The 576,716-nt window shown below is 41.9% G+C and overlaps 6 protein-coding genes across 15 annotated transcripts; all 6 read right to left on the bottom strand.

Moving 5' to 3' along the window:
* Nucleotides 1–85,882: 85,882 nt before the first annotated feature.
* LOC149310521 (solute carrier family 22 member 7-like) lies at nucleotides 85,883–108,936 on the bottom strand. The gene is made up of 10 exons (XM_089528303.1): nucleotides 108,547–108,936; nucleotides 104,087–104,190; nucleotides 103,162–103,316; nucleotides 100,428–100,596; nucleotides 97,012–97,135; nucleotides 96,409–96,524; nucleotides 96,059–96,273; nucleotides 92,102–92,210; nucleotides 91,035–91,241; nucleotides 85,883–85,946 (listed from the first exon to the last, which is right to left on the bottom strand). Exons 1-10 carry the CDS (start codon nucleotides 108,934–108,936, stop codon nucleotides 85,883–85,885), a joined length of 1,653 nt encoding a protein of 550 aa, XP_089384429.1.
* Nucleotides 108,937–115,874: 6,938 nt separating this feature from the next.
* LOC149310520 (solute carrier family 22 member 7-like) lies at nucleotides 115,875–151,614 on the bottom strand. Its single transcript, XM_089528301.1, has 10 exons — nucleotides 151,237–151,614; nucleotides 146,314–146,417; nucleotides 132,276–132,430; nucleotides 129,190–129,358; nucleotides 128,437–128,560; nucleotides 125,628–125,734; nucleotides 122,804–123,018; nucleotides 120,621–120,729; nucleotides 119,741–119,947; nucleotides 115,875–116,037 (listed from the first exon to the last, which is right to left on the bottom strand). Exons 1-10 carry the CDS (start codon nucleotides 151,612–151,614, stop codon nucleotides 115,875–115,877), a joined length of 1,731 nt encoding a protein of 576 aa, XP_089384427.1.
* A 22,867-nt stretch (nucleotides 151,615–174,481) lies between these two features.
* Nucleotides 174,482–331,758, bottom strand: TTBK1 (tau tubulin kinase 1). Of its 6 annotated transcripts, XM_089529127.1 has the most exons (15): nucleotides 331,696–331,758; nucleotides 311,598–311,759; nucleotides 275,816–275,963; nucleotides 273,712–273,785; nucleotides 265,817–265,957; nucleotides 263,715–263,819; nucleotides 251,549–251,614; nucleotides 249,255–249,347; nucleotides 248,997–249,122; nucleotides 242,124–242,278; nucleotides 240,354–240,573; nucleotides 239,409–239,581; nucleotides 232,930–233,488; nucleotides 181,728–183,319; nucleotides 174,482–175,529 (listed from the first exon to the last, which is right to left on the bottom strand). In XM_089529127.1, the coding sequence occupies exons 2-15, from the start codon at nucleotides 311,703–311,705 to the stop codon at nucleotides 175,130–175,132; spliced, it is 3,960 nt and encodes a 1,319-aa protein (XP_089385253.1). In that variant the 5' UTR covers nucleotides 311,706–311,759; nucleotides 331,696–331,758; the 3' UTR covers nucleotides 174,482–175,129. The 6 variants fall into 6 exon arrangements, with proteins under 6 accessions (XP_089385253.1, XP_089385254.1, XP_089385255.1 ...); XM_089529128.1 differs by lacking the exons at nucleotides 273,712–273,785; nucleotides 275,816–275,963; XM_089529129.1 differs by lacking the exons at nucleotides 273,712–273,785; nucleotides 275,816–275,963; nucleotides 311,598–311,759; nucleotides 331,696–331,758 and adding an exon at nucleotides 271,026–271,084.
* Nucleotides 331,759–343,785: 12,027 nt separating this feature from the next.
* Nucleotides 343,786–425,368, bottom strand: LOC149310518 (cullin-9-like). The gene is made up of 41 exons (XM_089529126.1): nucleotides 425,223–425,368; nucleotides 408,930–409,540; nucleotides 398,687–398,841; nucleotides 397,230–397,763; nucleotides 385,282–385,420; nucleotides 381,966–382,159; nucleotides 381,306–381,681; nucleotides 380,886–381,078; nucleotides 378,238–378,445; nucleotides 377,213–377,406; nucleotides 376,385–376,593; nucleotides 375,533–375,770; nucleotides 374,519–374,624; nucleotides 372,662–372,889; nucleotides 371,044–371,134; nucleotides 370,767–370,938; nucleotides 370,354–370,459; nucleotides 368,620–368,715; nucleotides 367,740–367,915; nucleotides 367,279–367,412; nucleotides 366,988–367,173; nucleotides 366,600–366,715; nucleotides 365,510–365,692; nucleotides 364,959–365,116; nucleotides 364,467–364,701; nucleotides 364,181–364,355; nucleotides 362,900–363,045; nucleotides 360,750–360,858; nucleotides 360,100–360,296; nucleotides 359,694–359,968; nucleotides 358,889–359,252; nucleotides 356,008–356,148; nucleotides 353,505–353,669; nucleotides 353,236–353,399; nucleotides 351,923–352,016; nucleotides 351,059–351,133; nucleotides 349,745–349,855; nucleotides 348,376–348,493; nucleotides 346,123–346,256; nucleotides 345,888–345,979; nucleotides 343,786–345,175 (listed from the first exon to the last, which is right to left on the bottom strand). Exons 2-41 carry the CDS (start codon nucleotides 409,525–409,527, stop codon nucleotides 344,968–344,970), a joined length of 7,593 nt encoding a protein of 2,530 aa, XP_089385252.1. The 5' UTR covers nucleotides 409,528–409,540; nucleotides 425,223–425,368; the 3' UTR covers nucleotides 343,786–344,967.
* A 7,853-nt stretch (nucleotides 425,369–433,221) lies between these two features.
* On the bottom strand, nucleotides 433,222–550,575 carry SRF (serum response factor). Of its 5 annotated transcripts, XM_089529120.1 has the most exons (9): nucleotides 549,934–550,575; nucleotides 517,835–518,101; nucleotides 469,813–469,899; nucleotides 468,555–468,816; nucleotides 467,830–468,012; nucleotides 444,313–444,432; nucleotides 439,333–439,524; nucleotides 435,693–435,769; nucleotides 433,222–433,692 (listed from the first exon to the last, which is right to left on the bottom strand). In XM_089529120.1, exons 1-9 carry the CDS (start codon nucleotides 550,519–550,521, stop codon nucleotides 433,597–433,599), a joined length of 1,872 nt encoding a protein of 623 aa, XP_089385246.1. In that variant the 5' UTR covers nucleotides 550,522–550,575; the 3' UTR covers nucleotides 433,222–433,596. The 5 variants fall into 5 exon arrangements, with proteins under 5 accessions (XP_089385246.1, XP_089385248.1, XP_089385247.1 ...); XM_089529122.1 differs by lacking the exon at nucleotides 467,830–468,012; XM_089529121.1 differs by lacking the exon at nucleotides 469,813–469,899.
* Nucleotides 550,576–573,187: 22,612 nt separating this feature from the next.
* LOC149310516 (tektin-2-like) lies at nucleotides 573,188–574,948 on the bottom strand. Its single transcript, XM_089528300.1, has one exon. The coding sequence runs from the start codon at nucleotides 574,860–574,862 to the stop codon at nucleotides 573,570–573,572; it is 1,293 nt and encodes a 430-aa protein (XP_089384426.1). The 5' UTR covers nucleotides 574,863–574,948; the 3' UTR covers nucleotides 573,188–573,569.
* Between the last annotated feature and the right edge of the window lie 1,768 nt (nucleotides 574,949–576,716).

The following is a 576,716-nucleotide window of genomic DNA, read 5'->3' as shown; positions in this document are numbered from 1 at the left end:
GAATTTTGATCTCTCTTTTTCTTCCATTCTAGGAGAAAGAACCGAGTTATAAGTTCTAAAGGCTGGACAAAGGATTCAATGCAGAAAACATGAAAAATAAAACAAATTGCTAACAGCACTCTGTGGACTGAGGCCAGTAGTAAAAGCCATTCTCAAATGGTGCTCTAATCTAGCAAAGCTAAAAAGGCTTATCATCTAGATGTAAATGTTTATCAGACCTCAGGAAGTTCATTCTTGGACTACAGTCCTCAAGATACCACAGCCAGCAGGATTGGCAATGCTGACTGGAAAATTCTGGATGCTATAGTCCAGTAACATAGCTTTTTCAAGTTCTGTGTTTAGTGCAATCTGAACATTGGTCTCAACAAGGAGTTTGACCTCACTAGTGCTTATCAGTCAATTCCACACCTTTTCAGAGTAGTAGGCAAAAGCAAAGATATGTGTAATTGAATTGCTGCATTTCACACACAAGTAATTTCACTTCTAACCACAAGAAACAGACCCTGTGTTGGTAAAGAGAGTTTATGGATAAAACCTTCAATCCACTTTCCTCATCTTCCTGCCAACTTCCCTGTCCTCTCAGATCTACAGATAATTCCATCTCTTGCCAAAGGAAAGGCAGGAGGGTATTTGAAGGTCTCATATACCAGATCAGATTGTGTACATTTCAGGGATAGGAAAGTAATTTTTAAACCCCTTGATTTCCTAGCAGATGTGACATTTGGTTGTAGAATTCACATTAAACTATAGCTTCAAGATGGTCAGTTTTCAACATTATCATCTTGATTTTTAAACAGCGTTCTCTCAGTTTTCAACCACCATGCATATATAAGTACATTATTTTTTCTTATTACAAACAAAAATACCTAGGTCCAAAATTGACCTGAATAATAATGTATATCCCATCACTGGGGTACTTTTTTGTTCCACACAGTGTTTTATTGGAACAAAATAATGTTGCATGCAATGTATGGATACGGCTGCCATACCTCTGGAATGTCCAGGTCTTACTTGTGCTCTAGACATGCCATCCAGTGCCCATTTGAACCATCACCTGGTATAGATAGTAAACTTTCTTTTCTTTTCTTTTCAAGTCCCTACCCCTTGTAGGAGCCAAGATCATTCTGTGATTGTCAAGTCCACCCCTGCCTTTCAACTGCAAGAGAAGTTGAAGAGAGTGTGGAGTTTATCAAACGGGACGGGAGGCTCTCAATTTCGAAAGAGAAGATAGCGAGGTCAATTCGAAAATTCATGCAATTACGTGATTACTTATCACACCTTAAATTCGCTGCAATGGCCTCCCCAAATGTGACCCAGATTCTGTGCTAAGTAAGCCATCATATCGGTGGGTTCTCAATTGCAAATTGGCACCCTTGTACATGTTCAGTGAGACTCCAGATGACTAAAGCATAGCATATTTAGGCAAGTGAGAGAGAGGAACCAAGGAACCCCACAATTTACAAAAGAGGTTGGGGGGAGACAGGGGTTTTTGTGGGTTTTTCAGGCTATGTGGCCGTGTTCTGGAAGAGTTTATTCCTGGCATTTCGCCTTCATTTGTGGCTGGCATCTTCAGAGAAAGGGAGACAGGCATTGTGAAGGTGCAAAATGAGGCAAGGGAGGAATTAGAAGGGAAGGGAAATGTTATAGAATGCAAAAAAAAAAAAAAAGCAAGGAAGAAAGGCATTGTGAAGGTGCAAGGTGAGGCAAGAGAGGGAATGAGAGAGAAGGACGACTGAAATGTCTGAGCAGTAGAATACAAGACTCAAGAGGGCTGTATGACAGGTTTGGTGAGTAGTAGTGGCCCAAGGTAATGTGGTAAATTCCATGAGCAAGCCAAGATTGGAACCTAGGTCACCCTGTTTGAACTCCAGCATTTGAAACATTACATTGCATAATTAGAATGATTTGCACAATATGCACATTAGATATCTGGATTTGAGGAGGTAGAATACCGTGATGGAGACTTGAGTTGACTGTCTTGGACTCAAGCCATTTCAATGACTCAACTTGGACTCAACTGGGTAATCAGTGACACACTGACTTGACTTGCAACTTGTGTATTTTAAGCAACTGATTTGCTGGCTTCCTTCACTTCAAGCAGCAGGCAAAACTCACCCCCAAGAGCAAGGAGAATGGGGAGAGCAAGAGAGACCCTTCCCAATATGAGCAGCTTGTCCTGCTGGAGTAGGAAGCAGGGATGTCACCACAGGAATTGTCCCCTCCTGGAGTCAAGGAAGACTTGAAAATATCTTCCAAGGACTTGAGACTAGACTTGAGATTTCAAGGTAGAGACTTGAGGATAGACTTGTGACTTGGAGTAAGCAACATGACTATATCACTGGTAGAATATGACAAACCATATGTGGATCAAATATGATACTGAGAAGCTGGTGTGGGTGTGGAGATGAGAAACAAAACTTCTGACACTACTCAGAGGTTGGAGGCCAGCAAGTGTATGCTTGCTACTTTAAAATTACTTTTTAAAGATTAAAATTATAATGTAAACAGAACAAAGGAAGAAACAAAGCATTAGGTCATTGAGATAAATGCAACATACAAAGTATATAATTGGTTACTTCATTTTAACAAACAAGTCATATAGACAAAGAGTTTATCATGATACTTTCTTTTAGGAAGAAAAATTGTTGCTTTTGGTAATTATAAATTCTCCCATAAAGCTGATCATGTAGTTTTAAACTCATCTCTGTTACTGGCTCCATTGGGTATCCTTAATTGATGAGTCAATTTCTCTAGAACAACCTCTGACCAGACCCTATTTAACCAAGACCTGAGATAAATCCTTTCCACACCCCTCCAGTTTTTAGCAATTTAAATTTGTGCCACCTCAAGAAGCAATGAAATTAAATCTTTGTGCAAAAGAGAATTATTATCACTTTTAAATGATGACAGAAGCAAAAGGCTCCACAATAATATGCACCGGTGGTTAGACAAGTGCGTGCTTATTTGATCCTGTCCAGCAAGCACAAGTCCTGATGTCATGAGAAGCACAGATGAAAATATATGGCGGTAACATCCACAGAGAGGTCACCATGTCAAAGACATCTCTAAGACATGCCTAGGGCCAAAGAAGGATCCAAACAGAGAGTGCTAGAAAACTTGTGATTGTGCAGATTTACTGGTAAACCATCTGCTCCCCAGTTAGTTTGTTGAGCAGCTTTGTTGAGAACACTGGGAACAGGTCTGAACACTGATGAATATCTTGTTGCGTTCAGATGTAGATGCCTATCCTGGCAATGCAAGCAATTAGGGAAACATGGCATAAAAGTGTAATGATCCCAAGAATCTAAGACGTAATAGCTTCTGAAGATAGACATTTCTGTGCAAGTAGCAGGGAAGCCCAGGGTGGTCACAGTGTGGTGATGTGGACAAGGTCCTTGGTAGGATGAAAAAGACGACTTGCTCACTCGACCCTTGTCTGTCTTGGCTGGCCATCCAGGGGGTAGATACCATCAAGATGCTGTTAAAAAACATAATCAATGCATCTTTTAGGGAAGGCTGTCTTCCATCCTGCCTTAAATAGGCTGTGGTTAAACCACTGCTAAAAAAGCCTTCCCTTGACCCCCTGGATAGAAACAATTACAGACCAGTCTCGCTTTTACCATCCTTAGGCAAGGTAATCAAGAGGGCAATTGCCATTCAACTCCAAGCAGTCTTGGAAGAAACAAATTTTCTAGATTTAGGATGGGCTACAAAGTTGAGACTGCCATGGTCGCTTTAGTTGATGATCTATGTCTGGGCACTGACAGGGGAAGTGTGACCCTGCTGGTGTTCTTGGGCCTCTTAGCGGCCTTCTATACCATTGACCACGGTATCCTTCTGGAACACCTGGGAGAGTTGGGAATCAGGGGCACTGTATTCCAGTGGTTCCGATCCTACCTCTCAGGCAGATTCCAGATGTGTCGCTTGAGGACAGTTGTTCGGCCAAGAGGGAGCTCAAGTTGGGTGTCCCTCAAAGTGCTATTATGTCCCCAATGCTGTTTAACATTTACATGAAGCCACTGGGTGAGATCATCCGGAGACATGGGGCGGGGTGTTATCAGTACGCTGATGACACCAAAATATATTTCTCTGTGTCTCAGACTGAGGCAGTGACTAAGGATGTCATCTCTCCTCTGAATGCCTGTCTTAATTCGGTAATGGACTGGATGAGGGAAAACAAACTCAAGTTGAATCCTGGTAAGACAGAGGCACTTGTAATAGGGACCCCTAATCCAGGAATGGAGTTATGCCAGTCAGTTCTCACTTCCCCTGAAGGATTCTGTCCACAACTTGGGGGTTGCTCCTGGACTCATCTCTTCAGCTGACAGCTCAGGTGGATGCGACGGTCAGGAGCACTTGCTATCAGCTTCAACTGATATGCCAACTGCACCCCTTCCTGGAGCAGGGAGAACTTGAAATAGTAGTGCATGCGCTGGTAACCTCTCGGCTTGATTTCTGTAATGTGCTCTACTTGGGGTTACCCTTGTGCCAAGTTCAGAAACTTCAATTGGTACAAAATATGGCAGCCAGGTTGGTCACAGGCTTACCCAGAACCACATTACACTGGTTCTAAAATCTCTCCACTGGCTACCTACTAGTTTCCGGGCAAGATACCAGGTGTTGGTTTTAACCTTTAAAGCCCTACATGGCTTGGGTCCTGGCTACTTGCGGGAGTGTCTCCTTCCATATAATCCACTCCGTACGCTTTGGTCCTCTGGGAAGACTCTGCTACAACCTAAGAAGACTAGACTTTCAGCAGTGACTCAGAGGTCCTTCTCATAAGCCGCTCCCAGGCTCGAATGACCTGCTGGATGAGATCCACCAGATTACCACCTTGGAAGCCTCTAAGAAGGCTATTAAAATGGATCTCTTCCAGCAGGCCTTTCCGGACTAGACCAGATCTACTGACTTGCCTCCCCCCTACTTTCACCTTTAAGCCATCTTTGTGACACTGGAAGTGTCATTGATACCATTGCTTCCAACCTCCCCTCCTCTAGAAGATGACTCATTTCCTGCCCAAATCTGCCTGAATTTTTTTACTTTATTAGTCCTGGAATGTTTTAAATTTTTCCTGTTTAATTTCTTTTTAGGGATTGATTAATGATTTTATGGGGGGGGGGGGGTTGGAGTTTTTAATTGCATTTAAAAATTGTGTGTGGTCTTATCCTGATATCCCTGTAATCTGCTTTGATCCTTTGAGAAAAATTGGAATATAAATAAATACAATTAAAAATACTATTATAAACACTAGCTTAAGACCACCATAATCTTTGCTGTCATTTCATTGACAACTTTTATACCTCACTTTTTTTTCAAAACTGGGGCTCAGAGCAGCTTACAAATTTTAAAAAATACAATTAAAACATATCAAAATTGACATTAACATGGAATTAAAATATCATGCCCTCCAACTGTCCTGATTTAGCAGGGACGGCTCTGATTAATTCTTTGTCATTCCACTTTTTTAGCTGCTTTTAAAATGTCCCAGTGTCTCTCTTCTTCTTTTTCCCTTTGTCCTCAACTTGCTTCAGTTGTAGCAAACAGAGTTCAAAGTGCAAAAGAAGTTTGCATTCAATTAATTCAATTTAGGCGTGATGAAAAGGAGGTAAAGTCTTGCTCTTCATAGTAGACTCAAGCAAAAGCAAACTGCTACAACCTCGCTTAGCTGCAGTAATAATGCAATAATGCAGCTTTTAATCATGTTTGCCAGCTTGACCGCACTCTGCTGTTGTTTGGCTATATGTTTCAATTTTCATATGTTAAATACTGAAGGGTATGAAATACCAATTACCATTCTTCCTTAGCCTATAGGGAGAAAAAGAAGTGCGAGGTTCATTTCTGAAGGTATATATAACCTAGAAGGCAGAGGGAAAAGGGAAGCAAAAATATTTCTTTTATACTGTTACAGATAGATAGAAGCTATACAAGGAGAGTGGCTTCTTCATTTAAAGTAGTATGCCTGAATGGCTGCTTAATATTTTATTCCGGCTCACAGCATGTGCAAATGAACTTCCCACTATTAAGCCTCTTCAGGTAGGAGGCATTTTGCCAGAGTTATTATCCGTGCATATGAGCTGAGAATCCAAGGCTTGTTGTTTTCCTTCTCCTTGCACCGTCTTACCATACATATAAAGACAACAAGAATGCTCTAGAATGACAAGAAAGCTCTATTAATTTCCCATAATTAGATTCACCAGATGTCACACATTTCCCATAATGAAAGCCCACTGGAGAGAGAGACCACTTTTTTAGATCTAGCACCATCTGGAAAATTTACAAAAATCACCAGATCTTGCTAGGCCTTTAAAAGTGGCCATGCTGCCTAGGAGATTCTGGGAATCCTAAATAGTAACTGACCAACAAGAAAGCTTCACAAGAAGTTATTAGATAAACTGAAATAGGTGTCAAGCTTTATGTCTGCATCACGTCCTGTTGAAATGTTGAGAACTTAGAGGAAAAGGAAGGTAGTAGTAAAAGGGGATAGTAAAAGATGTGGGGGTGCTTATGGGGGACAATCAAGTCACACTCTCACAGCCTCAGGGGAAGGCAATGGAAAACCTCCGTCTGAACAATTCTTGACAAGAAAGCCCCAGGATAGGTTTGCCTTAGGTCGCATAAGTCAGACATGACCTGAAAACACACAACAACAACATGGATGGGGATAGGGTACTTTCATGTATTTTCGTTCTGTGTGATTTGGGGGCAAAATCCCCCCCCCAATTCAAACCATGTTTGGGAAGTGAGGGATTTTGGAGGATTGGTGGGAAACTTCATGGGCCATAGAAGTGGAGTCTAGGAGCCCCACTGACTACACTATGCCTACACTTTTGATTTAGCAATAGCACTTACTTTTCTATACTGCATCATAGGAGTTTATCACACATGAAATTTGAACTAAAATCCAAAGCAAATCCAAAGGGAAGGGGAAGCAGAGTCAATTCAAATCCAAGGCAATTCACATGATGAATTATCTCACGTGAAGAGCAAAATTGTGGTCATTCATGAGTCAAAGCGGAGCGAGTGCACATTAAATTATCACAGCGGTACGTACCATGCAGTTTCAACTATTCGTATTGGCACCCTTGCGCATGCTCAGTGGGGCTCTGAACGTATCATGAACCTTTGCACTTCCGGGGTGAAGAAGGGGGCCACTTCCTGGTTCCTGTTTCACATGAATGAAACCCTCACATGAATTGTTCCTGTTACCTCTCCCTCCAGCCTCCAATTTCCCACTCCGTTGCTCCCCATCTCAAGGCTATGGAATTCTAGGAGTTGGAGTATGTTGTGGGGTTCTTGGCTCAAGGCTATGGATTTCTGGGAGTTGGAGTATGTTGTGGGTCCCAGAGCAGAGCAACAAACTCCAAATCCCAGAATTCCATAGCCTTGAGCCAAAGAAAGAGTTAAAGCGGTGCCAAACCGGGTTATCCCTCTCCCTGTCACCTCTCCCCTCAGCCTCCGATCACCCCTCCATTGTTCTCATCTCTCGCCCCAGCCTCCGATCGCCCCCTCCGTTGCTCCCATCTCTGTGCCCTCCGTTCTTGAAGGAGCACCAGAAGCAAATGGAGCAAAATTGCAGCGCTGCATCATGGGAAATTTGCCACCTTGTAGGTTTGGGGGGAGGGGGGTGTACCAGGGCTGAAGCAAATTTGCATTCCACACCAGAACAATTTGGATTGAAAACGAAGTGAGCTTGGAAACCATTTTTGTGAATTCGCTTGCTTCCGAATTCACCAAAATCAGGAGTCACTTTGGATTGACTTTTGATCTGCCTCAGAACGAAAGCAATCACGTGTGATAATACATCACATTTTAATGTGAATTTGCATGGTTTGACCAGAAGTGACTTCGGATTGGAGCTGCAAAACCCATCGTGTGATGTGGTCCATAGTGAACTAAGCACTCTCTAAGCGGTTGACAATGTATAAACCAATTGCCCCCAACAAGCTGGGTACTCATTTTACTGACCTACAAAAAGATGGAAGGCTGACTCAGCCTGGGAGCCACATTGTGGCTGCAGTACTGGCATTTAACCACTGCACCACCAGGGCTCACCACCTTTAGAAAAGTGGAACTCCAATTTCCTCATACAATTGTACAAAGGAGACTGTAGTCTGAAATATCTGGTCAGGAAGGCATTGCTAGGAAAGAATTGTTTTGTAATGCCTTTTGCATTTTTCTCAGAATTCCAAAAATGCATATCTGAACTCACTATTTGGGTGAAAGAGAGAACATTTTCATTTGTTTTACAACACGGTAATAGCAACAGTAAGAGCAGCATATTTGTAATGAGTAATTCTATGAGTTCTCTTTCTAGACCTCAGTAACAGTAACACGTAATGATGACCTGATGGATGAGGAGAGTAATGACTAAAGTAACTAGCTCTTTTTAAAAACTGTCATCCAAAATTCTGCAACCATTTCCTGGATTAGGAACCACAGACATACATAAAACAGAGGAAACTACTTTATACCATAAGTCAGATCTGACTCATCTAGCCCAGAGATGGACAAAGTGCAGTCCTTCCAATGTTGGTGGAGAGCACAATGATGAGGGGTGTCAGAGTCCAATACCATCTGGAAGACTGCAAGTTGCACACCAGCTTTCTAATCTAGCCCATCAGTCTCTCCCATATATGTGTGTGTATTAGTGAGAGCCAGTGTGGTGTGGTGGTTTAAGTGTTGGAATACAACTCTGTGGAGTCCAGGGTTCGAATCCCAGCGGGGCCATGAAAACCCATTGGGTGACCTTGGGCAAGTCACACTCTCTCAGCATCAGGGGGAGGCAATGGCCAACCTCCTCTGAACAAAACTTGCCAAGAAAATGCCATCATAGGGTTGTCATAAGTCGGAAATGACTTGAAAGCACACAGCAACAATATATATTAGTATATTGGGGAAGTTTAGTACACTTTGTTTTAAACAGAGTGGGAGGTTGAGAAGCTAGTTTTAGTTTGGTTGTTGTATGTAATTAGTTTAGTTTAGTTTGGTCTAATTTATGTAAATGTTTGGTTTAGGGTTTTTAAGTGGAGGGGATAGAGGGGGGCATTACATTTTTAGATTATTAGCTTTATTTGTTGTTTTATATGGCATTGTGTCTTGGTGTTGTGTATTTTGTAGTTTTGTATGTTATGATTTAAAATGCAATAAATATATAATACATATGTATATTGAGAGAGAGAAATAGAAAATGGCAAAGATAGCTTGTATAAAAAACTAAAAGCACAAGAGTATAACTATTCATTTGCTGATTATTATTTTCCCCAGTGACTCAGCCAACGCAAATATTAAGTGATATTCAGGCATCAGATTCTTTTAGCTGGAGAGCTGTTTGTTTGTTTGTTACACTAAGATCCTGTCTCTCCTCTTTCCTACTTCATCCTGACAACAGCCCTATGAAGTAGGTCAGGCTAAGAGAGATTGATTGTACTAAAGTTACTTGCAAATTTCTTGGATCAATGAGGAGCAGAATGTGGACTTCCTAAATCCAGTACTCTAACCACTGAAGCATAGGCCAAGGAGTAGGGTTGCCATAAGTCAGGACCTCCAAACCGGGACAAATGTAGGACAAATGTTTTTTTAAAAATGGAGGACACGCGAAAAAAATTGATGCTTTTTTAAAAATGTTAATATAAATGCATGTTTCTTAGGCCTGTTACAGACAGCCAAAATAAAGCTGCTTCGAGTCACACTGGAGGTATTGTGTTTCAATGATGCATGCGTCCTAAGAGTCCAGAAGTCGCACCAAAGCCACGCTCCAGCCCTAAGGACTGGAGCGTGGCTTTGGTGTGGCTTCTGGATTCATAGGACACATGCATCATTGAAACACAATACCTCCAGTGTGACTCGAAGCAGCTTTATTTTGGCTGTCTGTAACAGGCCTTTGGCATGATCAAAATGGAGGACATTTTGGCATTATTCCTAGACAGATGGCAGAAATGGACTTCCCTTTCTGGCCAACCCCCCCCCCCCCCCAATTCCAAACAGCACATTTGGGCATTGAACATGGCTTTACTTAACATGGCCTCTTGCATATTTCAGAGGCTTATTCCATAACCAAACCCCTTGGGTTTAACACTTAGCATGGTTTAACATGGCTATGCATATTGAACATGTCAAGGTGGTTTCACAGTTCTTGCACCAAGTGTACTTCTCAGAAGTGTGTACTTGGTCAAGGGACTTTGGTTTTTCTTCACTATGCATGAGTTTGTAAAACTCAGAGCAACTTACATTGGCCATGCCACAGAGGCTTGCTGATATCAATATCACCATTGTCATCATCACCATCACTATCATTGTCCAAGCAAGGCAAGCTTGTTAGCATTCAAAGCACCAAAATGCACTATGGAAAGTCACACCATCTCGGCTTCAGAAATAGTGCACGCATGCCTCAGAAGCTGACTGATATCAATATGATCATCATCACTATCATTGTCAAAACAAGCAGACTTGTTAGCATTAAAAGCACAAAAAATACACCAATCTGGATTAGATATCATTCATTGGAAATAAAAAGTCCACAGAACATTAGCATTGAACCAAAAGCATTCTCTTGTGCTGGCAAACTACATGTCCCACTCACAAGTATGCTTAGCATTTGAAACAGAGCAGGCATTCTCTTGGAGGGGGAGGACTTAGAGAGAGGGGGTAAATAAAGGGTTAGATAGAAGGTGGGTTAAATAAGGGGGTTAGACAAAGGGGGCTAGATAGACCAGTTATGGCCTTTTCTAGCAGTCAGTCCTGATCTGCTGGAATTTCTCAAGAGTGGCCTCTTCCACAGGGTTGCCATAAGCCAGAAATTCTGACATACTCCAGCTCCCAGAATTCCATAGCCTTGAGTCAGAAAAGATTTAAAGCACTGCCAGCAAAACTGGGCTACTTCTCCAGTGTGGATGCAGCGTGATGGGCTCCCTCCTGGGCTCCCTTTTGTCTTTTGCCTGGTGCCTCCCCCTCAACTCCCCCCATGGCCCCCACAAATCCTGGCTTCCCTCTTGTTGGGAAATGCAGGCCTGGCCAAGGAGGGAGTTGGGCACACAACAACAACAGCAACAGCAGCAGCAGAGGCAGAAGGGGGGAGGAAGAGGAAAAAAAAAAGGAAGTAGAAAGAAGAAGAGGAGGAGAAAGAAGATTAGGAAAAAGATAAAAAGAAGAGGAGGAGGAAGAGAGGAAGAAAAAGAGGGTTAGATAGAAGGGGGTTTAATTAAGGGAGTTAGAGAAAGGTTGGCTAGAGGCAGGGTTGCCATAAGTCAGAAAGGAGTTGGGCACACAACAACAACAGAGGAGGAGGGGGAGGAAGAGTAAAAAGAAGGGAAAGGAGAAAGAAGAAAAGGACAAGAAAGAAGACGAATAGGAAAAAAGATAAAAAGAAGAGGAGGAGGAGGAGGAACAGGGGAAGAAAAATAAGAGGAGGAGAGGAAGAGAAAGGGGGAAGAAAAATAGGAGGAAGAGGAGGGGGAAGAGAAAGAGGGGAAGAAAAAGGAGAAGAGGAGGAGGAGGGAAAGAGGAACAGGAGGAAAAAAGAGGAAGCAGCTTGCCTGCAAAGCCCTCTCCAGGCTCCAGCCTTGGGCCTGCGCAAGGCTCGAAAGAGAGGAAGCTCCTCCTCCTCAGGCTGGCTGGCCAATGAGAAAGACTGGAGCTGGGGCAGGCTCCTGCAGCAGGGGCAGGCTGTCTGGCCATTGGCCAGGCAACCTGAACAGGAAGAGCTTCTGCTCAGCCCTGCGCGCAGCCGCGCAAGAGCGCGCAAGGCAGCCCAAAGAGGGCACAATGAAGAAACACCAGCAGGGGCTGGGCGGCACGCGCAAAGGCTGCGCCGCCGCACCTCTGCACCTCTGCGCGCATACAAGGGCCAGGCCAGCGGGCGGGCACATGTAAGGGCCCCGCTGGTGGGTGGGTGGGTGCACGCGCGAGAGGGCTGCGTTGGCAGCCGCGGCAGCAGCCATGTCAGTAGCTACAGCTGCAGAGCGGCTGTGGTTGCTGCTGCTGTGGCGGCTGCAGCAACAACGGCCAAGTCCCGAACAAGGGCCAAAAGCAGGACGGGATGTTCCCAACCCACCAAAAAGCGGGAAAGTCCTGCCCCCAGGCGGGATATGGCATCCCTACCCAAGAGAGCTCTTTTTAACATCAGGAATTGAACAGATATGACTTCTGTTTCAGCAAAGGCCTTTCCTGGACATAAATTGGTCTGGGAGAGACCCCCTAAAACATGATGGAAATGTTTCCCACACCTCCTAGAAGCCATTTTGGAGCAAATATATAAAATGAATTCTGGGGAGCCCTGCAAACCACAAAAACAGTATTTTGCCCACTCCTCACTGAACTGTAGAGCCAGATATTGAACTTGGGACCTTATACTAGAAAAGCACATACTTTACCACTAGTCTATCAGCAAATCATAATTCTATCTTATTTACACTGCATTGTTTTCAGTGGCATGAGTATTCCCCTCCACATTCTCGTCATATGTAAATACTTTTTTAAAAATTGCAGTTAGTATTAGATCCTGGAGACACCTTTTCGTCAATTTAGAAAGGTGCTTAAATACCTGAAAGTTCTTTCTTTATCTCTCCTACCTCTCCAGCCATAAGCATTTTCCTCTAAGATGAATTCCTAATGCTGAAAAAGCTCATTCACAGCCAGATGTCATTGTGCATTGGCTCATTTGACATCCCTTACTTGTATCTCAATTCCACATTTTTACTTGCTTGCATATTTCTGCACAGTTCAGGCCAAGTTCTATTTCTCTGCCTTTGGCAATATTCCCTTTTTAGCTGCGAGGCTCTTGTCCAATTAATTACAGAGTCCCTGTCAGCATTGTGAGCTTGTGCTTTTGGTCCTGTGCAAGCATCATTAGTGGTCACATTTTCCTCTCGTATGATTTGTACAGAATCAAGATGGATTTTTTTAAAGGTGTCAGATCCTAAGCCTTTCAAAGACAGCCTGCAGGACTATAGGGATTTCATTTAGACAGGAAGCAACCTATTCAGATTCTCCTCCAGTGGAAGGAGATTATCGCACTGCATTTTCCTACTGGGCTAGGCCCAGGATGTAACCTGAATGGAACACATATTATTGCACAGCCCTGTTCTCATTCAGTCCTCACCCCGCACCCAATCCAGCCTTCTCCCATTCCTGGTCAAAAATGAGAAAATTCTGTTCATAGCTGACATGATCACTTTCGGGCCATTCCAGGTGATGTGTGTGGAATAATCCTATCTGTCTCAATCATCCTTGTGTTCTGATTGGCCGGGACTACCTTCTCCCCAGTCCTAGAACATCCCCAAACTCTACTCTTCTTTCGGTGGTGATACAAGGAGGGTGACACAAGTAATTTTCTTTTTCCCCATTATTTAAATTTGTTAAAACACATTTATAGCCATTATCATGCTATGTTAACAAGAAAAAACAATGCATGCTCCAGACCAAAACATTTTGTCGGCATTCCTTCAAATGCCAACATTGGGGAGGGGTTGCAGTACGCATGCGCAACAGTACACATGCACAAAAAAGAGACGTGTTACAAATGACCTGAGCTCCATTACCACTACAACAGCAAAGGATGTGCGATAGTATTCATTGTCATCACATTAACTTTGTACTATTACGAGCCAAATGTGGTAACATCCGTTCCTATATCATTAGTTTACAGAGCGTTTCTGGGATGCAGTCGCAACGTTATGGACACTAGTGTAATAATCTCCGAAATCATACATTTTCTAAATAGCTTTGCAGACCTGCCAAACACCTTCTTCTTCTTTTGAGACCTGTCTTCAGTTTGCTTCTTTTTCCTGTATGTGGTCACTTTCTCAAAGGCTGGGTGGGACAATTTGTGGCACAAGAATTGTATACAGCTGACAAAGGAATTTTGGTCAGTCCTCTGCCAAATTTAATGGAATCTGGATGGAGAAGAATGAAGGGGAGAAATGGGAGGGAGGTGAAACGGACAAAGCACTGGTAAGAGGAGAAAAGCCTTCTGAAAATGGCCAATGATGACCTCTCTGACAAAGAAGAGAAGAAATGGAAAAGAGAGACAAAGCGCACAGAGCAATGCAAGAAGAGAAGAAAGCTATAAAGCTATAAATGAATGACTAAATAATCCCTAGCCATCATAGCTGGGTGGAAAATTTTGGGAGCTGTAGTCCCCAAAAACTAAAGTAACCTTTCGGGGTTCTGAAGAAAGATTCCCCAACTCTTCTCTAGACAATGTTATTTGGCAATGAAAACTGAAAGCCTTCTAAAACAGCACATTACAAAATAGTGTGCAGCTGGGTTAAAAAAAATGAAAGAAAACCAGTCACACCAAGAAATCTTGAACATACAGATCAAAAGCCTATTTGAATAAATAAAAAATGCCTTTGCCAGCTTCTGCTAATGAACTAGCCTGATAGATCTTCCCTGGTAAATAATTCCAATACGGAGGTTCAAACAGCTGGAAAAAAATTAGTTTACATTTGTAATGGTAAGCCACTCTTATTTTCCAATTGCAAGCAAGGAAGAGGCATATGGTACATCACTTGGCCACAAAGATGTTTTTGTAGTGACCACGATTGCAAGCTGTATGCCAAGGAGCTGAGAGTCAGGTCTCTTTTCATTAGGAAATGCACTAGATAGACTGTGTTGGGCACAAAATGAAGCTTTTAACTTGCTGGTGGGTGCCTTCTTATGCAATCAAATAAACACCACCACATTTGTTTCTTGGTGGCTTTTCGGCTTAATTTCAACAATCATCTTCAAGTAATCAGTTCACAGAGCCAGCATAGTATAGTGGTTTGAGCACAGGACTATGATTTCTGCTCGATCACAGTACCCACTGGGTGACATTGGGCAAATCACACTCTCTCAGCCTCAGAGGAAGGCAAAGACAAACCTTCTGAACAAATTTTGCCAAGAAAATCCTGTGATAGTTTCACTTTAGGGTTGCCATAAGTCTTGAAGGCACACAACAACTACAGTTCACACCTCTCCCCACACACACCTGAAGCCACTTCAGTGGGATGGAAAGAGGGGAGGAGAGACGTGGGTGGCAGGAAAAGAGGATGGTGTGGCAGAGAGAAAGCAAGGGAAAGAAGAAAGTGGCAGAGCTAAAGAAGGGTAGTAGAGGAAGAGAGAGCAAAGAAAAATAATATATGTGTGTGAGAAAAATAGAAACAGGTGGAAAGAGGGAGAAAAGGAAGGGTTGTCAGCAAAGGTGAGAAAGAAGGAGATGTGCAAAGAGCAGAAGATGGCACAGAGAGAGAAGGGTGGTGGACAGAGAAGGGAAAAATAGAGAGGTTTGAAAAGAATGTGTATTACAAGGACAGAGAGCAAAGGGATCTTGTAGCACTTTTATGATTCTTTAGCACTGATAACACAGCTATGTCTTTGGAAAATACAGAGATAAAGCGGAAAAGAAGGGCTGGGGAACATATAGCAAAGGGGTGAAACAGATGGGCAGGAAAAAGTGGCTTGAAGCTGCCTTTTGTGAAGCCACATTGAAACCCCACCAACTGCACCGCCGGCTCCCAAGGCAGCTGGAGTCTCATGTCATGGCCATATGATATGGCTTCAAGCCAAGAAGAAGCGGAAAAAAGCTGCTTCTCTTTGAAACTGCTTTTCTCTGCATAAGGTGCCTAGAGGGCACTTTCCTGCTGGCTTCAAGGCATGTGTCATCTAAATGCCAGACCTTCAAGTTAGCCTGAAAGCACCTCTTTTTGCCTGTCTGTTTAGCCCCAAAGTTTCAAATTATCCTGATTTGGTAAGGAGAGTCCCAGTTAATCCTCTGCCTCCTCATTTTTTTCACTTTAAAATGCCCCATTTTCTCTCTCCTCTTTGAATTGCTGAAAACAAAGTTCAAGGTGCACAAATACAGTAGTTTGCATTCAGGTAACTCTGCAGGGAAGAATAGCATTGTCTAGCACACAGTTTATGAGCTTGTCTGCACGGTCCAAATAAAATATCCTCCTCCCATTCCAATGGCAAGGAGTCTGGATGGCACAGGGACCAATCCTCAGTTCTGGTACAAACTGTCTGGATGACTTCAACACCAAACCCACTGTATACCTTTTTAAAAACATTTAAAAAAAAAAAACCATTGTGCAATACAGGGCAGCTGTTTACAACACATCCCACTGTGATGACTGGCATCACTGACTCCATGGCAGATCATCCTGTCAGGGATTTGAAGGGTTAAAACACAGCACACAGGGAAATGCTTGATGTGTGTGTGTTTGGCCATGAGCATTCAGCAGAGTGGCAAGGCTGATCAAGCTCAGCTGAAGCTCATTGTCTCAAGGACACTTCAGTGCCCAAGTGCACGTAGCCATGGATGATGAAACCATGTGTCTAGATTGCACAGGAGACACATGACATGGTTACACACCTAAACTCACTGGGTTTGGGGGACCACATGGTCTGGAGACTATATAAGCCCAGGGGTTGCAAGGGTGTGGTGTGGGTTTGTAGTAGGAGTTGGATTGGTATGGTTTGGAGTTTTAGAGATCTGGATTTGTATTATAGCACTGTGAATAAAGAGCACTTCAGGAGACTTAGTTTCTCTGGTGGTTTGTCAGTAGAAGCTATAGCATCGGTTTGCTGTGTGTCCCCGGAGGTTCCTGCATTGCTGCAGTTCCTGGAAGACATCCAGTTGCTGTCATCCCAAATTGGACTTTGGAGCCACACTTCTGCTTCTGGAAATTTCCCAGCTCTGCTCCAAGGGTCTGATTTAACCCCAGGACTCGTTTGAGTTGCTGATAGTGGTTGTTGGACCCCAGCAGTTGCGCTGACACATCCTGTGATTGATCATTGGGCACCTCATGTGAGTGACTCACTGAGGTGACAGTCCACACGGGGGCCACCATTTTGACGTTGCGGACGCATAGCATCCAGACATCACGCAGTGGAAGTGACGGCGCGAAGTGCGCGACTAAGCACCTCGCGGCACCACTTCCAGGGCCCAGAAAGAAGCGCCATTTTAGCGCTTCTTTCTTGTTGCGCCCAGGAACCGCGCGGTTTGGCTGCTGCTGTTCCCGGACGTAGCAACCGGAGGCGGTGGCAGAGCGCCCTTCTTGGGAGCTCTGTAACACGTCTTAGTCTTTGAAGTATTCTTATGGACATGAACAAAGTGTCTTGTAGCATCTTAAAAACTAACAAATGTTTTTATAGCACAGTCTTTAGCAGAGTAGCACCTATTTCATTAAATGGATGGAGTATGATCCTCAGTTATCAGGATACATGGTTGTAAAGGGTGAGAAGGTGAGGAAATGGGAAAACTAGAGATAAGTAGTAATGGAGTTTGAAAATTGCCATCTGTGACAAGTCAATTAGAGAAAGGGTGGGCAGCTTCTCTGGGTGGAAGGCCACAGTTGTCTCTGCCTGAAGCCCTGGGAATGGTACTGACCTTTACACTACACAATTATAGTGTATATTTCCACTTTAACTGTCATGGCTCCATCCTAGGGAATGCATGGGTTTGTAGTTTAGAGAGCCATTACAGCTCTCTGGCTGATAATTCTGAATATTTGTGCCAAAACTGCATCATAATACATTGGCATGGCAGTTAAAGTGGCATCATGATTACGATAACTGGGTAGTGTCACTGCCATGCTATTGTTGGCTTTAAAAAGCCACACTTTAAAAACAAAGAATATAGGGTCACTTTGTTGTTAACTGCCCTCAGGTCAACTTCAGTGTCTGAGGACCCTAAGAAGAAGGCATCTCCAAGACACCCTATACTTAATGGACCTGCTCAGTTCTTGCGAACTTAGGGCCTGTCCTCCTTGAATGAGTCTACCCTTCTGGTGTGTGGTCTTCCTCTCTTTCTGCTGCCCTCTATCTTTCAAAGCATTATCATCTTCTCTAGGGAGTCATGTCTTCTCATGATGTAGTCAAAGTATGACAGCCTCTGATTAATCATTTTGGCTTCTAGGGAGAGTTCAGATCTGATTTGCTCTTATAGTCATTTGTTTCTCTTCTTGGCCATCCACGGCATTCTCAGCTCTCTTCTCCAGCACCACATCTTAATTTTCTTTCTATCAGCTTCCTTCACTGTCCAGCTCTCACATCCCGTACATAGTGATGGGAAATATGATGGCACGAACAGTGCTCATTTTATTGTTCAATTGTATATCTTTGCACTTTAGGATCTTGTCTAGTTCTTTCATAGTTGCCGTTCCTAGTCCTAGTCTACTACAAATTTCTTGAGTGTAATTTCTGTTCCGGCCAATGATCGATCTAAGATATGGAGAATCTTTCACTAGTTCAGTTTCCTCATCATCTATATTTAATGGGGACACTTATCTCGTTTTAAATCACAGTCACACTTCTGTAAGGCTTTTTGGACTCTTGTTTCTGGGAGGGTTTTCTAAGAGGAAAATAAGGCTCCCCCCACTCTGTTGTGTGACATTCAGTGACAGCCACCACAATAAATTTGGCAGTGACATGGAGGGACAAATACAGGCAAGAACTATATGCCAGCTCCTGACCACTGTCGCTCATTCCTAGAATTATAGTGGGACTGTTTTCAAAATATGCACAGTAACCTTTCATAACAGAGGTAACTGATAATCACACAACACTCTCTCCATTGTGGAATTGTTGAATCTCCAACATGTTGGGAAACAATCAATTCTATTCAGACCCAAATCAGATATAACTGAATTTTTTGATAAGCTGCTGTCCATCAGTTTCACACTGGAGTCTCCCTTTAACAGTTGCTATTGCATTTAAGCCTGTAGGCACAGGAAATGGTGTGGGAAAGAGTTTTTAACACTTCCCAAAACAACCCAGAAATATATACTGTGAATGAGCTAGATTGCCTATTTTACTTCTGGTTGCTAGGGCCAGCCATGTTGCTAGGGTGGTTAAAAGATTCAGGTCCCAGATTCATGGGACACAAATATGCATAAAATTTGCATATGCTAATTTATAAGTGTGCGTGCAAATTTAAAAATAATTACTAGGCTGTGTTTAAATTTCACAGGGGGCAAAGTCAACCAATTAATTTCATTTCCAAATCATCTCATTTAAAATAAAATCTTCAATTAATTTCCATCCTGCCCTAAATCGCCAGTTCCTTTCAATTACAATTAATCTGCAACCTCTTTCTGTCCCTTCCCCCACCTAACCTTCTCTTTCTCTCTAGAAAACTGTAAGCACATGAGGAGCCTAGTCCAAGCTGCAGTCTTCATTACTGTCAGGGAAAATATGAAAATAAATACAGATCATGCCTGAAGATACAGTGGACCCTTGGTATCCACTGGGGTTTGGTTCCAGGACACCTCCCATGGATACCAAAAGCCATGGATGCTCAAGTCCCATTACATACAATGGCAGAGTAAAATGGTGTCCCTTCTATAAAATGACAAAATCAAGGTTTGCTTTTTGGAATTTTTAAAATATATTTTCAAGCAGTGGATGGTCGAATCTGTGATAGAGTGGGCTTACTGTATCTACAGAAGCTTTCTCCCTTCTGTCTATATATTCTCCAGATCTTGTGAGGTTTGCTAGACCCAATTAGAGGCAGTGTTAAGAGCAATTTCAGACAACTTTCTGAATCACTCAACTTCCCAGCCTGGTCCCAGCCTAGCATCATCCCCTAGAGTAGAGTTTAAACTAGGGCTCTTGTAACACTTTTCATACTAAGGAATTATCCCATTACAACAACAAAAAAAGCAACTTGTCCCTGCCATTTTCAAGTGGATTACGGTATGTAGTTTGGTATTATCACAGGGAAAATGCCACTGATGCCTCCATCTGACTACATCCCACCTAAATCTCAGCTAAAAGCTGTGCTCAGCCAGCTGATTTGTACACACGGGAAGCTCCCAACTTCCCGTGTGTACAAATTAGTGTCATTTTTCCTGCAATAATACCTGACTGCATCCCATAATTGACTTGAAAACGGCAGGGATAAATTGCTTTTTTTTTGTAATGGGATAATCTCTTAACTGAGCAGAAGAAGTTGTAGCATAAGCTTTCATAGACTTGGTCTACTTCTTCAGATGCATGGAATGAAGTGGTGCCCATAAAGACCTTTATAATCAGACTGTATGAATAACCACAGAAATGCTAAACTTGTGGGTATGGCGATGAGATGAGAAGTTCACTTTTAAGGGACAAAGGCAGGAGAAAAGATGTTGCCTAAGGCCAGGGTGAATGGACCATATGAATGGTGAAGGGAGTTTTGGAGTGTGGTGGGTGCAGGCTTGGAACCAGGAAAGAGATGTGATAAACTGGCTAAGGAGTTTATCAGACAAGGGAAATTGGAAGTATAATCCAATGGCAATCTGAACGCAATCATGGGGTTTAACGTTATTGCGTGATAGATTACCACATGCAAATTCAGGCAATGGGAAATCAGTTCAAATGCAATTTGAATTCACGTAAATTCGCTGAACTAGCGAATTCATGTGAATGTGTTCTGGCCCCACTTTCTTTTCATTCAAAATTAAGAGAAATTCCTCCCGTGTGATAAACCCCTAAGAGTGTCCTCATGAGACAGAGGTGTTTACCAGGGTTATAATATGTAGTGTGCCAGGAGGTCATTTTCTCTGGTCAACCCACTATTGATGGATTGGAGTTTGTGGATATATATTCTGATTCAACATTCTATTGCAGACTTCAGCATAGCAATCCTTGAACATTAACAACAACACACTACAAAGGAAAACTGGAAAGAGAAACAGCTGAATTAGAATATTGCATTATTTTATAATGGGAGGCAAAAGAAAGAAAAGGGAAAAAAGGCATGGTACAGACCACTCCAAAGGGGCAGCCTGCACCCACCCCTTTTCCCGCTGGATTGGGGCCAGGGCAGCCCCACTGGCAGCCCTGCAGCCCCAATCCGGCATTTTTCCAGGCCAAAGAGAAGCGGCAAAATGCCGCTTCTCTATGGCCTGGAAAAGGGGTGTCTGTGAGGCTTCACTCCCCTGGACACCCCAGGAGCCATGAGGAGAAAGGGGCGGCCCCTTTCTCCTCAGGATCATTCCCTCGGCCATGTGGTTGCCACAGGAATGATCCACTCACAAAAAGGAGCTCTGTTTCAGAGCACCTTTCCACACCTCAGCCAGGCGGCCTGGCTGCGGCACAGAGATGTCATGCCTGTGCCATGCTGGTTGAATGTGTTGCGTGCGTGACATCATCAGGGGGCACCCGTGTGGACAGGACTCTGCCACGATGCCACCGACGGCAGGTTTTAGGGTTAGGGACCGTGCAGTTGGCGCACGGTCTCTAACCCTAAAATCGCCGTGGCTATGCCCCTTTATGCCCATTTGTCTCGGGCCAACGATTCAAGAAAATAAGAGCTGGATCTTCTCACTCAGATCTAGAAAAGCATTTTGCAATTTTTGAAGGACTTTACAATAATATTAAGTAGAAGGCAGCATATTGTAATGGTTTGAGTGCTGGACTAGGATTCTGAAGATCAGGTTTCAAAACACCATGGAAACCCACTGGCTGACCCTGGGCAAGGCACACTCTCTGAGCCTCAGAGAAAGGCAATGGCAAGCCAACTTTGAAGAAATTTTGCCAATAAAACCAAATGATACAAGTCAGAAACAATTCGAAGGCAATGTTAAGTATTTTAGATAACCAGGGATTCACACAATAAATGCCAGCATTTACCCAATAACAACAACCTGCTCTCCAAAATCATGCCTCATGGTGGCTTTTCTGAAGTAAACCATTTCTGGCATGCACATGTCATGTTTTGCTCATGATTTTTTGATAGATGAGAGACTGAGGAAGGCCTCTGGGGTGGCACTAATGCAAAGTAAGAGTGAGGGGGAGAGGACACAATGCTTTATTAATTATGCATGGGCATAGAATGTCTTGATTGTGAGAATTATCTGCAAAATATCTAATGCAACACACAGTTCAGAAGGACTGATTAAAAGTGAAATTGATTAAACATCTGCCAGCGCGTATACATTTGGACTTTACAAATGAATGCATCCAACTCTATATTCTGGATTATGAGGGTTAATCTATAAACATTAAAGATGCAAACCTATACAGAGGTACCATTGAAGCATATCCCATAGAAGACCTGTAAAGGGCTGTAGTATAAGGGTCTTGTATTGAACCCAGTGACCAGTTAGTCCCATCAAACACCTTGATTTCCTGAAAAGAATTGTGGCAAAAGTAGTTGGCATGCAATTAACCCAATAGGAAGAGAGGAGATGACAGAGTGGAGTTTTGCCCTTCTCCACAAGCTGAGGCAAAAGTAAACTGCTGCAGGCTCTTCTAATGAATGGGAGAGGGGTGTCCTTGTTAATAACTTTGGCCTTCTGGATCCCACTTTAGCGTTTTTGGCTACATGTCCTCTGTGAAAGGTTGGTGAGTACATTCATACATGGATGTCAGGAGCAAAGTAATAGAAAGCAGCACAGCATCCAGACCAAGGAACATTACACGGCCTCACCCTTTCATCACATGAAGAGCCCTTCCAGAGCTTGTAAAAGTTACTTTTTCAGAATATAGCTCCCAACTTCTATATATATAAGGGTGGAAGTTATAAAGACAGGATTATAAGGGGACACAACGTACCCTGAGTGAGCAGAAAATTTCTACTTTGCAGCACAACGTAATCATGAGAGGCAAAGCTATTTGCTCCATGAGATACAGCTCGGTCTTTTGAAAACTTCCCTTGGTAAAAGTTCCTAGGACTGTTTCCAGCTCTTTCCTTTATGATCTAAGTGGGGTCTTAAATCAGCATGGACTATCCATAGCAAGGAGAAGTGATGGTCAGCACTAGCAAGTCTGACTCCTGCACTTCTCTGAAGGAGGTTTTCTCATGCTTCCCTTTTTTATGTTTTTGTCATGCACAAAAGAATGACAGAGCTATTGACAGTACATCTCTCTTCTGTGCAGCAGACTCCTGAACAGACTGCACCAGCCCACACCTTTGAGTTGCAATGTCCAGCTGCCATAAGGAGATTTGCACAGCATGTTGGGAATGAGCTTATGCAACAGTACCATCAAAAAGAACATCACTCCTGTATTGGGGAGGAAGGCATACCCTGGGCAGGCTGAGTTCAAGGGAAACTATTTAAAGCATCAGTTTAAACAATGAGGTAGTCCACACAGGCCAAATAAAATGTCCTCCCCTCTCAGTGGGGCATCTGGACAATGCGTGGCCTGATTCCCAGTTCTGGTGTAAACTATCTGGACAATGTCCAGCCAGTTCAGCAACGAACCCGCTGTCTACCACATCTTTAAATACGTTTTTAAAACTCACAGTTTGGTTTAGATCTTTCTGGAAGATCCAGAGCCCTCCTTTGTGATGCCGGGAGGCCATTTACATTGCATCCCAATGTGGCATCAGTGTCAGTGCTTCCGCCATAGCAAGGCACTTGCTTTGAGGTAAGAATGAAGTGCCCAGGCATGTAATCAACACATCTTGTTCTGACCTCACAGCAAATGACTAGTTGCTGCTGCCATGGTGCCAGATGCCACAGCAGGACATCCATGCAAACAGTCACCCGGCATTGGATGGTCCCAGGTAATAGGGGGATGTCGAGGTAGCGCTGGGCCAGAATATTCTGAGCTCCCGTGACCCCATATTGTGGGGCTTAAAAGCAACAACAACTCTTCCTAGAGCTTGGAAAAGTTATTTTGGGAGCTTTCACTCCCAGAATGCCCCAGCCAGCTGTTGGGATTCCAGGAGTGGTAGCCCAAAAAGTAACTTTTTCAAGCTCTGATTTAAAGGAAAGGTGGCTAACCTTTTCAGATCCAAGGCCCCCATCCAATCTTTCCTGGAGGCATGTGTGCCACAGTGTAGAAGATGGGCGTTCCTTTCTTAGGAATAGAGCCACATTGGGGTGTGGGTGTGTGTGTGTCTGCTTGACCCAGGTAGCTGGTTCCATCTGTCCAGATGTGATTGGATTGCAACTCCTATCAGCCCTAACCAGCATAGCCAATGGAGAGAAATGCTGGGAGTTACAGTTCATTTGCAGGGGACACATTATTCCCACTCACAAGCCACAGAGAAACCTGTAATAGTCAATAGACTGTTAAGGAGTAAAGTCAAGGGCTATATCCACACTGTAGAATTGACACAGCTTTAACAGCAATAGCTCGGTGCTATGGAATTCTGGGATTTGTAGTTTTGTGAGTTTGGGGTGGAACGTTTCCAGGCAGCTTCCGGGTGGCTTGAGAGCACATAGTGTGTAAACTTGCCAGTCTGTTCTTCTCTGTCAGAATCATCTGGTGCCAAAACAAACTACAGATTTCAGGAGTCCAGAGCATGGTAGTTAAAGCAGTGTCAAACTGCATTAATTCTGCAGTGTGACAGCAGCCTAGGTAGGTGTTATGCATTGCCAAAGAAAGAGGAGTTATGCATAGATGATCAGCCTGACTTTATTCCATAGCAGCCTTTTTTTGTCAGAAAGAAAGTGGGCATCATGAGATGACATGACTCATGAGAAAAGATGATAATATAAAGTAGGAGGCATTAGGAAAATAGAGAGATGTATGGATAGATTCCAACAAGGAAGTCATGGCCCTACATTTGCAAGCCCAGAGCAGGGCTGTTGATGACAAGATGTCTTGGATGTCCCTCTTTTAAAGCTTTATCATGAATTGAAACCAAAGGAAACGTATTACCTGTAAAAGAGGACCTAATCAGGGGGTAAAATCATAAACTGTGCTTGTGTGGTGTAAAATCTACACTCATGCAGTTACAGTAGTTGTACTACATCACCCTTCTACTGAATACCAACATTATGTTGCAGGGGAGTGGACTCTGCAGTAGGGCTATTTCTTGTGCCATGAAGAAATGGGAAATGCACCGTGGCTGTAGCTGCAATCCCAGTGAACAAAATGGTACATTGAAGACCCATACAGTTATGCACCTTCCAAGAATGTACAACTGCAAGGCTGTTGATTTATCGCAAAGAGAGTAGACCCAATGAATCTATTGTTCAATGGTGAATCAGGACATAAGTAAATCAAGTAGACTCAATGATGAAGAAATAAAGAGCTGGCTGATTAAATTTGCAGATGATACCAAACTGGGAGGGGCTGCTAATTTCCCAGAGGATAGGATTAAAATGCAAAATGACCTTGATAGATTAGAGGGCTGGGCTAAAGCTAACACAATTAATTTCAACAGGGAGAAATGTAAGGTCCTACACTTGGGCAAAAAAAAAAAAAAATGAAATGCAGAGATATAGGATGGGAAACACCTGGCTAGGCAATAGTTCATGTGAACGAAATCTAAGGCGCTGTACAGACCGGCGCTTTGCGCTGGCCTGCACGCATACTAGGGTTCCAGATGCCCCACAACCCTAGTACGTTGTAATGGCGGTGCCCATTCTGCATGGGCGCCACCATTACAACATCACGGCCGCACCGCCCCATTTGGACTTGATGCCTGTGGCGCCCTTTCAGCAGCACCAGAAGGAGCTCCAAAACAGAGCTCCTTCCTTTGTTTTGTGTCGCTGGCGCAGCATCTACATGGCTGCACCAGCAACACAAAGGAGTTTCTCCCTTCCCCACCACTGCTGGGGTGTCCTTGGGGCATGAAGCCCCAAGGACACCCCTTTCCAGGCTGCGGGGAAGCGGCCTTTTGCCGCTTCCCCATGGCCTGGATAAGCGGCGGATTGGGGCCTCAGGGCTGCTGCTGTGGCAGCAGAGGCCCCAATCCATTGGGGAAAGGGGCGGGTGCAGGCCGCCCCAAAGAAGCGGTCTGTACACCACCTAAGAATCTTAGTAGACCACATGAGTCAGCAGCCAAAAAAGCCGATTCTTGGTTGCATCAACAGGAGTATAGTGTCTAGATTAAGGGAAGTCACAATACCACTGTATTTTGCTTCGGTCAGGCCTCACCTGGAATACTGTATCCAGTTCTGGGCACCACAATTCAAGAAGGATGTTGACAAGCTGAAACAGTCCATAGGAAGGCGACCAAAATGCTGAAAGGTCTGGAAGCCATGCCATATGAGGAGCGGCTTAGGGAGCTGGGAATGTTTAGCCTGATGAAAAGAAGGTTAAGAGGAGACATGATAGACATGTTTAAATATCTGAAGGGATATCATATCGAAGAAGGAATAGGCTTGTTTTCCACGGCTCCAGAGGCTAGGACAAGGGGCAATGCATTCAAACTACAAGAAAAGGGATTCCACCTAAATCTCAGGAGGAACTTTCTGATATTCAGAGGTGTTCAACAGTGGAATACATTGCCTTGAAGAGTGATGGAGTCTCCTTCTTTGGAGGTCTTTAAGCAGAGACTGGATGGCCAACTGTTGGGGGTGCTTTGATTGGTGTTCCTGCTTGGCAGAGGTTTGGATTCAAAGGCCCCTGTGGTCTTTTCCACCTGTATGAGTCTATAATTTTATGAAATGTGGAGGGTTGACTGTAACAGCTATTTAGAAACTGTACATCTCCCCTGAGTGCAGAAAACTGCAACCAGATGACAACTCAGCCTGCTGTTCAAAATCTTTGTTATTGTTGTTAGCTGCCCTTGAGTTGTCCCCAACTCATGGTGAACCTGTGGACGAGACATCTCCCCCTATTCTCTACCTTCGTGCTCAGGTCCTGCAGACTCAGGCCCATGATCTCTTGAAAGAAGTCTAGCTATCTCATTTGTGGTCTTCCTCTCTTTCTGCTGTCTTCCACGTTTCCCAGCACCATTGCTTTCTCTAATGAGTCTTTCTTTCTATGGTATTTCCGAAGTACAACAGCCTCAGTTTAGTCATCCCAGTTTCCAGGGAGAGTTTGGGTTCTAGAACCCAGTTTTTTGTCTTTTGGGCCATCCACAGTAACCTCCGCACTCTTCTCCAGTACCACATTTTAAATGAGTTGATTCTCTTTCTGTCTGCTTTCTTCGCTCTCCAGCTCTCACATCCACACATTGTGATAAGGAATACAACAGCTTGGATGATCCTGACTTTAGTATTCAGTATGTCATTGCACTTTAGGATCTTTTCTAGTTCTTTCATAGCTGCCCTTCCCAGTCCCAGTTTTCTTCTGATTTCTTGACTGCAGTCTCCACTCTGATCAGTGTTTGGTAATAGGCAAAGTCAAGGGCCTTACTGCTCTCCCTTCTTCTTACAGGTTTTTAATCTTTAATCTGATTAGTCAGTTTAAACAGCCATTTAAATCAGGGGTTCAAATAGCACCTGGCAATCATTGCTCGTGCTGGGTGGTGCTGATGGGAGTTGTAGTTAAAGACATTCCAGTTTGACAAAGGCTGTTTCAGAGGATAGGTTTTCTTTAAAGCTGCAGTGAGTGGTTTTGTGTAGTTTAATGCCTGCAAGCAACTGCATGTTATAATCAGGTTAAACTGAGTGGGCTGATATTCTGGGTATATTTGTTCATGTATGCCATGGATATGAGCTAATGTCTAGAGAATCCCTGTCTGACTGAGTGAACTAGACTAAATGCTTCTCAGGCCCACTGTCTTTCTGTGATGACTACTCCTGCCACTCCCTATCTAACAACACTCAGACAGGCTGTTCATGAACCTGTTATGGAGTCTGGATTTATTGTGTAATCTTGGTTCAGAAACACTGAGCAAGGTTTTAATGAAGGATAATACAGAACATGAGAAAGTTACATTTCTGGACTACAGTTCCCCCATATCCCCCAAGCTGGAGGATTTAGGGAGTTGTAGTCTAAAAAAGTATTATTATTATTATTATTATTATTATGGTTTATTTATATAGCGCTGTAGATTTGCACAGCGCTATACATACAAATAATAAAATCGATAAAAATGAAACCTGCCAATGGCGTACATTCTACAAAATAAATATAAAACAATAGGTAATAATACAGGATAGAATTAGATAAAATAAGCAGGCAACAATTAAAAACATCAAATATCAGATAAATAAATACGTAATGCCCCCCAAGTGTTCTGATTATGGTAGATTGAGGAAAAGGATAGTACATTGTCTCTATTTATTCTGGCCCTTACTAATGGTAAAGGCGGGAAGAAGCAAGGGATGGGATGGACTGCAACCTGGATCCCTTATAGGTAGGATTGCTAGAGTGAAAACTTGAGAGAGCTCCCATGCCTTTAACGGCTGTGTAGAAGAGAGTGAATTTCAGCAGGTGTTGTTTGTCAGGTAACCAGCAGCACCTGCTGAAATTCCCTATTCTGCAAAGGTATAGAAGCTCTCTCCAGCTTTCATTCTAGCATCCCTACAAATAAGATACCAGTATCAAAGTCCACAAACCCCATTTCTACCTTGAGAGTCTTTCCTTCAGATTCAGAGCAACAATATGAGGGCTGAGAATGTGTATAGATTTATAAATGTGTATAGATTTATAAATGTGTGTGTGAGAGAGACGTTCCGAATCATGGCAAGGTTGCTAAGAATTCTAGTCTGACCTCTTATGACAAACAACCTCAGGTATCTAATATCTATTTTCCAGTATGATCTGTCACCTCAAAAGCTGTGAGCACCCTGGGAGGCAGGGAGGGAGGAGAGCTCCTGTCACTGCAGTGTATTTCAGCCTAATTGCTGGGGGGGGGGGGGGACAAGCAGATCGGAGAGGTGGATTAGAAGAACATCCTGATGAGGGTAATGCTTTCCCTCACTCAGTGGTGCAATGCAGTAAGCTGGGTGGGAAAGATGCTCTTTCTGGATTTAAGCTGCGAAAGAATGAGGGCTGTCAGAAATAGCTGCATACAAATGCTGGGAGAGGAAGGAAGAAAGCAAGAGCTTGACAAGGGGAAACTTTGCTGGGTAGAAATAGCCTGCCACCCCCGCAGAGTAATGCCTGTGATATTGTAGTCCTATCTGTTGTTACCTCTCATTGTCATAACTTTCATTTTTCTTTCCCATGGTGGTGGTGGTAGGGGGGAGGTAACACCCTCCCAGATATTTTTTTTCTACATTGACACACATCTCTTTACTCTTTGCTACCATCACTGCAGAGAATGTTTCCCTTTGCTTCAGACCTCTTCCCTTTCATAGTGTCTCTTCCAGCCTCCACAACTCGGGCTGCCTTGTGCAGATCACAATTAAATATTAGAGTTTTGCTGTATGCAGTAAATGTGCGCACACGTAAAACACATACACACACATTTTCCCCAGGGTGTGGACTATTAAGTGGCTGGAAGTACACTTTTGACTGCATGACATCATTTCTAATGCTAATGAGAAATGGTGGCTCCCTTTCAAAGAGTGTGTTCTTTGTTTGTACCCTTATTCTATAGCTGAATATAAATGCAATTTTCTACCAATGGAATACCACCCCCCTTCACCCTTTACTAGATTTTTTTTTTTTTTTTGCATTAGGAGTAGGAGGGAAGTGCTCAGAAATAGAACTGTTTTAACTGTTCAAATTAGTTCATAAACATCCACTCATCATTGCCATACTTCAGATTTGCAGTCCTGTCAACGCCACTTCACAGAATAACTGAGGGAAAAGCATGAAGGACATGCTGGGATTCAATGTCAGGGAACTCATAGAATCAGTAAAGCTGGGAGAGACCTCAAGGGCCATCCAGTCCAACCCCCTGACATGCAGGAGCTCACAATCAAAGCACCCCCCCCCCCCAGAAATGGCCATCCAGCCTCTGTTTAAAGACCTCCATCAAAGGAGATTCCACCACTCTCCAAGGGAATGTGTTCCACTGTCAAACAGCTCTTACTGTTAGAATTTTTTTTCTAATGTTGTGATGGAATCTCTTTTCCTGTTTGCATCCATTGCTCCAGGTCCTATTCTCTGGAGCAGCAGAAAACAAACTTGCTCCCTCCTCAACATGACATCCCTTCAAATATTTAAACAGGGCTATCATATCACCTCTTAACACTCTCATCCGCAGATTAAACATACCCAACTCCCTAAATAGCTTCAACTGAAAGCCAGAATTCAGGGTTCACTCTTAAGTGATGTTCAGAGTGCATTTTGCCTTGATATCCAACTTTGCTGGCCCAAGATATTTCACTGCCTGGGACAGAGTACAAATGTCTCCCCCTTTCCTGAAAATACAGGCCAAGATCATGCATTGCTTTCATAGCTGTGTTAATTTGACTACAGATGGCCTAAGGACCTGACCCTCCAAAACCCATCTTAAACTCCAGGGACCCACTCCAAGTGACAAAGGTTTGTGGTGCAGTCAAGTGGAGCACTTCAGGTTGGCACAACCAGTGGGAGAAGGATGGTTACACCATTTGGCCATGCTGCTGATTTCCATCACTCAGAGCTGCTTCCTAGAATTTCAGGTAGGTCTCTGGGGGCATTTATGTTTGTGGCAATAGTACCATGATCATGAATATATCACATAGCTACCTGTAATCCTAAATCATGAATCTGTGACTGCAGTGCAGGATGCAAGCAACAGTATTTAGTACCTGCTCAAGGCAAATAAAATATTTTGGCACCTGGGGCAGAAAATCCCAGCAATACTTCTTCCTGACAGTAAAAATACAATAATAATCAGATTGGAGTCCTATGGGTAATACAAACATATGTAAGTCCCCTTACATATGTAACTGTATTTTCCTGGCCCTGGGGCAATGAATGCATTTCATTCATCATTGTGTAACCGGAGTTCTACCACTGTCACCATTTCTCATGGGTCTAAATGGTCAGTGATTTCATGTACCTTTTTATTCCCTGGGATTGTATACTGCAGTTTTAAATCATTTAAACTGCTTTTAATCTGTCTTGTTTCAAGTTTTAAAGGGCTTAATATGCCTTTACTCTTTACTTTTTGTTTTCATGTGTTCAAGCTGATTTTATGGTACGCTAGCCAGAGATCCTCATATATAGGGTCAGATTTAATTATTCAAATAAATAAATAATGAAATAATATATTAGCTCAAGCCCTCCACAGTGTTGGGGACTGTACAGGTCAACGAAGTGTATAGGTCTTTTGTGTTTAGGGTCTGAAGGAATCTCACTCCTCAAGTCAACACACCTGACCCAAATTTGACTAGTCTTGATGGGTAATGCTGAAAAGAAAACACATTGCAACTGATTGGAGGTCAACCTGACAAGGAAGAGTACAGTTGTTCATAGCCCACATTATTAATATTGCTCATAGGCTTTCTGGAACATTGCCCTGCCTTAGGAAAACTGGAGAGGACCAAGGGCAAAACCTAGAGGACAAATAAATGTTCCAGAAGAAACCTCTGCCTCTCAAGGTTCAGCTGTCAGTTTTAAGGACCATTCTGCTAGTGTGATCTGTCCTCTGATCACAGAAGAAACAAATCTTGTCTCTGGGACTTGCTGCTGACAAAATTGCCCTTTTCATCAGGAATGGTCTTACAGGCCATTACATTTTGAAAAGATGAGCAGTGCAAGCAGAAAAAGTCTTGGTCCTTCAAATAGGTGCACAGGGCAGAGCAGAAAGTTTAGGGTGCAGTGTTGAAAAGATACAGCACACAATGGTTTCTCCAAACACAGCTTAGAAATAGCACAGCTTGGAAAATTTAACCTTTTTTGGGAAAACTATTCCCATAATCCCATAGTAAATATGATCGTTGTTGGCTGGACGATTATAGAATTTGTAATTCCCCCAAAATTAACTTTTCCAAGTTCTGCAGAATGTCTCAGATTCAGTTCCTGTCATCTCTAACTGAAAGCATCCCTACAAAGTGGATTTGAAAAACACCCTTACCTGAAACCTTGGAGAGGCACTGTCAGTTGCATAGAGCAGGACTTAGAAACATTTATTTTGGGAGGACTGCTTCCTGAAACTCCTAGCCAGCATGGCCAATTCTTTGCACTGCAGTCAAAAAAAGTGACTTTTTTGGGACGTAATTATCTACTCAGATCTACTGCTGGATTTCCATTTGATGTGTGGTGGATCAGCAAGGATTTCTGACTCCCAGTTGTTCAACATGATCAGCAAAAAATGACTCTGCTGTCATAAATAATGCTTCTGATGAGAAATGTTTTGAAAAGATGAATGCTGCTAGCATAAAAAGGCCTCCTCCCACAAATAGGTACCAGGACAGAGGTTAACCAGGAATAAAAGTGTATGGATGGACTATGACTTTTGTTCAAATCAAATTCCTGTGCTCAAAATTCTTTAATTCTAACTGTAAGTCTTTTGAACCATCTTCTAGTTGATTCTAATTTTAAAGCAAAAAAAATAAATTAAATAAAATAAACACAGAATTAAAACTTAACAACAGTTTTAAAATAATCAGTTAAAAACACAGCACCCATTTTTGATTGTTCAGGGCCCAACAACACTTTTTACAGAAGCCACCCAAATTCAATGACAAGGGCTAGTCTGATTAAACTGTCTATGCCTGTCAATGTCTGTAGAAGGACAACAGAAAGTGAACCATTGCTTGCAGGGAATTTCAGAACCTGGGATCACCACAAAGAAACCCCTTTCTTGCTTCTCTATCCTATGTAACTTTTGATAGCAATGCGGCTGTGAGAAAGGCCTTTTCTGAAGATCCTAAACCCCCTGCATGTTCACATGAGAGAATGTGGTCTTTTAGATAGACTGGTTCCAAAGCTGTAGGGTAATATTGGTCATAACTGGCCGCTAAAGTTTTTCTAATAAGAGTCTCATGCTCCCTATAAGCAACCCAATCAACATGCCTGGCAGGGCAGGTTGTTATTAATTTTGCCTACTATTTGCAGGAGGAGGACAAGTTACTGTTTGCATCCATTTTCATTCAAACACATTTAAATATGAAGACTCTTAAAAATACAATGGGAACTTAGAAGTACCTCCGTGTGTTCAGTGTAGCTTACTCCCACATGCATAGGGCAGATTGCATGCAGCCTTTATTATTCCTGGGGGTCAGGAGCTCAATAAAAACAATGGTCTTAACATTTCTTAATTCTTGATTACTTAGTACACTTCTGGTTGGTAATTTTTGAGAAGACTCTACTTCAGAGAAGTCTTAGCGGTTCAATTTTGCCAGTTTGATTCAGAGGGAGGGTATCTGCCAAATTTACATCCTCTCACTAGTGTCACTAGGATTGGCATCACCTGGTGTAGTAACTCATGGTGTCACCCCTCTCATACCACAATATAAAGAATCCTTACTAATGTCTTTTGTACTAATGTTACTTATAAATTGTAATTCCTGTATATCACTGAATGTAACAGTTGTGGTAACGGTTGTGACATAAACAACTAACAAAATTTAAATTATACCTTTAAATTACAATATCATATGCACAGCCTAAATGTATTTACATGTATGTAGTTTCAATTGGTTAAAGTGAAAAATTGGTAAGATGTGTTTTTATATATATATATATATATATATAGAGAGAGAGAGAGAGAGAGAGAGAGAGAGAGAGAGAATTTTGAAAATATTTCTTTAAAATTTAAAAGTTTAAAATTTTATTTTTTAAAAAAACCAAACCAAACCTAAGACTTCTCCTTTCTCTTCTCACTGAGCCACATTCCCTGAACCCCTGAGTGATGCCTCTATATCCACCTGACCTGTACCAATTACGTAGAGGACACATTTATATCCTCTGAACTTGTAGCAACTATGGCAACCAAATCAGACGGTGAGAGATTTCATCCTCAGGCATCATGCAGTTGATCAGAGTAGGCTACTAAGTACTCTACTCCAAGTCTAGAACTGGCCTTTGACCATCCAAAAGATCTCCATTGGCCAACTCTGTGCAGACACAACACTTGCTACCATCACCACTCTGGATGGTACTGCCCCATGTGAGTGTTTGCTTGGGCTCACTCCATGTTTTCCACCAGTATCACCCTAGTTACTATCCTTAGAATAATCGTTGAAGAATAAAATAGGATAAATCGAATTGCTTTTAAGAAGGGAGGGTGTTAAAATTAGGTGCTACAAATTGTAACTCAGAGAGAAAGCACATATTTTTGTATGCAAAAAAACTAAGATTTAGTCACCAGCATCTGCAGTTTAAAGGATCAAAGGTAGCAAGGCTGGAAAAGAGACCTCTGTCTTAGGCCATGGGACTCAGTACCTCTCAGAGCAGATGATGTTGTGCTAGATACTTAAATAGTCTGAATTTCCATCAGGCAGCTTCATATGTTCTACTAGTTGACCTTAATGGATAGTGATAGTAATGCAATTATTTATTCTCACAGTAAATAGAAAGGGAGGAGGAGGTAAATAAATTAACATCTGGCAGATAACACAATAACAAAGTATAAATCAAGCAAAAGAATCTATGAGAAAAGGGCATGCCATGCACTAAGTTAATACATTATTAAACAGGAAGATCCATAATAAAAGGACAACACTGAAAACACACCATACACTGAGTATCTCTTATCCAGAATTCCAAAATCCAAAATCGTCTACATGGATGACTGAGACAGTGACACCTTTGCTTTCTGATGGTTCAGTGTACACAAACTTTGCTTCACACACAAAATTAGATAAAATATTATGTATAAAATTACCTTCAGGCTATGTTTATAAGGTGTATATGAAACTTAATTGAATTTCACATTTAGTCTTGAATCCCATCTCCAAGATACCTCATTATGTAGATGCAAATATTCCAAAATCTGAAAAAAAAAATCTGAAATCCAAAACACTCCTGGAGCCAAGTATTTCAGATAAGGGAAGCTCAACCTATACTGTGTTATCTGTGTGATGATCACCCATGTATAATAGAATATGAGGCATAAGAGACAATGGAATATATAACACAAGAGACAGTGTGGTTGTCTAAAAGACAGGTATAAAGAAAAATGGGATCAAAATTAGAGTTTCAAAAGGTGGATGACCTATCAAACAAGAGCTCGTTTTACTTTCTGGAACTGTTAAATTATACATTGTTAAATTATAGAATCTGTCACCACAAGATGGTGTTTGATCTCCTCAAACAATGTTCTTCTTACGATCTCTGAAAGATGAGAGGGCATACACACATTCTCCGCTTCTAAAGCAGTTCTAATGTTACCCAAACATAACTCAGTCCCTCCTATTGAAGGTAGTTCTGCAAAGAAATCAGGAAGCTGTTTTGTGAACAGTAAATATGCCACAAGTCCCTTAATTTAAAAGAAGCACCTTAATTTAAAGAGTAGCATCGTTTCTAAAAACATGACAATCACACAAAATATAATTGGTAGTTCTTCTTTCAGTTCATTGTTGATTCAGAGAATGCCATTTTAGAGAAATCTGAAGCAACTGCAAGTAAACAGCTTCCCATAGCTTTACGGGCAACTTGATTAAGAATGTAAGAAGAGTTATGCTGGACTGCACCAAAGCCCTGTTTGATGTCCCCTTTTGGCCAGCCTGACCACAAGTAGGACATGGGCCAATAGACCTCTCTCAGTCATGTTCTTGAGCATTTATGATCTGGAACAATTATGGTTTGGAAGCCATGCCCTCTGGGGAGCAGCTTAGAAAGCTGGGTATGTTTAACCTGGAGAAGAGAAGAGGTGGCATGATATTCCTGTTTAAATAGTTGAAGGGAAGTCATGTTGAGGATGGAGCAAGTTTGTTTTCTGCAGTACCAGAAAATAGGACCTGGTGCAATGGGTTCTAACTACAGGAAAGGAGATTCCACCTCAACATTAGGAAGAACTTCCTGACAGTATGAGCTCTTCAGCAGTGGAACACACTCCCTCAGAGTGTGGTGGGGTCTCTTTCTCTGGAGGTTTTTTAAACAGAGTCTGGGTGGCCATTTGTTGGGACTACTTTGTGTATTTTTGCACAGCAAGGTTTGAACTGGATGGTCCTCAAAGTCTTTTCTAACTCTATGGTTCAGTTTGTTACATGTTTCTTCTAATACTGTAGGCAAAATATAGCCATGATACCTATTAACTATGGGTAGCATCATTGCCTTGAACCTGATTAATCCATTTTTTAAAAAGATATACATGTCAATGTAATCTAGAAATAATGAAGAACCTGTCACAATCAATAAAGAATAAAGCACTGGGCATAGCAAAAATACCAGGATGAAAGATTATATGGCTATAATAAATAAAGGCAATTGACTAACATAGTGGAACAGCAATAAGCAATGTAATACATCATTCTGTTAATTAGCCTGTGTATTTGGAAGGTGTGGCCCATAAATGCATCGATCTATATGCTGAATAAAAGATGAAACCACTTTTAAAGCTGCTCAAGTTGTGGCCATGACTCCTTTCTATGGTAGCAAACTCCTAGTTCAACAATGCATTGTGCACAGAAGTACTTTCTCTTATCACTCCCATATCTCCCATTGTTCAACTTTAATGGATCATCCTGAGTTTTAGTACAGTGGCATCTGCTGGGATTTGGTTCCAGGACCACCCCAATGGATACCAAAATCTGTGGATGCTCAAGTCCCATTAAATACAGTGGCATAGTAAAATAGTGTACCTTATATAAAATGACAAAATCAAGGTTTATTTGGGGGGGGGGGGGGGTTATATATTTTTTTGAATATTTTTAAGATGTGAATGCTTGAATTCATAGATAAACAATCCATGGATACAGAAGGCTGACTGTATTATGAAAGAGGGAGAAAAGCTCAGTTAGATCAACACTGTTGACAGTGTATGTGAAAGCAGGCAAACACATTGTTTGCTTGTTTTTCACATTTTATTTCTTTCCTGCCTCTTCTCAAGGCTTAAGGCAGGGGACAGCATATTAAAATACATACAATTAAAAAGAAAACACATAAAACCAAGAGTTACAATACTATAAAAAGATTGTGGTACACTCATATGGGTACGTTCTTTAAAATACTCAAATTAAAAAGTCATGTTTTTAAATTGACTGGGTCATCCTGTACAGTAGCAGCAAACTCAGGAAAAATGGGGAAGTTCCTTTACATCCCTCCACTCCGAATGTCTCAAACAGGTGTCATGTATCTGTGCAGACCAGACCAGTGAGCTGTCACTTAATTTCCATTTACTGTAAAGACAAGCTCTGATCTCTCAGGACATCTTGGGTTACCCAGGCTAGGCCTTTTATAATGCAGCTCTAGATGAGGGGTTAATCCACCCTGTGGCTAGTTAGCATAAGCAAGTTGGCAGCATCCCTGTCCTGAATTTCCCAACCCACCTAGCAGAGGTTCAAGCAACAATGGAGCCAGCCTGAACCCCAGTCTTAAGGATTCTATTATTCAGGCTGCATCCACACTGCAGAAATAATCCAGGTTGACACCACCCCAACTGCCATGGCTCAATGCTATGGAATCCTGGAAAATGTAGTTTTGTGAGCCATTTAGCCTTCTCTGTCAGAGAGCTCTGGTGCCACAGTAAACTCTCACAAAATCCCAGAATTCCATAGCATTGGGCCCTGGCAGTTAAAGTGGTGTCAATGTGGATAATTTCTGCAATTTCTTTGGCAAGATTTGTTTGCCTTTGCCTTCCTCTGAGGCTGAGAGAGTGTTACTTGCCCAAGGTCACCCAGTGGGTTTACATGGCTGAGTGAGGATTTGAACCCTGGTCTCTCAGTGTCCTAGTTCAGCAAATCAGTACACCACACTGACACTCTTATGATCAGTGTGCCAACAACAACAACAAATGCATGAGGAGAACAGAAAGAGAAAGCTGTGAGATCTGCAGCTTTTTTTATTTTGTACATAGTTCATATATTGCTTGACATTTTGAAAATAAATAAGTGCTTTGCTCCACTTAATATTGCACAGAAGGAGGTACTGATGTGTCGCTGCAAAATTGGCAGTGTACCTGAAGGAGGCCTCCTCCGCATTTAGAGGTCACAGCTACTACTGCTGCTCTTTCAAACAATATGAGATGCTTTGTTATTCATGTCAGTATTATGCGTTGTTGTTGTATGCCTTCAAGTCATTTCTGACTTGTGGCAACCCAATGGCAGCCCTATCATGGGTTGTTGTTTTTTTTTTAAAGCAAGATTTTTTGCATGGTGCCTTTGCCTTCCTCTGAGGTTGAGAGAATGTGACATGTTCAAGGTCACTCAATGGGTTGCCATGGCTTAGCGGGGATTCGAACCCTGGTCTCCAGAGTGATACTCAAATCACTACGTCATGCTGTGTTCAGCAGTATAGTATAAATATTTCCATTAGCTATAGAAGCCTGGTGCCTCTGATGTTAGAAAGGCAGTGTGGAAATGGCCCTGGGTTTTAATTGGGAATTTAAGGGGCCACTCAGACTACCTTTTACCCTGGATCAGGAACCGAATTATCCATGTGAAGTTCATATTCACCCCAAAACATTTACAATCGAATCAGAGGCATGCACAACCGTTTCGGGGCAAATGCCCCTTAGCACGGATCTTTTCAACTCAGAGAAAAGCCGTCTCTTTTTTAAAAACCCAGGTTCAGCGAATATGAACTTGCCCCCGATCATGATCGGGTCAAGTTCATGGGAGGGGTTTAGGGAGGGCATAGAGGGAGGGCAGTGGGTGAGCATTCCCTCCCCTTCATCGAAGAAGGAGGAGGAGGAAGGAGCCAAAGGGTCCCAAGAGATGGAGGAGGATCAGGAGGAGAAGGAGGATGAAGGAGCTGGAGGAAAGCAGGGGGCCATGGAGGCCATTCGGAGCAGAACCAAGGAGGAGAAGGAAGGAGCCAAAGGGTGCCAGGAGAATCAGGGACAGAGGAGGACCAGGAGGAGGAGGAAGATGAAGAGCTGAGGGAGAGAAGGGGGCCATGGAGGGCAATCGGGGTAACGGAGCAGGAGGAGGTTCAGGGCAGGTCAGCTGCGATTGCACCAAATGGAGCAAACCTCCGCTCTCCCACCAGGGAGATTTCTCGTTTTAAAAAAAAATTAAAATTAATTTTGGCAAACTATGCACATGGTTTTAGCTTCAGGTAGATCAGGGGTAGGCAACCTTTTTGAGCCGGGGGCTGGGTTGGTGTCCCCCAGACAACTGGGGGGCCGAAGCCAGGGGGTGGAGCTTCCACCCTCTGGGGGCGAGGCTGCGTGCCGGGGACGGAGCTTCCACCCCCAGGGGGCGGAGCTTCCACCCCCCAGGGGCGAAGCTTCCACCCCCAGGGGTGGAGTTTCCACCCCCAGGGGCCAGGCCACCTCCTCTTTGCCGGCCCCTGACGGGGCCCCAGGCCCTGTCAGAGGCCAGGAAAGAGCCAGCGGGGACCGCCAGCGCTGGAGGCCTCCCCGTCTTTGCTGGCCCCTGACGCCAGGGCCCCGCTGCCGCCATCGGAGCCCTCCTGGAGGGCCCCAGCGACGGCAACGAGCCTCCCAGGGGCCCGCTCCCGTCGCAGCAGCCCTCCTGGAGGACCCCGGCGAAGGCAACGAGCCTCCCAGGGGCCCGCTGCTGTCGCAGGAGCCCTCCTGGAGGGCCCCAGCGACGGCAACGAGCCTCCCAGGGGCCCGCTGCCGCCATCAGAACCCTCCTGGAGGACCCCGGCGAAGGCAACGGACCTCTGGGAGGCCCGCTGCCGTCGCAGGAGCCCTCCTGGAGGGACCCAGCGACGGCAACGAGCCTCCCAGGGGCCCGCTGCCGCCGTTGGAGCCCTCCTGGAGGACCCTGGCGAAGGCAACGGGCCTCTGGGAGGCCCACTGCCATCACAGGAGCCCTCCTGGAGGACCCCAGCGACGGCAACTGGCCTCCCAGGGGCCCGCTGCCGCCGTCAGAGCCCTCCTGGAGGGCCCCAGTGACGGCAACGGGCCTCCCAGAGGCCTGTTGCGGCTGCTGGAGCCCCGTTTCAGGGCTCCGGAGGCCGCAGCGGGCCTCTTAATGGGCGCCGCCATTTTGAAGGACAAAATGGCGGCCGAAGCCGCCGAAATCGGCAGCGATTTCGGCGGCGGGAGGGACTGGGGGCCGGCGGAAAGGCGCCCGCAGGCCGGATCCGGCCCGCGGGCCGGAGGTTGCCGACCCCTGAGGTAGATATATAGATAGATAGAATGTTGCTGGCTGCCTGTTTCCCTTTCCCTTTCATTTCCGCTCACAGCAGCAAGGCACTTTGCAAAAGGCATTTGCAAGAGGCTTTTTTCCTTTGCGAATGCTACAATGTGAATGTTACAAATGTTTCTCTTTCCAGTTTGGCAAATTGATACAGAATGCTTTTGCTACTGTCTCTAAGGAATTCAGGGGTAGCTGAGGGAAAGCAATGGATGCATGGCATTTCTGGCATTCCAAGGTGAGGAATTTATTATTATTATTATTATTATTATTATTATTATTATTATTAGGCATCCTGGGGTGGCAAGGAGGGAGGATACAGGATGCAGAGATCGCATTAGATTGCATTTTGGGGCAAATGAGGCCAAGGGAAGATCCATGACCTGCAGTGACCTAAATCCCTACAACACAAACACACACACAGGAGGTTTTTAGGTTTGACAAAATGTGCGCATACTGGGCGCCTGTTTTTTTTAAGGAGGGGGGTAAAGGGGGAAATCACACATCTGGTTGGCCAATCACTGTAAGAAACATCACCTTTATCAAAGCAGAAAAGAATATGATTGACAGCAAAGGAGGGTTTTTTAAAACCGGTTACTGCAAATGTGAACTCTCTTCAAGGAGCTGCAATGGTGTCCAGGGATAAATAACCCCAATTAAGGTATTTCGTAGTCAGCACTTGCTTCCGGAGAGTTTCGGGGGGAGGGGGCCTGATTCTGCCCAGTTCCATCCAGGGCAAATAGCTCAGTCTGAATGGTCTCTAAAAGAACTATCCAAGGTTCTGAATCTGTTTTGGAGAAAGAGTTTAGCATCTTTTGCATTTGGAGTAAAACCCCAAGCTGTTTTACTACCCCAGTTACATAAGAACTACAAGCTTGCAGGAATAGGGGAGTTTAATTAATTAATTAATATCCTGCCCTCTATCATGGTATCTCATGGCATATTAAGTAAAATAAGTTTTAAATGGTTAAAATAATTCAGATTGCAAAACAATAAAAATAATCTATACATTGAGCATGTGTGTTGTTTCCCTTTGAGTTGTGTCTGACATAGCAACCCTAAGGCAAACCTACCATGTGGGTTTCGTGGCAAGATTTGTTCAGAGGGGATTTGCCATCCCCTTCACTTGAGGCCAAGAGCATTTGGCTTGCCCAAGGTCAGCCAGTGGGTTTCATGGCTGAGCTGGGAATCAAACCCTGGTCTCCAGGGTTGTAGTCCAATGCTCAAACCACTATGCCACAGATTAGAAACATATTTTAAAATGTAGCAAGTTAAAACAGCTGAAAGGTTAAAACAATTTAAAACCATGTACATGTATGAGACAGCACAGGCCCTGAGATCATCAGGAGAGACCTTTCTCTCCCATCTCTTTTACAGGTATTGTTGGTGGGGATGAGAGAGAGGGCCTTCATCAGGATCATTCAGCCATTGAAGTTTTTAGCAGAATGATGCATTCCAGGTTTGTTATTCATACTATGGATCCACATCTATCTGCATCTCTTGGAGTTCAGTTGCTCACACGTGTCAGCATTTGAATAAACATGGAGTTGATGAAGTGAATGTATCTGAAAGTTTCTGAAGGCATGCAGAGCTTAATACTGAATTATCTTGGGTCTATATGGATCAGTTATTCAGACTGCCAACAATGTGAATCTTTTTTAAAAACTTGGAGGGGGGGGCGATATTGATTATTCTGGGTTAAACGGTTTTTTTGGCAGCCCCCCAAACACTGAACCAGGTGCATTCGGGTTGCATGTGAACAACGGAGATTCAACCTGGGTTCATCCTGTATTATTTTCACTGTCTGAATAGCTCCTTTGTGGCTGCCTCTGGACTCTGGATCTCCATTCCCAGGCAGCCCTGAATGGCCACTTCCTAGCTATTCTTCTGTCAGCAAGAATTTCCATTCCTACACACTTTTAAAATAGAGTTTTTAAGTTAGTGAATGCTGTATTCTTTCAAACCAAACTGTTTTAATTGTTTATTATCTTTTAAAATTGCATGCTATTCTTTTAACTGGAGATTTGAATAGTTTTAATACTGTGAATAGTTTCATTCTAGTTTAATGTTCCCTTCTTGCATAGTTTTAATTGTGCTACACTTTTTAATTATAAGCAGTGTTGAGTCCTGATTTTGGGGGGAAAGTAGGACACAAATAAATATAATAATAATGTTCTTGGTGATGTACTTTTTGAGGAGAGGAAACCTGTTTAGGCCCCAAAGACCTCAATAAAAAGCCATGTTTCACTTGGGGTCAAAATGGAACCAAGTTTGATGCCAATCAGCTTCGTAGGGGAGAGAGTTGCACAAACAAGGCATCACAAGAGAGAAGGCTCTTTCCCTTTGTTGTTGTTGTGTGTCTTCAAGTCATTTCTGACCTATGGCAACCCTATCATGGGGGTTTCTTGACAGTCACCTTTCCCTTCCTCTGAGTATGAAAGAATATGACTTGCCCAGGGTCACCTAATGAGTTTCCGTGGCTGAATGGAAATTAAAATCCAGATCTCAGAGTTGTAGACCAACATTCAAAATACTATTATTCTGGCTTCCCCATATCCTTCTGCAATGCATTCTTTCTACTGGGGGGATACAGAGGAGGGTTTCTCAGTGGCCACCCATCAATTGCCCCTCAATTGTCCTTGCTTAGTTTTATAATTAAAATGTACTTTTATTATGGATGGGAGGTTTCATGGGATATGATGTTTTACTGTGTTTTAATGTTATTTTATTATTGTAAGCTGCTCCGATCTGCTTAGAGAGGTGGAAGATAAATAACAATAATAATAATAATAATTTATCCAGCAGAGCTCAGTACTTGAGTGGGAATATATAGGGAGTGGAGCATCTTCAAGTATCCAAGTCTTTAGGACTCTGAATTGTCATCACCAACACCTTGAGTTCAGAGTGGAAGTGCACTGGCAGCCAAGGCAATTTCTTTTAAATCAGTGTTATCTGGTGTCTGTCTGAAACCATTACATCACACTATCTCTCTGTAGATTGCATTACAGTAGTCTAATTGGGAAGGTGAGAGCCAGCATGATGTAGTGGTTTAAATACATAAGTTTAAGCCCTCCATAACTGCCATCCGCCGGCCTGAGAGGAAGGAGACTCCGCCCTCCATAACTGCCATCTGCCGGCCTGAGAGGAAGGAGACTCCGCCCTCCATAAGTGCCATCCGCCGGCCTGAGAGGAGGGAGACTCCGCCCTCCATAACTGCCATCTGCCGGCCTGAGAGGAAGGAGACTCCGCCCTCCATAACTGCCATCCGCTGGCCTGAGAGGAAGGAGACTCCGCCCTCCACAACTGCCATCCGCCGGCCTGAGAGGAAGGAGACTCCGCCCTCCATAACTGCCATCTGCCAGCCTGAGAGGAAGGAGACTCCGCCCTCCATAAGTGCCATCCGCCGGCCTGAGAGGAGGGAGACTCCGCCCTCCATAACTGCCATCTGCCGGCCTGAGAGGAAGGAGACTCCGCCCTCCATAACTGCCATCCGCTGGCCTGAGAGGAAGGAGACTCCGCCCTCCACAACTGCCATCCGCCGGCCTGAGAGGAAGGAGACTCCGCCCTCCATAACTGCCATCTGCCAGCCTGAGAGGAAGGAGACTCCGCCCTCCACAACTGCCATCCGCCGGCCTGAGAGGAAGGAGACTCCGCCCTCCATAACTGCCATCTGCCGGCCTGAGAGGAAGGAGACTCCGTCCTCCACAACTGCCATCCGCCGGCCTGAGAGGAAGGAGACTCCGCCCTCCATAACTGCCATCTGCCGGCCTGAGAGGAAGGAGACTCCGCCCTCCACAACTGCCATCCGCCGGCCTGAGAGGAAGGAGACTCCGCCCTCCACAACTGCCATCCGCCGGCCTGAGAGGAAGGAGACTCCGCCCTCCATAACTGCCATCCGCTGGCCTGAGAGGAGGGAGACTCCGCCCTCCATAACTGCCATCTGCTGGCCTGAGAGGAAGGAGACTCCGCCCTCCATAACTGCCATCCGCTGGCCTGAGAGGAAGGAGACTCCGCCCTCCATAACTGCCATCCCCCGGCCTGAGAGGGAGTTCACCAGGCAGGTCCAGCTCCATCAGGTCTAGCCTGGAAGAAGGAAGAGCCTTTCCTCCAGTCCATCTGCCTTGGTCCAGGCCTCAGAGGGAGAGAAGAACCACTGGACCTCATCTCCTTTCCCTCCACCATTCCCTTCTCCTTTTATGTCGTGTCTTTTAGATTGTAGGCCTGAGGGCAGGGAACTGTCTGATTAAAAATAATAATTGTAAGCCACCCTGAGAGCCATTAGGGCTGAAGGGTGGGCTATAAATACCTAAATAAATAAATATTGGACTACAACTCTGGAGACCAGGGTTCGATTCCCCACTCAGCCATGAAACCCACCAGGTGACCTTGGGTAAGTGACATGATCTCAGCCTCAGGGGAAGGCAATGGCAAACTTCCACTGAACAAATCTTGCCAAGTAAACCTGATGATTGGTTCACCTTAAGGTTGCCATAAGTTGGAAATGATTTGAATGTACACAACAATAATAACAATTGGGAAATTGCCAATGGATGGATTACTATGGCTAGGTGGATCCAGGTGTATTCCCAAGTTGTGCTCCTCCTGCTTCAGAGTGAGTGCAACCTCATCCAGAATAGATAATTTATCCAGTTTCTGGACTGGAGTACCACCAATCCACAGGGTCTACATCTTATTGAGATTTAGCTTCAGTTTTCTGGCTCTTGTCCATCCTATTACAGCATCCAGGCACAGTTCCAGCATCTGCTCTGTTCTAACTGTCTATGATGACAGGGAGAAATAGATTTGCATTTGTTCTCAAATTTTATCCAGTAGTGGCCTTCTGGATGGTTTCTCTTCGAAATGTTGGTGAGGGATTCATGTCCAGGTAGTTTCTAATGTAATAAAGTCAAATAAACACACTCTGTACATACAGCATTGTTACACACCTCTAAGGAACCACCTTTCCAAGAGAAGAAAAATTAACTCATACAGTCAGCCCTATCTTCATTTTCAGGTGGTACAGTCCCAGGAACACTGTCTGTACCACATGTTTTCCCTGAATATGTAGAGCAGCAGTGCAAAACCATTTTGCTGATCTTTTTGGTTCCAAAGAGGATGGGTTAATTTCATGCAACATTTGGGCAAACTTCAAAAGCCCTCTGCAAGGATCAGGCCCCTGAAAAGAGTAGTCTGTTCCAAAGAGTAGTGTGCTGAGTTAACTGAGTGCAACTGAAGAAGGCTAAGGACAAAGAAGGAAAAGAGAGGAAGGCGAGGACATTTTATATGCAGCTGTAAAAGTGGAATGACAGAGGACTAATTGGGACTGTCCCTGCCAAATTGAGACTACTGGACAGTATAGAAACTCAATGTTTCACTCTGGGGAATGAGGGTTAGAGGTTGGGTGTGCATTTTACAGAGAAAAGGAACCCTAAGACATTCATTCTCTCTGTGGTTTAAGGAGGTAATTAATTGGGATCAGAGGCAGGAATTAATCCAAGAGGTAGAGGAAGGGTACAGTTAAATCCAGCTTCCAAGAATCAGGGAAGTGGGTTTGGAATAGATTTTTCAAGACCTCAGAATTGCATTCAGCCTCAATAGTAGCAAATTCCACATTGAACTATGTGCTATGTGAAGAAGTGCTTCTTTTATCTGTCCTAAATACAGTGGGCCCTTGGTATACACTGGGGTTTGGCTCCAGGATCCCCCGTGGATACCAAAATCCTTGGATGCTCAAGTCCCATTAAATATAATGGCATAGTAAACTGGGGTCCCTTACATAAAATGGCAATCAGTATGGAGAGAGATCTTGTAGCAACTTTTAAACTAACTGAAAGAAAGAAGTTGGCATCATGAGCTTTCGTAGACTTAAGTCTACTTCCTCATAAACATTTGGTGGAGTAGATAAATGTGTTTATATATACATAATTTCCTGTGGTTAAAGTGAAAATTTGGTAAAATGTGATGTTTTGAAAGAGAATTTATTTTATTTATTTTTTTTTAAAAAAAAACTTCTTTACAGCTAATATGGCTATACCTTTGCATAAAATGGCAAAATCAAGATTTTGTTTTTGGAATTTATATAATTTTTGACTATTTTCAACATGTGTATACTTGAATCCGTGGATAGAAATCCATGGATACAGAGGGTCGACTGTATTCCATCCTTCCGCAGCAGTAGATGGCCCTTGGTTCTAGTATTATGCAATATTTCTGCCTGTCTGCTGCAACAGACATAGTTTTATATGTTAATCCTTTCTCTCCAAGACCTGTTGTGTAGTGGTCTGTGTTGGACTAGGATTATGGAAAACCAGGGTTTGAATCTTCCCTAAGTAGCTGATCTTGGGCAAGTCATACACTCTCAGCCTCAGAGGAAGTCAATGACAAACTTCGGTTGAATAAATCTTGTAAAGAAAACCATATGATATGCCACAGATCAGGCTTTACTTGAAGGCACATAACATCAGCATCTCTCCTCACTTGCTTTTCTCCCCTAAGCTAAAGCACCCCAAACTGCATCTACCGTTCCTTATACGGCAGTTTCTCTACCCTTTTAATCACTGCATGTTATTCTTGCTTCTTTGATTGCAGGAAGAGTTGATCACATACTCAAGAGCAGAATTGTGCTCATCCTGCCATCTCTTTAGAAAGCAAGTCATGAACTGGAGCCTTCAGGCTAAAACAGCAACATGTAACGGTAGCTAAAGATAGATCAATCATGGCTAATTGGTAGGAGGTCAGACTTGAGCTAAAAACAGGGTTTAACTTCTCCTTTTTGTAATACAGATGAAAATTTATGTACTATTTTTCTTTATTTTGGATAAACTCACCCAGTTCCAGGTACTGAAAAGGAGTTAGAAAACAAAACCATGGCTCTCAAGAGGAAAGTTGGGTGATTTTTTTTAATTTATTCGTTTATTTACGTTATTTGACAAGGCTAAGAAGGCACACAACAACAACAAGGTATAACAGCAAACCTATCACAGGGTTTTCTTGGTGAGATTTGTTCAGAGGGGAGTTGCCTTTGCCTTCCTCTGAGGCCAAGAGAGTGTGACTTGCCCACAGTCACCATGGCTGAACAGGGGTTAATGCCCTGTCTCCAGAGTGCTCAAACCACTATGCCATGAAGGCACCAGACCGTCTGCTCTTGGAAGCTAAGAAAGCTCAGCCCAGGTTAGGTCTTGGATGGGAGGCTGCCAACAAATATGAGGTGCTGTGGGCTATATTTCAGAGGAAGGAACTAGCAAAACCACCTCTGAGTATTCATTGCCTTAAAAAAAACATGGGGTCACCATGAACCAACAGGCAACCTGGAGGCACACGCACACAAGTAAATGTTATATATGTGTTGTTTATGTGCCTTCAAGTTGACTCAAATTTACAGCAACCATTTCATAAGGGTTTTGGGCAAGATCTATCCAACAGAGGTTTGTCATTGTCTTGCTCTTAGGCTGAGAACATGTGACTTGCTGAAGTTCACCCAGTGGATTTCCATCACTGAATGGGGATCTGAACCCTGTTCTTCCAGAACCCTAGTCCAACACTCAGATTGCTACACCACAACGGCTTGCCTGGCTTATATATTCCACCATATAAAATTGCCACTCACAAAACATCCAGCCACATTTTTGTATAGAAATGAAGAGGGATCCAGAAATACAGAATCCTAAAAGCTGAACACTACATTCTTCAGGATTTCTGTAGTACCTTTCAGGCTAATGGAGAAAAAAGAATTTCTAACATAAGCTTTTGTGTATTCTACTCTTTTGTGGACTAGGGTTCATGGAGTCACTGCTGAACTGATACGGAAGCCTTCAACTGACACTGAATAGAACAAAAGAGACCTGCCATTGTGGAACTCCTAATGCCTGGATATGGATTAGCAAAACAGTTGAGGTTCCTGTTCTGTGAATGTATCTCCCTTCTTCTATGTTTGCAAAGGGCCACCAGGCAAGACTTTTCTTTTGTGAGTAGCCAGGGAAAAGAAGCAGTATTTCCTGCTGCATTAAGAGAAAATATAAAAACAAAAGAAAACGTTTGTGACTCCTGTAATTATCAATCTCTGAAAAACAAGTTGAAAAGAAAAGAAAATACAGAGAAATCACAGAAATAGGAATAAAGAAGTAACCCACAGCAGCAGGAAATGAACATAAATTGGAAATCAGCAAATCAGCCTTATCAAGGAACATTACAAGCCAGTGCTGACTGCAGCAACAGCCTTCTTCTGTGTAGTTCCTGAAATAACATATCAGTAGGGAACTACTAGTATACGTCATGGCAGCTTTTATTGTCTTTCTTATTGGGTAAGTCAGCCTCTGTAGAGGCCTACAGAAGACAAAAAAAATAAAATACCCAACAATATATCAGCACAACCCATGGACAACTTTTCAAAAAGGATCAGTGATTGCACCACACATATACATTGCATAGAAATTTCCCCACTGTGACTACACAATCCAACAAAAGCCTGTAAAGGAATATACAAGTTCTCTATGAATACAGAATCCATCAGAAGCCTTTAAACAAGCATGAAATTTCCCCATGACTCCACAATCCATCTGCAACATGAATTACTCCAAATTTTTCCAACTTCTGAAATTTTGCATTGCTGGGGAACCCCAACAGAGCTTTGGCACTTCCTGCTACATAATCTAGAGTCACCTCTGGGAAACCATGCTCAATCTGTTATGTTCTCTATCAACCCTAAATGTTACGTTTTCTATCAACCCTAAATGTTGTCTATGCTGCATATAATTATTTTAGCACCCTGGTTATTTGCTTCCCCTTTTTACATCCAATGCATCCATGGCCTAAAATGCTTAATGGCAGCATGAGGTCAAGAACAGGAACAGTAGCATATCACTGAGTAAAGGCTGTTGTGCTTCATGTGACAGACCGTGCCAAAATGAATTTGGAGAGCAAGTGAGGCAAAGAGAAAGGCGGCATTTATGTCTATGGATGCTTTTTACATCCACGGGTATTAATCCAGGCAGATTAAACACCCACTGTCAGGCTGAACAGGAGCCAGCATTGAATATTTCTCCACATAGATGCTTTGCTAGTGACTAAAGGCATTAAACTGGGAACAACGTCTATTAAGTTGCAATTTCCCTAACTGGGCTGAAATTTAACTTTCCTGAGGGCAAGGCCACTATGAACTAAAACTGCTGTTCACAGAAATAAAAGAGTTGTGCTAGATCAGACAGAAGGCTTATTTAGAACAATGCTATTTTCCATAGTGGCCTATGGGAAGCCTACAATTAAGACACAAGTGCAAATGTATCCTCCAGTTCATGTTTCCCAGCATACTGCCTCTGATACTGATGAATATTTAGCTATCACGTGAAGATGCTAGCCACAGCTGCTGGCAAAACATCAAGAATAAACTCTTCTAGAACATGGCCTCATAGCCCAAAAAACCCACAAAAAACTATGGATGCTGGCCGTGAAAGCCTTTGACTCCACAATCTTCATGTATTATTATCACTATCATTGTCATAATCATCATTTCTTCTAGTGAGCTCAAGACAGTTTATAGGGCTTTCCTCATTACATCCTCTCAACAATCCTGTGAGATAGGTCAGGCCTAGAGAGAGAGAGAGAGAGAGAGAGAGAAACAGACAGACTGTGCCAAGGTCACTCTGTGAGATTCACGGTTCAGTGAGGACTTCAACCTGGATCTACCAAGTTCCTGTCTCTTGTTCTTTCCCACTGTACCACACTGGGGAAATCTGCAAAAATACATGTTGCTGCTGCAACTGTTGTTGTTGTTGTTGTTGTTGTTGTTGTGTGCCTTCAAGTCATTTCTGACTTATGGAGACCCTAAGGTGAACCTATCATAGGATTTTCTGGACCTAAGTGTGTATGACCTATCCAGGGTCACCACATGGGTCTCCATAGCTGAGTAGAAACTCAAACCCTGGTCTATAAAGTCATAGTCCAATGCTCAAACCACTACATACACTATGATTATTATTATTAACCTTTATTTATAAAGCGCTGTAAATTTACACAGCACTGTACATACAATCTTTTTAATTGGACGGTTTCCTGCCCTCAGGCTTACAATCTAAAAAGACACAACACAAAAGGAGTGGTGGTGGGGAAGGGGCCTCTCTAGTAGGATAATACATATAAAATACATAGCAATACAGGAAATGATTCAATAAAACAGACAACAAAAGAACATCAAATAGCAAGTGACAATACACCCCATGAAAAGAATTGGTTTTCTCATTCTCTATTTCCACAAAGATACACACAGACCAAAAATGCAACTTCTGCCTCTGCCTGATTCTTATTGCTGCCTTTCACAGAACATGGGGGAAGGTACTGCTGTTTGAGTGCCTTTTCAAAGGCATTGGACTTTCTCAGCCTCCAGCTGTGGAAGTGCCATCTTTTGTCCCTGTAGTTTGTCCTTAGGATCACAAGCATTTACTGTCTACATGTAAAGGAGACCTTGATATCAGGGGGCCAAATGAATCATTCCTGTAAATCCACAGAAGTTAAAACAAGAAATGCCACCAAGGGGTGACTTGCCCTTCTTTAGTGGCTCTTCTCTACTTCCACTTTTGTCTGAAACGGCTGAACGGCAAATTAGCTGTCACTGCGTTGCTAAATTTAAAGTGTTTCCTTCAGCTCTGAGAGTTCCTTTCTGCGCCTGCGTTTGTTTCACTTGGTAATTCGGCCTTTTTAATCACATTGTGTGATAAGATGAAAATTACAGGCAGGGATCCAGAACCTGCTGCGATTGCTGACTCACCCTGAAATTATTACAGTTTTAGGACCTGCTTTTGCTACTGGCCTTAATCTTCCTTCTTAATTTTCTGATTCTTGCTTATATGGATAATAATAATAAAACAACTCTTATTATAGTGGTGTGTCTGTGGCTCTGTAGTTAAGGCTGAGTCAATTTTTATTTTAGCTAGTCTTGTATGTGTGTGTGTCTGTGGGTTTTTTTAAGTGACATAATTTGAGGATTTTCAAGGTTAAGGGGGGGGGGGGGGACCACCCAATGATGCTGCAATCCTGCAGGATGTGGAGGATTCTTCTTCGCTGGTGCTATTAAATGGAGGCTAGATAGCCATCTGTCAAGGATGGTACAATTATGCTGAGCAGGGGATTGGGCTAGATCAGGGATGGGGGATCTATGTTCCTTCATGTGTTTGGAACTCCAGGTCCCGTCAGATCTGTCCAGCATTGCTGTTGTAAGAGATTGTAGGAATTGTAGTCCAAAACATCTGGAGGGTCAAAGATGTCTCATCCCTAGACTAGATAGCCATCAAAGATTAATGGGTGTTAGTGCAAGCATGGGAAGGTTATTTTTGGTTTTGAAAAAGCATTTAACCCAGATTGCAAGAAGCTCTACTTGCTGATTTCTGCTGCTATTAGAAGCAGAGGTACTAAGATGTTGTTATGTGCTTGTATGTTGACTCTGACTTAATGTGACCCTGTCATGGGGTTTTCTTGGCAGACGTATTCTGAGGAGGTTTGCCATTTCCTTCCTCTAAGGCTGAAAGAGTCTGACTTGCCAAAGGTCACCCAGTGGGTTTACGTGGCTGAGCAGGGATTATACCCCTGGTCTCTCAAAGTCCTGGTCCAGCACTTGAACTACTATACAATGCTGGTGCTCAGGTACAAAGGCCATTAATTAAAAAAAAAACCTTTCACTTTCTTTTTTTCTTCCCCCAAATCCCACCCCTGAGCATATGGCAAATCCTAACCTCGGGTAGTATTTCTGGAAAGAAAAAAGTGTTTTTGATGGTTTCGCTTTAGGCTGTGAAGGTGGGTGTTATTACAGGTCTGGATTCCTTCTTTCTCTCAAATAAAAATATGGTGTCTCCAAACAAACCAAGGCTGTTGCAGGTGCATCTACACTGCAGAGTCAATGCAGTTTGATACCACTTTAACCACCATGGCTCAATGCTATGGAGTTCTGGGATTTGTAGCTTTGTCAGATATTTAACCTTCTCTGTCAGAGAGTTCTGATACCACAGAAAAACTACAAGTCCAGATTAATCCTCTGTCGTTCCACTTTTTAAGCCACTTTTACAATGTTTCAGTTTCGTTTTTCTCCTCCTGCTTTCCCCCTTTGTCATGGAATCATAGAATTGGAAGAGATCTCAGGGGTCATCCAGTCCAACCCCATTCTGCCATGCAGGAATACACAATCAAAGCACCCCTAACAGATGGCTCAGCAGCCTCTGTTTCAAAACCTCCAAAGAGGGAGGCTCCACCATACTCTGAGGCAGCATAATCCATTGTTGAACAGCTCTTACTATCAAGAGGTTCTTCCAGATGTTTGGATGGAATCTCTTTTCCTGTATTCTGAATGCATTGTTCCGGGTCCTAGTCTCTGGAGCAGCAGAAAACAAATTGCTCCATCCTCAATATTATATCCCTTCAAATATCCCTTGAAAAACATGGTTATCACATTACCTCTTCACCTTCTCTTCTCTAGGCTAAACATACCCATTTCCCTAAGTTACTCCTCATTGGAATTGGTGGTTACCAGACGTCTCATCATTTTGGTCACCCTCCTCTGGACACGCTACAGGTTGTCCATATCCTTCTCAAACTGTGCTGTCCAGAAATGGGCACAATATTCCAGGTGAGGTCTTACCAAAACACACCCCTGATGTAGAAATCACCAGCAACCACTGGTTCAGCCTGGGTCCAATTTTGATAAGAAAGAGACAGAAGAATCAGGAAAAATAGTAGGGTGTTTGAGGTTTCTATGGATAATTAACTGCTAGACAGCAGACTAAATGAGTACACAGGTTATCTGATCACTCGTGCCCATCAGGGAATACAGATCTGTATTTCTAAAGAATAGTCTTTTTTTTCTTTATTTGCATTTATACAGTACATATAAATCAGTATATGCGAATTTTATCCAGATCTGTCCATCTTTTGTCCTGTGTTATGATGATTCATTTCTCCTTTGCTGTTGCTTTTCCCTCCTTTTTGGCAAGATCTCAGTGAGTCCTTTTTACCACCACATCTGCTCCTTGTGTAGGCGAGGCTTCAGCTCTGCAGAAACACCAGACTGCTATAATATTTGTGTAGCCTATTTTCATTGTTTATACAGAATTTCCATTAACTTCATTTCAAATGTTTCTCCAGCCATTCATACTGTATTCATCTGAGCATGGTTTGCTGTTGTGTGTGTGTGTGTGTGTGTGCATTTCCCCCCAAAATAAGGGTTTTATTTTATCTCAGAAGTACTCCTCCACCCTTCTCCCAACTCCAGAAATATTCAGTACTCTGGAAATCTGTACTCACTGCTCTCATATTTGCTTTTGAGATGCTGAGTCATGTAGCTGACAATCATACATACAAAGATTTTTTTTTACCTCATATATTTTAAAAACTGCACAACATTATGGATGGGCACCTTCTTTGAGATGAAGGGGTGCTGTTCATGTTGGCCAACTGGCCAGAGTGGCTACACTCACAAGAGGTTTGATTATTTATTTTGAATAGTATAGTGCAGGACTGGAACTAGTGTTTGAGAAAATGAGGAGATTCATTGCTCCAGCTGGTAGATGCTTGAGGGACCACTACTGAAGGACAGAGATGTGTGTGCAACACTCTTTAGGGTGGTGGTGTGAAGGCTAAACTAGGCCACTGCCTCATCTCTGGTACTGTTCAATGACAGTGATGTATTCAAATCTTTTACTCAGTGTCACAAGGTGTTACCCATGCTGTTTCATATAAATTTTGGAATCAATGATAACCCTTGGATGACCCCTGGCCAGACTCCAAGCCTGTCCGCCATTACTGGCAAAGCGAGAGGACATGTGCACCTCCCCTGAGGGGAACAGCCACATTAACATCTTAGAAGGTCTGAGAAGTCACATGAAGGGATTATCTTGAGTCAGAAAGAGTGAAATGTTTGCCTTCCCTGAAGCTATCACCCCCTCCTCAAGTCTGTTGTCCGAACAACTTAAGTCAGTGATATTATCAGTTCCAGACATCCAGGTGAAAGAAAGCAATTAAACGCCTTTGTTCCAATCACCAAAACTCTCTGCCCTCAGGCGAGATTTCGCCCTTAAAAGGTCCCAACTTTGGCTGCTCAGCGCACCATCCCAAGGTCTACTTACTCCACGTCAGTCAGACCTCTGTTCTGGTAGCCGGCATTTCTGCTCAAACCCAGGTTGCAGAGCAGACTTGTCTCACTGTCCCACATCCCATTCGCTTCCTGGAGGAAGACTACATCTTGGTGAGTATACCATTAGCAAAGCCTAAACATCTTTTCCACATTTCCAACCTACCTTCCTGAGCCTTGAATGTGTGTGTGCATTGTGTGTGTTCCCCCCATTTTCAATAAAGTAGACATTTAGTTATTGCAATCTGTCTCAGCTTCAGTTATTGGGAGGCCCTGGTCTACTCCGTATACATATCGGGAGACAATCTCAGTGGGCTCTTGTAGCCAGCCCCCTCTTGCAATATTTGGACTAATAACAACATAATAAAATTCCCCTACGGACCCTTGGCTACAAAGGCAAGTCTCAAGTTGAATCTCAAGTCCTTGCAAGATACTTTCAAGTCAAGTCTCAAGTCTTTTCAAAAGTTTTAGAAGTCTCCTCCAATGTGGCACAAGGACAGGCTGATGTGTAGACCTCAACCCCCATCTCAAGTCAATTGCCTAACACATTTGCTGTTTCTGGATGAAGTGAAGATAGCAAGTTGGTTGCTAAAAATATACAAGTTCGTGTTGAGTCGAATTGGATAAGCTTATCACATGGACAAAAAATCCGACTGCACCCCAAAGTGATGCAGCTGGGTTGCGGGATGCAGGCAGGAATTATCGCACGTAATTTGCCGCTGATTCTGCTGGGTGACTGCAGCCCAGCTGCATCCCAGGTCCAAGGTGTGTTTCGGAGGCCACTTTTCATAGTCAAAAAGCTCCTGGGACCCGGGATGCAGCTAGGCTGCACTCCCTGGTGGAATTGGTGGCAAACTAAGTGTGATAATTCCTGCCTGCATCCCACGATCCGGCTCCATCCCATTGGATATTTTGTCCATGCAATAAGCTCTTAAATTGAGTTATTGCAGTTACCTCAGTATGATTTAAATCCAAGTCAACTGACTTGAGTCAACATCACTGGTCACTGTTATCAGTCTGAATTCAAGGTGTTTGCGATGACATTTAAAGCCTTAAACAGCTTAGTACCTTAAAATTTGAATGAGCATGTGTGTGTTGTGTGCCTGCATGTCGTTTCCAACTTATGATGACCGTAAGGCAAACCTACGTTGGGTTTTTTTAGGCAATGTTTGTTTGGAGGTTTGTCATTGCCTTTCTTTGAGCCTCAAAGCATATGACTTTCCTAAGGCCACCCCAGTAGGTTTCATGGCTGAGCAGGGAATGAAACCTAGGGTCTCCAGAGTTGTAGTCCAATGCTCAAACCACTACACCACACTGGAGTGTCTCTCCCGAAATGTACCTGTCCGAGAAGTGAGGATTGCAGGAGGGGCTCTCCTCTGTTTCCCACCAGTGGGGGCAATTTAAGGTGGAAGGACATGGGAAAAGGCCTTGGATACAATGTCCAAATGTGGAATGTCCTCCCCTGAGAAGTCTGACTGATGCTAGTGTTGTTGTTTTTTCTGGTGTCAAGCCAAAACATAGCTTTTTTTAATTAAAGCTTTTGAGGATATGTGTACATATCTGTGGCTTCTAATTGTTGCTATTGTTGCTATTTGGGGGGGGGGGGAGGTGGAGGTTGGAAAAAAGTGGTTTTAATACCTTTTTAATCTGGAAATGTTTTAAACTGTTTGTGTTGTAGGCTGCCCTGAGGTCCAGGAAGGAAGGAAGGAAAGAAGGAAGGATATTGGACACTGGTGGCTCATGGCTTCCATTCCAATGGCATGGTAATCTATTCTGGGTTTATTGTTTGAATTTAAAAGGAACTATCCAAGGTGATGAATCCATTTTACTGTTACATACAATTATCATCATCATCATCATCATCATCATCATCATCATTTATAGCCCACCTCTCCCCAGAGGATCAGGGCAGGTTACAATAAAAAATAAAACATAGTAAAATAATAACACGATCCCTAACCCACAATTTAAAATACAACTGCATAAAAATCAGTTATTAAAATCGCAATTAAAATTACAATAAATTTAATCCCCATTACAATGAGGTGGTTTAAGGGGAAACAAGACATAGCTGTGGGACAGTGGAGAGGGCCCATGTATTAGTCTGGGAATGCCCACCGGAAGAGATCCATCTTGATGGCTTTTTTAAAGGCCTCAAGAGATGTCATGTGACAGATCTCCTGCGGTAGGTCATTCCAAAGTTTAGGAGCGACCAATGAGAAGGTCCTCAGGGTAACCACAGCAAGTCTGGTCTTCTTAGTCTGTAGTAAATTTGTCCCAGAAGACCTGAGTGTGCGAGGTGGATTGTATGGAAGGAGACGTTCCTTTAAGTAAGCTGGACCTAAGCCATGTAGGGCTTTAAAGGTGATTACCAACACCTTGTACTGTGCCCGGAAATTAACTGGCGATATGGCTGCCAGTCCAATCATCTTCCCAATAAGAGGCAGGGGATAGGATGCCATCTTGCTTTTAAGAAGAATGACCATCATATTTGTTTTCAGTATCATTAGACGCAGATCCTGTCCTGAAGCTGACCATTCCTTATCTATTCTTTGAACAGAATCTTTAGCTGAATAAATGAGAGCATATATAAATGCAGGGGAAATGGCAGATTTATTGATTTAAATAAAAATAAATAAAAACTTGGCTTGGTTTTTTCCAAATATGTAGATGGACTCATTTGCATGACTGCAGCTGGCTGCAGTGATCTATCCATCTCAGAAGACAACTAGCCAGCCAAATAATGAGATCCTCTCTATTGAAATTAACTCCCAGCTATTCCCTTTGTCCAGCTTTTGACTCATGAATGCTATGGTACTAGTTTCAGAGAGGGCAGTAAAACCCCACTGGGGCAAAGTTGCTAATGAGCAACATTAGTCCTCTCATTGAAACACACACACACACACACACACACACACACACACACACACACACTGCTTCAAGAGTTCCTTTTAAGACCAATTTATATAATGATGTAGTGAAATCATCCATAACTGAGCAATGGTAGGATGGTGCCTTCAGTCCCAGAGCATCACCCTGTCACTTCTGAGTAGTGGCTGGCTTAAGTTTTTCCTTGTGTTTATTCTTCCCAAAAGAAACATTTCCTCTGCCCCTCTTCTTCTCTCTCTCTAGCCATACTAAGGCTGCATCTGCACTGCAGAAATAAGTAGTTTCACACCATTTTAACTGTCATGACTCAATACTACATAATCCTTGGATTTCTTTTTTGTTGTAGTACCAGAGCTATCTGAAGGAGAAGGCTACATATCTCACAAAACTACCATTCCCAGAATTTCATAGCACTGAGCCATGGCAGTTAAAGCAGTGTCAAACTGCATTATTTCTGTAGTGAAAATGAGGCCCGGGGGGGGGGGGGGGGGGGAGAATGCTAGAAAATATCAGTGCATCAAAGTTCCTGTTCCATTCATCCAAAAATATTAAGGGAAGCAAACTTTTAGGAGAGATAAATACATTTTAGGATGATCTTTTCCCTTGCTGGTCCCATACGCCTTTAACAGCAGGCCAGACCAGGGCTGAGGAGAGAAGTCTGGATGGGACCAAAAGGACCCTACACAATGGCCACATTGTTAGGAAGGATCAAATTAGGGGAATTTAATTAGCTCAAATATTATGAGAGGCGTGTCCTAACAACGCACGCAGCGGGGTTGCGTCCCTATGTGTATACCAGAGGTCATCTAGTCCAACCCCCAAGAGACAGAGACTCGGATGCCAATGAGATACAATTAAAATATAAACATTTATTAGAGTCACACAACAAAAGGGATCACATACACACACACACATTCAATGCTAAAGCAAGGGAGGGGTAAGTTCGGGAGTAAAGGAGAAAGTATAGAGGCACCGTTGGGAATATTTACCTTCGAAGTCTACTCCAAGACATCTGATGTGAGGGATGGTGGATGGTGAGACACGGCTGCAGGAACGGGAAAGCAAGCGGCGACCGCGGTGGCTTAAGAGCTGAGTTCCGGTGGGCAAAGCTAACCAGAGGCCCGGTGACAGTGAGCTTGGCTTTGCTCAAGTGATTTCAGCAGAGCAAAATGCTCAGGGAATGCAAGCTCAGAGCAGGATGCTCTACAAGCAAGGAATTCAAGCTCGAAACTGAATCTACAAGCCCAAGGAAGGGCTGGAAGTGGGGTTCTTATATACCCCTAAACATAATCTCAGGCTATGGCAGCCTGGTGAACAAAGGCTTGATGACTTTATCTTTGTCTAAGTCTAAAGTTACACAATGGATACACAAAGCATAGGTCTGCCACTTATTCAGGAGGGGACAAATATCTAGATGGCTGAGCCATTAAGCTAATCACTGGCTCATTAAGGAGGGAGCCATAGCTATTGTCCTCCTTGTCTTCAGGTAGCTTGCGAATCCGGTATAGCAACTCCCACAACTGTTGCTGAAAGGTTTAAATCTACCTTTTTTCCTGTGACCAAGCCTAGCAAGGCAGCTAGCTACGTGATCTGCTCGCTTTTGGGTTAATGGCGGCTAGCGATGGGGTCAGTCAGGGGTCATGGCTTCAGATCGCATGGCACCCAAAATTTATATAAAACCAAACTTGATAACAACATGCATCTGAGGAAGTAGGTTCAAGTCAAAACTCATGCTACCAACTTCTTTCAGTTAGTCTCAATACCCTTTGCATACATATAGAACTATGCTTTCACTTCCACTACAATGGCAATGTTCTCTGGAAACCTAAGACTCACAGTTTAGGGAGGCTCTAGCTGAGAATTCTAAAGACATTGTCCTCAACAGCCAGAGAGCTCTAGTGCCTCCTTAAACTGCAGATCCCAAGATTCCACAAGATACAGCCATGACAATTAATGTGAAATCACAGTGCTGCCTTTTGTGTAACGTGAAAGGGCTCCTGAACAGCGAAAAACAAATACAACATATTACAAAATAAATGTAAGTGCTGAACAACAGCTCTGGAGGCCAGGGTTAGAATCCCAGCTCAGCCATGAAAACCCACTGGCTGACCTTGGGCAAGTCACACACTTCGGCCTCAGAGGAAGGCAATGGCAAACCCGCTCTGAACAAATCTTGCTAAGAAAAACCTGTGATAGGTTTGCCTTAGGGCCGTCATAAATCTGAGATTACTTGAAGGCACACAGCAGCAGCAGCAGCAGCTCAACAGATTATAGTGCAGCTATAATGCAAATTCCTCAATCTCAACATAGCCAAGTCTTCTCTAAATTTATAGAAGGATATAAGGAAGGAGTCTTCGAGTGTATCCACACTGCAGAGTTAAAGGAGTTTGACACCACCTTAACTGCCATGACTCTATCCTTTGGAATCCTGGGGTTTGTAGTTTGGTGAGTCACCAGAGCTTTCTGATATATCAAGCTGGATACCTCATCAAACTGCAAATCCCATGATTCTGAAGGATAGCGTCACAGCAGTTAATGTGGCTTTTTTTTAATAACTCTATTGTAACTTGATGTCTCTTATTGTTGTAACTTGCCCAAATTCTTTGTGATTGGATGGGCTAGAAATAAATCTTTATTATTATTATTATTATTATTATTATTATTATTATTAAATCACTTTAATTCTGCAGCGTGACCACACAAGGGACTCCTTTTACAGGACATGTCCTCCATGTCAACCTTCTGTCCAGGGAAAGTTTCAAAACATCCTTCATTTGGAGCATGAAGAAGAAGTATGGATTTACATTTATATTAGTGTTTTTACCTTTTATTTTGTAATGACCTACATTTTACAGTGCCTTGTCCTCCTTTGTGGTTGTGACATCTAGTCACCCTGGGCTACACCCCAGGAAAGCTGCAGCCAGCTAGAGGAGACAATGCTGGACAAAAACAACCAATGACTTAGTTAGTATAAGGCTGTGTTGCAATGCTCCCATGTACTCACAAGGCTTCTGTCTCCAGAAAGCCCTCCTTGCTAGCAAGACAGTACAATCAGCACTCTGTATCCACCGGATTTTGTACCCACGGATTCAGCCAATTTGCTGTTAGACATTTGAAAATATTCTCCATTTAAAAAATTCCAAAACCCAAACCTTGATTTTGCCAATTTGTATAAGGGACACCATTTTACTACACCACTGCATATAATGGGACTTGAACATCTACAGAGTTTGGTATCCATGGGGGTTCCTGGAACCAAACCCCAGTGGATCCCAAGGGCCCACGGTATACATTATTAGCTACATCCATCTATTCATTAATTCCCTTCAGCACTTGAAAAGAAAACAAATGCTACATAACTGAACTCCTAATTAAGATGCCTAACAGCAAATTGGTGCTTGAGGGCAAGCCCAGTGAAGGAGAAGGAAGTTGAGGCACCGTGTGAGCTGCTCCCTTCTTTATGTTGCCAATTTGAGCCTGTCCTCAGGCTTCCTTTTGAGGTATCACTGGGTTAAAAATATTCTCCCCTGAAGGTATCATCACCACTCAACCACAGATGTCACTGACTTAGCACTTTCTGGAGGATCTATTAAAAGTAATGTCATTAATTACTTAACATGTCATCACAGGACTGCTTTCCAGGGCTTTCAAATGGCTTTATTATTTTGCTGTCCAATATTCATCACTCTGCCGGGTGAAACTGACAGGGATTGAGACCTTTCTGCAGCTTTTTTTCCCCTTAATCTCTTTCTTTCTTTCGTTCATTCGTTCGTTCTTTCTTCTTCTTTTTTAAATGTATTGAGCAGTTTGAAATGTATTGAGTGATCCTGAAAGCAAGTTGCCAGGCTTTTTGGGTCTATTTCAGAGCTTGAGACTTGGTAGTGGGAGGCATGTTGTTGTTGGGGATTCTGGGAACTGTAGTGCAAAAGCTACAATCAGCTTATAACTGGAGCCCTGAGGTCCACCAATTGGACCTGGTGCAAAATACTGACTCACACAGGAAGACATGATCTAACCATCTAGAAACTAGATATTTCTGAGCATATCTCAGCCAAGGATCCATCACAGAAGCAAATTCACAGTTCTCCCACAAACATTAAGGACAATATCATGCTATGCTATTATAGCACTATTAGTCCATTTTAAGTGCAATGGCTAGAATTCTGAGGTTTGTAAGTTTAGTGAAACCCAAGAGGTTTCTGGCTGACAATTCTAAATGCCTCTTGTTATTGCACCCTGCATACCCTGCATTATTTGGGCGTACAAATATTTTGTTTTATTATAAAAGTTACAGAGAGACCGTAAACATGAACCTGGACAGGTCAGATGATCTTTAAGTGAACTTCTCACTGGTCACAGACCTGAGGGCATGTGGCAAGGACCCCAGTAACTTTATGACTGTGAATGACTGTGAATATTGCTGCTTGTCCCACCCCCTGCTGTGTGCATTTCCTTACAGACAAAGGTTTGTCAGCCTAAAGCATTAAGCCAATCTTTCTGCTAGCCCCCGTTGTACCTTACCACATCCTATCCTATTCCAAACTCCATGGGAGGTTGTCCTAATCTGCTTAATTAAATCAATGTCACTGCCATGGACCAAAATAGTCCTTTTGTAACTCTGAAGTTATAACCATCAATCATCTGGGAATCCAATTGTTTCTAGGAATCCTAGACTCTGTAATAGACAGTCTGGAATAAGGTAGGGATGCAGCTGGATTTCATATTGACCCCTCAGCACAGGCTGCTCCCCCCCCCCTACACACACACACATACACACATTTCAGGAAGCCTTATTGAGCTTTATCACTTCCATCATCCTCTAATTGGAACTCCACTTCTGGAATTGGTAAGCATTGTCTATTGCAATCCTTTAATATTCTGTCCAATACCACCTTTTCTATATCTTAGTTTGTGTGTGTGTATGCTATGTGCGAATGGTGATTTTCCCCTTTGCTGTTAGTCAATAAAACTAAGTTGTCCTTTGCACTCTGAGAGTTCTAGTTCTTAAACCTGTTATACAAAAGCCTGTATTGCAGTCAGAAGTTACCCTGGCCCTTTCATTGCTATTAATGAAGCTATTAAAATTCCCCTTCTATATATTAATTTATAGGTGCCATCTGAGTAGTCTAGAAATTTGAGTAACACTCTCCCTAAATTGCAAATCCCAGGATTCCACAAGAGGCAGCTATTCTCTAAGAGCTTCTACAGACAAGTTTTTCCCATCCTGAAGTATTTCCATGGAATCCCAGACATTGCCAAGGACTTTTTATTCCCACTCCCCAGGTCAGTTTAAATTAATCTAGTATTTCCAGAAATGATGTCTATGTTATGCTGGAACTAGCTAAAATGGCTCTGCCAAGAAATACAGCAATTGTTTCTGACACCCAGATTCAACAGAGATGATGTAAGAAAAAGCAGAATGCTAGCAAAAAAAGATCCTAGTGTAATATTACTAAAGCCATTTAACACTTTGACTATAACTTCTGAATAATAATTACAAAGGACTCAGTGGAAATTGGCAAGTGTCAATTTCTGAATCATTCCCTGCTTTCTTTGGTCTACACTTTGAAGTTTGTAGCCAGTGCTACGTTTTGTGATTGTACTACACTCCTACAGAAATTCATCACAAGTACAAAATTTGTTCATTTTTTGTTTAAAATAGTTGGCATTTGCAATGCTTTGTAATTTGGAACACGTCATACTCTGAGGACTTGGAAAGGTGACTCATCAGTGTTAAAAATAAGTAACATGTTTCAAAAGGTTTGCATGAAGGGCATCTACATCAGTTAGAGACACAGGCAGAAGAAGTAGAGGTTTCTTTTTATTAGCATGTTAATTATATGGCAGCTACACCATTGTAACCTCCTGCATTCTGTTCACTTGATTTTTGCAATGTTTAATCAATTAAACTGGTTGGCCTAAATCAATTTTAGAACTTTTGATCAACTAAAACGCCTACCCACTTAATCAGGGCATTGATTTTGTTAAATTTACATTTAATAAATGTACTTTTGAGAACATGGAATTGGCAAGTACAATATTAGAAAAATCCTCTTCCCTTCTGTTGAGGAAAATTACTTTTTTAAAAAAAAAAAATGAACATTTATACACATACCCAAAAAACTCTCACACAGTATTTATACACTGATAGTGATGCACCACTAGACTCCAGCCCCACACATCTACTAACATACTTCCACCTCTGCATCCTAATTCCATTTCTTTCTTTTTTTTGTAATTCAAACCTAGGAAAGTTACTTTTAGAACTACAGTGCTCAGAAACCTCCAGCCAGGATGACCATTGGTCAAGCTTCCAGAGGCATACTTGGTGTTAAAATCCCAACCAGTAATTTTTCTAGGCTATATATGTAAAAGAGAAATTACTAGGAGCCACAACAAATGTTGTATCAGGTGTGTACCTGTACAAGAAACCAGCCACCCAGGGATGTTCTTCCTTCAGGTATTCCATTTTCCTTCCTCCCCAATTTTTCATTCCCTCCCCGATACTCAGCCAGTATAGCTGTCCTGCTAGAGCATCGTGGAAGTTATAGTAAAAAAATAACCCCTCTAACCTTTGTCCATGTGCGCCTCATTTAAAGATGAAAATTTTGCTTTCAGCTTTACAGCAACAGTTTTCAATCATATGCAGATTTAATAATTGGATGAATCACCTCTGGCCCTGTTTGCATGGGCCAGAATACTCTGGAGACAGCTCCAAGAATTGTAGCTGCAGAGCTGCCCTGAAATCCCTCCCATTGTGACACCAGGCAGCTGTTCTCATGCATGTCCCAGTGTGCTGCCTGGCACTGCCACATGCCTAGGCTCTTCATTCTGACCTCAGAGTAAATGACGTGTGGTGGCTATGCCACATGGCACAACAGGATACATTGTATACAGCTGCCCTGCATTGCAGTGGTGTGCTCAGGGACTTTTAAAAATTCACTATGGGGGGGTGGGGTGGGAGAGCCATTGTGGCATAGAGCATTGGACTGCAACTAAAGACCAAGGATCAAATCCTGGCTCAGCCATGGAAACCCACTGGGTGGCCTTGGGCAAGTCTCTCTCTCTCTCTGTCATCTTCAGAGGAAGGCAAAGGCAAACCTCTGAATAGATCTTGCCAAGAAAACCATATGAGATGTTTGCTTTAGGGTCGCCATAAGTTGGAAATGACTTGAAGGCACACAACAACAAATCCCCTGATTTTGGTGCTGAATGGGTCAGACATTGGCCAGACTGTTTGCACTAGAACCAGGGCTTGGGTGCCCAGGCTGCCTGCCAAGAGAACAGGCGGAAGAGGTTTTATTTGGCCTGTGCAAACAGGGGCTCTGGCTGCCATCACCTTCTTGAGGAGAGCCAATGTGGTATAGTGATTCAAGTACTGGATTAGGATGCCTTGAGACCAGGGTTGAGATCCCTGCTCAGCCATGTGAACCTATTTGGTCATCTTGGGCAAGCCACATTCTTCCCTTCAACCTAAGAGAAAGGCAATGGAAAATCTCCTCTGAAGAAAAGTTGCCAAGAAAGCCCTAAGATAACACTCTCTCACCTTCAGAGGATGGCGATTGCAAACCCACCCAGATGAAACTTGCCAACAAAACCCATTGATAGAATCACTTTAGGTTGCTTTAAGTCAAAAATTACTTAGAGGCACACAACAACAACAAAACGGTGCCATATGCCACAGCCAAAACAACCACAACAGACCTTACTGAATAAATTGAGGTTTGATTCTGAACAGTTGCATGAGTTGAGCGTGAGATTAATTTTAATTGGATGGCAGCCCTAATTTTAATGTTAAATTCTGATCAGAGAGAACGCAATGGTAGAAGAAAAGGGCACTGCTGTAGGATAGTATTAGGCAGTAGGAAAAGAGGGAGTCCCCACTAAAGTGTAGAGACTCAGGCTGGATCCACACTAGAGTTTGGCACCGCTTTAACTTCCCTGGCTCAAGGCTATGGAATTGTGGGAGTTGGAGTTTGTTGTGGGCCCAGTGCCAAACCGGGTTATTTCTCCAGTGTGGATCTAGCCTTAATCAAGAGAGAAAAAGCCCTGAGTTCACAAGACCTGAGCAGTGCTGCTGATGACTGCAGCTCTCTCATTCATAGTACCAACGTTACTCAAAGTTGAGCTGATGACAGTTAACAACAAATTAGGAAGGAAGAGTACCTCTGTGTTTTTTTTAAAAAAATGCCTTACATGTTCAAATGTCTACAACATGCTGGAGGTCAGGCGTCCATGTACACCTTCCTGCAGGGCTGTCCGAAGACATTTTTCTGCCTTAGATAAGGCACATGACAGTGTCCCACCATCTGTCATCCCACTTTTACATCTGCTTTTAAAATGTCCCAGTTTCCCTCTCCTCCTCCCACATTCCCCCTTTGTCTCTGTCTTACTTTAGTTGCTTCAAACTGAGTTCGAAGTGCAGAAGTAGTTTTCACTCTAACTCAGTGGGGGCAAAAGAGAGGAAGAGTGGAGTCTTGCCCTTGCCTGTAGATTGAGGCAATATATATATATATCTCCTAGCTAATGAGCATTTCTTCATTAATACTTTTTGCCACTTTGACCACACTCTGCTGTTATTTGGCCATGTGTGCCAGTTTTCATCTGTGAAATGTTGGAGGCTATGCATTCCACAATCTGGGAACAATAGAGGAAGAAATCCTCTATCCGCTGGTCTTCTGAAAGTGATAACATTCTGCAGAAGCCTTTTTCTGAAGCGGTTAGGGTCCAAACAGGTTCATACTAAGACAGGTAATACTTTACATAGTCAAATTCCAAGCTGTTATAAGGCTTTAAAGTTTATAATTAGGACTTGAATTGGGGCTGGAAAGCAACTGGCATTGAGAGTAGACATTTTAGTATTGGACTTATAAATTCTTGATGTCATGAGTCAGTTAGCAGCTTAGATAGTGCATTTTACACCACTGGAAACCTAAATGTTCCTCAAAAGTAGCCCCACAAAGAGTCAGGCCAGATTATCAATGATTCTATTGGTGCATTTACTCCAGGGTCCTCAATGGCCAGCAATTCAGTTCTAGGGGGACGCAGTTTGGTTCCTCTCCCTCCCCAGGCACTTCCTAAATCTCCTGATACCATCAGTACTTTTCTGTGTTACTTGAAGAACTGAATAAAAATGTGTGGAGTAGGTTATTAATCTCACTGACGTTTCAGGGCTGAAAATGGATTTATACAAGAAGATCTTTTATGCTGCTGTCTGCTGTCTTATATGCATTATTTATTCATTTATTTTATTTCTTTGCCACCATTCCTAGAATTGCGCACACATGCTGACAAGGAGGGTTCTATTTCTGGAACTGCTCCAGGGTCCCAGCCACCTCAATCTGGCCTTCCATGGAGCACATTGCAGCTAAGGCATGGATAGGGTTGCCAGTTCTAAGGGCCTGGCCTTGAGTTTCCAGCTTTTGTGCATCATTTCTAGAGAAGGGGTGATGGCATAAATTCTCCAGCTTTGATGGACTGAGCTCCAAGCAAGATGAAAGATTTCCAGCTCAGCTTGTAGAGCATCAGCTTGCTATGATATGCAAGGCTCCATTGATTTCTTGCAGCAACTAGGAAAGACTCTCCAGAGGGCCTATGTACTTAGGGCCTGAACAGACCGGATAAAATAAAGCTGCTTCGGATCACTTTGGAGGTGTGCTGTTTAAATGACACACACATCTTAAAAGGCCAGAAGCTGTGCCAAAGCTGTGCTCCAGTCCTTAGGACTGGAGTATGGCTTTGGTGCGGCTTCCAGCCTCTTAGGACGCATGCAGCCTTTAAACAGCATACCTCCAAAGTGACCCAAAGCAGCTTTATTTTGGCCTGTCTGTTCAGGTCCTTAGTTAGTTGGCTTCTTCCTTCCTTCCCAGTCATTGCAGTAACTGGTATATTCCTGCAGGGGGTTGGAATGGATGGCCCTTGTAGTCTCTTCTGACTCTAAGATTCTATGATTCCATGATTCTAAGGTCTTACCCTCTGTTCTGCTCTGCATCCATCTTCAGGTCAGAAGCAAGGAGACTAAATTAAAGATTCCTTCCAGGAATCTAATCTCCACTGAATGAATTTGGGCAAGTCACACTCTTTTAAGAGGAAGGCAATGGCAACCCCCCTTCTGAACAAATCTTGCCAAGAAAATCTCATGATAGGGTTGCCTTAGGGTCACCATAAGTCAAAAATGACTTGAAGGCACACAACACCAATGATCCCATCTTTTTAAGTAGGTGAGAAGTGATAATCCATTCATCTCATCTCTGGGAACAGCTCCTTCATCTAAGATTTCTGTCTTAATTTTAAAACAGGAAAATATGTTCTGCTTATTTATTATATACATATGCATGTTTTGATGACAGCTGTAAGCAACTGTGGTGACTACTTAATGTCTAACACTTAATGACATCTCCAAGGACCTAAGACCCTTAGATCTCAGATTTGGGCCTGGAAACCTCAGGTGCTGGTATGATCCTGAACTAGCAATTCTAGGCATGCAGAAGGATCTTGTAGCATCTTTAAGAATAACTGAAAGAAAGAGGTTGGTAGCGTGAGCTTTTGTAGACTTCATCCTACTTCTTCAAATGCATGTTCAGATGCAAGAAGAAGTAGGATGAAGTTTACAAAAGCTCATGCTACCAACGTCTTTCTTTCAGCTAGTCTCAAAGGTGCTACAAGATCCTTTTGCAAACTGATTTTCCAGACTAACACAGCTATATCTTTGAATCTTAGGCATGGATGAGCATTGCCAAGTCAGGACCAGTTGTTGCCTTGTTCATTAAGTGAAATTGTATAAAAGCACTCCTTGCCATCACTGTTCCCAATCGCCTATACTAATATGGTGATGGGTTTTCTTTTATTTATTTATTTTTATTTTTTTCTTCTTTTTGGGGGGGGGGGGGTATTTCACTGATTTGCAAGTTTTATACCCCTGCAGACATATCTGATGGGTCGTATAAAATGGGATATAAAACAAAACAATTACACAAAGTACTTTTAATGCAATTTCCAGTTAAACAAGTCTCCAGTTCTCCAAAGGCATTTGGCGTTCTCTCAGCCAATCAGATAAATAACAAATCAGATTTTTGTAACTAACTAGGCAATTAAGTAAATGTTAAAAGATGAAACCAAACTCCTCTATTAATCTAAAGAAACATCTGAGTAGGTGGCTGGAGTTTTTTAAGATTTGTTTTTAGATTTGGCTCTGACAGCTCTTGGCACACAGACTACAGTCCCTGCAATTGGCTGACAGTCCTCATTATTATTTACTGTTTGTTATTACTGCAGCATCTAAAAGCTATGAAAAGCCATTTATCTGTGATGTAACCAGGTGTCAACTCCAATGTGAGTGTGTTTCTAGGGAACTAGAAGCATTTATCCTTGCCTGCAAATAAAATTTATTGGATGCTTCTCACGGTAGTGGAGGACACAGTATTCTGCATTTTCAAATGCTGCTGATGTTGCAGATGAACGCAGCCATTCTGCCAGAACCTCCACACTTGATTTTTAAAAGAAAAAGGTCCAGGCATCAGGCTACCAGATTCTCCCACTTAACCTCGAAAAGCCACCCTATACCATACTCTCTAACTCAGTGATTTTCAGATTGGAAGTGGGGCCTGCAGAAGGTTACAAGACTTTGAAGCCCTGATCTCTCCCCCCCCCCCGCCTTGTCCCAAACTTTATCTGTTCTGGAAGGGAAGAAAAAGATGCGCACTTGGACCCTCTGCCTAAGAGAGGAGGAGGAAGCGAGCTATTTCCTTATAAAATGTTAAAATGAGAAAATATATGAATGTGTGAATGAAAATACTCACACTAAACAAACAACATATTTTATTCCTATATATGTCAAATGGGGGAAGACATCTGCATGTAAATGTAAAGGTGGTCACAAGGGTAAAAAGTTAGAGAACTACTGCTCTAACTGTCCTGATTTAGCAAGGGGAGTCCCGGTTAATCCTCTGACATCCCACTTTTTCAGTTGCACTTAAAATGTCCCAGTTTCTTTCTGCTCCTCCCAGTTTCCCCTTTGTCGCAGAATCATAGAGAGGGGAAAAATCATGAGGGCCATCCAGTTCAACCCAGCAGTACTATATGGATCAAGAAGAAATAAAAAGATGTTGAATGCAATACACAGAAGAGCTATATAAAGGAGATTAAAAAAATGAATGATACATGGAACAAAGAGCCATATGAAAATGAACTCCAAATTCTTAAAAACAAGGTGGAAGCAGCAATAAGAGAAATTTGTAAAAAATAAATCTCCAGGAACAGATGATATTCCAACTGAATTGCTACAATCCACACAGACAGAATCAAACCTAGCGTTAACCAATATATGTCAACAAATATGAGAAACAAAACAATGGCCAACAGACTGGAAATGATCAATATACATCCCATCCACAAAAAGGAGACACAAAAACCTGTCGCAACTATAGACCATACATTAATCCACCATGAAAGCAAAATTATGCTCAAAAGCGAAATCCCAGAGGTGCAAGTGGGGTTCAGAAAAGGAAGAGGCACTATGGACCACATAGCAAATATATAAAGGTTAATGGAGTGTACCAAGAAATTCCTGGGGGGGGGGGGGGATCTTCATGTGCTTTATAGACTATAGCAAAGCATTTGACTGCACAGATCACAAAAAACGATGGAAGGCTCTTAAAGACATGGGAGTGTCAATACATCTGATAGATCTGCTGAGAAAACAGTACTTAGGACAAGAGCTACTGCGAGAACAAAATATGGAGCAACAGAATGGTTCCCAATTGGCAAAGGGGTCAGGCAAGGTTGCATATTGTCTCCCTACTTGTTCAGCTCGTATGCAGGAAATATGAAGAGGAGACTTGGACACAGAGAGAAGAGGAGTGAAGAATATTATTATTATTATTTGTATCCTGCCCCTCTGAGAACAATCGGGGCGGCTAACAAAGTTAAAAATACAAAACATGTAAAATCCCTGGTACCCTCCCCTCCTTAAAAAAGTATTAAATCCAATGCAATATTTAAGAAACAGAACAAAAAACAACAAACAAACAAACATACAAGTTAAAAACTGACCAGAAGGTCAACAACATCATACCAACAAGCAACCAGTGGGAGCAGCAGTATCTTTCCCAGATGTTTTTCTAAGGTCGGGTTCTCTATTCTGGGAAGGCCTGCCGGAAGAGATCCGTCTTAACAGCCTTTTTAAAGCTGTCTAAGGATGTAAGTAGACGGATCTAATCCGGCAGGCTATTCCACAGTCTGGGGGAAAGATAGGTGGAGGAATATCAACAATCTAAGATAATGCAGATGACAGCATACTATTAACAGAATTTATTACTATTAACATATTACCCTGGTTCTAAAGTCCCTCCACTGACTGCCCATTAGCTTCCGGACCCAGTACAAGGTGTTGGTTATCACCTTTAAAGCCCTAAATGGCTTGAGTCCAAACTATCTGTCAGACCGCCTTCTCCCCTACAATCTTCCCTGCGCACTCTGCTCCTCTGGGAGAGGCCTACTTCAGCCACAAAAATCTAGGCTCTCAGCTACCTCCCAGAGGGCATTTTCCATCATCGCCCCCCAGACTGTGGAACGGCCTGCCGGATGAGATCCGTCTGCTTACATCCTTAGACAGCTTTAAAAAGGCTGTTAAGACGAATCTCTTCCGGCAGGCCTTCCCAGAATAGAGAACCTGGCCTCAGAAAAACGTCTGGAAATAAGATACTGCCGCTCCCATTGATGGTTTGCTGAGTGATGTTGTTGACCTTCTGGTCAGTTTTTAACTTGTATGTTTTTTTGTTTTTTGTTTTTTTTTGTTTTTGTTTTTTGTTTGTTTTTGTTTTAATTCTGCATTGGATTTAATACTTTTTAAGGAGGGGAAGGCACCAGGGATTTTATATGTGCTGTATTTTTAACTTTGTTAGCCGCCCCGATAGTTCTCAGAGGGGCAGGATACAAATACATTTTATTATTATTATTATTATTATTATAACAGAAATCATCACAGACTTGGAACAATGACTAAGGAAGGTCAAGGAAGAAAGTGCAAAGGCAGGCTTAATGTTGAACATAAAGAAAACCAAAATAATGACTACTGAACACAAGTTCAACCTAGACAATGAAGAAATAGAAATCGTAGTAAAAGAATTCCCATACCAGGGATCAAGCATTGATAGAAATGGGGACTGCAGCCAGGAAATCAGAAGAAGATTAAGAATGGGGAGGGTGGCTATGAAAGAACTAGAAAAGATTTTAAAATGCAAAGATATACAACTCAGTACAAAAGGTAGAATTGTACAAGCCATCGCATTCCCTTTTACCATGTATGGATGTGAGAGCTGGACAGTTGTGAAAGATGATAGGAAGAAAATCCATTCATTTAAGATGTGGTGCTGGAGAAGAGCGCTGAGAATCCCATGGACAGCCAAAAAGGCAAACAAATGAGTCCTAGAGCAGATCAAGCCGGAAACCTCCCTGGAAGCCAAGATGACCAAACAGAGGCTGTCATACTTCGGACACTGGAAAAGACAATAATTCTGGGAAAGACGGAGAGAAGTAGGAAGAGAGGAAGGCCACATGCCAGAAGGATGGACTCTATTAAGGAGGTCACATGTTTTATGGGGTTGCAGGACCTAAACAGAGCAGTGGACAACAGGGGGTCTTGGAGATGTCTCATCCGTAGGGTTGTCATGAGTCGAGATCAACTCAAAGGCAGTTAACAACAACAAACAGGGATTAGCTTGACTGGTGTACAAAGCCCCTTCTGTCTCTATGACTCTTAGGAATATTTCATTTATTTTTTTTTATTTTTTTTGGGTCTCCTGCCTGTGACATTGTATGGAGCTAGACCTCAACCATGTTAAGAGATCCAGACCTGGGGTGCAGAGGTAAGACCTCCAAGGGGGAAAGGGAAACCAGAAGATGGGGCAATTCAGTGCACACAAAGAGGAGCGGGAAGGATGTATAGTGTAACCACATTCCACTTCTTCAAATCTGGGAATCTAATTTGCATATTATGGAAATTATTCTACTTTGCATTTGAATTGTGCAAATTCAGCACATTGATTGTTGCAGTTTTTTTGTTCCGCTATGTTTCAAACTGCATACCATTTTTTAAAATAATTACAACCAATATAGAGAAGCAATACAGAATAATGAATGTTTAAAGTGTAGGACATGGAACAGTGAGACCAAGATTCAAATCTCTGCTTGGTCCAGGGTGACCAGATGTCCTCCTTTCCTAGGTCACATCCTACATTCCAACCTTCTGTCTAGGAGCAATTCAAACATCCTCCGTTTTGAGCATGGCTAAGAAACATGAATTTATATTTATGTCAGTAACGTCTCACTATACAATGCTAGAGGTTTGGTGGCTGAATGAAAAATTAGTTGGGAGGGCAGAATTCTTATGTTGCAGAAGGGAATACCCTCATTTTGTGCCCCCCACAGCTACAACTAAAGGGAGGAGAGAAGCACAAAGAAGCAAACAAAAAGCACAAGAGAGAAGCCCTTGGCATCATGTGGAAGAAGGCAGCACTTGCATTTTAAGGCTTTTGGCTGAACATTAATACCATCCTATTCTTCTTCTTTTCCTTTTAAAAATGTGCCCTAATGTTCTGTGCCTGAACTGAATAGATAATCGGTTAATGGATATTGCACTGGGAAAATCTCCTTGTATTAGAGGATTAAGAGGCTACTGTGACCACTGGAACATTATCCTTAGAAAGTGCCTCCCACATCATCTTGCTTGCTGAAATAGAGTGAACACTTCGCAGATATGAGTTTGGTTTCTGGCTTACAGAAAAGTCAGTTGGGAAGACTGTAAATGTCCAAATGCTCCAGCAAGGGAGGAGAGAGGGGAAATGTGTATCATCATCATCATCATCATCATCATCAAAAAGGACAATAGAGGAAGCAATTTTGATCACAATTTATATATGCTAAAACCTATGCCTACAAGCAAATTTAGAAAGAATTCATGCACATTGAGAGAATTATTAAACAGAAGGTAAATGCACTAAATATCAGATGCCATCTGATCATGGAAACCAAGCAGGGTCAGCCCTGGATAGTATTTGAATGGGAGACTGCCAATGAGTACCAGATGCCATAGGCTATATTTCAGAGGAAGGAACTGGCAATACCATCTCAGACACTGCAGAGATAAAACTGTTTCACACTACTTTAACTGCCCTGACTCAGGACCTTATCGCACTCACAATTTTCAACATTTTGGGGACGGAAGGAGGATGCTTGTGTGCGCGCGCGTCCTGCAAAAAACGGAGTTTATCGCACATGAAGACGTCCTCCAAGAGGCCCCATTCTGCCCCCTGGCGTGCACCCATTCGCGTCCAGGCCTGACGGGCGCCATTTTACTGATGGAAGGTAATCCGTCAGGCAAAAATCACGCCCGTCAGGACTGGACGCGAACAGGTGCGTGCCGGGGGGGGGCAGAACAGGGCCTCTTGGAGGACGTCTTCATGTGCGATAAACTCCGTTTTTTGCAGGATGCGCACGCACATGAGCGTCCTCCTTCCGTTCCCAAAATGTTGAAAATTGTGAGTGCGATAAGGTCCCTAGTCTTACAGAAGAGTGGGATTTGTAGTTTGGTGAATCACGAGAGCTCTCTGACAGACCAGGCTGAATACCTTGCCAAACTACAATTCCAGGATTCTACAGGATGGAGCCGTGATATTTAAAATGGTGTCAAACTGCTTTATTTATGCAATGTGTAACACCAGTCAGAAAACCCTATAAAATTCACGGGTTTGTTGTAAGTCGATGGGTGACTTGAAGGTGCTTCAACAGACATGAATGCATCTCACATAGAGTTGGGGGGATTCTGGGAGTCGTAGTCCAAAAAAGCATCACCTTAGTTGGTAGGATTGTGGCCAGGTAATCTGTGCACCTGGTCATTCCAGGGGCTACCTCCAGATGACAGAAAATTTCAAGGGCCCTGATACACATAGTTGTTTCTTTTTAATCCAGGCTGCAGCTGGACAGCCTTTCAAACAGATAACAAAGAGAGGGCTGTCCTCAGAGAGCCCTTCAAAAAGAAGACCACCTTCTGTAAAGAAGGCCACATATGGCAATGCTTTGTGCACCTTTCAAAATGGGTACTGTATCCTTTTTTCCATTCTGTATACAAGTTGCACTGGTTTTCTGGCTGATATTTGCACTACCTTTCTGCCAGTTTACACCCACACGTACACACCACATTTGCCGCTTGAAGGGTGTGTATGTGATATTATAAGGAAGATAAGGAGACCTACATATAATGCTATAGTTGCAAATTATAGCAACTATAATGCTATAGTTGCAAATCCAAATGCAGGTTTTTGCTGCCCTCTGCCAGGCAACCTAGGTATAAATGTAATAGAAAAAGCAATTGCTAGGCAGACTGGAGAAAATTACCACAGAAGTGCTTTTTAATTACAGCAAAGAATATAGTAGGGTATATGAGAAACAGCATGGCGTAATGGTTTGAGCACTGGACTGCGACTATGGAGACCAGGGTTTGATTCCCAGCTTGGTCATGAAACCCATTGGTTGACCTTGGGCGGAAGCAGTAACATCTACTGAGATCTGTCAACAAGCAAAACCAAATGTTTCTCCATACTATCTACTACCCACGGAATGACAATTCAGGAGGGCTTTCATGGCAAAACTGTAAATCCCAGTGCACGAGGATGGCAACCTCCACAACAACCCCCAAAAAGACATCATCATCATCATCATCATCATCATCATCATCATCATCATCCTGCCTTCCTTCCTTCCTTCCAGTACAGGGATTCAAGGCAGCTATGATGGACTTTCACTGTGCACATGTCACTAACAAGATGCCAGGCTGTGTGTGTGCACATATATATATATATATATATATATATATATATATATATATATAACACACACACACACACACACACACATGCAGCTGAGAAACTGTGGCACTGTGGGTATGTTATTGATCTATTGAGGAGTGAAAGCCCATTGGCATCAGTGAAAACAGTGAAACATAACTCTAATCCTGCCGAGGAGACTCAATGTTCTGGCTAATCCACTTTGTCATACTCTGAAATTCAAAGGCATATTATGGGCCAGAGGTGACAAGTATGTGAGAGGGAGCTGTTAAACAGTCTGCAGATTTGCATACATCACAAAGCAGCCACTTTTGTTGTACAGCATTTTGCAAGTTGTATCATGAAAGGTGAGCATCAATTTAGCATATCCTCCAACTGTCCTAGTTAGTCAGGAATGGTCCTGCTTAATACTCTGTTTTCCCACTTACACAGATGCTTTAAAAATGTCCCAATTTATCTCCTCTCCCTTTCAACCTTTGCGCTGCCTTACGTCACTTGCTGCAAAACAGGTAGCTCAGCAGAAGGGAAAGGAGAGGGAGTGAGTGGATTCTTAGGCTCCCCACTATGCTCAAGGTTTAATAGAACCAATATATAAATTCTAGGGTTTCTCTTTTTTATAATAGTAGTTTTGTGTGTCCTTCCTCATTAGTACCGTTTACCATCTTTTTGCCTGGCCACACCCTTTTGACCCGATGATGCTCGGGCATAAGTATCCTAATTTTCATCTGAGACATATTGGAATATCTGGCTCATTTATTACACAGTTGGCCCTCCACATTCGTAGCTTTGATTTTTGCAGATTTGATTATTCACAGCGTTGATTTGTATGTTCTCTCTAGGAATCTCTAGGTCCTCCAGCATGACTCTGTGGTCAACTTCTGCCCAAGGTCACACTGGAGAACCTAGAGATTGCTAGAGAGAACACTTCTCTAGGTATTTGTAGGTCCTCCAGCAAAATTTCATGGTAAACTTCTGGCAGATCTTGACCAACGAATTGCCCTCAAGGACAGAGATTCCTAGGGGCCATTCAGACTACAAAAAAACCTGGGTTTCAAACCGATTCTTGCATGTGAAGTTCATATTGGATCCGAATCCTTCACAATCCATGTCAGGGCTTTCACAAGGAAATGCGCCTTACCCCGGGGTATCCAGATTCGGGCTAAAATCCGTCTTTTCCCCAAAGACTCGAGTTGCCCGAAATTTGAACTTTCCCTCAATCATGATCGGGGCAAATTAGAGAGGGATTAGGGTCAGGGGGCGGGCAGAGGTCAGAGCATTCCCTCCCATCATCAGAAGGGAGGGGGGAGGGGGAGGAGGAGGAGGAGGAAAGAGCTGAAAAAAGGGGAATTGCTGGATGCAAAGGGTGACAGGAGAAAGGGGGAAATCAGGGATGACTTTTGGGCTGCAGAAGGCTGGAGAGAGGTGGGGGGTGGAGAAAGTGATGAAGGAGGAGGAGGAAGAGGAGGAGGAGGAGGAGGAGGAGAAAGGGGCCGTGGGAGGAAGGGAGCCATGGAGGGGATCCTAAAATGGAGCAGGAGGAGGAGGAGGATGAAGGAGCTGGGGGAAAGGGTCAGTGGGCATCTCTGAGGAAGGAGAGGGTCTGAAGGGAGGAGGAGGAGGAGGAAGATTTCCAGGGGGAATTGGGTTGTGGGGCTGCGCTGGGGCATGTAGGGAAATCAGGCTGCTTGTTCTTATTTCATTCCCTCTTGCACCTGGATTATTGTCAGAGGGAGGTGGGGGGGGTGGAGAAAGCTGAAAGGGAGGTGAGGGTCGGAAGGAAGGAGGATTGCCCAGGGAAGTAGGGCTGTGGGTCCAAGCTGGGGCATGTAGGGAAATCAGCCTCTTTTGACAACTTATGCGCATTATTTTTTGGGTGCTTGCTTGTTCTACTTTCCTCTTGCTCCTGGATTATTATTATTATTATTATTATTTGTGTTATATGAGGATGCTACAGGAATGCCTGCGCTGCATTTCCATTTTATTCCCAATTGATTCCATGGGTATACTTTAGTTGGAGCTGAACAGGTCACACTCTCTCAGCCTCAGCGGAAGGCAATGGCAAAGCTCCTCTAGCAGGAGGAAAAGGGTCAGGTCAGGTCAGGTCAAAGGCAGGGCACGAACGGAGCTCACATCAGGCACCTCCCCACTTTTCATATTTTTTAAAAATTATTTTTGACCAAATATGCGCATGGTTTTTTCTTGAGGCAGATAGAGCAGCACTAGCAGCTTGTGCAAGGGGTTTCTCTGCTCGCTTCAAGCAAAGGGGAAATGTTGCGAATGCAAATATTACAATCCTACAATGCAAATGTTACATTTTTTGCTCTTGTCAATTAGATAATGATACATGCTTTTGCTATTGAATCAGAGGCAGCCCTGAATTGCCTTTAAAAGCAAAAAAAAAAAAAAAAAAAAGGAATGCATGGCAATTGCATCCTTTACTGGCATTTCTGAGGGGAGGAATTTATTATTATTATTATTATTATTATTATTATTATTATTATCATTATTATTATTTCATGTGTAAGAGGCATTCTGGGGGGCAAGGAGTGGGGGATGCATTAGCTTGCATGGGATTGAAAACGGGGACAGGGGCAGATCTGACCCAAATGCCCACATATACACACAACACACAAAAAGAGGTTTTTAAAAAATTGACACTTTGGGGCATTTTGTGCATGGCTCTTTAAAAAAAAGGAGGGGGGAGGACACTTCCCATGCCCCTGCAAAAACGTCACCATGACGATCGCTTGATTGACAGCAGGCACCTTCACAGCAGGCACAGAATGCATTCGATTTAAAATGCCCCTCTTTTTGTAGTGGGCACTTGCTAACGGAGAGATTCAGGGGAGGGGCATCCGAATCAGCCCAGTTCCTTCCAGATTTTTGATGTCAGTCTGAATGGGGCCCTGGAGAGATGTTCTCTCAGGTAAAAGAAAAAAGCAGTTTTCTTGTGGTTCTTCCACTCTCACAGGGATCCTCTGCCCCTAACCCCAGCACATGTGGAGGGACCACTGCAAATGGTTACTTTGTTGTTGTTGTTGTTGTTGTTGTTTTCCTGCTAGGGATAGGAAAATGTACTTGTGGGATTTCCTTATGCTTCACATATGCGTATCTGACCATCCATCTCTTCTCCAAGAATAACCTGAGACCTTGAGGTAGTGAAGGGTGAATGCAGGGCAGAAGGGGCACCATTAGGCAGGTGCAGGGGGTTCAGACCACACTTGATGACACCCTAGAAGGGGTGTGGTACTTGGTGGTACTAGCATAGTTGCTGTGCAAGCGGGAAAGGGTGTCACCTCCCTTTCTCAGGGGTTCAACAGACCATCACTAAGGGGTGGCCTGCAGCTGCCCCTTTTAGCTCCGGATTGGGGCCACAACAACTACATGCCGCGGCCCCAATCTCTGCTTTCCATGGCACAAAAAGGAGCCGCAAAAAATGTCTCCTTTTTGCACCCTGGAAAGTGTGCCATAGCCGCCAGCACACGGCTTTTCCATGCGCCTTTGGTGTTGTGTCATGTAGATGCAGCGCCAGAGGAGTGCTATGACATCACGCACCATGTGATACAATGCAAAGTGTCACACTGGCCTGGGGGTGGAGTCAGGGCATGCAACATGTGGACTGCTGCAATGCATGTGGGTGCTGCAATGTATGCCAAGACTGGAGATTGGTCCTGGTTAGTACTTAGATGGGAGACCACCAGTGAATACTAGGTGCTGTAGGTTATATTCACAGAAAGGAACTGGCAAAACCACCTCTGTGGCTGCATCTGCACTACACAAATAATTCAGTTTGACACTGCTTTAGCTGCCATGGCTCAATCCTATGGAATCCTGGGATTTGTAGTGGATCCAGAGCTCTTTGACAGAGAAGGCTAAATATCTCACAAAACTACCAAATCCCATAATTCCACAGTATTGAGCCATGGCAGTTAAACAGTGTCAAACTACATTATTTCTACAGTGCAGATGCAGCCTAAAACCTTGTCTGCATGGGCCAAAATATCTGTTTCCCCCCCCCCACCACCACCACCACCAGTTCTGGCATTGTTGTGAAAAGACAGTGCATGACCCAAACTCTGGTTCTGGTGCAAGCAATCCCTCACCAGAACCAGGGCAAAACAAAATTAAAATGCATTTTTTAAAACTTACTTGTTACTCTGGATCTTCTGGGATGATCAGAGTTCTAAGTTTTCATGGCACAGTGACTTTCTGAATGGGCGTACCAAAGGGCCGGCTGGTGCATCCACTGCCATCACTGGGCACCTCATTCAGACCTCAGAAGTCTACTATTCATGGCAGACATGGTGGGTGGTACAGTGGGATGCCCATGCAAACAGCCACTTTGCCATAGAAATGGAGGGGCAGGTAAAGGCAGCAAATAGGAGCATTTGTAGGGCCAAGACACTCCAGGCTGCCCCTGGGGTATCCTGGCCATTGTAGACAATGCATGAGCATTCCTTGTTTAAGAGGGACCTTGAAACGGTAGTACATGCTCTGGTAACCTCTCGATTGGATTTCTGCAATGCGCTCTACATGGGGCAACCCTTGTACCACACCCGGAAGCTGCAGATGGTACAGAATATGGCAGCCAGACTGGTCACTGGTACTTCCAGGGCCAGTCATATTACACCTGTACTTAAAGATCTACATTGGCTGCCCATCCGCTTCCGGGCACAATACAAGGTGTTGGTGATAACCTATAAAGCCCTATATGGCTTGGGCCCAGGATACCTGGAGGACCGCCTCTCCCCATACATTCTGCCCCGCACCCTCAGAACATCCGGGCAGCAACTATTGAGGGTCCCAGGGGCTAGACTAGCCTCTACAGCAAAGAGGTCATATACCATCGTCGCCCCGGCCCTCTGGAATGCGCTGCCCATGGAGCTCCGCTTGGCCACCTCCCTGGCCCAGTTCAGGAGGGAGCTAAAAACCCTCCTGTTTCGGCAAGCGTTCCCTGAATTAAGCTCCAGTTAGTCTTCCCCTACCCTTCGACAGCGATGGCAGCTGGCTGATGGGGTTTTAATATTGGTTTTAATTATTGCTGTTTGTAATATGTATGAGTATTTTTTATTGTATTGTATTGAAATGTGCTGTTCACCGCCCTGATCACTGGAAGGGCGGTATATAAATAAAAGTTTTATTATTATTTATTATTATTATTATAAGAAAACCCTATGAAGTTCACGATATTGCCATAAGTTGACAGATGACTTGAAGGCACATGCACATACATTGTTTGGCAGAGTAAGGTTGATCTCAGGGAGAAGGTGCTGGGATATAGAGATAATCAGAAATAATGATGGAGGATAGATAGTTGTCCCCTGCAATTTTTAGGTGATGCTGTGGAAATCCTGCCAGCAGCTTACGTTGTTGTTGTTGTTGTTGTTGTTGTTGCAGTAAAATTCAGCCACCAATCAAGTCAGTTTTTACACACGGAATTGGAAATTCCATCTTATCTTTTGGCTCACTCTACAAAATGTTTTAGGCTAGTCCAAAACTGAGAGGAGGGAGCTTCACTGAGTCCCTCATTCACCAATATGTGCAGGGAACATTGTGCCCATGAAAGGTGGCAGAGCTTTGGTGTTCTAGGTACTGTAGTCCAAAAGAGTTATTTTCTCAAGTTCTGTGATGGATGAAGTTCTTTCTTCCATTCAGAATTGCACATCTGCCAACTGTGTAGCAGAGACAGCCTCTGCTTATTCTCTGCTGTCCAACTTTTTGGGGTGCTTTTAAAATGTCTCAGTTTCTCTCTCCTCCTCCCACTTTCCTCCTTCATCCTTGGCTTACTTCAGTGTCTGCAAACTGAGTTCAAAATGCAGAGGTAGTTTGCACTCAGGTAACTCTGCAAGGACAAGAGGAGAGGAGGGGGCAATGTTTTGGTCTTCTTAAACTCAATACTATACATACATTCCAGGGGTTCTCAGCTTAAAATAATGTTTTTGTTTGTTCTGCCCCATTAACAACTTTTGACCTCTTTGTTGCCTTTTGGCCACACTGTGATGTAGCACAGCCACATATTAATGCCATTCTTTTCTGCTTTGGTCAGGCCTCACCTGGAATACTGTGACTAGTTCTGGCCAGTACAATTCAAAAAGGATGTTGAGAAGCTGGAGTGTGTCCAGAGAAGGACAATCAAAATGGTGAAGGGTCTTACCATCAAGCCCTATGAGGAGCGATGGAGGGAGCTAGATATGTTTAGCCTGGAGAAGAGAAGGTTAAGAAGTGATATGATGGCCCTGTTTAAATATTTCAAGTGATGTCATATTGAGGATGGAACAAGCTTGTTTTCTGCTGCTCCAGAGACTAGGACACAGAGCAATGAATGCAAACTACAGGAAAAGAGATTCCACCTAAACATTAGAAGGAACGTCCTGATGGTAAGAGCTATTCAAAAGTGGAACACACTCCCTCGCATAGTGATGGAGTCTCTTTCTTTGGAAGTTTTTCAGCAGAGGCTGGATGGCCATCTGTTGCGAGCGTTTTGACTGGTGTTCCTGCATGGCAGGGGGTTTGACTAATGGCCCTTGAGGCCTCTTCCAGATTTAAGATTCTATGACTCTACATCCCGTTTTTCACCTGTAAAATGTTGGAGGTGTGGAAAAGATGCTCCTGTCCATTATATGTCACCTAAAAGGCCAATTAAGAATATTCTAAAAGAACCATCTGAAGAAGTTAAGAGCTATAGAGTCCCCTCCCTAGTTTAAATATGGTTTCCTCTAATGGTTTTTTAGGAGGAATGGGCAATTTTGGCAAGTGGAGGTCCAGGTTTTGCCGCCAAGATCCCCAAGATCACATGAGGCTCTCTGCCAACATTCAAAGTGAGCAATCAGAGGTGACTGGATGTCAACATTAGTTTTTATTTGGGAGGCTTTGAGTAGTTGGGGCAAAAAAACACTGCAAAAAATCATTTTTTAACTTTTTTTAAACTTTTTTTTTTTTACTGCTAGTCTCAGGGAGTCCAAAATGGCCTTATTGTTACAGGACACATTTTGCCTGGCCCAAATAAATACTGGATGACATTTCTACCAAAATAAGAATGTAATTTTATTCATATCATCTGATAAATAAGCCTCATTGCAACCCCAGCCCACACATGTGGGGTGTTCATGACAACTTCTCGGTTGCTTCCAGTTTTATCCTAAAATGTGACTTTAGGAGACTGAATCATTTAGAAATCCCATTATGGGAAAGTGGCTTCACTTCTCATTTTCTGCTGTGTGATGAAAGGGAAAGACATTGTCTCTGATTTGCCACCTTTCACCTTACATCTGGAAAAAAATGCTTTAGTTTTCTAATAACCATCCTGGCATTTCTTCATTCTTGGTTTAATTTACAGGAAAGGAAATGGACCCGAAGGGCGGATGGAAATTCCTGAACAAATGGTTTCCCTTAAGTAATCTGTGCAATCACATTAACTTTTCATTGAATGATAGATGGTTCAAGGCTAATTGTATTAATTCATAATGAGGCATTGCAGTGGAATGAGGGCGTGCCAGTGCGGCATAACCAGAGCAGATAAGGCCTGTTCCAAATCAATACAGTTCTAAAAATATTGATTTATCCTCCCTTTTCCCCAACAGTGTCCTTGACTATAAGGATATCCGAGGCTCTTCTTGCAAGGTTATTTTCCTTTGGATGACAGAGAGAGTATTAACATAAGGGAAGATCTAAGTACTTCATCGTTTATGGGTTTCCTCAAAGGTCATCACAATAATTTAATGAAAATAAAATGCAATCAAGACTGAGGTGAAACTCAGCCATCATGTGGTACAGATTAGATCTCATCTGTCTCCCTGGCAATTCGCAGTAATTTATTTTATAAAGCCTTCTTTTAATTTTTGTGCAGCAATGGCAAGTTCTTCTGTCAGTGAATTATGAGCTTGCATATGTATACATGTATTTAAAGGAGGGCTGGAGAAAACAGTGATTCATGCAAGACTTTTGAAATTGACCCAGTAATTTCAGGAGAAACATTTTTGTAAAATGGCCACTCCCTCCGCTTTGGTTCTGCTCCATCTGAATCATTCTGATTTTTTTTTTATTGCTTAGGAGAGAGTCATACTGAATTCAATGGAGGTTACTTCTAGTTAGACAGGATTGCAGTGTTCATCTGCGATTTCCTCTCCTCAAAGAGACATACAATGCTTTTAAAATTTTGGCTATGCTATCAAATCGAGCAACTTGGTTTTTGTTTGGTTTTTTGCAAGATGCAAGATGATGGTGAAGATGAAGAAATGCAAACATTTTCCCACTGTCACTACAGATCAAGTATTAAGATCTGAGAGGGAGGGTTTTCTCTCCATCCTACTACCAGGGCCGGCTCTAGGTATTTGGCCGCTCTAGGTGAGAAATATTTTGGCACACCCCCCCCCCCCCGGTAGTCCCTCAAAGTGTAGGAAAAATGTAGGACCTGATGTAGGACAAAATGTAGGACGTTCAAGAAAAATGGAGGTCACGACTAAAAGTCAAAGACATTAATAAAAAACAATATAAATTCACGTTTCTCAGTGATGCTCAAAATGGAGGACATTTTGACATTCTGTCTGGATAGAAGGTTGGGATGTAGCTTTGTGTGGTTTGTGTGTTGGACTAGGACTTTGGAGACAAGTATTTGATTCCCTGCCTATTGGGTAACCTCAAGCAAGTCACACTCTCTCAGCCTCCTCAGCTGAAAGCCATGCCAAACCTCTTCTGAACAAATCTTGCCAAGAAAACCCCAGGATAGGTTTTCTTTAGGGTCTCCACAAGGTGGAAAACAACTTGAAGGTACACAACAACAATAATAACTGAATACTGTACCTTTAAGTCCAGTGGAGGATCCAGCATGATGTAGTGGCCTGAGTCTTGGACTAGGACAATGGGAGACCAGGGTCCAAATCCCAGCTCGGCTATGCAAACCCATTGGGTGACTTTGAGCAAGTCACACTCTCTCAGCCTTTCAGGGCTTCCCTTTCCTCCCTTTCTCCTTCTCTCTCTCTTCTCCTTCACCTTGCCTTTTTCTTTCCTCCCACCTTCTTCCCGTCCCTTCTTCCTTCCTTCCTTTCTCTTCCTTCATTCTTTAGTTCTCCTTGCCTTCTTCACCTTCCCCTCTTCCTCCCCCCTTCCTTCCTTCCTCCTCTTTTTCCTGCCTTCCTGCTTTGGTCCACAGCTGCCTACGCGCCACATTGCCCAGTGGGAGTCGGGCGTTGCTCTCCACATGCTCAGAAGCCCTCTTGCTCGCTCCTTCCACAGTCGAGGTGGAGGGGAGGAGAAGGGAGGGGAGGGGGACCACAGAGGAGGTGCCTGTGGCAACATGGCGGGTGGGCAGCCCTGAACCAAGGCAGGAAGGAAGGAATGAAAAAGAGGAGGAGGGAAGGAAGGAAGGAGAGGAGGCAGGGAGGAAGGAAAGGAAAGGAAAGGAAAGGAAAGGAAAGGAAAGGAAAGGAAAGGAAGACAGAAGAAATAAGGAAAGAGAGGAGGGAAGTAAATAGAGAGGAAAGGGCTACTGCTCTGCTTGCCTCGTCCTCCAGGCTCCGGCCACTCACTCTCTCTCTCTCTCTCTCTCTCTCTCTCTCTGGCCTCCCAGCTCCCTTGCCACCCTGCCATGGTGGTGCCCCCTACATTTTGCTGCCCTAGGCGGCTGCCTAGCTCACCTATATGGAAGAACCAGCCCTGTGTACTACCTTTACAGGTATTGAGGACTTGAGGAAGAGCCCCTCAGTGGCTGCACCCAAATTGTGGATTTCCTTTCCACTTCAGGTCCGTTTGGCCCCCTCTCTATCAGCAGGTGAAAAGCTTTTTATTCATGCAGGTCATTGAGATTTAAGTTATATAGCAGTGACATGTGTGGTGTGCTGGGGATTTTTTTTATCTTTTATTTTATATTTATGTTTTAAATCTTTTAAAAACTGTTGTTAGCCATATTTAAAAATATTGTCTAATTCTTTTTTTAATATAAGAATTTAACTGATGGGAAGATGGGAGACTCCATAGACTTGCCCTGGGGTGTAGATTGGACCTGTGTTTCACCTATTTTGGCCTTGTGCATTATTTAAATAGGTTAGTGTGGGAATGTTTCTTTTCCTCTGAGCAAACACCACCCTAGAATATGATCGATTCATATTTTGATCCCTGCCATAGGCACTGTGAAAGTCATGCAATCCCCAGTTACTGGGCAGCAGCTGCTGCAAGTGACAGGGGTCTGTATCCCTAGTAATCAAGAAGCAGCTGACTTAACATTTACATCACACACAACCCTTGTGTGAGCAATCTCTGATGTCTTTTCAAATATAACTGGGAAAAAGGAAAATAGATTGGATGCCTTGGAAATCCCAGATAGCTTGTACTTAGTGGCATCACTAGGGTTGGTGTCACCTAGTATGGTAACTCATGGTGTCACTGCCCACCACTGACCTCCTTCCAGACCACACCAATACAGAATCCAATACCTTTAAATTTACAATATCATATGCACAGAATTCAAACATATAGACATGTTTGTCTATAGAATCAGTATGTACAGAGATCACCTTTGAGACTAACTGAAAGAAAGAAGTTGGCAACATGAGCTTTTATAGACTTAAGTCTACTTCCTCAGATGCATTTGGTGGAATAAATAAATGTGTTTACATATACATAATTTCATGTGGTTAAAGTGAAAATTTGGTAAAAGGTGATGTTTTGAAAGAAAAATGTAAAAATTCATTTTTAAAAAATAAAAATAAAATGTTGATTTATTTAAAAACCTGGGGCCTCTCCTTTCTCCTCCCACTGAGCCTCACCCCACTCATGCCATCTTGTCAGTGTTCTAAAGGGACACAGGTGAATGCCACAGCCCGTTCTTGCCAAAATGCCGATGTTTCCGAAACAGTGGTGTTACCTGATGTGGTCTGCATGCCTCACACCATGCAATGACACCACTGCTTGTACGATACAATAAATTGTGGCTTATGCCATCAGAGCTGGCCTTGCTGTTAGGCAAAATGAGGCAATGAGTTCTGGCAGGGAATACCTGGTGGCAGATAGGAGCCTCAACCACCTCTAGGGAACTGCCTTGGAGAATCATGAGAGTTGTATGATCCCCACCTCCAAGGCTACCTAGTCCTGCCAACTATCAGTAGGGAATGCCCTATTGAGCATTACTTGTAACTGCTGACACTCTTGATGGAGCTATTAGCAACTCACATGGCAAAGAACCAGGTCCAGGAAGCAGGGATCCCGCCAACTCCTCACCACCGTGCTGTGAAATGACACCAGAGGGGTTTGCACTGCTCACTTTATTGTAGTGTAAAATCAGAGTCTTACATGTTCCTTGATCATCCCTTCCGCAGCCCTCACTCCCCTGTTGCTAGTTGCATCTACCACACAGCAGGTCACTTCTATAATGACTGCAGAGGCATGGCTTCAGAGATATGCCCGCGCAGCTGTTTCTTCTTTCCTGAGCTGCAATTAAAGAGCAAAGAGAAAGATTGGGATCATTGATAGATGTGCTGGCACTTTCTACCCTGGAAACTACACTGCAGGAAAATTCAATAAGGATAGAGTCCCATGTGTATTTATTTTCTCCTGTTCCTTTCCAGAACAAGGAGGACCCCCTCCCCGTTAAGATCATTACATCCTAAATCTAAAATACAGTGCCCACATGTCTTGCTTTACAAACTACTAAGTTGAGGGTTATGAGAGGACAGTTCTCTATTTCAGGGGTTCCCAACCTGGGGGTCACGTGACCCTTTCGTGGGGGTCGCCAGGTTGGGAATCCCCCCGCCTCCCCCCAGGGACGTAGCTAGGATTTTAGGAAGGGGGGTCCAGACTAAGTGCCACCATTATAATGGGGCTTGGGTGCAGCGGTGCAGCAGCACACACCATTCATTTTTCTAATGGAAGGGGGGTCCAGACCCCAAGAACCCCCCCCCCCTTGGCTACGTCCCTGCTCCCCCTCCCCTTTTCTCTGCGCGGTGCCGGCACTAGAGCAGGCACTGCGTGGGGAAAAGGGGAGGGGACAGGGCTCCCTCTTTCCTTCTCCTTGCGAGGGCTGGCCCTGGCACAGGCACTCGCAAGGAGAAGGGGATGGGGCAGAGTCGCCTCCTCCCCTCCCTTCCCGCGGCTGCCAGACAGCCGCGGGGAGGAAGGAAAAGGGGTGGGGGTTGCCTCCTCCTCCTCCCCTCCCTTCCCACGGCTGCCAGACAGCCGTGGGGAGGAAGGGACAGTCGGGGCTGCCTCCTCCTTTTCTCCCTGCGGCTGCCAGGCAACCACGGGGAGAAGGGGACAGGACTGCAAGCCCCAGAGGCCTTTGCAGCCGGAGGTCCCGCCCCTTCTCCCCTGGTGGCCTCCCTAATTGGTTGGGAGGCTGGGAAGGGGTGGGACATCCGGACGCAAAGCCTGCTGGGGCTTGTAGGTGGCTGGAAGTCCCACCCCTTCCTGGCCTCCCAACCTATCAGGGGGGCCACGGGCGGGACTTTCCTCCCCAATGGGGGTCGCGGCCCAACAAAGGTTGGGAACCGCTGCTCTATTTGAAGGCAGCCTGTGTTTCAGTACTGGGGAAAATACTCTCTCCCGCATAATGTCAGATGTTGAACTACAATCTCCATCATCCACTACCACCATCCCTTTCCACTAGCTAGAGCTGATGGAAGTTGCACACTAGCAAAACCTGGAGAGCTACATATTTCGCATTCATGGTTTCTTTGGAGGGCTGTCCAGTCCCAGTCTGGAGGGAAGAGAAAGAGGAAGAAGAAGGAGAGTAACAGAGTTGCCCATTATTTGAAGTTGCCCATTATTTATAGTTAACACATGGGAGGCTCAGGGTGACAGGGTCACAAATCACAATTACAGCACTATGATTCCATTTTAACTGACATGGCTGCATCCTGGTTTCTGTAGTCTGGTGAGATACTACAGCTCTCTAGTTGAGCATTATAAATACCCCTTTCTTGAACTGCAAATCCCAGGATTCTATAGGATATTTTCATTTCTCATCATCATAGTACTATGACTGCACAGCATGAAAGACCGTCCTGGTCACCATCTTTCCCATTAAGTCAATATGACACAACACTGTTATAGCGCTATTACTCCACTTTAATTGCTATGATTGCCTCTTGTAGAGTTCTGGGGGTTGTAGTTTAGTGAGGCCTAAGAGCTCACTGGCTGAATATTCTAAGTGCCCCACCCACTAAACTGCAAATCCCAGCAGTCCACAGGAAGCAGCCATAGCACTTAAAGTGGAATAGTAGCACTATAACAGTGCAGTGTGATATTGTGGTGAGGTCAAAGTTTTGAAACATTACTTGTTGGGACTACAACTCCCAGACTCCCCCAGCACTGGTGGTGTGACACATTTTATTTCTGTTTAAATAATCCATTCCTAAGGCCACAATTCTGTAGTTTACTGCAATATACCTTTTCCAGGAGTAGCTCCTCTCTCCTTCCTGCTTTCCCCATGAGTGCACAGCTTAGCTTTCTGCAACCAGGGCATCTTCCATGGTCATTTGGTGACCAGGGAAGAGCAGGGATGGCCAGGCACTGACCTGTTGTGTTCCTCCAGCCAGATGTACAATGAAAGCATTGTTCCCCAGATGTTAAGAGGTTCTAGTGTTTCATTTGTGATCATTCCCAATAAATACATTTTTGGGTCTGATCCTCAAAATTCAAAAATTCCCTTACTTTAGCATGAATAGCATTCTAATATCTTTTTTGCATTTTTGCAGGTCCACCATAAGTGAAAGAAGGTACCCATTTCTTTTTCACATTTCCAACATATATTATTTAAATTTAAATTCATTTTCGCTAATTTACACAGAGTGAGATACCAACAAAACTGAATTTTGTAAAAGTTTTCTTTCAAGTCAGAATTTAAAGTAAATTTTACTGCAAGTTTTTTCCCACTGATCAAGATTTATATTTTGTTCAATATGTTGAACCCATTTAACCATAGATGGTTTTATTATTTCATTTATTATTTCATATTTTTGAGGCGTAGTGGTGTCACACACACACACACACACACACACACAATCTGTTGACTCTAACCATCTTGGTCAGACCCTGGACTCATCTCTCTCTTCCCTAAATCTTGGGGATTCTGCTGACTCAGCAATGTCTCTATTTAACTCCACTCTTTCCTCGACTCTTGACCATTTTGCCCCTGTCTCTGTCCGCACTTCTTCCTCTAAGACTAGGCCTCAGCCCCGGCTTACCCCATCATCAAGTTTCTCCGGTCCTGCTCTAGAGTGGCTGAACGTCTTTGGAGAAAGTCCAAAGAGTGGGCTGATTTTATTCATTTCAAATTTGTTCTTTCTTCCTTCTCACGTGCCCTGTCTATGGCTAAACAAACTTATTACAAATCATTGATCTCCGCCAATGAGAGGCGCCCACAGCGTTTGTTCTCCATCTTCAACTCGTTGCTTAAACCTCCCTCTCCTCCTGTCTCTTCATCATTCTCTCCTAATGACTTTGCTAATTATTTCGTCTCTAAGATTACCACCATTCGCTCTGAGATTGTCCCTCCTGATTCCTCTTCTGCTCATAATCTTCTTTCGCCCTCCCCTAAAAAATTTTCTGTTTCCTCCTGCTTCTTTGGATGAACTCTCTTCACTTCTGAACTCTTGCAAACCTGCAACCTGTTCTCTTGATCCAATTCCTACTCGTCTTCTAATCTCTATAGCTCCCTCCTTTCTGCCCTCGCTTCTCCATATCTTCAATCTCGCTCTCTCTACAGGCTCCTTCCCTTCGGACTTCAAACATGCTCTCATTTCCCCAATTCTGAAAAAACCTTCTCTCGACCCCTCCTCTTTGTCTAGCTATCGTCCGATTTCTCTTCTTCCCTTTCTTTCTAAAGTTTTGGAACAGGTTGTTTATTCTCGCTGTCTTGAGTTTCTCGAAGCCAACTCCATCCTCAATCCCTTCCAGTCTGGTTTCCGCCCAAGGCATTCTACAGAGACAGCTCTCACTAAGATCTTGAATGACCTTTTACAGGCCAAGGCTAATGGCCTTTACTCTGTTCTCATCCTTCTTGATTTGTCTGCAGCCTTTGACACCGTTGATCACTCTCTTCTAGTTGATATACTTTCTGACCTTGGTTTCTCAGACTCCATTCTCGACTGGTTTAGATCTTATTTGTCAGACAGATCTTTTGCCGTGGTTGCAGGTGGTCAAACTTCATCTCCTGTTCCCTTATCTGTTGGAGTTCCCCAGGGCTCTGTTTTGGGTCCCCTTCTGTTTTCTCTCTATACACTGTCCTTAGGAAAACTCATCAGCTCTTTTGGTTTTTCCTACCATCTGTATGCCGATGACACCCAGCTGTATCTTTCCGCCCCTGACCTTTCTCCAAGGCTTGAACAGCAAGTTTCGTCTTGCCTCACAGCTGTCTCACAGTGGATGCGCCATCGGCGTTTGAAGCTCAACATGTCCAAGACGGAGCTTCTTGTCTTTCCTCCTAAGCCCACCCTTCAACACTCCTTTTCTGTCTCTGTGGACAACATTTCTATTCAACCAGTCCAGCAAGTCCGCAGTCTTGGTTTTATCTTTGACTCTTCTCTGTCGTGTATCCCTCAGATCCAGACCACAGCCAAGGCTTGTAGATTCTTTTTGTACAATATTGCTAAAATCCGACCATATCTCTCTGCCTCTACTGCCAAGATCCTGGTCCATGCCCTAGTGATCTCACGACTTGATTACTGTAACATCCTTCTGGCAGGGCTTCCTCTTTCTCACCTCCGTCCTTTAATTTCTGTCCAGCATTCAGCTGCACGCATTATCACATCCGCCCACCGCTGTGACCAGATCTCTCCTGTGTTGGCATCCCTTCACTGGCTCCCCCTCCCTTTCCGCATTCAGTATAAGCTCCTTCTGTGGACATTTAAAGCCCTCCATGGACTGGCCCCTCCTTACTTATCAGACCTTATTTCTCCTCACCTTCCCACTCGGGCCCTCCGTTCTGGTAGTCAAGGTCTGCTGTCCCAGCCCAGGATTTCCTCTGCCCCATCTCGGATTCACCCCTTTTCACTCTCTGCCCCTCACTCCTGGAACCTTCTTCCCCGCGAACAAGAGCCATCACTTCTTTAACCAGCTTCAAAACGGAGTTGAAGACCATCCTGTTCAGGGCAGCGTTCCCAGGCATTGCATAATTGTCACTTGCTATTTGATGTTCTTTTGTTGCCTGTTTTATTGAATCATTTCCTATATTGCTATGTATTTTATATGTATTATCCTACTAGAGAGGCCCCTTCCCCACCACCACTCCCTTTGTGTCGTGTCTTTTTAGATTGTAAGCCTGAGGGCAGGGAACTGTCCAATTAAAAAGATTGTATGTACAGCGCTGTGTAAATTTACAGCGCTTTATAAATAAAGGTTAATAATAATGATGATGATGATGATGATAATAATAATAATAATAATAATAATAAAAAACACTTAGGGCATTACCTGGTGCGGTCCACATGCCCTGCACACTCCTAGTGACCCATTGCCATGGCAATTAAGATGGTATCAAACCGCATTATTTTTGCATTGCACATGCAGCCCTAATCTCACCTTTGTTTTTCAGTGTCCTCGACTGTTTCTGGCAGCTGGACATTTAATGTCTCAGGGAGGAAGAAGGCTGATGAACCACAAAGCACAGCCACAGCACAGTATGTGACTTGGGGCAGAGGCTTCCAAAGGCCATCCAGCAGGAAGATGAGAGGCGCCACTGACCCACCTAGACGTGCCATGAAGGAACAGTATCCTTGCCCTTTCTGTCTAGAAAGCAAGCAAAGAGGCATCATGAAAAGGAAACAGGGTAACATAGCCAGCTCAGGCAGATCTGGAGTGTCATGAAAGAGCGGCAAAATGGATAATTATTTAATTTATTATGATTTCATATTTATTGCCAAAATTGGAGGGGTGTGCTTGTGGGATTTATTTCCTCGGGTGCCAAAGTAACTGTTACTAGTACTATGACATGTTGTTACTGTGCGCCTTAAAATCATTTTCAACTTATGGCAGCCCTAAGGCAAACCTATGGTGGGGTTTTCTTGGCAGGTTTCTTCAGAGGGGCTTTGCCATTGCCGTCTTCTGAGGGCAAGAGATTGTGACTTGCCCAAGGTCACCCAGTGGGTGTCCATCTCTCAGCAGAGATTCGAACCCTGGTCTCCAGAACCATAGTCCAATTTTCAAACCATTACACCATGCTGGAACACTTTACAGATGAAAACTGGAACGCATATATGGCCAGACAACATTATAATGTGGTCAAGATGGCAAAAGATTATTTTTCACCATTGCAATTTGAAGGGCAATTTACAATTTACAACTCACTAAGTAGTACAACTCACTAGGTAGTAGTAACATACTACTCACTACTCCAGGGGCTTTGAACCTAAAACTAATTAATTGCTTTTTAAAAGGAACATCCCAATCTGCTTATGTTATAGTAGACTTCATCGAAATGCACATTCCCAGAATATATTTATTTGGGATTGTACGTAATCCCTCCTTGAACCTAAAATAAAGTAGTAAACAGCCCCACTGGATTACAACAAATGATTCCACAGTAGCAAAGCACAAGCTACCAGTTACCAGTTGAGTTTCTTATCAGACCAAAGGAACCTTTCTCTTACCTGAGAACAGTGGGATAAAGTTCTGATGCATACAAGAAGACTGTGGTGAAAGCTGCTTCAGAGAATCCTTTGCCAGTAATGGCAACCACTGAGCGTAAAGTCTCCAGAGCTAAGAAAAGGAAAAAGAAAAAGCACAGTTCAGGAAGTTAACAGAATTTCAGCCTTTTATATCTTGATGTTCTTGGATTACAGCTCCCATAATCCCTAGTCAGATATGCTACAGGGAAATCATCCAGTTCCCAATCCACAGCAATGCACTGTAAAAGTATTTGCATAAACTAGTGTGATGTAGTGGTTTGAGCAATGGACTACGACTCTGGAGACCAGAGTTTGAATCCTGGCTCAGCCATGCAAATCCACTGGGGATGACCTTGGGCAAGTCACACTCTCACAGCCTCAGAGGATGGCAATGGCAATGGCAAACCCCCTCCGAAAAAATCTGCCAAGAAAACCCCATTATAGGTTCACCTTGGATTGCCTTAAATCAGAAACAACTTGAAGGCACACAACAACAATACAATCAATCAGAGGTTCTCAACCTTTATTCCTCCATATATTTTGGACTTCACCTCCCAATAGTCAATTATTCTAGGAGGAGGTGAAGTCCAAAAATATCTTCAGGGGAAAAGGTTGAAAATCATAGCTATAGGTATAATCAATGTTAATTGCATTTACCATTGGCCACCAAAAATATAGCTGCTGGGGTTCCTTCTAATTCAACGTTGTTGTTTTTTAAACAGCCATGTGGTTAGTATTGAATATCTCCCCTGTTGCCAGGAGTTGTATATGTAAGCTAATTCGGGGTCAGCCCAATTCATTTTGTGGCTGCGGGCAAAAAACAAAATGGTGCCTCCTCCTATCCTATGTACAAAAGCTGATTGGAGTGGCAGATAAATCTTTCTTCATCATGAATTATAGGATAGCATCTTCTTCCATACTTGAAGGCAGCAAGCTAGCCTAGAGGGCACAGAGCAGGTCTTGTGATGACACACAGCTCCCACACCAACACCTTGTAAATTGCTTGGACTGCCAGATCTCAGGGTCTGGCCCAAAATCTCAGGGTTTGGTATTTCTCTGGTGCTCATGATGAGGAGAATGAATCTAAGGGCACAAGTACTGCCTTGAAAATGTGTGTAGAGGTTGAGTCTCCCTTATCTAGATTTCCAAAGTCCAAAATACTCCAAAATTGTCCACATGGCTGGCTGAAAAAAGTGACATCTTTGCTTTCTGATGTTTCAGTGTACACAACCTTGTTTCATGATCAAAATTATTTAAAACATTATGTATAAAATTATCTCCAGGCTATGTGTACAAGGTATAGTGTTGTCATTGCTGCTGTTGTTGCTGCTGCTGCTGTTGTGTGCCTTCAAGTCTTTTCTGATGTATGTCGCCCCAAGGTGAACCTATAAAAGGATTTTCTGAGAGTGTGTGACTCGCCTATGGTCAACCAGTGGGTTTACATGCCAAATGGGAAATCAAATCCTGATCTCCAGAGTCCTAGTCTTCATTCACTAGACTTTGTATATTTTTATTTGAGTGGCATACTCTGTGCTACTGGGGTTGATGCTTAATATAACATTGTTATTCTGTGCCTTCAAGTCATTCCCAACCTATGATGACCCATAGCAACATATGGTTTTCTTGGCAGAATTTGTTCAGAGAGGACTTGCCCTTATCTTCCTCTGGGATTGAAAGAGGATGATTTGTCCAATGTCACCCAGTGAATTTCTATGGCTGAGTGGGGATTTGAAACCTGGTCCCTAGAGTCATAGTCCAATGATCAAACCAATACATATACTGACTCTCTTAATATAACATGCTGAGTGATATTACCACCACTGTCCCTTGTAACAGCACCAGGTCAAGCCCAGAATATGGGGTTGTCCCTAGGTTTCAGTGCTGGAATCTCTGGGCCTGGCATAGTCTGACCTGACAGCCCTAAGGACTGCTGTCTTGTGTCTGTTTCCAGAGACAACCATCTCATTTTCTGTCTAATGGCAGGGCCAGCCCTACGCCTATCCAAGAGAAAGCACTATATTTGGAGTCTCAGATACCAGGCATTGTTTTTAAAATTTATATCTACCTAGATTTGGGTTTAACATAAAGACTGCAATGGTTGGAGCTGGATGCTAGTTTGTGCTTCCCAAAGTAAGCCACTCAAATAAAGATCTGTTAAGAAGAAACTTTTTTTTAAATGTATAAGATGTGTGGGTTATTTTTTTTTTCCCAACAGGTGTTTGTTAAAATTTTGACCCAGTTACTGAAAGCATCATTTTGGTCTAGCCTGGTAATAATCCACATGAAGAATGACTCAGAGTATAAGCAATATATTAGGTATGCTTCACAGTAAAGGTGAACAGTTCTTTTCAAAGTCACTTAGACATTATGTTTAAGAACTCCTTTTGACAAATATTCTTGATATTCCCTCTGGATCCCAACTGACTAAATACTGACCTGGAATCGAAATGTTTTTTATCTAAGATATAAATTGTAATCAAGAAGTTAAATCTTTGTTCTTTGAAATGACTGAATTCTGGTGAACAACTTCTAGAACTGAAATACATTGGCTACTCCAAATTCTCCTCTGTGAATTCTAATGCTAAATATGTTCTCCGAATCTATATGAAGGCATCACTAAAGAGCCCAATGACAATTTATTTCAATATCTCACAGATAATATTTGGTTTTTAAAAATTGATTAATACTTGCCTCTACTGTTTAGCATACAAATAGTATTTTGTCATTGACATGCAAAGGTTTTTATTTGACATTTGATAAATTATATGTACTGGTATTTAGTATCTGACTATTGACAGCTGGTGAGATTTCATGTTTAATGTTTTATAGGCAGTGACTGCCAAAATCAAAACAGTAAAGACCTATTCACATTAGCCTTTTTTGCTTTTAATATTTTTCATAGCAAAAGAAAAAAATATTAAAAAAAGTTTATAATATAATTGTTATAAAATATCAGTTATAATATAATTTACCAGGCACCAGCTGCATTAGGAGAAGGAGGTCCATTCTGCCACCAGTTGGTACATGGATGAATGATATTTTTGTCAGGTTTGTGGAAGTTGAACTGAGAGGGGTTATACTTAACTAAGGGCATGTGTACACAGACTATTTGCATCAGTTTTCCCTTGTCTTCATGTCACTCAGTCCAATTGTACTGCAGACTGTCTTGAGGTGGGAAGGCCAGTTCCTCAGCTAATCTGAGCCATCTCTTTTTTACAGTTATTATTATTATTAACCTTTATTTATGAAGCGCTGTAAATTTATACAGTGCTGTACATGCAATCTTTTTAGTTAGACGGTGAATTTAAAAAGTCACCATTTACTCCAGATCTTCCCAGAAAATCCATAGCACTCTAGAGCCACACTGGGATGCTATTTACACAGAGTCCCACTGTGCGACCTGTCATCATCATCATCATCATCATTATTTGTACTCCACTTTGCCCGAAAATTGGGATTTAAAGTGGCTTACAGTCTAAAAACACAGTACCTTTAAAAACTTACAAAAGTGTCAAAACAGAATTAAACTATTACAATATTAAAGCATCATTTGTTTAAAACTATAATTCAATTTAAAAATATAAAAGCACTTATAGAACCATTCACTGCTACTGCTGTTGGTACAGGTCCCACTGAGATCACAGCAAGGTGCCCAGCAACGGGATCAGTGCTGCACACCTCATATTTGGCCTCAGAAGGACCAGCTTTCCCAGCATCAGTGACTCTGGACACCACCTGGTATTGCTCCAGAAGCACAGATAATGGGGGGAATTTGTGGCAGCTTGAGAGCCAGAATACTCTGGGGGCTTCCCGGAGTATTCTGGCCAGTGTAGACCTGCCCTAAATATCTGATACATGATCCCACCCAACATTTAAAATATTAATATAATATAACCTAAGTATAGCATATTATATTGTATATATAATAAAACTACTTACACTTTGGGATGACAATGTTGGCTCCTATAGATAAGCCAGCAAGGATGAGAGACCAGGCCTGGCATTGCCTTCGTCCAGCGCGGTTCACCACAATAAATACAATGATCTTGGCTGGAATCTCAATGATCCCAAAGACAAACTGGGTCATGTACATGCCCAGGCCAAAGCCAGTGATGTTCATGCTCATGCCGTAGTAAGAAAAGGCCACCCCGAACCTGAAGGAGAAGGAGATAAAGGGTTGGGCAGAGGAATTCCAGATTCTGACCTGGGTTAGGAAAGAAGTCCATGGGTTGGGGAAAAGATGAAGGGAAGGGAGGGGAGGGGAAGGGAAGGATGGTATGCCTCCTCACCACACGGCCCCCATACAAAATGAGATTCTTCTCAGCATCAGTGTTTGGAAAAGGCTGGTGTAGGAATAATTCTCATTTGTCTTCTGTGCTACTGTTGCGGCTGTCTTTCTTAAGATCTGAAGAAGGGACACTGAGTTTTAGGATGAACACTTATTGCAAAATTGTGCATTCAGTCTTTTATATCAACTCAAATATCAAATAATAAAATGTTTATATGTTCACACACATACATGCACACACATATTTACTGTTGTCTGCCTTCAAGTCATTCCTGACTTACGACAACCCTAAGGCAAACTTATCATAGGGTTTTCTTGACCACATTTTTTTCTGAAGCTGAGAATGTTCGACTTGCCAAAGGTCACCCAGTGGGTTTCCGTGAGCCTGAAAGCATGTGACTAGGCCAAGGTCACCCAGTCAGTTGCACGGTCCAGCGAAAATATAACCCCCTGTCTTCAGAGACATAGTCCAACCCTCAAACCACTACGCCACACTGGTTCTCTGCTGTATGCTGTAGTCAATGGCATTTTCATGGTGGTGTATGTGAGAGAGGGATTAGATCAGTCTCTTTGTTTCAATCTAAACCCTGATGCCTTGACTCACCTCAAGGTTTATCTTGGCAGGAAACTCTTTCCTTCCATTCATTTCGGCACATCTTTGCAGATGTCTGTGAGCTTGCTTTAACTTTCCTTTGGTCAATAACCACCTGGCAGATTCTGGAAGCCACCTATTAAATAGAAGGAGGTCCATAAGTTTTGTAGATAGTCAATGAAATCTCTTTGAGATCAACCCTACCACTCAATGTTGATTATAATGGTCATGAAGATTATTTATATAGCATACATTTAATCCACATGTACCATGTGCTACAGACTATATTTCAGAGGAGGGAACTGACAAAACCATCTCTTGAGTTTTCATTACTTAAGAAAATCCTATGACATTCATGTGGTCACCATAAGTCAACAGTGACCTGAAGGCACATACCTCCCACATACCAGGATAAGATGGTTTAGTTCACCACAGTCATGTTATGTTGTGGACAGAATAAAAAGGCCCTATATGAAGCTGGTGGAAATAACAGTGGCATAATTGTGGACAGAAAACTGACCATTGTAGAAAACATGCAGAAAGCTTAAACACTTTTTCCAACCCACTGTCCTTAGTTCAAGTTTTCAGCCTCCCAAAAGTGCTTTCCATTTCTGAGAAAGGGAGATGTGGAGAAAACCTTTACAAATGTACATGTAACACATTATCTGGCCAGGCAAGTGATCCAAAGGGTCTTGCTTATCCAGAAGCCAACAATGGATGAAAATATGTTTGGAGAGATATTAAAATGGGGAGTTTCTGAGTTCCAAAAACAAGCAGTTTCTTGAAACCCCTTTTACTGCAGAAAAGAGATGGTAAGTAATATCTCTCTCCCTGTATAGGTTTAAGTACAACCTTGCATTTGTTTAGCTCTTGGTGAACCATTACTATGGTATGATTTATACAAGAGGCCAGACTGTGCATGGCCAACATTTGACACAAGCTACTGAATCACTAATTTTAGTTTATACGCAACTTCTGGACACAGATTAACACCTTTCCCTTAATGTGTACTAATTTTCTTGGCCCTTGGTCCAGAATGCAAGCTGTGAGCTGTGAGAGTTGTATAATGTTGTTTGGAGAGTAGGGATAATTTCTTGTTCCGCCAAAATCATGGGTGTTCCTACATCTACACAGATGTTTGTTTAAATGTGTGTATTCCACATGCAAGGAGAGGGAGTGTGCTGGTTTTGACCTCCTCCAAAATTATTTCCCATACATCAGAATAATGGCTGTGAAGGGGAGAATCTGTTGTATTCATAGAGACTCCCCATATGAGTCAGAACATTGGGGATAAATAAGGAAATTCTATGGAGTGTCCCCAGGGGTAAAACAGACTCACTTGCCTCTCACTGCTGTTAGGATTGCCCAACTACAAATTGGATTTTTATGGATTATCTTGGCCATCTCTCAAAGCTCGTAATGGAAAATTTAAATTTGTTATATAACATGTTACAGTGACCAAATAAAGGTAATTTGCTATCACCATTCTTGCATTGCTTACTTGCTTTTCCATTGTTTTCAATTACTTTTTAAAAAACACCTTAGGATTGATAGGAAAATAGCATAAAACTTTGTTTTTTAAAATCCAGTAAAAGCATTTTAAAAATAACTTGGTAATGTAACTGCAATACATGATGACATTACTCCAAATGCCATCATAACAACATAATACTTCATTTTCGAAACATGTTTTCACACCCCTGTTGCCTCCCCCCCCCCCAAAAAAAAAAAGCTAATATCTTTAGGAATGGAAAGAATATTTGCTGTCATTTCTTCTCCATCTGGAAAAGTGGATTTCACTCAGTATTTGCACATGCCAAAGTGTTTCAGGAAATTATTCTGTGTAGAAATACACAGGGATGGGGTGTTTTGTTTTTGTTTTTTTGTACATATGAAAACATTTTTGTGCAAAATTTTGTGGTTTGTACAAAACAACAACAACCCTGTCCTGTTATACATCTTCATAATTCTGTAAAGGGGTTTTCTTGCACCTCTGCTACATAGCTAGGCATACGTAAAGTTAGAATTCTATATGACCTAGAATTCTATATGACCTGTTACATTACGGGCCTGAACTGACAGGCCAAAATAAAGCTGCTTTGGGTCACTTTGGAGGTATGCTATTTAATTGATACATGTGTCCTAAGAGGCCGGAAGCCACACCAAAGCCACACTCCAGTCCTAAGGACTGGAGCGCAGCTTTGATGCAGCTTCTGGCCTCTTAAGATGTGTGTGTCATTTAAACAGCATACCTCCAAAGTGACCCGAAGCAGCTTTATTTTGACCTGTCTGTTTGGGCCCATAATGTAACAGGTCATATAGAATTCTAGCAATAATTTCTCAGTGCTCCAGTCTCCATGAACTTGGAAACATTTTGGCCGGGGTGCTGCCAGACCAAAAAGATAGGGTTCCCCCCCCCCCCCCCCGGAGTTGCATCATTAGACATAGCTACAGTGACAGAGTTCCATCATCATAGTTATGCTGATGATGCAGAATATTGGTTGTTATTTCCTGAAAGAAACATGTACAAGAAGCCCCTGATTATCTGATGGGTTAGGGAATGGAGGACAGTCAAAATGTGAAATCTGTTGAATAGAGAACTGTCTCTTTTTTAAGCTGGCAAACATAACACTGAACATTAGATGGTATCAAGTTGTTGGAGGGGATCAGCAGTTGGTCCCTAGGAGACGGTTCTGTGCCGCCCCTGGAAGCACTGGGTTGGGGACGCAGCAACCACACGCTAATGCCCCAACCCACTGCAAAAAGAAGCCACAAAAAGTGGCTCCTTATTGTACTGCTGAAACAGCACCCTTTTTGCTGCCGCCACAGCTCTTCCATAGCTTTTTGGCACAGCGCATATACAATCTGCACCAAAGACATGGCATGACACCACCCATCATGCAGTGGGGTACACAGCCTGATGCCAGTGTTGGGCCAGAGTTGGGGGGCTGGCATGCAGTCACCTCATCCCCACTCTGCTCCAATGCTGGCATTTATCGCTGGTCTGTTGAGGGCCTGTGAGGGGGGGCGGAACTGGACACAAGTAATGTTCGAAAGAGAAAACCAGGGAATGTTAAAACAGTGGAATGTCCAAAAATGAGCCAGGGGATGTTCGTTTCAAAAATTGTAAACTTTGCACCAGAACACTTAAGGAAGTGCATATACTAGGGAGAAACTATTTGTTTTCTAGCGCAGTGAGGAGAAAGCTTTATACATTTTTCATCATTGCATGCAAGGATAAAATAATCAAAGGTTTGCATCCCTACATTTGTTATAGATCAGTACATTTCCTATCATCTATTACATTCCAAGCTCTCCTCCTGATGGGATGAAATAGCCAGAATTAAGTGCAACTGTGTATATCCTCACAACTAAGATGGTTCTCTGAGCTCAGTAACACATAGGCATGCAGTGTTCATTTCACCCACCACACAGAGACAATGCCCACAACACAAGGTAGAGTGACAGCAAACAGCAGCCAACGCCAATCCCGCACCAGGTAGGCAATCAGAGCAAGAAGCATGTTTCCAAAACTCCAGAAGATGCTGGTTATAACCCCAGATATGGTGCGATGGTGTATATCCACCCATTCTAAGCCTGGAATATAGAAGCAAAACTTAATAATTAGTGTGTATTTAAACTTAGTGTGAGTTCCTGCATGGCAGGGGGTTAAACTGGATGGCACTTGTGATCACTTCCAACTCTATGATTCTATGTCCATGTGGAGACACATACATGCAAACACAATATGAAAAAACAGAGGTGGCTGAAGCCGCATCCTCTGCCCAGATACTTTCCCCAGCATATAGCAGCTAGGCACCTTCTGTGGCCACAGTTTTGCCTCCCCAGTTGCTGACTAGCTGCATGGATGCACATAGACTCTTTCTAACGTATTGAGAATGGAGAGAAGAAACAACCATCTTCACCTCCATTGTAAAGCTGTTTCTTCCACCCTCGCTTCTTCCAGCTGACACAAGCACCCCCACAGCTGGCTAGGGAAACAGACTTGCATTGGCAGTTACCTCACTCTTTGATGCACATTGGAGTGGGAGCCTTGTCACAGGAGGTAATTGAAAACTCGTTCCTCAAGGTATGAAAAAGTACATAGACATATGCCATTGTTGTGTGCCTTCCAATCATTTCCAACTCATGGTGACCCTAAGGTGAACCTATCAGAAGTTTTTCTGGGTCTGAGAGTAGGATTTCCATGATTGAGCAGAAAATCAAACCCTAGTTTCCAGAGTTGTAGTCCAACATTCAAACCATTATGCCATGCTGGCTCATATATATATATATATATATATATATATATATATATATATATATGCGCGTGCCATTACACCTGTTACAAACAGGTTACAAACAGGATTCCACTCTATAATTATTACAAGTAGCTAAAACTTTATCTTAATATTTTATGTACCTGTTTCGTTCCATGCTGACCTCTTCCATATATTTGTAATTGCTGAATTGGCTTGTAATGGCGCTACCCCACACTGAGATTGTGTTTCAGTATGTCTTTGTTCCACTCACTTTTCAGAGCTATTTCAAGATATGTGGCGAGGAACATCAGGTATTAAATCCTCCCCCACTGGCTCCTATTCAGCCTGACATGGTTTCCCTGTTTGTTCTTGTTGCTTTTGTTCATATTCTGGCATTAAAATTCCATAAGGAGTGGAGCCAACCTTCCTTCCTCCCTTTTTGGTGAGATAAAAAGACAGTAACCAAAAGCTTTCATCAAAGCATGTTTCATGTAATGCTCCACATATATGGCTCTACTCCTCTATGTCTCTCATTTCAGCACTCAATTTCTTGGTGATGCTGCTTCAGCAGTTTACTAGCTAGGGGCAGGAGGCAACCAGCAGCAGCTGGCTATAGCCAGAGGAACAGAAATTAAGGCCTTCTTCCAGATCTCTAGCAAGCAGTAATGTATTCAAGTCTTTTAGTCCAAGTCTCAAGGCAAGCCTCAAGTTTCTACCTTAAGTCTCAAGCTGAGTCTCAAATCCTTGTAAGATATTTTCAAGTTGAGTCTCAAGTGTGGGAGCCAAGTTTTAATGTGGGGCATGTTTCTCAGAGAGGAACAGCAAACACGTTAGGCAATGGGCTTGAGGTGAGGGTTGAGGCAGCCTGTCCCTGCTACACATCAAAGGATCCTTCTAAAGCTTTTTGAAAGCTTCAGAAAGATCCTTCCACCTCAAGTCCATTGCCTAACACATATGCTGTTCCATTTCGACAAATGCATCCTGTGTTCTGGAGCCGGTCTTGGCTGCTGCTTGAATTGAATGCCATCAGCATGTCAGTCACTAAAAATATACAATCAGTCCTCAGTATCCATGGACTTATCATCCATGGATATAAGCATCCGCAGACAGCAAACCAACATTGTCCTCAGTGGTGGCATGTGCACATGGCCACACCGTCATTAGGGACAACTGAAGTTCTGTTGTCCCCAATGGTAGTGCAGCCATATGCATGTGCCACCACTGGGAAAAATGGGGGCTGTCCCTAATGGTGGCGCAGCTGTGTGCACACACCACAATTGGGGACAACAGAACTTGCACATCCACAGATTTTGGTTTCCATGGGGAGTCCACAATGGACCCCCACAGATACCAAAGGCTGACTGTACAAGTCTCAAGTCAAGTCAAGACAGTGTGTCATTTTTCCAAGTCGAGTCACTGAAGCCACTTGAGTCCAACGTACATTTGAGTCAATTGACTCAAGTCTACATCATTGCCAGCAAGTCTCTGCAAATCTGGGAGAGTGACCTGATTCTTCTTACTGTCAGCTGCAGCCAGGTGCTCATGGTTGCTTCTCTTCTCTCTCCGACTGTCAATAGTGGCCACAGCCATGGCATCAGGGCTTAATAAATGCCAGGAGACTATTGCACAAAGCACTAATGAATTGCTCTTTGCAGAACATCTAAAACGAGGCATACTTGCACGTAATCCTATGTTATGCACATTATTGTCAACAACAAGATTGCAGCTATAGACTGATGACAAGACCAGTTCTTTACTAGATTCCAAGTGCCATTTTGCAAGGGGAGTCTTCCTGAACATGTGGAAAGCACTTTGATCCAGAACATCAATTCTGTAAAAAAAAAATGTCTCTATACCATAGCCTTTTGAAAGGCATATCTTGGAACTCCACGGTGCTTACCCAGAGGCAGTACGATGAGGGAGAGCCCACAGATGGCCATCCCTGTCAGGGCCCGTGTGACTGCTAGCATACTGTATGTAACTGAGACAGCACTCAGGAGGCCAAAGATGAGGGTGAATATATACGACACAAGAAGCATGGATTTCCGGCCAAACCTGCAACACCACAAAGAAAATGTTACTTGCATGACAAATATTGTTATTAGCTGTTCCCATCCCATTGCTACAATGGTTCTCATAGCATCCATATATATAACAACATATCAATTAAAATTGAAATCATAGGACTTATGTAAATTAAAACTGAGATAGTACAGTACCATTTGTTTTAGGACCCACTTCCATTTATTATTCCCTTTTTCTTTGTTTACTGGGGTGTTGCATCTATGCTGTTTCTTTGTACAAACCAACTAGCCCAATATGTTGGTTGGCAAAGGGAGGGCAAGAGCTTTAAGAAACTCCTTGATTTCAGCAATAGCTACCAGAATCCCCCAGCTAGCATGGTTAATAGACATAATGGCTATGATATTGTGGGAGTGGTCTACAGAGTGTGGAGAGCATTTTCACCATGTCTTTTCCCTTGGACCATTTTTAGGCCTAGGGAGGACCTTTTTTGAAGCAGGAACTGAAAATGAAGTGACTTTGCTTAAACTAAGAGTGGGCATAAAAAGGATGGAAATGCTCCCCATGCCCCCCCAGGAGTTTTGAGGGTATTTGGAGGCAAAAATGATTTTTGTGAAGGAGTGCCATGGAGGAATGTGTCCCTCCAAAGTCTCCTGGGGCGTTAATGCAGCCCCTTAGCTCCCATCACCACCACCACAGTTTCCTCTCCCTGCTTTAGAAGGAAAGCAAAGGAACAGAAAAGAAAGGGGCAAACTGCCTGTTCTGTAAAGATAGCAGAAAACAAAGAAGTGCAGTCAAATTACCTATCCGAGAGGTAGCCAAAGACCACAGCTCCAAGCATGACACCAATGAAGAAGAAAGTAGCAGTTGCTTGGTTCATTCCTCTTTGTTCGCAAACCAAGTCCCACTGGAACCAAAGAGTCAGATTAATATTTCAAAGAATCATAGAATCATAGAATCAATTGGAAGGATCCATGAGGGTCATCTGGTCCAAAGCCCTGCCATGCAAGAAAACAACTAAATCACTCCAGAAAGATGCCAATTCAATCTGCAAGAATGGACAATCCACCACTTTCCAAGGCAATCAATTGAACAGTCTAATAGCTCTCACAGTAAAGGAGTTCTTTCTCATGTTTAGGTGAAATCTCTTTTCTTGTAATTTGAATCTGCTGCTTCTTGTTCCATTTTCTGGAGCAGCAGGAAACAAGTTGGCTCCATCTCTCTTCAGATATATAAAGATTGTTACCTTGTCATCTCTGTCTTCTCCAAGCTAAACATAACCAGCTCATATGTTCCTCATAAGCTTGACTTCCAGGCCCTTTATCATCTTTGTCACCCATTTCAGGACATTTTCCAACTTGTCAATATCCTTCTTGAACTGTGGTGCCCAGAACTGAGCCATTTTCAAAGCATCCAAAAAGTGGGACAGCAGAGGATTAATCCAGACACTCTCTGCCAAATCAGGGCAGTCAGAGGTCATTAACCCCCCCCCCCCCCCCGCCGCCTTGTGGTGGAACCTCCATTTGAAGAGGGGACTCTAATAATAAAATCAGGATTTGGAAAAACTTTTGCAAAGATGCTTTCAGACATTCCATTCTTTCAGTGTTACATAACCACTTAGCTTGCCTCCAGGGCTGATGCCCATTAAATAACTCCTATGTCTTTAATGATTTCCTGAGAGCAAAATTCAAGAGTCATTGATTGACCTGTCTTCCAAGAATGTCTAATTTACAGAGGCAGTGGCCATTGCTATACATGAAACATGATCAGTGCTCACACTTCCTCTCAACACCCTTTGCATTAACTTAGGGCTTATCGCACAGCTAAATAAATTGCCTTAATGCTGCCAAATTCAATTCGAATTTAGGATACATCCAGATTTTATTACATGTCTTTTTGCTGCTGATGCCACTGGGCGGCAAAAACATGTGCGATAAAATCTGGAAGTATCCTGAATTCAAACTGAATTCAGCAGTGGTAAGGCAATTTATTTAGCTGTGCGATAAGCCCCTTATTTAGTGTTATGCCACCCCAGATTTCAGCCAATTTCCTAAAAGTAACAGCCTGATTATGGGCCATACACATGCATATGTATGTGTGGAGAAATAGAGAGAGGAGAAAAGACTCTGTCAGGGACATAAAGCACTGAAAAGGAAATGTAACCCTGTTCTATCCTCAGAGCCTATGAGAAAATTTCTCTGGTGAAATGAGAATTTGTTTTGAGGACTGGCCCCTTTACATGTTTGAAGCATATACATTTCTTGATCCAGGCTGGGTTTCTTAGAATGGCCTGATCTAGGTATAGGGAGTCCATCCCAGTTTTAATGCTGCATTTCTGGGAAGGCTAAGAACAGTTGGCTTGTTGTCTTGGACAGAAAGGAAACTGCAGAAGAATAGAACTATATCTTTTAGGTATCTGAAGAGTCTGAACACTTTTTTCTAGAATTGAGGGTATTGATCACAAAGACCATCAAGCCTACCTTGTCTTATAACCCAAATACTGTCTTCGGTATCCTTGCATCCCTCAGGAACATCTCAAAAATGGGTTGACTTATCAGTCATCCACCCCCATCCAATCCTATTTACTTGTTTTTAAAAACCAAACCTGTGCGTGTCATTTTCTTCACAGATAAAGTGCATACTCGTATTTCCAATTGGCAGATCTGTCCATGTATAATATTGATTTCCCCCCGCAAAACTACAATTGGAAATGTAATTTGCAGGTATTTCTTTTAAGTCCCATTAATACAAGACAAGACGAAGATTGGATCCTGCTAACATAATACAAAATATGAGTTAAATACAGATATTGGTTAAATTCAAATCAGCTTTAATCTCATTCATTATACCCAAGAAGCATACCCTGGAAAATTTACTTTTTGGCCATGATGGCCAAACTCTGGTAGTTGTATTCAAGAAGAAGAAGAAGAAGAAGAAATGTTTTCTGCTCTACTAAGAAGTAAGCCAGAGCAGGATCTGCTCACATATTAATTGCCTATCTTTTATTAATTGTAAACTCAGTTTTCAATATTTCAAGGATTTTTTTGTCTCCAGAGATGCAAACATGAGGATTTTCAACTAGAGAGAACTATCTGGTTGCTTTGTTCACTCAAAACTACCTGGCAGGTCATCAAATGATGAAACATTTACTTTTAAACAGCTTGAGCAGAGCGTCTGGGGTGAGCCAGGAAGTGTGAGCCTTGATAATATGTGATATGGTAATGCCCACTGTCTTACAGATATTAGTTCAACCACTGGACAGGATGAGGCAATTGCCAGTTATTCTTCTGCATATCCCACAAAGTCTATTCTGAAACTGCTAGTCTAGCCTGCTGCCCTTAGCTATGCGGGCAGATCCTATCCTTTCTGTGAGTATTGAAGCATGAGTTAACTGCTGATCCAACTGCGTCACATCTTATCCATCTAGGATTGTTATTTAAACCATGGATTGTAGAACCTTGTTAAAAACCTTCCCCATGAGAGGACAACTATAGGATGGGGAACACCTGGCTTGACAACAGTACATGTGAAGGAGATCTGGGAGTCTTAGTAGACCCCAAGTTGAACATCAGTCAACCATGTGATGCAGCAGCTAAAAGAGCCAATGCAATTCTAGGCTGCATCAATAGAAGTATAGTATCTAGAGATCAAGAGAAGTAATAGTACCACTCTATTCTGCTTAGGTCAGGCTTTACTTGGAATACAGTGTCCAGCTCTGGGCACCACAATTCAAAAAAGATGTTGACAAGCTGAAATGTGTCCAGAGGAGGGCAACCAAAATGGTGAAAGGTCTGGAAACTGCCCTTTGAGGAGAGGCTTAGGGCACTTTTAGTCTGGGAAAGAGAAGATTAAGAGGTGATATGATGGCCCTATTTAAATATTTGAAAGGATGTCTTATGGAAGATGGAACAAGTTTGTTTTCTGGTTCCATAGAATAGGACCTGGAGCAATGGATTCAAACTACAGGAAAAGAGATTCCACCTCAACCTTAGGAAGAACTTCCTGACAGTAAGAGCTATTTGACAGTGGAACATTGCTCTATATTGGTAAATTATTAGGAGAAGTTTATGTATTAGCGAGATAAAGGTTTTCTCTCAGAACTAGTTGCTGTAAATATTCTTTATACTTTGAAAAAGACTCTTTTGGTCAAAATGAATATTATCTGGAAATTCATTTTATTATATATATGTTTTGGTTATAGCATTCTATATGTTGTATATGTTTTGAATATATTATTCATATAATCTCACTTGTCTTTGGTTTTGGCACCTCTGTGTTTTCTCTATTGTGATCCTTCCTCAACACCTGCCTTTTTTTGTTGTTGTCCCTTGGGTTTTGCCAAGTTTGGTTGATTTTATGTCCACTTGTTCTGTTCTTTCAGGATATATATATTGTTATTTAATTCTTTTTTAACATTTGTAAAATAAGATTTTAATTTAACCCTTTTCAAACTTCTGGAAGCTGCCTTAGATCCCAGTCCAGCAGAAGGTAGACATTAAATTTCATAAATCCAATAAATAAATAAATAAATAAATAAATAAATAAATAAATAAATAGTTGTAGCAATTTCTAGGATCTGTACTAGGACTGTTCCAAAGGTTTTGTATAAAAAAAATGCGAGCAGGGTTTGCTGATGTTATGCTATGGTTTAAAGGGCAAAGTATCTCATTTTAAAAAATTCCTTAGAGTTACAGTGTTGTAGTGCAAAAGAGCCATTTCACTGATGCTGTATGGTACTATAACATTATAACTATAAGGAAAGGAGGAATTAAGAAAAAAAGGAAGAGAAGTGAAAGTGACTTTTTATTCCACTATTTTTTAGAATTAAACAGAAAGAAACCTACTCTAGGATGGGAATAAAATGTTGCAGCTGGTGCCAGGAATTGCCTGAAATATCAGCCAAGATCCTCCATCAGAGGTATAGCTATCATATCATACCACTATCTTAAATATAAATAGGGAACAGTTACATGGTTGTAAGTCTAATTTACATTGTAATTTACTAATATAGCAACAAATACCATAGTCCCCTATATCAGAGGTTCACAACCTTTGATCCTCCAGCTATTTTGGACTTCAGCACCCAGAAGCCTTTGCCAGCATGGCCAATGATGAGCGAATCTGGGAGATGAATTGAAAAATATCTGGAGGACCAGAGGCTGAGAACCACTGCCCTATACCATCTGGAAGGGCCAATGGATAAGTACACACACCTGGATTACCTGGATAAGTAAACACACCTTATGGAAGATGGAACATTTACCTGGGTGGCTATCGTGGAAGTGAACTGGGATTGATCATAGACCCATCCATGCTGGCAGCTCTGGATGGTGGTGATGTTAGCTGTTGTGTCAGCAGCTTCCTGGGTGGAGTTAACCAGTAAGTGAAACTGAGGTTCAGAGAACATCTTGCAGGAGCTGAAGACACCTTCAGAGTCTCTGGGGATGCTTATGAGCCACACCTCTTCCTTGGTGAGGTTGGCCAGCCAGTTCTGGTGTGAGATGGCACAGTGATGAGGCGGAATGGCTGCCAAGAAGTTGTGCAGTAGGAAATGCAAGGGGAGGAAAAGCCTTGGAAGACAGAGCAGAAGCAGTGTCAGGAGCTGGAATTTGCCAAAACCACCAGCCTCCTGAAGGAGATCTTCAAAGTTCATTTTAGTCACGCTGTTGGCTTGCTCATAGGGCCAGAGACCTACTGAAAGAGGGAACCCTTGCAGGCCTTGTGTTCCATGAGGACAGAAGGCCTGTGACTTTTAACAGCCTTTGGGTTTGTGGACTTTGACATCTAGATTAAACATCTTCCCCACAGCACCAGCGAGTGCAGAGCCAAAGGATCCTTTGCAGTTAGACCTGGATGGAGGTCAGGGTCAACAAAATCACAATGATTGAGGCTGGTGCAAAAAGATAAAAGTGTCTGGAATTAAAAGTTGTGGGCACCGTGTTATGAGATGGGAGAATATTTAACACAGTTGGTCTTACTGGTTGACTAAATGACCTTTGCTGCTTTCAGGAATCTGGCTGGAAATGAATACTGTATATGCAAGGGACTCATGTCCCCAAAGTTAAACACTAGCCCATGTAAATTAACAACATTTGGTGCTATAAACTAAAATTAGGTACTGTGAATAGGTGCTTTCTTGCCACCAATATTTTGTTTCTAGAATATGAGTAGGCAACTATGTCTCTCTGGGTGCTTTTTAGCTCTAGCCTTCACAGCTATTGTTGTGGTTAGTTGGCATTATGTCTAGTTCAATTTATGGTGACCCTAAGAATGAGAACTTTCCAAGTCACTTTGTCATCAACAGCCTTACTCAGGTCTTGCAAATTCAGGGCCATGGCTTCCTTGATTAAATCCATCCATTTGTAATGTGTTCTTTCTATTTTCCTACTGCCTTCTACCTTTCCAAGCATTATTGTCTTTTCCATTCATGTCTTCCTGTGATATGTCTAATGTATGACAGTCTCAGTTTAGTCATCTTGGCTTCTGGGGAGAATTCATGCTTGATTTGCTCTAGGACCCATTGATTGATTTTTTTAGCAGTCTAAAGTATCCATGGAATTATTTTCCAGTACCACATTTCAAAAGAGTTGATTTCTTCTTATTAGCTTTTTTCACTGTCCAGCTTCCACAACCAGACATAGAAATTGGAAATGTGATGGCATGGACAACCCTAATTGAAGTATTCAATTATATATCTTGACATTCAGGATCTTGTCTAGTTCCTTCATAGTTGCCTTTCCAAATCAAAGCCTTCTTCTGATTTTGACTATAGTCTCCATTTTGATTGGTGACTGAACCAAATCTTGAACTATTTAAATGTCTTCATCATCTCTTTTAAAGTTATCTAAATCATCTATGGTCATTATTTTTGTTTTTCAATGTTCAACTGTAAACCTGTGGTTATACTTTTTTCCTTGACTTTCTTCAGTCATCAGTCTGTGGAGTTTTATTGCACTTGGAAAAAAGACGGGAGCATAGCAGGGTGCTCCTGTCAATATAGCACAATTTGGCAGAGATTATCACATGACGTCACACAATGTCACAAATATTCTGCTGTTATCCCATGAATAAAGAGGAATTATAGCACTGCTTTTTATTTATGGGAAAATGCTGTGAAAAAAAAGTGGTACTATAATTTCTCTTTATTCATGGGATAACTGTGGGATATGTATCCTGCTTTGCTCCTGTCTTTTTTTCACGTGTTATAAACTTCCATGTCTTTGCTATTTTCTGCTGGTAGTATGGTGTCATCTGTATTGTTCTTTCCATCAGTTTTGATGCCTCCTCTTTCAGAGTTTAAACCTGCTTTATGCATGATATGCTCAGTGTACAAGTTAACCCTTCTTAGCTTCCAAGATCAGACAGGATCTGGAGCCTTAGGGTATTTGAGCAAGGGGCTCATGGCCCAAAGTATTTAAGTCAGGAGGCTCATAGCCCAGGTCAAAAGCTTTGATGGGATGTAAGATTATGACCTATTTTTAATGTTGCAGAAAAAAGGGATTCCCTTTCTTCCAAATTGTACTCCAATTTGCAACATAGGATTATTGTAAGAGTGTACGGTTGCCAGTTTTTCAAATGATCACTGCTTCTAAGCACAGCTTGGTCTATATAAGATACCGTATCACCTCCATCAAGCCAAGGAAAAATCTTAATTCATTGATTTCTGCAGAATTTTTGTTTGATTATTTGCTGTTGTTGTTTTGTTGTTTGTTTGGGGGGGGTTATGCCTTCAGGTTGTTTCTGATTTATGGCAACCCTCAGATGAACCTATCACAGGGTTTTCTTGGAAAGGGGTTGTTTTTTTCAGAAGGAAGCCTTTGCCTTCCCCTGAGACTGAGAAAGTGTGACGTGCCCAAAGTAACACAGAATGCACTGTGGTTTTAAAAAAAATAGAAATATGAGCTACTTTGTCCTGATCATTTGACAATCTTGTGTGTAGACTTCCTATGTGTTTTATAGCCACTGTCTTTTGCCCTCAAAGTTCTCTTTTCAACTGGCCACTGTAAGCGGTTTCTGAAAAAGTGGCTTCATCTGCACCATCTGGAGGTCATCTTTCTCCTTCTTGCTGTGAAGAGCTTCACCTGCTAGCCAACAACCTACTGTTCAAGACAATAGAGCAGACCACACTATTTTCCCTTGGGTCAATTAGCAGCCTTGTTCAGCCTCATAAAAAATCAATGAGCTAGGCCGTTATTTATTATTAATCCCATCTCACAAATTAGGGAATTGCAAAGCAGACAAATGGCCCTCACTAGAGTCTGAAAGTCTTTAATCTGGGTCTCACATGTCTAATGCCAGAACCCTGAATAGCCTGATGCATAGCTTGCGCAAGACATTGTCACTGTTTCAACTATTTGGATGTGAATAAGCTTCTCAGGTTTAACTATTTTGTACTCTTAGTTCTACAGATCTGTGTGAACCCTCAACATTCTTAGGTGACTCTTGGGTGACTTTGACCTTTATCAGTGTGTAGCTGTTGCGGGGGGAGGGGAGGCATTGCCCCCAAATAGGATTGTGTTACACACACACACACACACACACAGTGATTTTGTTCTTCAATCCCCAGATTTATAGCATTGCAGTAACTGACAGCTTCAGTTGAGCATTTGAAAATAGAGTTTAGGCATCCAAAGAAAGGGGTAGCCAAAACTACCTGGAAATGCTAACATAGCAAATAGAAGTGTTCTATATGTGAACTATGTTCACTGTCTTACTTTGGGGACTAAAGGAAAAGTTCACTTAAATGGACAGAATTCATATAGGGGAACTGCCTTCATTTCACTCCATTCCCAAAGCTATACTCCTGGTTTTTATTCTAGCACCAAGAGTGACTGCATTTGTCCCAGCAATATGTCTTCACATTATAAATTAATATCAGTCAGGTTCTACTTGGAGAATCAAAAACAGCACATAGTATCATACCAATGGTCCTTGATTGTTGATTTATTTCCTTACAAAGATCCCAGAGTAGATAACAACATGCCTAAAACAAAACCCAGTACAATACACAGACCCCATTAAAACCATACTTCTGTGATGACAGATAGATACTAAAAAAGTAAAAAGAACAATCACAAAAACTTATCAGCAAGGATCAAAAACTAAACAAATGGAGCATTTCCCTATTCCCCCACCCACCTAAAGCTTGCATTAAAAAAATTCCAACTGGTGCCTAATGACAACAATCGGAGGAAATCTGATCCCCACCAGAATGAGAGTGACAACCAGGTGCCACCACCAAGAAGCCACTGTTGCATGTCTTTTCTCTAATAAGGGCACTACAAAAATGCCACTGTTTCTTGAAGAAGCAGTTTCCTGATGGTACATTGGGTTCACATGGTTCCTCAGCAACCTGAGAGCTACAGACCTGCCTTACTATATCTTGTGGTGGTGATGATGGTGATGGTGTGCCTTCAAATCATTTCCTTCTGGCAACCCTAAGGCAAATGGATCATGGGGCTTTCTTGGCAAGATTTGTTCAGAGGAGGTTTGCCATTGCCTTCTCCTGAAGCTGAGAGGTTGTGACTTGCCCAAGGTCACCCAGTGGGTTTGCATGGCAGAGCTGGTATTCAAACCCTGGTCTCCAGAGTCACAGTCCAACATTCAAACCACTATATACCACATCTTCCTCTTTCTTTTATATGCTCACTGAAGTCTCATGTGTGATGATTGTTGTGGGAAGCCAGTATAATTAGCAATGCCCATACCCTTCGTTTTATTTCCTTATAGTCAAAAAAGTTTAAAACAAGTTTTTGACTTGCCACTCCTAAGTATAAGCTCCCCGTAATAATAATACACTAGAAGGGTAATTCATGCCACAGAGGGTAGGTTTGCACCCCACTGCAGACCAAAGGCAAAGAAAAGAACAGAAGAACCTGTGCTAAACGGAGGGTGGGTGGGTTGGGGTGTTGGGGGGGGGGGTTAGACTGCACCTTCAAGAATCTCCAAGCAATGTGGCTAGTCATCACGGTGGCAAAAGGATCCAGAGAGATGTAGTCCAAAAGAGTAATTTTTCCAAGCACTGCCACTAAACTATTCTGAGCGGGTGGTACTTTTTCAGGGACTTGGCCAGAGGCCTTTCCTATCATTTGCCAACTGATCCTTTTACAGGGAGAAGTCAGGACTGAACCCAGGACCTTTGGCATCCAGTGCATGTGCTCATCCAATGAGCTGCAGCTCCGTTCTGCAGCACCATCCCTGCAATTTTCAAATCTATCAATGTGCAAAGTGAATATACCACATGCCTTCTTGCTCCAAAGGCATAAGCCTGCAAGTATGTTCCTGCATGGCAGGGGGTCAAATGTGATGACCCTAGAGGTCTCTTCCAACTCTATGATTCTATGCTTTAATAAGAGGGTGATCATTATCCTTTGCTCCCTTTGATTTTTCCCTCACTTCAGCACCAATTAAATCAGTTAATTTACACTGATCTCTTAAATGGATGGAAGATAGACATGCTTCGTCTGTAGTCTTCAAGGCAGATGACTTCCAAAATTAAACACAAAAAAATGACCAAACATGAGAAAAACAGCATTAATGAAAGATAAACTCCATTAAGTATTCCATAATTATGGTATTCTACAAAAGTTTGCGGGAAATGAATAATATTGTTTATTATTCAGATCTTAATCAGCCACTACCATCGAGACGTTGAGGGCCTCAGAGGTGGTAGCTCCTCTCTCCTGCAAGGTAGGTTAGGCTGAGAGATAGTGACTGACCTAATACCACCCAGTAAAGTTGAGTGGCAATTTGAAGCTGGGTTTCATTCCACCTAGTCCAGCACTCACTACAGTACACCAAGCAGCATAGCAAGGTGGGCACTGGATGAATATGTTCCTGGAAACCATTCTATAACAGTGGGGCTACAACACATCCTGGCTAGTAGGGACACCAGGAGAAAGTTCCCGTTGGTGATCTCAATGCACAGGTAAGTTTATCTCTGGGAAGGGACCTTTGCTTATGCTGGTCCCAGGTCATATGTGGCTTTACAGATCAAAAACAGCACACATGATTTGAATAGTTCTGAACCATGGGACAGTACCATTGATAGTGTCTGTGACTCCATTTAGAGTAGTCACAGACTACTATACATTTATAGTATATATAAATACATTTATGTCTGCATTTATAGTGTCTATGAGTGAGAATGTGTATATGTGAAGAGAGAGAGAGAATATGTGTACTACAAATGAATGGTGTGGCTCCAGGTGTGTGTAGGTGTGTCTTGGTATGTGTATGTGTATAGAAAAATAGAGGGATAGTGTGTGAGAGAAAGAAAAATTGTGTACATGTGTGTGAGACAGTGTGAGCGGGGTACATATGGAAAGTGAGTGTATGTGTATGTGTATAAAAAGAGTGAACGAGATTGTGTGGTGCATATGAATAGTGTGTATGCATTTGTGAGAGAAAGAAAAAATATTGTGTGTATGTGTGAGGCAGAGACAAATTGTGTCCATGTGCATACATGTGTACATGCATAAGAGAGAGTGAAAGGTACATATGGAGAGAGTGTGTGTGTGTGTGTGTGTGTGTGTGTGTGTGTGTGTGTAGAGAGAGAGAGAATGTGTAGTGCATATGAATATGGTGTGGTCAAATATCTTGTGCTTGAATGCATTCAGAAAGATAGAGACTTTGGAGATTATCACATGGAGGATAAGGACAGGAACAAAGCAGATTTCACCCATCCTTATCCTGTCCTATTTGTGCAATCAGGGGAAAGATTATCACACGCCATGCACTTATCCCATTCTTTCCCACTCCATGAAGTGTAATGGACCCATCATTTGGTCTTAACAGGAGTTTCTGTTAATATGGATATGGATACGGATATGAATAGGATAGGATAAGGACAGGAGCAATCCACTTTGCTCCCATCCTTATCTTCCGTGTGATCATCTCCTCTGTGTGTGTGTGTAAGAGAGAGAGAGAGAGAGCATGAAAGAGAGGTATATATACATGGGTAGTGTGTGGAAAAAGAGAAAGTGTGTGTAAAACATGAATGTTGGGAGTGTGTAACGTAGAGGGAGAAGAGATACATATGGATGGTGTTTGTGTGTGTGGAGAGGAGGAGGGAGAGAAAGTAGTGCATATAAATTGGGTGTCTGAGTGTGCATGAGAGAGAAAGTGTGTGTGTTAATAAGCAATAGAGAACAAGAGGGAGGAAGTATAGCTGGTATGAATTATGGGGTAGGAGAGACAGCAAATATTGTGAGTGGGGGTTGTGTGGAGAAAAGGGTAGCTCTTTCACTTTGGACCAAGCCCCCTTACCCCACATCTGGCAATGGGGAGACTTGTGACTTTTGTGTCCTTGCTGTCCTCCCACATGGCCACAGGACTGGCTGCCAGACATGACATCATGCAAGTACTTTATTCCATATCACACACCAGACAGTAAGGTCAGTACTGGTAATTTCCACTGCTCTAATGACTGAGGATATAATAAAATGTCATACAGTGGCATTTAATTTGAAAGAAACATCATCCTGTTATTGCATGTCAGCTCCAATTAGCACCTAGTTTTATTTTACCAGACTTCTTGTTTCTTTTTGTAACTAACATCCAGATGTGTCCGTTCCTTTGGCGAACAATGTGCTATGAGGATGCTGCTTCCTTATCGCAGTCATGATGGTTGGCTTCTTCTTGCTTGGGGAAAGGAGCATCGGGGCTCAATGGACTTAGCAGCCCTAGAGCGATGCCTTCACCATCAGCTATGACACTTTGCTCATGGGCTTGAATTCCCAAAAGATTCTTGTTTCTGGAAAATGAGAAAGAGGGGGAATGAAAAATCCAAGACTGGACATCTGGCAGAGCTCAGAAAGCACAATTACAGTACGCTCTTAGTATACGCAGGGGATCCGTTCCAGACCCACCCACCCCACATAAGGGAAAAAATCCGGGATCTCAAGTCCTGTTTGTTTCAATTTCCTGTGCGCTCCTGCACATACACCATTTTAACATCTGGGACTTACCATCCGTGTATGCTTAAAACCGCAGATGGCAAGCCTGCATATAGGGTAGGCACATCATACATCTGCCAAAGGTGTTATTTCCACTTTCAGAGGTCCTATTCAGATATTGTGTTTTTTTTAGCACAACTATTCAAATAATCTCACTAACACATTCTGGTTTTGTTGTTCACACTATTCTTTTTATCAGAGCTGCATCTCTGCGCATCTCTGCACATCTCTGCAAAGTCCGTTGCCCACAAATGTCAACAATGTGAATAAAGATGGAGTTGATGATGTATTCAAAGCACATTCAAGGTATGCAGAGTTTTATCCCAGTTTTTCCTGGGTCTGTTCTCATCGGTTATTCATACAGCCAACAATGCAAATCTTTCAGAAAAACTAACGGGAAAAAACTGAGATTGATTATCTTGGTTTAAACGGGGTTTTTGTCAGGGAATAGGTAGGGCTTTCATTGATTGATTTTAAGTCCATGGGTGTATCCACACCAGAAATAAAGCAGTTTGACACCACTTTAACTGCCATGTCTTTATTCTGGGATTTGATGTTTGGTGACGCACCAGAGTTCTCAGACAGACCAGGTTGAAAAAATCCATGGGACCTCAAGTCCTGTGGTTTTCAATGGCAGGTCACACACATGTGCAGCCTTTAGCAGCAATGGAGCTTGCCATTCACTGATGCTTAAATCTGTAGGTGGCAAGCCCACAGTTGGGAAGGCCAGGCTGCAGTTTGGATATGCAGTTTGGCTACATCCTATGAGAGGGTTCTTTTCTCCCCAATAATAAGTGGCCCAGAAGTCAACATGGCTTTAGTGCATCCAGACTGATTGAAAAGTCTGATTTTGTTCAGATTTTGCTCCAATTGTTTTTGATTTCATAAACCAACCTGTGAAGCTGGTATAAAAAGTCTCTGATTGTACTGGTTGCTGACAGACAATTTTCTGGGATAAATAAAATATGTATGGATCTCCCAAATAAAATCAGAAAGAAGAGGAACAAAATCTGAGATTTTCTGCTCTTTTAAATCAATCTGGATGCACCCTTTCTTGGACTTAAGACAGCCCAGAGAGGGCACAACATGGCAAAGTGTCCTTCCACAACCCCCACAGACTGTTTGGCATAGGGAAAAATGATGCTCTCAGAGACTCAGGGGTGACAGAACAGTGCTAGGGGCTGCATACCCTCCAAAATTTCACAGATGAAAACTGCAATATGTGTGCCCAAACAGCATTGGACTGTGGTCAAGATGGCAAAAGTTATTACTGAGGAATAAAATGCAAGCTAAGAGATTATGCAGTGGTTTCATTTTTCCTAAATCCACAGGGAAGGGAAAGATTTCACCTCCTCCCCTTCTTCCTGTTGAGTTAACTGAGTGCAAACTACTTTTGCACTTTCAACTCATTTTGCAGCAACTGAAGTAAATGGAGGATGAAAGAAGAAAGTGGGAGGAGAAAAGAGAAACTAGGACATTTGAACAAAAATTGCGAACAAAGAATTAGGAGTGTCCCTTTCAAATGGGTACAGTTGGAGGGTGTGCATGATCCCTTCCCATGACCTAACCATGTGACTAGGTATGCAGAGGTTGCAGAAATTGTCCAGTCTGCCCAATATTGTTGAATTATAAGTGTCAGCAACCCCAGCCAGTACGGTGAAGAATGATAGGAGTTGCAGTCCAACAGAAACTGGAAAGCTATATACACTAGTATATCCAGTCAGTCCTCTATGTCCATGGATTATCTATCCACAGATTCAACCATCCATGGCTTGAAAAAAAATTATGAGGAAATGTTTGTCAAAAATAAATTCCAAAATGCAAACCTTGATTTTGGCCTGTTTTATATAAGGGATACTATTTTATTATGGCAATATATAGAATGGGACTGAAGCATCCATGAATTTTGGTATTCATGGGGGTCCTGGAACCAAGCCTCAGTGGATACCAAGGGCCCGCTTTGTCTTACTGTAGTCATAGGCTTCTGGCTTAAACAATGTGAGAGCAACTGTGATTTGACAGCTACACCAGTTCCTTAGTAGGGAAATACAGAGAGAGAGAGAGAGAGAGAGAGAGAGAGATGCACTGATCCCAGCTGATCACAGAGTAAGTAATTCTTACCTACCAGGGAGTTGGCCTCACTGAAAATTATATCTGAGTAAACATGTATAAATTGTACTGGTACTTACTGTGATCTACACAGAAACACTTTAGACACAAAGCTTAGTGTTAAGATTGCTCTTTGCTTCCCAACGTCCAGGGACGTAGCTAGGATTTTAGGAAGGAGGGGGGGTCCAGACTAAGTGCCACCATTATAATGGGCCTTGGGAGCAGTGGCGCAGCAGCACACACCATTCATTTTTCTAATGGAAGGGGAGAGGCCCAGACCCCAAGAACCCACCCCCCTTGGCTACGTCCCTGCAACGTCTATTAGTCATTTTTTAGGTTGGAGCAAAAACATGACTTGGGGGCAGGGACATGATAGAAGTCTATAAAATGAGAAATGGTTAGAGAGAACCAGGAGATGGATAGAGAGACAGGGAGAGCTCCCACCACCAGACCCTAGGGACAGAGCCTGATTTACGTATAACAGGAATTAATTCTTTATGCTATAAGTGCATAAGTAATTTATGGAGCCCCAAGGTGAGGTAGATGGCTGTTAGCCATGATATTTTTTTAGTATGGGAAAAATATGGCTAGATCTATTCCCCATAAATATTAGCCATGACAATGGAATAGAAACTCCATCTCCAGAGGTCATGTAAAGTAATGGTTTCCCATTTTGTTTCTCTAGATGGGAACATGATGGATTACAATACCCATCATTCCCAATCATTATTAGGGATTATAGGACAACATCTGGAGAACTTTGGTTGAGAACCACTGATATAAAGCTTAGGAATTCTTTCACATTAAACAAATATAGTGCAATGATTCCTCATTAATGGCCATTGTTCTAGCCTATGGAATCCTGGGATTTACAGTTTAGGGAGAGGGTTTGAGTGCTGAGCTAGGATTCTCAAGACCAGAGTTTGATTCCCAGCTTCACTATGCCAACCCACTGAGTGACCTTGGGCAAGTCACACTTTCTCAGCCTCAAAGGATGGCAAACCACCTTTGAAAAAACTTACCAGGAAAACCCAATCTTAGAGTCGTCATAAACTACTTGAAGGGACACAACAACAACATTTAGAATTCTAAGCCAGAACTCCCTAGTGCCTGATCAAAGTACAAACCCCAGAAATCCATAGGGTTTCTGCCACCTTTCCCTAAACTGCAAATTCTAGGATTCTACAGGATGGAACCATGGCAATTTAACCAGGTCTTTAGTCTTCTCTGCCAAAGAGTGTTGCTGCCTCACAAAAGTACAAATCCCAGTATTCTGTTGGATGGAGCCATGACAGTTAAAGTGGTATCAAATTGCATTATTTCTGCAATGTAGATGCACCCAAAGACATCTAGATTACTTACCAGGAATCTCTGTAAATTTAGATCACTCACCTGTCACCTTCCACATCTTGAATAGTCTCTGGCAACTGGATGTTGGTGGTCTCTGTTAACAGAAAAGCCACAGTCCCAGACAAGCCAGCCACTATACTGAATATCATGGGTGGAAGGTATTTCCATGTGTCATCCAGCAACATAATCAGAGGAGCAAGAGAGCTGGCAATCCGTGCCACAAATGAACAACAGCCAAGACCACTTTGCCTGAAAAAGTAGCAAGAACCAGCTTTATAGCATGGGCAAATCTCCTCTCTTCAAGTTATATGAGGTTATAATCTGAAATTGCTTAGGTTTAGGATTCCTGTCTCATATTTTGACTCTGATTCTCCATTCTGGCACAACACTGAGTAGGAAATATGGCAGCTTCAGAAAGCATCAGGATCTCTCACTTTCTTCAAATGTCTTTCCAAAAACTTTGCTTTAATCCCCATATCCCCCACTATTAAGTGAAAGAAGGATGGTATATGGGCATCATCATTTATGGAAAACCACTTGTAAGAACAGCTTTCCTATTTATCAGAGGCTGCTGCCACATTGCAGAATTAATGCTGTTTGAAAATGTTTTAAATGTCATGGATCCATCCTATGGAATCCTAAAAATACTGGGATTTATAATTTATTGTGGCATGAGAGCTCTCTGACAGAGAAGGCTAAATAGCTCACAGAACTGCAAATCTCAGAATTCCATAGCATTGAGCCACAGCAGTTAAGGTGATACCAAATTGCATTCATTCTGTAGTGTAGATACAGCCAGAGATTTGCAGCAGATACTGCTCCTAAGATTTTGCCCAGTGAAGAAAGAGGGCTTGGCTTCCTTCCACGCTACAGCTCTGCAACTATGTGGTCTGTGGGCTCAGTTAGTGGGTAAGCCCCTTACCTGAGTACAGTGGGGTAAAGCTCAGCAGTATATAGGAAGACAGTGGTGAAAGAGGCTTCTGAGAAACCTTTCCCCAAGATGGCCACAGCTGATCTGACATGTCCATGTTCTGAGGAAAGAAGCAGCAAGAGATGTGAATCACTTAATGTAACCAGTCATACAAAGGATTGGGAAAAGTAGAAACTACAGAAAATGGTCCCTCCTGTTGCCCAAATTGCTGGGGTCTGGGAAGGATGCCTAAAAATTAATATATCTTAGGGAGATTTGATATTAGCTCAAGAATTTAGGAATTTAAGAATTTAATATCAGCTCAAATGAGAGTTGTAGTATGGCTGGGTCAACATGCAGCCTAGGATAGCAACCCAAATGTATACAAGGTCCAAATCACACAGAATTCCAGAGGCAAATCCAAACAGGTTTTGTAATTTTATTAGGAGAATAGTCACAACACACACACACAACACATACACTCACGCGCACACACAAGAGCTATGAAGCAAAGGTGAGAGCAGTGGAATAGTTTAAGGCCTTGCTAATGGAAATATGTTACTGACTGTAGATCTTGGTTCCAATCTATAGGAGTCTGGAATGGAGAAGACTCAATAGCCACTGCAGCAAGGGGGGTATTGAGGAGCCTAGTCTAGCCAGACCAACAGAGTGTCTGTCTGCTTCCAAACTAGACCATGGAATGGCTGTTTCACCATCTGAATATATACCCAGAGTTGTGTCTTGGAGGCAGAAACCAAGGCTTGAAAGATTAGATGCTTGCTCAGTAGTTTTCCAGGGGAAAACCAATAGTCCAAGATAGAAGGGGATAGTCAGGTGATTGGTGTGAACACATTAGACAAAGGAATTTGCCAGTACATCCCTGTCCTAGATAATCACAATCACCTTCTTTTTGGTCATGATCCCCTCACTGTCCTCTGTATACAAAAGGGATTATGTTGGAGCCTTGGGGGAATCCCATCATGGTAGGTGCCCTTTAGACCCTGGCTAGCCCTAACTGGTTTGTCAAAGAGTGAAAAGGTTGGGCATCCACAGCAGGATCATTCCTAAGTTCCCTCCCTCCCATCTTCCCTTTTAGTATTAATTTGATATTAAATATGAGGGGCAATCAGAGGCCTGGTCTTGGGGTATCAGTCCTATAACTCAGTATCATTTGGCTCTATACATTATGTGGGACCACTTATAGTTTGGGCTCCATCTATCTGTAGTCATGGGCCTCCATTTAATTGTTCATAGTTTAAGAAGGTAGATTAGAGTTGGGAAACTGCTCTGAAGACCAGTTTTTTGGCCCTGCATTGGAGTCAGCATGGTGTAGTGGTTTGAGTGTTGAACTATGACTTTGGAGAACAGAGTTCGATTCCCACCTTGGCCATGAAACCAATTGGGTGACCTTGGGTAAGCCACATGCTTCCAGCCTCAGGCGAAGGCAATGGCAACCCCCTCTGAAGAAACTTGCCAAAAAAGTCCCTTAGGGTTGCCATAAATTGGAAATGACTTGAAGGCACACAACATGCACACACACATACAGCAGTAGGCCACATCTCAGGATTTTCAAATGAAAAATCACCAAAAATCCTGCCCAGAAGTTACTAGAACTCTATTTTCAGTCTTCATGTCTAGATGCTCTGGATGCGTTTTAGCAAATATCAAGATATTGGTTTTGGGAAGGGTCAAGGAGTATTAGGAGTGGAAACACTATGTCAAGCAGTATATGTGGAGGATCTCCCAAAAAAAAAAAAATGAATTGGGGAGTTTTGGTGGGCTCAGGAGAAACTTGTTAGCTGCAAAAGGGGGAGAGACTGGGACTTTTCCCTTGGGGGGTCTCATTCAACTCTATGATTCTATGTAGCAGAGCCAGCAAAGTCCCCAATGCACAAAGGAGCCAGATGCACAATGAGACCAATGCACATCAATTCCAATGTGCATTCCATCAGTCCTGATGTGCCTTGGGCACCAATGAACATTGAGCACTCTAGTTGGTGTCCTGTTATACATCTTCTCAATTCAGTAAAGGGGTTTCTTCGCATCAGTGCTACACAGCTAGGAATATGTAAAGATACATAACGTAACAGGTCATACTGGATTCCAGAAATTACTTTTTTTGGAGTACAGCTCCCAGAATCCCCCAGCCAGCACGGCCACTTGTGGCTGCAAAATTGGCAAGATGAATTTCTCACCTGCTGGGATGACTGTGTTCAGTGCGATCAGGGCTCCGGTTGCAATCAGAGACCATGCCTGGCAATGTCTGCGGCCGATGTGATCCAAGACAAAATACACACCCAGTTTGGCAGGGATCTCAATGGCCCCAAACATTAACTGGGTCAGATATGGATCCAAGCTAAAACCTCCAATGTTTAAACTGATGCCGTAATAGGTGAAGGAGACACCAAACCTACAAGGCAAACAGGAGACCTGTGATGCTGATTTACCAACAACAACCATAGTAATGGTAATATTATTGTATAGAATCAAACAAAAAAATGTGAAGTCGAAGGCTTTCACGGCTGGCATCCATAGTTTTTTGTGGGTTTTTCAGACTATGTGGACATGTTCTGGAAGAGTTTATTTTTCATGTTTCGCCAGCATCTATGGCTGGCATCTTCAGAGAAAGCTGGCATGGAAGTGAATGGGGTATATATACTGTGTGACCCTTGGTTGAGAGGAAGTGATTTCCATGTGTTGATCTGTTGTTGAATAGCAAGACCTCAGGCTGTCCATTTAATTAGTGATCCATTGTCTGCTGGGAAAACCCCTCACCCTGGGTGGTTTTTATTTGCATTTGCTGGGTGTTGATTTTGAGGGTTTTCAGGACTGGTAGCCAAACTTTGGCCCATTCCGGACGGGCGTATAGTACGTCCCCAGGACGTACTAGGGTTAGGAAGGGGCGTCACATCCTGATGCCCCTAACCCTAGTACGTACTGGGTATGTACAAAATGGCAGCACCCGTTCCATACGGGCACCGCCATCTTGACATAGTGGATGCATAGCATCTGCATGTCGCATCCCGGAAGTGACACCGCGAGTGTGCGACTAGCACCTCGCGGCGCCACTTCTGGGGCACAAAAAGAAGCGCCATTTTCAGGCTTCTTTTTGCCGTGTCTGGGAACCGTGTGGTTTGGCCACTGTGGTTCCCGAACACGGCAACCGGCAGCACCGGCAGACCACAGCTTTCAGGCGATCTGTAGCGCGCCGAAGTTTACTTTAAAGATTTCTTATTTCCTGTTTAAGTTGTCTAGGTGCTTGTGGATGACATCTAGAGTGCTCTCTTGGTTACAGAGCAGCTGTTTTTGGTATGAACAGGCAGCTGGAGAGACTCTTCAGGGCCTGCTGTAGCTGCTTGTCTCAATGTACCTCATGACTGGGAGAGCACTGCAGACACCATTTCCCAGTACAACAATCCACAGCACGTTGGAAACCCTTCAGCTGAAGCACTGCCAGGCTGCAGAAATAGGTTTTTGCAGTCACATTTGGTTATTAATGAATGAATAAACATGAATCCCACTAGTTACAAAATCATAAGTCCAGCTTATGATCTCATAAACACTGAACAAGATACCAACATATCTATTCTAGATGGCATTTTTTGCATCTGATGAAATGGGTTCTTATCCACAAAAACTTACAGCATAATAAATTTGGTGACCTTTAAGGTGCAAAAAGACTCTGTGACCTTTTTTTAATGCCACTTTCAATATGATCAAAAAAGATGTGTAAAATGAAGGAAATGCAGAATTTAAAAAAAAAACAACAACAAGATAAGTGTAAACAAAGTTGCTTCATTGACAGAACAAATAATATTTTTAGAGATAATATTTTTTAAAGAGCAACTGAAGATGACTTGACTGGGATTTTCTAAATTTTATGTCATCCATATATACATCCCAAGGGTTTCTTCTTTAAATTAAAAATAATGAGCAACACAACAAGGGATGCAATAAGTTACTTTCACAACACTGAAATAAATAATGAGAAGGGTCTATTTTCAAACACTATGGCTGACAACAGTGAGTTATAAAGGTATAAATCCAAGTGATATCTGTATAGCTCACTTATTTCATGATATTGGGTACTGACCATGCAATGACCACTCTCCCCACAAGCCATCTTTAAGATGTCACAGCCCTTCCTCACATCACCATATATTTGCTGGTTGTTGGAGGAACCCCAGGAGATCCTAGGGGTTGTCTGCACAGGCCAAAAGGCCCGTGTTCCTCCCAGCCTTTCGTTGTCTAGTTCAGACAATGCAGGCCAAAACTCCAGGGCCAAGATCAAGCCCGATCCTGGTAGACCAGACACTGAGCCAATGGATCTGATCCCAAGGTAAACAGCTGTTACTCAGGGGCAATTTCACCGCTGGTTTGCTGTGAAGTTTCCTGGAAACTCTGCAGCAAGCCCTGGATGTTTACGCAGCTCCCATGCTCCTTACCTTGCACTATCGTCACTGGTACTGAGAAGCCCTCTGTCTCCACATCTGACATGGAAACAGGGCACCTAGCCATCTGAGTGCAGCCAGACACCTGGTTTTCAGACAGGTGCAGTGACGGGTGGCTTCTCAGTACCAGCAATGATGCGGCAAAGTAAGGAGTACATGCCGGTAGTGGGTCCTAGGTCAGCACGGGATGGGTATGTAAAGATCTAACCATCCCCATGCTGACCTGGGTACCAATCTGGGTGAGCACTGAGGCCAGAATAGCATAGGTTGAGCCTATGCTCAGTCTTATAACATAGCCTGTCACATAAAAACATAGCTGGATGTTTCTCCACTGTTCCCACACACACTCCACCAGCCATTAAGTTGCTCTATGGAGAGGCTGCAGCAGTTTACAAGATAGATTTGGGGTGAGGAGGAATTGTGTTATAATTCTTTTTAATGAGAAACCTTGTAATACTTTTCCCAGTCAAGGATCTCAACCTATAGGGAGTAACAGGAATAAATAACTTGTTTACAGCAACTTCCCTACCAACAGACAACAGCTCATACTTATAGAGGCATGTCTTACCATACAATGGTGAAACACAGTGTGATCTTTCTCAGCTTGGGAGTCTTGACCAAGTGCCAGTAGAAATAGGTCCTTGATTCTTCTACAGTCACAGCCTTTCTCAAGACCTACATTCACCACCAAGGAACAGATAAAGTACATATCAGGAGGTCTTGTGGTCTGTTTTCCAGGTACTGGATTCTGTTGTGGTTTATCTGCACAGCACATCATATAGCTAGGTCAGTGATGGCGAACCTATGGCACGTGTGCCAGAGGTGGCACTCAGATCCCTTTCTGTGGACACACATGCTCTCTCCCTAGCACAAAGTTTGCCAGTTTCATATTAGAAAGCCAGAGGGACGTGGCACTTTGCAATAAATAAGTGGGGCCTGGGTTGCAGTTTGGGCACTAGTTCTGTAAAAGGTTCACCATCACTGAGCTAGGTCCTTGACACACTCCTACACACTTCCCCCTGTATGTACACCCTACACACTGCTCACACATAATGCTCATATGCATGTTCTGTTTACATATAACATGCATTTTTTTTATGATCAAGGAATCTTTTTTTGTACAGTTACCAGATCTCAGAGTCTAATCCTAAATTTCAGAACCTGGCCTTGCATGGGTCTCAGGGTGAGGGAAGGAATTTGAGGATGAGAGCGATACCATGAAAAGAAATTGCTATACATATATGCCCTGTTGTTCCAGGCAGCTTTAGAGTGGCTACTGTAAACTATCCAGAGATTTCGCCTTTGAACTTGCTTCTTTTGTCTATTTGCTAGGCTTTTACATTTTTTTTTAAATGGCATGCTCTGAGCAGCTGTGATTAATGCTTAATGTGCCATGCTAATATCATCACCAGTCCCTTCTCTACATGACTAACCATTGGTCCCACACATTACAGATTTTGGTAAGAAATCTCTGGTCCTTGGTTGCTCCTCAGGTGGTAACCCTCTGGAGATGAACCTTGGAAGATTGCACAGCCCTGACACTCCCATGACTCCAAATATTTGTGGCCTAAAATCATACACACATAGAGACACACACAAAAGCCTTTGGGGTATGTGATTTACTATTCTAAAATAATTTCATCTCACAGGGCCTGTTAAAAGTCTTTAAAAACCTCCAATAATAATAATAATAATAATAATAATAATAATAATAAAGCAATAGGGTATTATTGGCCAATCATCTTCCATTTATAAAGAAGGCCTTTTAAATCCCCAAACTAGTCTGATAGGGAGCAGTATTCAGCTTCTCCAGCACCACCTCATAAATGAGTTGCATTTCTTCCTAGCAGCTTTCTTTACTGGCCAGCTTTCACAACTATATATATGGGCCCTACAGGTTGTCTTTTGATGGCCTTCCAAAAAGTGACAAAGAGAGAAGCTGCATGCTTTCTTTACTGCTTTACCAATAATCTTCTTTGTCCCTATGTTGTATAGGGTTACCAAGTCTCACCTGCTTTGTAACTTTGGTAAAACTAACTCAAGGGCATTAAATATGAAAATGCATCTAATGATAGCCCAGTGGGTGTTCTCCTTTATTGAAAAGGCAATGATAGAAGGGATGATTGAAAGAAAAGGAGCTGTAAGGAGAGATGGGTTTAATCCTTTCTCCACCTGCTGTTTCTATACCTTCAATCACCCAGAGAGTGGATATTTTCCCTTCACCCTGACAAAAAGAATTGATATCCTCCAACTGTCGCAATTTGCCAGTGACGATACTAATTAGTCCTCTGTTATCCCACTATTTCACTCTTTCAAATACCCCAGTTTCTCTGTCTTCCTTCCATTTCACCCCTTTATCCTCAGATTACTTCAGCTGGTGCAGACTAGGTTTGAAGCACAAAGTTTACACTCAGCTCAGCAGGAAGGAGAGACATGGGAGGAAACCCAAGGAAAAGCAATCGGCTATAGCCTCTCCTAACTTGTCTGTATTCATCAATAACTGTTGTCATCTTGATCACCCTCTGATGTTCTTTGCCCACATGTATCTCAGTTTGCCACTTTCATTGACAGACTGGTGCCCCAGCTCTGCAGAACAAACTCATTCTATCATCCTTATGCAGTCAAGATGGCATCATCTATGGAGAAGAGGGTGATATCATCAGCAGGACTTCAAAGTTTGCGAAATTGCAAAAGGATGGGTGGAGGGGGACTATACTGAAAGTCACTCCCTTAAAAACAATTATGTGAGACTTGAGCACAGACCACACCATTGGAGTGGGGAAGGAAATCCAGTGTGTGAAGGGGGGAGGGACTTAGCTAGGGGTGGGGGGTGCCTACCCCCCTAGGTGACATCTCAAAGAGGGGTGTCATCCTGCACACTAGTGGGAAGGGGCTGCCTTCCAGGTCTGGCAGCTCTGCTGACCAGGCAGAAAACAAGTCTCTGCCATTTTCTGCCCAGCCAACAGTTCTGCCAGACTTGGAAAGGCTGCAGAGTGGTGGTGGCAGCCCACTCCACCAGTGGCCACTGCTGAGGCTGGGCTGCCTTCTGGGTCTGGTAGCTCTGCTGGCCAGGTGGAAAAGAGAGTGTCTTCCCTTTGCCACCTGACCAGCAGCTCTGCCAGACGCGAGGAGAAGGGTATTCATAAAATGATCCATACTTGGTGTCAAACATACTAGGTATACCACTGGGAGGAGAAGTGGAATGGAGTATCCCACAAAGGGGCACAGCTGGCTGATCAATACCCTGAACAAAAGCACTCCACTCTGTAACATATTTGAAAGCCCCATTTTTTCATTATTTTGTTACCGCTATTTAAAATCACACCCTCTATGTAGCTAAGTTATTCTTCACAAGCCAGTTAGTGCTCTGCACTCACTTCTGGAGTTATTTTGGAAGGGAAGTCTTGTTTGCCATTGACCTTGGCACATTTGGAAAGGTAACTGTGTGCAGTGTCTACTTCCTTCTTAGTCAGAAGCCACCGGGCAGATTCTGGGAGCCACCTGGAAAGGAATGGAGAAGACATTTTACACAGTGAAGGGGAATGATTACCAGTTGAGACAGATGTAGATGAGTGTGTAGGAAGAGACCCTTCTCTTCCATTCATATACACCTAAAGATGTTTGGAAAGGAATTAGTAATTTCCCTTGGAGCTCTTCCCAATATAAAGGTGTTTCAATACTGACATCACTTGCATGTGCTAGCAAGACACAGAAAGACACACTTGCACATTAATCACTGGGAGGGTATTATTATTAAGATGGGAAGGTGGGAAGCAGACAGGTAGATGGAGAATTAGATCAAAGTGGGCAACATTTGCAAATTAGCGGCTGCAGTTCTCTTTCTCTTGCTGTACCCTTCCAAAAAAAAAAAAAAAATTCTGAAAGTTTTCCCCGCCCAAAAGTGGGGGCCCTGGAAGCCACATGTGGGATCATGAAATATGGTCATGCTTACTGAGGATTTCAAGGAATTATAATCCAAAAAATGAACTTTTGCAAGCTCTTGGCTAATGGTAGAGTCTATCAACTGAAAGCTTGAGAAAAGAAATAATTGACAAGATGTGGTGTGTATGGGAAATATTTTGAAGCTCATAGTGTATTTCAGGGCTTGGAGGAGCTCCAGAGTCACTCACCACCAAATGACAATGCTGAGGAGGCAGGGACTTGTGACAGCAAGCAAGAGCCATCGCCAGGTCCGAATCAGATAAGCTACCAGCGCCAGGAGCATGTACCCAAAAGACCAGGAAATACCACTGATGGTGCCACAGAAAGTACGATGCTTTATATCTGTCCATTCCACAGCTGGAAGTTAAAGTAGAAAATTAAAATTAAAATACTGTACAGCAACTGTTTAGCATTCAGTTTACTCTCTGTGAGACACAACACAGTCAAAGCCATCAGTCCATTTTCCTAGCCATAGCAATGACATAATAAAGTAGCAGGAGCCATCCAACCTTGTTCCCTACAAGTCCATGCAATTTGTCAAAGTGTGCCCAAATCCACTAAGGGATACTGTCTCAAATTCTTGGGCTCCAGAGTCATAGTCCAATGCTCAAATCACTACACCATGCTGACTCTTTTTCAGTGATAACATGGTGATAGCCTATTGCCATGTATGCAGTGGAAGAACAAGGGTATGTCTGATGTACCAACTAAGCCTTATGGAAACTGAATGTCAACATAATTGTACACTCCTTTTTAAAAGAAAGAAAGAAAGAAAGAAAGAAAGAAAGAAAGAAAGAAAGAAAGAAAGAGGGGCTGGCAAAATGTGCATACCAAAACAGGAGATGGAGAACTCACAGCTTATTCTGCCCAGAATAAATATTAATGGCATGGAACAGGTGGGCCATTCATGACGCCCTCGTCACATGCTAGGGTTGCCTCGGGGTGGCATGCCCACACACCCCTCAACCCTAGCACATGACAAGGGTGTAACAATGGCAGCTCCCTGTATACATGGGTGCCGCCATTATTACGTAAGTGCTGTGTGGCATCCGCACGGCACCACGTGGCACTTACGTAATGAGTGTGGCAGTGGAACACTTGTAACGCCACCACCATGGCATAAAAAGGACCTGCTTTTCTATTGTTCTTTTTACGCCGGCGGGAAGCCGTGCAGTTTGAAGGCTGCAGCTTCCCTCCTGCAGAAAAACAGGCACCAGCAGGCCGCCCTTTTTGGGTGGTCTGTACAACGCCAATGCTAAATGAAAAGATCAAGCAATCCAATTCACCGCTGCAAGGAGGGTATAATAAAATAGGGACGCTAGAAGCTGCTCTCTGAGGCCAAAGTATTGATCATATGTCCAATACAGTATTTGCTGTTCTGATTATACTGGTTCCTCATGATTTCTGGTAACAGGTCTTTCCTATCATTGCAACAACCTTTTGAACTGGCAGTGACAGGGACTGAAACCTGGCTCTTCTGCATTATAGCCTCCAACATTTCACGGATGAAAACCAAGACATGTGTGAACATGCAACATCAGAGTGTGTTCAAGATGGCAAAAGAGGTTAATTTTGAATGAGCACACTAGCTAGGAGAGGTGGCAGAAATCAACTGGGAAGGGCAAGATTCAGCCCCATCCTCACCTCTCCACCCTGCTAAGGAAAAGAAGAGAGAAACCAGGAAATTTCAAAAGCAACTGAAAAATTGGGAAGACAAAAGATTAATCAGGCATTTCTCTGTCAAATCAGAACAGGGAGGGTATGTTGTATGTAAACAGGGAGGGGTAATTTGAGGGGGCTGTATCCCATGAGAAGTGGGTTCAAAAAAGGTGGTAGATGGAGCTCATTACTGCTCTCTCTCTCTCTCCCTCCCCACAGAGCAAGTGAGTGGAGGACGGATAGATAACTTCTGCTTTGACCGGCTGTTTGAACTCATTGCTCACAGAGGGCTTTGGAAAATAATCCAAGGATTGCTTCTAGCCCAAGTGCCTCCAGTTGCCCACTTCCATTCTACATAGCCCTGCTTAGATAGCTCACTAAAGAGCGTTCCAATGATTTATGTGAAAGTACAGTCGGCCCTTCTTATACACAGATTTTTTATACACGGATTTAAGCATACACGGTTTGAAAATGTTCCAAAAAAGTATAAATTTACTTTGATTTTCCATTTTTTATAAGGGACACCATTTTGCTATGTCATTATATTCAATGGGACTTGAGCATACACGGATTTTGTTATACACGGGAGATCTTGGAACCAAACCCCAGTGTATAACAAGGGTCCACTGTACATGACTTGTCCCTGGTCCTAGAGACAAAAGGGGATGCCAAGAGTTCTATGGAAGTCATCTCCATATTACCCTCCCCCAAACACAAATGAAGCCAGTAGCATCACTAACATTGGTGTCACCACCATGGCTGCACCCTTCACTAGCCAGAAGGTGGGGAGGGGGGGCAGCTGTTGTAGGAATTGGGAAACCAACAAGCACATGCATGATACCACACAACTCCCCCCTTGTCAATGCTCAGATTGTCCATGCACATGAGCATGTGCCGGGCCTCAGAGAAGCCCCTCCAAATCACCTCCTCCCACATTCTTGGCTTGCCAGGGGACTGCTACTCACTAGGTGCTGGCCTTGGTAACACACAGCAGCCTGGACAGGGTGAGGAGGGTGAGCACAGTGTATCCTCCACCTCCTTCTCCTATTCCCAAGCAAGGACAGCCATGTCAGGTGGGGGGGGGGGTGGCAGGACAAAGGGGTGGAGGCCAGAACAACGATGCCTCATTGTTTGCTGCCTGCTCAGTGGCCACTTCCCCCAATGACCAAGATGAAGTCTCTTCAGAGTGCCTGGAGCACCATTTCCACCTCTTCATCGGTAGTGTCATCCCTTCTGATGGATGTCACCCAGTGCAGTGCACATTCCCTGCACCCTGAAACAGGTGGGTAGACTGGCAAGTGGAGAGGAATCATTCCAGTCATAAATGCTATAGGGTGTTTGAATCAAATCACACAAAGGCAGATAACAGTCAGTTTGGGAAATGATTCACCAGACAGCTAATGAAATGGTTTACCAGTTGACAAGGTATGGAAGGAACACTGAGAAATTGCAATGAGAGTGGGATATCTTCTCTTTCCCAATGACAGACAAAAATTATGTGAAGAAGTATTGGTTGTGGGTGTTTTGGGATGTAAACAGGCAGTTACTGAAGAAACAGGGTGGGTCCATTAGGTTCTTAAAGAGAAAGATGTGTCATAGTCTTCCTCACACTCACCTAATATCAAGGAGATGATGGATATGCCAGTGAGCCCAACTCCAGACAGTGTCCTCATAATGACAAACATCCAGTAGGACACTGAAAATGCAGACATGGCCCCAAAAAACAGTGTGATGAAAAAAGAGACAAGAAGCATCCTCCGCCGGCCAAATCTGGATATAGGGGGAAGTTAAAAGAACGTATGAGGTGGGTTTTTTCCCCAGAAAGAGAAAACAGAAGAATGACACAAAAATTAGTTTGTGAATACAATCAATATTTTTTTGTGGGTTTTTCGAGCTATGTGGCCATGTTCTAGAAGATTTTCTTCCTGACGTTTCGCCAGCATCTGTGGCTGTCATCTTCAGAGAATGCTTGCCTGGAAAAACATGGGTATGTATACAATACAATCAATATTTTTATATTTCCTGTGTCATACTACACTTTTCTTCTAAGTGTGCTTGGGAAATGGAAGGGAGACAGCATGAGAACCAATATACTCCCAACAGATGGACTGTTGGATCCCTATTCAGAAGAAAATCTGCTGTAGACAGCTTGCAGAGCCCATGAGCAAAAGGAATACATCTCAGATTTGCTACTCCATGTAGTTTCATGGGACCTAAATTGCAAGGTTCATTGTTATCCTGGCAAGCATAAGTAAAAGATGGCTTGAAAAGCAATTTGCAAATACAGGCTAGAATCCTCTGGGTGACATGTGTTGACGTAAGTACCCTTACACCAACAGCTGCACTTTTTAGGATTTTGCACAAGAGCCATATCTTGATTATGACTGTGTGATTATGATTAAAGTTCAAATAGTGCAACCATAGCATGAGTTGTTGTGCTCTTCAAGACAGATGAGAGGCCCTCTCTTCATTCCAACTGCCACTGCTTTGGCCTTGAAGGGGAAAGAAACTTGATCTGATTGAAGGACTTGGTCCACTTCCCCATTGCTATTCCTTTCTCCTTTTGTGTCATGTCTTTTTAAAATTATAAGCCTGAGGGCAGAGAACTGTCTAATTAACCGTTTATAAGGTGCTCTGAGAACCTTTGTAACAGGAAAGTGGTCTATAAATACAATGGATGGATGGATGGATGGATTTCATAAATTTGTTCCTTGACATTCTTTGACTGCAAACCTATCAAGTATTGCACAACAGAATGCTGCATCAGTATGATGAGAATTGTGCAACTGATTGAACAAGAGTGTGATCCAGAATATAAATGACAGCACATACATGGCTGGAATAACTTTATACAAACCAGTTATTGGATCATAACCTGAAAGTGCTAGATCAGCTATACTGTAGGTAGCAGGAATTAGAAAAAGATTTTCCAGCGTCCAATCCCTCTTGTCATGCCTTTTTATAATATTTCATTGGTTTGTGTTCTTGATCCCATTTCACATTTTACCCAATGTATAACAGGGCTGAAAGTTCTGAATCACAGGCTATCTTGTTTGGGGAAGACATCTTTCTAATCTTGCCTCCTTCCCTACTTAAAAGGCTGAATGTACCAGATTTGGGGATCTTTGCCTAGAGTAACAATAGCCAGTGCAGACGCTAAAACTGACTTGTGTGGGAAAGGCTCATATCAGGTTCCTATTTCCAGCAAATTTAGCTAAAATCCAAAAGCAAAGTCTAATGCATGAAATTCCTCTGAGCCTTTCTTCTTTGGATATTAAAGGTCTAATGTGCCACAGGATGGGAGACCTTGTGCTACTCATTGATGTAAGAGTTTATCAAACGGGAGGAATTTCTCTTAAATTAGAATGAAAAGAAAGTGGGGCCAGAACGCATTCACTTAAAGTCGCAAGTTTCGCGCAATTACGTGAATACGCATTGCATTTGAACTGGCTCCCCATTGCCTGAAAATAGCATGCCACTGCCCAAATTTGTGTGTGGCAGTCTATCATGCAATAATGTGAAGCCAGATGATTGTGTTCGGACTGACTTCCCATTGCCCGAATTTGTGTGTAGTGGGTTATCACGCAATAATGTTAAACCCCATGATTGCGTTCAGATTGCCATTGGATTATACTTCCAATTCCCCTTGTCTGATCAATGAGTGTTTGTCTGTATATGGGGAGAGCTTGGTGATCTTTTTTGGAATCTCATGTCCAGATGGTCGAGCCAGCCTGACCAAAAGACAGAAAGATTGACTCTAGAATTGCAGGGAAATTTGGCAAGATGTGATCTAATGGGGACCTAAAAAGGCACATATTAGAAAAACTGAAAAATGGTGGCACAAATGAGTTTGTACTTGTTTCTCTTTTCCCCTTGGAAATGGATGGAAAAGAGCAGGAAGAATCCTTGTAGGTCTAGATATAACAGTGGGCAATGGGAAGAAAGGAAGACACTAATGGTTTTCTACTCATCAGAGCTATTTAGAAAGAGACATGAGCAGCTGTAGATATGTTGCCCAGGGAACAGCAAGTCCATTCTTGGTTTTATTACCACACCTTCCACAGCTGCTCCAGGTTGTACCAGAGCCATATTGCTGCTGGACATTATTCCTGACAAAGCTTCGGCACCATTACACAGTTATGGCATTGTGGCTCCACTTTCAGTGTTGTGGCTGCATCCTATGGAATCCTGGGATTTGTAGAGGAGGCGCTGGAGCTCTCTTGCTGAGAATCCTGAATGTGCCTCCCTAAATTGCAAATCCTTGAGTTCCATATGATCTTGCCATGGTGCTTAGTGGAATCATAGCACTATAACTGTTCAGTGTGAAAGGACAAAAGGAGAGTTCCTGTATAGTTCAGAGCGACTGTTTCAGGACCACCTGTAAAACTGAGAGCAGATTTAATTGACAATGGCCACTCTTGGAGAGAGAACAAGCAGCAGTGACTGTTCCTCAGCAGTGGAGGATCAGGAGTTCAATGCAGACCCTGCCCAGGTCTTTATAGCCTCCATAGCTGCTCAAGAAAGCCAGGCCCTGATCAGAACTTGGGAAAGCATGGATTCCTGAGGGTGACTTGTGCATGTATAAGTTCCCCTACAGAAGTACTTGGAATTTTGCTTCAATTTTTGCAGACCATCCACATTCACTTCAAGGTTGTGGATGCAAACTTGTATATATGGACTTGTACATGCAGGTGTGCATACAACGTGCATTTGCAATACACAGTTGTGCATGTACATTGGTTGCACATTTGGTGCCTTGGTTCATTTGTGCAACCTTGTCATTTAACATAAGGGTTGCACAGCCAATTAATGATGTCTTTGCATACAACCACAAAGGGCCATGCTGGCTGGTGTATTCTGGGACTTGTAGTCCAAAACATAGCTTTTTGAAGCTCTGTGCTTGATAGCTTGATGCCTGCCCTATTATGACCCAAAAGGTAGGCTTATACTAATCACCAGCACATTGAATTGTTCTCTTCCCACTAACCTGGGAAAGAATTTCCCCAACAGCAGTCTATTATTGTTTAGCTGCTGAAGAACTGAGAGAAATGAAATGTTTGGAATGGAAAAGCTTCATTGCACTGGATCCTGAACTACACCTGATTATTTGTTCTGCAGTTAGGTAATAAAGGGTTGTCATTTTCTAGAACTAGGTAATTGTGGTTTTAAAGGTGTTTATTGATTGTAGCTCCCTAATCCTTTATTATTAGTGATGCTGATTATGGATGATGTGACTTGTACACCAGAAACATCTAGAGCCACCATTGCTCGATTCTGTCCTGAAGGAATGTCATAGTATGGGGTGAAAAACTAAGCAGAGGAGAGAAGGATTTCCTTGTTGGATTTGAGCTTCAATAGCCTATACTTTATCTGTATGAAGATAAGCCAACAGTGACTTCTTGTGGATAAATGAATACATCACAAGTCAGGCAAATCTACCATTTCTATTAGAAGAAAGATTCTTGTGCATGTGTGTGTGGGGGGATGCAGGGATGGAGCATAGGAATACACACATAGGAGGTGGAGAGGTAGAGAGAAAGGATATCATATTGACCTCAGTGCTAAAGATTATTACAGCTCACTAATGGAATCTATCATTCTTGCACAGAAATGAAGAACTTGGTTGAAAGCACTTATCTTGCACAGAACTACTGCCTAAGAGACATATAGATATAGGAGGCATCAAGGCATGCAGGGACACTGGTTGCCTGTGGTCTACACAGATTTTATGTGGCCCTCTTTTGCCTCTGGATAAACAGGTTTTGAGCTTACGGATGCAGTTCAGAACCCTGTCAAATCTGTAAAGAAAGATGCCAGTGAGATGAAAGCGTTCTTTTGGGGCTGCATTTCCTCTCTCACACCATTCTCGGCTCTCTGGAGACAGCAAGAGCTGTCTTCAGTCTGTTTCAGCTATTTATTCAGGACGAGGTAGATTGCACATTGAACCACTGTAAAAAAAATCAATGCACATTGATTTTCACCCACATGCCCCCACCCAAGGTGGTTGTCATGACCTAATCAAGAGGTTTCAAGACTCTGTCCAGCCTCAGTACTGATGCACAAATGAGATTTTCAAGAGGTTTTCACAAATGACGTTTGCCCTCCCAGTAATGATACTAGAGCACCACATTTTCCATTATGGAAGAAGGGAAGGGACCTCAACAGTCTGGGTCCCAAAGAACAATGGCACCTTATTAAAAAGCTGCTGCACCTTAATGTTTCATCGCCATGTACTTTCTTTTTACTGAGTCCTATCTTTTTTGGTAGCAGTGATGGGCCACTTCCATTTCAGTGGGCTGGTGAATCTAGTACACGGTTTAAGCTGAGATTTAAAGGAACTGTCCATGGTGCCGAATGATATCTCTACATAGAGATTAAGTATGTGACTCTGGCCCTGTACAAACGGGCACCCAAGTACGTACTCTGTACGTATTTGGGTTGCCTGGGGGCGTCTCTTTTAGATACCCGCAACCCTAGTACGTGCAGAGTACATACAAAATGGTGGCACTCTGTTCACATGGGCGCCACCATTTTGATGTAACGGATGCCTAGCGTCTGCACATGATGGCGCCCAGGTGACGTCGTGAGTGCGCCAATGGCGCACTGTGGCGTCACTTGCGTGCTGCAAAAAGAAGCCACTTTTTGCAGCTTCTTTTTCCACCTCTGGCATGCCTCACTGTTTGGAGGCTGAGGCTTCCCACCGGCGGAAATTGAGGCAGCGGCAGACCGCCCTTTTTGAGCAGTCTGTACACTGCCATGTGTTCAAAGATAAGCTCCCAATAATATCTCTGCCTGCTCCATGCAAGAGAAAAGTCCAGTGTTTGCAGAACCAGATGAAGGTCCGTTAGGATAGCACAGCAAGGTCCTACATTGGGGTGGATGAGTGTGGCCAGGTTTTCAATACAGTAATAAGGGAAAGTCGAAATTCTTGACAATCGGGGTTGACAATCTAAAAGTCGTTACTGACAAGTTTGTGTACTGCCTAAATACCAAAATGGAAGTATCGGTGTTGGTAAGCCTCACCATGTGTTTCTCTGTAAAATTAACCAATTGTCCACATTTATAAAATTACATGATGCACATATCTTGTCCTTATGAAGGAACTATAACCCAAAATATAGGATATCTGGGGGGGGGGGGGGCGACATCTTGTTCAGTCTATATAAAAATAAATGCTTTCCCATTCTTACATAGCAGACATCTTTTATAATAAGGAATACATGTCAGTCTGATAAGGGACAACTCTCATATAAGGGACATCCCTTTAATAAGGGACACCTTGCCAAACCATACAAGGTGTCAGATTTCTGTTGAGGACACATCCTTCTAGAGCTGGAGTATGAAGCACACAACCTTCCAAATGATGTTGGAGCACAGCTCCCAGCAGCCCTAGCCACAGCACAGTCGATGGTGAAGAGTTATGGGAGCTGCAGTCCAAAAGCAACTGGAGGGCTGTATCTTGTTAAGGAAAAAGCAACATGGGATATACAGTAAGAGAAATAAAACATGTATGTGAGAGTCAGAGTGACTCAGCAGAAGCCAATGGAGAACCACACAGGTGTACATGGTAATACAATTAACAAGTACTGAGTGCCAAGGACAAGAAATGCATAGTGAATAATTGGACACACCTGACAATTGTAAAGTGGTCAAGGATGAGATGATGAAATCATCTAATCTGGATAGAAACAAGAGAACCAATGGGAATGACGTACACGCCTACTGGGTGGAAACAGATCACAGTAGGTGGTACCTTGGTTTGACTATAATAATGACTATGAATCCCAGTATGTTTTGTGGGTAGTAGCAGTGGGTAGTAGTAGTGGATTGGAGAGTGAGGAGTTGAGTATTGTTGGATAGTTTGGAGCTGTGTATATAGTAGAATAAAGTAGATCTTTTATATAAGACTACTGAGTTGTCTGGTGTCTTGGGTGAAGCTACAAGAACCAGCAGGACCCTGGTGAAGAAGGGTGAAGACTTCTGTGGAAGCAAGAGTGAGAAGGCTTGGAGAGTTTGTCGGGGTCTTCAGCCTGTTCTCTGCAACTCTTGCAAAGCTTTAACAACTGGCCAAAACTGGTCAGCGTGGTGCACAACCAGGTGGTGAGTTCCAGGCCAGAGGTGAAGAGCCACAACTCCCATCATCCCTGACAAGGGTTATGGGCCCAGTTACTGCAGCACCCATCGTCCACAGAAGCTGAAAGTTCCAGAGAGTGGAAGACAGATCAGAGCAAGCTGATTACGCTGCACTGAAAAGCTCCGTGAGTAACTCCTCCTGTGTTTTAATTAAGCCCGAAAGGGGTCAGCTGTGCATACTCAGAAGGACTGTGTCAATTGAGTCACTGCACAAATTAAAATGGAGATTTTGAAGTTTAGCAAATTGAATAGAAGCAACTACTCCACCTGGAAGATTTATGCCCAGTCTCTGCTTGTAAAAGAAAGTTTGTGGGACACTGTTCAAGCCGGGCTGCCTGCCGCTGCAAACGCAGCTACAAAAGAGAAAGATAGTAAAGCAAAGGCTTGTCTTTTCCTAATGCTGGAAGAAGACTTGATTAACGACGTTAGAGATAAGGAAACCGCCAAAGATGTGTGGGACACTCTGCAGAGATTACACACTCCTTCTACTGCCTTTGCAAAAATGCTATGGTCAAAGAGAATTTATAGGCAGAAGATGGAAAAGGGGCAATGTGTAATACAGCATTTGAAAACGATGCAAGATTTATTTGTGCAAGCTGAGCTAAGAGGTGTGGATATTAGCAGAGAACAACAGTGTTACATCTTGATTGAGTCCCTAGACTCTATTTGGGGCAACATTACTAATGCATTACAAAACTTACCAACTAAAGAACTAACGAGAGACTTAGTTGTGGCCAGAATTCTGGAAGAGAATCAAAGGAGACAGTCAGAGAGAAAAGACGCAGCAACTTCCAAGAGCGTGCCAAGGGAGCAAGCCAAGCCTGATGTGCGTGGGCTGGACCAGGCAGCTTCTTCAAGGGAGCAACGGAGGTGCTTTTACTGTAAAAAGATTGGACACCTGCAGAGGCACTGTAATCTTTTGGCTGCTGATAGAAGCAAGCAACAGAGCAGGTGGCAACCTCGACATGACCAGAGGGAGAAGCAGTTCAAGCCGCCATTTTTGAAGGACAATAAGAATAATAATAAGGGGTTTGCAACAATGATAAAGGAAAAACAAAAAGCAAACTCTAAATGGCTAGTAGATTCTGGAGCTTCGTCCTCTATGTGTAACAACATTAACTTAATTAGTGAGAGAAAGCCAGCCAATGTTAATGCTGTAGTTTTGGCAGATGGGAATGAGCTTAATACTGTGAATCAAATGGGAACAGTTTACATTCCAGGGCTGAAAGAAAACTTTAATGATGTTTTGCATGTTAAGGAATTAGAAAACAATTTGTTATCAGTAAGCAAATTAACAGACAGAGACTATATAGTAACTTTTGAAAAGAACTTGTGTAAAATAACATTGAATGGGGAACTGCGTGGCATAGGCTTAAAGAAAGATAAGCTTTATTTTCTAGAAGAGAATGTTGATAAGTACAAGACAGAGAATGCTAATACTATAGATAATGTGCCGTTACACAAAGACTGCATACATGAACTGCACAGAAAATTTGGCCATGCAAGTTTTAAGTGTTTGAAGAATTTAATAAGCATGTGTCCAGATTTGAAAGTAGCAGAATGTAAAAATCATTTAGATTGTACTGTATGTAACCAAGTGAAGGTCAGAGCATATCCAGTTGCTAAGAAGTCTAAAAGGATTGCTCAGAGACCATTTCAATATGTACATGCGGATGTAGCCCAAGCCAATTGTTTGTCACTAGGGGGAAGCAAATATTTTCTGGTAATTGTTGATAGATTTTCAAGATTTGCATATGTAAGAATATTGAAAAATAAGTCTGACGCTGGGCAAAGTTTAAAAGCATGGGTCAGGATGATAGAAAGAAGGTTTGATAGTCAAGTTGGGACTATTGTCACAGATAGAGGTGGCGAATTTTTAAATAACCAACTGTACAATTGGTTTCAGAAAGTGGGGATAAGGCATGAAACCACAAACCCTGCTTGTCCAAGTGAGGATGGTTTAGCAGAAAGAAAAATTCAAGACATTAAAAGGATTTCTGCTTGTTTGATGGCAGATGCAGGCGTAGGAGAAAGCTTCTGGGGAGAAGCTACGCTGACTGCATTACATATAAGTAATAGGATGTACCACTCTGAGATTGAAGACATTCCCTACAGGGTTTTGTATGGGAGAGTGCCAAATTTTAAATATTTAAGAGTGTTTGGTCAATTTGCACATGTGTACATACCTGCCTGTTTCAGAAGGAAAGGAGAACCCAAAAGCAAAAGGCTAATGTTCCTAGGTTATTCAGGGAACAGTTACAAGTTTCTAATGAGAGGAAAAGAGATACAGTACTCCAGGTCTGCAAATTTTGAGAGACATGCTGGCTGGGACAAGCTGCATGCCAATAAGGAAGTGTTTTTGAGATTAGGTAGCTCAAGTGAGCAGCAAGCACAGACTGAACCAACTTCTGGAAACGGAGGGGTATCAGTCAAGCCAGAAGCCTCTACTAGCAGTAGTGGTAGTACCTCTGATGAGGAGACACAAACAAGACCAGTAACCACTAGAATGACAGAGGACAAGAGATTTAGCAAAAAGACAACATCCACTAGTGCAGACAGTGATGAGGAAAGAGGCAGAACGACAGAATTCATACCCAGGCGAAGTCACAGAGTTAGAAAGTCACCAGATAGGTTTGTTGTGACACAGGCAAGAGCTTGTACAGTTATAGAAGAGCCTGAAAGTTTTGAAGAATTGGAAACCTTTTCTAGGGAAGAACAGGAAAGATGGTGTGAAGCAATGGATAGTGAGTTTAGTTGTTTGGTGAACAAAGATGTTTTTGAAGTTGTGGATAGACCCAAAGATAAGGAAGTGATTGGTTGTAAATGGGTATATAAGAGAAAGGAAATGCCTGATGGTAGCATTAAGTATAAGGCTAGATTAGTAGCTAAGGGTTTTGCACAACAGCAATATGAGAATTATGACAAGACTTATTCTCCAACAGCAAAGCCAGAAAGTTTGAGAATGGTGTTAGCTGTAGCAGCAAGAAGGAATTTAGTAGTAGAGCATTTTGATTTTGAAACGGCTTATTTAAATGCAAATTTGGATGAAGAAATTTTTATGGAACAGCCACAAGGTTTTGAAGAGAATGGAAGTCAGAAAGTTTATAGATTGAAGAAGGCATTGTATGGTTTGAAACAAAGTGCCAGAGCATGGAATTTGTGCATCAATGATGAGCTAGTGAAGCTAGGTTACAAGAGAAGCGTGGCAGATGCTTGTGTATATACAAAAGGAGACATAGTGCTTGTGATTTATGTTGATGACTTGTGCGTGGCAGCAAAGTCAAAACAGGACATAGAGTCAGTCAAGAGAGAATTGTCAGAAAAGTTTGTTTTGAAGGATTTAGGTTTGTTGAAGTCATATTTAGGCATTAATGTTGAGTGGACACAAGAAGGACATTGTTTGTTAAGCCAGAGAAAGAAGATAGAGAACTTGATAAAAAAGTGTGGACTACAGAATGCTAAGACAGTTAGAGCTCCAATGACAACTGGTTTCGTTTCTGAGCCAACAACCAGAGATTTTGAGGACAAAACATTTTTCAGGAGCGTAATAGGATCTTTACAATTCATTTCTTGCCACACTAGACCAGACATTGCGTATTCTGTGAACATTTTATCTAGAAGAGTTTCTAATCCTAAAATTGAGGATTGGACAGCCGTGAAACATTTGTTGAGATACTTGAAAGGGACTTTAGACAAGAAGTTGATCATAAGAAGCAGCAACGCTGATCTAGATTGTTTTGTTGACAGTTCGTTTGCATCAGAATCAGGAGACAAGAAGTCAGTCACAGGAATGATAATCAAGTATAGTGAAAGTCCCATAGTTTGGAGAAGTAGAAAACAAACAAACGTAGCGTTAAGTACAACTGAGGCAGAATTTGCAGCACTGAACGAAATAGTGAACGAGGTACAGTGGATTGAACAATTGTTAATTGACCTGAATGAAAATTTCAGAGTACCAGTGGAAATTCAAGAAGATTCACAATCATGCATAGCAATGGCTGAAACAGAAAGTTTGAAAAACAGAACCAAATATGTGGGTGTAAGATACCAAAATGTAAGAGACATGGTACAAAAAGGAGAAATAGAGTTAAGGTACATAGAGACACAATATAACATTGCAGATTTGTTCACGAAAGCACTAACAGTGGAGAAACATGAAAGGTTAACACAAATGGTTGGAATGACATTTTAAGTCACATACAATATTTTATTTCGGAGGGGATTGTTAAGGAAAAAGCAACATGGGACATACAGTGATTGAAATAAAACATGTATGTGAGAGTCAGAGTGACTCAGCAGAAGCCAATGGAGAACCACACAGGTGTACATGGTAATACAATTAACAAGTACTGAGTGCCAAGGACAAGAAATGCATAGTGAATAATTGGACACACCTGACAATTGTAAAGTGGTCAAGGATGAGATGATGAAATCATCTAATCTGGATAGAAACAAGAGAACCAATGGGAATGACATACACGCCTACTGGGTGGAAACAGATCACAGTAGGTGGTACCTTGGTTTGACTATAATAATGACTATGAATCCCAGTATGTTTTGTGGGTAGTAGCAGTGGGTAGTAGTAGTGGATTGGAGAGTGAGGAGTTGAGTATTGTTGGATAGTTTGGAGCTGTGTATATAATAGAATAAAGTAGATCTTTTATATAAGACTACTGAGTTGTCTGGTGTCTTGGGTGAAGCTACAAGAACCAGCAGGACCCTGGTGAAGAAGGGTGAAGACTTCTGTGGAAGCAAGAGTGAGAAGGCTTGGAGAGTTTGTCGGGGTCTTCAGCCTGTTCTCTGCAACTCTTGCAAAGCTTTAACAACTGGCCAAAACTGGTCAGCGTGGTGCACAACCAGGTGGTGAGTTCCAGGCCAGAGGTGAAGAGCCACAACTCCCATCATCCCTGACATATCATACCTACCCTTGCTTTAGAGCAGGGGTGGGCAACTTTAGTGTTACTCCCTGGGATTTTCTGGGGGTTCTGCAGACCCTCAGAAAATCCAGAGAAGTGACAGAGAAAGGGGAGGTAAGACTGGAAGCTGCTCAAAGAGGAGGGGGTTCTCATGTCAAAGGGAAGTGGGGGACCCTGAAACCCATTTGAAAGGTGAATTGTTTCTCCTGGTACATCCATTTAGTCTTATCTTGGCCAGAAAAATGTCTGGGAAACTGGAAGCAGGAGTCAGAGGGCTCCAAAAAGCAGCCTTGGGAAACCCTATGCATCTCCATAGCTTCATTTGCCCACCCTTTCTATAGAGTTCTCCCTGAACACAATTAGAACACAATGATTCCAGTTTAACTGCAATTGCAGTCTAACCCCCGGTCAGATTGCACAGGTAACATCCTAAAGGGCGGTGGCACCACTAAGCTTCAGACATCTGTGTTTTGGCAGAAATGGGCTGTGGCTTTTGCCTGTATCCCTTTAAAATGCTGAAGAGATGGTATGAGTGGGGTGAGGCTCAGTCAGAGGAGAAAGGAAAGTCTGTAAGGTTTTTTTTAAATAATTTTTTTTTAAAAAAATAAAATTTTAATATTTTTTTTTAAAAATCGCATATTACCACATTTTCGCTTTAACCACATGAAACTATGGGGCTTTCTAAACAGCCCTTTGGGACGTCCTCCGGACGTCCCATTTTAAAAAAGGGGCGTCTCTTTTAGACGCCCCATGGTCTAGTACGGACTCCGTCCGTACAAGATGGCGGCGCCCCTTCTACATGGGCGCCGCCATCTTTACGCATCGGACGCACAGCGTCCAGACGCGTCGCGCCGCTGCTGACGTAGCGAGCGCGCCCCTGGCGCCTCGCTACGTCGCAAACGCGACGCAAAAAGAAGCTCCATTTTGGAGCTTCTTTTTTCGGTCCGCGCGGGAGTCGGGCCGTTTGAAGGCTCCGGCTCCCCCGCGGACCTTCTGGCGGCGGTGCCAGACCGCTGCAAAGCGGCGGTCTGTACCCCGCCTATGTGTATGTAAGCACATTTATTCTTGGTGTATGATATTGTAATCTAAAGGTGTAATTTTAATTTTGCTAGTTAATAAATAATATAAATAATAAAAATTTTATTTGTATACCGCTTTTCCATCTGATCAAAGCGGTTCACGGTACCATACAGTGCAATACAAAGCAGTACAATAATCAAACAATACAATATAACATCAGTTACATCAACAATATTACACAGTTCAATAAAAGTCTCATATCAAATACAAAACAATTTAAAAGCAATCGGTTGAGGTTGGATATCCGGAACTTAATTAGGGTATTCTATCTCTAAAGAGAATCAGGTGGGTATGCTATTTGAAAAATATGTGTTTTCAAAGCCTTCTTGAAGGCTTCCGGCGTGGAACATAGCCGGATCTTTTCAGGGAGAGCATTCCAATGAGCAGGAGCTGTCGCCGTGTAGGCTCTCTGATAAGTTTTTACTAATTTTACCCTGGGGTATTCAAGTAAATATGTTCCAGATGTTCTGAGGGTGCGGGGGGGGGGGGGGATTATGTAGGGAGAGGCGCTCCCTCAAGTAACTCGGACCCAAGCCATGTAGGGCTTTAAAGGTAACGACCAACACTTTCTATTGCGCCCGGAAGCTAATAGGCAGCCAGTGGAGAGATTTTAATATCGGTGTTATATGGTCCGATCTTCGAGTGCCTGTGACCAATCTGGCTGCGGCGTTCTGGATTAACTGAAGCTTCCGAACCTGGTACAAAGGTAGCCCCATGTAGAGCGCATTATAGAAATCCAAGCGAGAGGTTACCTGTTTATCAAACCATTTCCTGTATTGCTATGTACTGTATATGCATTATCCTACTTGAGAGTATGTATTTTCCCTGGAAAATGATTAACCATCCATTATGAAGCCAAGCCCTCCCTCCAGTCCATCTGCCTTGGTCCAGGCCTTGGAGGTAGAGAGGAACTGCTGGACCTCTTACCCTTTCCCTCCACCACTCCCTTCTCCTTTTGTGTCGTGTCTTTTTAGATTGTAAGCCCGAGGGCAGGGAACCGTCTAACTAAAAAGATTGTATGTACAGCGCTGTGTAAATTTACAGCGCTTCATAAATAAAGGTTAATAATGATAATAATAATAATACCAGTGCAACTGGTACCCCCGATAGTTGTTTATGCCACAACTGTTGCCGCCACATTCAGTGATATATGAGAATTATAATTTATGAGTAAATTGGTACAAAAGGCATTACTAAGGATTCTATATGGCATGGGATGGGAGGAGGTCAATGAAGAGGGTGACACCATGAGTTACCTTACTGGGTGACACCAACCCTAGTGATGCCACTGGTGTCAAGCAGCCAGGGAGCGACAGCATGAGTCTGAGTGTGCACCATTCTAGTGACACCCCTGATAGTGGGAATCATGCAGCTAATTGCCAAATATTGCTATTATTCCACCACCACCCCAATGTTCCTCCCCATTATTTTTGTTGGCTAAGGCTGGTGGGATATGTAGTGCAACAACATCAAAAAAGCTGCACAGTTCCTATTTCCAGATTAGGAATGGAAGTAAATGCTTACCTGTCAGACATGTAGCCAAAAAGGACAGACCCAAGTGTGACCCCAACAAAGAAGAAAGTAGCAATGGCTTGGTTCAGGCCTTTCTTCTCACATACCAGGTCCCACTGGAAGGTTAGAAACAGTAAAATAAGAGAGACAAAGAAAACCTAACATGGAAAAGGTTCTTAGTTGAACTTTAACTCTTCAAATTCTATACCAAGTGAAAGTAATTTGGGTATTTACTCGGAACCTCATTTAATTTTGTCCCCAGAAAGAACTCTGTCCCCAGAAAGTTGGGTTTACTCTGTTCTGCCCCTCTTTTGTAATCCTGCAGTATAACATCCATCCTGAATATACATATGGAGACCAGTTTATTTAAATAATTGTACAAGACTGCCATTGGGGGGGGGGGGGGGGAATCAAAGAGGTATATGAAAAATAATGGGAGTTGGAGACCAGAGTTTGAATCCCCAATTGGCCATGGAAACCTCCTTAGTGATCTTGGGCAAGTCACACTTTCTCAGCCTCTGAGGAAGGTAAAGGAAAAACCCCTCTGAAAAAAATATTTTGACGAAAATCCGATGATAGGTTCACCTTAGGGTTGCCATAAATCAGAAAGTACTTAAAGGCACACAACAAGAGCAAATTAGCATACTCATCCCTTTTTAAAAAATATTTTTTATTGAAACTAAAGTTCATACATATAAATTTTATACAATACATAAGTCCATATACATATTTTCTACATCTGTTATAACTTGGCTAAGTATATTTTATATCCTGCCTCAGTGCTCCCCTTCTTCAGAAACATTTTCACCCCTATATTCCACCCAAAATCTCAATTCCTCTCCTGGAGTTAATTTTCCATCTTCTTTTCTCAATACTTTCTCAATGAATTCTTTCCAAATTCCATCAAAGTCACTTTTTCCCCATAATCCCTTTTTTACTTTCAGTCTGCATGTCAATTTATCATTAATCACTAATTTCCGTGCCTCTTTATACCACTCCTCCAGTTGTACAGTTATTTTGGTTTTCCAACATCTTGCTATGATTAATCACTCTGCTGTAAGCAAGTTTGTTATCAAATCTTTTACTTCTTTTTTCCATTTCTCTGAATTGTATAGTGATAACAATACTATATTCGGACTTCTATCTATTTTTATATCCATAATACTTTCTTTTATCATTACTATTGCTGAATTGCTGTAATATAGTTGGTCTATTAATTGCCTTACTTTATCCCCTACTCCAAATCATTTCATAATTATTTTTAATGTTGGCCATTCCACACAAACGCTTTGAATATATCCAATGCCAAGATCCCTGCTCTTATCCCCCCTTTACATGTATTTTATCCAATACTCTTCCTAATAGGCTTGACATTTGTCTTCCTTTCACAAATCCACATTGATCCTTTCCTATATATTTATACATACATTTATTCATTCTATTTGCCATAATAGCTGATAAAATCTCTGCGTCTTGGTTTTTAATGATAGGTCTATACTATCCTAAGTCAGTTAAAACTTTATCTACCTCTGGTAATAAAATTACTAGTGATTGGAGCAATGATGCTGGTATCGTCTCCCCATTTATTATACCATTATATAATTCTAGTAATTTTGGGATTAACTCATTCCAAAGGAAAAAGGACTCAGTGGCTCTCGGCCATTTTACATTTATTTTACTGGAGCTGAAGTCACAGGGTGGGCAACATTAGGGTATCACTCCTTCAAATAAAACATTTGTCCCCACAATTAATTTGTCCTTCAGCCCCCAAATTTCTAGCATTCCAGAGAGTGAGACATTAAAAATCCATCCCTAGTATTTGCTGTATTCACACTCCTTTGGCCCCTTTTCCTTGGATGCCTAAGCTGTATTTCTAAAGGCTTGACTGAAATTATAAGTTACTGTAATGCTACAAATTTGGGGACCGAAGGAAAATTTCATGGGGGGGTAGAATTCATATTTGGGGCAATGCTCTCATTTGCCCCCTTCACCTATAGCTGTGTAAATTTACAGCGCTTCATAAATAAAGGTTAATAATAATAATAATAAATAGCTGAAGTGTTCCACAATTACCAAAAAGAAAGCATCCCATTGGAAGTGACATTAATATAAGATGCTGAGCTGATAGTCACAGAAATATGTAACACTCTATCCCATTCAGCACTTTGCTAAACATTTGTTTTAAATTGGGATGGCCTTTTTGCACGCATATCCTCCATTCTTTCTGCCAGGTCCATGCGGCTGAAATTTGGCAGTGGAATGACTGAATAAAGCGGTTGCTGTTTCTCTTTTCTTTTTTCTGATGTGCTGCTGAATCTAGACAAAGGGCCCTTTCAAACTGAGTAATTATAGCAGTATGATCCCACATTAAGCCCTATGGTTCCATGCCATGGACTCCTGGAGTTTGTAGTCTGGTGGGGTAACTACAGCCCTCCCAAACTGCAAATCCTAGGATTCCATAGGAAGTTGCCATCGCAGTTAAAATGGAAACATAACTATGGTTGCATCTGTACTACCGAAATAATGCAGTTTGACGCCACTTTATCTGCCATGGCTCAGTTCTATGGAATTCTGGAGTTTGAATGTTGGGACACCAGAGCTCTCTGACAGGGAAGGCTAAATATCTCACAAAACTACAAGCCTCAGAATTTCATGGCATTCAACCATGGCAAATAAAGCAGTGTCAAGCTGCCTTATTTCTGCAGTGCAGATGCAGCCTGTATAGTATAAAAAGGCCCAGAGTGGTACCCAAAAAGGCCAACAAGAAAACAACAACCTCCTGTCACTATTTGGTTTGCGGCCAAAAGCACAGGTTTTCAGAAGTGGGTTGAGCATTGAGGAAGAAACCTGCTGTGTGTGTGTACAGTTTTTATATATTGGGGGCATTTTTCAGGTTTAAAAAATCACCCCCAATTTAAGGGGGGTCTTTGTTGCTGTTGTTGTGTGTTTTCAAGCCATTTATAAAAGATACGAATATTACATATTACCCATAAAAATTAAAATATATTAAAAACTCTATACAAACCTTAAGATCTGAATGGTAGAATTCTAAGATATATCCATGTTAGTCTATAGAATCAGTATGTAGAGAGATCTTGTTGCGCCTTTGAGACTAACTGAAAGAAAGAAGTTGGCAGCATGAGCTTTTGTAGGCTTCAGTCTAGTTCCTCAGATGCATTTCAATGCATTTAAATTTAAATGCATCTGAAGAAGTAGACCGATGTCTTAGAAAGCTCATGCTGCCAACTTCTTTATTCCAGTTAGTCTCAAAAGTGCTACAAGATCTCTCTACATACTAAACATTTGAATTACACAGCATTTAAAAGCCCAACTCTCACAAATTATAAGCGATTATTGAAAAGATTTAAAGTAAATTTAAAAACTTTGTGGGTTTCATAAAGGAAAAAAATGAGTTTGAATTTATGTACCAATGATGAACATTTAATTGGGGAAATTATTGAATTTAGAAATGAAAGAAGAACAGATGTAAGACTGTATGGTTAAATGGGCCCATAAATTGTGTTATAACATTGAGATGGAACACTGGAAGAAAGTGTGAACAGTAGGCTTGAAAGAGCTATGGTCATATGAGAGAGAAAAAATATATTATGATGTGTCAAAGGTACTTGAAGCCACAGAGATTGTCTAAAATGTATAATATGATTTTTTAAAATATTGTACTAGTTTAATTGTATTTTGATGTGCACTTTTGTATGTTTTTAATTGTACTGTTTTAATTTGTAAGCCACTTTGTGCCCCAATTCTGGGAGGAAAGCAGGATATGAAACAACAAGAACAACAATAATAAAAATAAAAATATAAAGGATATGTTGGAAATGTGAGGTACAAGAAGGTACTTTTTTATCATATGTGGTGATAGTGTGATAAAGTGCAAAGTTACTGGAGACTAATAGAGAAGTTAACGCAATCTATTTTCAAGTGTAGAACTGAATAAAGATCCAAATTATTTTTGTTGGGAGAAATGTAAAGATGCTGACTATAAAGTGATGCATTAGATGATCAATGCAGCAAGTTTCTTGTTTGCCCAGAACTGGAAAATGGTTCACTTTCCTACCGAAGAAGAGTGGACTGTTTAAATTTGTGAGCTGGTTGAGATGGACAAAATGGCAACTGTGATCAAAGAAAAATCAATGGATAACGTTTTTAAAAGACTGGGAACTGTTTTTGTCTTACATGAAGAAGAAGGAAGGGAAGATTTTGGTTGCAGTTATTGAGATGTGAAGCAATCTCATTTAACTATTACGGGTTGATGTAACATAAAAAGTAGAAAGCATTACTGTGAAAACATATTTACTGCTTTTTCAGGCTTGGCAAGTGGGAAGTCAAGTATAGTTTGTGTTAGTTGTGATAAGTGAGGTTATGCTTAAGGTGTTCTGTGTGTTTTAATTTTATATAAGGGAAGGGAAGGGTTGGGATAGGGGTTGGGGTTAATGTAGTCTAGAGGGGCCTAAGGTTTATTTGTTTTTAGTTTGGTGTAGGATTGTTTCAAGTTTGTATTTGAGTGGTTTTGGTTTTTAGTTATGCATGTTTTATGCTCTGAAAAAATATTTTTTTAAGAAGACGGGGGAAACCTCTTTTAAAAACTCTTATAACATTTCCATTTACTGCTAAGTAGATACATAAACCCAGTGTTATTCTTTGTACCTAAAATCAAAGTGTGACATTTGCCTTAACCTTGCCTATTTTTGCTCCACAACAATATCCTCACTCACACCTCTGCTTCACAACGCAGCCTGTCCCAACTGTGTGCTCTGCAAATGTTAGACTACAACATCCATTATTCCCAAACTCATGACCACATTGGTCAGGGATGGTGGAATTTGCTGCAAGATCCATCAGGAGGATCCCTAGTTTGTAGAAGAACAGCTCAACAAAAATTACACAGACATCCGCCAAAGCATCGCAAATTCTTACCTCAGTGGCCGTGGTGGAGACATACTGCTCAGAATTGTAAATCCGTCCCTGCTGGCAGTTCTGGACAGATGTAGTATTATCCAGCTTCAAGGAAGAATTGGCCAAAAGGTGAAGCTGTGGCCTAGAGAACATCTTACAAGGACTCCATGTCCCATCAGGCTCTCTTGGGATGCTGACACGGAAAACCTCCTCTTGGCTTAAATTGGAAATACTGGCAAAGGCTGGAATGGCACAGTGGTGAGATGGAACTGCAGAAATGAAATTGTGAAGCAAGAAGTGCATGGGAATGACCAACCTGGGTAGACAAAGCATCAAGAAGACCAGAATCTGGTATTTCCCAAACCCATCCACTTCCTCAAGGAGCTCCTCAAATTTCATTGTTCCTTTGAGGGAAATTTGTGACAAAGATGATGAATTTGCTGGGTGAAGAGGCAGAGGAACTGGAAGATATCTGACCAAATAGCGATTAAAGTACCTTAATGAAGCAAGTTTAATGCATCAGTTTCACAGTGGTCTTTCAGACCCAGCAGGCATCCAGTCATGCGGTCGAAGGAGAAAAAAACCTTAATGGCAAGCTTACAAGAGTGGTATTGTATTCTGTATTCTTTTTGAGCTGCTGTGAAAAGTTGTAAAATGAAATGTACAGATATATATATTGTATTTCTATTATTTTTTGGAACCCACCTCAATCTGAAGGGAGAGGCCAGCTAATAATAATAATAATAATAATAATAATAATAATAATAATAATAATAATAATAATATTGTATATATTAAAAGGAGCCCAAGGCAGAAAGGAATGTGCACTCTGACTCACTGAAATGATAAACAATCTTGGAAATAACTGGATCCAGTGGTCAAGAGAAGGGCAACAACATAGGGGTGGTAAGATGGCAAAGATGTTCAGATGAAGGAATGCAAATATTTGAGTGAGCCTTTCTGCTAGGTCAAGAGTCACCATCATCTGAGGTGCCAGATTCTGGAGAAGGTAGCAGTGGAATGTACAAACAGAGAGCTGTTCCTCTGTGCTTCTGAGTGACCTTGTTGAAGGTGTTTCTTCCTTTAGAATCTTGTGACCATACTTAAAAACAGAAGTTGTGTTTTAAATTTATTAGGAAATTAGATGCTTGCATGATGTGTAGTGGTTTGAGTGTTGGACTATGCCTCTGGAGACCAGGGTTTGAATCCCAGCTGGGAAAGAAAACTCACTGGGTGACCTTGGGAATATCACATGCTATCAGCCTCAAGGAAAGGCAATGACAAACCTTCTCTGAACAAGTCTTGCCATGAAAACCCCATGATAGGGTCACTTTAGGGTTGCCATAAGTTGGAAACACCTTGAAGGCAGAGAAAAAAGAACAACCATCCAGAATACTGGGCATTATTTTGTTATGTTGCCTTAAGCCTTCAGAAATGGTCATTCTCCTGAAGGCTCCAGAAACTAGTCATAGAAGAACCTGTGCAATGCAGACTGTCTCGGATGAGTGTGTTGGACTAGACTTCTCATCCCCTCTGTCCAAATGGGTGAAGTTGGAGTGTCATGTTGTCTACTGCATGTGTCCGTTGAGGGTGGAAGACTGCATGAGGATCTCATGAGCACATTGAAACATGGCAACTAGTTGTTATGAAATATCCCTGCCAGTGACCCACCTGTTAGCAACAAATCACATCATCTCTCCTAGGGAAAGGCGCCATCTGACAGCCTTGAGTTCTACCAGACGTGTGAGACTGGATTTTCTGTGACTGAACCCAGTGCTGGCAGTCCAGATCTTGAAAACAGAAGAATCTGAGCCAACCACACTCCAGGAGGAATTTCCCCTTGGAATGGCTGTGATGAAAAATGCAGAATGACCAAACGGGGATTCTTCAGTGGTGCCAAAACACACAGTTCTCAGCCAGAGGATTTCCACTTGCAACTTCCTGCTTACAATTATGCCAGAGAGGCAGGACTCTGACCTTTACTGGGTTTCCATGGGAATGTAAGAGATTAATTGGGAATTTGAAGACCTGGCCAACTGTACAAGATGCAGAACTTGCACAATGGAACTTCCTAAAGCCTTTTTCTCTCAACAATAAGATAACCCAGAGGGTGTTCCAGGTTGGACTGGAGCACTGATGTAGGAGGAGAGGTGTCTAACTCTTTCTCATGTGCCATTTCCCAGACTGAAATATCCTTCCTCCCCACCACATAAAGCTTTGTTGACATCTCTGATGGAAACTTGTATTCAGTGTGGAGAAAATCATTGACCTCTTCTGTCCAGTTTGGCACGTATTTCAGTCTGGGAAATGGTAAGTGGGAAAGAATTAAACACACTGAATCTTGTGTCATATTCTGTGAGAACAACACCTATAATCTGCAGGAACTCTCCAAAGTTCTGAAAAAGCAGACTCTGGCCTGATATTTGGAAAGTTGCTGAAATTCAAGAGCAGGTTTTTGCTGTCTTCACTTGCTCTCAGTCCTGCCCTGTTCCTGGGTCTTGCTCCATAAGATTTTAGTTTGGACAAAACTAGTCCACCGGAAGCTTCTCCCTCCACTCTGTTCCCATCTAACAGACTACAACTCTATCCAAGAAGCAAATATTAATCATTATAAAATAATAATAAATACTAAAACTTTTATTTATATACCGCTTTTCCTTCAGATCAAAGCAGTTCACACACAATAAAACTATATGACCCATGTCATAGTACAATATGTCATCAGTTACAAATAATACAGTCAAGAATTTTAAAAACAACATACTGACTCCCCTCTTTTCTCTCATCCATCCAGCCTTCATTGTGAGCACAGTTATGTCTGCTTGAATTATGTAAGTTCTTTGGCACTGTTTTCCTGTGCTTTGTCCTTTACATCTTTTGTTATATGTCCCTAAATTTTACTCTTGACTTATCCACTGGTCATATCAAAATCCATAATTTTGGCCCCAAAACCTGCCATCAACTAATAATGTACTAACATACATTAGGTAGGTCAGTACATTATAATCACATGGGTTTGTATAATTTTGATGTTTACAGCATTTTATAGTATTGCTCTTTTTCTGATTAGATTTCATGACAGCATACAAGCGTAAAGCTTTCTGTCATTGGGCAGAGCTTGTGGTTCATTTACAAGAAAGACAAGCCTGTTCTGTACTTTATCTCCCTACAGGAAACTGGCAGTGGGATACAGAGGAAGCCCATTGACCAAATCATCTGCCTTGACCAAAAGAAAATTCTTCGGACAGAAGCAGGCAGTAGACTGGAACGAAGGGCAGAGAATCCCAAGCTCTTTGAGATGTGTACTACTATTGTTGCTAGACTTACACATAAAATTCTCCAGATCCCTATAGACCCAATCATAATGCTACCATTCATGGATTAGCAACAGAATGTGATTTCCCCCAAAAAATCAATAAATAATCATAATAATGACCTGAATCCTATTGGTTAATCCCAACTAGAGAAGATCTAATGACTCACTTCTTCACTTGTAAGACAACACATTGCTAATTCCCATTGATTCAATGGATCTATTCTAGTTAGGGAGGCCAGTGTGGCATAGTGGATTGAGTATTGCACTACAAATCTGGAGACCAGGCTTTGATTCTCAGCTCACCCACTGGGTGACCTTGGGCAAGACACATGCTCTCAGCCAATCTTGCCAAGAAAACCTCATGATAGGGTCATCTTAGGTTGCTATAAGCTGGAAACAACTTGAAGGTACACAACATACACACATTCTAGTTAGGACTAACCATAGGATTTAGGTCATTCTGTACAGAAGTGTGCAAAATAGGCAGCATGTGTTGGCAAGTGGAAAGAAAACTAGCTTTAAATCAAGTGTAGTGTACTGGACCAGGATTTGAAAGATCCAGGTGTTAGTCCTCAGTCATGAAACTCACTGGGTGACCTTGGTCAAGTCACTCTTTCTCAGCCTGACTTATGTCTCAGCCTTGTTGTGAAGAGGAAGGGGGGAAGCAGGAGGGCTGTGTACTGGGGCACATTATAAGAAAGGTGGAATTTTTTTAAAAAGCCAACAAGGTGCAGTGGTTTGACCACTGGAATTTAAACCCAGATCTGCCTGTATCACATCAAAAACAGTGATAGGATCAAAAGATAGTAGGAACAGGAATTTTTTTTCTGGATTCAAGGTTCAAGACATCTCCCTTGACCAATTGCAAAAGAAAGTAAGCTTTGCATCAAAAATTCACATGTTTGTGTGGCTTTCAGTGCATTTCAGAGACATAAAATATTCACAAGGCTTCCAAAATGCTGCATACAATAATAAATGAGAATATCTAAAAACATACAGTTGAAACAGACACACACACTTGCTTTAGTCATGAAGGAAATGTATAAAAATGTGCAAATTAGCAAAAAATGTGCAAAAATGTGTAAATTAGCAAAATTATATACAAAAATAGGTACATAGGAAAACTTATTTGGATTTGACATTTGACATTGACAACACACCCTCTTGATCCTTGCCCTTCATGGCTGGCTGTCCAAGGGTGAGATGCCTTGAAGATGTTTCTGAGAGACATTATCAATGCATCCCTTAGGGAAGGTCAAGTTCCATCTTGTTTGAAGGAAGCAGGAGTTAGACCGCTTCTGAAAAAAAACTTTCCTTGACCCTCTGGACATGAACAACTATCAGCCAGTATCCCATCTACCTTTTCTGAACAAAGCAATCAAGAGGGCTATTGCCCTTCAGTTCCAGGTTGTCTGGGATGAAACTGATTATCTGGATCCAATTCAAACCTGCTTTAGGACAGAATATGGAGTTGAGATTGCCCTGGTTGCCTTAGCTGATGACCTTTGTCTGGGCATCGACAGGGGTAGTGTGACCTTCTGGACCTCTGAGCGGCTTTCGACACAAATGACCATGACATCCTCTTGGTAAGCTTGAGAGAGTTAGGAATTGGAGGCATTGCATCACAATGGTTCTGTTCCTTCCTCTCAGGCAGATCTCAGAGGGTGATGCTTGGGGACAGTAGCTCAGCAAAAAAAGAGCTTAATTGTGGCATCCCCCTCAAGGCGCCATCCAGTCCCTGATGCTATTCAATATATATATAAAGCCGCTGGGAGAAATCATCCAGAGACCCGGGGCGGAATGTTATCAGTGCGCTAATGACACCCAGATATATTTCTCCATGTCTCGGTCTACAGCTCTGACTTCAGATGGTGTCTAACCTCTCAATGAAGCAGTAATGGACTGGATGAGGAAAAACAGATTGAAACTGAATCCAGACAAAACGGAAGTACTTACAGTAGGGCCCCCTAACCCAGGTATTGGGATACAACCTCCAGTCCTGGATGGGGTCACACTCTCCTCAAAGGATTGTGTTCACAGTCTGGGGGTGCTCCTAGACCCATCGCTCCAGATGTCAAATCAGGTAACTGCAGCAATCAGGAGCGCCTGCTATCAGCTTCGGCTGATACACCAACTGCGCCCTTTCCTGGAAGTGAGGGACCTAGAGACTGTTTCTGGGCGCAGTACAAGGTGTTGGTCATGACCTTTAAAGCCCTAAATGGCTTGGGTCCAACCTATCTTCAGGACCACCTCCTTCCATATAATGCACCCCACACACTTAGGTCCTCAGGGAGGAATTTGTTGCAGCCCATGAAAACTAGGCTGACTGCAACCACCCACAGAGCCTTCTTGGCAACCAGACTCAGATTATGGAACAGCCTGCCGGAGGAGATCCGTCGTCACATTGCCATCTTAAACAGCTTTTAAAAGGCTGTTAAGATGGATCTCTTCCGGCAGGCCTTTCCCAAATAGAAAACAGGCCACGAAATCGGAACCCATCACCCCTCTGAATCTGCTATGATCACTGCTTGACTTGTTTATTTTAAAGTATGTTTTAAAACTGTTAATTGTTTAATTGTTATTTTAGGGGAGGATGAGATACTGGGATTGGGATTGTACAATTTTAATTTGTAAACCACCCCGGTAATCTTGACAGAGAGGCGGGATATAAATTAAAACTTTATTTATTTATTTATTATTTTAAAGCACACAAAAAAAATCACCAAATATACAAACAAAGGACAGGACAAGAATGCAGTTGGAATTCAGAAATGGAAAAGAATTTAGAGTGAGAATTTTTTCATCCCTAAATGAGACAACCTCTTGTAGCAGAACTCCAACTAGAAAATAATATTTGAGGAGAAGGCCTGAAGTGATGAGTCCTTTGCTCAAAAGGGAATGCTTCACCCATGTGTTCCTTTTGCTTTTAATGTTAGATTGTCTCTTCATTAAAGTGTGGCTCTTCATGCTCCTCAAGAGCAAGCCACGTAATTCCTCACTAAAGGCTATGTGGGCTAGGTCTGATGGGGGTGAAATCCTGTTACACATTGCACAGGTTCCCCGAATGAATGAATGAATGAATGAATGAATGAATGAATATTATTTTTACCCCACCTCTCCTATAAGATCAAGGCAACATTACAACAGTAAAAACCATACAATACAACAAAATAAACCCCATTCAGTCACGGATGCCCATAGCCTTCTATTTGCAAAACCTGACCAGGGCAACTGATCATTGAGGCTGCTGGATTTCTCTCACTCATAGGGTTGCCATTAGTGTAAAAATATATCCATTTTTGCAATGTACTAATTTGGAATTGAGAGCACCTCTGAAAATTCCCACAATGGGTATTTCAAACTGAAGTGAGAATGCAAAGATATAGCCATGGTAGTCTGTAGAATCAGGTATGGAGAGAGGTCTAGTAGCACCTTTGAAACTAACTGAAAGAAGTTGGAAGAAAGTAAGAAGCATATACTTCTGAGGAAGTAGACTTAAGTCTACGAAAGCTCGTGCTGCCAACAAGATCTCTCAACCTACTGGAGTGAGAATGCTTTGGCACTACAAGAGTCATCCCAAATTCTTACTTAACCATAGAGAAAGAATCAGCTGTTCAGCTTCCCAAGGCCAGGATCCCCTCGCCAAATAAATTTAGCCCTATGACCTTGCAGAAAATGTTTGCCAAGAGGTGTTTTTTTCACCCTAATACCATAAAATGTGGTGTGTCTTTCCTTCCTGAAATCCAGCATTACAGTCAATAGGAAAAGTATAATCCATGACATTTGCTGGGATATTCTCTCCAGCATGATGGGCACATGATTCCAGCATGTGTTGCTGCTCAAAGAAAAAAAAGAAGCACCAATGGCTGGTAATGCTGACATGCTCCTTCATTATCTTCCTGAGACAGTGTTCCTCGGTAAAACCAGGGCCAGTGATATCATTAGGTGTGCATCTGCACTGTAGAAATAATGACACCACTTTAAGTGCTCTGACTCCATCCTATGGATTTGTCGTTTTACAGGGTCTTTTGCCTTATCTGCATTAATTTTGCAGTGTAGATGCAGCCAGAGTTGCCAAGCCAACTAGTCTGTCTTACAACATTGTTGAGCATTGTATAGAAACTTAAACAATCTTCAAAAATATTGCAAGAGAGACTAGTTGGTTTGGCAACTCTGGCATCTACACTGCAAAATTAATGCAGTTTGGCACTGCGTTAACTCTCATAGCTCAATGTTATGAGATTCTGGGATTTTTAGTTTTGTGAGATCTTTAACCTTCACTGTCAGAGAGCTCTGGTGCCATCCCAGGATTCCACAGGATGGGGCCATGACAGCTAAAGCAGTGTCAAAGTGCATTCATTCTGATGTGCGGCATTAGCCTGTATCAATTGAGCATGCCCAAGTGTTAGCACTTGACCTGAAGGAATTGATGACTAAATTTGCAAAGGAAAAGACACACAAAGTGAGATTTTGATGTGCCTGGAACTGAATATTTGAATAAAGTTAAATTTTAACATCACAAGATTATTTGAAATTCTGTAGAGTTTTTGTTTGTTTGTTTGTTTGTTTTTGCATTTGAGAAAAATAAACAAATATTGTTGTATTCTTGCATAAATTTCCCAGTTTCGCATCTTGTGCTTTTCAGTTTTTCTGCAAGATATCTGTTTCTGAAAACTGAAGTTAGCAATGGTGGTGGGACGGGTTTGCTAGTAGTAAGCCTTGCCTAGGGTACAAAATAGCCTTGCCCTGGAACTGAATAAACATGACCAATTTGTTGACATTTCCCTTTCCTATTTTCACTGTGCGCTGAGAGGGGGAAGCATTTGTACATAGAATCATATACTCATTGAGTTGGAAGAGACCACAAGGGCCATCCAGTCCAACCCCCTGCCATGCAGAAAATCTAAATCAAAGCACCCCCGACAGATGGCCATCCAGCCTCTGTTTAAAGACCTCTAAGATGCATGACTACAAAAGAGGACCCATAATTTAGAGATACAGATAATTTATCGGTACTTAGAAAGAGTAGCTGTAATTTAAATATAAATCTATCTCACCATATAAGGAACTTCGAAGTAATTCTTCTTTCTTCTTATGATTATTTCTCTGTAAAATGGGCTTAGGTAGGAGAGCCCTTAAAATATACAATGGTCTTCTGTTGGCTTTCAATCAGAAAACTAAATGAGAACAGATGACCATCCTAGCATATTAATTCTTTCCTGACAGCTCAAGAAGGTAGGCACAAATCCTAGCTTTACACAATTTGGCTTTGATGGGACAATCATTCAGTTGAAGGGCAACTCCAGAAAGTACTGGATATACTCATGTATATGTCTAGAAATTTTAGTCAAAAATTGAACCAAAAAACCTGAGTTCACTTATCCACAGGTCAGTCTAGGGCACATTACAAACGGCGTAATAGTACGGACTGGGTCCGTATTAGGGTTAGAAAGGGGCGTCCCTTCTGGACGCCCCTAACCCTAATACGGACCCAGTCCATACAAAATGGTGGCGCCCGTTCCACACGGGGGCTGCCATGTTTACGTAGCGGACACGCTCCGTCCGCATGTTGCACATATGACGCTGCGAGTGCGCCATTGGTGCCTTGAGGTGTCATATCCGCGCCGTGGAAAGAAGCACCATCTTGGGGCTTCTTTTTGCTCCGCGATGGAGCCGCGTGGTTTGGCTGCTGCGGCTCCCTCGCAGAGCAACCAGCAGCAGCGTGAGACTGCCTGTTTTGGGCGGTCTGTAACGCACCTAAGTAACTCTTATTTAAAAAGAAAACATTCCTTGGTGAAAGGCAAGAGCATAATCTGTCCTAGAAGCACTAACACTCCTCTATTCCCTAATCCCTCCAGGCTTTAGTGTGAGCACAAACAGTTATACCTGCAGGAATGTTGTAAGTTCTTTGGCATCTTCCTGTGCTTCCTCTTTTAGCTCCTTTGTTAGATGTATCTAGGTTTTACCCTTGACTTAACCACAGGTCATTGAAATCCATAATTTCAGCCTCAAAACGTGCCCTCAATTTACACTTATAGGTCTACTTATAGTTGAGCGTATACCATACTTTCCTCCAACAGCCCTTGAAACAGAGAATGCTTTCAAAGAGAAGACTGTCTTTCATAAAGTAAGGCACGTGATCATCCTGCACAAGGCCAGCTTGTATGGTGTATTCTATTCACTGTAATAATTAGGAATGGCAGACAAGGATATTAGTTTCCCCGGTTCTGTTATACACAAAGACTTAGGGAGCTGCGTATGTTTAGCCTGAAAGAGAGAGTTAAGAAGTGATATGATAGCCCTGTTCAAGTATTTGAAGGGGTGTCACATTGAGGATGGAGCAAGCTTGTTTTTTGCTGCTTTGGAGCTCATTCCCATTGCTGTTTGCTCCAAAGCAGAATTCGGGGCAAATGACTCTCGTTCCCATTTGAACCCACTTCTGATCCTCACTGGATCGATTCCAGGAGGAAAGAATTGGGGCAAACACAGATAACCCGGGGTTACTTGATACTGTTTTTTTTTTTTGTTTGTTTTGTTTTGTTTTTTTGTGGTTCTTTTCACAGGAATTGATCCTGAAGCAAGTCAAATAAGTGGGAACGACAGATTGGAATCACAGCATTCAGGAGGGGAGGGACAAATGGCAGATATGTGTTTACCATCCCTCCTCAGTTTATGACAGATCCACCATTCCCTCCCCCTGTCAGTGCTGCCTTTGTGCTTGTTTTTTTTAAACTGAGTGCATATTCGATTGCTTTTGCAACTACTTTCAAAGGAATATAGTTGCTAAAGTAATCAATTGCATATGTGCTCAGTTTAATTTTAAAAGAACCCACTGTCCTTCATTTCTCCCTTCCCAGGATGCCCCAGAACTCCTGCGTTTCTCTCCCTCTCTGCTCCACAAAGTCCCCCGTTTGCCTTGCCTTTGCCAGAGTCAAAGGCAAGGAAGGAAGGAAGGAAGGAAGGAAGGAAGGAAGGAAGATCCATGTTCCTCACTGCAGTGTCAGACATATACATTATGGGGGGTTTGTTAAGACTGAGTAAAATTTATATGTTCTTTTTCAAAGCTTCTCCACTCCATTTCATTGGCTGCCATTTGTTGTAAGAAATGCAAGTGAGTACAGTCAGGTTTTTTCTTTCTTTCTTTTTACTGGATATTAACCACAGAGGGGTCCTTTTACACTACACAGTTATAGCTATGATTCCACGTTAACTGCCATGTAGAATCTTAGGGTTTGTAATTGGTGAGGCATTGGAGCTCTGGGGCACAGTTCTACACAAATTTGTTGTTTATTGCTGTTGTGTGCCATCAAGTCATTTCCAACTTATGACAACCTTAAAGGAAATCTATCCTGGGTTTTCTTGGCAAATTTCTTCAGAGGGGGGTTGTCATTGCCATCCTCTGAGGCTGAGAGAGTGTAACTTGCCCAAGGTCACCCAGTGGATTTACATGGCCAAGCTGGGATTCAAACCTTGATCTCCAGTTTTACTCCAATACTCTTCAATACTGTTCTCCCTCCCTAAATGGCAAATCCCAGAACTTCATACCATATTGACATGGCAGTTAAAGTGGTACCAAAGCCCTATAAATGTGTAGTATGAAAGGGCCCAAGAAGAGAGGCCGTTGCTGCTTAAGGAAGCAATCAGACATCTCTCAGAAGTGTCTCATTCAGCCCTTCAGTGTCTACTGTCTGAGAGCTATATTAACCATCATGAATAAAGAAAACAGAAAAATAGGTTGGTATCTATATTGCTTGAGATGGTTTGGTAAGAACAGCTAGAATTTACCAAACAAGTAAAATATTCTGCCAGTTGTATATCCCACTCCTCCCAGAGCATGGGGAAGTTCCTTTGGGGGCTACAACTCCCAGAATCCCCACACAGTTGTAGCCCCAGAAGGAATTTTTACAAGTTCTAACATGGAAGCCTCTGAGAAGCTCAGAGCATAGAGTACAGATGCCCTCTCACCAAGCATACTTAATAAGCCTGTGGCCGTCTAGATTTGTTGGACACCAGTTCCCATCATCCCCATCTAGCATGGCTCCTGGCAAATAATCAAGGCCCCCACAACAAACTCCAGCTCCCAGAATTCCATAGCCTTGAGCCAGGGCAGTTAAAGTGGTGCCAAACTGAGTTGTTTCTCCAATGTGGATGCAGCCTGACTTTCCTGGCCTGGGTCATTAGATCATGTCCTGAGCTCTGTAGTTCCTTACATGGACAATTCCCCCAAACTAGCTGTTTTCCAACCGTTTGCCATGTTAGTCTGTTTCATTATAAAAAGAGGGAAGGAAAAATAATCTTGTTGTTTCTTTAATAGTAACACATTTATTTCAGCATCAGCTTTCATGCACTATAGCCTGCAAGTCTCCAGAGAAGGAAGGTTTAGTCTACAAAACCTTGTGCTGAAATAAACCAGATGAAGATATGACTAGAGTTCCTGTTCTTTCTTTCTTTTTGATCCCAGAACATGGCTTGTTCTCTCCACAGAGTTGGGGGGGGGGGGGGAGGTATCAGACTGACCCCAATTTCAGCACTTCATGTTCTAACCCTGAGAAATCATTGACAACAACGCCAGTCTTTCCCAGTGTAGCTTTCATTCATTAGCAGCCAGTTCAACAAATGTGAAAAGACACAGTGGAAAAAAGGTAGGCGAGCTTTTTAATGGCAGGATCAAGAATTCCCTTTGAATAACAAATCTAATAATGACTGCTGCTTCTCATACAAACAAGAAATGACATCCTTTTGTGTTTTTTTATTATTTTTTTTAAAGTCATCATCCGGAGTTAGGAAAATGCCATGTGGATCTGTACACAGTTCAGCTTCTTTGTGATGCATGCCAGACTTTTGTGGCTGAGAAATTTGCCATGCATTTGAAACCAGATTTTTTTTAATTTCCTTGTTTGCAATTGTACATTCTAGCTGCAATGTGTAAAACATTCTAGAGCTGCTTTCTAAAGAATGCAAGAAAATTATAGGTTGAGGGAGGGTTTACACCTTGGAGCCTGGTATTGTTTTAAGCATACGCTACCAGACAACAGAAGTCCTGTCTCCAGACCAAAACAGTCTGCTCAACGGAGTGGGAGACATTCTTAACACACAGTTGCTCCTTAACAGAGCATTTAACCATTTTAAAAGCAACTCCTACTGTCCATTACCAATGCAAAGATACCTGCATTCCAGATCCATATTCAGTCCAAAGAAATAGCCACGTCACTTACATTGCACACAGCACAGTGCCCTTTACATGTAACATATAATCACATTATGTTCTTGCATCTTTCAAGAAGGGTGATTCATGCCATCTTTTCACATCTTGATTGACAATGCATCATGGAGTTTCTTCCAATCATTCTACAGCTCAAGCCTAGCCCAAGTAGGAAAGTAGCAAAGGTGCACACACATGCTCCCAAGTGACCAAAAGGATGAGAACATCCTAAGAGGAAAAAATAAAAACAAGTCCACAGATTCTCCTAGGAAGCACATTGTTACCCACACCACTGAAATCTCCTCCGTCTCCAGGTACTCAGCCATTTAGATCAGCAAGCTCACTCTGGTCCTGGCACTAAGTACATATGGGGACATGTGAAATATCTTACTTTGAAGGGCTTGTGTCATCGGTGCATAGTAGAATTACAAATACAGCAACATCAGTGTAAGTGTGGGAATGAGTTTGTTTCAACATTTAATGGATCTAAAATAGTTTCCTCCTATTTACAACTCCCTCGGCATGTTGCCTAGGAATGTATGTTCTGCTGGATTCTCAGGACCAAACTAGGCATCACGGTAAACAGCACTCCCCAAAAACAGTCCCGCTCCCAAATTCTTCTTCAAAAATCCCAGCAACACTTCTAACCAAGAGCTATAATGTCACAGTTCCCGGCATTCCTCCATTAACTGATTATTGACTCTCTGTGGTTCGGGGAAGGGGAGGGTGACATCCATGAGAAAAGATTAACTAGATCGGTAGTGATCATTTTCAAGACTATCACTAAAAAAAATAAGGAAATAAAACATGGAGAAAACAGAATCATAAGTAGTCCTAACCTGTGCTCAGTGAAGGAAATCTAGAGCTAGAGAATCCTCAACTGAAGCTTCTCTGGCCTCTCCTTGAAGACTTCCAACAAAGAAGAAACCAGCTCCCCAGTTAATGGTTGCATTCTCAAAGTGCTCTTAACTGTGAAGAAGCATCTACTAAATGTTCAGTTGAAATCTTTCCTCTGGCACTTTACACCATTGTCAATAAGGGTAGAAGAGACCCAGTCTTTGCCTATCTTTGTGGCATATCTTCTGGTACTTGAAGGGTGTTACTGTCATGTTCCCTCTTCCCTAGGCCCACCTACACTGTTCCCCCCCCCCCCCCAACTCTATGCTACCAGTATCCAATTCTTTCAAACATTCTTCATGGGACTCTTTTTTAGGCCAACTGACTATCTTTCACCTCTCCTGGCAAATATGTGTCATTTGACCCTTTATATCTTTTAATTTTTTAGCTTATGTCATTATAGCTTCTTTTAAAAAACAAAAACAACCCCCCCCCCAAAAAAAAAAAAAACCTCAGACTCTGCTCCTTTTGGCTCTACCCACTCCACATCATCTCCTTTCTTCACCATCTCTCTGATTACTTCTATCAGCCAATTTTAGATGGTGAACCTGCGGGAAGGACTCAAAGGCTTCAGTTTTGCTTGCTTGCTTTATAAACAACAGCACATGGCACACATGTTGTACACTATATTGTGACCTAGGTTTGTTGTAATAAAAGATAATCATTAAGAAGAATACACAATGGGATAATGGGTGCCACTCATAAGATTTCACACTACAGTGGGCCTTGATATCCACTGGTGTTTGCATCTAGGCTCCTCCATGAATACCAAAATCTGTGAATGCTCAAGTTCCATTAAATACAGTGGCATAGTAAAATGGTGTCCCCTGTAGAAAATGGCAAAATCATGGTGTGGTTTTCAGAACATTTATATTTTTGAATATTTTCAAGCCATGGATGCTTGGCTATCTGTGGATCTGTAGATACGGAGGGCCAACTGTACTAACCCCATTCAGCTGATGACAGTTACAGGATTCTTTCCCTAAGAAAACTCTGTGGAATTCATTGTACTGCCATAAGTAGACAGATTACTTAAAGGTACATACACATTTATAGTGCAGGAATCTTGACTATTAGCGGAGGCTTCTCCAGAGAAATGATAGCAGCTAGAAGAACTGATCAAGGCTTGACCCAGTCATAGCAGGCAATAAAAAACTGAACGATGCTAAATCATTCCCTCTGTTCCAACAGTCAGAGGCTTAGATGGCTCTTGCTCTTGCAGGTAAAAGACTCTCCGCCAATACAGAAGATGGATGTATCAACAGCTGCAGGAAATCTAAGGTTTACAGAAGATATATATGTAGAGAAAAAACTCAAAGAGAGTGGAAGATACCTTGAAACAGCTCATTGTAGGCTCTTTTAAAATGTCCCAGTGTCTCATCCTCTCACTTTCCCCCTTTGTCCTTGGCTTACTTGATTTGCTATTATTGTTGTTGTTTATTAGGGCCATGAATTTGCTTGGCCCTTTACAGAAACAATCAATTCAAAATTGCTGCCAATTGAGTTCAAAGTGCAAAAGCAGTTTGCACACAATTAGCTCAACAGGGGAAGGGATGGAGCTTCCTTCCCCTGGGGCTCAGGCAAAAGCAAACTGCTGCAGCCTCTCCTAGTTCGTGTCTTATTCCTCATTAATAGCTTTTTGCCCTCTTGACCACGCTCTGATATTGCTTGGCCACTTTTGTCTTGGTTTTCATCTGTGAAATGTCAGAGGATAGGGGCTGTGGCAGGAAAGAAATGGAGAGAAGGTGCACTCCATGAAACGTATTGCTATTAGATCTACACAGAGTGTATCTGTGTACACTGCATTTGCCTCTTTGTATTGGTTTTAACATGATTAGAGTGCCATGGGGAGTTCCCAATAGCCATCCAGCTGTTTGAATCAGAGGTTAATTCTGGCCAGGCTGTGCAATGGTAGGTGTGCTCTTAGTTTTTAATTTCCTTCTGGGGTTTTATTTCACTATCACCTGGATAGAGTAGGAAATGAAAATCTATGGTTCCATAAGCAGAGGCCTTAGGGCCTTAAGGCAAATTGTAAATTATTCTGATACCCTGATGGAATATGCTGGGTTTAGCAGAATATTATTATCTACCCCTTACATTCTTTGAAGATGTCCCAACTTAATCTGGCCTCAAACCACTTTTCATCCTGGAGAACTGGCCTCCATTTCACCCCTACAGCAAAGCAGAGCTGGAGTGTGAGAATCCTACAGATGCTGTCTGTATCAAGTTGGACCGGATGGCTCTTGTGGTCTCTTCCAACTCTACAATTCTATGATTCTATAAGAGAATAGTTTTCAAAGCCCCTAAACTCATCTCGCTCTCAGAACAAAATTGGAACAGAATAATTTCTGGTCATCTGACAATCTTGTCTCTGGCATCCTCTCCCATTGCCAAAAGCTACATTTGTCATCCACACAGCTCACAATACATCTTCCTTTTAATCTACAACAGCATCAGTGGAGATGTGGTGCCGGGGGAGGGGGGGATAAGGTTTCTTCTAGTGTTTTTATAAATATCTGCTTCTGGAAGGGAGGGAATGGGAGGTAGTGTCTGCTGTTGTTTTCAGAGCTTGGGATAGCTTTAGGAACCAGGGAGAATAGTAGAAATGACATGATTTTTCTGAGCCCTCAGTATAGGCAGGGGGCGGGGGGAGCTTAATGAAATCATTTTATTCTATTTGCAAGAAGTGGGAACACAGTTCAGGTTAAGCACAGCAGAGCTCACCCTTCTCTAGATAAGTCTATCCAGAATTTCTGCAAAGTGATCACTCCTTATGTGCACCACTACAATGAAAAGCTCAGTGTGAACAGACAGGGGTGTTGTATTGTTAGTGTTCTGTTTTAAACACTTTTTTTCTTTTTAAACTGTATTTTATTGTTTTAACGAGTAATCCGCTTTAATATTGTAATAAGTTAATTCCATTTTAAGGCATCACTTTTGCATGTTTTTAATTGTACTGCTCTTTTAAACTGTAAGCTACTCTGAGTCCCAGTTTGATGAAAAAGCTAGCTACAAATATAATAATAATAATAATAATGTGTCCCTCATTTGTGAGGACAATTTGTATCATTAAAAGTCTATCTGTCTCCTGGTCTTTAAATGGTGACCATACTTTGCTAAACTACTTATCTGTCTCTTTGCTAGATTTCTATAAGTTTTTAAAACTGATGGTGCATTTATTGCATTTGTTCATTTTTAGAGTATGAGTATACAAGTATGGAGACTATCAACAAGTACAGTTGGTCCTCGCTATCCACTGGGGTTTGGTCCTATGACCTCTCCCTCGATACCAAACTCCTTGGATACCCAGGTCTTTACTACAATGGTGTAGTAAAATGATGTAATTTATACAAAATGGAAAAACCTAGGTTTGCTTTTTGGATTTTCTTAATGTGTGTGTGTATATTTTCAAAACATGGTTGGCTGAATCCATGGATACGGAGGGCCAACTGCACTTTTGTATCACCCCTAGTAAATATACCAACAAATTATTTGCAACAAATTTAACAGAAAGGCATAGCCTTCTGGACAGAATGGACAACAAGACTGAGTGTGCCATTCATACTTCACCATGATAAATGAACAAATATCTCAGCTATGGCTCACATGCTCAGAGCCTGGGCAAAGGACTACAACCATGGCTGTTCATCAATTATAGGCAAAGGAACATGAAGAAGGAAAGGGGACATGTGACAAGAAGCTATGAAGTCTAGATGAGGAGACAAAATCAATGAGCGATCTTCAGGAAAGGGAGGAATAATGAAGTAAAGCTGAAACATCTGCAGAAGGAAGAATAATCTAAGCGTTCTTTGACCCTATATTAATGCTTGTTTTAAAACATGAATAATATACACGTTGTTGGCCTTGCATTCAAGAAATACCATCTTTGACATGGAATTTTGGAGACTATTTACAGCCATAGAGCAAACTAGTGTACTCCTTTAGAGCTGTAGAACAAACTAATAAATCAACAGCTGCCTTTGCCATCATCAAAGACAAATTGTGAATGCAGCCCTGCTCCAGACTACTACTACTTGTGTGTGTGCGCTCAAACTTCAATTAAACACTGTTCCTTAATGCATATCATTTAAGGATATATGGAGACAAGAAATACCATTTAAACCTCTTGTATCCTACAGCCCTATGTTGTTGAATTTAACCTTTTTACTAAATACTATATTTGTACCCAACACTGATATTATTTGGATAATGGATTAGAGGTGCTCTTGTTTTCCAGCACTGCTAAAATATCTATACTCATTTGGAGTAACAGTATTTAGGACTAAAGTGTGGTATAATAACAGAAAAGATAGGCATATATGAACAGCATAAATATGCAAAGTGATCTTGTAGCACTTTTGAGACTGAGAGAAATAGGTTGTAGCATAAGCTTTTGTAGACAAAGGGCTAAGCTACATACAAGTGTATTATGCAAATTGGTGAGCATTTTTACACATTCACTTTGACAGTTAGTTGCCTTCACTTTCCTGTGCAAATTCACATGTATTCACATGTATTCACCCTCCCTCCACTGAAAAACACAGCCATCTGAGTGCATTTGAAGCAGACAGACAGCCACACATGCGATAATGCACACATTTCAGCTTGTAAGCATGTAAAAACCACATGGCAGGGAGTTGGGCTGGATGGCCCTTGTGGTCTCTTCCAACTCTTTGATTCTATTATTCTATCTGAGAGTAAGCTCTTAGTCAGCATTAAAGCAGTGTTTTGAGCTATCAGAGGGCCATCTGTCGGGAGTACTTTGTGTATTTCTGGATGGCCCTTGAGGTCTCTTCCAACTCTATGATTCTATGTGTAGACTAGCCCTAAGCCTACTTTCTCAGATGAATGGATTCCAGGTTTGAACTAATTTGACTAGCCACACTGCAGAACCAAAACATTTTGACACCACTTTAATGACCATAAGCATGGTGTTGTGGTTTGAGCATTGGCCTATGATTGGAAAACAGGATTTGAATTCCGGCTCAGCCATGAAACCCAATGGGTAAACCTGGGCAAGTCACACACTCTCAGCCTCAGAGGATCGCAATGGCCCTCTGAAGAAATTTGCCAAGAAAACCCTGTGATAGGTGCCTTAGGTTCCATGTAAGTCGAAATGACTTGAAGGCACACAACAACAAAGAACAAAATCCTACATAGTCCTGGGATTTGTACTTTGGTGAAGTATCCAGCCTGGTCTGTCAGAGAGCTCTGGTGTCTCACCAAACAACAAATCCCAGGCCTCTGGCAGGTAAAGTGGTATCAAACTGTTTTAATTTTACAGTGTGGGCACACTCTAAATCTTGAGAGATCATGAAATGAGAATTGCATAATTCACAGCCGTGCATAATCCACAGTTTTTGTTAGACTCATCCACTTTTAGCTGAGTAAGCATTACATTTCACGGGGCTTTCAAAGGTCTCCAAGGTCTCAACCAAGGAATACAGTAGTGTGATGTGACTTCCTCAAATGCTGAGAACCAAGGGAAGGCCTGTTCTAAAGGCCAGTGCTAATACAATGCTATGAGCACAGAGTCAATATATGTGTCCAGGCGCAATTCAAGTCACCATTCTACATTCTAATGTTAGAATTCTGTTCCCACAGAATAGTCTCAAATGGTTGTTTAAAGCCTCATTTGAACAGAATTATATGAGTGAGGGTTGGGGGCATGGCAGTTGCCCTGCCGCTTCTATCATTTCCAACACCACCTTTTTGCACATGTTGGAAAAACTCTGCAATGAAGAGTTTGCCAAACCTGCAATGGCTTCCCACCTGGTCTGGATACTTGATCATGTAAGGATCATATGGCTCTCCAGATATTGCTGGGCTACAATTCCCATCTGCTTCAACTGGTACAACCAATGATGAGATGTTGGAACTGCAAACCATCAACATTTGGAGGACTGAAAAATACCAACTCCAGCTATGAGAGTTCTAAATTGTACCAGGGGTGTACCCGGACCTTGAAAATATTGCATGCACTCTTGGGGATTCAGAGGGCTTTCCCACCATGTTTGGAGGCTCCTTAGGCTTCCCAGGGGTCAAAAACATTTTACAAAATTCTTCCAAATCTTTTTTTGCCCCCAGCTCTCAAAATGTCCATCAAGGGGCATGGTGTGAGTTTTCACTACATTATTGGGGGGGGGGGGAGCCAATTTAGGCCCAGAAGAACTCTTTTATGAAACTCAAACATAGTAGAAATGCCTCCATATCCCCTAGAGACATTTGGGGGCATTTATTTATTTATTTATTTATTTATTTATTTGCAGGAGCAGGTATGGGGGGGCTAATGCGGCCTACTTCCACAGGGTCTCAGAAAGAGAGTTTTTTTAAAACAAAATCTATCTATTCTCATCAATAGGAGATGTTTGTAACTCAACCTTGGATCATTTGAATGCAAACCATGTGCTCTACCACTGCTCCTTTTACAGTGTTGGCTACCACTGGCACCCTGCCCCTTCCGATAACTCATAACATTGCATTAACACTGACTAAGAGCTTGCTCTCAGATAATGTCAACCTCTAGAGTAATCTCAATCTGTATGTTTCTCACTCAGGCCTTGCCTATTAGAAACACACATTACAGATATGACAGCAGAAATGACCACACTTTCTCTAGAAGGATCTTTAAGAAAACCTCCAGCATCAGATGTTCTATGACAGCACCTGAAAGATGAAACAGGCACAGTTCAGGAATGGATAGTCAGGCAAACTATGGAAGGAAAGAGAGGAAGGACAAAGAGGAGGCAAAAGAATAGATGGTAGCAGGAATTGATGCCTTGGTGGTGCAACAAATTTTTTTAAAGGATTGACCCAGAATGCTAGAAAATACTATTTGGTGTTTAGCTTCAGGTAGCAAACTGACCTGGGTTGGCACTGATACTAATGAGACAGAGCTGTAGTTAAGCCATTCTTTCATACTCCTTACTTTTGTGATGTTGCTGCTTGACTCCAGAAATAAGGAAGCCTTTCCAGATACAGTGGAACCTTCACATCAGTTCTGCTCTCCCCATGGATGGCAAATATTATTATTCAATAGTGGCAGCATTCACACAAATGCATCAGCACATCTGCATGCATGCACCGTTGAATAATATGGGGCATGGCAATCTGTGGGTCATCAAAGCCAGCCTGTCAATATGAAAGGTCCACTGTATCCCTCCAGTCCATCTGCCTTGGTCCAGGCCTTGGAGGTAGAGAGGAACTGCTGGACCTCTTACCCTTTCCCTCCACCACTCCCTTCTCCTTCTGTGTCATGTCTTTATAGATTGTAAGCCCAAGGGCAGAGATCCGTCTAACTAAAAAGATTGCATGTACAGCGCTGTGTAAATTTACAGTGCTTCATAAATAAAGGTTAATAATAATAATAATAATAATAATGTATTGGTCAATTGTAACCCATTTCATGAAGACATTTCTGACATGACGGCTACATGAAGGAGCCACCATCCCCAGCCATTCTTGAGAATGACATGATTCCATGGGAAATCCTCTGGGATTTCCCACCAAGTTGAGCATCCGTCTCAATGGACAAGGAATGTGCATAGGCCAGCCAGTCACACCAAACTTGCAATTTATGCCTAAATATCATTGAACAATATAAACAATATATTGAACAATATAAAAACAGGTGAGGAACATGTAGCCCTCTAAATGCTGTTGGAGTTTTATTCCCACAAATCCCAGCCAGCAGAGTAAATCATCAAGACAGATGGCACTTGTAGCCCAAAAACATTCAAAGGGTTACAGGTTCTCCAACCCTGAGCTGGAAGGTGATAACATAGGCAAGTCAACATGAGATGAGGTAGATGGGGAAAGAATGGGGTATGAATGATGTGTGTTTTTATTGTTTCCACTGTTCTTTAAAAGTGGGATATTTTACCCAAGGACGTACAGAACTTTCTGCTAGCTATAGAACCATCTTATATCAGGGATCTTTAACACACTCTAGAGATTCCTGCAACTCTAAATGGGTAAATCTGGGAATTAAGGTGTTGTGTTGTGTTGTGTTGTGTTGTGTTGTGTTGGGGGGGGGGGAGGCAAATACAGTATTTAAAAAATACTGTGAAAATGTAAGGTGTCTGCTCTCAAAACTCCACTGCCATTTTATCTCTCCTAGAAGTCCCACTTGCATAAACACAGTCAGGGTTGTTATTGCTGGGCTTCAGGGTTCTTGGTTTTTTTCCAACTAAAACCATGCCTACAATACAAAACAAAGAGACCTGTCTGTTGTGTCTCCCATAATTCTTATACCACTCTTTATAGCCTTCTCAAAGGAATATAATTCCCATAATTTCTTGGGTGTGAGCTACAACAGCCACATGGTTATAGTCTCTCAGCCTCCCTCTGCTGGACAGAGTGGGAAGGGATTCACGCTGTTTTAGCTGCAAAGTCCACATTCTTGTGTATGTGCCTTCAAGTCCCAAAAAAGAGGGACATCATTCTGCCAGTGATGTGGACATGCACAGATACTCTTCAGCTTTAAGCATATCTTGAAAAAATAGTTACCAAAGATTTGCCTGGAACAAGCAAGTCCTTGATACCCACTGAATACTGGTGTGACCAGGTCATGTCTCCGCCTAGAAAAGTAGGCCTAGCACAAGGATTTTGTCCTGTCAAATTTGTAAGGGGGTGATGTTAGCTTTAAGGAACTAACAGTAAGCAAAACACATCAGCCTAAATATACAAGTGGGTCAGGCTCTTTTTTTTATCCTCCTCATATGGTCTGCTTCTTAGTTATGGAGGAAAAACATAGCTAGGGTGAGGAACCCTAGAACCAGAATCTGAAAAGCTTTTGGACTAAAAATCCCAGATTCCTCCCACCCTCCCCCAATAATCATGGGCAGTTGGCAAGCTGGCTGAAAGGTTCTGAGAGTTATAGTTTAAAAAGGAACCTTGTGATCCCTTCCAACTCTAAGATTCTGATTCTATGAAAAGCAGTTTTTCCAAACTCAGAGCCAATGCTCAATCAATTCCTCCCTTCAGGCTTCCCATATGCTGTGTTTCCTATCATGCTGCCTTTAGACTCGGACAGATGTTGTCACATCTGGCTCAGCATCCTTTATTGTTTCAGGCTTCTCAGTACAATGATAAGTTCTTGTTTTGCTAAAGCCCTGCGTGTCTAACAGTTGACTCCTTTGATGTACTATAAGCCCTTTTATATAAAATGCACTTCCCTGGCCATGACAGCAAGTTTTTGCAACTCCCATTTATCTGTCCAGCTCATGGAAACAGGATTCTGCGAAACCAAATCCTTCCCAAATTCTACAGGTTCAATAGTCTACATCAAAAACCCTCACCATTTTGCCAACGAACATGACCATGAACACCAGCTATGCTGACATGTACTAAATACAGTAAATGACAACAGGTCCCGCAGCTGGATTTCTAAAGCAAGCAGATATGACCACTGGAGACAGGAAGCCTATTGCAAAGTGTATGCGGCTATTTGCATTTCCGCTGGCAGCAGACAGACTGGATCCCAGCAGGAGAGGCAGTTAACTAGGTCAGTGAGCCTTGTATTTGGATGCAGGGGAAAACTCTGCACACTGGAAGTCTGTCGCCTCCACAGACCATACTGTGAGGTTAGAGGCTATTCTATTTATTATTCCCATTTTTACCAAGAAAGAACCCACTGCCATGGTCCCCTATGGACTCTTTCCTTGCTGGCTTTGCATGAAATGCTACCTCTTTAGTGTGTAGTTAATCTACAGGTGCACTGCTGAACAAACAAAACTCATGTCCCTCTTCTTCAGAATACACTAGGACCAGTGGAACCCCTTTACATAACAGATATATAATTTCTCTTAGAACAAGCCCCTTAGATCAGCTGACTGAGAAATTTTACAGGTCCAGAAGATGTGGCTGCTCTTCTGGTGTCTAGCAGTTATAGAGGAACATCCCATTACTCAATATTTTAGACACCAAGGAATCTGTTTGACTTTTGTTCTGTCAGGTGGGGGGAGTGGACAGGTGGCATTATGAGACCCACACTAAAGAACAGCCGATGGGGGAGGCTATGGGAGACGGGGACACTGGGCTGTCTGGGTTAATCTAGAAGTTCACACCAAGTCTCCTCTTTCAGGGTCAAGCACTGCCCTTTGACCTCTCCACCCTGTTACAAAAAGCTATTTCCCTTACCAAACTGTCAGGGCTCTGTGGAGGAGACTGTAGTATTGCTAACTGAGAAACCAAAAAGACAGTGTGAAGGGAAGGAGAGTCAGGCACTAGGCAGGCTGCCCGAGTCGCTGCTTGGTGGCTGGCAATAGCAAGCAAGCATGAGGCTGACCAGCAAGGCCTCAGCCAGGTTAGGAGCTGGACTGAGAGAGCATGGGCATATGGGCAAGTGAAGCACTGAAGTAGAGCTAGCTGCTATACGCTTGTATTTCCGACACAGTAAGGCTGCGCTGCGGCGACTTGAGTGTATGCTATACGCAGAGGTTTCTCCAGCCTGGTGAGATGGTAGGTCGGTAGGTCTAAAGGTTGGCAGCAGCAGATCATTATCTTGCAGTAGCCTTGCCTTCCTGGGATACTTGTCTTCCTTTGGTTGCTGGAGTTTGAGTTTGGGCTTGGGCCTTCCCTCTTTGTCCTTTTCGGAGCACACCTGGTGACACCAGGGTATCTCCCAGCTGCACTCTGGAAGGAGCTTTGGAAGAAGGCTGGACCAGCGGTGAGCATGTAGTCCCTGGCCTGTGCTGTCGGGAGGGTGAAGCACTTTCCTTTCTGGACAGTGGCAGGCTTTTTGGGGAAGCACTGAGGTTTCGTGGAGCGAGAACAGGACTCCTAGCTGGAGGACGGAGGAGTTTTCTTGGACTGCTCCGCAAGGAAGGGGCACCAGGGATTGGGGCTGGTTTTATTCGGGAGTCACCGGATACATTCCCAGATCTTTGCACCTGGAGTCTGCAGAAGGAGAACAGAGAGAAAGGGAATTAATTGCTAGAACTTAGTAGTTTATATTCCCAGTCTCACAACAAGGCCATAGGGAAACAATTGTCCACACCTACAAAGTTAATACCATTCACATCATAGCAGTGGCAGGAAAAGCCAGATATCGCGCACGCACGCATGCGCGCACACACACACACACACACACAACCAAAACATTAAGTCCCAATTCACATATTTTTTGCAAGATCAGCACTTTCCTTAAAAGACACAGAAGCAAGCCTAGCCCCTATTTCATACATTTTGTGCCAGTCTTGCTCATGCCAGACAAATCTAATCTCTTTTTTTGATAAATTACCAGCTTGTTAGATGAAGGGAATGCTGTAGACATAGTATATCTTGATTTCGGTAAGGCTTTTGACAGGGTTCCTCATGACATTCTTGCAAACAAGCTGGCTGACCAGCCAAACCCAAAGAGTGCTCAATAATGGCCCCTTTTCATCCTGGAGAGAAGTGACCCGTGAGGTCCCACAAGGGTCTGTCCTGGCCCAGTGTTATTCAACATCTTTATCAAAGACTTGGATTACAGAATTGGGAGCAATCAAATTTGCAGATGACATCAAATTAGGAGGAGTAGCTAATACCCCTGAGGACAGGATCAAACTTCAGAATGACCTTAATAAATTAGAAAGCTGGGCCAAAGCTAGCAAAATGAATTTCAACACAGAGAAATTAAGGTACTGCACTTAGGGCAGAAAAAATGAAATGAACAGATATAGGATGGGTAACACCTGGCTGAATGAAACTATGTGTGAAAGGGATTTGGGAGTCCAAGTAGACCACAAATTAAACATGAGTCAACAGTGCGATGCGGCAGCTAACAAAGCCAATGTGATTTTAGGCTATATTAATAGAAGTATAATGTCTAGATCAAAGGAAGTAATAGTCCCATTCTATTCTGCTCTGGTCAGGCCCCACCTGGAATATTGTGTCCAGTTCTGGGCGCCACAATTTAAAAAGGATGTTGAGAAACTGGAGCGTATCCAAAGGAGGGCAACCAAAATAGTGAAGGGTCTGGAAACCATGCCCTATGAAGAATGACTTAGGGAACTAGGGATGTTTATCCTGGAAAAGAGAAGGTTAAGAGGTGATATGATAGCCCTGTTTAAATACTTGAAGGGATGTCATATTGAGGACGGAGATAGCTTTTTTTCTGCTGCTCCAGAGACTAGGACCCGGAGCAATGGATGCAAGCTACAGGAAAACATTAGGAGGAACTTCCTGACAGTAAGGGCTGTTTGACAGTGGAACAAACTCCCTCGGAGTGTAGTGGAATCTCCTTCCTTGGAGGTGTTTAAGCAGAGGCTGGATGGCCATCTGTCGGGGATGCTTTGATTTAGATTTCCTGTATGGCAGGGGGTTGGACTGGATGGCCCTTGCGGTCTCTTCCAATTCTATGATTCTATGTACAAATAGCTGGTTACATAGAGGCCTAGTAGACCTGATTCTTTCCTCTTCAAAAAAAAAAAAAAAAAAAGGATGGGAGATTACATCAGCTGGGTATACCGTTAAAGAGCAGGTTAGGGAAAGTGGGCGAGGGGGGGGAGTAGCCTTGGTCCATAAAAGCACCTTCACTTTGACCAGGAAACCTATTCAGAAAACAGACCATATTGAGTGTGTTTACTTGGTCCTGAAGGCTAGGGACAGTCTGGGGATTTTGTTGGTCTACCGTCCACCCCATGGCCTAACAGACTCTCTGGCCGAGCTGACACAACTGGTCTTGGAGCTGGTGTTGGAGTCTCCCAGGCTTCTGGTCCTGGGGGACCTCAACATCCCCTTCGAGGCTGGCTTATCAAATCTGACAGGTGCAGCTTGGGAGTTCATGACTTCCATGACAGCCATGGGCCTGTCCCAATTAGTCTCGGGCCCTACACATCATGCAGGTAACACACTCGATGTGGTCTTTAGTACGGATTGGGAATATCTGTGGGCAGAGGTCATATCAACCACTGCTATGTCATGGACGGACCACCTTCTGGTCAGATCCCCCTCGGGGGTGGAGGGCCTATTAGAATGGTCCGCCCTCGAAAGCTAATGGAACCCAAAAGGTTCCAAGAGGCTCTAGAGGGTTATATGGTTGGGAATGACAGCGATTCAGTCGAAGCCCTGGTTGATACCTGGGATAACGATCTTACCAGGGCTATAGACTCTACCGCTCCCAAGCGTCCTTTCCAGTCCACTCCTAATAGGAAACCATGGTACACTCAAGATCTTCGGAATATGAAGCGGACTGCACAACGACTAGAGCGCTACTGGCGGAAGCATCAGTCATTACCTGACAAGACACGCCATAGTGCCTATTTGAAGGCCTATGGAGTGGCAATAGACACAGCAAAGAACTAGTTCTATGCTGTGCATATTGCATCTGCTCAGTCTCGCCCGGCAGAGCTGTTCAGGGTGGTGAGAGAATTGACTCAATTACCTCCCACCCAGAACCCTCTTTTAGAACCAACAAAAGCCTGCTGTGACGCTTTCAATGACTTTTTTGCAGACAAAATCTCTCAGATAAGGACTGATCTGGACGTGGGTATTGTAAGAGAAACAATCAGAGAGGTATCCAGTGACTCCACAGACTATATTAAACTGGATCAATTTGAGTTTGTAAATACCGATGAAGTGGACAAGCTTCTTGGCAGTGTAAAGAAGACTACTTGCCCCCTCGACCCTTGCCCTTCATGGTTGATCGTTCAAGGAGGTGATGCAATAAAAATATTATTACAACATATAATTAATGCATCCTTCAGGGAGGGTAAATTTCCAGGAAAACTCAAACAAGCAGTGGTTAAATCACTTCTGAAAAAAACGTCCCTTGATCCCTTAATTTGAAATAACTACAGACCAGTCTCCCTTTTACCATTCTTGGGCAAGGTGATCGAGAGGGCAGTTGCCTTGCAACTCCAAACTGTCTTGGATGAAGCCGATTATCTAGACCCATTTCAAACTGGCTTTAGGGCAGGATACGGAGTCGAGACAGCCATGGTCGCCTTGGTTGATGATCTCCGTCTGAGCACTGACAGGAGTAGTGTGGCCCTGCTGGTGCTTTTGGACATCTCAGTGGCTTTTGATACCATTGACCATGGTATCCTTTTGGATTGCCTGAGGGAGTTAGGTATTGGGGGCACTGCACTCCAGTGGCTCCGTTCCTACCTCTTGTGCAGGTCCCAGATGGTGGTGCTGGAGGACAGTAGCTCTTCAATAAGAGAGCTGACATCTGGTGTTCCTCAAGGCGCCATCCTGTCCCCCATGCAGTTTAATATCTACATGAAGCCACTGGGAGAGATCATCCGGAGACATGGGGCATGGTGTTATCAATATGCAGATGACACTCAAATCCATTTCTCTATGTCTCTGACTGTTGCAGTAACGGAGGATGGTATCTCTCCTCTGAATGCCTGCCTTAATTCAGCAATGGGCTGGATGAGGGAAAACAAACTCAGGCCGAATCCAGAGAAAACGGAGGTGCTAGCGATAGGTCCCCCTGGACCGGGAAGGGAAATCTGTCCACCTGTCCTGGATGGGGTCACACTCCCCCTAAAGGACAAAGTCCGCAGCTTGGGAGTACTCCTGGATTCATCATTACAGCTGTCATCGCATATTGATGCAACAGCCAGGAGTGCCTGTTATCACCTTCGGTTGATACGCAAGCTGCGTCCCTGTCTGGAACAGAGGGACCTTGAAGCAGTGGTACACGCACTGGTAACCTCTCGTCTTGATTTCTGTAATGCGCTCTACATGGGGCTACCCTTGTACCAAGTTTGGAAACTTCAATTAGTTCAAAATATGGCAGCCAGATTGGTCACTAATACATCTAGATTTGACCACATTACACCGGTATTAAAATCACGTCACTGGCTACCAATTAGCTTCCGGGCACAGTACAAGGTGTTGGTTATTACCTTTAAAGCCCTATATGGCTTGGGCCCGAGTTACTTGTGGGAACGCCTCTCCCTACACAATCTGCCCCGCACTCTGAGAGTTTCAGGAAAAAACTTTCTGGAAATACAAGCCACCAGATTATGAATAACCTCTCAAAGATCTTTCACTGCTGTTGCCCCTAAATTGTGCAATAGCTTGCCGGAAGAGATCCGTCTAACTACCATCTTGGACACTTTCAAGAAGGCTGTCAAGACGGAGCTCTTCCGGTGGGCATACCCTCCTAATCCTGATTAAGACACAATGTTATCTGCCAGATTGATTCCCTGTAATTGACCATTGTAGCATGTTTTGAATTTTTACTGTTCCTGGATTGTGATTGTATTTTAAGTATTGTATTTTACTGTATTGTATCTTATGATTGTATTTATGGTTTTTTATCAGGTTGTAACCCCGTCTCGATCCGAAGGGAGAGGCGGGGCAATATAAATAAAACTATTATTATTATTATTATTATTATTATTATTATTATATGAGCAAAAGGTCTTTGCATTCCTGATTGTGTGAAGGCAGTGCTTGGCTCACACAAAGCACTATCTGGACAGTAGAACTGAACTGGATGAACTTCCTCCACTGCTACCATGCAGAAACTGCACCAGTTTTGCTAAAAGAAGTATAAACTGTAGCTAAGAGCCTACTGCAGGTCAATGTCAAGGGGCTCCAAGTGTAGAGAGATATTGTAGCACCTTTGAGAATAACTGAAAGAAAAAAAGTTGGCAGCATGAACTTTCATAGACTAAAGTTTTCTTCCTCAGATGCATTTCTATCAAACTTTTTTCTTTCATTTAGTCTCAAAGATGTTACAAGATCTCTCTACATACTGATTCTACAGACTAACACGGCTATATCTTTCCATCCTACCAAAAGACTCCAAGGACTATGATCACCATGCCATGCTGGCTGAAAGTCCCCAAGGCATTCCCATCACCGTTGAAAGGGCATCCCAATAAGCTATCTGTGCATTTTGGTTGCCCCAATAAAAGTATCATTGTTTTGTGGATTTTGGATGTTATTGTACATGTAATACTGTACAAGTATTGCTGTCTCTTAAGTGCAGCAATCATTAAAACCTTAAGAATGTGAAATCCCAGTAAATGTTAGCACATGTAACTGTGTAACATAGATGGTAAGTTTCAGCAAGGAAGCAGGTATCTTAACATGTGGCTGGCGTTTTCCCAGTCTAAGGCCAGCATTTTCTCATGGCTAATATTCTGGGGACTATGTTCCAGTGGTGGAAAGGCTCATTCCTATTCTATCATTTATATGTATGCAAGAACCCATATATGATTCCACCATGCAACAAGAAGGTTTTCAAAAAAGCCTTCCACTGGAGGCAAAAGGCAGGCTTTATAAACGGGTTAATTTATAGGTGGGAAATTTCACAATGCTCAAAAGTCTAACTTCTCCAGCTATGACACCATCCAGAAATCCACCATGTGTAGTATGCTTAAACAATTGTCATCCTTTAAAACAACAACAACTTCCCATTGGCTCCTATGGTAGACTTCTCTGATGCTCAGAGAAGATTATCAAGGGATGGGTTGTAGCACAACTGTGACCAGCTTCTCTGAAAATACACCCACTCATGCTGCAAAGAGGCTTTAAAACACTTTCCATTGGCACCAAATGTTTTGAAAGCCAAATTGCTGATGGGAGGACATGGCCAAGGAGAGGAGGCTGCAGAAGGTCCAAGCCACTAATTTCTTGGCCATGGTCTGACAAAAAAGGGACCAGCTTAGTATTGAATATGGGCTGTATATATAGGTAAAAGGAGGAACTGAGGACTCAGCAACAGCAAAATGAACTATCAAAAACAGCTCATACAGACTATACTCTAATGGCACCAGATCCTATCTGATCTTGGAAGCTAAGTAAAATCAGACCTAGTTAGCACTTGGACAAGGGTACACTGGGTAATACCAAGTGCTCTAGACTATCTTTCAGAGCAAGACAGTGGTAAACCACCTCCATGTATTCCCAAAACATTTGGTGCCAATGGAAAGTGTTTAAAGCCTCTAAGAAAACCCTATGAAATTCATGGGGTCACTATAAGTAGGCATCTTGAAGCACATACACAGAGACAGCTTCAAAAAACTACTTTTTTAGACTGCAAGTAAGTTTTAGACTACAAATAAGTCCCAGAGTTTTGACTCTGAGACTTATTGTTCCAAAAAATAACTTTGCCAAGTTCTGGGACTAGAACCACCAATACAGATGTACCTGTTGGTCGCATCCATTCCACCTGGACTGCTACTTGGTGCTGGTGGTGGAAGTGTTGAAGGGCTCACACATTTCAGTTCTATCACGGGTGGCTTTACAGGCACAATGGGACGAGGGATCCTGCTCTTTGAATTTAGGCTTCTCTCATCTGTTTTAACCAGTGAAAATTTCTCCTGAATCCCCATTTTCCTTGGAGTAAAGTCATCTGAGTCATGGGTGTCCTCTTCAGACCCAGTGGCTGACAAGGTTTCTGAAGCTCGTCGCCTCTCATCACTGGAAGAAGCAGAAGATGAAGCTCCTGAAGCTAACCTGAGCAGTCGGTTTTGCCTTTTCTCCATCACCAGGCGGGCCAAATCCTGCTGTTTCAGTCGCTTGTACAGCCTCTCTTTGCCAGAGTGTGAAGCTGAAAGGTCTGAACCAGTGTCCTCTTCAGAGAGTAAGATGGGAATCCTGCTTCTGTATCTGATATTCAAAGGCTTCTTGGGACTTTCCTTTGGAACGTCTGGAAGCGTTTCTCTTTGTTTTAGGGATTCAGTTGCAAGAATTTTATTTTCAAGGTCAGCCTCTTCTGAAATCGGCTTATCAGATTCTTCCAAATCTAACTGAGGGACAAGTTTGCCCTTAAGTTCTAGCTCTTCCTCTTCCATTTTGCTAACACCATTGAGAAGCAAGGGCTGTTCCCCTCCAGTATCAGAGGTGGTTTCGATATGGTTGACTGAGAGAGCACAGCTTTCCATCTCTCCCCCTTCTAGAGCTGAATTCACACTTCCATTTTCTACCAAGACCTGATTTTCTTCTTCAACTATGATCTCTTCAAACTGTCCTGGAGTAGGGTAATCTTCGTGCCTCATCAGCTGGCCACTGGAAGACATGATATTCAAATGGGTCTTTTCAGCAATATGAACAAATGTGCGTTCAACTTTGGTAAAAGGAGAGGAGGTTGTGGCCACAGCAACTGGAGGCTTTGGTTCTGACTTGAGGATGGAGGACAATGTTCCTGGCTCAGATACATCCAGCTGGCTTCCCATAGGCTGAGGTTTCTCATTTTGAGGTGTCAAAGCAGCAAGAGTTCCAAGATCAACATCAGGAGCCAGGTCTGTGTTCACAGGAGACTTCTTTATGTCCCCTGGTGAAAAGAGAACCAATGTCTTTGAGCCTTCCTCAAGTTCCAAGTCTCCTTCTGCAGCTGAAGCTCGCCCCTTGGACTCCTTTTGGTCATCAGCCAAGAGGGTGGATGGGGCACCTTCCTGACTGCGCTCAGTACTTTTCTGGCTCACATCGCTGCTTGAGTCACTGTGCATGTCAAGCTCTTCTCCTAACTCACCAACATCCTCCTCCTCTTCTTCCTCCTCCTCTTCTGCTTCTTCCTCTTCCTCCTGTTCATATTTGCCATTTGCCATTTCCAAATGGGTTGCAGGTGTTTTGCATGGGGCAGTTAAGACAACATTTGAGAAATCCACCTTCTTTACACGCTGCAAGATTCTGGATCTTTCTCGGTTTTCTGACACATCCCTTTTGAAATCTTGATAAGGCAAACTTAAAGGCACCACCTTGGGGAGACCATTCATTTCTAAAGGCTTCAGTGTGAACACCTGGAACAAGACACACAAAAATATTTAGTTATCCAGGAGAATATTAAAACAACATTTTAAAAAGAGAAATGGTATGGCACCTGGCATTGGTCTGGTCACCATATTTTCAGAAGAAGTAATAAGAATGGGAGACTCTCAACTGGAGAGCTGGGGAATCTTTATTCTGTGAAGGGCCACATTTCTTCAGGGATATTCTGTTGGAGGATCTCATGCCAGTATTGAGTGGGGCTAAAACTAGTGGTAGGCAAAGCCAAAGTCAAAAGTAGATGAGGCAAATTCTTCCTTCTCCCGAGACAAGCCCTTCTCGCTTCCCTTTCCCTCACTACCCAGCACCTTTTTGGGGGAGAAGCCAATTGCTCTTGTCAAAAGGTATTGTTTAAAGAGGTATTTTTCTTTTTAAAAAAGAAGATGCCAAGAAGCCATGATCCACATTCTCTGGAAATGATGGTTGTACTCCCCTGGATCTAGACAAAGCATGATAGGCTAAAAATACAATAAGAAGTATTATTATAATGTATTATAATTTCATCTATCTATCTATCTGAAGTAAGAAAACTGTTTCCTATGAGTATGAATACTGCAATTCAGACATCTTGGAAGGTACTTTACCACATCATATTAAAATCCCGTTTTCAAAGCCCCAAAATGTCTTCTGAGATGTGTGAGGAACAATTGAACACTGAATTTCCCCCTCATTCTTTTTCAGTTCTTCATCTTGAATATCCAGATCTAATACTAATAGGAAGGACTGAGAGGCAAGGGCCTCTGATTGGTATCAGGCCACTGTTGCTAAAGACAAGTAAGGGACAGTATCTCTCCTTCACCTCCTACTAGTGTGATGTCTGATGAACACACCTAAGAGGTAACAATGCAAAAGCTCATTATGCATCTAAGGCATCAGCAGGCTCATAGGACATGAAGCAAACCAAAATAATCATCTGGAAAAGTTGCAAGGCCAACATTTGTAAAAGGGGATGGTATATAACAAAACCTATGGCTTATAGCACCTTGCATTATCATGAACAGGAGATCCCTAAAGTTAAAAATAGAAAGATGTAGAACAAATTGTTCTATAGGTAAGCATTTCTTCCATCAAAGTTGAAATAGCCAGAGACAGGACAGAAACATACAAGATTATTGTGAAGTATAAAAAAGCTTTTCTTTTTGAAAGCTTTTCTTAAAAGTGTAGATCTTTTCAGGAAATGAAAGGGAAGCTATTTTAATGTGCAATAAGAAATACATTACCACACAGTGCTTCTAAAGGGTTTTGTTTTGTGGGTTTTTTTGGAAGGGAGTACTGTAGTTCCCAGAATGACAGCCAGTGTATAGTGGTTTGAGTGTGGGACTAGGACTCCTGGAGACCAGGATTCAAACCTCTGCTCTGCCATAGAAATCCACTGTCATATGCATGTTGATCTCACACAGTTAAATTTTCTGGGAATTAGGAGATTATGGGTCTTTCCTCACTCAGCAGCAGCCTGTGGCCCAAGTAGAAGGCACTTCACCCCCAAATGGTAGGGAAAACCTGCCCTCCTTTAATGTCCATCAACCACCCTTGGCACCACTGTGCATGTCCGTTGTGTGTGTGTGCTATTCTGTAGCACTTTATTATTTGTTGTTAAACCAGGACGGGGGGAGTGGGCCATTTCTCCACACTCCTAAAGCTTTTCTCAAAGTCATGGAAAATAAAGGATACTGGATCCATCCAAGTCTGCCTATTTCTTTCTTGCATAGATGAGAAGATATTCTTGTTCACTAACATTTATGCACCTTTTTTCTTCTGCAGAACTCACAATAGTTCTTCCATCTTGGCAATTACTAGAACCAGACCTGTATCGCATACTGAAGACAAGAATACTGAATCATGCACCTGCGCACCATGCCTATCAATACTTATAGAAAATCCTTTGATTGGATGTCTCTTGATCATAGAGCACCTTGGTTTTCTGAGGTTTTTCTACAGGCCAGCTATTGTAAGAATGTGTCCATATAGCAAGCTGCCTGTGAGCAACTTCAGGAAGAAATCAAGGACATTAGGGACAGAACAAGGATCAAACCTGGTATATGTTGACATGTTGGTGAAGCCTTCTCTGGTTGATTCTTTTGGGAGGAATGGTAATGAGTCTTAAGAAAAACCCAGTATACTTCCAGAAATAAAATGTCTAAATAGTCTTCTGAAACCCAGGTAGAACTACACAAGGACAGAATGCTGCATAAATGTAGAAAGGGGCTATCAGCCGTATGGTATAGCCAATCACATCAGCCAGAAACAGAAGAGAGCCAGGGTATAGCTCAGATGCAAGGCAAATTGTTTATACAAATCTAGTAAAAACATTGTACTAGGGTAGTTTATAGAACAAATACGTATGCCCCACACATTTGAAGCACACATGAGAAATTAAGAGCTTGTCTTGGCTACCTTGACTCTCACATTGCTGATGAATTGTGCTATGCATTCACTTGGATATTTATGCCCTGGACCTATCAGGAGTCTTCTTTGCATAGAGGATCAGTATGTGCATAGAACCCCTTTACATCACCTCCAAATATATGGCAAGGAGAATGGGTGGCTGCTGAATGCATTGTGGAAACAGGGACGATACCCAACACGACTTCTCACCCACCCACTCTTTGCATGTGCTTTCAGTGAACGCATGTGTTGCATGAAACCATTTCCCCTCACTGCTCTGCAAACTGCAATGAAAAAAGCAGAAACTAGGCTTGATAGAGTCATAAGTAAGGATATTTATTTAGTTGTTTCCTATTTTGTAATCTTAAAAACATTTCAAGGCAGCAACAATTAAAATAACAAGGGAGATTTTTTTTAAATGAACTATCAATATATACAAATTGAATGTGGTGAAGAGTAGTAAAAAGCAGCATACATCAATTAAATAGGAAAATCTTAAGCAAATAGAAACAGTCTAATGCCAATGATTCTGTAAACTCAAAGTCAGGGGAATAGTCCAAAAGACTGTGGGATACAGTAGCAGCAACAACAACAACAGCAAAACTAAAAGAAAAACCCTGATTTTTGGTTATGGAGAATATCTACAAAAGGGTCTCAAGATGAATTTAACAGAAAAGTAGGTTCAGGTAAGAAAAACTGATCCTTTAAGCCACACAGATCTTTAAAGATTTTAACTGTTCACAGAAATGGAGTGGAAGGGAGGATATCTACAAAAGGGTCTCTCAAGATGTAGGGTCTCGCAAGATGAATTTAATAGAAAACTAGGTTCAGGTAAGAAAAACCGATCCTTTAAGCCGTGCAGATCTTTAAAGATTTTAACTGTTCACAGAAATGAAGAGGAAGGGGGGATACAGATGGGGAAAAAGAAGTGCTGAGATGCTGCCCCTTTCTGCCCCACACAGAGGCCACAGCAACCAAACTGTGCGGCTTCCAGGAGCCCTAAAAAGAATTTGCATTGATTTAAGTTATTTTAGAACAGATTTGTCAATGGCTACAGTCCTACAAAAGCTCATGCAGTGGGGTAAAGGCTCCCTGTTGTTTGGCAACTTTGAGGCTCTTGTCTTCCTTTCTTAAATTTCTTTAGCTTACAACTAAACTTTATCAGAACAGCCCTTAACAGATACCAAATGACATGAATATGTGGCCAAGTCAATATCATAGGCTTATATCGAAGAATGTTTTATGTATGCAATAATAAGGGTAAAGATTGGATTCCCCTTTCCTCTGGTTGGTAGGTCAACACAGCTAAAAGAGGCTGGAAACATGTTGTGTTGCTTATGTTAGCATAGCAATGGTGTATAGAGTGGGGTAGGAGAAAGTGGAAGAATACAGAGCTATATTAGATCTCCAGAAGACCTTGAGGATCCACACTTGCACTTGCAAAATGAAATTGCCCCTAAATACCCTCTATGTGGGTATGAGGCAGTTTGAGAGCCTTTCTAGGCACTACAGAACATTTTGGGACATTTTGGGACAAAATAAAATTGTTTGGAAAATTTCACAAAATTTCATTTTGCCTCCTGAGGGAATCTGGGGAGGAATACAAACATGAAGAAATGCCCTCTAAACCCCTTAAAAGTCATTTTTGGACATTTTGTAGTATCCCCCCCCCAAAAAAAAAAAAAAACAATCAAGTTGGCCCTCCATATACAAGGATTCTCTATCCACGGAGTCAGTCATCCACAACTTGAAAATATTTCCCAAAAATAAAAATTCCAAAAAGCAAACCTTGGTTTTGCCATTTTATATAACTACCACACCATTGTATTTAATGGTACCTGAGCATCCTTGGACCAAACCCCAGTGGATTCCAAGGTTTGTATTCAAACCACTGTACTCAAAAAGGTTTCTTTTTTTTTTTTTTTTTACTCCTGGAGAAGCCAAGGGCATCCACAAAAATGGCCCAGGAACTCCATAAAGCCCACAGGCTGCACTTTTTCCACCCCTGGTACAGAGCCACATCTTTCAGAGTGTCCACATATAAGTCATTATAAAAGGAAGTAAGAGATTATTTGCATTTGTCTAAGCATGAACATGGTAATTTATGGGTATACCGTATATACTCAACTATAGATCGAGAAATGTATGCCCCATAATTGACTCTAAAATCCTGGGTTGACTTATATATGGGTCAGTACACTAACACTGCTTAGAAAGGTCCTGAAACAAGCACTGTCATGCCTCTGTGTGTGTGTGTGTGTGTGTGTGTGTGTAAGTTTTCCAATCTGATTTTAAAGCCTTCTCTTCCCATCAAAGAAACACTCCTTCTAACACCATTTCTTTCCCTTCCCAGTCCAATTTTAATTTTTTAAAAAATTAGTGAGCTTTATTGAGAAAATTTTGAACATAGAATCAATTATACATATAAGTTTCTTACATTTTTCAAAAGTTACATATTTCTCTAACCAAATTATTAACTACAGTTTACTATCTTTTCTGTTGTTCTTTTACCCATGTTATTTGTGCTCTTACCTATTTGTTATATTAGTTAATACTCCTCCCCTCCAAAATTCTAAAATTCTTGATTGTTTCTTTCATCTGTTTCTTTCATCTTTTCATCTGTTTGTTTCTTTCATTACCTTCAGCTTGATAATATTATTCTTACTTACATTGTCTAATCTAACATCTTTTATGTCAATTCAACAAAATCCGTATATAGCTTTACATATTCTTATCGATTGTTATATATACCTCTCTTTAAATTTATAATCTTTTAAACTATTATATAATAAGCATGGATCTGATCATACAAAAAATTGTGACATCAAAATGTATTAAATAGCGTAATTAGTGTGTAAATGCTGAACCAGTTAATCAATACCCTCCTTATGGAACTGTAATCATATCTACCTAAGCTCAGTTATAAATAGCAGTGATAGGTCATTCATTGTACTTTTTTTTTTCTTTTTCAGTTATTTTAAACTCTATTAGTCCTTATTCTTGTAAAAATTCATTAATAATATCCAGTCCTTGTTCCATCCTTCTTTCCATGTTCCTTTTATTAACAATGGCGGGATACAGACCACCCCTTTGGGGCGGCCTGCACCTGCCCCTTTCCCCAACGGATCAGGGCCTCAGCAGCCACAGCGGCAGCCCTGGAGGCCCCGATCCACCGCTTTTCCAAACTTCGGGGAAGTGGCAAAATGCTGCTTCCCCGCAATCTGGAAAGGGGTGTCCTTGGGGCTCCAAGCTTACAACGCATCTTGCAGCTTGCACTCCTCGTGGCTTGCACAGCTTAAATCATCTTTGCTTTAGTTCTTAAATGCAGAAGATGCTTTTGTATTTGGGGTAGTTTAAGTAGAGCACCAAAAAAATTGCCTCCTATACTGCTTCTCAGATGCTCTTCTCCTCTGTTGTTAATTAGGGTGTGGGCTGTGCAGATGCTGCTGAATAAACAAACAGCTGCAGCTGTGGGCGCCAACAGCTCTCCGACTCTCTCGGCTATGGCAAAAGCAAACGGGAGGAAAAAAGCATCTCCCTGATGCCAGCAGCAGCAAGAAAGTCCCCAACGAGCCAACACGGTTACCCTCTCGTCTCCAAGATGGGTACAGATGGACAAAGAGTCGGCCCTGTTCCATCAGGAACCACAGCCACGGAGGAACAGTCAGGAGACCTCCTAACCCACATCCTCCTCACAGCGCCTCACACCAGAAGTCTCGGATGACTATCCTATTTCCATTGCTTCCATCGCTTTTGAAATCAGCCACAAAGAGCTTTTTTCGTCAATATTTTTAAATCAAGCTTACAGGTCAGTGGTGACTCTTTCCCCATTTATGGCTGATCTGGAGAATTCCAGTCATCTGCTGCTGTTGCAAACTATTCCTTTTTTTCTTTATGAGAAGATCTGTGGTTTTACAGATTCATCACCAGCTGAGATGGGTACAGAAAAATAATGTTCCTCCTCTCCCTGGATTTAGAGGCATTTGTTGGGGTTTCCATCAGTTATTTCTCCCAGTTTGGTATATCCAGCCAGCCATATGGCAGCTGTCACTAAGAATGACTGAGGGCTTGTCTTCATTTGACAGAATACTCCAGGTGCCAAAGCTGAAAACCCCCCTAAAAGGTGAGTTATTGAAATGTGGGATGGGGGTGAAGCTTTGAATTGGGTGCAGGTGTTGTGAAAACAGTCCACACCTGATTTGGGATTTTGGCCTTGCGTCATATAAACAGGACACAGTAAGCTCAGAAGGAATTCAGGGTAATTTGTCCATGAAGACAAGCCCAGAGTATGATTGGCTGGAAGACAGAAAGCGTTTGTTCCTCTTTGACCATATGGGTGTGGGCTAGCATATACAGTAAGCTGACTATCTTTCCAAAAATACATTTTCTTGAAGCTGGCATCTGTCAAATACACATTCATTAGTAGCTAAAGCAATGTGAGTTCCTGACTGTTGAACCAAAGATGGAGAATGTTTATCTTTCCACTCTTGGAGTACAAGTCTTTTGGCAATAGGAAGAGCACACAGGATGGAACCACACTGGCCACTGGATAAATTCCACATCTCAGAGATAGAGTTTAAAAGAATATTTTTGTCTACAAATATCTAAGATTCTTCTAATAGAAAGCTAATACACCCAACTAAAATGGGATAACCACTGACACTGCCCACATTATAAGACATAGAAAGCACTATCACTATTACATCACCAGCCTTTATCTTAGGTAAGCAATTTCTTCCTAAACAGAGGTAATGTTGTTTGTCTGTTAAGTGTTGTTGTTCCCCACTTTAATCCATGGGGAGAGGCACATAAGAAATTATTATTATTATTATTATTATTATTATTATTATTATTATTACCACCACTGGTGGCATTTTGGCCATAGTTTTCACCATAATGAGCGTTGTTGTTGTTGTTGTTGTTGTTCCCATTATGTCCAAAATATCAATTTTTGCTGAACTAAATTAAGTTTTAAATCAGGGAGGAGAAAGTGTGGCTCACAGCCATTTTCGTGGCTTTCAGGGCTCCCCAGTGGTAAAAGAAACCCCAAAAAAACTTTGTGAAGTTGAAGGCTTTCATGGCTGGCATCCATAGTTTTTTGTGGGTTTTTCAGGCTATGTGGCCATGTTCTAGAAACTTTATTTGATTCAGCAAAAAAATGATACCTTAACTATAATGGGCACCACTACCTCTATTTAAGAAGATATTGTTTACTTAAGCTAAAGATTGCTGGGAATGTTGTTTTTGGTAACACTTGTGTTAATATTTTTCAAAATGTAGAGTGCTTTGGATGCCTTGAAAGAAAGGCAGTATTATAAACACACGAAGCAAAGAAAATATAACTAGTATGGCTGACATGTACTTCTGGAACAGTGCAAGAGCCTCAGGATTAAGCAAAATGTCACCAAAAAGTTTGTCTCTTTCCTATCTCTTTCTCAATCCACTGGTAGGATACAGGCAGGAGAAAGCATATGTTGCTATGTATCAGTAGCTGTGAATTCCAAATAGATACTGCGTCTATGGCTGTGAATTTTATTTTGAGGCTGTAAAGTCCTCAGGTTCATACTCAGAAAAATAATAATAAAAAAATAAAAATAATAAAAATATATATGCAAGAATATATTTCTGTCTTTTTTTAAAAAAAAACATCCATTTTAAAAATAAGGGTGGGGAGATGGAGGTGGAAAGAATTGACTTGTCATGGATACAGGGACGTAGCCAGGATTTTGGAAAAGGAGGGGGGGTCCAGACTAAGTGCCACCACTATAATAGGCCTTGGGTGTAGCGGCGCGGCAGCACACACCATTCGTTTTATCTAACGGAAGGGGGGGTCTGGACCCCAAGGACCCCCCCCCCCTTGGCTATGTCCCTGATGGATATGGTAACGCTGACATGGCTAGAGCAGAGGACAGTGCTTCACTTTTGGGAAAGCATCTTTCCTTGATGGAAAATAGTGTCAACTGGGGAAGAAGCATCTTCTATCTCATCTAGAATCACAGAATCATAGCACTGAAAGGGCCCACAAGGGCCATCTACTCCAATTCTCTGCCATGCGGAAACGCACAACTAAAGCTGTCCAGCTAGATGTCCATCCAACCTCTGTTTAAAACTTCCAAAGAAGAAGAGCCCACCACCCTCCAAGGCAGTCTGCTCCACTGCTGAACAGCTCTTACAGTCAATATATTCCTGCTAATATTCAAATGGAATCTCTTTAATTGTTCTAGGCTCTAGAGCAGTGGTTCCCAAACTTTGGCCTTCCAGGTGTTTTGGACTTCAACTCCCAGATGCCTCAGCCAGCTTGGCCAACAATTAGGAATTCTGGGAACTGGTGCCCAAAGCATCTGGAGAACCAAAGTTTGGGAACCACTGCTCTAGGGCATCAGGAACCAAGCTTGCTCCATCTTCTACATGACATCCCTTCAGGTATTTAAATATATTCTGTCCTCCATATCCACAATTTCAACTATCCACAGTTTGAAAATATTCAAAAAATTTAAAATCCAAAAAGCAAACCTTGATTTTTGCCATTTCATATAGGAAACACTATTTTACTATGCCATTGCATTTAATGGGACTTGAGCATCCACAGATTTTGGTTCCTACTGGGGATCCTGGAACCAAACCCCAGCAGATACAAAGGGCCCACTGTATAGCTATTGTTACCTGTTAGGCTGCATTCACACTGCAGAAATAATCCAGTTTGACACCTCTTTAACTACCATGGGTCAATGCTATGGAATTCTGGGAATTGTAGGTTGTTGTGGCACTGGAGCTCTCTGACAGAGAAGGTTAAAAGTCTCACAAAAGTGACACTTCCCAGAATTCTATAGGATTAAGTCATGAGAGTAAAAGTCGTGTCACACTGGATTATTTCTGTAGTGCGAATGCAGCCTCATTTTCTGTTCTCCAAGCTAAGCATATCCAGTTCCCTAAATAATTCCTCATAGGGCTTGGTTTCCAGACCTTTTACCAACTTGGTCACCTTTCTCTGGATATATTCCAGCTTGTCAATATCCTTCTTAAACTGTGGTGCCTAAAAGTGTTCCAACAGAACAGAACTATTATGATCACAATCTTGAGCAGCAGTCACGATTCTAACACTGAGTAGACACCTCAAGCTGGTTTAGCAATAGTCTGGTACCACTGACAGAGGTTGGAAAAATGTTTTTCAGACTTCAAGCCTCATATTCCCCCAGCAAGCACAGCCAGACAGCTCTGTCAGTAGCACCAGACTCAGATCTGTCCTCTCAAAACCAGGCACTCCAGAAATAATGTTCAGCTAATTTTCCTGAGGGACCACCTCCCTTTTTACCATGAGTCCTGCATTTCGGAGTAGCTACTTGCCAAGCAAGCAACTCAAAAAGAAGTTGATTGTGAAGCTGTTGAGTAATAGAAAGAGCCTGAAAGAAACAGTTGAAACCTATGTTCCCCGAACTGTGTCCTTTAAGAGATATTGGACATCAGCTCCCAGAAGTCTCAGCCATGTTGGCCAATAGTCTGGGATTTGGGGAGCTAAAGTCCAAAATCCCTTAAAGGGCACAGTTTGTGTTAAAACGCTTTTGTTGTTGCGCAGCGCCTGAGGAAACATGTCAATGTTTGGCACCAGATTTCCCAACTTTGTGACTGTAGTCAGCAGCTTGTGAGCTGGAGAAACGCCTCTCCCTTTCTCAATGAGCAAAGAGACACTGTAAACTTCTCTCAGACGAGGCTTTTATTCTTAGAAAAAGTTCCACTGTGTACAACAATATATACACTGACACCATCTACCATCCACACTAGTAACAACCCACTCGTCACTACTCTATCAAAGACTCCGTGAGGCCTACTAGGCCTTCCTCTCCCTCTGGTGTCATAAAGGATCCAGCCACCCTCCTGAGTGGCTTTTCAGACTGGTGGCATTCTATTCTACAGTACTTTACAGCACTTGTTGACTATCTTTTTATGTCACTTCCTGTTTAAATGCCTAATCATTATGGCTCACAGTAACCCTTGTATGCCTGGTTACTGTTAAAACCCACAATGTATCTTTTCCTTGTGACTCTATATACCAACAGTTTGGGGACCACTGGTCTAGACCAATCATCTCAAGTGATTTCTGCATTTTGTTGATGTTTTGTGACTAGAGGAGGAGGGAATGCAGAGTGCAGGCTGTAGGCCACATGTGCCCCTCCCCACCAACTATTTTTGTGTTCCTGCCCTCCCCATGTTTTCCTCACTGGGGGGAAATAGCAAAAAAAAATCATTTTCCCTCTCTTGGGCTATTTCAGTAATGGCAGGTTTGCAACAGAATGCTGCCATGTTTCCTTATTAGTGCAAGACTAGCAGCAATGAAGCAGATGGACATGCTCACATTGTCTGCCTCTCCATGTTATTCTTTTAGGTTTCATTCTATCTAGCCAAAAGTTGCACTGCAGCTACATAATTCTCAAGGCAGTGTACCATTATTTATTTATTTGAATATTATATCTCACCTGATATCCAAGGATCTCAGAACAGCATACAATAAAATCAATTTGAAACAATAAAAATAATTTAGAAAGCTAGAAACATATTAAACTATTTGACACTTAGAATTCAAAGACAAGCCCATGTTAGTCTGGAAAATCAGCATGCCAAGGGATCTTGTTGCACCTTTGAGAATAACTGAAAGAAAAAAGCTGGTAGCATGAACATTCATAGACATGAGCCCTACTTCCTCAGATGGATGAGGTGGAGTGGAGAGTCCAGAAACAGACCTATATCAGCTGGTTGCGTATGAGAATGTCAATTGAAATTCAAAATATTGTGGATATGGAGAAGATGTGAGAAGTTCACATTTAATCATAGCCGTTGGGGGACAAAGGCAGGAGGAAAGATGTGTCCTAAGCCAAGAAGAGTAGAGAACCTTATGAATGAGTATTGGAATGTAGTGTGGGAACCAGAGACGAGATCTGGTGAACTGGTCAAGGGTGCCCTCATGAGGATGAGGGATTAGATAGTGTTGAAATGTGTGTCATCTGCCAGGAAACCATTCTCTCTTTTCAACCCACTGCTGATGGACTAGAATCTGTGGACATATTCCAATTCTGCTATTTCTTTTTCCAATCTTCCTTTGTAATTATTTTGTTCAAGGATCACTGTTCCGAGGTCTGACATAGAATGCCCATTCCAGGAAGGTGGAAGTTTTCCACAACCAGTTTTTGTGTATTTCCATTCCTAATGTCTAATTTATGTCCATTTTTCCTGTGGCGCAGGGATTGGCCCGTTTGGCAGACCAGTTAACACTGAGTCTTCTAGAAAAGGTGGAGTTGGTTTGCACAACTTTTCCCAGATGGCAGCTTGCTTGTCCACCACTAAAATGTTAATTGGTTTGCCTAATCTCTTAATACTGCCAAGAAGAAAATCTGAAGGCTCTTTGGACATCTAAATTGCATCATTCCTTTTCCATTAAGCAGGTTGGTTTGGGACAAAGACTAAACAACACGAATCTGAAACCCAGAAAATTGGGATTTATCCTTTGGAATGGATGGGGTGTGTTGCATATTCTGATGAAAAATTGGCCTCCCAACTTCAAAACCTTGAAGGTTATCGCATGGGGGCAAAACCGTCCCCCGATTTGTTCTAATGAGCACGAGCGCGGGCGCGCACGGAGCGTGATGGGAACCCGATGGGAACCAGAACGCTAGTTTACCGCACGGTGGAATGCCGCCGCTGCCGCCGGCGTTCCCATCGGGTTCCCGATGTGTTCCAGGAGGCGCCATTTCTGGGAACGCTTTTGAAACTGTTCCCAGAAATGGCGCCTCCTGGAACACATCAGGAACCCAATGGGAACGCCGGCGGCAGCGGCGCCGTTCCACCGTGCGGTAAACTAGCGTTCTGGTTCCCATCGGGTTCCCATCACGCTCCGTGCGCGCCCGCGCTCGTGCTCATTAGAACACATCGGGGGACGGTTTTGCCCCCATGTGATAACCTTCCTTATGTCCTGGTGCAATAGCAACCAAGAATATTATTTGGAAGAAAAGTTGTTTGAAGAAGAACTGTAACTCTGGCCTGTTACAGTCTGCCAAAATAAAGCTGCTTCAGGTCTCTTTGGAGGTATGCTGTTTAAATGATGCATGCATCCTAAGAATCCGGAAGCTGCACCAAAGCTGCACTCCAATCCTTTGGCGCGACCTCTGGACTCTTAGGACCCATGCATCATTTAAACAGCATACCTCCAAAGAGACTTGAAGCAGCTTTATTTTGGCAGTCTGTAACAGGCCTCAGTGTGCAAAAATGTGTTGAATGTTGAATCATGGCCATCAGCACTCTGTTTAGGTTCTGTTCACTCAGGGAGTATCTGAACTGGAAGTGGAATTTTCCAGCGAATGCTGTTACATATGCTGGTTTCAAATGATAGAGATCACATCCAAACATGGGTCTTTTAGAAGCAGTCAACTCTTTCATTTTAGTTTCAAGACACAAATGGAACAACTCCCATGCTTTCATAGCAGGTGGACAGCCTTTCTGACCTCTAAATGTATAATGGAGATCTAAGTCAAAACTTAGTGTAGTGTAATGTATAGTGAATACATTACAAGTTTCAGCCTCACAACAGCAATTTAGTCCTGTTCAGAGACTGGTAGGTTTGCTATTTAGAAAAAATGATAAGGTGGAAAATCAAGGCTATATTAATAGTAAAAAATTTAATGTAAATAGAAGATACAAGAAATTATTAAAGCAACCCAAAATATCCATTTAGACAGTACTGTCTTACCCAGCCTCTGCAAAAGCTTCCACAAGAATCTATGGGACAGCTGTGCTATAGTCTCTCTCTCACTGTGCGAGTGCATGCCTTCAAGTCAGTTCTGACTTATGGCAAGCCTAAGGCAACCCTAGCCTATTAACACCTACAAGAGTGCCAGCTGCCCAACTGTCATTGTTTGGTTGTTGTTGTTTTTTAATGGATTTTCTGGGTGCTGAAAAGCAGCAGAAAGAAACATACAAAGCACAAGAGAAGGAGGCTTTGTACATAACATCAGGTAGGTGTTTGTAAACAGTGAATAAATGGAGAATGGCAATTCCACAGGAAATACTCACTGTGGAAACACTTAGAACCTTCTTGCCTCCCAATTCTATCCAGTGTTGAAACTTGTAATGTATTCACTATAAAGGCCCGGCTTATGGTTCTCTAGTTTGGGCATCCTTTGGTTACAGTCCATTTCAGAACACTAACCTATAGGATGCTTCCCATGACCTACCCTTGTAGTGGAGCTAGGGAGGGTGAAAAAAAAGTTCTGTAAATAGGAACTTTATGCTGTTAACTGGATCTGGATGTAGAGGGCACCCTGGGATCACTGTAAAAGTTGGTCAGTAGTAGTTTCCAGCACTTCTGGGATGATCAGCAACAGATGCTGTGGAAATCAAGAGTTTCGTGGCCAACACTGAATTATCAGAATGACTTCTTCCTGGTACTCTAATCCACTAAATGCAGTGAGGTCACTGCCCACAAGGCATTCTGTTTTCTGCAGTTGCTAATATGCTTATCATCTATTTTTGTATTATTATTATAATGCACTCTAATCAGAACTTGGAGATGCATTGCTTGTATTCCCTGTTATGACTGGTTTGTGAATTCAGCTAGCCAGCTACAGCACTGGACTATATAGTCTGACTAGATGGTGTTTCACCTAGGCCAGAACCAGAATCCTTTCCTATATACAGAGGATAAGTGCATTCCACCATGCCTGTTCAGATACGCCTCTACTGTCACATCTGTTTATTAGGTCTTGATAGCATGTCAGAAACACTAGATGAGCATTTGAGTTTATTTATACTCATGTACGTTTCATGTTATGACAAGACTGCATGAACTACAGCTCCCATCTGAAGAGAGTTATATCTAATGTATTTAGAATGCTGGGTGAATCATGCCTTCAGAGACACCTTCATGGATGCAGTCATTAATCAGTTTAGGGTACTCAACTGTCATCAGAGAGCCAAGAGCAGGTGCTTGCTTCTGGGAAAAGACAATGGGAAATTATGACAAAATCTGAAATGAAACCTGAACATATCAGAGGCCAGTTCTGGGTGGGGTGGGGGGGAGGCAGTAGCAGCAAGATGATGCATGGTGCATTGGACCATGGGGCACTGGTACCTGGATCATGCCATCATTTTCTTGCATAATGCCAGCAATTGTTTTAGCTGTGTTGCTATCCCACTCTCTAGTGGCAGAAACAAGGACATGTTCTGTTGTTTTTCTTTGGATAAAAAAACATCCCTTCCTATCTACAGTATCACCCCTCTCAATCAAACTGCATAACAGGAAATTGCCTTATACCAAGTCAGACTTATTTGTGCATGTAGTCCAACACTGTGTATCTTAATAGTTCTTAAAGCACAGAGACACATAAGACAGGCACATGATGATCCAGTAGTGGAACTTCGGGAAGAAATTCAAGGAGAAAGAAATCAATGCCGCTTCAGTTATGAGCAGCCATGAGCATAGCTCCTGCACTTGTTCTTGGACTCTTCCTTGCACTGTAGAAATGCTGACATTTGTCTAGCAAATCTGATTTGCTCCTCCACCCTTCACTTCAATAACACTAAGGTCTTTCAATCTGGCTACTTCCATAAGATGGGAACCTTTTACTTCTTTGTCGTACAATACAGGATTGGGTTATACTTTGCAAACACATAGTTCTGGGGAACTAGTGGGACTCTGGAGGGGGCATGCCTTGGGAAGCAATAATGCAAGTGATGCTCTTTTTGTGGTTGTTGTGTGCCTTCAAATCATTTCCACCTTTTACTCTACAGTTAATTGTGCTCCCACAAAATGAGTCTCCCTGCCACATTTGTTCTTCACAAGCGATGTGCTTATGGATGTGCTTCACAAGCGATGAGTCACTATCAGAGCTGTCCTGTATCACTACATAGGAAGGAGAAGGAATACCCAGCCACTATATAGACTCATATCACCTGCCCTTGCCCAATGTGAGGAACAGTCTATCCACAGAATACCTAGTTGCAAACTGCTGGCTTTATCCCAGTTCTCAGAGAAAGATGACTATCTTTCTGTGCCCTGCTCAGTCCCACTAAGTAAGCATGGAGAGGAGGGAGAACAGGTGTATGCAAAATCACAATATGGAGTCAATACATGCTCCAAAGAAACTCTATTGTCTGGGTTAGCATGGAATAGCACAGCTTGCAGTCACAGACATGTACTACTGGAAGGGGCCCAAGAGTCAACTGGTCTGACCTGACAATGCCAGAAATCTATGTCTAAAATACGTTGGACAAACTTCCAATGAAAAAGAACCCATTACCTCCAATGGTTGTGAATCAATTGGTTCAGTCTCACCCTATCAAGTAGCATAAAATGTGACCTGATCCAGTGGGTTCAAATTACAATTTGAATTACAAAGAAGATTTTGACTGAAGATGTATTAACAATTTACTCATAGTTAATAGCTGTGTGATGCTGGACAAGACTATTCTGAGGGTAAGGGATTCATCTTCTGTTGAAGTTAAAGGTTAACCCTGTCTTCACCCAGGAAGAGATACTGTCTCAGAAGGGAAAGACTGCCTTTTGAACATCAATGGGGGAAAAGGTCTTTCACGTGTACTCATGTATAGGCCCTGCCCAACAGCTGAATTCTTGCATGTGAATCTGAAGGCTGAATAATTACAAAAATTTATCTAAGCTCCAGTGAAGGTCCAATGCAAAGAAAACCACCATCAAAAAGTTCTGCCTTTGAGTCTTTAATAAGGTTTTGGTAGTATACAAGCTTTTTTTCCGATTGTCTGGATTAACATACATGGATTTAAAAAAGGCACAAAATCCATTGCACAGCTTCGGTTTAATTTTTTGTTTCTCCTTTTTTTAAAAGATAAAGTTGCTTGTCAATTGTGATTTCAAGTGTAGGATCTTACAGTACTCTGCAGCATTTACAGCGTGATCTACATACAAGTAATTCAGTGCATGCTTTTATACAGGAGACAGAATTCAAATTCTCTCTCACCATTAGTCTCTCTATATACACAAATAATACAGTGCTTTTATTTTGAATTTAAAAAAAGCTTCAGTTTTTCCCCCCTTCTTGCATGCTTGGTGTGCCCAGGAGAATAGTGCAAGCATATTATACAATGTTATTGCAGTACAAAAAGGTGAAGGGGTGGGGAGGGGAGTTCAAAGTGTTACCTTAGGTTTGAACAGGGAATACACACAAAGAATAAAAAGGCTCAGGGAAAACAAACTTTTGAACCTCTTCTGGCAACTTGGTCCTTCCAGGCTAATTTCTCCTTTCCCCTCAAAGTTACAGCTAGCTGTTCTCCCAGTAAAAAGCACTTCCAAGCTTTCCTCAGTTTTGAGGTGTGCACTACTGCTAAGTGTATTTGTGCCTACCTGCAATGACTCCAAGATGACTCCAATTCCTGAGGTTTTCACTAAAAGGAACTTCTTAATGTTATGTTATGAACTGGTTCCATGTGCAAAAACATCCACAGATCATCTATAAAGTGATATTTTGAAAAAGAGACTAAGGTGCACTGCCACAACAAGACAAGAACCAAGTACAAATTCAGTATAGCTGGTCTCTTAACTGCTGGATTGCAAAATCACTTTTACAGAGCAAATATCAGTCTGGCCTTGAAATCACAGAGTTAAAAGCAACCAGTCTTAACTGTAAAAACTGTAAAGCCAACATAAGGGGGTGGCTAGAGACAAGTGGAAGAATTTCCTCTTCTAGGGAAAGAGTGTATAATCTCACATTCTGCTCTCAGTCTCTCCAATGCAGTTAAATAGGCTGACTCTATTGTATGCAGACTAGCTCATTCAGTGACTACGGCTGCAGTTCTGTGCACACTGACTAGGAAGTAAGTTCCATTGAACTCACTAAGATTTACTTCTAAGTAAATTTGGATGCATTATTCTGCATAAACAGGACAGAAATAAAAGCAATCCACTTTCTGTGCTCTTACTACCAACTGATGAAATCATATTTCATCCAGCAGTGGGACAGAAGCAGCAAGCCTGTAGCTTCATGAGATAAGGCAAAGGAAGGATATGCTGGTCCCTGAGGATTATTTAACTTTTAAAATTATGATTTTTATATTTAGTAGTAGTAGTATTAGATGTGGAAGTTGGTAGGCCTGAGGAAGAGAGAACTAGTCATACAAGTGTCTTCAGGCATCAGAAACTGGAAGAGGCCTTAGCCCTGAGAAATGCAGCTGGCAAACCAGCAAATAAAAAATTACCTTTCTCTAGAATGTATTTGTCTATTCAGGGCCTTAGCATATCCTGGAAGGAATATTCTCCTCTACTGGAAGAATAAGATATTTATTTAAATAAAACAAAGCATGGCAATTCAGCAAATATTAGGATTCGGAAATTTTTGGAACCAAGGATCTTGTATGAGAGCTTCTTTGAGGACTATAAAGGCACAAATACCCTTCCTAAGAAGCAGTTGCATGGTTTCAATTGTCGTTCCCATCTTAATACAGTTGGCCCTTCGTATCTGTGAGGTTTCCATTCTGGCCCCCACCCCACCCTCCCGGATGCCAAAAACCACAGGACCTCAAGTCCCATTGTTTACAATGGTGGTATGTCATGGGTGCACACCTGCATGCACGCACTGCCATTGGAAAGAATAGGCAGGGGCATCCCTACGTATTGTAAGGGCCGACTGTATTTTAAATGTAGTTGTTGTGGCAGACACATTATTAGTAATTCCCTATTCATCCCTTTATTGTTCTTTAAGGTGGGCTAAGACAGTTCAACATCCTGGTTCAAACCTGTGAAAACAGGAAATGCTCTGTCAAAAGCATTTATGTCTGTTGAAGAGACCCTCTGTGTTCAATAGGGAACAGCAGCTCTGCAGACTGCACACATTTATGCTGGCAATTCTTTACTATCTTGTAACTCATACATAGATCAACAAGTGATCAGCAAAGGCTTAAACCCTTCACAGTGCTGAAATTAACCCTAGTTGGATTTGCCCATACTGAATAATAGGTCTCAATTCAGAGCACTTTTAACATGCTGCTGTATTTTTACCAGAGCAAAAATGAAATTGAAACATTGCTTTTGAAGACTAGAATTCCCAAAATTTCCCAGCCAGGACAGCTACTTTTTCAAGCTCAGATGTTTATCTCCCAGAGACTGGGGGGGGGGGGGGGGAATGGGGAGAATAAGCAGATATGGAACGGCGTAGCCACATTAACAATTCTTCGTGTTCCTATCTTAGCAAGAAAAAGGAAGCAGTAAAACAGTCTGAAAATGTTAATATTCTCCTGACTATGATTTGACCTTGCTTTTCTCAGGAAGGACCAAAGTGAAGGAGGAAGTAAGTCTCCCATGAGCACCCTTCTTATTCCACTGGTAGCATGAAGCAGCTCTTTCAATGTGTATGCATTTTATGTTGGCAGATCATCGGTCTGCAATTGCAATGAAGTGTTTATAAGGAAGCTCTGTGATTTCTTATAAAGAAGATATAATTATGCCAGGTGCATTGAGGTGACAAGACCCCACAGAAAACATACCATATAATAAAAAAATAAAACATAGCGCAGATTTGTATCTGAATGTTAAGTTGCATGCATGTGACTGCCAAATGGAGATCAACTTTCAACCCCCAGGTTACATGGTTTAGCAGCTAGTTTTTTTAAAAAAAAGTACATTCATTAGAAGATCATTTTTTCAATGGTTGTAGTACAAAGAAGGAGTTTCCACACATCAAATGAAGAGTTAGAAATATTTCCTATAAATGTCATCTTTGTGCTGTCTTGTGGAACTGCTAGTGCAGATCTAGTCAAAGTGATCCAGACAGAGAATAAATGAGCGAAGGAGTCTAACAGGAAAAGGAACTAGAACCTTGTTATGCAGTGTTACAGGAAATACACTCTACCAGTTCCGTACTGTTGTGGGGAAATACAACATCCAATAAATCACAAATCACAGTATCATTCAGCTTCAATCACACATTCTCGTACAGTGAGATAGCTGAGTGGGGCATAGGATGCAAGTGATACAAGACAGTGTAAGACCTATGATGCCCTAGATCCTAGGAAGTCTTCCAAACTTCGGTGTAACCTGCAGCTACAAAAGACTTTATCACACCGAGGAGGGGGGATTGAGAGTTTAAACCGTGATTATCCTATGAAAATCGCTCAATCACAATTAAGATCATGATTAAGATTTTCACACACAGCACGAGTAAAGAGTTATTATCCCAATTGATAATGTCCAGAACCAATTGAATTCCCCTCCTTTTCTTATTTTTCTTATTTGTGATTTGTTTTTTAACTTTGATGTATTGTTATGTACTTTTAAAACATTTTTTACTGTTTAATTTTATAGTTGGGAGGGAGGGTTGGGTCGGGGTCTTGTGGGGCTTGTTGTTTTTATTGTTGTATATTGTATTCACTTTGCTGTTACCCGCCTCGATCCTCAAAGCGGAAGAGGCAGGATATAAATAAATATTTATTATTATTATTATCCTGGGATTAACCAAGCAATAAACAACAACAAATCATTCACAGGATTTCCTGGGATTGCTGTTATTTCTTGCCTGGTTATTCCTGGGATAATGGCAATAATGGTGCTTTAATCACAACATCGTGTGAAAACCTTTATTGCAAATGCGGAATTTTCACAGGATATTCCCAGGATAATGGTGCTTTAATTGCGACGTCATGTGAAAACTTTTATCACAAATGTGTGATTTTCACGGGATAATGACAGTTTTAACTTCCATTTTCCCCTAGGTCCTAAGATGAATCCACTTGACTTGAAGCCAAATCCAGTGAGAAGCTGCTCTGCAGCAGCAGCAACTCAGATGATCAGGTTTAAAGGTTCCTGCACCAGTGGAAAGGTATATTTTGTCCTCTCCTTTTAGCACTAAGATGAGGCAGCAGCAGAATCACACTTCAATAAATCATACAGATAATTCTAGTCTGCTTGCCACAATGCAATTCCCCTTTGTGGCTTCAAGAATACTGGCAAAGTAGCTTCTTATCTATATGACTGAACTTTCAAAATTCAAAAGGGGGGCTCACATGTAAAGACATTTTCTCCTCAATGCACACAAAAATGGCTTGCAACACACTCCTGTAATAAAGCCCAGGCCATTAATTGCTGTTTGTGGATCTCAGTCACAACATACATCCTATCAGGAAACAGAAGATCTGAAAGTACAGCAAAATATCACGGGGATAACAGGAGAAAGGGAGACATTATTTGGCTTTTAAAATGGCCAACATTTCCATAATGCACCAGTGGCCACATATCACTCACAAGATAATTATGGAGGGGAAGATTAAAGGGAAAGCAGCCAATTTAGGCAAGAGGCAGCCATATATATATATATGCGCTCAAGTAAAGGAAAAGTTTGCATCAGAGGTCTTCTGCTGCCATTCTTTCATTTTAATCTGGCACTATTCTTTTACATTTGCAGTACATACCCACAAAAGTCAAGAGAGGATGAGGGCAGAGATAAATGGGTCAGCTCAAGCACCAAGCTGTGGGACCTGCTATTTACTCATAGGTGGTAAATGTGCAAACTTGCTATGAAAGCTATCCCAACCTGCGGTAGAAGCCAAAAGAACACTGCAGGAAAGCTGGTATTTCATTAATGAGGTACTAATTTTGCTGCAATAAAATATGGAAGTATAGCCCTCATCTGGAACACCATCTAGGATGAGGGATGGACTATACCAAAGGAATGCACTGTGTCCAAGGACAGGCATGCAAAAGAGCTGGTGTATTGCATGTGCTGCATATTTGTGAGTACATACATTCTTAGGGGATCAACAATTATATTTAACAGAAACAGAATATTATGAAATTCACTCCTTTGGTGGGAGGTAATATTTTGTTGTTGCTGTTTTAAGACTTCGAATGCACAAGACAACAATCCACTCTTACAAGCTGGTTTCTTTAAAACAACTTCATAAACAACCTACATGAATGAACAAAAGAAAATCAAGAGCAACAAACAATAATGGCACACGAAAGAAGCACCATTAAAATTTAGTGAGGGAAGAATGAAGCAGCATTGACTGTAATGCCAACTTCAGACTCTCACACAAAAAGGTGCATCATTAGGAAGCTCAGACTCTTTCACATCAAAGGAGCAAATATAGAAGCCATTTCACAGAATCAGGATAGCAGATTCACAGTAGTAGTTCCATGGTGCAGTTTCATAGACACAAAAAACAGAAATCCTGACCTTCTTTGGCCTTTAATGGACCTGGGATGCTTCTCCCTACCCCATCACAATAGCATCCCCGGGGTCCTTCATGCACACCACCTTGCATTCTTCTTCCTTACATCCTCATTAGAGATTCAAATTTACTTTCATTCCACAGCTTATTATGAACTGGTGAATAGCAGCATAGGGGCTGTTGAATTAACCTGCCTTACACTTTTATATTGTGGAGGCACTTCAACAGCAGAATAAGAGTTGTTTTTTTAAAAAATAACAGAGCAGCTATGTTAAATAAAGTAAATAAATACTATGCAAATATATATACAGGTGTGTACATGTCTTTTTAAAGCACTTTAGAACACTTGGGATGAAAGATGCCCTAGAAAGCTAATATATTATCATATATACACTGTATTTAGGAACTTCCTGCCTGTTGTGTGCAAACCATCCCAATCCATAGAATGTGTTGTTGTGAAATCAAGGAATATTCACAAACATTGCAATTTCTAAGAAGCAAGTGTAGCTCAAATAATACAGTCAGAGCAATGAGGGAAACCTAAGATTTGCCTAGAAACAGAAACTCAATGATGACCTACAGCAGGATTGACGTAAGTCCTACTGATAGAAAGGAAATCAAAAGAAACACTTAAAGTTTGTGTACAAGGGGCCCTGAAGGCAGGATTGTTGGAGGAACAGAGAGAAAGTATGCTACATACCAAGAAAACAGGGCAAAGATGGATCTGTGTGCTGTTGGAGAAAAGGAGATGGGTGGAAAGGCAATAGGCTAGGCTAGTTGGGCAACTGTTATCTAATTGTAAAGACAGGAAGACGAAGAAGGTGGTGAGGCCAATGTCTCATACCAATTCAATAAAGATCAGTAAGGTAGTGAGACTAATTTCTCATACTAATTCAATAAATTACTGGTGGCCTTCCATTAAGTGGTGGTCTCTCATAAAATTTGTGCCATTTTTGTATGAAAATTCCATATGAGGAGCAACACCTGTTTATTGCCCTCAGCAGTTTTGAGAAACAAAAAATACAACAGGACAACCTGATCTGTGTGTGGATGAAGAGACTTGGTATTTACGATGCACACAGTAAAAACCAATTCAAAGAGTTTTTGTCTGTTACATGTATATAATATGGACTTTTTTGAAATGTTACTGAAGGGTAACATTTCCCATAACTGCAGATGAGACAGGGTTCTTGTAAATCTCATTAATCACAAATCAAGTTTGTATCAGTGAGGTATTTTGACATCAAACTCCTTGGTAGGCAGGGACGTAGTGAAGGAAGGGGTCCGTGGGGTCCGAACCCCCCCCCCTTCCATTAGATATAATGAATGGTGTGCACTGCTGTGCCACCGCACCCAAGCCCCATTATAATGGTGGCACTTAGTCTGGAGCCCCCCTTCCCAAAATCCTGGCTACGTCCCTGTGGTAGGCAAAAGATATTACCTTGCACCGAGGCTTTTAGAAACAAAAGCTGCTGCCTTTGACTGAGTCAGACCACAAGTTCATCTAGCCTAGGCCATGGATGTCAACACCAACAGGCAGCAATTTTCTGTGGATTCAGGTACGATTTCTTCATAACCCTACCTGGAGATACTAAGATACTATCTGAAAATACCTTGTGGCCTTCTTCGTGCAAAGCATCTTCTCTGCCACTGAGCAAAAGCAACTTTGCAAAGGATTTGTTGCAATGCATGTTATATAACTAAATTGCAACCACTAGAAGTGATTTTATTTTCTTTTTAGGTCAGCTTAATGATTATAAATATGTCATAGTTGTACAACTGTACTACAATGCTATATTGAAACTGTGAAAATTGAAAGGGTTTTATTAATCAGCCTCTTTAAATTGTGCATTTCATTGCTGCTTGCTACTGAAAGTTGTTTCTGACTGGGTGGCGCTGCAACCGAATTCTGTCTACCTCAAGCTTGTGCCCTCCAGATATGCTAGACTACAACTCTAATAATTTGTGCCAGTTGGGAGATGATGGGCATTGTAATCTAACATATTTTAGGTGGGAGGAGGCAGAGTTAAATGAGAATTACTTTAAAGGAAATATACACATGACTTCAATGCACTAATGCAAAATCATCTTTTAAATCTGTTATTTCTGCATATGAATGCATACACTCACAGACGGATTCTAACTTCTAAAAGAGATTCATTTATTTGCCTTGTTCTGTTTCATGGCCTCTCACCTAATCTTTTAGAATAGCAAGATATGCTCTACAAAAGGGCTCTATTTAAGATATGCAAAATACAATGACAGATAGTATTGAAATTAAGGGAAAATCTAGAGAAAAAACACACTGGAAAATTCTGCTATCAATCAAGCAGAATTAATCGGAGAAGGGTTTTTGTTTGTTTTTGCAGTTCAAAGCATCACTTAACTACATATTTAATAATGAAAATCATATTTGTTTGTTTCTTAGAAAAATAGCAAGTTTAAGCACATGAGAGCATCTCACAACAGATGTGCTTTGAAATGCTAATAAAGTCATAAACTTTAGGACAGGCTTGTTAATAGGTTTTCTGTTTTAAAATTACACACCTGTTGTTTGGCCACATCATGAGAAAACATGACTCATTAGAAAAGACAAGAATGCTAGGAAAGGTAGAAGGTAGTAAAAAGAGAGAAAGACCCCATGCCAGATGGCTAGACTCAGTTAGGGAGGTCACAGGCCTGAACCTGCAGGTCTTTAGGAGAGAGGTTGAGGATAGGGAGTCTTGGAGATGTCTCACCCACAGGGTTGCCATGAGTTAGAACTGACTTGAGGGCAGTTAATAACAAGAAGTGTTGTCTTATTTAGAATTATCTCATGGCTCAAAACTTGGTGTACATCTAAAAGGTTCAGCAGCAGCTTTCCTAAGGATTTTTTTAGAAATCACATTATATAACAAATCAATGTGAAAAACAGAGCCCCTCACTTTTGCTAAGTCTAACGTAACTACTCCAATGAAGAGAGTTAATGGACAGGAAAATGCTGAACCCCACATCGGGTGTGCTGCTTTGCTGATCTTTAGTCACAAAAAGTGACAGGGAGAAAGCTCTTCCCCTTGTGTTATAGGCCATGCACGATTTATTTCTCAAAAGTACTTACATCTCTGGTCAATCAATGTATCTTGATTCTATATACTGTGTGTGCATTGCCAGATTGTGCAATAATATGTGTGTACCTCAAAGACACCAATCACTTTGCTTAAAACAGAAAGAGACTGACTTTTATTGATAAATTTGCAACTGTCATTATGGATATAGAACAGTGTAACCACAACAAACTGTTGAAATGCGCTGCTTTGTCACTACCAAATTGTGAGTAAACTTAACAACAAATACTTAAACCTAGCTAAGAATCTTATGTGTCCCACTCTCAGATGCACTGATGCTCAAAATGGTGACCACTATTGGCCTACATTTCAACTAACTGGAGAAAAGCACTTAAATCAGTCTCTGAAATCAAGAAGGGACAGGAATGGCTCCTGTGCAGTGATTGGGCCACTTTGAATTTTTTGCTCTAGATGTGATTCCTAATACTTGGGAGAGTTTTGCAAAATCCGTTCCTTTCAGGAAGAACAGGGCTAGAAAATCGTGCCAAAATACTATGAATCTAGTTTAGTGCCAAAATTTCTTTATGAACTGCTTGAGAGTGAAACAAGATCCCAATGGGGGTGGAGACTTTGGTTGGAAAGTCATTAGCCCCACAGTCTTTCTAGATTTCTGGGGAGGTCTCTCATTTTAAGAGAATATACTGTTCTTAACTATGCAACATGATATCGTCTTTGGATTAATTCTGAGGTACTCCCCCCCCCCCCCCTCACAGAGTACTGCACAAAATCATGAATAAGATCTGCAGAGAAGTATCGACAGAAATGTAGTTTCCATTCCACATGGGAACTATTAAAATCCACATGGCCTTTGTAATCTGCCCCAAAATCTTTAAAGTTATTTATTTATGGAGAACAGGTGGTGCATGGGAAACAAATCTTTCTTTGCCCCTCCCCCTTGAAAAAAGGACAGCAGCTTATACACAGCCAAAAGAAGAAAAAAGTAGAGGACACAGATCTGAATAAACATGAATGTGACTACAGTATGTATATGTGTTGTTGTTGTTGTTGTTGCTATTGTTGTGTGCCTTCATGTCATTTCTGACTTATGGCAACTATCAATAGAAATTCAGAAATACCTGTAATTTAAATAGAAATAAAATACATCTCACCACATTGGACAAGGTAACAACCAGCTGGCCTGTGTGTCTGCTGTTGAAAGACAATTTCAAGGCCCTCCTTTTTGTGATCTTTTATCTTCAAATGGGACTTGGGCTAGATGGAGGATGAGGATTCAACAGAGGATTGCCCTCTGAAAATCTGGGTACATGGCCACCCTATTACAGACTAGAGCACAGGGTTTTTCTGAATGGACGTATGATGGCTCACATTTCCATGCCACTTATTTTATTTTACACTTTACTGACCCTGACACAGCAAATACAGAAGGCCTGCATTAATGGTGAAATTATAGCTGCCAGCCATCTCATAGTGCTATGGATAAAATTTTGTGACTGTAAACAGAACTGGAAGCAGGGGTGGGGAAATCCTTTTGCATTAGTGAAAAGAAATATCTGTACCCTCCCAGCTGCATAAAAACACTGAGAACATAATTGTACAAAAGAGCCAATTAATGAACAAGGAAAAAAGGAAGATTTTTTGAATACACTGTGTTTAAAAATATTCAAGATTATCATGATTTGTAAGGTCAGTGTTGGGCAGCCTAAGCTTAAGGGATGATCCCCATTTACCCTGGCCCTAACAATAAATGAGTTATGCATTCTCACAAAGGGAACAGGAGAATGTTCTGCACTAAATCAACAGTCAAAGCAGAACTTTCAGTACTTCATTTCCCACCACTCTAGGTTAAATTCTGTTGATTTTTTTAAAAAAAATCTATGATTAACCTCTTCTAAGCATCTGAGCATCATCATGCCCCACTTCTTTTCAAAAGACCTACATCCATTTGATTCAGAGTAACCCTATTTCAATGAAATCAGAATTACACAAGGTTGCTGTTTTTCCTGTTTAGCATTATATGTCTCATTCAGTGCAGAAAGAGATTTTATCCATCCTACTGTTTCACACCAATGAACATCACATTTTGTAGTGGGGTCAGTAGAGATCTGTAGGCTTATTTACCATTTAGGCTGCCATTGAGACACGAGAGCTCTTATAAAAACTATTTTAAATATTTAAAGTATAGGTGAGCAAAGTGTGCTATTGGGCTGCCTGTGGCCTTCAAAATTGTTTTTGTAACCCTCACCACATCCAGGCTACTTGGATTATCTTTTTCTGGCCAAAAAAAGGGTGTTATGTCTGTCCCAGAAGCCTGCATGAATGAAAATTCATCATTTTAAACAGGTTGCTGGAGCCTTATGCACTGTTTAATATCAATACCCACCCATTTTTATTAAACCAGAAGTGGAATTGTGGACACCTCTGATTTTGTTTCAATTTTATGGTAATCTCTGTGGCCCTCACTTAGTCCCAGGACAAAAAAACCTGCCCCACTCACACGCACCACAGTTGCCTATTTCTCATTTTAAAAGACCAAGACTTCTTTCTGGCTCTAAATAGATAACAAAGGCCTGGGCAAAATTTCAAAGAAATTCAGAATATCTGACTAAACGCTGTGATAGTCAAAAGTGATAGTCAAAACCCTGCTTTTTTTATACTGTCCTAACAGTCTGACTGCTGAGGTTCCTCTTTGTTATCAACTGAAACAGTCTTACTAAATACAGGCAAAAAAGGAGTTAAAAAATAACTCGAAATAAAAGAAACCAATAACTAAAAAATTGGACAGTTCCTTCCTAACAATAACCTTAGGCATGCACAAAGCCAGAGACAGAGGTGGGTAAGAATAACTGCAGGCAGATCTATGTAGGCTGAACAGACAAAAACAGTTGAGGAGTAAAGGCAAAATCACAGGGGGGGCAGTAAAGGGAGGCAGTTTGTACATGATACAAAACCCGCAGCAAAAGTAATGTGATTTTGGCTGCCAGGATGATTCGTACAATATGCAAGTGTGAATCCCTCTCAGCTCCTGAGCTCTTGACCCAAATTCCTCAAGCATAATCATCTGAATCAAGGGCTGGGTACAATTTGAATGGAAGGTCTCCATATGTGGTCTGACACTGCTGCAGATCAACAAACAGAAAATGTATACATACGGTATTTTATATTACTGGGAAGACAGCTCTCCCCAGTATCTACACTGTCTCTGCCCTCGAATCATCTTGCTGTCACTGAGGCAGTGGCATCCTACACTCACCACCTCACTGCTGCAGATCACCACCACAAAGTGTTGATGCAAACCCCTTACTATGCTACATGTCTATACTATCTGCATTCTTATCTGGAATTATGATGCAGCCTCTGGCTCAACATATTGGAGAATGAGGGAAAGAGATGGAGTGGTGGGAGGCTGGGGCGTTTTTGAGTCTGTATTTTTCTTTTGCAGGGGAGTTTACAGTACCTTTAGGCCAAAGTAGTCTGGGATTCAGTATTGCATTAAATGGTGACACACAGGGCAGGTGGGCTCTATTATTGCATTACAAAGGCTGCTGCTTTCCCCAGTACAGGCTATGTTTTGTGTGTGAAGCGGGCCCACACCTGCTGGAGCTGGGATCTGGAAATGCGGAGGACAGAAGGCATGAGTCTGTGGTTTCCTGCTGTGAGGGGCATGTGCCTGCGGTGGGGCATGCGCACGGGGCTGCTCTCCGCCGAACGGCTGCGCTGTATGAAAGTGCCGCCAAGGTGAGGGTACTGTTCTGTCTCCAAGGTTGAGGAGGAGAAAACGGAGGACGCCAGTCTTCTGAGGGGGCTGTACCTCGGGAGGGAGTGCTGAGAATGCCTGTCCTCCTCCAACTGCAAAAGACCAAGAAGAGTGGAGGAAAAGGTGTCAGGCAAAGACTTGACTCGCCCCTGGTTTGTGCTGCACATGCTGCAGAAATCTTCACTGGCGGGTGGCAAACATTTTCGCTTTACAGGGATTTAATATACACCTATGGGTTTGCTCCTTACTACTAACACCCACATTGTTACTTGGAGGAGCCTTTTAGAGAGGCACAACTAGGCTCTACCATTAAACTGTTTCAAAAGGGGAGTATTGATCCTGTATTTTTTATAGTAAGCTTACAAACTAATGGGAAAAGATCCCCACATTTAGACAGAGGCCTGCTGTCAAACTATAGCAAAATCAAATGAAGGTGGGAGACCAAGGTTATCTGACATAAGTTCTCACCTCTCTTCCCCACATTAGGCCACTCTCCCTCCCTCCTTCAGATGGCTAAAGTATCTATTTAGGTAGAAGTGTACATTTAATTTCAATGCATCTGCTAGAGTAAAGGCTAGAGTAAAAGCTGCCTTTAAAAATAAAGATGGTATCTTGCAACAGGGAAAGGCATTCTTTCAACCTATTAAATATACTACTTCAAATATTTTTCTAAGGGAAGCCACTCACACCTTGATTGATTTGCAGCTTCACACAACTACTCAGCTAACATGCTGTGTGCTTCAGGAGAGCAAAGCAATGGGCACAGCATGATCTGAAAAGGTGTCCATTTGTCATGCATGTACATTCATCTTGATGCTAATTTTACTAATCTCTTAAAAAGGCAGAAATATTATCATGAGCAAATGTGAAGGGAGTTAGCATTCTCCCAGCAGAGACCTGCTCAGCAGCCCTCACCTTGCTTCCTAACCTCTCTCCATTGCTCAAAGATACATATACATATATCAAGCCATGCCATTTTAGAAATCCCTGATGTAGTATTTTTACATCCTGTACTGCTGACATGAAAGCAGACCTCATAGCTTTTCCTCTCCCACCCACAAATTGTCTAACCAGGTCAATTTGAAGTCCAACAGAAAATTCATGATAAATGGGGGAGAGGGATATTTTCATACAATCATAAAGTTGGATGAGATATAAAGTCCAATCCCCTGCCTTGCAGGAAGACACAGTCAAATGAACACACGCGCGCACGCGCGCACACACCCCACCAGATGGCCATGCAGCTTGTTTAAAAACCTCCAAAGGAGAGTAAGGTGCAGCATTGCTTGAAATCAGTATGCAGTAGCCATTTCCCATATTAACTGATTGTTTTAGTAATAATTTATGTAAACCCCAATGTTCTACTCAGTCAATAGAAAGGAAAGAAAACTGCAAGTCATAGAGACTAGCTGTCAAATAGCTGGGTTTTCTACAATTAAACTATTCATAGAATCACAGAGTTGGAAGAGACCACAAGGGCCACCCAGTCCAACCCCATTCTGCCATGCAGGAACTCTCAATCAAAGCATCCCCGACAGATGGCCATCCAGCCTCTGTTAAAATACTTCCAGGAGACTCCACCACTCTCTGAGGGAGTGTGTTCCACTGTCAAACAGCTCTTATTGTCAGGAAGTTCCTACTAATGCTTAGGTGGAATCTCTTATCTTGTAGCTTGCATCCATTCCTCCATGTCCTATTCTCTGGAGTAGCAGAAAACAAGCTTGCTCCATCCTCGGTATGACATCCCTTCAGATATTATTCTGCTGTGTTTAAGAGGCTAATCTTGTCTTCTATCCTGTGAATTAATTGTTAAACCAAAGGTTTTCTGGCAGAAAATCTTATTTTGCTTTTTTAATCTCTCTTCAAAGATCTAGTAGCCTTCCTAGGAAATCTATGCTAGTGCCCCGCAATTCATACCAACTGTTTCTGTGATTAGCCTCCAAGCTATGCTTTCTACAGTCTAAATCCATTGCTGCTTACCCTTAGTAAAAAGAACAACTGTTCCTCTGTACAACATCCTTCTACTTAACCATGGGTAGGCAACCTTTTTGAGATGAGGGCCGGGTTGCTGTCCCTCAGACAACTGGGGGGGCCGAAGCCAAAAAATAAATAATTAAATAATTTTTGAAAAAATTAAATAAATAAATAAACCGGGACAAATATAGGACAACATTTTCAAATGGTGGACACTTTTTTAAAAAAAGTGGAGGACACGCAAAAAAATTTGCTGATTTTTAAAAAAATGTTAATATAAATGCATGTTTCTTAGGCGTCTATAGACAATTGCCCCCCTTTGCTCCTGCACGCGGGAGGCAAAAGACCCCGGCGGCAATCGGCGGCAGGACCGGGCTGGGGCCGGTCCCAAGGCCTTGCCGGGCTGCATCCGGCCCGCGGGCCTCAGGTTGCCTACCCCTGTACTTAACTGTTACTGTGTATTTCTCTCTTCTTTTCAATAAGTATATTTAATTTCTTGAACAATTGCAAACAGATATATCTAATAATCTTAATTGCTTTCTTCTAGATCTTCTCCAATCCATCTACACATTTCTTAAAATCTAGATATACTTTTGTCCCTCCTGATTAACAGTCTTGCCATTTGCATCCCTCAGTCTTTTGCAGACGGCAAGCTGGGAGGGACATAATGGCACATGTGCATCAGGCATGCACACAGGAGCACGCCCCCATTGTAATCAATGGGGTTCCAATATTGCCGATTTTCTTGATTCGCAGGTGGGTCTGGAACCTGCGAATCGGAAGCGACTACTGTAGTATCTAACCAGGGGCAGCTACAGAGAAATAATTGCTCCTGCATTAGGTAATCTATTTCTGCTAAGTACTCCAAGTAACCTTCCTCCCCCCCTTACAACAACATGCTGTGATATTATGTTTAATCTATATTCTATATTATGTCACATTCTCATTTAATTTGAGACATTAAAGTCACTGTGAAAGAGACAATGGAGATTATCAGATGGGAAGGGGAAGCCGGGAATAGTCGCACAATCACACTGAAGATTTTCAGATACATTGCATGTATCCAAACCAGGTATTGGGCTACAACCTCCAGTCCTAGAGGGGCTCACGCTCCCCTCGAAGGACTGTGTTCGCAGTCTGGGGGTGCTTCTTGACCCGTCGCTTCAGATGAGGAATCAGGTGAATGTGATGGTCAAGAGCGCCTGTCATCAGCTTCGGCTGATATGCCAGCTGCGACCTCGAAACCGTAGTACACGCGCTGGTAAGCTCAAGACTTGAATTTTGCAACGCGCTCTTGTGCCTAGTCCAGAAACTCCAATTGGTACAGAATATGGCAGCCAGGTTGGTCACAGGAACAGTAAGGAGTGACCATATAACACCAATACTGAAGTCACTCTACTGGCTGTCTATCAGTTTCCAGGCACAGTACAAGGTGTTGGTTATCACCTTTAAAGCCCTACATGGCTTGGGTCCAACCTATCTAAGGGATCGCCTCCTTCCATATAATCTGCCCTGTACACTCAGGTCATCTGGGAGGAATTTACTACAGCTCTTAAAGACCAGATTGAAGGTGACCTTTTCTGCCAGCCGCTCCCAACTTATGGAATGGCCTGCCAGACGAGATCTGTCAAATTACCAATCTATAGAGCTTCAAAAAAAGCCATTAAGATGGATCTCTTCCAGCATTCCTTCACGGAATAAAATACTCGGCCACAAATAAGACTTCCCTATTTATCGAACTCTGCCCATGGTTATTGTTTGGATTTTAAAAGGTTAGTTTTAATTTTATACTGTTTAATCTTGTTTTAAGGGGGGGTACTATGTATATATGTATATACTTTAGTTTGTTGTACGCCACTTTGATTGCTTGGCAAAAAGCGGGATAAAAATAAAAAAATTATTTTTTATTTATTATTTATTATCCAGGAATTAGCCCATGAAGATCTAGGAATTAAGTCCTAAATAAGTATGACATCATCTGAAAATCTTGAGCGCAATCGCACGATTTTGCTGGGAGTATGTCCTTTCTTCCCTGATTTCCCCCATCTGATAATCTCCAGTGACCAAAGGTCATTTAGTCATATCTGTCTCAAAGCTTTGACCCCAAACAGTAATCCACAGTAAATATATTTTATCGAACAACAGCTCCACAGATGATTCATTTTACCAGGAGCACTGTGGTCTCACGTTGGATGCATAATAATAAAAAATAATAAAAATTTATTTATATCCCACCTCTCCCTACAGATTAAGATGGGTTACAGAAATACAATTAATACAATAAAATACATAGTAAAAGCAAATATGAAAAAAAGGCTAATCTCTCCCACCAAAGGAAAAATAGTAACTAATAATAATACAATTTAAAATAGTTAAAAAGGCGAGTTGACGAGAGACAATTTAGGGTAGGGAGGACAATTGGTGTCAAAATAAGGGAGGTCAGTCTGGGAAGAGATCTGTCTTGACAGCCTTTCTGAAGTCGTCTAGAGTAGTAATGTGACAGATCTCCTATGGCAGGTCATTCTGCGCTTTAGGAGCAGCAGATGAAAAGGTCCTCTTGGAAGCCGCAGCCAGCCTGGTCTTCACTGGCTGCAGTAGACAAACCCAGATATGTAGTCCCTGGGCACTAAGTATATAATACTCCCATACAAGGGGTTTAAACAATGTCCCCATTAAATCAAAGCAAGAGTAAGATCCCTGCCACTTTCCTTACTGATCAATGTTGATTTTCTCATAAACATCAGACTAAGCCTCTTTGAACCTTGAAGAAAACACAATATAGGTTCAAGATTATTTTTCTACTATGCTTATTATTATTATTATTATTATTATTATTATTTCAAAATGTCACATTTGAGAGGAGAAGGACAGTTCTGGCAATATGGAAACAAAGCAGAAATTGGCAATGTTCTTTGATAACAAGTAAGGAAAGCAGGGGCAATTCTGTTCGTAGCATTTTTAGCAAAAGATTGTTGGATATTTTCATTTTGGCAATTAACGTTTGTCTGGGCTATTGTACTAAAACTGAGTTCAACAGCCAAATTATCATTTGGCAAATAGGTTGGCCAATGAATTGTAAAGACAGAATAGCCTGTGCCAAGACAATGGTATCATAACTTAGATATCTGAAACAAATCCAAACTAAGCTCAGGATATGGGAAAGAGCCAGGAAAAAGGAGATTAACAGGAAAAGATACTCTTATGACCTAAAGGGCCTGTCTACTGCATGCCTCAGTTTACCAGATTTTGGCCAATTCTCTGGTATCCAAAGCAGATACTAGGAGGCAAGGTCACAAGAATTTTTAAAAACAATAGAGCAAAGCCTAGGTCTAATAAATCTTTTCCTGAAAAGTATGAACAGACTTATTTGTAGCTTACTAGGTAATACCTCTACCCTTCCTTATAATATTTTTCACCAGTCCCCACTTACAGTTTAACACTACAATGATGAGTCAGCCATGCAGGAAACTTTCTTCTGAATATAATCAGGACACATAGGAATTCAATTGCTTCGTATCACCTTATCACCTCTGTACTTTAAATAACAGCCACCTACCTGGTTTGCCTTTTTTGACTAATGAAGATGCTGAAGAATATTTAAACAGTGGTCATAGGACACTTCCGGGAAAATGGCGGAGTAAGAAGTCGCAAGTCACAAAGGCAGGTGACAAGCGGCACCACTCGCGGGCTTATTAGCCAGTTTAAACAACAACTTTTGGCAGCAAAAGGCGGCTAGAATATCCCCCCGATAAAGGGGATCCGGACGGAGCCCGCCGGGGTCCCTATTGCAGAGGATTTCTTGGGATTCTCCCTGGCCACAGACGGGGGACCGAAGAGACTCTGGGGGACGGAGGGCGAACCGCGGCCGCGAGCGGTGGCTGAAACCACATTAGAAGGACCGCAGCAGCAGACTCCGCTTTTGAGACTCCCGTAAGGGAAGAAAAGAAGGACTGGTAAAGCATAATTTGGAATTGGAATAAAGATTCTCGGGTGTAATACTTCATCAGAGGATTGTAGAGCCCCATGAAGGAGCCCACAGGGAGAGAGAAAGATTAATGGAATTGGGACTATGTGGTGTTAAACACTGACGGGATAAGGAGTTGTAATTGGGGAAGCTTATCAAGTATCAGCTAAGAGGATATAGAAGGAGAAGAGAACGGTCCGGGAAAGAAAACAAGAAAGCCGCTGAAGAAGTAGATGAAAAAAGAGAAAGGGACCGGAGGAGAAACGGATTAGCCCAGAGGGAAAAAAGAGGACAAGAAGCTGACGAAACGAGGACGAGAAGCAGTCGAAAGAGAGGACGAGAAGCAGACGAAAGCGAGGATGAGAAGCAGATGAAATCGAGGACGAGAAGCAGACGAAAGCGAGGACGAGAAGCAGACGAAAGCGAGGACGAGAAGCAGACGAAAGCGAGGAAGAGAAGCGGAGAAGGAGGATAAACTGAGGAAAGCTGAGAGACTTTACTAATTGGGAAAAAGAAGCGGGCACCAAGACGTAGAAGGGGGAGAGAAAACACGAAGAAGTGGGTAAAAGATTGAGCAGGCAGACTAAGAGGGAAAAACAGAGGGGACTAGTTATAATCGCGGGGTGTGGGAAGTAAATAAGCATCTAGAAGAGGTGTACTTGCGTCCTGTTGAGTAAAGCTCGGCGTTTTCAAGGACACGGGCCGCATGGAATACAGGAAATAAGGGAACGGAAGTGAGGAAGCAAGTGAAAGGAGAAGGAGGCCCAAGGAAATAAGCAGTAACAGAGGATACAGCGACCCCCAAAGGGGAGGAGGGTTATAGCGATTAACGTGGAGTGATAAAGAAATAAGACAGAAAGGAGACAGCGACACACTGAGGTTAGGAGGGAAATTGCAACGTCTTTAAGAAAGTTGAAATATAGAAGGAGGTGCCCCGAATTTAAGTTTACTAGAAATATAATAAAACACAGAAAGGGGACAGAGACCCACAGGAAAAAGAAGAGAGGTACTGGGTTGACAAATAATTAAATACCCAATAATAATTATTAATTAAAGAACGATATTAGGTTAATAATTAATAATTAAAATAAATCCAGTTTGAGATAAATTGTTCTGATTTAGTAGTAAAATTGAGATTCAGTAGCGATTTGTGGAACTGAGATAGTGCGCTTGAAGGAGAGAGGAAAGAAAAGATATGAGTAAAGTTTATACAACATCAATGGTGACAACAAGAGAAATGGCAGCAAGAGAGAGGGAAAGAGAAAAAAAGATGCAAGGGCAAGGAGAACAAAAACAAACAGTAGTAAGAAGGGCATCAATTGAATTGAAAACACCAGACCCGAATCTTAAAGTATTGGAAGCAATACAAAGAATTGAGATGAACATAAGACAAGAGATTAAAGACTCAAGGGATGAATTAAGAAGAGATTTTAAGAGAGATATTGATGACTTGAAAGACACAATGAAAGGAATGATGGCAGATATAAGGACAATGAATAAAAGAATGGGAGAGTTAGAAGTAAGGACGGAAAAGGTAGAAAAAATTACTAAGGATCTAGAACATGTACAAAAACAGGAAGTAAACCAACAAAGACTGAAAGAAGTCAAAGAAAGAAAAAAATGTATAAAAATTCGAGGAGTAAAGGAACAATACAATGAAAATTTGTATGATAAAATTATCCCAGTCCTGGCGGAACTACTAGAAACTTCAACAGATTATGTGGATACGGAGGTGGACAAAATCTTTCGAATAAACTCAACGGTAGCGAGGAATCGAAACTTACCCAGGGACATTGTTGTATATTTTATACGGGAAAGAATAAAGGATAAGATTATACAAGAAAGTTACGAAAAAAGAATAAATATAGATGGAACAGAGATCAAAATTTTTAAAGACGTCCCTGCTGAGACGCTGAGAAGAAGAAGAGATTACACACTGTTAACAAGAATGTTACAAGAGAGATCAATTAGGTATAAATGGGAACCCTTGGAAGGGATATCATTTACATGGAGACAAAAGCAAGTGAAGATAGACACTCCGGAAAAAGCAAGGATATTTTATAACAGATGGTTCAAGGACGAGGAATCAAGAGATAGAGAAAGGAAAGAAAAAGAAAGATCAAAATTAGAAGGAAGCGCCAAAGAAAGATCAACGTTAGGAGAGAAAAGTGAACATACGGGAGTAACAGAAGGAAAGGAATTATATGATGAAGAAAAAGGGGCGGTTGGAGGAGTTACAGATAAAGAACTTGAATTGGAAATTATCAGAGCGGCACTAGAGGAAGAAAGGCAAAGAGAAGAAGAAGAGAGAGAGGACGAAGAAGAAGGAGAAGAAGAAGGGGGAGCGGAAGTATAGAATAATAGAGAATAAGTGAAACACAATGAAATTCCTTTCATGGAATGTGAAGGGAATAAACTCAAAATTTAAGAGAAAAAAGATCTTTCATGAACTAGAAAAGGAAAAATTTGATATTATTAGTATCCAAGAAACCAGGATAAGAATACAAGATGTCAAATATATTAGAAATCCTAGATTAGGACAAACGTTTATAAGTGCAGACAAGAAAAAGAAAAATGGAGTAGCCATTTATGTGAAGAATAATATTCCGGCTAAGGAAAAGATAAATGATGAAAACGGAAGATACATCGGAATTGAAATGGAATGGAATGGAAAGAAGACTTTGATACTGAATGTTTATGGACCACTACAAAATAAAGGAAAATTCTATAAGAAACTGCTTAGACGATTAGAAAATCTGGAGAACTTTGATCAACATATATACATGGGAGATTGGAATGGTGTCCTGGAACCTAAACTAGACAGACAATCTAAAAAGAAAATCCATGATCAACAAGGGAAACTCCCCAACAAATTTTTTGAACTACAAGAACATTTTTCTTTAATTGACCCCTGGAGACATAAATTTCATAATTTAAGGGATTATACATTTTACTCAAACCCACATAATTCGGCCTCGAGAATAGATATGTTTTTCATATCGAAAAAGGTAATTCATGAGATAAAAGAAGTTAAAATAAGGATTAACAAGATGTCGGATCATAACCAAATTATATTAGAACTAAAACAAAGAAGGACGGAATTTGCGTGGAAACTGGACGAGAATCTATTAAAAGATGAAGGAATTAAGAACCAGATTAGAGAGCAGATTAAATTGTACATAAAAGAGAACCTAGACCCAAATATGAAAACAAAGGTAATATGGGACGCGATGAAGGCGGTGATAAGAGGATTTATAATAAAGAAAAGCTCAGAAAAGAAAAGAGAGAAGAAAAATGAAATCAACGCAATATCAGAAAAGATACAAGAACTCGAGAAAGAATTGATAGAATCTAAGGGCGAAAATAAAAAGCTGACGAAAAGACTGACAATTTTGAAAAAACAATTGGATAGCAAATCTAATGAAGAAATAAGTAAGAATATGAAATTCTTAAAACAGAGACATTTTGAATACGGAAATAAAATAGGTAGATATTTGGCTAAGAAAGTAAGAAAGAAAAAGGAAAAAAGCATGATATGTGAAATAAAAGAAGATCATGGGATATATACAGAGCAAAAGGAAATTAAAAGAATTTTTTTGAAGTATTTTCAACAGTTATATAAAAAGCAACCAGAAAGTAAAGAGATAGAGAAAAAGATTCAGGCATACCTGGAAGACATCGAAAAATTAAACATAACGGAAGAAATGAGAAAACAGTTAGATAATAATATAACTAAGATTGAAATTAAACAGGCAATCAATAGAATGAAAAATGGGAAATCGCCCGGCCCAGATGGCTTCACAGCTGGGTTTTATAAAACTTTTAGTCAAGATTTAGAGGATCTTCTTCAAAAAACCCTAAATAAGATATCAGAGGAAGGAATCCCAGATACCTGGAAGGAGACTAATATAGTGTTAATCCCGAAAGAAGACAAGGATAAGACAAATAAACAAAACTACAGGCCGATATCCTTGTTGAACTGCGACTACAAGATCTTTGCAAGCATAATAGCGGAACGAATCAAAAATATACTCAGAAATTGGATACACCAAAATCAATGTGGATTTCTTCCAAAAAGACATACAAAACAACATATGAGAACAATTATTAATTTGATTGAATTTTATGAAAAAAACCCAGGGAAAGAAGCGACGATTTTGTTTGCAGACGCCGAAAAGGCCTTTGATAATCTAAATTGGATATTTCTATTAGAACTTTTCAAAAAATTAGACTGGGGAAAGAATATCTTTTCATGGATAAAACAAATATACAAGGATCAAAGAGCAAAAATAATAATAAATGGAAGTAAAACAGCGGAATTTAAAATTGAAAAGGGCACAAGACAAGGATGCCCCCTTTCCCCCCTCCTCTTTATTACATGCTTGGAGATTTTATGCAAAAAAATAAGGGCGGATAACCAAATAAGAGGTATGCGGATAAAAGGAAATGAAATTAAGATCTTGGCATATGCAGATGACATCGCTTTAGTTGTAGAAGACCCATTAAAGAACATACCGAAAGTATTAGAGATCATCGAACAATATGGAAGGTGGGCGGGCTTAAAGTTGAATAAAAGCAAATCGGCTATGTTAGTATTAAATATGGAGGAAAGGAAAAAGAAGAAACTTCAAGAAGAGACCAACATACAAATACAGAAAAAGATAAAATACTTAGGTATTGAATTGACTAGCAGAAATTCGGAACTTTTTGACAATAATTATAAAAAAACATGGCAACAGATCAGAACGAAACTCGCAAGTTGGACCAAACTAAAATTGTCATTAATGGGGAAAATTTCACTAATTAAGATGAACGTATTACCAAAAATGATGTTTTATTTCCAGAATTTACCCATTATATTAAACGAAAAAACCTTCAATCAATGGAAAAAGGATATTCAAAAATTTATCTGGAGTGGAAGAAAATCGAGGATAAAATGGAAGAATTTGATTGATTCGAGAGAGAGGGGTGGATTAGCTGTACCTGATTTAAAATTATATTTCCACGCAAATTGCTTGGAATGGGTATTAGAATGGATTAAACTCAAAAATGAAGACTTGCTAAATTTAGAGGGATTTAATACCGAATTCGGATGGCATGCATATCTATGTTACGGTAAACTAAAGCAAAATAGAATTTTTAATGACCATATAATTAGAAGAACATTATTAAAAATTTGGGTAAAATACAAAGGAAAATTATACAGGCAATTACCAATATGGACCTCACCGCAGGAAGCCTTCATGAAAAGAAGTAAATTAGGAGGAAAGGGATGGTTGAGATATGAGGAATTAACGAAAAACCGAAATGGGAAGATTGTTATGAAAAGCAAGGAACAACTAGAACAGGAGGATATAAACCTAGGGTGGTTCACATATAGACAACTCTGGGAGAAATTTAACAAGGATATGAGAGACACAGGAATATCAAGGGAAAGAACGGAATTGGACACAATAATACTAAAAAGTGATAAGGATAATAGGGGGCTTATCTCAGAATTATATAAATTATGTTTAAAGATAGAGCTTGAGGAAGAAGTGATTAAAACAAACATGGTTGAATGGGCAAGGAATATTGGAAGAAATATAGAACTGGAAAATTGGGAAAGAGCGTGGGGGAAGGATCTGGATTTTACAGTGTGTAATGATATAAGAGAGAATTTTATTAAGATGTTACATAGATGGTACCTCCCACCAGCAAGAATAGCGAAAATATATAATACGAATGAGATAATGTGTTGGAGATGTAAAAAGGAATATGGGTCCCTGTTTCACATGTGGTGGACGTGCCCTATAATTAAGAAATTTTGGTGGGAAGTATATAAAGCTATAAGAGAAATATATCATATAAAGGTTACATTAACACCGGAAACCTACCTCTTGAACATAATTGAAGATAAAGAGATAAGGAAATACTTAAAACCAGTATTATATCTTATCACGACGGCAAGGATAATAATCGCCAAAAATTGGAAGAAGCAGGGGAATATTGAGGTTGATGAATGGTTAATAAAGACTGTAGATGTAATTGAGATGGATATGATCACAATGAGATTAAGAGATGAAGATGATTATGAAAATAGTATTGAAAAAACGTGGAAACCATTGCTAAAGTTCTGTGAAAAAAGATGGTTTTAGTTAAACACTTGTAAGAGCAATAAGCTGGTGTATATATATATATATATATATATATATATATATATATATATTGCTTTTTTCTTTCTTTTATTGTGTGTATAAATTGAAATAGCGGTTTAAAAGAGTAAACTGGGCAAGGGGAAAAACGAAAAGAAAAGAAAGAAAATAAAAGAAGTATAGGGTGAGGACAACTCTGTTATTAAATAGAAGAAAAGAGCAAGATAATATTCGATAATAGAGATTTAACACATAGCCTGGAATAAGCAAGCAAAAAGCCTAGGGAAACATTGTAGAGAGATGAAGTCGGATAAACGGACATATGAAACGAGGAATGTATATAGAAGAGCCGAAAATGGAATAATCCGAATTGATTGAATAGTGGGAGGTAGACCGGAAGATAAAGACTGTAGAAAAGATATACGTGTAAGATATTATTACATACAGTCCAATAATGTTGTTTTAAGAAGAAATATAGTATAGCATAAGATATAAGATGATACTAGGGGGGAGGGGAAAGAAGAATATAAGTATATGTATAAGTCTCTTAAAAAAAAAAAAAATTAAAAAAAAAAAAAATAAACAGTGGTCATAAACTGAATCTAGCAGGCTTTTAACACTATTTTCTAGATGAGAAGGGTTACAATCTCTGAACATTAACCTTTAGCTCACACTTGAATGGAAGCCTAAGCCTTGCTTCTGCCACCCCTGTTTCCCAGCTGCCTCCCCATCCCCCCCCCCCCCCATCCCTCTAAGCATCTCCAGATACTTCAGGGGCAACAGGGGAACAAAATATCATCTGATTCCCATTCCACTGCCTGATACTTGCCATACTGGTATGGCTGTGTGCTAGGTGCAAATACTAGAAATAGTAGCTTTTCTGATGCTACTAAACCTTATCAGTAGTATCAAGAAAATGCAGTTCCAAGAACACTTTCACCTGGCATGCAATCAAAGCTAGGCATCAAAGAAGAGGAAATAGAGAAACTGCCCTTCATTTGAATTAAAGCAGCAATAAATGAAAGGGGGCAAGGGGACACAAGGGGAGAATGTTGGACTTTTATGGGAGTGGGGGAGGGGGAAATGTCCCCATTCTGCTCCCAATGACATTAAAAGCATGAGAGGATCTGAAGTATATTATGAATTTAAGTGTATCTGCCTTTAAGTTGCCTGTTGACTTATGGCAAGGCCATGAATATCATATGGTTTGCATAGAATTCGGGGGGGAAAGGTAACTTTTAGCTTTACAAACAAGAGTGAGGTAGGAGAAAGTTTTTATTCATCAATTTTGGGGGCAAAATATTTGAATACAGAGCAGTAGAGAAAGGGAATGCAGCATGGAATGAGAACCCAAAACAAAAGACCTGAAATGGCCAGAAGCCACTCTGAGGCCACTTAAGACGGTCCAAAGCCTCCAGTGAAAGGAGCTGATTTAATCTGCTCCTGCTGGCAACCTGTTTGGGACCGCCGCGGTGGCCTGCTTTGAGAACAGGCCATGTGGTCACCACATTCCCCAGCCGATCGGGGTTTGATTGCAGCTATCAACCGCCTGTCTGTTTTGGGCCAAAGATAAATGAAAAAAAAAAAGGCTTAAAAGAAGTAAAGTAAAATGAAAGCAGAGGAAATGAGGCAAAAACCAGCTAAGAAACATGAGCCTCTAAAGAAAAAACACAGAGCTTAAGGTCAAGTGGAACTGTATATTATGCCAGGGGAGGGGTGTGATGGAGTGGAAACTGGAGTACCAAAGATACTAAAGGAAGCAGCCAAAAAGGTCTCTAGATACAATAGGTTGAGAAGACATAAAGATGGAGAAAAATGGATCCAAATATATATATAAGATAACCAGGCCAAAGCCAATGGATTGGAACAATTGCACACTTTCAGAATGAGGAAAGTGGAATGGAAAAGGAGATTTAGAAGTTTGGGGACTTGAACAAGGAGTACTAAGCATTTTTAGTTGGGAGTTAAGATACTAGAAAGGATGATGCATAATTTCTGAATGAATGAATGAATGAGTTATACAGAAAGGAAATTCTTTCAGTTGTATATTCTACTGTCATTGTGACATTGTTACTGAACTGGCAATTCTAAGTACATAAGGCAACAAGGACTGAGAGCAGACTCAAAATTTCACATATCAACCAGCCAATTCTTTAGCTACACAGCTGCCTTCAGATCACTTGTTCACTAAGCTTCCTCTGTGACTGATAGATAGGACAGATAGTTATAGAAAAGAATTTGATGAGTTGTACAGACTGCAAGCAAGATTGTATATTATGTGTCATTATAAAATAAGAAGGTTGTAGTCTACTTAAAATGAAAAGAAAGAAATGCAGCTGCAATACAGAATATTGATGTAAGTACCACTGACAGTTATGTTGTTATAAAATGGAGCCTGATTTCTGATTTTTAAACATGTGGGACCAATAACTATACTGGACCCAACAAATGAACAGAGCAGGAGTGGGGAAAGTGTGACCCATAGGCTAGATGTGTCCCCCAGGGGCTTTGTGTGTCCTCAGACTTCTCCCCAAATTTAAAAAATGAGGCAATTTTTCAGCCCGGAAATAGCATATCCTTCTATATACACTTCAAGCTCTCCCCACACACAAACACACACACAAAAAGGTGAGTATATGAAATTGGAAGTCACCGCCATTTTCGTTTTCAGCTACACATTTGTCAAAATGAGCGATGCAGCATAAACTTAATGAGGTCAGTAACCTGAGTGTACAGTGTTCACATACTAGTTATATATCCAGACTCTTTTATGTATTAATCTGACCTGGGTTTTTTGTTTTTTTAGTAAACCTGCACTTTACTATAGTACAGAGATTATCTGAGAGCCACTATGGTGCAGTGGTTTGAATGCTGGGCTAGGCCTCTGGGAGTTGTTGTTATTGTTACTGAGTCAATCTCAATCCATAGTGATCCTGTAGATGAGACATCTCCAAGATTCCCTGTCCTCCACTCCTCTGCTTAGTTCCTGCAAATTCATACCTGTGACTTATTTTACAGAGTCCATCCATCTAGCGAGTGGCCTTCCTCTCCACCTTTCCTAGCATTATTGTTTTTTTCAATGAGGCATTCCTTCTCATGATGTGGCCAAAGTATGACACCTTTAGTTTACTCATCTTGGCTTCCAGAGAGATTTCTGGTTTGATCTGTTCTAGGACCCATTTGTTTGACTTCTTGGTTGTCAGTGGTATCCTCAGCACTCTTCTCCAGCACTGCATCACAAAGGAATTTATTTTATTCTTATCTGCTTTCTTAACTATCCAGCTCTCACATCCATAGGGCATACAACAGCTTGTATGATTCTAACTTTTGTGCTCAGTTGTATGTCTTTACATTTTAGGATCTTATCTAGTTCGTTCATAGCTGCCCTCCCCATTCTTAGTCTTTTTATGATTTCTTGACTGAAGTCCCTGCTCTAATCAATTTTGATTCTAGGTATGAGAACTCTTTTACTATTTCTATTCCCCCATTGTCTAGGTTGAATTTGTGTAAATTCTCCATGATCATTATCTTTGTTTTCTTTATGTTCAACAATAAGCCTGCCTTTGCACTTTCTCCCTTGATCTTTCTTAGTAGTTACTCTAGATCTGTGATGTTTTCTGCTAGTAGTATTGTATCATCTGCATATCTTAGATTGTTGATATTCCTTCCTCCTATTTTCACTCCTTCTGTGTTCAAGCCTACTTTTCGTATAATATGTTCTGCATACAAGTTGAACAGATAGCATGATAGGATGCAGTCTTGTCTGACCCCTTTGCCAACTGGGAACTATTCTTTTTCTCCATGTTCTGTTCTGACAGCGGCTTCTTGTCCTAAATATGGATTCCTCATCAGGACTATCAGATGTATTGGTACTCTCATGTCTTTAAGGGCGTTCCATAGCCTTTCATGATCAATGCAGTCAAAGGCTTTGCTATAGTCAATAAAGCACGTACTGGTTTCCTTTTGGAATTCCTTGGTGTGCTCCATAAGCCCCCATAGGTTTGCAATAGGGTCTCTAGTGCATCTTCCTTTCCCGAACCCCACTTCCTCTTCTGAACCAGGAGTTCAAATCCCTGCACGGCAATGGAAAATCACTGAGTGACCCTGGGTGAGTCACAGTCCCTCAGTGTGACAGGAATATATTGGCAAATCCCCTCTGAACAAACCTTGCCAAGAAAATCCCAGCACAGGTTTGCCTTAGGGTAGTCTTAAACTGGAAATTACCTGAAAGCACACAGCAATAGAAATTATCTGTACTACACAGATTATCTATATTATATAGAGATTATCTGTTCTGCCTTTACTATAATGCCCTGTCAAAAAGACACATATACAAATGGGGGATTGCCATAAACCAAAGATGACTTGCAGGAAAATAACAACAAAGATTATAGTATAACTGCATGCTGAACATACTGACCACATTTCTACATAACAATAAGCTAATGTTCATGGTTTATTCTTACTAATTGTGAGCAACCAGCATGCTGGTGTATATTTGTCCCTCAAATACCCCCCTCCCTGTGGCATGTTAATACAAACAGAAATATTTAGTAGCTATAGTTCAAAATATTTTTAAATTAATAATTTAAGACATAGATATAGGGAAACAGGTAATTACCTCAAAACATTGTGTACTCTTGATGTGATCCAGTGACTATAACAAATACATCTCACATTTATGAATTAATTAAAATATTTCTCTACTATCTTCATCAAAATGTGTATATGGCTACCTTACAGTATGGAAACTATAGGATTTACTATAAAAATAATATATACAGTAAATGCCTAATGGCATATGTGGAGAGACCATTTCCTCAGAGAGATTAGAATCATAGAATCATAGAATCATAGAGTTGGAAGAGACCACAAGGGCCATCCAGTCCAACACCCTGCCATGCAAGAAATCCAGATCAAAGCATCGCCGACAGATGGCCATCCAGCCTCCATTTGAAGACCTCCAAGGAGGGAGCCTCCACTACACTTCGAGGGAGTTTGTTCCACTGTCGAACAGCCCTTACTGTTAGGAAATTCCTCCTAATGTTGAGGTGGAATCTCTTTTCCTGCAGCTTGCATCCATTGCTCCGGGTCCTAGTCTCTGGAGCAGCAGAAAACAAGCTTGCTCCCTCCTCAATATGACATCCCTTCAAGTATTTAAATAGGGCTATCATATCACCTCTTAACCTTCTCTTCTCCAGGCTAAACATCCCCAGCTCCCTGAGTTGTTCCTCATAGGACATGGTTTCCAGACCTTTCACCATTTTAGTCACCCTCCTTTGGACACGCTCCAGTTTCTCAATGTCCTTTTTGAATTGTGGCGCCCAGAACTGGACACAATATTCCAGGTGGGGCCTGACCAGAGCAGAATATAGTGGCACTATTACTTCCCTGGATCTAGATACGATACTTCTATTGATGCAGCCTAAAATCGCATTTGCCTTGTTAGCTGCCGCATTGCACTGTTGACTCATGTTCAGCTTGTGGTCTACTTGGACTCCTAGATCCCTTTCACATGTTGTCTCCTTAAGCCAGGTGTCCCCCATCCTATATCTGTGCTTTTCATTTTTTCGCCCTAAGTGCAGTACCTTACATTTCTTCCTGTTGAAGTTCATTCTGTTAGCTGTGGCCCAGCTTTCTAGTCTATTCAGGTCATTTTGAATTTTGATCCTATCCTCTGGAGCATTAGCTATTCCTCCTAATTTGGTGTCATCTGCAAATTTGATAAGTATTCCCCCAATTTTTTCCTCCAAGTCATTGATAAAGATGTTGAACAGTACTGGGCCCAGGACAGAGCCCTGTGGAACACCACTGGTTACTTCTCTCCAGGATGAAAAGGTGCCATTGTTGAGCACCCTTTAGGTGTTGCCACATATGCCATTAGACTTTTTTTTTCATCTATGTGGCAAAGATGTTTTTATGAACTTGTAGGTTTCCTGTACAATTTACTTTGTACCAAATTAAAAAATTAAAAAAATATCTAAGACAGACAGGTGGCACAGTGGTTAAATGCCTGTACTGCAGCCATTCACTCAAAACCACAAGGTTGCAAGTTCAAGACCATCAAAAGGGCCCAAGCTCGACTCAGGCTTGCATCCTTCCGAGGTCGCTAAAATGAGTACCGAGACTGTTGGGGGCAAATTAGCTTACTTGCTAATTAGCTTACTTGCTGTTCACCGCTATGATCTTTGGAATAGCGGTATATAAATAAAACAAATTATTATTATTATTATTATTATTATTATTATTATTATTATTAAATTAATTAAGATGAAAGTTCCCAGCATGGTCTTTAATCAAATTTACAATAAGCAGGATTCAAGCCTCAGATTGCATAGGTGTGCATATATATGCATTCCAGCTAGCCAAAATCTCATACAGGTTTAGTCTCATTTATCCAAAATGCTTGGGACTAGAAGCGTTTTGGATTCTGGATTTTTTGTTTGTTTGTTTTTGTTGGTTTTTTTATTTTGGAATATTTGCATATACATAATGAAATATTTTGGAGATGGAACCCGATTCTAAAAATGATATTAATTTATGTTTTGTATACACCTTATCCACATAGCCTGAAAATAATTTTATACGTAATAAGTTTTGTGTACACTAAACCATCAGAAAGCAAAACTGTCACTATCTCAGCTTACCCTTGTGGACAATTTTGAATTTGGGGGTATTTTGGAATTCGGAATTCTGGATAAGGGGCACTCAGCCTGTTTTAGTCTAGCATTCTCTCAACTTTAACTTTGTCTCTGATCAGCTTCCTTCGCCCTTCACCACAAAAATAGCATACTGACCCTCTGGGCCACTTCATAATGCAAACATCCTTTGGCGGGATATAGACGGGCAGGGGAAGACGTCTTGGAGGTCTATTCTGCTGAATATGGAGCCTCCAGACCACCCGCCCCGGGGGCGTGGCTCAGGTGATGGGGCTTCCACATGGGGGGCAGTGAAGACGCCTCACCTGGGGCCGTTTCTGACCCGCAGTTTCCAAACCGCCGCCTCGCAGGACGCTGCAAAGAGAGAGGCAGCTTCCTCATGGGCAGCCAAAAACGGGGCTTTTTTTTTCTTTTGCCGGCTGGCGGATGCGCAGCTGCGGCAGAAAGCTTATGTGCACATTTAAAGCTCCCAAGCCCCTTTAAAACTTTTTCCCTCGCCCTGCCCAAGAACAATAGTGGTCTCCTGCTAGCTGGTGATCAGCTGGTGTTGGCATCCTTGTCCGCTTGCACGTTGCCAATGTCACCAGCATCATGGATGCCTCCTCTCCTTTGGTCCCCGCGCTCTTGCTGAATCTGCAATGCACAGCCACAGCTGTCGCCGCTGCCACCGCTGTCCCCCTGCCATCCCCCATCACCTCCCTTGTACATATGTAAATATTTAAAGTTTTAGGGGTTTTTATTGTTAGGTGAAAATGGCACAGGAATGTGTGTAGGGGTTCACTTTAAATTCCAAACTTTCCCCGATTCTAGCAGCGCATGCGTACATGTTGCTCTAGGGCTAGGGCTAGGGTTAGGGTTAGGGTTACGAGTCTTAAAATGCGCTGCAGCTGTGCTGCAGCTTCCACACCTGCATGGCAGCTGAAGCTGCAATTAAAGCCTGACTGCAAACTGCGCATGTTCCAGGACCCCGACTCATTATGCGACGCAGCAGACACGGAGCTTTTAAATGGGCAACTTAAATTAGCGGCGTAGCAATTCTGGCGTACCGGTGCAGCAGCTTACAGACGGAGCTGCGCAGCTGCGCATCATACAGAAAAGAAGCGGGGAAAAGCAGCACCTTTTTAATGCCGCTTCTTTCCGCTTGGGGCGTGCGGGCGGCGTGTTCATGGCGGCATTCAGGTAAGGGCCGTCTGAAGGCTCTACCTTCATGACATCATGAACACACCCCTTTTTGCCCGTCTGTATCCCGCCTTTGATTCTTTTTCCACAGTTCTTGCATATTTGGTACTCTCCAGCTATGGTGCAAGAATTAGATTTGTGGCTTCACAGGACATTAATGGAATATGATAAATTTTTCAGAGCTCTCTGATTCTTTAAATAAAATATTGAATTTAATTAATGAGAGATTGAGAACACAGATAATTCAACCACTCCAGCAATGGGTTTTTCAATACTTATTTTATTTATTCAGTAGTTAGGCCTAGTTATTGAATAAATAAAATAAGGAATAGTGAAAACAATTAGAAAAATAGAGTTAGGAACAAAAGAAAAGAGAGGCAAGTATAGCTGACATTTTGGTAAAGAAGCACAGCCCACTTGTTTGTATTAGAAGGGTTCCTGAGTAATTTACTATGTTCTTGTCTCTCATGTCTAATAGATGCCATCTTTCTTCTAACTCTTAGCATTTATACAGTACTTTGCATAATCTAAAATGTTTCTAATACAGTAATAATTCATTTTTAAAGACCACCCGAAGGGAATATTTCTGCGGTATGAAGTTCTATTAATTTTCTAGTACTTTACAGCCTAGGGATTCTAAATCGAAGCACTAGAAGGAAACTAAAGATAGTTTAACCAAAGTTACTATGCCAATCAATTCCATTTCTCCCTATAAACAGGTTGTGTGAACCATGGCTCTACTTAGTGAGACAGATTCACTTATGATTCCCCCAACTGCCTGCAAAGTGGCATTAAAGCACAACCCTATGTACACACATTCTAACATAATGTATTGGTGCAAAAATATATATCATTTCATTTATTTATTAAGTGTACAAGACTTGCTCAAAGTGGTTTACAGTATGAAAACAACCATCTGTTTTGCAGTCAACTCTGCTATTTAGCTAATGGAGCTCTATTTCCAACAAACTATGCTCTGTCCCAGTTAAATTCCTCCCAATCTACCTCATCCTACAAGGTTATAAGTCAACTAAATATCTGTGCTGAGATTCATTGGCACTAAAATGGATTCATATGTTCCTATGGTGGTGTTAACTGAACATTCTTATCCTGGTGCAACAATTCTAATACTGATAAAATACCACGAGAATTGGATGCAGAAGCAAAAGATTTGCATTTACTATTACAATTGGCCTGGGTGGGGAGCTTAGATGAGGTGCCTTTACTAGACACACATCAAAGAGATGAAAACTACAACAAAATGGATGTGTTGCGTCTTTTGCAAATCTTACCTGTCTCTCAGGACCAGTAGGCTCAGATTCCCGTCTTCGCTGTCGGATGGCTGGTGCTGAATATAAGGGGGACTGTGCAGGACTTCCTGGTTGCTGTTCATGTTTGCTGTCAGAAACTGACTGACAATGCCCTTCATGTCTATGGGAACTATCCTCCTCAGCCACAGTCTGCATACCCCGTGTTCTCCCATCATGTATTTTTGGCCTGACTGCCGCTTCTGCCCCGAATCGCCTTCTCTCCTCACCCTCTTCAATGGGTCTCAGTTCCTCGGGCTCTTCATCTGTTGTCCCGGATGTACTTGGTTCAGCACCAGGATGGAAGTCCTTCAGCTCTGTTTCTTTATCAATTATAACCCACTCTTTGCTGTCAAAGTCCTCCTCCTCAGCCAGGGGCACAGATCGGAAAGCATTGCTGAGGGCTTCATGCTCCACTGAAGCAGATACGTCCATCCTGCCACTCGCCTGCCTGTCCACTTGACCAGTGTCAATGGAGAGCATCTGTGCTGGCTGGGAGGAGCATACAAGCCGAGAAGGAGAACAAGGCAAATCTACTCGTGACCTGGAAATAAAAAGGAAAGCTTAAGGGATCTCAGAACTTAGCTCTGATGAATACTAATGTCTTAATACAGATGGAAGCACACAAGCACACTGTATATACTCATGTATACATCTTGAAATTTAGGTTAAAAAATTGACCCAAAAAATCTGACTTGATTTATCCATGGGTTAATGTAAGTACTGTACTTTACATCATATATATATACATATATGTATATGTATATGTACACACACACACACACAAAACACTCATCCCTCCACATTCACTGGGGTTAGGGGCACAGGATTCCTGTGAATGTGGAAAAACCACAAATAACAAAAACACTATGTTTTTACCTGAGAGAACACATCTCTAGAAATCTTTAGGTCCTCCAGTTCAACTCTGTGGTCAGCCACTGACCACAGAATTGCATTGGAGGAGCTACAAATGCCTAGTGGAGTATTCTATGAATCTCTAGGTCCTTCAGTGCAAGTTTTGGTTAAAGTTGACGATAGAGTTGCACTGGATCACCTAGATATTCCTAAGAGATAACATATTAATAAAATCCGTGAATAATCAAATCCGCATAAGTCAAAGCCGTAACTGTAGAGGGGTGTGTGTGTGTGTGTGTGTGTGTGTGTGTGTGTAGTTCCTAGACTGCTCTGAGCCTGGGATGATTTTAATTACTTGAGTCCAACCAACATCTATTGCCTTTTTGTTAGTAATTTTCACCCCTTGTAAACCATCCCTTGTCGCCAAAAGGAGAGGGCACAATCTTACTTGGAATCACAGTTTATGCAGAACATCTTGCTTTCAGGTTCTGCCATTCTCTCAGAAGCCTCCTGGTGACATAACTGGGATCGAAAACAAACCCCGTACTCCCACCTGGTCTCATTTTAAATTTGAAATGCATCTTCCCCCCTGCCCCCCCCCCATGCTGTAAATTAGGTGGTGAAGTAGTGGAAGCAGCCCATGGCACTTCTAGGGATCTGGGGGACCAACTTGGCTCCCAAGCCATGGAGGTTGCTCTCTCCTTTTCTTAAACGTTTTCCAGTCACAGGCATCTAACAATTAGTAGCTGGATACAAGACTTCAACTGAGCAATTGTTCACCTGATGTAAAACCCTAATTCCAGATCACAGATATGAAAGTGCATGCTAATCATACAGAGTGCTTCTGGCTGATTAGAAAGTAGTCACAACCCACTCTTCAGAGCTGTCATAGCAAAACCCATGGGTTCTAGCTTTGACAGGTCTTGCAGAAATTCAAAGAGTGACTGAATGTAAACACAGTCACAGCAGACAGGATCTACAAGCCGACTTTTTAGACCTTCAGATGTGCAGATTGTTTCAGTCTACTAATAGCCACTTCTGCCTATCATCACTGCTTCCTTGGGCTTCATTTTATTAGTCTCCCATACCTATCTTTTCAGCTCTATTTCAAGACCTTCTGCTTGCCTATATTTTTATGGTGGAAACACACATGGACTTTGACAAGAAAAAAGTGCTTGAACCAGGAAAATTGTTTCTGGCAAGAGATCTGGCTTTATGATGATATGCAAGTTTTGCCTGATTCCATCAGCTCTTCCATACTGAATCTTTCAGACACTCCAGGCTATGATATCTGTTCAGCAGTTATCTACTGCCTGTAGTGAAGAGAATGACAAGGGAGTAGGTCTTCTCAGTACTGTGGCACCACATATGGAATGCTATCTTCTGTAAGTATTCACTAGTACTGAAGTCCTTTGGTAGCAGGTAAAGAGTTTAAATTTATTTTTCTTTTATCTCAGTGAGATTTTTGTGCTTCTTTTAAAAATTGTTGTTGTTATTGTGTGCCTTCAAGTAATTTCCGACTTATGTCGAACCTAAAGTGAACCTAACACATGGTTTTCTTGGCAAGACTGAATCAGAGAGGATTTGCCCTTCCCTTTCTCTGAGGCTTCAAGAGTGTGATTTTTTTCAAGAGTGCCCAGAGGGTTCCCATGGCTGAGTGGAGATTTGAACCTTGATCTCCAGAGTCGTAGTCCAACACTCAACCCACTACACCATGCTGGTTTTCTCTTTTAAAATTACAATTATTTTTGCCAGAATCCTTTACGGCCTGTTATGTTGTGTAACTTTACATATACCTAGCTACACAGCAGAGATACCCCTTTACTGAATTATGAAAGTGTGTAATGGGACATCAGCAAGAGCATGTGATGTGCACTGGTACAAGTGCATATTGGTGCACAATACACACTTCAGTGCAATGCCCATTTGTGTAATCTGCCCCATACATCAGTGTGCATCCTGTACTGAAGTGCCTTGTGCACTGATGCAAATTGCGTATTTATTGCATTATGTACCAATAAGTACTGGGCACTTTGCCAATTCTGCTATGTAATAATATAACAACAGCCCTCTACTAGATACAGACATTACACAACTACACAATTCTAATTTTCTCAAACATAAGTCTACTTAGAAAGACATAAGCCCCCAACAGGATTCCGGCAGTTATTTTTGTATTAGTTTAGATCTTTTTATGTTTAAAAAAACCCAACAGGAATAACCTACTGAAAGATACTATATCAGTCAAAATAAATACATTATCACAAATAATTTCTTGAACCTCTTGCCTGACATTGAACAGTTTTGCACTGGCAAGCTTTGACATATTTGATGGGCAGGTAAAGGATTTTAAAGTGGAGATGTCCATTCCAATCATAAATAAGGAGTGATTTAATCTACTTCAACCTGCCACTTTTTAGCCATGTGCAAGTATCTTGCCCAAAAGTGCTGTCACTAGGAAGGTACAGGAAATGCAGAGCACACCAAGTGACACCTCAGAGGAGGGGTGACATCTGATCAGGCCTTCCTCTCGCCTTCTCCAGTGCCGTGGCTCAATCAAGTAGGATAGCCAATGCAGCAGAGAAGGAGGGGCAGCACATACCTCTTCCGTCCCCTCCTGCCCTAGCCCTAGGTGAGCATCTGGGCAGATGGCAGTCAGGCAGCCAGGAAGGGGGACAGGCAAGCAAGACAACAGTAAGGGAAGGGAGCAGGAACAGGGCAGTCCACCACTGCCCCACAATCCCCTTCCACGCACAAGGTGAAACCAATGCTAGGGACACCACTGTGTCAAATGACTTCATTGTTTAACATGATTTTCTAAAAGCATGATTTCAGACATCCAAAAAATATTCTGATGAATCACAAGGGCAATCTTCCCATTCTGTCTACAGAATTGCCGAAAGCCCTCAAGTTTCACTCAGAATCACCTGCAATACATATTTACATGCAAACCATTATTCTTCTAAGAGCAAAATCATTATTTTTCTTAACTCTTCCCCCCAATTGGCTGAACAAATCTGAACAATCTAATTCAAACTGATGATTCATCAAAGTTACAGACTGAATGAAATCTTACAACAGGTAGGTTTTTTTCTTAAGAAACAAGACTGGGTAAAGTGTGGTCAGTGGACTCCACCAATTAAAAAAAAAATGGGTGGAAAAAATCACCTCAAAATTGCACAAAGAGCACAAAATGGCACAGTATTGTTACCACGTGTGGTGCACTCTATCTGGCGCTGTTCCTGAACTTGGTAGAAGCAGAAGCTAGTGCAGAAGGTAGCAGCTAGTGTGCTTAATGACACATTCAGCTATATAAATATTGCACCTCTGGCAAAAGAATTAACTGGCTGCCTATTAGGTACCAAGCCATGTTCAATATTCTGTTGCAGATGTATAAAGTCTAAACAACTTGGGATCAGAATAACTGGCAGACTTCCTTCCCTTATATACAACCAGACAATATCTGAAATCTTCAGATGAGGTGTTCTTGGAAATTTCACAACCAACAGGAAATCACCATTTTGAAAACTGGCCTTCTTAATAGTGGCGCCCTTTGGAATACCTTACCAAGTACTGCATGAGAGGTGGATACTGGTGGGTTTCAAATGTCTTCTGAAAACATATTTGTTCACACAAATTTCCCTTGTCATTCCACTGCTTTATTGATTTCAGGTAAAGTGTTTGTTTATACCGTTTAGCATATGCATTTTAATTGTGATTTTATAGTATACTGTGTGTAAACAGTCTACAAATTTTCTTTGATAAAGTGATATTAAAGTATTGTAAGTAAATAAATAAGGAATTAATAAGATTTATTCCTCTGGAACACATTATCCTGAAACAGGGTATGTCCAGCCATCTGAAATACTGAAGATATTTCATACTGTAACGTTCTCTTGAAGTTCCAATTTATTGAGGTCATACTTACCAATTACTACCAATAATGTAGTATTTTTAAAGGGATAGATGTAATATGCCACCTTTGTCTCACACACCAATGGCTAATTTAGTGGAACAATCAAAAGCCATCCTTAATTAGCCTGAGCAATATCACAGACCCAGAATCAGTAATCTACTATTGTATTTTCCTATGATCTTGCTTTATGGTATGCTTTAGGACAGGGTGGGCAATTGCGGGGTGTTATGGGGCTGCATTACCTCTTTTTGGAGACCTTGAGTGGCTGCAGACCCCAAACAAGACACCCACCACAAAAAAATAAAAAAGATGATATATCCCCCAAATGTCCTCTAGGGACTGTGGTGGTGATTTTCAACGTGTTTTAAGGCAATGGTTCTCAACCTTCCTAATGCCGCGAATCTTTAAAATAGTTCCTCATGTTGTGGTGACTCCAAACCATGTCTCGGTTCCTAAGACCATTGGAAATATGTGTTTTCCAATAGTCTTAGGCGACCCCTGTGAAAGGGTCATTCGACCCTCAAAGGGGCCGTGACCCACAAATTGAGAACCACTGTTTTTAGGGACTCCTGGGCACTTTAGGCCCATGAGAGGCTTTTTTTTTAAAAAAACAGGAAGAGACCAATTTATAAATGGCCCAGGGGACCAAAAATGGTCTGAGCAGGGCTAAAACAAAAACAAAAACACATACTAGAGGACATTTGGGGGCATTTTGGTGCAAAATGTTTATTTGAAAAACATTTTTTAATTTTTAAAAAATTGATTTTTGGGTGGCCCTGAGGATCACAAAAACAGCTCTGGGGGGCACGCTTTGCCCAGCCATGTTTCATGAGAGTGCTACTATACAATAAAATGTCTTATAAATCCAGTACAGTTATATTGTAAATTTGATATATTGTTTCTAAAATAGTGAATATGTAATTGCTATGTTCCAAACGGTTTCAGTGGCACTGCCAACTCAGACATCATTTTTGCTGAAAGTTAATGAAAACTATCAGTACTTCAGGCTTAATCAAATCAAATTAAAATAATACAATAAAATAATTAAAATAATATGTAATTCCTCTCCTTTTGGGGTTAAGGAACTGTAGTGATATTACAGGTTCTTTTGATTTCTAAAATCCTCTTTTGTTTTGAATTTATAAACTTTCTGGATCTTTGTAAAATGTTATCAGCACACCTTTAACAAAAACTACTATGGTTAGTGAAGCTTCGAAAGCTTACATGGTGTATTTTGTGTATTTTGGTTGGCCAGGCAAGGTATTGCTATTTTGTGGGTTTTACATTTTGCTGTATGGAGAAAACAGCAACTTCTGAATAGGTTTCGCAGATTAAAAAAAAAATACATTGTGCTGCCCTGTTCCATAACTGCCTGAATAAACAAGAATATTCAAAGGATGTTGAATCAGCTTAATTAATTTTCATCACCAACCAGGGGCATATCTTGAGAATTTGAAAAAAATGTTTCTTTTAGGAAAGACATTATCAGCAGATAGGTGCTGAGCACCCAGACCAGCCTTCATTTTAGATGCAGGAGTTTCCAAATGGCTCCTGAAAATGTGCATGCTTGTTTTTCAAAATAAAGTTTTGCATTCTTTTCAGAATTCCTATTTAAAAGGCCAATTCCTTAATTTTGCTTCCTGTCCTAAACACAAGAAATCATAGCAGCTACTCCTGATAACAATAAACAAACCTTCGCTCAAGTTGATCTCCTTTATCTGCAGTGGAGAGGCGTTCTGACTCAGGGCTATTCACACGGCGGTATCTCAGAGAGCGCCCCTGAGTTGTAGGTGAGTCTGGTGCAGCTCGCACTGGGGAGCTGGGGCACACCCCACTTTTCTGATCTTCCTCTGCCAAACATTGTGTCTGAGACAAAGAGAGAGGAAACCAAAAATGAATAGCACATATTTGGCTATAAAACATTGTAGTGAACATGGCATAGCTCACCATGGGTTTAATGATAACCTCAAGTACACCAAGGAAGACAAGCTGAGCATGGCTATACTGCTTTGTCTAGCTCTATAATCAGAGAGAGAAAAGTGGCAAACAAAAGGGATTCAGACATGGGCTTTTATGATAGAGTCTTCATCTTACTAGCCACATGCAGAAATTGAGAATACATTCACACAGTGATGGACCAGGGTTGTGATAATCTGCTGGCAGCATTCACATTCTGCGTTTCAAAGAGTTCAATTAAATTAAAGTGCATGCTTTAGAGAGGACTATGATGTTGGTGTCCTAAGTTTACTCTTGCATGATTTGCTCATGTTAACAGGAAGTTAATAAAAGAAAACTCTAGTTGTTTCTATGAAAAGGATTTTGTACTTTATCATGCAGACAGCCACTGTTATTTTTCATGGGATCTTTTTCAATGTTATGTTTCTCATGCAAGTGAGTACAGTATATCAAAATCAGAAGACATTGTTAGTTCAACATGTTGTTAGGAAGGACACTTCTTTTCCATGAGTTACTATCTTTACAGGAAGCAAAGCAGCACCCAGACATTTAGATTCTAGGCAATCCAGGTACTGAGAGTAATATTCTTATTAAGAGCTGTGACTGAAAGTTTTACAATCTCTTAAGTTCAAAAACAGGAGGAAAAGTACAATGCACTTTCAAAAAGGTCAAAGGGCTTTACTTTGCTGATGCTGATCCTGAGTTTGTTGCGGTTCACATCTGTCTCTTCCCAAACCTCTCCTTCATTGAAGGCAACGTTAGGAGTCTGACCCAAGCTTTCCGTTGGCCGGCCAGGCAAGATCGGGGGAGCATTCTCCTGGTCACTCAGGTGCTCTCCTTGCAAAACATCCTCCGTATTCTCACGAAGCAAATCTCCAGGAACTGGGGTGACATTAACCACACTAGAAAGGATAGAACATGCAAAATTATCATATAAAAAGGCCCTTGTTGCACAGCAACCTTTGGAAACATTATACTCAGGCAGTTCCATACAAAGAGCTGGCCAATACCATCAATGCGTTATTCATTTGCACAGATAACATCTTGGAATGGAGCAACAAAGATTTTAAATATGTTTGGATAACAGGAACCCACACAAATAATTATCTCTTAGTACTCACCTGATTCCAGTCTGTGGCCAAAAATTAAAACTGGCTTAAATCTTTGGGTTTAACTGAGAATAGCACCTACTACTCACAGCCTGTATATCGTAGAATCATATACATCAAGGGCCATCCAGTCAGGAGTGTTTTGATGGTGTATTCCAGCATGGCAGAGGGAAGGACTGGATGGTCCTTGTGGTCTCTTTCAACTCTATGATTCTACTGATGTAGCCTAGAATTACATTGGCTTTTTTAGCTGCTGCATCACACTGTTGACTCATGTTCAATTTGTGGTCTACTAGGACTCCTAGATCCCTTTCCCGTGTACTGTTGTCCAGCCAGGTGTCCACCACCCTATATCTATGTATTTCATTTTTTCTGCCTAAGTGCAGTACCTTACATTTCTCCTTGTTGAAATTCGTTTTGTTAGTTTTGGCCCAGCTTTCTAATGTTCTTGCTTGCTTCTTGGTCCAGTTTCTAATCTTCATGCTTCTTGTTTGCCTTAACATATTTGTCAGTTGTGATGTATCCATACCAAATTAATATGCAGAATAAGACTGATCTTTTAAGAGATTTACCAGTAAGGGCAGAACAATGTAACCAGAACTGAATGTTATCTAATTCCAGAGAGTTGTTCACATATTTATGTTTTCTAATATATTTCTGCATTCAGCGATTGTGTTGTCTTTTCCTATATTGCATTACAAGATAACACTAGTATTTTATCTATCTAACAGTCTCATTTTATTCGTGTTATTCATGGTAAGCTAATTTTCACTGATTTCCCTTCTTGTAGTGTGTGACATACTGACAGAGAAGGCTAAATATCACACAAAACTACAAATCCCAGAATTCCATAGCATTGAACCATAGCAGTTAAAGGGGTGTCAAAGGGTATTAATACTGCAGCCTTGGCGTAGCCTTTGGAATAGACTTTGTTACCTCTGGAGCTAACAAAGGCATAATGACGTTAGTCATTTGGAATAGAGGAGTAACTGATCTAAGGATAAGCAAAAACTGCATTTTCTCCTCGTCTCTAGTGCCCATCAACCTTTGCTGGTTAATGCCCCTCGTGTTCACAGAAGGTCACCTTCAATGAATAGGAAGGCATCTTTGGATTCAATCTATTGTAGTTTACATGTAAAATACACAAGTATGAACATTTTTATCTTAATTGTAACCTAAACAATTGGTTATACATATGGGCATGTCTGTAGTTCTAAGACACAGAGCTTTGCTTTTCATTTACACACTCCTTCATTTATACAGAGCCTACAGTTAAAAATGGGCCTTGAAGAATAAGATTAGGTAAATGTTGACTATGTAATGGCAGTGACTGTGTCACTCACCCAAACATGGCTGCTGTCTGTCTTGTGTTCTGCTGAGGTGGAGTTGAGGTACTTGTAGATAATAAAATATCTGTACCGGCTTTCTCCCAATCAAAGGCCTCATTTTCAGTGATCCCCCTTTCCTTCATGCTGTTTTCAAACACAGTCATGATCAGCTAGAATAAAAGCAAATTGCAATAATAAGGATTAAATGTTCATCCAAAATCAGAAAGAAAAGGAACAAAGGAAGCTACTTTATATCAGACAATGACTATGTTTGTATGTCATTATAAGCCTTGGTTTGATTTGTTGTGATAGCTAAACCTGCCTCCACTTACAAGCCAAAGGTTGTTACCCAGTCAGAACCCACAATGAGCTCAAGATATATTACTGGCTTCTCGCTTGTTTAAAACATGTCACGTCATGCTGTCCAAACCAGCAACCATGTCATGCCCCTGACTTGTTTCCTCTGCTGCTCATAGTGAAATAATAGCAGAAAAAAGAAGCATGAGAAAAACAAACCAAATGGGGGAAAACAAAACAGTTTCATTTCTACTCCACCTGGTTCATTTAGTAGTCTTTGTTGGAGAAGGTGACAAGTACTAGAGCTAACATATAACAGTGTGTTCATTCAATTTCAAGGGAGAAAGTCCCTTTCTTCTTTCCTTGCTATGGTTTAACTTTATTGTCAAACATGCTCTGATTTTTTGTATATGATACATGAAGACAAGCAAGTTCTCTTCAAGTATTTAATATTCAAATTGTGAAGGAGAGATAAGGCTGCACTAGCTGCATCATCATCATCATCACTGACTTTACTGTGCTGATGGCAAAACTTTGAAGAGAAATTATAACTGCATGGAAGTGATAAAGAAGTTGTGATCCTCTGCATGACCAGAAACATGCACTATGCAAAGTTCTTGATTACATGGAGGACTAGAACTCAATTCAGCCAAATGTGGTTACAGCTTCTCTTAAGACTTTTCTAGTCAATACAGCAGGGTCAAGGGTGCTGTGGGTGGGAATACAGCATGTCTCTTCTTCAATTGGAATGTTGAACTGAAGCAATTTATAATATACACAGATATGTGAATGATGCCACAACCATCACACACACACACAACAAGAAATTAGGAAGGATTCTATTAATCCATTTCTACAGCCCTCAAGTAATATAATTATTCTTAGCAAATGATCAATTTCGATTTTATCTTGGTTTATCCTAACCACCTGTAGGGACAGTAAGATACCATTTTAACTTCTGATGTCATCAGAAAAAGTATTACTATTTTTAATTAAATTTTTATTAAATCAGTTTACACAAATATCATATTACATCAGCATACAAAATCACATTCTAATTTCCCTCATATTCCCTTCATTTACCAAATATTGGAATGTCTTCATTATTATGTTTGCATTTTCTACTTCCTTTCCCCCCAACTACTAGAAATATTGAATAATCATATTCCCATAGTCTTTTCTTGTGACACTAAAACTAACCAAAAGAATTGTTTTTCCCTTACCTCTCATGCATCAATCTTAAATCTAACCACGTAATATTCTTCTTATGCTTCTAATGAATACTAAATCAAAACATAGCTGTGCAAAATAATATTCTTAGAATTTAGTATAACAGTAAACTTAATATGATTTCAACTGAGAGGGTTCCCCCTCTACTATACAAGTTAATATCTCTTGTATTTTATATCTCCGTTTTCCTTGATCTCCCTTTTATCTCCCTAAGAATTTGTAGACTCTCTGTTTTTATATCCATTTACCATAGTTCTGTACAAATTCTAACTTTATCAATGTCATATAATTTCATTTACATTTGTCACCAAATTTGCCACTTTCCCCCACTTCTTTTCCATATATATCAATGCCTTTTCCCAGCTTTCCCTCCATTTGGGCTTATTTTCCTTTTTCAATTTAGATGATAATAAATCTAATTCCATCATTTCATACATACTAGCCATTCGTCCATATCTATTATTTTATCGACCTTCCGCTATCTCGCAAACACAAGCCTAGCAGCTGTTAACATATAAAGACAGTCTAACCATAATTTGATTCATCCTTATCTTCCAACATATTTAATAACATAACATCCACTTTCAGCTTTAACTTTATTCCTAGAATATTATAAATTTCACTGTGTATTTGTTTCCAAAATATTTTAGCCCTATCCCAAGACCACCATAGATGATAATAGGTTCCTATTTCTTTTTAACATTTCCAACAGGTTCTCTTACCCGTCTTATAAATCTTAGCTATTTTGTCTCGCAAGAGATGCCATCTATACAGTATTTTATAGTAATTCTCTTTAACGTTTTGGGAGAGGGAGTATTTCAGTCTTTTATTCCAAGCTATCTCCCAATGTTACAATTCTATCACCCTCCCATAATTTTGTGCCCATTTAATCATGGCTTCCTTTTATTAGTTCATCTTCAGTGTACCATTCCAGAAGCTTTTTATAGGTTTTAGCTAGTGTCTTCTGGCATATGATGTCTTCAATATCAGTATTAGAGTTAGCAAAGCCTCTTTGTTTATTATCTAGATGATACTTTCGTGTAACTGTTTATAAAGGAACCAGTTTATATTCCTTTTTTAAATATATTTTTATTTAAAAAATGTATTGAATTTATCACATTCAGACAAACATAATAAACATACAAACAAACATACATACACATTTTCAACAGTACATTAACACCCATTACTTTCACAACAATGAGTACATAAATCATCTCCCATCTTTCTAACTTTCTAATTCCTTCTCTTCTTCCTATACTATTTTCCTTCCTTTATCTTCCATCCTCCTTCTTTATTCATCTATTACCAAACCTGATCTTCCACCACTACAATTATCTCCTGCCAATTCCCTTCTCTATCAGCTATTCCTACCATTCACTCTGCCAACTTTCTTCACTTACTCAAACCTTCTACGACATACTAGAACTTTCTTTCTTCTATCCAGTCAAACAGCTTTCTTCTCCCCTAAATGCTGGTTGTTTTATTCTTCTTAATTCTTAGACTTTCATCCACCATCTCTTCGTGCCACCACTTGCTTGTTACAAACTTACATCATATTAATCTATCTTGTGGAGCTTGCGCAATCCGAATTCTGCTTAGTGAAACTTATTTGATTCCACTATTTCTCACATGATACCAGGTTTATACTCCAATTGTCATATAGTTTCAAATATCTATATTGTTAAATCTGTTGAGTATGCCAGGTCTTTTCTAAATATTCCAGTACTTTTCCTCATGTTTGGTCAATTTTATTTAATGCCTCTCCTCTTAATATTGAAGTTAATTTGTCTATCTCCATTGCTTCATACAAACTCATTAACCATTCTTTCCTGCCAGGAATTTCTTCTGTCTTCCACTTTCTTGTTAGGGATATTCTTGCTAGAGTGATTGCATAAAACAGAATTTTACCATATTTGTTCTCTATCTCATCGTTCATCATATTCAGTAAGTACAGTTCTGGTAGTTTTTGTAAAGTAATATCTAGCATTTCTGATAACGATTTATTTACCATATCCCAAAACTTCAATATTTCCTTACAAGACCACCAGCAGTGGAAGAAAGTGCCCCATTCCTTTTTGCATTTCCAACAAAGAGATGAATTGTTTTTGTATATTTTAGAAATTTTTTCAGGTGTTAGGTACCAGCGAAAATATACTTTGTAGTAGTTTTCTCTCATCCTTTGCGAAGCTGAATATCTAGAAATATTATGCCATGATTTTTCCCATTTTGCTAATTCCAAATTATGTCCAATGTTTTTTGCCCATTTTATCATCGTATCTTTAACCACCTCTGTTTCCAATCTTTCTTGTAATAGTAATTTATAAAACTTCCCAATTGTACCTTTTGTATATGATGTAATGATCTTAAAATTTCAAGTTCCTTATTCTTTTTTACAAATCCAGTATTTCTCTTATCCACATGCCATCTCTCCATAGTTTGTCTATAGGGGAACCAATTAATTTCATATCCTTCTTTTACTAATTCTTCTTGAGATTTCAGTTTTGTCTCTTCACCATATGTTTTTAATAGAATTTTATACGTAAGCCAATTTTCATCTTGTATCATTTCCCTCCTTTGAAATGCCTCTTGTGGAGAGACCCAATTTGGTAGTTTCATCATTTATCTTTTTTTAATATCTTTTCCATACATTTAGTAGTGATTTTCTGATACAATGATTATTAAAGATTTTATTCATTTTCTCTTTTCCATAAGCAAGATAAGCATGCCAGCCGTATCATAAACCGTCACCTTCTAACGCCAATAATCTGTTATCTTTCAATGTTATCCATTCCCTTATCCAGGTAAAACAGCATGCATCATAGTATAGTTCTAAATTCAGGACCCCTAAACCCCCTCTCTGTTTAGAATCTTGTAAGATCTTTAAACGGACACGAGGCTTTTTCCCTTCCCACAGAAAAGATGTTATTTCTTTGCTCCAGTTCTTAAATGTTTTTTTTTTTTTTTTTTTTGGAAAACAAAATAAAGACATATGAAACTTTAAAAGAGGAAAATTGGAACCAGTTTATATTCCAATTTTCCTCTTTTAAAGTTTCATATGTCTTTATTTTGTTTTCCTTATCTATTAGATCTTTGTATCTTATCCAAGTTGCTTCTCTTTTAGGATCAACACTATATAAGGCCTCGTGAGGTGAGAGCCACAAAGGGATTTTTGATGATATTCTTTTTTATATATTTATTCCATATTCGGAAAATCGAGGCTCGGATGTAATGGTTGTTGAAATTTTAATTTGCTTTCAATTTGTCATAAAATAAAAAAACCATGCCATCCGCACCTGATGTCCATGCTTTCCAACTTTAATAGTCTTTTGTCTTGTAGTGTTATCTAATCTTTCAGACAATGATAGCACTAGCTTTTCAATTTCAGAAAAGCAAATCTCCCTCTTTCTTTTGCATCATGAAGTATTTTTAATTTGATTCTTGGCTTTTTGCCTGCCCAAACAAAGTCTGCCAATTGTTTCTGCCACTCTCTGAATTTTTTTTCCTTCTTTATAATAGGGATACCTTGACACAAAAATAATAGTTTTGGTATGACCATCATCTTCACAGCTGCTATTCTCCCCAGTAGTGAAAGTTTGAGATCTTGCCAATACTTTATTTCATTCTTAATTTCTAACCATTTCTTTTGATAATGTTTTTAAACAAATTTGAGTTTTTGTTTGTCAAGATAATACCCAGATATTTTACTTTGTTGCTAATATTAACTCCTGTGCTGTTTGTCAAGCTCTTTTGCTCCATGTAGTCCATGATTTTGTGATAGCTGCTGATTTTTCAAAATTTATTTTTAATCCTGAAATTTGTTCGAAATCTTTTAGGTGTTTTATTAGATTTTTGACACTCGTTAATGGGTCTTCCAATGTAATCACAATCTCATCTGCATATGCCCTAATTTTCAGACATTCTCCCTTAAATTTAACACCCTTTATGTCATTTTCATTTCTTAAGTTGATTAAAACAATTTCCAAGACCAAACTAAAAAAAAGAGGCGATAGGGGACAGCCCTGTCTGGTACCTCTAAATAAAGAAATAGATTTTGTTCTTTGTTCATTTACACTTGCCGATTGTTTAGTATAAATCAATTTTATCCAATCTATGAATCTTTGACCTGCTTTTATATCTATCAGTGTTCTTATTATAGTGTACCAGTCAAGGCTGTCAAATGCCTTTTCAAGATCCAGAAGGATCAGTGCAAGCTTCCTTTCACTATGTAGATCGAAATGTTCAATAACATTTAATATATATCGTAGGTTTTCTTTTAGATGTCTATTAGGAAGGAAGCCGCACTGATATCTCTGGATTATTAATTGTAAAACTTTTTTCAATCTATTAGCCATAATATCTGCAAACAATTTGTAGTCTGTATTAAGCAGAGATATCAGTCTGTAGTTCTTAAGAAACTTCTTTCAGTATCAGTATGATGTTAGCTTATTTCCAAATTGGTGGCAGCTCTTCCCCGTTAAGAGAATTCATGACTTCCAACAGAGGTTGATTGATTGATTTCATTCTGAAAGATCTTATAGTAGCTAGCTGTAAAGCCACCCAGTCCCGGTGCTTTGCCACTTTTGGCTTGCTGAATTGCATCATTTAATTCTGTAATAGATATCTGTCTGTTTAGATCAGCTATTTGTTCCTCATTCAAAGTAGGGATTGAGCATTTTTGTAAATAAGTCTCTAAATCCCGTTTTTAAATTTCTTTTGATTGAAAGAGCTAGTTGAAATATTTGTATGTTGCTTGTTTCATTCCTTTCAAGTCGGTTTAAGTTTTCAGGCCATCATTTATCTTAGTGATTGTTTTTTTCTCTTTACCCTTGCATAATTTTTGAGCAAGCCATCTTCTGGTTTGTTTGCCTGCTGGAATTATTTAACTTTCATGTTTTCCATCATATTGGCCAAATCTTCCACATTCTCCATATTATATTGGTTCTGTAAAAGTTTTATTTCCCTTATGGTCTTTTCACTGTTCGGATTTTGTCTTAATTCTTCTTCTTTCTTAGTTATTTCATCTGTAATCTGTGTTATTCTAGTCCTTTTTCTGGTTAGTAAAAAGTATTACTATTTTAAGATGAAGAAGCACAAACATGTTATCAGAGAGGACACTGGTTCCCTTTGGATCATGGTTTTAAAGATTGCTTTAACTACAGCAGCCAAAAACAAGTTCAGTTCAAAAATTAATAGAGATTTCCAAAATAACATTCCATCTCATTTTTCACATAAAAAGAATATACACAACATGCTTGTGAAAAATCTGTTTAAAGGTTTTAAATCATTTTACTGAGGGAGAAGGGGATAATGAAAAGGACAGTCTTCTCTGTAATCAGACTTTAAAACAATCTTCTTTACCTGATAATCTGGTTTGGTGAAATAGTCCAGATTTGCAATGTGATCCAAAAAAAGATGGAACTCTGAAGGCATATGTTTCAGTAGCATTCGATGTTCATATTTCTCCTTAATCATACCCACTTGCTCCTAGAGAGAAAAAGATAGTAGATTTCAGCAGCACACTACATAGTACTAAACTTTAGGCATACTGAATGGTTGTTGCTTTATTGCAGATCATAGTTAAAGGATCTTATTCTTTCACTGACAAGCATTTCCTACCTTATCTTTGATCTTGCGCCATGGAAGTTGGCCAACTGCAAATTCTACCAACATGTAAAAAAGCGACCACAGATCATCATGTCTACCCATCTCCTGGAGAAAAATTTAAAAAAACAAAACACACAGCTAAAAATATTGAAGCTGCTTGCTCTATAACAGTGTTATAGCTATGTGTAAGACTGCTGCCCTGAGACACAGTCAGAGGCAAAATTACCTCACATATGCATAAAGAAAACTAATCCCTCATCCAACCTGGAACAATACTTTCTAAAACATTCAGTCTTCATGGAAATATTTCTGCACAGTCCTGACTACCAAGGAATTCCTGCACACCAACCATGCAACCTCTTTTGGATTTAGAGACTACAGCTATGCTGTGAATTACTTAGGCCAGAAAGCAACAGCCCACTTCTCTATTTGTTTCTTAGGGCCACAAGCGTTTGGCTCAAATTGAGGCATAAGAGATTAGGTTTAGGGGCATCATGGTGCACATTCCCATCTTTCCTCCATAATTCAAGCACTCTACTGCAGTCTAGGAACACTACTTGAAGTATGTGTGTTGTGGAATGTTACAAGGACAATGCTTAGCAACATACGCATTTGATGTGTGTACTTCAGTATATTTAAAGAAATGGACTCAGAGGAAGAGAAGGGTCAGGCATAGCTCCACCAGGCCTAGCCCAGAGAAAGAAAATGGGCTCTTCCTCCATTCATCTGTTGTTGCCCTGGCCTCAGAGGGAGAGAAAGGGCAGGCCCAGCTCCACCAGGCCTAGCTCTGAGAAAGAAGAAGGGCCCTTCCTTCAGTCCATCTGCTAGCACCATGGCCTACGAGGGAGAGAAGAACTGTTGGATCTCCTTCCCCACCTCATTTCTTAGAAGATGAAATGAAGCACCTGGAAGATGAAATGAAGACCTTGCTTGTCTTCACTCCTCTAGGGTTTTCTGGGTCTGGCAGCTCTTCTGATGTCTGAGCTGGAATAACCATTCGCCTGTAGAGACAGAGGCTCTACAGGCGAATGGTTATTCCAGCTCAGACATCAGAAGAGCTGCCAGACCCAGAAAACCCTAGAGGAGTGAAGACAAGCAACCACCCAAAGGGAAGGTATTTCTACCATACATCAAAGGAGTCACAGACAGAATAGGTAAAATGGTGAAGAAGCACAACCTCCATAAACCGACCAAGAAAATCCAGCAAATGCTACACTCAGCAAAGAACAAGAGGGACCCTCTCACAGCCGCAGGAGTTTACCGCATACCATGCAGCTGCTGACAAGTCTACATAGGGACCACTAAATACAGTGTCCAAACATGAATCAAGGAACATGAGAGACACTGCAAACTGGATCAGCCAGAAAAATCAGCAGTAGCATAACACATTATAAACCATCTTGGGCACAAAATGCTGTTTGAAAACACTGAAATTCTGGACCATGCCAACAACTATCAGGTCAGAATGCACAGGGAAACCACTGAAATCCACAAACACTTGGAAAACTTCAACAGGAAAGAAGAAACCCTCAAAGTAAATAAAGTTGGGCTACCAGTCCTGAAGAACACCAGAACCAGGACTCAGCAAATGCAAATGAGAAACCTCTCAGGGTCAGAGGCTCTCCCAGCAGACGATGAGCACTAAACAAGCAGACATTAATCCTCTTTTGCATATCCTCCTACCCTGAGGAGGCCATCAACAATAGAACAATCCACAGATTAACATGGGAATCACTCCTCCTCGCCCAGGGTCACACAGTATGTATGTATGTGTGTGTATGTGTGTGTGTGTGTGTGTGTGTGTATATACAGTGTTACCTCGGGATACGAAATACCCAGGTTACGAAATTTTCGGGATACGAAAAAATCCCATAGGGAATTATTGTTCCGGGTTACGAATGTTTTTTCGGGTTACGAAAAAACTTTTGGTGCTTTTTTCGGCTTTTTCGCACGGAATCGCGGCTTTTCCCCATTAGCGCCTATGGCAATTCGGCTTACGAAGGCTTTTCGGGTTACGAAAGCGGCCGCGGAACGAATTACTTTCGTAACCCGAGGCACCACTGTATATATATATATATATGTGTGTGTGTGTGTGTGTGTGTGTGTATGTGTGTGTGTATATATATATATACCTACCTACCTACCTACCTACCTACTCTCTTCCAGGTCAACATTCTCTGAAGATGCCAACCACAGATGCTGGCGAAACGTCAGAAATAAACTCTTCTAGAACATGGCCACATAGCCCAAAAAAAACACAAAAAACTAGGGAGTTAAATTGTTCCCTGCAAAAGAGGGATACTCACTCTATTTTTATGTGCATTCACAGAAGCATAACGGACTGTTCCCCGGAAACCAGCAACATTACGAGGCTAATGGGAAAGAGAAAAATTAAACTTAGAACATCAAAGTAGAAAATTATCAGAGCTACTATTTTTCCCTTTATCACACTGGGCCATAAATAATTTCAATTGCAATTGCAGCCCTAGGCAGGTTTATAACTATAGATTAAAACTTTAGACAAATCCCTGAGGAATAATTAAACTTCATGGTGCAAAAGTCCCTTGTACCTAACAATGACAGAACTTACAGGAGATGTCACTACCGGTTAAGGTTTACAACATCTTTAAGAATAAACACCTCCTGCCTGCAGAGAACAATCATTGTGTGGAGAGAACACAGCAGCCCCACAATTCTATTTCTCTGTATAAAACCCCAAAACCTTCTGACTGCACATAAATTAACTTTAACTGCAGGTGAAAGGTCCAAAATAAGTTATGTGTCCTATCAGTTGATGGTAGAAACCAATTGTGACAGCATCATTCTTCTTAACAAAGTTTAATCCTTTAAGTTGTATAACCCAGGATGCTTCTGTACACTGCTCCAGTTGATTATCTTAATTAACATTGTCAGGGCTCTCTTCTTTCCAAAGACTAATAACTCTTCATAAGGGGTGGCTCTCAGATTACATTATTTAAAGTTGTAAAACCTACAATATTTTAAAGCTGGGTTTTAAAATGTATGAAAATCAACAAGTTGTGTTTGAAAGTGAATATATCACATACATACACTCTTTAATAAGGTAAGATTCACTATGTTTCCTAGTTGAGTGTATATATAGTGACAAATTTGGGGTTATTGCTGTTAAAAGTGTCAAGGAATGGAAAATAAAAGGCAATCCAGGACACACTATTTTCCACTGACTCTGGCATATAAAGATAGTGTATCAGACCACCCACAGAACAGACTCTCTTTTCTCCCTTCCCCTGAAGTTACCCCATCCCCCCGCAGACTGGCTCCAGGATATTGGAGGATCCTCTAGATTTGAGAGGTGTGGGGAGTACAGAAATAAAAAAGAATATATTCCCACGTCACCCATTTACATTGTATTAGATCAAATGTTATGCAGTGCCAAGATGAGGACACACACATCTCTATCTCCTGAGCTTTAATTCCATTGCACAGAATCACAAGCTCCACTGTCTGGAGCAATACTTCTTCAAACTAGGAAAGGATTCCTTAATAGTTTATTTAAAATGATAACCCCTCTTTGGGCAGTTTTCAAATATTTTTTTTTAAAAAAATCATAATTCACCTGCAACCAAACTAAGCTGGAAAATGTGTCTCTTTGGAGGCTAAGAGCAGGGAAACATAAAATTAAAAATTAAAAACCAACAATGACACTTTGCCTAATCCGCTGATTCATTCTTTGATGTTATCACTAGGATTCTGTCACTAAAATGGTTGTAGTTTTGGTACATATTTCATGCTGTCTGTTTAGAAGGAAATATTTTTGATGGCTATAAGCAGGTGTTGACATATTCCATTCTTGCATAAAAAGGAAAATTAAAATGCAACACTAGGGAGAGCTGCTATGAAGTCCAAAGGGATCCCCCATGCAGCACAACCTTGAGTCACTAAAATCCCAACACTGCTTGAATTCAGAATTCAGAAGACTCTTCACCTAAGAATTAGGAGGTAAGATCTGTCCTGGTCCTGGAAAGCAAATATTATATCATGAAAAGCAAAAACAAAAATAAAAACAAAATGCAGAACTATAACAATAATTAAAACAAGCAAGCACAAAATAAAATAAAATAAACCAAGAAGCATTGTGATGGCTCACTCACAACTCATGGCTCAGATGATTACAAGCAGCAGGTGGGAAGCCAACGCATCAAATACAGTCTCAAAAAAGGAGCCCAAAAGAACTGTAAAACAAAGAGACACCCAAAGAAAACCATGACAATAAAAATGTAAATGGAGGAAATCAAAACAGAAATGAATTTAAAAATAAGAACATTATAATCATAATCATATCGTGCTCTCTCGTTCTCTTGCTTAATTACCTAGGACTTGTTGATGTTACAGTGGGCCTGTGGTATCCGCTGGGGTTTAGTTCGAGGACACACACACACACCTCATGGATACCAAAATTTGTGGATGCTCAAGACCCATTAAATACAGTGGCATAGTAAAATGGTGTCCCTTATATAAAATGGCAAAATGGAGCTTTGCTTGTGGAATGTATGTATTATTACATTCAGCCCTCCATATTGGCAGGCTAGCTATACATGATCTGGAACATCCATGGCTAGCCCTGCCCAGTGTAAGTCAATGGTGGTGCATGTAGGTCACCATCTATAGACTTACAGTATAAGGATTGGTGATTCCTTGATATTTCTTAGGGGAGGGATGAACCAAACTCTTGCTGATACAGAGGGCTGACTGTATTACTATTATCCTGCCTTTTTCTCCAGTCTTGGTCTCAAAGTGGCTTACAAAGGTTAAAACAGATGCAGCTATAAACATGTATATCATACAAAAGTTCAAAATGCATTAAACTATCAGTAAAATTTAAAGTAATTAAAAGATAACTATTAAAAAGAAGAACACTAGACATATAAATATCACACATGAAAGGCCCTTTCCCCCTGAAGGTCTGCTCAAAATCCCATCAAAACAGAAAGGTCTTTACCTGCCTATGAAAGGATAGCAAAGAGGGCACCTGTCTACCGTCCTGAGGAAGGGAGTTCCAGAGCCTGGGAATAGCCATCGAGAACCAGGCATTCCCACAATATTCCCACTGTGAGAGGATGGGACAGAAAGAAGGGTCTCCCCAGAAGATCTCAAAACATGAGCAAATTTGTAGGGAAGAATATGGTCCTTTCAATTACCCGGACCTGAGCTATATAGAGTCGTAACCAACATTTTGAACTGTGTTTGGAAACAGATTAGAAAACAATGGAGCTGTTGGGAACCCTAGTTAACTGACTGTAGTCCTTTGGACCAGCTGAAGTTTCCAAACACTTTTCAAAGGTAGTGTCATGTAGAATGTGCTATAGTAATCTAAACAGGATGCAATTAAGGCATGTGTCACTATGCCAAGATGCAACATTTCCAGGAATAGGAGCATCTGGCATGCAAGTCTTAACTGTGTGAAAATGCTCCTGGTCACTGTCAGCACCTGGGCTTCCAGGTTCAGGATGAGTCCAGGAGTACAACCAAGCTATGAAACTGCATTTTCAAGGGGGATGCAACCCCATTCAGGGAAAATAGGGTTAGGTGCAGATCTCAAAAAACATTAATCTAATCCAAGCTGTTTATTTACCACACATTTTATAAAATTGGTTGGGTCTTGTGAGTTTTCTGCCTGCCTGCCTGCCTGCCTGCATATTTGCTTACTGCAAATATCTCCTTCACCCCCTTTGTTGCAGCTGCTATACATATATGCAACACTTGGCTAGGCTTAGGTCCTCAGGAACAGTTAAGCTATGCCTCCTCATATTGCAGGAATTGGTGTCTGGCTAGGACACAATGGCATGAAAAAGGGGAGGGAGGGAAAATAAGTGGTTGAATGAGGGAATTTCTGCCCCAGCCAAATACCGACTCTTGCAATGTGGGGAGATGTGGCTTCACTGTTGCTGCTCCTTAGAGACTAAGCCTAGTTAGTATTATGTTTCTGCACAATGGCGGCAACAGTGGTGGAGGGAACTGGATGGTCTCAACAAAAAGGGTGTGGTTGTGTGGTGGATGGTGACAGTGAGGGGGAGAGAAAAGAAGCTGGATTTAGATGGGAGATGATGAGGGCAAAATAAAAGAGAGGAAGCAAAGGTATAGAGAGGTGATGAGCATTTGCCTGAGAAGTTGCCTGTGGAAGGGCCAGTTTGGGATAATGGAGCTGGAAGGGCTGGTCAACTATGATGAAGGGAGAGGCAGGCAGGTTTGCCACTTAACAGCAGAGATACAGAGAGGCACTGATTTCACCAGTTTTGAATGTTTAAATGAGAATTGCACTATAATCAATTAAAAGTTTCATGTACTGTGGATAGTGTTCATCTATCACGTTATAGTCAATTCACTTTGTAAAATCATGTGTTATAACAAAGCTTGCTGTACTTAATTTAAGGTGTGTAATAGTTCATGTTATAGAGAGTGATTTGGAGAAGGTCAGTGGGGTGTGCCTGTTAGGCAGGGAATTGTGCTTGGTCAATGCTGCTCTTGTCTTGTAGACCATTTCCCAATTCCAGATTTATTGCCACCGTGTTTTCTGCCTGTGCAGGCATCTCTCTTTCTCACTCTCTCCCTCTTTCTAGTTTCTTTGAACATTGTTTCTAGGCTGTCCTTTGTCACCTTTTTAAACTTGAGATGGCCAACCTTTGCATTCTCAGAACTACAGTATTCTATTCCAATGGTTCCTAATGTCCAAGTCCTTGCTTTCAGTTAAGTGCTCCAATCTCATCATTATCCCTATTTGCTCTTTTAGCCAAGAAGGGTTTTTTGGGATGCCTTCTTAAGAGTTGTGTTAGCATGCATTACTACAATTTCCAGTCTTTGAAATTCATCACACATTTATGCCCCCCAACATCTAGACAGAAAGACAAATATAATAGCCAAAGGGAACTCATGACAGCCTCATGCAGTGTGAGCCTAAGTTCTACTCAGCTTTGCAATTTGAAAGAGAAATGTATAAATGGGTGAACTGGCTCACCTAATAGCTTTCCCCTTCCCTTTGTCCCTCTGGCAGACATCCTATGTTTTTTTTAAATACAATGTTAAAGTGACAAATGTACATTTATCAATTTATCCTTTAAGTATTTCTTATGGCCTAATGAGGGTGGTGTCCTGGTGACATACGGTGTTGTCTGCACTGAAGAAATAAAGCAGTTTCACAAAACTTCAATTGGCATGACAATGCTATGGAATTCTGGGATTTGTAGGTTTGTGAGCTTTGTTTTGTCAGAGAGCAATGGTGCACCACCAAACTACATATCCCAGAATTCCATAGCATTGAGTCATGGAAAGTGGTGTCAGATTGCTTTATTTTTGCAGTGTGGCAGTAGCCTCAGATACACTGTTATACGTAAGTAGGCAACATCTGCTAAAAATTTGCAGACCAAATTCTCCTGCAATTGACCCTGGAGATGCAAATGTATGTTCGAACTAATCACAGGTGAAGCTATTTGCATACTGGCCCCATTTCATAAACCTTACGTTGGTCTTCAACCAAGAAATCTGACATTGAAACTCTATTTCTTTTTTTCAGATTATTTGAATGGCTGGTTCTCTTAAATACAAATGCAATTAAAATTAAATACAAAATACCAGTCTTTCTTCTATCAGCAACATTCCCACCTACCAAGAGACTATGCAAAGGGATCTTACAGCACTTTTGAGACCAATTGAAAGAAAGATGCTCGTTTTGTAGACTTGAGTCTACTTCCTTACATATCTGAAGAAGCAGCCTCAAGTTTATGAAAGCTCTTGCTACCATCTTCTTTTTTTTCAGTTAGTCTCAAAGGTGCTACAAGATCCCTTTACATACTGATTATCCAGACTAATATGGCTATGTCTTTGAATTCTACTACCAAGATACTAATAAGCTTTTCACATGACACTGTTGTACTGCAATTGCACTGTGTTAGTCCTGTTTGCCAGGATCTTATTGCACACCAGTGCTATATCATGTATGCTGGCCTTCGGGTCATTTGGAAATTAATCCTCTCACTGAAAATAAACGGTTAATGACACACTCTCCTACTAGGGTTTAGTAACTACTTTGGGTGTGAAAATTCTTGTTCTGCTTTGTTGAGATATTGAGAGCATAGAGGGCACAATATGGGTATTGTTTCCTTGCTCCCACGCCCCAGGGATCTCAGACTACCAGTGGTTGAGCTAGGACACTGGAATTAAAAACAGTTCCCAAAAACAGTTCCCAAAAACTATTCCCCAAACAGTTCCCATGTACATTCATACTCCATTCTCCAGCATGGTTTGCACATTATTTTAAAATCTGTTTTTAATATAGGGGAGAAAGTGCAATTTCAATGTAATCTTATTAAGGATAAATGCTCATAGAAATCATGAGGTTCAAGAAAACTGTAAAGAGTAAATGAAGACTAAATATACAAATATTTAAAGAGTAATGTACAAAAGAAGAAACAATCAAGTGGTGGCTCATGTGAAAAAGCATAGGGGGGGGGAATGGCAGACATGGTGTGCTATGTGTTCATCTTCCTGAGCTGTGGGGTTTCATAGGAATGTCATTGCATTATGCATTACTACGGCTTCCTTAAAAAAAAAAGTCATGGAGCAGGAAGCAAAGCAAACAAGGTGGTGTAAATGATATTGTCATATTTCAGGCGCAAGAAAGCAAATGTGGAAACTAATGCAACTGCATGGCATAGTGGTTTGAGTGTTGGACTACAACTCTGGAGACCAGAGTTCGATTCCCAGCTCGCCCATGAAACCCATTAACTTTGGGCAAGTCACACACTCTCAGCCTCATGGGAAGACAATGGTAAAGGTCCTCTGAATCAATCTTGCCAAGGGTTGCCCTAAGTTGGAAATGACTTGAAGGCACACAACAGCAATGCCACTAAAATCCAAATATAGAGATGGTGCAAAAGGGCATTTTGACTTTCTGCTACCTTACAAGTATGGGAGAAATGGTTTTCAAGAAGAATGTACCAAATCAACTAACTTGGTGTGGTAAGCACCTAGTGCGGTCAACTATGCACAAGTTGCACCTAGTCTATATTAAATGCAACCATATTCATTAGGAAATTAAGTATTTTAAAAATGGTGTTCTTTCAGGAAATTCTTATGGTCAGTTCATCAATACATTCAGCTGAGAAGCCAGTTTAGGACAGGGCACATGAATTCAGAGTATACAAGCTGTGTCTCTTTATCTGGAATTCCAAAATACAAAATATTCCGAAATCCCAAATTGTCCATATGAGTGGCTGAGATAGTGACACTTTTGCTTTCTGATGGTTCAACAAACAGAAACATTTCATGCACAAAAGTATTAATAAGATTGTATATAGAATTACTTTCAGGCTATGTGTATAAGGTATACAAATCATAAATGAATTGCATGTTTAGGCTTGGGTTCCAACTTCAAGATATCTCATTATGTATATGCAAATATTCCAAAACCAGAAAAACTCCAAAATCCCAAACACTGCTGGTCTCAGGCATTTTGAATAAGGGAAATTCAATCTATCTATCTAGCTAGCTAGCTATCTAGTTATCTCCCCTATACCAGGCTAATTTTCTGAAATATGTCATAGCTGCTGAAGAGAAGCAAAGTGGACAAAGTAATATTTCCTGATGTGAGAATATCAGTATCACAAGTACCTAAACGTACCCACAATTTCATCTGTGTAAAGTTCAACCTATACTTTTCATAAGGGAACTGTAAATATATTTTGTCACAGTAACTCACTTCCTCATAACTGATCAAAATATATAGTGAAGTTTAAGTCCACCATCTTACAGTATTATGTTCGTGTGCTTAAGGACCACAGGGTCACTGCACACAAAACAAAAGAAAGATCCAATATAAAAAGTACATCTTTTACACCTTGACTTGTCTATCACCAACAAAGCTTATGAAACACATTGTGGGGGGAAAATTCTGCCTCATCTTGATTAAATTTTAGTCAGGCTGCTTCAGACTAGATAAAATTGAATCAAAGTTGGCCATCCTCGTTGTAAACAATGGGCAGTTAAGTGTGGTGATCAGAATGTGATGAATCACTCAGTTAATTTATTTACAGTATGCAATGACAATAATGTCTAATTTAGCACACTTGAGTAGCCCCAATCCAATATATAATTCAAAGACCTTCTTTTAAAAAAAAACATTTTTACTACAAAACATTCTCCCCAAAATAGTAATGTTTGCATCAGCATTAGAAAAATACCCAGATTGGCAATTTTATTTTTTATTTGTGCTGAGGTAACAAATTTAAGCTGAATCTGACAGGACAGATAGCTAAAAATATATATACCGGTAATCATTTCTAATTAAATTTTTTTTGTTCATTGGTTCCTGCAATTTTCCAGTTAAACCAGCATTGTCTTTTAATATTCTGCCTCAACCATACAGCCACCACAGCCACAGAATAATCTGCACTTACATATACATACAATATCCTCAGTTAAGTATTGCAAACTACTGCAGTGCAGTCTGAATCACGAGGAGAAAGAGCTCTAATCAATGATCTAGGGCTGAATCAGCAGAAACAGAGGCATGCACAGTACAACTGCCAATCCATGCAAACAGGAGAAGCCTGTCATGACAAAAATGCTGCTATTCACTAGCAGTGTCATAAACAATAACCAGGAAGACATGTGTTTTAGCAGAGAGCTTCAAGAGACTTAAAACAACTGAGGCTGTGTGAGGCTGTACACTAAAAAAGGAAGGGTACAGAAAAGTGTCCAACCTGAGAATTGAAATTTGTATTGTGAAATAAGATTAGGAACTACAATGGTGTGGAATTCAGTGATGTGGCCTGACAGTTGTTGAAATTAAAATCCCATTAGTCCTATGCCAACATAGCCAATGGTAAATGCAAGCAACAGAACTAATCTTACTGAATTGTTTGAATCTTGTTAATCTGAAACTGAAAAGCATATAAAGGTTGAAGGACACATTTCTAAACTTGCACTGATAAATAAAAATGGTAAATACTGGAAAACGTTCTACACAGAGGCTACATGGGAGATTGAATATGATAAATAATAAATGTACAACAGATAATATAGATATCATCTACTGAACCAAACTTGCATGTTATTTGGTTTGATAATAGCAAAACAGTATTCTATGACTGTAACACAACTGATTGATTTAGGCCCCATTCCCACTGGCTTATAAAGCGGATCAAGACATGGATTATGGGGGCATCGTTCCCATTTGAGCAAGCATTCAATCCTCATTGCGTAAATTTCGTTCCCATTGGAATTCGGATCTGATCCCCATGTAATCGTTTTTTCCTAGGAAAACCCAAATCAGTGGTGAATAATCCAGGTTAATTTGACTGTACTTTTTTGGAGGTTTTTCCTGCACCTCCTGAGTATGATTTGGGGAAAATGAATGGGAACGACAAGGGTGTCCGATTCAGGAACTTGGGGATGAGAGTAGCAGTGCTCAAGGGGCTGGCCTGGGGGTGTCACCCGCTTGTTCCTGCATTACCAGTGCCATTTCCCCCTGTTCGCATAGCCTTTCTCCTGGTGGAGTGGGAAGCATGTGTAGACAAATTTATTTTTTTTTTAAATTAAGCTTTCAATCGCCTAGGCGCTCTGTGGGGTGTCCAAACACAGCAAATGGCTATATTGACCTCCAAACGCAGTAACCACATTACGCCCCCCTGCAACCTCCCCCCTGCTCCACATGCATAGATCAACGTGTGAGGAGCCATTGAACACCATTTTTAACTATTATTTTTTTCTTCTTTTTACATGCCTGCTTGATTGGCCCCCAAACAGCCCAGGCAGCAATGGGGGAGGCAAAGGGACTTGGGGGATGGAGGCTCCTTCTCCCTTTCCCAGAGGGACTCTGGGAAGACACAGGAGAGCCTGGGAGGCAAAGGGACTTGGGGAAATAGAGGCTCCTTCTCCCTTTCCCAGAGGGGAAAAGCACCTAAGTGTTTGATTGGCTATGACGTCAAGTGCCTAGACGCTTGATTGACAGCTGCTTTTAAAAAAAGAGGTTCCAAAAGGGCAATGGAAATGGGGAGCAAAAAAGTCCACTTCAAGTTACATCCGAGAAAATTTCAATTGGAACGAGAACATGGGTCAAAAAACCCGAGTCCGTTTGCATCCTTTCGTAATGGGAACAAGGGACCAGATTCGAATATGCCTCGGGGAAAAAATCTGAGTCAGAATCGCAGCAATATAAGCCACTTTTTTTACCCAGTGGGAATGGGGCCGTAAACTAGTTCCTTAACCAGTTCTCTTAACTGGCAAACCACACTGTTTATGTATTGCCAGGAGGGAAATACTACTGGGCCAGAAGCCACTTTTCAAGTTGACCAAGTGTTTGTGGAATCATATTTTAAAAAAAAAAAAAAAAAAAAGCTGGGGGTTGGGGTTAGTTTAAAAGGTGTAAATACTAGTTAAATATATATGTAAAGTAGATTAAAATTACATAAAATTAAATAAAATGTATGTCTAAAGTAAACTGAAATAGTGGCATAAAAGTTGGCATAGGTGCAATTGGAGGAGATACTGTGAAGAACCTGAACTTTAAAAGTCTCTGCAGGAGTTAGATTTCCATTATGACTTTCTTCAGAGCTCACCGCTGTTATGACTTCCTTATTCTCTCTTCTAACAGCAAAGTTGGGTAGAAAGCAGTCTATAAATCTGGAGGCAAAACAGGGCCACTCAAACCACCCTGGGCCACAAAAAAAAATGTCTAAAGGAATCAAACCAGGCAGTCTGTATACTTTTCAGTTTCAAATTAACCAGATTCATGCAACCCAGCCAGATCTGTTAAGGGCAATTCCACTCAACTGCCCTCTCCTGGAACAGACATGTTACAGGAGAGGGCAGTTGAGTGACAATTGCCCTTAGCAGGTCTGGCTGGGTTTTTAAACTAAATTTGTTTTTGTTCTTTCACTTACAAAGCGCCATGTACACTGGGGGTAGAATATAAATAAATGCTAATATTTACTATAATGACAACCTATTGAAGGTATCTTTTTTTTAAGGACAAGGAAAAAGAGGAGGGAAATGGTTTGTTTGAAGCCCTACCACCTTACAGCATCCTAGATGCAAATCCTGAATTTGGATGTATGTCATGACGTTAAAAATAACCTGACCTCTCCAGTTTATATAGCAATAATCAAGCAAGTTAAGTTCTGAGAACCAAGTCCCGATCCTAAATCCTTTCATAACTCAGATGTGAAAATTTGGAAAGTGGGAGAGATCAGCGGACAACAGTCTTCCTAGTCTATAAGGCTTCTGTTCTAGGTGGAAACTTTGAAAGTAGCATTCCTGGTATGGATACACTGGAAAATTGCTGCAGCCTTCGACAGCACATTTAACCACACATGGTGTTCTTTATCAATAAATCAGCAGATCTATGACAAAACTGCCACATTTCTTACTTTCTGCTGATGCAACTATTATGTTAATATCCTTGAAGCAAACCCAGAACAAAGACATAAGACAACTTAAGAGCCCAAAAACACAATATTGCAAAGAACAACAAAAGTTTACAAAATTGCAGGATGAGTTAATAAGAGCGTTGATGCATACAGTATATGCTTGTTAGATTCTAAGCTGCATTTAGTATAATGCTTGCATATTGAAAAAAGAATGGCCTTTATCCTGAGTACACTTCTATGTTTGCACTTTAATAGAGTAAACAGCCTAGCATGATACCACACCAAAAATGAGAGTAGAAATGGAAATAAGCTTTTTTTAAAAAAATCTCAAAAGTATTAATGAAAAATATTCAAAGGAAAAAAATATCTGGAGGTTGTATACCATGGTTATGTAAGTGGAACACAGCACAGACAACTGGCTTGCTGTTCCCTATTCCCAGATAAGCCCTGTGAATGTTCCCCACAAAAGTCCTCCAAGTATTTATAATGCTCTTTTAAATAGAATGGGCTGTGCCACAGAGGACTATGATAGGAGGGAGGAATCACTCAAAACTTAGCACAGGAATATTTTGCTAGCAGGGTCATCAGCTGAAAATTTTCCCCTGAATTTAGGACAGGTAGAAGTTTTTTTTTAAATGGGAGGGGGGATTAGAGAGCTGTAGCGGGAAGGAGATGAAAAGCAATTTTGTGAACAGCTTTGGGAGAAAGGCATGGTATAAATCCAATAAAATAAATACAGATTAATTCAACTAGTTGCCTCCTGCTCAGATTTACTGTATAAAACCCAGTGTCATAAGATGCATTAAAAAGAGAGATAGAGAGAGCTCCAGCAAAAGTAAACCAATGGAACATTGTGAACAACTTAAAATGGCCTTGTCCTCTTCTTAGGTTCTGACTAATAAGCATAGGCATATTCAAAGAAAACCTCTGATTTGAAATCATAGATAGTCTGGCAACAAGAAGATTTTGACAAGTTCAATTTCCATCCCACCAACCAGCAGCAGAATAGTTTATTGTGGTTTTTAATCCCCATTATTTAAAAAGCAGAAGAAATAGAAAAGATATAACTTACTGGTCGAACTTCACCATTGGTATTGGTATACTGCCGGGCAAGACCAAAGTCTAACATATAACATTTCCTGTAAGTAGAGGGCAGGCGTCCCATAGCAAAGTTGGACTAGACAAAAACAACCGGATAAGAAGAATTCAGTACATCATTATCTTTTCATGTTTATTAACAAGAGAATCATAGTTCACGATCAATACTATCATGCTTACAAGTATTTGCCACTTGGTACAAGGGCTTTCAACTACAATTTTAAGATCTACTGATCTGCCCCTTCAATACACTGCAGCTCATCAAAAACAATATTTCCCCTGCAGCTAACATCCCCCTTGAAAACGTGTAAGACACAATTTATTCCATTTGTACAACACAGTAATACTAATTATTACAACATTTTAAAGGATTATTATTATTATTATTATTATTATAAGTTAGTTTTTAAAAAGATCTATATTGCTATGTGCTGAGATGTACTGTCTAATGGACTCATGCTCACCCTTCCCTCAGTCCAAATGAACTGAAATTTACTCAGCACAACCACTGATGGAAATCCAGCAAAAAATTCAAAGCTAATCCATCTCAAAAACAGTCTAAAATGGGGCAGGTAACCATATGGGGGTCAGGGGTCAGTATTCATCAATTAAATTAGTTACTGAGCCATAGGCTGTGCCCACCCATCCGAGTCCCAAATTGTCTTTCTATGGCAGGGTACAGACTGCCCAAAAACGGCGGCCTGCTGGAGCCTAGTTTTGATCCACAGGGAAGCTGCAGCCTCCAGACCGCGGGACTTCCCCACAGAGCAAAAAGAACCCACAAAAAGCAGGTTCTTCCTGTGGCGCAATTATGACGCCGCAGTGCACCAATGGTGCACTCGCGATGTCATAATGGTGCCACAATGTGCGGACGCTAGGCATCCGGCACGTAACAATGGTGGCGCCCATCTGTACAGGGTGCCGCCATCGTTACGCCCTTATCACGTGCTAGGGTTGAGGCACCTGTGGGCAGAGCGCCCTCGGCCAACCCCTAGCACATGACGAGGGCGCCCAATAGTCCCGTCTGTACTGGGCTTTTCTTTTCTTTCTTTCTTTTCTTTTGCAATTGTTGCATGCTTTCAAGTCATTTCCATCTTACGGAGACTCTAAAGGAAACCTATCACAGGGTTTTCTTGGCAAGATTTGTTTGGAGGAGGTTTGCCTTTACGTTCCTCTGCGCTTGAAAGAATTAGGGTGGGTTTCCATGACTGAGCTGAGATTTGAACCCTGGTCTCTAGAATTCTAATCCAATGCTCAGACCACTGAATCATGCTGATTCCTGCCCATTTTTGCCATATACAAGCCAATATGGCAACTAGAGCTTTAAGAACTTTAGAAATGTTAAACAAACCTAACTGTTATTAATTTTCTGTTGTAAAAATAGCCAAGTATTCATTTGTGTACCGTTACAATATGAGAATTATCATGTAGTCTTTTGTTAAAGGGTAGGCTTGAGGCTCTTCAGATGTTTTGGACTTAACTTTCAAAAACTCCAGTCAGCATTGCTAATAGTAAGGAAGTTCTAGTACAAAACATCTGGTACAGCAGATGTTCCCCACCCTACTTTATATGAAACAGAGACAAGAGCACCAATACCAGCAGCCAGCAAGCATACTCTCCCACCACAATACTTTGGGATATTCCTGATTCCCTCTCCTGCTACAGCTGTTGTTATGATGTACAAATACCGTGATGTTAGATCACAATAAAAGAGTCTAAAGAGATTTTCTACTCTCATATCCATCTCCAAGTTTTTTTTTTAAAAAAAGGAGGTGGAATTAGGTTCAAGGGGAGCAGCCTTAGGAAACACTAGCTGAAATATCTCCTCTTTCAGAACAAACCTTATTCTTTTGGACCATTTCCTTACTTTCTGCTAATAATTTTTAAAAAATTGAATGAGAGGGAACAAACATCACTAAGTAAAAGCAATGTATCCTCCGTATTACTATTTTTTTCCAATTGTAGGGATAGCTGTATTTTCTTATTAGAGCTTATTAGTACTGGATAAAGTGAAAGCAACTACAGGGAAAGGAAACTAATTGTACAGAGGAAGAAGAGTCAGCAGAAACTACTTACAGGCTTGATGTCTCGATGCAAGAATCCCACTGAGTGAATGGCTTCTATGGATTCTAGGATCTGTTTGCCTAACCGGAGGGTTGTGCTCAGCGTAAAGGTTCCCCGGGGCTGGCTTCTTCTGAGGTCGGCAAGATTCCGGCCCTGAAATAGTTGCAAACTGATTTTATAACACTAAATTTTCACCAACAGATTAAATGTTATAGTATAATGTATTCCACAGCAAAGAAGGAAAAACCCCACCCTCTATTCAGCCCTGCCATTTTTAGCAGCCCACATTCCAGTACACTCATTACACAAACAGTCACCTGGTAACCTATATAAACTCACTGGGTGACCTTGAGCAACTCACACTCTCTCAGCATCAGAGGATGGCAACTGTAACCTCCCTATGAAAAAACTTGCTAAGAAAACCCCATGATAGGGTTGCCTTAGGGTCACCATAAGTCAGAAATGGCTTGAAGGCATATATCAACAAAGCCCAATAGGCATGTTGTGATCAGATCACCTACTCTTGCTTTTTAAAATTCAGTGCTACCTGAACTGGTGGTAGGTACGACTGGCATTTAGGGAGAAGGGGTTTCCTCTCTCCCTATTTCCTTCACACCATACCATTTTTCTGATGAAAAACATACAGTAATTCTAATCTGGTAGTTGCTCTCACAGGTGAAAATATATAGGACATGCATAGGTACTTCTTTAAAGGGAGGGGACACAAATGAAGAAGATCCTACCCTCAGACCTCTCACATTATCTCTACTTTGGCACTGAAGAAATCTGGAAAAACTGTTTTGGCTTCAGCATACCAACATCAAGGATAAGAAAAGAAAAGAAAAGAAAAAGCTGTAAAAAAATCCCTGTAAAAAATTTTTCAGAGATAATTTACAGGTGAACTTTCTGTAGAAATACATAGTATGAAAGGGAACTTCGCGTCCTCAAACATCTGGGACATGTCCCAAGGAGCTGTGGATGGCCACGGTTCATGTCCACTGTGTGCATGGAGATGTGCATGTGCCCTTCACTTTTTGCATAATATCTCATAAGGACTACCAATATGCAAAGAGATCTTGTAGCAATTTTGAGACTGACTGAAAGAAACGAGCTGGTAGCATGAGCTTTCATACACTTGAGCCTACTTGCTCAGATATTAAAGCGGCAAAGATGAAACTGTGAATTTCTCCTGAGGTGTCTGTGCCACTTTTACACTGATAATTCCAAAACAACACACTCAAGTATCAAATTGTTTGGCTCTTAGTACCTGAACAGAGCTGGCTAAAGTATGAGCCTTCACCTATTTGAGTGCAGTCACCAGCATTTAGCAAAACAGAAACTCAAGACAAGAAATGTGTCCTTCCCCTGACATATCTCTGACCCTTGCTGGGAAAGGGAGCACTTAGGAGAGGCAGGTAGCAACTGCTCTATTTACAGTTTTGAAAGTGTAAGGAACAGAAGTGAAACCTGGGGGAGTCTGTGGGAGAAAGAGAAGGTTGTGGGGAAAGAAGAAAAGTGCTGGTAATAGTATTGATACAGATTATTAGGATGAAGAAAGCAATGGGTTCTTCTACTTGGCTATGCAACACAAAGAAGATAGCAATGTACTGTATCTCTTCAATATAGGCCATGTGAGATGGGATATACCTTACAGTGGACCCTTGGTATCTAAGAGGGTTTGGTTCCAGCACACACACACCCCACAGGTCCCTTAAAATGATACTCAAGTCTGTATTTAAAATTTAAAATTACCTGAAATCAACTGCAGCCAGGCCAAGAAGCAGTCCCAGAGCAGTGAGAGGCTGTGGCACTAAGGCCCAGAAAGCAGGCATGCATTCTTCCTGCTTTGGCTGTGGCAATTCTGCACTTTCAGTCAAAAGGTGGAAGTGGCAGCTGGCATGCTCCCAGTAGGAAGCTGGAACTGGAGGCAGGAAGAATGTGCGCCTGGGGCTTGCTACTACCACTCCTTCTCCTACTTTGGTGATGGAAGTCAATCCCAGAATGCAGTTAAGAGAGGAGGCAGAAGCAGTAAGCATCTGGCACTTGGGCATACCACTACTGACGCCTTACCTCCTGAAGCTTTAGCCTGTTGCAAACAGGAGGTTTTTCAACTAAGACTTTTGGACTCTTTGGCATAGCAGATATAGTATTTGCCAGCATCATCTTGGCATTGACTTCCATCAGCCTGGGGCAGGGAGCAGAGTGGCAGCAGCAAGCCCTAAGTACCAGGCACACATTCTTCCTGCTGCCTGCTTGGAGCAAGCCAGCCACCACTTCAGCCTTTTCAAGGAAAAAGCATACTTGTCGCAGTCAAACCAGGAAGAATAAATGCCTGACTCTTGGACCTCGTCACCACAGCCTCCGCTACTATGCTAGGACCACTACTCAGCTAGCTGCAGTCCACCACAGGTAAAATAAATAAATAAATAAAAATTTCTTCATTTCAACCTGCGGTTGCCCAAATCCATGCTACTGAACCAGTCGATGCCTAGGGCCCACAATATAAGCTATGGCTGGGTATTGCTGTTGTTGTTTTGCACTTTCCACATCTACAAATTTATTTTTTTCAAAAAATCCAGAACATACTTTTGTTTTCAACACTTTCTGACCTACATTGACTATATTTACAGGTGGTGCCAACCAACAATTCATAGGGGATTCACACCGAAGGCATTGTTTTACCATTTTTTATGAAGACATCTCTTGAAAGTGATACCTCTAGTGCTACAGAAGTGGAAAATGAGTTGAGAGAGGGAAACAACAACCTTTTCCTGCTCCTGTTTACTGTTTATTATCTTTTGTGCCTTTGTATGTACCATTGTGTTGTTTCTCCACTTATAGCAACCTCATTTATTTATTTATTTATTTATTTATTTATTTATTTATTTATTTATATTTTTCTATGAATTTCATAGGGTTTTCACAGAATGATATGAGTTGGAAGAGACTACAAAGGCAATGCAGAAACTCACAATCAAAGCATTCCCAACAGAAGGCCATGCAACCTCTGTTTAAAGACCTCCAAAGAAGGAAATACTACCACTCTCTGAGGGAGTGCATTCCACTGTCAAATAGCACTTAATATCAGGAGGTTCTGCCTAATGTTGAGGTGGAATCTCTTTTCCCATAACTTGAATGCATTGCTCTGTGTCCTAGTCTCTGGAGCAGCAGAAAACAAGCTTGTTCCCTCCTCAATATGACATCCCTTCAAATATTTAAACAGGGCTATCATATCACATCTTACCCATCTCTTCTCCAGGCTAAACATACCCAGCTCCCTAAGTCTCTCCTCATTCATGGTTTCCAGACCTTTCACTATTTTGGTCACCCACCTCTGGACACGCTCCAGCTTGTCCACATCCTTCTTGAATTTTGGTGCCCAGACCCGGCCACAATATTCAAGGTGAAGTCTGACCAAAACAGAATAGTGTAGCACTATTATTTTCCTTGATCTAGACGCTATACTCCTATTCAGTATTAGTGTTTTATTGATTGTATTTTGTATTATTGTATCATTTTTACTGATGTAATCCCACCTCGATCCTTGGGAGAGGTGAGAAATATAAATAAACATTATTATTATTATTATTATTATTATTATTATTATTATTGATGCAGCCTATAATTGCATTGGCTTTCTTAGCTGCTGCATCACATTACTGGCTCATGTTCAGCCCGTGATCCACCAAGACTTCTAGATCCCTTTCACATGCACTACCATCAAGCCAGGTGTCACCCATTCAGTATCTGTGCATTTCATTTTTATTGCTCCTGTTGAAATTCATGTTGTTGGTTTTAGCCAAACTTTCTAATATGTTAAGATCATTTTGAATTATGAATCTGTCCTCTGGGGCATTAGTAACCCCTCCTAATTTAATGTCATCTGCAAATTTGATAAAGCATGCTCTCTATTCCATTATCCAAGTCATTGTAGAATAGCACTGGGCCCAGGACAGAACCCTGTGGCACTCCACTTCTAACTTCTGTCCAGGATGAAGAGGAACTTTAGGTGAGTACCCTTTGGCTTCGGTTGGTCAACCAAGTACAAATCCACCTAATGGTCACATTGTCTAGCTCACATTTTACTAGGTTTTTTGAAAGGATATCACAGGGACTTATTACTACTACTACTACTACTACTAATTTCATTTGTACAGTCATCCCTCTGGATTCGCGGGGGCTAAGGGCGGAGTACCATCATGAATATGAAAATTCATTAATAATGAGGAGGGGGACTGGTGCGCGCACATGTCTCCCTTCCGAAGTCTCAAACAGCTCTAGAAAGCTGTCTGAGGTGCTGAAAGGGCAGGGCAATGCATGTTGACCACTGCCTCCTTCTTTCCCAAGGCTTGACAGAGTTCTGGAGACTTCTCTCATGCCTTGGGAGGGAAGGAAGGAGGGAGGGTGGGCTGGCTGGCTGGCTGGCTGCTTCTTCCTTCTTTCCCCAGGCTTGAGATGGGTTCGGACACACACACACCCCTCATGCCTTGGGGACGAAGGAAGGAAGGCGCAACAGCAGCTTCAGGGAGCTGTATTATTCCCGAGTCCATAGCTGTACACGCGTATCCTCTCGACTGTTCTTTCTGTCCTTGGCTTTTCTGTCACTCACAGGGGAAAAGCCTGGGAGGGACAGAAGGGAAGGACTACACATGCACACAGCTAGGGACTTGTGAATAATCAAAGCCACGAATCCCAAAGCCGCAAATCTGGAGGGACGACTGTATACCGCCTTTCTCCCAGAAGGGCTCCAAGGTGGCTCACAGATAAAAACATTAATTTCTTACTTTCTTAGAAGACACAATGCTGCAAAAAAGAAAGGGAAGGTGAGGGAAGGGAAGGGAACTCAACTTGGTGCTGCCTAAAATTATTACACCTTTACCAGACTCTACCACTTTTGTAGCTAGTTAACAAAAGCCTCATCTTCACAAGTGAGGTGGAAAGGACAAAACAAATAAACAGGTTAGCAAGCCTTATTCTGGAAACATCTTCTGTAGTCAGTTTGTTCACTATACAGCCCATTTACAGAGTCTTCAAATTTTCATTAATCAAAGACATGAAAGACTTAACCATGAACCTGGACCTCATATAGTCAAAATGCATTTGAGCTAGCAGTGTATCTGTTTTGGATTTTTTAAAGGCACACTTATCCAGTTTAGTACAATATTATAATTATTCCCTTGGGAACAAATATTATGTGTGCCTGTGAAAAAATAATTCTCACCATTCTTCCTTCTCTTCGAGCTTTGGCAAAGGACATGTATCAGCAATTTTATGTTTTACGTTCATGCATCTGTTTTATTTCATCAGGAGCTCTTGAACTAGAAAACAGTGGATCTTGAGCTGATTAGCAGAGCAGTTACAATCAGGGGTAGCCACAGTGACGGTACAAAACATCAAGACTCCAGAAGTCAGAAGGACTCAGGTAAGAGAGGGAGGAGGAACTGCTGCTGCTCCCAGAATTTGATTTGCGTAAGCATTACTTTTGGCTCTGGGGTGTCTATCACCCTTCTCTACCTTCCTGTGTACCCAACCACTTATTCAGGGATATCAAAACAGCCATTGATTTGTGCTACCCTTCTCATTTTCTCCTTCAGTGCAGATTCTCAGTGGAAGAAGCCCCATTTTTATTTCACCTTCCCCCTGTTCTTTATTACTCTGAGTGAAAATGACCAAGCACAGCCTGTCTTCATTGAAACTACACTACACCAGCTTTCAACAACCAGCCCTCCAGTCTGCTCACTCCACTCCACCCATGTTTAAGGAAGCAGAGGCCATAATTCTGGGTCAGAAAAAAAGCTTTAAAGTTTTCTTGCACAGTCTAGTAAAGGTATATTAATTCTCCTTCCAAAATTGCTATTACTGTAATATTGTTATTAGGCCAATCAAAAAGTTACAAAAAATGTGGCAAGCTTTTAAGATATTAAGGGTGGTGTACAGACCGCCCCTTTGGGGTGGCCTGCACCCGTCCCTTTCCCCGACAGATCGGGGCCTCAGCTGCCACAGCAGCAGCCCCGAGGCTCCAATCTACTGCTTTTCCCCGCAGCCTGGAAAGGGGTGTCCTTGGGGCTTCATGCCCCACAGACACCCCGACAGCAGCAGGGAAAAAGAGAAAGGGGCCGCTTGGCCCCTTTCTCTTTTGTGTCGCTGGCGTAGCCGTGTAAAGGCTGCACCAGCAACACAAACAAAGGAAGGAGCTCCGTTTTGGAGCTCCTTCTGGCGCTGCTGAAAGGACGCCACAGGTGCCCTTCAGCGGTGCCAAGATGACACGTCCACGACGCCCCATTTGGAGGCGGTGCAGCCGTGACATCATAATGGCAGCGCCCATGTAGAAAGGACAACGTACTAGGGTTGCAGGGCATCTGGAAAGGATGCCCCAAGGCAACCCTAGTATGCTTTCCGCTGGTCTGTACAGCACCAAGATCTCTTCAAAAAGCACAATACAAGGCAGTTTAAAAAAGAAGAAAAATGGGGCTGTTCTTGCTGTTCAGAGTTCAACTATGTACGGGAGAATCCAGAATGACTGAAAAGTCCTAGGTTTTGTTCCTGTTGTTGCTGATTTTTATACTGGGTTAAAATAAACTGACCTGGGGAGCTGATATAAAAACTCTCTGGCAATACCAGGAGCTCACAGAAAATATTATGTGATAAACAAAATGTATGTGAATAAAAGATATATAAAATCACAAGTAGCAAACAAAATTGGGACTTTCTTGTCTTTTTAATCTGTCTGGATGTGTTCTAAGAGTTCTTTCTGACTTTCTTCCTGCTTCTTTGCCTGCCCTATTATTCCTGGCCTAAACAGCAGTGGCTTTGCTTAAAGCAGAGAAAAGAAACCTCTAGCCTGGAACAGATACAATCTGGCATCCAAAATTAAGTTAAGCTATAGAAAAAGTGGGTGCTGCTCCCAGGAGCAAGTACAAATAGAGAGGAGGGGCCATGTTTGGGAGGAGTATGTCATTTTACCCTGTGGGGTTAGCAGCCAAGAAGGCTGAGTGGGACTGTTGTGAGGTACAGTTTGAGGGATTTTAGTTACCCCATTTAGGGACAAGAGAAGTCCAGAATTAAAGTGTGTGTTGATATCCTGCAGGATTACAACTAGGAAAGCTGTGGAAAATATTAGGAGCCACCTGAGGAGCTGATGAGGTTAAGAGTAGTTAAGCAGATGAAGTTCAGCTAAATTCAACTTGAATTAACAGCTAAAGAAACTGGCTATAGGTTCTTTGTGGACCAAGAGTGAAAGGAAATGTACATAGTATCAAGTGAGAGAAAGTGATAAGATTTGTAACTACTAAAGCAATTTGAACACTGTAACAAGCTTGAATAATATCCACTAAGAAAGATACAACAATAAGCTTTGTTTGTAAATAAAGTTCTTTCCATTGTTTTCAACAAGAAGTTGCCTGAAGTGTTGTTAAAGATAACATCATACATGCTACCAAACATATTTAAAATGCTACCAAGAAAGAAAATACTCTTTATTATTTAGAACACTTCAGATAGTGGGTGTGTAGTTATAAATTCACAACTGGTGCCAAGTTGTTTTAAAACCCCAGAGTGCTGGCATTAGAAGAGAGTACTGGTGTGGTAGTCATAAGTGAGAGATCCAAGTTCGAGGGTCTCCACACATATTGGTAGCAGCCAGAGACATACAGTGTAAAAAGGTTTAAGAGATTTGGAAGTATCATGTTGTTGCATCTGTCATAGTCTCTCCTAACCAAATTTAAATAAACTCCCTTCCCTTCCAAATGCTTTGTGATGTACTGAGAGAAAGGGAAAAAAATTTTTACATAGTATTTGTCCAAAAATGTGTTCATCTCAAAAAGATGCCTGGCTCGCAATAATGACCCTGGCAGTAACATTTATGGAACCCTTCCCCCCTCAAAAAAATAGAATGCGTAAAAACTCACCTGAAGCTGCATAACAACGTAGTTAAACTTCTCATTCCTGCCACAACCAATAAATCTACAAACATGATCTTTCCCTGCAATCAATAAAGACAAACATCATAATATGTAATCAGTCAACATTTTGACAATTTGTGGCTACTGTTCAATCAGGAAAGCCGTTTTCACACTGTCTTCCCAGGATCCGTGGGGTCCTTCTTTGGACAACTCAAAAATAGTAGACAAACGTATTAAAAAGATAGCTTGTCGGCCCCTTGCAATGTTAAGTGGCAAGAGAGTGTATTTTACTCTCTATTCTCAGTTAACATGAGGCAATGGTGATGCCCCAAAAAATTGGGAAGGATTTCCTGTGAACATACTATATCCTGCCCGAAAAACATGCTCCTGAATTTTCTACAATGCACAAAGATTCTTCGTGGAAAAGACTGTATGGAGCATATTCCCTGCAGGTACAAAAACTAGATATGATCTGACCACAACTCTCACAGTATGGACTGAGGCTACATGTTGTAGCCACTATGCTGAAAATAAACAGATCTGGTAAGGACCACAATGGAATGGTCTTGTATTCCATGATGGAAGAAAAGTGAAACAAAAATGTACTAAGTAATATAGACTAAAGCAGTACAACAAAACAAGGCAAGCCTGAGAAGGTGAGATTTGCTAACAGCATAACAAAGAAACATAACACAGTCTTTTTTCCATTAATGCTTCAACATTTATATCACTCAGCATTTTCTGATATATATAAAGAACCTTCAAATAGCTTGGGTTCTGTAATCTAACAGATCATCTCTGTATTAATCTCCCATTACAGTTACTATTAAGGTGCTTATCAAACTACACAGTTATAGCATTATATTCCACTTTAATTGCATTGGCAGCATCTTATTGTATCCTGGGATTTGTAATTTAGGGGGCATTTAAAATTCTCAGCCAGAAACCCTTGGGTCTCACTAAATTACAAACTTCAGAATTCTACAGGATCTTGCCATGACAGTTAAAGTGGAATATAGCACTGTAAATGTGTACTATAATAAGGATCTCAGTCACAAGCACCTTCTTAAATGAACCATCTATTCATGAAGGCATGTAGACTCCACCTTAGTAATTGGCCCCAACTCTAAATTCTGCTTCTACTGGGGTTCGCCAATGCCTGAGTTTCTTTGCAAAGTAACATATAAGGAAGAGATATCAGATGTGATTTCACTACAACTCTCCTCATTTCTAACAAGTAGTCAGTAGTGATGGGGGCTGTAGTGTAACAACATTTGTGAAGCCAAGGTTGGGAACTAGTCAACTATATAAAACATCCTCTTAGCTGAGAAAACAATTTATGTATCAGTAGGGACTACTGAGTGCTGCAGTACTGTATCTGGGCTGCAATGACTAAGAACATTTAAAAAGCAATCCCAGTCCACAAGTAAAAGCAATCTGAATTGCTCTTTAGTTTTCCTTAAGTGTCCTTGGTGTTATCAGTTTTTCCTGTACTTGTGCATACATGTCTAGCAAAATAATATTAGTTATATTTCTCACATGTCCGATGCCACTGCAGGCCAGGAAACATACTTTGGTGGGTTATAGACCGCCCATTTGGGGCGGTCTGGACCCGCCCCTTTCCCCGGAATATCGGGACCTCAGTGGCCAGAAAGGCAAAACGCCGCTTCCCCGCAGCCTGAAAAGGGGTGTCCCTGGGGCTTCAAGCCCCAAGGACACCCCGCGGTGGCGAGGAGAAGAGAAAGGGGCCGCTTGGCCCCTTTCTCTTTTAGTCCGCTGGGCGTAGCCATCTGAAGGCTGCACCCAGCGGACTAAACCAGGAAGGAGCACCGAAACAGAGCTCCTTCCTGCTCCATGTTCAGGACGCACTAAGCGCCCTGGCGCGGAGCAAGGACGTCACATCCGCGCCGCCCCGTCTAGAGGCGGTGCGGCCGTGACGTCCTCACGGCGGCGGCCGTATGGAAGGGCCGCCGCCGTTTAGTGCGTGACGAGCACGCACTAGGGTTAGGGCGGTGCGGAAGCACTGCCCTTTTGTAACCCTAGTGCGTGCTCGTCACACACTAAAGTGCCGGTCTGTAACCGGCCTTTGTAAAACGATGTTATCTCCTACCTTGTAGCTTTTTTAGGACGGCCACCTCCATCTTAAGGACTTGCTTTGGCTGCTGGGCTGACTCCACCTTCAGAGCCACATTCTCACGGGTCAAGAGATCCATTGCTTCATAAATCTCCCCAAAGCCACCACCACCAATCTTCTTCAGCTGAACAAAAAGCAAATCATTACCACACATATCTCCCAAAGAAAGCCCACATTTAGTTTGTTCACAGTGTCAATCCACACAATCACTGTGGCAGAGATATTTGAAGAATAATATCAAAGCATACAATTATTATCATTATTATTATTTGCAAAATAATAAGAAGATTATTTTGTGGAAGATTATCTTCATGTTCAAACAAGTGCTTTCACAAAAGCTAACACCACAACAAAGGGTCACACACTCAAAGATACAATGTAGAAAAATGAAAAGTACTTGTGATCTCAATCATTTAATTACTGTACTTGTTTCACTGAAACTTTTTTATGCAAAAGCACCATGCAGGGTAGCTTAAACATTAAAAAATTATAAAAGAAATAATTTAAAATACATAATTGGCAGTGTGAACCAAAACTTAACATACACATGCTCTCTATCTCTCTTATATACACACACATAGCCTGTGATAATAAAACGGTGTTCAGTAATATTGTAGTAGGGCTGTGGGAATATTTAACCTGCCCTTCAATTTCAACTCCTGATATACCCACTTGCTTTGATTACTAAGCCACAGTATGTCTACTGCTACAATTCCCATCTTACTGTATATACTCATTTATAAGCCTAGACATTTTAGTCAAAAAATTATTCAAAAAAACTGAGTTGACTCAGTCAATGTAAGTCAATGGATCCATGTAAGTACTTCAACTTTTATTAAAAGAAAAAAGGAATCATCCCCTGGAAGAAGGCAAGAGCATAATCTGTCCTGGAAGCACTGACTCTCCTGCCCTCTACTCTCTCATCCATCCGGGCTTTAGTATGACCACAAACAGTTATGCCTGTTGGTATTTTGTAAGTTCTTTGGCATTTTTTCCTTTATTTCATCCTTTAGATCCTTTGTTACATGCCCCTAGATTTTACCCTTGACTTACCAACAGGTCGTATCAAAATTCATAATTTTGGGTCCAAAACCTGACATCAGCTTATACAATAGATTGATTTATAGTCAAGTATATATAGTAGTCTCTTCCTCTTCTGCTGCCTCTGCCTCCTCCTCCTCCTCCTGAACTTTTTGAGTTCTGGAAGAACCGTGGATTTTAGGACTAACAGTAAGCATGCATGCTGGAGACACATATTCAACCCCTCCCGTGTTCTCTTCCATGAGCCACTCAAACTCTATGGCTTCCTGGATTGATATTAAGCATATGCATTGCCTGAGATTGGTGTTTAAGGGTGTATATCTCCATATATGACAAGCACATCACAAACATCATAATCTCCAGCCAGAATAGCAGGAAGAGGATTCTGGACAGTCTATGTAGCCAGGTCGCATCTCCCATAACTTCAGGTTAACAGCTCCTGCAGCAAACACTGTCCTTGCACCCCTACCATCTTAACCATCTGTTGCATTAGCTTCCCAATGATATGCTTGCTCTTGCTAATCTCCCCATAGCTGCCTTTGAAGCCACCAGTGAGAAATTTCTGAAGCTGCCCACAGTCATGCCCGGCCCATACATCTGCATATCCAGGCCCCCCCATAACCTCAAGCACAGCAGTCTGGGTCACCTGTGCTAACTTCATAGCTTCCGTCCAAAGCTGAGAGCCATTCAAACAGGTTTGCTGCATCTTCGTGTAAAGGGAAGCCATAGCATTTAGCAGATGCTGTGCCCCTACCAAAAGTTCTTGTCACTACCCCTGTTGTTATTGGTGAGAACAGGGTCTCCTGCAACCCTGTGAGTCATACAGTCTCACTCCTTCTGTGTGAAGGGGCAAACCTTGATGGGAACTCAGTAACAGTGGAAGGCTCCAGAAGGCAAGCTGTTTCACAATCTGGATATACACAAGTCCATTAGCTGCCAGTCAGTTTCTGGCTACAATTCAAAGTGCTGGTTATGACCTATAAAGCCCAATATGGTTTCGTTCCAGGCTATATGACTGACCTGACCATATTCCCATATGATTCTAGACATACCTTGAGATCCTTCTTTCAATCCTACCACTTTCACAGGTATGGTTGGTGGTGACATGAATTAGGGCTTTCTTGATAGCTGCTTCTAGACTCTGGAATGCCCTTCCTAGAGAGGCTTCTTGCTATCCTTCTGAGAGCAGGCAAAAATATTTTTCATTCTAACATTTTTATAACTAAAGATTTTTAGAAAAGAGGGAGAGTGTTGTTTTAAATCAGGGGTCGGCAACCCCTGGCCCGCGGGCTGGATGCGGCCCGCGGAGGTGGCAGGACTGGCCCCAGCCCAGGCCTGCCGCCGCCACTGCCACTGCCGCGCGACCGCGCTGCCCTCCTTCTCCACCACTGCGCGGAGGAGGAAGAGGAGGGCCACGCGGCCTGGGGCAGAGGAGGCAAAGGGGGAAGCCCCACGCCGCCCTCCCCGCAGCCCCGTGCTGCCCTCCCTGCCTCCCCGCGCTGCCCACCTCCTTCTCCTCTGCCTCCTCCGCCCCGCCCCCAGACCGCGTGGCGCATGGAGGAGAAGAAGGAGAAAGAGGAGGAGGGGGGAGCAGAAGGAGGAGGAGGAGGAAGAGGAGGAGGGGGGAGGAGAAGAAGGAAGAGGAGGAGGGGGAGGAGAAGGAGGAGGAGGAGGAAGAGGAGGAGGGGAGGAGAAGGAGGAGGAGGAGGAGGAAGAGGAGGAGGAGAAGAAGGAGGAGGAGGAGGAAGAGGAGGAGGAGGAGGGGGAGGAGAAGAAGGAAGAGGAGGAGGGGGAGGAGAAGAAGGAGGAGGAGGAAGAGGAGGAGGGGGCGGAGAAGAAGGAGGAAGAAGAGGAGGAAGAGGAGGAGGAGGGAGGAGAAGAAGGAGGAGGGGGAGGGGAAGGGGGAGGAGGAGGAGGAGGAGGAGGAGGGGGAGCAGAAGGAGGAGGAGGAAGAGGAGGATGGGGAGCAAAAGGAGGAGGTGGTGAGTGTCCAGAGGCCTCAAGGTTTTTTTAAATTTTATTTTGTGTGCTTTAAGTGCTAACAAGTCTCCCTTGCTTTGACAATGATAGGGGGGTGGTGGTGGTGGTGGTGATGGTGATGGTGATGATGATGATGATGATATGAGTCAGCTTAAGAGGCATGCAGGCACTGTTTCTGAAGCCAAGAGAGTGTGACTTTCCAAAGTGCCTTTTCTGTGTGTTTTTGGTTCTTTAATGGTGATATTGATATCAGAAAGCCTCTGAGGCAAGGCCAATGTAAATTGCTGTGATTTTTACAAACTCATGCGCAGTGAAGAAAAACTTGGTCCCTTGACCAAGTACACACTTCTGAGAAGTACACTTGGTGCAAGAACTGTGAAACCACCTTGACATGTTCAGTATGCATAGCCATGTGAACCCATGTTCAGTGTGAAACCCAAAGAGTTTGGTTATGCAATAAGCCTCTGAAATATGCAAGAGGCCATCTTAAGTAAAGCCATGTTCAATGCCCAAATGTGCTGTTTGGAATGGGGGGAAGGGGGGATTGGCCAGAAAGGGAAGTCCATTTCTGCCATCTGTCTAGGAATAATGCCCAAATGTCCTCCATTTTGATCATGCCTAAGAAACATGCATTTATATTAACATTTTTTAAAAACCATCAATTTTTTTTGCATGTCCTCCATTTTTTAAAAATGTGTCCTACATTTGAAAATGTTGCCCTATATTATTTAATTATTTAATTATTTATTTTTTGGATTCGGCACACACACACACACACACACACACACCCCGTTGTCTTGGGGACACCAACCCAGCCCCCGGCTCAAAAAGGTTGCCACCCCTGTTTTAAATTGTACTATTTAAAACTGCTTTTTTCAAGCATATGTTTTAAGTGGTTTTAATACTGATAATATTTCAATTCTATTTTAATGTTAATCTTTGCTATGTCTTTAACTATAACTGGTAGTTTTCAAAGAAATAGCCATGTTAAGTCTCTTGCAGCATAAAAAGGAGGAAGGGATGGAGGGGGGGAAATGTGGCAGCGCCTCTAAGACTAACTACTTTGTGTTTTAGCAAGAGCGTTCGTGGATATAAACCCACTTCTTTGGATGCAGTGCCAAGTGATATTAAGGCCTCAGGTATAAAGCACATTTATAGAGTTGTAGGAGTGGGACAGAATGTAGTGGGATCCAGAAAGATGCAAATTATGTCTTTTGCCCTAAATTTTGAAAGGGCTGGACAAGACAATGCAGGTCTTTCAGATCTTTACAGTGTCCTGTTAGTGTTGATGTGTGAAAGCAATAAATCTGCTTACCAAAAATCAGTTTTCTTGGGTTCAAAATCTTCGCTGAGAAGATTCCTTTGTTTAAATGTGTGGTAGTGAGGACTCATGTATTAAGATATGAAACCATTGTCTTTGTTCATACCCCTGCTAATGGACTGGAATTTGTGAATATAATTTAATTCAGCTGTTTCTCATTCTAGTTTTCTTTTGTAATTTCCTTGTGCAAGGATCAAAGCTAATTCCAAGAAGGTTGAAATGTACTGCAAATAGTTTTTGTGTAAAATGTCAGATTTGTGTCCATTAATCCTCTTGCCTAAAGACTGTCCTGTTTTTCTAATATAGAGTGTAGAGGAGCATTGCTAGCATAGGATGGCATATATCACATAAGAGGAAGAACAAGTAAATGTTTCTCTGATGTTGTGCATTGTGTTATAGGCCCCTGTAATATTGCTCCTAAAGTAGATGTGGGGACAGATTTGGCATCTGGGTTTGTGGCAGAGTATTGTTCCCATATTACATGTTATGTATCCTATTGTAAGTTAGTGGTTAAGATTTGGAAACTAACTGTAGGCCAATAAAGACCTGTCTCCCAAAACTTATGAGGGAGCCATGTCAATATCCAGAATTGGTTGTAGCTCACTGATTATGTATTTGAGTGGTCTCAGCTGGCCATTCTAGATGACCACTGGAGTTCTTCTATATTTTTGTTTTGGTTTGTTTTGTAGTACAGGTTTTGTACTACACAACCTTTTGTTTTGTAGAACAGGTTGAGTGTCCCTTATCCGAAATGTTTGGGACCATAGGTTTTCCCGGTTTTTTCCGTTTTTTAATTTTATTTATTTATTTTGGAATATCTAGTAGCGATCTAGTGTAACAAAGCTAAGAAATGGTCCCAGTGCAGCAGCTGAGGCAAAAGCAAGCTCTGGCCACCAGGTGAACATTCTTTGGGCTTCCTCACCTTTGGTGAGGCACCATCCACTTGCTTCTGCCTTATGAAGAAGCAAACAAGAACATTGCAGTCTCTACCTCAGAGGCAGAAGAAGGTGGCTGGCAGGCTCCCCAGGGCCTGAAGAATACATGCATGGTAGCTGGAGCTTATCACTGCCTTCACTGCTGCCCTATGGCATTTTACATATAACTGTCTCTTGTGAGCCTGCATTTTGACTGCAACATGTCATATGAGGTCAGGAAAACAAAAAGTTTCAGATTTTGAAGTATTTTGGATTTTCATTGTTAGAAATCAAAGATATAGCCATGTTAGTCTGTATGTAGTGAGTCAATATGTAGAGCGATCTAGTAGCACCTTTGTAACTAACTGAAAGAAGTTAGTAGCATAAGCTTTTGTAGTCTTAAGTCTACTTCTAAATGCATCTGAAGAAGTAGACTTAGGCCTGTTACAGACTGCCAAAATAAAGCTGCTTCGGGTCTCTTTGAAGGTATGCTATTTAAATGATGCATGGGTCCTAAGATTCCGGAGGTCGCGCCAAAGCCACACTCCATTCCTAAGCACACGAGTGCAGCTTTGGTGCAGCTTCTGGATTCTTAGGGTGCATGCATCATCTAAACAGCATACGTCCAAAGAGACCCGAAGCAGCTTTATTTTGGCAGTCTGTAACAGGCCATTAGTCTGCGAACGCTCATGCTGCCAACTTCTTTCTTCCAGTTAGTCTCAAAGGTCTACAAGATCTCTCTACATTCGGATTTTCATATAAGGGATACTCAGCTTGTACATGGTTCCTTGGTACTAATCTTGCCTTGTTGATTTGTTCTTCACCTGCTTAGGTGGGGATTGTAGTTTGAGAAATGCCTACGGTATTGTAAATCTAAGGGTCTTGTGTGTGTGTCTCTCTCTCTCTTTCAGCGTCAGACTCACCCAAAGTCAACCCAGAGGGTTTCTGTGGCTGAGCGGGAATTGGAAGCCTGCAAACCCAGAGTGGGAGTCCAGTGCTCAAACCACTGAACCAGCCTCCTCTCTCCACTCATTCCGATCTGCAGACCAGGTGCCAGCCAAGGACAGGTCCAACTCCCCTACCTGAATCTCCCCAGGCAAAAAGGGGAAAACGAACCCCAGATTGGACCAGGACACCCACTCAAAGGCAGAGAGAGCCTCTCAGCATGGGCCTTTCCCTTCTTCCTTCCGCTTCCTCACCTTCTTCCTTCTCTTCCTACACTCCCCTTTTCCTCCTCTTCACCCCCTTCCATTTCTTCTTCCTCCCCTTCCTCCTCCTCCACCCTTCCTTCCTCCTCACAGTAAGGGCTATCATGATGATTGACACATGAGCAGCATAAATGGGGATGGCAATCATGGCAAAATAAAGCAATTTCACTGCCAATAAGGAAAAGATCTGCTTTATGATGGGAACAGGGGACCTTTTGAAATCAATTACCAACGTGGGCAGAGCCGAATCAGAAATTGGACTATACTGTAAGTGGGAATGAGCCCTAAGAATAAAGCTAAAGAAGAACACTAAACCAACCACTATGACAAATTACAACATGAAGAACTTCCCTGTAGAATTCAGATAATGTTTTAAAAAAATAGATCTGCACTATTAAGCCTAATTGACTGGGAGCCCAAAGAACTCTGCACTGAAGCAAGGGACATTAGCAGGGAAGAATGCAAAAAGACACTATCTGTAGCCAAAAACTGAGAGAGGTCCCAATGGCTGACAGATGAAACTCTTAAAGCAGATAAGAAGCAAAAGTAAATGGGGACAGAAATAGACTCAGAAACCTAAATATAACTATTCTAAAACTTGTGTTCAGGGACAAGGAGAACTACTATAATATCAACACAGAGAAATGTAAGATGATAAGAACAACAACAACAAAAAGGAAGAACAAGAGAATCCTTCCACAAGATCTGAAAAATCAAAGGGAAATTTAAACAAAGGGTGGGAATGCTTTATGACCAGCAGAGAAATACATTACATGACCAAAATCAAATAAAAAGACGATGGAAACAATGCAGTGGAGAACTATAGAAAAGAAATGAAAGGGTGACAGATTTATTCAAGGAAGACCCATTTGGAGATGAACCCAGAGCACTTGGGATAAATAAATCACCAAGCACAGATAGCATACCAATACAGTTGCTTCAAGCTACAGAGACAAAATCTATGCTAGTTCTAATGAAAATCTGTCAAGAAATATGTTAAACAAAACAATGGCCCACAGATTGTAAACATTCAATATATATTCCAGTCCCCAAGAAAGAGGGCATCAGGGATTGCAGTAGCCACAGGACTAAGCGACTCCTTATTCTTTGAGGTGAAATCTAGAGATTTGGCCTAATAATTTTAAAATTTGATTTCTTATTACCTCCTTTCTACACGCCATTAAAACTTTCTATACAACTCTCTGCATGATTAAACCTGAGCATCCCAAATTGCAAAAAGCTGCACTCATTACTAGGTACTTATCCAACAAGAATGATCTACAGTTGGCCCTCCACATTTGCAGTTTTGACTTTTGCGGATTAGATTTTTTGCTGATTTGATTAATATGTTCGTCCTAAGAATCTCTAGGTCCTCTAGCATGACTCTGCCAGAGGCCAATCACAGAGTTACACTGGAAAACCAGAAATTCTTAAAGAAAACACTTTCATAGGCATTTGTAGGTCCTCCAGGCAATTCTAAGGTCAATGTCTGGTGGATATTGGTCACAGAGTTGCACTGAAGGTCCCAGAGATTCCTAGTGAGGTGTTTTCTCAGGCTTAAAAATGTTTTGTTTTGTTTTTTGTGATTTTTGTTCATGTTCACAGGGCTGCTGCACCCTTAACTCCAGTGAATGTGGATGATCCAGTGTAGAATAATTTGCTACTCCTCTCCATCCCCCACCTTGCATTGTTCTGCTCTATCTTCCTGATATGTACACTACAGCCACCCCTCCTTATCCATGGATTTTTTATCCACAGCTTGAAAATGTTCAAAAAAGCATAAGTTTCAAATAGCAAATCTTGATTTTCCATTTTATATAAGGGACATCATTTTTACTATGCCATTATATTTAATGGGACTTGAGCATCCATGGATTTTGTTACTCATGAGGGATCCTGGAACCAAACCCCAGCAGATAACAAGGACCCACTGTACAACCGTTGTTACTCCAGGGTCAGGTCCCCAATCACTACTCTCATATTTGACATCAATTTAATATTAAAAGGGCTGTTGAGGTGGGTAGCCTAAGAGGCATCCCCACTGCAGAAACCTGGCCAAACCATATTTGGAAATTTGGTTGTCCCCTGCATGGGAGGAAGCAAGAGCACACACCACAAAGAGATCACCCAACTGACATCAGCATAATCCCTTTTCTATGCACAGTGATGTTGGGATTTTGACCTGAGTCATGGTTTTCCATACACAGACAAAAGCTATTTCCTCAGTGCAAGGAGTCTTCCTTTGTCTGAGGTATTTACGCCAATCTGCCAACCATTCTCTTTCCTTGGGAAAACCATTCAGCAATGAGGCAATCTATTCATCCCAAGATTGATGTCTCAGGATATGATTTTGGGTATACATGTCACTACTTAGACAATGGCAATTCAGTCTAGTTTGGAGAGGACAGAGCCTCTGTCCAACTTCTACTAGATTCCTCAATAAACTGGCCACTCCACTTGCTGCAGCAGCTATTGAGTCATCTCTATTTCAGACACCACCCCTCAATAGGAGCTATGTTTCAGGATTGGTACAGTATTTCCATAAGCAAGGCCTACAACTCCCTAACTTTCCCCACCTTTGTTTTATTAGTTTTTGTGTGTGAGAAAGAGAAAGCATGTGTCTGACCATGTGTTGACTATTTTAATTAAATAGTCTAATTAAAAATAGTAATAATTGTAAGCCCCTCTGAGAGCCTTTAGGGCTGAAGGGTGGGATATAAATATCATAAATAATAATAATAATAATAATAATAATAATAATAATTTTACTAATAAACTACACAACCTATTTGGAATTGCCTCTGGAGTTCTGTGTGGTTTGGAACCAGTAAACACAGAGTAGATCCCCGACTGAACATTGCTGCAGCCAAGGTATAATTTTAATTTGAGATAAATTAATTCCCCTATTAAATATTGTTTGTGAGCACCCTCCCGGGACCCCAGCTTTTTCAGTAACACCATTCTAATCAATTGAATTCCTCACCAAAGTAGAAAAGAAAGTAACAGGGAAGCAGCAGTCTTTCCACTGAGGCAGCTGGTGGCTGAGCATGTTGTCATCAGTTGACCTACAATTACCATGGACTACTGGAAAGGGGATTGAGAAGATTTCCATCACTATATGTTGTTTATAATTGTTTTTGTTGCAATTTTTTTGTTGGAAACCGCTATAATCTACACAGGAATAGTGGTATATAAATATTATTATTATTATTATTATTATTATTATTATTATTATTCAAACTAATTCACTTGACCTAGGGCAAGCCTTTTCATGACTAAGCCTTGCTTGTGAGTGAAACAAAGAAGCCAAGTAATATCCATGGTTTGAAAGCCACATATAAAAGGCAGAGGAGAGAGAGAGAGAGGGAAAGAGAATTTTGTATGATCAAAAATGGAATCATGAATTTTTGAGAAAAAGCATCTGAGCTGAAGTAACCCCTTTCCTCTGACATGTTCCCTTCTTCATCAACCCCTTTTAACATGGCTTATATAGCACTGGCGTGCTTCTAATCATAGACATCTATCATGGACTTTTTCATGAGGTTATCGTTCAGCTTTTGACAAGCCCTTTAACTTCCTTCTACCCTTTATCCAGGGCTCTGTCATTAAACCTGGACCTGACACACATAACATCTGTTACCATAACTCCATAATTGCCAAAATGGTGTACCTTGCTGCTGACAACACTGTTCCCACCAAGGGCAAATATAAATATAAACAGCATGCCTGATTGGTATAGATCACATCCAATTTAGCTGGCAAAAAGAAGTGACCAAGCAGACTTGAAGAACTATTGATCACTGAAGTACCTTCTTCCTGTCCCAAAAAGTGCTTCTGCTAACAGCAAGTGAGATAGGGAAAGCTAAAGAATGCAGGAAAATTCTGCAGAAGCCTGTGGCAGAATTTCTGCCAACAGCTCTCTCTTGTTAACAGATTTACAGTGACTTATTACTTCACCAGCCTAGGAAGAAATGGAAACAGAGAGGTCCCTTCTGGCTACGTCATCTGTAGACTGGGGCCATGCAAGGAAAAGCTGTCGGCTCAAATCCAACTGTACATAGGCAATATTATAATTACAAGACATGGCACAAATCATATGGACAACTGAAGACACAATCAGTGATGGTGATCTCTGCAGTCTTAGAGATAAATGAGTGATGTATTACAAGTCAAAACAATGTTCCATGAAAGAATCATTTCTGTTTTCAGAGCTGGAAGTCTTCTAAATTACAAAAATAATGGCAAAAATGACAACTGTTTTATGTTACCTACAGTATATTTTTATAACCACTAAGGCCCAAACTATACACTACAAGGAACTTGTGGTTGCCACCAAAAAAGCAGTCCTATATACTGATTACTTCTTTAAGGATTTATTATCCTTTAATTATAAGGATTACATTCAAAGCCAGCAATTCTATTGCTTCTGCAGATTTGGGAGCATCCACTATGGCCAGCATTGTCTTTCAATTTATTCCCCTCACTCAACCTGTAGCGAGTTTCATAATTCATTCAAGTATGACAATATGATAGCCAGTGTGGTGTAGTGTTTGAGCACTGGACTACACATCTGGAGACCAAGATTCAAATCCCTACTCAACCACAGAAACCCACTAGGCAAGTCACACACTCTCAGCCTCAGAGCAAGGCAAACCTCCCTTTGAATGAATCTTGCCAAGAAAACCCTGTGTCACCTTAAGATTGCCATAACAACTGTGGCTAGAGCAAACTGCTCTAGCAAGAAGAAATGGGGAGGTAAATGGGACATTGGGGGGGAGGGGGAAAGGAAGGGGGGAATAGGGGAGGAGATATGGGTTGCACGAATTGGAGCCATTGGAGAGGGGGGAAATTGTACTATGTTAGATAAACTAAAAATTTCAACTTTAAACACCAAAGGTCTTGGTTCTGTGATCAAAAGAAGAAGAACTGAAGCACTTTTGAAGGTGGAGAAAGCAGATATCATCTTTCTTCAGGAAACGCATCAACGGAAAGAGGCCCAGAATGAATTGAAATTGAATTGGGCAAAACATTATGAAAAAGCATTCAGGAACTCTAAATCAAAGGGAGTGGCAATAATAATTGCAGAAAAATGTAATTTTGTAATAAATAATGTATTAAGGGATGATGAAGGAAGATATATAATAATACAGGGGGAATTAGGTGAAGATAAGTATGTATTAGTTAATATATATGCCCCAAATGAAAAACAAGAAGAATTTTACAAGAAAGTATTTTAAAAAGTGGATGATGTGCAAGAACCATATGTGATTTTGGCAGGAGACTTTAATATGCAAATGGATAAGATATTAAAGATAAATCTAACCCCTCAGTAAAAGATAAATATAGAAATATAACAAGTTTAAATAAAATAATGAAGAAAAGAGAATTTAAAGATTGTGGAGACTCGTAAAAGGGGATGAAAAGAAATATACATTTTATTCTGCTGTACATAAAACTTATACTAGAATAGATTATATTTTTGTTTCAAAAATATGATAAATAAAATTTTAAATACAGAAATATCAAATATAAAGGTAACAGACCATGCTTTGGTGAATGTAGAAATTCTTATTAAGAAAGATTACAAACAAAGAGGTGGAGGTTAAATACCAAGATATTGAATTATAAAGATATAGTAGATAAAATTGGAAAGGAATGGCAAGAAACATGGGATATAAATAATAAAGATGTGGCAAAAGGTTTGTTATGGGATAAGATGAAGGCAGTAACAAGAGGAACATGTATAAAAGAATCACATAACCTTCAAAAAAGACAAGAAGAAAGAAAAAAGAAATTAGAAACAGATATACAACAATTAGAGAATAAATATATAGTTAACAGAAATAAGCAGATTTATGTGGAATTAAGGGCAAAAAGGGAGGAATTGCAAAAGATAGAAATAGATGAAGTACAAGAAAATTTGATTTACTTAAGAAGGGAATATTTTGAATATAGTAATAAAAACTCAAAAATGCTGGCCAGGTCCACACATAAAAAGAAAATGGAAATTATGATAAACATAGTGAAGGATAGATCTGGGACGATGTGTAGATTGATGAAAGAAAAAATAAAGATTTTTGAAGAATTTTATAAAGATTTATATCAAGCAGGAAAAAACCCATTAGATAAAATAGAAAATTATGTAGGAAAAAATTGGGGACAAACAATAAAGGAGGAAGATAAAGAACTACTGGAACAACCCATTGAAAAGACAGAGATAATGGAGGTAATTAGAAAATTAAAAAATGAGAAAATGGAATGGACGGTTTGGGACCTGAATACTATAAAGTGTTTAAAAGATATTAATCCCAAAGTTGTTAGAATTATATAATGGAATAATACACGGAGAGAAAATTCCTGCATCATGGTATCAATCATTAGTAATATTAATATATTGTAATAATTTAATAAAAGTAATAGTTAATGATGGAATTACAAAGGAAATAAAAGTAACGAGAGGTACAAGACAAGGATGCCCGCTTTTACCAATATTATTCGCAATGGTTATAGAAATGTTAGCAAATGTTATAAGGAAAGATAGTTGTTTGGAAGGAATAGGACTGGAGAAAAAACATAAAATCAGTTTATTTGCCAACAACACGTTATTAACTATTAAAGATCTAAAGGACAAAATAGGGAAAATTAAAGAACATTTGAATCTATTTGGATAGATAACAGGACTTCAAATTAATTGGAATAAATCAGAAATGATGTTATTTAATTATACAAAAAAAGAAGAATTGGAGCTTATGAAACAAAAAGAGTTAGGGATAAGAATAAAAAGTAATATAAAATATTTAGGAATTAATATAAAAAAAGACTTAAAAGAAATGGAAAGGAAAAATTTTATAGTACTATGGAAAGAAGTTGAAAAAAATTAGTAGAATATAAGAAAATTCAATTATCATGGTTTGGAAGAATAGCATTACTCAAAATGAAAATTTTACCCAAAAAAAATTTTTTTTTTATTCAGAATGATACCACTAAAAATATCAGAGGTAGAATTAAGTAAATGGCAATTGTTACTAAATGTATATTGTAATGGAGGAAAAAGAAGTAGATTAAATAAACAATTTTGGTACGAGCCTCAGAAAAAGGGAGGGTTAGGCCTCCCTAATATAAAAGGCTATTATGAAGCCAACCACTTAAGATATGTAATAGAAGGTATGTTGGAGGTACCAGATTTGGATTGGTTAGAAATGGGGGGAAAGAGATAGATATGAAAATAGAGAAAAAAAATTGTTAAGAATTTAGTAGGAAAGAAATTAAAGAAATTGAAAACCCATTTATGAAAAATATATTAGAAATATGGAATAAATATAAAAAAAGATTAATGAATGAAAACTCAATGATAACAACAATAATAATGGAAAAATCTTTCCCCCAAAAATTAAAAAATTATTAGCTAATGAATTAAAGGAAAGGAAAATAGATAAAATAGAAAATTGGATGGAATTAAAAATAAGAAAAGAAAATATAAAAGAAAAATTTAGGGGAATAAATATATCCTGATTACATTTTATGCTAATAGAACAATTGTTAAAAATTGGAAGAAAAAAAATACAGAAAAAGGAAAATATACACAATTTGTACAAATAACCCAGAAAGGAAAAGAAATGGAGGAAAATGAAAATATGAAAGGTACAACTAGTAAAACGTATAAAATATTAATGGAGAATAAGAGGAAAAAATTAAATCAAATTATTTTAAAAGAAATATGAGGAGATGAATTAGGATGTAAAATTTGTGATAATGAATGGAATAACATTTGGGAACAAAGACATTTGAAAAATTTATTGGTGCGAATTAAGGAAAATTATTATAAATTGATTTGGAAATGGTATTTGACACCAGTGAGACTACATAATATAAACAAAGATAATTCAAAATATTGTAGGAGAGGCTGTCAGGAAGTAGGATCATATATACATATGTGGTGGCAATGTGAATATGTACAAAAATTTGGGAAATAGTAATATTAGAGATAGAAAATATTATGAATATAAAGATAGACAGAAAACCAAACATAGTATTGTTATCAATATACAATGGAAAGAAGGAAAAAACCTTGTAACAAATTTGTTTACTGCTGCGCGATTAATCATAGCAAGAAATTGGAAAACAAAAATAAATATGAAATTGGAGGATTGGTATAAAGAAGTTTGGAAGTTAGCAATTAATGACAAATTAACGTGTAAATTGAAAGTAAAAAAGGATTATGGAAAAGAAATTATTTTGATGAAATATGTAAAAAAATATTGAAAATGTACTAAGAAAAGAAGATGGGAAATTACCTCCACAGGAGGAGTTAAAATTTTGGATGGAGTATAACGAAGGGAATGGCTCCGGGGGTGGGGTGCACTGAGGGGATATTTAGGATTTTTTTAAAAAATGAATAAGATGCAAAAGTACATGTATGTGTGGAAAGAATATTAAATCTGTTTTATTTTGTAAAATTTCCAAAATACTAAATAAAAAAAAAAGATTGCCATAAGTCAGAAACAACAAACAACAACTTCACAACAAATTCCAGAGCTCAGGATTCCTGTTCCCAGTGGTTGCATATGGATGGCAAAAGCAATGGAGACAGAATAAATTTTTCAAGAACCTCACATAAGAGCTGCCAGAAAACCTACCTAATTTGCACCTCCTAATCAATATGCAAACTACAATTAATTTCTCCAATAAAAAAGAATGTAAAACATATGTATTATAACAGTCTGCAAAAATGTGTATATTAATGTAAATAACATACAAAATGCATAGTAAGAAATTTTACTCAAAAGCTCCCTCTTTCCATGTGTGTGGAAAATATATAAGACACACACACACACACAGAGAGAGAGAGAGAGAGAGAGAGAGAGAGAGAGAGAGAGAGAGGTGGATGTGCATTTTTTAAAAATCAAACTTTTCTTCTCCAGCTCTTTTAAAGAAATTGCAAACTGACATGGCAATCAGATGGAATGAACTTAAGAGCAAAAAAACAATAAACTGTGGCTGAACTGTCATGGGAGCATCTTGCAAGGAGATCCTGGAGATAGAAGCCTAAGAGTGGTGATGGTCTTTATCCTTAGTATGCTGCTAAACCTCTGTTTAAGCTGTCTAGCAGCTGACTCCATCTCCTCCTCTAAGGACTGACCAGAAGTCCAAGGGTATGAGCGTGGCCCAACTGTTGGAGCTGGACCATGCGGTCTTTGATGAGGCAGATATGGACTCTGCAAGTGAACACTTGAAAGAAGAGAAAAGGAGAAGATGGCTATAGAGACCATGGTGGAACTGGACTTAGAAGTTCTCTCTCTGTTGGTTTCATACCAACCAATGTGGAAGTCCAACTGGATGGTAACTAAGGCCTGGGGGCCTGTTCATACAGGAATGCTTGAAAATGTAACACTCTATTCCTTCTTGGTTGAGTGGACACAGGAGGTAATCACATGAGCTTCATCAAGGCAAAAAAGACACTTCAGATGTCCATCTCATTCCAGGATCTTAACACCACAGGAGATACACTTCTTGTAGGACACCAGTAAGAGAAACAGCCCTGAGGGCAAGTGTGGTCTCAAATGCCAACACCACAACCACCACTGAACTTCCAGACGTGTCGCCAAGATCGAATGGACTGAAGAACAACTGAGCAGATGGACAGTTAAACTGAAGAACATGGTTGCTATCAATGCTACTGCAATGGTGAACAAAGAATAACTGGCAGTTTCAATGGGAAGACCCCTATATAGGGCTGCTGGTGACGGGCAGGACTACTGCCAAATGCATATGTAATGCTTTAGAAGGTTCCAAAATATGCACTGCACAGATGCATGATAACCCATCTGTGTGAGTCACAGCGACCATGAAAAAGAATCTATATATTTTTAAAAAATAGAAACCTATAAAATTCTTCAGTTCTGTTTTATATTCACAATAATTGTAAAATGACCTCGAAGTACAAAAACACATTTTGCAAGAACACTGCATTCAGAATACAATTCAACTCACATTATGATCTATCAGACCTTTATGATGAATGAGGCCACCTAGTGTTCCATATATAAAAATAGGCACTTGAAAAATAAATTCTGAGAACACAGCCACTAAGAAGCCTAAAGTATTTCAAATTTTGATTTCCCTTGAACTTACTGTTTGGTCTTTAAAAAACTACTATCACACAACTTCTCATCTGCAATAAAAGATATATCAGGGAGAATCCTCAAAGCAGTTCAAAGCATCTGTTAACACTCTAAAAGGCAAAAAATATGTAGGATATCGTAAGATAAGGCAGCAGAAAGGACAATGAGTTTCTGGTTCCACAGTAGACAGCATATAGTTTATTAACACCAGTTATGTAAATTGTGAGGTAATCCCAGCTGAGGCAGATAATGCTGAAGTGAACATCCCATGCCCTCTGGAAAGTACTGAGCCTACACTGGCAAAATATCAAGAACTTATGAATACATTAGAGTAGAAGAACCTGAAACTCTGTATTCTAGGCAGAATACCCCCCATTAAAATGTTTATTGTCCCTTGCCTATCCTTTCTCTTTCATAGAATCATAGAATCGTAGAGTTGGAAGAGACCACTAGGGCCATCCAGTCCAACCCCCTGCCATGCAGGAAATCCAAATCAAAGCATCCCTGACAGATGGCCATCCAGCCTCTGTTTAAAGACCTCCAAGGAAGGAGACTCTATCACCCTCCGAGGGAGTGCATTCCACTGTCGAACAGCCCTCACTGTCAGGAAGTTCCTCCTAATGTTCAGGTGGAATCTCTTTTCCTGTAGCTTGCATCCATTGTTCCGGGTCCTGTTCTCTGGAGCAGCAGAAAACAAGCTTGCTCCCTCTTCAACATGACATCCTTTCAAATATTTAAACAGGGCTATCATATCAAACTATCTCATTTCAAGCACCGCAAACAAAACTCAAACTTTGGCAAAATCTGATCAATACATTTGCTTTTAACCATAACAGACCCAGATTCAAGAAATCCACGCAACACCACTCCACTAAAAAAAAAGGGGGCTAGCAATGCCTGATCTTGAACTATATTTTGCAACATTCTAATTTAGTCAAATCCCTCATTTAATTAAAAAAGATCAGAGCATACACTGGATTAACATGGAAATGAATAGCCCACCATCAACTGATCTTACTTTGATCTTTAACAAACTCACTCTGCAAATAATTAAAAACATTAAAAATCCATGGCTACAAATATCAGTAAAGATATGGTCAAGATGGAAGCAAGTTCTAGCACAAGATCTCTCTCCTATTTGTTCCTTCCTTGTCCACAAATCTTTCTATTACCCTGATAAATTTAATCAATTTCAGGAATGGGAACAACAAGGTATATATTTTGTCCAAGACCTTTTTCATAATGGCAGACCAAAAGCAAGTGAACTAACTTAAGACTTAGGGGCTATACAGACTGGCACTTAGTGCCAGCTTGTAGGCAGAGCCACAGCATAGCGTTTGCACGCTGGATGCTGTGACTCCGCCCCATCATGTCATGACACCGCACACCCTTCTAGATTAGTGTCTGCTTGATAGTGTTCATTGTCTGCTGGGAGATTTCTCATTTGCATAAAGACACTAATCCTCTTTTGCAGACCCTCCCACCCTGAGGCCTGCCATTAGCAACAAAACAATACACATGCAGATCACTCCTTCCTTTCCAGGTCACACAATATATATACCCAAGTCCTTTCCAGGCAAGCATTCTCTGAAGATGCCAGCCACAGATGCTGGTGAAATGTCAGGAAGAAACTCTTCTAGAACATGGTCACATAGCCTGAAAAACCCTCAAAAAACTATTCATCTGACAGTTTATAAATTCTCTCAAGAGAATGAAGAATTGATATGTTAATATTGGGGTTGTACAGATGCAAACCATGTCCAGGTTTGTGGGGCAGTTATCCTGGCATTGGTAATGAAGCATGAGGGTATCACGAAAATAAAGGGGAAATTCAGTGACAGATTAAGCATAGGAATCAAGATAGTGAATTGTAAAATCTGACTGTAGACCTCCACAAGAATTAGGTGTAGTAAGACAAGTATATCTGGAGGACTATACTTGCCTGTTTCAAAAGGGCAAGATGAGGTATACATTTAGGGTAAGTATCAATGACCATACTTTAATCTCCAATATCTCCAATATTTGTTTGTAAATCATTCTAAAAATAGGCTTAAGTACAACCATAGGATAGAAGAATCAATGAACCACTGTAAAATGCTGAGCAGATGGAGATTTAGAAAATATTGACACTATGATGAAGAAAAATCAATGGAGTGGAATACAGCAGAAAAAGGTGACAGCACACACTGGATGATCACTGCATGGTATATAGGAGTTAAAAGTTATTGCTATAGAACTGCCATGGAACATGATACTGGATAGCCTGTAGTATGCTAAAACTCCTTTAACTTTAAAATATTAATCTCAGACCAGAGTGGCTACATAGTACTGCACCACTACAGTTGTTGCTTCCTAATACAGTCAGCCCTTCTTATACATGGATTTGTTATACACGGATTCAAGCATACACGGTTTGAAAATGTCCCAAAAAAGTATAAATTTCAATTATCAAACCTTGATTTTCCATTTTTTATAAGGGACCCCGTTTTGCTCTGTCATTATATTTAATGGGACTTGAGCATACACGGATTTTGTTATACACGGGCAATCTTGGAACCAAACACCAGCGTATAACAAGGGTCCACTGTAACTGCATTTCTATTTTTCAGTTGCCAAGCCAGGGATATTTCACTAATGCATGTACCTAGAAAATAGGACAGGTGCTTTGATTTCACTCAGACAGCAGCTCTTCCTTACAGCAAGCACATGTAGCACACACCATAAGAAACAAACTTGATTGGTTCCCATTTTCTTTTGGGGAATCAGGAGTGCTTCATACATTATTCATATATTATACTTTCTGTGGGTGCACTTAAAGCCTCCCAGATTTATTTGGAAAACAAATATATCAAGCTGGCATGGTTGCCACAGATCTGGGATTACCAGTCCCCATTAAGAATAAACTCGATAAAGCCAAATTTGTAGTTGTTACATGTGACAGAATGTCACTTAAAAGATATTGCTCCTCTTTTTGCTTACAAGTAACATGATCTGAAACCTCCAAGACTGCGAAATTTGAAATTTGTCAACAATGTATGTTTGCCAAAATGGAACAATTTGAATTTGTGATGACACACAAACCACTGGCTGGTAAAGGTGTGGGAGACCTCAAGGTGTATTTATGAAAGTGCTTTAGTCAATATCTCTAGAATACCAGTGTGGGACATCAAGCACTGTGTTGCAGGGCTGCTGACACCGAAAAACGATTCTGTTCATGCTGATCTCTGCAAATCCATGGTAGCAATTCCTGTTGTGATCATAATTTAGCTGGTTATTACCAATGATTGTGGAAATGTACCAAATCTTTTGCATACCGAAGATTTCAAAAGTCAGAATGCTGAATGTAAAGAGAGCACTCACTAGATTCATTAACACAATTTATTCTGTCTTTATTTTAAACAAGAAAAATGTTTAATATTCCCCATGCCAATTTTTAAAAATTACCAGTCTCTGCTGCCAGTAATCTGAACATCAAATGCTCATAAAGTGGCAGGAAATTGAACTGTCACCTTTTTAAATGAGAAAAACTAACACCCTCATTTGTCAAAGTATTGACAGTTTGCATTATCTTTGGGAGAACTTGATAGATATATAAAATTTATATTTTTAAAAAAATCCTTTCACTACTGGAACAGTGCCAAATCCAAATATCAAAGGTTCAATGAGATGTCCCAACAACAGTTCACCATTATATGAATGGCACATTTGTGGCATTGCTTGGGCTATTTATGTAGAAAATCTCTTCTGACAGTAAAGCATTTTGTTGAAGCATTTCTGATAATGTGAAAAATTATCTACTCTATGCTGGTTTCTGAAGGTCCGTGTTGTTAAATGTTGTGATATACATGTCTGGCTTCCACAATGAACCAGTCAGCATATTCCAGAGAAAGGTACTGCTGAGATAACAGATACTTACATCTTCTGTGCCTAAAACAGCATCATAACATTCACATGATAACACACGGTGCTGCTATGTTAACAGAATCTATGCAACTGCATTTCTGCAACTAAATGCTTTAGCATAGCTGGTTCAAGAACTCAACACAACCAGAAAAATGCGAAGCGAATTGAAATATTTGGTTCTCCAGGTCTGATGTACGGTAAATCTTACATAAGCCATGGAAACTGCCATACACAAATGCAGCCAAAACATCAGGAATATTTTTTTTCCACATAGCTGGAAAAACCCACAAAAAACTATGGATGCTGGCCATGAAAGCTTTCAATGTCTCACTGTGAGACCTTGGACAAGTCACACTCTCTCAGCCTCAGAGGAAGGCAAGGGCAAGCCCCTTCAGAACAAAGCTTACCAAGGCACAGTACACACCGCCAATAAGTGGCGTACCAGCACAGATACTAGGGACCACACAGTCCCTAACCCTAGTACGTAGTAGCGGCATTACAATGGCGGCGCCCCGTGTACATGGGCGCCGCCATTGTGACATAAGTGCCACATGGCGTCCCCATGGCACTGCACATTGCTTATGTCACGAGTGCACCAAGGGCACACTGGCAATGTCACTGTTGGCTGCAGAAAGAACCCAGAAATACCGTGTTCTTTTTGCTCCACAGGGATGGCGTGCCGTTTGGGGGCTGCGCCATCCCTGCAGAGAAAAAACAGGTGCCAGCAGGCCACCATTTCTTGGCAGTCTGTCCCGGGCTCAAGAAAACCCTAGGAGAGATTCACCTTAGAATCATAGAATCGTAGAGTTGGAAGAGACAGCAAGGGCCATCCAGTCCAACCCCCTGCCATGCAGGAAATCTAAATCAAAGCATCCCCAAAAGATGGCCATCCAGCCTCTGTTTAAAGAGACCTCTAAGGAAGGAGACTCCACTACACTTCGAGGGAGTTTATTCCACTGTCGAACAGCCCTTACTGTCAGGAAGTTCCTCCTAATGTTGAAGTGGAATCTCTTTTCCTGGAGCTTGCATCCATTGCTCCAGGTCCTAGTCTCTGGAGAAGCAGAAAACAAGCTTGCTCCCTCCTCAATATGACATCCCTTCAAATATTTAAACAGGGCTATCATATCACCTCTTAACCTTCTCTTCTCCAGGCTAAACATCCCCAGCTCCCTAAGTCGTTCCTCATAGGGCATGGTTTCCAGACCTTTCACCATTTTAGACGCCCTCCTTTGGACACACTCGTTTCTCAATGTCCTTTTTGAATTGTGGTGCCCAGAACTGGACACAGTATTCCAGGTGGGGCCTGACCAGAGCAGAATAGAGTGGCACTATGACTTCCCTTGATCTAGACGCTATACTTCTATTGATGCAGCCTAAAATCGCATTGGCCTTGTGCAATGCCACATCACACTGTTGACTCATGTTCAACTTGTGGTCTACTTGGACTCCTAGATTCCTTTCACACGTAGTTTCATTCAGCCAGGTGTCCTCCATCCTATATCTGTGCTTTTCATTTTTCCGCTCTAAGTGCAGTACCTTACATTTCTCCGTGTTGAATTTCATTTTGTTAGCTTTGACCCAGTTTTCTAGTCTCTTCAGGTCATTTTGAATCTTGATCCTGTCCTCTGGAGTATTAGCTATTCCTCCTAATTTGGTGTCATCTGTAAATTTGATAAGTATGCCCCCAATTCTGTCATCCAAGTCATTGATAAAGATGTTGAATAGCACTGGGCCCAGGACAGAGCCCTGTGGGACCCCACTGGTCACTTCTCTCCAGGATGAAAAGGAGCCATTGTTGAGCACCCTTTGTGTTCGGTCGGACAACCAGTTACAAATCCATGTAACAGTTGCCTTGTCTAGCCCACATTTTACAAGCTTGTTTGCAAGAATATCATGGGGAACTTTGTCAAAGGCCTTACTGAAATAAAGATATACTATATCCACAGCATTCCCTTCATCTGACAAGCTGGTAATTTTATCAAAAGAGATCAGGTTTGTCTGGCATGACTTCTTTCTCTGAAACCCGTGTTGACTTTTTGTGATTATGGAGTTGCATTCTAGATGTTCACAGACTCTCTGTTTAAGGATCTGCTCTAGAATCTTTCCTGGTATAGATGTCAGACTAACTGTACGATAATTGTTTGGATCCTTTTTTCCCCTTTTTGAAGATGGGGACAACATTTGCCCTCAGAATAACTTGAAGACACGTGACAACAGGTAGTTCTGTGGTCAGAATATTAGACTAGGTTTAAGAAGGCCTTAGGTTAAATCCCTAGCCAGCCAGGTAGCCCACTAGGCCCAGTCACCATCCCCCAAGCTAACTCATCTTACAAAGCTAATAATAAAAATGAGGGGTGGAGATGGGGACCATGTGCCCTGAGCTTGTGGAGAAAGGCAAATAAAAATAACAAGGGAGGTGCTCCCTTCTGCGGTCTTCCTACTGCTCTCCCAGCAGTTATCATATCAGAGGAAATAAGATCACAAAAATGTGTGAGTGGGATACTCTTATAGCAGGATGTCAGTTATGCACTGAAAGTCTTTTGTGCCAGTGGGGGATGTAGCTGTGCATAGCCAAGGACAGATTACCACCATAAGATTTAAAAGGTTCTCCCTTTCAAGGTTCTTCCTAAACCTACGCACTCCCTTCTTAGCATGTTTTTGAGGGAGGTGAGTGCAACAACTCAAAATATTTAGAAAGAGCAATACCAGGGCTCCAGATCCAAGTATGTGGGGAAAAGGCCACTGGTGTTCAGTGAAAATGGACGAAAGACACCCTCTTCATACTCAGTTGTATTGTTATTATATATTAATGTAGGGCTCATTATTTAAAAGAATAAGCATAGCCATGGCTAGAACATAGAGGTGCTACAATATTGGGTTTAACAGGGAAAGGACAGGTTATATGACCCAGACCCAGAGACTGTATTGCTGGGTCTTTCCCTCCTGAAGCCTATTAAACATCCCACAAAAACATTGAGATAACCCTATTCCTTCAGCTAAGTAACAAACTTATTTATGAATGAAAGATGTTTTTAGTATAGATAGCACTATTTTAATTTCGTTCTCTGAAATGTGGTGTGGCTAATATATTCTGTTTGGGAATACATACAGCATGCTTTCATTTTCAAGTAGAACACCAGGTTTCTTTTGAAACATCTTTTGTGACACACTTCCTTTTCTTGAGGCTATCCATCCCTTCTGGACTATCAGTCATCAGCTCAAGCAAAATCACCTGCTCAGCAACCATCTGGTACAGCTGCTGCTGCTTCATTTTAATTATTTACTCCTGGACACCCTAGGGATGCATATGCTAGACATTACCCAAACCACACTTTGGATTTGGTGTTCACAGCCAGACTGATTGCTGTCATCCTAACTAACTCCATCCTGAATTCAACTTAAAGACACATGAAACAAGGACCACACTGCATATTACATCCAAATACACTCAACTGTAGCCTGACAACTTCTGCAAAACCCTCCCCTTACCCCACCACTACCCACCACTGCTTCAATATAAACTTCCCCACCCTCAACATCTTTCCTTGGAGACCACAGGAATGCCACTTGGATGATAATAGAACAGTGAATCAATTCTCCCACACCCCAACTGCCAATGCACTTTGCCTTCCTTCTCACAAAACTACATCTGATGGGGGTTAAACTATCCAGCACATGCAGAAAGAACAAATTTCTCATGCTGCCAAGCCATGTGCTAGGGTTTCACATATTTCTGGAGATTTTGCCCCTGAATATTATTATTATTATTATTATTATTATTATTATTATTAACCTATATTTATAAAGCGCTGTAAATAGCTAAACTGGCTTTCCCCTCATTCATTGATCTTGACTAGAATAACTATGGTAGATGCAAAAACTAGTAGCTTGGCTATGTAATTGTTAGGAACTCATTCAAATGCCCTGGACCTTACTCTATACCACACAAACACACATACTTCAAGACACTCCACTAAATACTCACCTTTTTCATAAACTCTTTGGCTAATTCTCTTAGGTTTAAGAGGAAAGAAGGCTAAGTAATGTTAATTCCGGTCTTAGATTTTATTTTGAGTATAGTTTCTTTGCTTGTTATGTTCCTATGGTTCTTTGTGTTTTTCTTTGTCATTTTAATGTTTTTACAGTATGTCATCTTAGCTGCCTGGTAGGTGAAGGGTGTGATTTATGAATTTAATACATAAATAATAAATAAGCATGAGCAAACTACATTTGTTCAAGTCATTGTCCACTGCTGCTTCTGTTTTTCACCTCTCCATTTCTATATAGAAATTTAGTGTTGTTTTTTAAAGTTACCTGGGGCAGAGCCTTATTTTTAATTTATCACATTTATATCCTATCCTTCCCCCATAACATTTTTATTTTATTTTAATTTTTCATCTTTATTTCCAAAATAGCCCTACACGGAAGATAAGGATTAAGAGCAAGCACATATCTAAGACCACCCAGTGAGCTTTTCTATGGTTCAGAGAAGATTGGAACCTAAGCTTCCTGAGAGTGATGGTACTATATAAATAAATGAGAAGATCCATTAGCAGAAGCATTCCTGTACATTTCTTGGGTATGTCTTCCTTGAACCCAATAACACACACAGTAAAGTATAACAGTCTCACATTTTGCAACTCACATATTTTTCTATAGAGCCAGAATTCAAATGTGCTGAAACTAAAACCAAATGGTGGATTATGTGGATGGCATGTATTATTGTTCTAGATCCATAAATATACGGACAGAAAGAGGCTTTTAACTGGCCTTGCTCACTGCATCTTCCTGTGTCCCTGACGCACCATTCCACAATGCCTCAACTCTTAGAAGCAGATGTTGGAGAAATGGGGGCACCATAGTAGAGGAAGCAAGAAAGCCATTATGCCCTCTTTTATCTCTGAATATATTCAATTTTTTCTAAAGCTAATATACCCGACACAGACAAATTGGGTTTAGGATGTGTATTCCAATACTATACCAACAATTATTTCTGCTGTGTTGTACAGAGTGTTCTGAAGTATAATGAAATAAACACTATTTAACTCCCACTCTTTGAAAAGAAGAAAAGAGGTCCCACTCAGATATTAGGAAGAATTTCCTGATGGTAAGAGCAGTTCAACAGTGGAATATGTTGCCAGAGTGTAGTGGAGTATCCTTCTTTAGAGGTTTTTAAACCCATCTGTGAGAAGTGTTTTGATTGTGTACTCTTTTGATTGTGTACTCCAGGGGGTTGGACAAGATGGCCCTTGTGGTTCCTTCCACCCCTGTGATTCTATGATTCTATAGACTCCTAGAATCACAGAGTTGGAAGAGACCACAAAGGCCCTCCAGTCCAACCCCCTTGCCATACGGGAACAAACAATCAAAGCACTCCCCACAGATGGCCATCCAGCCTCTGTTTAAAGTCCTCCAAAGAATGAAACTCCACCACTCTCCAAGGGAGTGTGTTCCACTATCAAACAGCTCTTACTGTCTGGAGATTCCTCCTAATGTTGAGCTGGGTGCTGGCTAGACGGGCCCTATGGGGCGCCGTCATGACGTGTGAGGGGCAGCGCTTTCAGACGCCCCTCACCCCTTGCATGTGACGAGGGCGTCAAAATGGCGGTGCCCTGTACATACAGGTGCCACCATTTTGACGTGACGGACACCTAGTGGCGTCACAACCACGCCACAGAAAGAACCCGCTTTTTTCGGGTTCTTTTTGCTACACGAGTAACCTAGATCCTATTCTCTGGAGCAGCAGAAAACAAGTTTGTTCCATCCTCGTGAACAGGACAATGCAAAATGCAAGAAACTTTATGTCTGATCTGATGTTACACTAGAGTGGGAGAAAGAGAGGCAAACTCGGCTTTATGCACAAAGCTTCTCCAATTCTAAATACCAGCAATTCCTTGTACATTGTCTAATCAGAGGTAATAAGAACGCATAACAACAGAGATAGTCTTTTGTCGTCTTTTGCCATGAGAGGTATGTACAGTGAATTTAAAGCAACACAGATTTTTCTCACACCAAAGTAAACACAGTTAAAACATGACACCAATCTTAATTTTACTGGTCTGCAATTGCATACTCCAGTTGGTTTTAAATTTTACAAATCTCAGAGATATCTGTTTATATCACTTCCAGGAAACAAGGGACATAGACCTAAACTAAGGGGAAGGAAGAAGTTGTAAACACAGAAATTACAGACACCATCACCAAAGCTTCTTTAGAAACCTCGGATTGCCAATCAGGGAGTAAAAATGTTATATGTATATACTTATAAGGAATACATCTAGCTTTAGGGATATGACCAAGTTTATAATATTTGTGCACTCCCTTTTCCACATCAGATCTCTTAGTACTCAGCCATGCAAAAGAACATGCTCAAGGATAAGTATTGCCACAAGTTTCCATTTTAAAATTATTTTAGAAGAAAACATCCAAAATGCTTGAGGAGGTAAGGATGATACACAAAATAAATACTTTATATCTACTTTCCTACATTAATCCATTTATATGTGGGCAAATCTGGATTAGAGTCAGTTATAAAGAATTTTGCTTTTATTTCCCATATCTGCAAGTGGGGACTGAAAAAAATTTCTCCCTTTCTGACTATTCCAAGAGATTCAGAAGGTTCCATGACTGAACTGCTCCCGAAGCAGAAATCAAATGCAGAAATCAGGTAAAAGACACACCTATTCATTAACAGTAAGGAGATCATCACACCAGAGCCAATTCAGCAACAATCATTGCATTAGAAGAGAATGTGACAGTACAGTTATAGCAGTCAATATTTTCGCAAGTAAGCACAATAACACAATAATGGCAACATAAAAGCCAAATAACCTTGTGATTGCATTATGCACATCCCCACTAATAAAGTTTTATTACATTGTTGTTGCTCATTTTGCACATGCACTATTTCGGTGCAACAGCACATGTCTTATACCAAATGTTTCCCTCTCACACAATAAAATAAAATAAAATTTACATATTATTTTCATCCAGTGCAAACAAATTTGTGTCCCACACCTTACAAATAAGACCTAATCCACTGCATCACTGAACGTAGTCATGAGAAGGAACTGTCGCCGGAGAAATGCATTGTGGGTAAATGTTCCCAATTGCTTCCCCAATCACGAGAATGAAACGCGATTAAGTTTTGCACCTGCCAAATAGCGCTTCATTCTCATGACTGAGAAGCCATTCATGGTACTTCCCTGTGAATGACTTGTTGCTGGAGGATTCCGGGGTCTTCACTTGATAAGTGCGATGTCATGCGAAAAACCTCGCCACAATCGCACAATTATACCAGGAACATACCTTTTACTTCCTATTTTTCTGCTCATGTGATAATCTCCTAAATCAAACAAATGGGTCTTTAAACAAATCAAGCCAAAACTCTCTTTGGAAGTCAAGATGATCAAATTGAGGCTGTCATACTTTGGCCACATAATGAGAAGACATGGATCACTAGAAAAAACAATATTTCTAGGAATGGTAGAGGGTATAAGAAGGAGGGGAAGACTGGAAGCAAGACAGATGGACTCAATCAGGGGAGTCACAGGCATGGGTTTGCAGGAACTGGACAGGGCAGTGGAGTATAAGGAATCTTGAAGGGGTGTCATCCGCAGGGTCCCCATGAGTCAGGACCAATTCAAGGGTAGTTAACAACAAATGCAAGCACAACTAAAAAAGGCTTGGGCAACAGATGTGAGGAAGCCCACCAGTGCTGAAATCTTCCCCTTATTTAGTGAATGGAGTTGAGGGGGCTGCAAGGATGTTTGTTCCCAGCACTGTGGGATCACTCACTTCCTTATGGGAAAAGATGACAAATTGAGCATGAATCAACAATGTGATGTGGCAGCTAACAAAGACGCTTTACAGAGCGCCCAAAAAGGCGCTCTGCTGGCACCCATGATTGCTGCGCCAGGGAACCGCAGCGGACAAACTGCGCGGTTTCCCGGTGCAGCAAAAAGCCACAAAAAGCGGCTTCTTTTTGCGGCGCAGTAATGATGTCACAAGGCGCGAATGGCACATTTGAGGCATCATTTTTGCACCACGACGTGCGGAAGCTAAGCATCCGCTACGTCAAAATGTCGGCACCCGTGTAGAATGGGCGCCGACATTTTGTACATGCTTGGCACGTACTAGGGTTAGGGGTCCGGAAAGGATGCCCTTTTGTAACCCTAGTACGTGCTGAGCATGTACTGTTGGCGCATGTGGAAGGCGCCAAAGCCAATGAAATTTTAGGTTGCATCAATAAAAGTATAGTGTCTAGATCAGGGGTAGGCAACCTTTTTGAGCCGGGGGCCGGGTTGCTGTCCCTCAGACAACTGGGGGGCCGAAGCCAAAAAATAAATAATTTTTTTTAAAAAAATAAATATATAAATAAACCAGGACAAATATAGGACAAAATTTTCAAATGGAAGACACTTTTTTTAAAAAAATGGAGGACACGCGAAAAAATTTGCTGATTTTTTAAAAAATGTTAATATAAATGCATGTTTCTGAGGCTTCTATAGACAATTGCCCCCCAAAGGCCCTGGCGGCAATCAGCAGCAGGACTGGGCTGGGGCCGGTCCCAAGGCCTCGCCGGGCCGCATCCAGCCCGCGGGCCGCAGGTTGCCTACCCCTGGTCTAGATCAAGAGAAGTAATAGTGCCACTATATTCTGCTCTGGTCAAGCCCCACCTGGAATATTGTGTCCAGTTCTGGGCACCACAATTCAGAAAGGACATTGAGAAACTGGACCGTGTCCAAAGGAGGGCGACCAAAATGGTGAAGGTTCTGGAAACCATGCCCTATGAGGAACGACTTAGGGAGCTGGGGATGTTTAGCCTGGAGAAGAGAAGGTTAAGGGATGATATGATAGCCCTGTTTAAATATTTGAAGGGATGTCATATTGAGGTGGGAGCTAACTTGTTTTCTGCTGCTCCACAGATTATGACCCAGAACAATGGATGCAAGCTACAGGAACAGAGATTCCACCTTAACCTTAGGAGGAACTTCCTGACAGTAAGAGCTGTTCGACAGTAGAACAAACTCCCTTGGAGTGTAGTGGAGTCTCCTTCCTTAGAGGTCTCTTTAAACAGAGGCTGGATGGCCATCCTTTGGGGATGCTTTGATTTAGATTTCCTGCATGGCAGGGGATTGGACTGGATGGCCCTTGCGGTCTCTTCCAACTCTATGATTCTATGACCAAATTTTCACCTCAGGATATCAAGCAGTCACATGTATTCTCATAGGAAATTAACTCTAGTGGCCAAAACAAGAAAATAAAAACACTACAGGTGGAGACTGACATGAGCTGCTTTCTGAAATTTCAGAGCTTTTTTCTGTTTTCTAGCACAGGAAGTAGCAATACAAAATTCTGATGCATAACCAAAATGGAGGCAATCATAGTCTCTTTTGTCACAGCAAGCTAACTGCATTTAGGAATCATCTTGACGATTAAGCAGAAACTTGCACAAGACTTATCTCTGCATAGAAGCACAAAAAATCTTCACAGAAAACGGCACTGCATGAAATGTACTAGCTACTATGCAGATTTTATGTTAAAAAAGACAAGTATACTGAGACAACATGAACAGGGAAGGGTAAGGAGGACAGAAAGGAAGATTAGTATGTGCTAAGATAACAGAACATTGATAAGGCACAGCACTTTGATCAAGGTACTCTGAAAAGCAAATGCCCTTTGCACTATGATGTTTAGCATATGCAGCCTTTCCTTTAAAAATGTTTAATTCAATCTGCCGCTGGATGGATGAATACAACGGGAAATGATCTTGCTGGCTATATGCCAGGCACTCCAGACCACAACCAGCATGAAAGCCACATTAACAGTTGACCTCCTCTGCTGCAGTTCATGTTCTGAAACCACACAAGACAGTATGGAAGGAAGGGGGAACAGCCACCAATTACCTTGCTACAGACAAACCTGAAAAACTACCAGGTACTTTCAATTCTTTTTTTTTTTAATTTTTATTAATATATAAATACACATACAAACATTAGACATACTACACATAATCCACATTTAGACATCAACTAACAAACAAACAAACAAACATGTATTTACATACATCTTGAAAATTTCTTATCTTATCTGCTCTCCATTATTTAAGTTCCATCTGGTCCTACATCTCTTTACATCCAAATCACTCTTGTAAACACATATTTTACATATAAAAATGACGTTTATTCTAATTCTTGTTTCTAAAAAGGGGAGAAATTTCAACTGACAAAAGTAAAAGGTTCTACTTCTAAAATGGAGTAATTTATATTATTTCCTTTTGAACAGATCCTCTTTTCTTATATACTAAATTATATAATCACCGCACTTCATTTTTCCTTTATCTTTTCATTCCCAATTTCATCTTTTTCTCTCTATCTGCCTTTCAAATACACTACTTTATATCTCATAATTGTATTACCCATTATATATTTACATGTAGATTCTTATTATTATTCCTTAACATCTAATCATACCCTTTTATACACAAATATTCCTTCTTCCCTCTTTCCTTTCTTATTTACCTGTCCCATCCTTTCTCTATCATTGCGTATTTTTTTTTCTTATCTATTTTTCATCCTTATTTCTCTCTAGCTTGTTTTCCCAATAATTTATTATTAAATTCCAATCTTCCTGATTCTCTCCATTGTCTTCTCCTCTTAAATTTCTGGTAAGTAGATCTAACTCTTTCATATCTAACAATTTTTCTATCCATTCTTCTTCTGTCGGTATCTGAGATGATTTCCATTTTTGTCCATAAAGTAGTCTAGCTGATGTTACCATATACAATATTATTTTCCAATACTTACTTTCCATCTCTTTCTGTATTACCGATGTTACATTTAATAAATACATTTCTGGTTTCATATTGAAGAATATCCCCAAGATTTTCATAATTGCCATATGAATCATTTCCTAATACTTCTTAAGATTTCCTGCAGCTCCACCACATATGTAGGTAGGATCCCTTTTTCATCTTACATTTCCAACATTTTGGATTTGAGTTCTTATTCTTATTCATCTTTGCCAATTTAAGTGGGGTTAAATGCCACATATACAACATTTTATAATAATTTTCCTTCAAATTCGGACACATTGTAAATTTGTTAGTTTTCCGCCATGTTTTTTCCCATATTTCTAAATCTATATTATGGTTTATATATTGGCTCCATTTTATCATTGTTTCCTTCACTGCCTCTTGTTCAAGTTCTCTTTCCAACAACAATTCATAAACATTAGAAATATTTTTCTTAGTCTCGCCAAAAATTATATTTTCTAGTTCAGTGATGGTGAACCCATGGCACGCATGCCAGAGGTGTCACTCAGAGCCCTCTCTGTGGGCACATGTGCCGTCGCCCCAGCACAGAGTTTGCCAGAGTTTGTTACTAGAAAGCCAGAGGGACATGGCACTTTGCAATAAATAAGTGGGTTTTGGGTTACAGTTTCGGCACTCGGCCTCTAAAAGGTTCACCATCACTGTTCTAGTTTCTTCAAGGATTCCTCTGTTCCAATATTTTCTAACTCTTTTTTTGTTATCTCCATTAATTGCTTATATCTAAACCAGTGTATTTTTATTCCTATATTTTCTATTTCCTCTCTTGACCTTATCTTCATTCTGCTTTCTCCTTCCTTTGTTATCTTAACTAGATCTTTAAAAGTAATCCATCGTCTTTCTGCATCTGTCATCTTACATTTTTCCAACCAACCTTCTTCCGGTGATACTCATAAAGCCATTTTCGGATAGAATCTTGATTTGCATTTTAACCATATTTTCATTAAGCTTTTCCTAATACAATGATTATTAAACTCCTTATTCTCAGTTGTTTTTACAAACCAGATATGTCTATGCCACCCAAATTTAAGATTGTCATGTTCTAAATTTAATATTCTCTCATTCCGTAGTGTACACCATTCTGTAATCCAAGATAACCCACAGGCATAATAATATAATTTCAAATCAGGTACTCCCAATCCTCCTCTATTTTTACTATCAATTAATATGTTCCACTTGATCCTGGGTTTTTTACCTGCCCAAATAAACTTCGTCAATTCTCTCTTCCATTCCTTAAAATATTTGTCCTTAATAACTATTGGTATGCTTTGAAATAAAAATAAGAATCTGGGCAATATGTTCATTTTTATTGCTGCTATCCTTCCGGACAATGAGAGTCTTAATTTTGTCCAACTTGCTAAGTCTTTTTTCATTTCTTTCCATACCTGGTTATAATTTTCTTCAAACAAATTTACATTTCTTTTGGATATTACTATTCCCAGATACTTAACTTTATTTTTAATTTTGAAGCCAGATTTTTTTTTTTTGTAATTCTAATTCTTCCTCCATATTAAGATTTTTAGTTATTACTACAGTTTTTTCCATATTTAATTTGAATCCTGCCAATTTACCAAAGTCTTTTATCTCTTTTACTAATTCTTCTACACTTTTTAATGGGTGCTCCAAGTATTTAACTATGTCGTCTGCATAGGCCCCCAGTTTATAACTTTGTCCTTTTATTCTAGGTCCACAAATTTTGGAGTTCTTTCTAACATTATCATTTAAGATTTCTATAGTTAATACAAACAGGAGGGGGGACAGGGGGCAACCCTGTCTTGTTCCCTTTTCTATTTTAATTTCTTTTGTCTTCTCTCCATTTATCCAAATTTGTGCCGATTGATCTTTATAAATGGCTTCCACCCAACGTATAAAGTCATTTCCTATATTTATTTATTTCAGCATTTCCAACATAAATATCCAATTGACGTTGTCAAACGCCTTTTCTGCATCCAAAAAGCACAGTGCAGCTTTTTTCTCTTTATTCCTTTCATAATATTCAATGATGTCTAAAACCATCCTAGGATTATTTCTCATTAATCTTTCCAGGATGAATCCATTCTGATCGCTATGTATTCTATCTTTCAACACTTTTTTTAGACGTTCCACTAATATAGATGTTAATATTTTATAGTCATTATTTAACAATGCAATTGGTCTAAAATTAGTAGATTCTTTCACATCTTTACTTTCTTTTGGAATCAGAGAAACCATTGTATCTTTCCATGACTGTGGTTTATTTTCCATCAATATAATATAGTATTATATAGTTTTTCTAAAGGCTTAATCAGTACACTTTCCATTTTTTTTTGTAATATATGGCTGGCAAACCATCCGAGCCTGGGGTTTTTCCACTTTTCATTCTTTTTATACTTTCCGATATTTCTAATGATGTTATTGGCCCATTTAGGATTTCCCTCTGTCTGTCCGATATTTTCTCCAATTCCAGCTTTTGTAAAAATTCCTTTACTTTCTCCTGATGTCTTTCTTGTTCTGTTCTATCTTTATATAAATTTCCAAAGTATTACCAAAATATTCTTTTCAGATCTTGTTGTCTATTATATATTTTCCCTTCATATTTCAGGTACTTTCAATTCTAAATTAATATGTAGACCCTCCTGTGCATGCATGCACACGCACACACACACACACAATCTACTGCAGAGTAGGTTTGCTGGAGAAAGCAGAATTCTGCTGCATTTCTTGCTCTACTGAAATGAGCAAGAAACAGTGCACCAAGCTAAACTATAGCAGTAATGTTAAACCTGGAAGGCTCTAAGTGACTGTGCACATAATTTATCAGATGGCCAAGGTTTCTGGCAGAGTTAAATTCGGTGAAGTGCATAATGCGTACATAGTACTTTTTCCTGTTTCATACAGAGCAGATAGCTTGATTATTAAGATAATCCAACTGTGAATGTGAGCATCCCCTTGCCAATGTCTGTAATATATGGGTCCAGCAACTCAGAGAGCATGGAATGGCCAATCTTTTGTCAGATAATCATTTTGTGAATAACTATAATCTTAATATATATGAATAAACAAAACAAAAGAAAAATCCAGATCAGTCTTTGCTTGTAGTCTGTTCAGATAATTTGTTCTAGCTTTTTCACTGGTTCCAAGCCTCTGCCTACTTCATATGCAATATCCAGCTACACTGGCAATCTTTTAAAAAAAAAAAAAAGGGGGGGGGATTGCTTACATAAAATGGTTCAGAGAAACAAAAGTAATCCCACTCTAAAGCAATGGAAGTAGGACCTTTTCTTCAGGGTTAATTTTTCCTGATAACATCAGAAGGCAAACCCACAGCACCTACTTCACCTTTAACATCGGGACATAAAGTAGTCACCCATCATTCCACAAACAATAAAGTCTCTTGACACAGGAACTGTTCACAAGGAAGTATGTCCCAGAAATCACAATAGGGGAAAATAAAGGACAAAGGCGGGTTACAGACCGCCGCCGCCGTTTGCTCCATGCGGGAGCTGCAGCAGCCACACCGCGCGGCTCCCGCACGGACCAAAAAAGAAGCTCCAAAATGGAGCTTCTTTAAGCGGTGCCTCTATGATATCGCGAGGCGCCAGGGGCGGACTCGTGACGTCATAGATGCCGCGACACGTGCGGACGCACAGCGTCCGATACGTAAATATGGCGGTGGCCGTGTGGAACGGTCGCCGCCATATTGTATGTACAGAATAGGTACTAGGGTTAGGGGGTGCAGAAGCACCGCCCCTTCCTAACCCTAGTACATATTCATTACGTACTAAATGGCGGTGTGTAACCCGCCATAGTTTCTTAGATATGTTGTCTCTAGACCTTTTAAGAAGCTCATAAGAAAAAAAAATCAGCACTTTGAAATCTACCCAAAAGATCAGAATAAACCACTGCAGGTGGCTTGACTGCTGATGCAATCTATTCCAACTGACCTATCCTCCATCCCTACATCCCAAACAGGAAGGGAGGGCGCCATATTCTGCCAGAATTACATTCAATGTTGGCTTCATATGCAGAGTACAGTGGACCCTTGTTATACGCTGGGGTTTGGTTCCAAGATCCCCCGTGGATAACAAAATCCGTGGATGCTCAAGTCCCATTAAATATAATGACATAGAAAACTGGTGTCCCTTATAAAAAATGGAAAATCAAGGTTTGATATTTGATCACATTTTCAAACCATTCATGCTTGAATCCGTGTAATAAAAATTCATGTATAAGAAGGGCCGACTGTATATTAAAATTTTGACAACCAGTTGTTGATTTAAGTACCCTAACAAAAATGTCACCAAAACCTGACATCCATATTCTCTTAGAACTTTCATAGAAGCCATTCACTTGTGGAGAAATAATCTGAATTGTCTTATATAAATGGTGCAGGACACTTGGACTATATGGCACCCATCTAGGCCAAAGAGGGGGAAGGTTTTAGAAAGATATATACTCACCACTTTCCAGCGGTCCTTCACCACATAGTTGGCCGGCAGAATGTCCACCTGTTCTCCTCCCCCACTCATGTTTGGTTCGTCCTTGATGGCAGCTGCTAGGCACTGCATTTGCCAGCCAGAGAATATTTTAGTGGCAGCTCCCAGTTTAAATGAGCCATTTATCTATGAAGAAGAGAAAAAACATACACACAAAAGGGGAGGGGGGAAAAACAAAAGAATTAATGCAGGTCATCACAGGTGGAACATGCTGGTGAAACAAACTCAATTTAGACTGGGCAAGGGACAGAAGCATTAGGAAGGTAACAAACTCACCTTGGAGTCAGAGCACAGCTTGCGAGAAGCCTTGCTGCCCAAGCAATTGCCCTCTTTACAAAACCCTCAGCTGTCCTCATGCACAAAATTAGCAGAAGCAACCATGCTGTGAGTCAGCAGCACATACATAGGAGTAGTAATACATTACTGGCTTAGACCATGCAGGGTTTTCAGTGCTCCAGGATGAGGTGGGGATCTGAAAGTCAGCTACTCAAAGATAGGATGAAGCCAAAGTCTTGGATATTACCTTAGTACCAGTCGGGACAATTAGGAGAGCAACAATGCAAGAACCACAACTACTCCAAGAACCTAAATGTTCATGCTGAATTAAAATATTGCTGAATTTTACTTTCTCTTCAATCAACCCCTCGCCTCCCCAAAGCTTGTCAAGTACCAAACTCACTGAGCGCCCAAGTGGGCTAGAATGCTCTTTTCGAGTACCAACTACACATTAAAAAGTACTAGTTCCAAACAGGAAAGGGCACATATTCAGAAGAGTTCTAAACCACAATATATACTCCTTTCAACAATTATGTAAAGAACAGAAAGAAGAGAATCCTCACCATGCTTACTCAGAAGTATGTTCACTGCTCTCAATGGCACTTATGTGTAAGGATACACATTTATGATTTTCATCTTTGTGCCTGACATCTTATCTTGTGTCTAGGGCAATGGCTTCTTATTGACCACCTACATTCCATTCCACCTCCAAGTGTCAAGATGAGTTGCAGCAATTTTCCTATTAAAGAACCCATAAACCACAATAACGTTGGTCTTTATTTACTCCTCAATCCCTATTTAGTTCAGTACATCTGAATGAATCAAGGATTGTTGGAATTATACTTTTCTCTAGCAGTTTTAGCTTCCATTTGTAATAAGCATCTCTTGTCTTGAAGCTGCTTTGGGACCCAAGACCAGGCAAAACTGCAGCATTTTCCATTCTCAGATGTATCACTGTCTGACCAAGCATCAATTCTGAAGAAATATAGTCCACTAAAATTGGATCATAAGCTCCCTGGTGTGGAAGTTGGACAGATATTAGCCATGATAGTTAATGTATACTCAGTCTTATATTTTTAAAGTCTTTAATTCAAGCTTTCGAGAGATACAAGCCTCAAACAGATAGGCCAAAGGGCCTCTGTTGGGCCACACTGAGGGTGTGACTTTTAACATGACACACACCTTGAATGTGGCCAGAAGCCACCTCGAGCTCACCCTAACCCGGAAAAGCCTGGCCAAAAAAGAGCAGGAAAAAACTGTTCCTTTTTGGTGGCCTGGTTCAGAATCACACCAGTGAGCTGTGTAGTCGCTGTGATCCCACAGCGATTGGGGTGGGAACAGCCTCTGGCTGGTCCTTTTGCCCCCTCTGCTTGAGACCACAGTGATCACTGCCTCTTGATTGTCTTCAAAACACTTTTTGTAATAATTTTTTCTCCTTCTTTAGAGCTTTTTCTGTTGGGGAGGTTGTCTTCCTCAGCTACTGTGTGGCATTATACAGTACATCCGTTAACATTTGGATCATTACATTTCCAGCTGGGACAGAAGAGAACCAAACACTTACTGCATTTTTTTCACTTCAAAACTGACACAAGTTTAAATCATATACCAAATCTGAAAAACCAGATCTGAAGACTGCAAAAAGTTTGCTCCAATGATGTCCCTGTGATAAAACAGGATACAACAGTTTCAGATTGTACAATTCCATCTTTTAGGGGGGTTTTCTCTGCCATATAATTACCTGAATTCAAGAATGCTATGAGCAGAGTTATTTGCATTCAGAAAATGAAAGCTAAAACTGCATGTGCAAAAGAAGTATCATAAATACACCTATGACTCATGGAGCCTTTATCACTGATCATAACATATACAAACTCTACCTCATAGTGAGGAAAAGATTTGTAAGAATAGTGATTTATTTTCAAGATCTTTTAGTGTGCTCAAAAATACTATGATGTCCTCTATCCAGAAATCCATGTGCATGCAAACAAAAGTGCTGGTTCACTTTGCATGTCATATCCTTCATTGAATCCAATGGAGATCACTAATCTGCCCATGCAGGTGTTTTGTGTTTCTATTTGACCTCTCCATTGAAATTAATGGGAACATTCTTCATAGATGTAGAGGTGCACATAGTTCCTTATCCCATGAACAATTCCTGGATTCAAGTGATGAACTATAATTCATCCAAAAAGCACTGTTGTTGTTGTTGTTGTTGTTATTTGTATCCCACTCTTTTCCCAGGACTGGAACACTAGAAGCTCCATTAAGGATTTTCTAATTTTGGTTATATACAGATTGCATTAACATTACTCTGTCCTTGACTTCTATGTCTCACTAATGTGACCTAGTCATATACAGTTTCAAAACTATACTTTAAAGATTTATTTACTGTGCTAAACATAATTTTTTAAATATTGTTTTTCATTTGGAATATGGTATGGATTTTATTATAATAAAAATTCAAGTACTGGTCTACCAAAACTTAGCCCCCTTGGATCCCATTTTGGGAGAAAGGTGGGATATAAGTGGAAGCAAGCAATGTATAAATAAATAAGGCAGAGAAATTAACTTAGAACATCTAGGTTGCAAAAACATTGTCTGAAATTGTCCAGGAAGCTAGTGAGCAATTAGATAAATATGGGTTTCCCTTTTTTGCCCCAGTAAATTCAGCACTGCAGACTTGTGCCCCATTTAAGTTTCTTTAAAGCCTTCAGGTTATTTTCTTGCCTAGTATGGCTTCTTTGACAATCTACTGGATGGGATGAGAAAGAAGGCTTTTATTGTGAAACAGATGCTGGCTATAAGCAGAATCCAACCAGCCCTGCAACTCTGTGAAATTTCACTCACATGACCCCCTCTTTCACAAACCTCATGGCAATTTGTGCAGTGGTTGTAATTAGAAATCTATTACAGATTATAAGGCAGAATGATATTGTATAAGACTGTCATTTTCTCATTAAACAAGATAATTAGACTTAGTCACTAACAAGATAACATAAAACCTAAACTGACTTTATTCAAGTCAGATTAGCCATAGTTACTCATGCTTTAGTCATCTCCAGATTGGACTATAGTAACAGGGTTGACATTGTACTGCCCTTTTGTAGATATCCAGAAATTAAAATTGGTAAAAACTGAGAGTGACGCACACTTTCTGAACCCCCAAATAGAAATAAGCCCTCCCAACATTCTGCAACCTGTAAATGGGAATGCAACATTAGGGAGAGGCCATTGTGGCCCACCTTATGCAAAAATCTGTGGTCAATCTTGTTATCATCACTGGCTGTTGAGGACACATTACTCCACTACTGTTTGATAGGCTTCACTACTGTTTCCAAGTTCAGTTAAGGTGTTGGTCCTTAACCTAAAACCACATAAATGGCTTGGGAACTAGGTATCTTCCAGAGTTCTTCCTTCTACTGGTATATGTACATCCCTATGCAATCTGTTCAACATCTTAAGTCCTGCTTTGAGTCATTCTATTGATTCAGTCATCATGGTGCCCTTCTATAGAGATGATCACTTGATCAGATGCCAGGCTTTCCAAAAGGTTATTTAAAATAAATGATTTCTGCTTTGGTTCTATTTGACTTAGGGGCTGTATACACTGCAGAAATAAACCAGTTTGACACCACTTTAACTGGCTCAATGCTATGGAATTCTTGCATTTGTACTTTTGTGAGACATTTAGCCTTCTCTATGGGAGAACCCAGTCCACACAGGTCGGATCTGTGTGTAATTGTGGCAGCCAGTTGTAACAGTTTGGTATTCAGGAACATGGGCATGGGATGAAAAAGAAGTCATGTTAACCCCTTTCTTTGGGTTATTACAACTTGAAAAATAGCATCCAGCAAGATGCCAACAATATCCCTTTGGAGACTCCAACACACCTTTCAGCATCTTTATAGGATCCTTACAGGACTCCAAACAATTCAGTGATTATAAGGCCAGGAAACCAATGTCTTTAATAGGAAAAGATGCTTAATTGCCAGTGTGACTACTGTATGACACAATCCTAGCCTTTCCACAATTTCATTTATATTTATAATGCAGAACAGCATACATTGAGGTCAGTGTAATACAATCAACATAAATCTGGTTCTACCAAAAATTTTATACATATTTATTGCATCTCCTTACCATTGCCATTTCTCTGCAGTTTTCTTTTCCTAGTTCTTACTGCACCCTATATTACTTTTTGTGCATTCTTCTACAAATCTTAGCAGCCAACAGTAGGCTTGGGCACTTACACACCCAGCTTACTATTTCAAGCGCCCAAGCACCCATCTGCCATTTCAAGTGCTAAGCTTGCAAACTGAACAGGAAGACAAGCAGGCAAGCATTGGGAAGAGAACATGGACAATGAATCTTCTTTTTCAAATCCCTCTCAGGCCCTTGCTAAATTTAATTTTCTGGAATATACTTCAGTTAATTAAACACTTTCAGTAGATGGTGGGTAATTGGAACAGGACTTTAAGAAACTAAATTTTACCAAAATTAAAATTAATTCTTTGGGTGGAAAATAGGGATGTGCCCCCCCAGCATTTATTGAATAGACGATTTAGCCCTTCAATTCATTTGAGTTCCATACAGCATAGTTCATTAAAGCTTTATTCATAATTTTAGCATTTTTGCTTGTGAGTGCAGCTTCTGCTAGTGTGCCTGCCAATCCTCAGAAGTATTTCTCTACCTGGCTTCAATTTATATATTACATCCAGCCAGATAAAGACAAGAACACTTTTACGGGTATGCAGCTGTTTTGAATCCCATTTTGGGAGAAATCACAGGTGAGGTAGAATCTTTTACATAATGTAAATAAATGATTAGTATGGTTGCTTCGCTTTTCATTGAGTCTCTCAAGAAAGCTGACACCACTGCTGTCTATCAACAGTGGTTGTAAACTAAGTTGGAAAGCAATACACAAAAGAAATAATTTCCATTAGGTTAAAGCGGGCAATTGGCTAGACCAGGCAGCATGAAAGAAGCTCAGAAAATAAAGCCTCTAGGAGATAATTATTTTCAGAACAAAAATTGGCTGATGTTTTCCTACATGAAAGGCAGCTAAACAAATAAAATTTGGAGCCCTATATTAAATAATTAGTAGTGCATTTTCTCAACTTACTGTATAATGCACATCCCATTGAAAAATACTGTATAGATCACCTAATCACAATCTTGGAAGAATTAGTCCTTTTAACTAAACATTTTATTTTACTTATTAAAATGTTATCAGTTTTATGAAATCTTAGTTATGACAGGATTAAAGCCTGTTAAATACAGGACCTGTATAGTTCAACAGTGTTTTCGTATTTAAGTATCTTCAAGTTCACGTTTTCTTGCAGCCAAAATGTAAAAAGAATCCAAAATCTCTTCAGAATGCTCCATTGTCTCCATTCAGCAGAACAAAGCTATGGAAATCTGACTCTCACCATCTTACTAAAGGTCCTGGGAAACACTTAAGTGTTTTATATTCAGTGCTGAAGAACTGCAATATCCCAGTTTATTTCAGGATACATCCTCACCTCAGGAAGCCTATGAATTAGAACAAGCAAAGTTTATTCAAGCTATTGGAAATTATCACCACCATCACCCCACATAAAGATTCATTACCACATCAGTATTTGCCCATCCAAAGTAAAGGGCTTATTTAAACTTATTTATAAACTTATTTATTAACATATCTAAATTAAGGAGCGGTTTCTATAAAGAGCTAAAGGACAAACCTGATCCATCTATTTGTTGCCCAGGTGTCGCCCCAACATGCTAATCAGATTTTGAGAGTATCAGTTCCCTCTCAAAATTAGAAAAGGGGGAAGAAGCAGAAAGATGCATTGAGAATTTAAGCCAACTTTGTGCTTAAATTATCTAAACTATCTAATTTCTAAATTATCAACTATCTAAAATGCAGAAAGACACTTTTTGTACTCAGGCAGACTATAAAGGAAAAAGACAATAGAATAACCAACCAGGGAGGAAAACCATGTCATTTGTTTGTCATATTGTTGGGCCAGACTCCAACGAAAGTAGTTTGTGACAGTTGACAAGTGTATGCTCTTCTTTCTTTGTACATGATGCTAGCACATTTGTCTTCTCAAACACCCCACGTGACAGGTTGACTGTCTGATCAGCCAAAGGTACATGGCCGTAGCTCCCCCATCCAGGACCAATACCCTAGCCACTACACCACAATGGCTTTAAAGTGTATATTACAGGTATGGTACATTCATAAATTCCCAGTTTGACATAGCTTGCTTTTTCTGTCCTAATTATTGCTACCTTTTGGAACAAAAGTAGTCAGCCCCTGTATCCACATAGTCCTTATCCACAGATTCGACCACCCATAGCTTGAAAATATTTTTTAAAATATATAAATTTCAAAAATCAAACCTTGATTATGCCATTTTATATAAGGGACACCATTTTACTATGTCACTGTATTGAATGGGACTTGAACATCCATGGATTTTTCAAATCCATGGGGGTTCCTGGAACCAAACCCCAGAAAATACTAAGGGCCGACTGTAATTTTTAAGACTTGCACAATATTGTAAAATGATGCCAAATCAAATGCAATGGGTGTATTCACAAAACACATAACAAATGTTTAATCCATGATAAAACATTTTAAAGCTTAGGATCAGATTCTGCAACAATGGAAACCACAGACTGACTAATGTTATGGTATGAAAGCAGTGGAACAGCAATAACTGAAGGCTGAGCACTTCTTTTCATCTTTCTCTTCAAGTATTTCTTATTTCTCATGGACTGTGTAGGTGATAGCTGCAATCACCATCTCTCCTGTTTAGCCTCTTCTTCTCTGCATCTTTCTGTCTATCCAGGAAAGGATTGCCCTTAGAAATTATTTATTGACATTTCAGATAATCTAGACTCTGGAAATGTCATAGAATCATAGAATCACAGAGTTGGAAGAGATCACAAGGACCATCCAGTCCAACCCACTGCCATGCAGGAAATCTAAGCATCCTCAACAGATGGTCATCCAGCCTCTGTTTAAAGACCTCTAAAGAGGGAGATTCCACTACACTCCAAGGAAAAGTGTTCCACTGTCAAACAGCCCTTACTGTCAGGAAGTTCCTCCTAATTTTTGAGGGGGAATCTCTGTTCCTGTAGCTTGCATCCATTGCTCCAGGTCCTAGTCTGTGGAGCAGCAGAAAACAAGTTAGCTCCCTCCTTAATATGACATCCAAGTATTTAAACAGGGCTATCACACCACCTCTTAATCTTCTCTTCTCCAGGCTAAACATCCCCAGCTCCCTAAGTTGTTCTTCATAGGGCAAGGTTTCCAGACCCTTCACCATTCTAGTCGCCCACCTTTGGACACGCTCCAGTTTCTCAACATCCTTTTTAAATTGTGGTGCCCAGAACTGGACACAAGTCAAATGTAACCATGACAGGTCTGGGAAATACCCTTAGCTATTGGAAGTTTGAAGTTCCCATGACAGTTCAAACTAACCAATACTATCCTTCTTCAGATGTATTTTTAGGGATTGTGGGAGCTCCAGAATACCTCAGAAATGCTGAGGTGGTCCTACTGAGAATTCATCATCCACCTTCTGAAGCAGCAAGAAGGTTTAACACATACAGTGGAGCCTCCGCATACGCGGTCTTTTTATAGGCGGCTTTGTAAGATTTGGGGGGGGGGGGGACAAAACCAAAGGGACCTGGTAGCATCTTTGAGACTAACTTCGTTCATACAGTTGGACTCAAAAGTGTTACAAGATCCCTTTGCATACTGCATTCAAGAAACTGTTGAATAATCAACGGATTGATTTGGAGGAAGAAAGTTAAAGAACAAAGTTACGTTAACACTTGAACACACAGCTTTGACTAAAGGAACAGTGCATCCTTTAGTTAATAAACCTGTATAAGTGGCCCTTGGAGGATTTCACTTGTTTATCTTTGGATTAGGAGGACATGCAGCAGGGAGGTCTACCTTCTGGTCCATTCAAAGTCACATACAAGTTCAGAAGGGAATACTATGCAAATGGCTATACTCTTCTTTTGACAAAAGAGTACCTACTTCTCCTTACATAAAATCTGCCTCCTCCTTTGAGAACATTGGTTCTAGTTCAAGGCTCCTCAAACATCCAGCTCACACTGCTTCCAAATGTTTCCAGTAGCTATAAAACTGACCTATATTTCATTACTTCACTTATTTGGGATTCAGTTTTACAATAGCAATTCTACACACAATTGTTCTATTGATGAGTTCCAATGGAGCACAATAAACATTATCCAAAATCCAAAATACACACTGGTGATACTTTTATAAAGCCAGAAGGCACAATACCCATCATGCTAAGATAGTATAGTGATTTCAGTGTTGGACTAGGCCCTAGGACATCAAGATTCAAATCCACAGCCACAGAAATCCACTGGGTGAGCTTGCGCAAGTCATTTGCTTCCATCCTCATAGGAAAGCAATGACAAAACCTCCTCTGAATAAACCTTGTTTTAAAAAAAGCTCTACAATAATGTTGGCGTCAATTAGGGGAACATAATAAACAATAAATCTTTCAGAGCTCACTGGCTTCTTCATCAGGCAAAGAAAACAGAAAAAATTATGCAAGGGAACCAAAATAATATTGTTGGAGTCACAAATCAGCTTGGTTTTTGGGATGTTACAGAGGGTTTATGCAGACATAAGGCTCAAGCCTCACCTCCCCCTTCCAGGAAAAAAATAAAAGAAAGGCAAAGAAGCAATAGGTACAAAGACTGTAAAAGATGATCACAAAATGTCAGTATGATACTCCGCTCCAGCCATAGTTTCCTCCTCTGATACCTGTTCTGACCCTGTCAAGTATAAAGCCTAAAGTCTCTATGCTGGCAGCGTTCTATGTCATTTAGATAGCTTTATCTAGTTCTAGAAAATCAGATCCCACCCACCATGTGAGATGTCAAATAGTTTATTCCCTCCATTATATGATTATTATATAATTGCACAGCATTATGCACATATAACTGTGTGCACAATTACTGAGTATGCTGTTAGTTCCTTATGTAACACTGGAAAAGATATTGAGCAGCACCCACAAATGAACCAAAATGTAATGTGACTAGGATTGTTCTTCCTGGTTTTACATAAGGGCATTAATCAGTTTTAATTCAAAATCAGAAACAATTACTAGATACATCAGAGGTGATAAGTGTACCAATCAACCTATCTCTTCTGGACTGAACTGAAAATAATCAGATAAAAAAGGAAGAAATGCTGTTCTGCTTGAATTTGTCTCATTAATAACGCATACTTAGTTTCAGTTCACATTTTTAAACATCAGCAAAATAGCATTTGATTTAGTACCAAAAAGGATAATTTCTGGAATGAGAAAGAATCACAGCATAGATAAGCCCAAAACACCTCTACAGCAGTGAAGTTGCCATATTTCATATACAATTACATTTGATTCAATAAGTGTAAGTGAAATCAGCTTCCATCTTCACCTAACTTTTTTCTTTCTGAAAATATTTTCATTTTAGATACATTAAGCTCTCAGTCACACCTTAGCTAGCGCCGTAGCCCTTGATGATCCTCCTACAGCAAGGGAATGGCTACAATCATCCGCTAGACAAACTTCCCTATCTTTTTTTCTGTAGGTACTTTCCTAAACTCCTTAAACATACTTAATTACAAAACTTAGGCGCAGACCGCCCCTTAGGGGCGGCCTGTAGGCGCACCTTTCCCTGCCAGATCGGGGCCTCAGCGGCCAGAGCGGCCAGAGCGGCAGCCGCTGAAGCCCCAATCCGCCGCTTTCCGGGCTGCGGGGAAGCGACAAAAGGCCCCTTCCCCACAGCCTGGAAAGGGGTGTCCTTGGGGCTTCAAGCCCCAAGGACACCCCGCGGCGGTGGGGAGAAGGAGAAAGGGGTCGTTTGGTCCCTTTCTCCTTTGGTCCGCTGGGCGCAGCTGTCTAAAGGCTGCGCCCAGCAGACCAAACCAGGAAGGAGCTCCGAAACGGAGCTCCTTCCGGGGTTGCAGAAAGGGCGCCCTAGGCGCCCTGCCGCGACCCCAATACGTCACAACTGCGCCGCCTCGTTTGGAGGCGGCGTGGTCGTCACGTATTGATGGCGGCGGCCGTGTGGAACGGCCGCCACCATTTTGTGCGCGCAGAGCGCGCGCTAGGGTTAGGGCAGTGCGGAAGCACCGCCCCCTCTTAACCCTAGTACGCGCTCTGCGCGTACTTTTCAGCCCGTCTGTAACGGGCCTTAGATGGGACTCTGCTTTGCTTCTTCTTCAGTGTCTATTCCATTTTCTCCCTGCTTCAAGAACTACTCTTACTCTCTATTGGCATTTCCTATGCCTTCTTCATAACCTGTTCCCCTCAGATTTTGATTTCTTCCCTGCTGCTCCACACTAGTTCTAGCTGTGGTCCTCATCCAAGCCTCAGTAGAAAGGCTGCCTTGGATCTGTTCCTGAAATTGACCTGGCTCTGCATCTGTCATATACTTTCATCCCATGATTATTTCCTGTGCCTTTCAAAATTATGATTGAGTCTTAAAATTACAGAGTAGGTTTTTTAAAAAAATCTATAAAAGGTACATTTACTTTATTCTAATTAAATTCAAAAAATACATGCTTTTAGTACTCACTTCCCCTTGGCAATTTTTACAATTGTCAGTGTCTTGTAGGATTCCACAAGCAACACAAAAAGAATAGGGGATGTACACGTTGCCACTTAACTGCATTAAAAGAAATAACAATCTGCTTGTCACCCGCTTTGATCTATTGGAAAAGTGGGTTAGAAATAAATTATTATTATTATTATTATTATATTATTATTATTATTATTATTATTAATCAAAAAAATCTTACTGCATAGCCTACAGTATTAAATATTCCATTAATAACCAAGGTTCCAGTTTTTAATCAAGTATTTGGAGGGGGGTAATTTTAAAATCTCTTTAAAATCAATCCTAGTAGAACATTTTTGCACCTGAACTAAAAAAATTCTGGTCTAATTGTTTAACATTATTTAATTGTTAATGATGTGTCAACTCAGTTCCAGGTATACTAGCCTCTCAGGCTGTTTATTAGATCTGTCTCAACTGCAGAATATGAGGTGCCTATTTTCAGCCCTGGAGTCTCTAACAAGTGTCATCTGAATCCTCTTGGATCCACTCCTTGTAAAAGGTATGGGGTCAAAGCTTGGTGGTAAATGCATACTCTGTACACAGAAGGTCCCAGAAGCAATCCAGGGCATCTGCAGTTAAAAAGACTGGACAACTTTATATGACTCATACAAGATAGGTGATAAGTTCAGAAGAAAAACCATGACAATCTAGGAATGCACTTCAGAATTGCTTTGCAAACAAATTTCTAGGTTAAATTAACTGCAGCCATTTTTAACAAGGGTGTGGTAACACTGTATTATTACCAGTTTTCAAATTCAGTTTTATTTGTGAAGAAGGCTAAGATTCTGACCCATCCTAAGGCACCTAGTTTAAAATAGGCCCTGTCCAGATGGGCCATTTTGTACGTACTCTGTACGTACTAGGGTTGCCTGGGGGCATCTCTTTTAGATGCCCACAATCCTAGTACGTACTGTTCACACGGGCGATGCCATTTTGACATAGCGGCCGTGTTGCATCCAAATGGCACGTCGTGGCTGTTACATCTTGGAGCCGCTGAGGGTGCTTCTGGTGCCCTTTCAGAGGCGCCAGAAGGAGCTCCGTTTTGGAGCTCCTTCTGCCGCGCATATTGCTGGCGCGGCCTTTAAACAGTCGCGTCAGCGATACAGAGAGAAAGGAGCCAAGCGGCCCCTTTCTCTCTCTCCCCGCTGCTGTTGGGGTGTCCTTGGGGCATGAAGCCCCAAGGACACCCCTTTCCAGGCCACGGGGAAGTGGCCTTTTGCCGCTTCCCCGAGGCCAAGAAAAGCGGCAGATCGGGGCCTCCGGGGCTGCCGCTGTGGCAGCTCAGGCCCCAATCCGTTGGGGAAAGGGGCGGTTGTAGGCCACCCCAAAGTGTGGCAGATTTAAAACATACCTCCTGAAGTGGAAGGGTTTTTTCCACCTTAAAATTAACAATTTTAAGAGTATAACAGTGTTTCAAATAGTTATAAGAAGGTTAAACACTTTCCTTCCTGTAGCCATGACAGAAATATTACAAAACTTCCATCTGAGGGAAATGAATAAATAATACTGAGCAAAACAAATTCCAACACAGATATATTTCTAACCCTTTCGGCTGCAAAGATATGTTTGAAAATGAATCAACAATGATGATCAAAATCAAGAATAAGATTTCCAGAGCTTGGGCAGGGGCTTCAGTATCTTTACAACTAGCAAATGGGTAATGCAAAACAGTGAGAAATTCACAGTTTTCATAAAAATATTATGACCATTTACTTCATTTGTTGGCTTCATCTAGGGGCCAAACTAGACATGACTTGAGAAATGAATTATCAGACTCTCCCATCTTGAGGAAGACTTTGCAGACTGCAGAGTAGTGCTAGCGAAGAATTGGCTGTTTCCCAATTTACTCTTCCCACCCAAAATGCTGCTATTAGTTTCATAGGAGTGGGAGAAAGGACCTATATGAGACTTGTATATTCTTCTATATGCATGCATCAGCTTTAGGTGGAACTTCAACCTGGAAAATGACACTGGAGAAATGAATGTAATCCACCCTACTCCAACATGACTTCCTCAGTCATGTCCACTTTGGCCTTATCCTACCGCATTCAACTTTGTTGGAGTAGAATTTCAAATTGCCTCCTGCACTTTTTGGCACGATCGACCCTTCACTTATGTACTGGGAGTGGTACATGAACCTATGCACTAAAAGAAAGAACAAAAACTTCACTGACTTGCACTTCGAAAAGTGAAGAAACCTTCCCTGAGTATTTCAGTCTCCAACCGTAGGAAGACTGATGTGCATCACCAACTCAATATAAGCTCGGAGACTATTAACACCCTCGCAAAGTATACTTCTCTTCCAGATTCTAACTGAATATTACTAATTAACAATGAGCAAAGTAAAAATGTACACAGTTTTGACACATGATTCATCAAGGAGTCACCATGAGCAGCACCAGAAACACATTTATAACTGTGAACAGACTGGAAAAAGTGGCCACAAAACATATTTGCACTTTGCTGCTGTTGTTGTGACTTGCTGATGGTCACCCAATGGATTTCACAGCTCCGTGGGGATTCAAACTTTGGTCTCCAGAGTCATAGTCCAGCACTTATAGCATTACACCACACTGGGTCTTAGAAGGGCAAAATTCCACTTCTGCACAATTACCAGCCAAAGGGAAGTACTGTGTGACTCTTTAGATGCTGCTGAACTGCAACTCTCAGAAGCCCTAACCAACATAACAAAGGGTGAGAAATGCTGGTACTTGTAACTCAGCAACATCAGTGAGGCTGTACAATTCCCACTCCTCAACTAGCTCAATCTGCTACCTTACAGACTGAGAAAATACTAAACTGAAGATGAACTGTTAATTAATTCTATTAAAGGGTCCTTCTATATTCTATGGTTCTCTACAGACTGGTCACAAGATTAATCCAGGAGAGAGGTTCGATACAACTGCAACTATGAGATGCACCTGACTGTTAATACAAACAACTCAAGAGGTTCAGTAAAGCTCAATGACAAAATGATGTCAACTCAGTTCCACTGAGAACACCACACTGTGAGTTACATGAGAGAAACTTGGGCAAAGAAATCTAGCCATACTCACTTAAGAAATCCCCTTATTGCCTGCTTTACAGAATTTAGATCTCTCATCTAAAATATTCATACATCTGTTACCTTAGAGACAAATTAGTGGGGCTGTTACTAATTTTTGCTTCTCTGAATAAAATTCAGACCATACGGTTGGATCTAGATGTAATCACACCTAGTATAGAAACATTTGAATGAATGGAACTTAATTTAGCCATAATCAGATTTAATTTAGTTCTAATTCCAAGACTTGCTTGGAGAAGACCTGAGATTCCATTTTTCCATCATTCTGTCCATCATAGGATCTCAAGGAAGAATACCAGATACAATTCTGGACCTGAAACTGTAGAAAGTTGAAACCAATAGCAACCTGGACAGAACGTTAATATGACTCACATGCAAAGTATAATATCTTAAATAAGATCTTCTGTAAACTGACAGCAGCTGTATCTGCACTGCAGAAATAGTCCAGTTTGATACCCAGTTTAACTGTCATGGTTCACTGCTATGGAATTCTGGGATCTGTAGTTTGTTGTGCTGACAGAGAAAGTTGAATGTCCCACAAAACTACCATTCCCAGAATTCCAGAGCACTGACCCATGACAATTAAAGCAGGGTCAAACGGGATTATTTCTGCAATGCAGATGCAGCCAATGTGTATTTTTTCTAGAAATCACCATTTCAAATGCCCCATTTCTTCTCTCAAGCTTAGCAGCCAATTCCACTAACAGTTTTAAGTTTATTTTAAGACTTCATCTTCTGACATCAAAAGCTCTTCAAATGAGCTAATTTTCCCTCCTTTTAGATATAGCAATAGCAAGTACATTTCTATACCACTTATCAGTGAATTAACATTCCCTAAGAGGTTTACAATGTGTAAGTCAATTGCCCCCAAAAAACTGGATGCTCATATGTTCATCAGTTAACAGTAATTCCAAGAGAGAACAAATTCAATGCTCTACCTATTAAGTTTTTGATATCATCAGAAAGTGTTGTCTAAAGTAAACTAATCATTACAAATTGTCAGAGGATGAGTTGGATTCAGACTTGGTTATTTTTAAAGTAGACTTGTAGACTTTCAAATTCAAATGGGACACACAGTTGTAATTTAGATCCACCTGATTTAAAGGGCTCTGCTCATTTAGCCTGGACCCAAACAAATGGTTTATTTTAATGTAAAAAAAGACATCAAGCAAAGTCATACAGTAATAAAAGAATCTAAAGAAGGAGCGCTTGAGCCTCAGAAAATAATTCATAAAGGAAAGGAATCTATCTTTGCTCTTCAAACATGCCAATTGTTTCTTCAATGCTTACCTGGGGGCTTAAATAAACACCTGTTGGAACAGAGGCAGATGGTTTTGAACAAGGATTAGAAACAGTAGGAAAGCCAGTTCTTTTCTATTTCTGAAGCTCATGGAGAAAAGCTTGACTAATTACTTGGTCAAGTCATTTGGCCCTATGGTAGACCTCCATTAATTTATCTAATAAAGGAGTGGGCAATTTCTGACCTGCCCTATGCTGTTATACTGGAGATCCCATCACCCGTTAACACTGTGTATGCTTGCTAGCTCTGATAGAAGTTGCATTCCAGCAACATCTGGAAGGCGATATTGCCCACTCTTGCTCTCAAGTGCAATGCTTACCAGTATACAAAGTACTAAACTAAGTGAACCAATGCTCTTCTCATTATAAGGCAATTTCGTGTGATTTAGAGAAATTACATCCTGTACTTTCATTTCTGTGGAAGGAGAGACATGTTTTCCAGCTTTACAGGATAATTTTTGAGAACAGACAGCTGATTGCTCTAAGTATCAACGCCTCACAAGTATCTTCTAAAAGTATGAGAGTTACATGTCTGTCTATCTGTCTGTCTATCATACTAGATCCTGCACAGCTAGCAGTGAATTCTAACTTGAGAAGATGTGTCAAAATGCAGAGTAAGGAAAACCCCTGCAGTTCCTACTTTTGTTATCATGGTGATTGAATTTGCTTGTTTAAACTCATAACTGCTATGGCAAGTGTTCTTGCTCATTAGAAGCAGTAATGATCCACTAGCACAAACCATTCAAACAGTAAGCAAATTAATTAATAAAAGACTGCAGTTGATGGTGCTCAAGGCACCCATTCAAACATTTCACTGCTACCAGTATGTGAACAGTGTCAGGAACTAATAATTAGTGGCAAAGGACAAAATTACAGCTTCCCGGGTTGTTGAAAATTCTTGGTTTGTCAAGATCTTGACATAACAAGATACTGAAATGGATGAACCATAACCTATTGACATCCACACGGTCACCGGATCATAAGATACGTGGACAATGACTTGTCCTAAATCAATGTCCATGGGAAAAGCATGGAATTCAAAATTCAGGGAATGAGACTATATATTGTTATAATTTCCTTGGCACATGGTGGGATGTCACATTTCAAGGATGTGACAAATTAGAGAGCATTCAAAACAGAGCTATGAAAAAGATAACCCTGGAAAGTGAGCCCTTAATGGGTCATTATATATGTAATATAAGGTATCTGATCTGTGAGGTAAAGAAGAGACTGCAAATGGTTTAAATAGAAAGTAGAATCAAAATGGTGAAGAGTCTGCAAACCATGCCTTATGAGGAGAGATTTAGGGAGCTGGGAATGTTTAACCTGGAGAAGAGAAGGTTAAGAAGTGATATGATAGCCCTCTTTAAGTATTTGAAGGGATGTCATATTGAGGAGGGCGCAAGCTTGTTTTCTGCTGCTCCAGAGAACAGGACCCGGAACAATGGATGCAAGCTCCAGGAAAAGATTCCACCTCAACATTAGGAGGAACTTCCTGACAGTAAGGGCTGTTCGACAGTGGAACACACTCCTTCCTCAGAGTGTGGTGGAGTCTCCTTCTTTGGAGGTCTTTAAGCAGAGGCTGGATGGCCATCTGTCAGGGGTGCTTTGATTGTGTGTTCCTGCAGGGCAGAATGGGGTTGGACTGGATGGCCCTTGTGGTCTCTTCCAATTCTACGATTCTATGATTCTAAAATAAACAGGAGGAGAAAGTGTTAAATTCATAAGATCTGAAGATCAATCTCAAAGCCTGCAGAAGCAATGAATTCTTCATACTTAACATTCTTCCTCCTGGAGTGTTTACCTTCTTCATGATTATTGCAAGAGTTTATACCATAGAAAAATTAGTTTTCTGCCCTTCTTTTATTACCTCCCATTACAGGATACACAGGACCTCAGACTTCAACCAACAGCATGGCTACCCGAGATAAATGTATGACTATAACACACCATTTATGATTTCACCAAGGTGTCCTGTTGTAGCAAGTTTCAATATTCTGTTCAGGTTTATTGCCCATCAGTCCCTTTTGTCACATTCTCCCAACACCATCTGTGAATGTCCTGCTACACTCATGATATCGTCTACTTCTTGGGATGCCTTCATTCCAACTCCTACTCCAGCCCAACCTCTTTAACAGAGTTGTAATCACCTTAGCCTCTCCTTATGTAGCTCTCCATTGACACATTGAAAGTTGTCTCCATTTCTCAATGGTCATTCTTCAACCTTTCCAGAAACTTTAATGTTGCCTTTCCTATTAGTTCATTCCTGTGTTCTTTCCATTGCCAGCAGTGTTTTTCCAGTGCAATTAGAATGTTCTCATAGGTACACAGTGTTCACACCCAGGAATTTTAAAATAATGTTCAGCTAATTAAACTCAAAGATTCCCAGCTTGGTCAAGTCACACTCTCTCAGTCTCAGAGGATGGCAAACTCTCTCTGAAGAAACTTGCCTAGAAAACCCTGTGACCTTAGGGTCGTCATAAGTTCGAAAAGTCTTGAAGATACACAACTACTCGATAGTCATTCTAACTTTAATGTCCAAAAAACATATCCAGGAGTAGCTGTGTTGGCTATACAGCAAAATACAGTAACATCGAAAATCGACAAAACAGGTGTCCCAATAAAGGTATCGCTGTTTTGTGGCTTTTTAATGTCCAGAGCAAGGGAATGGTGATGGCAGTTTTGCTGTTTGCCTATATAGCTCTAGCCTGCTCACATCCCTGGACTGAAGCCTCCATTCGAAAGGTTGGGTGCATTTGCCACTATAATACAATACAGAGACCCAGCATGGTGTGGTGGTTTGAGCAGGGCTCAGTTCAGCCATGGAAACCCACTGGGTGACCTTGAGTGTCACACACTCTCAGCCCCAGAAACCCGTGACAGGTTCACCTTAGGGTCACCATAAGCTGGAAACAACTTGAAGGCACGCAACAGCAACAATCTACTATACTATTGTGTTGTATGACTTCAAGTCCTTTCTTACTTATGGGGACCCTAGTGTCACCCTATCATGGCAAGATTTGTTCAGAGGTTTGCCATTGCCTTTCCCCGAGTCTGAGAGTATGTGCCTTGCCCAAGGTCACCCAAAGCTACAGTCCAACACTGAAAACACTGCGCCACGTTGGCTCTCAAAAGGGCTATACAGTTGGCCCTCCGCGTTTGTGGTTTTGACTTTTGTGGATTTGATAATTTAGGGTTTTGCTTACTATGTTCTGTCTAGAAATCTCTAGGTGCTCCAACGCAATGAACCAACCTCCACATTATTTGGGGTTAAGGGTCAAGGGCATCCATGAATGTGGAAAAACCTAAGTAGTAATAATAAAATAATAATAATAATAATAATAATAATAATAAACACTGTTCTTTTTATCTGAGAGGACACTTCTGTAGGAACCTCCAGGTCCTGAAGTGCAACTCTGTGGTCAACATCTGCCAGAAGTTGGTCCTCCAGATTTTGGAGACTTGAACTCCCAGAATTCCTAAACAATGAGCATACTGACTGGGACTTCTGGGAATTGAAGTCCAAAATATCTGGAGGCCCAAAGGTTGAGAAGCACTGACCTAGACATTCCTAAACACTTCCCTAGGCATTCATAGGTCTTCCAGTACGATTCTATGATCATCTGGCAGATGTTGACCACAGAGTTGCACTGGAGGACCTGGAGATTCCTAGAGAGGAGTCCCCTCAAGTGAAAAAGAACAGTGATTGTTATTATTATTATTGTGAAGTTGAAGGCTTTCATGGCCGGCATCCATAGTTTTTAATGGGTTTTTTGGGCTATGAGGCCATGTTCTGGAAGAGTTTATTCCTGACGTTTCGCCTGCATCTGTGGCTGGCATCTTCAGATATACCCAACTCCTTTCCAGGCCAGCATTCTCTGAAGATGCCAGCCACAGATCCAGGCGAAACGTCAGGAATAAACTCTTCCAGAACATGGCCTCATAGCCCAAAAAACCCACAAAAACTATTATTATTATTATTATTATTATTTGCAGTTTATTCCACATTCACCGAGGTCCTTGACCTTTAACCCAAGCGAATGTCCTTTTCTTCCTTACAGAAAGAGGAAAGACCTCTGTGCCAAGGGGCAAGTGCCCACAATGGGCCACCTGTCGCTTCACACAGAGGCACCTGCCTTGGCTCTACCTCAGAAAAAGAACCCAAGCGACCCAGTGTGACCCTTAGAAATTAAAACCGTAGTGCCCTCCCCTCCACACCCATCACTGTCTTTGTTTTTGTTTGTTAAAAGAGCCATTTATTCGACAGGTGCCATCCAGGGGGCGCACACTCCCTCCCGTCTGAGGGAATAACGGCCAATCACTCTCCGCCTCCCTGGCGGCGGTGGGCGGGGCTCCCTCAGGTGAAGCGCCAGGCCCGCCCTTGCCGAGGCCCCGCCCCTTCTCCTCCTCGGCCGCACTGCAGCGCGCTCTCAAAACTCCCCTCCTCCTGCAGCTCGGCCCACCGGCTTTCCACACCCACTGGCTTAGGCGCCTGTCAATCGTGCCCTGCCCCGGGGTATCCTGGGAACTGAAGGGACTAAAAGAAAAACCGTACCACTCTCAGCCTCGTTTTCACCTCAAGGAGGCGGACAAACGGAACTACAACCCCCACAATGCACTGCTGGACATACCCTTAGCGCAAGGGTTCCCCCTTCTGGACGCCCCCAAGTGTCGGTTCGTTGGAGGGGGCGCCTACCTACCATTCTTCCCTCTTTCCCCCCTCAGCCCCCCCCCCAGTTTTGGGGTGGTGGCGCCCAACGGTTTCCTGGCTCTCACCTGGTCTCTGCCGCAGCCGTCGCTGAGGGCGGCGCATCCCCTCAGTCTCAGTCAGTCAGTCAGAGAGTGCGGCAGTGAGCGGTAGTCAGCAGCGGCGGCGGCGGCGGCGGCGGCGGCGGCGCGTCGTCGTCGTCCCCAGCGTCCCCTGGCGCCGGCCCTGCCCCTGCCCCCGCCAAGCCCGGGCCCGTCTGGCGCTGTGCCTGCGGCGGAGGGGGCCGCCCGGGGAGCATCCTCTCCCCGCGCCCTCCCGCCCTCTGGCCTCGCGGCAGGAGCAGCAGGAGAAGCGGCGGCGGCACTGGCACTGGCACTGGCACTGGCACTGCTGCTGCTGGCGGCGGCGGCGGCGGGATATGCCCACAATGCACCGCGCGCAGAGCAGCAGCAGCAGCAGCAGCATCACCCTGACATCAGCAGCCACGGCTTAAAGGAGGCAGAGAGGCAGAGGCAGCCCCGCCGACGCCCCACCCTCCATGGCCTCAGAGGCAGAGAAGGCCCAGCTCACAGCATCCTGGAAGAGACACCCCTCCCTCCAAGGAGCCATCCAGCCCAACCCCCTTCTGCCATGCAGGAACTCCCAACCAAAGCATCCCCCGTGACAGATGGCCATCCAGCCAGAGAAGGAGACTCCACCGCTCTCCATTGAGGGAGTGTGTTCCACTCTTCAACGGTTCTTATACTATTGGGAGGTTCTTCCTGATTTTGAGCAGGCAGCAGGAAAAGGGGTTTAATGAAAGGAAACCACACTGTCCGCCCAGCTTGGTCCCATGGCAGGCCAAGCACCCACAGGCTGCACCACCAAACATCAAGCCATGCTGCGTAGTGTGTTCACTTCCCCGCCATGCGCATGCACCATTGCACAAACGCACCGCCTGTGACCCCCAGTTACCTCTCTCTTCCCACCCAGATGCCATTCCATTGGACTCATGCCTCTAGGGATACATTGGCAAAGCACCATCATGGAGGCCCCCATACATGCTCTCTTCACCCATGCCCCCTTATTGGGCTGTCTGCTTTGTGTATGTTGTGATTACATCCATTGCATTATTGTCCATCGCCTTTTCACTTTGCCTCAGTCCTGTACTGGCTTTGGACTGTTTATATGATGGTGCAGTAATACACATTTTCCACCTTGAGCCGGAGTATTCCAGCTTCTTTTTGCTCCAGTTTTTAGCTCCAGAGTATGGCTTCCTTTCACTTTCCATCTGGTTTTGCCTCCTGTGTCGTCTAAACACCCCGCCTTCAAAGGGGTGAGAAACCACTTTATTTGGCCAGTGTGGGCCACTGCTAAGAAGCCCACTGAGTAACATCCCAATTTGTTGTAAAGTCTTACATTTGTTTGCATGCCCTACTTTTTGAAGTGCCTTGTCCTCCTTTGTGGTTGTGACATCTGGTCATCTTGTATAAGAAGGGCTGGGACATGTCAGAGGACCACATCCTTAAGCTGTGTCAAGATTACATGTCTAAGTATATAAGTGTAATTTCTAAGTATTCCCATTCAGCAAACACCACGTTTGCTGCCCTTCTCCCTCTGAGAAACAGATGTGCCCTGAGCATTGGGAGCAAGCCTTTGCTAATGCTCTTAGGATAAAAGAACTTTACAAGGACTCATCCTACCCCCTCATTGCTCTGAGGACAGGACAATAAAATATCAAAAAATCAAAATAATAATAATAAATTGTTCATTTATTAACTGCTTTTCCAACGATCAAAGCGGTGTACAGAAATTGTTAAAAACAGACAATAAGAACAGTAAAAACCACATCTTAAAAGTAGATAATTAAAATAGATTAAATGCGAGCAAAATTTTAAAACGTCCAATGACATTGTTAAAATCAAAAATCATAAATACTATACATCAATAGGGGAATATATTCTTAAATGGAATTAGGAGGGAAGGCTTGAAGGAAGAGATGAGTTTTTAAAGCCTTCTTAAAGGCTTCCACTGATCCACTAAGACGGATCCCTTTAGATAAGGCATTCCATAGAGAGGGCGCCACGGCCGAAAAGGCCCTTTGTTGAGTGGATGCCAGCCTCATCTTAGGTTGGTTAAGAGACAGTTTTCCAGAAATTCTGAGTGTGCGGGGAGGATTATGCAGGGAGAGGCATTCCCTCAAGTAACCCGGGCCCAAGCCATTTAGGGCTTTAAAGGTAATAACCAACACTTTGTACTGGGACCAGAAACGAATTGGCAGCCAGTGTAGAGATTTTAAAATAGGTGTTATATGATCAAATCTCGTTGTGCCCGTAATTAGCCTGGCTGCTGCATTTTGGATCAGTTGAAGTTTCCGAACCTGATACAAAGGTAGCCCCATGTAGAGCGCATTGCAGAAATCCAAACGAGAGGTTACCAGCGCATGTACTACTTTTTCTAGGTCCCCTCGGTCCAGACAGGGACGTAGTTGGCGTATCAGCCGAAGCTGGTACCAAGCACTCCTGGCCATCGCATCTACTTGAGATGATAAACATAGGGATGGATCCAGGAGTACTCCCAAACTACGTACTTTGTCCTTCAGGGGAAGTTTAATCCCATCAAGGACAGGATGACAAATTTCCCTGCCTGGGCCAGGCAAACCTATCATGAGTACCTCTGTTTTCTCTGGATTCAGTCTGAGTTTGTTTTTCCTCATCCAGCCCATTACTGCCCCCAGGCAGGCGTCCAGAGGAGAGATGCCATCCTTAGTCACTGTGTCAGTCGGAGACATGGAGAGATAGATCTGGGTGTCATCAGCGTACTGATAACACCGAACTCCATGGCTCCGGATGATCTCTCCCAGCGGCTTCATGTAAATATTAAACAGCATGGGGGACAGAATGGCGCCTTGAGGGACGCCCGATGTAAGCTCTCTTTTCCGAGAGCAACTGTCCCCCAGCCTCACCATCTGGAACCTTCCCGAGAGATAGGACCGGAACCACTGGAGCACAGTGCCCCCGATGCCTAATTCTCCCAGGCGTTCCAGAAGGATACCATGGTCGATGGTATCGAAGGCCGCTGAGATGTCCAAGAGCACCAACAGAGTTAATAATAAGAGTTAAAATAAGAAAAGGATAATAAAATACAGTGCTATGTAATTAGCTGTAAACTGACTATACAAAATTATATTTACAGCAGGCCCTTGGTATCCACTGGGGTTTGCTTCTAGGACCTCCAATGGGCAACATGCTTGAGTCCCATGAAATACAATGTCTTAGTAAAATGGTGTCCCTTCTATAAAATAGGAAAAAATCAAGGTTTCTTTTTTGGAATTTCTCTATTTTTGAATATTTTCAAGTTGTGAATGGTTGAATCCATGGATAAAAAAATCTATAGATATGGAGGGCCAACTGTATATTATTGTTTTTCACTGTTGTTTTGTAATGTCCTACATTTTTGTTAGGTGTCCTACATTTCATAGTGCCTTGTCCTCCTTTGCTGTTAGGACATCTGGTCACCCTGCTCAAGTGCCTCCCCACCAAAAAAAGACACACTGCGTACATCTGAAGCTAAAAATGATCTATTGCAAGGTCCTGACTGCACCGCCAGGTGATATTCTGATGCCGCGAGGGCACCTTGGAAGCATACTTTTGCAGCCAGTGGTAACTAACACCAGGCACTTCCCACTATTAGAGGCAACTGGTGCTACTCCTTTGCTCATCTTCCTGGAGATAACAGAGAGGCAAAGGAAGAGCACACCCCACAAAATGCCTTCAGCAATAACAAACACCTACGGGAGACTAGTGAGTATTATTGCAATGTGTTGGTTTACAAAATGTGCTGGAATTCGAAGACGTGGCCCTATTAGTCTGGAAAATTAGCATGCAAGGGATCACATAACACCTTTGAGACTCACTGAAAGAAACTGGTAGCATGAGCTTTCATAGAGTTAAGCCTACCTCCTGAGATTCATGATATTTCATAACTTGATTCTACTTCTTCAAATGCATGAAATTTCATAGACTTGAGCCTACTTCCTCAGATGCGTCTTAAGTCTACCAAAGCTTATGCTACCAACTATTCTTTCAGTCTCAAATGATACATTTGCTTCAAATGCTACAAGACCCCTTTGGTTAATGTGATGGATTTTACTGTTTGCTGTTTGTTTGAGGTTGTTGTTGTTTTTACTTTTAATATATATCTTTGACAAGTTTCACTTTTGTTAACACTGTGAATTTTTAGCTATGTTTTAACCGCTTTGAGTCCTGAGCTGGGGGGAAAGAGAGATACATATAAATAAAAATAGCAATTCACTGGTCTCACATTGTCTCACATGAGTGTAATCAAAATCTTGCCCTTTTTGTCAAATAAGTTTTAAAGAAGTAATTTAATTAAATATGAAGGGAATGGAGCACTGAAGCACATTCACAAGATCAAGGCTCCTGGATACACACTGTCTGTAGGGATATAAATGATGTGACCCCTAGTTTCTTTGTGAATATCCATCGATAAGGGATTCCATTTGAAAGCAGTGGTGGGTAGCTGTCAAGGCAGCACAAAGACACTTAAAACAGCACATGGAATGGTAGCATTGGCCTGTTACAGATGGGCCTTTGCTCCGCCCCCAGTACGTACTACGGGTTGGCCAAGGACGCAGCATCCAATCAGGCCTCACCTGGGGACATCAAAATGGCAGCGCCCTATACACATGGGCGCAGCCATTTTGACATGATGGACGCTTAGTGTCTGCACGTCGCGGCGCAGTTGTGATGCCACAAGTACGCCATTGGCGCCTTGCGGCGTCACAACTACACCGCAAGAAGAACACACTTTTTGCGGGTTCCTTTTGCTGCATGGGGGAGCCGCGCAGTTTGTCCGTTGCGGCTCCCTCGTGCAGCAAACACGGGCACCAGCAGAGCGCCAATAACAGGAGGATGAACTAAAATTGCATAAGAAATTCTAAACTGTACCTTAAAGCAAACCATGGGCAAAGACTTGTCTTAAGTGTCACAAGATTTCACTACTGAGAAGTGCATAAAAGAGGTTTATAGTAGTGGATGCAGGGCTCATTCACACTGGCGGCATTGCTCCAGAAGGAACTGGGCAAATTCGGGGGGCCCTCTCCCGAATCTCTCCAGAAGCAAGTGCTGACTACCAATCAGGGGCATTTTAACACAAATGCCCTTTTGGAGAATTCGGGTTTAAAGTGAAGGTGCCTGGCTGTCAATCAAAGTTAGTTCCATGATGGTCATAGGTGACGTTTCCAGCACTGATAGGGGCATCAGAAGTGTGCTTTCCACCCCTTCTTTTTTTTAAAGGACCAGGCAACATCTGTCAAATTTAAAAACCTCTGGTGTGTGTGTGTGTGTGTGTATTGTGGGCATTTGGTCAGTGTTGTAGGTTATGATCTGCCCTTGGCCCCATTTTCAACCCCAAAATGCAAGCTAATGCATCCAGTATCCCCCACTCCTTGCCACCCCAGAATGCCTCAAACACAGGTAATAATAATAATAATAATAATAATAATAATAATAATAATTCCTCACCTCGGACTGCCAGAAAAGGATGCTTTTTTCCCTGCTCTCCCTAGGCTACCCCTGAATTCCTAGCAAAAGCTTTATCAATTTGTCAATTTACATAATTGGAAAGAGAAGCATTACATTCGATTGGTAACATTCGCAATCCAGCAGTCATTTGAAAGGAAGTAATAGGCTGCCCTAGCAAAAGCTGTATCAATTTGCCAAGTTGCAACATTACATTTGATTTGTAACATTCATTCGCAATCCAGCAGTCATTCCAAAGGAAAGAATATGTGCATAGACAGAGAAAAATAATTGATCAAATTTGGAAAAGTGGTTTATAAATAATAAATATTATTATTGTTGTTGTTGTTATTAAAAATACACATCAAAAGGAAAAGGTCCCTGATGGATAACAGAGGCTTGTCTTGCTCTGCCCCCCCCCACCTGCCCTGAATTGACCCCGTCAGTCGCCTCCTTTTTGCCTCCTGTCACCCTTTGCATCCAGATCCCCCTTTTTCCTTCGGCTCTTTCCTCCTCCCCTTCCCCTCCCCTCAGATGAGGGCAAGGAATGCTCTGACCTCTGCCCGCCCTCTGACCTTAATCCCTCCCTGAATTTGCCCCGATCATGATCGAGGGCAAGTTCATATTTCGCAGAACCCGGGTCTTCTCAGAAAAGACGGATTTTAGCCCGATTCCCAATAACCCACACTAAGGGGCATTTCCTTGTGCAAGCCTCGACATGGATTGTGACAGAATCGGGCCCAATATGAACTTCATGTGGAAGATTCGATTTCAAAACCGGTGTAAAAGGTAATGTGAATGGCCCCGCAGTATTATTCAAGAACTGGGTGGAACTGTGCAGCCCTCCAGGTGCTGGACTATAATTCCCAACAGTCCTAGCCAGTTCCATGAAGAGGAATGTTGTGAGATGCAATTTTAAGAACATCAAGAGAGTCACAAAATTCCCACTATAGGCATACCTCAATTAACAAAGATTTTGTAGCACTTTGGAGACTATAATAATAATAGTAATAGTAAATAATAAATAAAACTTTTATTTCTATCCTGCTTTTTGTTAAAAACAATCAAAGCAGCTTACAAGAGTTAAAATACATCCATATATACAAAATATCCCCCCTTAAAAGACAATTCAACAGTATAGAATTTAAAATTACAAAACAATTAAAACCAATAAAAGTGGTAGAGGCATAATATATATGTGGGGAAGAGTTTTTGTAGACTTAAGTCTACTCCCCAAATGCATCTGAGGAAGTAGACTTAAGCCTATAAAAGCTCATGCTGCCAACTTCTTTCTTTCAGCTAAGTCTCAAAGGTGCCACAAAGTCTTTCTACATACTGATTCTACAGACTAACAAGGCTATATCTTTAAATTATTTCAGTCAACAAAGTAATGTGTACCTGCGGTATTACTTCTTTAACAGAAAACTTGGTACCAAAGGCAGAACTACCATGGAAGGAATAGGAATAAGTTATGCTGTAACAGAAAATATGAGCAGTTCAACAATTTTCAGCTGACTTTATTCAGAATAATGAGCACACAGTAAAATGGAGGGTGGGGGGAGCAAGTCAGATAAGCCTTGCATAAGTAGACAAAAACATTTTCAGCCTTCTAGAAACCACCTCAAAGCTTGTTCCAAAATACATCCAGGGATAATTTTTTCCCTTTCACTAGCCTGCACTTTTTCTGCATTTAGCTGGCCAGATCACTTATAAATCTATGTGTTGCTTTTCTTAATATGAAGGGGGTTAGTGTGAGGCAGGCTGATCTGTTTTCCCTTTATTTCTGTTTTGCTGTTCACATGGGTTCGGTAAGGCATTCTGAAGGCTGCTCCTGTTTACTTTTCCTGGCTGACCCAGCTACAGTAGGATTGGCTATAGTAGGAGCCTATTCTTTCCCAGCTCAAGGTTTATTTAGTTGTTCACTGCAGAATGCTGCTATAACCTAGCACTAAAAGTCAATGTTTTTTCCATCTTTCACTCACCATCCTCCCAAAGCTAGTGCTGCTAAAAATGTCCAGCTAGACAGAGGACAAAGAAGAAAATGGAGGGAAGGACAGGTATAAAGGGATTTTGCAAACTTCTTTGTCAACTGAGGTATGCCTGTATTCTGGATCAATAAACATAGATCACACACACCCTTTACAAAATCTTAGGCACGGGACAGACGGCCCTTTTGTGGCATGGCAGTGGCATAGCTAGGGTTAGGGACCACGTGGCAACCGCATGTCCCCGAACCCTAGCACATACTGGCTGCGCCATAATGGCAACACCCCGTATACACGGGTGCCACCATTAAGACATAACGGACGCATAGTGTCTGCACATCGCACCAAGCTAGTTACATCATGAGTGCACCATTGGTGTGCTCGGACGTAACTGGCACGACTGAAAAAGAACCCGCTTTTTGTGGGGTTTTTCCTCCGGAGTGAAGCCACGTGGTTTGGCGGCTGCGACTTCCCTCCAGAGGAAAAACGGCCACCGGCAGGCTGCCCTTTTTGGGCAGTTTGTCACAGTTTTCTTTAAAGGGCATTGCAGACTTCCCTACTGTGAAGTCATTTTTTTATTTTTAAAGCATAATACACTAAAAAAAATTGGACTCCCAGATGAAAAATTATGCTTTCATTTTAGTGAGAAAACATTCTGCCAAAGTTATCATGGTTGTCCTTGAACCGCCATTAAGAAATGAAAGTGCATAAATAATGTTCATAGTATATCCTTATAAGGGAGCAACAATCTGTTCAAAGCAGGTTTGAGCATAAGTACTTACAGGAGTAAAATAGTAAGCATTCCGTTTCCTTTTGGCTGTTACTAGTTAGGAAATGTTAATTGCAAACTGCAGCTGGCTGAGCTTTTGTGATTGGCCTAGTCCCTCAGCAGGTTCAAAACAATTTAAAAGAGTTTCTGATGTGGAAAATGTTTTTCAAAATTTATCTTTGGTATCTCTTAATTTGAGACTTCTCTTGGCCCTCACCAATTCTAATAGGAGCCCAATTAACAATAAACAAGGATGGGAACCTGTGATGTTCCAAATGTTGGACTACAACTCCTAGTATCCATTAGCTAGGCTGTCTAGGGCTGATGGAGGAGGAGTCCAACATCTGGGCAGCCACTGATTCCTTTCTGTGCACTAACATAATGTTAATACACACATTTACATGATGCTTAAGTCAGGAAAAAGTGTCATGAGCTACTGAAAAGCAACTTCTAAATGAAGAGAAACACAGCCTAAGCTGGGACCCATAAAATCCTCTTGACTTTGCTCATTACCCCATAATGCCATGCCCCACAAAATAGCAGGACAGGAGAAAGCACTTAAGTAGCAGAGATGATCCCTCCTCCTGAATCTGATGCCTTCAGGTGCAAAAGTAAAGTCTTTTCCCCCACACATTCTTGAGTATATAGAATCGAAATGCTCCATTCTAACTGCCAATTCACACATCTAAAATCAAGATAATGTACAAATTGAATATATACTAAGAGTCCTAGTTATAGTCTGCCTTCTTGCTCAGAGATGAAGATATATGCCAGAATGTTCCTAAAGAAAGAAAAATCATTTCATATGAAATCAATAATGCATCCTTTCTAGTTAATCGCCCTTGAGATTTTCCTCCAGCACCACATCTCAAACAAGTTTATTTTTTATCATATCTGCTTTCTTTACTATCCAGTTCTCACATCAGTACATGGTGATAAGAAATATAATGGCTTGGATGATTCTAACTTTAGTGCTCAGTTGTACTGTATATCTTTACACGTCAGGATCTTGTCTCGTTCCTTCATAGTTGCCTTTCCCATTCCTAGCCTTCTCGTTTTTTGAATGCAGTCTCCTTTCCAATCAAAGTTTGATCCTAGGTATGGAAAGTCTTTAGATATTTCAGATTCTTCATTATCCAGGTTGAATTATGTAGATCCTGTGTGGTTATTATTTTTGTTTTCTTTATATAATACTTTTATTAAAGGAGGCCTACAGACTGTATAAAAATTTCTACAGCATCAAAATTTTTAAAATGCTGAGAATGGCAGCTAGGCACTGGAGAGCGGGATTTAAATATTAAGAACAATAAATATGCCAGTAATGTCATCAGAGGATATCAGCCAGGTTCAGAACAAGACATACAATGCCTATTAAGTGTTCCAAGTGCCTCTCATTCAACCTTGCAGTATTTATTTCCAGGCTGCTCTAACATGATAGTCATTCTTAAGATCTTGGCCCAGAATACATTTTATCATGCATTAATTCCAACCAAAGCAAGCAATTAAAAGGGTTGGAAGTAACCCAAAGTAATATATGTGTGTGTGTTTGTGAATTGCTCTGTAATACATTTTACATGTAATTTCTACACTAGTTTGGTAGTTGTACGACTGTAGGTCTCTTTTTAGCAAGTCTCCAGTGTTTCTATAGGACTATAAGATATTCTATCTTCTTTCCTAATTAACCTACAGGCAACCACTACTAGTTGCCTGTAAATAATATTTAAAACTAAGATGCTAGCCCTCCGGACAGGATGTATTTTACTGTCACTTTTCCATACTTAATTGGTCCTTATCCTTCCCCTTTCCAGGATTTATTTTCTCATCTTTCAACATATTATGCATATTCAACCCCAATGTATTTAGAAGGCTTACTTTATCTGTAGCTCCTGCTTTGCACTGTGATGAGCTAAGAATGGTACCTTGCACACAGGGAAAATGAAAACTATGAGGCTCCTTCAGACCGGCCATTAAGGCCAGCCAGGAGTGAAGTCGGGGAGTTGCATCTACATAACGCACGCCCTGACTCTGCCCCCCAGGGCACCATGCCACAGACGGCACACAGAATTATAGAATCATAGAGTTGGAAGAGACCACAAGGGCTATCCAGTCCAACCTCCTGCCATGCAGGAACTCTCAATCAAAGCATCCCTGACAGATGGCCATCCAGCCTCTGCTTAAAGACCTCCAAGGAGGAGACTCCACTACACTCCGAGGGACTTTGTTCCACTGTCGAACAGCCCTTACTGTCAGGAAGTGCTTCGTAATGTTGAGGTGGAATCTCTTTTCCTGTAGCTTGCATCCATTGGTCCTAGTCTCTGGAGCAGCTGAAAAAAAGTCATCTCCCTCCTCAGAATAACATCCCTTCAAATATTTAAACAGGGCTATCATATCACCTCTTAAACTTCTCTTCTCCAGGCTAAACATCACCAGCTCCTTAAGGCGTTCCTCATAGGGCATGGTTTCCAGAGCCTTCACCATTTTAGTCGCCCTCCTTTGGACACACTCCAGTTTCTCAATGTCCTTTTTGAATTGTGGTGCCCAGAACTGGACACAATATTCCAGGTGGGATCTGACCAAAGCAGAACAGAGTGGCACTATTACTTCCCTTGATCTAGATACTATACTTTTACTGATGTAGCCTAAAATTGCATTGGCCTTGTTAGCTGCCGCATCACACTGTGGTCTACTTGGACTCCCTGATCCCTTTCACATGTAGTCTCATTCAGCCAGGTGTCCCTCATCCTATATCTGTGCGTTTTATTTTTTTGCCCTAAGTGAAGTACCTTACATTTCTCCGTGTTGAATTTCATTTTGTTAGCTGTGGCCCAACTTTCTAGTTTATTCAGGTCATTTTGAATTTTGATCCTGTCCTCTGGAGTATTAGCTATTCCTCCTAATTTGGTGTCACCTGCAAGTTTGATAAGTATGCTCCCAATTCTGTCATCCAAGTTGTTGATAAAGATGTTGAATAGCACTGGGCCCAGGACAGAGCCCTGTGGGACCCCACTGGTCACTTCTCTCTGGGATGAAAAAGAGCCATTGTTGAGAACCCTATTCTTTCCTCTGTTCCATTATCCTCATGTTGAGCACCCTTTTCTGAAGAGACTGAGGCAAAGAAAGTGTTGAGTAATTCTGCCTTTTCATCACAGCACTCCTCTGCTGCTGCATCCACACGACACCCCCCCCAAAGGAGTGCTGTACAGCCGTGGCGCCATAGCTATCACGCCTTTTCCAGGGTGCAAAATGGCCAGATCAGGGCTGTGGCATGAGATTGCTGTGGCCCCGATCCAGCTAGGAAAGGGACAGTAAAATACATCCTGTGCTGAGGGATAGCATCTTAGTGTGTACAGCCCCTATGTTACCATTTAGTTTGGTGGGAGAGGAAATTTAGTTTTAGAGCTGTGGGACACAGGAAAACGAGGAACAGAAATACTGCATTTCTACCACCTTAATTAAAACCATGAATTTAATTACAAAAGTCTCCAATTTAAAAAAATGAAGAATTGCATATATTTATAAAATTTCCTAGCTTAAATGGCATTGTGGCACAACTGTTTCGAGTTTTACAGAATATGGCCTTTTTTGCTCATTTATTTTTAAAAACTGGCAGCCAAATGATATGCGTTGCTGTAAGGATGTACAACAGCCTTGTATCTTCTCAGTAATGCCATGTGAAGAAATACATGATGAGCCCTCCCACATTCCACTGTCACCCACCAAACCATGAAGTACAGTTGTGACAGGGTAACTCAGCAAAACTATAGCCAAAGGATGAGAGATGTGACTGCTTCCAGTAGAAATCCTGCTTAATTTGTAACATCTTTCTTATAAGGCAAGGTTTGGAAAACTGCAAGAAGAAGAATCTAAGACAACCACACTAAAGACAATAGAAGAAAAACTGTTTATTTCATAAACAGAAGTTGTATAATCTTGTTCTGTCAGGATTCTTTTTAATTTTCAAGAAAAGATAAAGCATAATAATCTGAACAATCTCAGCTTCTGCATATATATATATATATATTTATATTATATATATGAACCTCTGAACCTCTACATCCTGCAGAATTTCCATCTTCAGGAAGAGAAGACAATGATTCCAATGACAAGAAACAAAAAAACAAAAAAAGTACAGACAACTTGCATCTCAGTGAAAGAGATGCACGTAAAAACATGTCCATTCAGAGCACTGGCAACCCAAAGAACAACCTGTGACTTCAAGAGCAGGTCACTTTTGCTCAATTTGGGACATTTTGTTTTAACAATTTCACTAGCACTTATACCAAACATTCACAATGACCTAAATCACCTAATATGCCTTCTCTGTAGCTTGACAGAACCTTTCTCTCTGTGCACTCAAATCCAGTAGAGTGCTCTATACTGCAGTGAAATGAAAAGCATTGCTCTTTAGTTTCTAAAATTGTGGTAGAACAGAAATTAGAATCACTCTTGTAGACACATGTCCGTAAGAGATTTTATGTATTATGTGCATACATGCATTGGTATGTCGATCTATTTGTCCAATGAAACATTACTTCCAGGAAATAAAGATCACTGGGTTAAAGTATAAGGCTGTATTGTTACTCTTTCTTGGTATTTTTGTCACTGTTGGGCAATATTATAAAATCAAGTAAGTTCTGCCAAGGCAGGAGTTCTGCATAATAGTAACATGGGCAATAAGGTACAGAGAACACAGGCAAGAGTGGTGTGCAACTTTTCACACACACCAGTGACATGTGGCACTCTCAATCTCTCAAGGCCTATAGTGGGGTAGAGACAGTCTCTATAATCTTATTCTCTGAGGAAGATCACATGAATTCACCAGGTACAACAGCCTCATACATTTTATCAGAAATCATAAGGTAGTCATCTCCAAGAGAACAGTGCCCCTTGCTATAAACTATCATACTACTCACTCCCACCTGACTGAAACCTAGTCCTCTTCCTGTCAGTTTTGATTTTGACAGAAACAGAGTACAGAATGCAGCAGGAACAGGGCTGTCAATGATAGGCAATATTTTCCTCCAGAATTCTTTGTGGAGAATTTGGAGTGCCAGAAGGCTAACTCTACTCATAAGCATCATCTTCATCTTCAAAAAAGAAAGAATCTCTCTCCAGATTTTCCGATTCATCATCATAGGAAATATTGTCATCATCAAGATCATCATCATCATATTCCTCTTGCCACTCGGGGACATACTCCTCATCTTCATCCTCTTCCTCCTCTTTGCCATCATCTGTGTCAGGTGAATCAGATGCCTCGTCAAAAACCAGTCTGTGTAAAAATAAATTAAGTGGTCAGTGCACTTCAAACTTTTCATCTCGTACTTAGTCATAATGATGCAGGTACCTCTCAGGCAAAAACTCTCAAATTCCCAGTAGCCTGTGGATCCTTCTCTTGTGAGACAAACAACAAACAAGCTGCAAGCAAGTCTCTTATCTCCAGCTGTTTTAAGTTGAAGACTTTGCTAAAAGCCTGTACCTACAATAAGCATTGTCATGTTATTCCAAGATCCAACAGAAAAAAATACTACTGGATTGTTGAAAAATATGTACTGTTGGAAGTTGCACAGCTTTGGAGGAAAATAAGTAGGTGTTTAAACATTTGGCAGTCCTGTGTTTGAACTACTACAAGTCTAGCTAGAACTGGAGCAACAGATCTATCTATTACGCTTGACAGTGCCCAAGGGATGATACAAAGAGAGCCTCTTCACAAGGCCACCTTTTGGTACCCACTGAGTCATTGAGAATTTCAATCAGCCTGGCTCATTGTAGAAAACAGAAAACTGAACTCTACAAAAGACAGGGCATCTCAGAACACATTGGGAGAAAGTGCATCCTGGCCTAGGCAACACAGATTAAATATTTCAACAAGAGAAGGATCCCTTACACTAGATGCTACCATGAGCAGTACTGCATCTTCAAGAACATAAAACTGATCACAACCTGGTCCCATTGTCCTGATAAACCCTTCAAAGAAAACTCACTCTTTATATGCAGAAGTAGCATTAGGCACATTGGATAACTTCACCTCCATCTGTTCAGAACCTTGTCGGGTCTGAAACCCCACTCGGAAATCCTGCCATGTAAAAAGAACAGTCAAATGTTAGCACCAGAGGTTTCCCTCCTGACCACATGACACTAATTAAGAATCCATGTGTGCCTTTCTACTATCTAGCTATCTATCATTTAACTCCTGCTGGAAAAAAATATAGTCCTCACCTGGGTAGCATGCTGCAAAATTGCAAGGAGTCGTTCTTGGATCCTGCGTACCAACTCTAGACCTGTATTAAAATGTTCTGCTTTGAGCAGCTGTATGGAAGAAGCAAGATCTTGGCACTGCAGCAATGTCTCTTCTGAAATAAAGGAAAAAACAATATTTTTCAGCTTCAGGCAAAGTCGAAGCAATCACAAGTACAGCAGAATCAGCTAATCCACAGGAGTTACAGACAAGCATAGTGGTTTCATTCTGCCTCACTTGCTGTCAATTTCAAATAAATCTAGAAATGCAATGCAAAATGGTGTTGCTCCCTCCCTTGTTCCATTTTTGTCTTGCTTTGCTACTGAGAAACTATTCCCATAATTGGACAGAAAGGAATTAAAAATGTCATTTTCACCTTGCTACTTGCTTACTCTCTTCTCTTGCTTGTTATGGAGTAAAAACAAGAATACTGATAGCTATAATTCACAGAGGCAGTGAGTTTAGAAGATTCGTAGAAGAAGGGGAAAAATCATCAATCTCAGTATACTACTGGCTTATTTAATTAATTTATATCCTGTCTTTCCCCTAATAGTGAACTCAAATTAGCTTTCTATATAAGTGAAAACAAAATAGCTATTATGATGTAAAGTACAAAAGTTTTTTAAAAGGACAACTAATCCAGTTAAAAATTAATTTAAAAGTTAAAAGTACATTCAAAACATAGTAAAGAACATATTTTAAATATCTTTCTATCAGAACCAATTAAAAGCTAATCAAAAACGTAAATGCTGGAGGCCTGTTTAAGGGGAAAAAAGGCCTTTGACTGTAAAAAGAGAGCAGAGAGGGGACCAACAAGGCATATAGAAATCAAGCTGGAAACAAACACTGGTATTCTCACCTTAATAACTTGCTCTCTGATAGCAGTCTACAGCCCACCCCCAACAGAATACAGGCTTGAAAGAGGGCTCGGTTTCATTATTAATACAGGTATATTATTCCAGCTACAAACATTTCTATAGACTACTTTTCATAGATTTCTTATTTAATGCTTTTCAGACTGGGGAAGACTGGCAGAGCAAGCTATGAAATCACCATGGGGTAAAAGTCTGAGCAAGCCAAAGTTTCATAACAGAACTAACTATCTGAACAGTCAGAGATAAACAATACTTTGAGTGGTATATTTAAAAATATGTACCTACTGCACATAGCCATGTGTAAGTCTAGAAATTTTAGTTAAAAATGTAACCCAAACAACTGATTAGACTTATCCGTGGATCAAGTAAGTACTGTACCTCAACTCTTATCAAAAAAAGGAACCATTCCCTTCTCTGTATAGAGTGTCAAAAGGCCAGAGCTTACTCCATCCTGGAAGAACCTAAAAGAAGCACTGACCACCCTCTGTTCTGTCCACCTTGGTGCTGTTTCTGGCCATTCTGAATGCCTGGGCAGAAAATGGCACCGGCAGTGGCTCTTTGGCTCCTCCCTTCAAAGGACCACTGAGAGAGTAAAGAGGCTTGGTATTTCTTTCAGATTCTCCTGGAACAGATTAAGCTCTAACTTTTCACCACTCTACTCAGAGAAGAGGGTTTTCAACAATGTTATTCCAGCGATTAGGAGTCAAGCTTTGAATTGTATAAGACATTGTATACATTTGTTAGCTTTTCTGGGTTAAAATCAGGCAAAGTTCTCACATTAAAGTTAAAGGTTATAATCATGGCTAAGATACCATAGTTGCCATTTTCTTTGCTTTTCCACTACAACCTTTTTGACATGTGCATGCTTTCTTAGCCCTGCCCATGGCAGATCGCCTCCCCCGCACATTGCACAGCCACCATTTACCATAGTTCCCTCTTCATCCATCCAGCACAAATACTTATGCCTGCTGGAATTTTGTAGGCTCTTTGGCATAATTTTCCTTTGCTTCATCCTTCACATCCTTTGCTACATGCCCCTAGGTTTTACCTTTGAGTTAACCACAGGTTATATCAAAATCCTTAATTTTGGCCCCAAAGCCTACCCTTGAATTATACATGAGGTTGACTTACATACGAGTATGTAAGTTTTTTAGAAGCTCTCATACCACAGAGCTAAAGCCAGCCCAGGTATATGGATGACAGTGATCCAGTATGATGGTAATGAGAAAATACTCTTAATTGTCTTTCCTAATAATCAGTGTTTTCTATTGTCCACAGTATCGGCATTTTATCAACCTGTCTTTTAAAGGCAGTGTCAATCATCTGCATGGCAACATTGGCTCAATTACTTTTACTGACCCAAAAGGATTTGCAGAGCATTGGTGTGCAACTCTAGGTTTTCTGATTGCTGTTCCATGATATCCATCTTTTCAGTATCTTGATTATAGTAGCTGTACACACAAGAGTAAGCTAGTACCTGAAAAAGAACATATATCACACCACCATATTATAGAGAAAAAAGTGGGAACAAGGTGGAGACCAATTAATGCTCCTCAGCCAATAGAACACTTCAGACAACAGAATGGGAAGAGGAAGATTGTTATTTGTTGTGTGCCTTCAAGTCCCTTCCAATTTACTCTAACACAAACCTATCAGGTTTTTTAAAAATCAAGATATTGTTCAGGAGAAGTTTGCCACCACTGCCTTCCTCTGAAGCTGAGAGAGTGTGACTTGTCCAAAGTCAACCAGTGGGTTTCCATTGCCGAGCAGGGTTTCAAACCCTAGTCTCCATAGTCGTCAACCAACACTCAAACCACTATACCATCCTAGCCCTCTGGGAGGAGATGCCCTTCCCAAACTGTTTTTAGATGTTTGGGAGACATTTTAGAACATATTAGAGGAGAGAGGTGCTGCAAGGGGAAGGAGAGGAAGGAAAAAGTCTATTGTATGGATTTGATTTTTTCCTCCTCTCTCTCTCTCTCATACACAATATAATAAAAAGTGGCTAGCTACTACTATATCATAATACTGTACTAAGCTTTCTCTGTGCTATGTCTGCCATAATCATATACAATGGAGCACTCTTTTATGAGTCTGGGCAACCTTGAACAAGTCAGAAGAGGAAAAACTTGAGGTTGATGACAGTAAGGCAAAATCAGTGGTGTATCACATTTCGTATTCAGTGCAATCCTTAACATCTACCTGGCTAAGAATCCTATACCAAACCCTGGGAAGCGGCTGCCAATCAGCATCAACAATATTGGGCTAGAAAAGTTTTAATCTACAGAAGGTACAGGTTCCTGTGTTGTCTGCACATAGGTATTTACTGAAAGTAGCTGCAAGTTCAAGACCTCAGATTAAATGAAAAGTCTGTACTACAATCAATGCAGGCATGGTTTCAGCGATCTATTTCATGACCCATACTGGACATCCTTATTGCTGGCTGCATTCTAGGGTTCTTACATTCTTATTACTTCATATCGTTATTTTATTTTAATTATACAGCACCTTTCTTCCAAATTGGACCCAAGGCAGCTCACAATGCTTAAAAACAATAACACAGAACAATTGTAAAACACAATTAAAATACCACATTAATAAGAACTAGTCAAAAATGTAAAATCCTTAAAAATACTAAGTTAAAATATTAACTTAGCCAGTGAAAGCACTGTACAGTATATGCATAACAGAGGCCTCCCCACAATATTTCCCTGCATGATTTACTTACTTTTCGTGCCTGTTCCAGCATTTTGCAGGCATCAACAACAAATTTCAAAGTCCGAACCTGTGGCACATCACTGACAGTGGAAACCCTATTTCGCAAGTTCATAGCAAATTCCTGAAATAAAAAAAAACAACAGCCCCATTTCTTCTCTTTGCTGTTCTTTGTGAATCATGTGACACATGAAACTATCCTAATGTCTGCTTTTGCATGCATCCCCCCAAAGCACTGACTGACTACAAACTTACAGTCAACCAGCAATCTTCACTTCAAGACAGGGCCTTATCCAGTTTTTTGATACTAAACTCTTTCAGTACTGCTTAGCCAACTGGCTCTTCTAGACACACAGTTCACATGACTTAACTTCCATGTTTGCGCTATCTATCTATCTATCTATCTATCTATCTATCTATCTAATTTATAGCAAATTTCTACCACTAGTACTAGGTTCAGCTATTTATGAATTCTCTGACCCATCACAATCACTAGAACTTAATGAGGAGCATGCATCTATTCTTTTTAGACACATTTATTTTTAAATATCTGAACATGTAACTTCTTAAATTAGCCAAGGATCATTCAATATCTGTCCTCTAATAGTCAACCCCACCTCCACATACATTAAGATACAGAATGAAATTCTACAGAGATCTGTTCGGTTGCTGGCTTAAGCATAACGTATGGGAAACTGATACTCCATGTAAACAGAGTGAAGGAGACGATCTTTAGAAGCTTAGAGTTTCATGATGCTTCTCAAAGCTTTCTGAGTGTGCTTTCTCACCAAACATATTCCCCCTCCCACAACCACTGGATTATACTAAACAAAAGGATTCTTCAGTCCAGCCTCTTCTTTTCCAAAGGTCCCTTCATATCTGAGGTTATGAAGAAGAAAAATGTTTAGACCCTTCCTAAAAAAGCGAGAAGAGTGAGAGAGCCAAATCTTACGTTTTGAGAGGTGAAATTCTTTACAATGATCTCAAAAGTTCTTTAACCTAAGGGACTTTAACTTGGAACAGCCTTCCTCCAAAAAGAAAAGCTGCAAGAGATCTGCTCTGCTACAAGGAAAAATTATGTTGCCTATTTAGCAGGGCTACTGTTCATATGGTGGTATCAAGAATATTCAGTCTCAGTCTCAGATGCTGAACCAAGAAATAACTCTTTCCTGAGGATCTTTCCTCACTGGATGAGGTGATGCCATATTACTAAGGCTTTCACTGAACTTGTTGATTTGAGCTAATAATGGCAGCAGACTAAGATGACCTACAATGTGATGAAACAAGTAGTGAGATGCAGATTCAAGTAGAGGATAGGGAGCCTCACCCTTGCCTGATGATGGAAAGTGCATCTTTCATTATAGTCTTGGAAACGCTTCTCCTGACGAGCTGCTTTGCTCACCTGAGGGAAGGAAATGCAAAATACTTACCATGGAAAAAACATGCACTACTGGTTCCTTTTTAAATGTTTACTCTTCATCCAAAATTGAATCTAGAGCCATGTGCAGGCATAAACATTCTACATTATAAATGCAATACAGTTCATTAAAAATCAGCAATAAAAATTCAAGAAGTAGTAAACAATACACCATATAACAAGGGGAAACAATATAATCAAATAATATCTTTGGGCAAATAATAAGCTATTGAACAGGGTGCAGAAAAGATTGTAGTATTGGCACTAATTAAATTCCCATGGGTGTTTGGGTGATCCCCACTATGGAAATATCCCTCCTCTTATTACACTTCTTCTACTGATGATTCCCATAGAATGGTCTTATCCAATAATTTCAATGAAAGTAGAGATTCATATGACAGGATACAGTGGGCCCTTGGTATCCACTGCAGTTTGGTTCCAGGACCCTCCTCCATGAATATCAAAATCCGTGGAGACGCAAGTCCCATTAAATAAATGGCATAGTCAATTGGTGTCCCCTATATATAAAATGGCAAAATCAAGATTTGTTTATGAGGGGGGATGCAGACCTCGCCAGGTGACACCCAGAAGAGGAGTAACACCCAGTTGGACCCTCCTCCAACTTTGGTTCAGGAGGTGCATGCACACCTTTGCCTGCTGCTCTGTGCCCAGGATCCGTCCTAGGGGGAAAAGCCAGAGAACAGAGGGGTATGCACACTCCCTTTCCGTACCGAGTGACACCCAAGTTAGTGACGCCACGGATCATACACTCACCATAGCAGAGCAGTTATAATAATCCTTGTGGGTTGGTTTCCAAGGCTTCAAGCAACGCCAGCAAAATCCATGGTTACATTTGGCACAAGTCATACTGTATGGAATGGAAATAATAAGAATTAGTTTAACTTGATGTTGTGGCATGAAACTTCATTCGTCAAATATATATGGTGGAGCAGGCCCTTCTTTCCTCACTACACGTTTGCAGAAAGCAGAATTTTGTGGCAGAGAATGACTATGAAAAAAAAATGTAATGAAGAAGAACTCAAGCTGCTCCCTCAGTTCTTCCAGATACTTTTTGACTCCCCAGATAAGGCTCTGCTATGGTTTGTGGTAGGATTTCAGGAGGAAACAACCAAGAATAAAAAAGGTGAAAGCACCTATCTTGCCCTGATCTGCTATCCCTTCCTAAGTGCCTCCTCCTAACAGCACTTCACAGCAGAGAAGAGGCCATTTGGTTAAGATTCCACATGGCTGTAGTGTAATATATAGTTTGATTTTGGACTCAAGGTAGACTTTTATATGTATAAACATTGATTGAGGTAAGCTGCATCTAAGAACCATATGTAGACTTTATTAAAGAATTCTGAATGAGGAATGAACCACTCCACATTTTATAGGGAGGTGCTCCAATGGGTAACTACACTATCTATTATATGTATAGTTAGTTAATGAGTTCACTGTAGCTGATTTTCAAAACCACCTTTTAGATCTAAGAAATCAATGCAGTAAATCCTTTATTAAATGCATTTTTGTAAAGACAGATATTAAGAGACCATGAAATTGTTGCTTCACCTTTTCTTTAGTGAATGACAGAATACTAATCTCTTTTAGTCACCATGGCAAAGCATCTCCTCCCGACATCTGTTTCAGAAGCAGAAGCTACTGTAGTTACATCCATTTAACTTGAGAACATCTCAAAAATATGATCAGAATACTCTTGGAATCATTAAAACCCAGGATTGAATCAAATCCTTGTATATCTCATAAACGAACTGGCAAACCAATGTGTCCTGGCTCTTCTTTTGTTTGTCCTGCAACTTCTCACCTCATAAATGACCAAGTGGGTACTAGCTGATTATCAGAAGAGGAAATTTGCAGCACTGAAGGTGCAAGAAGAAAGGGAGTGCTGAACCCCTTCTGAACACCCCTCAAGTTCCTCCCTCCTGGGGATCTTTCTGACACAGAATACGCAACAGGACAGATCAGCAAGCTAGCATTAGTACAACTAATGATCTAATATCCAAAAAGCTCACTCCCAAAATCTTGCCATTTAAACCAAATAGTATGGGGGGGGGGGGGAGGTTACTCACTGTAGACAACCCTCATTTTTTTCTATTTGAGCTTGGCAACTTGGACAGCGTTTGGAAATGAGTTTGGCTAGGTGCTTGCTTTGGGCTTCCACAGTCATTCCTTCATAGAAGCCACCATCATCCATCCATTGGGACATGTGGCTGCAGCTGGCAGGATAGTGAGCCTGCAAGAGATACAGAGCCTGAACTGCATGAAAAGCAAAAACCCACAGTAATGGTCTTGTAAAGGAAACAGCAAGTTCCTCCTCCAATCCTTATCTTATCCTTACCTCAGGGAAATTGCAGTTGAAGCAGGAAATCCAAGAGCACTTTGAGCAGGCTTCTCCACAACCAAGTCCTTCCTTGCAAAGGATTTGGTCACACCCCTGAGGGTTGGTGCACCATGTGAGGTTTGAACAGCATTCAACATAACCTCTCAAAAGTGCTTTCTCATACTGCAGAGAGCAAACACAGAAATGGGTTTTGGGGTTCTCAAGCAAAATGTCACTACTAACTCTAATCTTGCAACAAGCTTGGAAAAATTTTGAGACTTATTATGAAAGGCTGAGCAAAAAAACATATGGAGACCAACAACAAAGCAGGTAAAACAATGAAAGATACAAACAAAACAAGCAACATAACAAAATGCAATTAAATTATTAAATCATTTGAGGTATTTATATTTTTAACTGTTTGGTTAAATAATTTTTTAAATATAAACACACAGCTTCATTTATATACCGCTTCACACCGGACTAGCCGTGTCTAAGTGGTTTACAACTGTAAGCTAATTGCCCCCAACATTCTGGGTACTCATTTAGGGACCTCAGAAGGATGCAAGCCTGAGTCGAGCTTGAGCCCTTTTGCTGGTATTGAACTCGCAACCTTATGGTCTTGACTGAGTGGCTGCAGTACAGGCATTTAACCACTGTGCCACCAGGGCATTATATTTTAATGTTGTATTTTGGGGGGGGGGGGGTTTAAACAAAGAAAGATTCACCTTGCCATCTAGACAGGGCTGCCATAATTGTCCACTTTTACCAGGGACAAAATGTAGGACAAATTCAAGACCAAACTGTAGGGCAACTGCAGGACAAAACTCAGCTCAAAATGTAGGACATTTAAGGTCCACCATTTTTCTTCAATGTCCTACATTTTGGGCTGAGTTTTGTCCTGCAGTTGTCCTACAGTTTGGTCTTGAATTTGTTCCACATTTTGTCCCTGGTAAAAGTGGACAATTATGGCAACCCTACATCTAGAACATAGCAAGATGGGGCAAGGCAGACTATCCTGGGAAGGGCATTCTGTAACTGACACACCCTCTCTTTAGAAAAGTTTTTTAAGTCCTAGTTTCTTAACCAAATGTTTTCAAGGAAATAAAGAATAACTGCAGCATACAAAATCTGAAATTCTGAAAGTCTAGTAAAAATAAAGGCAACTTTACACATAACTGAAGGGTGTGTTGGTTTGTTTATTAGAAGAAATTAAACATGTAGTATATATAGTTGGATGAACTCATTAACCCCTGAAGCTACAAGGCCTGTACCAAAAAACTAGAAACATCTGTTACATGAGAATATGATTTTAATGCTAAAAATGTTAATTGCTACTAAACAGAAATTACAATAGATTCTGTTGATATGCTTGACAAAATGTGACAAACAATCACATCCTGCATCTGGACACTAAACTAAATGACTCTTGGTGTTCGTTTCAATTCTACAATTCTGTGATTCTATATCAGTAAAACTTATGGTCAAATTGCATGGTATCCAACAAGGAAAGGTTATTTCATGCAATATGGAGATATTTGGAAGATAGTGAATCTGTCAACATAATTTAAACCAGGGGTCCAGGGACCAATTTTCAGCTCACTAAAGGCTGGCCTAGCTTTAAAAGAACAAAAACAGAGATGACTAGAAGCCCATTTCTAGTTTAATAACCCCACCCCTGCAGATATTGTGACTTCTTTTAAAGATACTTCTAAGAGTAGCAATTAGTTTCTCTTCTGCAATTCCTTCTGAGCTCTGATAGCATCGTAACTAGTGCTTCTCTTGCTAAGATTCCAAGGCTTGGCTTTTGGTTCAAAAGACAGAAGTGCTGCTCTTGATTTTAAAAATAAATAAATAAAAAAATTAATACCAAAGAAGCGCAGTGATGGCGAACCTATGGCACGTATGCCAGAGGCGGCACTCAGATCCCTTTCTGTGGGCACACATGCTGTCACTCTAGCACAGAATTTGCCAGAGTTTATTACTAGAAAGCCAGAGGGACATGGCACTTTGCAACAAATAAGTGGGATCTGGGTTGCAGTTTGGGCACTCAGTCTGTAAAAGGTTCACCATCACTGGCTTAGGTTAATAAAACAGTGGGACTTAAGAAGCCTACTTGGTATATTTATCAGTAGCTTATCTGTCCATCAAAATTCCAATCACAATGTAGTTTCATTTTGAGATGTGTATCTGTTAACCTGAGCAATACTAAGGATACTAAGGATGCTGTATGTCATGAATGTTAATCAGATTACTGGATGAAAATACAAAAATTGGTAAACAAAGAAACAAGATGTTATGCAAAATGGACATAGTAAGGATGTCTTAAAGTTGGTTAATAACTTGGTTAATAGGAGATTTAACATACATGGGAAAAATAGAATTAAGAGCATAACCTACTAATGGCAGACATATTCTATGGCGGTGAAAGGTATTCTTTTGTAAGGACAAATTTGGTTCTTAAAAATCACCTTCAGTGATTCAGTGGGTTAAGTCTACACATTAAAGTTATTGTGCCTACCTTGGCGATGACCTCCTTGGAAGAAATAATAGAACGGATAAAATCAGTAGTGGGTTGTGCAGGGCAATCAGATATAGGACATATGCAATTCAAAATCAGGTTTTGTTCAATCCGAGTTGCCAAGTATTCATTCCAGCAGGACTAATGGAAAAAAGGAAAGAAAAAGTGGGGAGAGAAAAAGAAATGGGTTGCTCAGTTCGAAATATCTGCAGACAATTACACCATGAGCAGCAAGAAATCATTTGCTAAATCTTACAAATAAATTTCATGGGTGGCGGTAGGGGAAGATTGGCAACAATATTTCAGCATAGATTTGAATGTGAACATAGTAATTTGAATCCCAAAGCAAACTGGGTGAACACAGAATGAAAAGAATTGCCTCATTCTGTCCTAGGGCAAATACTCTTCAACATAGCAGAGGTATAGGATGAGGGTATACAAGGTTCAGCAGTACTACATGCGAAAGGACTTTGAGATTATTGTCAATCATAAATTGAACATGAACCATTGATGTGATGTGCAGCAATGAAGGCAAATGCTATTTTAGCCTGACTTAATAGAAACACAGTTTCCAAGTTGAGGGAAGAAACAGTCCCATTATATTTCAGTTCTGGGTGACTCATTTAGAGAAGGAAACAGACACGTTGGAACAGTTTCAGAGAAAGGCACTAGGGATTATAAGAGGTTATAAGAGAACAAAATATATGAGGAAAGGTTGAAAGAGCTGGGCTTGTTCAGCTGGTGAAGAGAAGACTGAGAAGTGACATGATTGCACTCATTAAATAGCTCAAGGGTCATCACAGAAAGATAGGCGCAGGTTTGTTTTCTGCTGTCTCAAAGGGTGAGACTGTGCCTCCTCTTTCCAGGCCTTCAAATGCCTCCAGAGAGGCAGCTGAAGGCCTGGGAAGGCATGGGGTGGGTGGGTGCATGTGTCTGTTCCTCCTCCTTCCCGGCACACCTGTTCCTCTTCTTCACCCACCTCCCACCCCCCGGGACCTTCAGCTATCTCTGGAGAGGCAGCTGAAGGCCCAAGAGGGCAGGGGAAAGAAGTCTCACCCCAAAAGCCCCCCAAGTCCCATCTCCAGCATCAGGTAACACTCAGTCTAGAGTTATGGATCTGTACCTTCTCTGTATTCAATACCCAAGAGCACCATGTTACAATATGATTGTATTTAATGGGACTTGAGCATCCATAGATTTTGGTATCCATGGGGGATCCTGGAACCAAATCTCAATGGATACCAACAGTCCACTGTACATAGAATCATAGAATCGTAAAGTTGGAAGAGACCACAAGGGCCATTCAGGCCAACCCCTGGCATGCAGGAACTCTCAATCAAAGCATCTCCAATCTTTCAGGGATGCTTTGATTGAGAGTTCATGCATGCCAGGGGGTTGGACTGGATGGCCCTTGTGGTCTCTTCCAACTCTACGATTCTATGATTCTATGTACAGTTGACTGTTGGTATCCATTGGGATTTGGTTCCAGGACCCCCATGGACACCAAAATCCATAGATGCTCAAGTCCCATTAAATACAATGATATTGTAAAATGGTGCTCTTTATTTAAAATGGCATAATCAAGGTTAGATTTTTGGAATTCATATATTTTAAAAAATATTTTCAAGCTGTGGATGGTTGACTCTGTGCATAAGGAATCCGTGGATATAGGGGGCTGACTACTTTTGTTTCAAAATGTAGCAATAATTAGGACAGAAAAAACAAGCTATGTCAAACTGGGAATTTCTGGATGTAACAGTGTATGTAATATACACTCAAATGCCAACAAATGCAATAGCATAGCAAAATGGTGTCCTTTATGTAAAATGGCAAAATCAAAGTTTGCTTTTTGAAATTTATTTATATATATTTTAATATTTGCAAGCTATAGATGGCTGAATCCATGGATAAAGAATCCATGGATACAGAGAGCCAACTGTATTCATGATTAAGGCACTATTGTGACCATCAGAAATCCCCACCCCCCCCCCCCCGGGTTAACAGCTACTTTAACAGCCAGAAGCTGCATTGAACATGAGAAATGTGTTGAGCGAGTGACTGGGGTGCAGGAGGATGACATTTCCAGACCTTTCCCTCCAGCGACTGAGGCTGTAACTATCAGAAGCAAGACATCTATCATAATTCTTTGTTGTAGCCTTGCTTGGTGGTGGGAGGAGGCTGAAAACATCATTCTCTGGCACCCCAATTGCCACAGAACAGACTTTCATTGCTCCATGCAGCTGCCGACTGTAAAGGTAGGTTTAGGACAGATCAGGCAAGGAGACAGATTTAAAACTGGATTTTAATGCCCCTTTCAATTTATCTTTCCCACATCCAAAAAGAAAAAGACTCCCCATAAAGAAGGGAGCAGGTACTCACCAGCCCATTACAACCACAACTGTCTCACCAGATGCCCCACCTTTGTTACATGCCCCTATGTTTTACCCTCAACTTATCCATGAGTTGTAGAAAGATCCATAATTCTGGCACCAAAACTTGCCCTTGACTTATACATAAGGTGATTTATGCACAAGCAGATACAGTAGAAATAGCTGGAAACTGAGGGTCTATATGCAATTACATTCAAAAATTGGTTAAATAAAGACTGCTGTACCAATTATTGCCTGTACAGACAACAATCATAATGACAATTTCATTAAAATTCAGCATCTCTTTATTTCATATGCATATCGTGTGTCATCCTCCTGTGGTCCTTTGGAAGTCTACATAAAGTTCTGGTCAAGTGTTTTATAAACACTTTCCTCATTTAAAGTTTGATGATACAGTAATGCTTTTATTAGCACTTCTATTTTTTTCACCTATTGCAAAAGATTTGGTACAATAAACGTTTGTTAAAAAATTAAAAGAAGTTAATCCTCACCTTACAGCAGTAGTGCATGCAACAGAGAACAGGTGGATTGTCTGCTTGACTCAACTGATTCAAACAGACTGGACAGTGGGTGACAGGACTTGAGGGTGGTTGAGGGTTTCGCACTTGCAGCCCTGATGAAAACAGCAGCTGCTCTGAATCTTCTGTGTAGCGCTGAATCAGAACATCCACATTCCATTTACAGTGTATAAGCAAGTGCTGGGCTATATCAGCAGTCAAGGTTAGAGTGTCTGCAACCCTCTGCACTGTTTGGTTCATCAACACCTCAACTTCTTCTTGGTTCATGGTGCGCCCCATGGGCAACAGCACTGTCTCCATCAACACCTGTTCAGTACCAAGCCCAAAGGTGTCCAACCTGACAATAGGAAAGGTGTTATTAACAGCATGTGGGTAGGATCTCGCTTTGGCTATTGTTCACCATATCTTGAAGTAACATAATGGATAGGTTTCTGATTCTGAGCCTGTCTTTTTGTCTCCAGAAATGGAGAGCACTCATTTACTACGCATCCTGGTAAATAACAGTAGGTGCAAACTGATACTTTACACTTAACTCTTCTTCACTAGGTATCAAAACACCAATTCAAATGTTAATCTAGATGCAGTTCTAAAAGCGGAGGGGGGGGGATTTCTTCCTTTTAGTTTGTTCCTTCACTTTGCCCTATTTTCTTCTTCTTTTTTTAAATCAAGCCTAATGAAGAGTTCTGGAGAACTCAAAACCGTATATTTGTATGGCATTTTGCTTGATCCTCACAAAGCTTTTATCCAACTCTCTTATAAACATAAAATAAAATCCTACCTGAAAGGAGAGAATTTATTGCTTGTGTTTGTCCCAGGAGGGGTATTTTTCTTCTGACCATCAGTGTTCTGAAAGATGAGCTGAGCTTGACCTCTGTGAGGTGTGGTGGGCTCTGCGGAGATGTACTCCAGGAGTTGTGGGCTGTCTTCCTGGCGTCGGATATAGCCCTGGCTGAGCAGATGCAAGATGCAGGACAAGACATCAGTGCTGCTGCAGCAAAAGCTCAAGAACTTTAGAGCTGACCCTGACTCCCACTTCTGACAGGCATCAATAACCTGAGAGAAGCAAAAAAGAAAAAGAAAAATAGAAAGAAAGAAAGAAAGAAAGAAAGAAAGAAAGAAAGAATTAGTTTCTGTTCTGGGTACCAGCTTGACTCAGCACAACTATGGATCATTGCTCTACATACTTTAAAGACCAAGTTGTCAATGTGTATCTCTTTCTCCTCTTTCAAGATCTGGATGAGGAGGCAGCAGATGATGTTCCTCTTCCTTTCCAGAGCACTGCCCTCATTTTCTTCCACATTCAGGTATGTTTGCTTGGGCAAGAGCCACAAACGCTGGCCAGACAACTGTGCCAATATCCTTTCATTCAGTTTCAAGACAGCTGGAATCAAAGGAAATGTAACTTCAGAGCAGCAAAGGAACTGCAGCCTTCCTGAATTCACAGCATAAGCTGATTTCTGAGATGCCTACCTAAAAAAGCTCTTTTCTATGAAAGCAAGCAAACCTGATATATCCAAGTTCTCCATGAAGTAGCTAAAAGACAGGAACCCAGTCTCTCACTAGGGTCTAAAACACAGTGCAGAAATAATCCAGCTTTGAGGCTGCTTTAACTGTCCTGGCACAATGTTAGAGAATCCTGGGAAGTGTAGTTCTGTGAGACATTTAGCCTTCCCAGTCAGAGAGCTTTGGTACAACAATAAACTACAGTTCCCAGGATTCCTTAGCACTGAACAGGGTAGTAAAACAGTCTTGAACTGTATTATTTCTGCAGTGTGTTTTGAACCTACATCAAGATCCCCTCTCTCCTCTAACTAGAAGCCCCCCCCATACTTACTTTCACTCTGGATGAGGATCCCCTTCTCTTTCGTAAGAGGTTTCAGTGCATGATTCAAGAGGACAGGAGAGAGGCCTGTGCTTTGCAATAGTGTCTCCATCAAAACCTCCTAGGACCAAGAAAGGGAGAAGAGAAATTGAATCCACAAACAGAAGAATTTGGGTTACTTATAGGCTTTGAATCCGATTTTGTCCCCCTGAGAAAATCTGCAACTGTAGCATCTTAGAAGCATGCTTGCCTATTTGCCGGGCCCAGCAAACAGGAAAGAACAGCTGCCAGGTAGAAATTGTCAATGCAGACAGGACTCTAGGCTTCACCATCATTTCAGTACCTTCCCTAACTATGAAGTATAGGCATACCTTAGTTAACAATGTCTCTAGGAGTGAAATTTCTTACAAAGACATTTGGGGTGGGCTCTATCCCACTCAGTGGAAGAGAAAAGCCTCCCAGTGCTGCCAGCCAATCCTCTAGCCTTGACGCTTTGGATATGAATCAGTTCTATATATGTAGGAATAGACTAGGACAGGAGAGTCACTTTTTAAGCTGCTTAAAAGATTTATAGAGGTAATACATATTTAGCGTACAGCAGTATAACTCTGATGTGAAGATAGACACATAGAAACAGGAAGTGACTGTAAAGGATTCCCAGAGGGCCTTCTCAATTCAGGAAATACAGTGGATCCTCCATATTCGCTGGGGTTAGGGTCGTAGTGAAAGTGGAACAACTGCAAATTAAAAAAATCACCTTTTTTTAACCTGAGGAACCTTCTCTAGGAATCTCTAGTCTTTCAGTACAACTCTATGGCCAACATCTGCTGGAAGTTGGCCATAAAATTACATCAGAGGACCTACAAATGCCTAGACCAGGGGTTCCCAACCTTTTAGACTCGCACAACCCTTATTTCTATGGCAGAGTCCCTAAGAGGCCTACCCTATGTCTTACAAGTTAATGGTGTATAGGAGCATATGTAAGAATATCTTCTTATTTTTTAATTTCATTAAATTTTTATTTCTTTCATTTTCCTGGAGCAGCCGCAAAGCACCTGGGAAATGCATGCAGAGCCCTAAGGGCTCCTTGGAGCACAGGTTGGGAACCCCTGGCCTAGACAATTGTTCTCTCTAGGAATTTCTAGGTCCTCCAACATGATGTCTGGCAGACCTTATCTGCAGAGTTGTGCTGGAGGACGTAGAGATTCCTAGAGAAAACAAGTTAAACAAATTCGTGAATAATCAAATCCACGAAAGTCAAAACTAGAAATGTGGAGGGATGACTATATAGGTTAACCCCGTTGTATTTTGGTTTTCATTCACTTCAATGAAAGTATAGGAGAACTGTCCTCAGAGCTTTATGTTGCTTCACTGAGATGCTACAAGATAGTTTTAAAAATCAAAGCAAACATTCATGTATTTTGAACAAAAGCTCAATTTTATTTTATTTTTGTTCACTTATGCAAGGCTTATCTGATCTGGTTGCTTCATTTCACATATGCTTTATGAGATTGTTTTGTTTGAATTGTTTTATTTGTATTGTTTGAATTTAAAAAAAGTCCTGAAACATACTGAAGTAATCTTTTTGGAAGTGTAAGAACCTATCCCTATTCTTTCTGCTATTTCTGCCTCTGGCACCAAATTTTGTTTAAAAAAGTAATGTCCAGACACATACCTGCTTCATTAATTGAGAAATGCATGTAATGTTCCTAAGCTTAAAGTTTACTAGCTGTACCAGCACTGTGACACTGTAGATAATTATTGCCTGTCTCACAACAGATATTCCTAGCCTCTCTTTAAATTCAGTAAATATAATTATTTTCATTGAATTTTGGCACAAAGGGCAAACAGAAGCCACTGATCCAATGCCACATTCTACTTCCCAGTACCCTCATTCTAGTCATAGTAAGGTAAAGGGAAAACTTAATATGCCTACATGATATAGGAACTGCCTCCCACACAACCACAGTTAGTTCAGCATGGTTTGGGCCCCAGAGCCAAACTGATCCATGGGACTTGCAAGTATCAGTTTTCATCTTTCTGAACCTTCAGATACATTGCACAAGATGCAGGGAGGGCCTATAAGAAGGGATGGTATTCTATCCTATGAATTACAAACAGGTCAGGCTGGCAAAGCCAAAAAGGTTCAAGGCAGTCAGGACCTCAATATTGTTGAAGCACAGTAGGATGTACATCTGAAGTGTAGATACATGCAGGGTGCAGCCCTGGTACTCAAGTTCTGCATGGCCCAACCAAGTCCACTGTAAACGCCGTGGTTTTGTATGCTCTAGCCCAAACCGGCTTTGACCTATGAGAGATGAGGAATATGGTCACAGAGAGATAAACTGACAAGACTGATAAAACAGCTTCTAGAGCCTCAAGCCCAGGCAGCATTAAGATCTGAGACATTTATCAAATAGAAAAGAGCGACTAAACAAAGTACCAAGGTAATGGGTATCCCCACGTACTATATGTACCAACAAATGACACCAGTACTTAAGACTGGATACTAAAATTCTATTATACGTTGAAACAGCTAACAATCTCCAGAGGTAGTCATCTTGCTTGCTACCTGAAAAATTTGCTACTTAAAAGATTGCTGCTACTGGTTAATAAGCATTGAGATAACAACTTTACTTTTGCATGACATATGCAAGAATTGTTACTTGCAAAAGTACCTCTTACTGGAAAATCATCAAGGTAACAATTTCATCTTATTTGAAATACAGTCACTTACTTGCAATGCATAATTGAGATAATAACTTTACTATGAAGATTTAACACAGCATTTGTGATATTGATTCTACTAGCCTCTTATTACTACTTCATGTTTTCTACAACAGAGGCCAGAAAGACTTGGAATACTACTAGACTTTTTATAAGTAACTCTGTTGTATTTACTATTGTATGGATTCTAAATGGTTTTCACTGTTAACCGCAGGTGTTATTGTATAATAGAATTTTAGTATCCAGTCTAAGTAGTGATGCCATTTGTTGGGATTTACAGTATGTGGGGATACCCATTACCTTAGTACATTGTTTTCTATTTGATAATTGCTTGTGAAACCTTCCTGTTGTTTTGTTCCAAGTTCTGAGACATCACAGATCTTTCCTTAAAGGACAGCAGCACCCATCACACAACAGCTGCGTTCAAGCCAAACAATGAAGCAGGAGGATACCAAAAGTCGCCCACACACACAAATACATAAAAATAAGTGATGGGCAGTACCAATAAAGCAATCTTAACCTTTTCCCCATGCCTTTTAAATTTGACTTTGAGAAACTTGAAAGTTAAGTTTCTTCATTTCTTATAAAGGTCAAGAGAATTAGGAATGAAACAGAATGCCTCTGCTCATCATCATCTAAGCCTGAGGGAGACAACAGGACTCATAGGGACCATCCCACCCTGCCCAGTTTGGGCTCAAAAACAGCCCTACACTCACTCTGAGTGTAGAAGTCAGCAAACCTGCCCAGCTGCTGACTGAGAGATGATGGGAAAAATTTGATAGGCTCATCCAGGTAGCAGTGTGGAGAGATGGTCCAACAGCGTGGAGACAAGGCCAGCACTTTCACCTCTGTCTCTTCATCCTGAGAACATGACTCTTCATCCTCCATCATCTGGGAACAAAAAAGTAATCACGTGAAAAAACAGAAAGGCCTTAGCTTTCAAAAGACCCCTTTGGCTCATAAGGAGGAGATTATGCTTCTCTGCCCTCCTTCCCTGCTCACCTCTCCTTCCTGTTCCTCCTCCTCACATTTCCCATCACGATCAAGTTGAAGCAGACGTTTGTCAAGCTGCTGCAACTGAAAGAGGTGAAATTGCTGCTGCTGTTCCTCCAGCTCACTGAGGTTCTTCAGCATCTGCTGAGGGAAACGGTTGGGGAAGCAGAGTCCAATGTGCTCCACCACAGCACACTCCAACCATGTCTTGCCCTGGGACAGGAGCCGGTCTCCCAGGTAGTACCTGGAGAGGCAAGAAGCACAGGGAGAGAGATTGGGCCAGGCACTCTACACTGACTACAGCTCATTGCCACCTGTACCTATTCTCTCCCTTGGAGGTCTAGGGCCTAGTTAGTTCCCCTGCAAGAGCCAAGGCCGCTTCAATCCAGCCCTCAGAAGAAAACTCGAGGACTGAAGTTTCATCTGTACTGCACTCCCCACTTGAATCCCACCTCTCCCTCTCCTTGGCTCTGTACCTCTTCACCATCACCAAAGCCTCACCGGTAGAAGTGCTCAAAGGTATTGGCTAGCTCCAGGCCTGCCAAGAAGAGGACGGGTTCCAGGCTCTGCTGCAGGCGCTGCAAGGTCTCCACATTGCCTGAATCTGCCCAACTTTCCTGGATCCAGTGATCGATGTAACGGGCAAACTGCTCACTAACCTGAGGGTCACAGCACAGGAAGCGCAAGATGAACTACAGCAAAGGAGATGCTCCACAGAGCTCAGTAGAAAAAGGAAGAGATGAAAGGAGAGATTGATGGGAGGAACATGTGGCTACAGCTTCTCACGAATTGTAAGTCCTTCTAAACCTAGGAGGAGACTGTAGAGGGGCTATATCCACAGGCCAGATTTGGGGTCTCAAAATGGATTTTGAATTAGCAACAATAAGGCCCAACACGGTGAAATGAAGCTGCACTTGGTCAGGTCAGGGGGAATGAACTTGAGAGACTGATGTCTGGTTGATGGGGCAGGATCAGTTCTTTCCATCACCAGGATGCCGGAAGACACCCAAGCACCCTCCCTAGCCTTGCCCATCCACCCTTCCCTTACTCACGTGCATGGCTGTCAGGAAGGAGAGCTGCAGCAAGCCCCCAGAGAAGCCGTGGCATAGGGCCAGCATGAAGGACATCTGCTGCCCAAAAAGCTCCTCCATGGCAGTGCGGAGGCGCAGGTAAGTGCTGCAATACTGCTCCACAAAGTCCGAGGCTTGCCAGGAGGACTCCAGGAACCGCTTCACCTGGATAAAACCATAGGGCTATCAGTAAGATTACAGGATCCAAACCTACAACCTATCACCCAGTGGAAATTTTCACTCTCTCGTAGAAGTCCTCTTGCTATGGGAGGCTTTTGCAGGGAGAAAGGATGTTTGGAGCAGCCTTGTATTTATCTTGTATTTATCTTCTGGCCTTAGAGGGAGCGAAAGGACAGGCCCAACACCATTGGGCCTGAAGAGTAAGAGCCCTCCCCTCCCTCCTTCCAACTGTCATCTTCTGTCCTAGAGGGAGTGAAAGGACAGGTCCAACGCCATCAGGCCCAGCCTCGATTAAGCAAAAGAGCCCTCCCTCCAGTCCATCTGCCTTGGTCCAGGCCTCAGAGGGAGAGAAGAATGCTGGACCTGATCCCTTCCCCCCCCCCCCCCACACACACCATTCCCTTCTCCTTTTATGTCATGTATTTTTAGATTGTATGCCTGAGGCCAGGGAACCGTCTATTATCCCCTCTGTTGTAAGCCGCCCAGATTCCCAGTGATTGGGCGGCATATAAATAAATCCTAACATTATTATTATTGTTGTTGTTGTTGTATGTTTTCAAACAGCCATCAAAGAGTGAGAATACACCCCTTCCCTTGAAGAGCCTGCTTTCACACTCAGATCCACTGTTTAACCCCAAAACATCTTCAATACTGGTTCCCCAAAAATTCCTTAATGACTGGGCAAGAAAAGAATACAGAACAACACTATACACACTGAAATAATATGAACAATGCAGCTGGAGTAGCTGATATGCTGTTACAGAAGATGCCACCATAAAGATGTCAGCTTGCATTCTCAGAGTTAGTGTGATTGATCCCTGCCCTACAATTCCATGATTGGCACACACATTCAGGCCCTGCTATTGGACCATATCATCTCTTGGCCACCTACCTGCTGTTGAACTACACCTTTCCAGCACTGCGTGATGCCTGTTGTGCTGCTGGGTTTTTTCACAGCTGCCTTGACAGCCCCTGAACTTGATTCCTTGTTCTTCCCATTCTTCCCATCTGCCATGTAAGGTTAACACAGCATTACCAATGACATTTGGACATACAGGCACCAGAATCCTCAGACAGCCACCTCCAACCTCTTGGTCCTTCAACAGTTTTCTTCCTGCCTAGCAAGACTCCTCTGCTATCCACTCCGTACCCCCTTCCTCCATACATTCTCCTCCTAGGCTTAGAGGAACCTATATTCTTGTTCCTACCAAGACACCCACAAGGACTCCCCTACTGTTTCCTTGCCACCTCTTGCTTACTGCCTCCCTGCCCCTCCTTACTGGATTTCACAGGGGGCTTCAGCTCCTCAGGCTCAGGACTGCTGGAGTCTACATGCACCAGAAGGTGACTCAGACGCCGGACACGGGAGTTGAAGATGGCAGCTCGGCTCTTGGCCTTCCGGGCTGCCTCCAAATTCTCCAAGTATTGGCTTAGCAGCCATGACAGGGGACTGATGCCACTGGGGTCTGAAAAGCCAGAAAGTACCACAGATCAACAAGGTTGCCAGAAAAGGGAAAACTGGCCATGTGTGACCACCATGGCCCTTGACATGGAAGAAAGAGATTCTGCACCTGGAGATGTGATGCTCTGCACCAAAGGAGTGATCAGGGCCTCCCAGCAAGTCTTGCCCAGGGCCTGGGCAGCTTCATCGTCAGGAAGGAAGCGATCGGCAAACACCTGCTCATGGCGCAAGGCACTATTCAACCTGCAGGAGCAACGAGAGACAGCATGAACTACTGATTTCAAAGCGCAGGGGCATTCAGCAATGTTGATGGAGAAGGGGGCAATGGGACAATAAAGGGCACAGGTTTGGACAAAGTAGGGCACTGAGATGGACAGAAAGTGGGTGGCCATCTTGCAGTATGTTGGGAAGGGGGAGATAAGAAATTTGGTCCTCTTATACCACAAAAAGGAGCATCTCTGGGAACAAGATCCAGATGAGATTTGTTCCTCTTCCCCTTCAGCCTAGACCATCCCTTCATCTTCTCCATCTGCAGTTCTAGACAGAGGAGGTCCGCCAAGAATGCCTGACCTGTTGAAGAGTTGCAGCAGCTGCATCCGGTCTTCAGAAATTTCCTGACACCATGTGTGGGCCTTGGTGGTGTAGAACAGGAAGGTGCGCCTGCAGAGCTGCTCCTTGAAGATGGGCCAGAAGGTGGGCTTGGGACCCAGCACCTCGAGGCCACGCACACGTGTGTCAATACCGCCCTGTGAATGACACAGGTCTCTTCAATGAGGCAGTGCTGCCTACAGAAATGTAACTGCCCAGTATTGTACTCTATCCACAGTTGTTTCCACATGACTGAAGAGTACCTCAACTATGCTTTCATTATTGAGTGACAATTTTCTAAATAACATAATAACAACAAGAAGCAAATGTTGCATATGTACTACAGTTTTTTGTAGGATATGTATAGTTTCCCTTTTCAAAGCTAACTATGCTGTCAAACATATATATAGACATTCACATGAATCAGACTATAGTGAAGCACTTGCACTCCAATGCTTACCTCTTGAAAACTAGGGGGGAAATATAAAGGTTATCCCCAAAATAATCCATATTACAGTATTCTCAAGCAACAGATGGAATATAGGTAGGAAAAGACTGTACTTTTCATTTGCTACTCAACATATCACAAATATACCCTGTACACCTCCTCTTGTTGTTACATACTGTCATTAACATGACAAAGAATCTGTTATCTACAAAAAGTTGTCTCAGTTTTCCAAATGTAAAATTTGCTTTCAGAGCACTTTCAGTGCACTCCAGGAAAGTGTGTGGGCAGATGGTGCGTGTCACATTTTAAAAAATTTACAGAAACTGATTATACCTAGGTGAAGAAGGGACTGTGAGAAGGCCAACAAAGTTTTCTTCTGCTTGCCTTGATACAGAGTTCAATGCACATCCCTACCTGCTGGCAACGCTTGATTTTGATCTGTATGACTGGCCAGAATCGAACCATATTCTCCAGAAGAACTACCCTGCTGGCTGAAGGTAGGACATTCACCTGTGAGGGGGGAAAGCCAAAATGTGAATCGAAGTACTAATTCAGTAAACTTTCTTGAAAAAGACTCTGTACAATGAAGTAGATTTGTTTCTGTGTAAAAGTAAGGAACCAGTGCTCTTTTAACTGCAAATTGTAGAGAAAATGAGGACTGCCTCCATGTAGGTCACACTACAGAAATGGCGAGTTTTGCTGGTGGAGGTGGAAAACTGCTAGATCGCACACATCAGCACTCAGACTAGTCCCATCTTTTCAGCAACTATGGACACAATGAATCTCAGGGCTAGGACAGGACAGCAAAGGAAATAAAGAGGTCTGGGAGACAGACAGTATCTATCAGTCAGTGGCTGTGAGACTCTCAGAGTGTGTACAACTAATAATAATGATGATGATGATAATAATAATAATAATAATAATTTATACCCTGACTACAGTTTCTTGTGTTGTCTCACAACAGTAAAATATATCCTCACTAGATGAGACAGAGTGTAATTGTTTTGAGAAACGGCAGATCTCCAATATTGTATCAGTCCAGGGTTTACTGGTTCAAGACAGATGCAAACTGCATTATAGATATATGATCGGGACCTCTACCTAAGCAACACTGTAGGGAAATTTATTCATTCATTTGTTTGTTTGTTTTATATTATGCCTTTCTCTCAAACTAGACACAAGGGCAACTCACAATGCTTAAAAACAATAACAATAAAACAGTACAATTGTAAAACATAAACATCATAATAATAAAACAAGTTAGAAATGTAAATTCCTTATTATACTAAGTTCAAATTATAGAACCATTAAAATCATATCATAGCAAATTGCCCAATAAGAAGCTTCTCTGGGTGCAAAAATGTATTAAAATCCAGCTGGAAAAGAAAAGTGTTTGCCTGCCAACAAAAGGAGAGCATGCAAAGGGCCAGCCAAACCTCCTGTGGAACAGAGTTCCAAAGGGTGGGAGCAGCCACTAAGAAGGCTCTCTTTCAAGTCCTCACCAAATGAGCCCATAATGGTGGTGGAACCAAGAGAAAGCCTTAACATCTTAGGGTTCTGACAAGTTCAGTTGGGGAGGTAGGGCCTTTCAAATAGTCTGGGCCTATGCCATATAGAGTTTTATAGGCTATGACTAGCATTTTGAATTGTGCGTGGAAACCAGCGAAGCTGTTTTAAAAAGGGAGCTATAACCTCCCTATAACTGCCCCCAGTCAGATATTCTGGCTGTAGCATTCTGAACCTGCTGCAGCTTCCGAAGAGTTTCCACAGGCAGGCCCACATTGAGTGTGTTACAGTACTCCAGACGGGATGTAATCAAGGTATGTGTCATCCTAGTCAGACCTGACACCCCAAGGAGCGAATGCAGCTGGTGAACTAGTTTTAGCTGTGCAAATGTACTCCTGGCCACCTGAGAATCCTGGCTCAGAGCTGAGTTCAGGAGAACACCCAAGCTGCAAGTCTGAAATTTCAGAAGGAGTGTAAATCCATCTGTCCGTATTCCCTGATTTGTCTGTCGACTGGCCAGGAGCACCTCTGTCTTGTCTGGATTAAGTTTCAATTTGTTTGCCCTCTTCAAGTGTGGAGCATGGCATTCTGAAGTTCATGGCCAGGTAAGAGCCAACCACATTTAGGGAACTCAGTACTCACAGTATTGAGCTCAGTAGTAATGCTGGATGCATTCTCTCCTCCCATGACTACAATCCGAGCTGGCATGTAGCTAGAATCTTCACTGGCCACTAGCAAGGTCATCTGCCTGCAGCAAGAGAAAAACAGTGCCTTCAGTGTGCAAACAAAGCCTTTGTCAAATCTCAGCATCTGCCACCAAGTTGAACAATCATCTTTCCTGAAGCCAAAAGCATTATACATGCCTAGTAATATTTATCAATCCCATTCTTAGTTCTGCTCATCCTGCATGGACACACAACCACTTATTCACAACACAAAAAAATGAAGGGGCCAACACCATCATCATCACTCAAACCCAGTCTGCTTCTGTTACCTAGGAGAGCTCCTACCACACTTATTCAAGTGATTCCTCACCAAACCGCACTGGAAATTACCTGACTACTACTCCACGGTGCATGTAGACATTGATATAGTGTGAACCAGTGCTGCCATTAGACTCCCAGTATGTCTTTGTATTCCTGTCTGTCAGCTTACTGGCTCGATGGGGGTTGGAGGAGACTTCTACCCTCTCCCAACACTTATCCTCCTTCACTTCAACATTGGAACCTAAGCCAAAAACAAATCCAGAGTTTAGGCAAATCAGGACACACAAACAGGTTTATGCAAATGAATCCTCTACCTTTCAGTGTTCCTTCCCAAATATATACTCACCTTGGCAAAGGTTGCGCAGGAACACATCAAAGAAGGGAATGTTGATAGGCAGATGGCTACGTCTGTGTTCCTCTATCTGACCTAGAACCATCTGTAAGAACAAGCAAAGGCATTAACAGAATTCTAGACTTGAGTGGAGCAGGGCATTTGCTCTTTACTCTACCAACACCAACAGCCTAAACTGTCAAGATAGCAGACCATCCACAGGAAAAATCAGTCAAAATTTCTTAGGAGAATAAAGATAGAACTAAGGGCCAAAATAGACTACAGAAATAATCCATTTTAAGACCACTTTAATTGCCCTGGCTCTGTGCTAGGGAACTTGGGAACTGTAGTTTGTTGTGGTACCAGAGCTCTCTAACAGAAAAGGCTAAATATCTCACAAAACTACAGTTCCCAGAATTCCCTAGCATTGAGCTAACACAGTTAAAGTGGTCTCAAGATGGATTATTTCTGCAGTCTGTTTTGGCCCTAAATCCCAGTTGGCCTCTTGGCCATTTTTACTCTAGATCCCAGTGACCAGGTTGTTGGATATGCTGTGCCATGCCTGTTGTTTGGTCAGCCATTCCAACCCATACATTCTACAAAGAGTATCAAAGTCACCTGGATGCAACCAGCCAGGATACTGATTGTCATCTTCTTATAAAGGTTGGCATATTTCTCACAGTCTGTCACAAGGTCACACAGTTCTGTCACTAGCAATAGGTTGGAATTGTGCATGGGTTTGAGGGAATATTGGTGAACTGTTACCGCTAAATAGAATTTTGCCAGGACTTTTTTGGAATATTGACATATAGAACCTGGCTTATTGTCTTTTGGGAAGGGTAATGTCTTTGGGAATGGTGGGAAAGGAAATAACAAGGATGGAGAATGTAAAGGTTTACGGAGGCCTTACTGAAAAAGTAAGGAAATATAAAGGTGGTTTAATTTTTAAGTGGGGGAAAAATAGGTTGTAATATAGACTGATTAACGCATGTCAACATCCGTTCCCTGGTGGAGGGCTGTGTTTTATTTTAAGAAGGAAGCAATGAATACTAGAAATCAAACACAAAAGGTGAATTTGCAGAACCAAAATCAAAGAAGAGCATCAGTAGAAAAACTGAAAATCCCAGACATGAATCAACTATTGTTAGGAAAAATGGAAAATTTATCAACAAATTTAACAAATTTAAGAATAGATATGAACAATTTTAAGAAAGAGATCAAACAAGAAATAAGAGCAGATTCAAGTTAAATAAACCGAATGGTGGAGAAATTAACAATGAATAAGCAGAGAAAACAAAGCAAAGAGTAGAGATTCTGGAATTTAGAAATGAAAAATTAGAGGGGGACATGGCTAAAATTGCAAATAGAAAAGAATTAGATGAAAAAGCGATCTGTGAACAGAAAATGCGAGAGAAATGTGTTAAAATTAGAGGACTCCCAGAGGAAAAAAGTGAAAATTTAGTAGAAAAACAAATTCCTAAAATTGCAACCTTTTAAGAAAAAGAGATGGACTCTTTTGAAGGAGAAATTTTACTCCAGATCCCAGTGACCAGGCTGTTGGATATGCTGTGCCATGCCTGTTGTTTGGCCAGCCATTCCAACCCATATATTCTACAAAGAGTATCAAAGTCACCTGGATGCAACCAGCCAGGATACTGGTTGTCATCTTCTTATAAAGGCTGGCATATTTCTCACAGTCTGTCACAAGGTCACGCAGTTCTGTCACTAGCATTAGGTTGGAATTGTGCTTGTCCATAGCTTTGGTCAGAGCCTCCTTTGTGCCAACTCGACACATCACAACAGCACAATCTTTGTTGGTAGTAGCCAGGCGATGCAAAAAGCGGATAAACTCCTGCACAACCTGTGGACAAAAAGACAAGAATGCATAGTTAGGAGGGCATAGAAGACTATTTTTAAAGACTCTCAGAAGCTTTCAGGAAGTCACAAATTCTCCTTTGTAACTCCATCCCCCTTTCTGGCCTCCATCTCTAGATGAACTAGATTACCGCACTACAGTCTTAGGGCACTGCTATTCCATTTTAACTGCTCTGGCTGCCTCCTGTTGCAGTTGAAGGAGGGGCATTTAGAATTCTCAGCCGGGGAGCTCTTAGGCCTCACTGAACTACAAGCCTCAGAATGCAACAGGAGGCAGCCAAAGCAGTAAAGTGGAACAGCAGCACTGTAAGAGTGTAGTGCGGTAATGCGGATAGTCCTCATTTGGCCCATGCCTATCTCCAGCATCCCCCCTTTCAGAAAGTGCTGCTGAACCAGAAGTCAATGTACACCAGGGATGAGAAATCCCTGGTCTTCCAGATGTTGCTGAATTCCAATAACCATCAGTCCCAGTCAGAAAATTTAAGTGATTATTGGAGCTGGAATACAAGAACAGCTAGAAGGCCACAGGTTCTCCACTCCAATCTAAACTTTTAAATGTATCTAGATGATACATGGTCTTATTTCTGCCTGGTCTTCAATATAGGTAGAACTCCATTGGTGTAAACTATGATGATCTAGGCTTAATATTAGTGAGGAGACTCAAGCCTGCAATCCCTGGAACCTTCCCTGTGAAGAATATTTTATTTTTTGTGAGAGAGGTATATTTGTTCTTTGGTAAGCATTCAGTTATTTGAATATGCTATTTGTATATTAAGTGTGCCAACCAAACTTCTTCCCACTGTTATCCAAATGGCTTTATACTTCAAAACTGGCAGAGAGGGCTGAAGGATACAAGTATAAAGCAGACTTATAAATCCACAACCATTAAAAGATATATTAGAGACTACATTAAAAATAGTCCATTATGACCACATATGCCTTGGTCAGTTATATAATGTCTAAGAACAAAAAAGTCCAATTATTATAAAGTTCCCTCTTGTTGTCTGAAGTGACAAAAAATGGCTATTTACAATATGAAACTATAATTTACAATACTAGACAAAAGTAATGATTACTGATAAGCCTGGGATAACTGGACTTTGTGTGGGCATTTGGACAGTCCCTAACTCAGCTCTAAAGTCTTTCAACAGAAAAAAAGACTGGAAACATGTAATAAAACCTGAGAGAGAATGAGTATGAGGATGCAAAACAGAGATTTTATTCTAGAAATTAGCCCAACACATTTTTGATGGGAAATATTTATATGGCTTTATTCAGGAGCTGTTAAAATAGAAAAAGGAATAACAGAAAGTGAAATCTAGATTTAGAGCTATCTCTTTATAAAATGCCTGCAGGCTGATTTTTTTAATATGCTTTTAATTGGTTTACATGCACATGTACCTTTTCTACCTGTTCCATCCATGTCTAGCTTAAAATTACCAATGTATGTGTCCTGTCACTTTTCATATTTTTAAAGTGCCTTAAGAAGGCCATAGAAAATATTTCCTGGTTGAAACACAGTAGACCAGTTCTTAGAATCTGGCATTCCGAGAGTTTGTCTCGCCTTCATATAAGGTTGAAATCTTTCGAACTATTTTCAAAATTAGTCCCGCACCTCTCGTTCACTGCTGTGAGTGCTCATTGAGGACAGACAAGGCTCAATGCACTCATGCCAGGGCAGCATATCCTCTTGGGAAATGTCCAAAAATTTATTCAAAATCCTGCAACAAAGAGAAGACTGTCAGCAAAACAAAGTTCAGTTCTTGCAGGATTCCAACCCAAGGAAAAATCATCTTATTCCATTTCCAGTTATGTCTCTTTTTTAAAATCAAGACTCGTTTTTTGTTTCTTTCAAGCGAAATAAATATTTCAGGATTAAAATTCCTAAACAAGCCACACCCTGCCCCCTCCCCACAAAAATCTTAGTCTTCACCCACAAAGTACCTTTCCAATAATCTAGGGTATCCCTCAAAATAGTTTGGTGACAACCACCACACTACTCAGAGTTTTCTCCTCCTAAGTCTGATCACATTCCCCCACCCCCACCCCATTTGTATTCTGCTTCTGTTGCTTCACATATTGGCTGAGGAAGCACAGATAACTTTCTTGCATTGTATCTTTTGGATAACCTTTCAAGTGTAAGGGTCTCAGCATTCATTGCAAGCCCCTTTCAAAGGTTCAAGAATTATAAGAGGTCCTACACCCTGTCATGAACCTGGCCAAGCCAAGGCTATTTAAGTCTTAAAACTTCTTGTTTTTGTGCCTTAAGCCAGGTGGAGAAACTGTGTGGCCCTCCAGATGTTGTAGGTTGCAACTTCCAGCATTCCTACCTATTTCAACAACATTTGAAAGGCTGCACAATTCCCATTATCGCCTAATTCCAGCTTGTGATGCTGCAGGAAAGGCAGACAGCTGCTTTACTTCAACCCTTCAACTCCCATGGCAGTTATTCCTCTACCCTATAGAAGGATGAGGTTCCCCCACCTGAAAAAATGACCATTCAAGATACATTGCTTCCACTGAATCAAATATATCAGTTCTAAAGCATCTTCCACTCCCAGACTGTACAAGTTCCCTTTCATTCTTAAAGCCACAACTCAGGCACAGACTGGATTTTTCCCCACTTCACCTCAACATGCCCATCTGCACGGTCTTCTCAGCTCCCAGCTGTTCTAGAGTTTTTAGCAGCAGCAGGAAGTGCTCACGGTCTGGCAAAAGCTCATTGCTATTTCCTTCAGGGGAGACACCTTCATCACAAAGGCAGCGCTCCAATGCCAGCACTACCTCCTTTGAGAAGCTGGTCTCACGAAGGATTCTTAACAATGTTGGTACACCCATGTCTTTGAGCTCAAAGTTAGCCTTGGACTCTGAGAAGAAGAAGAAAGAAACACCACTCTAAGTCAAAACATCATTCCCTTAATGATTAGTGGGAGATAGCTTAATTGGTAAAATTGTTGAAAAGATCCCCTAGAAAACAGGCATGAATTGTGTGGTGTTCCAGATTTTGTTAAGACTGCAAACCCCAACATTCCTCACTACTGGCTGTATTGGCTTGAACTGCTGCAAGCTGCAGTCAAACAACATCTGGAAGTCTGCACAATTCCTACCTCTGCCCTAGAGAACCCACAAGAACAAGGTCACAGAGAGACAAATTATGAGCATTTAACTGAAAAGGAGGATTGTTTCTGGGAGACACAAGCAGAAAGTGCTCAGGAAGGATATGAGAACATGGGATAATTGACCAAAAAAAACCAACAACCCTGAAACAAAACAAAAAACAAACAAACAAAAACAACAAGATTGTAAGAAACATTCTCTGCTAAAAGTACAAGCAAAGTAGCCAAGGCATTCCATATTTATGCTTGCCAATATGACAGGGTTTGACAGAAATGAAGCAAATTATTCTTTACTTGCACATTCCAATACTGAAATGCAAAGAGGGGCTAAGGATCAGAAACTGTGGGATTGGAGTAACACCTACCTGCATTGTCCTGACTCAGTGGTAACTTATGTTCAGCCAGACGGTTGAGCACTATTCGAGCCAATGTTTCATTGGAACTTTGGCCTGTTTGGCAGCAGTTCTGCAGGACAGAGTGGAGGTCACAGTTCCCCAGCTGCTCTGCCAGGCCTTTGTGATTGTTGATCAGCATGTTCAGCACCAAGAGCCCATTCTGCACTGCCGAGGAAGCCCTGAGGAGAGGAGGGGGAAAGGTGACTGCTCAGCCCCAAGGGGCTTTGCCTTATGAGGAATGAAAGAATTAACACAAAAACTATCCATGTTCACCATCTTTCACCCTGAGAGAGGCTAAGTAATCCAACCCAATAAAGATCCTGTCAGATTGCCTCTGAGTTCAAACTGAAGGAAAAAGAATCAAACAGATGATATATTAATCAAATTTCTTCACCCCCAAAGCTACAGTGTGTGTGTGTGCGTGTGTGTGTGTATACACACATGGGTATATAAACTATGGGCCACATAGAGCTTGAGAACCCCCACTGAATTTATTGCCATGGCAGTTTGGTGGTTCAATAAACTGCATTTTTAAGGAGAAATAAGACACAGAAGTCTACACCACTTAGTTTTAACTCAAAAATATGGTTCTGTGTAACAGAAAAATGTCACAGAAATTTGGCAGCATGCAGCAGAATGGAGAGGGGGTTAAAACAGGTTTCTGGACCTGCTGAAATTGCCCACCTAATTGTACAGAAGTACAGGGAAATTCAATATCTCTCCTTACTATCAACTAATTTTAATTCAGTTAATCTACTAATACTCCTCTATGTTACCAATATTACTTCTTCATCTTACCCATGTGTGTCCAACATCTTCTCGATGGCAGTAGAGATGGCACAGAGCAAGTTATCAGAATCCTTACAGGAAGCAGAGCCAATGCTGGCAAAGATCTCCCGCATCATCTGGGCATCCGAATGATTCAAAGGGTATGACTTCCCACTGGTACCCAGAAGCTCACAATTCCCAGCACCTACCAGGACTTTCAGTGCCTGAAAGTGTAAAAGCAGGAACTGAAGCAAGATGGCAAAGATAAGCAAAATGTCTCCCAGTTCTGACACAATGGCATCATCGCTACCACCCTTGCCAGCACAGTTCAGTTCTAGGTCCTGCTCATCTTCACAAGAATAACAACCCCTAAATAACCCCAGCATATCTTGTCTTCCACTCTTTTAATTTGCTCTCCTTTTCTAATAACCACATACGTATGAGCACACTTTTGATTCCCCTTGATCCTTGTGTAACTGAGAACCAATTTAGACAGATTAATGTCATACATATAAGCAAGGGCACTCATCATATAAATCTAATCCTCTAAACAAAACCACTGTAAATTCACCTTTTGTATAGTAGCTATGCTATGTATCCCATTCTTACATCGCAGCTATGCTACACATCCCATTCGTATGTAGCACTCATCACCCAAAGTACTTGTGTAGCTATCTTCAATATTTGTTCACTTTTCATCATTTAGAGTGCACTACTCTGAAGCTACAGAACCAATCTATGTATTTTTTTTAAACTTCCCCATGTCAACTATTCATTCAGTGCTTCCCAACTTTTGGTCCTCCAGATGTTTTGGACTTCAGATTCCATAATTCCTTGACTGTTGGCCAAGTTGGCTGGGGCTTCTGAAATCTGAAGTCTAAAATAAATGGAAGACCAAAGGTTGGGAACCACTATCCTAAGATATCCCCCCCCCACTCCTTCAAATTCTGTTCCTTCACAGGCAACCTTTGCCTTGACTGGAAGCAGCTGTTTCAGGCAGGATTCTTTCCTAGCACTACCTGAACCGGATTTGAGGAGCTCCTTGGGAAACTTACTGCCAGGCCAGCTTGCTGCACCAATGCTGATGTGGGATACTCTTGCATGCAGCCCAACACAGCACGCACACCACCTTCTGTGGCAAAAAGAACTCGCCAATCGTACTTTGCCATGCACACATATAGTAGTCTCAGTGCCATCACCACCAACAGCTTTTCTTTCACTTGGTTGGTCAGCAGCTCCACCAGCATCTTCACCATTTTTTCTCTGAGAACAACAAAAGAGGCCTATTACTCTTTAGATCTGTAGTTACTAACACCTGGACAGAGGAAGTCCCAGCCTGTGTTCATAGGCAGTTTCTCATGAGCTCAACACAGTCATTTGCATCACAGTCATATTTGAGAAGCAGATGGCTGAGCCCCATAGATGGACGGGAGAAACAACACACTATTTTACACATCATAGAGTTGGAAGAGACCACAAGGGCCATACAGTCTAACCCTCTGTCATGCAGAAATACATAATCAAAGCACTCTCAAAAGATGACCACCTTACTTCTGTTTAAAAATCTCCAAAGGAAGTTTTTTTAAAAGGCTTTTTCCCCTTTAAAAGCAGACTTTTATTCACATGAGTAAAAATGCATTTTAATATTAGAGACATGAACTAAAGCCAACCAAGTATCCAAACCAACAATTCTGTTATTGATAAATAAATACAATGTGTAAGGTTTACAGCAAGACTGGAATAAAGAATTGAAATATCCAATTCTGACTATCAATGGCCACCAGTTTTGACATCTGTAACTAGTATGGATATACTGTATATACTCAACGATAAGTCGATCTCATGTATAAGTCAAGGGTAAAATGTAGGGGCAAACAAAGGATCTAAAGGCACCAAAATTCAAAAAGGACATTGAGAAACTGGAGCGTGTCCAGAGGAGGGTGACTAAAATGGTGAAGAGTCTGGAAACCATGTCCTATGAGGAACGACTTAGGGAGCTGAGCATGTTTAGCCTGGAGAAGAGAAGGTTAAGAGGTGATATGATAGTCCTGTTTAAATATTTGAAGGGATGTCATATTGAGGAGGGAACAAACTTGTTTTCTGCTGCTCCAGAGAACAGGACCTGGAGCAATGGATGCAAGCTACAGGAAAAGAGATTCCACTTCAACATTAGGAGGAACCTCCTGACAGTAAGGGCTGTTCGACAGTGGAACACACTCCCTCGGAGAATGGTGGAGTCTCCTTCCTTGGAGGTCTTTAAGCAGAGGCTAGATGGCCATCCAACGGGTTAGAGTGGATAGCCCTTGTGGTCTCTTCCAACTCTACGATTCTATGAAACAAAGGAAAACAATGCCAAAGAACTGACAAAATTCCATTTGACAAAACTGTTTATGCTCACACTAAAAGCTTCATGGATGAGAGAATAGAAGGCGGTCACAGTGCTTCCAAGACAGATTGCACTCTTGGCTTTTACCTGGGCATGGATCCTTTCTTTTATAAGAGTTAAAGTACGGTACTTACATTGACTCATTTTTTGAGTAAAATTTATAGACTTATACATGAGTATATACAGTAGATCTCCAACTACAACTGCATCCATACTGCAGAATTAGTAGAAAGTTCTGCTCTGGTGCCACAACAAATTACAATTCCCAGAATTCCATAGCATTGAGCCATGGCAGTTAAAGTTGTGTCAAACCAGATTATTTCTGCAATGTAGATGCAGCCCATACAGCAGAAATTGCTTGTTTGGGTATATGTGTCACCAGAAGTCTAATCAAGAAAGGGCTTTCTAAATCAGCAGATTGTTGCATATATAATACTGCTAATGCTTCATTAATGTATACTCTTTGGAGCTGTCCCTTAGTAGTTATATTTGGAAGGAAGTAATCACACAAGTGAATTTGGGTTTCGAAAATTACTTGATATTCAATGATGTGCATTTTATTTTTAATTACTTGTTCCTTGGAAATTAAAAAAATTAAATACTTGGCTACTGGAAAGATCATTTTCCTCCACCTGTAATCCAATGGATAGAAGATCTAACAATGCTTGCAACATTTGAAAGAATGCTGTATAGACAAAATTTACAAATGGACTGATAAACATTTGTTCAGAGTTTACAGAAACTTATCACTTATGTGGCTATTTTTATTTTCCTGATTTTGTTATACTGGAGCATTATTGTAGGTAAGTGAGATCCCTTTTTAATGTAAGTTAAAAGATATTATTGTTTTAAAATAAGGAGGGAAAAAAGAAGTGAGAATCAGCAGTCCTGTAGATGATGTTTTGCTAACTACCATAGCCCTCATCATTATCAATTCTAGTTAAGGCTGCCAGAAGTTGTAACCCAACAATATCTGGAGGACCACCTAAGTCACTCCTCCATCTGCAAGAAAAGTTAAGAAAAAAATCTTCCTCGAAACCTTAGAGAACCTCAGTCAGTCAGCATAAGCTTTCTATATTCCTAAGGAGAGAAGCAGTATTCTTGAAAAGAAAAGACATAAGCCCATGGCTCAGTCACATAACACCAAACAATGAATGAGCTTGATGGAACCACAGTCAAACATCTTATTTCAAAAGAAGAGAAGGAGAGAGGGAGGGTTTTGCCAAAGATCTATCATTAAGCTCCTGCTCCACTGGAAGACTAAAACTGTCAAGTGTTCCTTCTGCAGCTCCCACCTGCAGCAGGAAGAGAACTGACCTGACTGTAAGTCCACCTTCTACTTTGATGACTTGTCTCTCTTGACCAGGTTCATCCTCTAAGATCTTTGTGATGAATCTGAGTCCAGCCATCTGCAGGGTGACCTCAGAACCAGATTTCTGGATCATGTCTATGATATCTCCTATCTTCTCCAAACAGCCTCTCTTCACTATCATCTTCGCAGTCCCGAAAGCTGATCAGAATCCAAAGACAGATCAGTACAACAATATACCATCCAACACCCCATTATAGCACTCTTTGCCTATTAACACCATGACATACATTCTATCAACCAGCACCCCATTTCTACATTCTGTCTAATACCACCATTATATATGACTCTCTATCCTCTGTCTGGATTAGAAAAAATAAAATCTTTCATGGCCCAAAATAAACTCAGGTGGAATTTCTGGCACTTACCTTTAGCTTTCTCATCTAGTGTGTCTGGGAAGGAAGGTTCTTCCACTTTGAGGAGCTCATTAATCAGCTGTGTGTCAGTCTTTTCTGCCACAGATGGGACTGGAGAAGGCACCTCAGAAGAAAGCAACTCCTTCTTTGGCTTCTTAGATGCCATGGCTTCAGAAAGGCCACCAGAGATTGCAGGGATGCCATTCACGTTTTGGCAGTTCTGCTCTGGCCCTCCTTTGCCAAAAGAATACTTGAGATAAACATGGGAACTTTGCAAGTCACTTTGGGTGCATCCCTGGCAGTGTTTGCTCAGGAGCTGCAGCACTTGTTGAGCCAACTCTACTGATACTGACAGTTGGATCAGGCCTCCTTCATCTAGCTCTGACAGCTTGAAAGGAAAAAAAAAGTTAAAGTATACAGGAATGTCTGTAAATACTATGTTTCTCAAGTTCAGTCACAGCCATGAGAGAGTAAACTAAAGAGGGAAATTCTGCAGAACCCATTCATCCGAAGGACCCAACTATATTCTAGGGAAAAGTAGAAGAGTGCCCTTTCAGGCTACCAGATCCCATGTGAAATAAAAGAATCTGGCAGGTTGGAAGTCCAAAACCCTCCTTCCAGCATAGTTAAAAGTCTGTTCTCTTCTTCTCATGCTAGGGTTGATCCACTTACCTGCCCTTCATGATTCTGCTGAATGATATGAAGAATGTCCTGTTGTTCATGCTGTTCTAGTTTTTTAATGAAGAAAAGCAACTCCCACCATTCAGCCTGACTTAGGTTCCCAGAGTTCTCATTCATCTGATCTGTCAGATATGGCAGAGAGTATAATCCCCCAAGTGGTTTGCAGTAGAAGGTCTGAGTAACAGCTTGCAAAAAAGAAAACAAAGTAAAATTTTCTAGCCCCTCCTGATATATACAACTAATTTCATAATTTAAACAAGTAGGCTGTTTGCCCATTGTTTTAGTCCATATAGTTTCAGAGATACAGTATAAGCTAAAAGAAGAAGAGACAAAAGGGGCAAAATAGATGTGACTACATGAAGCTAAGGAGGCAGAGGCAATGAGTTTATGCCCAGCATACATAAAAAGTCATCATGTAAAATTATTTCTCCCATTGTGGTATTTCAGGTTGTTTGCAAATCAAACATGAATTCTTCTCCCACTTGAAGAGAATGCTGAAAACACTCTCACTGTCAAAAAGTATGAAATGTGATATTTGCCAGTTCTTCATCCCTTTGCAGCCCTCTCCAACATTCCAAAGTGCTGCAACCCACTAAAGCAAGGAAGAGGTTGTACATAGGAGACTGGAAAGGGGGGGGGGGCAGAATTTCAGCCTGTTGTATTTGTGGAATTCCTGTACTGGAGTACAAGCCTGCTGCAGATTTTGGAGTCATAGAATCATAGTATCACAGCACCCCTAACAGATGTCCACCTGGCCTCTGTTTAAAAATCTCCACAAAGAAGGAGACTCCACCACTATCCAAGAGAGTGTGTTCCACTGTCAAACAGCTCTTATTGTCAGGAAGTTCTTAGGTGGAATCTCTTTTCTTGTAGCTTGCATCCATTGTTCCATGTCCTATTCTCTAGGGCAGCAGAAAACAAGCTCGCTCCATCCTCAACATGACATTCCTTCAAATATTTAAACAGGAGTATCATATCATTATGTCAATCCTATATACCAGCAGTGGGCAAACCTAATGCATCCAAACCCAGTTTTGTTCCCTTCCTACATGCACTACAGGTCACACGCCACTGCCAATATTGCTAACAATATTAAGGAGCAAAGCAGAAAGCACCAGTAAAAACAAACCTGAAAGAAGCTCCTGCACAAAACAGATTTTCTACTGGTCTAGTAACTTTACCCAGTTTGCCACCAAATTTTAATGACAACTTTGGGAATATCAGAGCAGTGTAAAACAGCCTTGGTTAAGAACCCACCTTTTACTGTATTAATAATACACTCGAGAAATTGTTTCATGAAGTGACCTGCTCTATATATGTACTAGGCAAATCCTACCCGAAGTGATGGTCCCTGGTCCAGTGAAAATCCCTGAGCCATTTACTGCAAGCCCCTGGCCATTTTCCAGGAAAGAAACAAACAACTGTACCCTGTGGCCATAAATTCAGAGAAAGGCCCTAGCGTGCTGGGGAAAAGTCTGCTAATCCCCCATAATAGATAAACTAAGAAGCATCACACAAGAAGAGCAGAATGTTGGACCAAACAGTCCTCTCAACCAACATGACTCTTACATAGGAAGATTTCAAGCTGGGAGTTTTCTACCACACACTTATGAATAAAACATCTATTTTAAGGGTGAGAGAATGAACTGTTGGGAGTGATTGGTTAAATGTCTGAAGGGATTTTTTAAAAGACAGATGTGTACAGCAGTCAAAGAGTGAGAGCTGGTTCTGTCAAGGTTAGGATTTAGTTACAGTTTTGTTTAGGAGTTTGAGTAGTTAGGAGAATTAGTCAAGATCAGAGATAGGCATCAGAATCAGGCTCAGAGTTAACTAGATGAGTGTGAAAGAGAGAAGTGATTTAGATGTTTTATACAAGTTAACCTGTGATGTTATGTTCAATTTCTATTTAATAAATCATTTGTTTATATTATCCACTTTTCTGTCCAAGAACTCTACATAAGGGATAATGAAAGGCTTAAGTGCTGACACACAATGATGGCAGCAGATACATAAGGGTGGTGGTGTCTAGTGAGGATATAAGATGAATGAAGTCTCACACTGGAACCACAAGGACATTTAGGAGGTCCTTGCAGCTGGTGGCTATAGCAGTGGGACACATTAGTGGCAGATGCTGGCAATAAGAGGGAGTTCCCAAAGTTGGTGGCACAAGTGGGATTAGTGGAAGCCCTCCCAAGTTCTCTTTGTACCAAAGATGGGAAGACAAAAGAAATCCACCACAAATGTGTTAGCCTAGGGACATTAAGGAGCTGAGGAGATGGGCCAAGAAAGCACAGGTTCGGTCCATGATTTCCTCACACAGGGGTTAACCTTGATTGGTCCCCATGCCATGGACCTGGTACTGCAACATGCCCCTTACCACCATCTGTTGATATTGTTAGTGAATAGAGCCCATTATCATGTCTGACACAGAAATGGGGTACCTGGCTATACTCATGTGGCCAGATATCCCATTTTCTCATCAGATGCAAAAGCAGGGCTCTACTCACTAGCAACACCAATGAGACAGAGGTAAGAGGCGCATGGGGCCATTCAGTTTAAATGGGTTTGCCGTGGATTGGTCAATTTGGCCTGTGTTAAGGCCCTTTTACCCTGGGATCTGGTTGACTCTATCAAATCCATGCCTGGTCTGCCAGATCCAGCTTGATCCTGGCCCCAAGGTTTGGGCCCGTGTCATCCAAACAAGACAACACAAGGCTGGGGAAAACAATGGTCTTTGGGCCATGAGGACAGCCCTTTTAAACAAGTATTATGAATCTCTGAATTGAAATACAGTTTTTCCAGTATTTGTACAGTTAGGCCCCCATATCCATGGATTCCTCATCCACATATCCAACATTCACAGCTTGAAAATATTTTATGCATATAAATGTGTGTGCGTGTGTGGTTCCAAAAAGCAAAGCTTGATTTTGCTATTTTATATAAGGGACAGCATTTTACTATGCCATTGTATTTGATGGGACTTGAGCAGCCATGGATTTTGTATCTGCAGGGGGATCCTGGAACCAAACACCAACAGATACCAAGGGCCCACTGTATGGCTTATTCCATAGCCACTTCATATTTCTCTCTCAAATGGAGAGTGTTGTATCCCAAACACTAATAGCAAAATACTAATTTCATCAATAGCCTAACTGAGAACAACTGTATCTCTGCAAGAATACATCTAAAATATTATCTTTCAACCTATGGAATGAAAGCAAAAGAAGAAAAATTGTGAAGCTCATAAATAAGGAAGGAACAGTACAAATTGGAGCTGCATGCATGTTTAATGTGCTCCTACACTGACCTGTGGGTAGTTGGAGCTTCTCTGTTAGACTGGATACCTTTTCTTGGGCAGCCTCCTCTTCAAGCTGCTCACCAGAGCCAGTAATCTCTATCATATGCCAGTGTACCCAATAAGTGCGACCAGTAGACTGCCACAAAACCTAAAAGTTAAGTAGAATTATTAGACGTGCATTAATAATACAAAATTGTATTATTAGACCTATTTCAATTGTTGGCTCACATCTTCTTTGTTACATAAAAGGAATGCTCAAATGAAGAACAAGAAAACTGTCATAGATAGCTATAACAAGTTTAAAGAGGTAGGAAGAGGTAGAAGATGTGCCAGTTACACTGATGACTACATTCAAGAGTATGTATGCCCATTTGCTTCCACTATCGATTAATTTACAGTCAGCCCTCTGTATCAGCGGGGGCCCCTTGTGGACCCTAAAAAGCACAGGACCTCAAGTCCCATTACAGTCAATGGACATGCGGTGTGCATGTGACTGCTTTGGCAGGCTGTGTGCACGGGCCACCGTTGACAATAATTCCTTTCTCTGTAAGGGAAACACATTTTTACTTCCCAGAAGGTGGTTACATAATAACTTCTATCCATTCACCTGCAACATTATCAAAGAAAAACCTTTACCTTTTTGCCCATATATTGTGCCATGTTTTACAGCCTCTCTTTACTCCACTAATAATAAAACTTACAAAAGGCAAGCCAACTCTACAGCTACTGACAGCTGGATCAGACCCCCTTCATCTAGCCCTAAATATAATAATGTTAATAGTTTGCAGTGTCTTTTTCAAAAAATATAAATTTGGTATGAAAATTTATCTTGAAATATTTACAAGTATGCCAATAAAATTAATTTCCAAGGTAAGATCTGAATTTGTTTGAATATAACATTAAAACACCACTAGATAAACTTTACTTGAATTTTTCTCCATAAAAAACAGTTCACTTCAGCTACATTTTGTTACTGAAAATAGATATTTGTAGGTCATGTAAACTTAACATGGAATATATTTTGTTCTTTTTACTAAAAGAAAATCAAACAAACATACTAACATCAAGTCCCTATTTATTTAGGATAGTGGAAAAGTTTCCTAATCAAACATTTCCCAGAAAATACACATCACTGCTACAGGACAATCACTTTGGCATATAAGATGATGAAGACCAAGTACTCTGAAGTTTGAAAGATATTTAATTTTATAACCACAAAGATTATCCTTCATTCCAGCATGAATTAAAAGTAAATGCTTACTGTATTTATTTACTAACTGGAGATACACACACACACACACACACGTTTTCCCCAAAGTTAGTCCACAGGAATATTAAATCAAAGAATGCAAGCAAAGCACAAAGGTTCAACTGTAAAAAAAATTAATTAAAAGGACAATTTAAAATCAGTTTGCAAACTGTTGGTAAATCTCTCCCCTTAGATTATGGAACTGTTGGTGTTTGAAGTATTCTGACAAGCAAAGACAAACCCTTAGTCTACAAAAGCTTATGCTGCAACTTCTTTCGCACAGCTAGTCTCAAGGTGCTACAAGATCCCTTTGCATGCTGAATTTACCCAAGCAGTTGATACAGAATGCCAACCAAGACTATTACCAATTGCCCCTTCCAAACACCATCCCTCTACTCACAGCTTTAAAATCAGAGAAAAAAGGGAGACAGAGATCCAAAACACTCTGCAGAAATAATCCAGATGGAGACCACTTAAACTGCCCTGGTTCAATGCTAGGGAATTCTAGGAACTATAGTTTTGTGAGACATTTAGCCTTTTCTGTCAGAAAGCTCTGGTGCCACAATAAACTACAATTCCCAGGATTCCCTACCACTGAGCCAGGACAGTTACAACACTCTCAAACTGGATTATTTCTGCAGTGTGTTGGACCTTAGATACAGAAACACAATTGTAATACATACTATTACAACATGGTGTAATGTTTTTAGCTTTGTACTACAACTTTGGAGACAGGATTCAATTGCCGGCTCAATTGCCCACTGGATAACCTTGGGCAAGTCACATACTCTCAGCCTCAGAAAACCCCATGATAGGGTCACTTTAGGGTCACCATAAATCAGAAATAACTTGAAGGCACACACAACAACAAACCAATTTAATAATGTTGGTTATCTTTCTATTACAAAAAGATAAGGTGTCAGGTACGGAAAAATCCCCAATGCTTAGACTTCTAGAAATGTGAAAGCAAGCAGACGCTGAAATCTGACTGAGAATGCTTTCAAGAATCTGAAACTGCAGCCGTGCATAGTATGGACAGAAAGCATTCTCCAACATTTTTTTTAAAAAAAGTGTTCCAATGAGAAGCAAGAATTTCAAGAAGGATACAATGAACCTGTGGAAATAATTCCTAAAGATTGTGTAAGGACACAGAAGAACTAATAGGAACTCAACAGCTAGAATGGATTAAAACAGAGGAACAGTATTTAACTGTAACTTACAAAGAGAGGTAGCTGGAGATAAGGTGGGGGAAGGAATGAATGCAATACATAATACAATATAATGTGACGTACAAACTAGTAAAAATGTGCCATAGAACAGGCAAACAAATACCAGATGCCAAGCAGAGCAATAAACCCAACGAATCATTATTACAGCTTAGTGTCCCAGAAGTGATAGTTCATTTTAGGTCAAACTTATCTGAAAGTAAAGAATGGGGGTTAACTGAAAAGAGAGAGCAGACCACAGAAAACAGAGAGAAAGGATCAGCTATTGTTTGGAGGAAGGAATAGCAAACTATTTCCCCATTCTAAGTGAAAGCAGAAATTATTGTCCTTCCAAACTGGCTACTAAATGTGTTTTACCACCACATGTCTATGCAATACATGATCATTTGAGAACAAAATCGTCCCATTTTTTAAAAATAGCTTTGAAGTCCAGAACAGGAAAATATATTGCCATGAAACCTGCGGTGACCTTGTGCAAGTCACACTCATAGAATCATAAAATCATAGAGTTGCAAGAGACCACAAGGGCCATTCAGTCCAACCCCCTGCCATGCAGGAACTCTGAATCAAAGCATACCCGACAGATGACCATCCAGCCTCTGCTTAAAGACCTCCAAGGGGGGAGACTCCACTACACTCTGAGGGAGTGTGTTCCACTGTCGAACAGCCCTTACTGTCAGGAAGTTCCTCCTAATGTTGAGGCGGAATCTCTTTTCCTGCAGCTTGCATCCATTGTTCCATGTCCTAGTCTCTGGAGCAGCAGAAAACAAGCTTGCTCCCTCCTCAATATGACATCCCTTTAAGTATTTAAACAAGGCTATCATATCACCTCTTAACCTTCTCTTCTCCAGGCTAAACATCCCCAACTCCCTAAGTCATTCCTCATAGGGCATGGTTTTCAGACCCTTCACCATTTTAGTCGCCCTCCTTTGGACATGCTCCAGTTTCTCAATGTCCTTTTTGAATTGTGGTGCCCAGAACTGCACATAATATTCCAGGTGGGGCCTGACCAAAGCAGAACAGAGTGGCACTATTTCTTGATCTAGACACTATACTTTTATTGATGCAGCCTAAAATTGCATTGGCCTTTTTAGCTGCCCCATCACACTGTTGATTCATGTTCAACTTCTGGTCTACTTGGACTCCCAGATACCTTTCACATGTAGTTTCATTCAGCCAGGTGTCCTCCATCCTATATCTCTGCATTTCATTTTTCTGCCCTAAGTGAAGTACCTTACATTTCTCCGTGTTGAATTTCATTTTGTTAGTTTTGGCCCAGCTTTCTAGTCTATTCAGCTCATTTCGAATCTTGATCCTATCCTCTGGAGTATTAGCTATTCCTCCTAATTTGGTGTCATCTGCAAATTTGATAAGTATGCCCCCAATTCTGTCATCCAAGTCATTGATAAAGATCTTGAATAACATTGGGCCCAGGACAGAGCCCTGTGGGACCCCACTGGTCAGTTCTCTCCAGGATGAAAAGGAGCCATTGTTGAGCACCCTTTGGGTTCGGCCAGTCAACCAATTACAAATCTATGTAACAGTTACGTTATCTAGCCCACATTTTACAAGCTTGTTTGCAAGAATGTCATGGGAAACCTTGTCAAAGGCCTTACTGAAATCAAGATATACTAAATTCACAGCATTCCCTTCATCTACCAAGCTGATAATTTTATCAAAGAAAGAGATCAGATTTGTCTGGCATGACTTCTTTCTCTGAAACCCGTGTTGACTTTTTGTGAATATGGCATTGCTTTCTAGATGTTCACAGACTTTCTGTTTAATGATCTGCTCTAGAATCTTTCCTGGTATTGAGGTCAGACTAACTGGACAATAATTGTTGGGATCCTCTTTTTTCCCCTTTTTGAAGATGAGGACGTTTGCCTTCCTCCAGTCTGCTGGGAATTTTCCTGTTCTCCAGGAGTTTTCAAAGATTATTGCCAATGGCTCTGATATTACATCTGCCAATTCTTTTAGTACCCTTGGATGTAGTTCATCTGGTCCTGGAGACTTAGGCCCGTTACAAACAGGCATAAAGTACGGACTGAGTCCGTATTAGGGTTAGAAAGGGGCGTCCCTTCCGGACGCCCCTAACCCTAATATGGACCCAGTCCGTACAAAATGGTGGCACCCGTTCCACACAGGGGCCGCCATCTTTATGTAGCGGACGCGCTGTGTCCACACGTCGCACAGCGCATATGACACTGCGAGTGTGCCATTGGCGCCTCGTGGCGTCATATCCGCACTGCAAAGAGAAGCGCCATTTTGGTGCTTCTTATTTGCAGCGCGGAGGAGCCTCGCAGTTTGGACGCTGGGGCTCCTCCGTGCTGCAAATGGCGGTGGTAGCAGACCACCCCTTCTGGGAGGTCTGTAACGCGCCTTAAATTCATTTAGATTAACCAGATATTCCTGTACTATCTCTTTACTTAATCTGTACTGAAATTCCCCTAATCTGTCCTCTGTTCCATTTTCCTCAGGTTGAGCACCTTTTCCTTTTCTGAGAACACTGAGGCAAAGGAGGTGTTGAGTAATTTTGCCTTTTCTCTGTCCCCTGTTAGTATTTTGCCATCTTCTCCATGTAGTGGCCCTACCACTTCCTTCTTCTTCCTTTTGCTACGGACATATCCAAAAAAGCCTTTTTTATTGTTCTTAACCTCTCTAGCAAGTCTGAGTTCATTCTGCGCTTAAGCTTTTCTGACTTTACCCCTACACATGCCTGCTATTTCTTTGAATGCCTTTTTTGTGATTCCCCCCCCCCTTCATTTCTTATACATGTTCCGTTTAAAACTTAGCTCAGTTGAAAGTTCCTTAGTCATCCATCCTGGTTTCTTGAGACACCTCCCATTTTTCTTTCTCACTAGAACTGTTTGAAATTGTGCCTTCAGAATCTCCCTTTTGAGAAACTCTCATATGTCCTGAAATCCCTTCTCTTTTAGTATTTCTGACGACGGGATCACCCTCAATAATTCTCTAAGTTTACTGAAATCCGCTCTCCTAAAGTATAGAATACGTGTCTGACTATGCCTGTCTGGCTTCTCCTTTCCACTGTGTGACAAACTCCAGGAGAACATGGTCACTTCCACCTAATGATCCCACCACTTGCACCTCATTAACCAAGTCATCCTTGTTGATTAGGATCAGATCTAAAATAGCTGACCCCCTTGTTGCCTCTTCCACCTTTTGGACAATGAAACTGTCTTCGAGGCAAGTGAGGAATTTGCTAGACCTTGAAGATTTTGCTGAGTTTGAATTCCAGCAAATATCAGGATAGTTGAAGTCACCCATCACTACTACATCTCTCCTTTCTGAGTGTGTAGTCATCTGTTCTAGAAAGGTATAATCCAATTCCTCCATCTGACTGGGGGGTCTGTAGTAGACTCCCACCATAACATCCTTGTTGTTTCCCTGCCCTTTGATTTTTATCCAGATGCTCTCCACCTGGCTTCCAGTATTGATGACCTGGATCTCTTCACAGGTGTAAATGTCCCTCACATATAAGGCTATTCCTCCTCCTTTCCTGTTTGGCCTATTTCTCTTAAAAAGGTTATACCCCTCTATTTCTACATTCCAGTTCTGAGACTCATCCCACCAGGTTTCAGTGATGCCTATTACATCATATTTGCTTTGTTGTACTAGGAGTTCAAGTACATCTTGCTTATTTCCCATGCTCTGTGCATTAGTGTAGAGACATCGCAGACCAAGAGTCCCCTTTACTTGCTGCCTGTGCAGGTTTTTTGCTTCCCACTGTTGGGTCTTTGCACTATTTGTCTTGTTTCCTCTATGTCAGTTTGACTATTCTCTCCAGCCCTTTTGCGTTCCTTAATATTGTCTCCCTCCCCTACAAAACTCAGTTTAAAGCCCTCCTAATCAAATTCTTGACAGTTGGCAAAAACATTTCTTCCAACTGGCATGAGATGCAACCCGTCCATTTCCAGAAGTCCCTCCTCATGGAACCGCAGCCCATGATCAAAGAATCTAAATCGTTTTTGGTGGCACCATCTGCAGAGCTAGTTGTTCACATCCTCTATTTTCCTCTACCTTCCTGGACTGTGCCCTTCAACTGGCAGAAGAGACGAGATGACAACTTGTGCATCCATTTCTTTCAGCTTCCTACCAAGAGCCTCATAATCCCTTCTGATGCTCTGACGGCTGTGTCTTGCGGTATCATTGGTTCCCACATGGACCAAAAGGAAAGGGTATTGATCAGTAGGCTTGACCAGTCTTGTCAGCCTCTCTGTCACATCACGGATCTTTGCCCCGGGGAGACAACACACCTCTCAAGACATCTTGTCAGGCCTACAAATCACTGCTTCTGTACCCCTCAGCAAGAAGGCCCCCACTACAACCACACACCTCCTCCGAGGCTTAGCAGTGACTGTCCCCTCGGGTGGGACTCTCAGGCTCCCCTGCTCTGTCCCTGAAGTCTGTCCATGCTGCTCTTCCTCGACCTCCTTGATAAGGGAAAGAACTTTGAATCAGTTCTCTAGCTGTAGGCTCCCAGAACAATCCCTTCTGGGCCTACTTCTCTGTGTGACATTCCTCCAGCTGTCTGCCTCCTGTGTATGTCAAGTGACCTCCTCCACCCCAGCAACTTCCTCTGTGTGGTACTCGTCCAAGATCATTACTTCCATTGTGTCCAGGAAATCCTCTTGCTCCCTAATATGCTGAAGTGTAGCTACTCGGGACTCCAGCTGCTATACTTTCTCCTCCAAGAGTGCTACCAACCTGCACTTGGTGCATGTGAAGTTCTCCACTTCTGTAGGTAGGAAGACAAACATCCCACAAGTGTTGCAGGTGACTGCAGCAGTTCCCTCAGTGTCCATACTGCAAAGTCTTTAGTAATGACCGAAACAGGACTGTGGGCTTCCTCCTCAAAAAATCCTCTGGTAAACATCAATGTTAAGGCCCCTGATGACCTGGCCTTTTCACCAGTCTCTGGCAGCGAGCTCAATCTACTGGGAATATAACTTTATAGGAATGTTCTGGCTGCTAGCTTGTACTAATGTTCTGACTCAAGGTTTGCTTCTCACCTGCTGCCTCTGCTGCAGATTTCTTTGGATCAAAAAAATCCACGCACCATTAGGCGCGCAGCTCTGGGAGGAGTTATATAGAGCTAGTCTGCTAGCTCCACCCCTAGTGACTCACAGATGTGACTCACAGAAGCTCCACCCCCTCAGCAACAAGCACACTCTCCCAGAGTTTTAAAATAATTCAAACACTCACCACTCAAAATGGCTGCCCAGCTCCTTCTCTCCTTCTCCTTCTCTGTGGCAGGAACTGATTTCTTATACATGTTCCATTTAAAACTTAGCTGAGTTGAAAGTTCTTTAGTCATCCATCCTGGTTTCTTGAGGCACCTCTCATTTTTCCCCTCATTGGAATTGTTTTAAATTGTGCCTTCAGTATCTCCCTTTTGAGCAGCTCCCATCCGTCTTGAACTCCCTTCTCTTTTAGTATTTCTGACCACTCACCCTCAGAAGACGACAATGGCAAACCCTCTCTCAAGAAACTTGTCAAGAAAAACCTGTGATGGGTTTGCCTTAGGGTCACTTTGAGTCGGAAATGACTTGAAGGCACACAACAACAACAAACCATTACAAAACGGCAGGGAACAGCACAGCAACCCATCAAGTGAAAATGTGGGTGGAGGTTAAGAATATGTTGAAGTCCCACCTCTCCAAAACATCCTTTTTGCTCCACATTTTCTGTGAGTAAAAATTCAGTCCTATACAATGTCTAGTAAATTACGCAATGAATTGTAGAAAGAAAAAGGAAGAACGAATAAGTTTATTATTTACTTTGCTGCCAAAAAGTCCAAATAAATGTGTTTAAAAAATTAGACTGACGAAATCAGAACCACAGAATCATAAGAGTTGGAAGGGACTATAAGGACCTTCTAGTTCAACCCCCCTGCCATGCAGGAATACACATCTAAAACATTCCAGGAAAACGTCCATCCAACCTGTTTACAAACCTCCTCTATATGAATCTATTCAGATATTTAAAAATAGCTATCGTATCACCATTCAGTCTTCACTTCTTCAAGCTAAATATATTCAGCTCCCTAAGTCCTCGTAAGGCTTGGTTTCTAGACATTTGATCATCTCAGCTGCTCTTTTCTGGATATGTTCCAGTTTGTCAATATGCTTGAACAGTGGTGCCCACTATTCCAGATAAAGTCTAACAAAAACAGTATAGGGTGGGACTGCTACTACCCTTGATCTGGATGTTATACTCCTGCTGATATAACCCAGAACTGCATTGGCTTTTTTGTCCGCTCCATCCCACTTCTGACTCATGTTTAACTTGAGGTATACTAAGACTCCTTGATTTTTTTCAAGATATATTTCTTTCAAGCTGGGTGTCACTCACCCACCCTATATTTATGCCTTTCATTTTTCCTGCCTAGATATAGTACCTTGCCTTTATTTCTGTTGAAATTTATTTTTAGTTTTGGCTTACTTCTCCAGTCTATCAAGGTCATTTTACATTCTAATCCTGTCCTCTGGAATATCAGCTGTTGTTGTTGGGTATCTTCAAGTTGTTTCTGACTTATGGTGTCCATAAGATGAATCTATTACAGGGGTTTCTCGGCAAGATATATTCAGCAAGGGTTTGACTTTGCCTTCTTTGAAGACTTGCCCAAGGTCACTTGGTGGGTTTCCACAGCTCAGGAGGGATTCAAAACTTGGTCTCAAAAATCATAGTCCAACACTCAAACCACTACACCACACTAGCTGGCTCCAGGTATCAATTTTTTGTTATCTGCAAATTTGATAATCATGCCTTCTATTCAATCATCTAAGTCATTGATAAAGATGTTAAACAACACCAGGCTCAGGACAGAATCTTGAGACACACCACTAGTCCTTTTCTTCAGGATGAAAAGCAACTGTTAATGAATACTCTCTGCGTTCAGTGTGCCACCCAATTACAACTCTACCTAACTATAAAACTGTTGAGCTCACACTTCACCCACCTTGCCGGCAAGGATACTATTTAAAGTCTTATTGGACCATACTTTCATAGTCCACTACTTACTGTACTCCCCTTTACTACCAAGAATTTACCAGCATAAGCAGTGCCAGCAGTGTAAAGCCAAGAGTGCTTGAGCGGCTCTTTGGGTGCATGTGATGCATTCATCCCCACATTATTTTCCATACTAGTGTAACCTTGTGTGTTCCGCCACACCACTCTGAACACATCTGATCTTGTCTGATTTTGAATGCTAAGCAAAGCCAAGCCCACTCTGAAACCATGGAGAGTTACTACCACTGGGCAGGGTGATCTTACCAGTGACGGACAGCTGCCTATATATTTATTGTTTTATGTACAGCGCTGTGCAAATCTACAGTGCTATATTAATATTATTAATAATAATAATAATAATAATACAAAGACATACAGACTATTAACAAATCTCTTGCTGGAAAACTAAGCATCATCTAGATCTTAGGAGGAATCTCTGCAGAAACTCACTCTACCATAGTAAGGAGACTTCTCCTTAGGTCACACTAATTTCCTAATTAAGAAAGCAAGTGACAAGCAAGTGACAAACAACCACTGTTGTTTGTAATCAGGGCCTGGGCATATACGAGTGGGTTCCTCCACACATTTCTGAGAAGATACTTAGAAGAGCTTCTCCAATAATCAGCCTAATCCTTTTCATCAAGCACAGAGGGGCATGGCATGGCATCTCTCTCTCTCTCCCCCCCCCCCAAGGAGGAAGCTGAATCAGGCATTGGGGAGGAGCCTAATGCAACGGAGGGCTTAGCAGCAGAGACCCACCCAATGATGTCATTCATACTCTGAGAGAAAATCAGTTCATCACCCCTTATCTAGATCACTGTGATTTCCAACAGATGCTAGCTGGGCACTTCTTGTAGGTGCAGACCTCTGTTTCCCCATCCAAAAAGTGGCAGAGTAAGAACCAGAAAAACTCTAATTTTCAAGCAAGATCTCCAACCAGTTCTCCATTTCCTCAGCACAGCACAGCAGAAAACTGGACTATAAGGATTCAGTCCTCAAAACAGCTGCCACCACAAGTAGCATGCATTAATGCTTATCTAGCCAACCCCCTCACGTCCACGTCCCATCTTAATGTTCTATCAACCATAAAAGTTGTTTCCTCTCAGTGGGGTCCCATCTGAAATGTCATCAAGGGCTCCCAGTGGGACCTTAAAGGAAATAGCATCTGACACTCTTAGTCTTCATAGTCTGCAGCCATTGTAAACACCCTCTCCTCTTTTAGCATTCTTGGACATTCCCTTTTAAGTGTCCTATATCCCCACAAAAAAGCACTTTTGGGAGCTAGTGGTCCATTCTCTACCTTCTGAGGAAATGCTTCCTCTTCCCCTCTAGGGAAAATGTCCCCTGCTTCTTTCATGTCTTAGCCCAGTGGTTGCGAACCTATGGCACGAGTACCAGAAGTTACACTCAGAGCCCTCTCTGTGGGCACAGATGCCATTGCTTCAGCACAGAGTTCGCCAGAGTTTGTTACTAGAAAGTCAGAGGGACAGGGCACTTTGCGATAAATAAGTGGGTTTTGGGTTGCAGTTTGGGCACTCAGTCTCTAAAATGTTTGCCATCACTGTCCTAGTCATTTCTGATTCTTCACACATCCATGACATTCAGGTTCTATTACAGATTTAACAGAGGGCTTTGGGCTGCCCATCCTTTCAAATGCCTGGATCTTAAATAAATAAATAAATAAATAAATAAATAAATAAATAAGTGTAACTGCAAGCTGAAAGCTGACCTCTCCTTTTGCCTAGTAAGCAAGACATGCCAGTAACTTCACATACCAATGAGAAGAAAATATTTTTCTCAAAGAAAATTGGTACTCAGTCACCAAGGTAGATCTAAATAAACAGCAGGTTCGCAAAAAGGCTACTAAACAGGAACTAAGTAATAACTGGCAACAGAAAGGACACTTTGGTGAGAAGCTCTTCCTAAATAGTATGGAAAAAAGAGAGATACTTGCTCCAAGTAGCTTATAACACTGAGAGAGACAACAGTGGGAAGGGAATTGTTGGGATACAAAGGACTGCATAAGGGATCTGAACAATCCTGCCATAAAGGCAGTGGAATCTTTCCCACTGGAACTCTAAAATACAATATGTTGTAGGACCTCCCACCTGATAATATAATGACTGAGATCAACCAAACAATTTATGACTGAAGAAAGGTAGAAAGGGTCACCTTGGCAAGTCAAGAGAAAGGAACCATTTATCTGGCCTGCAGCCACCCTGCCATGAACAGAAAACATCTCATTTTTAAAACCTTTCAAATTTACTACAGTCTCTGATCCTCTAATTAAAGTCTTATTGAAAGAAACAAGGACACCAGATACAAGAGTTCAATTAAACATTGTATCAAAAGAAATAGCATCTGAACCAGAGAAAGAATCATAATAAAAGTTCTCCTTCTACCTCCTGTCTCCAATTCTGCTTCATCTTTGCTTTTTTGTCCAAATCACATACCTGTACTGGAGGCATCCCACTATTGCTTTGGCGAAATTCACCCTCATCTCCAGCATTGATCTCCTCGTAGTCTTCCAGCATCCGAACAGTCATCCCCGGCTTCAGATTTTCCTGCACATACTCTACATAGCTGCTGCGACTGGTGAAATCTAACAAAGTCAAGAATGCCTGCCCTTGCTTTTTCCTGGGTGAGGGTTTTGGAGTTACCAGAGGCACCTGAACAGCAGTACAGCCAGAACCCTTGGGCTGGAAAATGGACCGAATAACTCGAGGCTGTGTCTCCTGCAGGGAAAGAAGCTCTCTTTCATGGCCACGGTCCCAGCCCATGACCCGCACAAGCTCTGATATGAGATTAGCCATGGCCATGCTGAAATCAAATTCTCGTTGCACCCGACTCTTTTCCCCAAAGTTTGCACTGGGATCTGCACAATCTTGCCGCTCCTCTCCAAGTTCTGTGGTACTGTTAAGCTTGTCCATGAGGGAGGTAACACACAGGTAGCGTTTCACCAGAGAAAACAGCAGCTTCCCTGGAATCTAAAATAGACATAGCATATTAGTCCAACATCTAAGAAACTTTGTTGTCTGTTCATTAGCTGCCTAGATTATTCTGCACTACATAGTGATTTCTGATGAGTTTGCTGTCCAATATTTCATTTCATTTCATTTAAAATATTAATACCTGCTCTTTTGCCACAAAGGCTCTCAGAGAGGCTTACAAATTGTTCATTAGACAATTTCCTGCCCCCAGGCTTACAATCTAAAACAGACATGACACAAAAGGAGAAGGGAATGGCAGTGGGGAAGGGCATCAAGTCCAGCAGATACTTCCGGTTCTTTTCTATCTCGAAGGCTAAGGTGGTGGCAGCTGGAATGGAAGGAGAATTTCCTTCTTTCTCCAAGCCTATCACTATTTATTTATACTACAGACAAGGTCATTTGGGTGCTTTACAGACTGCCGCTTTGCGGCGGTCTGCCGGCACTGCTGTTTGCTCCACGAGGGAGCCACAGCAGCCAAACCGCATGACTCCCTCGCGGAGCAAAAAAGAAGCTCCAAAATGGAGCTTCTTCCTGCGGCACACTTATGACGTCACGAGGGGCCAATGGCGCCCTCGCGATGTCATAAGTGCTGCACAGCGTGCAGACGCACAGCGTCTGCTATGTCAAGATGGCGGCGGCTGTGTGGAACGGCCGCCGCCATTTGTTATGGACAGAGTCCGTAACAGGAGTAGGGGCATCTAGAAGAGATGCCCCTTTTTTAAACTGGGACGTCCTGGGGACGTCCCAAATGGCAGCATGTAACCCGTCCAAGTCTTGGTTACCTCTAGACTAGCTTTCTTTTCTAATTCACCCCATTCTTCTCTGTCTCTGACATGTCTTCAAGTTACTGCATTTTACACTCATTCTCTAACAAGACATATTTCCATGCCCATATGAAAGTCAACTAAATCAGCTTGCACCTGGGGAAGATGGATGCCTTCAAAGGACATGCAATGCTCTTCAGAAGATGTGGTCTCTGCAAAGAGCTCCAAGAGAGTATAGCGACTGTCAAAATCCATATGCTGCTCAATGCCATCCTGCTGGCTCAGGGACAAGAGAACATAAGCGCGACTTCCTGAAACCAAAACAAAACACTTAGTGTTGTCCCTCATCATCTGCCAATTGGAGAAGTCCTTCACAAAACTGAGGAGGTTTTCCAGCATTATACAGGTATATCTCCCTTACAAAAACTGCTGATTGTGAAGTCTTTTGTATAAAATCTTTTTACCTCTTCCCAGTCTCCCCATTTCCTCTTCATTCTCTGTCTATCTATAGACTGGGGCTTTGTTCCAGGAGCCCCCCATGGATACCAAATTCTGTGGATTCTCATGTACCATTAAATACAATGGCATAGCAAAATCAAAGTCTGCTTCTTGAAATTTATATTTTTTAGAAAAATTTCAAATCATGGATGTTGGAATCCATGCCTTTCTACTCAAATCTTTATTTTATTATTTTATATAAAGGACACAATTTTACTGTGCCATTGGATTTAATGGGACTTAAGCATCCATGGATTTTGTTATTTACAGAGGTTCCTGAAACCAAATCCCAACAAAAGGCATGTCTGGATGAATTTAATGTGTAATGGTCATTTTAACCCTATGTTATTGTGTTACATTATGTGTTTTAACTTATGTGCTTAAATGGTTTTATGTTTTAGTTGCATATTGTATTTTCATCTATGCTGAACCTTGCCTTGAGCCTTGGGGAGAAGCAGGTAAGTAATAAAATTGCCATGATTATTATTAAAGAGTGTTTCCTTTCAACTAATTTATTTACTTCTCAGAGAGATATAAAATAAAATATTCAATTAGCAGGATTGCTGGTATTTCAAGAATGTGTCTTTCTACTCATCTGTAAAGTATGAATACATTAGCATCAACTTTCTTTCAACTTCTGTAGTTAACCATATCTGCCATAAATAACTTGACCCATTTCATAATCATTTTATTTAAAACAATTTAGATTGGGCAATTATGAGATTTACCGCAATATTAATCTTTGTGTAGGAAGAAAGAACATAGAAATGCCAGCACTAATGTTATTTCCATCAGAGAAACACAAAGCACTTATTATCTGATTAGTCCAACCATAATGTTTGAAGGCTGCTTCATGTTATTTTTTACAATACCAATTCTGTGTCAGTATACAGGGGAAAGTAACAGAATAAAAGGAATCAAGAATCTCAGAACAGAGTTCTGCTGTTTGCTGTCACCTCTTTGGACTTCCATTTTCTTCCTATTTTAAAAATAAATTACACTTGCAAGTACTAAAAATATAAACTCCTTGACATTCACAGATGAAAAACACTCTCAGTAAAGGTCTGCTTGAATTTAGTCTCTTCTTTTTATTGCACAGGTACATAAAAATGAGCAATTGCTAAGCAACTCCATTTTGAGTACAGTTTGTTTTTATGAACTTCCCGCATCTGAGCTATGAACAAAGAGCATGAATGAGGACCTAGCCATCCAGATCTTGGTGCGCAACTTGGTGGAAACCTCTTTGGATGGCTCAGTAGACACTGTTAGTTGAAACACCTTGTATAATGCTAGAATGCAAATTTCAACTTCCTGAAACATCTGCAGGCTTCTCCTAAACCATCTAAAACCAAAATTATTCCTGTCAGCTAAAGTAGGACTGAGAACTATTTACCTAATGAAAACACTCCAATCCAGGTGTTATTCTGCACCTCTATATGAAGCACTGCATTGTAACACATAATTGACGGAACACCCCAGGGTTACCGATACCTGTCACTTACAAACTTATTTTACCTAAAATTATTACATAAGTAAAAAATTAGATCACCACCCTCCGCTTTGATTGAAATTGATTGAAATTTTATTTCTATACCGCCGTTCCCACGATCACGGCGGTTTACAAACAATACAAATACAATACAGATTAAAAGAAAACAAATTTAACAATGAAAAGTACCCCAGATAAAACCGAGCATAGCTGTACATCATTAAAATCCATCATAAAATCAGTTAAAAATTACTAATCAACCTAAAAATACAATACAATACAATACATGATACATAGGGGAAAAGCAGTCAGGACATGTGAGGGAAGGCTTGACAGAATAAATGAGTCTTCAGGTTCTTCTTGAACGACTCCAGGGAAGGGGCTAAGCAGAGCTCCTCAGGGAGAGCGTTCCCAGATTGCGGGGCCGCAACAGAAAATGCCCTTTGCGCCGTTGATACAAATCTTGTCTTGGGAACGCTCAGAAGATTTTTCCCACCTGACCTGAGTGTGCGGGGCGGATTGTATGGGGAGAGGTGGTCCTCCAAGTACTCTGGGCCCAAGCCATTTAGGGCTTTATAGGTAACAACCAACGCCTTGTATTGGGCCCGGAAGCGAATTGGCAGCCAATGCAGATCTTTCAATATCGGTGTTATGTGGCTGGCCCTGGAGCTACCAGTGACCAGCCTAGCGGCCATATTTTGAACCAACTGCAGCTTCCGAGCTTGGTACAAGGGTTGCCCCATGTAGAGCGCATTACAGAAATCAAGTCGAGAGGTTACCAGTGCATGCACCACTGTTTCAAGGTCCCCCCGGTCGAGGTAGGGATGCAGCTGGCGTATCAGCCGAAGCTGATAACAGGTGCTTCTAACTGTCGCATCCACCTGAGGAGTCAGGTGAAGCGACGAGTCAAGAAGCACCCCCAAACTGCGGACTGAGTCCTTCACGGGGAGCGTGACCCCGTTCAGGACAGGTGGACAAACCTCCTTCCCAGGACCAGGAGAACCTATCACAAGCACTTCCGTTTTCTCTGGATTCAGGCTGAGTCTGTTTTCCCTCATCCAGCCCATTACCGACTCCAGACAGGCATTGAGCGGAGAGATGCCATCCCTAGTCACTGCACTAATGCTTTTTTCTCTTATGATTTCTCACTGAGCAGGAGAAAATTAATATGAAGAAGTAGGGCTTGCTAAGTGAAGATAAAAGATGAGCAACAGCAGGCTAACATCTGGAGGCCTACTGGCAAGAAGGAAAGTTTGATGTTGTGTAAGTGCAGCTCCAACTGTCCCCCACCACTGTTTATGCTGGCTAGGGCTTATGGAAGCTGCAATCCATTGAAAACTAGAAGGCCATACATTTCGCACATCTGATATACAATGTCTGCTTTAATTTCAAATCCTAGAATTTATTTTGTGAAAATGTGAAAAGTTACCATGTTTGCCACTATTGTTTCTTAAACCAGACATACACAAAGTGCAGCCCTCTAGATGTTACTGGACTACAACTCCCAGCAGCCCTAGCCAGCACAGCCAATGGTGAGGAATGCTAGGAGTTGCAATTTAATGATACCTGGAAAGTTCCACTTTACCTACACTCTGTTCTACATAGTTACTACTGTACTATCTTTCAGATAAAAGATCTCACAAAATAAAATAAAAAATTTACAAATACATACTGGATCTAAAATAATTTAGTATGTCTTGGGGATACAAAAAGTTGTGTAACTCACAGCTGGGGGGCAGGATAACAGAGCCACACCACCTATGCCAGCCTTTCACAACTTGGTGTCTCCCAGCTTTTGTTCTTCTACAAATAATCTCCAGCCAGTATTACTGTTGTTATTTGTTGACTAAGGGTGGAAGTTGCATTCCAGCTTATCTGTAGGTCACATGGTTGGAGAAGCCCAACCTATACCAGGGTTAGGGAATGTGTGACCTTCCAGACGTTGCTGGACTACAATTTCCATCAGCTCTAGCCACTATAGCAAATTATGAGAAAAGATGAAAGGTGCAGTCCAGGAACATGTAGAGGGCCACATGTTCTCCATCCCTGATCTATATTGTGGTACAAAACAAACAAAGTCACATTGACCAACAATTCTCTTTCCAGATCACAGCAGCTAAGGTCTTCAGAAAGCTTAATCTGGAGTAATACACCCTAATTAACATTTTCATAGGGCACAGGCTACAAACACTACATATACAAGCCTCTAGATGTACCCTTGCTCACCCAGAAATCAAAGCTGGGAAAACTTTTGTGCAGGACTTTAGAGAGTACATTAGTTTACAATTAGTAAACTGCTATGGGCTACATAGGCTAATGGTTTGACTCAATATAGGACTACTAAACTCCTTGTATTTTGTAGCTAAAATTTTATTTAGCAAAAAAAATTAAGATAAAGTAAAGCTGTGAGATAGGCTTAAGGCAAATCAATAAATCCATGGTAGTTATGGAATATGAACTCGTACCTCCCTGATCCAAGTCCAACTCTCTAGTCACCTGCCCATGTTGGCTCTTATTAACTAACATAAACAGGTTTTGCGTGATTAATTCAAAAAGGAATTTCCCAACATTCTTTCTGTAAATTAAGAAGAGAACAGCACTTTAATTCTCTCTTACTATACTAGTAGGTCTCCTGAAGTGAATATGTTTGTTAGCCCCCTGAGTTACTGTATATGAAAAGAATTTACCATCCAAAAGGAAGCTAAAGGCTTTCTTGAATGCATACTGAAGACATCAGTATGTCTTCAGTATGTGGAAGGATGTGGACAAGATTCTTCGAAGTGTTAGGAGGACGATTTGTTCTCCTGGATTCGTCGCTCCACTTTACTGCTTAGGTGGATGCGACAGTCAGGAGCACTTGTCATCAGCTTCGGCTAATACTCCAGCTGCGACTCTTCCTTGGCCAGGGGGACCTTGAAACCGTGGTACACGCTCTGGTAACCTCTCGATTAGATTTCTGTAATGCGCTTTACATGGGGCAACCCTTGTACCAGACCCGGAAGCTTCAATTAGTGCAGAATATGGCTGCTAGGCTGGTTACTGGATGCCCCAGAGCCAGCCATATAACACCAGTCTTAAAAGATCTTCATTGGCTGCCTATTCGCTTCCGGGCCAAATACAAGGTGTTGGTTATCACCTATAAAGCCCTAAATGGCTTGGGCCCAGAGTACTTGGAGGACTGCCTCTCCCCATACAATCTGCCCCGCACTCTCAGATCGGGTGAGAAACATCTTTTAAGAGTTCCTGATGTTAGGTATGTGTCATCTTGGAGGGCTTTCTCTGTTGCAGCCCCACAGCTCTGGAACTCCCTCCCCAACGAGCTCCGTACTTCCACCTCCCTTGATGTCTTCAAGAAGAACCTGAAGACCTATTTGTTCCGCCAGGCTTTCCCACCGTGAGCCTTGTTGTTATGCTCCCCCTTGCAGTGTTTCGTTGTATTCCATTCTACACAGCCACTTGTATGGTTATTATTGTATTGTATTGTTTGTAAATGTTTTTATTGCTATTTGTGATATTGTTGGGGAAGGAAGTTGTGATGTTTTTATCTGTTTTTATCTTGCTGTACACCGCTGTGATCTTTGGAACAGCAGTATAGAAATAAAATTTTATTATTATTATTATTATTATTATCCCTACATAACCTCCCCACACAGTATAGCAGGAGTGAATGACATTCAGTGGTCACCAGGAGTGCATATGCAATTAAAAACAGTGCAGCAGGTGCGCCCAGTAACATATGCCTTGATTATGTCTTAGTTGGATTACTGTAATACATTCTATGAGGAGCTGCCTTTGGAAATTGTTTGAAAACTTCAATAGGTTCAAAATACTGTGGCTGGATAACTGACTGGGGTTGGTTACAGGATGCATATAACTTCCTTGCTGAAAATAGCTTCAGTAGCAACCAGTTCACTTCTGGGCACAATTCAAAGTACTGGCTTTCACCTATAAAACCCTACATGGCTTAGTTCTAGACTATCTGAAATTCTCATATGAACCTGTCTAAGTCTTAGGAACTTACAAGGAGCCCTGGTGGCACAGTGGTTAAATGCCAGTACTACTGCCACAAGGTTGTGAGTTCAATCCTAGGACTCCAAGGTTTACTCAGCCTTCCATCCTTTTATAAGGTCAGTAAAATGAGTACCCAGCTTATTGGGGGCAATTGGCCTACAGATTATAAACCATCTAGAGAGTACTGAGTTCACTATTAAGCAGTATAGAAATGTAAATGCTATTGCTGTTAGGCACGTCAGAGGAGAGCCTTCATTCCACTGCCCACCCAAGTTCAGACACAGAATGAGCCTTCTCAGCTGCTGCCCCTAGGCTTTGGAATTCCTGCCAAAGGGAGGTTCAATCTGTTTCTTCTCTGTTATCTTTTCACCAGCAAGCAAAAACTTTCATTTAAATAGACCTTTAGCCTTGCTGAACAGGATGAAATGAAGTGCACCTCGATGTACTCTTTTTAGTATCTAATGTGTACTTTAATTCGTTTAATTTTTTTATGTTTTGAAAGTAGTGTTTTAATTGAATGTATGGTTTAATGCTTTTTTTCTTTCATGCTCCATAAAGTTTCAGATGTTCTGCTTTAATTTATATTGCAAGCTGTTTTGAGTACCATTTGAGAGAACAGTGGGATATAAATCAAATCTAAATAAATAAAATAATCAGGTGTTTCCACCAAACGCATTTTTCACACACACCCCAAGCCAAGCACAAAAACTGTGCCTCTGAACATTGGCAGCAAACCACTAGGAATTCAGTGATAAACTATGAAAACCCCATTTAAAACGAACACCTGTAGCTTACTATAATATTTCTTTCTGTTGAAACTGGGCAGAAACTTTGGTCCAAAACACACTGCAGAAATAATCCAGTTTGAGAGCACTTTAACTGCCCTGGCTCAGTGCTAGGGAATTCTGGGAACTATTTTGTGAGACTTTTAGTATTCTCTGTCAGAGAGCTCTGGTGCTACAACAGACTACAATTCCCAGAATTCCCTAGCACTGAGCCAGGACAGTCAAAGCAATCTCAAACTCAATTATTTCTGCAGTGTGTTTTGGACTTTTGTCAGCATAACAGCAGCTGTGGCAGCCCAATGTATGTCTAGAGGATTAAATTTCCTCCTGGATGCACCAAAGCTGCCCACTCTGGCAATACAACACCGTTATAAACTTCTTTTATGGGGGGGGGGGGCATCTTGTCAAACTTTCTGAACACTTTTACTTTGGGCTGCCGCAAGAAGAACAGTATTCAGAATGTGCTGTTTTGTAATTCACAACGTTTGGGCTTCCTTGTTTAAAGGGGGAAAATCTCCACTGACTCCACTCAACATGGGGCTCAGGGCTAGCCCCAAGGTTGAGAGTCAGTGCCTCAAAATACAAATTTCCTATGTGCTTTTTCTTCCCATCTTCAACATCAGCAAATCCCTTAAGCATGTAACACAGAGTGGAAACAAAATCACCACAATGACCTTTTCCATGTCAAAATGTCTTCTGCAGAGGGTCTCTGGTTTTCTTGATAAGAACATCATAACATTTGGGGGGGGGGCACAGGGCTAACATGCAGATACAGTGATCCCTTCACATTTGCTGGGGTTAGGAGTGAAGGGCCTCATGAATGTGAAAAAACCACAAATAAAAACCACACTGTTCTTTTCACCTAACAGAACACCTCTCTAGGAATTTCCAGGTCCTCCTGTGCAACTCTATGGTCAACATTTCCCAAAGGTTGATCACAGAATCATGCTGGAGGACCTACAAATGCCTAGAGAAGTGTTTTCTCTAAGAACTTATAGGTTCTCCAGCACAACTCTATGGTCAACTTCCAGCAGAATTGCACTCAAGTACTTAGGGGTTATACATACGGGTAGCGAGATGTTGCCCCTTTTTGCCCCAGATGGAGGCCGCGGCAACCATACACCGTGGCCTCCAGAGGGAGTAAAAAGAAGCCCAGAAAAGGGACTTCTTTTTGCATCCTGGAAGGGGCACCATAGGCACACCAGGATGATGCCCGTTCTGTGCTGCACCATTTGGGCACTCGGCCCAGTATGCGTCATCATTATGTGCACCGTGTGGATGAGCGTGCACCAAAATGGTGCCTGGGCAGCAAGGTAAGGGCTTCAAGCATGTGGACGCTCAGCCCTCACCGCGTGTACAGGCCGGCACAAAGTGCCGGTCTGTACAGCCCCTTAGAGATTTCTAGAGAACATATTAATCAAAACTGCAAATAATCAAATCCACAAAAGTCAAAGCAGCAAATGTTGAGGGCCAACTGTAGTCTAAAAGATGGGGGCAAGGTAACCTTGTATACTGTAGCAGATTCTACTCTTTATCAACTAATTCACCAAACCTCCATAGGTCTGAGGTGGGATCAACCCTCAATAACTTCAGTCCAATGAGATAAACCAACAAACAAAAGCTAATGAGTAAAACTGAGACTTTGTTCATTATCAAAGAAGACCAACTGAAATAGATGGAACATAAGTTAGTCATAACTTAACTCACTCATTTCAACTGGTCTGATGTTGTGTGCTTGCAAGTTGTTTCTGACTGATGGCAATCCTAGAATTGGAAGAGACCGCAAGGGCCATCCAGTCCAACCCCTTGCCATGCAGGAAATCTTAATCAAAGCATCCCTGAGAGATGGCCATCCTGCCTCTGTTTAAACACAAGTGGAGTGGTTTGAGTGCTGGACTACGATTCTGGAGACCAGGGTTCAATTCCCTGCTCAGCTATAAAACTCACTGGGTGACCTTGGGCGAGTAACACTTTCTCAGCCTCAGGGGAAAGCAATGGCAAACCTCCTCTGAACAACTCTTGCCAAGAAAACCTTGTGATAGGGTCATTTTAGGGTCGCCATAGGTTAGAAACAACTTGAAGGCACACAACAACAGCAGCAATAACAACAACAAAGGTAGCTATCATGGGCTGCATCCACACTGGAGAAATAACCTGCTTTAATTGCCCTGGCTCAAGGCTATGGAATTCTGTGAGTTGGAGTTTGTTGTGGGCACAGAGCGGAGCCAAACCGGGTTATTTCTCCAGTGTGGATGCAGCCATGGGGTTTTCTTGACAAGATTTGTTCAGACCGGATTTGCCTTCCTCTGAAGCTGAGAGAACATGACCTGCCCAAGATCAACCAGTGTGTTTCCACAGGTAAGCAGGGATTTGAACCCTGGCCTCCAAAGTCATAGTCTAACACTCAAACCATTACACCACACTAGCTCACTTAAACTAGTCTATTGTGTGCATAACCAAGTGTGGAATCACATCAGCAATCCTCCCCACCCACCTATGTACAAATTATTATTTCACTAACAAGAATCAAAGCAAAGAAGTATGGAGAGTACCCTTAGTACCTGAAACAAGATCAAAAGTTAGGTACATTATAAGTAATTAAACATTAATCACTGAGATAGCTACATAAAGTCTCAATGTAACCTATATGCCCCTTTCCTTCCTTTAAACTGACCAAAAGTTAAACAGTATTTAGTGTGGGAATTTTCCAAATGGACACAAATGGCAAATGCCTCCGGGGAAAGGTTCAAGAAAAAACAATTTGAGCATAGCTTAGCCTTAGGCTTTAAACCAAACCCACCCACCCCAATTAAATCACAATATTTTTGGCTAAACCAACTAAAACTGACAAAGACAAATCTATACTACCTACCCTTGGGCTTTCCATATATGTTGGACTGTAACTCCCATCATCTGTGCCAACAAAGCTATAATCCAACAAAAATGGAAGGCAGCAGGTATGGGATAAAGATCCAACAAGGGAGCTAAAATAACACATGTAATCTTTGAGATGGCATGTCCATAACAAAACATTTGTTTCCAAGATCTTAGTCCTCCCAGCAAATCATATAAACTCACTACACCTCCCTCACAATTTAACCCCTCTGAGGGACACAGAAGGCCACTGAAATTAACATACAGGTATCAGTGTGGTGTAGTGGTTCAAGTGCTGGACTACAACTCTGGAGACCAGGGTTTGAATCCCAGCTTGGCTATGTAAACCCATTGGGTGACCTCAGAACAAACCCCCTCTGAAGAAACTTGTCAAGAAAACCAGATGATAAGGTCACCATAAGTCGGAAACAACTTGAAAGCACACAATAACAAACACAGTATACTGATTCTGAAGGAAGCTCGGTCTTATTGAGTGTAAATCTAACATCATGTTTAGAATCCAAACTCTATTATCAAACTGATAACTTTTTAGGATGCAGGATCACTACAACATCCAAGTAATGGTACTCAGAAATATTTGTCATTATGAAAGTCAAACAACAAGAGCCTGAGCAGATTCAAACATGAAAAACTGCATCATCACTGCCTATGAATTAGTTTCTCAAACTGCTTTAGCAGCTGTCCAGGAAGAAACCTAGAGAACTTGACCACTCAATCTCACCTGCATCATGGGAAGCCAAAGCCCTCAACATCTTGCCAGCACTGCGACGAATTTGTTTTTCTTCATTACACAGCATCTTCATTAACAGATCCAGAGCACCTGTCTCTTTGAAGACACCTGTCAATGAGCCAATACTGGCATAGGCACTGAGAACATGGATGGTGTTTAAGATGGAAGATTCTGGGCCTGTTGTCCTGGCCATTTGCCGAGCAGCCCGCTGTACTAGGTTCCTGACATCAGCCTTCATTTCACGCAGGGAAGCTTCATCCACTGTGACATCAGATGGGAATGTACTGCTGGGTGCTTTCTCCTCCTTTACCCACTGCCCCTCAGGTTTCCTTTTACCCAGCAGTGTGGGGCAGTTAGCATAAACCTCCTCCGCTGACATCCACATTAGAATATTTTCTGTCTTGCTCTCAGTGGATGCAGCATTGGTGCTGTTCCCTATAGTGTCATCCAGGCTGAGGATGTTCCAGCGAATCAGATATTCAGTGTGTCCATCATGACCACGACGCTGGCGAATTAACTCCTCAGGATAAGCCTGCAGCTTGGGCCCAAGATGCACCAGCAGGTTTCCATTCCGCCTTTCACCCACCATGATGGAAACAGATCTATAAACAAAGAGAAGGGGAAAGATTAGGCTCCCAAGGAATGCCCAGAAATTCCATATGCGGCAATCTTTTATCTGTCTAGAGGCACTGCTGTCTTTCAAGCAAACAAGTTGCTGTAGTGCAAAGTGCTTATCCTCCCAACACCTGTGGAACATTAAACTGAAAAACACTCCCAGACATTCCTCTTAAAAGGAGCTGACACTTCATTAACACATATTTTGAAACACTTTGCTCCAAATAATTCAGTTCATACACCTGCTGATGTGAATAATATTGCAAAACACAATACTCTGTGGATTACAGAACTCTAAAACACAGAACAATTCTGTATTTACATATTTTCCAGGATCCCTTACAAACCCCTTGCCACAATCAATAGCAATAGGCGCTGTTTCATGTAGAGATTTCTAAAGAAACCAAGCATTCCAACTATCCAATTATGAACGATTTCTCAGACAGTGGTCCCACTAAGGTCATTGGAATTTTTTTCTAACAAAGGTTTAATGTATATACTCATGTATAAGTCTAGAAATTTTAGTCAAAAATTGACTCCAAAAATCTGAGTCAACGTACCCCTGGATCAATGTAAATACTGTACTTTAACTCATATAAAAAGAGGAACCATCTCCTGGTAAAAGGCAAGAGTGTAATCTGTCCTGGAAGCAACCCCACTCCCCTCTCAGCTATTTTACCTTTAGTGTGATCACTAAAGTTATTTGGCATTGTTTTCCTTTGCTTTTCTCCTGGAAACTTTGCTTTGTTACATGCCCCAAAGTTTTAACTTTGATTTATCCACGGGTCATATCAAAATCAAACCTGCCCTCCACTTATATATGAGGTTGATTTATACATGAGGTCAACTTATAGTTGAGTATATACAGTACCTACAATACGTATAAACCCCAAATTACTCCTGGGCTGGCTGCGTACTGTTTACACTACACAGCCCACAAACCTTGAATCAAATCTGTGCTGTTTACACAATACTGGACCAAATTCCATATTTCCAGCTCTTGCTCCACATTAAAAAGACATACCGTTTTAAAGACATACTTGTGAACACAAGTCACTCTGAGATCGGAGATGCCCATTATTGATAACATGGCTGGGTGCCTTGTTCTGACCTTAGAGTAACTTGTGCCTGTGGCAACAGCTTTCAGGGACTGCGTGAGAAGACAGCTGCCAATCGTTTGCCAAAATTCCACAGCAGGTAAGGGTTGGATTTGGATGGAATTCAGGGCCAAAATATTCTGGGGGCAGTCTGAGATATTCTGACAAATGTTTGTGTTGTTGTATGCCTTCAAGTCATTTCCAACTTGTGGCAACCCTAAGGCAAATCTATTATGGGGTTTTCTTGGCAAGATTTGGTCATAGGCTTGCCAATGCTTTCTGCTGAGGCTAAGAGAGTGTGACTTGTTTTTACATGGCTGAGCAGGAATTTGAACCATGGCCTTCAGAGTCATTGTTCAACATTCAAACTACTGCATCACATGGACAAATGAAGGTGAGCTTAAGTGTGAAGAGAATTGTAGCCAAAGTCTTTTCTCCTCCCCATTTCAAATGTAATTTAATTTTCCATTACTGAAATCTGAAACTAGGATAATGTCAGAAGGGGTAACGCTAGGCAACAAGACATACAATATCAATGAACTGTGGCTATTGGAATGACCAAGTGGTCTGGGAACCTATTTTTGGCATCAAACATGAGGCCACTGCATACAGCCCGAAAGGAACAACCAGAGCCTGCTCTGGCCCTGATCACGCCAAGACTGCGGGGACCACACAACCTGCTCCTGAAGTGGACCACTGGCAGGAGCCGATTTAATCTGCTCCTAAAAGGGCAAGCTTTTTTGGAGTGCTGCAGCCTCAGCGCAGCTTCTGGCCACTCTGGGGGCATGCATCATCTAAACACCACACCCCCAAAGCGGCTAGGAGCCGCTTTATTTGGCCCATGCATTTCAGGCCATGGTGAGTTCAAATCCCCCCTAGTTGATCTTTTGAACCAGCATGGTGAAGTGATTTCAAGATGAATCCAGATAAAACGGAGGTACTTACAGTAGGGCCCCCAAACCAGGTATAGGGTTGCAACCTCCAGTCCTAGATGGGGTCACGCTCTCCATAAAGGACTGTGTTCGCAGTATGCAGGTGCTCCTAGATCCGTCGCTTCACAAGACGAATCAAGTGAATGCGACGATCAGGAGCGCCTGTTATCAGCTCCGGCTGATACGCCAGCTGTGTCCTTTCCTGGAAGTAAAGGACCTAGAAACTGTTGTACGTTCACTGGTAACTTCACAACTTGATTTCTGTAATGTGCTCTACATGGGGCTACCCTTGTGCCTAGTCCAGAAACTTCCAACTAATGCAAAATATGGCAGCCAGGCTGGTTGCCAGAAAAACTAGGAGTGACTCAATAACACTCGTCCTAAAATCTCTTCACTGGCTGCCTATTAGTTTCCGGACACAGTACAAGGTTTTGGTTATAACCTTTAAAGCCCTATATGGCTTGGGTCCAACCTATTTGAGGGATCGCCTGCTCCCATATAATCCACCCCGCACCGTCAGGTCCTCTGGGAGGAATCTATTGCAGCCTTTAAAAACCAGACTAACTGCTACCTCCAAGAGGGCCTTCTCTGCAATTGCTCCCAAATTATGGAACGGCCTGCCGGACAAGATTAGTCAAATTGCTTTTAAAAAGCTGTCAAGACGGATCTCTTCCAGCAGGCCTTTCCTGAATAAAAGTGTCCGACCACAGAATGACTGCCCCTCACATCATGTATTGGCCCACCGCTCTGTCCTTGTTATATTTTTTTATTGTGTTTTAATAGATATTTTAATCTCCAATTTTAATTGTAACATGTTTAATCCTGTTTTAAGGGGGGGGGGAATTTGGGATATGTTGTGAATGTGGATATGTCAATGTGTTGTGAACCGCTTTGATTGTCTCGTCACAGAAAAATGGGATAAAAATACACGTTTTATTATTATTATTTTATTATTATTTATTTGAGCATTGGGCTATGACTCTGGAGATCATGGTTCGAATCCACAATCAACCATGGAAATGCATTGGGTGACCCTAGGTAAGTACCACTCTCCCAGCCTCAGAGAGACAAATCTTACCAAGAAAATTCCATGATAGGTTTACCTTAGGGTTTCCATACTTGAAGATACACAATAGAAACAATGACTGATCAGATATCTATTTCTGGATGATTCTGATGAAATCAGATTATTCTTAGTTCTACACAAACCCCATTCATTATTTATAATCAGATCATGCAAGCGAATTGGATAATACTTAGCAGCAGAAAGAAGTTTGGGCTTCCATCAGCCACTTACCAACTAACTAGGAAATTAACTAGGTGCTGCCTGGGTTATTATTCATGATTTCCACTCATTCAAATAAAACAAATGTGTGATAGTAACACCTACAGCATTTAACATTTCTTTTGGATCACACTAAATGCTATGCAACATGAACCAAAAATAACAATTTTCCAAAAAAAAAAGAAAAGAAAAGAAAAGAAAAGAAAAGAAAAGAAAAGAAAAGAAAAGAAAAGGTGAAGTTTACTGAACAGTTCCAAATTTGCCCAAAAATATCCAGGACGTCAGCCTTCACCTAGATTTGAAAAGAAAAGAAATCTGGAACATTTTTGGGGGGAGATACCTGAAGCAGTTGTTGGGCTGGGTTCGGCCTTTTATTACAGTCTTCATATTGATCCCATCAGAAAACATGAGTATCCCTTATCTTGAATTTCAAAATCCGAAGCTCTCCAAAAATCAAATAGGTGGCTGATAAAGTGACACCTTTGCTTTCTGATGGTTCAGTGTACACAAACTTTGTTTCATGCACAAAATTATTTTAAAATATTGTACAGTATCTTTCAGATTTATGTGTACAAGGTATATATGAAAGATAAATTAATTTTGTGTTTAGACTCCAAGGTATCTCATTATGTATTTATCTGCAAATACAAGTGTGTGTGTGTGTGTGTGTGTGTGTGTGTGTATTTAAAATCCAAAATCCAAAACACTTCTGGTCCCAAATATTTCCAGTAAGGGAAACTCAAACTGTACCATGTTAGTCCAGCAAGAAACCAACATTGGTTTATAAGGAGAACATGTTCACTGATCTTTACCAAAGATTTAAAACAGTGGTTCCCAACGTTCCTAATGCCATGACCCTTTAATACAGTTCCTCATGTTGTGGTGACCCAAACCCATTAAATTATTTTTGTTTCTACTTCATACCTGTAATTAAATAGGTGTTTTTCAATGGTCTTAGACGACCCCCTTGAAAGGGTCATTCAACCCCCAAAGGGGTCCCGACCCACAGGTTGGGAACCACTGATTTAAAAGAACATATTACAGCAGATGGAGGCTAAGACAATGATACTAGAGCTGTATCCACACTGTAGAAACAGTCAGTTTGACACTACTTTAACTGCCATGGCTCAATTCTATGGAATTCTGGAAATTGTAGTTTTGTGAGACATTTAGCTTGTGAGAGATCTGGTGTCACAATAAACTGCAAACTACATCTGGAACACCTTTCTTTTCTCTGCCAGAAATACACTCTCTCTCTCTGACTTTTAATCTCTCCCACTTCTTTAGCAAACCATTCTTGAGCTATACTATCTACTCTGTTCTCCACACTGACAACCATATATCAATACAGTGCACCCACGTTATATGAGGATGTGCTATACGCAGATTTAAGCCTATGTGGTAAAGCCGCACGGGAGCAAGGAGCGGCGTGTCCCATTCAGATGAATGGGGTGCACACCCATGGCACAGGCGCGCCGCTGCGCCACCACACGCACGAGCCCCATTCACTTGAATGGGGCTCAAGCATAGGTGGAATTTGCCTTACGCTGGGGGGGGGGGGGTCCGGAACTGTACATGATGTCAGCTGCCAAAACTCTGACTAAGGGCATGAAGAGACAGGCCAAAATAAAGCTGCTTTGCATCACTTCGGAGGTATGCTGTTTAAATGACACATGCATCTTAAGAGGCCAGAAGCTGCACCAAAGCTGCGCTCTAGTCCTTAGGACTGGAGCGTGGGTTTGGCGCAGGTTTCGGCCTCTTAGGACGCATGCATAATTTAAACAGCATACCTCCAAAGTGACCCAAAGCAGCTTTATTTTTGGCCTGTCTGTTTGGGCCCTTACTCATCTTTTTGTAGACTGATAAGATTATTAAACAAAAACATGTCTTGCTCCTCAAATCACCCAACCAGAATGTTTACACTGTAAGCTTAAGGATGGGGAGCAAGATGTATCTCTATGTTCTGTACAGTGCTTGGCAAGATCACATCCATCAAAACAGACATTTCTCTCTTGACTACTTAGCATTTTGGGAGAACTATCAAGTAGCCTGAGCGATGATACTTTCAATCACTATGACAACCTTCACTCTGGCCTAGACATTAGCAGTTCTCTTTTCTAGTTTCTCCCATCTGGCTTTTCCATATCTGTCAACTATAGAAAACACTTGCCAACTCACATAAAACTTTCTGTAAATTCAGTTCCCACCATATTCTGCCACTTTGTCTTCTGAATGTATCCATTTTCAAATGCTCACCTAAAATGACTTTGTGAGTGTTGACAGTATTGTCTTACTTCTGCTAAACTAGCATCAATTAATAATGCTTCTGTGCTGGAATCTTGGCAGTATTCTTGTCATCCAGAATAGTCTGGCTCCAATAAAGTGCTTCCATCAATTGCCATTCCATCAATGAACCAATTCAAAAGTCTTACTGACATCAACATGGAATTGATTCCAATATTAAGTCACACTTTACGGAAAGTCTGATTGCTTTCTGCTACCAGTAATTGTATTCACTGAGAATGTACACACTGACAACATGCAAGCAAAATACAGAAGTTGCTTGTGGAACAGGATTCTATAAGCAGTGCACATAATCGGAGCTACCATATATATTCTGTCAGGGATGATGGGAGTTGTAGCTCTTCACCTCTGGCTCTAACTCACCACCTTGTTATGCAGCAGAGCTGACCAGTTTTGGTCAGTGGTTAATGCTTTTCTTCCAAGCAGCAGAGTTTCAGAGAATAGGCTGAAGACCCTGACAAACTCTCCAAGCCTTCTCACTCTTCTTCCTCAGATGTCTCCAAACTTCTCCAGGATTCTGCTGACACTTGTATCTTCACCCAAGACACCAGACAACTCAGTAGACTTATATAAAAGATCTACTTTATTCTACTATATACAAATACTATATCACAATCTCTACAATCTCCAATACTCCAAACTACCCAACAACTACCCACACAATACATTGGCAAACACAGCAATTATTATAGCCATTGTTAATCACCACCCACTAGTCAGTTTCCACCCAGTGGGCGTGCACACTCATTTTGATTGGTTCACATAGCTCCACCCATACTTAAGAATTTCATCATTTCACCTTGTACACTTAATGAATCTCAGGTGTTTCCAATTATACATTCCATAATTCTGTCCTTGACATTCAAGTCTTCTAAATTACATTAGCTTTTTCACCTGTGTGGCTTCTTAATTGCTTTTGCTTAGTCACTGTGACTTTCACATACATGTTTTATTTCTTCTACTGTATATCCCATGTTGCATTTTCCTTAACATATTCATGTAGAAGTTGACCTCATGTATAAGTCAAGGGAAGGTTTTAGGGCCAAAATCATAGATTTTGATATGACCCCTGTATAAGTCACGGGTATTCAGGGGTATGTAACAAAGGATGTAAAGGACAAGACAAAAGGAAAACACCACGTCCTTCCCTCCTTCTCCCTCTCTGGACTTCTCCCGACCACCAAACATCTCTTCCCTGGTGCTGGAGGAGAAGGTTCTAACATTCAATTGAGAAGGGAAGGAATTGGAGGGAAATGGGATGTTCTGTGGTGAGAGAGATCCAAAGGAGGAAGATGGGAAGAAGAGGTTTTAATATCCAACTGAGAAGAGAATCACCTCTTACACACTCTCTCTCTCTCTCTCTCTCCTGTCTCAGCAGCTCTTACAGAAATCACTGTTACTATATTGATCCATATATAAGTCAACCCAGGATTTCAGGGTCAATTTTTGGGCACAAATTTTTCAACTTATACATGAGTATATACAGTAGGTGCATGTCACATGCCTGCAACATCATAGTGTAAGCAATGTATTTAGTAACAGAGACAGAATTCTGGGAATGATATTTCAAGTGAATGTAAACAGTGGTATGTAAACAGGTGTAGGCTGAGCATCCCTAATCTGGAAATCTGAAAACCTCCAAATAGTTAAACTTTTTTGCCACCAGCCGCCAACTTCCACCTTCGAGGAGGCGGTTGTGGTGCTCCTGCTGCTTTGCATCTCAAATCCTAAGTCTCTCTCCAGCCTTGCACCTCATACACAATGCAAGTAGTGAATGAATGATATGCAAGGCTGGAGAGAATGCAACTTGAGAGAGATGCATGAATCTTTGAAATGGCAGGAGGTGTCGATTAATGTCAAGCACTGCCCACTGTTTCTCCCATCTTTAGTCTCTCTCCAACTGCATCTCTCTTGTGCCTTTCTCCAACTTCATAAATACAATACCTATTATGCTAGTTGTGTTGCATATTGTGTATTATAAACAAATATAGTGGTCCTTCCATATTTGCGAACCCCCGTAAATCCAGGAAAACCGCAAATAAAAAACACTGTTCTTTTAACCTGAGAGAACACCTCTCTAGAAATCTCCAGGTCCTCCAGTCCAACTCTATGGTCAACAACTGTGAGAAGTTGATCACAGAATCATGCTAGAAGTATTTTCTCTAGGAACTTCTAGGTTTCCAGAAGAACTTTGTGGTCAACTTTTGGCAGAGTTGCACTGCAGGACCTAGAAATTCCAAGAGAGAACATATAAATCAAAACCACAAATAACCAAATCAGCAAAAGTCAAAGCCACAAATATGGAGGGTCAACTGTACAGGAATTTTATGAGAAACACTTCTGGTTTCAATCATTTTGGATGAGCGGTACTCAACCTGTACAACTGCAAGTAAGGCCACCCTTTAAAGCCTACACAAAGAAATACTGAAATACTCAACAATCCAGTGAGATATTTAGAAGTTAAACTACACTTATGACGTGGATTTAAGAAAAGACATTTACAACACATGTATTAGCTGCTGAATAGCAAAACATTGCATTTCAAAAACATAACACAAAACTGCAACAAAATATAATGTCCACATTACACTCTGTATAACTTTTCCTAATCAGGTTAACCCCCCCCCCCCAAAAAAAAATACTAGTTCTAATTTCTAAATAGATTCCCATGCAAATGGTGCATTCATCCTAACAAGTATTTTATTTTTCAATTTGAATATTTATACTCAACATCCAAGAAAACTTGTTTATGCTCACATTTTAAATTAATTAAAAAATCAAATACAGCTGTTTTACAGGACCGCCAACATATTTAACACAGGTCTTCTTAAAGACATGTTATCATAAAAATATCTCTTTTTTTCACAACCATTTCTGGAAACCAGCATGAACAAAGAAACCCTTGCACCCCGGTGGCAATCAAGCTGTATATCACATGAAGAGCTAATCAAGAGAGATTTCTGAGCCTGCCCTCACCACCCAGTGCATTTTGGCATTAAAGTTGTCCGATTAGATATTTTCAAAGGCAAAAAACCCTGGCATTTATTATGAGTGCAATGTAATGCTAAGGAACTGAGCTAAAGTGTTTTGAAACATCCATGCACGCATAATGAAAAAGAAACTAATTTTGGATCTTAAAAAGAAAGACCCAAAACAAGCACAAAGTTAGCTGTTTAATTTTTTTTTATTTTTTAAATAAAGGAGGTAATAAAGGAGAAAATGTTAACAGTGTTTTGTAATCTGACACTTTTAAATAGTATTTTCAACTTGTTGGCCCCTATAAGCTCATTGGATAGAATGGGATAGAAAAAGAATTAACACAAACAACAAGCAGTTAAAATGTAGGTCAGTTTTTTAAACTAGAAGTATAATACTATCATATTTTGACTTTTCTTGTTTTAAAACTATTTTGGTTACAAAGCCACTATAAAACAATAATATTCCCAAATTTGGTAATATTAAAGATCACCTGTATCGCCTGTTAAGAACCAACACATTTTAAGCTCATTTATTTCCATCTGTACCCAACCCAGAATAACCTTTAAGTATTTTTTTACCTTGGTTTATCCCACCTTTTTGTTATTCACTGGCTATATGGGTAAGGGAAGAATAAAAACTGGTTTCTTTTTTTGCCTTTCTTTGAATTCCCTCAAGTGAACTTCACACTGGCCTCTCCATACACAACTCTACTTTTGTTAAAACTGAAGCATTCTTTCCCTTCAAAACTCTCAAAATACTTATCATTTTATTTAACTTCAGACCAGCAGCTGATTAAACATTTTGGTTCTTGATCAATTAAAACCAATTATCTTAAAAAAACATTTTAGTCACTTGACAAACTTGTAAAGCTCATTTTCTAGTGTCACATGTCTTTCACACCAGCAGTAGTTCCTTTGAAGATAAATTCCAGAGAACTCTGACTCACAATTCTAGAGAACAAACCTTTAACTCACAGATCTGATAAAGCAGGCTCTTGACTATCTAGGAAAACTGATGCAACAATTGTGTGTTATTGCTTCAAGTGCTACACCAACAAGAGATTCTGCTGCAGGATAAGCTAATTTAAATTATACCAATAATCAAAACTGTCACTTTAAAATACTGAGTTAAATCAAATTCCCATTTTGTAAGTTGCAGACATTTCCTAACACCTTTAACATATACAGCGCACCCGCGCCATACGCAAGGGCCCACTGTACTAATCTACAGTAAACAAAGCATAATCAAATACCTTTGGTTGCATATTTATAACAAGTTGCACCAGACAGCTATAACTGAATAAAAGTAAGGGCATAACTGTAATATCGATGCATTTGTGTCAAAAAGTGTAATTTATTTGAAGCCAAAGTTAAGTTTGTTGGACTGTGAATTAAAGGCTCTGAATTGTAAGGCACATAATGTGAAGAACATTATGATATGATGAAAATGAGACATCCATACAGTTCTGTCATTAGTCAGCAATATTAATCATTGACCATAAAAATGTTTTGTAGTTATCCACTGTTATCATATTTATGTTTGCCTTCAAAAACCAAGCATTTTCTTCAATGGCTTTTTCTTTTATGAAAAACAAATAAACTTTAACGTGGCTCATTTTGAGGGGGAATTAAAATATATACAGTACATATCATTTATTAATAGTGCAATCATATACTTGCATACTTAGTAATCAGCCTGGGTTTGTTCAAAACACAGTATGCATATAAAACTGTAACTAAACATGTTCTTAGCCCATGTTTCAGATATAACATATATTCAGCTTATACATGCTGTATGTGATTTCTGTCCCCTTTAAGCTACATGATGTTACAACCAACATTTTCAAGAATTTCAAATAAGTACATCTAGTCAGATATACAACTGAACACTAAAGTTAGCACTATTCTAGTCACTGTACTCCCCATCACCATGTACAGATGTAAGAGTTGAACAATGAAAGAAGCAGATAAGGAAAAACTCATTCGAGATGTAATGTTACAGAAGAGTACTGAGGATATCGTGGATGGCCAAAACAAATAAAGAAATGGGTCCTAGAACAGATTAAGGCTGAACTCTCTCTGGAAGTCAAGATGATTAAACTGAGGCTGTTATATTTTGACCACATCATGAGAAGGCATGAACCCTTAGAAAAGACAACGATGCTAGGAAAGGCAGAAGGCAGCAGAAAGAGAGGAATACTGCACACCAGATGAATAGACTTAGTTGGAGAGATCATGGGCACAAATCTGCAGGATCTGAGCAGTGGAAGACGGGACATTGGAGATGTCTCATCCATAGGGTAACATGAGTCAAGGTTGAAGGCAGTTAACAACAACAATGGTCCAAAACACACTGCATAAATAATCCATTTTGAGACAGCATTTGAGAATGCTAGGAAATTCTGGGAGCTATAGTTTTGTGACCTCTCCATTGACGCCCCCTTGTCGTGGGGGATAGGCTTGCGTACCCTAATGAAATGGTAAGCTATGTTGGCGGTGGTATAATAGCCACCGGTAGGGCCTCCCATGCCAGACAAGTCACAACCGAAGGGTCTGACCAAGAGCGCCAAAGGGCAGGATGGGCTCTCTAGCCTTATGGCAACCATCCTAGGAGAAGGAAAACTCTAATCCCAAACCCGGGCAGATGGTGCTCATCTAACCCTGTAAGGTCAACCATCTAAGAGAAAGAAACTCTAATCAAACCTACGACCCGAGGACCTCACTGCCACCGTCCATACTTGTCAAGGCCTCAGCAGTCAAACCTCTGGTTTAAAGGGTGAGGCCAGTTCTGTGCACGCTGCGATCCACCAGAAAAATGTGTCATTTAAACAGGCTCGAAGGGTACATCCAACTTCCGAAAAAGCCCTGTAGCAATAGGCAAGGAACGAAATGGCAGGTGTAAAGATGCACTGGAAGCCGCAGACCCAACCCTGCATGCAGGCGGTTCAGGACTTTGGTCGCTTGAGACTGACCCAGGGATGACAGTCTTGTTGGGTAGCATTCTGAATGACCAAGAAGCCTTTTTAAAGGACAGCACTGCTTGCTCCATATGGAGAGAGGCCTAGACAAGGTGGCCTAACAAAAGCTTATCCCCAACTACCCGGTTGGCTAGCCGTGGCCAATGGGCATCTTCTGATGCAGTTGAACAAAGACAAAGGTGCAAATAATAGACTAACCCTTGCATGCTGGAACATCAGAACCATGCAAGATTCTGCAGATAGTGGTTGTCCTGAGCGTTGTTCTGCTTTATTAGCCGATGAATTGTCACGACTTACTATGTGACAAATGTTGCTGTCCTTGAGCAAGCAGGGATCACCAGCATTGAGGCCATGCTATTGAGGACGCAGCTGCACTGGGCAGGACACGTTTCCAGGATGAAGGACCATCATCTCCCAAAAATAGTATTCTACGGTGAAGTTGCCATGGGTCAGCGTAAGAGGGGCGCCCCAAAGAAGAGATACAAGGACTCCCTGAAACAACATCTCAGGCTTGGCCAAATTGATCACCAACAATGGTCCGCCCTGGCCTCGCATCGGGAGGCATGGAGACGCACCATCCACGATGCTGCAGCCTTTTTCGAAAGCTCACGGCGAACGAGTCTTGAAGAGAAATGACAACACAGAAAGAACCACAACCTGGAAACATCACCCAAGGAGACTTTCTGCTGTGCTTTCTGCAACCGGACTTGTTTATCTCGGATTGGCCTTTTTAGTCATCAATGCACTTGTAGAAAGCACGGGATGAGTCCTTCCTGAATCTTTGTTCGCAAAGAAAAGCCAATGGATGGAGTTTTACGAGACTTTTAGCCTTCTCCGTCAGAGAACTCTGGTGCCACAATAAACTATAATTCCCAGGATTCCCTAGCACTGATGCAGGGCAGTTAAAGTACTGTCACACTTGATTATTTCAGTAGTGTGTTTTGGACCAATGTCTAGTCATCATTTCAAAACAACAACAAAAAAATCCATCCCATTATATTTACTTTTTCAAAGAAAACTGTCGAGTGCTCCCCCCCCCCAAACTTTTCCTTCAGGGAGATTCCCAAACTGTACTTGTCGCCAGAATATTACAAACAAGTTCATGAGATATTAAAAAGCTCCTAACATCGTCATAACCCCCCTCCTCAGCCATGATATCTTTGCCTGACAAAGAAGCCAGGGAAGCTTCAAAAAGTTTGCATGACATATTTTCTGCATTTTGTTTCAGTCAATAAAAGTACTACTATTTTGTGGATTTTTAATATTTTTATATTATTGTATTACATGACTACTTCCCAATATGTTTCCTCTTACAGGACAATATGCTATAATTTCAGTTAATTTCCTCCACAATGAGATCAACTGTAATATCAACTGCCTGTCTGGAAGAAGAAAAGCCCTCCCTTCATCCTCCATCTTGAGGAGGAGAGAGGCAGGCTAGCTCCACTAGGCCTGCCTGGAAGAAGCAGAGCCCTCCCTCCGGTCCATCTGCCTTGGTCCAGGCCTCAGAGGGAGAGAAGAATGCTGGACCTGATCCCCTCCCTCCCCACCATTCCCTTCTCCTTTTGTGTCATGTCTTTTAGATTGTAAGCCTGAGGGCAGGGAACTGCACAGATTCCCAGTGATTGGGCGGCATATAAATAAATCCTATTATTATTATTAATATCTAAGGGAGGGAAGGAGAACAAGGAAGGAAAGATAGCCTTGTGATTACTATGACTATTTGTTCTCCTATTTGTGTGAGAGACAGTATGGCATAGTGGTTTGAGTATTGAGCAGGGTATGTTTGTTTGTGGGATTTACATCCCACCTTTCTCCCAAAATAGGATTCAAGGCAACTTACAATAATTTTAAAAGACAAAACTAAAACTTTAATTACAAAAGTTAAAAAAATAATTAAACAATACTAATACTAAAACATACGTTAAAAACCAGCACAATTGAAACCATTTTAAAAGTGGGGGAAAAAAAGATTGATGCCTTAAAACAGCACACTACACAACATAAGTAAAATCTTACATGAGGAAAATCAAACATAAGTTTGATTCTGAGCTTGGCCATAAAAGCCCATTGGGTGACCTGGGACAAGTCACATTCTCTCAGCCTCAGAGGATGGCAATAATAACCCCCCTGAACAAATCTTGCCACAAAAAACCCATGACAGAAGGAATAAATTGTGGCAGAGGCTGTGCAAGAGGGATGCCTGTCGTACTTCTCAGGCTATTCTCACCATTTTTGCAATGCATTTTTAAAGGTGGCAACCCTGTCAGTTTGACTTCAAGTAGTTGTGTGCCTTAAAGTTGTTTCCAGCATATGGAGACCATAAGGCAATCCTGTCCTGGGCTTTTCTTGGCAAGATTTGTTCAGAGGTTTACCACTGCATCCTCTGAAGCTGAGAGAGTGTGACTTGCTCAGTAGGGCTCATGGCTGAACAGGAATTCGAACCTTGGTCTCCAGAGTCACAGTCCAACATGCAAACCACTATGCCATGCTGGCTCACATTAGGATTAGTGTGTTTTGGACCTAAGTAAAAGAAGTTGGTGGCCTGAGCTTTGGTAGATTTGAAGTTCAAAACACACTGCAGAAATAAACCAATTTGACACCACTTGAACTGCCTTGGCTTAATGCTAGGGAATTCTGGGAGCTGTAGCTTAGTGAGACATTTAACCTTCTCTGTCAGAGAACTCTGGTGTCACAACAAACTACAATTGCCAGAATTTGCTAGCACTGAGCCAGGGCAGTTAAAGAGGTCTCACAAAATCGTAGAGTTGGAAGAGACCACTAGGGCCATCCAGTCCAACCCCATTCTGCCATGCAGGAAATCCAAATCAAAGCATCCCCGACAGATGGCCATCCAGCCTCTGCTTAAAGACCTCCAAAGATGGAGACTCCACTACACTCCGAGGGAGTGTGTTCCACTGTTGAACAGCCCTTACTGTCAGGAAGTTCCTCCTAATGTTGAGGTGGAATCTCTTTTCCTGCAGCTTGCATCCATTGCTCCAGGTCCTAGTCTCTGGAGAAGCAGAAAACAAGCTTGTGCCCTCCTCAGTATGACATCCCTTCAAGTATTTAAACAGGGCTATCATATCATCCCTTAACCGTCTCTTCTCCAGGCTAAACATCCCCAGCTCCCTGAGTCGTTCCTCATAGGGCATGGTTTCCAGACCTTTCACCATTTTAGTCGCCCTCCTTTGGACACGCTACAGTTTCTCAATGTCCTTTTGGAATTGTGGTGCCCAGAACTGGACACAATATTCCAGGTGGGGCCTGACTAAAGCAGAATAGAGTGGCACTATGACTTCCCTTGATCTAGACGCTATACTTCTATTGATGCAGCCTAAAATCGCATTGGCCTTGTGCAATGCCACATCACACTGTTGACTCATGTTCAACTTGTGGTCTACTTGGACTCCCAGATCCCTTTCACATGTACTTTCATTCAGCAATGTGTCTCCCATCCTATATCTGTGCATTTTATTTTTCTGCCCTAACTGCAGTACCTTACATTTCTCTGTGTTGAATTTCATTTTGTTAGCTTTGGCCCAGCTTTCTAGTCTATTCAGGTCATTTTGAATGTAGATCCTGTCCTCTGGAGTATTAGCTATTCCTCCTAATTCGGTGTCATCTGCAAATGTGATAAGTATCTGTCGGGATGCTTTGACTGTGATTTCCTGCATGGCAGAAGGGGGTTGGACTGGAAAGCCCTCGCAGTCTCTTCCAACTCTATGGTTCTAATTCTGTCCTCCAAGTCATTGATGAAGATGCTGAATAACCTTGTTGCCCAGGAGAGAGCCCTGTGGGACCCCACTGGTCACTTCCCTCCAGGCTGAAAAGGAGCCATTGCTGAGCACCCTTTGCCTTCGGCCAGTCAACCAATTGCAAATCCATGTAAGAGTTGCCTGCCTTAAAGTCCGAGGGGCTCCCACCTTCCATCCCTTCGAGGCGGGGATGGCCCTGTTTGCTGGACATTCAAGGCCTCAGCGCGGCCTCCGACGCCGCCGCCGCCCTCACAAGGCAAAAAGGGCGGGAAGAGTTCGGAGATGGAGGAGAAGGAGAAGGAAGCCACCCATTTCGCCTCAGGAGCCCGTTACTTACCTCTCCAACCAAACGCCGAAAGCAGCGGCGACGGCGACGCCTCCTCCTCCTTTCTTTTCCCGGCCACTTCAGCCTTCTCTCCACAACTTCCGGGTGACCCAAGCGCATGCGCGAAAGTAGACACACGCGCGCGCGGAGACCCTCAGCCTTTCTGCTTCCCTCTGGTCGGCTCGGGCTACGGATCCCGACCAGGGACAAACATACATAGCAGCCGCTCCCAACCGTCACTCACTCAAAGGAGGGGTCTCCGCTCGCAGATGGAATGAGGAGTGCGCCTGCGCAGAAAGCATCCGCCCCGCCCACAAAACACACTGCAGAAAGGGATCTTGGGAATTGTAGTTTATTTTTTTGCACCAGAGTTCTGACAGAAAAGGATCAATAAATGTCTCACACAAAACCATTACAGTACAGTTCTCAGGAATGCCTAGCAATTGAGCCCAGGGCAGTTAAAGCGGTCTCAAACTGGATTATTATTACTAGTAGTAGTATTAATGTCCTGCCTTCTTCTCAGTACATGGGCTCAAGGCGGCTTACAAATCTAAGGCTGCATCCAAAGTGGAGAAATAGCCTGGTTTGGTGCCACATTAACTGCCCTTGGCTTGAGGCTATGGAATTCTGGGAGCTGGAGTTTGTTGGGGGGGCCTTGACTTATATATGAGGTCGACTTATAGTGGAGTATATAGGGCACCTTCCTCCTCCCTCTCCAGCTCATTCTTCCAGCTGTTTAATATGTTAAGGTGAAGAAAGGCTATGAAGAAAGTAAGAGTTTAGAAGCAAGGTCAGCTGAAACAGCTGGGAAAAGCATGTGAGGAGAATGCAGGATTTGGGCTGAGAAAGACCAAAGGAGCCCTGAGGAACTTATGAGGCCATGTCATGCTTTTTTTTAATTAAATACATTCTACATATTGTGGGATATTTTCCTACCCTGACCAGAATTCCTCTCCATTGCAAGGTATAAAAATGACCCATAAGTAAAGAAGTGTTCGCATTTGTACCCACAGCCAGAGAGAAGTAAAATAGCATTAACATTATATAGCATGCAACATACACTTCCTTCATCATGAGCTCTTTCCCTTCCTCAGTGAATCCGTGTCCCGCAATGATAGACAATTGTTGAAGTCAACCTACCTGAGTACGAAACATGAGGACTTTTTCCTACTGCTTCCTTCTCTGCATCATGCTTTGCCACCAAATGGCATGGGCCTTTTTAAAAACAACAACAACAACCATAGTTTTTTGTGGGTTTTTCGGGCTATGTGGCCATGTTCTGGAAGAGTTTCTTCCTGACGTTTCGCCAGTATCTGTGCAGGTAACAATATTGGGCTGCAAATGCTGTCTCTCCTATTGAATAAACTGGCTAGAGCTGATGGTACTTGCAGCTCAGCAACATCTGGGATGCGAGCTCCATCCCTGCCTCAAAGACACACACAGCTTCCAGTTTGCAAGGTAAACTAGAAAGTAAACCTCTGGAACTATGTCTCCTACAGCTAAAACTCACAAGCATTATGCAGCTTTTCTGTCTCTTCTTCTGTAACATATTTTTTAAAAGGGAAAAAAAATTGGAAGAAGTGGTAGGAAAATGCAGAAAGATTACCAAGGGGATCAAATGACAACTGGAGCCCCTATACACGTTTGTGAATGACACAAGGCAATTAATTACCCATTTGTTAAAATCTCAGCTGGATTCACACAGACATACACCCAAACATACACATCCCCTCCCAAAGTGAACAATCTATTTAGAAATCAATTGAAAAGGACCAGAAAGACAAAGTTCTTAATCCCACCAATTTGGTACAGCAGGAAGAGCTTGGGAAAGTTACTTGTTTGTAGTATTGCTGGCTAGGGGAGTTTGGAAGCTGTTGTCCCAAACAGTAGTTTTCCTGGCTCAAAAAGCAGGACAGTCCCCCATATAGAGCAATCTATGTTAGCCTTGCATTTAGGAACTCACTTGGTAGCCATACACAACAAGACTTTATGACACACAGCTTTTTAAACTGCCATTAAAGTTGAAAAATAGTCCCTTTGTTGATACTTACAGCACACCGCCACCTCCATCTCGTTGCTGCCTTGCCCTCAAAGTGTTTCTAGAGCGCACCTTGTCATTGATAGGAAAGCCTGCCAGTAAGCTCCCTGAAGTGCTGCTTTAAAGATAAAAATGTAAAACCCCATAGGCATGCATGGTATGGCATTTGGCAAAACGATGAGGTTAGAGATAGCAGGGGGCCCCAGTTGTCCTATTTCACAGATGTGTGGGACAGAATACTCCCAAACTGGTATAGTGTATATATTTGACTATAAGTCGACCTCATATATAAGTCGAGGGCAGGTTTTGAAGCCAAAATTATGGATTTTTATATGACCCATGGATAAGTCGAGGGTAAAACTTAGGGGGAAGTAATGAAGGATATAAAAGGATGAAGCAAAGTGAAACAATGCCAAAGAATGTACAGAATTACAGCAGGCATAACTATTTGTACTCATTCTAAAGGCTGGATAGAGGAGTAGAAGGGGGTCAGTGCTTCCAGGGCAGATTAAACTCTTGCCTTTCCCCTTTCATTCAGTGGATGGGTGGCTATATATATGTGTGTGTGCGTCAATGTAAATACTGTACTAACTCATATATGAGAGTTAAAGTCCAGTACTTACACTGACCCATGGATAATTCCATTCAGGGTTGTTGGTTTTTTTGGTAAATTCTTTAACCTGCATTTCTAGATTTATACATAAGCATATACAATATATCCAGCTTGCTGTGCTGGCATGATCATGACATGAACAGGGCTTGTGTGATCACCTTTTCCTTCTTCTAGCAGCCGGTACATTCTGAAAGCAAACCAGTTTGCACTCCTGGGCCAATAATTTATTTAGAAGGCTGGTTATTTTAGTCCAGATGGACAGTATGCCACAAGCAAAGCAGAGCGCCCAATAGATGACAAGAGGAAACAACTTAGCATTAAGCCAATTCTTTAAATCACAGTTGGGCTATTCTTATGTTTGGCATATTTATGCTCTTTATTTGTAACACATTTAGGTTAAACCAGAAGTGGAAATCATGAACCCCTCCAGATGTACCCCAGTTGCATTGCAACTCTCAGCAGTCCTAGACAGCCCTAATTATGTGGTGACATGAGAGGCAGTCTTAGCCCAACAGGTGAAGTTTGAGATTATCAGCACACCTACACCCCCTGTGATTTTTGAATGTCTGGCGGCTGATTTCCAAATAGGCTTTTCATTTGCAAATATTTCAGAATGTTTTGTTAAATGTAAAGTCAAAGGCTTTCATGGCCGGCATCCATAGTTTTTTGTGGGTTTTTCAGGCTACATGGCCATGTTCTAGCAGAAACGTCGGAAAGAAACTCTGCTAGAACATGGCCACATAGCCCGAAAAACCCACAAAAAACTACTTTGTTAAATGGTCTAGTGATAAAGATTCTGGAAGTGGTAGAATGTACCACTTCATTAAAGAATTTTATGAATGCTTCACAACATTAAAAAAAACTCTCTAAGTGGAATACCAGTGCTTTGATGTTATTTTTTTTAACTGCTGTTTCTGGGTTGTTTTTTTAACATGAGAGAACATTAACAAATCGCTCTTCTTATATATCATTTGAAGCAATATAGCTACCTCTATCACCTTACACCACCCCACTGAATGGTTAAACAAAGCCTACAACCACTGATAACGGTAAATGTTATTGTTCTTTGTAGATCTCTTGCATCCCTTGTATTTTTGGCTTGTGTGATCATCACACAACTGTATAGGCAACTCAGATTTACTTTCCTGGAAACACATAGGCAACCAGAGACACAAAGTCTGTGCACAAAATGATACATTTATTGAAAGAGTATTTTTTTAATACAAAAGAAAGCTCTGTACATAGTACTGCGATTACTGTCACATCCTTCCAGAAACACAACCCTGGAAATTAACAAAACCACACACACACACACAGCCACTCACACAATGCGCACACACACACACAAAACCCCAAAACAATCTGTAAAGTGAACTAAAAAGGTCACCGCACAATAAATGCCATGTCATCCCTGATAAGTGTTCTTACAAGTCAACACTTTAAATTGCATGCAACATTAGCGTTTAACCTGCATATCTTAAAAGGGCTGCATTTCCTAAAGGAAGAGCAGGAAGAAGATTGATTCCATGGAGATCCAGAGGACTAGAAATGAAGAGAGAAAAGGAAGTATAGAGGGCAAATTCAGAGAAGAGCCTGCATTTGTTGAGTTTGGCATCCTTTCCTAATTTAGTAGGCAACTTTTGGGTTAGAAACATGATTATAAAATTCCTGCTTGGAGGATGTGCCTCTCTCCCAATCATCTCCATAACACTTTCTCCCAGAAAAAAAAATATACACACTGATGGCAGCATCCAATGATCCACATGTGAACTTTGCAGCAGGACATATGGCATTACTGGACACCAGTAACAAAATTCATCATATTCTTTGCCCTTTAACAGCTCCTCAGTGGATGAATACAGCTGAAAGTTTTAACGGATCAATGTGTCACCATATAACTGTCTGGAACCAGTAATTTTTTCTATATCTGCCACGGGAAAAACATCATTACCTTTCTTTCCTGGTGCATGAAGAAGTATTGTAAATTTTTTCTCCACACACAGCTCAGCGCAGACTCCGAGCCTACAAAGTAGTCTCACACAGATAATTAATGACATCCATTTATTCATTTATATCAGATCTTCTTAAGTCCATATATTTGTTAGAAAGATTGGGTCAAAAAAGCTTACAAAGTTTTTCAAGTAAGTTGGGAAAAGGGAATTTTTTAAACAGAAAGATTCTTGGCAATCATGTATTCTGGAAGAATTAGATTTTATTACCTCCATGTGTTTTAAAAAGGAAAGACTTCAATGATGGAAGAAGTATTCAGCTCAAAGCTTAATGGAAGAGTTTGCTGCACATCATTAGGGAGAGGTTGGAGAGGGAAGAAAACACACACATGGGATTTAACAGTTAGTTTTCTTGAGCCACAACTAGTCTTTCAGTGGATTGTCACATCTGAAGATGGGAAAAGTGAGAGATTAAAACAAGATGATGCTTTGGCATCACTCTTTACCCATCTTTCAGTATATAAACAAAATAATCACTCTCCTCCAGTTGCTGGGTACTGAAGATACCATTAAATACATCAGGCCAAAGGGTCATCTGGCCACCTGCATGTTTTGGACTTCAGCTCCCACAAGTCCCAAATAGCACAACCAGTGGTAAAAAGCTGTGAAAGCTGTAGACTGAAATACCTACAAGGCCAAATGTTTCCCAGCCTTGAAATATACATTGGTTGAAGCCTGACCCTTATTAATGAATATCTAATACATATCTTACATTATACTGTACATTTTACTACTAGCTGTAAACCAGAGCTTGAAAAAGTAAGTTATGGCAAATAACTTCCAGAACCTCCAGTCAGCGACACTATGCTAGCCAGGAGATTCTGGGAGTTGTAGTAAAACATATGTTTTCAAACCGTGTTGTAAATCAGGTCTGAGTGAGGTAATTTCCAAGTATGTGTGAGCACCCTTCCCCATCTACTCAACCTTGATGCAGGTGTTTGAGGGAAAAGACCAGTTTAAACGCTAATGTTCATACAAAGCATTTCAAAAGGTTACAATACAAATTTAAAAGGCCCCTTTCTTCTCCTTTCCCCCTTCACACCTCATGGCCCTTTCCTCACCCGCCCCATCCCACCCCCAAGTACAAACCCTATGAAAACTGTACAGGAGCCAGACTTTAATTCCTTTAAGAATTACATAAATACTGAGTTTTAACACTTAGAAAAATAAAGTCTTTTTTTCCAAGGCTTCTTTTGTCTTTTAATTAAAAAAGAAAAAAGTTACAGTAGCTGCATCCTTTCTCTAAAAGTCTGCAGCCTCTTGCTCCAAAGCTGGCCCTTATTATGGAGGTGGGGGAGCACATGTAAAGACCACTGAGCTGTTCACAGCAAGGTAGTCCTTGTTTTCCATGGTGGGGATGAAGAACTGGTTTCCCTCCAGCTTGTTTAGAATGAAGTGCATGATTGTATGCAAGCAAACTAGGGGATGCACAACTATACCATCAAGCACTCTCCTTCCTATTCAGAACATGGAAATATTACTTCTTTTGAACTATAGCTCCCAGAATCATGCCACCTAGGGATTCCAGAAGTAACTTTTCCAAGCTCTACCTCCCACTAATAGCATGGGTTGCCTCCAGTTCCCCATTGCAGACCTTGTAGCTCTGCAGCTTTTCCCTTTTTTGTTCTTGCATTTGTTCACCCCCCCCCCAAAACATCAGTCAACGTCAGTCAACACAACAAGCAGTTTTTCTAAAGCACGTGGACATGACCGTAGGTGACCACTACTCCTGTCTTGTCCCCTATATCACACAGGAGTCTTCCCCCAACTGCTCTGGGGATAAATCTGTCTTACTCCAGCACTTCAGAAAGTTTTCTAGGTTTCTGTTTTGGGTTTTTTTTTTTGTTTTGTTGTTGTTGTTGTTGTTTTGAATACATGACTTAGAATACCCAGTCAGCATGGCCTGTTGCTGTGCTAACTGAGGGATTCTGGGACTTGCAATTAAAAAAAGCTTTTCCAAGCACTGGCCTTGACCCATCCAACTGGTTTAATTTAGGAACAACACACTCCGAGGTAGTATCCCCTAGCAGGTGGAGGCTGAACATGCTTCATGAAGATAAGGCAACACCCCAACTCATTTCGGCTAACTGGGGAAGAAACAAAAAATGCCACTGTCTGGTATAGATGCCTGCCTGCGATCTCATTGGAGAGGCAGGGTATAAATAAATTTATTATTACAATTATTATTATTATTATTATTATTATTATTATTATTTAATTTGTGGGTAAAACTGCCTTGGGATGGACCACTGAGTCAAGTTTTAAAATACCTCCCCACACACACAGGTTTTCCAAATGCATTCCTCATTCCATTCTCTGATTAAAAGGGACTATCACAGCTGCCACACAGCAGAATTAATGCAGTTTGACATTGCTTTAACTGCCATGGTTCCATCCTAAGGAATCCTGGGATTTGTAGTATGTTGTGGCACCAGAGCTCTCTGACAGGGAAGGCAAAATATTTCACAAAACTATAAATCCCAGAATTTCATACTATCAAGCTATGGCTGTTAAAATGGTGTCAAACAGGATTATTTCTGCCGTGCAGGTGCAACCCAAGACTCAGCTCTTCTTTCTTCTTGAGAGAAAAGCACTACCAAAACAAATCCTGAGACGATTATCCCCAAGTATCAAACAGGGCAAGGAACAATTGCAGCTACCAGGCTTAAGCGTCACTGAATGTGTTTCCAAGAAGGAAATGTGGCTAACAAACACTCTTCTTTGCAGCAAAACAGTGGAGGAGTTGCCAGGCATACCATACAGCCAGTCAAATCTGTTCCTATCCACCAAAACATACATTCTGGGAGAGGAACAATTTAGGAGGAAGTTCAAGATGCTCTGCTTTTTGCCCTCTCCCGGCCTAAGGTGGACGTCAGTGGGAACAACAATCCCTCTGCACAAGCTGAGGGTAAAGGCAAGAGGCCACTGTGATGGCCAACCCACAATGCATCACTGATTGCTTGAAGGCACAATGCTGCAGCCAGCTGGAGGACCTGAACCTGGGAGTAAGAGAAAAGAGAGGGGGCACTTTGCCCCAGTAGAAGGAAGAAGGAAGGCAAGATGGATGTCTATGGTTGAAAAGAAACTCCCTTTTTTATGATGGCTTTGAGCCTTTCTGCAATCCAATGTCTCCCTCCAGCCTCATTTGCTCTGCCTTGCAGGCAATAAAACTGGGGAAGTTGCTTGACATTCTATGGTTATATGAGGACGGGAAGTGAGAGTGAGAGAAAGACTTTCCCCAATGAAAACAAAATGGTGTATACACAGGGGAGCAAACTCTCACACCTGTGAGACACAATTTCTTTGGCTGGAGTGTAGAGGAAAAATGACACCCACCCACCCCTACCCAACAAAACACAAAAGCACAGTAAATGCAGCATTCAAAATGCAACAAAGCTCCCTCTCACCCCAAATAGCCCAGGCTCAGCTCCTGCTGCTGGCCATTACAGCCACTTTTAGTGTGTTGTGTGTGTATGTATGTGTGTATGTCTATGAGTCAGTGTAAAGTGTGAGAGAAGGAAAAAAATGTGAAAAAGGCAACAATAAATAAGTGACGGAGTCCATACAAAAATAGGGACCGCCAAGATCCTGGTGCAGCTTGAGGAGTGGCACAGATCCTGAGGCTCTGCAGAGCACAGATGCTGGAGGCGATGGCGGTGGCGCTGCAGGTTTGCCTGCCAGGTTCACTCTTCCTTCCCTCCCCCCACCAGGTCCTCCCAGAGTTGCTCAGTCATTCTTGGAACTATGTGACGTATCCAGGTTGACTACTTGCAGCTCTGTCAAGTTGGTACTGCTGCTGGACTGCTGCCCAATAACGGCCATCTGGAAAGACACAAAAGGTTAACACAGGACTATTAGCAGAAAGAGCCTCATAGTCCTACGACTACCACTTGAGCTTGGAAAGGTTATGTCCTCAGACTCCAGCTCCTAGAAGTCTCCTCAGTTAGTGGTCAGGAAGTTTTTGGAAGCTGCAATCCAAAAAATGAACTTTTCCAAGCTCCTGGCCTCTTACAATTGCAAGATTCTGCCTCGCCATCATTTAGGAAAAAGAGAGAAATAATGGGCATAACAATATGACAGAGGTGTACAGAAGGCTCTTGGTATCCACTGGGGTTTAGTTCCAGGACCACTCGTGGAAACCAAAATTTGTGGATGTTCAAGTCCCATTAACTTTAATAGTACAGTGGATAGTAAAATCGACTTATATAAAATGGCAAAATCAAGGTTTACATTTTGAATTTATTATTTTCCGAATATTTACAAGCCATGAATGTTTGAATCCATGTATAAGGAGGGCCGACTGCACATCCAGTTTTAATCCAAGAGGGAAAGATCTGTGCCACAGGCCTGACCTATCTGACTATGAAAAATACATTTGTCTGATTACCTCAAATGTCACCTAACAACCTGGATGTCTGATGTAGCCACATCAACTGAATCCATGCTTCCAATCCCACATGGTTCTCTCTCTTTCACAACTGAGGCAACAGAAGAAATACATAAACTTTTCACCTAAAAGTGGAACTTTCTTCTTGCGAATGTGTACACATGCCCTGAAGTGACAGAACAAAAGCCATACATTGGTCGCGACTAGCCAACCGGCTAAATGGGGATGAGCTTTCTTTAGGCCACCTTTTCTAGGCCCCTCTCCATATGGAGCAAGCAGTGCTGTCCTTTAAAAAGGCTGCTTGGTCATTCAGGATGCTGCCGAACAAGACTGTCATCCACCAGATCAGTCTCAAGCAACCAAAGTCCTGAACCGCCTGCATGCAGGGTTTGGTCTGCGACTTCCAGTGCATCTTTACACCTGCCGTTTCATCCCTCACCTATCGCTACAGGGCTTTTTCAGAAGTTGGATGTATCTTTCGAGCCTGTGCAATGGATTTTTCTGGTGGACCATCGCCTCCCAAAAATAGTATTCTACGGTGAACTCGCCACAGGTCAGCGTAAGAGGGGCGCTCCAAAGAAGAGATACAAGAACTCCCTGAAACAACATCTCAGGCTTGGCCAAATCGATCACCAACAATGATCTGCCCTGGCTTCGCATCGGGAGGCATGGAGACGCACTATCCACGATGCTGCAGCCTTCTTTGAAAGCTCACGCTGAACGAGTCTCAAAGAGAAACGACAACGCAGAAAGAACCACAACCCGGAAACATCACCCAAGGAGACTTTCTGCTGTGCTTTCTGCAACCGGACTTGTTTATGTTGGATTGGCCTTTTCAGTCATCAACTAAGTCCTTCCTGAATCTTCGTTCGCGAAGTTAAGCCAGAGTGAGAGATGTTGCCTTCCACCCAGAGTGGGACCCATGGCTGCTCGCAGATAAAATTGGTTAACTGAACACAACAGGATGTACTGCTGTAGGTATGCATAGGATTGCAGCCACAAGCAGTTTTATATGTGCTGACACACTAACATGCACACACCTACACAATACACCAGTGTAAGCAACAGTTTGTCAGAAGAAAAGCTGGATTTTGCAACTTGTATGAATTAAGCATTTCTTAAATTTTGCATAATATATCTGGCAGTTTTTATTCCACTCTCCATAATTTATTCTCTGTAAATTCCACCACTGCTTAAAAGCTAACAAACAAGCTCATTAATCAGTTAATGCAGCTGTATAATTTTTATTTTTTCAACATTAACAAAAACAATTTATTTTACTCCTTCAAAACAATCAGGTTTAGTGGATTAATTTTTAAACTATGTTGTCCTTATTCCTAAGTAAATATGCTTAGGACTGCAGTATCAGTCTCTTGGGGAAAGAATAACTCTCCAATGAAGTGCAGGTGGCACAGGCACTCTGTTCTCAACCCACCTGATGAAGCTGGACAGCTGAGACTGGGATTTGAACTGTTCCTGATGGTGCTGTAAGGAACACCTGAGGGACACCACCTGGCAAAGAGAAAACCAGAGGCATGCTGTTATGCCATAATTCACAATTACCAACATGACAAGACTATCTTTCAAGGCTAGAGGATGAATCAGCTGTAAATCAGAATGGCAAAACTGGCAAAGAACAAACTCAGGACCAGGAAGGATAAAGTGATTTCCCAAACAAACTGAGCTACCCCATACAAAGGAAGCAGTACTCGCCAAAGAAAGAAGGGCTTTCTCCCAGTCCCACCACCATCCTTGGTCCTGTCTGCACAGACACAATATAATGACCTTCCCCTGTTCAGTGTACAATCTGCCCTTTCTATCCATGGGCTTGGCTTCTGCAGATTGGAGCATCCGCGGATGGCCCCACTCCATTCTCCCCAATGGCAGCACGTGAGGTATGGTGCAGTGTGGCATCATTAAGAAGGACAGGACATGAGGTCCTGTGATTTTTGAGATCTATGGGGCGGGGGGTGGTGTGGAATAGAACCCTGCAGATACGAAAGGCTGAATATATGCTCTGCTGGGAGACTGAACCATATACAGCCTAAACCCTGGTTCTAGTGTGAACAGGCCTTAAAATGAATTATTATTATTATTATTATTATTATTATTATTATTGCTGCTGCTGCTACTACTACTACTACTACTACTACTATAGTTGGCCCTCCACATTTGTGGCTTTGACCTTTACAGATTTGATTAGCATGTTCTCTCTAGGAATTGCTAGGTCCTCCTGGGAAACTCTGCTGAAAGTTGACCATAGAGTTGCACTGAAAGATCTAGAGGTTATTGAAGAAAACATTTCTCTGGGCATTTGTAGCTCCTCCAGCATGATTCTATGGTCAAATTCTGGCAGATGTTGACTACAGAGTTCTGCTAGAGGACCTAGAAATTCCTAGAGGTGTTCTCTCAAGTTAAAAAGTAGTTTTTATTTGCAATTTCCCCACTTTCATGGAGGTCCTGTGCCCCTAACCCCCGTGAATGTGGAGGGCCTACTGTATTATTAATTTCATTTGTATGCTGCCGTTCTCCCAGAAGGCACCCAAGACAGTTCACAGATAAGAAACATTAAACATTTTCAATAAAATACAAAACAAAATTATCTACAAGCAATATAAAATCACAGATAACAATACAAAAGTTAAAAGCATAATTAAAACTCACCTGCTCCATACAAAAAATTATAATTGTTTTACTCTGGATCTTCCAGGAAGATCCGAGGCCCTCCATTCCAACACTGGGTGGCAGTCTGAAATGCGTCCCACTGAGCCACCCAGTACATCCATCACTGCCATTAGTCACTTGCTCTGAAATCAGAATAAGGCTCCCAGTTCATGTGATCATCGCTGCACACCTCATTCTGACCTCAGAGTGAAGTGACTAACAGCGGCAGCAGATACGGCAGGCACCTCAGCGGGACACACATGAGAACGGCTGCTTGCCCTTGGAGCAGAGGGCTGGGTAATGGGAGAGGAGGTCAGGGCAGCTCTGGGGCCAGGTCACTCCAGACTGCCCCAGGAGTATTCTGGCTGGTGCAGACAAGGCCCTATGTATAGTTGGTAAGGAAGTGGAAATGCATCATCCCAGTAGCTGCTCCCAGGCTGTGGAACTACCCTCCACAAGAGGTCCTGTTATCTCCCTCTCTGCTCTCTTTCAGTCAGCAAGCAAAGCTCTTTCAGTTTAGGCAGGCCTTTTGTTTTTAATCACCTAGCAGAAGGGTACTGAAAGTGATGTGCTGTATTTTTATCTTGTATTTTGCCAACTGCATTTTACTTGTATTTAAAACGATTTTAAACCACGTACTGTTCAATGAAATTGTTGTTTTATTGCTTTTTAACATTTATAAAGAAAGATTTTAGTTAAACTTCCATTTGAAATGTATGTAAACTAATCTGGGTCCCTGACAGGAGAAAAGCAGAATATACATAGATGAAAAAATAATAATATAATATAAATAAATTCTCCTCCTGGAAATATTTTTAAGTGAGGTCATCAACAGACATCCTGGTGAAATGCAGGGCACCTGAACAGAAATTCAGTGGCAGATGCTTGCTTCCACTGGGGAGAGGACTTGATAAACCACTCTAACCCAGTGTCCTCTGCACGTGTTGAACTATAATTTATGGTGAACATGCAGGGGTAGCTGTGTTTGAGAATTATGAAAGTTTCTTCCAACCACTCTGGAGGACACCAGGTTGAAGAAGGCTGATATATATATAATTTTGATGAAGTGTATACAGTACTAAAATACTTAAGTAGTTCTCCTGGTCCATTTAGTCTCTAACTACAACTCCCAAAATTCCATTATTAGCATGCTGATTGGAAGCTTCTGAAAGATGTAATCCATATACTAACTTTGCAGGCTCTGACTTTGACTACTAGGCAGCTTTACAAGGTCTCAGACTGTGGTGTTCCTCTACTATGCTACCTAAGATTTTTTTGTAACTGGAGATGCCATGAAATGTATCTGCTACGACTTTCTGTTTGCCAACATTTGTATCATATTGTGGAACTATGCATCAGAGGCATGTGGCTTCTCCTGTTAACTGTTCTCAAAGCTGCTTTTTAGACATTATTGTCAGCTCTGTTGTCACATCTAACTGTAATGAAGCCTGAATCAGAGACTGGCAAAAGTTTTTATTGACTACAACTCCCAGAATCTCTCAATCAGCACAGTGGGATGCTGGCTGGGAAGTTCTGGAAGTTATAGTACAAAAAAGTAACTTTGCCAAGATCTCATCTATAAGTTAAATAACCATACATTCTTTCTCTATCTTTTTTTTCTATAGCTCCACTTCCTTCCCTTTACTTTGTGTTGGATTTCAGTGCTGTATCCACATAGTGGATTTCACATTTCCAATTTCTATGTATGGCTGAGGAAGCAGGACACTAAAGGAAACTGACAGGAAGAAGATTAAACTCATATGAAATGTGCTGGAGGAGAGTACTGCAGATACTAAGGACTGCCAAAAAGACAAATACATGGGCCCTACAACAAATCAAGCCAGAACTCTCACTATAAGCCACAACCATTAAACTGAAGCTATTGTACTTTGGGCATATCATAAGAAGACATGATTCACTTCAAAAGTTGCAGCAGGAAAAGAGGAAGACCACATTACGGTTAGACTGATTCAATAAAGGAAGCCATGCCTCTGGGAGAGTGCAAGACATAACCAGGGTTGTTGATGACAGGGGCTCATTGAGGTGTCTCAGTGATGGCATCATCGTAAGTTGAAACCAACTCAACAACCAATAACAACAAACCCACATGAATGTCTGTACTTTCAGAAATCACTTCTGCTTGTGGAAGGTGACAGTACTCATTTTTGTCAGCTTCCTCACTCATCAAAATGGGGTGATTCAGCTTATGCAAAGTTATGGAAACACTTAGTACAGACACCACAGAATAGAACGCTTAGACCGAAGACTGCTCAGAACAAGGGACCAGTCCATTCACACTGGCTCTGGTTATATATTCTCTCTGAAGTGGCCAATAAGCAAAACATGGCAAAATTAGGCTGCCTCTCCTATCATAAGAGCCATCGTAAATAACGGTTCAACTCCAGGCTTACCCTGATCCTGGACCTGACCGTGTGAAACTTGCATTGCTGATGGCCCCTGGGAGAAAGCGTTGAGAACGGCAAGCCCACCATCCCCGAGGCCTGACGTTGGAGCATACATCACTGCATGAGAGCTGGGGTACATCATGTGGCCTCCCACTGTGGTTGGCACTGATGAAGTCATGATAGTAGCTGGCAAGGTCACTAGAAAGAAAAGAAAAGGTGAAATATAATGAAGAGTACCAGTCAAATAGAGGGCATTACATCTGTAATTCCTATCTCTCCCATGCTTCAGCTATTTGAATTAGTTGCCTCACTCAGTTTTAAATACAGTGGGCCTGTTTACATAACTATCAAGTAGATAGCAGCTTAAAAGCATGCTGAAGATCTGTTTGAAGGAATATAGCTTCTTAGCAGCTGGAGGGAGCAGGTCTTGGGAACTATATGTGTTGTTACATGAAGGGCTAGATTAAAAAAGAGCAACTAAACGACACGAAAATGAGTTTTTCAATTTATGCAGTTATGGAAGCAAATATTAGTGCAGACACCACAGGATACAACTCTTAGATCCTGGAGTATTCTGGCCCTGAATTGCTCCTGAATTCCCACCCTACCTGCTCTCTTTTTCTTCAAGTTTCCAGCAAATTACGGGTGGCTGCCTTCCCATGCAGTCCCTGTTTGTTGCCTGGCACCAGTGATAAGGTCAGAATGAGGCACCCAGCTATGTTATCAACGCTGGGCACCCCGTTTTGGTCTCAGAGCAATTGGCACCCACAGTGGCAGCACCGGGCAGCTCGCAGGGATTGTGCATGAAGTCAACTGATGCCATCACTGCAAAGAGGGCTGAAAACTGACAGCAAAAGGTGAGTTATTTACCGCACATACTCATCTATAAGTCGACCTCATGTATAAGTCAAGGTTTTTGGGCCAAAATTATGGATTTAGATATGACTCATGGATAAGTTGAGAGTAAAATTTGAGGGTATGTAACAAAGGATGCAAAAGATGAAGCAAAGGAAAACAATGCCAGAAAACATACACTATTCCAGCAGGCATAACTGTTTGTGCTCAGACTAAAGGCTTTATGGATGAGAGAATATAAAGAGAGTGTCAGTGCTTTCAGAACAGATTACACTCTTGCCTTTCACCAGGGGATGGTTCATTTTTAATAAGAATTTAAGTACAGTACAGTACTTATATTAACCCGTGGATAAGTTGACTCAGGTTTTTGGAGTCAATTTTTTGACTAAAATTTCTAGACTTATATATGAGTATATACAGTAAATGCAAAATACGGGGAGGAAGCCCCAAATCAGGTACAGGTGTTGTGAAGACAGTCCAGATGCAATTTGGGGTTTTAGCCCTGTGTCATGTAAACAGAACGCAGAGAACCGGGGGGGGGGGGGGGTTCAGGGTAAACCACTCATGTAGACAAGCCCTTAGATTCCTCAGAACATTTATATGCAGAAAGAACCACGTATATTAACACACAGATGTATCATTTGCAAAGTCCAAGTAGTCTAAAAGAAATAATAATTTAATTTTTTCTGTTTAAAAAGCAGCACACCCACACTTGTCTTTTATAGTTCTATTTTCTTCATTTGTTTTTCAGGAGGGATTGATTTTTTATTGTTTAAATGAATAGCAAGCAAATATCATTCCCATTGCTTAGTCTTTTGCAAGCTCATTATACTCACTGAAACTTGCTAGGTGAAATAAGAGGCACAGTTCCTGTCCCCTTAGTGGTTGTATAGAAAAGGGAATTTCATCAGGTGATGAATACATCCTTTTATTTAACTGGCACCAGGCTACAAGAAAAGAGATTCCACCGAAGCATTAGGGGGAACTCCCTGATGGGAAGAACTGTTTGAGTGTCTCAGAAAGTGGTGGAATCTCCTCCTTTGGAGGTTTTTAAACAGAGGCTAGATGGCCATCTGCCAGAAGTAGTTTGATTGTATTTTCTTGCATGGCAGGAGGTTGAACTGGATGGCCCTTGTGGTCTCTTCCAACTCTATGCTTCTATATATTCTATGCACCATTGACACATCCTCAACTTATCAATACAGGTGCCAGTAGAGATATCCCATATTTGGTAGCTGTTCTCCAAGGAGAAGGGGCATGCACATGACAAGAGCCTTGAAAAGTTACTTTTAAAACAACAACTAGACCACATGCTGGCTGAGGGATTCTCAGAGTTGTTGTCCACAGTGGATCTTTTCCTAACTCTGCAAGTGATGTTATGTGTCTATTTGTGTGTGTTTGTCCATGCAAAGGAACTAGAATGTACTATTAAAACAGGATTCTCCTCTGTGTGCTCAAAATCATGTTCTGTTCAAGCTGGCTTTAGCTACCTCCAAAATTTTGTCTTTAAAAAATAAAGTACACGAACAATTGTGTTTATAGTTCCCACCCTCCCCTCTCTATTGCACTATTGTGCTAGCTGGAGATGTTAGTGTATGTAGCAGTTTTGATGTTTTTATTGATTAATGTTTATCGTATGTTTTATGGATTGTATATTGTTAAATTTTTATATGCTGTTACCCACCTTGATCGTTGGAAAGGCGGGCTACAAATAAAATTTTATTATTATTATTATTATGTATTTTGTTCATTTTTTGGACATTTACACAATTTTAAAAATTGTACATCACGCTAAGCACCTTCTCGGAGAAGGATGTGCTTTTATAAATCTGACAAACAAACAAGTGTCCATAAAAAAAACATAACCCTAAAGCACGAACGACTGAAACATGCATGCTGGCAAATCTGCCTACTGTACATGAGGACTTATCAAGAAATGGAGTTACTCACAGCTCTCTCGTCAGTGTAAAGCAGAGGTTGGAAAATTATTTTGGGGACTACAGCTCCAAGAATCCTCTAGCCTGCATCACCAGTAGAACTGGTGGATTCTGGAAACTGCAGTCCAAAAGAATGATTTTGTCAAGTTTTGGTAGGGCATATTTTGCCAATGCATTGCCACCATGCAATAAAATAATCTGATGACAGGAACTGGCTGAATTAGAAACAATCACAATAGACCATCTCATCTGGACTTTTTATAAGAATTTTAATAGAAATTTTAAGAAGCTAAAAAATCTGTAAGTCCCACTAGATGGCACTCAAGCGCCACTGTATTGGGAGAAAGTACTTTTCTCAGACTTTCCATTTTTAAAAAAACAAAACCGTATCTGCACTGACTAGTAAGGGGCTGGTGAATTCAAAGGAGATTGTGACCTTGCAGGCACTGATTCATTTTTGCACACAGAGCAGTGCCTGGGGCAAGAATAATTTAGAATAAATGCCAATTATTGTGAAGAGTTGCCATCATCAAGAAAAGCAGATGGCACTCCAGCAACGTTTTACAGGTGGAAAGAAAGCATTAGAGAGCTGGAAAGATCCTTGGAAGTCAGCTACTCTTCAGCCTGTGTGCAGTTCAGGATCTGCAATGCAGGATGCAAAAGCAGCACCCTGGACATAGGGTCATCCAACTTTGGCTTTAACACCCCCTGGTCATGGAGATGCCAACACTTCCTGAACTAGTCTGTTCCCTTGCTGAGCAACAGAAGTGATTGGTTCTCTTGCTGCCTCTTGATATTCAGCCCAAAACTGATGCCTTGCAACTACCACCCCATTGGTTCCACACCTATCTCTGGGGAACAGCTCTTTTTTCAGTGCAACAGCCCATCAGATGTTTCACGAGAGAAGCCTAGGCTGCCAACGACTGCACAACTATGTAATCCAGAGGTGTCAAGCTACAGAAAATCTGGAGGCGGCAACTACTCCTTTTTCCAATGGCCATGGCATTTTTTTAAAAAGGCTGCTTTTCATTTTGGCAATCAGAACTGAAAACTACGATATCAGATACTGCATGGGCACATATTTGGTCTTCACCCCCAAGCAAATCCCGTTCAGCATCCGTAAGGGAAAATACTCTAAAAACCATCCATCAATGGTATCTCACACCTGTTATGCTGTCTAAAATGTTTAAGGAGCTTTCTCTGGATTGCTGGAGGAGATGCTAATCTAGAAGCAATAATAATAATAATAATAATAATAATAATAATAATAATAATAATATATTTGCCTCCTCTCCCGCAGGATCGAGGCAGCTTGCAACATAATGTAGATTGAATGCCTAAAGTGAGAGAATTCTAGGATGCAGCCCTATATCAAATTTCACATATCACTGATCAAATCATAAATTTCATCACTGCTGCTAGATTAGAAGTAGCCAAATGTTGGAAGTCAGATAACCTCACCATTGATAACTGGTGGATTAGAATTTGAACTATCTGGTTGATGGAAATACTTTCTGATATGACAAGATTTTACAATGGGCAAAAAAGAACTGATACAATTCAAGAAGACTGGATGATCTTTACTATGTAAATCAACATTCCCATCAACTCCAACCTCCTACTTCTTCACAAAGACACTCTACAACTGAACAAATGGACTCACTGACTCTTTCTGAGAACCAATTTCTTGATTCTGCTGCAGAATAATTGTTTATCAGATGCACACATAGCCTTGGCCCATGTTATCAAATGTTGTTGTTGTTTCTCTGTATTTTTTTGTCATTGTTGTACAGACTCTGTATGTTTTACTGCAAAAACTCAATAAAATTATTATTTATTTTTTTGAAAAAGGCTGCTTCAGCCTTCTGCGACAGTGATTCTAATTCCCTGCCTTGTTTTTCAGCAAAGGGGGAACTGAGGGGCTTTGGCCGACCATATAAAACCTGAACAATTCCCATCCCTTATCAAGAAATTAGAAACTGGAAGGATACAGGTCTGTTTAAGAAAGTGCACTGTCCTGCTTTGCAAGACCCAAAACAACCTTTTCCCAAAGCAGTGCCCTTCAGGTATTTCAGAATGCAATTCCCATCAATCCCAACTGGCACTGCCAGAAGTCAGGGTAATCAGGCCGAGGATGTAAGTTGGCTGGCCTTGAGGGGAATGGAAAGATGGACTGTACTCGGTGGAGACTTACCTGTCCCACTGGAAGAGGTCTGGGTGAGGTCAGTGCCACTGTCACTGGTGGGAGGCGTCTGTTGAGGCGCTTGATGCACCTGGATGGCTTGTACGGGGACTTGCTGAGCCACAGCACTACCTGGGAAGCAAAAAGGATCGTTCCTTTAATCTCCTGGGGTTGACTTCACTTCTATTCATTTCAGTAATAAAATTCCAGGACTTGGAAGTGTGATTCAGACAGTTCCCAAATTCCCATTGGCCACGCTAGGCTGGCTGAGGGGATTCTGGGAGCTGTAGTCCAAAAGTAATTTTCCCAAGCTTTGCAAAATTCATTGGCCATCTTACCAGAACTGTCAAGTCAAGGTATGGCAATCCCTATACAAAACAGCATTTTTTCCCAAAATTGCTTTTAAGCTATTTATGTAACATATTTATACATCACACCTCCACCCACTCATAGCAATTTACAAAATGCAGATTAAAAACAGCAGTAAAAGCAGCATAAAATAAATACATCAAGGCAAAAGAAAAAAAGAAACTGGAGAATTTTGTCACAATCAAATGGGAAAACAGCTTAAAGGCTGAACAAAACAATGCAGTTCTCACTGCCTATCTAAAGCATAATGAAGAGAAGGCTAAATGAATCTTCCTCAGGAGGGAGTTTGACAGTCAGGGTGCTCCTACAATAAAAGCCCTGTCTCAGGTGATCACCAACTTAACTTCTCTCACCAACAGGATATAATAATACGGTCTTCAATAAAGATTGCAAATTATTCATAGATTCATATTGAAGGAGATTTTATCTAGTTGATGCTATTTGTTGCCCATAAGAAAAAAAAGAAATCGAAAGTAAATTGTACATAATCAATGCATAAGTGGCTACAGCAAAAAAAGACCAATTTTAAATCTACATGGGACAGGCATATATCCAAAACATTCCTTATTCACCTACAAGGAATAAGCATATACAGATTGAGTCTCCTTTATCCAGAATTCTGAAATCCAAAATATTGCAAAACCAAAACATTTTTCATAGGTGGCAGAGATAGTTACACCTTTGCTTTCTGATAGTTCAATGTACACACACTTTGTTTCATGCACAAAGTTATTAAAATATTGTAAACTATCGAGGTATAACACTGCTCTCCATCGCTGAAAAATCCTTGCAAGGATACACCTGAACAGATTAGTTCCTGCTATTGCAGAAGAACATCTCCCTGAAAGCCAATGTGGCTTTAGAGCTAATAGGAGCACTACAGATATGATATTTGCCATTAGACAACTGCAAGAGAAATGTAGAGAGCAGAACAAAGGACTTTATGTAGTATTTGTCGACCTCACCAAAGCCTTCGATGCTGTGAGTAGAAAAGGTCTGTGGCAGATCCTGGAACGACTAGGATGCCCCCCCAAATTCCTCGAAATGATCATCCTGCTACATGAAGGCCAGCAAGGTCAAGTCAGATATGGAGATGCTCTCTCAGAGCCCTTTCTAATAACTAATTGAGTGAAACAAGGTTGTGTTCTCGCTCCAACTCTATTTACAATCTTCTTCAGCATGATGCTCCAAAGGGCTACGGCAGATCTCGAAGAAGAAGACGGCATTTATATATGCTACCGTACTGATGGTAGCCAGTTTAACTTAAGCCGCCTGAGGGCCCGCGCTAAGACTCTAAACTATCTAGTCCGTGAGCTGCTTTTTGCTGACGATGCTGCCCTCGTTGCCCATACGGAAGCAGCTCTGCAGCGCCTAACATCTTGTTTCGCTACAGCTGCAGAGCTCTTTGGTCTGGAAGTCAGTCTGAAGAAAACAGAAGTTCTCTACCAGCCAACACCACAGGAAGAACCAGGGCTGTAGCTAGGGGAGGGCAGGCGGGGCGAGGCCCTGGGGCCCCCACTCAAAGGGGGCCCCGCACCGCCCTCCCTTGCCTCGCCTCGCCGCTCTCTTTCTGTCTTCCCTGCATGGCCCGCCCAGCCTCTCCCTCCCAACAACAGGGAAGTCAGGAAGACCAGAGTCGTGGCCATGTCGGGCCTGAGGGGGAGGTGCCAGGCTAGCAAAAGGGAGCTCTGGAGGAGAGGAAGGGAGGGACGGATGAGAGGCTGCATCAGGCTGCATCCACACTGGAGAAATAACTGAGTTTTTGGCAGCGCTTTAACTCTTTTTCTGGCTTACAGCTATGGAACTCTGGGAGTTGGAGCATGTTGTGGGGTCCTGATATCAAGGCTTGAGTGTTTTTCTGGCTCAAGGCTATGGAATTCTGGGAGTTGACATATGTTGTGGGGCCCAGAGCTCAAAGCTTAACTCTTTTTGGCCTCCTTTTATAGGACATGTCCTACATTTCACACTTCTGCCCAGAAGGAATTTCAAAACATCCTCTATTTTTTGTAAGATGACCAAATGTCCTCCTTTGCTAGGACGTGTCCTATGTTTCAACTTTCTGGCCAGGAGGAATGTCAAAATGTCTTCCATTTCTGGTAGGATGACCACATGCTCTCCTTTATCCAGGACATGGCCTACATTTCAGCCCTGCCCAGAAGCAATGTCAAAATGTCCTCCATTTTAGCAGGGTGACCAGACGGCATCCTTTATCCAAGACACGCCCTACATTTCCGCCCAGGAGGAATTTCAAAACATCCTGGTTTGTTCAGGGGTTAGGGTTGCCATAACCCTCCTGCCGGCGGGACATGCCCGGTTTTTGACCACTAGGGGGCGTCCCTGCATGGTTTCCTCCTTGACTCCCAGCCTGTTGCCAATCTGGTGACTTTCACACCAAAATGGGTCCTTTGCAGAGCCTTTGGTGTGATTTTGGTGGTTGGTTTTAATGGTAATTTTGAGAGTTGAAATAATTTCCAATTATTTTTATTCAATTAGGGCTATGTTTTATTGCCATATTAACATTACAGGGACTTTTCAGGGATTTTGACTGAATATTTGGTGAGATATGGGGGGGGGGATTTGGTGAGTTTTGGCCAAACGTTTGGGGAATTATCTTCGAGGCTTGTTGGCAACAGGAGGTTGCCAGACTCAGGAAGAGCCGGAGCTCCTCCTCTGTTTGGTCTCCAAGGCAGCAGAGGGGAGAGGGCCATTTCCTTTGGCACCGAGGTGAGGATGATGAGGAGGAGGAAGAGGAGGAGGAGGAGGAGGTGCGTGGCCATTTTCAATATTTATTTTGCCCCTGTGTATTTTTTCCAATGTTCTGGAATTCTGGTGTCTGTGAGGCATTTGGCCTTCTCTGTCAGAGAGCTCTGGTGCCACAATAAACTACAATTCCCAGGATTCCATAGCACTGAGCCCTGGCAGTCAAAGCAGTGTGTTTTGGACACAGATATCCTCCTTTTGTGAGTTAATGAATGAATCCAGTCCCTAGCCTTTATATCTCTCTCACACACTGCAGGAGTAATAACCCACTTTGAGACTGCTTTAACTCAATGCTAGGGAATCCTGGGAATGCTAGTGTTTGGGAGACATTGAGACTTCTCTGTCAGTGATGGCTCTGAGGCCACAATAGACTACAATTCCCAGGATTCGCCAGCACTGAGCAGTCTCAAACTGGACCATTTCCTCAGTGTGGATGCACCTGGGGAGGCATTCTGGGAACTGCAGTTCAACTACGTTTGGAGGGTTATGTGACTCCCTGTCAGAGATAGCTCTGGGGCCACAGTGTACTACAATTCCCAGCATTCCCCAGCACTAACCCAGGACAGTTAAGTCACTCTCGAACTGGATTATTTCCTCAGTGTGGAACTCTGGGCATTTCAGTCCAGCTATGTTTTATTTCTGCAGTATATTTTGGACCAGAGACAAGGTGACCAGGCATCCTCCTCCTTTTCCAGGACATGTCCTCTTCTGTCAAATTTCAAAATGTCCTCCATTCTGATCATGCCTAAGAAACATGCATTTATATTAACATTTTTTAAAAACCATCAATTTTTTCGTGTGTCCTCCATTTATTAAAACTGTGTCCTACATTTGAAAATGTTGTCCTACATTTGTCCCGGTTTGGAGGTCCTGGCTTATGGCAACTCTATTCAGAGTTTGCCTTTACCAGTCTCCTTGAGGCTGAGAGTGTGTGACTTACATGCCTAGTGGGGTTTTTTGCTTTGTTCAGAGAGTTTGCCTTTGGTGACTTGGGTGTGTGCGAGTGTGCGCCTTCAAGAGGTTTTCTTGGGAGGTTTGTTCAGAGAGGGTTTGACTTTGCCATCCTCTGAGGCTGAGGGAGTGTGACTTGCCCCAAGGTTTTCTTGGAAGATTTGTTTAGAGGGAATTTCTCTTCACCTTCCCTTAAGGCTGAGAGAGTGTGACACAAGCCCAGTGAGTTTTTTATGCCCAAAGAAGGGATCGAACCTTGGTTCTCCTCCACCGCTGCCTCCTGCCACACTTCCTCAGATGCATTTAGTCTCAGAGGTGCTCCAAAATCTCTATGTATTTGAATTCTATTATTATTATTATTATTATTATTATTATCTGAAAGAAAGAAGTTGGCAGCATGAGCTTTCCTAAAGTCTGCTTCCTCAGATGCATTTAGTCTCAAAGGTGCAACAAGATCTCCACAATATAAGAATTTATATTACTTTTTTAAAAAAATTAATAATGTTTTTGGCTTTTAGTTGGTTATGTCCTCCATTTTTCTTAAATGTCCTATATTTGGGGGTAAATCTTGTCCTACATTTTGGGGTAAATTTTATACTACATTTTTTCTACATTTTGTCCCGGTTTGGTGGTAGAAAATTATGACAACCGAGCCACGACATGCGGCTCCTTTATCCACTGCAACAGAGGCAGCATAAGCACTCTGGAGAGGCGCTACACCATTTGGACATGGCGCATGAGCCATGTCATTGACACACCCCCCATGTAAATAGCGGTGTGCCAAGACGGCGCCCGTGGCTCGCAGTAGGACTCAGGATATAAAAAAATATAGGGGCCCCAAATGTACTTTCTGCCCCAGGGCCCCTAAAGGCCTAGCTCCGGGCCTGGGAAGAACACTACCATCCCCACATCACTCTTGGCAAATCTGTGCTTAAGTCCGTCCAGCAGTTCACCTACCTGGGAAGCATGATCTCCTCAGACACCAAGATTGATAAAGAGATCGATCACAGACTAGCAAAGGCATATAGTGCATTTGGAAGGCTTCACAAAAGAGTCTGGAGTAACAAACACTTGAGGCAAAGCACAAAAATCAGTGTGTATAGAGCCATTGTACTGTCTATTCCCCTTTATGGGTCTGAAACATGGGTCACCTACCGCCAACACCTACGACTCCTCAAACGCTTTCATCAGCGCTGTTTACACACAATTCTAAATATACACTGGACTGACTATGTGACAAATGTTGCTGTCCTTGAGCAAGCAGGGATCACTAGCATTGAGGCCATGCTATCGAGGACGCAGCTGCGTTGGGCAGGACACGTTTCTAGGATGAAGGACCATCGCCTCCCAAAAATAATACTCTACAGTGATCTCAGGCTCGGCCAAATTGACCACCAACAATAGTCCGCCCTGACCTTGCATCGGGAGGCATGGAGATGCACTATCCATGAAGCTGCAGCCTTTTTTGAAAGCTCACGCCGAATGAGTCTCGAAGAGAAACAACAACGCAGAAAGAACCAGACTTTCTGCTATGCTTTCTGCAACCGGACTTATTTATCTTGGATTGGCCTTTTTAGTCATCAACGCGCTTGTAGAAAGTGTGGGATGAGTCCTTCCGCGAAGAAAAGCCAGAAAGAGACTCGGGTACCACTACCATTCAATTTCTGAGGTATCTCATTTTGCACATATATGCTAATACTGTGCAGGTATTCTAAAATTAAAACCCAAAATCCAAAACACTTCTGGTCCCAAGCATTTTGGATAAGGAAGACCCAACCTGTATTCTAAAAATCACCTTAATGTTGATGCACTAAAGTTTTGTTTTTTAAAATGCACTGTTTGAGTTGTGAGGTATTTTCTGACCCCAATGAGAATTCCAATTCGTTGTGGGTTAGGAACAAAGTTAGAGTTGTGGTTATGATTAGCACTCAGCATATACTCTTTGTATTTCCTGACACCAGTGAGGATTCTACTGTCTCACCTACAGAAGAAAGTTGATTATTCCAAGTGAAAATGAGTGAAGCCTAGATTCAGTTCTGTGTGAGATGACAGTAATTTGCAACACAATGCATCTATGCTGGCAATACTCCGTGGTGAAACTGGTCCCTCCACAACTGATTAAAGAACACTTAAAGAGCAAAGGAAGAGATCAATGCAAGGAAAGTCCTGCTGAGTCAAATACCAAGAATCCATCTGATGTTACATCCTGTTTCCAACAGAGTGCCTCTGGGAAACCCAACAGCCAGATATTTTAGACCCTAATGCTTATCATTCATTGTCATGATGCCTGGGGCTTCTGAGATTTGTAACTCAAAACATCTGGAGAAAACCAGGTTACCTATTCATGATCCAGGGCAGCACTTCTTAAGGTATTTGGTTTGTGAACTGGCAAGGACACCCTATTTATACACAATGATTTAAAATTTCCTTTTTTTCATGTATACTCTCCAGGGAACTTTGAGTAGCCTTTGAGCAGCACTGATCTAAGGATTCCAGAAAACAATAGTCTCCAGCAAGCCTAGACTATACCCCATATATGACAACAGTTCAGGCAGTTCAGTTTCTTGTGCTTTTGTTCAGAACAACAACAAAACTACTACAATTACAAGAATCCCCTGCGACCATGCTAACAATAGGATTTGGAAAGTTGTGGCTCAATAAAGTAACTTTTCCATCTTCTGGTTCAAGCCATGAATACAACATTCTTCAGCAAACCCAACTTATCAGTTCCAAAGATCTGAAGAGAAGGGTGGGTTTGTGCCATTGTCTTGATAAACAGGAAAAAAGCACACATAACAATCCTCACTCACAAATGAATGGCCAGCCAAACTTGCAAACTGGGCAGCCAAATTTGCAAACTTGCAGATTGTATGCACCCAATGCATAGGAATCTGGCAATCACTTAGAAGACAGGGATGCTCAGACAAAAGACAGTGAACCAACATGGAGCAAAGAGAGGGAGATAAAAGTGGCATAGAGCCAGCATGTTATAGTGGTTTGAGCATTGGGCTATGACTCTGGAGATCAAGGTTTGAATCCCTGCTCAGCCATAAAAACCCACTGGGTGAGCCTTGGGCAAATTACACTCTCTCAGCCTCCAAGGATGGCAATGGCAAACCCTTCTGAAGACTTGCCATGAAAACCTCACGATAGGGTTGCAGTTAAGTCAGAAATAACTTGAAGGTACACAACATGGAGCAAAGAGAGAGAGAGACTGTGTTAAATCTCTCATTTCACTGTCAGAACTCCCAACCCTGTTCAATGCACAGGATGTTTATATCTGAGGAAATATTTATACACACTGCCCTAGCAAAAAAGATTCCCTCTTTCTGCACAGTGACCCAAACCTTCTGTACACAAACCACACTGGGAGGCCAAAGGGAAGGCAGCTAGTTCCACTGCTAGTAAAGCGTTCAGTTAGCTGCCATCTTCTGGCATGACACTTATGGACTTTTGCCCTTTTCAACCAAGCATGTTGGACAGGGCATGTAGCAGTATATCCTACACCACTCACCCTTGCATCACAACCCCCCAACTAACAATTATTTTTGACCTATTTTGAGCCTCTTTTCTCTGCTATGGAAAAACAGAGGGCATTAGAACATACGTGGAAGGGAGATTTTTATTTCCAAACCTGGTTTCTGTTTTGGTTCTTGTTTTAATGAAAAGGAGGCTTAAATGGGATGTCTACCACAATTTGCAAATCTCTAGAGAATTAATAAATCCTCATTAATATAGAACAAACATTAAGGGGTGGTGCAGTGAGTGCAAGGAGCCAGTATGATACAGTGGTCTGAACATTGGACTATGACTCTGGAGACCAGGGTTCAAATCCCAGCTAGACCATGTAAATTGCAGAGGGAGGCAATGGCAAAAGCCCTCTGAAGAAACATGTCATGAAAACCCTGTGATAGGATTGCCTTAGGGTCGCCATAAGTCAAAAAAGCTTGAAGGTACACAACAACAGAGCAAGCTAGGCCTCTGGTGCTAGGAAGATAGGCTTTAGAGTCCTTGTTGGCATCATGGCTAATCATTAACAGTTGCCCAGTACAATGAAAGCATCCATTTGTATTAATAGCCTTATCTGATTCTTCTTTCATTAGCTTGTCAATTTGAGGCTGGGAAAAATAAGAAAGGTGGGATTGGACTGGCGAAGCAAATTTTCCCGTTACTAATCTGCTTTTACAATTCTCATAGCTGCTGAGGAAGGAGTTGGGTCACCCTTTAGCGCTTTGATTTTCTTTGTTTGCTTCTACACTGTGTAACCCTTGGGAGTCCCTCATCTACCAGCCTCACTCTGAAGGGGGGCACACCAGTCCATGGCCCCATTAGGCAGCAATGGGAACTGAATTTGATTATTGGCCAAGGACCATCTGAGTAGTTGTTGTTGTTGTTGTTGTTGTTGTTGTCATCCTGCTTTCCTTCCAAAATGAGGATTCAAAGCAGCTCACAATTTAAAAGAATAATAAAATTAAAAGCATACTAAAGTAGAATTTGTTTGGGGATCTAATTCTACCACTGAAAGGGATGTGAAGGGATGCTGGACCCCATCAGTGAAAAGGGCTAGTATGCTTTTCTGCTGTATACTATCTGCTGCATCTTTTATTGTATTGTTGTTGTGTGCCTTCTAATCTTTCCCAGCTTATGGTGACCCCAAGACAATACTATCATGGAGTTTTCTTAGCAACATTTGTTCAGGAAGGGTTTGTCTTTGCCTTCCTCTAATGCTGAGAGAAGATAACTTGTCTAAGATCATACACTGGTATTCCAAGGCTGAATGGGGATTCGAACCCTAGCCTCTGCAGTCATAGTCCAACACTCAAATCACTACACCTAAGTTACATCACAACAAGTATTTTATCCAATAGTACAGTCGGCCCTCCTTATCCACAGAATTTTTTATCCACAAATTCAAGCATCCAAGGCTTGAAAATATTCAAAAAAAGTATAAATTCCAAATAGCAAACCTTGATTTTCCGTTTTATATAAGGGACATCATTTTGTTATGCCATTATATTTAATGGGACTTGAGCATCCACAGGGGATCCTGGAACCAAACTCCAGCAGATAACAAGGACCCATTGTAATTAACTACAAAGGCTAAGCATCATACAGCCTTCCAGATATTGTTGGATCACAAGTCCCAAAAGCCCTAATAAGCACCTGTAGTAAAGCAGGGGCAGCTGAGGGAGTTGCGAGGGGTGAAGAGGGTCAGGTGGCACAGGAGAAGGAGGAGGAGTTGGGGGAGGAGCCAGAAGAAGAAGTGTGGCCCCAGGGGGTTATAAGTAGTCAGGAGAAGAGAGATGTGGAAGAGGGCATTGTGGAGTGGCGGTTGGGGAAGGGACAGCCCAGGTAACCCACAGCCCTTGACGAAAGGCTATACCTGTTTCCCTTCAAGGGAGACACGGGGTACAGCAACTGGGGGTGCACAAGGAGAACCAACTAAGAGACCCCAGACTGGAAAGAGACTTTGTTTACCCTGGAGAAGGAGACTGGAGGCAGCCGGAAAGAGGTAGTCTGGAAGGTGAGTGGTGGGACCTGAAGGGTGAGTGGTGGGAACAAGGCCCCAAACTAAAGGAAATAGAGAAGGCCGAGAGGGAGCCGCTGGAGAAGTACTGAAGGGAACGCCGGAGGTTGGCGGCAAGCCACAAGGATCCAGCTGAAGGGCAGAGGGGATGTGAGAGGAGACTCCCCAAGGGCCAGACCGGAGGTGGTTGAAAGTTTATGTTTGTGAGAAGAGCTTGGGACTAAGTTGAAAGTTGTGTTGACTGGGCATTATTAAAGTTTCTGTTGCAAGCACCCTCGCCTGTGCAAGTTTGTTACTCATGAGGAGTCAGTTTCCTAAGCTAGAGACCAGGATGCAGCTGGCCATGCCTGCCCTGCCCACAGCACCATTCTCAAAAGTAAGGAATGCTGGGAGCTGCAGTCTGAGTGAGTTGTGGGATTGAGAGAACCATTCTGCAAAGGTTGTAAGACTTGAGCAGGCTCATATGCGGAGAGACAAGCTTTCTAATAGTCTGGAGTTATACAACTTGATAGGTTATGGAAGGACTTTGAATAGTGCCCAGAAACAGACCAATAGCCAATGAAGCAGTTTTAACAAGAGGGTTATTACATTTTGTCTTGACTGCTTGTACATGCGACTGACTGAGAAGAGATTTTGTGAACTAAAAACAAGCTTAGCAGTGTGCTCATTTGTTATTGCATCATTTACCACCAATAAAGCTTATCTTACTGCAGAAATGTGTGTCAGTATTTGGAACCAAAAGAACTCTTGGAGAGGTCTGGAACTACATCCAGTTCTGGCACAAACAGGTGGTTAAAGACTACAGGGATCCTGTGTATAATATAAGTGTCATGTAGCACATGAAAGACTAATCAGTTTAATTTTGCACAAGTATCTCTGGTGGATTTCAGTCTAATTCATCTGCTACAGGTGATGAAGTAGGCTGCAGTCCACAAAACCCTATCCCAAATCACTCTGTTATTTTTGCTACAAGCAAAGTTATCCAAATCTCATGCATTTCATGTGGAAATGTGGTCTTCTTTCACCACCCTCCACACTAATTTATTTCCAGCACTGTGTCTGCAGGACTATGACAAAACAGCTGTTTGCAGGAAGTTGACAAGGCTGATTTAATTTATATCAGAGACTCACTTATGTGCACTGCCATGTCAACACAACTGACCTATTGAGAAATGATCCTATCTAAGTCTGGGAAAGTGACTTTTTTGGATGATTACTCCCAAAATTTTCCAGCCATCATGGCTAGTGACCCCAATGGCTGGGGAATTTAATAGTCCAGTAAGTCACTTGTCCAAGCAAAAAGAGGTAACTCTGTAAACAGCACTGCATAAAAATACCTGTATATGGGATGGACACATGACTTTCCAGATGTTTTTGGACTACAATTCCCAAAAAGCTATAGAAAGCATAGGTAGTAGTGAAGGCTGATAGGCACTGGAGTCCAACATCTGGAACAACATTTAATTAGAGCCTTCCTGATGTGTTAATTAAATCCTCATTATCTCCAGCATGGTCAATGGTTGAAAATAAATAGTGTTGTATAAATGGAGTTGTAGTAGAATAATAGTGTTGGAAGAGACCAGAAGGACGATCAAGTCCAATCCCCTGCCATGCAAGAAATACACAATCAAAGTGCCCCCAAGAGATGGCCATCCAGCCTCTGTGTAAAAAACTCCAAATAAAGGGGACTCCAGCCCACTCCGAAGCAGCATATTCCACTGTCAAAGAAGCTCTTACTGTCAGGAGGTTCTTCCAAATATTGAGGTGGAATCTCTTTTCTTGTAGTTTGAATCCATTGCCCTGGGTCTTATTCTCTGGAACAACAGAAAACAAGCTTGCTCCATTTAAACAGGGCTATCATATAATCTCCTAACCTTCACTTATCAGCTCCTTAAGTCTTTCCTCATAAGGCCTAGTTTCCAGACCTTTCACCATTTTGGTCACCCTCCTCTGGACACGCTCCAGCTTGTCAACATCCTATTTGAACTGTGGTACTCATTCCAGGCAAGGCCAGACCAAAGCAGAACAGACTGGTACTATTACTTTCCTCGATCTAGACCAGTGGTCTCCAAACTGTGCCCTTTAAGGGATATTGGACTTCAGCTCCCAGAAGCCTCAGCCATGTTGGCCAATAGTCCGGGATTCTGGGAGCTGAAGTCCAAAATCCCTTAAAGAGCAAAGTTTGGAGACCATTGATCTAGACACTGTATTTCTGGTGATGCAGCCTAGAGTCACATTAGCCTTTTTAGCTGCCACATTACACTGTTGACACACATGTGGTCTGCTAGTCTCCTAATCCCTTTCACATGTACTGTTGTCAAGGCAGGTGTCCCTCATCCTGTATCTGTCCCGTTTCATTTTTTCTGCCTAAGTGTAATACCTTACAATTCTCCCTGTTGAAATTCATTTTGTTAGTTTTATCCCAGTTTTCTAATCTATTTGTCCATTTTAATTTTGATCCTGTCGTCTGGGGTTCTCCTCCTAATTTGGTGTCACCTGAAAACATGATAAGCATGCCCTCTATTCTTTCATCCAAGTTGTTGATAAAAATGTTGAATAGCACTGGAGAACCCTGTGGCACCCCACTGGACACTTTGTCCAAGATGAAGAGAAGCTACTGCTGAGCACCCTTTTGGGTTTGGCTGGCCGACCAATTACAAATCCACCTAACAGTTGCATTGTCTAGCCCATATTTTACTAGCTTATTTGCATGAATATCATGTACTGAAATCAAGATATGCTACATCCTCAGCATTCCCTTCATCTACATGACTTGTTTTTGAGAAACCCATGCTGACTTTTTGCAGTTCCCACATTCCTTTCTAAATGCTTACAGACTCTCTGTTTAATGATCTGCTCTAGGATCTTTCATAGTATTCATATCAGGCAAACCAGGTGGTAATAGTTTGGGTCTCCCCCCCCCACCGCCTTTTGAAGATGGGGGTCAACATTTGCCCTCCTCCAGTCTGCTGAGACTTCTCCTGTTCTCCAGGGATTCACAAAGATAGCTCTGAGATTACTTCTGCCAGTACTTTTAATACTCTTGGATGTAGTAGGCCCTGGAGACTTCAATTAGTTTAGAGTAGCCAGGTATTCCTATACTACCTCTTTACTTATTCTGTGCTGCAGCTCCCCTACTATGTCTTCTGCTCCATTTTCCTCAGGTTGAGCACCCTTTTCCTTTTGTGAAAAGATTGAGGCAAAGAAGTTATTGAGCAGTTCTGCCTTTTTTCTGTTCCCTGTTCATGGGGTCACCATAAGTCAACAGGTGACCTGAAGGTGTGCACACACAGAGACTAACATTCCTGGAGGGTACACATTTAGAGGAAGGCAAAATTGTTGTATGCCACACAACCTCTGTAATTTCGGGCAAGGTGTCATGGATATCTCACCCTCAAATGACATTGCACTCTTATTTCTCTGTTTAATCAAATTCAGCAACATCAGGGACTGCCTGAAGGAAGAGGCCCCTCCCTCCTTAACTGTCATCTCGGCCTCAGAGGGAGCGATCAGGCAGACCCAGCAACATCAGGGACTGCCTGAAGGACGAGACTTCTCCCTCCTTTAACTGTCACATTGTATTTTGTATTGTATTGCAGTTTTTTACTGTACACCGCTATGATCATTGTGGAATAGCGGTCTATAAATAAAATTTATTATTATTATTATTATTATTATTATTATTATTTGCGCAATGGAATAATCTCGCTCCAACACTCACAGGTATCAGTGTTTGCACCCACCTCTTGGCATCATATTCAAGTATGTCCTCCCTGGCCCTAATCCTCTGTTTGGCTGAATCAAAAGAACAAGTAAAGGGCTAATCAAGTAAGGAACAGCTATCTTAAATACACAAGGAATGATTATACAGTACAACTACAATCAGATGGCTAACTAGTTTTTAAGTAGCTGCAACATTAACCAAAGTTAACAGTGCAAAAAATGGAAAGCAGAGGGGACAGAGGACCCTTGGGAAGCCACATGTGGCCGAGACAGTGCCCCTTTGCCCACCCATGGTTTACAGTGTTGAAAAGAAACCAAGTTTCATAAAAACCAATTGCTCCAGCAGGCTACATAAAACAGGTCAGTGGGCACTGAATTTCATACACCATTATTCTGCCCAGTCACCACATTCTTCCCTTGTGATCTTCTCTAGATTTGCCTAATCCGATTCATTATGCTACTCTGAAGACATTACCAGCTCAGCAGTGTTCTCCTTTTCCCAATTCAATCTATCAAAGCAACTCCATTATAGATCTCTGGGGTGCACTCACACAATTCAGCAAACTCCTTTTTCAGTCTCTCAGGTCTGAGAACAGGGAACAATGTTTGCACCTCCCACCATGACTTCCACCTCAGTTTACAGAAGGAGGAAAAGGAACAGCAGCTCTGCACAAGAAGCGCACCATGTGGAAAATGTAACCTCCATCACATTTTTGGAATCATTCAAAGAAACACAAAGAGTGAGGGGAGATCGGGACATGTTGATGCTCAAAACATCGATGGATACTATCCATTTACATGTTCTCCATGCATGTTCCCCAGATCTCTGTGTCTAATCGTCTCATACCACATATACACAGAGAGAGAAAGAGAAGGTTGCCACAATGTAAGTGACCACTGTTCAAACACCTACAGGGCAACATAAATCATAGTTTCATGAGTCACCTGAGCACGCCCATCACAGGACCTGCTCTGTGTCCACCAGCAAACTGAGGTGAGCCCCTTAATGGCACAAAAGGCTAGTTTTTGTTTTGGACTCTATGCTTTTGAGCACACTCCTGAAGACTGCTCTTTTTGATTCAGCTAGTGAAAATTATATTGGTTTTACTTGCCTTCAGGATAAGTAGTTACTGAATATTGGTCTAAAAATACTCTGGTGATTGCTCCTGCTAATGGAATTTTATTTGTCATGCTTTAACTCCCTGGGTATCTGTTTTTCAGCTTTTTGTTAAATTATTTTTATAATCTCTTTAAATATACAGATCTTCAGAGGAGGGCCACTGTGACAGAATAGGATATTCAGTGATAGCTGCCTCCTTCTTATTGTTTATGATGATAATGACATTTGAGCCACAGCTGTCACAGGTTCTTGGAGTGTCCTTGAAAAAGAGGTTTGAATGCAGTGTGAAACATCATAAGAGACCTTGCACATATTCCTACAATTCCAGCAGCTTCAGTAAGTGATTTAAAAATTGAGGTGTTTCCAGACAAACAGCTCCAATAGCAATCAAAGGACCTTCTTCAGCTATTCCATATTTTTCACTGTAACAGAATGTTTATAGAAAGAAAAAAGATGGAATTTAGCAGTAAGAAAACACAGTTGGATTACAAGTAGAAGATAAATAAATATGTGTGTATGTAACTTCAAGTCACCAGTCAATTTATGGTGACCATATTAATTTAATACAGAAGGATTACTCAAATATTGCTTTGTTAGTTCCTTCATCTGAAATATAACCTGCAGCACCTGGCATTCATTGGTCATCTCCCATCCAAGTACTAACCATGGCTGACCCTTCTTAGCTTCCAAGATCAGATGGGATCTGGTGCCTTTAAAATATTTAGGCAGATTAAATAAATATAAATAAAAATAACTACATAAATAAGTAATATGGACTCCCTGAAAAATTCTGTGGGCTAAGAAAGGAATTGCACAAAAAATATCTGGAATCACTAATCTAACTCAAACATAGAATCATATAATCTTAGAGTCTGAAGGGACCACAAGGACTATCTAGTTCAACCCCCTGCCATGCAGGAAAACACAACTAAAGCACTCCTGAAAAGTGGCCATCCAACTTCTTTTTAAAAACTTCCGAAGATGGAAAGTCCACCACCACCCCAAGGCAATCTGTTCCAACATCTCTTACAATAGAAAGGCTCTTCCTAATGTTAAGGTGGAATATCTCTCTCTCTCTCTCTCTCTCTCTCTCTCTCTCTTTGTAATTGAACTCGCTGGTTCTCATTCTAGTCTCTGAAGCAGCAGGAAAAAAAGCTTGCTCCATCTTCCACATGACATCCCTTCAGATATTTCAAGATGACTGCTATGTCACCTCTTAAGTTGAATGCAACCAGTTCCTTACCTAAGTCATCCCTCTCATAAGGCATGGTTCGCAGACCTTTAACCATCTTTTTTTTTTTAAATTATCTTTATTTGATTTCTTAAATATATACAAAAAAAGAAAAGGGAAGAGGAAAGGAAAAAAAGAAAAAGAAAAAGAAAAAAACAACAACCATGAATATCTTTAGATATTATTAAAGTGAAGAAACAAAGGTAATTATTCCACAATAATAAAGTATCTACAATATTTTCCAGCTGAGTTTAACTACAACTTTGTCCTTTTTCCTTATTTTTCCCTTATTATCAATTGGCTGTAATTGGAAGTTTTTTCCCCCCTGTTCTTTCCATTTAAATTCTGTTAGTCTCCTTTGTCCTTAACACCACCTCTCTATCACTTTCCCCCATTTCTTTTCGTAATCTTGCTTTGTTTCCCCTGCAATATACATCGACATTTTGTCCATCTCCTTAAATTCCAATACTTTTAATTTCCATTCTATTAGTTCTGGAGTCCTTTTTTGTTTCCAATATCTGGCATAAACCATGCGTGCAGCCGTTATTAGATACAATATCATACTGGTTTGTGTTTTATCTAGTTTTTTCTGCGGTATATTTATCATATTAAGTAAGAATATTTCTGGAGATAATGGTATTTTTATTTCCATTATTTCTTGTATTTCTTTATGTATTTGCTTCCAAAAATTTTTTATTTCTTCACACTGCCACCATACATGATACATTGTTCCCCACTTCTCTCTGCACTTCCAACATTGTCCGTCTATATTTTTTTTCATTTTTGCCAGTCTAGAGGGAGTCAGGTACCATCTGTATATAATTTTATAATAATTTTCTTTCAAAGTATTTCCTTTTGTAAATTTTTGAGTATTCTTCAAAGATCTTTCCCATATTTCTAAAGGAATTGTTTTCCCTATGTTTTTCATCCAGTTTACCATAGAAACCTTAATCGTTTCTTCTTCCTGATCTAATTCTAGCAACATTTTATAGATTTTTCTAATTATGCCTTTTTCCTTGCCCATTATGATTTTGTCAAATTCTGTTTTCTCCATTTCTATACCCTTCTCTTTTATATCTTTCTTTATTTCTGTTTTTAGTTGTTCATATTTTAACCAATTAAACTTTTTCCCTTCTCTTTCTAGATCTTCCTTATTTTTTATTTCTGTCTTTCCATTTATATTTACCACACAATCTTCATGTTTTATCCATTTATGATTCCCGTGGTATTCTCCTTTATGAAAGGCCTCTTGTGGCGAGGACCATTTTGGGAATTTAGTATAAAGGAAATTCTTATATTTTTTCCAGATTTTAAGTATTCCCTTCCTGATACTATGTGTATTAAATCTCGCATCTTTGTGGTCGTATATTAGAAAGGCGTGCCAACCTGCAGTCATACCCACTGCTTCTATTTCTAGTTGTTTCTTATTTTCTAGAAGTATCCATTCTTTGGCCCATATAAGTGCACAGGCGTCGTGGTATAACTCAAGGTTAGGTAGACCTAAACCACCTTTTTCCTTTCTACCTTGCAAAACCTTTAATTTCACTCTGGGTTTCCTTCCTCACCATATAAACCTTGATATATCTTTATTCCATTGTGTGAAGGGATATTTATTTTCTAAGATTGGAAGTGTTTGAAACAGAAATAACATTTTAGGTAGGACCTGCATTTGTATTGTTGCTATCCTTCCCATGAGTGACAGGCACTTATTGGACCAGTTATCTAATTCTGCTTTTATTTTTTTCCACGTATTTTCGTAATTATTTTTATACAGTTCCTTATTATTGTTAGTTATTATTATCCCCAAGTATTTAGTTCTATCGATTAATTTAAATTCGGATTCCTTTTTTAATTTTACTAATTCTTTTAAACTTAAGTTTTTAGTTATTATTCCACTTTTGCCTTTGTTTATTTTGACCCCTGCTATGTTACCGAAATTTACCAGGATATCTTCCACTCTTTTTATGCTCCTTACCGGGTCGTCAAGAAATATTACTACATCATCTGCGTATGCACGTAGATGATATTGAAAATTCTCTGTTTTCGGAACCTTGATCTTTTTTTCCATTTTTAACTTCTTACAAAGTGTTTCCATTATCATGATAAATAATAATGGAGAAAGCGGACAACCCTGTCGGGTCCCTTTAGATATTATACACCTATTTCTTTTTCCCCCGTTAACTATTATTTGAGTTTCTTGATTTCTGTAAATTTTTTGTATCCCTTGTAGAATTTTCCCTTGTATTCCGCATTCTTCCATTAGTATCATTAGGAAATCCCAATTTACATTGTCGAATAATAATAATAATAATAATAATGTTTATTTATATACCGCTTTTCCTAATTAGATCAAAGCGGTGTACAACAGCAAGTACAATACATAGTCAAAATAAAACATAACAGGCCTCTCTCCCCCTCAAGATGGTGGTCAGAAGGAGGGCTCTTAGTCTTTCAGGCCAGGCCTCTCTCCCCCTCAAGATGTTGGTCGGAAGGAGGGCTTTTTCTTCTTTCAGGCAGGCAGTTGGAGCTAGCCTGCCTCTCTCCCCCCAAGATGGTGGCTGAAGGGAGGGCTTTATTTCTTCAGGCAGGCAGTTGGAGCTTGCCTGCCTCTCTCCCCCCAAGATGGTGGCTGAAGGGAGGGCTTTATTTCTTCAGGCAGGCAGTTGGAGCTTGCCTGCCTCTCTCCCTCCAAGATGGTGGCTGAAGGGAGGGCTTTATTTCTTCAGGCAGGCAGTTGGAGCTTGCCTGCCTCTCTCCCCCCAAGATGGTGGCTGAAGGGAGGGCTTTATTTCTTCAGGCAGGCAGTTGGAGCTTGCCTGCCTCTCTCCCCCCAAGATGGTGGCTGAAGGGAGGGCTTTATTTCTTCAGGCAGGCAGTTGGAGCTTGCCTGCCTCTCTCCCCCCAAGATGGTGGCTGAAGGGAGGGCTTTTCTTCTTACAGGCAGGCAGTTGGACCTAGCCTGCCTCTCTCCCCCCAAGATGGTGGCTGAAGGGAGGGCTTTTCTTCTTACAGGCAGGCAGGTGGAGCTAGCCTGCCTCTCCCCCCCCCCAAGATGGTGGCTGAAGGGAGGGCTTCATTTCTTCAGGCAGGCAGTTGGAGCTAGCCTGCCTCTCTCCCCCCAAGATGGTGGCTGAAGGGAGGGCTTTATTTCTTCAGGCAGGCAGTTGGAGCTTGCCTGCCTCTCTCCCCCCAAGATGGTGGCTGAAGGGAGGGCTTTATTTCTTCAGGCAGGCAGTTGGAGCTTGCCTGCCTCTCTCCCCCCAAGATGGTGGCTGAAGGGAGGGCTTTATTTCTTCAGGCAGGCAGTTGGAGCTTGCCTGCCTCTCTCCCCCCAAGATGGTGGCTGAAGGGAGGGCTTTATTTCTTCAGGCAGGCAGTTGGAGCTTGCCTGCCTCTCTCCCCCCAAGATGGTGGCTGAAGGGAGGGCTTTATTTCTTCAGGCAGGCAGTTGGAGCTTGCCTGCCTCTCTCCCCCCAAGATGGTGGCTGAAGGGAGGGCTTTTCTTCTTACAGGCAGGCAGGTGGAGCTAGCCTGCCTCTCCCCCCCCAAGATGGTGGCTGAAGGGAGGGCTTCACTTCTTCAGGCAGACAGTTGGAGCTAGCCTGCCTCTCTCCCCCCAAGATGGTGGCTGAAGGGAGGGCTTTATTTCTTCAGGCAGGCAGTTGGAGCTTGCCTGCCTCTCTCCCCCCAAGATGGTGGCTGAAGGGAGGGCTTTATTTCTTCAGGCAGGCAGTTGGAGCTTGCCTGCCTCTCTCCCCCCAAGATGGTGGCTGAAGGGAGGGCTTTTCTTCTTACAGGCAGGCAGGTGGAGCTAGCCTGCCTCTCTCCCCCCAAGATGGTGGCTGAAGGGAGGGCTTTATTTCTTCAGGCAGGCAGTTGGAGCTTGCCTGCCTCTCTCCCCCCAAGATGGTGGCTGAAGGGAGGGCTTTATTTCTTCAGGCAGGCAGTTGGAGCTTGCCTGCCTCTCCCCCCCCAAGATGGTGGCTGAAGGGAGGGCTTTATTTCTTCAGGCAGGCAGTTGGAGCTTGCCTGCCTCTCTCCCCCCAAGATGGTGGCTGAAGGGAGGGCTTTATTTCTTCAGGCAGGCAGTTGGAGCTTGCCTGCCTCTCTCCCCCCAAGATGGTGGCTGAAGGGAGGGCTTTTCTAGGTCCAAGAAAAGTAAACCCAATTTTAAGTCCTTATGATTATTATAATATTCAATTATGTCCAAAACCATACGTATGTTGTTTCTTAGGTATCTCCCTGGAAGAAAACCCGTTTGCTCTTCCGAGATCCATTCTCCTAGGAATTTTTTTAATCTCTCTGCTAATATAAACGCATATATCTTATAATCGATATTCAGGAGTGTGATTGGACGATAATTTGCTATATCCTCAGGGTTTTTTCCTTCTTTGGGGATCAACACCGTTAATGATTGTTTCCAAGTTTCGGGTATATCCCCTATATCGATTTGTTTTATGGTTCTATGCAACCACGGGGAGATCTCAGATTTAAATGTTTTATAATATTTTGCCGTAAACCCGTCTGGGCCTGGCGCTTTATCAACTTTAAGCCTCTCAATTGCTATTTCAACCTCGGACAAAGATATGGGTGAATTTAAATTTTCCAATTGGTGTTTGGATATTTTTTGGAGATGGCATTCTTTAATATATTCCCTTTTTTTTCCTTTCTCATTTTCGTCCTCCTTTACTTTGTTAAACAAATTTTTGTAATATTGTTCCGTAATCCTAATTAAGTCTTTTTGCTGTGTAAATATTTTGTTTTTTTCTGTTAATTTCAATATTGTTTTTCCCGCCTTGTCTTTTTTTAGTTTATTGGCCAGCCATTTGCCTACCTTATTTGCATTCTCAAAATGGTAATGTTTACAATCTTTTATATTATTTAGAATCTCTTTTGTCATTTTTTGTTCTAATTGTGTTCTAATTAATTGCATTTCCTCTTTTAATCTGTTGTTACTAGGATTCCTTGTGTGTTCTTTTTCTTTACATTTTAGTTTTTCTGTTAACTCTTTTTCTTCATTTTTCTGAATTTTCCTTTGTCTTATCTCTTGCTGGATAAAGTGCCCTCTGATTACTGCCTTTGATGCATCCCATATGACATCTATTGGTGTTTCTTGATTATCATTTTGTTCAAAATATACTTACCTTTAACCATCTTGATTGCCCTTCTATAGACATGTTCCAGCTTGTTGATCTCCTTCCTGAACTGTGGTGCTCAGAAGTGAATACAGCATTCTAGGTGAGGTCTGACATCACATGCTATAAGTTTCCAGACAGCTGCTATCTCCTTCCATCCCAATTGAGAAATGCCTACCATCTGTCAGAATACTCTCTTGTGAATTTGAACACTTTCTTCAACTTCACCAAGCAAACACATCAAGATCAATGCAGCCAAAGTTTTCACCCCTCATCAGCAAGACATTTCCCATGTTACAAGATAGACACATCCCCCTCAAAGCAAAATAGTGTGGACCTAATTTTGGACCATTACACCACCAGCAGCTTTTAATGAATTCATACACCCTAAAAATGGTGAAGGCAACAGGAGAGCAACACCCTTTAAAAAAAACTAGGGCAGATTTGCTATTGAAAAGTTTCAGACCAACCAATGTGAAGCAGCTGTATCAAAATGAGAGGAACAGTGTTGTAGTAGTAACTTCTGAAGCACAAGCACTCATTTTTAATAATATCCAAAAGCATTCATTGTGACTGTCAAAAGATCAACAAGCCATTAGCACTTCATCTCTATGAGCAGGTCTCTGGTAAAGCTACAATACCCTGAGTCCTCTACACTACTGAACTCCAACACATGCACTTTCCCATAATTGTGCTGCCCTGATATCACTAATAGGATTTCAGGCAGATGTCATCTCAATTTTATGTTCCAGGTTTTCCTTTGAGAACTCAAATGTCTGTAGTAATCAAGCCAGAACGCTAAAGTCACAGTTGGCTTCAGCATTCAGGTTAGACCACATTTACTATCATCACAAGTTACTCTGAAGTCATGGAAAATAAAAGGAACAAGAAATATTTCCTTAAATAGCAGAAATAAATTATGTCAGTCTATCAGGAGGCAAAAAAATCCAAAATCCACTATTAGGCAATACTGTGATAAAAGGGAACAAAAAAAAAAAATCTCCAGAAAATAGAAGTCAAAAATTTGGAATTGTTTAGAACTTTCCATTAGACTAGATGTTAAAAACAAAAATACTGCAGGGGAAGTTGGCCAGATGCTAAAGGTAATACAATTGAACACAGTCTTGAAGAATAAGGTAAGATGAGTGAACTTGAATAGTCTGGCTCTGCTAAACAGAGTGGCCAACCTATTGACCTAAAGTTATTGTTGAACAGTAATTCTTATCAGCAATAGCTGATGATGGGGGATGATGGAAGCTGAAGTCTAATAGCTGAGGGACAAATCAGTCACTTCTGTTCTAGTAGATTCTATACAAGTTCCAAATCACATCTAAGACTGCCCCTCAGATGGCTGGGATGAAAAATCATAGGATTTTATCACATGTGGAAAATTGAGGGGAAATTGGGCCGTTAAACATGGGATTTCCCTGTGAATGATTTCTTGCTGCTTATTGCCTGTTTATTCCTGGGATAATGGTTCTTTAACTGCAATGGCATATGAAAATCTTAATCGCGAGCACACAATTTCCACAGGATAATTGATGTTTAAAGCCCCGATTTTCCCTGTGTGATGAAGTCCATACAGAAATTGATCTGATGGATTTTGGCATAAGAAGTCCAGCTATTATTCACATCTGTCTCAATCCTGCCTAAAATCGGTTGTCATTCATACTGTAAGCTAACTCCAAAAGCAACTACCTCTGCAATTGGGATTTCCAGAACATGGAGGTAATGCATTAAATGTAACTCCATTACCCATAATTAGTTACTTTTCCTGACTAGCAACATTATTTTTCGAAGCTTAATGGGACAAGCTTACCAACATTATCCTCTCTGCTTTAACAACGAAAAGGCTAGTCTTCATTACTCATGAGCCCTTACCACACTACAGACAGTAGCTGAGATATATATTTTCTGTTTTGTTTAATTTTTGAAACAGGATTGCACACCACTCAGACTAGTGCAAGATTATGTTCGCAACTACTTACAGTCCTGAAATCCATGGCATGCAATCTAAATCTATGAGATGTGTGGGCAGTTCCCAGACACTTCCTCTAGTTGCCAGAGCATTGCTCTAAAAACAGACAGAAACTCCATCCCACCCTGAAAACCATCTACATTAAAGTAGACACTATCAACAATTCAATGATGTTATTATATACAATAATGTTAACCATGATTAATGCAGCCAGTTACGGTACAGCCCATCCTCCCCAACCACAGGCTTGCCATCCACAGATTTAAGGATCTGCGGACGGCAAGTTCCATTGCAGCTAATGAGCACGCCACCATTGAAAGCCACGGGACTGGAGGTCCTGTAGTTTTTTTCATCTGTAGGGGGGTGTCCAGAACAGAACCCCCACAGATAAAAAGGTCCCAGTGTACTCTGAAAACAACAACATTAATGACATCAGTTTTCTCCATGAGTTCAGCAACAAAGAGAATACAGAAAAAAGTTACTTTTATCAAAGTAACAGCCCAAGCCCTCAGTATTTTCCTTGTCTGCTCTACACCACACTGATTAAAAAGAAAGCAACTCCAGCTGAACCTAATGAGAACTGTCACCCCACTTTCTGTCCCTGCTCTTAGCCTCCAAGCGACACACAAGTCAGTTTGTTCCTGCACACAGTTTAACCTGCTGTCCTTGAAATGTGCATTCCCCTCCCTTCCGCCAACCTCCCGCAAGCAAGCAGAGACGTGGTGTGCTGCTGACCTGTCAGAGACACAATCTGCCCTCCGGCCACGGCTGGAAATCGGAAGACTGTCTGCTGTGCCTGCTGCAGCTGTCCAGGTGTGCCTGCGACTGCCACCTGGGCCTGCTGGCCAGAGAGAGCCAGGGAGTGTGGCTGTAACTGAGTGAGAGGAATGGTAGGGGTCCCGGGAGGGAGTGGAGCACCTGCCAGAAGGAGGGGAGAAAAACAAAAGGCTTTTATCAGGGCCAACTCTTTTTAAAAACCTTCAGCCTCCCTCAGCTTAGGCAGTATCCTCCCAGTCTTTTAACCACAGGCATTTTATATAGGAGGAAGAGGAGGAATTGCACTGTCCCAGCTCCATGTCCCATCTCTGAACCCTACAATTCTCACAACCAGCTGTGACAAAAGAAAGCCAGCTAGCATAGAAGAAGTTTAGAAGAAAGTTCTCCTCTGCACAACAGGAACACATGGGGGTGGTGGCTCACAGCAGGGACAGCAACATTTCAATTTCCAAAGAATTTCCCACACTCCTGAGACTCGCTACTCACATAACCCTTCAAGCTGACCCTGCCCTTGGCCATTCTCCCTTCTGAACCAATCACACTCAAGAGAACACAGCCTTAGCATCCAAATCTTACCTCTCATGCATAAAGGAAAGATGAGACTAGGCATGCCCACAGCATATCAAGAAGAATCCACAGGGAGAATCTGGAAAGAGGTTACGTTGGCAAGAAAAAAGACTAACCTGACATGAGGGTGAAGCCGGTGGGTATCTGCATGAGCCCTCCAGAGGTCACTGCACTGGTTCCAGTGGTTTTCAGCACTGTCCCATTGGCACTGGTGACCGTGTTGGGGCTGACACTGGCAGAGACTGGCGCTAGGTAGTTGGTGATGGGGAACGAGGGGCCGCTGCTGACCTGCATGGAGGTGGAGGTGGTGGGTGCCGTCTGGATGGTCGACGTTGTGCCCGGCAGGTTGGTAACTGTGAATGCAGGCTTCAGAGAGTCCTGTAAGAGAAGGGGAAGTAAGAAGAGAGCCAGGCCATAATCCAGCCTGCTCCCCACAACCAAAAAATCTCCTTCCCCTTCTCACAAACCTGCATCCAAATCCCAAGGGAGAAGACAGGGAAGATCAGATTGCTGCTAAGCTAGGGGCACAGAATCCTTCCAAGTATTGTCAACTTATAGTTCCTATCATTCTTGACTGTTACCTAGGCCATCTGGGGCCAATAGGACTTGAAGTCCAGAAAAATATGAAGAGCCAAAGTTTCCCAGCCCCTATCCAAAACCAAGAGTACAAGATTACTTTCCTTCTGAGAGTTCATACCACAGTGACCCAACTCACCTGCAAAACAGTTAGTGAAGGAAGCAGGTAAAAGGCCTAGGCAACAGAGATCAAGGAAAATACAGTAGGTCTTCCATATTCACTGGGGTTAAGGGCACAGGACCCCCACGAAAGTGAAAAAAATGCAAATAAAAAACAATACTTTTTTTACCTGAGAAAACACCCCTCTAGGAATCTCTAGGTCCCCCACCAGAACTCTATAGTCAATGTCTGCCAGAATCTGACCATAGAGTCATGTTGGAGGACCTATACATACCTTGATAAGTGTTTTCTCTAGGAATCTTTAGATCGTCCACTATAAGTCTATAGTCAACTTGCAGCAGAATTTCTCTGGAGGACCTGGTGATTCCTAGACAGAGCCTATTACATAGTAAGTAAATCCGCAAAAGTCAAAGCCACAAATATGGAGGGCCAACTATAATTTGACGCAATCAGACCCAAATACTTTTAAGGTCGAGCCCTGCCCACCCCACCCCCCACCCCCATAGCTGAAGAGGTAGAAAGTACCTGGAGCAAAGAGCAAACATGCAAAAGAATAGTCTAGCAGAGGGAGGACATCATGACTTCCCTCCATTACAAGTGAAACCAGAATAAGGGAGTACAGCATATTTTGGAAGGCAGTAGCAAGTTGTAGCATGAGACTGGTCCCCAGGTTTCACCTGATCTCCAGAACCAGGAGGATTCTGATCTGTGGTGTTTGTATCCTGGCTTGAACTGCCTGCTGCTCCTTCCTCCGACCAATGACCCTGTTGGCACAGAGGTAGGGTAGGATCACTGCTTGACAAGTAAAAACTATGGCCCATGATGCAAAATAAACTTTAATCAAAGTTATTAGCAATATTGCCTAGCTCCCTTTTAGCAACTAGCTGCACTCCATGTCCCATCTCTGAACCCTACAATTCTCACAACCAGCTGTGACAAAAGAAAGCTGGCTAGCATAGAAGAAGTTTAGAAGAAAACTCTCCTCTGCACAACAGGAACACATGGGGGTGGTGGCTCACACCAGGGACAGCAACATTACAGTTTCCAAAGAAAGAGGACAGGATCAAAATGACCTGAACAGACTAGAAAGCTGGGCCAAAGCTAACAAAATGAAATTCAACACAGAGAAAGAAATGTAAGGTACTGCACCTAGGACAGAAAAATAAAATGCACAGATATAGGATGGGAGACACCTGGTTGAACAAGACTACATGTGAAAGGGATCTAGAAGTCCAAGTAGACCACAAATTGAACATGAGTCAACAGTGTGATGTGGCATCTAAAAAGGCCAATGCAATTTTAAGCTGCATCAATAAAAGTATAGTTTCTAGATCAAGAAAAACAATAGTGCCACTATATTCTGCTTTAGTCAGGCCCCACTTGGAATATTGTGTCCAGTTCTGGGCACCACAATTCAAAAAGGACATTGAGAAACTGGAGCATGTCCAAAGGAGGGCGACTAAAATGGTGAAGGGTCTGGAAACAATGTCCTATGAGGAACGACTCAGGGAGCTGGGGATGTTTAGCCTGGAGAAGCAAAGGATAAGAGGTGATATGATAGCCTTATTTAAATACTTAAAGGGATGTCATATTGAGGAGGGAGCAAGCTTGCTTTCTGCTGCTCCAGAGAACAGGACCCGGAACAATGGATGCATGCTACAGGAAAAGAGATTCCACTCAACATTAGGAGGAACTTCCTGACAGTAAGGGCTGTTCGACAGTGGAACACACTCCCTCAGAGTGTAGTGGAGTCTCCTTCCTTGGAGGTCTTTAAGCAGAGGCTGGATGGCCATCTGTCAGGTATGCTTTGACTGAGATTTCCTGCATGGCAGGGGGTTGGACTGGATGGCCCTTGTGGTCTCTTCCAACTCTACGATTCTATGATTCCCCTAACCAGAACAGTAAGGGCAGTCTCATAAAGATCCTGGTTGTCTCTTCCTAGACTGCTGATACTGAAATAGAGTGACACTCTACTGTAAAGGTGCAGAATTTCTGACTCATGTGCTGTATGTGGCCACACTGCCCACATTTGCAGCCCTTGCCCCTTGTTCCATCCCAGAAAAAAAATACTGAAAAGAAATTGCTGCTCCTAGAAGCCTGCCTCTTCTCTCCCAACCACCCCCCTAAAATATCAGATCTGATGTGGACTTCAAACCACTTTTGAAGGAGATGGGGGAAATTTTGACCACTGCTCTACTGGGACATTCCACAATGGGCCTTCAAAGTAAGCAATGAGAATATAGCAGACTCTTCCCCTACCCCAAGATCTATGATTTCAACATTGCTACTAAATGTCAACAGAGTGGGGGTGTTGAACTTTACAAGCAGGTCTTTCACATTGGCATATACACACATTACTGGAATACAATATATACAGTACTACAATTAGTCAGGTCCTTCTCATCTGAAGTTTCATCTGAAGTTCATGCTCTGCTCAGTGTTGTTCCCCTTCCTCTTTCCACCCAAGCTCACCTGGTGGTAGCAGTGTTGAAGAATGATACCAAGGCCTCCATCAGGCCTTCATCCAGGTTAAAGACCCTTTGGCTCTTCAGATGTTTTCAAGTGCAATTCTCATAACCCCCTTACCAATGGCCATGCTGTTATTGTTGTTGCCGTTGTGTGCCTTCAAGTTGTTTCTGACTTATGGCGAGCCTAAGGCGAACCGAACCTATCTTGGGCTTTCCTGGCACATTTCTTCAGATGGGGTTTGCCATTGCCATTCTCTGAGACTGAGAGAATGTGACTTCCCCAAGGTCACCCGGTGGGTTTATATGGCTGAGCTGGGATTTGAACTCTTATCGCCAGAGTCATAAGCCAGCACTCAAACCACTATACCACACTGGCTCTCTCTCATCACTGGCTATCAGTGATTTCTAGATCTTATGAAATCATTGATTCAACCCCTTAAGTCCTCTACCTAAGCATGTCTACGTAAGTATGTAAAGAGATCTTGTAGCACCTTTGAGACTAACTGAAAGAAAGGAGTTGGCAGCATGAGCTTTCATAGACTTACGCCTACTTCCTCAGATGCATTTGAGGAAGCAGACTTAAGTCTACAAGAGCTCATGCTGTCAACTTCTTTCATTCAGTTAGTCTCAAAGGTGCTACAAGATCTCCTTACATACTGATTTTACAGACTAACACAGCTATATCTTTCAAATCATGTAAGTGCTAATGGCTGGGCTCATGCCAGTCTTTGTACAGGGGTGCTACTATTAGGCAAACCTAATTAATTCTTCTCTTTTTATTAATTTATTAATTTAGTGCAGACGACCTGAGACATATCAGGCATAATCACACAGTAACATATCTTAAAATGCACAGACTGCAGCTACTATGTTGTAGGGCACTCTACAAGTTCAAGGAGCACAGAAAACTCCATCATACTAAGATCCTTCTCCATTTAGGTTGGTACTGTCAACCCTGATAGGTAATAGCAACTCTCCAGATTGCAGACAGGAATCTTCCCTAGCCCTGCATACTCTCCAACATTTCCTATATGAAAACCAGGATACATGAGGTTGAACTAAATCAGAGTGTGCTTAAAAGCATGCAGTTAGGCAACAAGAGGAAAAAGGTATTAACGGGGAAGGCCACCAAAAATTACTGTTTTAACCAGAAAAGCCTTGGAATTGATGTACTGAGTTTAGGAACGGCAAAATTCCTCTCCATCTCTTCATCTTAAATGAGTGCAAACTATTTTTGCCCCTTGAACTCACTTTGTGCCAACTGAAGCTCAGGACAAAGAGGAAAAGTGAGAAGAGAGAGAAACTGGGACCTTTTAAAAGCAGCTGAAAAAGTGGGACAAGAAGAGGATTAACTGGGGCTGTCTTAGCCAAATAGGGTCAGTTGGAGAGGATGGCCCTACCTAGCAATGGTACAGACTGAACTAAAAACTTTTGCATGCAAAATATGTATTCTGCAACTGAGCTGCATCCCCTTCCTGAGAGGAATTTTACATTTAACTCTTTAAAAAAAACTTGCATTTTTGAGAAAAGGAAAGTGAACCTCTTTTGCTTGCTTAGCACCTGTTACTAGAAATGGCTGCTGCCCAAAATTGATCATGTTCAGAATACACGTGCTGCCAGAAATACCTGGGGAAATCAGAAATACCATGATCATCATCCTTGTGAACTGTGCCGTTCTAACCACATCAATCATTCAATGCCAAGAATGGAGGAGGATAGTCCCTAAGCTTACAGGATAATATCAGAACACACCTGCATTCTAATTTATGGGAGGCCACCTGTTTACTGCTAAAAGAAAGAATGTGCAATTTTTGATTTTCCTACAAAAGATAAAAGACTCTGTAGCCAAACTGGGAGACTGATAGAGTATTCCTATTCAGTAATGAAACAGAGTAAATATGAATATTCAACCACAAGACAGAAAAAACTGATTTTCCTATTCTAGACTAGCAAGAGTTGAGATGACAAATTTGAAACAATTCGGCTTTTGTTGATTTTATTCATTATGGAGCTCAAATGAGCACAAGGAACTGCAGAACACCACCTGAGCTTCTGGCAAAACAGATTTTAATAATCTCATAACAATGTATTTCTCAGTCATTTTTATTCTTCATCTCAAAATTGTTTTAATTGACAAGTTATGCAATAATAATGGCTGTATCTCCACTGCAGAAATAATGCAGCTTGACACAATTTTAACTGTCATGGCTCCATTTTATGGACTCCTGGAATTTGTAGTTTGTTGTGGCAACAGAGCTCTCTGACAAAAAAATACTAAGTATCCCACAAAAACTACAATTCCCAGAATTCTATAGTACTGAAATGCAGTGTTAAATTGCATTATTTCTGCAGTGCAGCCAATATGAACTATATGTTATTTTTTTTAAAATACTTTAAATGCCACTTTGGGGACTACAGAAGGACAGGTTTTTTTACAAAACTGTATTGTTTTTAACTACTGAAACACTTTTAAAAACTTCGAAGCAGGAAAAGAATTCCAGCCTCCTGAGATGATCACTGAACTGGAACATATGAAAAGCTTTCAGGACGAGTCTAAGCTATGTATTTAGCAACCCAAAAACAAACTCATTATCGCAAACCAGATTCCACAAGTATGCATCATCTTACAATCACACGTATCCACTATAAACAAAGCCAGTGTCCTCATCTCCCCATCCCACCCTGCAAGCTCAAAATCCCTTGCTGCCCATATACTTCAAACTGCCTCTCAGGAACACCTTGGTGATTCTCCCTCTCACTTCTTTCATATCTTCTAAACTCAGCATTTCCATGAAATCTACAGCACAACCCCATAGTTCCCATATCATACTCATTACCGGGCCTGCTGAATTTGTAGCATCTGCAATTGAAACATCTGCACTTCCCTGTTTGTCATTGCCTCTTATTACTCTGTTGCCTTCCTTGCGCCAAATTTTACACTGCATGTTCCTTAGGACAGGGACCTCTTCTGTTTCATAAAGTACCATGCACATGCATGGACAGTAACACACACACAAATAAATAAGCACTTTGTTGTTGTTGTTATCCACCCTTGAGACTATCTTGACCCATGGTGACCCTGTAGACGAGACATCTCCAAGACTCCCTATGCTCCACTTTTTGCTTAGATCCTGAAAATTCATACCCATGCCATCACAAGGGAAGAGAGAGCCAGTGCACTGGGACTTTGCCATCTGAGGCTTCTGCCTCCAACAAAGATAAAACAATTTTTTCTAATATTGACACTGACTGGCATGCTTTACTGCTTCACCACCAAAACTTTTCCTGATGCAAAACATGAAGACTTGAAAAATTCAGTGTTCTCTACCTACATAGGAGCCTGTGGCTTCACAAAGAAAGGAGACATGCTGGGTTCCAAGGAAACATCTTCTTTGAACATTAAATTTCCTTGACTTTGAAAATCTACCAGAGACCACATAGCCAAAAGGGGAGGTGCCAGCCTGAAGATAGTCCTCCCTGCCATCTGAACTAAGACCAGAAAGAAAATGCAGGCCTACGGCTAACACTGTCAATTTCCTTCTCCTGGTTGCCTGATGAAGAAGCCAGTGTGACTTCAAAAGCTTACAAAATGTAATTGTGCATTTTGGTTGGCCCAATAAAGGTATCATTGCTTGGTTGTTATTGGATTTGCTATATGGTCAACACAGCTACCCCTAGATGCTCCTTAATAGAGTCCATCCATCAAGCATGTGACCTTCCTCTTCATGCTTCCCTCCACCTTTCTTAGCATTATTGTTTGTTCCAGTGAGTCGTGCCTCTTCATGATGTAGCCAAACTACGACAGCCTCAGTCTTGTCATCTTGGCTTCCAGAGAGATTTCTGGTTTGATCTGCTCTAGGACCCATTTGTTTGACATCTTGACTATCCATGGGATCTTCAGCACTCTTCTCCAGCACCACACCTTCTCCATTCTCTTCCTGTCTGCTTTCTTAACTGTCCAACTCTCACACCCATACATGGTAATATGGGATACAATGGCTTGTATGACTCTCTAACTTTTGTGTTCAGTTGTATGTCTTTACATTTTAGGATATTTTCTAATTCTCTCATAGCTGCCCTCCCCATTCTTAACTACTAGGAGAGTAGTATTTTCAATTATGGCACCCATCCCATGAATTGCTTTCCTCCAAGAGTCTTGTCAGACACAGCTGTATTTTTGAATTCTATTTAAAAGGTGAATTGCTGCTCTGGGAAGCCAACTTTTTTTTTGGTTACAGGGTGTTCAAGAAGAGTCTGTGGGCCCTGGGTGAAAAAAAAACAGCCTTAGGAAACATTAAGCTAGGGCCATTCCACATTACGGCATTATAGCAATAAATTCCACTTTAACTGTGATAGTGATTCCTATGAAACGTTAGGGTTTCATGTTTGTTGAGGCTCAGATGTTTGTTGAATTCTGCTTCAGAATTTGAAACACCTCTCCTTAAACTGCAAATCTCATAACTTGCATGGAATCACAGCAACAGAAGTGGAATCACAGTGCCTAAGTATATGGTGTGAAAGGCCCCTAAATAATAATAATTAATAATTTGTTTTATTTATATACCGCTATTCCAAAGATCATAGCGGTGAACAGCAAGTAAGCCAATTAGCAAGTAAGCTAATTTGCCCCCAACAGTCTGGGTACTCATTTTAGCGACCTCGGAAGGATGCAAGCCTGAGTCGAGCTTGGGCCCTTTTGCTGGTCTTGAACTCGCAACCTTCTGGTTTCGAGTGATGGCTGCAGTACAGGCATTTAACCACTGCGCCACCAGGGCTGTGTTTTTTTTTAAATTCCTGTTTTGTTTTACCTGCTCTCAAAGTCCTCACTGGGGTGCAGGGGGTGTGGGCTGCACCAGGTGACACCCTAAGTGATACCATTGCTCCCCAAATATCTGCCTTTTGGTACAAATTAGCTGTGGCGTTCACCTGCATCCCTTTAAAACCCTTAAGAGATGGTGTGAGTGGGGCAAGGCTCAGTGGGAGGAGAAAGGAGAGGCCCCGTGTTTAAAAAAATTGTTGTAAATTTTAAAAACTTTTTTAAAAAATTAAAATTTTTCAATATTTTTAAATTTTTAATTTTATATTCTTTTAAAATCTTCTTTAAAAACATCACATCTTACCAATTTTTCACTTTAGCCATGTGAAACTATGTACGTGTAATTACATTTAGGCTGTGCCAAAATTATGGATTTTGATATGACCTGTGGATAAGTTGAGGGTAAAACTTATGGGCATTTAATGAAAGATGTAAAGGATGAAGCGAAGGAAAACAATGCCAAAGAACTTACAAAATTCCAGCGGGCATAACTATTTGTGCTCATACTAAAGACTGGATGGATGAGAGAGTAGAAGGGGGTCAGTGCTTCCAGGGCAAATTAAACTCTTGCCTTTCACCATATATATATATATATATATATATGAGTTAAAATACATTCATTGCATTGACCTGCGGATAGGTCAACTCAGATTTTTTGGCTCAATGTTTTAACCTAAATTTTTACTACTGTATATACTCATGTATGAGTAACATTAGTACATAAAACATTACTAAAGTTACTGTATGGTGTGACATGAGAGGAGATCAACTTGGGAGGGAGGGAGGTGACACCATGAGTTACTGCGCTGGGTGATGCCAACCTTGGTGATGCCACTGTCTACTCTAACTTCTCTAACTTCTATGGAGTCTTTTGAAAAAGTTTTACTGTTAAGATGCTAGGTTTGTGTGTGTGTTTCCCCCCGGATCCATTTCTTGCTGTACTGTATTATGTTTTGAGTGAAAGATGTTTCTATTTTAACTGATATACCAAACAAGGCTACAACAAAGTTCTGAAATTAATATTTAAAAAATAAGCCCTAGTACAGCATAATGAAGTGGAGAGCTAGACCTGGGAAAATCTGAGCTTAGGGACAAACAGAGCACAAGTCCAAGCTCAGGCATGAAACCAACTGCATATCCTTGGGTCAAGTGCTCATTCTACTTCTAACCTACCTCACAGAAATGGTGTGACAAGAAGAATTCAGGGGGAAACCATGCAAATACCTTTCAGCTCCTAGCAAAAAGGGCAGGATGTACGCAAATCTAATTAAACACACACTTCTGCAAAGCAAGGACAACCACATCAGTGTCTTCTTACAGCCTAGTACACAAAATCTGGAAAGAGAACACTAGAGATCAGCTTCCAGACACAGGCATCAGACAAAAAGGGAAGACTTCTGCAGCCAAGGCAGTATTAGGAGACTACAGGCATTTTCATTCAAGCACACAGGTCTGCAAGTTGCTGAAATATCCCAAGGCACCAGATTCTGTCTGATCTTAGAAGCTAAGCAGGGTCAGGCCTAGTTAGTACTTGAAAGGGAGATTGCCAGTGTATTCCAAGTGCTGTTCACTATATTTCAGAGGAAGGACCCGGCAAAAACACTTCTGAGTATTCTTTGCCTTGGAAAAGGCTACAAAATTAATGGCATCAACAGTCAAGTTGAAGAAACGTGCATGCATATTCTGTGCCTTCAAGTCGTTCCTGATTTATGGTGACCCTAATGGGGTTTTCTTGGCAAGATTTGTTCAAGGGAGGTTTGCCATTGCCTTCCACTGAGGCTGAGAACATGTGACTTGCCCAAAGTCATCCAGTGGGTTTCATGGCCAAGCTGGGAATTGAACCCTCCAGAACTATAGTCCTACACTCAAACCACAACGACACACTTACTCTCTGAAGAAACATACATTAACTTTTGACATGGATTAGCATGCATGAAAACTTAAAATCAAGGAAACTGTCCTAAAGGTTGCAAAATCTCATTCCACTGGCTGTTTCTTTACAGAACCTGGCAGAAAAAAGTGAATAATAAAGAAAGTGCAAATACTGTCTTTTGTAAACATCGTAATACCAGATCTGAAATAAACCAATAGCAAAGGCAGAATCACTATTATCATACAGAAGCGACATGCCCAGCATTCTAAGTGGAAAGAGCCCTGGTGGTGCAGTGGTTAAATGCCTGTACTGCGGCCACTCACTCAAAACCACAAGATTGCGAGTTCAATACTAGCGAAAGGGCTCAAGCTTGACTCAGGCTTGCATCCTTCCAAGGACGCTAAAATGAGTACCCAGATTGTTGGGGGCAATTAGCTTACAGTTGTAAACCACTTAGACACTGTTAGTTCAGTATGAAGTGGTATGTAAATGAAGCTGTTTGTTTGTTTGCTGTTTGAAAGAAGAACATGAGTGTGTATAGGGAATGATTCTATAAATCCACGGATCAGCAAAATGCAGCATTAAGGCCACATGTAGCCCCAAGCGTGTTTGGGCAGCCTTCAACCCCACCAGGCTTTTCTCCCCCTGGCCAAAAAAAGTGGGGGAGGGAGATGAACTGCCTCTCTTGGAAGTTTCTTGGAGCAACAATTCACCTCTTAAACAGGCTGCAAAGACCACCTGTCATTCTTCAAAACTTCTTAACTTCTATTTTTTGTTTCCTTTTGGGGTTGGGGAGCATTTTGGAGAGCCTGTGTGGCTTTGAAGGTGAGCCAGCATGGTGCAATGGTTTGAGCACTGGTCTAGGTCACTGGGAAACCAGGATTCAAACCCTAACTCAGCCATATAAAACTGCTGGGTGTCTTCAGCCTCACAGGATGGCAATGCCAAACCTCCTCTGAAGAAACCTACCAAGAAAAACTCGTGATAGGGTCACATAAGTCAGAAGCAACTTGAAGGCATGGAACAATAACAGCAACAACAACGGGGACAGTTAACGGGAATACCATAAAGATAGCATATAATGTCAATGTTAAATGAATTGCACTGGCTGCCAACATGCTTCCAATCTTATTTCCAAGTTTTTTGTGATGACATTTAAAGCCTTAAATAGCTTGGGGCCATTCACTAAAGCCTATGGGCCTCGTCGACTTATCTCAAATATTAATATACATGGTTTTAAATTGTTTTAATTATTAAATTCTCTTTTTGTTTAATACTTTTAAAATGTTTTAAAATTATTTTTATTGCTTTACACTGTTTTAGGTTTTTTGTATTTATTTGTATGCTGCCCTGATTTTTTTTTAAAATACAGATTGGTATAAAAACATTTTAATAAATAATAAGACTGATCCCCTGGACCTCATGTAGTTTTGCCCACCCTTTATAATAAAAAGGCTTAGGTAGGTAAGGAAGCAAATACAGTACATCTGCATCCATTTATTTATTTATTTATTCTGTTGTTGTTGTCTTATGGCAATATCTTACATTAATGCCCAAATTGGCATGTTTCAGCAACACGTTCCTTCTTTGAGAACAATGAGAGCCTGATCAGTTAGTGTCATGAGTTCAGGTAAGGATAGGTGACAATTTGAGGTGTTTTCCCCCCATCAGAATCTACCAAAATTTGCATTACGTCTTCATCTACAGAATGGAAACAGTTTGAGCTAAAAACAAATTGACTGTGGGAGAATCTGAAAATCTTCCCACCCAGTCCTGAGGCTTTAACTCTGAGAAATCTGGGTATAAATTCCCATGTGTTCAACTGTGTTTTAATGCCAAATTAAAATTGCCACCTCTTCCTCCCCAGCTCCACCGAAGACATCACATCATTAGCACCTACAAAGTAAGTAAATACAAGATAGTTTTCTCCATGCTGGGATCGGCAAGTGCAGACAAAGGCGAATTGCATTTTGGGTTACGTATGAAAAATTTAGCAATGTTCATAAATTGCGAATTTGCATCAGAAAGAACTTGAAGTTTGAAAAATCAGAATGCAAGGAAAAAATGTTCAGATTAGATGCACCCGCTCCATGACAGCTTCCCTAGGAAAAGTATTTTGCTGTCCCCAGGGCTGGCCCTACCATGAGGCACACCTCTCCATACGATTACTTCTGAATATCTCCAGCCATTCCCCTCCATTGAACGACAGGCCTGTGTGTGTCACTTGTGTTGTACATCCCAAATTATACCACTGCCCTCAGATGTCAGTGTGGAAAATGACTTGTCACCAGTGTCTAAGGACACCTCCAGACTGGCTGGAAAATCCCAGGTTTTGTTCCTGTTCTTCATGAGTTTATAAAATAAACTGAAGTGGAGAGCTGATATAAAAACTATTTGCATCAGGAGCTGTCAGAAAATATTTTGAGATAAATAAAATGTGCATGAATCTCCAAAATTAAAGTGTGTCCTAAGTAAAAGTCATTTGTCAGGCCAGTCCACTTCTGTACATTGAGGGAGGTGGGAGAGATATCACCTGGTCTTAGTCCTTTGCCTCCAACAGCAAGATGGCCTAGCAGAACTTTGAAATTGGAACAAACTCCCTCGGAGTGTAGTGGAGTCTTTTTCCTTGGAGGTCTTTAAGCAGAGGCTGGATGGCCATCTGTCATGGATGCTTTGATTTGGATTTCTTGCATGGCAGGGGGGTTGGACTAGATGGCCCTTGTCGTCTCTTCTAACTCTACGCTTCTATGATTCTAAATCTGGACTACAACTCCCAGAATCCTCTACCTGTGGCTAGAAGAGTTGTCGTCCAAAAAAAGTCACTTTTCTAAACTCAAGCCATCTCTGACTGTCTTGTTTCATCTGGACAGTGCTCTCCTGGTTTAGCTTCTTAGGCCCAACACACACTGCAGAAATAATACAGTTTGATACCATTTTAACTGCCCTGGCCCAGTGCTAGCAAATCCTGGGAATTGTTGAGGCACCAGAGCTCTCTGACAGAGAAGGCTAAATAGCTCACAAAACTGTAACTTCCCAGAATTCCTCACCATTGAGCCAGGTCAGTTAAAGAGGTCTCAAAATGGATTATTTCTGCAGTGTCTTTTGGCACTTGGTCACATTAGGAGTGGGGAGAAGGGCATCATGTGCCCCTCCAGATGTGATTGGATTGCAGGTCCCAGCAAGTAAGGCATATTGGGGGTAACAGTGCACCAAAATCTGTAGCGCCACATGATTCCCATTCCTACGCTGAAATGTAGGGAACTGATTATATACACACAGATGTGTCTCTGTGTGTGTTTGTCTGCCTGTGTCTGGAACTTCTGACCTTTAAAGACTGCTTAACTGAAATGAAAATTGCCCCATGGGACTAAGAGGCTTGGCTCTTCCACCCTACTTCTCCGCATCCCTGCAGCCTCCCTGTCTGGAAAGGGTTAATGTCCCCAATGATGATGTTGTCAGTGTCCTCTTGCCCACCCCCATGGAGACTGGCAAGTCCAGCACTCCCATGTGCTTCTCCAGGCTCCTGACCTGACACTCTGCCAAAACCAAGGAATTCACAGCTCAACTAACATCTAAAAAAGGAAAGGCAGCCCATTTTGGACAGAGACAACCAATCCAAGGCACCCTTCCTTGACGCATCGAAGGGGTGGAGGGCTGGGGGGAGAAGAGAAGGGGAGGGCTGGCCCAGCAGATGCCTGCCCCCATTCCTCCACAGCCCTGGCACCGGAGATCTGGGTAGATGGAATTAAGATGAGCATGTGATAATGGTGCATAGTCGGGCGAATTAACTTTCCATTCTCTCAGCAGCAGCCTTCTTCCCACTAAAGAAGACACACCTGTTACCCACTACCAACATACCACCGACCAAAACTGAGAAGACAAATGCTGCCCAACATAGAGAAAAGGCAGAAGAGGTGAGCTACTATTATGTGTGCACACAGACACTTTTGTTAAATGGGAGGAGGAGAAGATGGATTAAAACTTCAACAACCAACTTGAGAGTCTGCAGCTCAAACCTACAGAGGGGAAAAACAATGGCCCCATTAACACTGGTTCTTCCAAGCAGCTCAGGGCTGTGCATACATTTGGAAGCCCTCCCTTCCCACTCGATAATACACTTGATCTTAGCCAAAAGCCCAGGAAGCGATGATTCCAGCCTGATAAGGAAGACAAGACGATCAAATTAAGGCTGTTGTACTCTGACCATGTCATAAGAAAGCATGAAACCTTGGAAAAGACAATAATGTTAGGCAAGGAGGAAGGCAGTCAGAAGAGAGGAAGACTGCATGCTAGAAGGATAGACTCTACCTGGGAGATCATGGACATGAAATGACAGGAACTCATACAGTGGGTTCTTGGCATCCACTGGGGTTTTGTTCCAGGGCCTCCCATGGATACCAAAATTCATGGAAACTCAAGGACATTAAATACAGTACAGTGGCATCATAAAATCATGCCTCTTTTATAAAATGGCAAAACCTAGATTTGCTTTTTGGAATTTATATATTTTTAAGAAATTTTCAAACAGTGGATGCTTGAATCCATGGATAAAAAGATCCATGGATATGGAGGGCTGACTGTACAGCAGTAGAGAGCAGGGGGTCTTGGAGATGCCACCATACGTGGGGATGACCCAAGGGCAGTTAACAAGAATTATTCACTGAAGGCCATCAAGTGAGCTTCAGGCCTGAGTAGTGAACTGAATATAGTTTCCCTGGCCATACTTCAGCCTTCCTCAACCTGGTGTTTTCTAGAGCAATGGTCCCCAAACTTTATTGGCCTACCACCCCTTTTCCTCTTTTGAGACAACTCCATTTTTCTCACTGTCCCCTTGGATCTTTCCACTGTCCCCAGGGGGCATGTAACACTCACCTTGGGAATCATTGCTCTAGAGTCTAGATGTGTTGCAACTAGACAGGACAGCAATGGAAATGCAGTCCAACATAGCTGGAGAACATTAAGATGGGGAACACTAGACTAATCCAATGCTCTCTACCCACATTAACTCTGAATCAGCTATGAAGCTAAGGGGTTCTGTCAATGAAGGGTAAGGATGCAATTTGTTCTTATGAAGCCTATTCTGCACTCTCTAAACTAGGCTGTTGGCCTACATGCAGGAAGGAACTGTATGCCATTGCCAGTTTTGATGTAAAATTCAACATTGAACCTAGAAAGCTTTTACACATGTAGTAAATGGAGGGTTGGTCTTGTCCTTTGCCGAAAGCAGCAAAATATCTTGGGCCATCTCTATTGAGAATAGCTATTAGATCAACCTCAGATAACCAGAAAAGTAAACATTTAAAAAAACAAAAACAAAGTGCTTTTCGCCTTCTGAAAAGAACATACAACTACCAAATGAATACAAATAGGTGCCTGGGGGGGGGGGGGCACTTTAATAGGTTAGCCCAGTTTTTTCGAACCTGGCATTCTCCTTGATGTGTGAGCAAAACTATTCTGAGTTGGATGGCTTTTGGAGGTACTAGACAGAAGCTTCAGGAGTTACAAAAGTTGTGTCCAGGCGCCAAATGTGGCTTCAGGGCTGCTCAATGCCCATTACTTGTCTAAATGCTAGCTAATCCGACAAAATGTTACAAGCGCATTGATAACAATAACCATGGCCAAACTATCTCTATCCAAGTCAAATGCCAAGTCAAATTTTGCAGACCCCTAGAGACAATGCAGCATTCAAAGCAGCTTTTAATGCTACCCACTCGAACCTGTGAACTCACCTTATGTTGTACTTATTCTGAATACAAGATCATCCCCTGACTTATTTATAAGGAGCCTTGCATAAACGAGTTCCAGTTTCACTACATTGGACAGCAGGTTAACTTGCTGCCACTCACAACATGTGAGGGCTGCTTCCACGTCATTTTCAGCCATCACTGAGGGACCAGGAAAGCCCACCGGAAAACACAACTGCCTCATTTCTTTTAACCATAACGCACCAATCAGACAGGATAAATTCACCGTGGCACAATCTTCCTTGGGCCATGCATCTGATGACTCCCAAGTCAGTCCACCAAACTTAATTGTTTCAAGTGCCATGAGACATGCAAGTGCATTTGCTGCTACAGATTTAACACAGCTGCCCCTCTGGCATTCATCTCCCTCAGGCCCTCCTGGCTTCTGCTCACTGCATTCAAAAATGATATTTGCTTGTGCTCAGTAGGACCTGCCTTCCCTTTGCTCATAATTGTTCCACAGTGACTCCTGCATGCACACATGCTCTTGATCCCACAAGATGTGGACTATACTACACGATTTGCATGCAGGCTTCTGCTTCATCTAGTTTTTTAAAACTGTTCAAAATGATTACTCTATTATTATTATTATTATTATTATCCTGTATTTATAAAGCGCTGTAAATTTACACAGCGCTGTACATACAATCTTTTTAATTAGACGGTTCCCTGCCCTCAGGCTTACAATCTAAAAAAACCCCACTATAATGCAACCAATGAAACTCACAGAGTGACTTTGGGCCAGTCACATACTCTCCACCTCAGAGAATGGCAATGGCAAACCCCCTCTGCAGAAACTTGCCAAGAAAACCCCATGATAGGGTTGCCTTAGGGTCGCTATAAGTCATAAACAACTTGAAGATACACAACACACAATGCAACCAAATTAGTTTGGAAAATTAACTTTCCAAGCTCTGCACATAAGAGGTTGGGAGCGGGGTATAGTAGCCAAAAGGATAGAGGGATAAAAGGGGGAGAAACATTAGATAAGCAAAGTAGACTGGATCACTCAGACCACTAAAGAACACTGAGATTGCTAACACCATTAGCTTCACACCTGGCTGGCTAGCTTTCTTTCATTTATGTACTACATTTTAACACCACCACCACATCTCTCAACATACAAAGGTCAAGCATTATCAAGGCAAGGCATGTGATGTTGTGTGAACCTAAATTAATCTTATTAATAAGAGCAGCAGATCAGTTGAAAAAGAATTGGTGCAAAAACATTCAAACCTTTGGGGCTCCTCAAGATTGCTCCTTCCTGCTCTTGTATGATAAGCAGCATTTACTAGGCATTTTCTTCTGTGATTTGAACTCTGGCCTAAATCAGATTGATAATCCCAATTTAACACATTCCAGTTTAACACAACTGATTCAATGGGTCTACCCTAGTTCAGACTAACTGATTCAGAGCTGCACCTTCTGCCCTCTGAATATCATATGGCCAATGGGCAACACCCAAGATTTTATAACCCATTTTAAGCACATGGTCTTAACAAAATAACATCACTCCTGTTTTAAAGTATACATATTAAACCATTAATGTAAGTATAAGTGCATTTGAACAGCAACTTTCTTTCATCATAGACTGAGACACAGGAAGCTGCATTAAAAACAGGTTCAGTTATATGTCCATCTAACCCAGTACTGCGCACTGATTGGCAGCAGCTCTCCAGGCTATCAGAGAGGTCTTTCCTATAAGTCACTATGTGATCATTTTAAATAGATATACCAGAAATTATTAAATGGGGGACCTTATACATAAAGACCATGTGCTGAGCTATGTTTCCACATGCACATACACAAGCATACAGCTATTTCCCTCATGCTGGAGACCAGGTCTGCAATAAACTATTTTCAAACTATTTTTCCAGTGCTGCCTTCTCACTAATTGTTCAGATTCTCTTATGGAGTAATTCTGATTAATCACACTTGCCAGCAACACCTTGCCCTCCTTAACCCAGAAGGCTACAGTCTGCCCAGAAAACGTCACTGCTACATCGCTTTCTTAACACGCCCACTATCCTTGGTTTTTTCATCCTATCACACAACATTTAAAACAACTATAGTGAGCATTTAAAGCAGGTTGAAAGAGTCAGCATTCTTTGGAATTCTCCTTTCGCATCTGCCTACACTGAGAATTAGTCCTTTTATTGAAGTGCAAAAGTGGGAAAATTATCAGTCCTATATAACAGTGGATAGCAGCAAGAACAAGAGATGGCATACATCATAGAATCATAGGCCTGTTACAGACTGCCAAAATAAAGCTGCTTTGGGTCTCTTTGGAGGTATGCTATTTAAATGATGCATGGGTCCTAAGAGTCCGGAGGTCGCGCCAAAGCCACACTCCATTCCTAAGCACCAGAGTGCAGCTTCCCTGAAGATGCCAGCCACAGATGCTGGCGAAATGTCAGGAAGAAAATCTTCTAGAACATGGCCACATAGCCTGAAAAACTAACAAAAAAACATGGATGCCGGCCATGAAAGCCTTCGACTTCACAATACATGAGAATTAGGTGCTTTTTCAACATTATGCATCTCACCTGGAACATCAACCACTGCTGTAAGGTTTAAACTTGTTCCCATGAAACACTGCTTTATAGGAATCAATTCTGTGGCTGGGTCATCCCCAGAAAGAAACTGCATGATCTTGAAAAACAGATTCCAAGTTTCATTGCAAGGTCCCTACTGCTGAATAAAAAAATGAAAAGCCAAGCTAATCTGAGAGCATTCCGGAAAGAGGCCAGATCCTGACAGAATAACCCAATGGAAAAATCAAGGATTTTTTAAAAGAAATATTTAAAAATATACAACATGGCGTAATGGTTTGAGTGTTGGCCTACGACTCTGCAGACCAGGGTTTGATACCCAGCTCAGCCACAAAACCCACTGGGTGCTCATGGGCAACTCACACTCTTTCAGCCTCAGGGGAAGGGAATGGCAACCCACCTCTGAACAAATCTTGCCAAGAAAACCCAATGATATGGTCGCCAAATGTCAGAAACAACCTGAAGGCACAGAACAACAAAAAGAAATACTGTATATACTCATGTATAATTCTAGAATTTTTAGTCTAAAAATTGACCTCAAAAAAAACAGAGTAGATTTATCCACAGGTCAAAATAAGTGCTGTACTTTAACTCTTATTTTAAAAAAGGAACTATTTCCTGGCGGAAGGCAAGAGTATAATTTGTCCTGGTAGCACTGGTCCACCTCTACTCCTTCATCCATCCAGCCAATAATAATAATAACAACAACAACAACAACAACAACAACAACAGTTTTTATTTATATCTTCCCATCTCTCCCAACAGATCAAGGCGGGATCACAACAGAGTTAAAAGCACTTGTAATATTACAACATTAATTACAATTAAAACCACAGCTAAAACCATAAAACATCAATCATCAAGCAATCACGGAGTCAGGTGCTCTTGTTCCGTACCAATGGTCTTCAGGGGTCAGGAGGATATGTGCAACGGAAGAGCTCTGTCTTTACCACCTTCTTGAAAATATCCAAGGATGTATTGAGGCGAGTCTCCTCTGGGAGTCCGTTCCATAGTCTAGGAGCAGCTATACTGAAAGCTTTTGGGGAAGTGGAAACATGTTTGGATGGTGGCACCTCTAACAGGTTCTTCCCACTTGTTCTAAGAGTGCGGGGCGGATTATATGGAGAGATGCATTCCCATAAGTAACCCGGGCCCAAGCCATGTAGGGCTTTAAAGGTAATAACTAACACCTTGTACTGTGCCTGGAAGCTAATTGGGAGCCAGTTTAGATCTTTTAAGACAGGTGTTATATGATCAAATCTCGAAGAGTTAGTGACCAACCTGGTTGCCGCATTTTGCACTAGTTGAAGCTTCCGAACTTGATACAAGGGTAGCCCCATGTAGAACACATTACAGAAAACAAGACGAGAGATTACCAGAGCATGTACTACAGCTTCAAGGTTCTTTCGGTTGAGGTGGGGTCGCAGTTGGCGTATCAACCGAAGTTGGTACCAAGCACTTCTGGCTGTCGCATCTACTTGAGATGACAAATGTAGAGACAGATCCAGAAGTACTCCCAAACTGTGAACTTCATCCTTCAGGGGAAGTGTAACCCCGTCTAGGAGTGGTGGACAAATTTCCTTCCCCAGACCTAAGGAACCTATGGCAAGTACCTCTGGATTCAGCCTGAGTTTGTTTTTCCGCATCCAGCCCATTACTGACTCAAGGCAGGGGTTCAGGGGGGAGATGCCATCCTTAGTCACTGTACAATTGTGCCTGCTGGAACTGTCCAAGTTCTTTGGTACCATTTTACTTGGCTTTATCCTTTAAATCCTTTGTTACACACCCCTGAGTTTTACCCTTGACTTATCCATGGGTCATATAAGAATCCATAATTTTGGCCACAAATCCTCCCCTCGACTTATACATGAGGTTGACTTATAGTTGAGAATATACCAGTGATGGTGAACCTTTCTTGGTTTGCGTGCCGGGGCGGGGCTTCTTCCCCTGGGGGCAGGGACCATGTGCCGGGGGCGGGGCTTACACCCTGGGGGTGGGGACAGTGTGTCAAGGGGCTGGGATTTCTGCTCTCCAGGGGCAGGGCTTCTCCCCCCACCCTTTCCCTGGCCTCCAGCTGGGGCCCCTTCTCCTTCCCTCCTCACCTTCCCAAACCCACGGCAGCGCAGCCATGGGCCTGGGAAGGGGAGGAAGGAAGGAGAAGCGGGAACAGGCCCCTTCTCCTGCCCTCCTCGCCTCCCCAAACCCACGGCAGCGCAGCCGTGGGTCTGGGAGGGCGAGCGGGGGAAGGAGAAGCCGGCATGGGGCCCCTTCTCCTGCCCTCCTCGCCTCCCCAAACCTACGGCAGCGCAGCCGTGGGTCTGGGAGGGCGAGCAGGGGAAGGAGAAGCCGGCATGGGGCCCCTTCTCCTGCCCTCCTTGCCTCTCCAAACCCACGGCAGTGCAGCCGTGGTTCTAGGAGGGCGAGCGGGGGAAGGAGAAGCCGGCATGGGGCCGTTTCTCCTGCCCTCCTCGCCTCCCCAAACCCACGGCAGCGCAGCCGTGGGTCTGGGAGGGCAAGCGGGGGAAGGAGAAGCCGGCATGGGGCCCCTTCTCCTGCCCTCCTCGCCTCCCCAAACCCACAGCAGCGCAGCCGTGGGTCTGGGAGGGCGAGCGGGGGAAGGAGAAGCCGGCATGTGGCCCCTTCTCCTGCCCTCCTCGCCTCCCCAAGCCCACGGCAGCGCTACCTTGGGCTTGGGAAGGGGAGGAAGGAAGGAGAAGCGAGCACAGGCCCCTTCTCCTGCCCTCCTCGCCTCCCCAAACCCACAGCAGCGCTGCCTTGGGCCTGGGAAGGGGAGGAAGGAAGGAGAAGCGGGCAAGGGCCGTTTCTCCTTCCTTCCTCCCTTTCCCAAACCGAAGGCAGCGCTGCCTTGGGCCTGGGAGGGTGAACGGGGGAAGGAGAAGCCAAGGAGGAGGAGGCTGGGCACGCGTCCCAGCCTCCTCCTCCTCGGCTTCCCTTTCCTCCGCGGGAAAGGGCTCCATGGAGCCCTTTTGCGCGGAGGAATGGGAAGACAGCTGGGAGGAGGAGACAGACGCGCGCGCGCCTCTTTCTCCTCCTCCCAGGCGCCATTTTCTGGCTTCCCGCTCTCTGAGAGAGACAGCGGGAGGCCCGAAAATGGCAGGGAGGAGGCGGAATGGGCACGTGCCCGTTCCGCCTTCTCCCTCGCCCCGTGCCTGGCAAAATGGCGCCACGTGCCACCTGTGGCACGTGTGCCATGGGTTCGCCATCATGGGTATACAGTGGAACCTCGCCATAGGCGGGTGCACCATACGCGGCCTTGAGCATATGCGCTGAAGCCGCGGCGCGTGCGCAGGGCGGAAGGGGCGGCGCGTCCCATTCAGTTGAATGGGCGCGCATCCCCGTTGCACCGTGCGCGCGCCAGTTGCGCCCCACGCACCTCCGCGCCGCCGCGCACGAGCCCCATTGTTTACAATGGGGCTCAAGCATAGGCGGAAATCGCCATACGCGGCGGGATCCGGAACGGATCCCCCGCGTATGGCGAGGTTCCACTGTATACGGATACTTTATAGAAGTGCTGACTTCTTTGCACTGCAGCTGTTATCAGAAGAAAAGCAATACAAATTTACAAACCAGGAGAGATTTTAACACCCTTTCCTTCTGAAAAGTTCCTACTCTCTTTGTCTCCATGTGACAAGCAGCATGCGAACCCACAGAGATGAAGCATGTAGTTCTCCACCAGGAAAGCTATTCAACCATTCCATCATGTCAAAACACAGAGAAAAAGAGATAAAGAGATAAGCCGATGAACAGGGCAAATGACAAGTCAGCAGTAGACAACAGCAGCCCTACAACCTTAAAAGAATTAGTCCCTCTCACACACCTGCCACAGGACATTCCTGCCCGTTGCCTCAATGGAGAGACACCACAGCTGTTCCATTTGTCAGGGAACGAATGGCACCTAAAGAGAGCCAGACAACCAGCAGCTTTGCATACCACAAGAGGGTCAGCGGACAGGCAAAGGGATCTATCAGTCCAGGACATCACCTCAGGCTCACACAAAAAAGCCAACGGGACGCTTAGTGGTACTGCGTCAGCACTTGCGGATATTACTGTAACTGTGCTACAACTCTCAGAATCCCCCAGCTAGCCAGTGGCTATTCTGGGTGGGAGGTGTTGGGAATTTTCAAGCCTTGCTATTATCAGACCATAGTAACACTTTACAGAGATAAAGTTGCAGTGGAACATAAAATTTCCAAAAATTTTCAAGCCATGGGGAAGTATTTTTCCATTTTTTCCTAGGAAAAAAATGGAACTTTTCAGAAAAACTGGGGGGAAATTGCAACAATAGCACGCTTTCCAGATCGAAAGCCACTTGGTTCAGGAACATCAAATGCGTTATGCATAACTTAATCTGTTATAAAGTTATCATAGTTGATATATTAACAGTGCCATTCATTCGGAAAATAATTACAAATTGGATTCACTTTTTTAAATTGTATTTTTTGTTACAAATACAGCTACAAGGTCCTGAACTATAAGGAAACCTGAACTATGGGGAAACCTTTCTATTTTGCCAGTTTAGGATGAGCAGACAGAAAACACCATCATTATTAAAACAAATTACTGTATTTTCTCTCCTCCTGTCCTCCATAAAGGCAAATAAATAAATAAATAAATAAATAAATAATAAAACTTTTATTTGTATCCCGCTTTTCTGTGACGAAACAATCAAAGCGGCTCACAACACATTAAAATCCACATTTACAAAATTATGTCCCAAATCCCCCCCCCTAAAACAGGATTAAACATGTTACAATTAAAATATCTATTAAAAACACAATAAAAAATACAATGAGGACAGAGTGGTGGGCTAATACATGATGTGGGGGGCAGTCATTGTGTGGCCGGGCACATTCATTCCTATTAAAAGATCTGAGAAAAAGAAAACAAGATCACTGAAATATTGTACATAGTCTTATAATGGGACCTTGGTATCTGTCCTCTGGGATTTGGTTCAAGACACTCACATACATGGAAAACAAAATCCATTGATGCTCAAGTCCCATTAAATACAAAGTCATAGTAAAACAATGTCCCTTATATAAAATAGCAAAATCAGGGTTTGCTTTTTGGAATTTATATCTTTTTGGAATATTTTGAAGCCATGGATGTTTGAATCCATGGAAAAAGAATTCATGGATGGGCCAATTGTACGTGTGTACATAAGACTGTACATGCTACAGAATTTTTAGAAATTAAACTGGATAAGTAAATGAAGGAACACCTTGTCTTAAGTATTTTATAAATTATTGTAAAAGAAAGTATTTTATAATAATTTCCCCCATTTTTCCAAGAAAAAAGTGGAATGTTCTTCTTCAATTTTTTCATTTCTCTTCTGGCCTTTATCTCTCTATTCTCAGTGCTGAGGCTAAAATGAAGCCAATCAATAATATTTCATTCTGGAGACTCAACAGTTAAAGATCCAGCATTTAGCTCACTGTACTAACTAAACTTTGGCAGGTCCAGATGTGTTGAAGCTGTCTGTCCAGAAAGAGCCCTTAACGGTGTCTGTTAAATGTAACAGAGGGTTGTCACAAGTCATGGAAGGAATTAATATTTTATGGCACCTCGGGGAAAGATACCTTGCCCTTGTGCTGAGACACTGATTATGCACACTAAAGCCCCTGGTACACTGATGTCCCTAATATACATCTGTGTGAAAGAATGGTACACTTCTTAGAGCCAGTGAATGTGGCCAGTGCCATCACAAGGGTTGGCATCACACAGTGCAGTAACTCATGGTGTCACCCCACACCCCACAGACCTTCTCCCATACCATACCATACAGAATCCTTAATAATGTTTTTGTACTAATGTGTTACTAATAAATCTTAATTTCCGTGGATCGTTGAATGTAATGGAAATAGTTGTGACATAAGCCACTAGCAAAATTAAAATTATACCTTGAAATTACAATGTCACTTGCACAGCCTAAATGCATTTACACATACATAGTTTCATGAGGTTAAAGTGAAAATTTTGTAAGATGTGATTTTTTTAAAAGAAAATTTTAGAAGATTTTTCAATTTTCAATTAAAAAAAAAACCTGGAGGTGTCCTTGCCTAAGAAAACCCTACAAAATTAATGGGGCCACCATGCAACTTGAAGGCACATACTGGTACACACACCTTATACAGCAAATTTTTCAGACCCATTGCCCTCCACATATGACCAGTGCAGTGGCCATGTTAGCTGGGGATTATAGGAATTTTAATTCACCTAAACTGGGGAAGGTTGCCTATCTACTGATATATATAAACTCACACCGCCAACTTCAAACCAAGGTCTGGCTCTGATAGAACTGCTTTTAGCAAACCACAGACTTTCCCAACATTAGTTGACATCCCTAGCCAATATGGTCAATGTTCACATATGAAGGGAACTGTAGCCCAACTTCATCTGAGGACCCATGCCTGGGAAAGGCTGAGATGGAATGACTTACCACAGAGACATAAGACTTTGTAAGCCTTGCGTTGAACAGTTCAATAGAGACCATGAGAGAAAAGGAGGTCAATTTACTAGGACGTCTGTAAAAACCTTTTAGCACCATGCAGGGTTTTGGGGGAGGGGGAGTTGGTGTATATCCTAACTATTTCTACCATCAGGCACTGTTTTTGTTTAAATTACATTCCCATCTTGCATTTCTTCCAAGTAGCTAAGAGTGACAAATATGTGATTCTGTTGTTTTATTCCCACAACAACCTTGTAATGTAGATTACTTTCATGGAAAGTAAATGCTACCCAAGATCCCCATATAAAGGTTTTTTGTAACTATAAAGATTTGAAGCCATGTCTCCCTGATCTAGGGCTTGTGCTTTATTCGGTGTATTTAATCTGCTGTAGTTGTTGTGTGCTTTCAAGTCATTTCAGATTTACAGCAACCCTAAGGCGAACCAACCTATCACAGACAAATCTGCTCATCTTCTTTTTCAGCATGTATCCTCATGGAAATTTCCTAATAATGGAAAAAGCAAGTAAACAGAACCCCCTGCCCCCAAATCACTGAAAAGTTTATTCCGCTACCTTTCTGGTTCTAAGATTTTAGTACGGAATGTCTCTTTGGAGACTTTAAAAATATAGCTTCACAGTCACAACAAACAGAAATGCAAAACGCAGTAAGCTGAATTCTGTGATGACTGCACATTGTGTGTTCCTACCAAATCACAGCATTTACCCAAAGCCCCACATGCTGTATCTGCACATCAGAACCTGAGCAGTTCCAGCATAAAGTGCATAGCCAGACATCCCTTGACATTAACCATTCTGTCCCTGCCTTAAGAGAACTGGCTCCTTTAACTCTTCTTAGGAGCTGAAGCACTGAAATTAAGCAATGAACAGCATTACCACTCAGGAGATACTACAGGCTGAGGGGAGAAGTCAGTTCTACACTGTTAGGATATCTCTTTGGAGGACACAGGGGGGTTTCCGCACAACTGAGATCAGCAAAAGTAATGTAGTGATACATAAACGGCACCAGTAATAATATCACCTATCCTAAATCAGTAATTCATATCCTTTGGTTGTGCACAGCTCCCAGAATCTCTGACCACTGGCCAGTTGGGCACTGAAATCCAAAATGCATGCAAAACTAAAGGTTGAGAACCACTGTCCTAAATAAAGGGATAATAGCACTCTTCAAGAGCCAATGTGGCCTAGTGGTTTGAGTGTTGGACTGTGACTCTGGAGGCCATGGTTTGATTCCTAGCTCGGCCATCAAGCCCACTGGGTGACATCAGGCAAGTGACATGCTCTCAGCTTCAGGGGAAGGCAATGGTAAAACTCCACCTAACTGATCTTGCCAAGAAACCCCCATGATAGGATCACCTTAGCATCACCATAAGTCAAAAATGACTTGAAGACACAAAGCAGCAATAGCATTCTTGTAAATATTCAAATAACTTCAGTCACTCTCTCAATAAAACTTCACAAACACGTAGCACATACTATATACTATACTATAACTCTCATCAGTTAAGACAGCACAGATAGTAGACGATGGTTGCAGAAGTTGTACTGGAACATCAAAAGGACACTGGGTTGGCCACCCCTGCTGTATAACAAGCCAATGTTATGTTCCTCATGTTGTAAATGGACAGGCCTCTGGCACAAAACTTTGTACTTTCAGCTATGTATAGCTAGGCTACATTAGATTGTGAATATGGATGAAAACCGTGATAAGAAGGAAAAGATGGCAAGTCTATGGGGAGCACTAACCTTGTTCCTGTTTCTTTTCTGCTGCTGCAATGAGTACATCAGACAAACCCGCATAAGAATGGCAGCTGATACATGTCATCAAAGGCATCCTTTTAATTTAAGAACAGAATAGGATGAGCACCAGTTCATAATGGAAGCGGTCCAGCTAGCCCTAAGCTGCCATTCTTTGCCTTGTGAAATATATATTCTCAGACTGTTGTGGCTAGCAGTTTTTGGCAATAAAAAAGGGAAGAAAATGGGTCAACACTCCCACGCAGGGATGTCCAACTTACATACTCTCAAGACAGAAACCTCAGTTCTCCATGCAATACAGAAGTGTATTTAGCTCCACAATGCACTAATCCATTCATGGTTAGTCAGCTTTTAATTCAGTGTTAGCAAGCAGCAGGGGCTTCACAACTCTGGATTCTATCTTTTGGGAGCATCTCCAAGACATTACAAACAAGAGCCAATGAAATGTAGAATTATACAGCATCTGTTTCTCCAGATTTCACAGAAGAGCCCTCAAGTGTTTCTGTTTCTTTAAAAACCTAAGCACACATTTTATTGTGCTGTTGATTCTGCACAGTTCTAGTCTGTATCCACAGAGGTATATTGCCCAGCTAAAAAAATAAATCTAATGGTACCACATTGTTTTCTGTTGATCAAACCTAGCCTGGAGGGATACTGTTCCTAAAAGTTAAGACAGATATATACAAACAGGAGAGAGCCAGGGTTGTGTAGTGGTTTGAGTGTTGGACTGCAACTCTGGACATCAGAATTCGATTCCTCACTCAGCCATGCAAACTTACTGGGTGACCTTGAGCAAGTCACACACTCTCAGCTCCAGAAAACCCCATGACAGGTACGCCTTAGAGTCTCCGTAAGTCAGAAACTACTTGAAAGCACACACAACACAATATTGTCAGAAATATGTCCAAAGGAATGCAAAAATGATGGCCTGGAGACATGGCCGGCTCTAGGTATTTGGCCACCCTAGGCGAGAAATATTTTGGCACCCCCTGTTGCCCCTCATAATTATTTTCATCCCTTGATTTCCACTCAGCCCCAGGGAGGGAAGCAGGGATGGTGGGTGGGAGGCATCCTTCTCTTCCTCTTCGTCGTAATCATAGAATCATAGAGTTGGAAGAGACCGCAAAGGCCATCCAGTCGAACCCCTTGCCATGCAGGAAATCCCAATCAATGCATCCCCAACAGCCTCTGTTTGAAGACCTCTAAGGAAGGAAACTCCACTACACTCCGAGGGAGTTTGTTCCACTGTCAAACAGCCCTTACTGTCAGGAAGTTCCCCCTAATGTTGAGCTGGAATCTCTTTTCCTGTAGTTCTCCTAATGCTGAGGTGGAATCTCTTTTCCTGTAGTTTGCCCATCCTCCTCTTCTTCATCATCTCCCCCTCCTGATCCCCTCATCCTCATCCTACTCAGGGTCCCATCTTCCTCCTCCTCCTCCTCCTCTTCCTCCTCACGATTCCATAATCCTCATCCTACTCAAGGTCCCATCCTCCTCATCCTCACCCCGATCCCATTATCCTTGTCCTCCTCCAGATCCCCTCCTCTACCTCCCCCTCCCCCTCCCCGTCCCATCTTCCTCATCCTCATCCTACTGAAGACCCCATTCTCCTCTTCTACCTCACAATCCCATCATCTTCATCTTCATGATCCCATCATCTTCATCCTCCTCATCGTCTGCATGGTCCCCTCCTCTTCCCCCCCTCATGGTCCCACCCTCCCCATCCTCATCCTCAAGATCCCATCCTCCTCCTCCTCATCTTCTGCATGGTCCCCTCCTCTTTCTCCTCCTCCTCATCCCGATTCCATCATCCTCATCCTGCTCAAGGTACCATCATCATATCATCATTGTTGTAATCATATCATCCTCATCCTCCCCCCCCCCAACCCTGTCATCCTTGCCCTCAAGATCCCATCATCCCCATCCTCATCTTCTGCATGGTCCCCTCCTCTTCCTCCTGATCCCATCACCCTCCTCCTCATCCCACTCCAAGTCCCACCCGCCTCTTCCACCTCAGGATCCCATCTTCCTTTTCATCTTCTGCATGGTCCCCTCCTCTTCCTCTCCCCTCACCTCTTCCTCATCCTCCACAAGATCCCGTAATTATCATCACCATCATCATTATCTCATCATCTCATCTTCCTCAAGATCCCATCCTCCTCCTCATCTTTTGCATGGTCCCTTCCTCTTCCCTTTCCTCCTCACCCTGATCCCATCATCATCACGCTCCACAAGATCCCATCAGCAGCAGCAGCAGCAGCATACCATTTTCCTCAAGATCCTCCCTCCTCCTCTCCCTCCTCATCCATATTGTGTTGTGTGCAACTTCTTTCTCTGAAACCTGTGTTGACTTTTTGTGATTATGGCATTGCTTTCTAGATGTTCATAGACGCTCTGTTTAATTATCTGCTCTAGAATCTTTCCTGGTATCGATGTCAGACTAACTGGACAATAATTGTTGGGATCCTCTTTTTTCCCCTTTTTGAAAATGTTGTCCCCATCTTCAAAAAGGAGAAAAAAGAGGATCCCAACAATTACTGTCATGCTTACATGTATCAAAAAGTAAAGTACTATATATATTCATGTTTAAATTTTTAAATTTAGGTTTAAAAATTGACCCCAAAAAACTGACTTGACTTATCCATGGGTCAATGTATTTTAACATGCATATACACACACACACACAAACACACACACACACACACACACACACACATATATATATATATATATATATATATAATGGTGAAAGGCAAGAGTTTAATCTGCCCTGGAAGTTATGTCTGCTGAAATTCTGTAAGTTCTTTGGCATTGTTTTCCTTTGCTTCATTCTTTACATCCTTCATTACATGCGTCTATGTTTTACACTTAACATATCCACAGGTCATATCAAAATCCACAATTCTGGCCCCAAAACATGCCCTTGACTTTTATATGAAGTCGACTTCTAGTTGAATATATACATTAATCAAATTATCTATACACAGTTTTCATTAATTTTCCTACAGAAGTGCATTGTGTTGAGAAAAACTTGTGAGACTTCCCATGTACCAGGAGAGCTAATGTGAACAGAGATTATGCCACCAGCACTGTGCATGAATGAGGAACTGTACAAAAACAATGCAGTTATTTCTTTTCTCTCTCAACAGGAAAACTAAAATTGTCTGCATTTCACATTAAGGCTGAGAAGAAGAATTTATTTGAATATTTGCTGCTACAAAATTAGAAAGATTTGAAGCTTCTAGGGCTAAGATATTATTTGCTTTTTCCCTTTATGATTACAACCCAATGTGCAAATCTACAGCGCTATATAAATAAAGCACATTAATAATAATACACTGCATAATGCCCTCTGACAACATCCACCAAAAGTCAGTCCTAGTATTTCTGCATCAGGTGCTTTTACTGATAGGACACTTCCAAGAAAATAAACTGGCCAGGATTAAAATCTGGAGGGCCTTCATTCCGCTCTGTAAGAAACTAGTCTATCCCAGGGATAGGCAAAGTTTGCCCCATGGACCACATACAGCACCACCACCACCACCACCACCACTGTCAGGAGGGCCCGGGAGGCCACAAAAATGGCATTTTTGGAGCCCCTCTCATGATTTCCCGGGGATTAAAAACAAAGTTTTGCCCAAAAAAATCAAAGAAAGAAAAACCGATGATAGACGGACAGATATTTGGCCTCTAGGGTGACAAGAAGGGCAAAAAACATGTCCCCATGTCTCCTAGAGGGCATTTGAAGGCAAAAAAATTGATTTTGTTTTTGAAAGAGCAGCTATGCTGGGCGATGCCACCCTCCATGGTCTCCTGGAGGACTAATGGTGGTCCCCTAGTCTTCCACAATTTCCCACCTTTGCTCTATTCCCTTCATTATAGATTCCATAGGAGAGAATCTCCTGGCACATACAGTATCAACACAGAAACTTTCCTTTATAAAAACAGGTTTCTCATTTTCATTGTTGTGAGAAAAGCTTTTTTTAAGCAGCTGTAAGCAAAATATAGAATCATAGAATCGTAGAGTTGGAAGAGACCACTAGGGCCATCCAGTCCAACCTCCTGCCATGCAGGAAATCCAAATCAAAGCATCCCTGACAGATGGCCATCCAGCCTCTGTTTAAAGACCTCCAAGGAAGGAGACTCTATCACCTTCCGAGGAAGTGCATTCCACTGTCGAACAGCCCTTACTGTCAGGAAGTTCCTCCTAATGTTGAGGTGGAATCTCTTTTCCTGTAGCTTGCATCCATTGTTCCGGGTCCTGTTCTCTGGAGCAGCAGAAAACAAGCTTGCTCCCTCCTCAATATGACATCCTTTCAAATATTTAAACAGGGCTATCATATCACCTCTTAACCTTCTTTTCTCCAGGCTAAACATACCCAGCTCCCTAAGTCGTTCCTCATAGGGCATGGTTTCCAGACCCTTCACCATTTTTGTCGCCCTCCTTTGGACATGCTCCAGTTTCTCAATGTCCTTTCTGAATTGTGGCGCCCAGAACTGGACACAATATTCTAGGTGGGGCCTGACCAAAGCAGAATACAGTGGCACTATTACTTCTCTTGATCTAGACACTATACTTCTATTGATGCAGCCTAAAATAGCATTGGCCTTTTTAGCTGCCGCATCACACTGTTGACTCATGTTCAACTTGTGGTCTACTTGGACTCCTAGATCCCTTTCACACGTAGTTTCATTCAGCCAGGTGTCACCCATCCTATATCTGTGCATTTTATTTTTCCGCCCTAAGTGCAATACCTTACATTTCTCTGTGTTGAATTTCATTTTGTTAGCTTGGGCCCAGCTTCCTAGTCTATTCAGCTCATTTTGAATCTTGATCCTGTCCTCTGGGGTATTAGCTATTCCCCCTAATTTGGTGTCATCTGCAAATTTGATAAGTATGCTCCCAATTCTGTCATCCAGGTCATTGATAAAGATGTTGAATAGCACTGGGCCCAGGACAGAGCCCTGTGGGACCCCACTGGTCACTTCTCTCCAGGATGAAAAGGAGCCATTGTTGAGCACCCTTTGGGTTCGGCCAGTCAACCAATTACAGATCCATTTAACAGTTCCTTTGTCTAGCCCACATTTTACAAGCTTGTTTGCAAGAATGTCATGGGAAACCTTGTCAAAGGCCTTACTGAAATCAAGCTATACTATATCCACAGCATTCCCTTCATCTACCAAGCTGGTAATTTTATCAAAGAAAGAGATTAGATTTGTCTGGCATGACTTGTTTCTCTGAAACCCATGTTGACTTTTTGTGATTATGGCATTGCCTTCTAGATGTTCACAGACTCTCTGTTTAATGATCTGCTCCAGAATCTTTCCTAGAACTGATGTCAGACTAACTGGACGATAATTGTTGGGATCCTCTTTTTTCCCCTTTTTGAAGATGGGGACAACGTTTGCCCTCCTCCAGTCTGCTGGGATCTCTCCTGTTATCCAGGAGTTTTCAAATATGATTGCCAATGGCTCCGATATTACTTTTGCCAGTTCTTTTCATACCCTTGGATGGAGTTCATCTGGTCCCGGAGACTTAAATTCATTTAGATTAACAAGGTGTTCCTCTACTATCTCTTTACTTATTCTGTGCTGAAATTCCCCTATTCTGTCCTCTGCTCCATTATCCTCAGGTTGAGCACCCTTTGCCTTTTCTGAGAAGACTGAGGCAAAGAAGGTGTTGAGTAATTCTGCCTTTTCTCTGTCTCCTGTTAGCATTTTGCCATCTTCTCCACGCAGTGGCCCTACCGTTTCCTTCTTCTTCCTCTTGCTGCGGACATATCCAAAAAAGCCCTTTTTATTGTTCTTAACCTCTCTAGCAAGCCTGAGTTCATTCTGCGCTTTAGCTTTTCTGACTTTACCCCTACACATGCCTGCTATTTCTTTGAATTCCTTTTTCGTGATTTCCCCCTTTTTCCATTTCTTATACATGTTCCGTTTCAAACTTAGCTCGGTTGAAAGTTCCTTAGTCATCCATCCTGGTTTCTTGAGACACCTCCCGTTTTTCTTTCTCACTGGAACTGTTTGAAATTGTGCCTTCAGTATCTCCCTTTTGAGAAAGTCCCATCCGTCCTGAACTCCTTTATCTTTTAGTATTTCTGACCATGGAATCGCCCTCAATACTTCTCTAAGTTTACTGAAATCCGCTCTCCTAAAGTCTAGGATGCGTGTCTGACTCTGCCTGGCTTCTCCTTTCCACTGTATTACAAACTCCAGGAGAACATGGTCACTTCCACCTATTGATCCCACCACTTGCACCTCATTAACCAAGTCATCCTTGTTGGTTAGGATCAGATCTAAAATAGCTGACCCCCTTGTTGCCTCTTCCACCTTTTGGACCATGAAATTGTCTTCCAGGCAAGTGAGGAATTTGCTAGACCTTGAGGATTTTGCTGAGTTTGACTTCCAGCAAATATCAGGATAGTTGAAGTCGCCCATCACTACTACATCTCTCTTTTCTGACTGTGTGGTCATCTGTTCTAGAAAGATATCATCCAATTCCTCAGTCTGACTTGGGGGTCTGTAGTAGACTCCCACCGTAACACCCTTGTTGTTTCCCTCCCCTTTGATTCTTATCCAGATGCTCTCCACCTGGCTTCCGTGATTGATGTCCAGGATCTCTTCACTGGTGTAAATATCTCTGACATATAGTGCTATTCCTCCTCCTTTCCTGTTTGGCCTATTTCTTTTAATAAGGTTATACCCCTCTATTTCCACATTCCAATCATGAGACTCATCCCACCAGGTTTCAGTGATGCCTATTATATCATATTTGCTTTGTTGTACTAGGAGTTAGAGTTCATCTTGCTTATTTCCTATGCTCTGTGCATTAGTGTAGAGACATCGCAGACCATGGTTCCCTTTTACTTGCTGCCTGTGCAAGTTTTTTTGCCTCCCACTGTTGGGTCCTTGCACTGTTTGCCTTGTTTCCTCTATGTCAGTTTGACTATTTTCGCCATCCCTTTCGCCTTCCTTAATATTGTCTCCCTTCCCCTTGGAACTCAGTTTAAAGCTCTCCTGATCAAGTTCTTGAGACTGTTGGCAAAAACATTTCTTCCAACTGGCGTGAGATGCAACCCGTCTGTTGCAAGAAGTCCCTCCTCATGGAACCGCAGCTCATGATCGAAGAATCCAAATCCTTCTCGGCGGCACCATCTGCGAAGCCAGTTGTTCACATCTGCTATTTTCCTCTCCCTTCCTGGACCATGCCCTTCAACTGGCAGAAGAGACGAGATGACAACCTGTACATCCATTCCTTTCAGCTTCCTACCAAGCGCCTCGTAATCCCTTTTGATGTTCTGAATGCTGTGTCTTGCAGTATCATTAGTTCCCACGTGGACCAAAAGGAAGGGGTATTGGTCAGTAGGCTTGACCAGTCTAGTCAGCCTCTCTGTCACATCACGGATCTTTGCACCTGGAAGACAACACACCTCTCGAGACATCTTGTCAGGCCTACAAATCACTGCTTCTGTACCCCTCAGCAAGGAGTCCCCCACTACGACCACACGCCTCCTCCGAGGCTTAGCAGCGACTGTTCCCTCGGGTGGGACTCTTAGGCTCCCCTGCTCTGTCCCTGAAGTCTGTCCATGCTGCTCTTCTTCATCCTCCTTGATAAGGGAAAGAGCTTCGAATCGATTCTCTAGCTGCAAGCTCCCCGAACAATTCCTTCTTGGCTTACTTCTCTTTGTGACATTCCTCCAGCTGTCTGCCTGCTCTGTTTGGCAAGTGACCTCTTCCACCCTAGCATCTTCCTCTGTGTGGTATTCATCTAAGATGGTTAGTTCTATTGTGTCCAGGAAATCCTCTGGTTCCCTAATATGCTGAAGTGTAGCTACTCTGGACTCCAGCTGCTGCACTTTCTCCTCCAAGAGTGCTACCAACTTGCACTTGGTGCATGTGAAGTTCTCCACTTCTGTAGGCAAGAAGAGAAACATCCCACAAGAGTTGCAGGTGACTGCGGCAGATCCCTCGTTGTCCATACTGCAAAGTCTTTAGTAATAAATATAACAGTCAATCTACTGGGAATACTTCTTTAAAGGTAAGTACTGGCTGCTATCTTACACTTAAAGGGAAGGTTCCGTTTCAATATCTGATTCTAACCTGATGCCACTTGAGCAGAGTTGTTGAGTTATAGAAAATGAAAATTCTCACGGTCTCAAAATGGCTGCCAAGCAGCTCCTCTCCTTCTCCTCTCTCTGGCCAGACTGTTCTGGAAGGCTCTGGAAGGTGGTATATAAAGCTAGTCTGCTAGCTCCGCCCCCTTGTGACTCACAGATGTGACTCACAGAAGCTCCGCCCCTTCAGCAACAAGGCACACAAATATGCCCCACTTCTAGTCATTTTTGTTCCCTTCCAGTCCCTCTAGACCACCAAAAATTTCAGGGGCATGCCCAGTGGCATGACTTGTGTTTCAGAGCTAGAACAAGGCATATTGGGCCCATGTAACTTGTTTTAGAGGCGAATCCAACTTCTGGAACCATCCAGGCAATAGCTGGCAATGGGAAGAGATATCCAGAGGCTGAAACCAAAATTGTTGGCTATGCTTTTTAAAAGATATCCAAACAATTCCTGATACAAGCTTGGAGACCGGAGTTCCTTATAACCCTTTCCTCCTTACTACATGATTTTGTAACCTTTGCTTTAAGAATTCTAAGATTTCTTACTTTTGCTTTAAGAATTCTCCTACACTGATAAGTTTTTACTAGTATTTCAAAGACTCGAATACTGCTCATCAACACACCATGTGCATTTTTCTCCATTACTGCTGTCCTCTTTGCAAAATTGCCAAGGTTTGAAACTGGCAATACAAAACAGGAAAATGAAACACTGGCTGTTTATCTGCTTGGTATGGATGCTTGCATCTAGTTTATTATTGAGATCAGACTTCCCCAACTTTGTGCTCTCCACACATTCTGGTCTACAACTCCAGACTCACAAAAGATGTTTAAAATAATAAATAAGCACACAAGTGCAATAACTTGTGTTCATTTTAGCACCTTCTGTGGGTTTGTCTTGAACTGCTCCCCTTTATTGTGATTTTGGACTACAACTGCAGCAATCCCCAGCCTATGGCTAATGGCTATGCTGACTGGGAAAGATGGGACTTATAGTCTAACATACCTAACGAGAGTTGGGGGAGGCTGGTTCATACAGCCAGCAGAAACAAAACTCTACGAGATATTTTTCTGTGTTATTCTCTTTCTCCCAGCCATTACACTGTAGGTCAATCAGTCTGACAAAGTGGTTTCAGCTGGCCAGGCTGGCATGGGAGTTGCTCCTACCATTTTCCTCCATATTGAATTATAGCACAAAATAATTTCTATAGGTTGACAGCCTTGGAATTTCCTTGCCTGATTCCTGTGAAAATAGAGGCTGCCCTCCATCACAGCATCCAGGCACATTGCAACCTCCAGTGTTGGTTAATGGCGATATTATTATTGTCCTTGTGTCTGCACAGCATTTTAATCATTTTTGCTTGTTATTTTATACAGTCGGCCCTCCACATTTATGCCTCTGATTTTTGCGCATCTGATTATTCACGGATCTGATTAATATACTCTCTCTAGGAATCTCTAGTTCTTCCAATACAACTCTATGGTCAACATGAGCCAGAAGTCATGCTGGAGGACCTTGAGATTCCTAGAGAAAACACTTCTCTAGGCATCTGTAGGTCCTCCAGCTCAATTCTAGGGGAAGCTTCTAGCAGATGTTGACCACAGAGTTATGCTTGAAGAACTAGAGATTTCTAAAGGGGTTGCCTCAAGTAAAAAAAAATAGTGTTTTGTTATTTGCAGTTTTTCTACTTTTACAGAGGTCCTGCACTCCTAGCCTCAGTGAATGTGGAGGGTCCACTGTACATATTGTTTAAAACATAATGGTGTATATTTGTTTTTTAACTCCTGGTTGGTCATAAACGGTTACTTAAAGATGAAATACATATCACAAATAAAGGAATTAAAAGGGAAAGCAGAGTAGAGTGAGCTGTACTGAAGATGCTCTCTGCTCTATAACCTCCATGCCCCAAAATGAACCAAATATCAGAAGGTAGGAACTGGGATCAGAGAAAGTTTCCTCTGACCCCAAGACCACTTAATCCTCCCCACAGCTGCTTTGCAAAGCATTCCCTTTTCCTACCATGCATCCAAGTTTCATCCTCAAAGCAACTGTGACAAAAGATGCTTTGAAACAATGCATCAAAGAAACATGTCTGACTTTATAAAGTCAGAAAGGAATAGAGAGATGATTTTGACTGGGGAAATGAAAGTGACATTCATATTATCTTTTACTAGGGCACGTAAGTGCATAAGAAGAGCTCTGCTGCATGAGATCAAAGGCCTATCTAGGCCAGCGTTCTGTCCTCATGGTGGCCAACCAAATGCTATATGAAGTCTACGAGCAAGGCAGTAGCACCCTCCTGCTCATGTGTCCCAGCATCTGGTATCAAAAAGCATACTTCCTCTGATACTGGAGGTAACTTGCACCATCCACAGATATATTTTAATGGGAATCTTCAGAACATTTCTGGATGTGGTTTCATCTATTTATTTATATATAAAGAAAGAAATGAATTCCCAATTTTTCCTGCAGTTTCACCGACGACTCTGCAAGGGCTTGCTCTTACACTGACCTTATGGTAAACTATCATCTAGGCTCCTTTCTCTGTGTACATTTGATCTCTCCAAATCTAGAGCAAGGTTGGCAAACAATGTTCAAAAAAGGCACTTATACTTCTTAAACAACTGAGATTTAGGGATCAGAAGCCTCCCCCATTTTCACTTTCTGCAGACCCTCTTCTAGCCACCTTCCATGGTTTCAGAACGCACTGCCTGTTGCCAAGGTGCTGTCTTCTGTTGCTATTTAATTTTTTGTACCAGAAGATGACTGGCTAGGAATGTTTCCATGGCAAGTAGTGCAATGTTCCCCCCCTATAGGTGGGTTTGGGGGATGGAGGCAGAGCACAGGTGAGCTGTTTGAACTAACTTCATGAGATAAACCCAGGTAAGGCAGAATCCTACCTTCTTGCAATCTAGAACAAGACCCTACACACATATAGTGCTTTCAAGTTCATATCCTGAACTACATCTGGACTTTATATTGTGTATTTCAGGCACGGTACATGCTGCCAACAAGCAGCGTACCGGTGCCAATTCTAGGGTTAGGGACCGTGCGGCAACCGCACGGTCCCTAACCCTAGAACGTACGGGTGGCATAACAATGGCAGCGCCCTGTATACTCGTGCACTGCCATTATTACGTAAGCGATGCACGGCATCTGCACATCACCGCACATCACTTACGTAATGAGTATGCCATTGGCACACTCGTTACGTCTGCCCTGCAGTGGAAAAAGAACCCGCTTTCCCCAGGTTCTTTTTCCTCCTGTTTGGTGGGTGCGGCTTCCCTCCGGAGGAAAGTAGGCCGCCAGCAGTTGGCCTCAGTTGGCCAATAAAGGTATCACTGTTTGATGGATTTTTGTTTGAATTTACTAAATGGCCAACACAGCTACCCCTGCATACTGTATATCTCCTGAACTACACCCACAAGCCCCAATTATTTCAAAAGGAAATTACTTCTCGTGCGGCAACATAAAGCAGGAATAGAGACACTGCAAATGACAGGGATTTTCTTTTTTAAAAATTATTGATGTAATGTAAATGTGACAGAATTGAAAATAATGATGAAAGCAAAAATACAATATGAAAATAATTACATGATGGTTAAGTTTGATTATGGAAGCTGGTGGTGCCTTTCAAGCATTTTCTTCTTTTATATAGTAGGTAAAAATGTATGGGAAATCTACTGGCAGTTTGGAGATCTACATTGGTATTAACAATTTCTATTTAAACCCTTATATGAGGATTTTCTTTCGTGAAAGAATTTAACTCAGGATCTTCCTAAATATTTAGTTAAGCTAACTTGTTCCTCAGTACACCTCAATATCTATTGGGTCCTTCTACCATGGGCTATGTAACATGTGGGCAGACAATAAATGTCCAGTTAAAAATCTCACAGGTAGCAAGACAAGGAAAGATCGCTTTCTGAGCCCATCTCCTCTATTTCAAAATCAAAACCATTCAGTCCAAAGCCTTAGATTTTGTCAAAGACATAGCCGTGTTAATCTAGAAAATCAGTGTGGAAAGGGATATTGTACTACACCTTTGAGACTCACTGAAAGAAAGAATCTATGAATGTTCATGCTACCAGCTTCTTTCTTTCAGTTTGAGCCCAAACAGACAGACCAAAATAAAGCTGCTTCAGGTCACTTTGGAGGTAAGCTGTTTAAATGCTGCATGCGTCCTAAGAGGCTGGAAGCCACTCCAAAACCACACTCCTAAGGACTACAGCGCAGCTTTGGCACAGCTTCTGGCCTCTTAAGATGCGTGTGTCATTTAAACAGCATACCTCCAAAGTGACCCGAAGCAGCTTTATTTAGGCCTGTCTGTTCAGGCCCTTAGTCTGAAAGATACTACAAGATCCCTTCATACACTTAGATTTTGTCTTAAGTCATGAAACCCAAATCCTGAAAATAAAAGGGAGCACAAGTTCAGCAATTAGCTTCACAGTAAATGCAGGACAGTGTGGCAGGATAAAATCGCCTTCAATCCATAATCCTTTCTCCAAAGGATTGAGAGCAACATTAAGAAACACAAAAGGCCATGTACTTCTAGCTTTTAAAACATCATTTCTTAATTTTTGGGACCTCTGAGAATCTGACAAAAGCTACAAACCTCCTCCTCAGAAAAATACACATAAACACATATACAAAAAATTATGCATACATTTTACTACAGTGGAAAGCGATTTCTTTCACATTTGACAAGTCTGGAACAAAAAAAAATCATAATGAACACTTGAAAAGTCTAAAATTTAGCCCATAGATGCAATATAAGAACCTCTCCTCACACACACATATGGAAAAGGCCAATATATGCACTCATTTGGGCAAGCAGAATTGAAAAACATGATTTCAGACACTGCATGGGCTCATATTTGGTCTTCACCCCCGAACAAATGCCATTCAGCATCTGTGAGGGAGAATACTTTGAAAACCATCCATAGACGGTATCTCACAGCTGTAACACTGTCTAAAATGGTTGAAACGCTTTCTCCAGATTGCTGGAGGGGTTGTAAATCTAGAGGCTCTTATATGCATATGTGGATTGAATGTCCTAAAGTGAGAAAATCCTGGAATGCAGTTCTCTATCAAATTTCATGTATCACTGATCAAACTGTAAATTTCTGTCCAATTTTCCTTTTGCTTTCTATATTTGTTAAAGGTAATTCTAACTTTAGAATTAGGAAACTGGTCAATTTTCTCATCACTGCTGCCAGATTAGAAGTAGCCAAATGTTGAGTCAGTTACCTTTTCACTGAGAACTGGTAGACTAGAATCTGGGGTAAGTGGTTGATAGAGAAACTGTCTACTATGATGAGCTTTTGCATTGGCCACAAAACATCTTGACACATTTCAAAAAGACTGGGTGATCTTTATTGACTATGTTAATCAACACTCCCACCGGATCCAACCTCCTGCTTCACAAATGGATCTTTGGATGGACATTCTACAACTTGTCAAGCCAAACTCTCTGGCTCTTGCTGATTCTCTGATTCTACTGCAGAATAGCTATTCATCAGATACATATCCTAGGCCCTTATAGTTAATTGTTGTTGTTGTTGCTGCCATTGGTCTACAGACTATGTGTTTTATTGTAAATACCCAATAAAAATTAATTAGAAAAAAAACCCTCTCCTCTCAAATCCATCTTCTGAAATGATGGTCTGGGCTTGGTATATGGGTAGGGCAGTTTGCAAATCTAAAAGCCTCAATGTCTTCAAGAGCAAAACAAAGAACTGAAGTAATCTCCTTCCTTGGTAGAATCTCAAGAGTGTCAAGATCCCCATGAAAACACACAGATACACACAAATGATTAGTAACATTCATATTTACACTCTGCGTGCTTAGAAAACAGAGCATGTGGGATATGAGGAGCCAACATTTAACTGCAAGGACCCAAAAGCAATGTTTATATACACATAATGCACTAAGACAATTAGGTGCATCTGCATTTATGTGATTGCTGGCCCTGAAACATTGCTGCCTTCTATGATGACTTTCATTGGAGAAGAATCATAGAATCGTAGAGTTGGAAGAGACCACTAGGGCCATCCAGTCCAACCCCCTGCCATGCAGGAAATCCAAATCAAAGCATCCCTGACAGATGGCCATCCAGCCTCTGTTTAAAGACCTCCAAGGAAGGAGACTCTATCACCCTCCGAGGGAGTGCATTCCACTGTCGAACAGCCCTTACTGTCAGGAAGTTCCTCCTAATGTTGAGGTGGAATCTCTTTTCCTGTAGCTTGCATCCATTGTTCCGGGTTCTGTTCTCTGGAGCAGAAGAAAACAAGCTTGTTCCCTCCTCAATATGACATCCCTTCAAATATTTAAACAGGGCTATCATATCACCTTTTAACCTTCTTTTCTCCAGGCTAAACATCCCCAGCTCCCTAAGTCGTTCCTCATAAGGCATGGTTTCCAGATCCTTCACCATTTTTGTCGCCCTCCTTTGGACACGCTCCAGAAAGGGATATATATGTGTGTGTGTGTGCACTTGCATGATGGATGAACAGAGTACAAGACTGCATTTCTAGGAATGGATGCTGGTGAATAGAATGTACAAGTAAAAGAGAAAGAGATAAAGAGTTTAGTAGATATTCAGTGCAGGGAAATGAATAGAACTTCGGGAGTGATCCAGAGAGAATGGTTCTTTTGTGTTTGTAGCATGGGACTCTTTTCATCTGAGGAGATGCACTTGCTAGGACAAATTAACTTTAGAGGTAACCTGGAGAAAAAACTGTTAAGGAAAAAGCAACATGGGATATACAGTAAAAGAAATAAAACATGTATGTGAGAGTCAGGATGACTCAGCAGAAGCAATTAGAAGCCACACAGGTGTAATAGGTAATGTAATTAGCAAGTCCTAAATGCCAAGGACAGAAATGCAAAGTGGATAATTGAACACACCTGAGAATTGTTAAGTGGACAAGGTGAGATGATGAAATCATTAATTATGGGATGAACCAAGAGAACCAATGAAAGTGGATGTACACGCCCACTGGGTGGAAACTGACAAGAGTGGGTGGTGTTTTCCAAGGGCTATAATAATTGCTATGAATCCCAGTGTATTGTGTGGGTAGTATTATTGGAGTTGTGTTGGAGCTGTATATAGTAGAATAAAGTAGATCTTTTATATAAGACTACTGAGTTGTCTGGTGTCTTGGGTGAAGATACAAGAGCCAGCTGGATCCTGAAGAAGTGGGAAGACTTCTGTGGAAGCAAGAGTGAGAAGGCTTGGAGAGTTTTGTCAGGGTCTTCAGCCTATTCTCTGTAACTCTGCTGCTTTAGAGCAAAGCTTTTAACCACTGGCCAAAACTGGTCAGCGCCGGTGTGTAACAAGGTGGTGAGTTTGAGCCAGAGGTGAAGAGCTACAACTCCCATCATCCCTGACAAAAACTGCCTTGCATTTCTGTGAAAATTGAGACACTCATTAAGAGGGGAAAACAGAGACTGAGCCCTCACCTCTTCCTTGTATTCATATTCTCAAACAAGCTGTCTGTTACCATCACTGGCCAAACCAAGATGGTGGATTCTGGGAGCTGTAATCCAAGCAAGTAAATTTTCCCAACCCTGCCTACAAGCTATGAAAGGAAAAACTGATGAGAACAAGAGAGGAACTAACAGATGGCAGAGAAAAGCACAATGTAAGAGCAGAGTGTATGCTTGGCATGCAGAAGATCCCAGGTTGAATCCCTGGTATTTCAGCACTGCAATTATAAGGCAGTGGGCAATAGAGAGAAGGGAGAGGTAGTGCCCATTGTTGGAGCAAATACTGTAAAAAGAGAAAAAATCAGAATGATCTGGTACAAGGCATCTTCCAACATTGCTACAACAGGCAAAGTTGGTCAAGAGTTCTCAGCCCTTTCTTGTTCTTGTTGCTTGCCTCCTCGTTGTTTCCGACATATGGTGATCCTAAGACAGCCCTCTCATAGGGTTTTCTTGGCACTTTTCTTCAGAGGGGGTTTGCCACTGCTATCCTCTGCAGCTGAGAGGGTGCGACTTGCCCAAGAAAGTCACATAGTCCCAGCAATTACCCTCAGGTAAGACACTGTCTTGTCAGCTGAACCTTCCCAATCTACACTACAGGAACAGAAGCAATGCCCCTGACTTCACCATGGAGTTGGACTAATGTAAGTCTGAGGTGCTTCTCACATCCCCAGGCATCCTATGACTATTGTAAGGATTAATGAGATAGATACCATGGAAAGCCAAAAAGAAAAAACAAATGGGTCCTTGAACAGATCAAGCGTGGAATCTCCCTGGAAGCCAAGATGATAAGGCTGTTGGGGCCTTTGTACTCTGGCCACATCATGAGAAGCCATGAATCATTAGAAAAGACAGTAAGAGGAAAACCACATGCCAGATGGATAGACTCCATCAGCTGGGTCATGGGCCTAAGTTTTCAGGACCTAGTCAGAGAGGTAAATGACAGGAGTCTTGGAGATGTCTCATCCACATCTGGAAGGCATTTAACAACAACAAAATGTGCACGCAAAAAGCTTCAACATCCAAAAGGAAAAGCAAACACTTTCTTTTTGAATTCAGAGATATTGCTGTGTTAGTCTGTACAACCAGTATGTAGAGAGTTCTTGTAGCATCTTTGAGATTAACAAAAGAAAGAATTTGGCAGCATGAGCTGTCATAGACTTAAGTCTACTTCCTCAGATGCATTTCTTTTTGAAAGCATTCATTTACTGCCTCTTGACACACAAACCCCGCAGAGCCCTCAAGGCAAGGCATAACTGATTAAAACATTTTAAAAAAATTATATACTAAAATCCAATTCTTCTTTTAAAAAAGATGTGTGGTTTTGTTTTAAAAGCTACAGCAGACAACTCCCAAAATACCCCTGGGGAACATGGCCAGGGGATACTTGCAGGGGGATTCCAGGAACATTTGCAGAGAGAGAGAGAAAACAGTAACTCTCAGTAAAGTACAAAAGACTATGTTACTGTTCAAACAGGAATAGACAACGGCACCATTACAAATTGGAGGTAATGTGACATCACTTCGGGTTTTCGTTTTCAGTTGATTTTCAACCTTCTTTGGCCGGGGGGGGGGGGGGCATTTAAGTGCTGCATTTAAGCAAAATTGATGCACTTAAGGCATAACATCATCCCCAAATTAAAGAATTTATTCTGTAGATGCTTTAGAGAGCATCCTAGGGGCTGCAAAAAAAGAGACAAAGGCTAGCACTTTCCCCACTTTTCTGTTAAAGAAAAGCCACACAGGTAGCAACTATGCAAGACATTTTGGGTGCTATGGGGGTAACACAGCAATTGCACTATATTGTCCAAATTAGCCAGCATGGCATAGTGGTTTGAGCATTGGATAGGACTCTGGAGCCAAGGGTTCAATTTCCAGCTCGGCCATGAAACCCACTGGGTGACCTTGGGCAAGTCACAATCTCTCAGCCTCCAGGGAAGGCAATGGCAAACCCCCTCTGAACAAATCTTGTCAAGTAAACCCCATAATAGGGTCACCATACATCAGATACGACTTAAAGGCACACAGCAACAACAAAGGCAGCTATACTCTTTCCATATTGGTGCTAAGGTTTCTGCAAAGAAAGTAATGACCAAAGTCAGCAAAGGATCTGGTTGGGAACAGAGAGACTGGCGAGGGAAGGAATAGTCTGTTCAGCCAAGTACTTCAATTCCCTGTGTCCTCCCTGCCCCCTTCCAAAACAGCACCAACGCAAGAGACAGCTGCAGCTTATAAGGAATGTAAGAGGCCCAGCGAGGGACGTCGGGGAGGGAAACCAAGCCTTATAAGGCCATGGAGGCAGAATCAAATTTTTATCAATGAGCCTGAGCACAGAGACGCCCGAGGAGAGATAACAGGAAAAACAGAGCTGCTCCAGGAGGGTACGAGAGGAAAGAGAATGGCATCTGTCACTCCCAATCTGGCACAGGAGTCCATCACATGAAATGCCGCCAAAGCAAGGCATGGCACACATGGCGCAGTCCTGCTTCTACTTCAGCACATGACCAGCACAGGGTAACCAGATGTCATAACCTCAAAGGAGGACAAGGCATCATAAAATGCAGGGCATTAAAGGAAAATGTAGCACATGATCAAACAAAAAGCTAAAAACCAGGACTGGGGAGTAGTGGTGATTTGGGGGTTATTCCTTGTCCTACTCCAGAGTAAGATATTTTTTCTTAATGTTACTCCTATTCCTATAAAAACCTCTTACTCCTTTACTCCTTACACATTACTCTCTCTCTCTCTCTCTCTCTCTCTCTCTCTCTCTCTCTCTCTCTGTGTGTGTGTGTGTGTGTGTGTGTGTGTCTTTGCCTCCCAGTCCCTTCCCCAGTGCAATATAATAAAATTGGTTTTTTTGGTGTTTGCATGTATAATAACAGGAATAATGAGTAACAAATATATTTTGTTACTCTTTATTTCTACTTATACTCTTATAAAACCTCTTACCCCTTTACTACTCCTACTACTCCTTTAATGCTTCTACCCCTATTCCCCAGCCCTGCTAAAAACACTCATATAAGATAAATTCATGCTTCTTGTTGGTGTTGTGCCTTCAAGTTGTTTTCAACTTATGGCGACCCTCAAATGAACATATCCTGGGGTTTTCTGGGCAAGATTTCAGGGGCTAGCCTGAAGATAGAGTGCCCTCTCTCCATAATTGTCATCTTTCAGCCTGTGAGGGAGAGAATAGGCTGGCCCAGTGTCATCAGGGGCTAGCCTGAAGATAGAGCGCCCTCCCCCCATAACTGACATCTTTCAGCCTGTGAGGGAGAGAACAGGCTGGCCCAGTGTCATCAGGGGCTAGCCTGAAGATAGAGCGCCCTCCCCCCATAACTGACATCTTTCAGCCTGTGAGGGAGAGAATAGGCTGGCCCAGTGTCATCAGGGGCTAGCCTGAAGATAGAGCGCCCTCCCCCCATAACTGACATCTTTCAGCCTGTGAGGGAGAGAACAGGCTGGCCCAACTCCATCAGGGGCTAGCCTCAAGAAAGAGGCTCCTCCCTCCATAACTGTCATCTTTCGTCCGGTGAGGGAGAGAATAGGCTGGCCCAGTTCCACCAGGGCTAGCCTGAAGAAGAAGAGCCCTCCCTCCGGTCCATTTGCCTTGGTCCAGGCCTCAGAGGGAGAGAAAAATGCTGGACCTGATGCCCTCCCCCCTCCCCATTCCCTTCTCCTTTTGTGTTGTGTCTTTTTAGATTGTAAGCCTGAGGGCAAGGAACTGTCTATTATCCCCTCTATTGTAAACTGCTCGGATTCCCAGTGATTGGGCAGTATATAAATAAAACCTATTATTATTATTATTATTATTATTATTATTTGTTCAAAGGAGGTTTGTCATGGACTTCCCCTGAAGCTGAGAGATTGTGACCCAAGATCACCCAGTGGGTTTCATGATCAAGCTGGGAATTGAACCCTTGTCTCCAGAGTTGTAGTCAAACACTCAAACCACTACACCATGTTTCTTAGTAAGGCACTCTGGTGGTGCAATGTTTAAATGCTGGTACTACAGCCACAACATTGTACGTTTGATACTAGAGGAGGCTCCAAGGTTCACTCAGCCTTCCATCATTTCGTAGGTCAGTAAAATGAGTACCCAGCTTGTGGGGGGCAATTGGCTTACCCATTGTAAACCGCTTAGGGAGTGCTAGTTCATGCTATTGCTATTGCTATTAGTCATACTCAAAATAAAGGACATTCTGGAATTCCTCCTGGAAAATGAAGGACATGTCCTGGAAAAGGAGGGGGTCTGGTCATCCTGGGCCAGCACAACTACTCAAATCCTAGGGAAAGAAAGATGCAATAGAACTGGGGTGGGTGGGTGGATGGAACAATCACTTAATAAGGGTAATGCCATCTGATTCCTAACTACAAAAACAGACTCAGCAAACAATTCTTCCCGCTACAAAAAAAACCCCTTGGTTTATTGAAGCTGGATGAGTGATCCTTGTACCCACCTTCATGCAAAGAGATGTCTTATGCTTGAGAGTTTGTTGTCGTTGTGTTGCCCTTAAGTCATTTCCTATTTAGTGGCGACCCTAAGGGGTTTTCTTGGCAATATTTGCTCAGAGGGGGGTTGCCCTTGCCTTCCTCTTAGGCCTCCTGGGAGATTGTTATTTACCAAAAGCCATGGTCAAGCGGGAATTCAAAGTTAAAGTCGAACATTCAAACCATTCTACCATGCTGGCTTTGAGTTTGTAGTCAAAGAAAATCCTAATAGAAATACTTTATTAGCTCAAAAAGTTTGGTGAAGGAGAGTTTGGGATCTGCTTTGGAATTTTGGAAAAAACTCTGAATTCTTGCAGCCAGCAGAGCTGTAAGTCATCCTGGGATAGGGAATTCTGCCTCTAAATATAGTAGTTTCAGCCAGAAAATATTGCTAGAAGTCTTTCACAAACTCAACCTTTCAGCTTGTTTTCCAAGTCAGCTAAGCTAGCAGCCACCCCTGTATTTTGGGGACATGAGTTCCGTAACTTAATTATACACAAAAATTTTGGTTGAGATTACTATTTTTGATTATGTTTTAACTAAATGCCAGTACTGCAGCCACAATGTTGTGAGTTCGATCCCAGAGGGCTCCAGGTTGACTCAGCCTTCCATCCTTTTTAGGCTGGTAAAATGAGTTTCCAGCTTGTTGGGGGCAATTGGCTAACACATTGTAAACTGCTTAGAGAGTGCTGAGTTCACTATGAAATGTAAATGCTATTACTTTTGCTCTCCTGATACTCATTTGAAGAAAATGGTCCCAAATTCTGAAATTGTATTGGAGAGAAGAGTGCAGAAAAGTGATGTTTTTGGACTACAGCTCCCAGAATCATCCAGCCAGTAGTCACATTGGGAAAATTCCGAAAGTTTTTTGTAAAAAAAAAACACAACATCCCCAAAACATTATTTCCAAGTTGTAGCATCCCTCCATGGAATTCAGGATTATTTTTGTTTTGTTTTTTACAGTATAAGAACAACCTGCTTCATCTGAGCTATCTAGGGTCTAACTAATCCAACATGCTGTACCCAGAACAACCAAACAGATGTCTTTATGGAGCCCACCAGCCGGATTTGAGTGCAACAGCACACTCCTCGTGTTCTCTAGTAAATAGTATTGCAATACCTCTGCTATGGAGATGAAGTACTTTGGGGGATTTATTTTTAAAATAAAATGCTATAAAATGTCCTTTAATCAGTTGGTATGGCCATCATGTATAGCCATTATGACTAATAGCCATAGATTGTATTTTAAAGTGGTTTCATCTGGTGGTCATCACTATATCTTGCCATAGTGAATTCTGGTGTAAAAAAGTATTTCTTCTTCTTCTTCTCCTCCTTCTCCTTGTCCTTCTACTACTACTACTACGACTACTATTATTATTATTATTAATTTGTATCTCGTTTCCCCAGCCCAAAACTGGGTCTCAGAGTGTCTTACAATCTAAACAAACAGTACAAATCTAAACAAACAGTACAATTCTTCTATCTGTTCTGAATCACCTTCCCTTCAAGTCCATCAGACAAACCACTGTGACATAATCCTGGGTTCTGAGAAGGAGAAAAACTTCACCCATCCACTTTATTCACACCATCCACAACTTTACTGCATCTCTGTCATTGCAAATTCCCCTCCCTGACTTGTTTTTTTTTTTTTTCAAATCTAAAAAGTCTCAACATCTATAACGCTGGGGAAATGCTCCAGCTAATCATTCTTCTTTCCCTTTTCTGCAGCTTTTCTTCGTCCTCTCAGCAAAATTCTTTGGTCAGAAGTATGGTCAGAACTCAGAAAATTTACTTTTTTTGCTACAACTCTCAGACACATCAATAACGCTAGACAACTGATCATGATGACTGTTAAGATTGTGTTGTAGTACTGGTTGAGTATCCCTGATCTGGAATTCCAAAATACTCTTAATTAATATCCAAAATAAAGTTATGTTTCATATACACATTATACACATAACCTTAAAGTAATTTTATATACATTATTTTTAATAATTTTATGTTATGTATGAAGCAAACTTTGTGTATACTGAACCACCAGAAAACAAAGGCTTTCTCAGCCAGCCATGAAAAAAGTTTTGGTTTTTGGATTATTTTGGATTTTGAAATTCCAGAGAAGAAAAACTCAACCTGTATTTAAATCCCTTCCAGTCAAATTCTAGACAGGACTGCTGGAACAGAAGCATTGACAGTTGCTGACAGAAGGACAACAAAGTGGGAGCCATCCTAACCTCCCTTGGGATGGTGTTTCAAAGCTGGGGAGCAGCCAGCAAGAAGGCCCTCTCCCGTGTTTCATCTTCCAGGGTGACTAGAAACCACTACGATCTGGAAACCATGCACTATGAGGAGTGACTTAGGGAGTTTGGTATGTTTAGCCTGGAGAAGAGAAGGTTAAGAGGTGACATGACAGCCTTGTTTAAATATTTGAAGGGATGCCGTTTTGAGGATGGAGCAAGCTTGTTTTCGGTTGCTCCAAAGAATGGGACCTGGAGCAATAGATTCAAACTAAAGGAAAAGAAATTCCACCTCAACATTAGGAGGAACTTCCTGACAGTAAGGGCTGTTCGACAGTGGAACACACTCCCTCAGAGTGTGGTGGAGCCTCCTTCTTTGGAGATCTTTAAGCAGAGGCTGGATGGCCATTTGTTGGGGGTGCTTTGATTGTGGTTTCCTGCATGGCAAGGGGTTGGACTGGATGGCCCTCGAGATCTCTTCTAACTCTATGATTGTTGTACCACACAGAGGCCAAGGACTTACAAGTGCATAACAACATATGTTAGAATGTCACAGTGTACAATACCTACCCTCTGTTGGAAGTCAAGGATGCAAGCACCAACCTCTTCTTGCCTGAAATCCATAAAAATAATTCCAACAAGCCCACCACAGACAGAATCATGGAGGCAGGGAGAAGCTTTACCTTTGTTTCTCCGCTGCTGTCTGATTCAGACACCTGGTAAGTGAGGTCTGTCTCCTCAAAGCCTGTAGCGCTCATGCGCTGATCAGTGGTCGGGTCTGACCGAGGAGGGGAATCAGGAGAGTTCAAGCATGTCTGGATCAGTGCTTTCCCCGTTTCACTGGTGATCATGGGTTGCAGTTTCCGCGTCGCAAATGTGTACACGTGGCCCGTTTCACTGGCCACAAGCAGCAATACTTGCGTCCCCGTTAGGGTGGAAAGTTCATAGGCCTGCAAAGTAGCAACAAAGAAAAGTGGCAAGAAGGGAAAGAGCAATAGTTAGGCACAGATCTTTAAGATTCCACATTGGAGAACACAACTGGACAACTCTCACAAGGTTACATTAGGTATTGTTTCAGTGATGGTCCCACTGAATTCTGCCTTCCTCCCATTGGTAGATTACTATACAATTTCTTAAGTTTGTTTCTAAATCCACTTCTGGAAAAAAATCATTAAAAGTTTGTGTGGGAGTCTTCAGTTGTACAGTGGGTACCAAAATCCGTGGATGCTCAAGTCCCATTAAATACAATGGATAGTAAAATGATGTCCCTTATATAACATAGTAAAATCAAGGTTTTATTTTTAGTATATATTTTTTTGAATATTTTCAAATTGTGGATGCTTGAATCCGTGGATAAGGAGGGTAGACTGTAGTCAGAACTTTTCTAAGTTCAATATTCAAGTTGTCCTGGACAAGCTACTGACATAATTTGCTGTCCCAAACACATTTCCGATGACTAAAAGAAAGTCCTCTCCTCATGATCTTAAGACTTGAACATGAACATTCGGTCTTTCAGATATTGCGGAACAGCCTTCCCAAGTCTTTCATCCTCCAGGTTACACAATTCCCCTCATCTCCAGCCAGCACAGCTATGTCCAAGCTTATTTTAAAGGTGCAACTGAAGGGTATCCATGAAATGGAGGAGCCATGATGCAGGAGCCATTAATAGGAAGACTTTGTTATTAATATTCCTCAATGTAATTTATTTTAAAGGCAGACTATCTTACCCAAACTGATGCGTTCCAGCTGAGTAAGACAATAATAAGCAACATTCCCACAAGCAATACAAGTTGCAACTCAACAACTCTGGAGGACACCAGGTTGGGAGAAGATGGAGTAAGACCACCAATGTGATCTTAAACATGATGTGAAATAAATGGCAATCAAAAATTATTTCCTGATTATTACAAACAACCCAGTCATCCTCAAGTAGCTAGATGCCAAAATAGTCCAATATCAACTTCAGACTGACAGATGCCTTTTAACATTTCAGGTTAGGATCCTTTCCAACACTCAGTCCTAAAACCCTGGGATCTAGAGACTAAATCCACATTTACACAGGCACAATTTAAGCATGCAATTTAACTTAATTTAATTTAAGCATGCAATGTAAATGCATATTTACACATGCACAATTTAAGAATGCAATTTTAAGCATGCACAATTTAAGCATTTGCAGAGAATTATTCTTTGGGACTAGATCGGCTGTACTATCTGGAGGGTTCTGGGACTTGTAGTTCCGCAAAAGTAACATTTCAAGCTGCAACAGGTACTCTTACCACAAAACATACAGCACCGTTTCCCATTTCCACATCAAAATAAAATACACTTCTAGCATTAAGTAACAGTCAGAACTTGCAGTGGATCATAGACACAAGCTCTTTTCTCGTCATATCATAAACTTCCGAGCCCACCAGCTTCCAAGTGTGCTTAACTATCAGCATCCCAGCCAACACAGGGCATGCTGAGCAGGGATGATGGGAATTGCAATCTACCACATCTGGAAGGTGGGGGCTAGGGGACAATGCTTGACTCCATTCTGGCACTTCTGTCACAATCATTTCTAAACAGAATTAAGCATTCTGGGAAACTGGAACTGGCATGAAGACAACAGCATCACATTTACTCTGCACCATCAACAGGGGGAGGGGAAAACTTAAAAATAGAGAGTACATTGCATTAAAGACAGAGTGATGATTGGGCAATCTGGGAGGAGACGACAGAGGACACAGGAGAAGAGAAAGGAGGCAGCCTTAAGATAAAAAAGGACCCAGTACTCTTTATGAACCAGACATGTAGCTTCCGAGTCTAAAAGCTTTGAATTCCAGCAAGGAAAGTATAAATAAATCCATCATTCCAAGATGCCACACTTCTTATCAGCCATTTGGCAAATGTGTTTCTCCCTCTCTATCTGCAACACTTGCTACACACTCCAACTTTGTCACTTTAGTTTTACTAATATAAGCATGCCCCAGGTTGCCACATTCTTCAAAACCCTGCCTACCTCCTGCCCAAAGCTCAGAAAAGCAACATTTTTGTATTACAACCCCCAGAATCCTCTAGACAACATGGCCAATGGTCCAGTCCCAACAGCAAGTTCTTCAAAACCTTGCCTCTTCTATCAACCCAAAACTTGGAGGACTTGAAGTGGGGACTCTTTTGGAGTAAATGGCCACACAATAGGCACTGGGGATATAAGAACACAAGAAGGTGACAAAACAGTAAATCAGATTATACAAGCATAGTTAGTAAAACCTCTGAAAAAGCAGCTCCTGTCCTATCTAGCTACCTTTTTCCTCCACATCCCCTGCCAAGCTGCAAGTTTTTTGTTTGTTTTTTAGCAACATTAGCATTGGGATGATGGCAATGGAGGGTTGGAGAAACACAAACATTTGACGTCTGGTTGAAGTAGTGTATCTGCAGTAAACAGTGCGGTAACACATGAGCTAGGAAAGGTTTTCTACTCTAGCTGGTCCTACTGTAGCCATGTGTGCCTTTTTACAACACACCAAGTAAACAGCATTTGTCTACACAATCCGTTACTGAACATGCACAAACAGCAAAATAGAGAGAAAGGGGGAAAGCAGATAAGCCTACCTCACCAACTACCTCCAGCACATTTTTAAAAGGCACAAGTCTATGTTTGGCCAACAAAATGGAAATCATAAGTGGAGGCTGTCAAAAGAAAAAGTCATCCCTGGATGCATTTTGTAAGATGCCTTTCAGTGGTCTTTAAAAAATTCAAAATATTTTTGGTGTACCTGAACACAAGGCAAGCTTTTTTTCACACATGCACACTTCTAGTGTTGAACAAAAAGTTTGCCATGACAAATTCTTCTTTTTTGTGTGTTGGAGGAACCTTTCCTTATTCTTTCCATGTTATTTTATCTCTGGTACCAAGCTGCTCAGACTAGTAGCATGAATTTTGCTTTTAAACTCTAGCACAAGAGATCTTCACATATATATCAGGATGATACACTTACATCCTTTTCAGAATTCTGGTCTAGTTTAGGCTGCGAAATATTTGTAATACAGCACATAAGCGCTGAGTAACGTGGAGAAGTGAGGTGGTCAGTCTTTGGGCTGTGCTTATGAAGTACACATGAAGCAAATTATGAAAGGAGATAGTTTAATAAAAGAAAAGAAGAGGAGGCAGGAAAAGAACATTCGGGCCTGTTACAGACTGCCAAAATAAAGCTGCTTCGGGTCTCTTTGGAGGTATACTGTTTAAATGATGCATGCATCCTAATAATCCGGAAGCTGCACCAAAGCTGCATTCCAGTGCTTAGGAATGGAGTGTGGCTTTGGCGCGACCTCCAGACTCTTAGGACCCATGCATCATTTAAATAGCATACCTCCAAAGAGACCTGAAGCAGCTTTATTTTGGCAGTCTGTAAAAGGCCTCTGTTTCTAAGCCTCAAGCAGATCTACCTTTGCTTGCTCTCTCTCTCTCTCTAGCTGTACCCAAGCTGGCTGATCATGTATGCATACAGTGGGTCCTTGTTATCCGCTGGGGTTTGGTTCCAGGACCCCAGTGGATAACAAAATCCGTGGATGCTCAAGTCCCATTAAGTATAATGGCATAGCAAAATGGTGTCCCTTATATAAAACAGAAAATCAAGATTTGCTATTTGGAATTTATACTTTTTAAAAATATTTTCAGGAAATGGATGCGTGAATCTGTGGATAAAAAATCCGTGGATAAGGAGGCCCGACTGTATATGTGTGTGCTTGTGTGTTTAAAAAAGATATATATACGGCTGCTGACCCAAGCAGCACAAAGCCACAGTGTTTGTCTTATGGAAAGGACGCAAGACACACATGAAGAACAATCTGAAGTTGAGAAAAGGCAGTGATTCACCTCCAAAGAAGTGCAAGTGGAACTCTACTTGCAATAAGGGGGCTTTCAATTGTCTCAGCAGACCAACAACATCTGGTAGGGCTCAGGTTGTTGCCAATCCCCTAACTAGTATTGCGAACAGTTAGTGGGTGTTGTCGAGTCATTAAAAATGTCAAAAAGGGAAAGGTGACTGGTACACTTGTACTAAAAAAAACCATTCTGATTTAATATTAATCACCCTGGTGCTATGGAAAGGTGTGGGAATGGTGTTCTTTTCTACTACACATACATTAGTGGGTCTCAAATGGTGGGATGAGACACCCAGGGGGGCACAAGAGTTGCTCTAGAGGGGTGTGAGACTTGGAGACCCTGATCCCTCCTCCTCTTCCCACATTTACACATATGTTAAGTATCGAATTTACTTCAAGAAAACCGCTCTAATTTAAACAATGCAATTTCCTTATAAAATGTCAAAACATGAACGTATGAATGAAAACATGCACACTACATAAGAAAAATATTTTTGTTCATATACTATGTCATATGAGGGGTGGGGAGAGACAAGGCCTACATGTTGATGTCAAGAGGGTCCCAAGGATAAAAAATGTGAGTACCACTGGCACAATTCAAGGGTCTTTAAATAGAGGTTGGATGGCCATCTGTTGGGGATGCTTTGACTGTGAGTTCTTGCATGGCAGAGGGTTGAACTGGATGGCCCTTGTGGTCTCTTCCAACTCTATGATTCTACCTCTCCCCCAAAAAAATTTCAATAGAGCCACTCCAAAATCTATTGGCCATTTTTCTGTGTTTGGGAACCCTTTCTAAACACACACACACAAATCTGTTCCAAGTCAGATGAGGTCTTATTGTCAATCTAACCCTCTAGGCTTCAGGCTGCATCTGCACTGCAGAAATAATCCAGTTTGACCCCACTTTAACTGCCATGGCTCAATGCTATGGAATTCTGGGAACTGTGTTGAGGCACCAGAGCAGAGTTTCTGTAACCTTGTCTTGCGGGGGGGGGGGGGGGGGAACGGACTGCCTAGTAATGGCTAGATAGTCCCAGGAGAGGTTCTAGGATCCAGTCTTCGAAGGCCAGCTGTTTAGAAAAAGCCCAGTTTAATTAAAGGGTGAAAAGTAAAGAACATACTCAATTTATCTTTTGAAGCTATTATGGATCTGCTGCATTAGTATAATGGGGGGATTAAAAAGAAATTTTTACCCATGTGATAGCTTTTGTACTAAACTCTTAAGTTCTTGCCATTCAGCATCTTTAAAAGTGCTCTATAATGTCAACAAGCAAATGTATTTAAATCTTAATAATTAGTTGAGCAATTAAGTCACCTAAAAAGCAGGGGATTAATCAAACATATATTCTTATCTATTAACATCATGATCAAAAGTATAGTACCTGTAGTGTCTTCTGTAAGGATGATCCCATACCATTATTCTGTTTGGCAATCCCACCGAAGAAATATCTGTTTTCTCATTATCTACTTTCTCCATGCCATGTATAATTTTTATACTTCTATGATGTCCCCTCCTCTCTCCCTCTTTTCTTAAAATAAAGAACACCAAATGTTGTAACCTGTTCTCACAAGACAAATTTGACCTTAGGTTCTTTATATGATTATGATGACTGGCCGATGTACCAACACTGTAATAAACATAACTGCATTTACTATTTCCTAATATGGTAAAGACACATCAAGAAAAGAACTGGTGTACATCCAAGCTAGATAATTGCTCCAATAAATGGACATATAGTAACATCCAGCCTCCTGGAAAAACATAATTGTGCTTCTTTCTATTCATTTGTGAATAACCATGTTCCACTTAGTCCAGCATTCTCATATGTTCTTTCCTTCCTTCCTTTAGGAAACAGTTGAACAAATGGCAAATTTGATGAAAACAGTCAACATTCATTGAGAACCTCTCCAGTACAAGCCAAGTTAAAATAAAGATTGAAATGCAAGAGCACAGCTAGGCTATAATTTTTTTAATTCAGTGGGGCTTGACAGGTCCCAATGACTTATGCTCAACAACATTAGCATCTTTATGTAGCAGTTTAAGTTTAAATGGGACACATGTTGAGTTTCCTTTATCCAAAATGCTTGGGACCAGAAGTGTTTGGATTCCCCCTCCCAAGATTTTGAAATGCCTGTATTTCCATCTATGAACATGATGAGATAACTTGGGAGATTGAACCCAAGCCTAAACACAAAATTCATTTCAGTTTCATATACACTTTATGCACATAGCCTGAAGGTAATTTTATACGATATTTTAAATAATTTGTGCATAAAACCAAGTTTGTGTACACTGAACAATCAGACAACAAGTGGCACTATCTCAGCCACCCATGAAAAACATTTTAGTTTTGGGGGTATTTCGGATTTCGGAATTCCAGATAAGGGGGATCCAACTTGTGTATTTCTTCCATATTTAAAAACAGGATAGTTTCCTCTTTATCACTCAGCTTTTTAAACCGTGCAATATATGTATCATACAAATTCCTTCACCATAAAGTTTTCAGTCTCAATCTGAGAAATTCACCTGCCTTTGAAGTAAAGATGTACTACTTTAACCGGATAACTAGGCAGCAGCTAGAGCCCTCCAGATATTTTTACCTACAGTTCCCATCAGCACCACCCATGTTAGCCAACAGCAAGGGATTGTGGGAATAACAGTGCAAAACATCTGTAGGGAGAGAGGTCTCTTATCCCTGAGACAAGTCATATGCTACTCAGGAGCTGGCTGCAGGAAGAAAAAAGGAAAGTAACAGCATTTTTTCTAACCCCTCCAAATGACCCAGACCAAAATCTTGGAAAAGTTACTTTGGGAGACTTCAGCTGTTAATTGCTGTCAAGTCAACTTTGATTTATGGTGACCCCAAGAATGAGAGACCTCCAAGTTACGCTATCATCAACAGCCCTGCTCAGGTCTTGCAGATCCTACTACTCCCAAAATCCAAAGCATGGTCAATAGAGATTGTGGAAGTGGTAGCCTTAAAAAGTAACTCTTTGCCAGGCTCTGTCAAAATCGGGTAAGCTCCACCAATGCATCTTTCAGATACATTGCAGCATCTTTTTATTTGAGTGACATTATGTTGACATAAATATGACGTTTTTAGAAGATTTTATGGTGTTTTGGTTTACTTTCCCCACCTCTTCATCAACGGCAGGGTTTGGTAACCTGGTACCCTCCAGATGTTTTAAACCAGTGGTTTTCAAACTTTGCCTTGCCAGGAGTTTGGGGCTTCAGCTCCCAGAATCCCTGGTCACTGGCCAAGCTGGCTGGAGCTTCTGGAAGATGAAGTCCAAAAAACCTGGAGGACCCAAGTTTGAGAACCACTGTTTTAGACTTCAGATTCCGTAACCCCTTACTATTGCAGTTGTTTGTTGTTGTTAAATGCTCTTGAGTCAACCCCAACTCATGGCTACCCTGTGGATGAGGCATCTCCAAGCACCCCTGTCCTCCACTGCTTTGTTTAGGTCCTGTAAATTCATACCCTGACTTCCCTAATTGAGACTATGTTTCTAACATAGGATCTTCCTCTTTCTACTGCCCTCTTTCTACTGTTACCTTTTCTTTTGTTGTCTTTTCCAATGAGTCATGCCTTTTCATGATGTGGCCAAAGCATGACAGTCTCAGTTTCATTATCTTGGCTTCCAGGTTTGGGCTTGTAAAAGCTCTAGGTCAAAACATCTGAAAGGCATCCTGACTTACACAGTGTACAGACTGGTGATAAAGGCCAATCTAGGGGCAGACTGGGGACGTGGTGTCCGCACAATGCACGCCCCAGCTCCACCCCCTGCTGCGCGGCACTCCTCTGATGCTGTGTCCAGATGATACAGCTTTTTGCGGTTCCTTTTTGCGCCACAGATAGGCCAGATCAGGGCTGTGCTGTGTAGTTGCCATGGCCCCGATCCAGCACTAAAAGGGGTAGTCTGTCGAGCCCCTTAGTGTATTGGGGATACTGAAGATTCTCCCAGGACATTCAGGAGTTCAAACTCACTTTAGCTCCTTGAAGCCCTTTGCAAGCCACAATATCCTCTGAGCATGAGGACCCTTGCTGACTCCTCATTACCATCCAGAGAACAACCTGAGCTGCACAACAAGAGCTTTCATTCCCTCCATCCCTTCAAACCTCTTTGCACATCATTTCCTTTGATCTAATTTGTACCCAAACTGTGTTAGCCTATGGGGAACTGAAGAGCTGGTTCGTGGACCACTAAGTTGAGACAATCCAGGTTAACATTTTCATTCATTGCTATTAAGCAATGATTTTCAAAGCACACAGTTTGCATCTTTGCCAGGCCCCCGTGTAACTCAATGGTAGGGCACATGCTTTGCGTGCAACGGGACCCAGATTCAACATTCATCACCTCTTGCAGGAAAACTTCTGAGATTTTGGAAAGCTGCTGTGGTTCAGCACAGATCAAACTGAGCAGTCTGATATTCTCTATGGCAACTTTCCTGCAATGCTACGGCCTTATATACTTGCAGTTCTGGCCAAGGCCTGAGTTTCTAATCCACCAGCCCAACACACTGCGAGGAAGAAGACAATGCAAAAGGAGTTTAATCAGCTGTTTGGCCATGTTTATAAATATCCACATACACACACCCCAGTTCCAACATTCTGTCTACTTGCCATCCAGAGAGCTATAAGAAAAATGTCACTCCAGCACATTGGCAGGAGCATAAGGTGGTGCCAATGTGTACAGTCAGGAACATTATTCTGCCAAGATTTCCTCTCATTAATTCCTCTTTCAGTCCAGGGAACAGGGGGTGGGAGAGGGTATACTAGCATCTTGATCCTGGCATACTGGCCAAGATACATCTACTGCTTTAGAGGGTTTGGGGTTTTTTGCAAATTTTATATTCTAAAAAGGAAGCTTCCAGACTTGAAAGCCATAGCATGTGTCCTAATTTGTAACCAATTCTTTCTGAAAATGCAAAGGGTTCTGATTACACAGAGGTGAACAAATTTTACTTTGTACATGCTCAGAAGCTTCTATCAGACCTGATTGCCTAGTACACAGGTGACTCTTGAGACCCCTCCCTACTGACTTCCCAAAGCCCCCACCACCTCCCAAAATAAATTCAGCAAAAAACCTACAAAATGGATCCAAAAATATTTGGGAGAATCCCCTTCCACAAAAGAACTCCTTTCAAAATTTAGAAAAGGCCTTAAAGACAAGTAGGAATGATGTACCCTCACTTCCAGTTACCTAAAAGGTCAGATGCAACTTTGTGCTGCACCCCTTTAATGCTCAGGAACCCAAAATAGGTTCACGAAGACTTCCAAGTTCTGAAAGCATGCTCTCTCCATCTTACTATGTGAACTGGACTCCCTGGTTTTCTTCCTGCTCCACCTACCCAACCATTTATCAGTCCCTTTCATATACTTGACATTGGCCATCTTGCAATCAGATGCGGCCCCTACAAAGCCTGATTACTATATATACTCATGTATAAGTCTAGAAATTTTGCTCGAAAAACTGACCCAAAAAACCTGAGTCGACTTTATCTATGGGTCAATGTAAGTACTGCACCTTAACTCTTATTTTTAAAAAGGAACCATCCCCTTGTGAAAGGCAAGAGCATAATCTGTTATGGAAGCACTGATCCCCCCACTCCGATCCAGTCTTTAGTATGAGCACATTTATGCCTGCTAGAATTTTCTAAGTTCTTTGGCATTGTTTTTCTTTGCTTCGTTTAGATCCGTTGTTACATTCCCCTAAATTTTACCCTTGACTTATCCATGGGTCGTATCAAAATCCATAATTTTGGCCCCAAAACCTGTCCTCGATTTATACATGAGGACAACTTATAGTCAAGACTTCGGTCCTCTGGGAAGAACCTGCTACAACCTAAGACCAGACTTTCAGCAGTGACCCAGAGGACCTTCCCATCAGCCGCTCCCAGGCTCTGGAATGATCTACTGGACGAGAGCCACCATATTACCACCTTGGAAGCCTTTTAAAAGGCTATTAAAATGGATGTCTTCCAGCAGGCCTTCCCAGACTAGGTTAGATCCATTAGACTTACCCTCCTCTATTAATACCTCTATTATTATTATTATTATTATTATTATTATTATCATCCTTTATTTATATAGCTATTGATACTGATATCAAAACTTATTGATACCTTTGCCCTGTCCCCCCCTCTAGAGGAAGACTCATTTCCTGCGCTAATCTGCCTGAAATTTCAGTGTATTCCTATTGGACAGTTTTAAATTTTTTGATGTTTAATCTCTTTTTATGGGCTGATCACTGTTTTTATGTTTGGGGGGAAGCTTGGGGTTTGGGGGGGTTAATTGTAATTTTTAATTGTTTGATGTTTTATTTATACTGTTGGAATCTGCTTTAATTCCTTTGTGAAAAAGTGGAATACAAATTATTATTATTATTATTATTATTATTATTATTATTATGTATAGACACTACCTGCTATGGTCAGTTGAGGATCAGAAATTTCACTTCAGGGAACTCCAGGATTTTTTTCTTTTATGGTGATTAAATACACTATCTCCTCTTAGTGGAACCAAGCCATGTACAGTACTAAAAGTTCCTTATCCAATATTACCCAGAAGTTAGAAGTGTTTCTTTTCTGGATATAAATCCCCACATTCCTAGTGTGCCAAGATTCACCGACTTACTGTATATACTGAGTCTAGAAATTTTTGTCAAAAAATTGACCCCAAAAATCTGAGTCGGCTTATCCATGGGTCAATGTTAGTACCATACTCTAACTCTTACCAAAAAAAAAAGGAACCAGCCACTGATGCAAGGAAAGAGCTTAATCTGTCTTGGAAGCACTGATTCCTCTTTATTCACTCATCCATCCAGCCTTTAATCTGAGTACAAACAGTCATATCCGCTTGAATTTTCTAAGTTGTTTGGCATCATTTCCCTTTGCTTCATTCTTCAAATCTTTTGTTACATGCCCCTAAATTTTATATTTGACATCCACAGGTCATCTCAAAAGCCATAATTTTTGCCCCAAAAATGTGTCCTCGACTTATACATGAGGTCGACTTATAGTCGAGTATATACTGTATGTAGTCCAAAACAAGTAACTTTTCCTCATTCCAAAAAGTAAATTTTCCAAGCACTAATATTTCCCTTCGCACCTCACAAAACTGTGACAAGGCTCAAGCCCAGAAATAACCTTACTCTGAAAACCAGAATAGTTTTGCTCCCAACACTCACCACAGGCCTTCTGTCTCCAGGCCAAAGGCAATGGCAAAAACTTGGGGCAGAGGGAGGACACAAACAGGAAACGGACCAGGACTGACAGTTCGACACAGACCATCCTTCAGCAAGAGGCAGTGAGGAGTCAGCTGAGTTCTCAGAACGTCAGCCAAAGTAATTACTGAGCAATACGCCAAGATCTGGCTTCTCTGAAAGCTCACGCAGACCCCCCAAGTGGAGTTGCCTACACGCAGGTGCCCTTTAGCCCCATGCGCCACTGAAGAGGTCAGAGAGCAGAAAAGCAGCAGATTGAGATGTCCATCAGCAAACCCTGCTGCTCAGAAACTCTCCTGCCATTGCACAGCTTAGGACTAGGAATGTAAAAAGGGCCCTGCTGGCAGAGGCCAAAAGTCTACCCATCACGTTCCCAAACAGTGGCCAAGCAGATGCTTCTGGCAAGCTCAGAATCAGCCCAGGGAAGAAGGAGCCCATGATTTTACTGATCACTTCATTTACTGATCACATCCCAACATCTGGAACATGTCCAGAGGAGAGTGACCAAAATGGTGAAAGATCTGGAAACCATGCCCTATAAGAAGTGGTTTAGGGAGCTGGGTATGTTTAGCCTGAGGAAGAGAAGGTTAAAGGGTGACATGATAGCTATGTTTAAATATTGAAGGGATGTCATATTGAAGATGGAGCAAGCTTGTTTTCCACTGCTCCAGAAACAAGGACATGGAGCAATGGATTCAAACTACAGAAAATGAGATTCCACCTAAACATTAGGAAGAACTTCCTGAAGATAAGAGCTGTTTGATAGTGGAATACACCAGTGATGTATTCAAGTAATTTAGTCCAAGTCTCAAGTCTCCACCTTCAAGTCTTAAGCTGAGCCTCAAGTCCTAGCAAGATACTTTCGCATCAAGTCTCAAAGTCTGGGAGCCATCATTTAATTAAAAAAAAAAGGAGGCAGTGTGTGTTTCTCAGAGGGAAAAGCACGTGTGTTAGGCAATAAGCTTAAAGTGGGGGAAGAGGTCTGCTTGGTGGTTTGTCCCCACTTCACATCAGAGGACTCTTCAGAAGGAAGCTTTACAAGAAACCTTCAGCCTGAAGCCCATTGCTTAACACATTTGCTGTTCCCTTCCAAGAACCTCTGGGGATGAGTCTTATCTGCTGCTCAGAGTGAATGGCACAAGCAAGTCAGTCACGAAAAATATCCAAGTCTCAAATCAAGTTCAGTCAGTGTGTCGTTTTTGCCAAGTCCTTGAAGCAACTTGACTCCAACTTACCATATATACTTAATTATAGGTCGAGAAATTTATGCCCCAAAATTGACCTTAAAATCCTAGGTCAACTTATATACAGATCAATATCTAGTACAGCTTAAAAAGGTCCTAAAACAAGCAAGCCTGATGCCTCACGCTTGGTGCCTTGGGGCACTGTTTTTTTCTGTGTCTATCTGTGTCCGATTTGTAACCACATCTTCCCATGGAAGAAACACCTCACTGAACACCACTTGCTTCTCTTCCCAGTCCAATTTGCAAGCTCCTCTTCCAATGGAAGAAACTCCACATTGAACACCAGTTGCTTCCCTTCCCAGTCCGAACCTCCTTTTCCCATGGAGGAAACTCCACACTGAACACCACTTGCTTCCCTTCCTAGTCTGATTTGCAAGCCTCCTTTTCCCATGGAGGAAACTCCACATTGAACACCACTTTGCAAGCCTCCTCTTCCCATGGAAGAAACACTTCATTGAACACCACTTACTTCCCTTCTCAATCCGATATTAAAACCTCTCTTCCAGGATCTTGGAATTGGTATTAAATGGTTGGGAGAGGTCCGGGGAAGGAGGGATGGAAGTGGTATTTCCCCCCTTTCCATCCTTCCTTATAGCCCCCTAGGTTTTACCCTCGAATTATCCACAAGTCATATCAAAATCCATGATTTTGACCCTGAAACCTTCCCTCGACTTAGATATGAGGTCGGCTTGTGCACGAATATATATGGCAAGTCCAAGTCAGTTGACTCAAGTCAACATCACTAGAATACACTGCTTTCAGAGTGTAGTGGAATCTCCTTCTTTGGAGGTTTTTAAGCAGAGGCTTGATGGCCATATGTCAGAAGTGCTTTGATTGTGAGTTCCAGCATGGTAGGGGTTTGGACTGGATGGCTCTTGAGGTCTCTTCCAACTTTATGATTCTATCATCTGCCATTTGGGTGGTAGATAACCCTCTTAAATGAATCACAAGCCATCAATCAAGGGGCTGTTTGGCTTGGAGGGGGAGAAGAGGAGGTGAGGGACATGCTAGAGGTATACAAGTGAATGAGAATTTTCTTCTCGCTATTACTACTACTATTATTATCAGCTTTTTTATATTCCACTTTTTCACCAAAAATGTACTCAAGAGAGTTTACAAACAGTCAGCATTAAAATGGAATTAAACTAACAATAGCATTTTAAAACGGTTTAAAGCAGTGCTTCTTTAGCTATCTGATATGTGGGACTGGCAAGGTTCCCCCCCTCTCCAATTTGCCAAGAAACATGAATATTTGTGCCCATTGTATAGAACTGCTTCCTCCTTTTGGAGCAGCAGCCAATAGCTTATGGACCAGCAGTGGTCCCAAGGCCAGTACTTTAAGCAACAATGCTTTGAAGTTAAAAAAAACAATCTAGCACCCTCTTGAAAAGGCTTTTCAACAGCCTACCATTCCCAAAAGGCTGCCAGAATAAAGAATTATTTGCTTGCCAGCAAGAGGACTATAAGGAGAGACTCATTCTGTCCTCCCTAGGAAGGGTATTCCATAGTCCAAGGACAGCAGTTCAATCTCATATTATACTTGAAGCTGGTATGTGTGTGTCATCCACTGAGGCTGCTGCCACACTGCAGACATATAGCAGTTTGACACCACTTTAACTTCCATAGCTGAATGCTATGGAATTCTGGGATTTATAGTTTGGTGGAGTGCCAGAGCTCTCTGACAGGGAAGGCTAAATATATCACAAAACTACAAATGCCACAATTCCATAGCACTCAGTCATGGCTGTTAAAGTGGTGTCAAACTGCTATATTTATGCAGTGTGGCAGCAGCTCAAAGTGAAATGATGACAGATACACAACAGATAAGAGGAAAAACTTCTTCACACAATGCATAGCTGCACTGTGGAATTTGCCACCATAGGATGCAGCAGTGGCTTCCATTTTGGATAGGCAGAATAAAGTGCTGGACAAATTCATGGAAGATGGATTCACTAACAGCTAGTGGTCAAGACTAATGGATCTACATTGTCTCCAGTGGCAAAGACAAATTATGGGTTGCTGGAGAGCACAAGATAGACAGTGCATTAGCCCTTGCGCTTCCCTTGAGCAACAAGCTGGCTATTGTTGACTAGAATGCTGGACTAGATAGACCTTCAGTGTGAACCAGCATAGCCCTTGACATGTCATCAATGGCATACATGCTCATCTGCTCAAGTTTAAAGTTATTGTCTGGCCACATCTTTCATGTGTCAAAGCTACAGCATAAGTCACTTTACCTCACACTAACCATAACAAGTTTGGGATTGCATATACAAAAGCAAAAAATAGGGTTTTTTTCTGTTTGCACAAGACAAATGGTGGAAATAACCTTCCCTCTTTAAAATGCCAGCAAAGACTAATCACTGCTGACGGTGGTAACTTACTACTGTATATACAGAACCCACGAAAGCATCCAAGTCATTTCAAGAACTTCAGACTCTCTAGGAGAGCTTCACCAAGACTATATGGCTTTTCCTTGTCACTGAATAAAACTGGACAAAGGCGAGAAGTTCACAATACAAACATCCAACCCACATCCTGGTTCATGTGCACAAAGAAGTATCTCCTGCCCCAGAACGCAAAAAGCTATTCCAGCTTCAAAGCAGGGGAAAGCACACCACACTATGCAAGACACACTCAATATTTCATTGCTGTGAGAGGCTATCTACTTTCATAAGAGCCTGTCCAAAATTTAAAACCCACAGTGTGACTTTGGGAAAAGCAAAGGGAAACCATTTCTGAACAAATCTTGCCAAGAAAACCCCATGATAGGGTCCCACCTCAGGGTCACTGTAAGTGCTTAGGAATGGAGTGTGGCTTTGGCGTGACCTCCGGACTCTTAGGACCCATGCATCATTTAAACAGCATACCTCCAAAGAGACTCGAAGCAGCTTTATTTTGGCAGACTGTAACAGGCCTATGTGACATTAAAATTAGGAATGGCAGCTATGACTGTTTTTAACTGTTTTTTTATTATGGTTTCAGAATTATTCTTACATAAGATGTTTTAATTTGTTTTTAAATGTGTTTTAATCATGCATTTAAATGTGTTTTACTCATGTATTTACTGTTTTAAATGTTTTTATCCACTGCACATCGCTCTGAAGACCCTGTAGGCTGAGGGATAATAACCAAAAGCATCTGGTTAGAGACACTAAATGCCTTTACCTACAGGAAACCAGGGATTTGCTTAAGAGACTAGTTTAAGATGCTTTCAGGTCTTGTTAGCACTACTTCTAGGACTTGAAAAAGTTCATTTTTAACTACAACTTCCAGAATACCTAGCCAACAATACTCCCAGAAGAGAGAGAGAGAGAGAGAAAGAACCTCTCCAAATTCTGAAGTTATTACATGATGTCTTTAAAAGCATAAGCCAATGGAGAACACTTAAGGCCAACTTTCATGCATTTTTGCAAAATCCTCCATACTAGCAATTTTCCATACATATAATCCAAATCATCCAAATGACAGCAAATTACCATGAAGAATAGAATGCCTGCAAAACAAGGAATTAGGAAGAGTAAACCCACAAGATTAGTTACTTACAGTCATGTCATTGTTCTTGAATGGCTGCCTAGGAACATATAGACAGTTATGGGTTTTAAGAGCAAGGTACAGATAGGCATGCTCAGAAACATACACACATGAGTACAGCACCATGCCTAACCAGAAGACAATTGATTCATGCTTATTGTGCAATGCACAGAAGGTGCCCCTGGGTAAACTGCATTTCTCTTTACTTTATTCTTTACACTCTGTAAATGATGCCACCCCAAAAGAGTTAGAAGAGAAGGCAGTGGATTTAAAAACAAAAGGGGTGGGAAACCTTTGGCCCTCCAAATATGCTGGAGTGTATATGTGTGTGAGAGCCTTCAAGTCGCTTGTCAACTTATGGTGAGCCCATGAAATTCACACCATTTTTTATCCTCATAGGTGATTTTGCCAGTTCCCTCTTCTGAAATATAGCCTACAGAATCTGGTATTTGTTGGTGGTCTCCCAACAAGGCTGATCTTGCTTTGCTTACAATATGAGATGGGATCGGGTGCCTTTACAGTACTTAAGCTTACATCTCCCATAATCTATTACCATGGGGTATCTGAGAGTCAACGTGTAAAATATCTAAAGGGCCAAAGGTTTCCTATCCCTGGAATATGGGTGTGCAGAATACACGCTGCACTACCAAAAATGCCACTGATACACCTCTCTTACACTCATGGAAGATTTTTCAGACATCTTTTGAGCTTCTGGCATTCTTCAAAAATAGGATCTACAAAAGAAAGCAGTATAAATCAGAAAACAGTACAACTATTAAGCATTACAACCAACCAAGTGTTTTGGGAACCTGCTTCTGCTGACCCCAGAAACTCAAGCAAACAAACAAGATTTATTCAAGTCTCAGATATATCACTACAGAGCTTGGAAAGGCTACCATGAAGGGGATATTATATTCAATTGCTGCCAGTTCCAACTAGATTAGACCAACTGAAACAACAGGATTTGCCTAAGTGTAGACATATTCAGTGGTCGATTCAATGGGTGTCCTCTAATGAGATTTTGTTCTCAGACTAAAATTCCCAGAATCCCCCAGTCAGAATGGCCACTAGCCATTTTTCTAAGTCCTGAGTCACTAAGGCGGCCAGGCTGCATCCAACACGATGAGCTGAAATCTGTCAACCCTGCAGACACAAGACAAACAGATGCAAGGCAGCCAGTTCCTAGGGTTTCCCAAGTAGTTCAAATCTGGAAAGGCTGCCCCAGCTGTCACAGAGGGTTGCAGCTGTGCCATCCTGTGGACCTGGCAAACAGCTGCTCAACTATTTCTTATACTCTTGTCACCCAGTCAATTCGGTAGGATTGCACAGAGCTGGAGAAGAGTTTCCCAATGGAGAACTGAACTCTACCTTCATTCCCATTCAGCCAGACTGCCTCTAACCCACTTGAAAAAAGGAACAGTGTGTACCACAATGATCTACCAGTGCTCCAACTACAAAGCAAGACAGCTGAAGAGTCAAAAAAGAGCCTTGTTCAACTTTGTTTCATTGGCCAAACAGCTGCTCTGGGCTTCATTTCACACCAACTTGGAGAAGGCAAGACCAGCTGTTCAACAACTTCTCAAATGGCGACAGTGTATGGAGCCCCATGATCACACACAACCCTGGTTAAAACAGTTTGCCGTTCACTCTATAGAGAAAAGCCAGCTAGCAAAGGGCGAGCAAAGAGTTCCCATTCTGTATTGCTCCACCAACAACTGTTGACTGCCACTGGGAGCTTGCTAGATTGGAAAAGTTATGTTTTGGATTGAACTCCCAGAATCCCCAAACTTGCAATTCCAGAAAGGAATTTCTCCCAGCTCTCAGAGTGACACGGCTAATACCTGGCATTGTTCATATGCTGGATGAGGAATACTAAACTGGCACAGAAAGGAATTTCCCCCAGCTCTCAAACTAGCATAGCAAATACCTGGCGCTGTTCATGTGCTGATGAGGAGAACTAAACTGGCACTGAGCCCAAACAAGACAAAAAATGGTGGAAGGAACCCTACTGACAAGGGCTGTGGCATTTGGCCTGGCCTACCCTCCCTTTTCTTCTTTTTAAATAATAATTTTTATTAAATACATAGAAATACAAACACTAGTTTAAAAAAATACATACAATCATATCAACATAACAGTACAGAAACATACATACTTACTAAGTTTCAACATACACATTGCTAACATTTATCTGTTTCTTATCTTATAGCTACAATCAGTGTCGATATTCTGTAGAAGTTCCTCACATTCACACTTTATCCTTCAACTTTGTACCCTTCTTCTACCCCCTCCGTCCCTTCAGTCCATTTACTTCTTACTAGGCCTCAGTGGTACCCATGGCACAAAAATGCCTTTGGTCAACTTCAACCAATAGCTTAAGAAAGGGGAACCTGCACATATTGCTGAACTGCAACTCCTAGCATTTGTCATCATTTAATCAAGGTTGATGGAAGTTGCAATCCAATGACACTTGCAGGTCCACAAGTTGTCCACCTCTGAAAGAGGTGCATCCCTGTCCTTCCTGGAAAGAAAGCCCCTCACTACAGTTATTCATACACTGAAAATATTCATCTTAAATCACCAAGGAGTATTGAAAAACTTCAGCTGGTACCCTGTATGGTGATCAGCTTACAGAACTGAGAACCACTGGGTGTAGCACTACAGCAGGGGTAGGCAACCTGCGGCCCGCGGGCCGGATGCGGCCCAGCAAGGCCTTGGGACCGGCCCCCGCCCGGTCCTGCTGCCGATTGCCGCCAGAGCGTTTGGCCTCTCGCGTGAGGGCGTGGGGCCTTTGGCCTATCAGGAGGAGGTGGGCAAGGGGGGGCAAGCGGCAGGCAAGGGGGGCAAGCGGAGGGCAAGGGGGGCAATTGTCTATAGAAGCCTCCGAAACATGCATTTATATTAACATGTTTTTAAAAATCAGCAATTTTTGCGTGTCCTCCATTTTTTAAAAGTGTCCTCCATTTGTTTTATTTATTTATTTAATTTTTACAATATTTATTTAATTATTTAATTTTTGGCTTCGGCCCCCCCAGTTGTCTGAGGGACAGCAACTCGGCCCCTGGCTCAAAAAGCTTGCCTACCCCTGCACTACAGCATAAGAAACTGCTGTATATGTATGAGCATCACCCTTTCCCTCCATGATATGCCCCAACCCTAGACTTCCCTAATTACTTAATTAATTAGTTCATCGATCATTCATATTTCTCTTGTATCTGAACTGGGAAACTACAGTTACCAGAATGGGAGGGGGGGACCCAATAAACCAGATCCAATCCTGTAACTATAGTTTCCAGTTTCAGTAACGATGTGGTTAACACAACCCAAAACAAGTCTTCAGCCACAGTATAGCAATACGGGAAAGGATCACGTATATCACGTTGTGCTTGTTTTGATTACATGTTTTTAAATTGCTTTTTAACTCGGTAGAATTTTAATATTATAATTCCTTTAATTGCGTGTTAGCATTATAACTTTTTGTTTTTTATTTGTACCTTCTTTAATCTTGCTGTGAGTCACCCTGGGAGAGGATGAATATGTCAAACAAATAAAAAAGAACATGGGTTGTGCATCTCTTGGTTTAATAAGACGAGGTATGTTGCATCTGAACGGGATCACTGTAACCAAGACAAATGTTACACTGATCTGAAAGATCTATACCCTACCCTTTTTTCCCCTTGTAACCCACCTTGATTCCTTCGGGAAAAGGTGGGATATAAATAAATTATTATTATTATTATTATTATTATTACTACTACTACTACACCAGCTATTCCCAGCAACTCAAATGTTGGCTTTGATCTTGTGACAACATGGAACCAGAATTATCTGAATGACGCCTTTTGGCTGAAGAGCAGGGTATGAATTATATATACACACACCTCTTCCAGCCCATGCACCAGAACAGATTTTAAGGCCATGAAGGGGACTGCAGGGTGGAAGGGAGAACTGATCCTTCCCTGCCCTGCTAATGGAAGCAGAAGGACAGCAATGGATATCGCCTGCATGTTTATCTTATGAAGATAGGCTATGGTGTTGGTGGATACCATCAAGTTGTTTTTGACTTATTCTAAATGATCATATTATTTCTTAGCAAGATTTGTTCAGAGTGGGTTTGCCATTGCCTTCCTCTGAGACTGAGAGCCTGTGACTTGCCCAAGGTCACCCAATGGGTTTCATGGCTGAACTGGAAATCGAACCCTGGTCTCCAGAGTCATTGAAACACTCAAACCACTATGTCACGCTATACACGTCACTGAAAGACTATAGCCAGAATCCTATTGGCACACTGCAGTAGTGTAGCAAAACATTTTGCCAGAGCAAGGTACTTCTTCCCCACTCGTGAAGGGGACAGGAGATCTTGTCAGCTCTAGACAGCCTATTTCCAAATGCTTTGCTTCTGGAGAAGGGACCAAGGGCCCTTTGAAAGGAGCCATATACAGAATTGTTTGTCTTGTGGCACACATGATGTTCTAAGCAACTCCTTCTAGAAGGCCTTCAGTTGCACGAATGCTTCCAGAAGCCATGCATTTAGAAACAGGCTGGTATGAATGAATGAATGAATGAATGAAGGTTTATTTATATACCGCCGTTCCAATGATCACGGCGGTTAACAATAATAACAAAACAATAACAATACATTATATAACATAGGAACCCGCCAAGATAAAACCATACAACATCATACCTACCATCATAAAATGGTAGGAGCTAACAGCTGCCTCTCCTCTTGTGTCCGCCACTGCCTTTGTCGTCTTCCCTTTGCTGTAGACACTTCCATCATATCACTGCTATTTTTGCCTACACCGAGGTAGTTACACTAGCAAAGGGACTTAAGATGATCTTGGCCTGAACTACAGACCAGCAAGTGTCTGAAACCAATTGTTGTTGTGTGCCTTTAACTCGTTGCCAACTTATGGCAACCCTATCATGATTGAGGGTCCTACGTAAACCCCTCAACCATAGCACCAGCTCCCCCAACATCGATTATGAAAAGATTAACAAAGACCTGCCTTACAGGGTCACTATAAGGATTAGAAGATCATGTAAGCAAAGAGCTTTTGCCCTCTAAAATGGCAAATAAATGCCAAGTAGAGAGACTGTACAGTAACCACAGGGGTGGAATTACACAAAAGATACGAGGAATTCTGGTTCCTGCTCAACCATGAATCAAACTGCCTAAGACACCACACTGGGATTTGATGAGAATAGGTGACAAGGTAAGGACAGGAAAAGACAATATATACTTCAGGACTGGCAAATGGGGCAGGGGGAGAACCCTCCAGTTGCTGTTGGCCTGCACATTTTCTCAGCCTTAGACAGAATAGCCAATGGTGAAAGATCACAGGAGTTAGGTATCATCAGTACCAAGAGGAGCATACACCCCCCCATCTCTGATCCTCAATGTGAGCTCCTTAGAGGACAGTTAGGATGAAATCAGGAAGAATTCTTCATATGTTGTTGGACAGTAACTATCCCGAGCCCTGATTATTGGTTACAGCAAGTGGGACCGATGAGTTCAATGTCTGGAATTAAATTAAATTTTCACCAAATAATAATAATAGGAACATTAATAATACAGTCGGCCCTTCTTATACACGGATTTTTTCTATACAGATTTCATCCACAGCTTGAAAATGTTCAAAAAAAGTATATATTTCAAATATCAAACCTTGATTTTCCATTTTTTATAAGGGACACCATTTTGCTATGTCATTATATTTAATGGGACTTGAGCATCCACGGATTTTGTTATACACGGGGGATCTTGGAACCAAACCCCAGCGTATAACAAGAGTCCACTGTAATCACTTCTGGCTATTGCATCTATCTGGACTGTCATTTGGCGTGACAGATCTAGAAACACCTCCAAACTGTGAACACAGCCTTTCAGGAAGAATGTATGTACCCCATCTAAGACTACTTGGATTAAATCTGAACTTGAATTAAACTGAATATGAATTAAAAGAAAGAGTACTATTATCAGTCTAGCAGGTCCAGTCATTGAATGGAGCCTCTAAATACAGAAAAATGTTAGGTCAAGGATGGAAATGGTGTTGTTCAAAATTGCAGTCCAGATGTGATTCAACTGCAGTTCCTAGCATTCATCACTGGCTATTCTGGACAGATCTGTTGGGAGTTGAACAACATCTGGAGGGCTAGACAAGTCCTCAGCAAATTGTGAGAGGAGAGGTGAATAAATACTTAAAATATATATATATAAAACATTAGAAGTAAGTACAGGTAAGACAAGGAAACCCACTGAGAGACCTTGGGTGAGTAACACACTCTCAAGTTCCTGAAAACCCTGTGACGGGTTCACCTTTGGCTCACCATAGGTTGGAACCGACTTCAAGGCACACAACAACAACAAAGGCAAGGAAAGCATGGCCTAAATACCTTAAAAGCACCAGATTCTATCCGATCTTGGAGGCTAAGCAGGGTCAACTCTAATTTGAATTAAAAGAAAGAGTACTATTATCAGTCTAGCAGATCCAGTCATTGAATGGAGTCTCTAAATACAGAAAAATGTCAGGTCAAGGATGGGAATGGTGTTGTTCAAAATTGCAATCCAGATAGGAGACCACCAACGAATACCAGGTGCTGATGGTCCTGCCTTTCAGAGAAAGGAACTGGCAAAACTGAGTATTACCTGCCGTAGAAAACCCAATGCCATTTGTCTGGCAGATGACTTGAAGGCACACACACACACAAGGCAAGGAAATATGGAGAAAATATCAAGATGTTTTGCACGGGCTCAGTTTAGATGCCATGCTAGAGAGGAAACTCAATTTTGTAAAATCTACTTATAAATCAGGAACGGTTTGTATGATACATTTTTGTGGACATAGAGAGAGATGTGATGTATATACAGTGGAACCTTTTTATACGCGAGGGATCCGTTCCGGATCCCTCCGCGTATAAAAAAATCCGCCTATGCTCGAGCCCCATTGTTTCCAATGGGGCTCATGCGCGGCGGCGTGGCGGCGCGCGAGGCGCAACGGGTGCGCGCGCCCATTCAATTGAATGGGACGCGCCGCCCCTTCCGCCCTGCGTGCGCCGGCGGCTTTGAGCGCCTATGCTCAAAGCCGCCTATAAAAAGGCAGCGTATGAGGAGGCTCCACTGTATATGTTTTTGCATCCCTTTCCCCCCCTTTTTTATACCTATACATGTAGGGATGGGGAGACTAAATTTGGTGTGTAGGCAAATAAAGAAAGTTTCTGGTATTTAATACCAGAAACATCTTTCAACAAAACTGTTACCAACAAAGGGATAACACTTGTTGGAAGCTGTAATTAAGAAGAAAGAAACAAAAAGGATGTGCTGGTAGTGAAGTTAATTGATTGTTGTTGGAAATTTCACAGAACTGACCTTCACCTCCGATTCGGTCCAAGAAACATCTGGGACCACAGACAGCTCCAAATAAAAATCACCTGAAACATTTTCATGTTTATTTCCTTGCCTCGCATTTGCTGACCGTCGTGCTGGACTAGACTGAACCTTGGTCTGCTGAAGCATGGCTCTGAGGTTCATAAGCCATATTTACACAAGAAACAGAAGTGAGCTGTAGCACTTTACTTTTAGCTTTTAGTCAGAGCTACCACTCCCTTTTTTGTGATTTGTCATTGTTTCCCAAGCAGCCGTTCTAACATCAGGATACATTCACTGGTAAGTTATAGCACATCTACACTACAAGATTAAAACAAATTTCAAAACTACAAGGCTGAAACATGTTTTCAAACTGTTACAGCTCTCTTGGAGCTTTGGGATGGAGAAGAAAAATCTGCAAGCAAACTCTAGCCCCATGACAGAACTACAGTTCCTTAAGGATAAAAAGTAATCCTTAAGCCATGAACAATCAATTTAGGTCAGTAGCATAAGCATGTCTCATCACAGGGTTTTTGTGGTAAAAGACATGGTTTACCAATGCCTCCTTCTGCATAGCACTAACAAGAACCAGAGTCAAACTCCAGCTTCAAAATAAAAGCTCATCACATTATAGCAATATATAACTGTATCATTTTATCATTTTATACTAAATCAAATAAATATATTTTATGTTCCATCAATCTAAGTAGACTAACAATTACTCATCTGGTGGTGAAGAATTTCCATTTTACAGTGTGTCATAGTGGTTTGAATGCTGGATGAAGACTCTGGAGGCCAGGGGTCAATTCCCAGCACAGCCATGAAAATCACTAGATGACTTTGGGCAAATCACACACTCTCAGCCTCAGAGGAAGACAATGGCAAACCTCCTCTGAACAAACCTTGCCCCCCCCCCCAAAAAAAAAACCATGATAGGTAGACCTTAGGGCTGCCATAAATCGGAAATGACTTGAAGGCACACAACAAGAAGAAAAACAATACTGTATATACTCATGCTTGAGCCCCATTATATCCAATGGGGCTCATGCTTGCTGCATTGCTGCGCATGTGCCACGCGGCCACGCACACACCCCACAATCACGTGCACCATTTGCAAGCCCCACTGCATATAATGGGGCTTGTGCTTGCTGCACGGCTATGCGTGCATGCCGGACACTCACCTGTTTCCCGGGCAGCTTTAGTGTATGCTGAAAGCCACCTATAAAGAGCCTACATATGGCACGGGCTCACTGTGCTATACTTTAACTCATGGAACTGTCCCCTTTTTCTGACTAGAGTGGTAAAAGGCGAGAACTTAGTCCATCCTGGGAGCACCAAAAAAAGGTGTGGATCCCCTCTCTCTCCCATCTATCCAGCCTTTAGGATCAGCACAAACAGTTAATATCTGCTGGGATTTACTAAGTGTTTGGGCATCATTTCCATTTGCATCATCCTTTACAACCTTTGTTACATGCCCCTAAGTTTTACCCTTGACTTATCAAAATCCATAATTTTGGCCCCCAAACCTGTCCTCGACTTATACATGAGGTCGACTTATCGTCGAGTATATACGATAACCATTTTACTAAAGTGGTAGAATTCAAAGATATAGTTGGTTAATCTGTAGAATCAGTATGTACAGAGATCTTATGGCACCTTTGAGACCAACTAAAGAAAGAAGAAAGACCAAATGCATCTGAGGAAGTAGAATTCAGTGTACAAATGCTCATGCTGCCAACTTCTTTCTTTAGTTAGTCTCAAAGGTGCTACAAAATCTCTCTTCATTTTACTAAAGTAAAATTATTATTGCTAATTAATATATATTTGCCATTTATGAAGGAGCTGGGAGTCAGACAGCAGAACCAAAATAAATTGCAAATGTCAATCTATTAGATGTCAAAAATTTGACATCCCAACTCTGTAGCCCTGGTGCCAATGCCACGGTCTCTGAAAGATCTTCTGCCAGTGTCACCTCCCACACACATACACATACTATTGCTACTGCCCAGTAGTTGTTTGGCACACTTAGTCTGGTCCTCAGCAAAAGCCTGCCTGATGTGGGAGACCCTACTATCAGCACTGCTACCATCAGCTTAGACTCTTGCCTCACAAAATCACACAATCATACCACCATGGAAAGGCAGTGCCATGGTGGGAGGCAGTAGAAAAATAGAAAGATCACGTCACAGGTAGATAGACTCAAGTCAAGGAAGCCACAGCCCTGAGTTTGCAAGACCTGAGCTGTTGCTGACAAGGTGTCCTGGAGGTCTCTCATTTATAGGGCTGTCACTAATCAAAGCTGACTTGACAGCAATTCACAACAAAGTACAGTTGGCCCTCCACATTTGTGGTTTTGATTATTTGTGGTTTTGGTTAATATGTTCTCTGAAGGAATCTCTAGTTCTAGGTCCTCCAGTGCAAGTCTGCCAAAAGGTGATCATAAAAGTTGTGCTGCAGAACCAGGTGGTGAAACCACTTTGTGATTAGTTGGTCCTCTACATTTGCAACTTTGACTTTTGTGGATCTGATTTGCGATTTTGATTAATATGTTCTCTCTAGGAATCTCTAGGTCCTCCAGCGCAATTTTGTTGGAGGTTCACCATAGAGTTGTGCTGGAACCTAGAAGTTGCTAGGGAAAACACTTCTTTAGGAATTTGTAGGTCCTCCAGCATGATTTATGGTCAACGTCTGGCAGATGTTGACCACAGATTGGTACTGGAGGACCTGGAGATTCTTAGAGAGGTGCATTTTTATTTTATTGCATTTTATTTGCATCACTCCCTACCCCAGCGAATGTGGAGGGACCACTGTACAGACATGGTGCTGGAGACAACCCACTATTCCAAGTTAAGTAGCACTGTACCATCCAAGTACTATCCATCCTGTACCACAGCCCCTGATGAACCATGATTTGTAAATTTTGCAAATTATAATTTGCCAGGAGTCAGTGCTTGAAGGTGCCTTCCTGTAACCCAGATGAAAAACCAGGGCATGTAAAGGGGAGATTCAAGGTGTCCACTGCCCAGCAATCCTTTCCTCTCAGACCCCCACACCAAAGTCTGATGCTGTGAATACTGTTTCCAGAAAACAGACTCTTTAGATCAAGAGGTTGTGGAAATCTGCCAGTGACTCTTTGTACAGACCTAGCAATACTAGTATCCTTAAAAGGGGGGGGGGGGGGGGCAACCAACAACGGTTTTAAACAGTCACTTAAAAAGGTACAAGTGGCTCTGCTAGCTGGAGATGATGGGGGTTGCAGTGCAACTCCTCTGGAGGCCACCAGGCTGAAGGCAGCTGTTTTTGTGGCTTGAGGTATATCCACACTACAGAAATAAAGCTGTTTGATACCACTTTAACTGTCACGACTCTACTGTACAAAATCCTGGGATTTGTAGTTTGTATCAGAGCTCTCTGATAGACCAGGCTGAATACATTACTAACCACAAATCCCAGATTTCCACAGGATGGAGTTAAAGTGGTGTCAAACTGCATTATTTCTGCAGTGTGGATACTTCCCTAGAAAAACTGCAGGGTTATTTGAATGGTGTGCTTTCTTAAGAGGTTTATGTTTGTTTTTTTAAATTTAACTTAATTTATTATTTTTTCCATCCATTAGTGGAGAATTGAAGACGAGGAATAAATTAAAACACTTTACAATGCAGGATATTATCTCAGATTGAACTTGCTATGCCTCAGTTACAATACAGGTATCTGGGTGTCTAAAAAAATTGGTGAATATTGAAATTGCTGATACTAAAACCATCAGCTTTCTCTCACTTCCATGCATTTCAGGAAATTTTGGCCCATTACAAATGGGCCTTAAAGTACCCGATGAGAGTGTACTAGAGTTAGAAAGGGGCGTCCTTTCCAGACGTCCCTAACCCTAGTACGCGCTCTGCGCGTAGAAAATGGCGGCGGCCGTTCCACACGGCCGCCGCCATCATTACATCACGACCGCGCTGCCTCCAAACGAGGCGGCACGATTGTGATGTATTGGGGCCGCACCAGGGCACCTAGGGCTCCCTTTCCGCGACCCCAGAAGGAGCTCCGCTTCGGAGCTCCTTCCTGGCTTTGCGTCGCTGGGCGCAGCCTTCAGACGGCTGCACCCAGCGACGCAGAGGAGAAAGGGGTCAAGCAGCCCCTTTCTCCTCCTCCCTGCATCATATCTTCATTGGTGGCACAAGTTACTGTTAAAGGCACTGCCCTCACGGACGCAAATAAATGAAGAAGTGGATATACAAATAGATACCCATAGTTCTGGCTTTCTTAGAATAGTAGAGTTGGAAGAGACCACAAGGGCCATCCAGTCCAATCCCCTGCCATGCAGGAAGTCACAATCAAAGCATACCCGACAGATGGCCACCCAGCCTCTGTTTAAAGACCTCCAAGGAGGGAAACTTCACCACACTCCGAAGGAATGTGTTCACTGTCAAACACCTTTTACTGTCAGAAAGTTCCTCCTAACGTTGAGGTGGAATCTCTGTTCCTGGAGCTTGCATCCACTGTTCCATGTTCTAGTCTCTGGAGCAGCAGACCTTGCTCCATCCTCTATGTGACATCCCTTCAAATGCTTAAAGAAGGCTATCATTTCAACCCTTAACCATCTCTTCTCCAGGCTAAACATCCCCAGCTCCCTAAGGCGTTCCTCATAGGGCATGGTTTCCAAACCCTTCACCATTTTGGTGGCCCTCCTTTGGACATGCTCCAGTTTCTCAACATCCTTTTTGAACTGTGGTGCCCAGAGCTGGACACTGTATTCCAAGTGAGGCCTGACCAAAGCAGAATAGCGTGGCACTATTACTTCCCTTGATCTAGACATTATACTTCTATTGATGCAGCCTAAAATCGCATTGGCCTTTTTAGCTGCCACATCACACTGTTGATGCGGCATCTAAAAAGGCCAATGCAATTTTAAGCTGCTCTATTCTGCCTTGGTCAGGCCTCACCTAACCAGAAGGAATACAGAAACCCATCTGGTCCAGTGTTCACTTTCTGAAGGACAAGTTGTTAAGTATTTTGGGTGGCTAAAGTTTGTTGTGGGATGAACATTCCCAATTATTTCTTCATTTCTACCTACATTTGCTATTACTAGCACAGGGACCACGCATGGACTAATTCTTGCCCTCAAAACAAAATTGCATTGGACTGAAGACAACTCAGTGCCAGATGATCAGGACAGCATTTCCTGATTTTAGTATGTGTGTTGTTTGCCTCCAATACACTTTCGACTTATGACAGCCCTAAGGGGAATCAATCATGTGGCTTTCTTGGCAAGTTTCTTCTGAGGGGGTTTGCCACTGCCATCCTGTGAGGCTGAGAGAATGTGACTTGCCCAAGTCACCCAGTGGCTTGACATGGCCAAGCCAGGATTCAAACCCTGGCCTACAGAATCATAGTCCAAAGCTCAAACCACTACACAACACTGACTCCGCTGATTTTAATACATGTTAATATTGATGCCAATATGGTGTATTAATTTGAGTTTTGAACTGCAACTCTGGAGACCAGGGTTCAATTTCTCGCCCAAGCAGAAAATCTCACAGGGTGATCTTGGGCAAGTCACACTCTCTCAGCCTCAGGAAGACAATGGCAAAACCGCTTCTGAAAAACATGCCAAGAAAACCCTATGATAGGGTTGCCGTAAATCAAAAATTACTTGGAGGCACACAATACTGATGTAGCAAAGGAAATTTTAAAAATTGCTTTTAAAAAATTGAGATATTCTCACTCCTGTATGATAAGTTGTGTGAATAACACATACAAATGGCCTTACGAAATGTCTGAACATTGGAAACAGCCAGCCTCCAATCCTCCAGACATGATGGACATCCAGTACCTCTGCCCATCCTATGACTATGCTGGCTGTGGATGTTGTGAGCTGTAGTCCAGAGGGCACTAGGTTTGTGAAAGTTTCAAAGTTTTATGAAGTTTGCTCTTTTAACCCCCACAGAGGTCGGTATTAATATTTAGTATCATTTTCAGCTCTTGCCAACAAGCTGGAGAGAGAAAAACACACATTTTGCACTAGGTTGGACACTGCAACTTGTTGCATGTAGAAAGTCATGCTGGCCATGATTGTGGGGCAGCCATTTTTTTTTTTAATTTCAGCTATTTTTTAAAATAATGTTAACCTTGCAGAAGAGAGGCATGTGTGCTATTAACTGATAAGAAGTTCTGCACTCTAGTAAGCATTATGGTAAAATGAGTCATGGCAGAAGCATCACAATGTCTACTTGAAGGAAAGCTGGAAATACTGGGTTGTGTTGTCTTAAAAACAACAAAAAGATTCCTTAAGGGCTAATAAAATACGTTAAGATTCCAGAACAAAACTGTTAGTCCTTAAAGGTGACACAATCCTCTCCTCGCTGCTCTGACCTAAACCTGGTTTCTTCCCTGCAGTTGCAGCACTGTAAAACCAGAAATGCACTTTTAAAAGCATAGCAGCTAATGTCTTTTTAATCATTCTTGCAGATGATTCCTACACAGAACGGCAATTTAAAATACATTAAGCAGCTAAAGCAAGCCAGCCCCAAGAAACAACGCAAAAGTTTCATCAGAGGTAAAACCATGGCTGGGCAATTTGTGGCTTTCCAGAAATTAACAGGGCTACGGCATCCTAAGGATAATGGGAGATGGAGTCCAACAACATCTGGAGGGCCACGCAAGATTGAGTTAAGCCTTCAGTCCTATGCATGTCTACTTGGATGACACTCAGTGTGTTCAACTGGGTTTCCTCAACAGGTTCAATTCTCCGCTCGACCATGAAATCCACTTGGGCAAGTCACACTCTCTCAGCCTCAGAGGAAGGCCATGGCAAACCTCCTCTGAACTGATCTCGCCAAGAAAACCCCATGATAAGATTGCCATAAGTCAAAATGACTTGAAAGAACACAACCACATTTTTGGCAACCTCATCACAACACTGTTGACTCATGCTTACTTTGTACACTACCCATTAGCATATAGTGTTTTGAAACCAGGTGCCATCCATCCTATATTTGTGCACTTCATTGTCCTGGTCTGTGACAGAGTATCTGTGATACTCAATTTCCTTCCCTGGCTACGCAAGACCATAATTCTATCCACTTTTACCTGGGAGTAAATACACCACGGAAGCAATCCTACATTGACACAGTGTAGTCTGGTGATGAGGGTTTAGCCAGGTTAGCCCTGCACAACTCCCATACAGAATTGCAACAATACACAACACACATCCAGGAATTAACCCTGGTGTGCAGTGCACAACGACAGGCACAGACCAATGTACCCCGCTGCCCAACTCCATTGTTTTAACTTGTACTCCAGCTTTTAGAGACGCTCATGCTTACAACTATCAGTTAGCTTGCCAACTAGTGTCCATGCAGGAGTCTGAAGAAGTCCCACTGAACTCTATACAAAGGGATCTTGTAGAATGACTGAGACTAATGGTGCAAAATAAGTTCTAGCATAAGTTTAATAGACTTGGCCTACTTCCTCCGTGCATCTGAGGAAGCAGACTGAGGTCCAAAACACACTGCAGGAATAATCCAGTTTGAGACTGCTTCAAGTGCCCTGGCTCAGTGCTAGGGAATCCTGGGAATTGTAGTTTATTGTGGCACCAGAGCTCTCTGACAAAGAAGGCTGAATGTCTCACAAAACTACAGTTCCCATGATTCCCCAGCATTGAGCCAGGGCTGTTAAAGCAGTCTGAAACTGGATCATTTTTGCATTGCGTTTTAGACCTATGACTCTGGAAAACAGGGTTTGATTCCCAGCTTGGCCATAAAACCCACTGGGTGACCTTGGGCAAGACACACTCTCTCAGCCTCAGAGGAAAGCAATGGCAAAAACTTGCCAAGGAAAACCCCAGGATAGGTTCACCAAGTCAGAGAGGACTTGAAGGCACATCCCAATTCAATATTCAATGGTCCTATACTGACTTTCATAGTTTTGTGCTTTTGCAGGAATTTAGGAAAGTCTCCTGGTTGAGAAACCGTGAATCAATAAGAAGTACACTGAATGCTCTACAACTCAGCAGCGCTTCTGTCGCTCATGCTGCTGCCAGGGCCAGGTGCCTCTGAGCATGTGGAGAGTGCCCTCCGGGACTGGCAAGTGGAGAGCTAGCTCTGAGACCAGACATTCCCGGATTCGCACCTGGGACCCACCACGAAGGGGACTCCCAAAGTGGAGATGTCCACTTCAGAGCTGCAAAGCCCAAGACCCGCGAAGTTCCTGACCCTGGCAGCTCTTCCCTCCTGGATTTGCACCTGGGGCTCGAAGGTAGAAATGCCTACCCCAGACCCAGACAAACCCCACCAACCCATCGCAGGTTTGTTCATTGTCGTCTTCCTGGGTCTTCCTCTCCCTTGACCCTGGCACCTCTTCCCTGCTGGGTCCACCAAGAAGGGGATGCCAAGGTATAGATGCCACCCTCCTGCCTGACCCACCCCAGAGACCGGCTTCAAAGCCCCAACAGCCCCCTGACCCTCCTGAGCCTCTGGACCAGGATCCGCACCTGGGACCCAGCGGGGGATGGACGGATGCCCCAGGGAAGCCCCACCTTCTTCATGATGCCCGTCTTCCTTTTGCTGAAAGTGGTGTAGCGCCGGAGCTTGTTGTCGATGAATTCCATCTTGATCTTCACCCGGCCCCGGGTCTTCTTGCCGGGCTTGGCTCCGCTCACCCCTCCTCCGCCGGCCCCTCCTCCTCCTCCTCCTCCTCCTCCTCCGTAGACCCCCGAAGCCGAGGCCGACGCCGCCTCGGGTCCCCCGCAAGCGGCTCCCGCTGCCGCCACCGCCGCCCCCATCTCCATCTCCATCTCGGCCAAGGTCCGCTTCAGCCCTCGCCTGTCCCCCACCAACAGGGGCGGCGGCGGCGGCGGCGGCGGAGGCTGCTGCTGCTCCTCGTCCTCCGCCGAGTCCGAGTCGCCCTCGCTGCCGCTGGGCGGCCCCAAGACCTCCCGAGGCTCCCGCTCGAAGCGGCCCGTCCCGTTGCCGGGGCCGCGGAGGGAAGGAGCCGGGCCTCCGCTGCTTCCTCCGCGGGGGAGCCGGGCGGAAGCGGCCCTGGCAAGGCCCACCATGGCGCGAGGAGGCGCGGAGGCGGCAGCGGCAGCGCCGTTCCCGGCCCCTCCGGCCTTGCTGGGTAACATGGTTCCCTGGCGGAGCGCGGGACAGGCCAGGGCTCCCCCCTCGCTCTCCCCGGGCCCTTCCTCTGCCCAGGCCACGCCCACCGGAGGACTCCCCTCCCCCATATAAAGCCAGGCAAGGTCTCCTTTTATGGCCAGGCCGCTCCTTATATGGTAAGAGCCGGCGCTTTGGAGCCCTCGACCGCCCAGCGCCCTCACGCCATTGGCTGAAAGGGAGCCAAGGCGGCTTCCCGTTGGTCGGAGGGAGGAGGGGGTCATTTGCATACATTCCAAAAAAAGGAGTCTCGACGTTCCGAGGCCTGACGTCATCGCCGCCGAGGCGCAGCTCTTAAAGGGGAAAGGACCCTTTTTTTAAATGAGAAAGAGCCCAAGTTTTGTTCAAAGGAAAACAGTGGCCTCCCTCTGAGGCTGAGAGAGTGTGACTAGGCCCAGGCCCTGTTCCTAAGGGACTCCACGGTCTCCGTCTGAGGCTGAGAGAGTGTGACTAGGCCCAGGACCGGTTCCTAAGGGATACCCTGGTCTCCCTCTGAGGCTGAGAGAGTGTGACTAGGCCCAGGCCCTGTTCCTAAGGGACTCCACGGTCTCCGTCTGAGGCTGAGAGAGTGTGACTAGGCCCAGGACCGGTTCCTAAGGGATACCCTGGTCTCCCTCTGAGGCTGAGAGAGTGTGACTAGGCCCAGGACCTGTTCCTAAGGGACTCCACGGTCTCCGTCTGAGGCTGAGAGAGTGTGACTAGGCCCAGGACCTGTTCCTAAGGGACACCCTGGTCTCCCTCTGAGGCTGAGAGAGTGTGACTAGGCCCAGGACCTGTTCCTAAGGGACTCCACGGTCTCCGTCTGAGGCTGAGAGAGTGTGACTAGGCCCAGGACCTGTTCCTAAGGGACAGCCTGGTCTCCCTCTGAGGCTGAGAGAGTGTGACTACGCCCAGGACCTGTTCCTAAGGGACACCCTGGTCTCTGAGGCTGAGAGAGTGTGACTAGGCCCAGGCCCTGTTCCTAAGGGACTCCACGGTCTCCGTCTGAGGCTGAGAGAGTGTGACTAGGCCCAGGCCCTGTTCCTAAAGGACTCCACTGTCTCCCTCTGAGGCTGAGAGAGTGTGACTAGGCCTAGGACCTGTTCCTAAGGGACAGCCTGGTCTCCCTCTGAGGCTGAGAGAGTGTGACTAGGCCCAGGCCCTGTTCCTAAGGGACACCCTGGTCTCCCTCTGAGGCTGAGAGAGTGTGACTAGGCCCAGGCCCTGTTCCTAAGGGATACCCTGGTCTCCCTCTGAGGCTGAGAGAGTGTGACTAGGCCCAGGTCCCGTTCCTAAGGGACACCCTGGTCTCCCTCTGAGGCTGAAAGAGTGTGACTAGGCCCAGGCCCTGTTCCTAAGGGACACCCTGGTCTCCCTCTGAGGCTGAGAGAGTGTGACTAGGCCCAGGTCCTGTTCCTAAGGGACACCCTGGTCTCCCTCTGAGGCTGAGAGAGTGTGACTAGGCCCAGGTCCTGTTCCTAAGGGACACCCTGGTCTCCCTCTGAGGCTGAGAGAGTGTGACTAGGCTCTGGCCCTGTTCCTAAGGGATACCCTGGTCTCCCTCTGAGGCTGAGAGAGTGTGACTAGGCCCAGGCCCTGTTCCTAAGGGACACCCTGGTCTCCCTCTGAGGCTGAGAGAGTGTGACTAGGCCCAGGCACTGTTCCTAAGGGACACCCTGGTCTCCCTCTGAGGCTGAGAGAGTGTGACTAGGCCCAGGCCCTGTTCCTAAGGGACACCCTGGTCTCCCTCTGAGGCTGAGAGAGTGTGACTAGGCCCAGGCCCTGTTCCTAAAGGATACCCTGGTCTCCCTCTGAGGCTGAGAGAGTGTGACTAGGCCCAGGTCCCGTTCCTAAGGGACACCCTGGTCTCCCTCTGAGGCTGAGAGAGTGTGACTAGGCCCAGGCCCTGTTCCTAAGGGACACCCTGGTCTCTGAGGCTGAGAGAGTGTGACTAGGCCCAGGCCCTGTTCCTAAGGGACTCCACGGTCTCCGTCTGAGGCTGAGAGAGTGTGACTAGGCCCAGGACCCGTTCCTAAGGGATACCCTGGTCTCCCTCTGAGGCTGAGAGAGTGTGACTAGGCCCAGGCCCCGTTCCTAAGGGACTCCACGGTCTCCGTCTGAGGCTGAGAGAGTGTGACTAGGCCCAGGACCTGTTCCTAAGGGACTCCACGGACTCCGTCTGAGGCTGAGAGAGTGTGACTAGGCCCAGGACCTGTTCCTAAGGGACACCCTGGTCTCCCTCTGAGGCTGAGAGAGTGTGACTAGGCCCAGGTCCTGTTCCTAAGGGACACCCTGGTCTCTGAGGCTGAGAGAGTGTGACTAGGCCCAGGCCCTGTTCCTAAGGGACACCCTGGTCTCCCTCTGAGGCTGAGAGAGTGTGACTAGGCCCAGGCCCTGTTCCTAAGGGACAGCCTGGTCTCCCTCTGAGGCTGAGAGAGTGTGACTAGGCCCAGGCCCTGTTCCTAAGGGACAGCCTGGTCTCCCTCTGAGGCTGAGAGGGTGTGACCCGGCCCAGGTCTTGTTCCTAAGGGACAACCTGGTCCCCCTCTGAGGCTGAGAGGGTGTGACTAGGCCAAAGTCTTGTTCCTAAAGGACACCCTGGTCTCCCTCTTTGGCTGCGACTGTGACCAGGCACAGGACTTGATCCTAAGGGACACCCTGGTCTCCCTCTCAGACTGAGAGAGTGTGACCAGGCCCAGGTCCTGTTCGTAAGGGACACCCTGGTCTCCCTCTGAGGCTGAGAGGGTGTGATCAGGCCCAGGTCCTGTTTCTAAGGGACTCCATGGTCTCCTTCTGAGGCTGAGAGGGTGTGACCAGGCCCAAGGCTTGTTCCTAAAGGACACCCTGGTCCCCCTCTGAGGCTGAGAGAGTGTGATTAGGCTCAGGTCTTCTTCCTAAGGGACACCTTGGTCCCCTCTGAGGCTGAGAGGGTGTGATCCGGCCCAGGTCTTGTTCCTGAGGGACACCCTGGTCCCCCTCTGAGGCTGAGAGGGTGTGACCAGGCCCAAGGCTTGTTCCTAAAGGACACTCTGGTCCCTCTCTAAGGCTGAGAGAGTGTGACTAGGCCAAAGTCTTGTTCCTAAAGGACACCCTGGTCTCCCTCTTTGGCTGCGAGTGTGACCAGGCACAGGACTTGATCCTAAGGGACACCCTGGTCTCCCTCTCAGACTGAGAGAGTGTGACCAGGCCCAGGTCCTGTTCCTGAGGGACACTCTGGTCTCCCTCTGAGGCTGAGAGAGTGTGACCAGGTCCAGGTCCTGTTCCTAAGGGACAGCCTGGTCCCCCTCTGAGGCTGAGAAGGTGTGACCAGGCCCAGGTCCTGGTCCTAAGGAACACCTCGGTCTCCCTCTGAGGCTGAGAGAGTGTGACTGAGAGATTTCAGGCTTGATCTGTTCAAGGACCCATTTGTTTGTCTTTTCAGATGTCCACGTTATCCTCAACACTCTTCTCCAGCACCACATCTCAAATGAACGGGTTTTCTTCTTATCCACTTTCTTCATGATCCAGCTTTCCTATCTGTACATGGTAACAGGGAATACAATGGCTTCTACAATTTGACTTTAGTGATCAGTTGTATATCTTTACTTTTTGGGTACTCTTTACTAGTTCTTTCATAGCTGCCCTTCCCATTCCTAACCTTCTCCTGATTTCTTGACTTGGAGTCTCCTTCCTGATGGATATTTGATCTAAGGTACAGGGATGCTTTTACTATTTCAAATTTATTTAGGTCCTCCATGGTCATTATTTTTATTTTCTTTATGTTCAATAGTAAGCCCGCCTTTGCATTTTCTTCTTTGATCTTCCTTAGCCATTCTTCCAAGTCTGTGATGTTTTCAGCTGTAGAATGGTGTCATCTGCACATCTTAGATTGTTGATATTCTTTCCTTCTATCTTTACTTTTTCCTCTTCCGATTCTAACATTGTGCTACTGTCACTCTAACAAAAGGCTTGTGTGAATATTATACATGAGTAAAAGTGCTCCTGGAGGTACACTTTGGTTATGCACAGAGGATCAGCGTTTCTTCTGCCTCTCAGCAGCAGATATTGTACATCATCAACCAACTGTAGGGCTTTTGCTGCTACAGCCAAAATCTCATTATTGCAGTTCAGAGACTGGAAAAGAATTCAGCTGCAGGTCAAATTGGCTGGCAATTTACGCAAGCAAAGGAGTAAAAGAGTTGCTAAAAAGACTTGCTGCTCAATTAATTTGCAAACAATTTTTAAAAAACAGACACACTCATGAAAGCTTACTCCTTGCCTTCAGGCCTTTCTAGCCCTTATGATCACAGCTCCTCCTAGGCTTTCCATTTATGGCATGCATCACTCAGATTCAGTTTGACTGCAAGCTTCTATGCTCTTCAAAATAAGCATCTCCCTTGTCCATCAGTGTGGTTTAATGGTTTGAGCATCGGCCTATGACTCTGGAGACCAGGGTTCAATTCCCAGCTCGGCCATGAAACCCACTGGGGGACCTTGGGCAAGTTGCATGCTCTCAGCCACAGGGGGAGGCAATGGCAAATCTCCTCTGAATAAATCTTGCCAAGACAAGTCACCTTAGGGTTGCCATAAGTCAGAAATAACTTGAAGGCACACACCAACACCACCACAATGACCAAGAAAAGACATACACAAGCATAAAGTTGGACATCGTTTACAAGATGCTAGCCACACACAAGGAGGAGGAGGAGGCAACAGAGGTATCTATGGCTTGCTTGCCATGCCTGACTTGTCTTTACTGCAGAGATGGCTGTTTCAGGAAATAGCTGCTTCTGTTGTTGTTTTCTTATATCCTGCCTTTCTCCCAATATAGGTACTCAAGGCGGTTGAAGAGGTATAGGGACACCATAGTCATGTCCTCCTCCTTAGGGCACTGCTACTTTCTCTGGGACAGCCTCTGATGTTCCTCCTTTTCCTCTTCCTCTTCTTTTTGGGGCAGCATTGTGGGAGGGCAGGAAGGGTAACCAGGAGGGGTCCTGCCAGCAGAGTGAGGGGTGCAGTGAAAGGTGCCACCTGAGATGGTCACTTCATCCAACATAATGACACCATATGGTCTGAGGGCTGTACCGAGCAGGTCAGAACACTGCCCACCGGCCATGAGAGGCTTAACAAACCCTTCTCTAGGCACACCAGTCAGGCAGCATGATCACACATTACAGACAGATATGCCTCAGATCAAACAGTACATGTGCTCCTGGACATTACTTCTTTAACAAAAAATTTGGTACCAAAGGCAGAGATAACATAGACAGAAGAGGGATAGAAAAAACATCTAGGGGTAGTGGTGTTGGCCATATAGCAAATCCAATAACATTGAAACAGTTATACAAGCTCGACTCAGGCTTGCATCCTTCCGAGGTCGCTAAAATGAGTACCCAGACTGTTGGGGGCAAATTAGCTTACTTGCTGTTCACCGCTATGATCTTTGGCATAGCGGTATATAAATAAAACATATTATTATTATTATTGTTATTATTATTATTATTATTGGGCCAAACAAAATGCACAATTACATATTGCAAGCTTTCAAAGTCACACTGGCTTCTTCATCAAGCAAACAGGAGAAAGAAACTGAAGATGTTAGTCATAGGCCTGTATTTTCTGTTTCTGGTCTTAGTTCAGATGGTAGGGAGGGCTATCTGCAGGCTGGGACCTTCCTCTTTGGTCACTGGGAGATTTTCAAAGTTAAGGCAATTTAATGTCCATTTGCAATAGGGATAGAGTGTGCATGCATCTGTGCCTTCAAGTTACCTGTCGACTTATGGTGACCCCATAAATTTCATTGAGTTTTCTTAAGCAAGGAATACTCAGAGGTGGTTTGGCCAGTTCCTTCTGCTTAAATATAGACTACAACCCCTGGTATTTGTTGGTGATCTCCCTTCCAAGTACAAAACAGGGCTGACCCTTCTTAGCTAACAAGCTCAGGCAGGATCTGGTGCCTTTAGGGTACTTAGGGATAGATTTGTTGTTGTGTGCCTCCAAGTCATTTCTGACTTACGGCGACCCTAAGACAAACCTATAATGGAGTGTTCTTGTCAGAATTTATTCAGAAGAAGTTTGCCATTGCCTTCCTCTGAGGCTGAGAGAGTGTGACTTGCCCAAAGTCACCCAGTGGGTATCATGGCTGAGCTGGGAATCAAACCCTGGTCTCCAGAGTTGTAGTTCAACACTCAAACCACTAAGCCATGCTGGCTTGAGGGACAGATTACTATTCCACAAATAGAAAAGCAATTCAACCATGTTTCAACAAACTTTTAATATGAAACTGACAATATATACATGTGAAATGAAGCAAGGGAGCAAGATAACCCTTGCATAAGTGAACAAGACATTTTAGAATATTTGTAGGTGCTTCCAACATGCATCTAGGAATGACTGACTGTATATTTTTACCAGCATCTAGTTTGCTTGTAATTTCCATTTTGGTGGTCCAGCTTCTAGATCTGTGTTTGTGTGTGTTGTTGTTGTTGTTGTTGTTGTTGTTCTTGTGTTTTAACATGCTGGGTTACCTGGTAAGGCAAGCTAACCTGCTTTCCCCTTTCCTCTCTGTTTTGCTATCCATGCGTGCTCACTAAGGGATTCTGAGTGCAGCTGCTGTATACTTTGCCTGTTGTAGGCAGGCAACACAACCACAACTCATTCATTTGTCTTTTTAGTGGTCCTGGGTACCCATAGAACTCTCCTCCAGCATCACCTTTTATTTTTAATTGGGTTTTTTTTTTTAGTGGTGACCTGCTATATTTTATTATTTAATGTTAATATGAATTAATGTCTATTATGTTAAATTATTTTTATAGAATGTATGCCATAGGCAGACTTATTTTATTTTATTCTATTTTGAATTGATTGTATGTATGTACAGTGCTGTGTAAATTTACAATGCTCTATCAATAAACTTAATAATAATAATAATAATAATAATAATAATCACTTTTCAAATGCATTTATTTTCTTCCTGTCAACTTTCTTTACTGTCCAGCTTTCAGACCTATATATGCCTATATTCATACCTAGGAATCAATGTAGAAATGTGTATTGCATCAGTTTTTTAAAAAAATATATTATGTAATTACATTTTTGAACAAGATATCAGCTGCAAAACGTACTTTCAAGATCGTAGATCTGATCTCTGCTTCAAACTTGGCAATGGTTATCGTAAGTTAGAAAGTACCTGGCCTTTAATCACAGTTTGCAAAGTACTGGATGTTTTTACAAAGAAACAGTCCCTCTGAATGTAGAAGGTCAGGTTTGTAAAGCTTGCTATGGTTCTGTAGCAAACCCTTCTCTGGGGAAGTTCTTTGCAAAACAGCTGTGTTGCAAGATTAAAAATGAAAAATCAGTTTCCTTCACTAAGGAGCTCTTGGATAAAGTAGATGGCAGTAGGAAAAGAGGAAGATGGCCTTACAGATGGATAAGTACTGAGTCTGCAAGACCAGGGCTATTGATAACAGCGTGATTTGGGCTGCATCTACACTGCAGAACTGATGCAGTTTGGCACTGCTTTAACAGCCCTGGTTCCATCCTATGGAATCCTGGGATTTGTAGTTTGGGGAGATATTCAGTCAGAGTCCTTTCGTGCCACAATAAATGACAAATCCCAGGATTTCATAGGATGGAACATGACAGTTAAACCACTGTCAAACTGACATTAATTTTGCAGTGCGGCAGCAGCCTTGGAGGTCTCTCATTCATAGGGTTGCCATAAGTTGAACTCAATTTGATGGCAATTAACATCTCTGCTGTAAAGTCCTTTGCTTTGATCCAACAATGTATTTTTCGAATAAGGAAATACCACAGAAGGCAGTGCCATCAGAAATAAAAAGTTACTGCGTGGTTTAGAAAGTTGCTTGTTAAAAGAAAAGCATCTGAGGAAGTAGACTGAAGTCTACAAAAACTCATGCTGCCAACTTCTTTCTTTCTTTCAGTTAGTCTCAAAGGTGCTACAAGATCCCTACATACTGATTTTACAGACTAACACAGCTATATCTTTGAATTCTTGTTAAAAGAACATTATTCTTGTTATTTTTGAGAGTGTTTGAAAAGAAATTTACTGTTTGAAAAACAATTCGTATCGCTTGTTATATTGCTAGCTATTTTTCTGTTGTATTTCATTTCTTGGGCCTAGATTGATGACTGATTTAAAGTGTCACAAAGTTGAAGGAAAGTCAGTGTGGTGTAGTGGTCTGAGCATTGGATTGTGACTCTGGAGATCAGGGTTCGAGTCTGTGCTCAGCACTGGAAACCCATTGCATGGTCATGGCAAGTCACATTCTCTCATCCTCAAAGGCAAACCACCTCTGAACAAATCTTATGAAAACCCTGCCCTCATTTCTCCCTGAGGTTGCCATAAATTGGGAAACGATTTGAATGCACACAACCAGAAGAAGTTTAAAAATGCCTTTAAAATGCCCTAAAAAGTATTTAAAAAAATAAAACAAAACAAAACCTAGACATTGTTACTTGCTACACCAATAAAGTAACATCATTTAGTTGAATGAAAGGAATATTGAGATCACCTGGCAGGGTTAGATCAAGAGTCCATCTAATACTACAATTCATCAAGCGGAGTAAGAGGAAAACAAACATCCACCGCATCGTATTATAACAGACTGCTCAGTTACATAGAAGTGCTATTTCAATTGCCATGGTTGTCCTAAAATAGTTTGGGCATGCTCTCAGGTTCAATATTTTCATAGATGTTAAAAGTAGTTTTGAGGGCTTAATATCAGCTGAGCTTGACATGCCATCTATGACTCTACCTCAGGGGTGGAAATGATGCATCCTGCTGGCCAGATGTGGCTCCTGAAACCCCTGGGCCATGTGGCCCACAGGCCAAGTGCAAGCAATAGATTTCCCTAGTTGAATGGCAAAATAACAGGAGAATTGATGCCACGTTGACTATCTGAGTTGCATCCTTCAAACTTCTGGGATTCACAGTTTGGTGAAGCACGAGAGCACTCTTTCTAGGAACTACAAAGCTATCAATCCAAGGATTCCACAGGATGGAACCATGGCAATTGAGTAATAGAATCATAGAATCATAGAGTTGGAAAAGAACCCCAAGGGATATCCAGCCCAACCCCATTCTGCCATGCAGGAACTCACAATCAAAGCACCCCTGACAGATGGCCATCCAGCCTCTGTTTGAAGACACCCAAAGAAGGAGACTCTACCACTCTCTGAGGGAATGTGTTCCACTGTTAAACAGCTCTTACTGTCAGGAAGTTAGTTCTAACATTAGTTAGTTCTCCTAATATTTAGGTGGAATTTCTTTTCCTGCAGCTTATATCCATTGGTCTGGGTCCTAATCTCTGGAGCAGCAGAAAACAAACTTGTTCCCTCCTCAATATGACATCCCTTCAAATATTTAAACAGGGCTATCATATCACCTCTTAACCTTCTCTTCTCCAGGCTAAACATCCCCAGCTCCCTCAGTCACTCCTCACAGGGCATGATTCCCAGATCCTTCACCATATTAGTCCCCCTCCTTTGGACACGCTCCAGTTTCTCAACATCCTTTTGAATTGTGGTGCCCAGAACTGGACACAATATTCCAGGTGGGGCCTGACCAGAGCAGAATATAGTGGCACTATTACTTCTTTTTGTCTAGATACTATACTTCTATTGATGCAGCCTAGAATTGCATTGGCGTTTTTAGCTGCCGCATCACACTGTTGACTCATGAAGTGGTATCAAAGTGCTATAGGTGTTTGGTGTGAAAGACTGGATCCAAAATTGTAGTGATCAAGCATCAGACACTCCACTCCAATGCTGGTGAACTATTACTCCCATCATCCCACACTGTGATCCAGGCTGGCAAGGAGATGCTAGGAGGTGAAATCCATCAGTGTTCACTTGGCCCTAAATTGTCATTTTCTTAAATTATGAACATTATATGGTCCTGTGGGTGTTGATGGATTTCATCTCCCAGCGTTTCTCACCATTGGTTAAGCTGGTTGGGGCTGCTGGGAATTGCAATCCAGTAATATCTGGAGGGTTGCAGGATGAGGATTCCCACCTGAAGCTTAAGACCTCAGGTTAAGAGGAGCTTCTACATTGTTAGAAAAAGGCTAGGATAATACACGTTTTAGAACAATACACCAAAGAGCCTTAGCATCTTTTTATCTGGCTCCAACTACAACACATAGTATTCAGGGAATGTGTGGACCTTCAGATGTAAGCGGACTCTAATTCCCATCAGCCCTTGCTAGCCTGGACAACTTGTAGGATGATGGGAGTAGTAGTTCACCAACACTGGTATGTCCTCAAGTTCCCCATGCAGCATTTAATAGTTGTTTTACCAGCTGTATAACAGTCTTTGAGAACTGTGCTTTTAATACATAGCTGTGTGAGTCTATCAGAAAATAAATAATAGTACAGTATTCTCTGGTCTTTTCAGAGCTTAGCCTTCTGGGGTGGAATCCGCACTACTGCAGTCAATGACAAACATGGCCTTATTTAGTCTGCTCTGGGAGGAAAATAGCCTCTTTTTTGTTGGCTGTGTTCATACACATCCTAGGCTTTGATTTATGGAAAATCGAGCATACAATCTTGTAACTCAAAACTGTATTTGCACGCCTGAAATCAGCAGGACTGTATGGGTGCAGGTTATAGACTTTGGAGATTTTCTAAAATTACATAAATAGGGAAGAAGAAAAAAAGGACATCACAGAACGACCAGAAGTAAAAAGGCAAAACGATGAAAAGAAAAGAAAAAAGTTAAAAACAAAAGAACAACCAGCTATGTGAACTCATCTTTTAAGATTTTAAAGCACATTTCCCCATGAACCCAGATGGTTCTATGTGTATGTCTGTGTGCCTTAACATTGCCTGTCAGCTTGTAGTGACTCCAAGAGTTTCAGTGGATTTTGTTAGGCAAGGAAAACTCAGAGGTGGTTTTGCCACTTTCTTCCACCGAAATACAACCTGCAGCACCTGGTTTCCATTGGCAGTCCTAGTTTGGTGTCATCTGCAAATTTGAAAAGTATCCCCCCAATTCTGTCATCCAAGTCATTGATAAAGATGTTGAATAGCACTTGGCCCAGGATAGAACCTGTGGGACCCCACTGGTCACTTCTCTCCAGGATGAAAAGGAGCCATTGTTGAGCACCCTTTGGGTTCAGCCAGTCAACCAGTTACAAATCTATGGCCTGTTACAGACAGCCAAAATAAAGCTGCTTCGAGTCACAGTGGAGGTATGGTGTTTCAATGATGCATGCGTCCTAAGAGTCCAGAAGCCACACCAAAGCCACGCTCCAGTCCTTAGGGCTGGAGTGTGGCTTTGGTGCGACTTCTGGACTCTTAGGACGCATGCATCATTGAAGCACCATACCTCCACTGTGACTCGAAGCAGCTTTATTTTGGCTGTCTGTAACAGGCCTATGTATCAGTTACCTTGTCTAGCCGACATTTCACTAGCTTGTTTGCAAGAATGTCATGGGGAACCCTGTCAAAAGCCTTACTGAAATCAAGATATACTATATCCACAGCATTCCCTTCAAGCTGGTAATTTTATCAAAAAAGAGATCAGATTTGTCTGGCATGACTTCTTTCTCTGAAGCCCGTGTTGACTTTTTGTGATTATGGCATTGCTTTCTAGATGTTCACAGACTCTCTGTTTAATGATCTGCTCCAGAATCTTTCCTGGTATCGATGTCAGACTAACTGTACAATAATTGTTTGGATGCTCTTTTTTCCCCTTTTTGAAGATGGGGACAACGTTTGCCCTCCTCCAGTCTGCTGGGACTTCTCCTGTTCTCCAAGAGTTCTCAAAGATTATTGCTAATGGCTCCGATATTACTTTTGCCAGTTCTTTTAATACTCTTGGATGTAGTTCATCTGGTCCTGGAGACTTAAATTAATTTAGATTTTCTACATGGCAGGGGGTTGGACTGGATGGCCCTTGTGGTCTCTTCCACCTCTACGATTCTATGATTCCATTTCTTATACATGTTCCATTTAAAACTTAGCTCAGTTTAAAGTTCCTTAGTCATCCATCCTGGTTTCTTGAAACATCTCCCATTTTTCTTCCTCATTGGAACTGTTTTAAATTGTGCCTTCAGTATCTCCCTTTTGAGAAACTCCCATCCATCTTGAACTCCCTTCTCTTTTAGTATTCCTGGCCATGGGATCACCCTCAGTATTTCTCTAAGTTTACTAAAATCAGCTTTCATAAAGTCTAGAATGCATGCCTGACTATGCCTGGCTTCTCCTTTCCATTCTAGGAGAACATGGTCATTTCCACCTATGGATCCCACCACTTGCACTCCATTAACTAGGTCATCTCTGTTGGTTAGGATCAGATCCAAAATAGCTGACCCCCTTGCTGCCTCTTCCACCTTTTGGACAATGAAATTGTCTCCAAGACCAGTGAGGAATTTGCTAGACCTTGAGGATTTGGCTGAGTTTGACTTCCAGCAAATATCAGGATAGTTGAAGTCACCCATTACTACTACATCTCTCCTTTCTGAATGTGTGGTCATCTGATCTAGAAAGGCATCATCCAATTCCTCCATCTGACTTGGGGGTCTGTAGTAGACTCCCACAATAACATCCCTGTTGTTTCCCTCCCCTTTGTTTTTTATCCAGATGCTCTCCACCTGGCTTCCAGGATTGATGTCCTGGATCTCTTCACTGGTGTAAATGTCCCTGACATATAAGGCTATTCCTCCTCCTGTTTGGCCTGTTTTACACTCTACACACTATGCAGCTCTAGTGGTATGATTTCATTTTTAGTTCCATGGCAACATCCTATGGAATCCTGGGATTTGCAGGTTAGGCCAGGGTACTTAGAGTACTCAACTGGAGAGTGCTAAGCCTCACAAAATGACAAACTGCCTGATTCCCTTGGATGGAGTCAGGGCAGTTAAACTGGAATCATAGTGCTTTATACTGGGACACATGTTCAAACAACATCAGAGTTGTTAATAATTAATAAGCTTATTAATGGGAATAAACACACAAGCAAGGGGAGGCTGCTGCAGTTTTCTTTGACTAGAGCCTATGGGGATTGCTTTTCTCCCCTCTGCTAAGTTACTTCAATGCAAACTACTTTTGCACTTGGAACTCAGTTTGCAGCAGTTGAAGCAACCTGAGGCCAAAGGAGGAAAGTGGGAGGATGAGAGAGAAACTGGGATATTTTAAAACCAACTGAGAAAGTGGGATGACAGAGGAGCAATTGGGACAATCTCTGATAAATAGGAACAGCTGGGGGGGTATATCTTTTTCCTTCCTTCCTTCCTTCCTTCCTTCCTTCCTTCCTTCCTTCCTTCTCTCTTTTTACATTGTTTTACTAACTTTGATCAACCAGGGCCCAAACCAGACTACTACTGCTGGACTCACACATCTCAACAAGCCAGCCCTGCAGGAGCTCAGTGTGGCTATGCATCTCCATTTGGGGCATTAGGCTGTAACTAGTTGCATGTGGATGAACACAGATCGGAGCCCTAAGATATAAATGCTTTGTTCGCTGTGTATGTCTGCTTCGGAGACAGACACAGGTTTGTCAAGAACACATCACAACTTGGCAGAGCCTTCCCATCTTGTCTTAGGAAACAGAAACATAATAAACCCTGCATATATTATATTTTGCACAGGAATCCCAAATTACAAACAAAGGATTGGACCCAAACTTAGTGATACACAGAACAGACCCTTTCACAATCAATTGTACTTAATTTAGTGTGACTTCAGTAAGCACTGTTGATTTCTGTGGGTCTACGCAAACTGTTGTAGTGGTTTGAGTATTGGACTGCAACCCTGGAGATTCTCTGCTAAACATGCAAACCCAATGGGTGACCTTGGGTGAGTCACACTCTCTCAGCCCCAGAAAACCTTGTGATAGGTTCTTCTTAGGTCACCATAAGTTGGAAACTACTTGAAGGTACACAACAACACAAAGTCAACTAAACTGAGCCTCTGGACAATTGGGAATGAATTTTCAGGCAGTTTCATAAGCCTAGTAGAGAAAAACATAACTTGAGAGAACATATTTTATTCTTAAACATCAGAGGAGGATTATTAATAATAGATTCTGTTGTATAATCCTGTTGGACTGCAATCAGTTTAGCTGATAACTCATGGCTAAAGACAGATCTTGAGGAAATTCAGGCACTGCTGACATTGGTCATACTGACTAGAGGATTCTGGGGGCTGCACTCCAGTATTACATTGTCCATGCTGTCGCTTTAAAAATGTTTAGGCCATATGCCCACTGCGGAAATAAAGCAGTCTGACACCATTTTAACTGCCTCTGGTCAGTGCTATGGAGCTCTCTGTCAGGGAAGGCTAAATGTCTCACAAAACTACAGTTCACATAACTCCACAGTATTAAGCCACGGTACTTAAAGTGATGTCAAACCGGATTATTTCTGTAGTGCGGTGCAGCCTAAACTAACAGTAATACAACAGGAAAGTTAATTTTCCAAAAAGTGCGCCTAGTATGGCCGCAAGAAGTCACACAAACTCAGCCTTGCCAGTTCTCTCCTGAAATATGTGCACAAATCTAATGAGATTGCAAGATCTGGTTCCCACAGCAACTGTCAAGAGCTCCGCTGAGAATCTGTCACTTTGCGGGATGCTAAATTTGTTTCGTAATATTATTTCCTGCTACCTCCTGTAGCAGATATTCTGCTGTCATGGGAATGTGAGCGGAGAGCATGCCTTCAGAACTAAGCAAGGACCCCTGGCTGCACAATTTCAGAAGCATTAGCTGCTAAGAGAGGGACACAGTGCTAGAAAAGGGTTGAGCACTATAATTTTAAAAAATGTCCATAGAATCAGACAGCATGCCACTTTTGCAAGGTTCAACTTAATATATAGTCTTTCATGGATTTTCTGGTGACCAAAGTTCCACAGAAGTGCTGAGAGATACATGATCCTCCAGATATTGCTGGTTCATAAATCCCATCAGCCATAGCTCACATAGCCAATAGTGAGAATACCTATAGTCATAAGAATATAAGATATGTGCATTTGTGTGTCTATGCCTTCGAGCTGCGTAATGACCTATTAATTTCAGAGGGTTTTCTTAGGCAAGGAATCCCAAGAGGTGGTTTTGCCAGTTTCTTTCTCTGAAATATAGCCTACAATGTCTGCTATTAGTTGACCGTCTACCATCCAAGTGCTAATCAGGGCTGACCCTGTTCAGCTTCCAAGATTAGATGGAATCTGGTGCCTCCAGGGTGTTTAGGCTTTTGTGTATACGACTTCAAGTCTCCTATCGACATGGTGACTCCATGAATTTCGTAGGGTTTTCTTGTGCAAGGAATACTCAGAGGTGGTTTTGTCAATTCCCTCTTCTGAAATATAGCCTACAGCACCTGGTCTTCATCAGTGGTCTCCCCTCCAAGTACTAACCAGGGCTGCCCCTGCTTAGCGTCCAAGATCAGAGGCGATCTGGTGCCTTAGGATATATAGCCCTCCAGGCTATACTTGACACCTGACTAATCCATCATTCTGTTCCCACAGTGGCGAACTAGGGGCCCTTGTCCACTACTCAGTAGCTCTAGGATTCCACCTTAATTGTTGTAAGTCACCTTGAGCCCGATGTTTAGGAGAAAAGCACAACATAAATTAATTAAATTAAAATATAAACAAACAGAATTGCTGCAGCTCCAGCCTAGGGCTGGAGTAGTTAACATTCTCAGCCAGAGAGCTCTAGTGTGTCTCCAAACTACAAAACCCAGGATTCCATAGGATTCAGCCATGGCTGTCAAAATGGAATAACAGTGCTGTGAAAGGGCCCCAGGTTTCACAAGAAGCTCACAAGCAGGACATTAGTGCAAGAGTACTTTCCATCTCATGCTCTCCAGCAACTGATACGCAGGGACATGGGACCTATTTGGTACAAGAAAGGGTTTTGTTGTTATGTGCCTTCAAGTCCTAGAGTCTTTACATGCAAATAAAAGGCCTCCAGACCTTTTCAACGTGTCTTATGTGTCTGTGCAGCTTGTTCTGAGTTGTGCTGAATCCCCCTGGTGCTAACAGTACTCCTCTTTTCTACATTCAGAGGCAAGAATGAGATCCAGATCCACGTCACATGCAGTTTGCACAGGCTTGCCTACCTTGGCCTGAACTCTTGAGGGATTCATGGAGTTGCAGTCCTGAACCATGATTTTTCGAACCCCTGGATGTGTCCAGCTCACCTGGAAGACCCCCAGCTGGGGAAAGCATGACTCTGAAGAATACAATCATGGTGTTTCCCAAACTTTGGTTTTCCAGGTGTTTGGGACTTCAACTCGCAGATGCCTTGGTTAGGTTAGCCAATAGTAAGGAATTCTAGGAGTTAAAGTCAAAAACACCTGGAAGAACAAAGTTTGGGAAACTTTGGGATGGGAAGATCCAGCCAGATCTTGTTGCGAATTATGAATTAGTGAACACAGATTGTATTCACTAGCACTATTCTTTACCTTCTCCAAAACACATTGCAAAACCATTTTTAATTCCAGATGAACACCCCAAATCCTATTAATTACCATCAGATTAGCATCGCCCTCCCCTTGAAAAACCAGGTGCTCTCATGAAGTGGCCTTACAACAGAGCACCCTCTAGTGGTGAATCAAGCAAAGGCACCTAGAATTCATCATTGTACTTGAGACACAGCTTGCCTTCCACATTTGCAGCTTTGACTTTTGCAGATTTTATTATTTGTAAATTTGATTAATATGTTATCTCTAAGAATCTCTAGGTCCTCCAGCACAACTCTGCCAGAGGTTGACCATAGAGTTGTGCTGGAGGACACAGAAGTTCCTAGAGAAAACACTTCTCTAGGCATTTGAAGGTCCTCCAGCATGATTCTATGAACAACTTCTGGCAGATGGTGAACACAGAGTTGCATTGGGGAACCTGGAGATTCCTAGATAGATGTTCTTTCAGGTAAAAAGAATAGTGTTTTTTATTTGCGGTTTTTCCACATTAATGGGGGCCCCCAGTGGACAGTTGTCTAGATAGATAAGAGTAAGCATGCCTGGTGATACTCTGAGAAGAAGGAGAATAAAGCTATAAATAAATAAATGACCAAGCTATAAAGAGCTTAATTTTAAAAGAGAAAAGTAAGCACCAACTTTTACACTTAAGTCTTTGTGTTCTGATTCTATTTTGCATAACTTTGGCCTCTATGTAGTGGTCCCCAAACTTTGGTTCTCCAGACGTTTTGGACTTCAGCTCCCAGAATTCCTCACTGTTGCCCCAGGTGGCTAGGCCTTCTGGCAGCAGAAGCCCAAAAAACCTGGAGGACCTAAGTTTGGGAACTACTGGTCTATAGATTTCTAAAATCCAATTGGAGAACTTCTGGCAACATCTCCTCTACATATGTGCAACAATACTGTATACTTGTTGGGACGGTTTTATATATTTTAGAACCACAGGCTTGTGCAACACATTCCCAGGTCAGATTTATAGCTTTGTAACTGCTTCTCATCTCAGCCATGAAACCCACTGGGTGATTTCAGGCAAATCACATGCTCTCAGCCTCAGGGGAAGGCAATGTCAAATCTCCTCTGGACAAATTTTGCCAAGAAACCCCCATGATAGGGTTGCCATAAATCGGAAATGACTTGAAGGCAGACAACAATAATAGCAACATCCCTTTCCAGTATAAGCAACCATCTTCATAACAATCAAAATTTTGGAAACATCCCTTGACACAACATCCTGATAACATCTGAAAGACACATGAACAATTCTGAAGATATCTTGTTTCCTTTGAGTTCATTAATAAATACAGAACAACCTTCATGTCATTCTCTAGACCACCACCTAACATTTCACAAGATATATCAGCATACGCTATATTGTAAAAGCAGCAGTAAATATATATACATTTTAAGACTCAATATTTTTACCATATCATATGAATAGTAATGATTCCTGATTCTAAACATTTTTTCCTTTCTCCTTTTCCTACTGAAACAGAATGAAAACTTAGTCTGACTATTAATCAAGTTTTATCTTCTGTTTTTCTTGGTTTGCTCTATCTTGTGGACATTTTTTTTTAATTAAAAAAAAGGTTGATAGTTTCCACATATCTACATTTTTAATTCTTCCACATGGTGAAGAATTAAAAGGATTCTCAGGGTTGTATGCATTCCTCGGTACATCATCTTAAGAATCTCAGATGTCTTTCCCTTACTTCTCTCATTAAAATCCACTGAGTTCTATAGCTTATTGTTATAAATTGAGTGGATAAATGCAATGGATCAGGACCAGTTTTCTGCCACTGATATCTGCAGGGGCAGGACTCCCAGATAACTGAAAATACCCTCATCAGAAGGAAGGAAGGAAGGAAGGAAGGAAGGAAGGAAGGAAAGAAGGAAGGAAGGACAAACAAATGAACTCAGATTGGTTTGAAACTTCACTTATGATTTTGAAAAAAAGATTTAATGTTTTTAAATGCTGAACAGTGCAGGAACACTCAAGACTTTTAGAAAAACATTTTTCCTTCTAGGACAAAGAATTCAGTCCCTTGTTACCTAGGAAAGGGGGCCCAATGGAATCGAAGAGAGCCAGGGACCAAGAACAGCCTTGAGGGTTATGTGCTGAATTTTACCCATGCATGTTATAAATACAGGTTGGGGGGAAACTTGCACTATGTTGCTGGGAGACGCACAACATTTCAGTGTCCCGCACTGCTCCTTGGCTGCAGAATTAATGCAGTTTGATACTGCTTTAACTACCACGGCTCATTGCTACGGAATGATGAGATTTGTAGTTTTGTGGGATATTTAGTTTTCTTTGTCAGAGTGCCATAAACTACAAACCCTAGGATTCCATAGCATTAAGCCAGGGCAGTTAAAGCTTTATCAAGCAACATTAATTCTGCAATGTGGCAGTAGCCCTTGTCATGAGAGGAGTATATGCACATGCAGACAGAACTCCAGGGGCACGTTCCCACTACAATTTTCAGTGATTGGTTTATATGACCATCGCTCCTACTTGAAACTGGTTTTGATCTTTATTCGATTGTTTTCTGTTGTAATAAACCAAGGCAAACTAAAAAAAAACCCAGGTTTTCCTGACAGTACTTTTCAAGCGGTTCTTTTGGAAAGAATCGAATCCAAAGCGTGTTCAACAATTGGGAACAATGTTTGGATCTGAATCACATCATTCTGGAGAGGAGGGGCAATAGCAGGGGGTTGTCACCCAGCCAGCCTTCTTTTTCCTTGGAATCCGCCATTTTTGGAGGGCTGGCTTTTGTCTACCGATTGCATGGCTTGGCTTAAATTTTCCACTCCTCTGCCATACCAGCTTCATTCCAGGTTATGGATACAGTACTTGTTATTCCATTCTACTCTGTTCTACAACTCTTTGCACAAATTGCAAAAGAAGGATGCACTGGTATGTGTGCACACACCAAACAAAGGTAAGATACCCTCCAACATTACATATGAAAACTGGAACACATGTGTCCAAGCAACATCAGTGCATGGTCAGGATGACAAAAAGTTATTAATGAAAAAGAACACACAGGCTAGTTTACATTTGCTGGAGTTTATTGCTGTATCCACACTGCAGAAATAATCCAGGTTTAGGGTTGCCATAGCTGAGGACCTCCAAACCGGGACAAATGTAGGACAAGGTTCAAAAATGTAGGACCTTTTTTTTTTAAATTTCCTGGCCAGGAAATTAAAAAAAAAAAAAAAAGGTCCCACATTTTTGAACCTTGTCCTCCTTCTCCTTCCCAGCTTGGGAGGAAGCCTGGGGCTGCTCCCAGGCCGGGAAGGAGCGTGGGGGCCGCTTGTCATCACGGCCATCGCCGCGGTGGCAAGCGGCCTCCTCCTCTGCCTCGCAGAGGCCTTGGAGGACCCCACAGCCGGAGCTCCGACCGCAGAGCCGCTTCCAAGGCCTCCAAAGGGGCCTGGGGAGAGCTTCTCCCAAGCCCCAGAGGCCTTGGAGGAGCGCTCCGTGATCGCGGAGCTGCTTCCAGGGCCTCCAAAGGGGCCTGGGGAGAGCTTCTCCCAGGCCCCAGAGGCCTTGGAGGAGCGCTCCGCGATCGCGGAGCCGCTTCCAGGGCCTCCAAAGGGGCCTGGGGAGAGCTTCTCCCAGGCCCCAGAGGCCTTGGAAGAGCGCTCCGCGATGGCGGAGCCGCTTCCAAGGCTTCCAAAGCCTCCAGGCCCTCGCTGGGAGGGGGGTGTCCCGGGGGCGGGGCCAAACTGGGGTGGGACCGTGTGGACCCGCCCCAAACCGGGAAAGTCCCGCCCCCAGGTGGGATATGGCAAGCCTATCCAGGTTGAAACTACTTTAACTGCCATGACTCAGTGCTATGGAATTCTAGGAATTGTAGTTTGTTGTGGCACCAGAGCTCTCTGACAGAGAAGGTTTAAGGTCTCACAAAACTACACTGTCCAGAATTCCATAACATAGAGCCATAGCAGTTAAAGTGGTGCCAACCTGGATTATTTCTGCAGTGTGGATGCAGGCTACAAGGAAGGGCAAGATTCCACCCCTCCTCTCCTCTTCACCTGCTGAATTAACTGAGTACAAACTACTTTTGCACTTTAACTACAGCCATTTTAATTAAGCTGAGGACAAAGGTGGAAAGAGAAGAAAGAGAAACTGGGGCATTTTAAAAGCACCTGAAAGAATGGGATGACAAAAGATTAATCAAGACTGTCCCTACCAAATCAGGAGACTTGGAGGTTATGTGCAAAGGACCAGAACCATATTTGTGCCCATAGGTTACAACTGCTTCTGTCTTTCCTGGAAATTTGGTTCAGACCAGCATCCAATAGCTCACAGCCAAGCACTGGTCCGTGGATCCCTACTTGAAGTGGCATTGTGCTAAACCCATTCTGAAGCACTACAGCCCATCATGGGCTTGCCCTCTATTTGCTTCCCCTGGAAAACATTTTGAATTTTCCTTTAAGATTTTGCAACCAGTTGTGCAGTAACAAATTGTGAAGTAGTGTTCTTCCTCATTATAGCCTCTATTGTGACTTTCTGAAGGAGAATTAAAAAATCTAGGCAGCTGTGTTGATCTAGCGGTCTGTCTGCCTATCTATCATCTATTTAATTACTATCTATCTATCTATCTATCTATCTATCTATCTATCTAATCTATCTAAAACCAGTTTCAAATTGTTTACATCAGTAGGAGCAGGTCTCTTATAAAGCTAACAGGTTTTCATTGCTTGTTCAAGCAATAAAGTCGCCTCCTTCCAAACACTTTGGATTACAATAGGGATAGCTCAGATTACAGGATTAAATGCTTTAAAGGCACCAGATTAAATACAGGATTAAATACCTTAAAGGCACAGATCCTGTCAGATGGCGGAAGCTAAGCAGGATCAGCCCTGGTTAATACTTCAATGGGAGAGACGCCCAATGAATACAAGGTGTTGCAAGTGCTATTTAAGAGGAAGGAACTGGCAAGACCACCTCTGAACATTCCTAACCCACGGAAACCCTGAGAAATTAATGAGGCAGCCATAAATCGATGGGCGGCTAGAAGGCAAGATATAGTGGTCTAAATGTTGGATTATGACTCTGGAGAGCAGGCTTTGGTTCCCTACTCAGTCATGGGAACCCATTGAGTGACTGTGGATGAGTCACACACTCTCAGCCTCAGAGGATGGCAATAACAAAATGGCAAAAGCTCTCTGAAGAAACTTGCCAAGAAAACCCTGTGATAGGGTCACCTTAGAGTCACCATAAATTGGAAATGACTTGAAGGCAAACAACACACACACACACTTTACATATGTGTGTGTGCATGTGGTTCCCAATTACTACCAAGTATGAGAACATGGATAAAATTCTGAAACTGATAAGGAGCCCCTGATAACACCTCTTGCATGTCCTTGTGTGAACGCAGTGCATGGGTGGTATACCCAAAAGAGCACTTTCTGGCAGTGATGGTGAGTCACTGATCATTAAAATGACACCTTCAGTCTATCACTCCTAGGTACTCTTAGCAAAGTCATCCTCTGAGCAGGGATCTCAAATAACAGAAATGAAACTACACAGCTGGAGGAATCAGCAGGTTTGGGGGAAATTTTCTAAATATTTATAATATTATCTTTAATAAAGAATTAAGGGGGGCACCCTTACCCCACTCAGCATTTACAGAAGGCTGTGTGTCTGTCAGATTATGGATGTGAGGGATGGAATATGCTATAAGAAAATGTGGCTGGCTGGCTGAGGAGGCCACACGCAAGGAGGTCTACAGAGAATCGGGTGGAGAATTCTATAGCAGGACTGGGCAACCTGTGGCCTTCCAAATGTTGAACTGGAATGCCCATCATCCCTAGGTAACCCAGCCAGTGGGGAGAATCATACAATCATAGAGCTGGAAAAAACCTCAAGGGCCATCCAGTCGAGCCCCCTGCCATGCAGGAACACACAATCAATGCACCCTTGACAGATGGCCATCCAGCCTCTTTTTAGGAGGGTCCTATGTCCTATGGAATATTGGGATTTGTAGATTGTTGTGGCACTAGAGCTCTCTGGCAGAGGAGGCTAAATATCTCACAAAACTACAGATCCCAAAATTTCATAGCATTGAACCATGGCAGTTAAAATGGTGTTGAACTGGATTATTTCTGCAGTGTAGATGCAGCCTAAGGCGTGTGTCTTTACAGAGTTTTCTAGACAGCACAATCATTCATTGTTAGTCATAAAAAGGACTTAAATTTCTTTTTTTAATATCTTTTTATTATTTTCAACTTAAAAACACAATGACAATGGCAACTCATGCAAACTCCATTCAAACCACACATAACATATAACACCTATCTATCATTCAACAATTGCCAGACTCCTTTATGGGGTTTTTGGGGGTGGGGGGTGGGGAGGGGGAGGAGGCAGTAGAAAATTGATTTTGCTGACCATAGTCACGTTGGAGGACCTAGAAATCCTTTGAGAAAACAGCTTGGGTATGAGGAGCAGGTGAGAAAATGTGCATCGTTATGATGCAACATAAATTTCGGCTTGGCTTGGCATGAAAATTAGACATTGCAAAGGACTGTGGTGTTCATTTTCCAAAGCAAGAATTTATTCAGCATTACTCAGGGGAGTCTGGGATCAAACAACCCATGTCCTTATCCTATGCCAGCTCCAACTGACGGCTCTTGAGGGCTGAGAGGGTGCGGTTGGTGGTTCGGTTGAAGGTGTCCACTTCAGGTACAAATTTCTCAGCAGGGACCGTGAGCTTGCGTCTACCATCAATGCACTTGTTATCCAGGGACAAGGAGTTGGACTTGATTTTAATGTCCTCCTGGATGCGGTACAGGTCTTTGTAGAGAGCATCGAGAGCATCCTGTGACTGTGCCAGCTTCTGTTTAAGTGCAGCAATGGTGCCTTCCAGCTGATGAACTTCATCTGTCAATCCTTGCTGAGCCTGGTCACGGCAGAGCTCCATGTTTGGGCGGTAGGTCCGGGTCTCCAGGCGGGTATGAGCCAGTTTCAGATTCGACACTTTGTTTCGGAGATCTTCCTCAAGACGTCTGATGTCGTCCTTCATTTCAGCAATTTCTTCCAAGGTATTTTTCTGCTGCCATCTCAATTCGTCGAGAGCTTTCTCCAATTGATGGATGTGCTTCCGGAAGGCAAACTCAGTAGCCACACGCTGAGCTTCCAGTTCGTTGTCAGTCTGGGCAATGGTGAGAGCTACGGCCTCCCGCAACTCAGAGGATGCTTTCATCTCAGCCTCTGCTCGGTCCCTGTTGTATTGGCTGCATTGATCCCATTGCTCTGGACTCAATGATCCAATTGGCACTCGGGTAGGATTGACTTTATATGAGATATTGGGAGAATTGATGTTGAGAGAAACACAGGTCCGGTCAATCTCTAGGGCTTCCATTTTTGCCCGATGGTCAAAGTTCAGTTGTTGACGTGCCTCCTCCAATAGGCAGAGCTGCTCAAATGCCTCGCTCACTTTCTGCTGAAGGGCTTTCTTAGTGGCATCGATCACCTCCACCTCTTTGTACAGCTCATCCTCAGCAGGGTCCTTCACCACATCAATGTCTCGGCGACTCTCCCGAAGAGTAAGATTTTCAATAGCCACATCCAGAGGCAAGTTCTTAGCCTGCAGGGCACGCTCTGCCTGTTCCTTCATCTGGGTTAAGGCATTGATTTCCATATCAACATCTGTCAGGTATTTGTCCAAGTTTTCCTTCCATTGACCGACACACTCAATCCTCTCATTGAGACGTGTGCGGTTGTCGTGCTCGTCCCATTTTGTCTGGTTGTTTGTTTCATTGCGAAGGGCCCGACCCTCCTGTCTGATCTGGTGAGAGGCGAAGCGCTGGCGCTCAGCATTGGTCACAAGGAGTTCACGACTGGTATTCCAGTCTCCAAGTGTATACCTCTGGCCTGGCTTTACACTCAGGGAAGCCATGGCAGCTTCCTAATAGGAAAGACAGCACCTCTTTTCCCAGCCAGTCCTCCTCTTGCCTTCTCTGTCCTACAGCTGTTTAACGTTGTAGGTTTGGTTGCTGAGTACGCTTGGAACCGTTGCCAGGCAGCTATGTTCTCCAGAAAGAATCTTCCTGCATCTGTTTACAAAGGGAGGGAGGGAGGAATCTATGGCAACCTTCCTCAGAGGCTGGCCTGGAGGCTGGAGGTTGCTTGCGAACTGGAGCAGCTCCAAGGCCTTGAAGCCGCCTCCCCCCCCCCCACTTTGTAAGATCTTGCCTGGTGAAGAAGCCCATGGAGCTTCGAAAGCTTGCAACAAGTATATTGTGCATTTCAGTTGGCCAATAAAGCATTACTGATGGATTTTTGTTTGTATTTTCCCATCTGGTTTGGAACCAATTTCTTCAACAGAGGATTGATTTGCAACCCTAATCATAGTATTTTCTTTTATTTAAAACAGGCACTATTTCCCCTTAGAAAATCTGCTATACACTCATCCTTCCACATTTGTGGCTTTGACTTTTGCAGCTTTGACTATTCATGGGTTTTATTATGTTCTCTCTAGGAATATGTAAGTCCTCCAACACAACTCTATGGTCAACTTTAACCAAAAGTCACACTGAAGGACCTAGCGAGAACACTCCACTAAGCATTTGTAGCTCCTGCAGTGCAATTCTATGGTCAATGTCTGGCAGATGTTGACCACAGAGTTGCATTGGAGGACCTAGACATTATTAGAGAGATGTTCTCTCATGTAAAAACATAGTGTTTTTGTTATTTATGGTTTTTCCACATTCACAGAGGTCCTGTGCCCCTAACCCCAGCAAATGTGGAGGAACGAGTGTATTCACTATATGCCAAATAAATACTGTATGTATTAGAGTTGTTGTTGTTTTGTGTCTGACCCCCTTTTGGAATACTGTTTTCTTCCTCATGTAAAGCTCCCAGTCTTCCAACTAGCATTTTATATGCAGTATGTTCATAGTTGCTGTTGCTATTGTGTGCCTTCAAGACTTATGGCAACCCTAAAGTGACCCTATCATGGACTTTTCTTGGCAAGATTTGTTTAGAGGTTTGCCATTGCCATCATCTGAGGCTGAGAGCATGCGACTTTCCCAAAGTCACCCAATTTCCTGCCCATAAATCCATAGCCTGTATCCACTCTCAATGTTTCATTCTGGTGGCAGATACCCAAAGAGCAGGTTATATCCAGAACATTTCAATGATATTTCTAGTGCAGAGCTGATATGTCACAATAGACTTTGATGCCATATCTGTATGCTCATGTACATCTATGTGAATGAAATGCATATTACATAATTAACCAGTTAGGACCATTGAGAAAGGTGGGGAAGACAATATTTGGGAGGTATGTGGGAGTCTGGACTGATAATCTATTTGTTTGTTGTGCCAAAAACCAATACAAACCTTAAATTAAAAAATAAAATTAGGAATGTGAGAAGCTACCTAGAGAATATGTCATGCTATACAGATCAGAATTATCAGGGGGGGGGGAACCAAAGGCCCAGCTTTCATGTATCACAGAAATATGTTTGAAAGCAATACAGAAACCTTATAAAATACCTATTTAGGACTATTGATTGAGAAGATTGAGAAAGATGCTTGTTTAAAAATTCTTCATCTTCATGACCAAAATGCATTTATATTTTCTGATCCAACTGTAATTCCAGGGTACTGAGGTTTCATAGTAGGGTATCATGGTTAGAATTATGAGTAGGGCTTACACACTTCCCATTTCCTGAAAACAATGGTAATTAAAATATCCTGTCCATGGGGCTAGTCTGGCTGAATTCATAGTCTTGATTTGAATGGACCC

Source organism: Sceloporus occidentalis, unplaced genomic scaffold (assembly GCF_023333645.1).
Source record: "Sceloporus occidentalis isolate IW3139 unplaced genomic scaffold, rSceOcc1.0.p SCAF_6, whole genome shotgun sequence".
NCBI classification, from domain to species: domain Eukaryota; kingdom Metazoa; phylum Chordata; class Lepidosauria; order Squamata; family Phrynosomatidae; genus Sceloporus; species Sceloporus occidentalis.
Note: the sequence above shows the minus strand (reverse complement) of the source record. Positions and strands in the feature narration are given on the sequence as shown.

Excerpts from the sequence above, each read along its gene's own strand:
- TTBK1 (XM_089529127.1), bottom strand. The coding sequence starts at position 311,705 with ATGCAGTGCCTAGCAGCTGCCATCAAGGACGAACCAAACATGAGTGGG. Across the intron at positions 273,786-275,815 it reads CGTCCTAAAAAAGCTACAAG|GGAAAGATCATGTTTGTAGA; the intron begins GTAGGAGATAAC and ends TATTGATTGCAG. Across the intron at positions 265,958-273,711 it reads ACGTTGTTATGCAGCTTCAG|GGCCGGAATCTTGCCGACCT; the intron begins GTGAGTTTTTAC and ends CAACTATTTCAG.
- LOC149310518 (XM_089529126.1), bottom strand. The coding sequence starts at position 409,527 with ATGGTGGGTGAAAGGCGGAATGGAAACCTGCTGGTGCATCTTGGGCCC. Across the intron at positions 365,117-365,509 it reads CCTTCCTGACAGCCATGCAC|GTTAGTGAGCAGTTTGCCCG; the intron begins GTGAGTAAGGGA and ends TGTGACCCTCAG. Across the intron at positions 359,253-359,693 it reads AATAAATTCTCTCCTTTCAG|GTTGGACACCTTTGGGCTTG; the intron begins GTAGGATTTTAT and ends TCCTATTGTCAG.
- LOC149310521 (XM_089528303.1), bottom strand. The coding sequence starts at position 108,936 with ATGAACTTTGAAGATCTCCTTCAGGAGGCTGGTGGTTTTGGCAAATTC. Across the intron at positions 104,191-108,546 it reads CTTCCACGATAGCCACCCAG|TGGGACTTGGTTTGCGAACA; the intron begins GTAAATGTTCCA and ends CTTTGGTTCCAG. Across the intron at positions 103,317-104,086 it reads TTTGGCTACCTCTCGGATAG|GTTTGGCCGGAAATCCATGC; the intron begins GTAATTTGACTG and ends GTGGTGTTGCAG.
- LOC149310520 (XM_089528301.1), bottom strand. The coding sequence starts at position 151,614 with ATGAAATTTGAGGAGCTCCTTGAGGAAGTGGATGGGTTTGGGAAATAC. Across the intron at positions 132,431-146,313 it reads TTTGGCTACATGTCTGACAG|ATTTGGCCGGCGGAGGATGC; the intron begins GTAAGCATTTAC and ends CCCTATATCCAG. Across the intron at positions 123,019-125,627 it reads CTGTGTTTCACCATTGTATG|GTTTGGTGTCTCCTTCACCT; the intron begins GTAAGACATGCC and ends TTTGCCTTGTAG.
- SRF (XM_089529120.1), bottom strand. The coding sequence starts at position 550,521 with ATGTTACCCAGCAAGGCCGGAGGGGCCGGGAACGGCGCTGCCGCTGCC. Across the intron at positions 469,900-517,834 it reads ACAGCAGCGGAGAAACAAAG|GGTCATTGGTCGGAGGAAGG; the intron begins GTAAAGCTTCTC and ends CTGTGCCAACAG. Across the intron at positions 468,817-469,812 it reads CTCCTGGTTCTGGAGATCAG|GACTCTCTGAAGCCTGCATT; the intron begins GTGAAACCTGGG and ends CTTCTCTTACAG.
- LOC149310516 (XM_089528300.1), bottom strand. The coding sequence starts at position 574,862 with ATGGCTTCCCTGAGTGTAAAGCCAGGCCAGAGGTATACACTTGGAGAC.